This window comes from Pelodiscus sinensis, chromosome 21 (assembly GCF_052426305.1).
Source record: "Pelodiscus sinensis isolate ZL-2025 chromosome 21, ASM5242630v1, whole genome shotgun sequence".
NCBI lineage: Eukaryota > Metazoa > Chordata > Testudines > Trionychidae > Pelodiscus > Pelodiscus sinensis.
This window is the reverse complement of record NC_143072.1, coordinates 6691443-7171538: the sequence shown is the minus strand read 5'-3', so window position 1 is coordinate 7171538 and position 480096 is coordinate 6691443. Positions and strand designations below refer to the sequence as shown.

General features: G+C 46.0%; 1 protein-coding gene and 1 long non-coding RNA gene across 4 annotated transcripts; both read right to left on the bottom strand.

Moving 5' to 3' along the window:
- Nucleotides 1-14023: 14023 nt before the first annotated feature.
- Nucleotides 14024-15273, bottom strand: LOC142819293 (uncharacterized). The gene is made up of 2 exons (XR_016347663.1): nucleotides 14974-15273; nucleotides 14024-14393 (listed from the first exon to the last, which is right to left on the bottom strand). It is a non-coding gene; the product is annotated as an uncharacterized LOC142819293 (long non-coding RNA).
- A 68501-nt stretch (nucleotides 15274-83774) lies between these two features.
- GALNT17 (polypeptide N-acetylgalactosaminyltransferase 17) lies at nucleotides 83775-465724 on the bottom strand. 3 transcript variants are annotated; one of them, XM_075905117.2, is made up of 12 exons: nucleotides 465573-465724; nucleotides 464159-464892; nucleotides 375004-375187; nucleotides 342835-343001; nucleotides 328315-328489; nucleotides 323090-323287; nucleotides 221082-221199; nucleotides 111318-111503; nucleotides 108851-108988; nucleotides 106850-106945; nucleotides 88871-89038; nucleotides 83775-87511 (listed from the first exon to the last, which is right to left on the bottom strand). In XM_075905117.2, the coding sequence occupies exons 2-12, from the start codon at nucleotides 464394-464396 to the stop codon at nucleotides 87383-87385; spliced, it is 1797 nt and encodes a 598-aa protein (XP_075761232.2). In that variant the 5' UTR covers nucleotides 464397-464892; nucleotides 465573-465724; the 3' UTR covers nucleotides 83775-87382. The 3 variants fall into 3 exon arrangements, with proteins under 3 accessions (XP_075761232.2, XP_075761231.2, XP_075761235.2); XM_075905116.2 differs by lacking the exon at nucleotides 465573-465724 and adding an exon at nucleotides 465142-465555; XM_075905120.2 differs by lacking the exons at nucleotides 83775-87511; nucleotides 88871-89038; nucleotides 465573-465724 and adding exons at nucleotides 98206-100084; nucleotides 465142-465556.
- Between the last annotated feature and the right edge of the window lie 14372 nt (nucleotides 465725-480096).

Here is a 480096-nt window from a genome sequence, read left to right as displayed (position 1 = left end):
CCCTTTGTAAAGGGCAAAAACAACTGTCCTGCAGTCAGTGGAGTCAAGGTGAGGCACGCCAGTGAGTAAAGAGGCCCATGGCTCCGCTTGCTGCATTACAATATTTTCCTGAAGATTTAATGACACCTGGTCTGACACCTACCACTGTCAATGGAATGACTCAGTGGCGGTCCAGATCAGACCGTTACTATGTAGGAGGAACACACACACTAGACAGAGAAGTTACCTGAGACCTCAGTTCTGCTCCTGACTCTGCGGTGACCTAAACTCCAATGCTGCAAGCCGCTTCAGTCAGGAAAACCCCTGTTTAGTCTTGAGGTAGTTCCAGCAAAGTTCTAAGCAACCACTGAGCAACTTGTAGGAATGGGGCTTTGGAGTCTGAAGCCACATAACCATTTTACTCTGATCGGTTTTACAGATAATTCTTCTCCTCCTACCTCCCAACTCACATGTGCTTCCAATGTGCTTTGAGATCTTTGGGGATCATATTAAACACTTCCATAAAGACCTTCATCCAGATTTCTTTAGAAGTTTCCAAGCTAACAATGACCAGCTTTTGGCAAAAAGTCTGAAATGAGACTACAGCTGTATGGAGTGACACCTGACTGCATGATCTGTGAAGTCAAGATTGATGAGTTTTTGAAGTTGCTTACCCCAACGTCTTATGACAGATTTGAGTTTCACTTTTTGCTCACGTCTATCTTGCAGTAACAGCTGAGTCATAAAAGATTTTCTATAGCAGGTGTACTGCTTTTGTTCAAGAAAAGAAAAACCCTCTTACTGAAAAACTGTTGAGTTTTAATTGCTTGTTTACATCCATGGAAATGGCAACTTTTCTGAAGTTTTCCAACCAGTTATATAAAGAGAATTTGTCTTTCACTGACTTGTAGGCTCATCTATTGCAGACACAAGTACTTGGTCAAAAGTCTGGTGTTTCAGATGCTGTTCCTGAACCTTAGAAGGTTCATCAGTTTTACCATAAATAAAGTATAACAGATTTGAGCTGGAAAAAATGTCACTCATCCAACAGAAACAGAAGCACCAACTGGATACACTACACAAATAGCACATTTCAATATCAATAGGACTTGATTATGTATATTCTGTCAGTTGCCTCCTCTCTTCTTCCATCTGAGGCTACGTCTAGACTACAAGCCTCTTTCGAAAGAGAGCCTCTTTTGGAAGAGAGCGTCTTTTGGAAGAGAGCGTCTAGACTGCAACCACTTCTTTTGAAAAAGCGAGCCGCTTTTTTGAAAGAGAGCACCCAGGCAGTCTGGATGCTCTCTTTCGAAAAAGCCCTGTTTACATTCAAGCACGCCTTTTTTTGAAAGAGCCCTTTCGAAAAAAGGCGTTCTTCCTCGTAAAATGAGGTTTACCGTGGTTGAAAAAACCGCCGCGTTCTTTCAATTTAGTTTCGAAAGAATGGGGCTGCAGTCTAGACACAGGGACGTTTTTTCGAAAAAGGTCCACTTTTTTAGAAAAAACACGGTAGCCTTGACACACTCTGATTGACCTCTATAGCATTCATTTCCTCATGCTAATCCAGATGCAGTCTTTTTTTTAAAGGCTAGTTAATACTGGAATAATTTCTTTGTTATATTACGTGGAGTTTCAAGTCCTCCATTTTAAATTGGGTCTTTAGTTGTTTCTGACTCTCGATAAGATTTTTAATTAAAAATGCTTTTGATTTATCTTCCATATCTTTTTGTTTGTTTTTCCACCCACAGAAGTTATTAAAACATTGGTAATTTTCTAAGAAAGCAATTACAGGAGATGTTGAGCACAGCTTCTATAAATTACTCTTGCTAAACAGCTTTCATTAGCCTTCATGTTTTCATTTGCTCAGAATTTTCTGACGCATTCCCTCTTTGGACTGAAAAATTCCATATTTAGGTAAGTGTGATTTTTGTGTGTGCATGAATCTAAACAAATGCCGTTCAGTTATTTAGAGTTAGAACATATATGGGGGAGGGGGATGGGGGAGCAATACCATTAGACATTTGAAACAACTAAAACTAAAAGTTTGAAAGTTGAAATCTGAGATCAAAATGCCATTCCTAAAGGAGCTGCACCTGGGATTGTTTACTGTTTAAATTAGATAGTTAATATACCGATATATTTGCGACATGCCAAACACACCTTTACAACACAGCAAAGAATAATATTTAAGGTGGAGTCTGGCGCTCATTAAAAAATAAATTGTAAAATCCTAATTGACTTCAACAGAACCCAGATTTGATCTTAGAGTTTATCACAAGTGGTACCTAGGCTTCAGGAAAATTGGAGCCAAATTTACATTCTCCAGTGAGTCAATGTTCTATTGCCATAGTTGGGATAATTATCTATAGGACACAACATCCAGGCAGTCACAGCATTAGGAGCACTGTGAAATGTTGACATTGTAGAACAGTGGTTGACTGGGGGCCACTTTTGAAATGTTTGAAGTGGCCCCGCACCACCCCAAAAGGACAGGACCCCAGGAGGAAGGGGCGGGGCCAGGACCCTGATTGGCCTAGGGACGGGGGAGCAGTGAAGTCTTTGCCTCTTCCCCCCACAGAGAACTGCCAGCTGTTCAGAACAGCTGTCGGTTCCCTCTAGGCACCTGCGCCCCTGGCGGTGGGCGGAGACTTCACATGCCCCCACCCTCCAGTTAATCAGAGCCTGGGGGTAGGGGGAGCATACGAAGTCTGCCTCTGCCCTACAAGGAGCGCATAGCGGTTGACTCTAAGTGCCCCACGCTCCCCTATCCCTAGGCCCTGATTGGCCTGGGGGCGGGGGAGCAACAGGACCTCCGCCAGCCAGATCAACCCACTCAGCAGGCTGGATCTGTTCCAGAGAGGCCCCTTATGCCTACCCCAGTGTAGGGTATATATTGGTAGCCTACACAGCCTTCCCAGCTTCAGTGCGAGAGCCAAATGATAACAAACACCTTTTAACCCCAATTCCCATTTAGACTGCTATTTGTGCACCTCAAGGTGCTATGAAAATACATTCTCAAAATGCATCTCATGCATAAAGAGACCGTTATAGTCTAGCTTTACAAGCGGCTATAAGGACGACCGGTATAACAACTATCTTACCGTTTAGATCAGAGGTGAAACAAAAAATTCCCACCTACTTAACACACAACAAAAAATGTTATTTATTCAGTTAAACCTGCCAAATTCTGATAAAGTAATTCCAAGGAAAGGAAAATTCACTAGGTGCTGAAAATGTCATCTGTCCACACAGTAAGTACTGTGTAAAATGTTTACCTGGCCACATAGTAAGTATTGCGACATTAATAATTTCTTCATCTGTTGATTTTCGGACTTGAAAACGGCAGCTAGGGAAGATAAGTAGTTTTGCCCCAAGAAAACAACAATTTCATAGTCCAACGAAGACATTACAGTATCTCTCTAATAGCACCGGGTAAGAACAGTTGGCAAATTTAAGATGTCAACCACTAACAGATCACTTTATTTGCATTTTAAAAAACAGAAGCTGATTAACAAAATGGAAGAGTTAAAGGTTAACAAACAGATAGTTGGAAAAATCTTTAACGTTCCAAATATTTACAAGATGTATGTGAGGCCTTAAAAACAAACCAACACATATATTTCGTAATTACGTGGTTGGCAATTGCTACTGCCAAGCAGCCTGCAGACAGTAACCCCAGAGATCACTTAAAATCTCTGCCTCGGGGGTTTTTCAAGGATTACGTTTCTATGGACCATATTCGTTCCGATATTCCACTCCACAGGCAAAAATCCTACAGTTTACATAACCAGAAGCCTGTCAGATTTGGTGCACGCAGCAACTATACAATATGGCTACAGGAAAACCAGGTAAGTCACACTGCTAACGAGCCACCTCCTGATGCATGTATAAAAGCTTGTATCCCTTGTACGCACTATGTCAAGCGCCAGCCTGCAAAAGCATTTTTACAGTCAGGCTGCAAAACTCCCCCAAATAAGGATTTATAATAGAAAGGCTGAGAGACCCTTAACTATAGTGGTACAAACTGTACTACTATAATAAGGGTAATCATTGCACGTTGTGTAAAAAGGCTCTCAAGTGATTGCTGTTTGCAGAGGCTGATTAAATATAAATTAAATTCATCTGCATGCTCAGCAAGAGATGTGAATGGAATAGCAACGGCATCCGCGCCACACAGCACTGCTACACGTTTGGGGAGAGCATGTAAATGACCCAGCATATCAGGCGAGACGAAGGCCGCTGGAGGAATTCTGGAATGATGTCAGCAGCATGGGCAGCTGCAGAGCAGCTAAATAAAAAAAAAAAATTCGCACGCAACTGTGGTTTTAGACAGAGTAAGGACAAGTCATTTTTTTTATCAGCCCCATGCTGTTCGTGGTGGTCAGAATGTAACTTTCTGTCCTTCCATGGCTGCCCCACCATCTAATTTTGTTTGCTTGGTGTCGTATTTGTGTCTTTGTGATCCTCAGTTCTTGCATTACTGTTCAGATTCATAGCATCCCACAGCTCTCCACACCTTGAAGTACATCCCCGAACAGTCTATTCATGAGCTTCAGAGGGGGAGCCGAGCAAGTCTGTAACTGGAAAAGCTTAAAAAACAACGAATAGTCTTGCAGCACCTTAAGGACTAATAAAACATGTAGATGGTGTCATGAGATTTAGTGCCCACGAAAACTCATGACACCATCTACGTGTTTTGTTAGTCTTTAAGGTGCTGCTAGACTAATTGTTTTTTCAGTTTATTCTATTCATGATCAGGATGGAAGCAGCGCTCACGCATACTTGTTTTATTTGCATGAAAAACAATCATTTTCAAATCTGGAGCTCCCATTTAGCAAAAAACCCGGGGATGGCACTGACAACCTCGTTAACGGGTACTGTAGCAGGGAAACAGCATTCACATTCAACCAAACTATCAGTAATTAAGCTTTCCTGCCAAACAGGTTAATCATTACGGCAACAGCTCCAAAAATCTGAGCCATAATGTAAAAAGCCAGAGAAAGTCACTAATCCTAAACATTTTAAAGGCTATGAATTGATTTTGGAAACGGATTTTTACAAATTCAATAGACCATATAACCCCCCGTATTAACTGGGCAGGCGTAACAACAACACAAGCAGAGGGAACATGTTGATGCGCCATTTTTCCATTGGCGTTCCCTTATGCTCCCAAAAAACTATATCAACAAAAAACTGTAATATCACCTTAACAATAAAGGTAGATACATAAAAATGGAGAAATTCCTACCCTAGGTAGAGGGTTTTTTCTCCAAAAAGAAAGTGTGCCAGAGATTCACTGTAGTCCACTAAGGAGTTCTGTATTAGTTTGATGCGGAAGATACTAAACAGAGTTTAACCTCAGTTTAAGTTTACCACTTTGAAAAATAGACTAATAGTTACAAGCCTCATGAAGTTGTTGTGAGGATGTTAATTCAAGTGCTTTGGAGTCTGAAGAGGGAAGTCACTATAGATGTGTAATACTAGTCTGTCTGGACTTGATTATTTTAATGAGTCATGGATAGTAGGGCCAGCTTAAGTGTACCCATATCCAACAGTAAAAGGACTTGCAATTCTATGCCTTATTTTCATGGATTATTCCAATTGTTAATGCAAGTACGTTATTAAACTGTCAGTGGGACTCCATAGGATCAGACTCTCAGATTCCCATCTTGATTTATCCTATGTCTGTCAGCCTAGTTAATTTGTGGGTTGGGGAGAAAGAGAATGATTCTGTCGATCTCCAGTCCACTCAGACTTTATACATCGCACACACAAACGCTCATAAAGTTCTAAGCCCATCGTTCCTACCTTGATTTCCCATATTTTACAGTCATCTTAAAAATGAAATCACTATGTTCCATGTAGCCATCCTCTTCCCTAACTATCCATTTGTCTATCAAGTCAGGTGCTGCAACCGTCCTCCTAATCACTTGAGTCTGTCACCTGCCAGTCGCCTTTGACATCACCCTTTCTTTTGACATACTTGATCAGGCAATAGCTAAGTCATAGAATCATAGAATCCTAGAGCTAGAAGAGACCTCAGGAGTCATATAGTCCAGCCCCCTGCCTAAAGCAGGACCAACCCCAATTAATCATCCCAGCCAGGGCTTTGTCAAGGGTTTAAAAACCCTTAGAGATAGAGATTCCATCACCTCCCTAGGGAACCCATTCCAGTGCTTCTCCACCCACCTAGGGAAATAGTTTTTCCCAATATTCTACCTAGACCTTCCACACTGTGACTTGAGATCATTGCTCCTTGTTCTGCCATCCGTCACTACTGAGAACAGCCTTTCTCCATCCTCTTTGGAACCTCCCTTCAGGAAGTTGAAGGCTGCTATCAAATCCCCCCTCGCTCTTCTCTTCTGCAGACTAAATAAGCCCAAATCCCTTAACCTCCCTCTTCATTAATAAAGATGTTGAACAAAACTGGCCCTAGAATTGATCCTTGGGGCACTCCACTTGAAACCGACCGCCAACCTGACATCGAGCCGTTGATGTCACCCGTTGGGCCCAACAGTCTAGCCAGCTTTCTATCCATCGTACAGTCCATTTGTCCAATCCATACTCCCTTAATTTGTTGACAAGAATATTGTAGGAGACTGTATCAAAAGCTTTGCTAAAGTCAAGGTATATCACATCCACTGACTTTCCCATGTCCACAGAGCCAGTTACCTCATCATAGAAGCTAATGAGATTGGTCAGGCACGACTTGGCCTTCATGAATCCATGTTGACTATTCCTGATCACTTTCCCCTCTTCCAAGTGCATCAAAATGGATTCCTTGAGGATCCCCTTTCTGATTACACCCCTGCATCCTCAAGCAATATATGTATACGCCTCCCTAGTCATCTGTCCATGTCTTTCTGTGCACCAGTTCTACAATCTCCCTGAAATCCAGCCTCTCCCCTATTGTCCATACAGCCACCAAAATCTCCTTTCTGAGCCCTCACCATCATGTCACATCTTGCATCCTGCACCCTCCTCTAGTCTGCCTTTGCTCCTCTCAAGGGCTGTGTCTACACTGCACCCCTTTTCCGGAAAAGGGATGCAGATTAGACACTTTGGAATAGCAAAATCCGCGGGGGATTTAAATATCCCCTGCGGTATTTGCATTAACATGGCTGCCGCTTTTTTCCGGCTTGGGGATAAGCCGGAGAAAAGCGCCAGTCTAGATGTGATTCTCTGGAAAATAAACCCGTGTTCCTTTCAAGTAGTAATAAAAGATCCTCCGAAAAAGGGTTTAATTTCCGGAGAATCACGTCTAGACTGGTGCTTTTCTCTGGCTTATCCCCAAGCCGGAAAAAAGCGGCAGCCATGTTAATGCAAATACCGCGTGGAATATTTAAATCCCCCGCGGATTTTGCTATTCCAAAGTGTCTAATCTGCATCCCTTTTCCGGAAAAGGGGTGCAGTGTAGACACAACAGCCAAGGTGTTTAAGACCCATCATTAAGGGGTAAGACTCCACTGATATCCAAGTTATATTGCAGAAAGTGGTCACTGAAAATTAAAATGATGTGGTATTTATAACTCAACTCTAAATCTTAAGAGATATTTAATGCTCTTACAGACTCAGAATGCAGCAAGAAGAGGCTAGGTGAGTAACTATAAATGCAAGGGGCTAAGCAGAAGGCATCCCTCACATGGCACATCATTTGAATGCTAGAGAGATGGATTGGTAACTGAGGGTACGTCTACAAAGCAGTGCTAAACTCGAAATAAGCTACGCAACTTGAACTACGCTAATTGCGCAGCTTAAGTTGAAATAGTTTATTTCAAATTTGGGCACGTCTATACAGCGCTTATTTCAAAACAGAGCAGTCTTCCTCTGACTTCCTTCCCTTACTCCTTGTACAATGAGGATCACAGGAGTCAGAGTAAGAAGTCCTCCAGCTCACCATTATTTCAACATGATGTCGAAATAACTGCTTGTGTGTAGATGCGGATTACGTTATTTCAAACTAACATCCGTTATTCTGAAACAAGGCTGCTGTGTAGGTGTACCCAAAGTGACTGGTGTAAAGAAGAGATTTTTGGTCTATAGTCAATCTGTGACTTGTAACCCACTGAATTACAACACTCTTCAAAGATTACTTATTATCTTTCATATTAATCAAATGTAGAATTTAGTTTTATTCAACTTCATTGGCTTCAGTGGTTTTAAATGAGAAAAGGACTTTGCCCACTTCAATCTTCTAATCATAGTGTCGGGGTGTCCAGTTAAGATTCATAATCTTGAGCAGAGAAAATTCATAGGTTTTACAAGAAGCAATGAAACCAAAACCACGACAATTTTGGAGAGCGAATCTGGAGGAGTTTCAAGAATTAAGTAGTTCTGAAATTTCATCCATGTGAGGCCTTTTCCCAAGTAGGCTTAGTTTAGCACCGCCACAAAATACCAGACAGCTATCAAAAACTTCTAAAAGGACACACGGTATAGATGAGTTCTACTTTACTAGATGGTCAGTTGTGTCTTGCCTATTTATTAAGATGCATTGGCCAAATGTTTATTTCACTCTTTATATTTTTTCAATATTATTGATATTAATCACAGATTTTAAAAACCTTGATCTTTTTAATTTCTTTAGATTGCAGGAAGTTTCTTAAATAGATGTCAATAGAATAGTAAGATCAAATGCCAACTAGCTGTTATGGGAAATGCACACACATCCCCTTTTGGCGCAGTTTGGCTTTGTGATACTACCAGGGTTACTGTCTACCTGATTGTCCATAGCCTGAGAGCAGTACAGTCCAAAGGCTGCTATCTATACGGCTAAACTGGGACGAGGAGTAACGGTAGTTCGAATTAGAGATCTTAAATTGAACTACCTACTCCGTGCCGCGTGTAGCCGCGGGCACAGAGTTTGGACTAAGGGAGATTTAAAAATGGCGGTGCCTGGGAAGATGCAAATGAAGATATTTAAATCCCGGGCTTCATTTGCAACTTCGAATGCCTACATTAGACTCCCTAGTTCAAACTAGGGGGCTAGTGTAGACATACCCTAAGGTGCTACAGGACTCCTTGTCACTTTTGCAGATCCAGACTAACACGGCTACCCCCCTGATACTATCTTTGAGAGGGAGATACCACTCACACCATTTGCCTGGTCCGCTTTGTAGAGTCTCTCCTGAAGCCTGTATGTTGGTGTGGGCAGCTCCCTAGGATTCTGATTCCAGTTGGCAAAATGTCTCTGGTCTGGTCTTTGGGATCTTTGGTTTCCACAATCCAGTGCTGAAGCTGCTCCAGAGCGTCCTCCCTTCTTGGTGGTCAGCCTACAATGAGCTGGGCTGCTCCCTTTTACGCGGAGGCAACAGTTGGAGCATGCCCAGCATGGTCTGAGAGGTGGAAGTTCCGCCGCCCATAGCGTTGGGTTAACCCTCTCTTGCCTATTCTGAGGAACGTACACCCCATCACACTAGCCTATATGAATTGTTAACCCATGTTTATGCAAGCAACAGTGCATAGATACATTTCTTATACTATGTCTACAGTAGGGAGTTATGCTGAAATAATTCCCCTTATTTCAAAATAACAAGTGGCGCGTCCATACTACTAAGCCCGTTATTCCACGAAACAATTATTTCGAAATAGCATAAGTGTGGGTGCTCAGCTTCTGTTATTTTGAAATAACTGCTCCCCAGAGTCATTCAAATAATTACTCCCCAGTGCTTCCTGAGGCTCTGTCTAAGTCAAAGTAGTGCATCCATGTTAGGAACAAGTCTACACTGCAGAACAAAAGTCGAATTAAGATACACACAAGTCGAAATAGCTTAACTTGGCTTTTGGTGCTGTCTACACAAGCAGGAAGTCAAAGGAAGAACCCTCTTCCTTCAGCTTCCCTTACGCCTCATAAAATGAGGTTTACAGGAGCTGGAGAAAGACATCCGCCTGCTTGACATTACTTCAAAATCATGGCTTGCTCTGTAGATGTGCATTTTTTAATATTGAAATAAAGTCAGTTATTCCGAAATAATGCTGGTGTGTAGACGTACCCTAAGGGAGCCTGCCGTGGAATAATTTCAAGGATTCCCTGTAGTGTGGACAAGCTATTTCAAAATGGTTACTTTGGGAGATATTATTTAGAAATCCTTTCCTAGTGTACATGCCCTTAATGCAACCAGGACCGGCCTGAGCCATTTTGGTGCCCTGGGCCTGGGTGCGCGGTGCCACCCCTGGACACATGGCGCATGCGCTGCCCAGCCCAGCCAGGCCACTGCTGCTGGCACACGACCCGGGGCGGGCCACGCCTGGCCATGCAGGGCCCCGCGGCCGTGGGGGGAAGGGTGCTGCTGTCTGGCGCCACGGGGATGGGGGGAGCTGGCACTGCAGGAGCCAGGTGCGTGGCGCCTGATGGCAGCTGTAAGGGACGCTGCACGTCCCTTAGAGCTGCCATCAGGCGCCCCCATCGGTTGGCGCCCCGGGCAGCTGCCTGGCTCACCCATCCCTTAGTCCAGCCCTGAATGTAACAACAGCTCACGGTTCGATGTGCCCCGGAGCTATGTCCATTTTGCCCCAGAATATGGGCTGGTATGTTGATTTAGGGAGGCATGACGGTATATAGGTTCTCAAAGGCTGCTTGGACCAATAGTAGCACTTGGATTCCAAGTTCCTTAAAGTTCTAGGCATCCAGGTTTGCACTAACGCCTAATGATCTCTCCTGCTTTCAGGCCACATTTCAAAGGCTCAGGGCTGAGATTTAAACACACTGTTGATCCAAAGCTTTCTCCAGTGTCAGAAGGAGAGTTGATCTAAAGGATACATGAAACATTCAAGATTGGCTACTCTAACCATTGCAAAAGCCTGGTATTGTTTTTTCCTTTTCTCACCAGAATAAACATAGCACAGCCCCCATCTTTTCTGAAGAATGGGAAAAGCTTTTTTGGTTGGTTGGTTGATTTGCTTTATACTTGCACTGGGCATATGCAAGCTCTACCTTAATGAATGTAAGCTTTAATATTACATTAGAGCACCTCACATAATAAAAACTTTGATTAAAAAGCCATAAACCAAGCAACTAAACCTCACTTTAAAAAGAAGGAACAATTTAATTAATACTTATCTGATTAATATTACAATTCAGTCCGTATTTAAGAGTTTAAATGTATTGACTTAATTTCCACATGGAGCTGGGAATAGACATCTCTTGGGACCCAATAGTACTAATGTTTATCTTTCTTTGTTTCCTGTCAGCCTTCTTTTTTGCTGTATCTTAAAATGTTGGCACTATACTGAATGTGTTTCCCTGAGATCAATAATACATTTAATTTACCAATAATGACGTCAGTTAACTGAGTTTCTTTGGCAGTTATATTGAAAAGAATCTCTCACATCTACAACCAAGTTTATCTCTGCTCTCCTCCACAAAACTATTACACGTAAGGAAGTTATTAATACATTTCTTTGGTACAACGTCGTTTTCCTCCCCCACAAAATGCACAACTCAATTTTCATGAATTTATGTAAACATACATAAATTGGATGTGCCAAGACTGAATTTTTGTCCCTATTTACAGCTGTCATTGGCCAGAGATCAAGGGAAATAGATGGATGTTACCCATAATATAGAGGTACTTCCTTTTGGAAATATAGCTTGATTTGAAGCAAGAGTAAATTCCAGCTGTACAATGCAATATCAGTTCACTGCCCTCCTCTAAAATAAAACCAAAAAAAATAATAAAATGTAGCGGCAACTCCATGCATGCAGGGCCCTCTCCAAAGATGTCACCTGGAACCCTAGCAGAGCAGACAAACTGCATAGCGTATTACTGAAAAATTACAGGAAAATACAGTCCATAGCTAAACAGTTCCTATTGCTTTATCAGTCTAGCGTTGTGTTGGTTACAGGGTGCGTGTGTTTTCCTTGCAGTTGTAGCAGGGCATGCTGATGTTAACTACCTTTGGAAAGGGGCAGAGGCAAACCTTAATCTTAATTTTTTGGTGCTCCCCATACTCGTCATTCTGCGACGCTCAGAAAGTCTGAACAACTTTGCCCACTGCTTCAAATGAAAGAAGTGGGCACATTTGTGAAATTGCCAGGAGGTTTCTAAGCTGCTTTCAGTCCAGTGCATGCATCTGGTCGTAAGATACGTGGTGACTTCAGTGGGAAACAGGATTAGTGTTGCATTTCATGTTCTTGCCCACTAGTTTCGGTGGAAATATCTTGAAATAGCACAGACACCTCCCCCTTCCCGTGTTTCTCTTTTGATATACTCGCCTTCTACCAGGAGAAACAAAACAGCGAGACACTGCACAGGTGAAGATAAAAATGACGACGCTGGAACACCTGCCGAAAGAAAGTGCTACTTACCGCCTCACTTCTTTTAACGTTTGAATGGGCTTCTTAATTGGTTCTGCAAAAATGTCTCTGCTCCCTGCCAAGCGCATGTGTGTGTGTGTCTTTCTGCACACTTGTAAACTATGCAAAGCCTTTCTAAAGCAACCATATTTCTCACAGGAAATAATAATTCAATAGAGAGACTTGGCCATAAGGTGGTTTGGGGCAGTTGCCTCAGGCCCCGCACTTTGGGGGGCCCCACAGCAACCGTCTCAACTGTACTATGGAGGGGACCTATGGGCCCCAGCAGGGCTGGCCCTACCGTGAGGCGAACTGAGGTGGCCGCTTCAGGTGCCAGACGGTGGGGTGGCACTACTAGGACCCAGAGTGTAGAAAACTATGTCTGCTGCTGGTGCAGATGTATTCTCTCTACTCTAGATGCACAGAGATGGTGGGGTGCCGAGAGGAGTAGAACAGGAAGAAGGCAGAACTGAGACCTTTCAAAGTTTTGGCCCAAGTGAGCGGGCATGGTCGTTTGAGCTCCCCGCCTCAGGTGACAAAATGTTGTGGGCCTGGGGCCTAGGGTGGCTGGGGGATTACTTGGAGGGTGGGGCAGATGCAGGGGTTGGGCCCTGCTCCACTGCACCCTGCCGCCCATCTCCCAGCCTGCTGTGCTCCGCTTCCCCTCGCTGAGGTGAGTGTGGGGGGCCCGACCCTTGCTGCCACCCCTGGCTTGTGGCACTCGTGGGAGGGGACTTCAGGCAAGGGGTGCAATGGAGGCAGAAGGGGGCAGGCCAGGGACAAGGGGGAATGGGATAGGAGATGGAGCAGGGGCAGGATTTGGGGGAATAGGTGGATTTGGGGCAGGAGCAGAGGAGGGGCAGGGCTTGGGGAAAGGGCAGAGTGAGGGCGGGTGGAGCAGAGGTGGGGCCAGGGCAAGGCCTCCCAGGCCCTACACCTGGCTGCCTGGGGAAGGTTGGCTTGGGCCCGGCACTACTCTAGGGACAGCCCTGACTGCTAGGATCCTTAGCAGGTGCTCTCTGTCTTCTATTCATTCAGCTGTGTTCATGGTGCCTGCCTGTGCTGGGGAATAACACTGATTTGTGTAAGGACAAACCAACACGGTCGCGACCGGGTCCCGCCGGACAATTCCAACCATTTCACAAACGCTCCGCTGACTTTCCGTGTCAACCCTCTGGCCGCAGGCACAACAGCACAGCTAAGCTTCCCTTGGGCTGCTCTATTAGCACACGTGGGCTCTGTGTGCAAGGGGGCACGTCGAAAAGAGGGGGAAATGCAGTCTCCCTCGCTTAGTCACCATCTAGCCAGGCCTGCCACCAGGGGGGCTTATAAAGCCGCAACGTTTTCCTTGGCATGTTGAGTGGATGCTGTCAGCAGGAACTAGAGAGTCAGACATCCTTTAGTGGGGGAGCTCTTCAGTAGCTGTTGCTTTCGGCCATCTCATTCAGGACTGGGTTACACTAGGACCTTAGTCTAAAATAACCCCAAGGTCAAATTTGTAAGCAGTGCATCCACGCTACCAAGCCCGTTATTGCAGAAAAGGGGACACGGAATTCGGACTCTGTAGTCCTGCTTTTCATGAGGAATAACGCTATTCCTGAATGTGGAAGTCCAAAATAACGTTAGTGTGGAGGGCTCTGAGTCCAAGGTAGCAAGTCCACCTAATTGGAGCCTGCCTCGGACTACATTCGATGCTTCCCCGTAGTGTGGACATGGACATTTGAATTTGTTAAATCGGGTGTCCAGAAATCAAACTTAGTACATTTGAAATAAACCTCCTAGTATAGACATGGCCTCATGTCAAATGGTGAACTCGTCTGGCAAAGACAGAAAATGAATGCCAGACGTGAAATGGACCTTTCTTGAGTTTTTAGCTGCATTCCAAAACTTTGTTTGCTATTCTGTAAGTGCCACAACTTTTGTCTTTAGGAACAAGTGGGAGTTTGAATTATGCATGTGGTGTAAAACGATAACGTTTTATTTTTAGGCAACCCACTCAAAGAGCTGAACAGCAATCAGTATTGGCTGATTGGCAGACTTGCCTTGCTGTCATCCTCCAATGAGGTTTGCAGTGAGCAATTGCAGAGGCTGACAGAGTAATATTCTGAACTGAATGTACCTTAAAAAATAAAAGGAAAGAAAACAAAAATCGATTGAGTGTCATCTAGTGGTGGAAGGGAAGATTCAGGTTTGCAGAGTGTACAGAATCAGGATGAAATGTATTCCCGAAATCACGCAGGGATGTCAGCCAGGAGGAAGTTAAGGTTTTTTTCTCGCTGCCAATAAATATGCCACTATCACACTTGACAATAGGCTGTGGGCAAACTGTGGGCTGTGTCTGAACAGATCCTGCATGCCAGTGGGGAAATGTTCGGTCTGACAAACATTTTATTGCGGTAACACGAGCGGTGCACACAGAACCAAACCTGCTTTTTGGTGACAAAACCGAGAGTGTTCACGTTGCAATGCAACAAACGCTGAGAAACACAATGGAGAGGGGGCGCGTGCAAATGCCCATAGTGATCCTAGGTGACGTGGCCAACTCCTGGCAGCCCCGACGCATGAAGCCTGACACAGGGCAGGGCGTAACAAAGCCTGCGGTCACCTCCCCCCAGCCTCCCCGTACCCCGCTGCAGCAGAGCAACTTACCTGAGTCGCCCTCCTTGCTTCGTGCTCCACATCCAGCTGCTCAGACTCACCTTGCGCCTCGGGACGTGAGACTGGTTCCTGCAGTGAGCGCCTCCTGGTCCCCCTCGACCTCTTCATCCGGAGCGTCTTCCCCCAGGCTCACTCCTGCGTCTGCTCACTCTGCGCTATGGGAAGTAGCCGTATAAGAATCCTGGCATGGAGCCAGGTAAGTGCCCCCCATCCCCTTCATGCCCAGACCCTGCATCTCCATCCCCCGCCCACCAGGACCCTGTACCCCATCCCCACTCCTGCACCCCCCCAGCCCTCCGCCCCCTGCCAACTCCTGCATCCAACTTCCTGGCCAGACCCCCACTCCCAGCCCACTCCTGCACCCATCCCCCCTCCGCCAAACCCCCACTCCTGCACCCACCCCCCGCCCCCCCCTCCGCCAAACCCCCACTCCTGCACCCATCCTCCCCACCAGACCCCCAACTCCTACCTGCTCCTGTATCCAATCTCCCAGCCAGATTCCCCCCCCCGCCACTCCCAGCCCATTCCTGCATCCATCCCCCCCAGCCAGACCCCCACCCCTACCTGCTCCTGCACCCATCCCCCCCACTGAGCCCCCCCCACCTCTATGACTCCTGCACCCATCCTCCTGGCCAGACCCCCACTTCTGCCCACTCCTGCATCCAACCTCCTGGCCAGACCCCCATCCCACCCGCTCCTGCATCTACCTCCCAGCCAGACCTCCCCTCCCCCACCACTCCCAGCCCCCTCCTGCACCCAACTTCCCAACCAGACCCCCATCCCACTCGCTCCTGCATCTACCTCCCGGCCAGACCTCCACCTCTACCCACTCCTGCATCCAACCTCCTCCCTCCCACTCTCAGCCCACTCCTGCATCCATCCCCCCACCCCTACCTACTCCTGCACCCATCCTCCCGGCCAGACCCCCATCCTTATCTGCTCCTGAACCCGTCCTCCCGGCCAGACCCCCACCCACCGCTACCTACGCCTGCATTTACCTCCCGGCCAGACCCCAGAGCCCCACCCTTTCCTGACCCCATTTTGTCATCATGGCTGGTTGGCGGGTGGTTGGTGGAAAGGTCTGTGTTGAGCTGGGTGGGCTGCGGGCCAAAAGGTTTGAGAACCATTGCCCCAGATGCATGTACATCAGAACCTTTGCTTAAAAGCAACCAGGGAGGCCTAAGAAGACGCATTCTTAGCTTCCCACCCCCTTCTCCACTTTCTGTATTTTGCTCGTCTTCCTAGTTCCTGACGCCAGCGAGGACAGGAATCCAAAGCGTTCCAGCGCCGTGAGGAGTCGGATCTTTACTACGCCAGGAGCCAGATCGGCTGGACAGAAGCCACACCTCATTGTGTTAAGTTCTTAAGCACTCTGCTCCATCCAGCTCAGCTCAGGCTCCTGCGTAGCATGTCCAGAAGCCTAAAATACATGTTAGGGTTCGGAGAAAGAAACGTCACGTGTCCCCTTTGGCTTCTTTCCCTCACTTGACCACCTCATTTTTCTCCCATCCTTTCCGCCTCATTTATTTAGGGGAGGCTTTTCAAAACCCTCCTCAAAGAGCAAAGTGCCCGAATCCCCTCAGATGCAAATGGGCATTGGTGTCTCAATTCCTTAGGTCTTTTGAAAAGTCTACTCAGGAGTATTCATCCACTCTCTAGTCCAGCCTTTTAGAAAACGAAAGTCTTCCCCATTGTTCTCATTCGGATGGTAAGCTATTCGGGGTCGGAACCTTGTCTTCTGAACGTGTATAGCCCTCGCCGGCTTACCTGCTGTTGCCTGGGGCCTTCCGAGCAGGGGGCTAGCGGTGTGGGAGGTGCGGGGGTCAGGGGTGGGCCTTGAGGATGTGGGGGGCTCAGGGCAGGGGTGGGAGTGGCTGCTAGCTTCTCCCTCGGGGTGGCCCAGGGTAGTGGGGACTCCCTGGTGGCCAGCAGGGGCTCTCCCCCCCCCCCAGTCCCGCCAGGGCAGGTAGGGGTGGAGGGTGGGGGCTGTCACTAAGGCAGGGGCCCCACTTACCTGATCTGTTGGCAGGCAAGATGGTGGAGCCCCAACCCTGCTGTTCACTCCGTTGGTGGTGTGGCTGCCCCCATAGCCCACTCTCAGTATCGTGTCCCTCAGAACAACAGCGCCTCCCCTTGCAGGCTGTGGAAAACTGTCCCTTTCCCAGGGCACAACCTACCCCGACCTTGCTTTAAGTCAGAAGACGAGGAAGCTGCCCTAGCTCTCCTCATTTAGGAGGAGTTCTTGAACAAACAGACTCACAGACAGACACACAGACAGAGCGACACACTCTAATATATATGCATGCCCATGATGCTATTAGAAATGGCCTCACTCCCAAGTCTTAGGTGAATTTACATGACACATATTAAATCACTGGTCAGCTAGGTCTCCATGGATACTACTGCGCTGCTGGTCATTCAGAACTTCAAGGTAGCAGGGAGGGTAACACTGAATCTGGTCCCTGAGCCAAGAGAGGATCTCCACTCTGCTTAGCAATAGATGGTCTCTGACACTCATACACGATAGCCAGTACAGGGCTGTCGCACGTGTTTCAGTCCATACATATAATTGTAACCCAAGGCTTTGGTTAAGGACTGCTGCAGACGCTAGCACTAGCAGTAACTCAAACCAATACCATGGAATGTGCCTCAAAAAGTTATATTTTTCAAAGAGCTGACACGATTTGTGCCCTTCAGGAGTGGCACACATCTGTTCACACCCAATGCAGGCCCACTGCTGGATGGGAAGTACCGAAGGCAGTTACAAGACAGAAGCGACAAGAGGAAGGAGTGCATTTGAAAGTGGAATAATTCTGTGCAAATAAAATAATATTGAATTAAGACTTGTCAACAGTGAATTACATGGGACCAATTTAGAAGGATATTAATGTTTACATAGATAAATCCAGGTCCCCGAGCGCTTTTTAAATCAGTCTTCATGCTATAAAAGTACCATAAAAACCCTATGAAATACCAGCTTTTTTTTTAAATGGCTAGAAACCTTTTTACCCAGGAAGCTTCATTTGCTCTACTTAATGCTCAGCAAAGAGCTAATCCTGTTACCTTAGTGTAGCTGCAAGATTTTTTTCCTGAACCCACGTTAGAACAAGCTGAAATCCCCAAGCTTATGCCATGTAGAAAATTTATAACATGCAATTGCAATTGCGTACATTTATAACATTGCTTTAAATCACTCCACCGTGTCTGCCCTCACCAAATAGGGTTGAGATCTGCGCTGATGAACAAAGTGATTTAAATCATCAAATTTAATCATGGTTTCAATTAACAAGCAAGAAACCTTGATTTAAATCATTTATTACAATCTTGTTTTGCGCTCATTGTGTTTAGTTGTTTTCCTAAAGCAAGGATGAGGTTCCGCCAGCTGATAATCATTAAAATATGGTGATTTGCAACAAGCCTTTACACAAAGATTGGTACTTTTTGCCAGTCACAAGGCTATAATATACCGTATTTTAGCGAATATAACCCGCAGGTAATATTCGTTTTTACAAACCCTGCACCCCTCTGCGGGGGTATACTCGGTTGAGGGGTTGTAACCGTTTTCTTAAAGCCCACCCCGAGTCCGGGTGGTGCACCGTCCTAAGTGGGAGCTCCGCTCCCCGTCTGGGCCTCTGGCTTTGTGGCAGCACTTGCGCCGCCGGGGTGGATCGAGCCTCTGTGTATCCCCAGGGGGACCGGGAAGGGGGCTCGGGCCCTCCCTCACTCCGAGCCCCGACCCAGGGCCCTGAGAAAGGGGACGTGCGTCCCCTGTCAGTGGAGGGGGTCAAGTTTCCCCCAAACCCTCCACTCGCGGGGTTTCACGGCCCCGCCCTGGGTCCCTTCTTCCCGGTCAATGTTTTACGGATTCCCCCAGCGTGGGGACCAGCTTACCCTCCGTCCGCTTCGGAGGCTTCCTGGCCGCCCGGACTCCTCAGGGTCGGGGTCCTTCCACCGGTCCTGGGACTGCCCCCAGAGTCGGGCACTCTCCTCCTCCTCCCGGCGGAGGCCAGGGCCTTTTTGAATTCCCCGCTCCTTGGCGCCTTGGCCTGACGTCACCACTGCGTCCCGGCCCCCGCCCTGCTTGCTGTCTTGGCCGGCGCCTTTGCTGACGTCATCCCCTAGCGCCGGCTCGGGCCGTCCATTATCGGCCGTGCCGGTGCTCGGCGCTACCGCCCCGTGCTCCGCGGCGCAATTCCCGTTGCCCAGTCTCCTCTCCCGGTCTCTGCCCCTCTCCTCGGGGCCTATCTCAGTGCGGGGTCGGGCGGGGGGTCCGCCTACCCAGTCACAGGGGTATACAAAAATTTTTTTACTCACCTGGTGGTGAGTGCTCCCTCGCCCCTCCCCCCCCACTGCACAGCCGCCAGCCTCCAGCCTCCGGGTGGGGGAGCACCCATCTCCCGGTTCCTGCGCAGGAGCGCTGCCCCTACCCCTTCCTGTGGCTGCGCAGGAACCAGGAGATGAACGCTCCCCCATCCAGAGGCTAGTGACTGTGCAGCCACAGGAAGGGGCAGGAGAGCACTCTCATTCCCCCGGCTGGAGGTTGTGCAGCTGCGCGGGACCCAGGGGGGTGACTGCTCCCCCACCCAGAGGTTGTGCTGCTGCGTGGGAACCAGGCGGTGAGTGCTCCCCCGTCCGGAGGGTGGCTAATTCCCTCCTCTCCCGCACAGTTTGAAAAAAAGTCTTGTATACCCTGCAGGTTATACTCGTGCACGGGGTATAAAAACAATCTTGTAACTCAAACTGCAAAAACTGTGGGGTATATGTGGGTGCGTGTTATTCTCGGGTGTGGGTTTTATTCGCTAAAAGACATTATATTTTATTTTTACTTTTTATTGTGTTAGAAAAATGGTGAACAGTGCATTTCTTGATTTACTAGAGTTGTTTACTAGTTAAATAAACATTTTAAAATGTTGGTTGATGTATTTTTAATTGAATCCCAATATCTATCCCAATGCATCTTCTTGACACACATCTCGGCTACGTCTACACTGGCATGATTTTCCGGAAATGCTTATAACGGACAACTTTCCCCTGCACTTTCCAGCCAGAGTGAGGAATGCAGCAAACTGTGCACTTTCCCCTCTCTCCCTGGTGAAGGGGAACAGCCAACATTGTTTATGTATGAATCGGGTGGAGGGGAGAGCTTCAGCCCCACCCACTCAGACAAAAGGGCACCAGTAGAGGTGGAAATCTCAGGGGTAGGGCAGACTCATGGGGGGGGGGGCAGCCTCAGGCAGCCCCTTTAACTCACCTAGTGATATTGTCTCTTTCTTGTATGGTTTTATCAGAAGCAATCTTATTCCAGGAACATCCTATTTACCTGGCACGACCAAACCCTGACCTTGGTTTGAGTTATGATAAGAAGCAGCAGCATACTGAATTTGGTGATCCTAGCTCTTACTGTTTAGGAGTTCTTGAACAGACAGACAAACACATTGAGGCTACGTCTACGCTACGGGGTTTTCCCTGGACACCAGAAAAACTCTGCTGTGTCCAGGAAACGCGTCTGCTCTTCCGTTTTTTGTGTGTGGAAGACCAGAATCCCTCTTTCGGAAGCCCCGTCATCCTCATTCCACGAGGAAGAAGGGCTCTTCCGAAAGAGGAGGTTTTTCTGAAATTTGGCTCCATGTAGATGGGACAAATTTAAGAAAAGCCGCTTCTGAAAAAAATATCGGAAAAAGGTACCCTTTTCTGATAACTCATTGTAGTCTAGACATAGCCAGACAGACAGATGGACAGACAGAGAAACTGTCTCAAATATATAGTAGATAAAGATGGGACACTGAATAATGGGGAAATGTACGGATGGTAAATTGTACAAGACTCTCTAAGCTATGAACTTCTCGGAGCATGAATTTTTGAAATCTGTGAGCAATGGCCAATTATTTACTTCTAGCAATGCTTGAGAGTGTAAGAAAGGCACAAGAGCATCTACAGGGGGCTTCTCCTCACCCTCACAGCCCCTTGTTTTCCCAGAAGACTCAACTAAACCGTCAGAAACAGCTGAAAAGAATTTCTGAGTTGGCGCTTTTCTGAGCCCAGGGACTCAGTTCAGATAACCTGATGGAACAGATGATTTTGCAGAGATCGCCATCCTTGAACACATGTACAAGTCGTAATGATGGTTTGTAAATACCGTAAAATCGTGAGTACAATGCGCACTTTTTTTCTGGTTTTTTTTTTAGTGTCAAATTTGGGGTGCACATTATCTATAGGAGGTTTTTTTTTAAGTTTTAAGCTCACCCTCGGCAGGCATGAGCTGGGGGGGGCAGACACGAGCTGGGCGGGGTTGAGGCCCCCCCAGCAGGTGCGAGCTCAGTGTGCCAGCAGTGGGCGGGGGATACTCCCCCAACAGGCACAAGCTCGGCGCGCAAGCAACTGGGCGGAGGGCAGGTTTCCTTCCCGTTCCTTCCCTCCCATTCTCCTGTATAATGGGTGTGCATTATACATAGGAGTTCGGTTTTTTCATGATTTTAGAGTCTAAACTCAGGGTGCGCACTGTACAAAGGTGCACATTATACTCAAGATTTTACGGTAGATCAATTGCAAACTGAGGTCAGTTTCCATTACTCTGGGTGGTTGGGCACAGCAGCAGGACCCAGTGTTCCCCCAAATTGACTGTTTACAACGTGTATTGATAATGAGGCTGAGTTCCACTTAATTCTCTTTGTACTCAGGGCTAAAGCAATGCATCGCCAAATAGCTAAAGGAAAACACCAGTGGGCAAATGATGCAAGTGAGGATACAATTCAGAGTTCTGGGTGTGCCGGTTTCAGTCCATAGTTCTAGTTGTTCCTCACCCCTCTCACCAGCCATGCTGTATAAATAACTTCACATTTGGTACCAAAACGTCTCAAAGGCAGCTGTGAAGCAAATGGGCTCATGCATATAGCTGAAATAAATGAGCTTGCAGTACAAGCTCGGTAGGTCAACACACCACTCGATGCAGCCTGGCTGAGATTAGTCTGAATCATGGTGGGCAAACAACATCACGAGACCTCTCTCATGGGGTGTAAGAAAATGCAGCTTAGTTCTGCTCTGCAGTCAATTGTGCACTAGTTTTGAGCCGGAAACAGCTCCTGTACTGGTCCAGAACGCGACTGTGGTGATGCACATATTTTGGGAGAGGCGGTGTCACTTGCTGCTCCTTGTGTCCCGAAGGAGACTCAACTGCTGGAGCCGCTTACAGAAAAGTTCCCTGTAGTGCGGGGCCCGAGCCAAGGATTTCAGAGTCCTTAACTTCCTCAAAGAGCGACGGGCTTGCTCATCGGCACAGGATCTAACTCTGCAGGCCTTTCATCTCCTAGTTCCTTCTTCACTGGCTGGAAAAACATCCCCATGCTCCGGACGCTGCCTTCTGCTATGCACATGCCAACAAAAAGAGCACCTCCGCAGGGCGTCTCAGCCAGGACACTACATGATGGACCCCTGGGGCAATTCCCCAGTTGTGTGGGCCATCAGAGAAAGGGAGACAGAAACTATTGCTGGAATAAAATGTTGGCACGCTGCGGTGCGTCTACATGGCACTGTAACTCGGAATAAGATATGTGATTGGAGCTGTGCAAATTGCGTATCTTATTTGGATGCTATTTCAAAATCGCTTCTCTCGTCATTTGGCGCTGTCTACACAGCACCAAATTTCGAAATAAAGCGCTATTCCAAAATGTCCCTTACTCCTCGTAAAATGAGGATTACAGGGATGTCAGAATCGCGAGCCCAAAATGACGGGCTTGCTGTGAAGATGCAGGATAGCTATTTCGGGATACTCTGGTATCCTGAAGTAGTGTTGTAGTGTAGGCCTGCCCTTAGTGGTTGCAAGAGGAGGCCTTCAAGGGTGTATCTAGATTACATGGCTCCATCGACGGTACTCAACGATGAGTGTACTCGGCAAAGGGAAATGAAGCAGCGATTTAAATAATCGCTGCTTCATTTATATCAAGATGGTCAACACGCTGTGCCGATCAGCTGATTGTCGGCACAGCGCGGTAGTCTAGATGGGGATCAGCTGACCCCAGATCCCTTTGTCGTCAGATCCTTTATGCCTCATGCAACGAGGCTTACAGGATCTGACAACAAAGGGTATGTCTACACTACCCCGCTAGTTCGAACTAGCGGGGTAATGTATGCATACCGCACTTGCTAATGAAGCACGGGATTTGAATTTCCCGGGCTTCATTAGCATAAGCGGGGAGCCGCCATTTTTAAATCCCCGCTGCTTCGAACCCCGTGTAGCGCGGCTACACGGGGCTCGAACTAGGTAGTTCGGACTAGGGTCCTATTCCGAACTACCGTTACTCCTCGTGAAACGAGGTGTACCGGTAGTTCGGAATAGGCACCCTAGTCCGAACTACCTAGTTCAAGCCCCGTGTAGCCGCGCTACACGGGGTTCGAAGCAGCGGGGATTTAAAAATGGCGGCTCCCCGCTTATGCTAATGAAGCCCGGGAAATTCAAATCCCGGGCTTCATTAGCAAGTGCGGTATGCATACATTACCCTCCTAGTTCGAACTAGGAGGGTAGTGTAGACATACCCAAAGGGATCTGGGGTCGGCTGATCCCATCTAGACTACCGCGCTGTGCCGACAATCAGCTGATCGGTTCAGTGTGGCAATTATTTAAATCGCTGCTTTATTTCCCTTTGCCGAGTACACTCATCTACATGGCTCTGTCGACGGAGCCATGTAGTCTAGACACACCCCAAGTGAACCAGTCTACACAACCCCAGCACCGTATCTTATTTAGGAATGGCACTAGAATTACAGACTTTAAAAGGTGCTAACAGGAAAAACACTCTGCAGTTTTCATTTCCATTAACAGCTACTACACATTTTGTCATCATTAATTAAGAAATGTATTTCCAGCCCATTCGAAAAAACCACTCCATGAAGCATTAATGTCGCCTTCATTTGCTCTTTCCAATATATTAATGCAGGGATTATGGGTTGTGCCAGCGATTTTTGGAAGGGGTTGTTTGAAAGCGGGTTTTATAGATAATTACTCTGGATCTTTTATCCTGACTGTTTTGAGGTGGTGGTTAAAGTGATCATGCTAGTACCAGTGGAGGGGCGTATTGCTTGGTTTCCAAAGACACTGAACTGTTGCCGAGGCCAATGTTTTGGAATAGGGTAAATGAAGGAAGGAAGATTCAAGTGCTGCTAAAAAGTAGGTGACAGCTTCTCATCTCGACGTACGCTGCGATAAACACCCCCTGACTTCCACGGAAGAAGGGACTGGGTCCCCAGGGTGCTGGAACAAGGGTGCTGAAGGTGCAGCAGCACCCCCTAGCTTGAAGTGGTCATAATAACCAGCGCTTAATAGGGAATCAGAGTGGAGCCAGGCCTCAGGCAATATTTTTACTTTAATCCTTGATAGCGCAAGCTCTTAGTCTGAGGCAGTGAAACGCTTTGTCTTCCATTACGTATCATTTCAAAATCATTATTAGGCACAACTGCATTTTCCCATCAGAGGGAGTTTTGACTGACTCACGGCTTCAAGCCAAATCCCCAGACTGCCATGGAAGCTGCAAGTACTCATCCCTGGAAGAATCCAGGCCTGTGACCCTACCTCGACCGGGCCCATGGAGCAGCACAGATGGAATCAGTGGTGACTGAAATTGCTCAGCCTTCTACAGGATGGGGCCTTCCACAAAATTCATCTCTGCACCAAATCTACGCATGACGTAAGCCTCCAAAATGGCTCAGAAAGGTTCCCATGGTGCATAGGCATGCTGGAAGGCCCACTTGAAAGGGAGTGAATAAAGCACCCAGTGTGTCCCTATCAAAGAGGAGCAAGCAAGTGCTTTGCTGAGGGTAAGAGCAGGCCAAGTTCTTCTAATTAGAACCATCAGATGCTTAGCAACCTGGCCCATGTGTTCCAGGAATAGCACACTGTAGTGAACAGTGCCTGCCTTGCTTGTTAGTAGATAAACAGGAATCGAAGGGTGAAAAAGGCATCCCTTTACTTTCCGAGACTGTGTACTAAAGGAGGCATCATAAATAACACTAACATTACAGGTAACTGTGTAGACAAGTATTTTCCCAAATACCATGGGAACAAAATAGCTCTGAGGATTGCAGTCTTGTTATGAGTTCTATTTGAACCTTCATGTTAAAATGATGGGGCAAAGACATTGAAAAAGTTTGTAATGCACATCACTAAAAGGTACATATTGATATTCCGTTGGAATTCTTCAGCTGAGAATTTTAGGAAGCCTTTAGCATCAGATTTGATTTTAAAATTGAAGGTAATGGCTTAACTTTTTTATTTTATATTCTCTGAATGGTTCACCTTGAATTAAATAATCCCCTGTTTTTTCTATATAAGTCTGAATTCTTTGCAGGCAAGCTTAAACGTAAGCCTATTGATTAAGTTGATGAGGAGTTTAACTTCAAGAGCTGGGTAGAAATGCTGTCGTTAATAGATGATCGATCTCAGTTCCCACTTGAAATTATATTTGTAGTTTTGTTGGCTCTTTTACAGTGTTTGCTTGTATATCTTATAGGAAATGGCACATCTCAATAAAATAACTGTTGAGTCTTTGAAATGGCAGTCCCAATGAAGGGAATCATGTAACTAGTATATATTCCTTGAAGTAATAAGGGTGTAGTGAGGAAGGATCAGACAAGTTACCCACTCCCACTCTAAAATCCTTCCAACTCACAGTTTACCTACAAAAAGGGATTTTATGTTTGCGAACAACTTTAATGATGTGACAGGGTAACATTTCAGTGTAAGAACAGATGTTCTGAAACAAGAAGTCAAGGAAATCCATAGGAAGTCTGCAGACAGTGGTTTATATATTGTTACACAGAGTTGCTCCTGCAGAATTAGAGTAACCCAAAGCTCTTTGTACTTCAGAAGAGTTTCACTTTGCTTCGTCTTCACCCACTTAGCTTGCCTACCCCCACTGATGTATAAAACTAACTGCTCGATGAGGGGAAAAAAAGAGATAGAGTAGCCAAACCATGGCAGATTCCTTTGAGCAGAGGTCAAGATGATATTGGCCTGAACTTATTCTGTACTTAACCGCACAGTCAAGCACAGTTTCTGTTATGCCATGAGCCATTTGAGCGTGTGATGAGTGGCAGTCCTGGGAGCCGAAGCCTCCTGCTGCAGCTATTTTTTCCCCAATGATGTTTTTGCTGCTGTGGCAGAGCTAAGGTGCCCTCGCCTCACTGGAGCAGGTAAGAGGCCCATGTGCACATAAGAATATGGATAGGTTTGGCAGCAAAGTCACCATGGCAAGAAATTGCTAGTAAATGAGCACAGCCCAGGCACATGCAATGAGTAGAGCATGAGGCTACGTCTACACTGCAGCCTTTTGTGGGCAGAGACAATGGAAATGAAGCGCTCGTTAGCATTTCTCGTGCTGTCATTTGCATATTCTCCGCCGATGCTTTTTGCGGAAGAGGTTTTTGTGCAAAAACAAGCAGCGTAAACGGGGCCGTTTTGCGCAAGATCCCTTATACCTCAGAAAAGGAGGTATGCAACAGGGTCGGCCCACAACATTTTGGCATCTGAAACAGGGAGCTCAAATGCTGCCCCCATGCTCCCGTTGCCTGTTATGTCTCTTGTGCCCTCCTTCTATAAAAAGGGGAATAAGAACAACCCAGGAAACTACAGACCGGTCAGTTTAACGTCTGTCCCAGGGAAGATAATGGAGCAGGTAATTAAGGAAATCATATGCAAACACTTGGAAGGTAATAAAGTGATAGGGAATAGCCAGCATGGGTTTGTGAAGAACAAGTCATGCCAAACTAATCTGATAGCTTTCTTTGATAAGATAACGAGCCTTGTGGATAAGGGAGAAGCGGTGGATGTCATATACCTAGACTTTAGTAAGGCATTTGATACGGTCTCGCATGATATTCTTATTGATAAACTAGGCAAATATAACTTAGATAGGGCCATGATAAGTTAGGTGCATAATTGGCTGGATAACCGTAGTCAGAGAATTGTTGTTAACGGTGCTAAATCCTGCTGGAAAGGGATAACAAGTGGAGTTCCGCAAGGGTCTGTTTTGGGACCCGTACTGTTCAATATCTTCATCAATGATGTAGCTATTGGGATAGAGAGTACGCTTATTAAGTTTGCAGATGATACCAAACTGGGTGGGGTTGCAACTTCTTTGGAGGATAGGGACATAATTCAAAATGACCTTAGCAAGTTAGAGAAATGGTCAGAGGTAAACAGGATGAGGTTTAATAAAGAGAAATGCAAAGTGCTCCACTTAGGAAGGAACAATCAGTTCCATACATACAAGATGGAAAGCGACTGTCTAGGAAGGAGCATGGCGGAAAGGGATCTAGGGGTCATAGTGGACCACAAGTTGAATATGAGTCAACAGAATGTGATGCCTTTGTAAAAAAAGCAAATATGATTCTAGGTTGTATCAACAGGTGTGTTGTAAGCAAAACTCGTGAAGTCATTCTGCCGCTCTACTCTGCACTAGTTAGACCTCAGCTGGAGTACTGTGTCCAGTTCTGGGAGCCACATTTCAAGAAAGATGTGGAGAAATTGGAAAGGGTACAGAGAAGAGCGACAAGAATGATTAAAGGTTTAGAGAACATGACCTATGAAGCCAGGCTTCATGAACTGGGCTTGTTCAGTTTGGAAAAAAGAAGATTAAGGGGGGACATGATAGCGGTTTTCAAATATCTAAAAGGGTGTCACAAGGAGGAAGGAGAAAATTTGTTCCTCTTGGTTTCTGAGGACAGGACAAGGAGTAATGGGCTTAAAGTGCAGCAGGGGAGGTTTAGATTGGACATTAGGAAAAAATTCCTAACTGTCAGGGTGGTCAAATATTGGAATAAATTGCCAAGGGAGGTGGTGGAATCTCCCTCTCTGGAGATATTTAAGAACAGGTTAGATAGACATCTGTCAGGGATGGTGTAGACGGAGCTTGGTCCTGCCTTGAGGGTGGGGGGCTGGACTCGATGACCTCTCGAGGTCCCTTCCAGTCCTATGATTCTATGATTCTATGATTCTTCCTCCGGCACAGCGCTCCACCATCTCTGTGCATCTAGAGCAGAGAGAATACATATACACCAACAGCAGACACAGTTTTCTACACTCTGGGTCCTAGTGGCGCCCCTCTCCCCCCCACACACACAGTCTGGCACATGAGGCGGCCACCTCAGTTTGCCTCATGGTAAGGCCAGCCCTGGGATACAAGATCTTGCACAAAAGGTTGTTTTTTTTTGCAGAAAATGGCCCCATCGACAATGCTTGTTTTTGCGCAAAACCCTCTTCCGCAAACAGCATCAGCAGAGAATATGCAAATGACAGCGCGAGAAATGCTAACGAGCGCTTCATTTGCATTGCGTCTGCTGATAAATTCCTGCAGTGTAGACGTAGCCTGAGTGCCCACCCGTAAGCCATGGCACGTCGTGGTCACGGATGTGACCCTGGTGATGCCCATCCCCTTGCCATTCCTATTAGCCGTCCCTGTGGCTGCCAACCACAACTGTGTGCAGACGGCACTTGTGTAACGTGATGCCTCCCGCACATGCTCCGGGGTAAACACCATTTCCTCCCGGAAGGGTCCCCAGAAGAGGTTCCAAGCTTATTTCCCCCTCCACAGTCACAGTTTCATAACAATGTAAAATTCAAACATGATTGAGACTATAAGAACATAAGAACGGCCAGACTGGGTCAGACCAAAGATCCATCTAGCGCAGTGTCCTGTCTGCCCACAGTGGCCAATGCCAGATGTGCAGAGGGAGGGATCACAGCAGGTAATCCTCACGCAGTCCTTCCCCTGTCTCCCATTTACAGACAGAGGCCAGGGACCCCATACCTACCCATCCTGGCTAATAGCCGTTGCTGGCCCTAACCTCCATGAATCGGTCTAGTTTTTGGGGGGGATTAGAAAATGGAAATGTGCCTGCAGAAAAGATCTTGACTGGAACTCTGTGAAAGCTCTTCTCATAGGCACCGCCTTTGTAACTCCAGACATCCCGCTACTTCCTCCCCACCCTATCCCTCCGCCGGTGCTCCCTGTAAGCTGCGCGCCTGAGCGGTAGCTCAGAAGAAATTCAAAGGCAGCCCAGCTGCTTAGCTAGGTTTTGTGGTTCTGTTGGTGGTGCACAGTCGCACATGTCTCCCTCCTTCCCTGAGGCCCTGTCCCTGCTCCGCCCCTTCTCCGAGGCCTCACCCTGCTCACTCCATCCCTCTTCCTCCACGAATCTCATTCACTTGCACCAGGCTGGGGTAACGGGTTGGGTGCAGGCTCTGGTCATGGGCTAACGGGTTCGGAGTGTGGGAGGGAACACCCCAAAGGGAGGGGAATGGTGGACGAGGGGATGGGGCTTTTGCCTGTGGGAGCACATGGTAGTGGGTTCGAGTGCTGCCCACCCTGGGAGTGGTGGGACGACCAACACAGGCTGCCCCAGGGATGGCCCTGGCTCCCGCATTAGGAAGGCAGGATAAGGGGCCTGCTGAAAGTAGGGCAGTGGAGTGGGATCTCCAGTAAAATAGGGATAGGACATCAACCTCTGGAGCATGGGATGGTGGGTTCAATCCCTCCCACCCAGGCAACAGCCTGGCAGCCAATACAGGAAGGAGCTGGCTCCCGCATCTGGAAAGCAGGATAAGGGATCCACTTGAGGCGGGGTAGCTTCTGGAGTGGACTAGGGGATAGGGCCGCAGTGTCTGGATCGCAGGGAGGTGGACTAGAGTACCCTCCCATCCCTACTCCACCCATGCAGGCAGCCAATACCAGCTGCCCCAAGGATGGAGCTGGCTCCCTCATTTATGATGGCAGGATAAGGGACCTGCTGCAGGTGGGGTGGGTTCTAGAGCGGACTAGGGGGTACAGCATTCCACTGGCAAACACAGGGGCTATGTCTACACTGGCCCCTTCTTCGGAATAGCCATGCTAATTTTGAACTTGGGAATAGGGAAATCTGCGGGGATTTAAATATCCCCCACGGGATTTAAATAAACATGGCCGCTGCTTTTTTTCTGGCTTGGGGAAAAGCCGGAAAAAAGCGTCTAGACTGGCCCGATCCTCCGGAATAAAGCCCTTTTCCGGAGGATCTCTTATTCCTACTTCGGCCATGTTTATTTAAATCCCGCGGGGGATATTTAAATCCCCTGCGGATTTCCCTATTCCAAAGTTCAAAATTAGCATGCCCCTTCCGAAGAAGGGACCAGTGTAGACGGAACCATCGTGGTGTGTTCAAGTCCCACTCCCCTTCAAGCAGCCAACATGGGCAGCCCCAGGATGGAGCTGGCCTCCACATTCGGAAAGCAGACAAGGGACCTGCTGAAGGTGGGTAGGTGGCATGAACTAGGGGATGCAGCATTTGCCTGGGGAGCATAGGGGAGTGGGCTCAAGTCTCTGCCCAGCCTGGGAGTGACCAGACAGCCGGCACAGGGCAAGGGACCCTCTGAAGGCAGGGAGGGGAGGTGTGTTGTGTAGGGGATAGGGCATTCGGCTGGGGAGCACAGGGGGGTGGGTTTAAGTCCTGCCCCAGAGATGGAGCAGCAGGGTTAAGGCGGGTTACTCCTGCCCTGGCCCTGCACCACCCCTGAAAGCAGCTGGCATGGACAGCGATGGCTCCATGGGCTCCCCTTCATCTACAAGCTTGAAACCCCACAGCTTCTACTGCCACCGTTCTCTATCATTGATCAATGGGAGCTGCAGGAGCAGTGTCCACAGCCTGTGTCCTGCCCTGGCCCTGCACCCACCACTCTGTGGGGAGGAGGGACACCCTGACATCAGCACCCCCCCTTCTCCTTCCCACACCCTGCACAGCGAGCAGGAGGCAGCTCCAAGGCAGAGGGCAGTGGTGGGCGGGAGGGACAACTGACATGTCAGCACTTGACAGCTTCCCAGCCAAACCAGTCAGATCCCCTGTCCAGGATCTACTGGTAGATCCCGTTTGACTGGCTGGTGATCACTGGGCTAGAAGGGACACTGCACGCTTTATCTGGGCCGTACTTTCAGGTCCAGCATCTGGACAGCATGTGCTACCGGCTACCGGCTCCCGTCCTTTCTAGCCTGTGACCCCACTGTGGTCTGACGTCTATAGGTCTAGACCGCACGGGCGAGTTCCTCTCTCTCGGGTTTTATCTGCATAGCAAATGGAACCATCTCTGCTCGAGTGCTACGGCCTGCCTTATCAGCTGGCGCTAGAATTTATTCTCCAGTTTTCCAGCTGGCGCATTGAACTTGCTTACCCAGCTGGAAACAGCCACATGGCTAGCTGTCTGTTTGCACATCCTAAATGCAGTCCCCTCGACGGTGCACACCCAACAGTCATTTCTCAAGGCCAGCTTTACGCTGCAGTTCCAAACAGATTTTCCTTTCTGAGAGCTGTCTGCGCTTTGATCTAGCCTAGCAACGATGCTTTTATCTGCCGGAGCTTTAGTGCCCTTGTGGCCGGATGGAGTCTGTTCTGCAGGCAGCTCTGGCCAGGAGCAGGCTCACAGAGAAATGCGGCAGGAACAGTCCCTTCCATTCCAGGGACACCTGTTCCCAACCCCCCTCAGGGTGCACACATGCACACAGACGCACACACGAAAAGTGCAATGAATTTAAGAAAGAGAAATGTTTTTACAGAGGGTTGAGAGGAGAAAAACCGACAGGGTGAAATACAGGGGGAGCAGTAAAACAGGGCTGCATTTAACACATGACCCCCAGAGTGAGGAGATGTTTACACTGCAGCGTTTTTCCAGAAAAACGGCCATTTTCCCAGCAGAAACTGCACTGACATCCACACTGCAATTGCATTCTTTGGACGGAAAGTCGAAAGCACGGAGCGGTTTTTCCGACAGCGGTAAACCTCTTTCTACAAAGAAGAAGCCTTTTTCCAAAAGAGCTCTTTCGGGAAAAGGCGTGTGGGGATGCAGAAGAGGCTTTTTTTTTTTTTTTTTTTTTGAAAGAAGAGGCCTCCAGGAAATAACAGGTGCCCTGGTGGACACTTGGTCCAAACTAATCAGAACTCTATGGTCCCTGTCTCCTGCCAGCTCTTAAAGCTGCAGGCACCCTGGACAAGCCTTGTGGCAGGAAGCCAGCCCTGGGAGCAGCACCTGACCACAGCCTTGCCACTCATGGCCCAGCCACTAGCCCCCCGAGACCCCTCTGGCACTCACACCCCCTGGGGCTCCCAGGACCATGCCAGGGGTAGGAAGTGGCATGTACCCTCCTGGTCCAGAGTGGAGATCCTGTCCCTCCTTGAGCTGTGGGGGTGTGTGTGTGTGAGGAGACCCTGCAGGATCTCTGCTCCTGCAGCCAGAATGCTAATATCTAAGGGCGCAGGGCTGAGGTCCTGGTGGAGTGGGGACACCCGTCTGCCCCTGGACCTTAGATCAAGTCTGGAGCAAAGTTCAAGAGCTATGCCAGTGCCAGGGAGTGCAGATGGGGAAGCCCTTTCCCTACCCATAGTGGTGAACTCGGGGCTCGAGACGCCCGTCGTCCGTGCCCGGAGCGTGCTGTGGAGGAGGCCAGCAGGGGCAGGAGAGGAGGACACGGCCAGCACTGTGACACTGGAGCCTGGACGTGTCTCAGGCATCCTCTGACGCCGGGGAGGGATCCTCAGGTGAGCGCTCAGTTTTCCACACACGCATGGCGGGGGAGGCGGGTGCAGAGGGGGAGGGGTGTGATCGTCACTCGGCCTGCTTGGCCTGGACATCGTGCTGCAGTCAGTGCACGTGGAAGCAGTGTGCAGTGTGTGCCACGCGGACTCAGGAGGCCGGGCAGCATGGGCACCTCAGGGCCCCTGTGAGGCCGGGCCGGCTGTGCAGCCCACACATGGTCTTGCTCCCGGGACCCCCCCCCCCATCCTCTGGTCCGAGGACTGTTGCTTGCTGCTCACAGAGGCCATGGCCTCAGGGACAGTGTCTGCATGGATGACTGAGCGCCTCTCCTTCTGTGTGTTGGCAGCATGTAGGCATCCTGTGAGACATGCAGCAGACCCTGGTGCAGACCATCTGGGAGGTCGCAGAGTGGCGGGTCCACGTGACGTGTGGGCCCAGCTTTGCAGCAGGGCAACAACTTGTGTGCCATCATGCGCGAAATGATGACGCACCCAGCTGCTGTCCCTGCTCCTGGCTCCCACCCTCCTGCACCCCCTGCTATGCCCATTCCCCCTCCCCCTGCTATGATTATGCTGTGACTGACCGGGCCGTGTCTGGGCACAGCTGAGGGCGTCCGCTTAGGGCGAATTGCTCAAATCCGGGGCTCCTTACAGTCCCCCTGACTGGCGACCTCTCCAAACAGGCCACAAACCAGTCTCACAGAACGCTTCAGCAGCCTGCCTGAAGCCTCCCGAGCAAAACCCCTCCGACACCCCAGCAATATCCGTGCCCCAGATGGCCCCTGGCCTATGCACAGGTGGGGGGTCCTAGCACCCAATCCCACCTACCCCGAACAAGTTCTGTCCGGTTCCAAGAAACCAGCCACAGATCCCTGGTCAATTTACCCTCTGGACCTTACCCACAAATCACGCTGGGCCAATCCTTTAGAATCTATATCTAAAGGTTTATTATTACAAGAAAGAAAAGCCTGAGAGTGAGGTTATTAAAGTACAGTACGTTACATGCATCGAATCTCCCAGTTCTCGATGCAGGCTCTAGCAGAGGGGTTGCAGCTGCTGGTTTAAAAGTTCTTATTGCACATCCTACGATCAGGATGGGTTCACAGGTCTTCCGGGCTCTTCAATCCCTGCAGTGCTGCCTCTGGGATGAAGTGCTGAGCTGAGAACAAAATGGCATCGACCACGTGGCCTCTTTATACTCCTTCCTGGCCTCTTCTTGTATGCAGCAAGTCACCTGGTCAGAGGCCAATCTCTATGTTTCCTGCTGGCTGCCCTCAGGTGACAAATCCCATTCTTAGGCTATGGACACACCCAATTGAGAGTCATTGTTCCACAGGGCTTTGCTACTCAGCCTGTCCATAGCCATGCTTAACCACATTCACAGAAATATTCAGCTTCCACACAGATTACAGATTCCTACCTACACACACAGACATTATACACTCACATAAATAGTGTACATAAGATCAACAAACAATAATCTCCCATTCAATACCCCACATGGCTCCCCCCACACCAATTTCTGGGGCCAACACCCCCACCTAGGGGTGCAGCAGCGATCTGGCTGCTTCCCTCCAATTCAGCAACGTGACACCCCCAACGCAAAATTGATGCAGGAAGTGATGCCAGTAACATCACTGAGGGCATCACAGGCCTCCCCCAACAAAATGGTGGCGTGCCTCAGTTTCCCTTCTTACACAGGACCTTCTGGCTGGAACCCTTTTTGTCCTGTAAGAAGTTCCAAGACCAGTTACAAGTGTTAACCACGAAATAGCAACATCACAATGTCCCCTTACATACCGTCTGTCGTTTGGTACATCTCCAGACAGATTACATGGTATTTTCATTAGCTCATGCACCCTGTATACCGTTACAATTCTCTGCAACAATAACACATTGGTTACAAGAATTAACATCAGTAACAAGAACAATCCTATACCAGGTGTATACTGAAATTCTCCGTCAGGCCCCTTCTCTGGCCCCACACCATTGCAGTTTTGGCCCCTCAGGTTTAAACTGCAAATCTTCTTGGCCAAAGCAAGTCCTGCCCCTCCCCCTTGTCCTCTGGGCCCCAGGCCTGAAACCTCTGGCCAGACCAAGACAAAGGGCTGGCTGGGCGTGACTCCCTGGCTCACAACGGCCCTGGAATTCTCCCCCTTCCCCCACTCAGTGGGGTAACAGCAGTGAGCTGTAGACTCCCAAGTCTCTCCTCTGTCCACCTCCAACCTCTGTTTCCACATGGAACCAGATATCAACTTCCCTGATTGAGTATGAGTGTCCACTGTGTCCGGGGATGGGAGCTTAACTGCCATCTCCTGCATCCTAGGGAGAGTGACCACACAGCTGTTCTGCTCTGCATACTTAGCTACCCAGCCCTTCTCCTGAATCTGAGACACTAAGTTCCCACTCTCCTCACTCACCTGGGAACAATCCTGTCCCACACACACTGACTTCCCAGCAAGCTGGTCACCCACAGTCACTGGGTTAGCAGCCTGCTCCAGTTCTCTGGATGTTCCTGCCTCATCTGGAACTTTTGCCCGAACAGGAGTATTTCCTGAACAGCATAGTATTTCCGCAAGAAGCACTGATTTCAGACAGTAGGAAGTCAGTGTTCTTGTGGAAATTCAAGTGGCCAGTGTAGACAGCTGGCAAGTTTTTCCGCAAAAGCTGTTGCTTTTGTGGAAAAACTTGCCAGTCTAGACACAGCCAGCCTGAATTGAAGAAAGGAAGAGAAAAATGAGGTTGCTTCCTGGGGCAGCATGGTATTACCCACTCTCACCTTTTTTAAGGCTGCTGACAGACGCCGGTGATATGGCTTCTTTCAGAGCTCCTCAGTCTGCAAGCAGGACGGGAAATTACCTCACACAAAGTAATAGCTTTCGTGTTTTAGCTCTTTTCCATAGAAAATTCCTGTAAAAATCTGGCCCTTCATCTCTCTCATCCATATAGAAAACAGAGTCAAATAGCACTGTCCTGTCTCAGGGTATGTCTACGCTACAGACTTTGGTCAGAAAACTCTCGGAAAAACAGACGTTTTTCCGACAAAACTTGAGGACTGTCCACACTGCAATTGTGTTCTTCTGCAAGAAAACTAAAAGAACAAAAGGGTTTTTCCGTCATTGGTAAACCTTATCCTAAGAGAAAGAAGCTTTTTTGCGAAAGAGCTCTTTTGCAAAAAGGCGTGGGTAGACGGGGAAGAGAGAGTTCTTTCAGAAGAAGAGGAAAGAGGAAAAAGCACAGGTGCCCTGGTGGCCATTCCATCCATAGCAATCACAGCTTACATGTGAGAGAGCATCCATTCAGTGTGGCTGCTCTCTTTCAAAAAAGTAGATCATTTTTTGGTCCATAATTTTGCAGTATGGGCATTCTCTTTCAGAAGATTTTTTTTTCTGAAGTTCTCTTCCGAAAAAAGCTTCTTCCAAAAGAAGCCTGTAGTCTAGATGTAGTCTGAGAGGGGCATTGTGAGGAAAAATACAGTAGCGTCTGAATGCCTCTCAATTTGTAGTGTAATAGTGCCCATATAAGTACCGAAGATGGATGATTCATGAACCAGCAATATGAAGGCTGACCTCTTGAAGGTCTGGTAAAAGCATCCAAATGTTTTAAAGCATCTCCAAAGCTAACTAAAACTCATGAGTATTCAGAGTTGATCTGTAAGTAAACCAGAGATAGAGAGACTGATGGAGAACAAAAATGAAACTGCAGAATTCAAAAGATAAACTAATATATACAGTGCTCATTATGGGAAAAATGCAATGGTAAAGGGAATAAAATTGCACATCACTAAGTCTGCCAGGAAGATAAGAACTCAAAGGAATCCTCATTAACATTTAAAAGGGAAAGTTGGTTCAGTCTTACCCCTTGATGAGGTGAAACCAATCACAAGCAGAACAAAATCCATATTTTCATTCTTGTGATTAATTTTAAAATAACGCTCAGCACATTATTAAACATGAAATTTCGGATGGGTATGCTCCTCAGGTTGATATTATCATTCCAGACTTCCAAGGGACCTTTGCAAGCGAGCTGAAGAGGATTAGCACCACCGCTTCCTATACCACATTGGTGTATGGAACAAATAGCTTGGCATTGCGGCTTTTTTGTCAGCATGCCACTTGGCAACTGTTGAGTGGAGCTGTGGGGGGAGGGGAATGGCAGGTAGGAAAAATGATATCAAGGCTATGTTTAAAATTACTCACTCTAATTTGTGATAGTGAGAGGAGATACTTAGCCTCTGTGTCTACACTGCAGAGTTTTTGCTCAAAAACTCACAGATCGTCCATACCTCAAGCGCATTTTTGTGCAAGAAAATGTACAGTGAATTGACAGCACAGAGGGTTTTTTCGCTGTATAGATATTCCTCTTTCTATGAGGAATAACTCCTTTTTGCACAAGAGCTCTTGCACAAAAAGGTGTGTGGGGACAGGAAGCAGGGGGTTTTTTTTGCACAAAAACAGTCTATTGGAAGAAGCACAAGTGTTAATTCTGCGAATGGCAATCAGAGCTTTCTTGCAAGAGAGCGTCCATGCAGTCTGGATGCTCTCTTGCACAAAAGCGAATTGCTTTTCCGATGGGCTTTTGCAGTATGGACGTGCTTTTGCGTAAGACGTTTTTGCGTAAGATCCCTTCCACAAAAAGCTTCTTGCGCAAGAAGCCTGCAGCGTAGATGTAGCCTGAAAATTAAAAGAATTGGACTCTTAAGGTGATTAAAAGCTATTATGGAAACAGATTTTTTTAGATGGCTGATGAATGACATTTGTCTGTGAGCTAGAGATGAAAGGCATACAGGAGATTTGCAAAATGGTCAAGAACTGATCCATGAAAGGAATGGGAGAGTCAAACTAAAGAATCGGATGATTTATTCTGGCACTTAAATAGAGACGGAGCAACGGGCTTCAGTGCTGCATTGGCCAAAAGCCATGCTTTCCCATGCAGTGCACAATGTTAACTGCAGCTTAGTGTATGAAGAAAATGGAACCTAATGCATTCCAGCTACATGGAGTCGGCATAGCCAGTGGATGGATACTCTGCGATGCCTCCATGATGAGCACACAGGAAGAGGAGTTTTAACGTTTCCTGAAGGGGGAGGAACGCATGCCTAGGTACCTGCGTGTAGGGCAGTGGAGTGCATGTTGAGGTACCTCTTGGATGCCACTTAGGCAAGGCACATAGTACTATTCAACTAATGCCCCTATAGCCAACTGCAGCCGGGGAGGCGGGGGCGGCGATTTTTTAGAGATGTGAATTCATAATCTTCAGCAACACGCTCATGAAATGTTTTTACAATAGATTTTAAATGAAGGTCCTGTCGAATAGCACCGTAAATTCAGAAACTGACAGGCGTTAGCAAATGCCTTTTAAATAGCTTCATTACCACTTGAATGGCTTTTTCACAGGTTCTGCTTTGGGGTCTGGCAGACTTTTTCCCTTTGAAGTTAACTAGATCCTTTCCAAACTAAGCAGAGCCTCAGACCAGGACAGGAAGAGGCAGGTGGACGGACATTAAGACCCAGGGTGACCCAAATTTCCGGGTGCCTTATGCACCTGCGTATTCTGCATCTGGGTAAGGATTGCTCAGCACTTAAAACCACATAAGTAATACTGTATTTACACTGAGGCTGCGCTGTTGTAATGCTGCCTCCATGAGCCTCTTGTGTCAAGATGGTTTTGCAAGAGGAGCATTGCAGCATGCACACAACAGTCGACACACAACAACATGTGTTGAGCGGTGTGGCCCAAGACTACAGGCTCGTCTTTTAGCGAGGAACAGAAATACAATCACCCCCTACAATGTCCATACAGCTGTGTTCCAGAAAAATTGACAGACCCAGATCTGACATCGTTGCCCGGCTATAAACTACACAGACACAGTCAGTGATAGCCGAAGGATAAGGGAATGATTTCCAATCAGCTTTTAAGAGTGAGACTGAGTGATGAGGTGGTTCTCAATGACAGAGAAGAGTTTCACATCCACGAGGGATGTAATAGTGTAGTTATTAACCGATAAGCAAACGTGTATAGGTTAATGCTACAGACTACATGCATTTCCCTCAACCCCCCTTTCCCAATACATGTTTTAGCAGGCTGGCCAGCAGCCTGCCTCAGTCCTGGTTCGTGCTAGGTCTGGGGCTAACCCCTGCTGCGGCTCTGCATTTAAAATGTATTAGGAGCCAGGAGGCAGGCAGCCCAGCTCAGTTCCTGCTCGTGTGGGAGCTCAGGTCTGCCCCTCCCCCAGACAGGGGCTGCTGCCACCCCACCCTGTGCAGCTGTGCAGGGCGACAGGCAGCCGGTCCATAAGGGGAACTGGTTTTCAAACTGGCTCTCCTTGTGGACCAGCTCCCGCCTGGCACCCCACACTGCTGCCTCGATACAGCGGGCTCCTCAGGAGAGGGAATGGAGCACACTGGCCTCATCCCCGGGGACTATAGAATAGTCGAGTAGCTGAGAAAGATTCATGAGGTTAATCGACTATTCAATTAACTGATATTTAACACCCCTAATGCCCGCAAGGACTAGTTTGAGAGAAGAGGGTCATGGCATAACAAGTTCAGGTGCCAAGGAGCAGGAGAAAACTCCTTGCTCTAGGGCAGAGAAACCTAAATAATGTTACAATGTTCCCAGCAGCTATACCATGACCACAGCACTATCGCTGGCCTATTTCCAAAGCAGTACTTCACATACAAATAACACTTCCGTCATGGTGTTACTTAGACGGGCAAATGAGAGTTTTGTTACATTTTGAATGACAGCACAGAAGGGATTATGAATTCAGTTCTGGCTATGGACTCTTTTAAACAATCAAAGCCCTTAGGAGTTTTAAGATGTGAACAAAAGTCTCAGTCAATCAGTCAAATAACTTGAATGGTCTTCTGGATTAATAGACAAGAGCTTCGTTTCTAATCAGTCAATGTGTGTGTCATGGCTCCTTCCCGACTCGGGCACAATAAATGCAGAAGTAGGGGCCAGTAAATGTATAACCCCCCCCAATCTTAACAGCCTAGATTTTGGGAATAAAATGCCATTGCCACCACCCAAATATTAATAAAGCAACCAGGGAGAGACTACTTGGGAAATCTCACCCCTACAGTACAAACCAGGACATACAAATTAACCAATACCAATAAAAAGAAAAGAGAACGAACTTTTATTATCACCACAATATTCCTGTTGCAAGCAGAATGACTAGATGGAACAGTAACAAAAGAATATACTCATGGAGGAAGAATTTACCATGGGCCAGGAACTTAGTTATAAAGGAGAGCAAAACCCATTTTTAAATGCACAGACTAGATCCCATTTTCCAAACCATAATACAATAAAACGTAACGGAGTTATCTAAAATTTATCCTACTTACAGACTGTGAAGAGTATTTTCTTAGAGGAAGACATCCTGTCCCCTTCAATAGCTGGAGAGAAAGTCCCCCCAGGACCAAGGAGGGAAAAACAAACAAACATTCCTTTGTCCCAGTTTGAAATTCCTACCTACATTCCCATTGGCCACTCCACCTGGCTAGGTGTTGTTAACCCCTAAGTCTCCAGGCTGCTAGCAATCTCTCAGGATCATGACAATGTGTTTCGGAGCTGTATTATGGTGGACCCAAAATCATTCACTAAAAGCCATGGGAAGCAATGGCAACATCTAATACAAATCAGAGATTTATAGTGAGAACCAAGTAGTGCATAATATACTCTATTTTTTACCAAAGTCCTTAAACCCACAAACTAAAGTGTTTTCTACCCATTTTGACAATCTAATGAGTCAAATAACTTATATTCCTTTCTCATTTGCTCTTGATAAGCACAACACCGAGGTCTTGTCTACACTAATTCCCCCAAAGCCCATCGATCTACCCTACGCAACTTGAGCTATGCAACTAGCATCGCTGAAGTCAACATACCTACAATGGTGTCTTCCACTAAGGTCAGTTGCTTTTCTGTCAACTCCAGTTACTGTTCCTGTCCTGAAGGAGTACAGAAGTCGATGGGAAAGCAAACACGATAAATTGACCGCCGGTGGATTGATCACTGCAGTGTGGATGCACTGTCTAGTGGAGACAAGGCCTTAGTGTTTACTGAGATTGCAAGCTCCTTGGGGAAGGGACCATCTTTTGGTTCTGTGTTTATACCTCCCAATGGGCGCATGGGCCTTTCCAGGTAGGGTCAAGCAAATCATTTAGTTTTTGATTTGGTGGCTGAACTGAAAAAACAAAATCCATTGGCTTCACACGGACCTAGTAAGAAACCACTAAATCAAATGCTGAAGGCCCATGCATTGACCCCGTCACTCCTCAGTGTCATGTTGAGCAAGGGATGTTGACAGGAGAATTTCTCCTGTTGACTTCCGGCTACGGGATTGCCCCAGAAAGTTGATGTAAGGTACTTCGACTCCAGCTATGCAATTCTCAAAGCTGCAATTCTCATTGTGTATCTTACTTCGATTTTCTCTCCCAGTGTAGACCTGGTCTAAGTATTAGCTATCTTCCAGTCATCTGGCACAGAAGCAGAGTGAAGTGGTAGGTCACATAGTACAGTTAGACTAACAGATTTATTGGCGCATAAAATGCATCTGACGACGTGGGTCTTTGCCCACGAAAGCTTATGCGCCAATAAATCTGTTAGTCTATAAGGTGCCACAGGACTCCTTGTCGCTTTTGCAGGTTCAGACTAACACGGTTAACCCTCTGATACATGGTACAGTTAGTAGTTCTGCAATTTCATAGTTGAGTTCATTCAGATCACTTGGGTGAACACCACCTGATCCTGGCAAAAAATTGACTTTTTATTATTATTTATTTTCTCACCAAGAGTTTGACTGACAGTTGCCTTTGATTTCCATAGGTGTTAGACCAGGCTCTCCAAGTGGATTGTGGGGTTTATACAAGAGAGGAATGAAAAGTTATGATAAATCATGTAAAAAGTGATTAACATTTAGCTTTGATAATGAGAGCTCCTCCACCTGCTGTCAAGATCTAGACCAACCTTACCCATACACAGTAAGGATTTAAGAATTGGGTAATTGACTAATCGCCCCCACCTTTGAAGTGTAGCAACAGCCCTAAGTGAAAGCACTGTGTGGAACCTGGGGTCAGCTGGGGACTCTCTCACTGACTCCAGATTCCGTGCAGCATTGCCACTTTGAAACTCCGCGGTGGCATTTCAAAGTGGCAGCGCCGCACAAAGATCCCGGGCCCCATGCAGCGCTGCCATGAGGAGCCTGATGCTGGGCTCCCTGTAGCATTTCACAGAGGCAGAGCCGCACAGAACTCAGCGTCAGCTGGGGTGTCTCCAGCTGATCCTGGGCTCCATGCAGCGCTGCCACTTTGAAATGCCACGTTCAGACTGGAGACAGGCTGGCCCCGGACTGTATACGGCTTTTCAAAGAGGCAGCACCGCATGGAGTCTGGGTCTGTCCCCAGGCTTCAAGCCGTGCTGGCGCTTTGAAGTACCCCCTTTTTTCTCCCCCCCTTGCTGCCTCTATATGAGAGGCTGTGAGGGGGGTAAGGGGAGTGAGTTGTCAACTATCCTGCTGACTATCCAATAAGCATTTGTTTATCAGATAGTCGACTAGTCCTTCACATCACTAATATGCAGACTACGCATAAGGCACTCCAAAATTTGGGGCACCACTGGGTCTTAATGTTCTCTGGCTCTGTGAAAAAGCCTGTCAGACCTATTAGCAGAACACTGAACCTGTGAAAGAGCTATTCAAGTGGTAATGAAGCCATTAAGAAGCATTTGCCAACTGTCAGTTTCTGAATTTACTGTGGTAGTTCATAGGAGCCGAGTTTAAAATTTATTTAAAAATATTTCATTAGTGTTTGGCTGAAGATTATAAAATCACATCTCTAGAAAATCATCAATCCGCTGTCCTCGGGCCGTCGTTGGACATAGGGGCAGCAATGTAATAGTGCTGAGTAGGGCCCCATAAATCTTAAAGACGTCCCTGATCCAGATGATTAAAATCCTCTTCAAGAAGTCTGGTATGTGAAGCTGGAGATAAGCAAGAGTCTTCTTAACAGGTGTTCTCATTTGTCAAGTGCTGTGGGAGAAGAGGGTGCGTTGGGGAAGCGGAGGAGAAAGGAAGGATTCTCTGAGGAAGATGTAGCAGCCGTGGACAGGGACAGTACAGAGGCAAGATGGAGGCGGACGTGGAGTTAATTTACCGTAGCAGCCACAGGTGATGATGAATAGGATTGAAAATGGGATGAAAAGAGGACGCAAAGAGAGAGAGGAAGATGAAGAGATCAGTGCAGTGGAGTTGAAACGCACACACAGGTCTGCTTCAGGGGCCTTTTGCGGTAGTTAATGTATTTGTAATAGGTCGCAGGTTTAAAACTCATCCCTAATCAATCTAATGCAGTAGCTGATGTTCTCTGTCCATTGACAACTGCTCACACAAGCTGTCTCTCTTCTTCCTGGACACCAACATGGCTCACTTGGGGATCCTGTGAGAAGTATCCTCACAGCCCTCGCCTGCCCTTTTCTTTCTGCTGGGAGTTTAAAGGTGTCAGTTGGACTCTGGGGTTATTATTATTGTATTAGGCTTTCTTTTATCCAGTCGCCACCTCATTGCTTTGTGTCATTAAAGTGTATGAGCCAGCACCCCAAATCTTTGAAATGCACTGCCAATTAGCTGGCCCGATCTGTGCTTCCCACTCCCTACAATCACATGGATGAAATGAATGAAAACATGCTGCAGGGACACTGGGTGCCTGTCCATTGTTTCTAGTTAAAGACACATGCTGCCATCTACCCTGGGGCCAGTTTTCAATTTATCCCAAGAACACTTTCCATTTCAGTCTTATTGGTTGTCTAGGCCACATGCATGCATGTAAGCACCAACCAATATTCTCAATGGATCTCTGTTTGGGCTCACCATCAGAAATCGGCTGCCTATGCTTCTCAGAAAGTCTGGGAGCCTTACTACTCTGGCAGCTTGCTAGTATGTATGTTCCGATAATTCAGTGATACTGCTTCTGGGACTTGCTCTCCATCTGTGCATCTCAACATGCAATAGACAGCAATGTATTCACGTCTCAACAACCCTCAACTTGGGAAGAATTAGCTCCATTTTACAGATGGGTATAACTGGCAGAGTGAGAGAGAGAGAAAAAAGATCGTTTCTAGAGACAGAGAGAGATACACAGAGGCGACGTCTAGATTGCATCCCTTTTTCGGAAAAGAGATGCAAATTAGACGTATCGCAATTGCTAATGAAGCGGGGATTTAAATCTGTGAGGAAAGGTTAAAAAGACCAGGCCTGTTCGGTCTTAAGAAAAGAGATTGAGAGGCGACTGGATTGTTCAAATATGTCAAGGGCAGTGATTGTTTACCATGTCCACTGAAAGCAGGATTAGAAGTAATGGGCTTAATCCGCAACAAGGGAGATTTAAAGTTAGATATTAGGAAAAACTTTCAAACTGTTCAGGTAATTAAGCTCTCACAGATCAGGTTTTCTAAAATGTTTGCTCTCCTCTAGACTCTCTCCAATTTGTCCAGATCTTTCTTAATAGGACACAGCACTTCTGCAGAGGTCTTATCAGAGCCAAGCAGAATGGTACAATTACTAGTTTCTTGCAGACATCACTCCTGTTAATACCCCTCTGAATGTGAGCCTTGTTCACAATTCCATCGTATTGTTGACTCGTATTTGATTAGGAATCCGCTCTGACTAGCACCGAGCCTGGTATTCCTCACGTTATAATTGTGGGTTTGATTCTTCCTTTCCAATTGACCTTCTTTTTGCTTCTCTTCCTCAAAAAATGAGGTTTACAGGGTTCTTGCGAAAAAGGGGGGAGGGGAGGGTTGCTCAACCCTCCCCCCCCACCATCTAGACTGCTTTTTTTCCCAAAAAAACCTCTTCTAAAAAAGGGATCAGAAGAAGATATGCAAATCCATGCTGCATTTGCATATCTTCTTTCGGATGCCAAGGGTAGCCTAAACATGCCCTGAAGGTAAGGGAGGAACCAGTAGGGGAAGTAGATGTGGGAGGAACCTGGGCAGCAGTAATCATGAGATGGTGGAGTTCAGGATCCTGACCAAAGGAAGAAAGGAGAGCAGCAAAATACACACCCTGGACTTCAGAAAAGTAGACGTTGACTCTGTGGCCTTCAGGGAACAGATGGGCAGGATCCCCTGAGGCATTAACATGAAGGGGAAAGGAGTCCAGGAGAGCTGGCAGTATTTTAAAGAAGCCTTATTGAAGGCCCAGGAACAAACTATCCCGATGTGCAGTAAGAAAAGCAAATAAGGTAGGCGACCAGATTGGCTAACCAGGGAAATCCTTGGTGAGCTAACACACGAAAAGGAAGCTCACAAGAGGTGGAAACTTGGACAGATGATGAGGGAGGAGTATAAATCTATTGCTCGAGCATGCAGGGGAGTTATCAGGAAAGCGAAAGCACAGTTGAAATTGCAGCTAGCAAGGGCTGTGACAGGTAACAAGCAAGGTTTCCACAGGCATGTTAGCAATAAGAGGGTGATCAGAGAGGGTGTGGGGCCCTTACTGGATGAGGGAGGTAACCTAGTGACAGATGATGTGGGAAAAGCTGAAGTACTCAATGCTTTCTTTGCCTCTGTCTTCAAAGACAAGGTCAGTTCCCAGACTACTGCACTAGGTAACGCAGTATGGGAAGGAGGTGGGCAGCCCTCGGTGGAGAAAGAACAGGTTAAGAACTATTTAGAAAAATTGGACAGACACAAATCCATGGGGACAGGCTTAAGGCATACGAGGTACTGAGGGAGTTGACACATGTCATTGCAGAGCCTATGGAAATTATCTTTGAAAACTCGTGGAGATCGGGAGAGGTCGTGGGTGGTAGGAAAAAGGCAAATGTAGGGCCCATCTTTAAAAAAGGGAAGAAGGACAATCCAGGGAACTACAGACCAGTCAGCCTCACCTCGGTCCCCGGAAAAATCATGGAGGGGATTCTCAAGGAATCTATTTTGAAGCACTTGGAAGAGAGGAAAGTGATCAGGAATAGTCAACATGGATTCACCAAGGGAAAATCAACCCTGACTAACCTAATTGCCTTCTATGACAAGGTAACTAGCTCTGTGTATATGGGGAAGTTGGTGGATGTGATTGACCTTGACTTTAGCAAAGCTTTTGATACAGTCTCCCACAGTATTCTTGCTAACAAGTTAAGGAAGTATGGATTGGACAAATGGGCTGTAAGATGGATAGAAAGCTGGCTAGATTGTCGGGCCCAATGGGTAGTGATAAATGACTCAATGTCTTGTTGCCCAAGGATCGTTTCTAGAGCCGGTTTTTTTCAACATCTTTATTAATGACCTGAAGGAGGGGATGGATTGCACCCTTAGCGGACACCACTATGCTGGATGAGAGGTAGATACGCTCGAGGGCAGGGATAGGGTCCAGAGTGACCTAGACAAATTGGAGGATTGGATCAAAAGACATCTGATGAGATTCAACAAGGACAAGTGCAGAGTCCTGCACATGGAACAGAAGAATCCCAAGGCCTGTTACAGGCTGGGGGTTGACTGGCTAAGCAGCAGTTTGGCAGAAAAAGACCTGGGGATTACAGTGGATGAGAAGCTGAATATGGGTCAACAGTGTGCCTTTGAAGCCAAGATGGCTAATGGCATATTAGGGTACGTTAGGACGAGTATTTCCAGCAGATCAGGAGAAGTGATTATTCCCCTTTATTTGGAACTGGGGAGACCACATCTGGAGTACTGTGTCCAATTCTGGGCCCCCATTACAGAAAAGATGTGGACGTACTGGAGAGGTCCAGCAGAAGGCAACAAAATGATTAGGGAGCTGGGCTTATGAGGAGAGGCTGAAGGATTTGGGTTTATTTAGTCTGCAGAAGAGAAGAGTGAGGGGGGATTTGATAGCAGCCTTCAACTTCCTGAAGGGAGGTTCCAAAGAGGATGGAGAGAGGCTGTTCTCAGTAGTGACGGGTGGCAGGACGAGGAGCAATGGGCTCAAGTTGCAGTGGGGGAGGTCTAGGTTGGATTTTAGGAAAAACTGTTTCAGTAGGAGGGTGGTAAAACACTTAGCTAGGGAGGGGGTGGAATCTTCATCCCTAGAGGTTTTTAAGTCCCAGCTTAACAAAGCCCCGGCTGGGATGAGTTAGGTGGGATTGGTCCTGCTTTGGGCAGGGGGATTAGAGTCAGTGACCTCATGAGGTCTCTTCTTTCCCTATAATTCTAAACTATATCAACATACCAATATTCCAGTCCTGAGACTTATTCCAGCAAGTCTCTGCAGCACCAGTTAAACTGTAATCTGTTCACTCCCCATAATCCTCTGCACAGATACCCTTCTGTTGTGCCTACGACTCATTGTAATTTTCCATGTCACCCCCACCAGCCTAACAATCTGGTCTTTCATTTAGGTCTCCTTTTTAAAAATTCAGACCTGGAATGTGCCAACGCCATTTGGAGGAGAAATGAAGGTCACGCCTCTGTCAAGGGAGGTCTCTAATAAGGACGCTGCACATTCACACCTACCACACACCTTCCCTTGAGTCTGTTTCAACACTGACTGTGAGGTGAGCATAGATGATGCCAGGGGGCTGGTACACTATGCCACTACCTCTGAATCGTCAAAGCAACAATGACATGGAAAACGGCAGCCGTGCCCCTTACAAAAGTGACATCAATTCAGCCTGTATAGTCAGTGCATCTAATTCCCTCTGGTTCTCTGAAAACTCCCTAAGGTCTGTTTAGAAATGCTGGACATGCACAAGTCCACAAGGCTGTCTCTAATAGCATAAAAAAAAGTAGGCAAACAAAAATTACTTTTCTAAAGACTTATTTTTTATGTGTTTCTGTATCTGACTGGTGATTTTTTTTGAACTGTTGCGGTTGCCCATTTATTTTCACAACAGCCCTCAAATGGTGGAGCCCTGCATACTTGGCTTATTCTTCTGTTTAGAAACCTGGAGGGACCTCTTGTGGTGAAAATGTGGCATTTATCGTTAGCATCGGTTTATGGACACCAAAACCTTCTTCTAAGCCCTAACATTGCTGGAGATGGATGGATACACAGAACAGGTTGGTGGCGTCAAAAAATGTTGTTTGACAAAGAGATAAGACGCAGAAATGTCTGATTTGTAAAAGGTCTTTCGCCATTGTTGCACTCAGTGTTGCACTGGGCTGTAGGCTAAGTGCCTAAAGCCCTTTTGAAAAATGAGATTTAGGCTTCTAAATGCAGAGCACAGCAACACCGAAATGCCTTTAAAATCTGGGCCTGAGAGGGTAAGACACGGTCTTACTTTATAGGGCAAATTAGCAACGCTTGTTGTAGTCTGTAGCTCTCAGTTTGGTATAGACACAAGGCCATAATCACTCACTTGTCTCCATACCGAGGACAGACTGAATGTGTGGGGTTTGGCATGGGCCTTCCCTCTCTCTCTTACAGACTGAGGAACCGTTGCATAGTAGGCTATATCTAGACTGCCCCCTCTTGCTCAAGAGACTATGCAAATAAGGTGAAGCGATGAATATCGCTGCACCTCATTTGCATACTTAATGAGACGCCATTTTTGAACAAAGGGCTTTTGCACAAAATGGCGCCGTCTACACGGCTCCTTTTTACACAAAAAACCCCTCTTGCGCAAGAGCCGTTCTTCCTGAAAAAAAAGCAGCAGAAGGGCTCTAGTGCAAGAGGGAGTTTTTGCATAAAAATGGCAGCTCATTAAGTATGCAAATGAGGCATGGCTATATTCACCGTTTTGCCTCATTTGCATATTCTCTTGTGCAAGAGGGGACAGTCTAGACATAGCCTAGGGCTATGTCTACACTGGCGGGTTCTTGCGCAAAAACAGCTGTTTTTGCGCAAGAACCCGCAGAGCGTCCACATGGCCAGCCCGCTCTTGCTCAAGAAGATTTACAGTAAAGTGTGGGAAGACAAGGCTTCTTGTGCAAGAGCGATGCTCTTTTCTTACAAGTGTAAACCCTCTTGTGCAAGCGCTCTTGCGCAAGAGGGCAGTGTGGACACACGGCTGGAGTTTCTTGCGGCAAGGGTTTCTTGCACAAGAAAGCCCTATGGCTAAAATGGCCATCAGAGCTTTCTTGCGCAAGAAAGCATCCACACTTCCATGGCTGCTCTTGTACAAAAGCACATGGCCGTGTGGACGTGTTCTTGTCAAGAGTTCTTGCTCAGGAACTCTTAAGAACCTGCCAGTGTAGACATAGCCTAGGTGTATGCAGATAAAGGGCAGTGCCTGCAGTTGCTATGATACTATCCTACACATTGTAGACAGAGGCCTGCGCCGGTTGACTTATTTGCCTTTCTTGCCTACTTTGCTTGGATCATGAAAGAAGTTCTTAGAGGGATATTTAAAAAAAAAGCAGGTAGTAAAGATCGAACTCTGCTTGCACCACACGTACTCACATTTTCTATTTCAAGACTTAGTTGGGGTCTCACTACTACAATATATTAGCCAAGTGGAGCTTTATCAGAACTGGAGGGGAGAACAGTGTTTTAGATTAGAGTGGCCTTTCGTTGGCAAACCAGTGGGTGATATTTCACATCTAAAGAACAGGAATACAGATAAAGCAGCGTTTTTCCGTCACAAGCTGCAAAAGTGGAGCTGATCTGTAATAACCGATGACAGTATGTTGGCCTGGTAAGAGGCATGTTTACTTTAGTAGGGGGTTGTAGGAAAACACAAGTGGGAAGGGCCAAGAAGAGCTCAGGACAGCAGCCCTGACATACTTGCTGAAGGACGGCACAGGACCCTGCCAGAACTTTTAACTTTGAAGATACTTCCCACATCCCAGCCAACCTGCCACACTAGCTTCGCTCAGCAGGGCCGACACTCAGGAACCCGTGAAAACATGAAGGATTCCAGCCGTTGAAAAGGCCTCTCTCTCTCTCTCAAGAGGAGGACTAAGACGAAGGTACCACTGGGATAGCTGAGGCGGTTAAGCCTGCCTCGGCTTCCATCAGGGGATGGTAAGCTAGTAAATAAGACAGCAGTGGGTATAGGTGGTTTTGTTCTTACAACAAAGCCTTAGGACAGGATTCTAGAGCAATCGGTACCATGGGTGTAAGAAAGCTGGTTTGTCACAGACTCCTAAAGAGAAAGCCAGCAGGGTTTGCACTCAGCCAAACCTGCAAGGTAGGCGGCTGATAGCCTGGGGTCTGGGCCACTGCCCCCAGTTCCAGTGGGCGAGAGATCTGTGGCATTTGGCCCAGGAGAAGCGAAGGGATGAGCCCTGAGGCCAGAAGGCTGCTCTCAGAGACCAGGATGGGGACAGAGGTGCAACTAGCTATGTAACCGTGTCAGTCATTTTCATCTTGGTTACAAGTCATACATATTCACAGTTTACACACGGCGGCTGGAACCGAAATTTTTCACCACCCCCTTCCCTCCACACAAACTTTGAGGCAACATGGATCGGGATCAAAGCTTTACAGCTGGGCCCAATCCTGTAAGATGCTGGAAACCCCGAACCCCCACTCAGTTCACTGTCTAGCACAGTGGTTCCCAAACTTTTCGGCATCACGCCCCCTTTCTGATTTTTAAGAAACCCTCACGCCCCCCCCCCTCCAAAAAAATAGTAGGAAACCTTGGGGTGGGATTGACAGGGGTGTGTGTGGCTGGGTTGCCTTGTGCCCCCCCTGGAATTTCTTCATGCCCCCACAGGGGGGCATGCCTCCCAGTTTGGGAACCCATGGTCTAGTGCAAACAGGGGCCCAGTGCTGGGTTAAGTTCCAAGGCAATGGCTGGAACACGAGGAATAGAGCAAATAATTTTTAACTAGTTCTTGCTCTGGATATTCTAAAATACTGTTACTCCAGCTGCAATAGGATGGAAGTAGTCCTGCATATCACAAGCCAGAAACAGGCATCAGCCGATGCATGATGAAATAGAGGCCCCTACTTCTATATGTAAAATTTACCTATGCATACAGCTGACTTGTTCGGGTAGCTTCATGCTAACCTTTTAAATGTGTTCCTGTAATAACGTCTGTTCCCTGTGCAGCACATGAAATAAATGATAGAAATAACAGGACAAAAGTCTTGTGTTGGAGTCTGTGCACAAGAAATTTGTGTTTGAGCCTTCTACTGGTGTCTTTCTATTGCAGAAACGTCTTCAAAAAGAAAGCCACTGCAATATTCTTTAGAATCAGGGTGTTTTGTTCAGAGCAAAATCATTTAGCCTCCAAGTAATTTTTTAAAAATCCATGTGCGAGGTTTTTATTTACAGCTTAATTACAGAATTTTTATTTAAATTCTGATAATTATCTAACAGTACCTTTTTGAAGGGAAATCAAACACTTAATCACTCCTGGTTAAAATATTAAGCTTATCTACCTATGCTTTCTGTCTTTCAGTGCTTAACTAATTAGCTGGCCTTTGATTATTAACACAAGCTCTTTAAAGCATGTCATATAAGAGTTCCTTTGCAGTGAGTTGTTAACAAACATGCCTCTTGATGATGATTAAGATCTTTATAACAATGATAACAGACAAGGCTACGTTGGCAGCATGAAATTAAGGGTGATTCTATTTAGGACATTACAATTCTTCATTTTGCTAGCACTTGGGTACACACGGTGAGACAGCAGCATAATCCAAGATGGTGCCAGAATGAAGTTGCTTGGGTCTACATGCAATTTTTGTTCTGTTACATGAGTTTAGAAAGCTGGAGAATTACGTGGTGTAAGCACTATGGACGCAGTTCTGCTAGAATGACATGCTCATATTGGTATTGCTTATTCTGTTAAGGGAAGAACTTTATACTTGGGCTACGTCTAGACTGGCATGATTTTCCGCAAATGCTTTTAACAGAAGAGGTTTCCGTTAAAAGCATTTGCGGAAAAGAGCGTCTAGATTGGCACGGAAGCACTTTTTGTGGAAAAGCGTCCGTGCCAATCTAGATGCGCTTTTCTGCAAAAAAGCCCCGATCGCCATTTTCACGATCGGGGCTTTTTTGCGCACAGCAAATCTGAGCTGTCTACACTGGCCCTTTTGCGCAAAAGGACTTTTTCCCCCCGAACGGGAGCAGCATAGTATTTCCACAAGAAGCACTGATTTCTTACATGAGATCGTCAGTGTTCTTGCGGAAATTCAAGCGGCCAGTGTAGACAGCTGGCAAGTTCTACCGCAAAAACAGCTGCTTTTGCGGAAAAACTTACCAGTCTAGACACAGCCACCGTGCCTACAAACATCACCAGTTGCTTATTTTTTAAAACTCTTCTGCCTATGGTACTGACCAATAGTGCCTCCTACTTTCCTTTAGATCCCTATTTCTTGTCTCATCATACACTAGGGCTAGAGGCATGGACAGCCTGATTGTCCTATGTTTGTACAGTTCCCAGCAAAATGGACTTCTGGTTCATGACTGCATCTGCTCTGGGTGGTGATACCACACCTGCTTCCCACCTATAAATCTCCCTAGCGCAGACACCAGTCGGCCCTTGAACAAAGCCACGGTCCCCCCACTGATGCACATGCAGACACTGGCCATCCCACATGAACAGCTACAGGTCTCCTCCCCCCCCACAAAGACACCCCACATAGACAGCAACACCCCCTTGCCCTGCCCCCACGGACACCCACTCAATCACTTTTCTGTGCATTCCCTTTGAAGCACCGCACTGTCAGAAGAAGAGCAGTGGGCTAAGTGGACCACTGGTCTGACCCAGTGCGGTCACTCCAGAGTTGTTGACTCGAGTCCCACAACTAGAACTCGAGTCCGACTTACGTCGCCTCGGTGACTCAACTTGAGACTCGACTCGGGTTCATTGTTTGTGACTTGAGACTCGACTTGAGACTTGCTAATTTTGTTAAATCGACTTGGTGAAAACTTGTCCGAAAACGCCGATATTGATGGCTTGTACAAAAGGGACTTGACGTTTTTTAAATTAAGACTTGAGACTCGACTTGGGACTTGACTCGAAAGTGACTTTAGGGTCTCAAGACTCAACTTGAGACTTGAACTGTAGTGACTTGAGACTCAACTTGGACTTGACAATGATGACTTGAAGACAACACCGGGTCACTCTTATACTAATAAAAATTAATTAGAATATACTAAAATGTTACTACGGAAACTCCAAGCTAACAGACTGCACGAGACAACAACTTAGACATCTAATGTATTTTAAACATCTTGGCTTCCTGGCAAATGTATATTTATGTATGTTTCCCAGTCATCCCTCTCGCATTCTGGAGCCAAGTCACTGAAACATATTCAATCAAACAAATGCGCCTTTAACACGCTCTCTCTTTTCCTGTCCCCTGTGCCACACTCAGCTGTTGTCCTTGGTCAGTGGAGACCCAGAGTTCAGAGGCGCTTTTGGGTGAGCTGATTTCTCACCTTGCTCATCTCTACCAGCTGCTCAGCATCACTTAGGGAGGGGGCATGGGCATCACCTGGGGAGGGAGTAGAGGCATGGCATAGCAGGGGGGTCAGGTGGAGGGGGAATGGGCATAGCAGGGGGGTGGAAGCCAGGAGCAGAGACACCCCCCCGATAGTAGGACATGTGTGGCCTCTTCTGAGCCTGCCAGCAGGATCCCACCCATGCTCAGGAGCTGCCGGCTGCGTCTGCATGCCACACACAAGCACTGCACGCGGTTGCACGTGCATGGACTGCAGCACAATGTCCAGCCAGAGCAGCCTGAATGACACTCGTCCCCCACCCCGTGTGCCCAGCTCCCCCACCCTGTGTGTGTGACAGAGTGAGACCACTCACCTGAAGATCCCTCCCAGGTGTCTGAAGAGGCCTGGGGGACATCCTAGCTCACTGGCACTGGCTCCAGGGAGAGGGTCACAGTGTCCATCTCCTCCTTTTCCTCCGCCGCCGAGACCTCCGGCCAGGTAATGATGGGAGTCTCCAGGCCAGAGTTCACGAGGATGTTTCCTTGCTCCCCGGGATCTGTTGTAGCTCATCAAAATAGGGGCAGGAGAGCGCGAGCTGCACTCTGTGGCCCTGACATGTCCCTGGTGGAGAGGTCCAGAGTGAGGGTCTGTGCTCCACCAGGGACTCGGCCATCAATGTCTGCGTTACGGTACTTGGACTGGAGATCCTGCAAGGTGTCCTCCTCACCCCACAGCTCAAGGAGGGACACGCTCTCCGGTCTGGACCAGGAGAGTGCCTGACTCTTGGTCCCTCTGGGTGGGTCCTGGGACCCCTGGGGCTGCTCTTTAGGAGGGCGAGGGAAGTTTCAGGGGCCTTGCGGCTCCACCATGGGTGGCAAGGCCTGCGGCAGGGAGAGCTGCATGGTGAGTTTCTGCTCCAAGGCTGGTTTCCTGCCACAAAGCTTGTCCAGGGTGCCTGCAGCTTTAAGAGGGGCCAGGAGATAGGAACTATAGAGTTTTGATTACTTTGGATGGAGTGGCCACCAGGGCACCTGTGCTATTTCCTGGAGGCCTCTTCTTTCAAAAAGCCCACTCCTTCCCGTCCACACATGCTTTTTCCCCCAAAAGAGCTCTTTCAGAAAACAAAACACAAGACTATGTAGCACTTTAAAGACTAACAAGATGGTTTATTAGATGATGAGTTTGTGGGCCAGACCCACTTCCTCAGATCAAATAGTGGAAGAAAATTGGCATGACCATATATACCAAAGGATACAATTAAAAAAAATGAACAAATATGAAAAGGACAAATCACATTGCAGAACAGGAGAGGGATGCGAGGAAGGAAGGTAAGTGTCTGTGAATTGATGATATTAGAGGTAGGGAGAGTGGGATGTTTGTGAGTTAATGGTATTAGAGGTGATAATTGGGGAAACTATCTTGGTAATGGGTGAGATAGTTCAAATGTTTGTTGAGTCCTTTTTGGAAAGTGTCGAATTTTAACATGAATGACAGTTCAGAGGATTCCCTTTCAAGTGCAGATGTAAAAGGTCTTTGTAGCAGAATGCAGGTGGTTAAGTCATTGAGAGAGTGTCCTTTCTGGTTAAAATGGCAAGAAACTGTTTTCTCTTTGTGATCTTGTCTGATATCTGTTTTGTGGGCATTAATCCTTTGGCGAAGTGTCTGAGATGTTTGTCCAATGTACATAGCAGACGGACACTTTCGGCACATGATAGCATAGATTATATTTCTGGATGCGCAGGAATTATAATTATAATTATAACAAAATGGCAAATGAAATTTAATGTGGATAAGTGTAAAGTAATGCACATTTGGTGATATCTACTTGGAGTCCCTCACAGTCGGCTTCTGTCTTGACTATCCTAAACAGTTTGGTATCATCTGCAAACTTTACCACCTCACTGCTTACCCCTTTCTCCAGATCATTTATGAATAAGTTGAAGAGGATTGGTCCCAGGACTGACCCTTGGGGGACACCACTAGTTACCCCTCTCCAATCTGAAAATTTACCATTTATTCCTACCCTTTGTTTCTTGTCTTTTAACCAATTCTCAGTCCAAGAAAGGACCTTCCCTCTTATCCCATGGCCATGTAATTTACCCAAGAGCCTTTGGTGAGGGACCTTGTCAAAGGCTTTCTGAAAATCCAAGTACTGTATACTATATCTACTGGATCCCCCTTATCCGCATGTTTGTTAACCCCTTCAAAGAACTCTAATAGATTAGTAAGACAGGATTTCCTTTTACAGAAACCATGTTGACTTTTGTTCAACAAATTATGTTCTTCTACATGCTTCACAATTTTATTCTTTACTATTGCGACGAGGAGTCCTGTGGCACCTTATAGACTAACTGAAGTGTAGGAGCATAAGCTTTCGTGGGCAAAGACCCACTTCGTCAGATGCATGTCAGATGCATGCAACTTTTTTAGAAAAGTTAGATGCCTGCAAGTCACCAGGGCCTGATGAAATGCATCCTAGAATACTCAAGGAGCTGATAGAGGAGGTTTCTGAGCTCTAGCTATCATCTTTGGAAAATCATGGGAGACAGGAGAGATTCCAGAAAACTGGAAAAGGTCAAATATAATGTCCGTCACAAGCACTTTAAAAATTGCCACTGTTTATTTGTCTGCCCTTCCCTGATGCATTGGATTCCTTTGTAAGCGGTTGTTTGTCTGCTCTGGCCCATGGTTTGTGCTCTCCCCTCCTCTCTTTCTGACTACAGCTTAGAGAATCTCTATCAATGGATTCTCCTCTAAGAGAAGTCTCCCTCCGATTTATGTGCATCTCTGCACCAATCGGCTTTCCCCCATCTCTTAGTTTAAAAACTGCTCTATGGCTTTTTCAATGTTTAGTGCCAGCAGTCTGGTTCCAGCCTGGTTTAGGTGGAGCCCATCCTTCCTGTATAGGCTCCCCCTTTCCCAAAAGTGTCCCCAGTTCCTAATAAATCCAAACCCCTCTTCCCTACACCATCATCTCATCCACACATTGAGACTCTGAAGCTCTGCCTGCCTACCTAGCCCTGCGCGTGGAACTGGAAGCATTTCCGAGAATGAAATCCAGGACCTCTATGGTGGCAGTCTCTTTCTTAGCAGCCTAAATTTGGCCTCCAGGACATCTCTCCTATCCTTCCCTACATCATTGGTACCTACATGTACCACGACCACCGGCTCCTCCCCAGCACTACACATAAGTGTATCTAGATGCCTCGAGAGATCTACAACCTTTGCACCAGGCAGGCAAGTGACCATACGGTTCTCCCGGTCATCACAAACCCAACTATCTATGTTTCTAACAATCGAATCACCCACTACTAACACCTGCTTCTTCCTAACTGGCATTCCCTCCCCCTCAGAGGTATCCTTAGTGAGAGGATACCGCAACATCCTCTGGGAGGAGGGTCCCAACTACGGGATGATTTCCCTCTGCTCCCATTGAATGCTCTGTTCCCTTGAGACTTTCATCCTCCTTAAGAGCACTGGGGCTCTCAGACTGGAGGTGGGACAGTCCTACAGTGTCCCAGAAAGTCTCATCAGCATAGCTCTCTGCCTCCCTTAGCTCCTCCAGTTCAGCCACCCTGGCCTCCAAAGCCCGAACTCGGTCTCTGAGGGTCAGGAGCTCCTTGCAACGGGTGCACACATACGCCACCCGCCCACTGGGCAGGTAATCATACATGTTACACTCAACACAATAAACAGGATAGCCCCCACTCTGCTGCTGGGCTTCTGTCTCCATTTTTCTAATGAATAAGTTTAAGTGTAAACTGGGATTCTTTTTAAACCTCTGTAATATAGATTATTCTAAGAGTTATGTTTTAAAGAAGGTCAGAAGTCACTAGTGCCCTCTACCCTCCCCCACTAAACTCCCTCTCCAAACTCTCCTGTTAGCTGTATCTGTTCACAAGCTCCCTGGTCGCTGAGTCACAGGCTTATATAGCTCTGGTAGCCCCTCCCCCTGACTGAGGCTCAGCCAATTAACAGAGGCTTCTAGATTTTAAAACCTTTTAAAAGCTCCTTCAAACATACCAACCAACCAAACAGAAGCTCAGCACACAGCAAATAACTCCCCCCCACACACACTCCAGACAGCCACTTACCACAAGGGTCCTGTTTTTACTCCTCTTTTACCTGGAAAACTCCCTCTCCAAACTCTCCTGTTAGCTGTTCCTGTTCGCAAGCTCCCTGGTTGCTGAGTCACAGGCTTATATAGCTCTGGTAGCCCCTCCCCCTGACTGAGGCTCAGCCAATTAACAGAGGCTTCTATATTTCAAACCTTTTAAAAGCTCCTTCAAACAAACCAACCAACCAGAAGCTCAGCACACAGCAAATAACTCCCCCCCACACACAAACACACATGCCAGACAGCCACTTACCAAAAGTGTCCCGTTTTTACTTCTTTTTTACCTGGAGAACTCCCTCTCCAAACTCTCCTGTTAGCTGTTCCTGTTCGAACTCTATGTGCTTCAGTTCATTCACCTGGAAAACAAGTTACATATTTCCACATTGCTTTCACTTAACCTGTAATAGGGGAAACTTGTGCTCCTCTAGAACTCTGTAAGGGTATGTCTACACTACCCTCCTAATTCGAACTAGCGGGGTAATGTAGGCATACCGCACTTGCAAATAAAGCCTGGGATTTGAATTTCCTGGGCTTCATTTGGATAAGCCGGGCGCCGCCATTTTAAAATCCCGGCTGGTTCGAACCCCGTGCCGCGGCTACATGCGGCACGGGGTTCGAACCAGTCAGGATTTAAAAATGGCGGCGCCCTGCTTATGCAAATGAAGCCTGGGAAATTCAAATCCCGGGCTTCATTTGCAAGTGCGGTATGCCTACATTACCCCGCTAGTTCGAACTAGTGGGGTAGTGTAGACATACCCTAAGAAGTTAAGAGGCTAAGGACAAGTCCTCAGAGGATGAAGAGTGTGTCAGTGGCTCATCAGAAGAAAGGGATTATATTTAACTAAGCTAAGGAAAAAAACTAAAATCAGTATCTTGGTCAACCACAGCTTTGGAGCAAGAAGACTTTTCTAATCTGCTTTCAAAAATTGCATTGGATGCATGTGTGCTTAGTCAGCTAGGTCAAATTAGCCAGTACGTATTTAGATGTACTTTAGCTGGTTTCTAGACACAAACAGGTCACAGTGAGCTAGAATGTAAGGTGAACAGCTGTATTTAATTGCATCCAAATGTGTGCATGCCACAACAGTTCATTACAAATAATAGAGGAGAAAGGGACCATTGAGTGCCCAAGCTACAACTCTCACAGGGCCAGGAGAAATGCTGTTTCATGTTGAACTGAAGCTAAACAAGGCATTTTGGGTCAGTTCAAAGCAAGACGCAGGGGAGTGAGTAATCAGGAAGGCAAAAGTGCAGCTGGAATTGCAGCTGGGAAGGGATGGAAAGGGTAACAAGAAAGGTTTCTACAGCATGTTAGCAATAAGAGGGTGGTCAGAAAGGGAGGGAGGTAACCTAGTGACAGATGATGTGGGAAAAGCTGAAGTACTCAATGCTTTCTTTGCCTCTGTCGTCACGGACAAGGTCAGCTCCTATTCTACTGCACTAGGCAACACAGTATGGGGAGGAGGTGGAATGCCACATTTGGGGATGTTTGTTGGAATTGAAAAGAAAACAAAACAAAAGTCTCCACAGGGTGTAGATTTGAGAAAGCTGAAACAATTAATAGTGGTTGGCTGTCCTGCCCGTTTTATACCCCATGCTACTCAAACTTCCCTCCAGAGCCCTTTGAGAGACTAATTGTGGTGAAATTTCAAGTAAGCTTCATGTTTGCAGCCAGACAGAAAGCATTTGAGCGGGTAATTACCCAGCCAGTGCTTAAAACTGTCGTCTCTTACAGGATGATGGTAGCGAGGCTTTCAATTCATCCCTTTGTGATTAGACACAGTCATGTGTCACAAGGGCAGACAATTCCTGGAACTTGGAATTGCATCTGCTGGCAATGAGCAGAGAAACAAGTCAGCTACTTACGAGATACACATGGCAATTTTTTCTGCACCAGCGTTCCTCAACCATTTCAGGTTGGCAGCCTCTTCTTTGCAATCATTTTTTTCACGACTTTTGCATTTACTATAAATGAGTAAAAAATATACGACAGTGATAAGGCCATGTAATTCGCATGGGCGTGTGTGGAGAGACTGGAAGAACCATTGACCATGAAACAGAACAGTGCGATGGGAGCAGAGCCAGCCCGAGCCATTCTTGCACCCCGGGGCCTGGGCGCGGCACATGCACAGTCCTGCCTCCGCCCGGCCCGGCAGCACCGCGTGGCGCCCCTTACAATTGGGTGCCCTGGGCTACCGCCCAGTCAGCCTGTAGCTTGGGCCGGCTCTGGAGGGGAGTGGGAAAATGAAGTGAGGTTTTTTTTGGCATGAAATCATAATCAAGTTTTAGAGTGTGTCTACACAGCACCGTTTTGCTGAAATAACAGCCGTTATTCCAGAAAAACAACACTAGCGTCCACACTGCAATTGTTTCATTTCGGAAGAAAATCGAAATAACGGACGGCTTTTTCCGATGTTGGTAAACCTCATTCTAAGAAAATGGAATGACCAAGCTTCCGAAAAAGCTTTTTCAGAAGAGGGGGGCTGTGTGGAGGCGCCACTGCTGCTATGTCGAAATAGCTCCTCACCGGGGCCGTTCTAAGGTTATTTCTCTCTAGTGTCTCCTGGGGCTCTAAGTCAAAATAGCGCGTCTACCTTAGGGGAGCCTGCTTTGGACAGATTTTGAGGCTTCCCTGTAGTGTGGACGCTCTATTCTGAAATAAGCTTGTCTGGAAGCTCTCTTTCAGCCAAGCTTATTCCGAAAGAAGCTTGCAGTGTAGACATACCCTTAGGCTACATCTACATTGCGTTCTCTTGTGCAAGAACATATGCAAATGAGGTGCAGTGATGAATATTGCTGTGCCTCATTTGCATACTTAATGAGCTGCCGTTTTTGCGCAAGGGGCTTTTGTGCAAGAACCGTTCCGCCTGAAAATAAACGGCAGAACGGCTCTTGTGCAGGAGGGATTCTTTGTGCAAGAAGGAGCAGTATAGACTGCCCCTTCTTGCTCAAAAGCCCCTTGCACAAAAATAGCAGGTCATTAAGTATGCAAACGAGGCGCAGCAATATTCATATGTGCTTGAGCAAGAGAGTGCAATGTAGACGTAGCCTTAGAGCCCTTCCAATCCTCCCTATTGTCTCTTCTGAAACCCAGGATTGTATCCCACGGCTGAGAAACACCTGTTCTAGCCCTGGGACTTGAATCTAAGCGTGGGACAAGCTGTCCTATGGCAGACACGTCCTCGCTGCTGTCCTCTGCCCCTAAAAGAATCGGTGCCTTATGGGAGGGTGAATGGCGATGTTAGTTTTAATAAAACAGAAAAAACCATTGCACCGTGTGGTCCCCTATTAGGAAGCTGGAAGAGTACGCCATTTTGCCTCCTGGTTTTGTCCTAATACATTTAGCAAACACGATGTTCCCTACGAGCAATGCGCATTTCCCTCACATTTGGAGTGAAGCCAAGATTTACCTGGTGGTCGGTTGCCTTTTGCTCAGGAACAACTTCTCATCATAACCTGAAACTGCTCAGTTGGGAAAACAAAGCAGAAACCGCACTTCCTCACGTCTGGCACTTCGGGTTTGTTGTTTCACAGGATTCTTCTTGGGGGCAGAAGGGCAGGAAATCCCCAATCTTCTCTCTCCTACCTAACATAAAGCCCCACATTACCATGGCATCTGAGCACCTCATAATCTTTGACATACTGATCCCCTGTAGTACCTCAGGGAGGGACATAAAAGCACGGCCTTACATTTCACACACAGGCAAAGAGAAGCTCAAGTGACTTGCCCAAGGTCACAAGGGAAGCCTGTGGCAGAGCAGACACTAACCCTGGGTCTCCAAGTGCCAGGCTAGCGATTGAACCACTCTGTGTGTACGCAGCCAGTCTCTGGCCAGATTTTAAACACCCTGTTTAATGCCGATTAAACATCATTTCCAAAGCAGTTCAGTTTCTGCCCTGACTCTGGGTCTGCAAGGCTCCTTGGGAGGATGGATTCACAACTGTGGACTTCTAAGCCTGATCTTTGTGTTTATTTTTTTGATTTTGAGATCCAGCTGTGATTTGATTTTAGGCCACACGGTGGCACCATAAAATGGCTTTGAGTGAGCTTCTTACTGGCAAAGCCAGGCTGCGTCGACACGGCACATTGATTTCAGAATGAGCAATTTTGGAAGGACAATTTTCTGGAGCTCTGTGAGTGGCTCGCCCCTACCCCCAGGCAATGGGTCACTCACAAGAGACCCGCCATCCACTTCAAGAAGCGGGTCATCCATTGCCTCTGGAAGCGCGCCACGCCAGATAGCTACCGGTCTGTCGGGCACCAGTTCAGCGTGGGGAGATCAAGATCGACTGGAATGGGGTTCCCAAGGGAAAGGGGAAGTGGTGGTGGTGCAAGCCCTCTCCCCAAAAGGTTTTTTCTGTCCTGTCCTCGCTAAGCCCTGCTGGGGGATGGGGTAAGCAGGGGAGTTGCTCCTGGTGTGTGTGGGAGGCCCTGGCCACCCTCTGATTCTCTGTTTCTTTGTCTGTCTCCTTCTACAAGTGGTGCAGCAGGCCACCAACACCATCTTGCCGCGCAGGGTCATTCACTTCAGCTATGGGGACGCCATCATCGCCAGCTTTGCCGATACGGAATTCCCCAGCTGGGGAGCTATTGACGGCACCCACATCCCCATCTGCACCCCCGACCACTGGGCATTTCTCTTCATCAACCAGAAGGGGAACTTCTCGATGGTCCTGCAGGCCATTGTGGACCACAGGGGGCCAGTTTATGGACATTTTCGTGGGGTGGTCAGAGAAGGCGCAGAACGCCCGCTTCTTCTGCAACTCCAGCATGTTCCAGAAGCTGGATCAGGAAAGAGATCTTGGAGTCATCATGGATAGTTCTCGGAAGACGTCCACGCCATGTGCAGCGGCAGTCAAAAAAGCAAACTGGATGTTAGGAATCATTAAAAAAGGGATAGAGAATAAGACGGAGAATATCTTATTGCCCTTATATAAATCCATGGTACACCCACATCTGGAATACTGCATACAGATGTGGTCTCATCTCAAAAAAGTTATACTGGCATTAGAAAAGGTTCAGAGAAAGGCAACTAAAATGATTAGGGGTTTGGAACGGGTCCCATATGAGAAAAGATTAAAGAGACTGGGACTTTTCAGCTTGGAAAAGAGGAGATTAAGGGAGGATATGACAGAGGTTTATAAAATCATGAGTGATGTGGAGCAAGTGAATAAGGAAAAATTATTTACTTGTTCCCATAATATAAGAACTAGGGGCCACCAAATGAAATTAATAGGCAGCAGGTTTAAAACAAATAAAAGGCAGTTCTTCTTCATACAGCACATAGTCAATCTGTGGAACTCCTTGCCTGAGGAGGTTGTGAAGGGTAGGACTATAACAGGGTTTAAAAGAGAACTAGATAAATTCATGGAGGTTAAATCCATAAATGGCTATTGGCTAGGATGGGTAAGGAATGGTGTCCCCAGCCTCTGTTTGTCAGAGGGTGGAGCTGGATGGCAGGAGAGAGAGAGATCGCTTATGTTCTTAAGCTGCACGCAGGAAATTCCCCCCTCCCCATCCAACTGCACCATCAGGGTCTGGGATGTGGACATGCCCATGTGCATGGTAGGGGATGCAGCCTATCCTCCCTACACCGGCCATCTTAGCAGGGCCTGCATGGCTGTAGAAGGCACTTTTGGGCACCTGAAGGTGTGTTTCAGATGCCTCCTCACACAGCTGGTTATCAGGGAACATCCCACACACTGTGGCTGCGTGTTGAGTTCTCCACCATATTTTTGAGAGAAGAGGGAGACATTCCTCCCTGGCATGACTCCTGTCTTCTATGAAGGTAATATTCTTCTCAGTCAGCTTCATGGGTATTCTAGGATGCATTTTATCACACTCTAGTGGCTTCAAGACATTTAACTTGTCTAAGTAATTTTTAACTTTTCTTTCCCTAGTTTAGCTTCTGCACCTACCGTATTTTCACTGGCATTCACTACCTAGGCATCCAATCACCACCAATGAAAACCGAAACACAGAAGCCATCAGTCATCTCTTCTATTTCCATATTATCTGTTATGGTTTCTCCCTCTTCATTGAAAAACAGGCCTACACTGTCCTGGGTCTTGCTCTTGCTTCTAATGTATTTGTAGAATGTTTTCTCGTTACCCTTTATGCCTCTAGCTAGACTGCGCTCGTTTTGTGTCTTCACCTTTCTAATTTTGCCTCTGCATACTTGTTTAGCTTCACTCTTGGTACATTGACAGTTTCCACTTTTTGTAGCACTTTCTTTTTATATTTACGATCTCCGGGTTAAGCTAGGTGCTACTCTCTTGCCCTACTTCCTACCTTTCCTACAGATTGCTCTTGTGCCCTCAATAATGTCTCTTTGAAAAACTGCTACCTGTCTCCAGTTGTTTTTCCTTTCTGCCTTGCTTCCCATGGGCTCTCACCTACCAGCTCCCTGAGTTTGCAAAGGTTTGCCTTCTCGAAATCTATTATCTTTACTTTGCTGTTTTCCCGCCTACGACTCCTTAGAATCATGAACTCTATTATTTCATGAGCACTTTCACCCAAGCTACCTTCCCACTTTCAAATGCTCAGCCAGTTCCTTCCTATTCGTCAAAATCAAATCTAAAAGTGCTTCTTTCCTTGTAGCACTCGTCACTTTTTGGAATTTAAAAAAAAAAAGCCTTCACTATATGCCAAAAACTTGTTGGATAATCTGGGCCCTGCTGCATTATTTCCCCAACATAGCTACGTCTACACTATGAGTTTTCTCAGCCAAAAATATGCTAATGAGGGAATCATTTGCATGAGTCACAAATGTCAAAGAAGACAGGAGCCATGCCAGAAGACTGGGGCTATATCTAGACTGCAGGTGAGCCGCCTTTGGCTCACAATCTTGAAGAGCAGTTCAGCTCTCTCAAGGCTTCTACTGCAAGATCGGTATAACTCCTTTTTTGGTGCCTAAGGAGCTTGTGGAAAAAGGGTTTTTTTGGCGCAAAAAGGAAAGGTCCACACCGCATGTTTTTGCACAAAAACCCCAGTGCAAAAACGGATCAGCAGAAAATATGCAAATGAGATCGTGACATGCAAATTAGTCCCTCATTAGTATATTTTTTGCAGAGAAAACTTGCAGTGTAGATGTAGCCCATATGTCTGGGTAAAGTCCCCCATCACTGCCAGGTCTTGTGCTTTGGAGGCTTTTGTTAGCTGTTTTCTACCTCTGGCCACATTTCCAGAGCTGGAATCCTTAAGCAACACTCATCTCCCGGTCACTCTGCCCTGATCTCCAGATAGCAGAGCACTCTGGCTTGACTGAGCTGAGCAGCTCTTCAAGGTTGGGAGCCAAAGGCGGCTCTGCTGCCCTGGGTTGTTGTCCAGCTGGCAATCCTCTCGCTGAGCTGACTCTGCAAACACCCTTTCTCCCCATTGCTGGGATTCAAATGAAAAACAAACAAACAAGCCCCCCCAGCAGTGTCTGGCGTGGAGAGGGGGAGGGAGTAACAAAGTACATAGCCCCCGTATAGGTCACCGAGAGAACTGCAGCACCCGCACTCTGGACCTCTTCTATAGAGCCCTGCCTGGATATAAACGTTGCATCTGCATCCACATCTGCATGTGCAAAAAGGATCAGCAGATACCCACAGCCACATCCATAGCAGCAGATATTGCAGATACAAAGCAGAAACCTGCAAATCTGCAGGGTTCAAGAAGCAAAATTTGTGTCCGCATCTGCATCTGTAGTCGCAAAAATGAGTCGCGAATATCCGCATGCACGTCAGTGGGTGCAGTCGCCCGTGGGCTATCCGTGGATTTTCAGGGCTCTACTCTGTTGGAAAAGGTCAAGGAATAGGTCCTGCCTTCTGTTCAACACTTACTTCTCTGTTAGGGTGTGTCTATACAGTAAAGCTGCGTCTAGACTGGCATGATTTTGCGCAAATCTTTTGTGCAACGGCACATGCCAGTATAAACGCTCTCTTGCGCAAATACTTTTAACAGAAACTTTTAAAAGTTTTTCTGTTAAAAGTATTTGCGCAAGAGAGCATTTATACTGCCATGTGCCTTTGCACAAAAGATTTGCTTTTGCGTAAAAGCATCCGTGCCAGTGTAGACGCTCTCTTGCGCAAGAAAGCTCTGATGGCCATTTTAGCCATCGGGCTTTCTTGAGCAAGAAATTAACTTGGCTGTCTACACTGGCCCTCTTGCGCAAGAGGGCTTATCGCTGAGCAGGAGCATCAGAGTATTTGCGCAAGAACTACTGATTTTGTACAGTACAAAGTCAGTGTTCTTGCACAAATACTCGTGGCCAGTGTAGACAGGCGGCTAGATTTTACGCAAAAGTGGCCGCTTTTGTGCAAAATCTTGCCAGTCTAGTCGCACCCCAAAGTTATTTCAGAATAACAGCCATTATTCTGAAATAACTATGCTAGCATCTACACAGCCATTCCATTATTTCGAAATAATTTCAAAATAACGGGCAGCTTATTCCAAAATCTGTAAGCCTCATTCTACAAGGAATAGTGCCTATTCCAAAATAGCTATTCTGCAATAAGGAGTGTGTAGACGCTACACTGCTGCTATTTCGAAATAGCCCCTCACCAGGGCCATTCTAAGTTATTCCATCCCTGTGCTTCTTGGGGCTCTAAATCAAGATAGCATGTCTACATTAGGGATGCCTGCCTCAGACTCATTTTGAGGCTTCCCTGCAGTGTAGATGTGTGATTTCGAATTAAGCTATTTCGGAATAACTATTCCGGAATAGTTTGTTTTGAAATGGATGTGCAGTGTTGACGTAACCTAGGTGAAATAGGTTCTAATGTCCAGAACTGCGGGGGTGACCTTTTTAATGAACACACGGTTCTAATGTTTGCTGCCTTGTCCCTGGCCCATCGTAGACACGATCAGATTGGCAGAGACCCTGGAGGTTTTTCGCCTTCCTCTGTTGCATGGGGCACAGATCACAGCTGGAGGATTCTCTGCATCTTGTGGTCTTCAAAGTATTTGAAGGCTTTAATATCTGAGATATAGGTGAGGGGATTATTCTAAGAGGGGGTGGGTGAGATTCTGTGGCCTGCATCGTGCAGGGGGTCAGACTAGATGATCATAATGGTCCCTTCTGACCTTAAAGTCTATGAGTCTATGAGATTCTGTACTGGGGATCCTTTGGGGACAACACTCGAAGCTGTCATAAAACCAGAATAGATTGTAATTTTAGTCTGAAGTGATTTACTCCAGACTTGAAATTCACACCCTGACTTGAAAGTAATGCCGAGTATACAATTCCCAGAGCAATAAAGCTGCCTTTTTGTGGTTATTTGCCCAGGTCCAAAGCAGCTCAGAATGACAGGGAATTTATTAGTGCTTTTTATTAGCACTTATTTGATTATTAATACTTGTTCCTTGTTATTGTTTGGACTGCAGTAGCATGGGGAGGCCACCCTCCGCATCAGGGAGCACTTTGTAGAGTGTGATGCCTCAAAAGACCCATCATCATCCCCACAGAGTTTATCATCAGAGGCCCAATCTGGCAATCGAATGCAGGCAAGGAGACTGCCACAGGCTCCCAGAGCCCCCAGGGACTGCCCACGAGGGGCGGCTTGCAGAACTGGACCCAGCGTTGCCAGAGCGAGCGTGAGAATTCGGAGGAGCAGAGTGGGAGGGAGGGAGAAGGGGGGTAAAGACGAGCAGGTGCTTGTGCTGCACCACAAGGAGAATGAGTCTGGGCTAGTCACTGGACCTCACTCTTCCTGCTTTCTCCAATGTGGGTGGAAGATCCTCCCCGGCAGCTTCTCTCACCTGGAATAACCTCCCTCTGTGCCCTCACTTAGAATCCTAGAATCCCAGGGCTGGAAGAGACCTCAGGAGTCATCGAGTCCAGCCCCCTGCCCAAGGCAGGACCAAACCCAACTCAATCATCCCAACCAAGGCTTGGTCAAGCTGGGACTTAAAAACCTCTAGGGATGGAGATTCCACCCCCTCCCTAGGGAACCCATTCCAGTGCTTCACCACACTCCTAGGCCGTGTCCAGACTCAGGGGTTTTTTCGGGAAAAGTAGCCTTTTCCCGAAGAAACTTCCCCTGTGTCCAGACTCAAGCCGCGTTCTTTCGAAATTATTTCGAAAGAACGCGGCTTTTCTTTCGATGGCGGTAAACCTCGTTTCACGAGGAAGAACGCCTTCCTTCGAAAGTTCCTCTTTCGAAAGAAGGCGTTCTTCAATGTAAAGAGGCCGTCTTCGAAAGAGAGCATCCAGACTCGCTGGGTGCTCTCTTTCGAAAAAGCGGATTTCTCTTTCGAAAGATCCGCCTGCAGTCTAAACGCGATCTTTCGAAAGAGGCTCTTTCGAAAGAAGCCTGCAGTCTAGACATAGCCCTAGTGAAATAGTTTTTCCTAATATCCAACCTAGACCTCCCCCACTGTAACTCGAGACCATTGCTCCTTGTTCTGCCATCTGTCACCACTGAAAACAGCCTCTCTCCATCCTCTTTGGAACCCCCCTTCGGGAAGTTGAAGGCTGCTACCAAATCCCCCCTCACTCTTCTCTTCTGCAGACTAAATAAGCCCAAATCCCTCAGCCTCTCCTCATAAGTCATGTGCTCCAGCGCCCTGGGAAACACTTCATCTCTCCATCCCTGCAGTATGATTAGGCTCTAATTTAAACAGAGTTCAGGAATTCAGGCTGTTCTCAAACTAGTTTCATGGCATAGTTCTATGGGACCAGCTCACGTGGGTAAGTTTCCCTCTGCCATCTAACAAAACAATAATTATGGCTCTCTAGCTGCCTTTCAAGAGGCACACCCACCCTACTATTAAATCATTAGGAGCTCTTAGATCCAGAGTTCAATTCCCACTCCTGTCACCTCCTCCACAGCTGTTGTTGCAGTGCCACTTGCTGACAGCCACACCGCAAGTCAGTAACCGAGCCAGGAATAGAATGCAGACGTCCTGACAACCACGCACCCCTGTGGGCTAAGCACAAGACAGCACTGCCTGCAAGAGCTGGACAAATATAATCGAAAAGGCCTGACTCTCAGCAATTCGCCTACACTCAGAACTAGCATTAAATCCCAGGAGATCTGGCTCCTAGCACCCATGCTCTAACCATTAGCACACATTGCCAGAACCAGGGTTGGAATCCAGGCATCCCCATTCCCATCTCCCCTCTCTGGTTACCCCCGGAAGAAGTAACAACCACAGCTAATGCGAGAGATACGACACCGCCCACAGGCTGAGCACACAGCTCCTCGATGGAGCATTGTTCGGGAAAGCCAGCCACATGGCCAGCACCTAGCGCGGTGGCTGCTTTTATAAATACTCTTGCCATGGGGCTGTTTACAGGCTGGAGCAACACGAGCTGTTGGTCCTAGTCTAGTCCTCACTCCATGGAAATCCATGTCACACGTCACCACCCTCACCAGGGGTGCTCAGCAGAGAACCTGGCGATCGAATGACGAGGCCGAGCTATTCTCTTAGGACACGTCCACACTGTGGGCAAAAATCGAGTTCCGCTTCACAATCTCCACGATGTTAATCGTGTGGTTGACGTGGAAGTAGCGTAACTTGGCGTCGGCGCTGTCTGTTCATCAGGAAGTCCAAGGGAGAACACTCTTCCTTTGACGTCCCTTGCTCTTTGTGAAAGGAAGGTTACTACGAGTCAGAGCAAGGTGCCTGTTGTTTCGAAATGACTGGGGAGACACGCACTCGGTTATTTCGAAATAACTTTCCTAGCATCTACACAAGCCAACTACTATTTTGAAATTAATTCGAAATAGTGGAGGGCTTATTTCGAAATTGGTAAACCTCATTCCACGAGGAATAGCCCCAATTTCGAAATTGCTATTTCGAAATAAGTGCTGTGTAGATGCTTATTTCAAAATAGGGGGCCTCCAGCCATTCCCGGGGTGCCCTGCTGACCACTCTGGCCACAAGGTAACTTCTGATGTGATGCCCTGCCGGAACCAGTTCCAGCTGGCCTTAAATGAGATTCAGAGTCCAATCAGTGTGGACGCGCTATTTCGAAATAGCAAAAAGCTATTTTGAAATGCATTTTGTGTGTCGACGCGTCATTTCGAAATAAGATATTTCAAAATAACTATTTCAAAATTAGGTATTTCGAAATAATGGGGTAGTGTAGACATACCCCCATTGGCTTCAATGAGCTTTGGCTCAAGCACAAAGACCCTTCTGCTTTGTACCTCGGCCTTCATGGAGAGCTGCTTATTCAGCACTTCTTAGGGGAAGAGTTGAGCTTTGGAGCAGCTGTGACCTTCCCGTCCCTGCTCGGCTAAGACCGTGGGAGAAGAGATGCGTGTAGATACCTGCACGAATGCAATTAAGCCCAGTCCCTTTCTCTTGGGGAAGAGAGGGCAGGAAGCGATGCCGGGCACGCACTGCCTTATCTTCTCTGCAGCGAGCCCAGAGAGCCGTGAAAGCTAAGGACGGTGAGTCTCCCCCCAAGGCAGTTCTTATGGGAGGGAGAGGAGCAGACCGTCCCTGTTTTGTTGGGTATTAGTTTGGGGCAGGGCAGGCCCTTTGGCTCACAGACTTAGCCGCTCAGCTCGAGAAAGAAATCACGTTCCTCAAACTAACGTGTGCCAGGCACTCTGATCTCAGCCTGGTCTCAGGCACCCCTGTGTTGCGCTTGCTGATTCCTGGGGCATTGGCCTGGGCCAGAGAAACACTGGCTCTGCCTTTGACCTATTGTATGGCCCCAGGCAAGTGGGTTTCTCCTTTGACTCCTATACCTAGATCAGTGGTTCCCAAACTTTTCGGCATCACGCCCCCTTTTTGAGTTTTGAAAAGCCCTCACGCGGATTCCTTGCCACTTTTGCAGATTCAGAGCATGGTGCCCTGTGCCGGTCCTGCACCTGCTGCCCCCCCCCAACTACTGTCCCTCCTCCCACTCCTGCTCCCCTCCCACCTCTTCCTCAACTTCCACCTCAATGTCCACCTCAACCTCCACACCCTCTTCCCCATCCCCCCAGGGATGCCGAGGCCCCCTCCTCCGCTGTGCTGGGAGGCGGTTGGCCTGGCGAGACCCCTACCCCTGAGCCCTGAGCTTCTCCTCCCCCTTCTTCCCCTTGCTTCCCTCCTCCCAGTTTTCCCCCTCTCCTCTCCCACCCTCTCTCCTGCCCTCTGTTGCCTCCTTTCCCCCATCTCCCCACGGTTTCATTCCCCTTCCCCAGTTGTGTTCAATAAAGAGAGTCGTTATTTTCAAAAATACGTGGCTTTTATTTGACATCAGGAAGGGGGGGCTAGGGAAGGGTAAGTGGAAGGACGAGAGGGAGGAATGGGGCACAAGCCTCCAGTGGGGAGGACCAGTGTGGCTCTGAGGGCTCCTCAGGGTGGACGCTCTCCTGCAGGGCCTCCTGGATCCTGACAGCCCCTCGATGGTCCTCCCGGATGGCAGCCTGCAGAAAGTGCAGCCAGGCTGCCGGCAACGTGTCCATGAGACTCAGCAGAGTCCCCAGGGGCAGGTGTGGTTCCATGCTGCAGAGTGCCGTGGTGTCCCGAGTGAGGGCAAGCAGAGCACGCCGAGACACAAATGCTTTGCTGTCCCTCAGCGAGGTAGACCAGCAAGCAGAGAAACCTGGGAACTGTCTGTCCAGGATGGGGGGTTGGGTCCCGTTAAGCACAGACCTCGGCTAGCCTGAGGCAGCAGCCCCACGCACTAAGTCCGCCCCTTATGCCCTTTTGGCACTGGTTTTGGCCAGCCTTACCTTCAATTCAGGGTCCACTCAATGTGGACATGCTATTTCGAATTAGAAAAATGCTATTTCGAATTCGTTTGTGTGTGTAGATGCATTATTTCGAATTAACTTAATTCGAAATAGCGCTGTAGTGTAGACATACCCACTGTGAGGTAAATCACTCCCAAAATAGAATTACACTTTGTATTGTACATCTCTCCCAGGCCTCGTGAGAATCCAACATTTTAATAAAATGTGAGTATAACGGGAGATGATGTAGTTTGGCAGCTAAACTACTCTGCCACTGACTTTATCCTGTCTAGGAGGATACCAGAAATATTCTCACTCCTAATCAGAATTGACTTCTCAGGCAGCGAGGTTATTGACTAGAATGTCTCTCTTATTGCAGTTGCATGGCATATCTGACGAGGAATGGATAAACTTACCACTTTTATTAATTTTACAAACAAATTTACAGTGTGGAAGAAATTGTTCATTAAAATACAGAGGGAAGCTGGTTTGATCTTAAGGCCTACGGATAGGCTGTGAATAATGAATGTATTTTACCTGTCACATATCTAGGAAGAAATCAGATACCAACCTTGACTTTATACTTAATTAAATATTAAGTAACATTTTAGCAGACACTTTCCACCCCTCTGCTTGCAATTCCAGTAGTTAAATAATTCACATGAGGTTAAAGACAAAACCTCTTCTCTTCTGATTAGGAAAGGTGGCAAGTGTAATTTACATCAGTTCACTTGCAGCCTGTTCACTGGGGAAGGAAAACTGATGCTAAGTCTCGTCAGCAGACGGGGTATCAGGGCCCAGCACACCAAGGCCACTTTCCTGATTGGTCAATAATTAGCCTCAGAAAGCAGCTGACGGAGAACAGGTGCGTTTCTCAAGGATTGTTTTTTAAGTCCGGAAAAGTCGTGTTTTCCTCCAGCTGCTATTACCAGTGGTCAGTAGCCTTGGGGCAGTCAAGAGACAGCAGCCGATTACTATCCGCTCTCCGGGGGCTGCTAGAGAGATCCACCCAAAGTCTGAAGAACCTCTCTCTGGCCTGTTGAAACACAGTTTACCCACAGATGGAATCTTGCTATCAATGGCCACAAAGCCACTCGGCATGAGCTGCTGAACGGAGAGGTCAGCAGTGGGAAATGTACCATGAGGCTATAGTAACGCTCAACGCCCGGCAGCATCAATGATCTTGGTTATGTGTGTTGCTATGGTGCCAAGGAGTCATGGGCAACCACCCCATTGTGCTAGGTCGTGTTTCATATGCTGCTTCTGTGAGGGACCTTCCTAGGGTGGTGGAGGTGAGCTGGAGACCAGGCCTAGGCCATATCAAACACAGGGGAGACAACTATGGACAGGGGAGCCAACAGCCTCGGCAGGCCCCTGGGCAAGGGGGCGGGGTTGGCTCCACACTCCTGGGAGGGGCAGGATCTCCTATGGAGGAGCTGGGACCTCAGGCAGAAAGGGCAGCCCTCAGCACTGCCTGGAGCACTCCGGCAGTGGTGGGAAGGGCCCAGAGCTCTTGGGCCTTTTGAATCACCAGGACCTAGGGCACTTGCCCCTTTGCTCACTTCCCCGCCCCCGCCCTCCCCCCACTAGCCCTCCTGGCTGGGGAGCAAAGCATGTCTGGCCCCTTCTTTGCTACAGCTCTTCCGACCCTGCCCAAACGGATGCTATTCCAGTTCCCCATCATCCCAGAGCTCTGGGGGCCTAAATGGACCATGTCCCTCCAAGTCAACTTCACCTTAACCCCTTCTCAGAATTAGGGCCAAAGCCTTGACTTTCTCAGCTGAGTCTCCAGCGGCCCTGTCACAAGCGGGATGTCCCCAGGACCTTCCTACAGTGGGTCCCGGATCAGTCCCTCCGTTCTTGCTGAGGAGGCCAGAATAGGGCCCCTCAGTGGTCCCAAGCAAGCAAAGGGGAGCGCTCTCTGCCACCAGCTCCGTCTTGCGCACGAGGGAACGACGCTGTGACCCTGGTGTGGGGGAAACGTGCTCGACGTGTCCTGTCACGGGGCCCGTCTACATGTGAATTCGCTCCACCCAGCTTTTAGCGGCAACCGTGACTAGACACAAGGTCTCCTCCCTGCCCCTTCCCAGAAGCGATCCTCACAACCAACCAAACATTTCATTCAGCTTCGCATTGCCCGTCTCTTGGAAACTGGTGTCAGTACCACACGCTTAGTTCTAGCTCTTATGACTTTCCTTCTCTCCCATGTGCATCTCCGCCCTGTCCCCAAATGCAGCTTCTAGTACAGGGCATCTCAAACTGTGGATGAGGCCCAAACTGTGGGTCGTGACCGATGTTCCCTCAGATTTTTGCTGCCCTTGTGTGGAATAAATATTGTGATGTGCACGGAGACATATGCGGATGTGCACCACTGCTGTCGGCCCAGGGCTAAGGTTATAGGCATCCCAACCAGGGCAGAAGTTCCTGAGCTTCAGCTTTGGTGCCCTCCCCTGCCTAAAGCGGTGATGCTCAGGCAGGGGGTTCCCCCTCCTATGGTCATAATTTTTCTTTAATTTGTCAGAAGAGGGTCACAGTGCAATGACGTTGGAGAACCCCGTCCTAGGAAGTGATGGGAACCTGGTTTGGCTGCGGCTCTGCTGGCACCAGCCACAATGCGGAGTTCTCGGTACTTGTGGCAATCAGACCCTGGATATGTCCCCTCTGGATGATCCAGAGTCATGGGCGGTGGGTGAAGGGAGGCCTCTCCCAAACTAACCTTGCCCCTTCTGCTCAGGCCCCATTCTCCCTGCACCATGGGAAGGTGGGGTGGTGCGTGGTGCAGACTAAACAAGCCCAAATCCCTGTGTCTCCTTGTAGGTCATATGCTCCAGGCCCCTAATCATTTTGGTCATCCTCTGCTGGACCCTCTCCAATGTGTCCACATCCTTTCTGTAGTGGGAGGCCCAGAACTGGACACAATACTCCAGATGTGGCCTCACCAGTGCCAAAAAAAGGGGAATAATCACTTCTCTGGATCTGCCGGCAGTGCTCCTCCGAATGCATCCCACTATTCCATTAGCCTTCTTGGCTACAAGGGCACACTGTTGACTCATATCCAGCTTCTCATCCACTGGAATCCCCAGGTTCTTTTCTGCCGATCTGCTACTTAACCCGTCGGTCCCCAGCCTGTAACTATGCTTGGGATTCTTCCATCCCAAGTGCAGGACTCTGCACTTGTCCTTGTTGAACCTCATCAGATTTGTTTTGGCCCAATCCTCTAATCTGTCTAGGTCACTCTGGACCCTAGCCCTGCCCTCCAGTGTATCTACCTCTCCCCCTAGTTTAGTGTCATCTGCAAACTTGCTGAGGACGCAATCCATCCCCTCATCCAGGTCATTAATGAAGATGTTGAACAAAACCGGCCCTAGAACCGATCCTGTAAAGTGGGTACCCACTGCACTGGTGATGTAGGACTAAATGCAATAAGAATAAATTCACTGGTCGCTCCCTGCTCTGCAATAGATCTTGATTTCAGATGGTGCTGGGTCATCCGAGCTGGGCCGATATCAGTTCTCTCCGAGCTTCTGCTGCATTCAACAGTATTCCAGACAAAGCGCCCCTTGGGAAGGAGTGCTGAAATAACAAGCTAACCCCCATCGCATCCCTCATCAGAGCAATTCAACATCGATGAAAGGCAGGTTTTGTGTAACTCCGAGAGCACCCGTAGCTGTGTGGATGCTCATTTATCAACATTAGAAAGTCAACGCATGTGTAATACAGACACTAATGATTAAAATTTAAGTGAGAAAAATATTTAGGCATTAGATCTAGGTTGGATGCAACCTCAGAAGGAAAACTTGGGAGGAAAAGCAGAGACATAGTTACTCAGAGGAAGCAGAGGAGAAATCGAAACAGCAAAACGATGATGTCTAAAGAACAAAGCAACTAGAATCGAGAACCTAACTACAAAGCGAACAAAGCACCAGAAAAAACAAAAGAGAGGAGATGAGACGGAGAGGAACAAAATAACCAGAAGGAGAGAAGTGAAAATAAGCAGCCGAAAGAAATGACAAGAGCAAAAGCGGCTCAGCAAAGAAAGATGCACAATAAAGGGACTGAGGAGGATGTCGATGGAACAAATACCTGCCGAGAACAAAGAGATGAGTCTGAGGCAGACAGAGTCACTAAAAATAAAATGAGACAGCTACAGCCAAAGGGGCGGGGGACAGGAAAAGCACCAAAGTTGAAGCCATGAGGAGAGAAGGGGAAAACGAGACAAGGGGAAATCCCTCCCCACAGCAACACCCAACCAACAGAAGAAAGTACAATCCCTGTGAAGATACACAAACTGCTCGGCTGACAGGATCCGGTGATGCCAGTAGGGCTGTGCTGATTTCTGTCAGTTCAGGTTCAGCCCCGAGTCACGTCCTCTCCTCTCCTCCCACCAACAGAATGCATTGTTTCGGCTCTGGCCCATAAATAGGTCAACAAAAGGTCTATGCAAGGTGCTCTCTTGGGAGTGGCTATGTCTACACTGGTGTGATCTTGTGCCAGAAATATGCAAATGAGGCTAAGCACGGAATATCGCCGAGCCGCATTTGCATATCTAATGAGCCGCCATTTTTGTGGGAGAGGCGCTTGCGCAAGAAGGAGCATCTACACTGCCCCTTTTTGCGCAAGAAAAACCCTCTTGCGCAATGCCGCTACGCTGATTCTTTTCAGGAAGAACGGCTTTGCGCAAGAGGGTTTTTCTTGCGGAAGAAGGGGCCGTGTAGATGCTCCTTCTTGAGCAAGAGCCTCTTCTGCAAAAATGGAGGCTCATTAGATATGCAAATGAGGCGATATTCCACGCTCAGCCTCATTTGCATATTTCTGGCACAAGATCGCGCCCGTATAGACAGAGCCGTAAAGCCCAGTATCAGCAGTTAACGTTTCCCTCTGTCATCTTCACAGCGGAGCCTTCATTTCTCACCTGAATGCAGACGCGTTTTTGGCCCGGAAGAAGAGGAGTTTCCTCTTGCTAGTTGACGTATCTTTTGCCTGGCGCATCCCATTGGAGGAAGAGCGCCGGTGGGGCCACAAAGTAACGAATGGAGCGAGAAAGAGACTCCACTGCCAGCCACAATGAAGAAAAACAAGTGGCTCTTGGCTACTAAATAACGTCCCTCTCGGCCCGGCCCCCCGTTCCCTTTGGTGAGTCAGGCACTGCAGGCGCGGGTCAGTCATGTTGAACCAGCCAAGGTTCAATAGAGCGTCGTTGCTTTTCCGGAAATTCGAGGGCCAGTGTAGACATCTCGCAGCTTATTCCGGAAAAGCGGCTGATTTTGAACAGTAGAGCGTCGTTGCTTTTCCGGAAATTCGAGGGCCAGTGTAGACAGCACGCAGCTTATTCCGGAATAGTGGCTGATTTTGTACAGTAGAGTGTCGTTGCTTTTCCGGAAATCCGAGGGCCAGTGTAGACAGCTCGCAGCTTATTCCGGAAAAGCGGCTGATTTTCCAGAATAAGTGGCCCAGTGTAGACACAGCCATTGGGTCACAGGAAGGGCCTCCCGGGGCTGTCTGAACACTTTACGGGGCCCTATACAAATGATTCCCCACCCATGTGGCTTCTGCTGGGGTTGGGGGCTTCCCTTCCTGCCTTAGCTTGCCCTGTGCGGCTGTGCCTTGCGGCTGGGGTTTCCCTTCCTCCCTCTGCTTGGCTTCTGCAAGGGCCTGTGGATTGGGGATCCCCCCCCCCCGCCACGGATTCGACCTGTGCTTGGGGGCTTGCTTGGGGCCAGAGCTGAGCTGCAGAGGCTGAGGGCGGGAGAGATCCCAGACTAGTGGCCGGCTGTTGGCTGAGTGGAGCACATCGGGAGGGAAGGGGCAGGTAGAAGGCGAGAGCATTTGAAGGAAGGGCGCAGAAAAGAACCAGACAGCGGAGTGGATAGGGCCATACTTAGGCATACAAGTACACACAGCTGCAGAGGGAACCTGAAAATGTGGTACCTTGAATTTTCAGGTGCCCTACACCTGCATATGGCTGAGGACAGCCCCGGTTCCTCTACCACCTGCAGTTTCTCTGGGACACATCCCCATGAACTGCGGGGGGGGGGGGAGGGTGATGAAAGAACATCTCTTCTAGCTCTATACCATTCCAATGAGCCCCCTTCGCTGGCGTCTCGGCATTAGAACCATTTTGTTCCAGAGGAACAGTGAAAAATACCCCCGAAATGCAGACAAAGCTTGGAAGGCTTATGAAATGCTCTGTTTAGCGACTGCCCCCGTAGAGATTGTCGCTCCAAATACAGAGCTGCCTGAGGTTTATTGCAGGGTTCCATTTCGAAATCTCTCTACAGTAAATCCACCTGGCTGCATTTTAGTATTGCAAACCATGCTGGTATTCCCATTGACGGGAGAGCATAAAAAGGAATGAATTCCCGCAGAGTTTCTTGGCTATCTCTGAGGCACTTAAAAATAACAATATTACTTAGTTACAATTGCTAGGAAAGTAATTCCGAGGGCTATTATCCATCATGTCTCAGAACATAAGATGATCACCAAGTGGGGTTAAAAAAGAAATCTCCAGGGAGTCGCGCCCATGCATTACATTTATTATCATTATTTTGCCTTTCTCTGAACATCAGATATAAACCTCTGCCAAAGACATTGAAACGGAGTAGAAAGACAGCTGAGCTCCCCTGGGGTAACAATTCTTTCCCAACCAAACATTTAGCATAAAAGTTAGTGCCCATAATTCGTCGATACACAGTATATGGCAGACAATGAACTATCAAAGATCTCGCTCGGGCAGATGGGACAGATCTATAATTGGCATAAGGGAGCACAGCTCTGTTGGATTTGCAGGGACCGAGTCTCACTTATATTAGGGTCACTTCACAGCATCCTCGCATTGCAAAGGGGCTGTACTTGTGTGGCATGCAGCCAGAGGGTAAATGTGAATCAAGCCCATTCTTGCTTAGAATCAGTCTCTAGATGCAACACTCCTGTCCTTTGGCAAAACTCCCAGGGTACGTCTAGACTACAAACTTCTGTCGACAAAGAGCGTCTAGACTACATTGAGTTCTGTCGACAAAGCAAGCTGCTTTGTCGACATGGTAGTGTGGACGCAAAGGACAGTTTACATGCAATAACACCCTCTGTCGACAGAAACTCTGTCGACAGAAGGCGTTATGCCTCATAAAATGAGGTTTACCAGCGTCGACAAAACTGCTGAGTTCTGTCGACGTTATGTCGACAGAACTCAGCGGTAGTGTGGACGCAGGTATAGTTTTGTCGACAAAAGTCCACTTTTGTCGACAAAACCTTGTAGTCTAGACACACCCTCAGTGGGGTTAACAGACCTTTGCCTATTTTAGGACTTAACAGTTTCAGAGGGGTAGCCGAGTTAGTTTGTACGGCTGTGTCTAGACTGCAGGGTTTTTTCAAAAAAAGTAGCCTTTTTTCGAAAAAACTTCACCCGCATCTAGACTACAGCCGCGTTCTTTCGAAATTAAATCGAAAGAACGCGGCTTTTCTTTCGATGGTGGTACTCCTCATTTCACGGGGAAGAACGCTTTTTTTCAAAAGTGCTCTTTCGAAAAAAGGCGTTCTTGAATGCAAACAGGGTTTTTTAAAAAGAGAGCATCCAGACTGCCTGGGTGCTCTCTTTCGAAAAAGCAGCTCACTTTTTCGAAAGAAAAGGTTGCACTCTAGACGATCTCTTTCGAAAGAGGCTTGTAGTCTAGACGTGTTGTCAGGGGGTACGCCCCCGTCAAGGGGCTCAGCCCCCTCCTACCGGGCCTGTACAGCACCCCCAAAGTCCCAACGCAAAAGTCCCGGCCCTTCTATCAGGGCATATACGGTACTACAGTCTCAATGCAAAAGTCCCGGCCCTTCTATCAGGGCATATACGGTATGAGTCTCAATGCAAAAGTTCCGGCCCTTCTATCAGGGCATATACGGTACTACAGTCTCAATGCAAAAGTCCAGGCCCTTCTATCAGGGCATATACGGTATGAGTCTCAATGCAAAAGTCCCGGCCCTTCTATCAGGGCATATACGGTAGAAGAGGCATAGCTGCTCTGAGAAGCCTCTCCTGGCCCGGGGTTTGTTTGTCCAGGGGAGGGAAAAATGGGTGGTAGGGGGACCCGGGCCCTCCCTCTCCACCGGGTCCCAGCCCAGGGCCCTTTAGGCAGGGTCTATGGCTCCTGCCGGCTCGGCGGGGGATCCGGCGGATACGCGCCGAGCCAAACCTTGTTTCCCTTGCCCTGGGCTGCTTCCTACCGCGCCCTGGTTCCCCCCGGGCCCCTTCGCCTCTTAGGCAGTACCTGGCGGGGTTGTGGGCGCGCTCCTGCCGCCCAGGGTCGGCAGCTGCGTCCTCCGTGTCAGGGTCCGGCGCGGCCGGCGACTCTGGTCCCAGCGGCTGCAAGAACACTGGCCCGGCCTGGGCTGGGCTGGGCTGGGCTGGGCTCCTCCCACACCCTGCAGCCTCCCTGACTGCAGGGCTCCTTCTGCCTTTATACCCAGCCACTGTTGGGAGCATGCCCAGCAGGGTCGGAGGGGCGGGGCCTTCTCTGCCAGCTGGGCCTGGGCTATCCCTTGCTCATCAGTGCGGGGCCTGTCCGCCCCGTCACACGTACCCTAACTGAAAAAACTTCAAAAACAACAAATAATCCGGCAGCACCTTAAAGACTAACCAAACATGTAGATGGGATCATGAGATTTTGTGGGAACACCACACTTCTTCAGATGACTGGAGTATTAAAAGTCCAGCTCCAAGAATAAATAAGGGAAGGAGAGGGGAAAATAAAATTCAAAAAAATAATAGTGAATTAGATTGTTCAAGTTATGAGACGTGGATAAGAACAATTGGCACCTCTTTAAGTACCCATTGTTTGGTTGGTTAAGTCATTAGGATGCGGAAGGTAGTGTGCCAGCCAGTCAATGTCTGTATGTATTCCTCTCTGATAGGAATCAAACTTGTTAATGAAGGTAAGTTCCAAACCTTCCCTGTGTATTTGGCTTGTGGAAATGACAGTTGGTCCCAATCTGCACAGAAGTTTAACCTCCTTTTGGAGAGAAACTTTTATCAGTGCACCCCCTCTGGAGAAAAGAATATGGTCACCAACGTGAAGAGCACAGAGTCTAACAATATTCAGCAATGCCATGCCATAATTCGGACAGACAATACCAGGAGCTGCATCCAGGTGAAGCTATCGTAGGAATTTTTGAAGGAATCTATCCAGGAAACTGCATTCGACACCTGTGTGCTTTTTAAAAAAAGAGATCTTTAACGAACACAAAAAGAGCAACTTTGTTTCTGTTGGGTTAAGATGTTAAGTCATTCTGTTTCTGAAACAAGTTATTTTGCTTCCATTGCAGACCCCAGTCCCCAAAACATTTAGGGTGTGTCTAGACTACCTAGTTTTGTCAACAAAAGTGGACTTTTGTCGACAAAACTATACCAGCGTCTATACTACCGCTGAGTTCTGTTGACATAACGTCGACAGAACTCAGCAGTTTTGTCGATGCTGATATACCTCATTTTACGAGGCATAACACCTTCTGTCGACAGAACTCTGTCGACAGAAGGTGTTATTGCCTGTAACATTGCGTCCAGACTACGGAGTTCTGTTGACAAAGCAGCTTGCTTTGTCGACAGAACTCAATGTGTCTGGATGCTCTTTGTCGACGGAAGTTTTGTCGACAGTATCTGTCGACAAAACTTCGTCGACAAAACGTGGTAGTCTAGACGTACCCTTACACACATTGCTATCTGTCTGCACATACTTAAGTCCATTGACTTTATAGTGCTGTGTAACTCTTGTCTGTGAAGGTATGGAGGGCCGATTTTGGCAACCATCTCATACAAATAAATGCCTCCAAATCTCTCACCCCAACTTCCAGTTTTCTACCAAAGCTGTAAATGCTGCAAAGCTGGGGCGTGTCTTGAAGCCAGGCGTTTCTTCAGTTGTCAGGTAGGCAGAGCTACAAGGGAGGAAAATTCAGATCCCTGAACCTGACAACAATGGAATGGAATGGTTTATGTAAGTTTATAAGGGTATGTCTACACTAGCCACCCTAGTTTGGATTAGGGTGGCTAATGTAGTCATTCGAACTTGCAAATGAAGCTCGAGATTTAAATATCCCAGGCTTCGTTTGCATGTTACCGGGCGCCACCATTTTTAAATGCCCGGTATTTCGGACTCCCTGCCCGTGGCTACACTCGGCATGGTCTAGGTAGTTCGAACTAACGCCCCTAATTCAGACTACCGTTACTCCTCATTGCAGGGAGTCCGAAATACCGGGCATTTAAAAATGGCGGCTCCTGGGAACATGCAAACGAAGCCCAGGATATTTAAATCCCGAGCTTCATTTGCATATTCAAATGACTACTTTAGCCACCCTAGTTCGAACTAGGGTGGCTAGTGTAGACATACCCTAAGACACTTTGGTTCAAATTAAGAAAGTCTGGCCCACAATGGATTATTTCAATGGATTATTCCGAAATTGCATCTAAGGCTTCTCATGGTCACGCAGACATTCTGTAAGTGGCATTCGAAAGCATGCCAAGAAGTCTCATCTGTGGTTTCTTAGATGCTTCAGTCCTTTCAGGATAGGGATTTCACAATGTTTAATTTCACACTGCATGATGGAGTGCTTAATGCCATACACATCAGCAGTGACTTTGTGGTGAAGGAGAGACACTTTTCTATTGGGAGTTCATGAGTTAAACTGGAAAATGAAGTTTCTGAAAGCTTGGCTATCTGCCCAGGGCAGTGGCAAAAAATACTGCTAAAGAGTATTGACTGTCGGGATACAAGCTCATTTTTGACCTTGAAGTTCCACAGAGTAGGTTGGATTTGTGAAGTTCCCTCTGACCTTCACTGATTTGTTATAAATTCGAGAACTTACATAATTACATTGCAATGACAAGGCAGGTGTTCTTCCATTAGCCTTGTAATATCCCTTAAAAAGAACTTTTAGCATGACCCCCCAAGTCCATCTCCTGTGCGTAATGACTCACAAACTGACTCGGTGATTTCGCACCTTTCAGTATATATTTTCATTAGCTTTGTGACTGACAGAATGAAATGGCGAACTAATCTGCATAGACAATCTCCCTTTCGTGTTGATTTTTCTAAAACCTAAGTTCCATTTTTCTAAAATCCTCTTTGTGTAAAATAGGGAGGAAGGGACATTGAGTTCCTCCATCTTTTCATGGCACCCAATCCTTTTTGTGGCATCATCCAATCCTTGGACTGGAGAGGTAAAACACCAAGACCTTGCTTGAGGAAGCAATTAACAAATTAGTAGGGAGATGCAAGGCTACGTCTACACGGCACACTTATTTTGAAATAAGCTGCTCCACAATAATTATTCCGAAATAGCTTATTTTGAAATTGCACATCTACACTGCAGGGAGACCTCAACATGAATCTGAGGCAGGCTTCCCAATGTAGACGTGCTACCTCGATTGAGAGCCCCAGGAGGCACTGGGGAGGAATAGCTTAGAAAGGCCCTGGTGAGGGACTATTTTGAAATAGCAGCGGTGCAGCATCTACACACTCCATATTTGGAAATAGCTATTTTGGAACAGGCTTACTCCTTGTAGAATGAGGGTTACAGATTTCGGAATAAGCCGTCTATTATTTTGAAATTATTTTGAAATAACGGAATGGCTGTGTAGATGCTCAGATTGTTATCTCAGAATAACATTAGTTATCTCGAACTAACAATGCAGTGTAGGCGCACCCCAAGATGCAGTAGTTAGATCCAGATTTGTAAGACTATGCTGAAGTTTCGAAAGAGGATAGGCAAATTCTTCGGATCACACTTTCAAAAGCAGAGCTTTTGAAAGTGAAAGTAGTTGGGACTCAGTTTTTTCGGCAGCCCCTCCCCCTTTTCGAAAAGCCATGTAAACTTCATTTTTTGAGGAAGAGCAGCTTTTCAAAAAATGGGGGGGTTGCCGAAAAAAATCGCGTCCCGACTACTTTCACTTTTGAAAGCAGAATTTGCATATCCTCTTTCGAAACTTCAGCATAGTTTAGACATAGCCTCAGGTTTTGCTTTTGACTTCTCTCTGGAGTTTACGGTCCTAAATGTAAGAACTTTAACAAAATGAATACAAGAGAGTTAGTGGTAAAACGGAGCCAGAATTTCACCCAGGAGCTTGTCCACTGAAGTTTTCTTGATTTTTTTAAAGCTTTTCATGTATGCTGATTGGAAACCAATTTAGGGGAATTTCTTTTTCTTCCCAAACTTCCATCCATTTGAGTCCCGAATCAGAAGGTTCAGAAATGCCTTGTTCCCTTCCAAAATCCTCTTCATTTTTTTGCATTTACTTATGATTTATAAAATGATCTTATCAAATAGTTTCAAAACTTTAAAAAACTTACTAACAATCTCATAAAATGCAACCCGAGCACAAAAAAAATCCAGACAAATTCTGGTGCAATGAGATGGTTCTTATTGCCTGACGCTGACCATATTACTTCTATTCCAAGTTGGAAGCAAAACTGATAAAAACAGGCTCGTCTCAAGCTATTTTTAGTGCACATAGAAAGGAGAACAGAACGCTCATATAGAACGCTGTTCAATGTGAGATCAGTGGTCCAATTGCTCAGCCTCACTGCAAACACTGATTCAACTACTGACGTAACTTTGTTTTAGTAGAGTATCCTACATGCCTAAGGGTATGTCTAGACTGCATCCCTCTGTCAGCGGACGGATGCAGATTAGGCAGGTCGACATTGCAAACGAAGCAGGGATTTAAATATCCTGTGCTTAATTTGCATAAAATGGCTGCCATTTTTGCCGACTCAGCATTTTGTTGGCAAAAAGCGGCAGTCTGTCAAGAAAGAAAGCCTTTTCGACAGATCCCTTATGCCTCCGGCAAGGAGGTTTACAGGATCTGTCAAAATGTTTTCTTTCTCGACAGATCCCCCTCTAGACTGCCGCTTTTTGCCGACAAAGTGCTGAGTCGGCAAAAACGGTGGCCATTTTATGCAAATTAAGCGCATGATATTTAAATCCCCGCTTCATTTGCAATGTCGACCTGCCTGATCTGCATCCCTCTGCTGACAGAGAGCTGCAATCTAGACATACCCTAAGTGTTACGGGACTGGCCTCTCGGTTTGGAATAGGCATAAAGATTTCAGATAACTGTTGAGCTTTTTGAGTGGTTATGCTGAAAACTTTTGAGTTCTCCCAACATTAAGCAATACATTATTTCCACTGATGGCCTTTAGGAAATGATTTACTCAGTCAGAGGTAATTTTATTGCATTTATCATTAACTTTGTAGCATGCCCCTCCCCCGCAAGCATTTTCCGTGAAAAGTTTCTTGGCAAATTATTTTCAGTACAAGATGGCAATGAACAAAGGGGGAAACTCTCAGACATTTGAAAACATACACATGCTGGTTTTGTAAGTGCTAAAATTTATTACACAAGAGATGATGCGACAGCTAATAAGAGAGCAAAGCTCTACATTGACTCCTTACTGTGCAATTCAGGACAACTAAAGATTTCACTTCATTAAGGAGCGCGGGGGTAAAAAATCAGAGAAATGCCAATGAAGGAGGGAGTCTTGTCAAGCATGATTGAACAATGGTGTTCTTTGCTGTAGAAGGAACAATGAAATACATCTGCTTCTTTCAATAAATTACTAAAACATCAGCTATAAACCTATTGCATGGCATTGACAATGAAACTCATTAAACATCAAGGTAGCTTTATCCTTTCCCGAATGGAAGACAGGCACGCGTGCTCTGCAGCAAACAACTCTGTGTACATCCAGTCTTTGGGAATGATATTTACATGTTCATCTCATATATTAATATATTTTAGCTCACCCTGACCAGAGGGCAACCAGAAAAATTATTATTCTGTGAGAAAAGAAAGGAGGCTCCCTCTGCCCCATGACTGACACAGCTCGATGTGAAATGAATTCTTTTAACGTCCATGTAAAACACAGGTAGCTTGGTATGTCACTAGTCCCCTTTCTCAGTTGCCCTGCCACCAAGATCCAAACTCAATATTGGATGGAGGGATACCTATCATGGCTAAAAATTGGGTAGTAAACACTCATCTGGTTCAAAACCCAGGCAGGGTATGTCTACACAGCAGCGTTATTTCTGAATAGCGAACGTTATTCTGAAAGAACATTTTTTATAATGGAGACTGCCTATCTCGTAGAACTGGAAGGGACCTTGAAAGGTCATCAAGTCCAGCCCCCTGCCTTCACAGCAGGACCAAGTACTATCCCCAACAAATATTTGCCCCAAATTCCTAAACAGCCTCCGCAAAGATTGAATTCACAACCTTGGGTTTAGCAGGCCAATGCTCAAACCACAGAGCTATCCCTCCCACCCTAGTACAGAGCTACAAGACAAGCGTTTATTTTGAAATAATGTTGAGCTGGAGGACTTCTTACTCGGACTCCTGTAACCCTCATTTCATAAGGAGAAAGGGAAGTCGAAGGAAGAGGGTTCTTCCTTTGACTTCCTGCAGTGTAGACAGCGCCAAAAGCCAAGGCAAGCTATTTCGACTTCAGCGCCGCAATTGGCATACCTTAAGTGGCGTAGCTTAATTCGACTTTTGTCCTGCTGTGTAGACGTACCCATGGTGATAGTGCCAAGGCAGGAACTTGTGGCAAATCAGTATGGACCCAAATGACATTCATGTCTCTGTGTCTAACTCACTGGTGTAGTCAAAGCTCATGAAGAATCACAGAAACCAGGATTGTGATACGCAGGCCCTAATGACAGAGATACACCAAACATAGTGGCTCAAGCATCCACCACGAGGAGGTAAGACTAAAAGCGCTGCAAAGCAGAGGAGTTTTTATTATTATTTTGTGTTCATTCGTTGGGAGGGTATTTTAAAATCAGTCCCACTACTTCTCTCAGAAGCTTGCCTTGCTGGGATCTGCTCTCCTGTTACTTGTTCTTGGCGTGGCAGGCAAACTAGCATAATTATCCTCCCTTTTAAAAGTACAGAACAGCAACAGGATAACGAAGTGTTGCAGGAGAGTCCATTCCTATGCAGCCACTGCTTGGCATACGATTGGTGGGTCAAGACACTTCCATTGGCCTCCTCACTAAACGCACGCTGGGTTAGTTCTGCCATGGGGCAGCATTTTGAAATCAGTGTGAAGGGGCAGCAGTCACTTTGGGGAAGAGGGGAACTGGAAGGTGTTATTAGAGGAGAACCCATCCGGGCAGAGGTGGTGGGTTTTGGATGCTGTTTGGCAAATGCGTGAGAAGAGAAAATCTCTCACACAAATGCGGGAGAAGAGAGAGTTGTATTTAGTGCAACTCTTAGGAGGTGGAAGATACAGAAGAGAACTACTCTCAACAGACTTGTGCACGGAAGCGAAGTTTTGCTGTTGCCAGAGGTGGCATGGATGTAAGTGGAGGGGTAAGGCAACAACGATCAATTTTTTTTAATTTCAACTAATTTAGTTTGACAAAGGAATTGGCATGAGAAAAGAATACAAGAACAGCCACACTGTCTCGAACTTCTGGTCCACCTAGCCCCCTATCCTGTCTTCTGACAGTGGCTGGTGCCAGATGCTTCAGATGGAATGACTAGAACAAGGAATTACCATGTGATCCATGACCAGAGTCTGGCAGTTAGAGGCTTAGGGAAACTTGGAGCATGGGGTTATATCCCTGAGCCTCTAAGCTAATAAGCATTGCTGGACCTATCCTCCAGGAACTTATTTAATTCTTATCTGAACCCACTTATACTTTTAGCCTCCACAACATCCTCTGGCAATGAGTTCCATAGGTTAACTGTGCATTGTTTGACAAATACTTATGTTTGCATTAAACCTACTGCCGATTAATTTCATTGGGTGATCCCTGGTTCTTGTGTTATATGAAGGAATAAATAACACTTCCTTACTCACTTTCTTCACATCATTTATGATTTCATAGACCCCTAGCATGTCTTCCCTTAGTCATCTCTTTTCTATGTTGAGCAGTCCTGGTCTTTTTAATCTCTCCTCAAATGCAAGCTGTTCCATACCCCTGATATTTTGTTGCGTTCTTGGCACCTTTTCCAATTCTCATATATCTTTTTGGGGATAGGACAACCACAACTGGACACAATGTTCAGGAAGTAGGTGTATCATGGATTTCTATATTAGCATTATGATATTTACTGTCTAATGGTGCAGGACTGTTTTGACTGTCACAGACACTTTCAGAGAACTATCTACAATGACTTCACACATCTCTTTCTTGAATTAGAACAGCTAATTGAAACCCCATCATTTTGTATGCATAGTTTGTATCCTGCCCTGGGGAGAGGGAAACCAATGGGCTATTTGGGGATGCCTTTGAGACCTGACACTATAGAGCACATCTGTTCCAGGCCGAAGAAGAAGATGGGTCATAGAGGGGACATTTTAAAATACCTGGTGACTTTAACTCAGCTCATTTTAGGCTTGCACACTGGGCAATCTTTTTCTGTTTTAGACAGACAAGTGCTCTTGCTTGCCAGGTTGGGTTGTCCACGGTCTCTTGGCTCTGGTCCTAGTATAAAGCTTAGAGCTTCAAGTCATTAATGAAAGCAGCATTTCCCTGTCAATAAAGCATCCGTAAGACTGCACAGGCTTCATTCCAGCAAAAATAAGGGATACCTTGAAAAAAGAACAGTTCTGACCCAATTTCACCCAGTTGGAATCAGGTGCGAGAGACTAATGTACCATAAAAAAAGCCAACTAATAGCCACTTTCCCCAACGTCCTCTCCTGATACCATGAATAAAGCTCCGGTTTTATATTTCTTTCTCTCCCAAGCGGTGAAAAGGATCCCAGTCTGAGTGGCCCAAGTCACTTGTGTCAAGCGTCCCTTGAGTGACGATCTTCAGACTGCTCTGGCCTTTGCACTTTTACTTGATGAAGTTTTTAATTGTCCATCTTTGTCCGGTGCAGCTGCGAAGAATGAGATCAATGCCAGACATGCCTTTGCTCTCCACTTCCAAGCAGCGCCCGGTCCCCTTATTCAGGATCGCACCGTTCTAAAATCAAAGACACAGGTAAGGACCTTCTGTGTAGCCCACAGCTGGCTGCCTGCAATTGCTGGGACAGGGCCTGTGTCCTATCTGGGCTGGGTTAGTGCTTAGTGCTTGGTGGGCACTAAGAGTACGTCTAGACTACAGGCTTTTGTCAACAGAGGCTTTGTCGACAGACACTGTCAGACACTGTCGACAAAGCTTCTGTCGACAAAGAGCATCTAGACTACAGCCAGTTCTGTCGACAAAGCAAGCCGCTTTGTCGACATGAGAGTGTAGATGCAAAGGACAGTTTAGATGCAATAACGCCTTCTGTTGACAGAACTCTGTCGACAGAAGGCATTATTCCTCGTAGAATGAGGTTTACCGCCGTCGACAAAACTGCCGAGTTCTGTCGACGTTTTGTCGACAGAACTCATTGGTAGTGTAGACGCAGGTATAGTTTTGTCGACAAAAGGCCACTTTTGTCGACAAAACCCTGTAGTCTAGACACACCCTCATGCAAACTATGAAACAATCTCCACTAAAATCATACATGACACCCTTCAGGCCGAAATGCATGTATCCCTGTATCCCAGCCACTTCAGCTAACAGGAAATCTGTCACCTGCAAGGAGCAGGGCTTTTTATCCTCTGTGTGAGGGAGACATGATCACACAGATTGAGCCAATATATTAGACAGTCCCATCTTAGACACCGGCAGTTTTCAGGAGCTAGGGTCTGTGAGACCCATCTGGGTGGCCATTTTGTAACAAATCTATGGCTGCATAGGTTCATAGGCACAGCAGTGGTCCACAGCTATTGAATTCAGGGCCCTGTGCTCCAAGGGTAAACGACTCAGGGGACAGGAGAAACACCTTGAATCTCACATTTGTTAAATCATTCACGGGATGAGCCAGACCTATCTGAGTAAAAGTAGCAAAGGGGAACAAGAACATCTCCTCACACAGGACATTGGCTCGTAGCCCCTGTCTCTGAAGAAACTACCTTCTTCCATGCTGTACAGCACTGGTCTCCCACCTTTTTACACCCAAGATCACTTTTTAAATCTCCGAACAGGCGAAGATCTACTGCCCCGCCCCTTTCTTGAAGACCCGCCCCTTTCTTGAAGCCCTGCCCTCTATTTTCTCCTCCTGTCATCATTTGCTATCCCCAACCCTTACTTACACACTCTGATAAACAGTTTATTTTTAAATTATGCAATGTATAAAATTAAAATCAGGTGTTTATAGTTATGAAATAAATGGTCTGGTTTTTATTCGATCGCGATTGACCTGTTGGTGACCACGGCTGTAAAGAGAATATGTGACACAAGGCACAATGAAAGGGAGGAAAGGAAGCAGGCGAAAACCTCACCACCACAAACCTGTATGAAATTCCAGCGTTTATGGAGGCTGCTCTTGACCTTGTCACAATCCAGGAGCTGAGGGAGCCGGCTTTTCATGTTATCCACCAGGCAGCGGGTATCCGGTAAGAGAGTTGTGGTCCCCAGGGCGCCTAAGTGAAGGAATCCCTCCCTGGTGTAGCGGGCAAGCTGAGAGAGGTGAGGGGAAAAAGACAGTTAGTACCTCAGGAGCGGAATTCAGAGGGGACTGAGCTAGTGAGATGGGGAGACGCACTGTAAAGATGGCACGAGAAGTGGGAATGAATGTGAAAACCTGTTCTCAGGAAATTTCTAGCTCAGATTTGCAGACACACACAGGAGGGTGCAGGGAGGGGAGCCTGAGAGAGAATTTGACACATTATGGATCTGAGTGTTAATTACTAACAACCCCATGGGGAGGGAGCTTTTGGCCTTTCTTTGGTGTTGATACTAGGCTGGTCACTTAACGACCTTCCAGTTTCCAAGCTAGATTTTAGATTGCAGCCACCTGGCTATTTTGGCCAGGCTGGACCATTCTGATGCTTCTGGTATCTCATAGACTCATAGACTTCAAGGTCAGAAGGGACCATTATGATCATCTAGTCTGACCCCCTGCACAGTGCAGGCCACAGAATCTCACCCACCCCTCTTAGAATAATCCTCTCACCTATATCTCAGATATTGAAGCCTTCAAATACTTTGAAGGTCCCAACATGCAGAGCTGTGATCTGTGATCCAGCTGTGATCTGTGCCCAATGCTACAGAGGAAGGCGAAAAACCTCCAGGGCCTCTGCCAATCTACCCTGGAGCAAAATTCCTTCCCGACCCCAAATATGGCGATCAGCTAAACCCTGAGCATGTGGGCAAGACTCACCAGCCAGACACCCAGAAAGTTCTCTAGTAACTCCTATCATCCCTCCATGAGCAATCTGCAGCATGGGTCCTTCTTTTGACAATTACATGCTGTTACTGGCATGTCTAGAGCAGCCCTCCAGCAATTCTAGTCCTCGGTGGAAAATAGCAACCAATAGATAAGGGCAACCATGAGAGGGATTTGATTTGCAGGCATGCCCCTCAAGAACGGACCCGATTTTAAATCCCCCGTATTTCCCCCCATCTGTGTATAGAGCTATAGATAGGGCCCTACCAAATTCACAGCCAAGCAAAATGTGTCACAAACTGTGAAATGTGGTGTCCTCCCATGACATCTGGCCTTTTGTGTGCCTTTAGCCTATATATAACAAGGTTATTTTAGGAGGGGCAAGTTATTGGAGAGCAGTGGCTGTAATGCTGGCCGGGTACCCAGCTCGGACGGCAGCACCTGCCAGCAGCAGTGCAGCAGTGAACGTGACAGTACCATCCCCATGTCACCCTTTCTTCTGTCCTGCTGCTTTTGGAGCTGGGTGGCCAGGGAGTGGTGGCTGCTGACGGAGGGCCTGTAACAGGGCAGCTGCCCTGTACTGGCCCCTTAAGAGCCAAACCCCAGCCTGGAGCAGGCCCGGGGAGTTCAGCCCAGCTGGGCGGTGTTGGCCAATTAAGGCCCAGCTGGAGGTTATAAAAGGGAAGGGCTGCTTCAGCCAAGGCAGTGTGAGCCTGGCTGCCGAGGGAGCAGGATGCTCTCTGGAGCTAGGGCAGGGCTAGAGAGTCAGGCTGGGCCAGGGCGCTCGGACAGCCAACCGGCCAGCCTGCTAGGCCTGCGGACAGGCCTGCTGGAGAGACACCAAACCCCCGGAAGGGGGGGCTCAGAGCGAGTGACTTGGGCACTGCCGGAGGGCAGTGTGGCGAAGAGAGCAACGCGACCAGAGGATTCCAGAGGGGAAACGCCACGTAAGCGGAGGCCGGTGCGGGCGGAATGGACTGATTCCGGGGGACAGACGACGGACCCCCGCTACGGTGGTACGTGACCCCCTCACAGGCCCAGCTCTGCACGCAGCCGCACAGAAATAAGAGTGGCAACACCACACCAGGCTGTCCTTACTCTGGCACAGCTGCTGGCAGTAGCTCTGCCTTCAGAGCCCCACTGTCCATCTGTCCAGCTGAAAAGGCAGTGCCACCGCCAACAGCTGTGTAGAAGTAAGGGTAGCAACATCACCCCCCCCCTTACAATAACGTTGTGACCCCTCCCCAGCTCCTTTCTGGGTCAGGACCCCATCAATTACAAATCGGTGAGATTTCAGATTTAAATATCTCAAATAGTGAAATTTACCATATTAAAACTCATGAGAGCATGAAATTGACCAAAATGGACTCTGAATTTAATAGGGCCCTAGCTGTAGATAATATTAAAGTCTCCTGGTGTGATCATTTCCAAACACTGGAGTGTCCATCAATACCCAGCTAACGCAAAACTATGTATCTTGCCTCTCTCATGTTCCCTGGAAATTCTGTTTGTTCTGGAGGAAATGATGACTGATACCGTCAGAGGAAGGAATCAGAGTTGTCTTGTCCTCAGCTGTGGAAAAAATCTTGATACTGGGCAGAAATTAGTGGTAGAAAAAAAATTGTTCCCTACCCTCACCTGAATGTCCCTTTTTGTCGATTGGCCAATGATGTGCACGGTTCTCTAAGACAAACGGCCAAGATATCTGCAATGTTTTAAAAGGATATTTCCCTACATGTATTTAAATCCAGGGAGTGAAAAAGATGAATGACAGCCGTCTGCCTTTTATCATTCAGGGGAAAGATATACACAGCTGCTTATTTAAATTATGAATCCATCTATTATCCAGCAGACAAATGAGAAGTAGTCAGCACATTAATTAACTGAATATATCGTGACCCAGATGCTTAAAGAGAGGCAGTAAATCACACTGGGAGTTATGGTTCTCTTTGTTGGAATAATTAAACATAAAAAATCAAGTTAAAAACAAGGTGAAGGGGTCTGACTTGCAGATACAATACAAGCAGATGCAGATGAGTAACGTGTTTATTTCTAATTCAGTCTTTACTTCACAGTGTTGGCGTTAGTCATACAAGCGCGTTGCTCTGGGCTGGCGTGCATGACTGGGTCTCCCTCGAGTGGCTTCTGTCTACAACAACATGCTATTTACTGACAGCTCGTTGACTCCTGCAGATTGTTTGGCAGAGGTTTGGTGCATCTCAGACTGAAGTTCCCAGCTTTGCTCTCCGGTTGGGACAAAGGGGGCTGGATTCTGGCTAGACGTGGCTGGGGTGTCTGAGGACGGGGGTGGGCTATGCAAGGCCAAGCTACCCCTCTGGATGGTTCTTTGAGGACATTACACCGGTGTTGTCAAGCTGAGCAAGAGCTACGCTACTGTAACTCCCAAAGAGGCCCAGCCATTCTTCCCAGCATGCTCTCCTTGCTCTGAAGAAAGTCTCTGATGCAGCAGAACATGTGGCTCGTTAGCTGGAGCATCTTGATCAAACTGCCCAGACCGAGCCCAGGGGGCAGGAGAGAGGCTGCAGATTGGGCTGTGCACCAGCGGCTGGTGCTGTCCCCCGCCGCCGCCTGCCCAGCTCCATTGCAGCAGTGAGCCGTTGGGAGCTGGTGAGTTGCTGGTGGTGGTGGGGGGGGGGCGCCTGGGGGCTCAACCGGGCAAGCTCCTCCGGTGGCTGGGGCTTGGGCCACGTGGGCTGCTCCTCCAGTAGTGGAGCCAGGGTAGTGGGGCAGGGACAGCCCAGCAACCCCGCGGAGGCCGGGGGCAACCTGGACGTGCTGGCTCAGCAGCAGGGTTGTGCTGTGGCAGCCTGACGGGGGCTGTGTGCTGGCCCAGCAGTGGGGCAGAGCCGTGGCAGCCTGGCCACGGCAGCCCCACAGGGGAAGCCCGTTTGGCGCTGTGGCAGCGGAGCCGGGGCTGCGGCAACCCAGCTGGTGCCGGGCGGGTCAGCAGCCCGGTTGAGGCCGCCTGCCAGCTGGCAGTGGGGCTGGTGCCCCTGCAGTGCGGCTGCTGCCCTGGCAGTGGGGCCAGGTCTGTGTGCTGCCATGCCGACTGCCATGCTGGCTGGATCAGCAGTTACGGCAGCAGAGCCAGGGCAGCTGTGTCGCCCAGCCAGCCGTGGAGAAGAAAGAGCCAGAGGAGGGGACAGGCGGCAGGTTGAGGGGGCCAGTGGCAGGGGATCATAGTTCCCTCTAAGCTGTGGAACCGCACAGCTGTTTTCTGAGCTCTGCTCAGAAGCTCAAAGCTCCTGCCAGGCAGGGAGCTCAGCTGATCGGCAGGGGGCAGGGCATTGTCTTGCTGAGCAAGAAGCTAAATGAAGTGGCTCTGTGCTTGAAATGAAGCAGCTCCCAGAGCAGGTAATAAAAAGCAAGATAAGGAGAGAATAAGTGGCTAGTCGGGGGAGGAGGAGGGCAGGAGTGTGTAATTGGGAGGGAGAATCAGAGGGGAGGGGAGTTTGGAGAATCCCTTCACAGGAGAGAGAAGCAGAAACTCAGCACTCCCAAGCCTCCTGGGAAGGGGGAAGAAAGGGACTAACTGCATGGAGTATGGGGGGGGAAGAGAGTGGGTGGGTGCTGGCATTGGTGTGAGGTTGAGGCAGGGGGGAGCTGGTTTGTGCTGCGAGGTGGGGTGGGGTGGATAATTTGTGTGCGCTTTATCTGGGAGTTAGGACAGGAAACGCCGCTGGCGCCTGCTACTTCGAGGGTTTTATCCCAGCCCCCCCTGTCCTCACCCCAGGCTGCAGGGAGCAGACTGCACAGGGGTAGGTGGGGGAAAGACTATAATTGACTTTAAAAAGTATCAATGGCACGGAGATCTGCAAACAGAATAAGTGAAATCTCGGCACGCCACTTCTGAAAGGGAGCTGACCCCTGCTCTAGAGGTTAATGTACCACAATAAAAGCCAGGTCTTCGGTGCAGAGCTGGACTAAAGGGTGGGCGAGCCAGGCAGGTGCCCGGGGCACCAACCGATGGGGGCGCCTGATGGCAGCTGTAAGGGGTGTGCGGCGTCCCTTATAACTGCCAACAGGTGCCGCGCGCCCGGCTTCCGCAGCGCTGGCCCCCCCCATCCCAGCAGTGCCCTTCCCCCCACGGCCGTGGGGCCCTGCACGGCCAGGCATGGCCTGCCTCGGGCTGCGCGCCAGCAGTGGTGGCCGGGCCGGGCAGTGCATGCACCGTGCGCCCCGGGGGCAGGCCTGTGCACCCTAGGGGGGCGGGCCCACACATGCGCCTGGGGGCAGCACCGCACACCCGGGCCTGGGGCGCCAAAATGGCTTGTGCCGGCCCTGCTTCTGGGGTCAGCGCCTAGCTCCGCCACTGATCACTGAATGCACCCTGGGCAAGACATTGAACGTCTCCTTGTCTCAGCTTATTCATTTGCGAAACAGGTCGAATGTTCCCCTGCATCACAGGCTGCGTCTAGGCTGCGCCCCGCTGCCGAGGGAAGGATGCAAATCAAGCACTTCAGAAGTGCAAATGAGCCCGGGATTTAAATATCCCGGGCTTCATTTGCATATTCACGTTCCGCTGCTGTGCCAATCAGGCTGAGTGTCGAAAGTGAAAGTAAAGCCTAGCTGCGGCTCTGCCGACAGCAGAGAGCTTTTTCGGCAGCTCCTGTACTCCTCACTTTACTTTCGCTGCACTTTACTTTCACTTTCGATACTGAGCCTCATCGGCACAGCGGCGGAACATGAGTATGCAAATGAAGCCCGGGATATGCAAATGAAACCCGGGATATTTAAATCCCAGGCTCATTTGCACTTCCGAAGTGCTTGATTTGCATCCCTCTCTCGGCAGAGGGACGCAGTCTAGACGTAGCCACGGGTGCTTTGCTACCAAAATACTGCGCAGAGTGATGAGACTGTCTGGCAGGAGGGCCACCTTATGAATTACTCGAAGAAAAAATTGAATATTGCAGAATGGTGAAATTCGGAATGAGCGCCTTTTATTGTTGCTGACATTTTTATAAGTCAAATCCTCAGCTATGAAATACTTCTTGATTGACAGCCTGTGACAGGCAACCAAACGGAATTAGTATTTGAACAGTAGCTCACAAATATTTCAAGTTCTAAAAAAATCAAACTCCGTCCTTTAAAACGGTGACTTGAAGAAATCCATCTACAAGCACAAGCATGCAGTACGAGTAATTTTCTTGATGCCTCTTTTAAAACCTTAGTGACCATGTATATAATTATTGTATTAGGCTCTTTCCTTTCATTATGTTTGGCAGCTTGTCTTTAGCCTGATGGCCTAGAGCCCACAAGGCAATACAATTTCTATGCTTAGATGTTATCTTCTAGTGTGGTGGGAAAAGTAACTAGAGCAAAAATCAAATCAAGTCTGGAGGGAAAAGGGCAATGGGAAAATGAAATAATACGAAGAACAAACATAGATATTATGAGGAATCTATCACGGTGGATATATTAAATGTGCAACCTAGTTGGTATAATAGCCAGATAAATAAAACCCAGGATGCATTTCTGGATTGACTTCAGTGTATTGCATACTATTTGATCTAGCTTCCTGTCAACGAAAACAGAGCTTGCAATTGCTTTGCTTTTCTCTCCAGTCTTTTTCATCCACTCAAAGCTGAGGACAGTTACTCCTGGCAAACATCACTGCAGGAAAAGGCTGTTTTGGAGCGTTACGGCTGTGCTCATGCATCCATGAGTTAAGCTTATTTAGGGGTGTGATTTTCAAATAAGCTAACACATCCCTGTGTGAGTCAGGGGTACGTGTCCCTTTGTGTTCGGAATGAAGGACGAATGGAAGTTCTAAAAGCCACCGTTGCTGAAGCTGTGATTTTGGAGCCTTCTGCTCAAGTAATACACTCTGCCTTCAGGTGTCTTTTTCTAAGGCAAGAAAAGATATTTTGGCCTTACAAAGGGTTCAGAAAAGGGCAACTAAAATGATCAGGGGTTTGGAACGGGTCCCGTATGAAGAGAGGTTAAAGCGACTGGGACTTTTTAGTTTAGAAAAGAGGAGCCTAAAGGGGGATATGATAGAGGTCTATAAAATCATGAGTGGTGTGGAGAGGGTGAATAAAGAAAAGTTCTTCATTAGTTCCCATAATAGAAGAACTAGAGGTCACCAAATGAAGTTAATGGGTAGCAGGTTTAAAACAAATAAAAGAAAGTTCTTCTTCACACAGCGTGTAGTCAACCTGTGGAACTCCTTGCCAGAGGAGGCTGTGAAGGCTAGGACTATAACAGAGTTTAAAGAGAAGCTAGATAGTTTCATGGAGGTTAGGTCCATAAAAGGCTATTAGCCAGGGGTTTGAAATGGTGTCCCTGGCCTCTGTTTGGCAGGAGAACAAATTGCTTGATCATTGTCTTCTCTTCACCCGCTCTGAGGCACCTGGTGCTGGCCACTATCAGCAGACAGGTTACTGGGCTAGATGGACCTTTGGTCTGACCCAGTACGGCCGTTCTTCTGTTCTTCTGTTCAGAGGGAAGGGGTTATATTTGTTCCTATGCCCAATGGCGTCCTGGGGGAGGATGACAATTTTTTTAGACGTGATTTTTTACTCTTCCGAAGAGGAGGATGGGCGGGCATTGGGAGCCAGAAGATGCCCCATGCAGCTGTGTCTTCTGCATCTGGGTAACGACGGTCCTGCTCAAATCGATTTGAAAAAGTAACTTTATGACAAGTTGGCAGCAGGATTCTTCACCCTGCCAAGGGTTGGATGCCCTCCCTCTTCCGCCAATCCCCAGTGGACTGACTCTGCCCTTGCCCGAGTCCGGAGTTCTTTCCAGCCGAAATGGAAAGTGAAGGGCCTGTGGTCATCAGGAGCTGGTGCTGCTTGGCTGGCCTGACCCATATCAGCTGGCAGAGGGGGGGCTGCACTTGGGTGACCTGCAAGGCCTCAGCACTTGCCACACAGCCAGGGTAGTGAGACCACTGGGAACCAGCCTCCAATTTGCATGCAGAGCCTGGGCCTGACTCTCAGAGGGAGCCTGGCCCCATCCCTCATCTCCCCTGCCTCTCCCACTTACCCCCACGATGTGCACGAGGGGAGCCCGGCCCCATCCCCCATCTCCCCTGCCTCTCCCACTTACCCCCACGATATGCACGAGGGGCGCCCGGCCCCATCCCCCATCTCCCCTGCCTCTCCCACTTACCCCCACGATATGCACGAGGGGAGCCCGGCCCCATCCCCCATCTCCCCTGCCTCTTCCACTAACCCCCATGATATGCACGAGGGGCGCCCGGCCCCATCCCCCATCTCCCCTGCCTCTTCCACTTACCCCCATGATATGCACGAGGGGCGCCCGGCCCCATCCCCCATCTCACCTGCCTGTCCCACTTACCCCCACGATGTGCACGAGGGGAGCCCGGCCCCATCCCCCATCTCCCCTGCCTCTCCCACTTACCCCCACGATATGCACGAGGGGCGCCCGGCCCCATCCCCCATCTCCCCTGCCTCTCCCACTTACCCCCACGATATGCACGAGGGGCGCCCGGCCCCATCCCCCATCTCACCTGCCTCTCCCACTTACCCCCACGATATGCACGAGGGGCGCCCGGCCCCATCCCCCATCTCCCCTGCCTCTCCCACTTACCCCCACGATGTGCACGAGGGGAGCCCGGCCCCATCCCCCACCTACCCTGCCTCTCCCACTTACCCCCACGATATGCACGAGGGGCGCCCGGCCCCATCCCCCATCTCACCTGCCTCTCCCACTTACCCCCACGATATGCACGAGGGGCGCCCGGCCCCATCCCCCATCTCCCCTGCCTCTCCCACTTACCCCCACAATGTGCACGAGGGGCGCCCGGCCCCATCCCCCATCTCCCCTGCCTCTCCCACTTACCCCCACGATGTGCACGAGGGGCGCCCGGCCCCATCCCCCATCTCCCCTGCCTCTCCCACTTACCCCCACGATGTGCACGAGGGGAGCCCGGCCCCATCCCCCATCTCCCCTGCCTCTCCCACTTACCCCCACGATGTGCACGAGGGGAGCCCGGCCCCATCCCCCATCTCTCCTGTCTCTCCCACTTACCCCCACGATGTGCATGAGGGGCGCCCGGCCCCATCTCACCTGCCTCTCCCACTTACCCCCACGATATGCACGAGGGGAGCCCGGCCCCATCCCCCATCTCACCTGCCTCTCCCACTTACCCCCACGATGTGCACGAGGGGCGCCCGGCCCCATCCCCCATCTCCCCTGCCTCTCCCACTTACCCCCACGATGTGCACGAGGGGCGCCCGGCCCCATCCCCCATCTCTCCTGCCTCTCCCACTTACCCCCACGATGTGCACGAGGGGCGCCCGGCCCCATCCCCCACCTACCCTGCCTCTCCCACTTACCCCCACGATGTGCACGAGGGGCGCCCGGCCCCATCCCCCATCTCCCCTGCCTCTCCCACTTACCCCCATGATATGCACGAGGGACGCCCGGCCCCATCCCCCATCTCACCTGCCTCTCCCACTTACCCCCACGATATGCACGAGGGGAGCCCAGCCCACATTTCAACAAGGGAGGTTGCAAAAAAATAATAATCACGGGGTGTGTTGGACGTCAGTTTCCACAGACCAAAACTTCAGGCTGAGATTTTACCTCTAAGGGAGGTTCACTGCACTGCTGATTGCTACAGAACGACTGGTCCCAGGCTGGCAGGGACGGCCTATGCTGCCGAGACACGGGCATCTCTAGGGATTGGGGAGCCACAAAGAGAGGGAGCAAAGACACAGGGATGATCACAGCAGACCTCTTTGGTATGTCTACACTGCATTGCAGCCCTGACTCTGAGAGACCCGGGCTTGGGGACTCAATGTTTCTAAGCCAGTGTTTGACCATGCACACAGCACGGAGCGCAGGCCTGACAGCCATGCTCATGCCTCCTGCCAATCCTCTGCCTTGAGACCATGGCTTGGCCTGTGTCCGCACTGCCAAATGGGGCTTCGCCCTGAGTCTCAGTGGGACTTAGGGGCTCTGATCAATCCCTGCAACAGGGTCCTAGCGAGGCCCGAGTCAGATGGATGAATGTGGACAGAAGGGGGGATGGAACTCAGCCCGGAGCCTGGGGTTGGCGTGTGCACACATGTACAATGGGAGGATTTTTAGAACGATGGGCAGGAGGAGTAAGAGGGGGAAGGGAAAGAATCCACGAGGAACCCTAAAAGGAAACGACCCCCCCACTCCCGTGACAAACCACTTCAGGAAACTAATAGGGAATTACCCTGCCTCAGAATACAGCTGACCTTAGTAAGGGCGAGTATATCCACAAGTAGCCCCATGGGACTAGGCCTCCAAGCAATGCTGACCGAAATAGGGTTTCAGAACACTACGGCCAAATGAATACATGCTAAGGGTCAGGCCACATAACCTCCACGTATGACTTTTCGACAAAGCTGTCCAATCCAGCAGACCATGGTGGAGTTATGCTTCTGTTCAAAGGAGGTAGCAGCTGCCTATCTTCTTATGAGGGAAAAAGAGTACAGCATTTATTTAGCTCCCTTGCAGCTCCAACAAATGTATCCTGCCTTCCTAATACAGGAGCCAATTCCAACCCTGGAGCAACCTGCATTGGCTACCCAGCTGCTCTTACAGCAAGTGGATTTGAACCCAGTACTCTGTATGACCCAGACACTCCTAGCAAATGCCCTGTTCCCTAAGCCACTCCAGAGCTGTCTCCCCCATTAGGAAAGCAGGCTAAGAGATGCCCTGATGGTACAGAGGGAGAGAGCCTAGGAGGTAGGTAAACCCCCCATTCTGTAAGTGCACCGGTGCCTCATTCAGTTTGGTCTCATTTGTAAACCTGACATTAACAATACACACTCTTTGATCACTAGCTCTGGCTGGTTACTCTTCTGTGATGGAGTAAATTGTAATTAGACTTCTTAGGACCTCGGAAATAAGTCTTGATGACCTTCCTTGACACCCCTGAAAACAATGTGGGGTTGTACAGCTTCTTCTCTGCAGAGTACAGTGTTTTCTTTTTTAACCACAATTCAATCTAAATGCTACTTAGCCCCCACATGACACCATTCTTTTGGATTATCTCACTATTAGTGGCTTTGTCCCAGCATCCTGATGCTTAATAAATTTGTTTGAGGAAAACACGTTTTATTCTATGATTAAATGGAATGCTCTGTTGGAGGGACAGTCTTGTGTTTTATAGTGCCTTCTATTATGCTAATATCACCGCAGTCTTGTCACTGCACTGACACATTACTGTAATACATCATCAAAACACTTTGCCGTAATGATAGATCACTTAAAAGATGAAGCTATCAGAAAAAGTGAGTCCAAGAGCAGATTCAATTTAATTACGGATAAAGGCATTCTTCATCATTCACTCGTGGTGATGAATTAACCTAGAAATGAATGAAAGAAAACCATTTATGGAAAAGGGAGGAAGGAAAGCAAAGACAACACAAACAGAAGAGACAACCTGACCAACCAAACTCTGAAGCCGGATTGTATTTTACCAGAATACCAAAACTAGAGATTCATCCACTCAGACTAGTGGCATGGCTTGTAAATATTTGCTTTCTGTGCCCAAATGCTATTAACATCCATTAACTGGGGAATTATTGTTTCTTTCACAGTTTGGATGCATGGGTTGTACCCTGGCTCTATCTTCGACTTATTTAGAGCCTGAAAAATTCATGTTGCCTCTGTTTACACCTCTGTAAATTGGGGATAGCAACAGTGCTAGGTGATATCACACAGCCCCATCTTGCGTCTGCCTTGTTTATTTTATTTAGACTGAAAGTTCTTTTGGGTAGGGTCCACTTTCCTCTCTTTGAAGAATACAACAGGGTTCTGCTCTTGTGTGACCCTTAGGCACTACCTTCTGCTATATAGTTGAGAGAGTGTGCGTGTCTGTCTGTGAGTCCGTTTGTTCAAGACCTCTGTGTAAATAGTAAGAGCTGGACCCACCAAATTTGGTATGCCGCTTCTTCTTGTGACTAAAAGCAAAGCAATGGTTTGGTTGTGCCAGGACAATGGGATGAACCTGGAATTTGATTGTTTCTCATGTAGTGGAAAGGGAGGGGTCTGGTAGGAGGGGCATTTATGGTTTAGAATGACCACAGGGAGGCAGCAAAGGGCCAGAGATGGGGACTGGGACAGCTATAACCCCCTCGGACCAGCAGGGGGCAAGGATGGAGAAAGGAACAGCTATCTGCTATGTATTTCAGAGAGCTTGTTTGTGTACCTGTTGTCTGTGTGTGTGTCTGTTCTCCAGCTGGAGGATATGCACCCCTCCCCAAGATGTGCCAACTGCAACTGCAGAAGCCATGGACAAGCACTTCTCACCTGCCCCTGCTGCGGCTGTGAGAGAGGCCTGGGTTTGTCCTCTCTCCCAGGGCAGCCTGCACACTGAAGCCCTTATCCCCAGTCCCATCCCAGAAGAAAGAAAAAAAACCCTGATTTTGAGTTAAGGGACTGGGACTACGTCTAGCCTACAAGCTTCTTTTGAAAGAGAGTGTCTAGACTACAAACAGATTTTTCAAAAAAATAAGCCGCTTTTTCGAAAGACAGTCTAGATGCTCTCTTTCGAAAAAGCACAGTTTGCATTCAATAGCACCTTTTTTTCGAAGGATGCATGTATATTTCCACTACATGCATCTGACGAAGTGGGTCTTTGCCCACGAAAGCTTATGCTCCAACACTTCGGTTAGTCTATAAGGTGCCACAGGACTCCTCGCCGCTTTTGCAGATTCAGACTAACATGGCTACACCTCGGATATTTTTTTCGAAAGAGTACTTTCGAAAAAAGGCGTTATTCCTCGTACAATGAGGTTTAGCATGATTGAAAACACTGCCGCGTTCTTTCGATTTACTTTCGAAAGAACATAGCTGCAGTCTAGATGCAGGGGAAGTTTTTTCAAAAAAAGGCCTTTTTTTTTTTTCGAAAAAACCCTGTAGTCTAGACACACCCTGAGCAATGCCGGGTAAATCTTCTAGGAATAAATATGTTAAATTACCAAACTATTGGGGATGATGTAGGAATTAATGTTTAAGAGCAAAGTGCCTTTCATTCAAAGATCTCAATGGTTCAAAGGGGAACATTTTTCAAGGCAAGGGAGAGTTGCATGCTGCACTGCCCTTATGGAGAGTTTGGTGCGTAACAGTCCTGGGTGTTTCCACAGATCCTAGTGCTATAGCCTGGTGAGAAGCTGGTCTGATAAACACAGTTTTTAAATAGTAAATAGATTTCTGTGAAAGTGCATGATTGTAAAACGAGCGAAAAGGCAAATTTTTAGTCTGATATAAATTTAAACAGCTGCTACATGCCCCCCAAAATGTTAGGAACTGTTGATATTTATTGCTAAATACATACTACCAGGCAGTTCAACAATCTTCATATTCAGGTCTAACTTAGTTTCTAATACTAAATTCGATACCAGCCACAAACCAAACAGTGGTGAAAATCCAATTCCCTCCTTTGCATGATGTGCCCTCACTCTTAAGAGCCCAGTTTCAAAGCTTCTGTGTTCACACCCACTTTTGCATCATGGCCTTTTGAAAATGCATTTAAAATGATTAGTTTGAAACAAAAACACTGCCACAAAGCTGGTTTTCAGAGGGAGAGAAAAGGGACAATGTGGATCAGAAAGAACAAGAAGAAAAATCTGCTTTGAGCTGGTTTCTTTCCGCCTGCTTTGAAACATTTTCATTCAGATCACCACAGAGGAAAAGAAATCATCATTAAGCTTAATCAAAAAGCACTGGAAGGAAGAAATAACCTGCTTTTAGTCATTCATCTCAAAGTCTGGGGTTAGCAGGCAGTATCACAGTTTAGTTTCTCAAAGAGTCAGAGATTTAAAGGTATAACTTTCCATCTACAAATATGCAATTTATGCATAATTCATGATTAAATAGCACATTCAAAACAGTGGCTAGAAGCTAGATTATATTTAGCCATGAGAGTATATTTAGTTATATTGGCTGATCTAATTTATCTTTCTCTTTAGAAGAATTTTCCATTTTCACCTGACAGCTTAACGGTGAATGTGAATTGATCTCATGCTAGATACAGGCAGCCAACAAGGTGTGGAACGAGGTGTACAAATAGTTCGGAATAGGAAGCCTAATCCGAACTATCTAGTTCATGCCGCGTGTAGCTGCGGGCACGGAGTCCGCACTAGCGGACATTTAAAAATGGCGGTGCCCAGCAACATGCAAATGAAGCCCGGGAAATTCAAATCCCCGGCTTCATTTGCAAGTTCGTATGACTACATTAACCACCCTAGTTCGAACTAGGGTAGTAGTGTAGACATACCCTCTGACACTAGGACCTGGCTTTCAACTTGAGCGCTACCATAATCAGCTCCCCATTCATCAAAGGGGAATAACAAACTTTATGACGGACAGAAGGAAAAACCTGTACAAGATCTCGATTATTATTCTTTGCAAGCCTTCCCAGAAGAAAGAGAAGAGAGAGTCCATTTTCAAACAGGAGTTGGACACACATTTTGAGTAGCCTGTCCTGCCCCCACTAAAGCTACACAGTGGTGCCTCAGCATGGCTGGGATCTGTTAAATGGCTTACAACGACCTTTTGCAAGGCTTTTGCTGCAAATCTTTTCAATGAATGTCAGACAAATTTAGCAACCTTACTGTATTGCAGGAGACCTTTTATCCCTGCATTCCTTCTTGATACATGGGAGAAACTGATTTCCTTAGGCAAGTGTTTTATTATGCAAATATCGGGTGAGCACTAACAGTGATGGACTTTATGATGTTATATTTCACAGTTTTGGCCATAATGAATGCAATTGCAGCCCAGAGCTCTCTGGTATAACACTGATTGAAGAAACAGCAGAATAAACCTTCGAGCCTCCCTTGCTCACAGCTTCTAATGAGAACCTCATTGTCCAGAGAACACAAAGATGTTGACTTATTAGAAACCTGGGACCCAGAATAAAGACGTCTCACTGAGTCCTTCTGGGACACTTATGTACTTCTCTTTTGAGAAGAAGGCTTGATAGGGGGCTTACTCTGGATCTGCGTCTAGATCTGGATCAGCTGTCTACACTGGCCGCTTGAAATTCCGCAAGAACACTGACGATCTCATGTAAGATTGTCAGTGTTCTTGCGGAAATGCTATGCTGCTCCCGTTTGGGCAAAAGCCCTCTTGCACAAATGCTTTTGCACAAGAGGGCCAGTGTAGACAACATGGTATTGTTTTGTGCAAAAAAGCCCCGATGGTGAAAATGGCGATCGGGGCTTTCTTGCGCAAAACCGGGTCTAGATCGGCACGGACGCTTTTCCACAAAAAGTGCTTTTGCGGAAAAGCATCTGTGCCAATCTAGACGCTCTTTTCTGCAAATGCTTTTAACGGAAAAACTTTTCCATTAAAAGCATTTGCAGAAAATCATGCCAGTCTAGACGTAGCCAGTGAATAAAGTAAACTTGTCAAATGGTGGCAGATGACAAAGGTATCTTGGATCTCCCCCTCAGTACTGTTGCATCTGAATGTTGTTCCATGGTGCGTTTATCAATGTGTCATACAAGGCTCGTTTTGTGTCATCCTCTATCCAGGGGGAAAGCTGTGTGGAAGCGTAGTGCTTTGCTTGGGTAGAATTGCTTTGAGATGGTGGATTTCATTAGAAGACAATGTCATGTATAGGATAACATTCACGAGGAAGGTAGGGGGAGCAAAACCCAAACCCAACATGGTAAAGCAAGGTAAAGAATGACAGTCAGTCCTTTCCCACTTCCTTCCCCCTGCAAAAAAAAAAAAAAAATGCCATCATGCAAAGGTAGATGATTTGCCTTCTGATAAATAAAATGCTATTTGGATGTTAAATGTACCTCGAGTGGATCTTGGCAAACTTAGGATACGTCTACACTGCAGGCTTTTTGCACAAGAACTGTTTTGCGTCTTGCGCAAGAGCGCGTCCACACGGCCATGTGCTTTTGCGCCAGAGCGTCCATGGCAGTGTGGACGTTCCCTTGCATAAGAAAGCTCTGATGGCCATTTTAGCCATAGGGCTTCCTTGCACAAGAAACCTCTGCTGCACGTCCACCCTGCCTTCTTGCACAAGAAGCCCGCTCTTCTGATGCTTTACTGTAAATTTACTTGCGTAAGAACACGCGTGCAGTGTAGACGCTCTGCAAGTTTTTGCACAAGAACAGCTGTAGCCTTAATGTTCAGGTAAAGTGTTTCTGGCAGAAGGCAAATGATGAAATGCCGTTAGTTCAGATGTTGAGCCAGAGGAGGCAGGGTGAGTTATGCTTGACCTGGTTATAAGATTTATGTACGGTCCTGAACGGTGAGGTAGAAAGGGAAGCAACAGAAGAAAAGGGAACTATAACAAACAAGGTGCCATCTGGTTTGTCTTCCCAGTTCCAGAGGCAGCCCAGATCTGCTGGTGCACACCGACAGTGGGACGCGCCATCTGTACCCTTTCTACTGAAGCTATTGTAATGCCGACAGGCGGAATGCAACCTGGGATCTCTGGGAGCCTCTACAGCTTGAGTTATAAAGCTCAATTACCCCGCTAAGGCTGCAGAGGAAACCCATTCTTTCTCTCTGTAGGTGGTCTAAGTGGCATTACATGGGGCAATGAACCACACCTTGTAGGTTTGTGGGTTACACTCTCACTTGGTGATGTTCATATAGCGATGGGTAAATCTCAAACGCGTCCAAGACTGAAGTTGGATACACATCCGAAAGCTTGGAATTTAGCTACATTATCTGGAAAAGTTCTTGAGTATAGAGTTTGGGTTGCAGATCCTATGAAAATAAGCTCCCGATATTTCCTGGGTTTGGTTGGGCTGCAATGCCGTGGTTTCTGGGTGTCTTCTGCTTTTGGTCAGATAGGAAAAAACCAAAGCCAAAATCCAAAACAAATAACAAATAACCCCTTGTCTTGTCGTATTATGGCTCTTCTCATAGACTCCTAGACTTTAAGGTCAGAAGGGACCATTATGATCATCTAGTCTGACCCCCTGCACAGTGCAGGCCACAGAATCTCACCCACCTCCTCCTAGAATAATCCTCTCACCTATATCTCAGATATTGAAGCCTTCAAATACTTTGAAGACCCCAAAATGCAGAGAACCCTCCAGCTGTGATCTGTACCCCATGCTACAGAGGAAGGCGAAAAACCTCCAGGGCCTCTGCCAATCTACCCTGGAGGAAAATTCCTTCCCGACCCCAAATATGGCGATCAGCTAAACCCTGAGCATGTGGGCAAGGATCAGGAACCTGCTTAAGTCTCTCTCGTCAGCTCAATGGAAGAAGGACATTTTGAGGAGGGATTTGAAAGACATAGGCGAAAAGGACAGCTATCAAGGTAGACATACAGGTCAGAATGGGAGAAGGATGCAAAGTGGCAAAGGAGGGTTGGCAAGTTATTCTCTTGGAAGCATAGCACAGGATCCAGCCTGCTAGCTTTAAGAACAACTGCATTAGCACAACCTAGTCTATGGCTCAACTTAGGATTGCCAACTCCAGGGCTGTCCAGCCTGCACAACTCAAGTGCAGTGAATTTGTTACATTGCTTTTAGAATTATTGAAGGATGAACTATCATGGGCTAAGGCTGGCCCATCATAACATCACACAAATGCACCGCGACAACAGCAGAAGTTATGGAGCTGTTATCTTTAGCCTGGAATGTGATTCGAATTATGATAATGATCTAAAGAGCCTTTTGTTCAACCCTTTTTTTTTTGAATAATTAAGAATCCTCCTGCAAGTATGAGGCTAAGGTCATTAAGGCTCCAGTTAAGAACATTCCTGTTATGCCACCAAACACCCACCACCATTTGCTTTGTTTTCCCATGTGTCTCTCCTTATCCTGCTGGCTTATGAACAGAAACAGAAAATGCCTCACAATGTGCTGTTTGTGCACATTCTATTTTGCCGATTGGCTATTTGCTTTCAGCATTATTCATCCACGTCTTTTCTGAATTAAGATTTTATTCATAGCTCTCTCAAGATTATGGTAATTTAATTTGGAAAATTGCTCTGAGAGAGAATGGGAAAAATATACCTCCGCCCTTCATTCTTAAATGGGAAGCCTTGTCATTTGAAAGTCTAAATGACCAGATCATATTCTACCGATTTATTCAGCCGATTGTCTGCTACTTGCGCATACAGTATAACAAAAATAAAATCTAACCTGAGGTCCCCATCCGTGGCATGGATACAGTATTGCTGTGTGGTTCTCCTGCGGGCCCTGGTCAAGGCATACATCTTTTGCTTTATTGTTACGAAGCTGTGGAAACAAAACAAGGCATATTTCCATGTACACCACTTGTGGGGGGATGAATGTAACCCATGATCACGGCATGATCCCTGCCCTTTAGTGTTACGGAAAGGAGAAGATGCTTTACCACATCTTTATGCATGATCCTTTGCAATAGGTTTGTGGGCTGCATACCTGATATTATTAAAACTTAGGTTTTAAATGATGACCTGCATCCATACAGTAGTCACCATTCAAATGATTAGTTACGGACAACTGGAAAGATTTCAGCTTTCCCTGTATTTAGGATATACAATGTACAAGTTTTCCACCGAATGATTTGGGGTCGATGCAACACTTCTTATTCCTTATTCCGAAGTGCTCTAGAAGCCCTGAAATGCAATGGAAAAGAGGGCACCCGAACCCTTTTCAGACTCCCCAACCAGGAGCAGGATGGAGATACACACCTAGGCCACGTCTACACTGCAGGCTTTTTGCGTAAGAACTGTTTTGCGCAAGAGTTCTTGTGCAAAATTCCTGCGCAAGAGTGAGTCCACACTGCCATGTGCTTTTGTGCAAGAGATGTGCTTTTGCGCAAGAGGATCCATGGCAATGTGGACGCTCTCTTGTGCAAGAAAGCTCTGATGGCCTTTTTAACCACAGGGGCTTCTTGCGCAAGAATTTCATGTTGCCTGTCCACACGGCCCTCTTGTGGAAGAGCTCTTGTGCAGGAGGGCTTATTCCTCGTGGGGAGAGGAATAACTCTTCTGGAAGAAGCCCTGCTTTCCGACGCTAGAATGTACATTTACTTGCGCAAGAACGCGCGTGCAGTGTAGACAGCCGGCAAGCTTTTACACAAGAATGCCTGTTCTTGCCCAAGACGTGTGCAATGTAGACACAGCCCTAGAGATGAGGCAAAACTCCCAACTCCTGGCTCAGGGACCCAGAGGATGCAGTCAGCCCTTCTGCATACATGGCCAGAGCTTTATGCTCTTGAACCCATGTTGCAGCTGGCAGCAAGCACTGGCAACACCCCTTTTGGAAGAGCACTGCATGGACCCCTATGCCTTCTGTGGGCAGGACACAGCAGGGCGTTTCTTCCTCTTAAGTCACCCAGACCATAATACTGACCCACGCTGTGGATGTCGGAGAGACACCATAGCAGTGTTGCCATCAATCAGGCACTTTTATGGAACTTGGGAGAAGGACGGTAACCAGGAATTGGGAAACGACGTATACACACCCTTCGGGCCCGGGGAACGGAGGGGAGTGGAACAGATCTGTAGGCTGCACCCTCAGTGCCCATCAATACTGAATTCAGTCTCTTTACATGGCACAATGATATGGCTTTAGGGCAAAGATATTCCACCCAGCAGGGCACATATGTACAAAGTACCACATATCGTCCAAGCCCTTGCAAATTGGTAAACGTTAAGAAATTGCTACAATGGGACAGTGGCACCTTATAGACTAACTGAAGTGTAGGAGCATAAGCTTTCGTGGGCAAAGACCCACTTCGTCAGATGCATGTGGACAAAGTGGGTCTTTGCCCACGAAAGCTTATGCTCCTACACTTCAGTTAGTCTATAAGGTGCCACAGGACTCCTCGTCGCTTTTGCAGATTCAGACTAACACGGCTACCCCTCTGATACAATGGGACAGAACATCACAAAAACATATTCTGCTGCTTGTCCAATGAAGTCAACAGTATGTGATGGTAACTATTTAAATATTAGAGTATATATGGGACCCCAAAATTGCAAATGAACTTAAAGACAGAAATATTAAAGAGAACAGGGAACATATTTGAAAATGCAACTAATCAAGTTCATCTTAAAATGTGTTTGTGATTCTATATACCATTATGCTCATGTGTCGTTCCTTTATACAGTATACTTCTCAATCTGAGTTAAGTACATGCTTTGTCTTAATTACCTCGCCATAGGCAATAGTATTATTGTATCTTCTCATTTCTGGATAAACGTGGTCCAGGTACCACTGGAAATTCTTACACTTTAAGCTTTTTCTTAATGCTTTTCTCTCCGAGACATCTCCAATGTCAATGCCTGGATTCTTAAAAAAAAAAAAAAAAAGACAAACTTACTTAAGGTACTGAAGGTATCTCGCAATTTTATTTTACAAAGGATGTGACCAGGTTTCCTTGACTTTTGCTATTGTTTCCAGAGAGCTTGATGATTTCCAAAAGCTCAGTGACTCTACAAACAGGTGGATGATCATGCTGTGCTATATTCAGAACCCATGCATGCATGTCCAACTCTAGAAAAAAACATTGTCCAAAAAGGTCAGTAGAAAGGCACATACCGTAGCCACCATATGCAAGAAGAAATACACATTTTTAAATGTTTCATAATAATTATTTTAATTGCCAACACCTCAACACTCAAGAAATTCAGGCAAATGGGGCATAATTTTAGAGAAGACAAGTAAGATTTAGAAAGCTGGAAGAACTGGCTTTTGAGGCCAGAAGAACTCAGCTCCCATTTAGGCACCAAAGTAAGTGGCCATCTTTCCAAAAAAGGTCAGTAGCCAAGGTGCTAATCTGTGCAGGACATAGGTTGTAAGAGTGGTACTCAATTGTGGGTATTGTACTCCTAAAAATCTGCCCCTCCCAAAAGAACTAAATATGTAAAATGTTGCAGAGAGATGGTGGAGGAATGAGCATGTGTAGAAAGGTATCAAAGAAAAACCCAGGACATCACGGGGGAATATAACCAACAGTAATAGAATAAAATAAAGGAGATGATTAAGTTTAAGCTGAACCTGGGGAAAGCCTCCTAATGATTTCAACTATTATTCCTGAAAGTCTCCCAAAGGAAAGAGAGGAAGCCCCATTGCTTGACTGATTTGAAAGCGGACAAAAGTATGTATATATCCCAATATTAACAAACCTCCAGTGGACAAGAAAAATTGCTTAACAGATTGTTTCCATTTTGAACTTTTCTTATCTAATTTCAGGAAGTAGTGTAATAGTTCAGTGTGGGAAATTAGAGGCAGGCTGCAACCATCCTTATTCTCTTAAAAAGTGGGTTTTTTTCTTTTATCCTCTTGTCTTTTCAAAGTTCATTAGATGCAGTTAGGAAAGCAATTTTGCATGACAACACTCCTAATGATCTTTTAATGAATTCTTCACTCTGCTTTTCAGAAGAAAACATTTTACAATGTGCTACTGGGAGCCACTAGGTAAAAATAAATATGGTTCAACTTAGGCATGATATCAAATCTGGATGAAGTAAGATGGGATGACATGCTAATCAGGCCCACAAATCCTGAAATAGTCAATGGTGCTTGGCGCTTCATACCACGAGCAAATGTGTTTTCAACTATTTTTAATATACACGTCAATAAATGTTTGCACTGAGGATATTTTGTAATGGTTCTGAACAAATGTACTTTAAAATTAAATCCTTGCCAAGCAGCTAATAATGTCCAGGGAAAATCCCTGAACCATTTGAAAGATTCAGTCACTCTTTTAAGACCATCTCTAATGAGATTCTCTCTGGTGTTAAGAGCCGCGGTGTTTCAAAGTAGCAGCGCCACATGGAGCCTGGGACTGTGCAGCACTGCCACTCTGAAGTACTCTCCTCTTCCCCACCTCTTACTGCCTCTATCTGATAAAGGCAGCAAGGGGGTGGGGAATGTGACTAGTCGACTATCCTGTCGACTATCCAAGAGCATTTGCTTATCAGATAGTCAACTAGTCGTTAACATCCCTAACACAAATACATATCTGTTAGAATTGGAGCCCATTTAATGAATAAATGTTCCATTGTCTTGTATGTTTGTGCATCTAAGATATCTAAACATAGCGTTACGAAAATATTTGTGTCTCAGTTATAAGGTCTTCAGGAAAGAGACCCCATGTAGCCTGGATTTGTAAAGCACTGTGTTCAAGGCGAGGAACAGGAACTGTTTTTCAACAATTTTAGTCGAATATGTTCTCAACAGAATGAGCTTTGGCTACAAGTTGGAGAATTTACAATGATGTTGTTATTATGGAAACAATGGTTTCCTGTTACTATAGGTCTGTGCACCCTGACCTGCAATGTACATTCATCACGTGAAGTAGTGAGTTAAAAAGACATTTACTGACTCTGCAGAAAGAGTTGATCATTTTCGGTGCACTACTCCTACAGAAAGACTAAAGTTGCTGGGTAATGTCAGTGACAGCAATACACAGTAAATGTGTTTAATTTTCAGAAATAACAAGTCAGACCCTCAGCTGTTGTTAATTGGCATAGCTTCACTGACTTTCATGTCCTCCAGTAACATCCTTCATCAAAGTCAATGGAGCGATGGTGTAAACAAGCATGAGCATTCCTCTGAATCAGGATACTATATACTGTTTAATTTCAATAAAAGAAGACAACAAGGATGGCTGTACCTCCAGTGGCAAATTCCACGCAATGTAAACGTGAGACTTGTAACTGTCCATCCACACTTCGGCCACTCGCAAAGCATTCCGCTTGGTGTAGAAACCAATGTTATTGTTGTAGGGCTTCTTCTTGCGTTCGATGTGAGCGACTCTGGAGCACGGCAGGACTTCCATGCTGCCACCACACAGCCATACCTGAAACATACCAGAATAAGACATGTGACATGGCTGATTTTCAGATGAGAATCCAGCACATTAATCTCTGCTGCTCTCAGAGTACAGCCTCTAAAAATGGAGGAAGAGGAAAAAGGGATGTTTCTCTCCCCTCCACCATCATACACTACCACTGTGTGTTGACCATAGTGTGGATGGCACCATAGTGTGATAAACTGAAAAGGCTCTGTAATATCATAGGGTACGTCTAGACTGAAAGCCTCTTTCGAAAGACAGTGTCTAGACTACAGCAAGCTGCTTTTTCAAAAGAGAGCACCCAAGGCGGTCTGGATGCTCTCTTTCGAAAAAGCACAGTTCGCATTCAATAACGCCTTTTTTTGAAAGAGCACTTTTGAAAAAAGGCATTATTCCTCATAAAATGAAGTTTTCCACGGTTGAAAAAACTGCCGTGTTCTTTCGATTTACTTTCGAAAGAACGCAGCAGTAGTCTAGACGCAGGGGAAGTTTTTTCGAAAAAAGGCCACTTTTTTTTTAAAAAAAAACCCTGTAGTGTAGACACACCCATAGGGCCCCATCCTGCAAATACTGTCACCACAGTGCTCACTACTGTAAATTGTCTCAGTGAGACTCCACATGGTAGTAAGACCTACGTGGGGAGGAATCTAGGCCCTATTTAAATCAATGGCAAAACTCACATTGGTCTTCAATTGGGCCAAGAATTTGCCCTACATTTGGTAAATGTCTGCAGGATCGGGCCCTTAGGTTACATGGCTGTTACTTTTGGCCAATAGAGTAAGTAAAGTAAAAACATTTTGTTAGTGAACACACCACTTCCTTTATTCAAGTCTGTCTAGACTACAGAGTTTTGTCGACAAAAGTGGACTTTTGTCGACAAAACTATACCTGCGTCTACACTACCGCTGAGTTCTGTTGACATAACGTCGACAGAACTCAGCAGTTTTGTCGATGCTGGTAAACCTCATTTTACGAGGCATAACGCCTTTTGTCGACAGAGTTCTGTCGACAGAAGGTGTTATTGCATGTAGGATTGTGTCTAGACTACAGGGTTTTGTCGACAAAGCAGCTTGCTTTGTCGACAGAACTGAATGTAGTCTAGACGCTCTATGTCGACAGAAGTTTTGTCGACAAAACCCTGTAGTCTAGACGTACCCATAGTGATGTCTGTGATGTCTCAACTTTATTGCGGCCAACCATGGCAACAGGAGTCTGAAAAGGGGCCCAATCCAAGTTCATTGTCTTCATGTGGAGACTTTCCATTGGTTTGGATTGGGCCTTGAATCTGCTGAAAAAGAAGCAAAGCCCCAAGCCTTTTCTACGTCTGTCAGTGCCTAGGGAATTCTGGGTAACCAATAGAACACTGGCAGTGTTTGAATCTACAGGAAAGGTGACTCATTGAAACAGATTGTAAGGACACATTTGCTCATGCTTCCCGCCCACTCACCCTCCTCCCACCCCAAATGGTTTAAACTCCTTTGTCCTATTAAAATGTCAACTGTGATTAATTTCAAGCCTTCTTTCTCTCATACAGAAACAGACTGAGGTATACAGCCCACATTATATTCTTCTCAGAAACCTTTATGTAAAGTGTCTGTACTCTACAATCCTTGGTATTTTTCATTGTTTTATCCATTTTAAATTGATAAAGGATCATATCCAGGGCTCTCAGCACTAGACAGTTGTGACAGACACACGTGCCAGCTATGCCTAATGATCATGGTTGACTGTATAACGTTTTGCATAATTATTATAACCTAGAGTTGGAGATTGTTTCCAGGCCTACCACTTTTTAATCCCATTGGTATTCCCTGAGTTACATTGGTCTCTTTTAGTACGGTAACCCAGCGCTACCTAGAGGCAGATTTGCCATGTACGCCTGCTATGTCAGATTCTGATCTCAGTTATGCTGAACTAAATGAACATGTTACATTGGTTTAACAGATGCACAAATCTTAGGAACACATAAAAAAAAAGCATGTATGTGTATCTGTTCAGAACACCATGATCAGAGAGTTGGCCTATAAGAGCTCACTACTTGTACCTTTGAGGTTTCCCCTTGCATTTTCCTATGTTAATAACGCCAAAATTGAAAATAAATAGTTAGCTACCTAAGGCAATTAGCAAGTTTTTAAGCATCCCCACCGTTTATTCAAATGGATAAGTGCAAACGTCTGTTTTCATGCACAAGCGTGGAACTGCAATGAGCAAGTACATCTCTTCCAGGAATACCTGGATCAAGTGCTGTACCTGGCTTGCTCTCAACACCACATACACACTGTATTCCAGTGGTTCTTAGGAGCCCAAATCACACACTGGTGTCCCACTGTGCTAGGTGTTGCATAAAATAAAAAATCCAAACCTATTCCAATCCAGAGGTTTCCCCTATTTGACCTCTAACACCACCTCCACTAGAGAATTCAGAATTGTGTCTCTTTTCATGCAGCTGAGGATCACTGATAGCATATTTTGTTTCAGAATCACCACATTTCAGTGATTACAAAATGGAATATTATGGGATTTGAATTCCAAGACAAATTTTGAGATTTTGGCTTTTCATCCCAGTTCAGGACAAAGAATAATTCTGGCTATATGAAAATTATCACAGAACTAAAATTATTTTCTCCAATACTACTAGTTCTGCTGCCTGGTCCTTATATATATATATATATCTCAAATGTACGAATTTTCAGTTAATACTTTGAGGGTTGACAAGATTTTATCCTAGGATCAAGACCAGTATTTATTCTATAACCGGGAACACTGCTAAGCACAATTGCAACACTTACACTATAGGAACTCATATAAATTTACAAATATAGTTTATTAATACATTTAACAGCGTTACAAACATCCCAAATGCAACAAGATGTAGATTTATATCTATATTTCCATATAATTAATTACTTTCCTTCTAGAACAGCCTGAAGTGCTATTCATTATTTTTCTTACCACCATGACCTTTCTCATAATTACCAGTGGCTATCATTTTGACACCTCTCAAAGGATCAGAACTCCTTCTACTGTCTTTAGACTGGGATGCCGCTTTTATATTATGTTACACTGATGTTTTTATGTTTGATGTATATTCAGAAGGAGATGTTTTCTTTTATCCTTATTTGCCTTTCCTCACCATACTAATGGCAAAGTATCTTTTTCTATATGCCAATATATTAATGTTTTTAACTTAGTTTCTTACCATGGCCTCTTTCGTGGTAAGATATCACATTTGTTATTTCTGCCCTAACCAGCTATTCAGTGTTGTCTTAACCAGTTATTTGGGGGGTTTCCAATATCTGGTGTATCTGTTAAGTATATTTGAAAGCCCCTATGCTATAAAGGTTGCTTTATCTTATCACTATCTATTTAGGTGAAAGATTTTGAATATATACACTAAGTGAAAGGTTCCAAATATATGAAAACCAACTACGTTATCTGGGTAAATGATCCCGAACATAGATATGCTAACTTTGCCTTAACTCAATACACAGGATGTGGCCTGTAGGTCCCTTGCATTACAACCAAACTATAAATCTATTATAATAAAGCAAGTAATCAAAACCATATGAATTTTTTTAAAACCCTATAAATATATCTATATCTACAGGCAAGCAAGCAGGTTAGTGGCTTGGGACATGACTATTACGGTCTTGTGTTTTTCTCACAATCACAAATTTTTCCTATGGGCTAAAGAGTTTGTGTTTGAAGAATAAATGCATAAAGAAAATCTCTGGATAATGGTATATGGCCGTAAACTAAGGGACAAAATCTCAGGTATCATTTGAAAGGCACTGATTTATATACATCTAGAAGATTTACTCAGAGTTGTTCGGGTCCTTAACTCAATTAATTTTTAAAGACTAACAAAACATATAGGCTGTGTCTACACTGGCGTGTTCTTGCGTGAAAATGGCCGTTCTTACGCAAAAACATGCTGCCTGTCTACACTGGCTGTGCGCTCTTGCGCAAGTAAACTGATGTTGTACTGTAGAAAATCAGGGCTTCTTGCGTGAGAACTCTGACTCTCCTTCTCAGGAAGAAGCCCTCTTGTGCAAGAGCTCTTCCAGAAGAGGCCAGTGTAGACAGGCAACATGAATTTCTTGCGCAAGAAGCCCCTGTGGTGAAAATGGCCATCAGAGCTTTCTTGCGGAAGAGAGCGTCTACACTGCCATGGATGCTCTTGCGCAAAAGCACGTGCCAGTGTCGACACTCTCTTGTGGAAGAGTTTTTGCACAAGAACTCTTCCACAAAAGAGTCCTTGCACAAGAAGCTGCCAGTGTAGATGTAGCTGGTATCATGAGCGTGCCCACAAAAGCTCATTATAACATCTACCTGTTTTGTTAGTCTTATAAGGTGCTGCTAGGCTATTTGTTGTTTAAGTTTTTCCTGTTACCGGCTCACTCGGCTACTCCTCTGAAGCTTTCAATTAATTTTTGTTTTTCTTCATTTAAATCATTGCTCTGGGTTGGGGGCGGGGATGAGGGACTCAGGATGCAGACTGCCCTGGGAAGAAAAAACGACTCCAACCCTATTTTACTGCAGCAGGTTGGGGCCAGGTGAAAAATGCCTCTCCAAGGTTGCTGCAGCCCCAGCAGACACAGCCAAGGGAGGGGGGCATGTCCCATGTTCATCCAGGTTCATGGTCCAGGTTCATTTGCCCTCTGTGCCCCCCAGCCAGAATGAGAAATGCAGCAAACTTCACATTCCCCTCGCTCTCTGACAAAGGGGAAGAGTTAATAATGTTCCCGTATGAATCATGGGGGGGGGGCGGGAATAGGTGGGAGAGGAGCTGCAGTCCCCCCCCCCCTCCCAGAATGATACTTGGGAGTGTGGGAGACTCAGGGCTGGACCAGCCCCGGGGCGGGGGGGGGAAGTCTCCAGACAGCCCCTTTCACCTCTCTCTTTTCTATATGTCTTTATGCGTTCCTATACTCATTGGGGGAGGGGAGCTTTGACTTCCCAGAGCACAACCAACCCTTGACCTCGCTTTAAGCTATGATACGAGGAAGCTGCATACCAAATTTGGTGGTCCGAGCTCTTACAGTTTAGGAGGTGTTCTTGAACAGACAGACCAACAGACAGACAGAGTTGCACACTCACAAACCAACACTTTCAAATCTATAGTCGGTGGCAAGTCTGTTGCAGTAACTCAGAACTGGTTACATTTTAAAATTTTGGAATAGGAATGACCATGCTTGGCCCCCAAATAGATCAAGCTGTCATAAATACATAAATAAATAAATATCTTGATTGGATATTTGTTACAGTTCCTACCTGGTAAGAACTGTAGCAGAGAGAAAGAATTCCAATATGATTTAAAACCATATTTGTTTCACTACTTTGTATTTTATAGAACCTTTCATTCTAGAACATTCATGGGCATTAAATCTGACCAAACTCCTGTGAAGTAAGCACATATTATTAGTCTTCCCATCTGTACTGTGAGCAGAAAGCACAGAGAGGCTGTCGTTTGTAGTTGTGCACACAAAGCTAGATTGGCTTTCCCTTACTGCCATTGGTGGGCACGTAAATGGCTGCACCGAAAAGTCCCAGAGTGACTTGGCAAGGAACAGTACCCAAGAGTCTTGGCTTCCCTTCCTGTTACCTAAGCTTTACACCTAGCCATACTTTTTTCAATAAATTCAAAGTGATTATATGCATAGCCACACCCTGTTTGGCTGGTTAGACCTATACCGGACTCTCAGTAACATACTTTAAAAGTCTCAGAGGCGTAAGCAAAATACAGGACTATGTAGCACTTTAAAGACTAACAAGATGGTTTATTAGATGGTAACATATTTTGAACACCGAGGCCTTGTCTTCACTAACCCCTGGTACTGATCTAATCTACATGACTTCAGCTATGCAAATAGCATAGCTGAAATCGATGTATTTCCTGTGGCATCTCTTGTGTGGTAAGGTCAGTGAGGGTTGCTCTCCTGTCGACTCTAGCTATTCTTCTCATCCTGGTGGAGTACCGGCATCGGCAGGAGGGCACTCAGAGATCGATTTATTGTGTCTAAGCAGGTGGGATAAATCGATGGATGGTGGATTGATCACTGCAGCGTTGAAACCCAACATAGCAGAGACAAGCCCAGAGTTTCCATACAGGTGTTAGAAGAAGGATATCCAGATATTATTCTCTTTGCTCCAATAGGAAATGAATATAGAACTAATCTTCCAGTTAAGCCATCTTCCCAGTCATCTGCAGAGCCTCTTGTGGTCTTAACGTGACTTAGGCTGTGTCTAGACTACACCTCTCTGTCAACAGAGAAATGTAGATTAGGCACCTCGAAATTGCTCATGAAGCGGAGATTTAAATATCCTGCGCTTCATTAGCATAAACATGGATGCCACTTTTTTTCAAAACGGAGCTTTTTCGAAAAAAAATGGCAGTCTAGACGCGGATCTTTTGAAAAATAAACCCTTTTTCGAAAGATCCTGTAAACCTCATTTTTTGAGGAATATAGGATCTTTCGGAAAAGGATTTATTTTTCGAAAGATCCCCGTCTAGACTGCCATTTTTCTCTTTTTTTCCTTCGAAAAAGCTCCATTTCGAAAAAAAGCATTGGCCATGTTTATGCTAATGAAGCACGGGATATCTAAATCCCTGCTTCATTAGCAATTTCGCATGCCTAATCTACATTTCTTTGTCGACAGAGAGGTGTTGCCTAGACGTAGCCTTATGTGCTTGAAATGCCACAAGCCTTTAACATATTATTACTTAAAGCTACCTATATGTTGCAGTGTCTTAACTGGCCGTAAGTCTTTAGACAGCTTTGCATGTGTAATTGAGAAGTTCATTGGGAAGGCTATGTTTCATTTACTCCCCTGTTGAGTGGCTCCCTGAATTAAGCTTACAAATAGACTGGTTCTCTGGAGACCAGAGAAATCCAGGAAATGGATTTCCCAGTTAAGTGTACAGAAATCTTGATCATAACAAAGAAAACTGTGCTGCCATAAGTCACTGTTGGCTACAGTAGCTCACATTAACAGGTTAATGTGTCCCATACAGTGATTTGACTGTATGGAGGCTTTTACCATCACTCAGTGGGGAACCAAAAAACAAACAAACAAACAAAAAGGCACAAAGGCACAACACTTAGATCGATGAGGAAAAAATCCACTTTTAAATTAAGACACGTTTGGCTTATTTATCTAAGCAACGTCCCGTATCCCTTTTACGTAGTTACAAAAGGATCAAATTATTTTTTAAAAATTAAGCACGCATATGTTATAATGCATGTTTCAATAGTTTACTAGGGTATATTTCCTGGTGGGGAAAAGAATCATGGAAATCTTTATTATTTTGCAGCACAAGTTTCAAATATGTAATATAGCTATTAGCCAGCCATTCATCCATCCAGAAAGAATTAAACCTGGATGCATCTCCCTCCAGTAGTTGATAGCGATGACTGTGTAACTTCTCCATCGGTCTTAACCCAGTAGTAATCAAACATACAAAGCCAGCTCATGGGGATACTAGAATACATAAATAATTTGTTCAAAATCAACTCTATGTAGCAAATCTCAGAGAAACAAATCTTTCACAGACCTTTGAAGTACACAACAAAAGTGTGGTAGGTGATGCATTTCCAATTATCTTCCAAACCAAAGTGTAGTGCCTTAGGAATTAATGAGGAGAGAATGTATAATGATTTGTCTCGTGTTGTGAATTTTACTAGTCATGTTGAAATGGGAGCAGTAATCTCTTTTCTAGACATTTTTGTTGTATATGGAAAGGAAAACAAATGGTAGGGACACGATGAACCAAGTGTGACATACTTTCACTATGGTACGGGGGGTATTCAGCTTTCCCTTCCAATCACCCTTTCCAAGCAGGAAAACATCACTGGTGTGGCAGTAGATCCGTGAGCTTGTTGGCTTCTCAGTTGCCTTGAGGATACAGACAGGCCAAGGTGGGGAACTAAACTAGGATGGAGAACTGATTCTGGACACGGCAATAGGGAGTTAGGGTCTGCACGGGCATGGATGCCACCTTCCTACCAAGTAACCAGTCTCACTCCATAGGCCGGTGGTCCCCGCCAGAGCTGTCCTGTCCATAGGATGAACTGGGGTAGCCGTGCTCTTGGGGCCCCCACGGTGGCTGCCCCAATTGTCCAATGGACAGGAGAGACCCGAGGGATTACGGGGACCTGGTGGGCAGCAGGAGCTGGAGAGACCCAGCAGCCTGGTCTGCTCCATCCCACCGTACTCTTTTGGCCCACTGTGTGAGAGGCAGCGGGAGGCAGAGTACAAGCAGAGCCAGGCAGAAACAGTGCTGCTTTCACTTGCAGTTCCTTTGTTTCCCTGGCTGGGATGATTGAGTTGGGGTTGGTCCTGGGGGCTGGACTCAATGACCTCCTGCGGTCTCTTCCAACCCTAAGGCTACGTCTACACTGGCCCCTTTTCCGGAAGGGGCATGTAAATTTCACCAGTCGTAGTAGGGAAATGCGCGGGGGATTTAAATATCCCCCGCGGCATTTAAATAAAAATGTCCGCCGCTTTTTTCCGGCTTTTAAAAAAGCCGGAAAAGAGCGTCTAGACTGGCCCCGATCCTCCGGAAAAAGCGCCCTTTTCCGGAGGCTCTTATTCCTACTTTGAAGTAGGCCTTTAATTTAAAAGGGCCTTTGAAGTAGGAATAAGAGCCTCCGGAAAAGGGCGCTTTTTCCGGAGGATCGGGGCCAGTCTAGACGCTCTTTTCCGGCTTTTTTAAAAGCCGGAAAAAAGCGGCGGACATTTTTATTTAAATGCCGCGGGGGATATTTAAATCCCCCGCGCATTTCCCTACTACGACTGGTGAAATTTACATGCCCCTTCCGGAAAAGGGGCCAGTGTAGACGTAGCCTAAGAGTCTGTGATTGACCCATGGCGTTCCAGTGCCCGCTGCCATAGAAAAGTGAGACACAGCAGCTCGGGAGGGCGGCACGGGGTGAACGGAGGGAAGGCAAACCCTGCTGACACCACCATGCCAGGCCCCCGAAATCCGTCAGGCCACGTTACCTGGGGGAGTGGGCAAGGGGGCGGGGCAGGGGCGGAGCAGAGCCAGGGTTGGGGGTGGGGTAGAACAGGAGGAGTAGGAACAGCGGCAGAGAGGGGAGGTTCTCCTGGGCCCCTTGCCTCCCTCTGGCCCCAACGCTGCCCTAATGCCAGGGATCAGGAGCCTGCTTCAATGCCCCAGAGTTTCAAGAGGCGTTGGGTCAAGGCCCAGGAAAAGAGCCTGCATTATCCCGGGCGGGGCGGCTGTGCCAATGCCCACAGCTTGAGCCAGGATGCGACAGCAGAGAAAGCCGCTTGGGGGAAAGCATGTGTGCCTGCACGACGGGTCCTGCGGGCGGGAGGGTTGGGCTGTGTGTGCTACGCCAGACCCCAGCGTTCCTCAGAGGAACTCAGCCCGGCGATCGGGCAGTGTACGTCTGGGAAGGCCTTTGCATTTGTGCATTAGGAGAGGGAAGCCATTTGCATGTACTCCTCCCGAGTCACAGCGGGGAACGACTGTGCTCGGGCATAGCCCGCAAAATATGGCATGAGAGCAAGAACTGTGCCCTCCCGGCTGAGATGGGATCAGGGGACCGGGCTGCCAGCAGGCGAGGAGCAAAGGGGGCAGCTGCTTTGAGGCCTGGCAATTTAAAAGGGCCGCAGGCTCCTGGCTGCCTCTACCGCTACTGCTTCTTTGGCTGCAGCAGCGGTCAGAGACCTGGGCCCTTTAAATCACCACTGGAGCCCCTGGCGGCATGAGCCCTGCAGCTCCAGCAGCACTGTCTGGAGAAGGCTAGCCTTCAGCCCCGCCCCTTCCACCTGAGGCCCCGCCCCTTCCCGGGTACTCGGGCCTGGCTCCCCAGAGGCCTCAGTGAGGAGTCTTGCGAAGCTGTCAGGAGATGAAGCACTCAACAGCCTACTAGAAGAAAGAAAGCTATTTGCTGTTCGATTGCCACCTAAGATTACTGAACTCGCTTAAATAGAATCAAAATAGTTGGTACTATGGGAAATGCAATGCACAAATGGTGTGTGCGTGTGTATGTGTGTGTGAGAGAGAGAGAGAGAGAAATGCATACACCCACCTAGGAAATGCCAGGTTAACAGATCAGCTTATCATTACTGCCACCAAAATATTAAGCAGTTGCGAACAATTACCTTTCCTGTTCCCTTTGCCCTCAAAGAAATGCTGTAACCATCAATTTACTTTGCTCCTGTTTGACAGCAGCTGCAATCATCTGAAAGGAATGCTTTTTAAACTAAATGACCCTTCACAATCAGTCTAGCATCAAAGTAACTTGTCAAGCAAAAAGCCTAACCCAGGTCTAGTGCTAGGGGCTGATCCTGCCTTGGTGATGTAGGTAGAACTCCCCGTGAAACACCAACGTTCAGTGAGAACACTCCCCTGTGCAAGCAGTGGGGTGCAGGGATTGCACCTTCTCAGGACTCACAAGATGCAGCAAAGAGAACTCCCTAAATTGGAGGGGGTGGGAGAGTCCTGGTACTTAACTTCTGCACTGTCTTCACAGCTGGGGGCGGGGGGCACTGGACTACAGTGGCTGTTGGCTGGGTGCCCAGCTCTGACCGTAGCGCTCACCAGTAGCAGTGCAAAAGTAAAGGCAGGAGTATTGCAACCCTGCCCTACAACAACCCCTCCAGTCGGTTGCTTTTGTGTATCCACTCCAAGCTACCTAGCGGCCTTCCCCACTACTCTGCTCTGTGGCGGGTGAAAAGGGGAGCGGGTTTGCTTTGCTCAAGCAATGACTTTCTGGCAAAGGGAAAGCATAATTCCACAGCCCTGTCAAAGAACGTTAGGAAGTGGACTAATTAAAAAGAAGAGTCTAGCTTATAAATAACCCGCCGAACAATTCACAGGGAAACAATACAGGTTGAAGCTCTCTAAATTGGGATTCTCTTGTCCAGCAACCTCTGTGGTTCAGCGGGACGATGGATGTACCTGGACCAGAAAGTCCCGGTGAAGGCCTGGAGAAGGAGCCCCATGGGGGAGTCTGGCTGCACTGGTGTCAGGGGAGCCAGAGTATGTGCAGGCTCTGGCAGGGCAGCAGTCTGCCACGGCGGAGCCAGGAGACTGGCAGGACAGCAGGGTCAGAGTGTAGCTGGGCTGGGGGTGTGGGTGGCAGGAGAGCCAGAAATGACCTCTTCTGGTCTGGTAAAATCCCTCCTTTGGGACCGGTCAGGTCCCAAGGGTGTTGGACCAGAGAGGTCCAACCTGAGCTAGTTCTATCACAATAATCACTGAAAGGGAAACAGCGGTGATTTGCATCGTTTGACCCTTAAAGGAAAGAACAATATTGTAATTAAAAATCAAATATGTGCCAAAGAGACACCCCAGATAAATAATAATTCCTATAACACTAGTCATTTTTTCCTGCAGAGAAGATAGGTGCATTGTTATCTGTACCGCCAAACCACCATTGGATCACACTTTGCCGTCACCACTGTTCCCTGTAAGTTGAGCACTTGGGCAGCTGCCCAGGAGAGATTCTGGTTCTGCCAAGTGGATGAGCCCACAGCTGGCAGCCTGAGTTTCTTTTGGTGGTGCACATCTGCACTTGCCTCAGTGCACATACCAACATTTATTCCACACATAGATGGACCAAATTAGAGGGAACCCTAACTGCAACTCTTGAATAATGCTGCAGTTCCTTTGACTAAGCAATATTAGAGTGATAAAAAGGAGAGAAACGCAATACTGAATACTGAGTAAAAAATTGTAGGCAGAGCTGGTAATAGCACATTTAGTTAAGGTTGCCTGACATGTTCCGGTATAAGACTCTGTTTTCAGTTTCTTACTATTGAGACAAACCATAACATTCAGGCTGAAACATGTACTAGAGGGAGTAAACCCTGCCTACAGTTCACATAAACAGATGTTATATGCAACATCTAACCAGTCTGGTTTTGGTGAGGTTTTTTAAGATAAATTCTGGCCAAAAATGGGGAGGCAGAACAGAACCATCCTTTATTCATCAGCCTCCAGCCTTTTTTAGCTCCCTACACTGAAAGACGGGCAATAGAAGTGATGTCAGTAGGCCATAACTTTATTCACTTAAAAAATACCTAACAACTAGTACAGTGGGGGTCGTTATCCTTTTCTTAATCATTTACTAATCAGCTCCAACCAAGTCCTGTCTATTTCACTCAGTGCAGGAGGCGACGGGGGCTAGAGAACAAGCAAAATGGACTCCCCTCGGTTCCAGAGAGAGCATCCCCAAACCTTCATTCTCAGCTCCCTGGGAGGGGGCTAAGTAAAAGGAAGGGGATCAGCTCTTCACTGTACAATATGTAGGACCCTGGATCTGCTTACTCAGCTCCCTTCCAGACTGAGTGGCTACGTGAGACCTGCCAAAAGTTTGACGTATTGTGCTGTGTATTGTGCTGGTACGACTCCCTCTCAGCATGTTGGCTATGGCCTCACTGTTGCCTTGTGCTCCTTCATCTATCTGTAGGACGACAGTCATCTTATCATAGGATCATAAAATCCTAGAGCTGGAAGAGACCTCAGGAAGTCATCAAGTCCAGACCCGTGCCCAAGGCAGGACCAATCCCAACTGTTCTTAGATTGTAACTTCTCTTGGGTCTGTTTGTACAGCACCTGACACAACTGGGTCCTGGCTCACAATTAAGACTCCGGTATGCTCCAATGACACAAATTATACAAAGTAATCTGAGGCTAGTTAAGTTGTCGGGCTATCTCAATGTAAAATCCTAGAGGCAAGGCAGTACAGTGTATACAGTCAAGGTAAACTCCAGGTAGCGGACTGACTTGCACTAGCAGTATCCAGATAAGGATTAAAGGTGCCTTGTTTGCATCGGGCTTTAACACGGAGAATAGATACTTGAACTTTAAAAGCACACACCTTTTTTGCAGTGAAAATACAGCCAAAGTATGCAAGACACAGATTAAAAGCGTAGGATAAAGAAATTGTTACAAATATGTATAATAGAAATCTGTTTCTTTTCATAAGAGGAATCCTTTATATAGAAACCACATCTCAAAATTGCAATGGGGAGCATATGGGAAGCTAATTATGCCTTCAGCTTTCAAATAGTCCTTAATTTTTCATATTGAGGCCTTTGCTCTGAATTACTTCTGTTGTTTTTGTTGCTCGGGATAATAGTATTTTTCCCCTTCATGGAGAGGCTGCTAAATAAAAGATATGGCAGAGCTGTTGAATGAGATCTTCTGCTAATTAAGGTGCATTTTTTGTTATCTCCTTAGAAATGCAGCTACAGTAATCTTTATGTGGTGGGGTAAGGAGGTTGTCTAGCTTGCTGAAACAATATTTGCCCCTTTAAGGGATCCCTTGCAATGGGTCACAAGAAGGAGGAAACATTTCATGTTGAGTTTGCTTAGAAACAGCATTTCATTTTTAGAATTTGGCCAATATTTAAAATAACCCCTGAATCAATATGAAAAAGATCAAAGAATGTTTCCTACTTTCAAGTCAAGTGAAATGATGGATTCTAAATGAACATTGGAGTTGTTCAATTTCAGTGACAATTTTTGGAAACACCAGTTTTGATTTGAATCAAATGATTTTGGGAAAAAGCCACCCACTTTTGGTTTGGCTCTTGAATAAAAAAAAAATCATTTTTTCTTGCTCAGCCTGGTTGTTAAAGTGGAGAAGTGATGTGGGGGTGGGGAAGAAATGCTTCCTGGACTTAGCAGTGGAAGTCTCAGAAATGGACTTCTTTTTAGAGATGTAGATTTGCTTCTCTTTATGGTAATTAAGCTATGGAAAGCCTCTCTCACTGGGGCTATGTCTATACTACAAGGTTTTTGCTCAAAAACCGGGGGAGTGTCCACACCTCAAGCACGTTTTTGCACAAGAAAATCGACAGAACAGAGGGCTTTTGCCGGTAGAGTTATTCCTCTCCCCACACGCTACAGCTCTTGCACAAAAAGGCAGGTGTGGATGCTCCAGAGGGGTTTTTGCACAAGAAACCCCTATCGGCAAAAGCACAGGTGCTCTGATGACCATTCTGTGAAAGGCCATCAGAGCTTTCTTGCTCAAGAGTGTCAATGCAGTGTGGACGCTCTCTTTGAGGTCTGGATGCGATTTTGCACAAGAAGTTTTTGCACAAGAACTCTTCCGCAAAAGTCTTCTTGTGCAAAAACCGTGCAGTGTAGACAAAGCCAGTGTAGACAAAGTCAGTCAAGCATACGGATAGGACATGAAATGTAAACCATTTCTTTTCACCTGATTTTCTTGTTTTTTAAACAAATCGGCTGTGTCTACACTGGCATGAATTTCCGGAAATGCTTAAAACGCAATACTATTCCGTTTTCAGTTTTTCCGGAAAAGGAGCATCTACATTGGCAGGCTGCTTTTCCGGAAAAGCCCTTTTTCCGGAAAAGCATCGGTGGCCAATGTAGACGCGCTTTTCCGGAAAAGAGCCCTGATCGCCATTTTCGCGATTGGGGCTTTTTTCCGGAAAAGACCACTGGGCTGTCTACACTGGCCCTTTTCCGGAACAGTGTTCCGGAATAAGGACTTATGCCCGAGCGGGAGCAGCGTAGCTTTTCCGGAATAGCGGCTGATTTTGTACAATAGAGCGTCGTTGCTTTTCCGGAAATTCAAGGGTCAGTGTAGACAGCTCGCAGCTTATTCCGGAAAAGCGGCTGATTTTCTGGAATAAGTGGCCCAGTGTAGACACAGCCATCCTGTTTGCGTAAGAAGAGAGCTAGCAGACTGGTATTCCACACAGGCTCCCTTCAAAGATGAGAGTCATTCAACCTTCCAGGACAAGTAGGCTATGTCAACACACGCGGCTTCTTGCGCGAGAAATATGCAAATGAGGCTAAGCGTGGACTATCGCTGAGCCTCATTTGCATACCTAATAAGCTGCTATTTTTGCAGAAGAGGCTCTTGCACCAGAAGGAGCTGTCTACACTGCCCCTTTTTGCGCAAAACACCCGGTCTTGTGCAATGCTGTTATTCCTGAAAATAATCGGCGTAGCAGCATTGCGCAAGAGGGTTTTTCTTGCACAAGAAGGGGCAGTGTAGACAGCTCCTTCTGGCGCAAGAGCCTCTGCTGCAAAAATGGTGGCTCATTAGGTATGCAAATGAGGCGAAGCGATATTCCACGCTTAGCCTCATTTGCATTTCTCACCCAAGAAGCCGCGAGTGTAGCCGTAGCCGTAGAGAAGACAAAGGGTGGGGTCTAAGACCTGAGCCCTATGCCTATACTCAGTCAAAAGTTGTCGCTCGCCAAGTGAGATGTGATGCAAAGGCTATGCCAGGCATGTGCTCAGGGGAAGCATACGGCTCAAAACAGAGACATGACTCGTAACAGGGATTTATTATTATTTGTTTGGTGTTCTGAAAGGTGCCAGATTGAAAACCTAGATGACTAAGGGCTTTTCTATATAAAAAAGGACAATGGTAGTGTCAGATTCAGCCAGCTCATGCCCGATCAATATGCTTCAAATCCTCACATGAAGGACCATTTACAAGGCTGGCAGGGGGTGGGAGAAGGAGAAGGAAAATAGGAAGCAATATACTAAAAACAAATCTTGTGATGCTTTGCTGCTTCTCCCCCTTAAACTGAATGATCTATGGGGCAGGACAATGTTTTATTTTGGTCTCTTTTGGTGACATGTAAACAACAGCTTGGCCTTACTGATGAGACTACCAAATTAAAGCCATCTGTGGTGGCCATATGATCTACCCACCTGTCCAGTAGGGACTGGATTGAGACCAGCATCTCACTGTACAAAGCCCAGAATATTTGATATAAAGCACATTTGATTTCTGCCAGTGTGCAAGGAATATAACCGGCTTAACATTTGACATGGTGGGGAATATTCGAGGAAAACATTGCATGTCTATGCATCCTACAGTTGGAAGAGCTGAAGCAATTAGAGTTCTGTACCACCACCTGTCCAACCAGAATGATGCATACACTTGGTAATTGGGTTTGTACAAATTACCAATTTATGCTGCATTTCCCCAACAACCCCCAACCAGTTTTCAATAAGGCACCATTGCCAGCTACAAGAGGCGTTCATTTGAAAGCATCAGCAAGAGAGAACATTTAAAGAACTAGACGACTTACCCGGCATTGCCCAGGACCTACAGGACTGGTGGTGTGGGGGGTGCAGAACTCAGGGCAGGGTCTTGGGGATATGGGGGACAGCATAGCAGGAGGCTGGGAGTGTATGTGTGTGTGTGAGAGAGAGAGTGTGGGATTGCAGAGGGTTTTAGAGTGGGGGTCCCATCTAACAGGGCATTGTCTCCCCCACAGGTGGCAAGGCCTTTCTCCTCCCCATCCCTCCCGCCCCCTGGCCAGCAGGGGACTTCTCTCCCCCAATCCCTCCAGCCACCCAGATCTCTCAGTTGTCAGGGGCCTTCTGTTTCCCCCCCCCCCCCAGCCCTCCTCTGGCTACCAGTGGCCCTCCTTCTCCTCCCAGCCCGCCCCTTCCACCAGGCGCCTTCTTTCTCCCCCCTCTTCCCCAGCTCCCTGGCTGCCAGGGGCCTTTTCTCTTCCTCCCTTCTTCTGGTTGTGCAGCCAAGGACTGGGGGAGGAAAGGGTTTGGGGCAGGAGGGCTACTTACCCAGTTTGGTGGCAGGCAGGATGCCCCTCTGGCGACAGAGGCAAGTAGATTAGGCTACCCGGCATAACATCGTGGGATGAGGTTTACTGGGGCGGTCGACAAATGCCTTTGATGTCGACCGCGGATCGATTATTTAAATTGTCGCTTCATTTGGGTATGTCTAGTAAACTAATTTACATGGCTCTGGCACCAGAGCCATGTAGTCTAGACATACCCTTAGTGGAGTGGTTGCCCTAAGTGGTTACTCTGCAGGGTCCAGGGTAGTCCCTGGCTGGGATGATTTAGTTGGGGTTGGTCCTGCTTTTAGCAGGGGGTTGGATGTGATGACCTCCTGAGGTCTCTTCCAGCCCGAGGATGCTATATCTTTCCCCTGCCGACTTGCTGCCCCCTGTGGCCACTCCCAGTATCACGTCCCTCCTCTCTCCTTCCCTGTTATAGAAACCAGTCCCATTTCCAGCCGTTCCCATTTTCTGGGCACAACCAAACCCTGACCCTGCTTTAAGTTAGGATAAGAGGAAGCTGAATATCAAACGTCGTGGTTCTAGCTCTTACCGTTTAGGGGTAGTTCTTGAACAATAGACTCACAGACAGACAGACAGATGACCTTTGGTGGAAGATTATAGGTAAGAAACTCTTAATTGCAAATACCCCACACTAGCTGCTATGTTGAATTTCTTTACTCTAAGCCCTGAAAAGGAATGTACCACTGCTTAACTTCTTTGGGGCTGATACTTAATTGCTACACTGTTAAGCTGCTGACATCTAGGACAACTGCATGATCAGACCATAATTTTATAATCTTTACTCTGTAAATAGTCTGTTCCTCTTTGTACATTCAACTCTTTTAAAGCAGGCATCTTGGAACGTATTTAATCTGAAAATAAACTCTAAATTCACCTTGAAACCCAAGTCCCAAATCCTGTCTCAAACCTAAACTGCATCCAAAAAACCGTATCTCCTACATCCATCTCTATCTTGTCCACACCGTGACTTAGCATGCAGAATGCAAGGTGAATGTGCAATAGGCTAGCCTGGTGAACCCTAAGGCTACATCTACACTGTGAGCCCGTGGTATGACTCCCCAACTTGAGTACACACTCTCATGGTAACTCTGCGAGACCTCCGAACTGCACTAGGGAACTTTTAGTCTTTGGTAGCGGGGTCAAGATGGCCACTTAGTGCACTGGTGGGAAACCAGCAGCCCATTGGGATTCTGTGTGTGGCCCACGTGTCATTTTCTTTACTATGGCCTGATTCTACTGGTTTCCATCCACATAAGTGTTTTCCTACCGATATAACTACAGTGGCATGCAATTAAAGCAAGGACACGTGCGACGTGAGGTGCATGCTGATTGCACACAACACTGACTGAGGGTATGTCGACATGACAGCGTTTTATCAGAAAAACAGCTGATTTTCCGACAAAACCTGAGTTACATCCACACTGTAATTGCATTCTTCTGAAAGTAAATCAAAAGAACAGAGGGTTTTTTCTGGTGTTGGTAATCCTCTTTCTACAAGAAAGATGCTTTTTTCCAAAAGAGCTCTTTCAGAAAAAGGCGTGTGTGGATGGGGAAGAGGGCGTTCTTTTGATAGAAGAGGAAAGAGGAAACAGCACAGGTGCTCTGGTGGCCACTCCATCCATAGAAATCACAGCTTACATGTGCGAGAGCGTCCACTCAGCGTGGAGGCTATCTTTCAAAAAAGCAGATTGTTTTTCCGATGAGCTTTTGTGTGTCGATGCTTTCTTTCGGAAGAAGTTTTTTTGGAAGATCTCTTCCAAAAGAAGCCTGCAGTCTAGACATAGCCTGGCCTCTACATCCAATCAAAGCACTGCTCTGGTTCAGTCGGCTCACCCTGCAAATTCTAGGTGCACAGTTTGCAGGAGACCATCTTGGTTATGACAATCTTGTGGCCCACTGAGATGGAGGAGGGCCACTCATGTAGCTCACTCACTAGCCTCAGTTGCCTATCGCTGACTTAGCACTAGCGTGCTGTACATTTATGCCCCAGCTTGCTGTGCTCTTACTAACGGGTCAGACAAGCCCACTAATACATGGCTAAGTTCTATAGCCCTTGAATATGCAAAACATTTGTGCTCATAAATTATTCACAGTTTTGTAGGACAAATATGAAAAGTACTTACATTCCCCTAACACATTGAGGTGATATGATCAGTATTGCCAGCATAATGAGGACCTTATTATGTTTTAATAGTACATGATAGGTTTATAAAAAGACAAGTGCTTAAAAAACACTATGACCCACGATTGCTACTCCGTTGGTGTTACTAGCATAGAAAAGCATCTCCAGAAATGGACCGTAATCTACTCAGATGTTTATGGCACCTCTCACACCAAAATATCCTTAATGGGAAAACAGGATTGTTGTATCCAGTCAAATAGTGATACAAGTAAAAATGGTGGAAGATGAGAAACAGAATTTTAATCTATTTTTAATGCAAAGAGTCTTTACAGCAAATTAGCCATAATCTGTTATTTAGGCTAGCAGGACTCAACATTGTTTGTGTGCATGTCATATTAAGTTTTAATCATATGAGGCAGTTCAGAAACAGAATTATTGATGCAAAGACAGGCATCAAGTGTGATACGGCAGCTCCCATGCTGACAGAGTGCCCACTTCCTTCAGTCTATTATTATTCCTCTCAACCCCAGTGCATCATTCAAGTGGCTTTTGTAAGCTTTAATTATAGCTAGCCTATCCGCTGGGCTGAACAGAGGATGCATTGAACGGAAGCGACTGAATGATTCCATAGGCCATCCATTTTCACGTAAGTGACTCAAATCTATTCTAACTGAAAACCAAAACAGAAAAATTGCTTAGGTAACTTATCATGAGGGGTGTTAGGACTGAGAGTTTAACTTTGTCTGTGGAAATAAAAAAAGTCAGTTCCAGACAGACAACACTTATTAACATTGTGTGTTCTTTGTTCTCCTTTTGAGTTATTGGCTAAGCAACACTTTTTTTCTTTAGTAACAGCAATATTCAACACTTTCTGTCACATCTAGTTCCAAGTTAAGGCTTGTTTAGAGGCTGAGCGTGAAATCCTCAATGAATTGGTCAACAGCAAAACTCTAGTGGGAGGCCAGGATATCATCCTGTCTCTATAATGCCAATAACCACAGACAATGTTGTTTTAAGTATCAGCATGGTCTAAGCTATGACTTTGGTGGGGATGAGAGGGAGGAAAGAGAGAGAAACTGAGGCTTCTCCATTACTATGGGGAGGTCAGTGCAAACAGGAGTCTTGTGTTGTAGTCTCAAGAAACAAAAGATACAAATTCTCCTTGATCTTGACCCAGAAACCTGTATTTACCAAGAACATATGGGTATTGATAACTTACAGTAATTACAGCTGGTTGGAAAATGCCAATAATTTCTCGCAGGAAATGTCTTTCATTTCCCACAACTGTGTGTGTTCCCCCTCAAACCCCAATACTTTTGGGGTTTTCAATAAAATATTGTCCAAGACTGACTCTGACTTGCACAAGATTTGAAGATGCACTTAAAATCATGCGCACATCCTTCCTGAACAGAGATACTTCCCTAGATTAGGGCCACGAGCTCTGTTTGTACCTTTTTTGCTGGAAAGTTTGACCTTCTAAAGGTCCGATATTTTGGATACTATCATCCTCCGCTTGTGTCCTCTGACTTCTTTTGCATCTCCTACTAAATGACAGCCTGAGATTGAGGAGGTGGGGCAGACTGCTTCTTGTACAAAATAGCTTTCATGACTGCACAGAAAAATCATGCTGCTTTGTTAGGCCCCGCAATAACCTATATTGCAAATTGTTCCTTTGATCTCAAGGATCAAATTGCTCTAGTAGAGATCAAAATGATTTTTAAGTGTTATCTTTCTCACTGGCTGGCTTCATTAGCTTTTTACAGCTGGCACCCCACTCCTCAGTAACATGTTTGAAAGCTGTTTGCTTGCTATCTCACTCCAGAAACCTCAGCCAAAAGGGGCCCACTGAACAGAATTCTGTTTACCTTGGGGTATGGTCACAGCATGGACATTACTTTGTTGAGCATCCTCACTAATGATTTTTGTGTGTAGCAAATGCTGGGCACTGTTGTGCTCATTCTGCTAGATCTTTTCTGTGGAATTTAATGGCATTGAGATCCAAAGGAACTGTTCTCTCAGGCCGTGTCCAGACTCAGGGGTTTTTTCGGGAAAAGTAGCCTTTTCCCGAAAAAACTTCCCCTGCGTCCAGACTCAAGCCGCGTTCTTTCGAAATTATTTCGAAAGAACGCGGCTTTTCTTTCGATGGCGGTAAACCTCGTTTCACGAGGAAGAACGCCTTCCTTCGAAAGTTCCTCTTTCGAAGGAAGGCGTTCTTCAATGTAAAGAGGTCGTCTTCGAAAGAGAGCATCCAGACTCGCTGGGTGCTCTCTTTCGAAAAAGCAGATTTCTCTTTCGAAAGAAGCCTGCAGTCTAGACATAGCCTCAGAGATGTCCCCAGATGACTTTTCTTATTATTAGTCTGCCCAGCTATAAACTAGAGTGCACAGTCTTCTGTGTTAGGATGCCACTTATATCAGTCTGTCCCAGAAGATTGCTAGCTTGGTCTCCATGGAGGTTAAGCCAGATAAGAAACTAATTTATAGAAAGAAATATTTAGAATAGCTATTTTAATTCTATCCTAGCCTGGATAGAACAAACCTTCAATGGGAGTTACACCAGTAGAGAATTTGGCTCTGCTACTTTGCAGGGAGATTGGTGAAACAAGCCCATGTTTCAAAGCATTGGACAAACCTTAACAAACAAATCAGATCAACACCAAAGCCATCTCGGTATTTGTCTGGGCTGTTCAAGTCTTTGGGGTGAACCTTAGATGTCTGAGAAGAGTCTTTTTGTAAAACATGTCGGCTGCGTCTAGACTGGCATGATTTTGCGGAAATACTTTTAACGGAAAAGTTTTTCCATTAAAAGTATTTCCGCAAAAGTGCGTCTAGATTGGCAAATGCCTTTGCAAAAAAGATTTGCTTTTGCGCAAAAGCATCCGTGGCCAGTCTAGACGCGATTTTGCGCAAGAAAGCCCCGATTGTCATTTTAGCCATCGGGGCTTTTTTGCGCAAAACAGTTCTTCCCTGTCTACACTGGCCCTCTTGCACAAGTATTCTTGCACAAGGGAGCTTTTTCCCGAGCGGGAGCATGAAAGTATTTGCGCAAGAAGCACTGATTTTGTACATTACACAGTCAGTGCTCTTGCGCAAATTCAAGCGGCCAGTGCAGACAGCTGGCAAGTTTTTGCGCAAAAAGCGCAAAATCTTGCCAGTCTAGACACACCCGTCCAGTGCTTCCAGACTCAAGTGTTTTATCTGTTTCAGTAGGCCTGTTCCAATGATGAGACTGAACTCGTTTGTAAGGCGTTTTGGGGCTAACTTTATTTTCTTGTGTGAAATATGCAGAGAAGCCAAAATTATATGCGAAAGCTTCCATAGTTGTGAAGGAAAATGCAGGACTATGTAGCACTTTAAAGACTAACAAGATGGTTTATTAGATGATGAGCTTTCGTGGGCCAGACCCTCTTCCTCAGATCAAATAGTGGAAGAAAATAGTCACAACCATATATACCAAATGTTTATACATGTATAACCATATATACCAAATGGTTGTGACTACTTTCTTCCACTATTTGATCTGAGGAAGTGGGTCTGGCCCACGAAAGCTCATCATCTAATAAACCATCCTGTTAGTCTTTAAATTGCTACATAGTCCTGCATTTTGCTTCAGCTACACCAGACTAAGACGGCTACATTTCTAGAGTTGTGAAAGTGAGAGTGCATTATTTACTCCCTTAAGAACATTCTGCTTATCACAAACATGCACTTTCCACTCCCTAGGGTCCCACTAGGCATTTCATAGATTTTTAAAAATCTCTTCCAAGTCCCCAAATGCACTGTAACCACAAACATTTACATTCCTATTTCTTTCTTTCTTTGTTTACATTGCATTTATTCCACTCTTTAGTGAATATACGTCTCATAAAAGACTGGCAACTCTGAAAACCAAGTTCCCAGTTCATTGCATGGGTGCAACGAACCTGGGTAATGGCCCTTTTTTATTGGTATTCGATTATTTTAAGAGGGAGCCTGGTATATGTCCAGTCATTTGTCAGCTTCCCCTATTAAGCCTGCCAATTAATACCCATTGCAGTGGAGGTTTTGACTCTGTGCTTTTAGCACAATATTGATATCTAGGGGTATGTCTAGATTGCATCCGTCTGTCGGCAGAGGGATGCAGATTAGGCAGGTCAACATTGCAAATGAGGCAGGGATTTAAATATCCATGCCTAATTTGCATAAAAATGGCCACCGCGTTTTGCCGACTCAGCACTTTGTCTGCAAAAAGCGGCAGTCTAGAGGGGGATCTGTGGAGAAAGAAAACCTTTTTCGACAGATCCTGTAACCCTCCTTGCAGGAGGCATAAGGGATCTGTCGAAAAAGGCTTTCTTTCTCCACAGATCCCCCTCTGTGATGAGTTGGCAAAACGTGACGGCCATTTTTATGCAAATGGGGCACGGGATATTTAAATCCCTGCCTCATTTGCAATGTCGACCTGTCTAATCTGCATTCCTCTGCCGACAGACGGATGCAGTTTAGACATACCCCATGAAGACTATTGAGTAGCAACTGGAAGTGTCCAGGAAAGGAGTATTTCCCCCCTAAGTTTGAAGGGGAAAAAAATTTAATATTCATCACTGTTTCTTTAAAAGAAAACCTTGGGCTTTTCAAATGCAACCTCTCTCCAGCCCCCACAAAAAAACTTCAATGTTTAAGTGACTAAAAGCTAAAAATCATAAACCAGTTTGAAAATGACTATTATGTTTCAATGGAAATTTCCATGGGAAACGTTAGTTTTCCATTAATTAGTTCATGTTCAGTTATTCAATGGAAACCTGAAAAAAATAATAGAAAAGTCACTTCCAAAGGAAAACATCTCATTTAGATAAATAGAGCCACTTGCCAACTCTGACATAAAAATTTCACCCAACTCTAACAGATTCAGTCCACAGCTTTTTGTTTAGTGTGTACAGAATATTTTCCAAGCTGTATTTTATTGTGAATGAAATATCAGATATTTCTAGAGTAACCAGAGCATGTGTGGTTTTCCCAGCTCCCTTCCAACTTCTGTCTGTGCCCAAACAGAAGCTCTATCCAGGATTGGACTCCAGTTCAAGCTTTATTCCTGCCTCTTCGAAGCACCAATTGCCAGCTCAAAATTCATGAGCTATCTGTAGTTCATTAAAAACCACAAGAAAATTTTCCTGAGCCAAAATTGCAAAGTGAAGGACCCTCATTTCAACCTTGCATCTCTTAATATTACATTTTCTCTTCCTGTGACTAAATCAAAATTCTGCTTAAGTGCTAACATGGCTTAACTCCTTTTAAATGCATTTGAACGTGTGTCGAAAATGGAGGCTGCTGGTTAACATGCAGTTTATAAGAGTAGCTTCAGAGCAGCAATGTCAGTGTTCCTTTTCCCACTAGGAGACTCTGCTGCACAAAGAATACAAGTGACACACATGCGGAGCATCGTTTCGGTGCTTTTGGATATTTGTCACTCACTTGGCTTGAGAAGTACTGGAACAAGCTTGAAAACTGGTTGGCAAATGTGTGGATGACAGAAAATTTGTGGATGACAGGGAGCAGAGGCATCGCTTGGGGGGTAGGGGGAAGGGGAATGGGCATAGCGGGGGGCAGGAGCAGGGACAGCAGTCGGGTGTGCCATCATTTCGCGCATGACGGCACACATGTTATCGCCTTGCCGCACAAGCTGGTCCCACATGCAGGTCTGCCACTCTGCGTCCCCCTGGACCTTCTGGGCCAGGGTCTGCTGCATGTCACGCAGGACGCTCACATGCTGCCGTGTCAGGTCTTCCTGGACCCTGGAGGGCTTTCAGGTCCCCCGGGTCGGGCGGCTGGCTCAGGTGACGTAGATCACCCCTCAGTCACGGCTGGTCCAGCTGTGGAGAATAACAAGAGGCAGAGGCGGTCAGTCATCCATGCGGACACTGTCCCTGAGACGGTGCCCTCCTCTGTGAGCAGCGAACAACAGGCCTCGGGCCAGAGGAGGAGCAAGGCCATGAGTGGGCCGCACGCAGGCCCTGCCTCACAGGGGTCTTGAGGTGCCCATACTGCCCTCTTCCCCCCTCCTCCCACAGACAAGCAGGCAGGGGAAGTGTCCAGCCAGTGGGATCCCATGGGCAGCAGAGGAGCCTTGAGCAGCCTGGCCCTCCCTGTGGCCCGCACACACGCCAGCGCCCTGCAGCGCTGTCCACGGGAGCGGGTGGCCAAACGTGTGTGTGGCCTCCCCTGAGCCTGGGAGCAGGAACCTGGGGGTGCTCAGAGGCTGCTGCTGAGTCCGCGTGGCGCGCACTAACGCTGCGCTTGGTTCCACGTGCACCGACTGCAGCACGATGTCCAGTCTGAGCAGGCCGAGCGACACTCGCACTCCTCCCCCTCTGCGCCCGCCTCCCCCGCCCTGTGTGTGTGGAAAACTGAGAGCGCTCACCTGAGGATCCCTCCCCGGCGTCAGATGATGCCTGCAACACGTCCAGGTTCATGGGTACGGGCTCCAGGGTCAGTGTCACTGTGTTCACCGCGTCATCCTCCTCCTGCACCTGCTGTCCCTCCTCCGCCTCCATGACCTCCAGCTGGGCAGCGACGGGCATCTCGAGGCCAGACTCGACAACCACAGGTGGGGAAAGAGCTTCCCCGCCCCCAGGATCTGGTGCAGCTGGTTGAAGTAGGAGCAGGATTGGGGTCCTGCTCTGGAGTGCGAGCTGTGCTCTCTGGCCATTGCGTAGCCCTGGCGGAGCTCCTTCACCGTACTCTGGACCTGTTCTAAGGTGGGTGTCCCCGCTCCGCCAGGGCTTTGAACATCTGGCCATAAATGTCTGTGTTGTGGCAGTTGGAGCAGAGATCCAGTAGGGCAGGGGTCACCAACCAGTCGATCGGGATCTACCGGTAGATCTTGGAGCCTCTGACGGGGGATCCTGACTGGTTTGGCCAGGAAGCTCTCAAGTGCTCCCCCCACGGTCATTCTGCTCCTGTCCTCTTGCCTTGGGGCTGCCCTCCCAGGAGCTTCTTGCTTGCAGGGTGTAGGAGAGAGAAGGGGGGGGCACTGTTGTCAGGGTGGCCCTCCTCCCCCCACTCCTGTGCCCTGTCTCCACACAGAGAGAAGAGGATGGAGGGAGCGTGGCAATGCAAATCTGTCACTCTCACACACTGTGTGTCTCTGTCATCCTCACAAACACGCACTGGCCTTCCTTTTACTGCTTGCAAAGTGGGTTATTTTTAGTGTTTGACTGGTCTGGGCATTTCATAACTTGCATTTCTCTCTTCTGCCTACATTTAATTCTTTGAGTACTAAAGTGCCTAACCTGTCACGTCTGGGGTAATTATCCCTGGGGTTAGTTGTGTTCCTGAGGCCACAGGCATGTCCCTGAAGCCCCCTGAGAAGGTCAGAGAGCAAGGGTTCTCGACATGCTGTCCTTGTCTGCAGTCACTGCTCCTGCAGCTCCTATTGATCAATAATAGAGAACTGTGGCCAGTGCCTCTGCAGGAGAGGCAGCATGTGAAGCCATTGCTGCCCATGCCAGCTGCTTGGCGGGGCGGGGGGTTGAGAAAGAGGAGGGGCTGCTTTGGCTCTGCTGCTCTATCTGTGGGGCAGCTGTCCAGCTGCTCTCAGGGTGGGCAGGACTTGCACCCCCCATTCTGTGCTCCCTAGACAGCTGCCCTATCCCTTAGTCTACCCCACCTTCAAAGGAGCCCTAATCCTGTGTCTGGTCACTCCCAGGGTGGGCGGAGGGGGTAGCTTGATGGTAGGGAGGTGGAGTGGGATCTCCAGTGAACTTGGGGATGGGCATTAGCCTCTAGAGCACACGGTGGTGGGCTCAATCCCACCTCCCCCCCTCCACCCACTCAGGCAATGGCTGGGCTGCCAACACAGGCTGCCGGAGGGATGCATCTGGCGCCTGTATTAGGAAGGCAGGATAAGGGACCCGCTGAAGGTAAAGTGTGTGTGTGTGGGGGGGGGGGGGGTTCTGGAGTGGCTTAGGAGCTAGGGCAGATGGTTTCTTTCCATGCCTTCAATAAGGCTTCTTTAAAATACTGCCAGCTGTCCTGGTCTCCTCTCCCCTTCATGTTAGCATCCCAGGGGATTCTGCCTATCAGGTGTCTGAGGGAGTCAAAATCTGATTTTCTGAAGTCCAAGGTGTGTATTTTGCTACTCTCTTTTCTTCCTTTGGTCAGGATCCTGAAATCTACCATCTCATGATCACTGCTTCCCAGGTTGTTACCCACCTCTACTTCCCCTATTAGTTCCTCCCTGTTTGTGAGCAGAAGGTCAAGCTGCGCACGGCCCCTGGTCGGATCCTTCAGCACTTGTACCAAGAAGTTATCCCCAACATTCTCCAAAAACTTCCTGGATTGTCTGTGTCCTGCTGTATTGGTCTCTCAACAGATATCAGGATGATTAAAGTCCCCCACGAGAACCAGGGCCTGCGATCTGGAAGCTTTTCTCAGTTGTCCAAAGAAAGCCTCATCTACCTCATCCACCTGATTCGGTGGCCTGTAGTAGACACCAACCACAACATCACTGCTGTTGTTTGCCCCTCTAAACTTAACCCATAGACTCTCAACAGGTTTTTCTCCCTCTATATACTGGAGTTCAGAGCAATCATAGTGCTCTCTTACATATAGTGCAATTCCTCCTCCTTTTCTCCCCTGCCTGTTCTTCCTGAACAGTCTATACCCTTCCATGACAACGCTCCAGTCATGCGAGTCATCCCACCAAGTCTCTATTATCCCAATTAAATCATATTTCTTGGACTGGGCCAGCGCCTCCAGTTCTCCCTGTTTGTTGCCTAGGCTTCTCGTATTAGTGTACAAACATCTCAGATAAACAGCTGATTGTCCTATCTTCTCCATTCGAATCAGGGGGTCCTCGTTTCTTGCTCGTTCCTCTTTGCATTTCTTCCCGGTATCCAACTTTCCCACTCCCCTCATGCACACACACACAATTTGCGAGTATTCACGCTGCACATTGTACCAAGGAGAACAGGTTTTTGTACATGTTCGGAAAGCATAGAAGTATCCTTGTTCTTATTTGCTGTATTCTGTCTGTTATGGTTTGGGCGCTATTAAATGTCTTTAGAGCTATTTAGAATTACTCATCCCCATGCTACCATGAAATGAGAAGGTGAACTCACATTGCTAGCACGTTGGTTGTCACCGAGTGTGTTAATCTCTGTGTAATTACTTTGAGATGGGTACCCTGAATGCAGAAAGATGACTTTTCATACGCCTCAGATACTCTTTAATGTGCACAAGCAACCCTGCTTGCAGGACTAAGAACTCTTTGGAGCCAGAACTATTTTCAGTTGCCACGGCAAGGATACTTGGTCTGTGGCTAGTGAGCAGGGGCCAACAGACTTGCCAGGCCTCTGGGCAAGGTTGCAGGGAGGCTGGCTACGTAGGCAGGGCCAGGGGAGTCAGCCCTCAGCACCCCCCAGAGTGGGGGTGGCAATTCAAAGAGTCTGGGGCCCCTTTGAATAACCGGGCCCTGGGGTTGTTGCCCTCTTCCCCCCCACACTCCTATTGGCTAGGCCTGCTATGGGGCAGTTGCCCCTCCCCCCAACCCTATTGGCTAGGCCTGCTACAGGGCAGTTGTCCCTCCCCCCCAACCCTATTGGCTAGGCCTGCTACAGGGCAGTTGTCCCTCCCCCTAACCCTATTGGCTAGGCCTGCTACAGGGCAGTTGCCCCTCCCCCCTAACCCTATTGGCTAGGCCTGCCACGGGGCAGTTGTCCCTCCCCCCAACCCTATTGGCTAGACCTGCCATGGGGCAGTTGCCCCTCCCCCCCAACCCTATTGGCTAGGCCTGCTAATGAGCAGCAACTTTTCTAATGTGTCTCCTTTTTGTAGCACCTAATATTAAAATTCTGTGTAATTTAATTCTTACCTAGTCAGGATACTTTTACTTTATTATCCAATGAAGTGATTCACTTATTTGCTGCGAGACTATATACATACACTAAGGATTTCCAATCATGCTGTCCTAGACTGTAATACAGTAGAACCTCAGAGTTACAAACACATTGGGAACTATGAGAACATAGTTCTTTCAGAAGGTTTACAACTGAATATCGACTCGATACAGCTTTCAACTTTACTATACAGAAAAAATGCTGCTTTCTTTTTTTAACAAAAGAAATGTATGTTTACCACAGTATTGTACTTGATTTGCTTTGTTTTGTCTCTATGACTGCCCAATCATGTACTTCTGCTTCCAAAGGAGGGATATGGTTGACAGGTCAGTTTGTAACTCTCCTGCCAGAAACCCAGATTCTACTGTACTACTATAATAAATGAAACAAGTAGCTGTTACTACTGTTGCTCTTCTGGGTAATGTTGATCACTAATTTGGCTCCTGAATCACTGAGGAGTATCATGGTTCCAGGAGTTTGGTCTTTGTACTGGCAAGGCACGTGTGCCCACACAGAATAATATTAAAATTATCTGAATGTACATAGCTCCCAAATTATAAATTCATAAAAACAAAGGGCTAGAAAGGACCTCAGAGGTCATCTAGTCTATTCACTTGCTAAGGCAGTATACATAACTATAAAATTATAAAATATAAAATTATTTATAATTGTAGCTGCTCAAAGGCTGAGGCTATGTCTAGACTGCAACCAGTACTTTCGAAAAAGCAAGCCACTTTTTCAAAAGAGAGAATCCGGGCAGTCTGGATGCTCTCTTTGTAAAAACCACAGTTTGCATTACATAGCGCCTTTTTTCGAAAGAGCACTTTTGAAAAAAGGCGTTCTTCCTCGTAAAACGAGGTTTTTCACATACGAAAAAACTGCCATGTTCTTTCGATTTACTTTCGAAGGAACACAGCAGCAGTCTAGACGCAGGGGAAGTTTTTTCGAAAAAAGGCCACTTTTAAGACCTTTTAAGAGTCTCACTGAGATATAAACAATTACAGGTGGTTAAAAACAAAGGGGAAAAAAACAGAAAAATATCATGGACATTTTCACTCTTACCAAAATTCAAAATGTTGATTCAAGCGATCATTACTACAACAAAATTTGAAGCATGCTGACCAGGCCTGCAAAGAAAACAGGAAATAATTCAAAGAAAAAGGGACTGTTTTCATTGACAGATGGTTCTATGATTCTATGGTTAACAAAGATCTATATTTTAGATCTCAGCAAAATAATGACCCTTGTCTGATACACACTAACCATCTGAAGCCCACTTTCAACATTCCATTTTTTATTTTGTTCTTTGTTCTCATTTTAGTGAAGAAATGTGTAGGATAATAATCCCACACTATGGTGCACACCAGTTCTGATTCACTTAGGCAAAATACACTCGGGCTTTGTGAAGGGAGAAAATAAAATTGGTTACTGTTCTTCGTGGCCTCTCAAAATAATGCATTTTTGGGCACTTATACTTTCACATGGCCCTCCCACATATATTACGCTATATGCCGTGAGTACAGAAACAAACAAAAATGCTGCACAAACATGTTCATAATTAGAATCAGCCACCACTGTAGCTGTCCAAAAGATTACAGGTTTTCTGGCCTCATGTATGCAGTCATTTATATACTGCACATAGAATGCAGTAAAAGATAAGATAGAGTCCAGAGTAAAAATTGTCTGAAAACTTTTAAAATCCATGCTAGTGCCAGTTTGTAGAAACTGGAGGCTGGCAGGAAAAGTGGGAACTGAGCTACTTAGTGAATAAACGCTTTCAAATTTAGCCTGTAATATAAGAGCTGAATCGTGAACCCCCTGATTACACTGGTGAGCAGTTACTCACATGAGTTATACCACTGAAATCATAGAATCATAGAGCTGGAAGAGACCTCAGGAGGTCATTGAGTCCAGCCCCCTGCCCAAAGCAGGTCCAATCCCAATTAAATCAACCCAGCCAGGGCTTTGTCAAGCCGAGACTTAAACACCTCTAGGGATGGAGATGGTGCAGTTTGATATCTTTGAGCAGAGAATGACAAATGTAGGGCTAGATTGCAAACCTTTGGATTCCCATGGGTAATCTGGGAATGAGGCTGTTCATATGTGTAACCATCCACCAAAGGAAATAAGGGTCTAAGTGGAATGAGTTTGGCAGGCTCAGCTAAGTCCCTGGAGATTTCATTTTAACTCAAATCTATTGTTTACAGACCCCTAGCCAAAAAGCATGAAAGACATTCCTGGAAGGTCCTTCCACTGCCATCTGCAAACAATTACCTGGCAGCATAACAATAATTAATTGCAAATGGTGGTAAGAAAGGGCAAAATAGGTTAGATGAAGCCATTGAACAGGACTTCCTATTAGAGGCCTAAGTGAAGGGAGGAGATTCCTGGTCTGACAATTACCTATGTGCGCCTATTGATGGGCAAATTCACCTCAGAACTTCCCACAGCGCGCCGCAGGAGTCTGAACGTGGTTTGTGATACGCACCCGAATCTTTCCCCTTCTAGCATGAGCCATGGGATCTGTGCAAACTAGCAGCTGGCATGCGACACCCAACAGGATAAGAATCACCATCCCCTTCCAGAAATATAATTTATGCTATCATGTGCCGAAAGTGTCCGTCTGCTTTGTACATTGGACAAACGTCTCAGACACTTCGCCAAAGGATCAATGCCCACAAAACAGACATTAGACAGGATCACAAAGAAAAACCAGTTTCTTGCCATTTCAACCAGAAAGGACGCTGTCTCAACGACTTAATTACCTGCATCCTACTCCAGAAGCCTTTCGAATCTGCACTTGAAAGGGAATCCTCTGAACTGGCATTCATGCTAAGATTCGACACTCTACGTGTCAGGCTCAACAAAGACACCAACTACCTTACCCATTACAAAGATAGCTTCCCCAATTATCACCTCTAATACCATTAGCTCACAGACATTTACCTTCCTCCCCCCCCCCCACCTTCCCCTTCTGTTCTGAAATGTGATTTGTCCTTTTCATATGTGTTCACTTTTTTTTAACTGTATCTTTTGGTATATATGGTTGTGACTATTTTCTTCCACTATTTGATCTGAGGAAGTGGGTCTGGCCCACGAAAGCTCATCACCTAATAAACCATCTTGTTAGTCTTTAAAGTGCTACATAGTCCTGTCTTTTGTTTCAGCTACACCAGACTAACATGGCTACATTTCTATCACCATCCCCTTCCAGACCTCCTGGAGGACACGTGGAGCCGAGCTGCATTGCAGAGGAGATTCGCTGTGTCTTTAACATTACTCAGTACTCAGAGCACCGGAGGGACGTGTTTGCCCAGATCTTGCCACCATTTGAGTGTTTCAACCCAGGCATTGGAGTCAATAGAGAGACCCAGCAGGCGGGTGAGGTAATATTGTTATTGGACCAGCTTCTGTTGGTGAAAGGCCACAGAACTTTTCTTTGGGGCTAATTAAACCGGTGATGCAAGTGGGCTGGGATGCCGTAAGCCAGTACAGCGTCTTAGAAAGACTCCCTGCCAGCCAGCCCCAGCCCCTCCACTGGTTGCTGCGTCTCTAGGAACTTGGGGAGGGCTGGGAGTGGCATAGCAGCCGGAGGAGCTGCCCCGTGCTCTGCTCCTTTCTCCTGCCCTTCCATCAGGGAAAGGCGCGCGTTGGGTGTGGCAGGGCTAGGAATGCTGCTCCTTTCCCTGCTAAGAGGGGCAGTGGGCAAAGGAGCAGAATGACAGCAGCTCCTCCAATTGCCATACCGCCTTCTGTCCCCACCGCCGGTAATGTGGGGTGCGGAAGGGCGGGGAAGAGCGTGGGGTTCCCAGGCTGGGGGCAGGGCTGAATCACATGGCCTCCTTAGCAGGTGTGCCCTCCCCCTTCTGCACCAGTAAGAACATTTGTTTATGTGCACCCGTGAATTAAGCTAGCGTTTCCCTCCAGCAACCGGGTTTCAAGACCCCCAGTGCAGAAGGAACCCCCCCTAGAAATAAGGGAAAGGTTTGTTTGTGACTGTGCCATAGCACCCGTAAGACTGGAGAATTTAAATTAAATGACAAAATTAAGACCCAGAAGAAACCGGCTGCCTGGTTTGTCTTTTAGTACAGGTTGCACCAAATTATTCTGAAAGCACAAAGGGATATTTTAAAGGCACTGCATAAGAAACAGGTTTGCCCATCAGGCATAGGATGCATGGTGCAGGTTTCGTTTCTGGGCCTGACTTTCCACTCCCCACACTACGGTATGTAAGGGGTCAACTGCATTCAAGTTAATTAAGTTCCAGGTGTAAGTGATGTAAGGAGACAAATCAGGTCGTATATTCCATGATGCCAGAGTAGGCTCTCCAAAAAATAGTGGTTAAAAGAAGTATAAGGATTTGGGTGACCTCAAAGACTTACCCCCTTACTCATTTGTTTCAGGACATTTCCCTCGGCCCGTCCTGCTTGAAGTCTCCCCCACACCTCCCTTAGTACTCCAGGTGAGCACCTGTGCGTGGAAATTGTTAGGCTTTTTACTGAACTGAAGATAAAAGGTATCAGTGAACAAACATGTGGTGGATTTCCCGATCCAAGTCACTGTGTATGACAGCGGTCCCCAACCATTTAAGGTTGCTGGGCGCCAGGGGGCGTGGCCGTTCGTCCACCAGGCGCCAGAGGGTGGGGCAGGGCGGGGGGCAGGGCCCCCCCCCATAGCCGCGCGCCCGGGGTCGGGGCCCCCTCCAAGGGCCACGTGTCCGGGGCCGGCGCCCCCCCCCAAGGGCCACGCACCCAGGGCCGGCGCACACCCCCCAAGCGCCACGCACCCGGAGCCGGCGCTCCCCCCATGCGCCGCGTGCCCAGAGTGGGGGCGGCCAATCCGCGGCGCTCCTGGGGCCGGCGCTTACCGTGCGCCACGTGCCTGGGGCGAGGCCAGCCCCGAGCACTTGGCGGGCACACACAGATGGCCCCGCGGGCACCGTATTGGGGACCACTGGTGTATGACATGGCCCAGGTGGCACTAGCTTGGTGGCTCATTTCTTTGCTCAATTTGCAAGGAGGGTGATTAGCCTGAGGGAAGAGTGTGCGAGGCTGGGATCTAGTGCGAGCTTTCGTACTCACTTTCACAATGGCAAGTGTGAATCACAAGACTGGAAAAAGTGAGAGGGGAGGCAAGGCAAGTTATCCGTGCTCCATCCCTGAAAACAAAGCTCCTTTTCCTTGGGAATAGTGATTACCAGGGAGCGAAGCAGATAAAACCAGGGCACGCTGTCTGCAATCCCTGCTTAATCTTCAGATAACTAGTTTCTTTAAAATCCCCAGTCTGGCTGCTCTGCATCCCCTGAACAGTGGTCACCGTAAATGAGTCTGTCTGAAGAAGAAGGATAAGGAGGTAAGGAAAAGAGGAAGATAAAGAGATGAGGAAAACACCTGGCATGCTAAAAAGGTGGGGGCCTGCAGAGCTATTGCTTCCAGCCAAAGCAGTAGCAGATGAAAGGAGAAAGATGAACTTTTGTTGTTCAATTTGATGAAGGCACTGTGCTGTTTGGGAGAACAATGCTTCTTGCTGAAAGTCCCATAGAACAGCATTGGCCACAGTGCCTAAAGGGAGTAGTTAAGGGAGGATTTCAAAGATGGATTCTCAGCGCTACACTAATTTATTCTAAGGCTATGACATTTAAATACATTAGTCTAATGAAGCTTTCTATTGCCTCAATTTGACCTTTCAAGAGAAGGAGCTTTGTCTTCAGAAAAAGAAACAAACAAGACATTTATTTAGTGCTCCTGAAAGTTGCAGTTGGACAGTAATTTTCTATAGCACAGGCTTAAAGAACAGATGCAAACTTCTGCAAAGCCAATGCAAACTTCCCCATACTTGGTAACCAGATGTCCTGATTTTATAGGGATGATCCTGATATTCAGGGACTTGTCTTGTAAAGGTGCCTATTACCCCCTCTGAACCTGTCCCAATCTTTCATATTAGCTTTTTGGTCACCCTACTCATAACTCACACTGACAACATGCACCAAACTCTAATAGAACAACCATCTCAAGCCTCCATGGTTATTCAGTTCCTGGCCCTTGTTGAGGCTACAAGGGACAAAACTGGGATGGAAGTGCTTTCTGTGACACGGCCATTGGTCACTAGGAATTTGAACGAGGCCAAAAATTCATTCCACATAGTCCAGCAATTATTCCCATAGCCCATACGTCTGCAGAGATAGAGGCAAGGTCCCTGTTTCCCAAAACATGCACCTTAATTTCCAAAGTTTGTCCAAATTAGGAGAACACAAAGAAATGAGTCAAGGAGGAAGAAACAGGAGGACAGAGCAAAAAGGAGGGAAGAGGAACCTCTGAAGTAGCAGCCAAGTAGACAGACAGAATCCAAAGAGTCCTTAGGTATGTCTAGACTGCATCCCTCTGTCGGCAGAGGGATGCAGATTAGGCAGGTTGACATTGTAAATGAGGCAGGGATTTAAATATCCCATGCCAAATTTGCATAAAAATGGCTCCTGCAAGGAGGTTTACAGGATCTGTCGAAAAAGGCTTTCTTTCTCAACAGATCCCCCTGTAGACTGCCACTTTTTGCCGATAAAGTGCTGAGTCGGCAAAACACAACGGCTATTTTTATGCAAATCAGGCACAGGATATTTAAATCCCTGCCTCATTTGCAATGTCAACCCGCCTAATCTGCATCCCTCTGCCGACAGAGGGATGCAGTCTAGACATAGATAAAGGCCATTTTGAAAGACTTCAGTATATGAGCAGTGGACATATGAAAAATAGACACTGGCTTTTGGTCATACATGTCCAGAATTGGCTAAAAATGCCAATGATTTTTTTCAGGAAATGGTCAAAATGTCTCAAATAGTTATTGTTGAAAAGCTACCCCCTAACATAGTTCTGATTCCAGAAATCTTGAAACTTCTACCCAGCACAAAATTTCGGAAATATTTTGGTCACAAGCAACCAACCAGTATATTTCTGTCAAAAATAAACATTCCCATGAATATGTATCAGTTGCATAGTTAGAACAGGAAAGGAGGGCGGGCCCAGCTTTCAGGTAGGCGGGCAATGACGGGGAGCTGGGGAGAGTGATGGAGTCCTCTGGCGGGGGCAGGAAGGATTGGGTATTCAGGAGGGGTCTGGTGCCCTGGAAGAGGGGCAGGAAGGGAAGGGGGCAGGAGGGATCTGGTGGCCGGGGAAGAGGGGCAGGAACGGGAGGGGGAAGAAGGGGTCTTGTGGCCAGGGAAGTGGGGCAGTGAGGGGAGGGGGATCTGCCTCTCCCTACTTCTCTCTCTTACTGCGCAGTAGCCAGCCCTGCCACACCACTCTCTTGCCGTCACTGTACTACTGCCCCAGTTTCTGGCCCCAGCACCAGCTATGCCCAGACCTTTCTTCATGAGCCACCCCCCTCCCCGAGGCTAGCAGTGGGCTAGAGATAGGGAAGAAGCATGCGGTGCCCATAGAAGAACAATGCAGCCAGGTGGTGGATTTGGGGGCTCAGGCCCCGTAGTTACACCCCGCTGTGATTCTACTCCCCTCCAACTCGAGTTACCGTTATCCAGGTATAATAGCTCTATGCCGAGACTAGACGACCTCTCGAGGTCCTTTCCAGACTTGCATTTCCAAGATTCTAACAGGGACCTATGAGTGACAAGTTCCATAGCCCACACTATGTCCCTGAACCTCTAAGAACACTTCATTCATGAAGAAGAACCACTAGATGAGTACCTAGACATTAGTGCCTGGGATTACCGATTCTATCGCACTTAGATGCCCTCAGTGATGGGCATACTAGATATACCTAGATTAAATACTGGAGAGAGATGTTTGTTTTGTTTTTCTTCAGCCTAAAACTATACTCCTAGAGGCTATTTTATTTTTTAATCCAAAACTGAAACATATTTCTGAGTGCCCTGGATTTCATTTGACCATCAGAACCATTCCCCTCCCCCCTCATCATGACTCTTGTAAAGTCATTGTTTAAAAAACTGGGCACGTTTTTCAAGTTTGAGTACTCAAAATATTTTGCATGTTCACTGCTAGTGTACTCTTATGTTTGCCAATTATTCCAGATGTCTTCACTAGTAAGTGAAATCTCACATTCTTACTTGTTAACTAACTCCTTTATTCGTCCTGTAGAAACACTTGATTCTAATTGTCTATTACAGTCGGGTAAACAAAATGCATTTCCAATAGAACGCCCACATAATGCATGTGAGAGACGACATATCCGATGAATCAGCCAGAATAGCTGCTTTCACTGAAGCTACTAGATGGATTCCGACTATCTTGATAGTTGCTAAATACTGCACCACATACTAGGGGAGCAGGGAAATCTTACCGGGAATAAGTATGGCCACAAAATTCTTACATTTGGCTTTGGGTGATCTTAAGAAGCACCTCTTACGGCACAAGTATCTACAGAATAGCTGGATTCAAGTGTTGCTTATCTCTGTGTCTTGGCAGTTTTCACAGGGCCCTGAAACAGTTTGAGGTGGAGGAGAAGTTAGAAAGAGGCCGTATTTCCTCGTTAATCTCCCCTAAAGGATTTCATGCAACACCCTTCCCTGCCACTCCTCTCTGACTTAGATACACTGTTAGAAGCTTCCCAACTCAAACAGAAATTGTATGTGCATTCAAGGACAGATCCTCAGCTCATGTAAATTGGCCCTAATTTACACCAGAGTTGTTGACTAGAGTCCCACGACTTGAACTCGAGTCCGACTTAAGTCGCCTAGGTGACTCGACTTGAGACGCGACTTGGGTTCATTTTTGGGACTTGAGACTTGACTTGAGACTTGCTAATTTTGTTAAATTGATTTGGTGAAAAACTTGTCCGAAAATGCCGATATTGATGGCTTATACAAAAGTGACTTGACATTTTTAAAATTAAGACTTGAGACTTGACTTGGGACTTGACTCAAAAGTGACTTTAGGGACTTGAGACTCGACTCGGGCTTGACAATGACGACTTGAAGACAACACTAATTTACACCACTTGAATATATGACTGCGTGTCTCTTGGATGAGATTTAAAAGTGACTTGTGATCATTCATGATCCTGCAACAGTTTTAATAAGAAAATGGATGCTAGCCGTCAGTGGCCTGGCCAAACACAAGCTCGTGTGAAGACAGTCAACCTGCCTAAATTCAATTCAGTTCTGAACTTCCTCTCTGAAACTGCTGTGCAGCATTGCTGTACGCTTCTCAACAGTCACTGCATTCAAACCAGAAGAGGCTGTGTTTTTACTGCGGGTGAAACGATCCCTGCTTATAGCTTGTAATGCAACACTGGTATCCTTCAGGATGAAAGGCGTAGTATCAATCTAAGCGATTGTTATCCACACATCACTTTGAAAATAAATTCCTTCAGTTATCAAAGGCACAAGTAATCATTTAGAAGCGTTTGTTATCTGACACTCAATTATAGCTGGAGCATCCACATTGCCAACACATACATTTATCAGGCCTATTGCTACTGCCCAAAGTACAAAGCGAATCATAATAGTTGGTCAGGTAACACAAAGAGTTGCTTTGTACTAGTTCAACAAATGCCCTGTTGCCCCAATTCCCTCGTGTCTCCTTTATAAAGTGAGTTGCTTAATTAGTCCTTGATGAGTGCTTGCAAACATTAATAAGTTAAGTGACAGTGATGAGCGAGCCTGTAATTAAGCATTCTGTTGCTGTCTGGTTCTGCAAATAGACTTAAAAAAACACCAACCCTCGCATGAAAGACAATCCAAAAGCGAGCTGATTCCCAGGGGAGGAACTATTCCTTGCTGAACGTACCTCCTCAGGATTAGCTTAACCAGGACAATGTCCCTTCGTACAGCTGCTCTCCACCACTCTCTCTAAAGCAGCCTCTGCTTCAGGACTCAGCCTTCCAGACTGGGCTAGTGGTTAGTGGTTTCCCCTTCCAGCGGGATTTTTGAAAGTGTCTTTCACAAGTAGTGTCTGACAACCCTCACACCCTCCTGCAGTCTTCCTATTCATTATCCTTAGCACTTCTACTCTGCAGTGATTGTGAGGAGAACAGTCCCATGTTCTACTCTGGGTTCCAGTGCATAGCCCTGTCATTAACAATGCTACCGCGATCTATCTTCCGGAGTTCCATTTAGTGAGTCTAGTTCAGACTTGCTCAATCGAGCTGAGAGGGTGCCCCCTGTGAGTGGTCGATACTCCTGCTCCTGCAAGGAGTAAGGGAAGCCAATGGGAGCATTAGCTCCTGTTGCCCTCCCACTGTGGGGACAGCGGGGAAATTTGCAACAAGTTATGTTGACTCCAACTATATAATGAACATAGCTGGAGTTGGGTATCATAATTCAACCTTCCCTTTCAGTGGAAACCTGGCCATAGGGTCTGCATCTCTACCGATCTTATGGCTTCGACCAGGTCCGCTGACGAGGGGTGGGGTGGGGAACAGGCAGTAGTTGCCCCAGAGTCTGGCGATTCAAAGGGGTCCAGGTCTCTCAGCTGCCACCCCTGCTGCTACAGCAGCCAGAGCCCAAATCCCTTTAAACTGCCACTGGAGCGCTGCATGCACCATGCGGCTCTAAGGGGGGGGCACACTCTAGGCAGTGCAGAAGGCTTAATTCAGCTGCTGCAGGGCCTGGGAGAGGAGTACATTCCCCAAACTGGAAGGAGCTGAAAGGTATTTATTTGATTTTTACACAGTCCCCCTCCTCCTTTGTAGAGGATTCTCTTCCCAGAAAAGAATGGGGCCAGAAGAATGCGTCCGGAACAGATTAAAGAGTAGAAGCCGCCAGAAGTAATAGGCATTCCGAACAACACAAGTCTTACTTACAAAAAAGAGTTTCTCTGCCTACATTAGCTGTTTTTCTATCAAGCAAGGTATGTTGCTTTATGACTCTGATCTGAATTAGGTCCTACTCATGTTGTGAATCTAATTATTTTCTAGTAGGCACGACAATAGATCTCCATTCTTTCCCACTGACAATTAGGAGCTTCACTGAGGGAGGCAGTATAAACCTGATCATTCTCCCTGATGTCTGGTGATCCTTGTAGGATTAGGGTAAAACCACACTGACCTGCAAAGGTGAGAAAGCAGATTGTGACTCAGTGAATTTTAAGGCTTGGGGAGCCAGAATAGAATTTTTAGGAAAGCTCAAAGAAGCCCCAGCTGTGCTCAAAGGTTCAAAAGAACTCAGATCCTATTAGAAGCAGTCAAGTAAGTGCCAGATTTTCATAAAAGCACCTTATATTGGGAGCTTGGAAAATGTGGAGGGGATCCTCAAGGAATCCATTTTGAGGAACTTAGAAGAGAGGAAAGTGATCAGGAAAGTCAACATGGATTCACCAAGGGCAAGTGATGCTTGACCAACATGATTCCTTCTGTGGCGAGGTAACTGGCTCTGTGGACATGGGGAAGTAGGTGGATATGAGCTACCTTGACTTTAGCAAAGCTTTTGATACAATCTCCCACAATATTCTTGCCAACACGTTAAGGAAATACGGATTGGATAAATGGATTGCAAGGTGGATAGAAAGCTGGCTAGATTGTTGGGCCCAACAGGTAGTGATCAACGGCTCGATAGCTGGTTGGTGGTCACTTTCAAGTAGAGTGCCCCAAGGATCGGTTCTAGTGCCGGTTTTGTTCAACATCTTTATTAATGACCCGGATGAGGGGAAGGATTTAACCCTCAGCATGTTTGCAGATGACACTAAGCTAGGAGGAGAGGTAGATACACTGGAGGGCAGGGATAGGGTCCAGAGTGACCTAGATATATTGGAGGATTGGGCCAAAGGAAATCTGATGAGGTTCAACAAGGAGAAGTGTAGAGTCCTGCACTTGGGACGGAAGAATCGAAGCATTGTTACACGCTGGGGACCAACTGACTATGTAGCAGTTCTGCAGAAAAGGACCTGAGGATTCCAGTGGATGAGAAGCTGGATATGAGTCACCAGTGTGCCCTTGTAGCCAAGAAGGCTAATGGCATGTCAGGGTACATTAGGAGGAGCATTGCCAGCAGATCCAGAGAAGTTATTGTTCCCCTGTAATGGACTGGGCTGGGTCTGAGCTCAGCTGAGAGGGTCTTTTCAGGGTGAATTGCTCAATATCAGGGCTACTTACACTCCTGGACTGGAGACCTTTCCCAGAAAGGCCAGAAACCGGTCATGCAGAGTGCTCCAGCTGCCAATCTGGCTGTGGGAAGCCTCACAAGCAAAACCCCTCAGACTCTCTAGCCTTCCCTATGCCACAATCAGACCCAGGCCTTAAACACAGGTGAGAAGTTACAAAACCCCCACTCGCCAACTCTGAACAGATCCTCCCAGTCCCAAAGAACCAGCCACAGTTCCAGGACAATTTACATTTTAGATCTTACCCACAAGAGCACGCTGGGCCAATCCTTTAGAATCTAAAATCTAAAGGGTTATAAATAAAAGAAAGAAAAGGTTGAGGGCGCTTTAGGGTGCATTAGGAGGAGCATTTCTAGCAGTTCTAGAGAAGTGATTATTCCCCTTTATTCGGCGCTGGTGAGGCCACATCTGGAGTATTGTGTCCAGTTCTGGGCCCCCCACTACAGAAAGGATGTGGAAGCATTGGAGAGGGTCCAGAGGAGGGCAACCAAACATCAGTTGGGGACTACACAAGTAAGAAGCAAAAAAACTCCTCCAAAACCCCTCCAACCCTCACTGACGTGGCCCCCAACTGGGACACCTTACTCCTCCGGTGCCCCAGACGCATGAGGTAGGGGGAAGGAAACAGAGGACTGAGATTCAGGGATTCCCACAGGCAAGATTTACTTTTCCGGAGTTAGTGGATTTTGTGGACACCCTTAGGCTCTGGGGTGGGGACAAAAATGAGGGGCACAGTGTATGAGACAGGGCTGCCAGCAGTAGGATAGGGATGGGGTGCAGGATCTGGGAGGGAAGTGGGGGTGCAGAAGGGGGAGAGGTTGCGAGGTCTGGGTGGGAGGTGGGGTGTAGAAGCAGGATGGGAGTAGGGTGTCTGGCTAGGTGGAGGGAGCAGGAGCAAAGGATGGTGCAATGTGTGGCCAAGAAAGAGGGTGCAGGAGCAACGGTGGATGTAGGAGCAGGGTGGGGGGTCTGGCCAGGAGGGAGGGTGCAGGAAGAAGGTAGTGCAAGCTGGGGGAGTGGGGTCTTGGCGGAGGGAGGTGAGTGCGGGAATTAGGGTGTGGGGGGCTGGGCATGAAGGGGGGAACTTACTTGGCTTTGTGCCCCCTTGCAGCAACAGCTGTGGCCACGCTGTTCCAGGCCGCCCCGGAGTGAGGCCCCACTGCCCACATGGCCCAAGGCCAGCCCCAGAGGCCCCATTGCTACTGTGGTCTGGGGCCGGAGGCTAGAGGCACCGCTGCTGCTGCTGTGCAGTCTTTGGCCATCCATCTGGGGCCGGCCCAGGCATGCTGAGGAGCCTCAGCCCCAGTGCTGCCTCCTCCTTCCACTGCCTAATCTGCTGCAGGGAGGAGGGAGTGCTCTCCAGCAGCTGCGTGGCTGCTGGGGTGGGGCTGAGCTTCCTCCCGTGTGCCACTGAAAACCAGCTCACGCGCCATAAGGGGCACACATGCTGTAGGTTGCCAACCCCTGGTCTGTGTCCTGCTGTATTGGTCTCCCAACAGATGTCAGGGTGATTAAAGGCCCCCATGAGAACCAGGGCCTGCGATCTGGAAGCTTCTGTTAGTTGTATGAGGAAAACCTCATCTACCTCATCCACCTGATCTCGTGGCCTATAGCAGACACCAACCACGACATCACCCTTGTTGCTCCCGCCTCTAAGCTTAACCCGAAGACTCTCAACAGGTTTTTCTCTCTATATATACTGCAGCTCTAAGCAATCATACTGCTCTGTTACATACAGTGCAACTCCTTTTCTCCCCCGCCCGCCCTTCCTGGACAGTTTATACCCTTCCATGTCGGCTCTCCAGGCATATGAGTCATCCCACCAAGTCTCCGTCGTGCCAATCAAATCATAGTTCTGTGAATCTACAGCTAGACTGCAAGAGCACTTTCCAAAGAGGCTTTTTCAAAAGATACTTTGGAAAAAGCCTCTTTTGAAAAATGGTGTCCAGTATCAGAGGGGCAGCCGTGTTAGTCTGAATCTGAAAAAGCGGCGAGGAGTCCTGTGGCACCTTAGAGGCTAACTGAAGTGTAGGAGCATAAGCTTTCGTGGGCAAAGACCCACTTCGTTAGATGACATGCATCTGATGAAGTGGGTCTTTGCCCACGAAAGCTTATGCTTCTACACTTCAGTTAGTCTCTAAGGCTGTGTCTAGACTACATGGCTCCATCGACGGAGCCATGTAGATGAGGGTTGTAGGCAAAGGGAAATGAAGCGGCGATTTAAATAATCGCCGCTTCATTTAAATTTACATGGCTGCCGTGCTGAGCCGACAAACAGCTAATCAGCTGTTTGTCAGCTCAGCGCGCTAGTCTGGACGCTCCCCTGCCGACATCAAAGCCCTTTGTCGGCAGCCCCGTTATTCCTTGTGGGATGAGGTTGAAAAAACTGCCACGTTCTTTCAATTTTCTTTCAAAAGAACGTGGCAGCAGTCTAGACGCAGGGGACATTTTTTTGAAAAAGGCCACTTTTTTCAAAACAACCCTGTAGCCTAGACACACTGACAGTACCAGGACTTCCAACTCTTCCTACTTGTTTTCCAGACTTCGTGGATTTGTGTACAAATGCCTTCAATAACTCGCTCCTTGCCTACATGACTTTCCTGCACCATCTTCTGGAATAAAGGGGGTGACAGGCCATTGGAGCCAGTCAAGTCTTCCCAGCAGAGGGACAACTGACTACAAGGGGAGACGAAGATGGGAGGGATGGATTGGGGAGGGGTCCTTTTCCTACTCTCTTCCCCCTCAGAGAAACAGCCACTTCTCACGCTACCTTGTGCTCACGCTACCTTCGTCCTGGAGTGCAATTGTGCGGCGATGGTTTTATTTCAGGAAATTTGTGGTGAAATTCATGATGGCCCCGCAATGGGACATAGATATGTACGTGGCCAGGAAGTTAGATGGTGGTGAATATCATGGGAGGTGGGGGAGGGGGTCGGAATTCCTTTCAAATGTGTTCAGTGGATTAGCAAAAACCAACATTTACACTCAGGAGCTATTAAAGCCCTGACAGGGGAACAGGCAGAGAAAGTGATTTGTCATGCTGGTTCTGTATTTACAGCTTAGATAAGCTTCCCTGCCTTTCAGCATGCCCACACCCACACCCACACACACACACAGCCTGGGGACAAATCCTCAGCTGGTTTAAATTAGCATAGCTCCACAGATCTGGCCAGGTTCACAGCGCCACATCCCCTATGCTTTCCCCCTATATTTTAATTGCCAAGTCCTCGCTAATCCGGCCCTCCCCTTCCCACTCTCTGAAAGCAGATGTGGCTTTTGTGGTAATCATTACAGATTCTTTGCACGCACCAGAAACCAGGATTAGGAGAGCAACAGAGCCAGACACAGACAGATGTTGAAAGCTCAGGTTCTGTATCACTCAGAGGCCGATCCTGCAAGATGCTGAGCATCTCACGCTGAGCACGGCCCCCTCCGTTCGCCATGGGGCACTGCAGTGGCTCAGTCCTTGGCATGTCGTGTAATCAGGCCCAATATTCTTCACAGACTAAAAGGTTCTTGGGGCATAAGAATTCAATTAGAGCCCTGGAATACTCCAGCTCACAGAACTGCCTGCAGACAGGAACATTCATTTTTGCCCACAATTAGCTGAGTGGACGGGAGGGGAGAGGAAATCGAGGCTCCTGAAAGAAAACCTCATTCACTTTTGACCAAAATTCATATTCGGCTTCCAGGCAAAGGCTGCTGCCAGTCGATCGGCCGTTCTGTCAGCATTGTCCAAACCAGCCTGAACAAGTGTTTAAAGTATGCGGCAGTGAAGCTGGTGAAAACTTGAAAACGACAAGAGAGGGCGTTTGGAGGGGGGTAACGCAAGTGAATGCAGAGATGGGAGGTTTATGGAGCTGCACAGACAGAGCAACATCATCTGAATAACCTTGACGCCATGCCATCGTCTTTGCGGTGTGCTCTGCCTTGAATTTGTTTCCCTGCATTTTCATCCCTCTTCAATTATTTTCACTCCATTTATTTAAAAAAGCCTTTTTAATGAGTAATCCAGGCATTAGTGAAGACTTTTGGAACGCGTTAATGATGATCAACCTGCTAATGAGTGTGAAGCCCTTGTAGTTTTCCAGAAAGTAAAATCAAATGTTAGGAGTTTAAAAAAAAACACTTAAAGCTTCAAGCTCAATATTAAGAGAAAGGTGAAGGAGGATGGCAGGGTTCATTTCTGCTTCTTTGTGTTTCACTTCTGAGACTTCCATAGAGCTGAGACTGCTAATCAAAATGGCCTTTCAGATATGTGGTGACTTTTTATCTGAAGCAGTTGACGTTTGTTCATTAAAGATTTAACTGCGGCCATGAAGCTTATTTTATTCAGAGCTTCAAACAAATCCCAAAGCTAGATGATGATTTTTTTTTCCTTTCCCAGCAATCCACCAGCTCCAAGCCGTTCTCAGGTGTGTGATGGAAACCACATATACTGGAGACATCGGCACCTCTGCTACAACACAGTAGAGCTACGTCTACACTGGCATGATTTTCCGAAAATGCTTTTAATGGAAAAGTTTTCCGTTAAAAGCATTTTCGGAAAAGCACGTCTAGATTGGCAGGATGCTTTTCCGCAAAAGCACTTTTTGCGGAAAAGTGTCCGTGGCCAATCTAGACGCGGTTTTCCGCAAAAAAGCCCCGATCGCCATTTTCGCAATCGGGGCTTTTTTGCGGAAAACAGTACTGTGCTTTGATTTGCGCAAGAGGGCTTTTGCCCAAACGGGAGCAGCACAGTATTTCCGCAAGAACACTGATGATCTTACATGAGATCGTCAGTGTTCTTGCGGAAATTCAAATGGCCAGTGTGGACAGCTGGCAAGTTTTTCCGCAAAATCGTCTGATTTTGCGGAAAAACTTGCCAGTCTAGACACAGCCTAGGAGTTTAAACAGGGACAGGCCTATCCTGTGTACTCTGTGCAATCTGCTTAACAGATTGGAGGCGTCTTTGTGATGGCTATTAGAGGAAAAAATGATGCTCTGGGAAAAAGAAGCCACAATGGAAAGACATCTTTCCTCTGTGCAAAGAGCAAGCCAGGACCACAGAAGAGTTCTGGGAAAGTGATCCTAACATACTTGGATTTATTTTTAAGTACTCAAACAGTCGTCCTCACAACTTGCTAGGGGAAGTGGAGGCCTGTGCAGATACACATTTATATCTGCCCCTGTGGCTATCCGCAGATATCAATCAGTATCTGTGGAACTGCAGGACTCTCCTGTGAACTGCAGCAGCCAAAGGAGTGGAACTTGGGGCTGCCAGTCCCAGGAGTGCACGCTCCATACCGGCACAGCTACACCACCCTAAGCCCCGCCTCCTGGGGGTGGGCATCAGGCTCACAACTGTGGACAGGAGACACAGACAGCTGCATGGAAGGGCTGGGGGCAGGGCCTCGAGGAGCCAGCCTCGAGGAGCTGCCATGAATATAAATGTATATCCTCATAGGGCTCTACAGGTAAATGCAATGCCTTCTAGTTACAGATGGGAAACTGAGGCACAGGGACACTAAATGACTTGTCCACAGTTATAAAGAGAGTCTTTGGTGGAGCAGATAATGAACCTGGGTCCCCTAAATCTAAGACTAATGTCCTAGCCAGGGGATCAGTGTTCTGTTAGCATATCTCATTCATTGCTTTCAAAGCGATGAACAAAGGAAACATTGCCTTCATTTTACAGATGACGAGCCTGAGACACAGAGAGATATGATGACTTATCACACAGTCAGCCAGCCACTTGACTTCTATTCCAGTGTTCTAGCCACTCATTTAAGCTCTCTGGATGAGAAGACAATTAACACACAAGCCAGGGCTCACTTTCTCAAAGACACATGGTATTGAGCTGAGTAATTGGAGTTTCCCGTATTTTTAATCTCAGATGGCTTATCCCTCTCTAAAGTAAATTCCTTGATTATTAAACCAGCCAACCACCCATCCTTCTGTACCAAGAAAACCAATGGGTATGCAGCCGACCCAGAGTTGTAGCCAGGTGTTGGTAATGATGACTCTTTGTAAAAGATCAGTTCTCTTTTGAGTTATAGAACTCGGGATCATAGAATCATAGAATACTAGAACTGTAAGGAACCTTAACAAGTCAAGTCCAGTCCCCTGCCCTCACGGCAGGACCAAGCGCCATCTAGCTCAGCCCGAAAAAGCCTCTTTCAAAAAAGAGCATCTAGACTACAACCAGTACAGTACTTTCGAAAAAGGAAGCTGCTTTTTTGAAAGAGAGCACCCAATCAGTCTGGATGCTCTCTTTCGAAAAAGCAGAGTTTGCATTATATAGTGCCTTTTTTTGAAATAGCACTTTCGAAAAAAGGCATTCTTCCTCGTAAAACGAGATTTTCCACGGTCGAAAAAACTGCCGTGTTCTTTCGATTTACTTTCGAAAGAACACGGCAGCAGTCTAGATGCAGGGGAAGTTTTTTAGAAAAAAGGCCACTTTTTTTAAAAAAAACCTGTAATCTAGATACACCCTTTATGTCTCTAGCTAATTTGAGCTTGTAAGTGCTAGTAAGTGTAGATAAGATCTAGGTTAAGCAGTCTGTTACTCAGACAGGTAGCCATTAAGGGTACGTCTACACTGTGGGGTTTTTCCAATGTAGGTATCCTGGTAAAACTCTGCTGCGTCCAGGGAAGCGTTTGCTCTTCCGTTTTTTGTTTTTTGTTTTTTTTTTGCGGAAGAGCAGATGTGCTTTTTCAGAAGCCCTGTCTTCCTCAAGGGACCTTCTGAAAGAGGGGAATTTTCTGAAATTTGGCCCAGTGTAGACAGGTCAAATTTCGGAAATACCTCTTCTGAAAGGAAATCAGAAAAAGCTGTAGTGGACACCTCGCCTAAGTTGCTCAGAAACTCCCTCTGAACCCATTTCCTGCCCGCTGTCCACCGAAGACACATCCCCTCAGGTTCATACAAGCTCTTTTCAGTGGGCTTATCCCCAAAACCTTGAAATGAAACTCACTCTCAGCTGCTGAATTTTTCCCTGACTTCGCTTTTGCACCCCTGAATTTCATGAACTTTCCTGCCTAGAAGAGCAAAAGGTACATTGCTATTAGTTTCCTCCGGTGGTTTTTGTCTGGTTTTTGTACTGCCGGAAATAGGCTGATTGCAGTCAAATTTGTAACTTAGTGCCAGAAGAGGTAGCAATCAGATTCTCTGATTCAGAGAGCTCTTATGAAGCTTCTTCAGAAGTTAAAACCACGTTGCAGCCCTCTAATTCAGGGGCAGGCAAAATGCGGCCCATGGGCTGCATGCAGTCCGCTGCTATCAGCCTGAGGCACAGCGGGAGACTCAGGCTTCCTGCCTGCTGCATCCCACACACCACAATGCCTCAAGGCATACAGTACGCAGAGCACGTGGCCCCCCAGCCAAACGCTCCGCATGGCATGCCGGGGGCGGAAGGCAGGGAGCCGCCCAGAAGCTCCTGCTAGGTTGCTGGCTGGGAGCTGCCTAGGACACAATCTCCCAGCCAGAGTCCACAGCTGGCACCTGAGCACCTCCAGCCCTCTGCACCCTCTCCTTCGCCTGTGCCCCATGTCACAACCCTCTGCTCCTCCTCATACCATCCCTCATCCCAGGCTCTGCACCCCAATCTCCTTCCCCAGGTCACAACCCCCTCCCAAACCCTCCACCCCCTCCTACACCCCTCCTCCAGGTTAGCATCCTCTTCTGCACCCATACCCATATCTCGTCCTGGACTTGCACCTCCACCTGTACTGCAATCCCCTACTCTGAGCTTCCTTCTGCACCCACCCTCCATGCCAAACCCCACACTTCCTCCATTAATATCATGGAGGAGTGTAGCCCTTGACCCTCTACAAACCCCTCCCCCATCAAAAATTATTGCCAACCCTTGCTCTAAAACCATTTTAAAGGATGTGCCTTGCCTGGATTGTGAAATCTGCTTGGCAAAGTTTGACATGACATTCCCGGAAGGGAATTGGAGGCTTAACTCTCAGAAACGTGGACTCTTTGCAGTGAGAGTTGAAGATACTTGGAATAAGTCACCATCTGAGAACTGTTCATCTGTGGGGAAACAATCTTCAATTTCTGAGTGCAGAAGAGCTTGTTCCAATGTTTCCATGTTTCGTTGAACTAGCTGCAAAAGTGACTAGAATAGAACAATGGAACTATTTTTTAATGTGGAAACTTTTTCATGAGTTTCACATAGTACTTTGGGAGGTGGAAATAACATGCCAGTAAAAAAACTCTTTCCTGTGCCAAAAGAAAATGCGGTGTAGACTTTCTATAAAACTTTTCATCTCTGTTGTATAGAGTCGGAACCTCGGTCCCAATAAGAAATTCCCCCACTATTGGACGTACAGAAGAATTTCCAGCAGCTGTAAGCTATGTACATCTAGGGTAGTCTAGACTACAGGCTTTTGTCGACATAAGTTTTGTCAACAGATACAGTCGACAAAGCTTCTGTTGAAAAAGAGCATCTAGACTATAGCCAGTTCTGTTGACAAAACAAGCCGCTTTGTCAACATGACAGTGTAGACGCAAAGGACAGTGTAGATGCAATGCCTTCTGTCAACAGAACTCTGTCGACAAAAGGCGTTATTCCGTGTAGAATGAGGTTTACAACCGTCGACAAAACTGCTAAGTTCTGTTGATGTTATGTTGACAGAACTCAGTGGCAGTGTAGACGCAGGTATAGTTTTGTTGACAAAAGTGGACTTTTGTCGACAAAACCCTGTAGTCTACACACACACTCCTAGATTGCAAGTTTCTTTCAAAAGAGAACATCCACACCTCAAAATTGGATCAAAAAAGCAATCTGCTTTTTTGAAAGTGTGTCCAGACTACATGGACGCGCTCTCGAAAGAAAGCTCTGATTGCTATTCACAGAATGGCCACCAGGGCACCTGTGCTTTTTTCGATCGCCTCTTCTTTCGAAAAATGTCACTGTTCTGTGTCCACACACGCCTTTTTTTCAAAAGAGCTCTTTTGAAAAAGGCGTTCTTCCTCTTAATTAGAGGTTTACCAATGTTGAAAATACCCCTGTGTTATTTTGATTTAATTTCAAAAGACCGCGATTGCAGTGTGGACGCAGGTGATATTTTTTTGAAAAAAGGGCCATTTTTTTGAAAAAAAAATATAGTCTAGACATACGTGATACACACCTGAGAAGATCTGATTCCACTCTTGCTGGCGTATTTGGCTTGTTTGTTGAGGTAGCAGCTAGGAATCAGTCATTGTGCTCGGCACTGTACTTATACAGAACATAAGAATGGTCCCTACTCCAAAGAGCTATCAAAACAGAAAGCCAGAATAATGGGTGTATGCAGAGGTGGAGCATAAGGAAACGCCAAAACAAAAAGGGTCAGCACGACAGGCAGCACTATCCTAATGCAAATGCCGGTTGTCAAGTTTTTGGTAGCTATCGCAGGAAAGGGCAGCTTGAAGGAGGGATTTGCAGGAGGACAATGGCACGTCTATGGGTGTTTTATGGGGAGCACCTCCCAAGTGTGAGGACTTCTGTGGGGGTATTAGGGTTGCCAGGTGTCCGGTTTTGAACCGGACAGTCTTGTATTTGAGCTTTCTGTCCTGGAAAAAAATTGAAATTTTCTAATTAAGTAAGCTGCATTATTATCATGAGTATTAGTATGTAGTTATGTACTGCCCGGCTGGTAGACATGCTCACACTGCAGCCAGGCAGTACGCAACTATGCAGTGGGGGAGGGAGGGCGGGGCGGGATGGAGTCCCTGGGGCCAGACTCATCCATGCGCCCTGCCAGGATTGTGCATGGGACGGGCAGTGCCCAGGTATCTGCGTGCACCTGAACCAGCCCTACTTTCCACTGGCCGGTTCCCCCCCTGCTTTTCCCCCCTGACCAGCTCCGCTCCCCACAACCTCCTCCTGGCCAGCCCTGCTCCCTGCCAGCTGGTTCCCCCCTGCTCTCCCCTCCAGCCCTGCTCCCCCCTCGGCTGGTTCTCCCCCCACCCCACCCCCCCGATCTGAGATCAAGTGTGGTCTGGTATTTTTGTTGAAACCATCTGGCAACCCTAAGGGAGATGCACAAATGCACTTGTTTCAAAACCAAAGCCATTTCAGTAAATACACTCTATGACCTCCATAGTCCTGGTGTCCTAATTCAGACGCACTCATGGTATGGACCCTGGCAGGCAGCGGTGGAAGCGGCTCTGTACACTGCCCCCCCCCCCAAGCTGAGGGAACAGCCATGCAGTGGCATGCTCTGTCGGAGGCTTTTCCCTCCACCCCCAGGGGGGCAGGTGCCTGAGAGCAGTTGGGCACACAGAGCTCCAGATAAGCCCCTTACCCCATCCCCCTCACTCCTTCCCTGGCTCAGCAAAATCTTTAATCTGACAAACAATTCCCACAAAATGGAAACGTGAAAGGTGGCAACTGTCCCATCTTTTCTTCTGTTCACAGGCAGGGATGTCAATGAGGAGTCAACTAAACAATTAACTGATAAGCCTAGGCTTAGTGGGTAATCGGTCCATGACTCACATTTCCCCCCACCTTGCCTCAGACCCCCTGAAGACAGGCACTGCTTCCTGGCAGCTCCCTGCTCCTCTCCCTTCCTCCCCCTGCCCCTCTTCACAGCAGCCTCTGTCTGTGGGGAGTTCTGCTGCCTCTGATTCAGAGGCAGCAGCACAAAGTGGCAGCAGGTTCCCCAGGAATGGGGCCAGAGCACACTGGCTGCCAGCCCTGCCCCAGGGACTAGAGAATAGTCAAGTAACCGATAAGAATTCATGCAGTTACTCAACTATTCTATTCCCCAAGATCTAACATCCCTATTCACAGGTGCACCCGCAATGTCTTTTCAAGGAATCAATCTGAACAAAAATCCATTACCCAAAATTTAATGGAAAAGACAAAACTTTGGCGCTGAAAACATTTCATTAGAAAATATTTTTTCAGAGGACTTTGCACACACATACACAAAAGGTCCAACCTGGCATAGCTCTACTTCATATAAAAATTATTAGACTATAATTAAAGTAAAGAACAGGAACTGGGGAATAACATTCAATTTTACATTCAGCCCTCAGCATAATTATTGTAACGTGAATGTGGAAATAAATGTAGACTATGCAGTTGAATAACATGCACGTTAAGGTGAGAATGAAATATTTTCTAACTTTATCTTAGAAAACAGCTTACTGATTAGAGCAGGTCAACCAGTGTGTAATATTAATCACTGGCAATGTTCCCTTGCAACCCCGCTGGTCGTGCTTTTGGGGCATTTGAACAGCTGCCATCACTATCAGGGAAAACAACAGACACATACTGCTGTTCCAGGTGTTTTGCCTAGCAAAAGCAAAAAGTGTAATTAACTGCAAGCTTGTGCACATTTTCTTAATGTTTTCTCATAATACTTTTCATGGAGACATATATATATATATTTAAAATAACTAGAGTAAAAGGCTAAAAAGTTTGCAATTTAATAACTCCTTGAAATCTTTATGAAGTTCAGGGAGAGACAAGACAGAACCAGTGGGCAAAATCAAATCAGTATGTTAGCTGTCTGTATACTAATGCAAGAAGTATGGGGGAATAAGCAAGACGAACTTGAAATGCCAGTAAATAAACACAACTATGACAGAGTTGGAATCACAGAGACTATTTTGGCATAGGAAAGTATAGCTTGACCAAGAAGGATAGACAGGAATAAAAATAGAAAATGCATTGCCTTATGTATTAAAAAAGTATACTCTTGGACTGAGGTGGAGATGGAATCATAGAATCCTAGAGCTGGAAGAGACCTCAGGAGTCCAGCCCCCTGCCCAAAGCAGGACCAACCCCAACTAAATCATCCCAGCCAGGATTCTGCCAAGCTGAGACTTAAAAACCTCTAGGGATGGAGATTCCATCACCTCCCCAGGTAACCCATCCCAGTGCTTCACCACCCTCCTAGTGAAATACTTTTTCCTAATATCCAACCTAGACCTCTCCCACTGTAACTTAAGACCATTGATCCTTGTTCTGCCATCCGTCACTATTGAAAACTCCCTCTCTCCATCCTCTTTCGAACCTCCCCTTCAGGAAACTGAAGGCTGCTATCAGAACCCTCTTTGCTCTTCTCTTCTGCAGACTAAACAAACCCAAATCCCTACGTCTCTCCTCATAGGTCATGCTCTCCAGCCCCCTAATCATTTGGTCACCCACCTCTGGACCCTCTCCAATGGGTCCATATCCTTTCTACAGTGGGGGGCCCAGAACTGGACACAATACTCCAGGTGTGGCCTCACTAGAGCCCAATAAAGGGGAATAAACACTTCTCTAGATCTGCTGGCAACACTTCTTCTAATGCAACCTAATATGCTATTAGACTTCTTGGCTACAAGGGCACACTGTTGACTCAAATCCAACTTCTCAACCACTGTAATCCCCAGGTCCTTTTCTGCAGAACTGCTACTTAGCCAGTCGGTCCCCAGCCTGTAATAATGCTTGGGATTTTTCCATCTCAAATGCAGGACTCTGCATTTGTCCTTGTTGAATCTCATCAGATTTCTTTTGGCCTAATACTCTAATCTGTCTAGGTCATTCTGGATCCTATCCCTGACCTCAAGTGTCTCTACCTCTCCTGCAAGCTTAGTGCCATCTGCAAACTTGCTGAGGATGCAATCCATCCCCTCATCCAGGTCATTAATAAAAATGTTGAACAAAACTCGTCCTAGAACAGATCCTTGGGGTATTCCACTTGAAACCAACTGCCAACCTGACATTAAGTCATTGATCACTACCCGTTGGGCCCAACAGACTAGCCAGCTTTCTATCCATCTTACAGTCCATTTATCCAATCCATACTCCCTTAACTTTCATGGACAAAGGAGACAGACTTCTGAGAGGCCCTGAGTAAGAAAAAAATGATTAAAAAAACTAGGGACGTGTCCTGGTAGAGGTCTGATGCAGACCACCTAACCAGGAACAAGAGATAGGCCACGTCTAGACTGCAGGCTACTTTTGGAAGAAGCTTTTCCGGAAGAGATCTTCCAAGAAACATCTTCCGAAAGAGAGCGTCCATACTGGCCAAGTGCATAGAAAAAATGATCTGCTTTTTCGAAAGAAAGCATCCGCATATAAGGCCACCCCGAAACAGTTCAGCCAGGGCTTTAGGTTACCAGTTGCTTCCGAGTGCTGGTGCTGGAGCCCTGCAGAGAGACACGGGTAAAGGGACCCCCTGGACAGCCGTTTCTCTGCTTCTGCTGCCTGCTTGCTACCTTTTCGAGAGACGATAAGGCTCTCGCAGTGCCTGCTGTGGTTGCCCAGCTGTTTTTGAATGCCACAGCCTTTCTCTTGGTGCCATGGAGCTGAAGCTGCCCCTGGGCATGTGATGGCCCCACACAGCCAGGCTGCAGTTTCTGCAGCATTTTGTACAAGCTGCTTTCCTGGTCCTGCATGGAGCATATTCTCGGGACCCTCTCCCTGTGTGCGGGAGTAACACCAGTGCGACCGCAACCCACAGTGGAGAGGCGCTTCTGGAGCCTGGACACCAGTTCGGACTGTTGGAACTGGCTGGTCCTGGACTGGTGGGACGACCAGCAGTGGCTCCAAAACTTCTGCATGTGGAAGGCCACCTTCTTAGAGCTATGTGCCTGGTTTGCCCCTGCCCTCCGACGACTTGAAACCCACCTGTGGCCTCTCATCCCACTGGAGAAGCAGGTCGCAATCACCGTGGGGATGCTCACCACCCCAAACAGCTATTGGTCAGCGGACAATCAGTTTGGGGTGGGGAAGTCCACCGTCAGGGCCCTCCCCATGGAGGTAAGGCACTCTTGGGCAGCAGACCCTGGGTGGGGGGAGGGGGAAGTCCTGGAAAAGGGAGGCTTTGGGGTGGGGAGGAAGCCCCGTCACCAGGTGGTTGTGCCATCCCACCCTCACACAACCCTGTTGCTGGGGGGGGGGCAGCCTCACAGGGGGTGGATCCTGGAGTGTTTGGGGGGGAAGGGAGAAGGAGGACGGGCACCTCCCAAGAGCTCAGGCACTCCCTCTCTCATTCTCTGTATTGTATGTGTTTGCTTGTCTCCTTCTGTAGGTTGTGAGGACCATAAATTCCACTCTGCTGTGGAGGGTCATCTGTCTGTGAGATCTGGACCCCATCGTGGACGGATTTGCTGCCCTGCGGTTCCCGAACTGTGCTGGAGTGATTGATGGGACCCACATAGAATCCTAGGGATGGAAGAGACCTCAGGAGTCATCAAGTCCAGCCCCCTACCCAAAGCAGGACCAATCCCAACTAAATCCATCCAGCCAGGGCTTTGTCAAGCCAAGACTTAAAAACCTCTAGGGATGGAGATTCCACCACCTCCCTAGGGAACCCATCCCAGTGCTTCACCACCCTCCTAGGGAAATAGTTTTTCCTAATATCCAACCTGGACCTCCCCCACTGTAACTTGAGACCATTACTCCTTGTTCTGCCATCTGTCACTAGTGAGAACATCCTCTCTCCATCCTCTTTGGAACCTCACATAGCGATCCACACACCACGATGTAGAGTGGCCCAGTATCTTAATAGGAAGGGCTACTTCTCCATGGTGCTACAGGCCCTGGTTGACCAATGTGGACAGTTCACAGACATTTTTTTTGGGTGGTCGGGCAGGGCACATGATGCCAGCCTGTACGGGAAACTGGAGGTGGGCACATTCTTCCCTCGCTCTGGATTTGCCATTGGGGATGTGTACATACCACTGTGCCATTGGCGATGCAGCCTACCCCCTGATGCCATGGTTAATGAAGCCATACATCGGCCACCTGGACCCTAGCAGGGACCAATTTGATGCCCATCTGAACCAGGACATCTTGCCCACCTGCTTCGCCTCCTCCTCCTCCTGCTGTCCCTGGTCCTGCTCCTCTGCTGTGACTCCCGGCAGGGCAATGACAGGGCTGGAGTCCACTACGATGTGGGGGGAGACGTTCCCTCACCCCCGAGAAGTTGGTGCAGTTCCTGGTAGCAGAGGCAGGTGTGGGGTCCTGCCCCTGAGTGCGAGCTGCACTCTCTGGCCCTTGACGTATCCCTGACGGAGCTCTTTTACCTTACTCTGGACCTGTTCTAAGGTCCAGGGTGGATGTTCTTGCTCCGCCAGGGATTCGGCCATGCACTCAAAGATATCAGTGTTGCGGCACTTGGAGCGGAGATCCTGCAATGTCTCCTCCTCGCCCCACAGCTCGAGAAGGGACAGGATCTCTGCTCCAGACCACCCCTTTTCCTGGGACCGCTGGGGCTGCTCCCTGCGAGGGTAAAAGAGGTCTTGGAGGGCTTGTGGCTCCACCATCAGTGAGCAGGCCTGTGGCAGGGAGAGCCACACGGTGAGGTGCTGCTTCCAGGCCATCTTCTTGCCACAAGGCTTGTTCAGGGTGCCTGCATCTTTAAGAGGGGCTAAGAGACAGGAACTATAGACCTGTGTTATTTCCTGGAGGCTTCTTCTTTCGAAAGAAACCCCTCCTCCCCATCCACACACGCCTTTTTCCAAAATAGCTCTTTCGGAAAAGGCATTCTTCTTCATAGAAAGAAAGTTACAGCTGTTGGAAAAAACCCTCTGTTCTTTCAATTTACTTTCAGAAAAATGCGATTACAGTGTGAACGTAACTCAAGTTTTGGTGGAAAAATGTCCATTTTTCTGACAAAACTCTAGTTTGGACGTACCCATAGATGAAGCTTTATTTAGACAACTAACAAAATCATCCAAAGCACAGGACTTGGTGGAGATGAGAGACTTCAGCTCTCCAGACATCTGTTGAGAAAACAGCACAGCAGGGCACAGACTATCCAACATGGTGCTGGAATGTATTGGAGACAATTATTTTATTTCAGAACATGGAGAAAACTACTGGGGGAGGGTGTTCTAGATTTGATTTTAACAAATAGAGAGGAAATTGTTGAGAATTTCAAAGTGAAAGGCACCTTGCATGAAAGTAATCATGAAATGGCAGAGTTCATGATACTAATGAATAGTAGGAGGAAGAACATCAAAATAAAGAGAATGGAATTCAAGAAGGCAGACTTTAGCAAACTCAGGGAGTTGGTAGTTAAAGTCTACGGGAAGCAAAAACAACTGAAGAGAGTTTACAATTTTTCAAAGAGATATTACTAAGGTGCAAACTATTCTGCGATGTAGGAAAGGTAGGAATTATGGCAAGAGACTTAACCAGGAGGTCCTGAATGATCTAAAAGTCAAAAAGGAGTCCGACAAAAAGTGGAAACTAGGTCAAGTTACCAAGGATGAATATAAACAAATAACAATTATAGGGGCAAAATTAGGAAAAAAACCAAAGCATAAAACAAGCTCAAATTAGCTAGAGACATAGAGGGGAAGAAAAAAACATTCTACAAATATATGAGAAGCAAGAGGAAGACCAAGGACAGAGTAGGCCCATTGCTCAAGAAAGAGGGAAAAACAATAACAGAAAACTTGAAAATGTCAGAGACGCTTAAAGGTGGTTGGTGATGATTATTCTAGGTGAATGCCTGAAGTAGGTTCAGAAGTTAAACTAGGAAAAGAACAGGTTAAAATTACTTAGAAAACTCAGATGTCTTCAAGTCACCAGGACCTGATGAAATGCATCCTAGACTACGAGTGAAGAGTTGATTGAAGAGACATCTGAGGGTATGTCTACACTACAATGTTAATTCGAACTAACGGACGTTAGTTCGAATTAACTTTGATAGGCGCTACACTAGCGCTCCGCTAGTTCGAACTTAATTCGAACTAGCGGAGCGCTTAGTTCGAACTAGGTAAACCTCATTCTACGAGGACTAAGCCTAGTTCGAACTTACTAGTTCGAATTAAGGGCTGTGTAGCCTCTTAATTCGAACTAGTGGGAGGCTAGCCCTCCCCAGCTTTCCCTGGTGCCAACACCAAGGAAACTCTATTGCCCCCCTCCCGGCCCCAGACCCCTTAAAGGGGCACGGGCTGACTACGGTGCCCGTGCCAAGTGCAAGCCTGCCAGCACCCAGCCAGCAGACCCTGCACCTGGCACGGCTCAAGGCAGCCACCCAATGCCCCCCAGCCCTCCCCCTCTTCCCGGGATCAGGCTGGCGGCTCCCAGGAGCTTGCCGAGGACCGCAAGAGGCGAGCACCCGCCTGGGCTAGTGCGGACATCGTGGACCTCGTCCACGACCTCCGCACTAGACACAGGAAAGTGGCCGTCTAGGGCAGGATAGCTGCCAGCCTGGCCACCCAGGAACAGGTGTGCATGAAAATCAAGGTGGTCCACTGAGACCCCCGACCCTGAGCTTACAATGGCCGTACTGGGTCAGACCAAAGGTCCATCTAGCCCAGTAGCCTGTCTGCCGACAGCGGCCAACCCTAGGGACCCTGGAGGGGATGGACCGAAGACAGTGACCAAGCCATTTGTCTCGTGCCATCCCTCTCCAGCCTTCCACAAACCTTAGGCAGGGACACCACTCCTTCCCCCTGGCTAATACCACTCCATGGACCCAACCTCCATCACTTGATCTCACTTCTCTTTAAACTCTGTTCTAGTTCTATCCTTCACAGCCTCCTGCAGCAAGGAGTTCCACAGGTTGACTCTTTGCTTTGTGAAGAACAACTTTCTGTTACTAGTTTGAAGCCTGCTACTCATTCCTTTCCTTTGGTGTTCTCTAGTCCTTCTTTATGGGAACTAATGAAGAACATTTCTTGATGCACCCTCTCCACCCCACTCATGCTTTTATAGACCTCTATCCTATCCTCCCTCAGTCTCCTCTTTTCTAAACTGAAAAGTCCCAGTCTCTTTAGCCTCTCTTCATATGGGACCTGTTCCAAACCTCTGATCATTTTAGTTGCTCTCCCCTCTCCCACCCTCTCTCTTCCCCTCTCCCACCTCCTTTTCTCAGTCTCCCCGAGTTTTGTTCAATAAAGAGAGAACCTGTGTTTTTTCCTCTTTCCTCTTTTTTCGAAAGAACTTACTCTTCCCCATCCATACACACCTTTTTCTGAAAAACCCCTCTGTTCTTTCGATTTATTTTTGGAAGAACACGATAGCAGTGTGGACGAAACTCAGGTTTTGTCGGAAAAATGGTTGTTTTTCTGACAAAACTCTGTAGTGTAGACATACCCTAAGAGGGGACGTAAAAATAGCTTTCAAGTAGTTAAAAGGGTATTGCAAGGAAGAGAGAGAAAAATTATGCTCCTTTACCTCTGATGATAGGACAAAAAGCAGTGGACTTAAATTGCAGCAAGGGAGGTTTAGGTTGGACATTAGGAAAAACTTCCTGTCAGGGTTATTAAAACTATAATAAATTGCCTAGGGAGGTTATAGAATTTCCATCATTGGAGATCTTTAAGAATGGTTTAGACAAACATTTCAGGGATGGTCTAGATGGTGCTTGGTCCTGCCATGAGTGTAGGGGATTGGACTTGATGATTTCTCAAGGTTCCTACCAGAGCTATTATTCTATGATTCTATGAAAGGCTCTCCACTGAAGAAGGGAGAGATAGACAGTAATTATTTTGGGAACAGCATTCAGGTTTAGAAGAATGTGTCTCTCTCATTCCCTGATTCTTCACTATTGCCACAGAGTAAAATACCTTTCAGCTGCAGCTGCTCAGAGAATACTCTGATTGCAAGCCCCCTGAAGTCAATGAAAATTCTGAGTGAGTTCAATAGCCCATAAATTATATTTTCCTTGTTTTGTTCCAAGTGTCTGAAAATAGAACTTTAGGGCCAGATTATGATCTCATTTATTCTGGCCTATGGAGTAGGCTATCCCCATTTTCATAGATCACTAGGATCTACATCACAGACCAATTTAATTGAGACCAGAATCCGGTTCTTAGAACAAACCTGATTATTCCCGACTTCAACTTTTCCAAATGGCATTTCTCCAGAGTGCTTGTATTCACATTATTTTCTACTGTTTGATATTTTCTTTCCTGGTTTTCATATTAGAGATAGGGTTTGAGATGTCAGGAAAAAAGGCAGGGTTTTTTTTCATTTTTTCTAATAAGCTTGCGCTGTGATATGGAAAATAGTTCTACTGCAAAGCAATCTCCAAAGGAAGACCCTACTTTGAGGGATTTTTTTTTGGCTTCCTAATAATTTCAGAATGCTAATTCTTGCTATTAATGATCACTCACTGCATCTGGTCTGTTACACAGTGATTGCCACTTGAAAGGATTTCCTATATATCGGAATGCACTTATTCTGGCAGGGAATTTGATCTCTGGTAATGCAGTTGCCCTAAATTGGATAAAACAGTGTTCATTCTGGGTTGTTTAAGCTTACTATATTGTAAACACATAGCATTAAAAATGTCCACTTATGATCTGAAATCGGGGCAGCCGAACAAGATAATCCAGAAGAAATGTGACTTTGGGGAGAAACGGTGACTAAAAGCTTTCTTTGTTCCGATGAGATGCCGCAATCAGATTTCTTCATTCAGCATTGGTTAAGTCAGATGGTTTGTTCTGCAGATCAGGTAGAGATAAGAATAGATGCTGAAATTAGGGGTGCTGGCATAGCTCTTAAATTAGTAATAAAACCCAGATGTAAGGGTTTTATCTTTAGCACCCCTACTATAAAAATTATTTCAGCATCACTGCAGAAAAGAAAATAGGGAGAGAAATGTGCTAACTAATGTAACCTTCCTTCTACAGGCTATCCATTTTTTGGTGAAAATAGCTTCCCAACATGCCCCAGCAAGGGGCTCAGGGCTGCAGTGCAGAGAGGTCTCTCCCCAAGCCCTGCAGGTATAGGACTGGGGGGAGGATGCTTCCCGCCAGCCCCAGCCCAGAGCTGCAACAGCTGGCAGAGTGAGGGAGGCCTGACTAGGGGAGCACCCATGGGCGGCAGAGGGGAGGCCCCTCTTCACAATCCCCAGCAGGGGGCAGCCCAGGTATGTCAAACCCAGACTCCTTGCCCCAACTTGAGCCCTCTTCTCAGCCCCGAGCAACCTCCTGTACCCCAAGTCCTCATCCCAGCCCCACCCCAAGGCCCAGAGCCCTTTCCCAAACCCAGAGCTTCCCTCCTGCACCCAAACCCCTCAGCTATAGCCCCACTCCAGAGCATCCCCAGCCTTGCACCCTCAGCCCTCTGTCCCAGCCCTGAGCCCCTCAACACTAGCCCCACCCTAGAGCCTGCACTGCCAGCCAGCACCCTCACACTTCTGCACCCCAACCCTCTGTCACATCCCTGAGCCCCTTCCCACACTCAGGCTACGTCTACACTGCGGGGGGGTTTCGGCAGAAGATATGCAAATGGGTGTTCATTTGCATATCATACACTCTCATTTGCATATCCTCTTCCGATCCTTTGTGCGGAAGAGATTTTTGCACTAAAAAGCCCTGTGTAGACGGAGCCATTTGTCGGGGAAACCCCTTTTGTGCAAGAGCCCATAAAACCGTCACAGGAATTTGTCATGTGCACCAATAGGAAGGTGACGTGGCACATCAGCTGCACACTGGTGCACATACAAAAATCCGTTCTGCTCAAGGTTGGAAAAAACTAGAGGGCAGAACATGGCCTACGAGCCCCAGTGACGGATCAGGATTCCTTTATACTAGGCACTGTGTGTTCTCAGAATGATAAGATGAAATTTGCTCCTGGGTTTGGGAACCCAAATATTTAAATCTTTACTGTGTGCGTCCACAGAAAGCAATAGTAATTGAACGGAACCCGAGTTTTTCTAAACAAAAGCTGCATAAGGCTTCCAGATCTGGCTCATTACAAATTCTCAGAGTTGTTCCTTAATGAGAGCCACATCACATACCAAGCTGGGGAAAAGTTGTTTCCATAGTTTTCTGTGCACTGTACAACGTATCTAACAGGAGCCTTGGGAAAAGTGTTCTTCCTCCTGCTTCTTACATGCACAAAACTCAAAAACACACAGCTGGATAGATTTTACTGACTCTATCAACAACAAAATTCCCTCTTGGTCTTGACTGAGACCAGGAAATGAGGCCATTTTAGTGCAAAAAGAAGTCGTGGTGTAAAAAAGCAGATTTGTAACAAAAGTTACATTTTAACAGTAAGGACAGAGGTCACTTACGCCGCCTGCAAAACCATAAAACTGTGCTCATAGTAAAATAAGTTAGCTCCTTTGTTAATGGAGAAATATTTTAGTGCTAGCGTGCGTTACTAATTGCAAGTGTAGTAAATCTACAGCCCACAGCAACTTCAGGGCAAAATATCAAAGATTTTTGTCTCAAGGTGTGTCTACACTACCAAGCTTTGTTAAGGGAACTCATGTCGGCAGGCAGAAGTCCCCAAAGGGTAGAGCTGCAGGCCTGGGAGGTTCTTTGGCCATGGCGGGCGCTACCAGTGCTCTGGGCTTTGGGCCTTCAACATGCAGCAGGAGGGGCGTCCAGGCCTTCACGTTTTACTGGGCTCCAGCCCAACGTCCCCGTAAAGGCCATGCAACGTCTGACACTGACGAGAGTCCTCCCCAGGACATGTCCAAAGTTCGCAGCCTATCACAGGAGGCTGTGAAGGGCATCAGCTCACCACGTGGCAGCAATTCACACCTAGGCACGGTGCAGTCTCTCTCTCCCTCTTGCGTCAACGCCTCCCAGGCTGGTGCGCTGGCCTTCAAGCTCAGGGGTGGCCAAACTGCCGCTCTGGAGCCACCTGTATCTCTTCTGCAGCTAATTTGCTCAGGCACTGACTCCGGGGCTGCAGCTACAGGTGCCAGCTTCCCAGGGCTCAACTCCTGGCTCCATCCTCGCTCCTTCCCTCCCCCACAGGGCCTCCTGAGGGCCATGAAACAGCTGATTGCAGTGGGCAGGAGGCGTGGGGAAGGCGCTGATCCGTGGGGCTGCTGGTGGGCAGCAGATACTGGAGACGGGAGAGGAGGCACCGGATGGGGACTGCTGACAAATCATTGTCGCTCTTGGCAATGCACATTGGTAAACGGTGGCTCTTCCTCAGGCTCCCGTTGGCCACCCCTGCTCTAGCCCGGTCGGTTCCATGGCTCTTCCCTTCAGAGGCAGTGCACCAACATGGGGAATCAACATCAAAACAGGTGCGGGTGTCCGGTAGTCTTGGCAAGGGAGGGCTTTGCCTTCCCGACCCACCAGGCATGGCCCCGCCCACACTCCGCACCCAGAACGCCTGCTGTCGGCATTCTGGGGGCCGAGTGCTGCTGTCCCCAGCACCTGCCTTCCCCGTGCTCCAGGTTGGGGAGGCTGGAGCCGCGCAGCCTTCTCCCTCCCTGTTACTGGGGAGGCTAGAGCCACGTGGCTTCCTCCCTCCCCAGTGCTCCGGGGCTGAGGCTGCATCACATGCCCTGTCTCACCCCTGGTGCTCTGGGGCCGTCCCACGCACCCTCCTCTCTGAGGCTCTGGGGCTGGGGCCGTGCCACGCGCCCTCCTCTCTGGGGCTCTGGGGCTGGGGCCGTGCCACGCGCCCTCCTCTCTGAGGCTCTGGGGCTGGGGCCGTGCCACGCGCCCTCCTCTCTGGGGCTCTGGGGCTGGGGCCGTGACACGCGCCCTCCTCTCTGAGGCTCTGGGGCTGGGGCCGTGCCACGCGCCCTCCTCTCTGAGGCTGGGGCCGTGCCACGCGCCCTCCTCTCTGAGGCTCTGGGGCTGGGGCCGTGCCACGCGCCCTCCTCTCTGGGGCTCTGGGGCTGGGGCCGTGCCACGCGCCCTCCTCTCTGAGGCTCTGGGGCTGGGGCCGTGCCACGCGCCCTCCTCTCTGAGGCTCTGGGGCTCAGGTGTGCCACGCGCCCTCCTCTCTGGGGCTCTGGGGCTAGGGCCGTGCCACACGTCCTCTCTCTGGGGCTCAGGTGTGCCACGTGCCCTCCTCCCTCCCCTGGGTGCTCCCAGGCTGGGGATGCTGGGGTGAGCTCACACCCTCCCACTTCCCTCCCCTCCCCATTATTAAGGGGCGCGCGCGGTGCTCTGCCCCACCTCCCCATAGAGGAGGTGGGGTGGGGGTGGTGCCTCAGCAGCAGGGCAGACAGATTGTGTCCACATCTTTAGCTCCCCTGGCGACGGCGGGAGCAATGCACTGTGGGTATGTATCCCACGGTGCCTGGGGTCACCCTCTGTTGCGAGGTGTTGCGGGACCACAGAACAGCGCGGGGCATCTTGGGAGCATGCAAAATGTCCCATCAGACACCACTTTGTTCAGGGGCTTCCAGTCTCCCTTTGCGCCTCTTTTCCAACTGGCGTTGTCTGCTGTGCAGTCCAGCATATGCGGCGAGAAAGCATGGACCCCCCTTTCTCTCGCATGATCCCTTAACTGTCAGTAGGCAGCTGCCGTCCTGTCCATGGGATGAGATGGAGCAACTGCCCAGGCCCTGCACTTTGGGTGGGGGCCCACACCTCAGAGGCATGCGGGGGAGGGGGTGTAGGCAGGGGCTGGTGCCTGCAGCAGGGGTTCCCCTGCTTTTATTTCTTTTTTTATTTTGCCTGCAGCGTCCCCTCCACTCCCAGGCTCAAGCTGCTCAGTCTTAGTCCTTCTTCTTTCAGTTGTTTCTTCGTCTGGCTGCTGGCATTGCGCCTGCACCTTACTAGTACCCCTGCACATCCAAACGTCTGTGTTGGAGGGACAGACCGTTCCCTTGTCTAGCAGTGGGACCCCTCCTAGCACAGGTGAGCTCCAGCAGCAAGTCTCCATGAGGGCCCCTCTCCCCACACTGGGTGTGGGGGAGGAGGGGTCCTTGCCACGGGGTTCCAGGCCAGAAGGTCCTCCTAACCTTAACACCCCCAGCCTCAAGGTCCTCCTAGCCTTTACCAGCTCTCCAGCAGCAGGCTCCAGCCTTGGGGTTCCCTTCCCCACAGTACGAGGACCTAGGGACCCACAGCTCCACCGCCACCCACAGGCCTGGCAAATGACAGAACAACAGCGGGTTTCCACCATTTTAGGAGCTTTAAAACTCAACCTTTCTGAGCAAAAATGAGGAGTAAAGTTAGGGATTTGGGTTCGAACTAATGCAATCCGGCATGCACTTTCACTTTCGAAACAGCTGGCATTCGCAGTAACATGCCGGCAAGATCATGCTAATGAAGCGCGGGATATTTAAATCCCTGCTTCATTGACTATTTCGAATGCCTGCATCTGCATCCCTAGTTCGAGCTAGGGTGCAGGTGTAGACATACCCAGAGGGATGTAGCATCAAACCGGCATTGCTAGGGTCTGAGAGAAGAGTTTGCTGCCAGGAAGTCCAGGAAGATAGATTTCAGAATGTAAGCAGTGCGACACTGAGTATGACCAGGGAGGTTTTTTATTTATATGAACTTAATTATAATTATAAAAAAGAGCTACAATATAACATTATAATTGTACAGCTGGGCACTATCAATATTTAACCTACAGCCAGCAGCTGTCCTTGAAGTTCACTGTAACCAGATTTCACCCGTCTATAAAAAGGCAGCAGATAAGAACAACCCAGGAAACTACAGACTAGTCAGTTTAATGTCTTTGCCGGGGAAGATAATGGAGCAAGTAATGAAGGATTTCATCTGCAAACATTATCTGGAAGATAATAAGGTGATAGGTAACAGCCAGCATGGATTTGTAAAGAACAAATCATGTCAAACCAATCTGATAGCTTTCTTTGATGGGATAACAAGTCTTATGGAGAGGGGAGAAGAGGTAGACGTGGTATACTTAGACCAGAGGAAGGGAATAATTTTAGAAGGGGGCCACTTCACAAATTTTTGACATGAGTCACCATGGAAGGGGCAGGACACCGGGGGGAAGGGGTGGGACAAGGACACTTCTGTGATCCCCTGCCAACAGATCCTGATTGGCTTGGGGGTGGGAGAGCATGTGAAGTCTTTTCCCCGCTCCCCAGAGAGAACCACCAGCTGTTCTGAACAGCTGGCAGTTCCCTCTAGCCACCCGTGCCCCTGGCAGTGGGAGGAGACTTCATGCTTAGCAGGCCGGATCCGGCCCGTAGAGTCTCTCTTGCCCTCCCCAAACTAGACTTTAGTAAGGCATTTGATATGGTCTCGCATGACCTTCTTATCAATAAACTAGGGAAATACAACTTAGATGGGGCTACTGTAAGGTGGGTGCATAACTGGCTGGACAACTGTTCTCAGAGAGAAGTTAGTAATGGTTCACAATCATGCTGGAAGGGCATAACAAGTGGGTTCTGCAGGGGTCTGTTGTGGGACTGGTTCTGTTCAATATCTTCATCAACGGTTTAGATATTGGCATAGAGAGGATGCTTCTTAAGTTTGCAGATGATACCAAGCTGGGAGGTATTGCAACTGCTTTGAAGGATAGGGTCATAATTCAAAAAAGGTCTGGACAAATTGGAGAAATGGTCTGAGGTAAATAGGATGAAGTTTAATAAGGACAAATGCAAAGTGCTTCACTTAGGAAGAAACACCCATTTCCACACATACAGAATGGGAAGCGACTGTCTAGGAAGAAGTACTGCAGAAAGGATTCTAGGGGTTATCATGGACCACAAGCTAAATATGAGTCAATAGTATGATGCTGTTGCAAAAAAAGCAAACATGATTCTGGGATGCATCAACAGGAGTGTTGTGAGCAAGACAAGAGAAGTCATTCTTCCACTCCACTCTGCGCTGGTTAGGCCTCAATTGGAGTATTGTGCCTAGTTCTGGGCACCACATTTGAAGAAAGATGTGGAGAAATTGGAGAAGGTCCAGAGAAGAGCAACAAGAACGATTAAAGGTCTAGAAAACACGAGCTATGAGAGAAGACTGAAAGAATTAGGCTTATTTAGTTTAGAAAAGAGAAGACTAAGAAGGGACATGATAGCTGTTTTCAAGTACTTAAAAGGGAGTTACAAGGAGGAGGAAGTAAAATTGTTCTCCTTGGCCTCTCCTTGGCAAGGGAGGTTTAGGTTGGACATTAGGAAAATCTTCCTGCCTGTCAGGATGGTTAAAAACTGGAATAAATTGCCTAGGGAGGTTGTGGAATCTCCATCAAAGAGGATACTTAAGAGCAGGTTGGATAGACATCTATCAGGGATGAGGTGGTGCTTGGTCCTGCCGTGAGATCAGGGACTGGAGTTGATGATCTCTCGAGGTCCCTTCCAGTTCTAGTGCTCTATGATTCTGTGTTAAGTGGAGGCCCATACATGTGTCGCCTTGGGCCCGCATTCCCACGGGGATGGCTCTGGCCTTGCGTAGGGCAGGGGAGATCATCTGGAAGTTACTGACAGAGGAGGAAGACTCAGAGGAACTTGACAGGATGTGTACAGTGGCAACCTGTCATTGCATTTGGCATTCACAGAGCAGCTGTACAGGTAGATGGATGCTTCTGGCTAGGGAAACCAGCACAGCTTGGTGGGATTGTATCATTGTGCGGGCGTGGGATGAAGACCACTGGCTACAGAACTTTAGGATGCATAAATCAACCTTCCCGGAGCTGTGTGCGGAGCTGGCGCCCAGACACCCGAATGAGAGCCGCCCTCTCGCCTGAGAAGCATGTGGCCATTGTGTGGAAGCTGGTGACTTGATTGCTGCCATTCAATTGCAAATCTGTCTGGAGTGGGGAAGTCTGTTGCGGGAGCTGTACTGCAGCAAGTGTGCGGGGCAATAAATCACATCCTGCTACGTAGGGCCGGTACTCTGGGAAATGTGCAGGACATAGTGGCTGGCTCTGTGGGCATGGGGTTGCCCAGACGTGGTGGGGACCATAAATGGAAGACATATCCTTATTTTAGCCTCAGCCCACATTCCACCGAGTAAACGACAGGGAGGGGTCATTGCGGGCGTTCACAGACAGCAGCGCGGCACAGTCTGGAGCGGTGTGTCACACCTGTGCAGAAAGCTGCAGGCAGGGACTGTCTTTCCAGACCACAAGATTGCAAGCCCTTAGTGCTGCCTGGAACGTGCCGTGTGGCTTTTGAATCACTGGGCTCCAAGGCAAATGCCTCCTTCCCTCCTCCCCATCAGCGGAACGTGCCTGGAACGTGCCGTGTGGCTTTTGAATCACTGGGCTCCAAGGCAAATGCCTCCTTCCCTCCTCCCCATAGCATTCACCCCTCCCACTCGTGTTTGACGTTTCTGCCTCACCAGCCTGTCCTCAAGTGGCAGGGCCACAGCGTCTGATGTCACTTCAGGGGCTAATCTTGCCGCCTGCCACGATACCTGTTTTGTCCTGTTCCTTATCCAACCTCTCATGCCAGGAGAGAGCCCAGAGCCTCCTCCGGAGTGACATGCACTTATTCAGATTCCTGCTTCTGCCTGACCACACTCGCCCCAGCTGTCCCCCTTCACTCTTCCTCTGCCCGTGCGAGGCTTCTATACCTTGTCATACACAGAAGCAGGGAAACATTTCAGGAACCAGAGCCCTGATCCCAGATCAAGATGTGAACAAGGCAAGACCCCTGAATCTGGGTGGAGCCCTACAAACCTCAAGTGGAGCTACATGCCAGGGTTCACCTGAATGACTCTCACTGCAAGTCTAGGGCCAACACAAGTTCCGAGGTACAAAGAATACAGGTACATGATATAAACAGGATGTATAGCTAAGGCCTGGCCTGACATGAATAATTAACACAAGGAAGGAAACCTCATTTCTTGGAAAACAGAATTAGGGAGGCAAATGGATCACCCATTTGAAAACAGAACATTTGTGCTGGATAAAATAAATAGGGTCATTAAGCTAAGATGACAGAATGTCTGAGCCAACTAAGATAAGAGGGAGATCACCCAGGGAATTATTTCCTATGGATTAAATAACCAGGCACAAAATAAATTCAGAATGTAGAGATGAGGTACAGAAGAAATTAAAACATGGAAATTGCATGGGCTGAGCTTGGGGTACAGGCACTGGTTCCTGCTAAATAACCAAGCCAAACCTGAAACCTATGATATAATGGTTAGTAAATGTAATGAGATGTGAACATGTATAGAAAACAATACAGTTTCTGTATAGCTTTGGAGTTGTGATGTGCCCTCCATCTACCTCCACTCCTGGGTTTTAGTTATTCAATCTGTACTTCCTTAACTTGCTGGCAAGAATACTGTGGGAGACCGTATCAAAAGCTTTGCTAAAGTCAAGGTCTATCAGGTCCACAGAACCAGTTAGCTCATCATAGAAGGAATCATGTTGGTCAGGCATCACTTGCTCTTGGTGAATCCATGTTGACTATTCCTGATCACTTTCCCCTCTTCCAAGTGCTTCAAAATGGATTCCTTGAGGAGCCCCTCCATGATTTTTCTGGGAACTTAGGTGAGTCTGCCCGGTCTGTAGTTCCCTGGATTGTCCTTCTTCCCATTCTTAAATATGGGCAATACATTTGCCTTTTTCCAGTTACCTGGATCTCCTTGAGATAATGGTCACTGGCTGTGTAATCACATCAGCCAACTTCCTCAGCACCCTTGGATGCACTAGATCCAGCCTCATGGATTTGTGTCTAACTTTTCTAAATAGTTCGTAACTTGTTCTTTCTCCACTGAGGGCTGCCCACTTCCCTTCCCATACTATGTTGCCTAGTGCAGTAGTCTGAGAGCTGACCTTGTCTGTGAAGACAGAGGCAAAGAAAGCATTGAGTGCTTCAGCTTTTCCCACATCACCTGTCACTAGGTTACCTTCCTCATCCAGAAAGGGTCTCACACCCTCTCTGATCACCCTCTTATTGCTAACAAGGCTGTAGAAACCTTTCTTGTTACCCTTCACATCTCTTGCTAGCTTCAGTTGCAATTGCACTTTGGCCTTCCTGGTTACAACCCTGCATTCTCGAGCAATATATTTATACTTCTCCCTGGCCATCTGTCCAAGTGTCCACTTCTTGCAAACTTCCTACCATATTTGCTTTTCTTAGGGTATGTTTAGACTACATGGCTCCGTCGACGGAGCCATGTAGATGAGTTTACTAGACATAGGAAAATAAAGCGGCGATTTAAATAATCACCATTTCATTTACATCAAAATGGCCACCGTGCTGTGCCGATCAGCTGTTTGGCAGCACAGCGGGGCAATCTGGACGCGCCACGGTTGACAAGGGAAGTCTTTGCAAACTGCAAAGCTCTTATAGAAGGCAGCCATATTGGGAGGTGCCTTCTTGTTTCCCAATTAGCCTCACCTGAACACAGCCCCATAGCCAGGGTAGAAAATAGAGGCCTAATTAGGAGTCAGCCTGCAACAGGGGTTAATTAAGCACCTGTTGCCAATTAAGGCCTATGGGTCTCTATTAAAGGATTCCTCCCATGCAGCAGGGGGGAGAATTTTGGCAGGAGCAGGAGCAGGAGCAGGAGCAGGAAAAATCCCCAAGGACTGGCCTGTGATGAGAATGACTCAGTAAGCGAGGACCCTTGCCTCTAGGTAAGTCCCAGGGCAATGAAGGGGGCTCTGTGAGTCTCTGAGGTGCACAAGTAACCGCCAAGAAGCAAGAACCCCCAGGGAGCTAACAAGGGACTTTGCCACAGTAGTTATTTCCCAGAATATGTTGGTATTTAACTCAAACTGCACATTCAAGGTAATTTTTTTGAATCTAATGGGTGTGTGACAAAGTGAAATTTTGGATCTCAACATGACATCCCAGGAAAAGTTTGCTTTTTGACCGCTTTACCTGCAATCTCTCTATAATACACAGAATCAAAGAACATTAGAACTGGAAGGGACCTTCACAGGTTATCAAGTCCAGTCCCTGCCCTCATGGCAGGACCAAGCACCATCTAGACCACCCCAATAGATGTCTATCTAACCTGATCTTAAATATCTCTGTAGAGATTCCACAACCTCTATAGGTAATTTATTCCAGTGTTTAACCACCCTGACAGTTAGGAACTTTTTCCTAATGTCCAACCTTAACCTCCCTTGCTGCAGTTTAAGCCCATTGCTTCTTGTCCTATCATCAGAGAAAAAATTTTCTCCTTCCTCCTTGTGACACCCTTTTAGATACCTGAAACTGCTCTCATGTCCTCTCTGTCTTCTCCTTTCCAAACTAAACAAGCGCAATTAGTTCAGTCATCTCTCATAGGTCATGTTCTCTAGACCTTTAATCATTCTTGTTGCTCTTCTCTGGACCATCTCCAATTTCTCCACATCTTCCTTGAAATTTGGTGCCCAGAACTGGACACAGTACTCCAACTGAGGCCTGATCAGCGCAGAGTAGAGCGGAAGAATGACTTCTCGTGTCTTGCTCACAACACTCCTGTTGATGTTAATCTCTCTGGGTATGTCTATACTAGCCCCCTAGTTCGAACTAGGGAGGCCAATGTAGGCATTGGAAGTTGCAAATCAAGCCCAGGATTTAAATATCCCACGCTTGATTTGCATCTTCCCGGCCGGTTGCCATTTTTGAAATTTACAAGTCCGGACTAACTGCCCGCGACTACACGCGGCAGGGACCCAGTAGTTCGAATTAAAGCCCCTGGTTCAAACTACCTGTTGCTCCTCCTGCAAGGAGGTATAACAGGTAGTTCAAACTAGGGGCTTTAATTCGAACTACTGTGTCCCTGCCGCGTGTAGACGCGGGCAGTTAGTCCGGACTTGTAAATTTCAAAAAATGGCGACCGGCCGGCAAGATGCAAATCAAGCACGGGATATTTAAATCCTGGGCTTGATTTGCAACTTCCAATGCCTACATTGGCCTCCCTAGTTCGAACTAGGGCACTAGTGTAGACACCCTCTGTGTGTATACATCTTGTGGTTTTAGATCAGCGCACAATTTTATGGCACAGTTAATACCCTCCAAAAAGGTTAAAATGAAAATGCTGACACACTATCCCTGGCCACAGAATGGGAGTCTCAAATAAAGCTTGAGGACTCTCTTGTGAGGAAAGATGGGATGATGAGCAGCCCCAGGAGAAAAGTCCAACAAAAAGGCCACTATTTGCTGATACCCATTTATTATTGGTTCAGACAAACAGGTGGCATAGTAGCTGAGCAAAAGACACATGTCATGTGCAGCCAAGCACATTAATCAAATTAGCAAATTACTGATGGGCAGAGGTATAGGAAAGATGTGGGTGGAGAGTTAGCAAAAACCACAATTCTAACTGCAGATGTGAGAACGATATCTGTCTTCATGATGAAATGAGTTTAGCTTTGACAGATGTGGGTCCAGATTGCTTAACCCTGCAAAGAAATTTTCAGATTTGTTTTGTTAGAAGAAATCCTTACTGGTGTGCACCTTCCGATATATTTCAAGACCTGACTAGCGGTAGAACTCAAAGGCCCCTTGAAAATCACTTGCTAAAAATATCTGTGCACTGTCTGTGCTTTATAGTGCTCCTAAATTACACAGTTATTCTGCGCATACAGCAAACTTCTGGAATCTGGGACCATGTAAAGACCGGAACTGGGATGCTACAGTGATACCTGCAATAAGAAAACCGAAAAAAAGCCAAACTCAGTGGAGCCATAAATGGAAGGCTCACTGAGTTGGAGACAGGTGCACTGCAAGTTGTACAGATTTGGCATTCAAGCGTAAAATGAATGCGCCTTAAAACCGAGCGAGCAGAAAGGGATTGCAGCAAAGAAGGAAACTAAGGGTACGTCTAGACTACAGGCTTCTGTCGACAGAAGTTTTGTCGACAGATACTGTCGACAAAACTTCTGTCGACAAAGAGCGTCTAGACTACAGCCAGTTCTGTCGACAAAGCAAGCTGCTTTGTCGACATGGTAGTGTAGACGCAAAGGACAGTTTACATGCAATAACACCTTCTGTCGACAGAAACTCTGTCGACAGAAGGCGTTATGCCTTGTAAAATGAGGTTTACCAGCGTCGACAAAACTGCTGAGTTCTGTCGATGTTATGTCGACAGAACTCAGCAGTAGTGTGGACGCAGGTATAGTTTTGTCGACAAAAGTCCACTTTTGTCGACAAAACCCTGTAGTCTAGACACACCCTAGGGCTGTGTCTACACTACATGCCTCTGTTGGCAGAGGCATGTAGATTTGGGTTGTAGGCAAAGGTAAATGAAGCCGCGATTTAAATGATCGCGGCTTCATTTACATTTACATGGCTGCCGCGCTGAGCCGACAAACAGCTGATCAGCTGTTTGTCGGCTCGCCGCTAGTCTGGACGTTCCCCCTGTCGACATCAAAGCCCTTTGTCAGCAGCCCCGTTATTCCTCGTGGAATGAGGTTTACTGGGGCTGCCGACAAAGGGCTTTGATGTCGACAGGGGGAACGTCCAGACTAGCGGCGAGCCGACAAACAGCTGATCAGCTGTTTGTCGGCTCAGCGCGGCAGCCATGTAAATGTAAATGAAGCCGCGATCATTTAAATCACGGCTTCATTTACCTTTGCTGAATAAACAAATCTACATGGCTCTGCCGACAGAGGCATGTAGTGTAGACGTACCCTAAGAGAAGAGTGCAAGACAAAGCAAGCCTTTCTTCTGCTCAGGGTCCAAACTTGGTAACATTGTTCCATTGCCTCTGAGAGCACAAGGATTTCACATCTTACTTGATACTTCTTTATTATCTTTATCTCATACCCAGATGTTTGGAATCCATGGAATAACAGTCTGCAAAAATGAGCCATATTTATTTATCTCCAGTCCTCTCTTTTTTAAAAAATAAGGGGCCCTTTGTCCTCCTCCCCCACAAAAGAAAGTGGGTGCAAAGCTAATGCAGGGCATAACCATACAGAAAAACAGAGTGGGAGAAACCCTATTTTATACATGTCATCCTGCATTATGCAGTGGGTGTACTAGGTGCCCTCTAATGTCAACGTGTGAGGGTAACTTCAGTTCTGACATCTGAAAACTGTTTGTAAAGAAGCAGCCAACACAAACCTTCCCTGGTTCCTTTTGAAACACTCATCATTTACAAAACAGGCTTTTCATGCTTCCGTGGTGTAAGCGATCAGCTATTCATTTCGGTCTGTTCTATTTACACGATGCCCGTGTGCCAAGAGCTAAATGCTTTCAAAGAGAACAATGATACTGGTTTGGAGGGGACTCCTCTTTATTTCTTTACAGTGATGTTATGCAATAATGAAGATAGGGAGTCCCAAATCTTTCCAGGATCTTTCCAGTAGCAGGATATTCTTTCTGCAGGATTTGGGTTGTTTTTCTTTTTAAAAAAAGAGAGTAAGAATTGCTATAGTACCCACCGCTCTCATAGAACTGTTTGTTAAAACTATTTCTAGCATGGAATGACATCTAGAAATGCAGGAATGACCCATTTATACAGCTAAGGGCCTGATTCAAGCCCCACAAACATTAAAGGTAACCTTTCACTTTATTTCAATGGGCTTTGCATAGAGCTCAAAATACACGTTCCTTAAAGGTTCCTCTATTTCTAGAAATCAGCATAGCTCCTTGCACTTCAATGGAGCTAAACCGATTGCCATCAGCTGAGGATCAGCTCCTATAAATAAATATACACATCAGTGTCTACCTAGATAACAATGTGAGTGTGTGAGTACCAGTATTACAAGCAATATCTAAGCATTTATCATGAGCATAATTAATCATTAGAACATTTTACCAACAGCTGCGGTGCAGCGATGATTGGCAATTTTTAAAAGAAGCCTGAATGTTTTTCTAAATGTATGTTCTAGTGCAAACAAAGTCCTATGGCCTGTAATATGAAGGAGACCAGATGACATGTCAACTCTGCTAGCCTTACCCTATCAATATGTACTCTATGTATGTACATAACTCACTATCCTTTTCAATGTAGCTAATAAACAGGTCATTTAATAGGCTTTTCACTTATGCCATTTTGTTTATCATTTTTCTTAAGCCTGTGTAGTAGAAAGCAGGTCAGTTGCAGAGGAGAAAGAAGGAGATCGTTTCATGAGGAAAAAAAAGAGCAAGTGTGGTTTATAGCTTATTACTATTTCTGTTTCCCCTGCAGATGTTTCAACATCTAAAGAACTTTATTTTTTAAATATATATTTTCCCCACCACTCAGTACTTATTGGTTTTAGATAAATACCAGTTGTGGTAATGTAACTGAAAATGACATGTTGTGGGTACTGTATTATGCATTCAGCTTTATAAGACTTGGCTAATAACCACATCACAGAACTCTTCTCAGTAAAACCATGAGAGAGTTTTCTGGCTTTATATTGAATTTGTTAAAACAAAATCTTAACTGGTAAAGGTCTTCAGAATTTTCCATTAGCAAAAACAAACAAACAAAAAAGCTGTTTTCACTTTTAAAATGTCCAAGAAAAGCTTCTATGCAAGCCCAATAAATGTATGAACTACTATGCAAACAGGAAACATATACAATTCGGATTAAATCAAACTAGCTTACATTTGCACTTCACATGTTTGTGTGTGAATGTGAATTTCATAACATTTCATAACCTGAGTTTGGCCAGGAGGCTCTGGGCAGGAAAATGCGGGAGCAACTCCATATGAGATCATTCTCATCCATACCATCTGACCCCGAAATGGAAATGTATTTATTACTTTAAGTGAGGGGCTGATTTAATAAAAATATAGAACCATAGGCCCCTGTCACCTTGTATAGACTTCTGTGATTCAGAAACTAGTGCTGTATTATATTTCATTGCGCCATAAAGGTGAAAAAGTTCAATTCTCTCATAGAGTCAGAGAATACTAGAACTGAAAAGGGCCTCAAGAGGTCATCACATCTAGTCCCTGGAACTCATGGCAGGACCAAGCACTTTTTCATAATCCCTGACCTGCTCTTAAATAGCAGAAAAGGACCTGGGGGTTACAGTGGATGAGAAGCTGGATATGAGTCAACAGTGTGCCTTTGTAGCCAAGAAGGCTAATGGCATATTGGGTTGCATTAACAGGAGCATTGCCAGCGGATCCAGAGATGTCATTATTCCCCTTTATTTGGCTTTGGTGAGGCCACATCTGGAATATGTGTCCAGTTCTGGGCCCCGCACTACAAAAAGGATGTGGACGCATTGGAGAGGGTCCAGCGGAGGGCAACCAAAATGATTAGGGGACTGGAGCATATGACCTATGAGGAGAGGCTGAGGGAGTTGGGTCTGTTTAGTCTGCAGAAGCGAAGAGTGAGGGGGGATTTGATAGCAGCCTTCAACTTCCTGAAGGGAGGTTGCAAAGAGGATGGAGAGAGGCTGTTCTCAGTAGTGACAGATGGCAGAACAAGGAGCAATGGTCTCAAGTTGTGGTGGGAGACGTCCAGGTTGGATGTTAGGAAAAACTATTTCACTAAGAGTGGTGAAGCACTGAAATGGGTTACCTAGGGAAGTAGTGGAGTCTCCATCCCTAGAGGTGTTTAATCTCGGCTTGACAAAGCCCTGGCCGGGTTGACTTAGTTGGGATTGGTCCTGCCTAGAGCAGGGGGCTGGACTTGATGACCTTCTGAGGTCTCTTCCAGCTCTACGGTTCTATGATTCTATAAGCCCCAATGATGGAGGTTCCACAAATTGTTTTCTCAGCCTGACAGTTGAGAAGTTTTTCCTAATGTCCATCCTAAACGTCCCTTGCTGCAATTTAAGCCCCTTGCTGCTTGTCCTATTATAAGAGGTTAAGAAGAATAATTGTACTCCCTCCTACTTGTAACATCCTTTTAGGTACTTGAAAGCTGTACATATGCGTTTCTGTGTGAAAAGGTGGAGACAAACAAGATACACCAAAGACCAAACTTTAAATTGCAATTCCTAATCAGGCAATTTCTTATGTGAGGTTTACAACTATTCATATTTCCTTCCAGCATAAAAATTTCTTATAATTCTGCAAAAGGATTCTGGGGTAGAGGGAAGGAGATTCTATTAAAGTGTCACTCTCATGGAATAGAAAATAAATTTGCTTTCAGTGGGGCCCTGAGGAATTTACCAGTGGTTGTGATTTTTGGAGGATTCAGAGGTAGGGATATCATATTTGAACTTTCAAAAAAGAGGACACTCCCTCTCGGGGTGTCCATCTGTATCTACCAACGCACGTTGTATTCATGTGTTATGTAATATATAACACATTAATATATAACACATGAATGCAGTGTGAGTTAGTAGATAACGATACAGATACACTCCCTCTCAGAAGCTGTGATGGCATGTCGGGGTTCCCCCTGATAATGCACCACGGTAGCAGCATGAATAGACTCCGCCATCCAGTAGAATAGAGAGGGTTTATTGCTTCTCCGGGATACAGCACAGCACAGATGTGATGTGCCTACAGGAGTCAGGGCCAGGCAGCCTCAGACCCCTTGGGTTAAGGGATCCATTGCCCCCCTCAACCCTCAGCACACAGCTTAGTCTGTTCCCTTTATGTTTCCCAGACAGAAACTGCCTTGCTCCCAGACCCTGCCCCCCGGCCAGGTGTCTCTGCCTCCCTTCCTTCGTCTCTCCCCTTGGGAAGAGCTTTGCTAACTGCTTAGGTTGGGACTAGGTGTCTGGGCCAATACACACGTGGGTGAGTCAGAGGGAATCGCACATCACAGCGCAGGGGAACCCTGGGATACAGAGCAGGCAGCCCCCCCACTACGTCACAGAGGCAGCCTCTTTTTCAAAAGTTCAAATATGGTAACCCTATTCAGTGGCTTTAGACATGCAATCCCTGCTGCTGCTTCCTCTTATGCAAAGCCACCCTTTGAACCCTCTCTGAGGTGGCTTACCCCTCATCACTTGCAAGGACAAGGAAAGAATTCAGGTACTCATGCTCTGCACACGTGTGGGGTAACTCATCGTCTCCTGGCTAGACTGAGGGAACTCTGTTAGGGTGTGTCTAGATTACTGAGTTTTGTCGACAAAAGCGGACTTTTGTCGACAAAACTAAACCTGCGTCTACACTACCGCTGAGTTCTGTCGACATAACGTCTACAGAACTCAGCAGTTTTGTCGACGCTGGTAAACCTCATTTTACGAGGCATAACACCTTCTGTCGACAGAGTTCTGTCGACAGAAGGCGTTATTGCCTGTAGGGTTGCGTGTAGACTACAGGGTTTTGTCGACAAAGCAGCTTGCTTTGTCGACAGAACTGAATGTGTCTAGACGCTCTATGTCGACAGAAGTTTTGTCGACAGTATCTGTCGACAAAACTTCCGTCGACAAAAGCCTGTAGTCTAGACGTACCCTTAATACGGCGAGAGACAGGTCTCTGATAAAGAAAGGCGTAGGGCTTAACAGGCAGGATACACCAGGAATTATATCACATGCATCTGACGAAGTGGGTCTTTGCCCACGAAAGCTTATGCTTCAATACATCTGTTATTCTATAAGGGTGTGTCTAAACTACATGGCTCCATCGATAGAGCCATGTAAATTAGGCTGATTGGCAAAGGGAAATGAAGCCGTGATTATTTAAATGAATAATCGCGGCTTCATTTAAATTTAAATGGCTGCCGCGCTGAGACGACAAACAGCTGATCAGCTGTTTGTCGGCTCAGCACGTTAGTCTGGACACTCCCGTGCCGACCTGAAAGCCCTTTATCAACCTCCTGAGTGATTGGGCAACAAAATGGCAAATGAAATTTAATGTGGATAAGTGTAAAGTAATGCACATTGGGAAAAATAACCCCAGTTATACATACAGTATGATGGGGGCTAATTTGGCTACGACAAATCAGGAAAGAGATCTTGGAGTTATCGTGGACAGTTCTCTGAAAACTTCCACACAGTGTGCAGCGGCGGTCAAAAAGGCCAATAGGATGCTAGAAATTATTAAGAAAGGGATAGAAAATAAGACCCAGAATATCTTACTGCCCCTGTATAAAAGTATGGTACGCCCACATCTTGAATACTGTGTACAGATATGGTCTCCTCACCTCAAAGATATTTTGGCCTTGGAAAGGGTTCAGAAAAGGGCAACTAAAATGATTAGGGGTTTGGAACTGGTCCCATATGAGGAGAGGTTAAAGCGACTGGGACTTTTCAGCTTAGAAAAGAGGAGACTGAGGGGGGATATGATAGAGGTCTATAAAATCATAAGTGGTGTGGAGAGGGCTGATAAAGAAAAGTTATTTATTAGTTCCCTAAATAGAAGAACTAGAGGACACCAAATGAAATTAATGGGGAGCAGGTTTAAAACTAAAAAGAAAGTTCTTCTTCACACAGCGTGGAGTCAACCTGTGGAACTCCTTGCCAGAGGAGGCTGTGAAGGCTAGGACTATAACAGAGTTTAAAGCGAAGCTAGATAATTTCATGGAGGTTAGGTCCATAAAAGGCTATTAGCCAGGGGATAAAATGGTGTCCTTGGCCTCTGTCTGTCAGAGGCTGGAGAGGGATGGCAGGAGGCAAATCGCTTGATCGTTGTCTTTGATCCACCCTCTCTGGGGCATCTGGTGTTGGCCACTGTCGGTAGACAGGATACTGGGCTAGATGGACCTTTGGTCTGACCCAGTATGGCCGTTCTTATGTTCTCCCCATTATGCCTTGTAGGATGAGGTTTACCGGGGAGTTCGATAAAGGGCTTTCATGTCGGCAGGGGAGTGTCCAAACAAGCGCGCTGAGCCAAAAAACAGCTGATCAGCTGTTTGTTGGCTCAGCGCTGCATCCATTTAAATTTAAATGAAGCCGCGATTATTTAAATCGTGGCTTCATTTCCCTTTGCCAAACAAACAAATCTACATGGCTCCGTCGACGGAGCCATGTAGTCCAGATGTACCCTAAGGTGCCACAGGACTCCTTGTCGCTTTTGCAGATCCAGACTAACACGGCTACCCCTCTGATACAGGAATTATAGTGAAACTTGTGGAGACGGGGGGAGAGGGGGGTGTGTGTGGAGTGGGGGGCAGAAGGGCTATTAATTTAAAGACTTGTTTGAACCTTTATTTGAATTTTTCAGGCATTACCAGAAGAGCCTTAGACTTTTAGGTAACTAGGCCAGAGAGAGGACTAAGCCATAGAATACTCTGAAGAAAAGTCAGGAGAAGACACAGTCAGAAAAAGACCACGGACGTTCCTACAGGGATCTTAGCGGGGGCCACTCGAGTTCAGGACTCCATGCAATGGTGTGATCTAAGCTGAGCGGGTTTCCACCAGATGAGGATGCATGCTCACACTCGCTCAGCTCCCTCATCTTCCCATTCACCAGTAATCTGTCCTCATCTGGAAATTCTTTCCTTCTTTGCAAGCAATGAGGGGTAATCTGCATTCAAGAGGGTTTACAGGGCGCTTTGCATAAGAGGAACTTCCCACCCACACTAAAGAATACAGATAAATCAATCACAAAAGTTTAAAACCAAAAAACACGGAATGGGAACTCACCCTCCTTTCCACTCAAATAATATACACACAGAAAGCAAACCATTCCATCCTGTCTCAGGTGCTTGGTCTAGGCCAGTGTTTCTCAACCAGTGGTACGAGTTCCCTTAGGGGTACTCGAGAGACGGCTGGGTGTATGTCAACACAACTGAAATTTGGAAAAAACTGAATTTTTGTTTTAAGTTTGATAGGCTTTATTTTTTTGTACTTTTTACACCCAAAAATTTCTTCACCCGCCAAGTTACGATTAAGTTGTTTAAACAAATGTGTTGCAATGGTAGAAAAAAGTTTTGTGTCTGAAAACGGTAGGTACTGGGGGTACTTATTTTTTTTTAAGAGGGGTACTTTATAAAAAAAGGTTGAGAAACTCTGGTCTAGGCCTCCAGAAATTGAATCTGAGTATTAAATGCTAGTTATTGCTCATCCTAGCACTGGGGTGCAGAGAGTTAATACCATATGCAACTTTAGCAATTGCTAAATATGCTTACATGCTTGGAAAAAATAACATGTTGGCTACGTCTACACTGGCATGATTTTCTGGAAATGCTTTTAACGGAAAAGTTTTCTGTTAAAAGCATTTTCGGAAAAGCGCGTCTAGATTGGCAGGATGCTTTTCCGGAAAAGCACTTTTTTCTGGAAAAGCATCTGTGGCCAATCTAGACGCGCTTTTCCTCAAAAAAGCCCCGATCGCCATTTTCGCAATCGGGGCTTTTTTGCGGAAAACAGAACTATGCTGTCTACACTGGCCCTTTCGGGCAAAAGTCTTTCGGAAAAAGACTTTTGCCCGAACGGGAGCAGCATAGTTTTTCCAGAAAAGCACTGATGATTTAACATTAGATCGTCAGTGCTTTTCCGGAAATTCAAGCAGCCAGTGTAGACAGCTGGCAAGTTTTTCTGGAAAATCAGATGATTTTCCGGAAAAACTTGCCAGTGTAGACACAGCCGTCTTGTTTAACAGCAAGTCTTTAACTTAAAAGGTAGATTTATTTTTAGCGCTCACAAACACTGCTTTTATATTGTATAACTGCTAATCCCTGATGAAGAGCCATTTGCTGCTCTTATGTAATCGAAGCAGACAACATAACTCTTGTAAGAATATGACGAGATGAGACAAGACACGGCAATCTGCCTTAAATCTGGCGAAAGTATCAGATGATGTAAATGAACAGTTTGGAAAGGCTTTGTGAAGTCGTTCAGTATCTAGGTTTTCACTGACAGCAAAATTGTCATTGCGTTGTCCCATCTCAGACAGGTGCGTTCAATATTGCTTTACGGACTTTTCACAAGTCTGGAAAGCTCACAGACCACTAGAAGGTGTGCCCAGCATTGGTCAGGTCCTTCAGGGCAGGGGGCTGGCAGTGTGTGTGGGGGGAGGGGGGGTGCTGGAATCAGGGCAGAGGGGTGGGAGGTGTAGGGGTGTTCAGGACAGGAGGCGGGGGTGCAGGAGTTAGGGAAGAGGGTGGGGTGCTAAGGCCAGGTGGCTCAGGGCAGGGGAGTGGAGGTTGGGAGGGGGTCATCATGGCTGCCCATGGCAACAAGGATGGTGCTGCAGCTGCTGGCCCCCTGACTCCTCCTGGGGGGCTGGAGCTGGGGTACCCGGACCTGGCCACTGGCTCCTCCAGGGGTGAGCCAAGTGGCTGGGTCAGTGCCAGCTCCTCTGGCAGTGGGGGGAGAGGCAGCTGGGGAGCTAAGACTGCAGAGGCCAGCCCTGGCCACTGGCAGGGTTCCTCCCGGGGGGGGCCGAGGCTTGGGGGCATGTCCCACAGACCTTCTCGAGGGAGGGGGTCTGGGGCTGTGCATCCCGACCTCATCTCCTGGCAGTGCTCCTCGGGTGGGGAGGGGTGCACAGCCTGGCCCCGGCCCCTGGCAGTGTTCCTTTCGGGCTAGCAGCCCCCACAATCGGGCGCTATGGCTGAGGGCAGTAAAGGGAGGGGTTTGGGCCAGGGAGTCCACTTACCTGGGCCGGGGACTGGAAACATGGAAAGCCCCAGCTGCCACTCTCTTCCTGGTTTGACAGCCCACCTATGTTCACTCTGCAGTATAGCTATCCCTCATGCGAACTGCCCCCAGTGGTCATTCTCCAGTATAAGTGTCCCTCCTATTAGCCCCATCCCTTTCCATGTTATGGAAAACAATCACATTCCAGACACATCCCATTTTCCTGGCATGACCAAACCTGGCCTTACTTTAAGTGAGGATAAAGGGAAGCTGCACACCAAATTCGGTGGTCCTAGTTCTTACCATTTATGAGGAGTTCTTGAACAGACTCACAGACAGACAGATGCACAAACTCTCTAAAATAGATATGAATAGATTAAGAAATGATGGATTAGGCATGATTTTTTTTCACTGCCCTAGTTTGGAACTTCTGTTCCTTGTTCCGGAAGTGCAGAGGTATATGGAAATGAAATTCTAGACCAGATTGCGGTTTGCCTAATATTCCCTGGCAGGGGAGCTCTCCGCATCCCAAGCTGACAATTCAAATTCAATACAATGAGACTTTATCGGCATGGATTACTATACAAGTGTTACCAAATCTGACTGGGGCAGCTATGACCCCTTCAGGGTATGGTTGCACACTGTGTTTAGGGTTTGTCTTAAGACGATGCAAGGGAGAAAGCAGCCTTCCCAGAGCATGGAGGAGGGAGTAAACCCACGGGTGCATGGAGAGGAAGTGAACTCAGGAAGAAAAACAGCAAAGCTGCCGCCCTCTCCACATGCCAGTGTATATTAGAGAAATATTCCAGCTCTCAGAGCCACAGGGAAACCTGGAAACAGTATGTGAGTCTGCTTTCTGGGTTGTTCTGGGGCAGCACAACAAAACCACAGTTCAGCCTTTAATGAGTGCTACATGAGCATTTTTCTAAAGATGGTTCAAGTTCAAGATTTTTTATTTTTATTCTAATTTATTAAATTCATTTCTGCTTAATATGATCATCTGTAATCGTCATTAAAATACTACTGAGAACCTGCAGGGGGTTGCACAGTGTCAGCACAAGTCGCGCAGTATGCCTGACTGTAGGCTGATGCTGGCAGGAATAAAACAACACTTCGATACTTGCCAAATTCAAGGTTTGCCAGGAAGTCCCCTCAGTAATATGCTAAAGTACCTTTAACTGAGTTACTGGTAACTAGAATAGTGTAAACAGTAAGGGTATGTCTAGACTACACCTCTCTGTCGACAGAGAGATGTAGATTAGGCACGTTGAAATTGCTAATGAAGCAGGGATTTAAATATCCTGCACTTCATTAGCATAAACATGGCTGCCACTTGTTTCCGAAATGGAGCTTTTTCGAAAAAACACCCCCCCGGCAGTCTAGACGCAGATCCGTCGAAAATAAACCCTTTTTGACAGATCCTGTAAACCTCATGTTTTGAGGAATACGGGATCTGTCGAAAAACGGTTTATTTCCAACAGATCCGCATCTAGACTGCCATTTTTTTTGAAAAAAAAAAAGTGGTGGCCATGTTTATGCTAATGGAGCACGGGATATTTAAATCCCCGCTTCATTAGCAATTTCGACGTGTCTAATTCACACAACAGAGAGGTGTAGTCTAGTCGTACCCTAAGTGATTCACCTCCCCAAGGGGCGGTAGCTAGATTGATGGAATAATTCTGTCCTCAAGCTAAAGCTATATTTGTCACCTGAAGAAGTGATTGTGCCTACAAAAGCTCATGAGACTATGTATTTTTGGTTAGTCTCTAAGGAGCTACAGGGCCATTGTTTTTAAAGTTTTTTTTTTTTTTCTGTCTACACAGGATCTTAGGTGGGCTTAACTACGCCTCTCAGGGGTGTGGATTTTTCACACCCCAAATGATGTAGTTAAGCTTAATTTTCTAGGGTAGACAGACTTAAGGTTCACTAGGCTTTCTGCAAACTGGCATTAAGTTTCAATTGAAAGATGCTAGTTGGGTGTATGTGGGTTTGACACCAAAACAGGCAAAACAGTGTGGTCCTGGATGAGAACTATAAGGTTTTAGGACACACAGGCTGCAAATCCACCCGAATCAAAACTGTCCAGTGACTGCCTCAAATTCAGGTCGGGAACCCAACCTCCCTAAGATGACAGGTGTTCTGAGCTGCCTGTTTGATCAGCTAGTCTAGAGACTAGAGCTCAGATCCAAGGAATTGGGAACAGTCTCGTCTCTTCTGCTGATCTTTCTGGAGACAAAATGGTGATGCCAATAAGGTGCACAGCTAAGAGTCAGAAGATCTGTCTCTGCCATTGTGCAGAGCAACCTTGGAAAAAACACTTTGCCTTTTTGTGCCTCAGTCTTCCATCGGCAAGCCTGGAGATAATGATAGCTACTTGGCTTTGTCAAGGCTGTGATATCTGCAGCTGAAACCAGCAATGAGCAGTTTTATCATCCTCTTCACATCTTTGCTCATGATGGCAAGGTCAGAGTTTGCAATGCATTTGAAGCTTTACTAGCTCCTAACAGTCTTGTCTCCCCACTTACACTCATTTTCCAATAGGGAGAAATAAGACATATTGTAAGTTGCATTCCTTGGAAGAAATACAAGAAATGCTGATACGTCTTTACGCAACCGGTACATCATAAGAACATGAGAACGGCTGTACAGGGGCAGATCAAAGATCCATCTAGCCCAGTATCCTGTCCAGTATCCAGTAATCCTGGGGGTATCTGGGGGTTACAGTGGATGAGAAGCTGGATATGAGTCAACAGTGTGCCCTTGTAGCCAAGAAGGCTAATGGCATATTACAAAATACAGGACTATGTAGTACTTTAAAGACTAACAAGATGGTTTATTAGATGATGAGCTTTCGTGGGCCAGACCCACTTCCTCAGATCAAATAGTGGAAGAAAATAGTCACAGCCATATATACCAAAGGATACAATTAAAAAAAATGAACACATATGAAAAGGACAAATCATATTTCAGAACAGAAGGGGAATCCGGAGGGGGGGGGGGGCGGGAGGAAGGTGAATGCCTGTGAGTTAATGATAATAGAGGTGGGGAAGGGTAGATGTCTGTGAGTTAATAGTATTAGAGGTGATAATTGGGGAAGCTATCTTTGTAATGGGTAAGATACTTTCAAGTAGGAATAAGAAATCCTCCGGAAAAGCCTTTATTTTCCGGAGAATAACATCTAGACTGGCACTTTTCTCCGGCTTTTCCCCAAACCGGAAAAAAGTGGCTGCCATGTAAATGCAAATCCCGCGGGGGATATTTAATTCCCCGCGGAATTTGCAATTGCGATGTGCTACATTAGCATCCCTTTTCCGGAAGGGATGCCAGTGTAGACACAGCCATAGTCTATAAACACCTAAAGACTGGATAGCTAAGGGAAGCAGATAAGGACCATTAGTTAGAATTTTGAGAGGAAGAGTAATAACACCAGAATCAGTTTTTCTTGTTACATATCAGCTCAGTTTCCCTTTGATATTTATATACCCACTGCCTCTTCGTGTCCCTCCTTCCCATTTTTTCCTACCCACCCCCCATTTAATTTTGGTTCTGAACATCCAACACTCTGGTCATCTGAAGCAGTGGGCTGTGCCCATGAAAGCTCATGATGCCATCTACACGTTTTGTTAGTCTTTAAAATGCTACCAAACTGTTTTTAAAGTGTATCCTATATTTTATGCATCTCATGTGTGTGTGGCCCTCAACAGATTTTTCTGTGAGTCAGTGGCCAGTGGCTGAAAAAAAGTTCCCTGTCTCTTGAAAGCTCTAGTCCATTTACTACATTTTACAGCATACTGATTTATTTCATGTGCTTTAAAGTTACTGGATCAGGGCCTCTATAGCCAAAGTGAGAGACAACGGCCCCAGGGCCCAGTGCTCCCATCGCTGCTACCATAGCAACAGTGGTGGTCAGAGCCCCGGGCCTTTTAAATCACCCCGGAGTCCACACAGCATGCTTCAGGAGGCACTGGGGGCTGCCCAGGAGAGATTAGCCCCAGCCTGGCCTATGTGGGCAAAATACTGGGTCAAATCCTGAGGTTCTTATTCTTTTCTGTTCTCGTTTGGTTCTTCTATTGCACCCACCACCATAGTGTCTGAGTTTATAAATGAAAGCAATGAAGGGCGATGTTTCTGTTGGTCAAGTCATTACAGCACTTAAAAGTGGAACACGACCATGAGTCTACTACCAAAAGTGATGGGCCGGGGCGAGGTGCAGAGGGTGGATCATACATTTGGAAAACAGCAACAAAGGTAATGCTGAAAGCAAGAAAGGGAGCACAGTGTACGTCACAGTACAGAACGGAGGGCAGTTGTGGCTAACCCTCTAAAACCATGGACCGTTCCACATGAAAAATGTACCTTGTATCTTTACATGGTGATTAAATAAGGCTGAGGAATCTCTTGCCCATGAAGTGGCTGGATTGTAACAACTCTTGGTGGCTTGGAACTGCTGGGAAAGCAGAGATGAGAGAGAAGTAGCAAGCAGACAAACGAGAACTCAGTGCACTGAGTTATTGGGGTTAACCACCTTTCATGTATCATGGCAACAAGTGCACTGCATGCATTAAAAGGCTCGCCTTGACTCGTCAATGCACCAATGGGAAGGCAGCTAGTGTGGCACTCTGATATCTTCATATTATAGTGAACATTGCTCGTGGCTGTGATTCAAAATGAGTCCCCAGGAGCAATACCCTTGCAGTCTCCACAAAGCAGACACACAAAGGAGGAAGATAAATGCACAGGGATGCAGGAGATAAACCTTCAGAAATTGCTCTGTGGCTATAAACGCCACACAGACTAAGTCTCCAGCATTGAGACACATTGAGAATAATGCATGCGTCCCTGGTCATTTACTGCCCCAAGGAGAGGTGAGATTCTCAAAGGTGACTTCAGGAGATAAGCAGCCAACTCCCGGTGAATTCCGATGGAAGCCTAGTTGCCCTTTGTGCCTTTGAAAAGGTTACCTGAGACTGCTGGGACTGTGAGAGCGGTGGCTGAAGATATGACTATTAAAGAAAGGCTCATTATTGGTGGTGCCCAAAGTTTCACAAAAGAAATCTTGAAGATTAATTGAACCAACACCCAAGGGTTGGAGAGAGTGAGCCTCATTCTCCTTCAACCTGTACCATTGTGACTGTGACCCACATTATCCCATTGGATTTATGTTCCTAAAGACCTAAATCTCTTTTGGAATGAGATTTAGGCACCTAAATCACTTAGGCATTGCAACAGCAAACACCTGTAAAAATCCCGGCCTAAGTGTTTTACACTCACTTGGCTCTCACAAGAAAATGAAAGCTCATGGTGCAGGCAACAGAGAACCATGCCCAGTAGCTAAATGAAAAACAAAGGGTCAGAGAGGAGAAAGTTGGCAAATGAACTCTTCAGACCCAATTTCTTTCCAGAAAGGAAGCTTGGAACAACCTGCCGCAGTCAGCAGAAGAAGGCCGCTGTAAGGTAAGTGGTGCGTCTGGAAGGCGCTGCCATTGTAGTGTATATTTTTCAGCCGTCTACAAGGTTGAGGGCAACGTATTAAAAAGGGGTCAGTGATAACAGACGGCCAATCTGAGCCCCGACCCCCAAAAGGGAGGAAGCCATTCAGAACAAGTGGGGAGCAGGAGGCAAATTGTGATCTGAGTCACTGTGCGTTCCCAGACCTCGTCCTGGGGCACCACAGCCATAGGCACCGACTCTATGGGCACTCGAGGGTTGCAGCACCCATGAGGAAAAATTGGTGAGTGCTGAGCGCCCACTGGCAGTCACGCTCCCCCCTCTGTCCCCTACCTCCAGTGCTGATCTGCTCCTTCCTCCCTCCCAGAGCTCTGAACATCACAAAACAGCTGTTGAGGATGAGATGTGCTTAGGGGAGGGGTGGAAAGAGGCAGGGCAGGGGCGAAGATTTGGGGAAGGAATGGTGTGGGGGCGGGGGTAGAGTAGGTGTGGGAAGAGGTGGGGGCAGGGCCGGGGTCGGTGCTAGAGCAGAAGTCAGTGCCTATGATCATAGCCTTGTGCTACACCTGCTTTTGAAGCTAGCCTACTGTTCTAGCCATATAATGAGAACATTTGGCCGTAAGCGGCACCAAGCCTTTCAAAACAATACTGTGCAATTATTTTCAGAAAGCTGATTGGAGGGCAATGCTATCTTGTTGTTCAACATATTCGTTCCTTGCATGGTTTCTTTGTTCGGAAAAAAAACCAGGAAGCAGGAATGGCCCAGACATTATTTTAGACCTTTAGAGGCAACATGTCTATGGACAAGGAAGCTGGAGTCTACTCTGTCTAGAAACAACATTTACCAAACTATCAGCTGTGTCTTTACGGTTCTCGTGATGATCTCAGAGGCAGAAGGAACAGCTTGAGTTTTTGCCAGGCTCCAGGTTTATAGTTGCAGTGCTGACACTTGAAAATAGGGTTCTGACTTAGAAAAATGAACGGATTTACTCAGGAAGTCCTGGAGAGAGGACAGATATGAAACCCCACATTGGATTTATAGTTACTAGTTGTAATTATTTAGTATATGTACTTTTCAGAGTGTAACTTCATATGTCTTTTATCTTTCCCAACATGTGCTGTTTTTTAATAAGAATTTTTTTAATGTTCAGTTCGGTTTGGTCTTGTTTTTAATGTTTTGTTTACCACGTTGTAGGGCAATTAATATCCTAGACACTCCAGGAACCTCAGATGAATTGCTAGCCCACTGTAATAGTAAATGTGGGAGGAAAGTTGGATTATTGCTTCAGGCATCTAGAGATATTTTAAAGGGCAGTTGTACTCTGAAAAGGATTCTGTAAAAACGACATGGTGCTGTTCCATTTTTTTGATGGCTCAGTAATTGATAGTAAAAGAAGGTTTATTTCCCTGTCAGCCCAACAATCTCAGTCAATGCTCTAAGAGCTGGGTTTATTCGGGCTCATGCACCATGACCACAGTAATAAATGTTCAGCGAGGGAAATGTAACAATTCTGTAGAAGACGACAGCGAAGGGATCCAACTCAGTCTCCCAAAGCCACATAGTAAAAACGTATCTGAATCATAGACACAAGAAGATCTAACTTACAATTCACTGAAGGACCAGACCTGTGAAATAAGATGTTCCTTTCCCAGTTGTTTTTGGGCCATTACTGCATTTTCAAAGGCAAGTTAAATAATTTACATACACACACATTGACATTAATGGGAATTATTTACCCGTGTTGAGTGCTTATGAAAATCTCACCCCGAAGAGATAGACCATAGATACTAGACCAGATTCTCCCAAATAAGCCCATAATGAGAAGTGTAAATCATCCCTCGCCAGAGCTATCAAATTCCCTGTACCCTGGAATGTGAGACAGTGCTGCCGCTGTCACCATGCCTGGTGGTTTTCTGTTTGAGGGGTCGGCATTAGGGATGTCAACACGTAGACAACTACGCGATTAACCAGTAAGACTGGGTTTATCGGTTAATTCTGTCGACTAATGCAATACAGAGTTACTGGCCTCTGTATTGGAGGCAGCGAGGGCAGGGAAGGCAGGAGCTGATAGCCCCCATCACCCTCTGTGCTAATAGAGAGGCAGCAGCACAGAGGGTGATGGAGGCAGGCGGGAGCTGATATGCGTGGGAAGCCGACTCTCTGCGTGTGCCAGGGCAGACCCGCCTGCCTCCCCCTTGCTGCCTCCCACAGAGGCAGGGGGGCAGGCAGGAGCCGGTGCTGAGGGGAACTGGCTTAAAAGCTGGTTCCCCCCAGCACCAGGTCCGTGGAACTGCCTGCCCATCTCCCGCCCGCCCTGTGCTGCTTCCTTTATCTGGCATCCCACAGAGCAGCCTCTGTCCGCTGTGAGACTGGGCCTGCCACAGCAGCACCCCCTGTCTGGGGGTGGGGGGGGGTGTTTCGAGCTCCCAGCAGACAAGGGAGTGCTGCCATGGAGCTGGATCTGTCTGCAGGGAGCTCAGAGCCCTGTGGACGGGGGCCGCTGCCACCCCGGGCTGCTGTCTCTAGTAGAGGCAGCAGTGTGGGGTGGCAGACGGATCTGAGCAGGAAGCCGGTTTTTAAACCAGTTCCCTTCGCCGACTGGCTCCCCCCTGCCACCTTGGGGCATCAGGGTCTCCCCGGGAGTGGGGCCAGGAGTGCACCGGCTGCTGCCCCTCCCCCAGGGATTAGTTGTGTAACAGCTACAAATTGAGGCAGTTATGACTATTCGGTTACACGCTAACTAACATCCCTGGTAGGCATGGGGAGGCTCCGGTTTTGGCCAGCACTTTACAGGAGATGTGCCAGAGGAAGCCGCTGGGAGTACACACTAAGTTGACTGTCTTGCCCAGGACTGGAGATAGACTTCACCCAGTCATGGGCAATGTGTGTGAGTGTGGGACTCAGTTCCAGGACTCCCTGGAAGGGCCAGGGCCTCGGGAGAAAGAGGCAGGGTTGGGGCAGCCAGTCCCTCCCCCAGCCAGTCCTCGGTGTCACCTGGACCATGCCACACCTCCCCCAGGCAGCCCTCAGTGTCCCGGGCCCATTTAAGTGACTAGGCCCCAGGCAACTGCCCCCTTTGCTCCCCCCATCCCCGTTGGCAGCTCTGGTCCTGTCCCCACTGCCTTCTTAGCAGGCGCTCCTCCCCCTTTGGGCTCTGTAGAACACATACCAACAGGCCCCTTAGCAAAGGGGAAAACGGTGGGTCAGGTCCACAGCTGGACCATCCCCAACCACAGCCAGGCAATTACGTTGGAGACCGACAGGGTTGTTCATCTGGTTCTGGGCATCGAGTCAGTCCCTTGGCAATTCTTTAATTAGTCTTCCCCGGAAGACCAGACGTGCCTTGTTTGTGCCAAACGCTCAAGTGGAAACTGAAAGATGCCAAATCTTGAGAGCAGGGCCGCTGGACACAGACGTGAATTTGATCCACTGTATATTGTCTGGTGGATGGTAACAGCTAATATGGAAATGATCAATTATTTCCTTACACAAAAGGATATTGTCGGTCAAAACACTAGAACCAAAGTGGGTGAGAACGTTCCCTTCGCCCTTCCTTATTTGAATGGAGATAATGGGCAGGGACAATCAATCATTTTCTATCAGGAGAGAACAAGAGAGCACGCAGCATAAGCTACATGACTGCCTGCTTGCAATTTCCCTTCCTTAAAAGAGACAGCTATATATTGCCCACACCACTGCAACTCTAATAGAAGAAAATGGTGTAAATGTCTGGCGCTCAGTGCGTCGGAAAATTAGACTGACATTTCCTATAAAACATTCTCAGGCCCCTATGGAAAACGTGCCACTGACAACAATATGGAACCAACCTTCTAAATTCACAATAGTACCCATTTCTGTGGTTAAAATAAATGTTTTTCCTGATTGGCTATTTGTCAGCAATGGGCATATTTCTTTCAGCCACACCACAATAATTCTGACTGGAGAATGAAATCAACCTCTTAGTACAATGGGGATACCGTTAGACAAATACCATTTGGCCAACACACGTGCACATGGGGATTGGCGGCTACGTTATTTCTACAGCTATGCTTCTAAGACATTTTCCAAGGTCAGTCTTATTCTGTTTCTTCCTTTGCTCTGAGTTAAGAGTATTTTTAGCTGGAACTGTCCTTAGTTTAAACAATGTTTAAAATTCCCCACTTTCGGTAGTCCTGGCAGCTTTTGCAAGCTGCACCTAGATTCTGCAGTATTGTGTGAGCCACCCAGAGTCTTTAATGAATCCTGCACAGTATTCAGGGACCTTCTGGTTCCTTCAAAGCAAAGAGGATATGGACCCATCTCCATATGATGGACCCATCTCCAGACCATTTACCTCCTTTTGTGACTTGGGGTATGTCTACACTAGCTTGTTAGTTCGAGCTAGGTAGGCAAACGAGGGCAACCGGAGTTGCAAATGAAGCCCGGGATTTAAATATCCCGGGCTTCATTTGCATGTTCCCGGGCACCATCATTTTTAAATCCCCCTTAGTCTGAACTAACTGCCCGTGGCTAGACGCAGCAGTTAAACATTAATTCGAACTAGTTTAACATTAATTCGAACTAACTCCACGAGGAGTAACAGTTAATTCAAACTAAGGAGTTAGTTCAAATTAATGTTTAACTGCCACGTCTTGCCGTGGACAGTTAGTTTGGACTAAGGGGGATTTAAAAATGGCGGTGCCCGGGAACATGCAAATGAAGCTCGGGATATTTAAATCCTGGGCTTCATTTGCAACTCTGGTTGCCCTCATTTGCCTACCTAGCTCAAACTAACGAGCTAGTGTAGACATACCCTTGCTGTTTTAGAGCTTTTACATCGGGACGATATCCCAGAGTGCGTAGGTGACCAATCCGGCCAGCAGCTCTGCCAGTTAAATAGACATCCACCCCTCCCTTTGTAAAGTCCTGGGAATGTTCAATCTTCCTCTCCTCTTTTCTTGGTAAGTGCTCACTTATCTGGCCAGATGACATGCCTACTCCACAAAGAAGATGATCTCCTGCTTGTGGCAATGCTGAGCTCCTGGTGCTGATCAGTGTCTGGGGAGCCAAGGCTGGGCAGGGACCTAGCATGTCCTGCCGTGTCTCACACACAAACACACACACACACACACACACACACACACACACACACACACACACACACACACACACACACACTTCCCACAAGACCTATCATCAAATTGAAGAGAGCTGCACTGCGGGATAGCTGCCCTGAGGGTGTTGTTCTCATCTGTGATGGAAGAGCTGGAACTGTCAACACTCTCTGATGTCTGTGGCAGTAACTGAGAACACAAATCGGCACTTTTCTTTTACCGCTTTCCTATCAACAATGAAACTGACAGTGCAAAAACTCTGCAAGTATCCTCTCCTAAGACCTCATCAGGCCACTGTGGTACCCTGCTTGCCACTCCTCACATCATGATCAACTGCATCTGGCCTACACCCACTTTATAAAGTTTATAGCTGTTCAGTATTAATATCTAGATAGGTCAACCGATTAGGCAGATAAGACAGATAAACATCAAGTTCATTAGGCCATGAAGATGTCATAATGTACAGAATGAATATCTTGTAATTCAAGCCTCAGCAACTCCCCAAACTAGTTGTAAGGCACAGCGCCTCTTGAGGCCTGACTAAATATATGGAATTGGGGGTCTATCTCCCAAGAGAGTTGGGAGATGTGATGTACCAAAAATGAATCAAGCAAACTAAGAAATAAAATCAAAGACATAATCCAAGAGTGAAGCCCATTTAAGTTTTGAACCTCCATCTCTCTCAGCAATTTTGACTGATTTGCCCACCGCTTTTCAAAAAAGTTTGAAGATCTTGCACGTGGAATTTCAATTAGATCAGTTTCACTTTGGCAAAGTTAGGGTAGGTAAAAAATCACACGTTGTGCTAATCATTGTCTCTTCATAGACACTCACTAATAAACCCATATGAATGAGTAAGGGGAGATTTGATAGCAGCCTTCAACTTCCTGAAGGGAGGTTCCAAAGAGGCTGGAGAGAGGCTGGAGAGAGGCTGTTCTCAGTAGTGACAGATGGCAGAACAAGGAACAATGGTCTCCAGCTGCAGTGGGAGAGGTCCAGGTTGGGTATTAGGAAAAAGTATTTCCCTAGGAGGGTGGTGAAGCACTGGGATGGGTTCCCTAGGGAAGTAGTGGAGTTTCCATCCCTAGAGGTGTTTAAGTCCCGGCTTGACAAAGCCCTGGCTGGGTTGATTTAATTGGGATTGGTCCTGCCTTGGGCAGGGGGCTGGATTTGATGGCCTTCTAAGGTCTCTTCCAGCTCTATGATTCTAGGATATATTTTTCAGCTTCATATATTTAAGAGTGAGAAAAATAAGAAGCTAACATAACAGATCTCCCATTATCCCACTTGGCACACCCAGGAACTGGCAGCATGTGGACACAAAACTGCAGATGCCTAGTCAAAATTCCTGGCAGGCACAGGAATTATGCTGCCATGTGCTGATGGGCAAGGTGCTAAAAAAAGAATTTCAGGTACAGTCCTGCCATCAGATACTCCTCTCAGTGGACTGATTTACTATTTTAATCCAATGAATTTCAGGGATTGTTCTGCCTTCTTGTCTCCCTGATTGCACTCAGGGTTTAGAGAGTTAAAGATCCAACATGAAGCCCGAGCCAAGCACATTTTGAATGACAGCAGACAATGCATATTGCCCAGCCGAAAGGGGATGTATTACAGTAGGTGTCTGTGTATTTGTTGAGTACTGCAGTATTATAAAAATAACATATGACTAAACCTAGGCTATTTTTCAACACCCTTGTGGGGTTCTCTTTTGGGTTATTCAGAACAAGATGGGTAGCCCATCCAACCCAGTCTGTCATGTCCAGCAACAGTGAACATGTGAACATAATCCTTGAAAGGGAGGGATAGACAGCTTGGCTAAGATAAAGAGGGAAAATGGAGGAGGACAACACACGGGGGATAGGACCTCATGGGACGTTGGTCTTCAAATCCCTCTTTGGCGGTAGTGTCACAGCCAAGGCAGTCCTTGTTTGAGGTCAAAGTTTCCCGGTTGTCCAGTCCTTTACTTCAGGCTAGGCCCACCACCTCCACTACTTCAGGTCTGGCATGCGTCCGTGCACATCCTCAGTGATTGAGCCCAAGTGTTTAATACAAACACTGCCATCTCCGGGTCCACCAACCAAGGTGAGGTAGTCCAGGCTGCACGCCCACTCAAGCCAGGGTGCACCCCAGGCATTCACTGCAGGCCCTATCCGGAGTAGATGGGGTTGGCGTAGATGGCCACTTCTGAGGATCCCCGGTGCCCTCAACGCAAAGGAAGGCGATATGCTGCGAACCAGGGGCTCGGCTTCGCTCTCATTTTTTTTTTCTTTTCACCAACATAGGCATGTTGGATTTCTGCCACAGGGAACAATTGCGAGTCACCCTGTGGGCCGGGGAATGGACTCCCTGGACAATAGTCATTAGACAGCCATGGTACAAGTCACAGTCTTGACCCCACAGGGAAGTAAAGGGCAGGGAGTGGAATCTTAGGGGAGCATGCCAGGCCTTCAAGAGAGTCATAGAGACAAGTACCAATGATTTCCCTAGGATGGCGGTGAAGCTCTGGGATGCATTCCCTAGGGAGGTGGTGGAATCTCCATCCCTGAAGTTTTTATGGCCTGGCTTGGCAGAGGCGTGGCTGGGTTGATTTAGTTGGGATTGGTCCTGCTTTTAGCAGGGGGCTGGACTCAGTGACCTCCTGAGGTCTCTTCTAGCCCTAGGATTCTACGATTCAGTGTTTGTTTATCTAACCTTTTTATAAGGCTCCATTTCTATAGTACCTGAGCACCACACAATAGGGATGTTATGTAGCGATTAATTTGCATGTCGAGTAGTCGATGGAATTTCCAACGACTTCTCGACTAGTCGATTAACACTGCCACATTCAACCTTTGAAATGTACAAGAGCTCCACGTAGGTGCTTTCGTTTTGAAATGCAGAAGAGCCCCTTCCCTCCGCCCCCCCCCCCCCCCGGGGATTTTTGTACATTTCAAAAGCTGGCACTCCGCACAGAGCCCAGAATCCCCAGCTGACCCCAGGCTCCCTGTGGCGCTGCTGCGTTTAAGTACCCCCTCTCCTCCCACCCCTCTTGCTTCCTCTATCTGATTAAGGCAGCAAGGGAGGCCGGGGGGGGGGGGGGAAGAGTGACTAGTTGACTAGTACTTTACATCCCTACCACACAATATTAAAATATTTATCTTCATTACGCCTTCTGAGATTTGTCCATTTTAGAGGTGGGCACAGAAAGACTAAGTGACTTGCCCAGGGTTATATAGTAAGCCCATGGCAGAGCAGGGAATTGCAGCTGGAGTTCCCATGGTCCGGATTAGAAATTTGCCTATAGGACCACTCTTCTTGTACTCACTCAGACACAGAACATCCTAGAGCAGATTCTCTGCCCTGCCTTTGTGCCACCCACGTAGCACAAAAGGACTAGCAATTAGCTGCAACTTGGTATCATAAGACATTTGGATTAAAAAGATCGAGAACAGTATAAAATGAACCTGGCACATCTTAAAAGGATTACAGCCTTGCAGATGGGTTCCCATGTGGGGTTGTAGATGAGAAATCGATATCACGCGCCTGTCTTTCAGGGAGGGTCCTGATTCGGAGTCCTTGGGATCATTTGATAAACTGGGCAGAAGCAAACAACATGCATTCGAATATGGCTAAATGTGAATGTATACACCGAGGAACAAACACTGTCGGCAGAGTCGTCCCGTCCATAGGCCCAGAACGCTGCTCTGCTCCTGAGTCGTGTCGCTCAGGGGAGGGGGGCGTGGGGAATGGGAGCAACTGGCCCGGCATTCAGTGGTGGCCGGAAATGGAGTGACGTGGCTGGAAGCTGGGGGAGCGGAGGAGGCTGGGGTTGGGTTGCTCCACTTCCCCCCATCCTGCTGGTGAGTGCAGGAGTGGGCCCAACCCCTGCTGCTGGCGCCAGGTGTGACGGGGGCGGTCACAGACGACCCCTCGGGGGAGCCTCCTGGGGTGTTGACACGGCCACTGCCACTTGCTTTCCTGCTCTCTGGGGCTCCTCTCCACCCGGTCCTGCTGGGCCAGCTCCGCTGGTCTCCCCCGGCCAAGGCCCCGAGCTGAGGTCCCTGCCCCACCGAGAAGCAGCACAGACACAGAACCACTCCAGGTCCAAGGAGAGTGCAGTTTAGCTCCCAGCCTCCTGAGGTAGCACTCCCCAGATGGGATCAAACCCCAAAGAATTAGGTAAGCCCCTGTAAGCAATGGAAGGGGGAATGTGCACACTGGTTGCCCCCCCCCCCCCCCCGGTAACAATTGCTTACACTGGGTTTGATAGAAAATAAAAATGGTTTTAATAAGTGGAAACAGTAGGATTTAAATAGTAATAAGTGAAAGTAGGCGGAGCAAAGTAGGTTACAAATCAAAAGAAATAAAACCGTTTGGCTAATTCTCCACTGAAACCTCAGTGCAAACTTAAACTCACCCGAAAACCTCTTTTCCAGCTGCCCCTCTAAACCAGGGCTGCCCCCCACCCTGGAGTCTCAGGCTCCTTCCTTCAGGTGCAGCCCAGCCAAAAGACCAAGGCCTCTCCCCTCCCATCCCTTTTGTTAAGGAGTTGAGGCCACTCCCTACCAATCACTGCTCAGACTTAAGGACAAAAGATTGTTTAACAGTGGCTCATCTAGAAGTTGCAGGTAACACCCTTCGGCCGTGTCTACACTGCACCCCTTTTCCGGAAAAGGGATGCAGATTAGACAAGTCAGAATTGCAAATGCAGCGGGGATTTACATTTTCCCCGCTGCATTTGCATGAACATGGCTGCCGCTTTTTTCCGACTCAGGGCTTTGCCGGAAAAAAGCGCCAGTCTAGACGGGGATCTTTCGGAAAATAAAGCCTTTTCCGAAAGGTCCCTTAAAAAAAGAGGAATAAGGGATCTTTTGGAAAAGGCTTTATTTTCCGAAAGATCCCCGTCTAGACTGGCGCTTTTTTCCAGCAAAGCCCCGAGCTGGAAAAAAGCGGCAGCCATGTTCATGCAAATGCAGCGGGGAAAATGTAAATCCCCGCTGCATTTGCAATTCCGACTTGTCTAATCTGCATCCCTTTTCCGGAAAAGGGATGCAGTGTAGACACAGCTTTCATGTCTCCCATTCATACATTTGAAACTCACCAAGTATTCCCCACGCCATGTGTCTAATTTTCCACACACAGATGATACATACAACAGAGTAAGATAAACAGAACCAGCAGATCATTACATGAAGATCGATGAGTTACATGAAATAATTTGCTCAAACCACCTTTGAGTTATGTATATTCATGTCCATGAGTCCATTTCCAAAAGTATGGGGAGGAGGGGTCCGTCACACCAGGTATCCCGCTAGTCTCCTGGGCTGAATCACTCAGGGGAGGGGGCTTTGGGAAAGGGGTGGAGTGGGAGTGGGGTGCAGGACGAGCAGTGGTGAGAAGAGGCAGGGAAGATGAGAGAGTTGCCCTTCTCCACACCTACTAGGGACTTATTGGATGGGGGATTCTCTTCTTGGAAGCAAAGACTCTGAAAAATATTTGGGCTACGTATACACTGCAGACTTTTTGCGCAAGAATACCTGTTTTTGCGCAAAAACTTGTAGAGCGTCTACACTGCACAAGTAAATTTACAGTAAAGCGTTGGCACAGAGGGCTTCTTGCGCAAGAGTTATTCCTCTCTCCACGAGGAATAACCCCTCTTGTGCAAGAGCTCTTGTGCAAGAAGGCAGTTTGGATGGGCAACAGGCGCAAGAAACCCCTATGGCTAAAATGGCCATCTCTTGCGCAAAAGCACATGGCAGTGTGGACACGCTCTTGCGCAAAACAGTTCTTGTGAAAGAAGCCTGCAGTGTAGACATAGCCGTGGGAGTCATAGTGGCTAATCAACTGAACATGAGCTACCGATGTGATAGCATGGCCAAAAGAGCTAGTGCAATCCTGTGATGCGTGAACAGAGGACTCTTAAATGACTAGCCAATTAGCCCGTCATAAAATGGGATTTTCAGGTGTCTCTTCCACATCCTATTCCCATTTTATCTCTGTCTTCTCTCCTAAGCCTCCGGTCTCTCGCTCCGTCTCTCTCTCTCTCCCATCCTTCTACTGCCTCCCCCCCATCTCTCAGCTCTCCTCTGTCTCCTACCTCTCTCTCCATCTCTCTTTTTCTTCTCCCCCTCCTGCCTCTCATTCTCTCTTCTCCTCCTCCTCCTCCTCCTGCCTCTCACTCTCTCTTTCTCTTCTCCTCCTCCTCCTTCTTGGGGAGCACAGAGCCCAAGCGGCTGTTTGCACTGCTTACTCCCACGTGGTAGCCCAACTAAACGGCTGCCTATGAACTCCAGCTGCCCCCCTGCACTGTTTCCCTTCACCCCAGCACTGATCCTGCAGCCTCCCAGTTGTCCTCCACCTCCCCCTTCTCCTCATTCCCCTGCCCTCCCCCTGACCAGGGTCTGTTCATGGCCAGGGGGCAGGGCCTGGAGCTGCTGTCACGCCACATATCACCACCCTGCCCCCCTTCACCTCCCGCGGTGGCGCTCTGCTGAGTTCTACGCCACTCAGCTGGGCTGCCGCGGGGGAGCATGCGGAACAAGCGGCCATTTGGGCTCCCCTGCGGCGGCCTGGCTGAGTGGCACAGAACTCAGCCGAGCGCCATGGCGGGAGGCAACAGCGCCCCCCAGAGGCAACACGTCACGGTACAGCGTTACAGGGTCACAGACATTGGGCTACTATATGTATGATAAGTATAAAGAGCTTAGTTTACTTCTGTGTTTGGCACTGATACAACTGTTTCTAGAACGCTGTGCCTCGTTCCGGAGCCCACAATACAAGGCGTTTAGAGAAGAATCATGAGAATGAACAAAGGACTAGAAGACAAGCCTTACAGTCATAGACTCAAAGAACTCAATCTATTTCCTTTAACAAAGAGAAGATTAAGGGCTGACTTGATTACAGTTGATAAGTATCTAAGTGGGGAACAAATACTTAATATTGGGCTCCACAACATTGATGAGCAAGAGCTAACACAAACCACTGACTGGAAGCCGGAGCTATACAAATTCATACTGGAAATAAAATGTACATTTGCTGATAGTGAGCTTAATTAACCATTGGCCAAGGCTTGTGGAGGATTCTCCATCACTAACAATTTTAAAATCAAGACTGCATGTTCTTCTGAAATATCTGCCCTAAGATATAGGGACATTTTATGGCCAGGTGAGACTAGATTCACAGTTGTCCCTTTTGGCCTTAGACTTCATACTTGAGAGGTTCAAACAGTTAACCAGCAAGCACACCCATAAGCATGAGGCTTCCCAGTATGCTTACCAGTTAACGGGCCCATTCCAGTGAACTCCCGTGGTGGCCGGCCATAACAGACCAGACGGCCCCAGCTGTGGAGGAACCGGTGGGACTGGCAGCAGGACCTCATCACTGTGCCAGTACCCCAAAGCCAGGTCCAGGTGGTGGGCCCTAAAGTAACTAGTTAAGTGCTAATGTTTAACTGGTTAACTATTTTAACAACCCGACTATGAACTGTCCAGGTAGCATGGAGGAACTCAGTGGAAAATGAAAGATTCAGCTGCTTTCAAAAGCCCAGACAGAATTCTTTATCTTATTCTTAGTAAAGAGTGACAGATGATACTAATTTCATGTAAAACATACACCCAGAGAAAATACATTTCTAAATAATTTTCTAAATATAGAAGACCATAAGCTCCTGTGTTAAAAAAGCAACTTAACACATACATATACTTAAGCTTAAGAGGAAGCTTACTAATATACATTCAACGAGACTAGTTGTGGGTAAAATTCACCCTGTGCACAGCGCTCAGATCTATCTTATATTCCCTTGAAATGCCCCGGAGAGCTTATGTGGCAGTTAATGGGTGCAGAGTCCTTGTACCCTTGCACAGGGTAAATTTCACTCGCCCCCCCCCCCACTATAAAGTTACTAATGTGTATGAATGGTTGAAGAATTAGACCCTAATTGATTATAAATAAAATAACATCCCCTCCAAAATGTTTGATTCCTCCGATTTGCATACCTTACCTGGAACCAGCCATTCAGAATTCACTATCCTCATTGAGACCAGTCCTCCATTAACCCATATGAATGTGCTTTTTATCTGTGCTTTTATTGGTGTTCCGGTGTGTGTGTGTCCCTCCTCTTGAGATGTTTTAGCAGGTTTTATGTTCCCCCCCAGTTTGGGATCTTGTATTTTACTTTATACACATTTATTTATAAGCCGCCTCGAATATTTTAGATAGAGAGGCTGGGTAAAAATATTTTAAATAAATAACTAATTAAATGCATGCAGGTTTACCTGATTTGCATGCACAACTGCTTATTTGCATGCACACATCTCGAGATTGACATGAGACATTTAAGCGGCTAGTTTGGAAAATGTTGCTTTTGAAATGAGAAAATGCTTTTTTTCCCTTTGGAAAAAAAAGGCATCGAAATAAATGACCTAACCCAAACTACAATCAATTAAACATTCACGTAAAACAAAGACTGTGTCATTCACTGAGCCTCAAAGAAATCCTTGAATAGTACTTTCCTTAATTAATTCTATGACTGATTCCTACTACACAAATAAGGTGTAGGGTGGATCAACTAATAAGCATTCTGAGTTAATTGTCTTCATCAAGTGATGATTCGTACAAATGATACTATCAAAGGAGTAATAATATCCTTATTGATTAAATTAATCTCTAAAAGACAGCTCCAATGAGTTTAATTAGCAATGCATGACATTGCTGAAAACAACCTTGTAACCCATCCCCAGGGCTTGAAATGATGGCAACACACACAAAATAAACCTTTGTTCAAAACAAACACCATATATAGTTTCCTGGGGCGTCTCAGTAACTCTCTGTGATCAACCGTGAAAATCCATGCAACCCTCGCAGACAAAGGAACAGCATGATGCATATTAAAAGCAAATGGCTTCCTTGTAGTTCAAACATTCAATAAAAGCTGTATCCACATACAAGTTTTATTTTTTATTTTTTAAACTAAAATGGGAGTGGAAGTTGTCTGAATTGATTTTGGGGTTTTTTTTGCAAACGCAAAAGAGGCATTGTTACAGGTCCAGGAACCTGAATGGAACTGAGCTACTATGCACACTCAGGGCATGTCTATACTACCAGAAGACTGATGCACTGAAAGTCAATCTTCTAGCGTTCGATTTAGCTGGTCTAGTATAGGCCCGTAAATCAAACGCTGAGGGTAGCCCCCATCAGTGGCCAGTATTCCTTCTTCTGTGAGGAGTAAGAGAAGCCAACCGGAGCGTTTGCTCCCATTGGCCTCCCACTGTGTGGACACCTCCATGGCTCAGATTAAGGTAAATGACTCCAGCTATGCATTTTGCATAGCTGGAATTGCATACCTTAAACCAAGCTTCCCATTATAGACCAGGTCCTAGTGTATAGCACTTCCTTGTGAGGGCTGGTACTAGGGATGTGAAAGTGTAGTCGATTAATTGATTAACTGATAAGCAAAAGCTTATAGGTTAATGTTAGAAACTACAGCAATACCTGTGCTATCCGGAACTTAAGCATCTGGAAAACTGTAGAAACCGGCAAATTTTTGACACCGGGAAAAGCAAAAAAAAAAAAAAAAAAAGGAAAATTGGCCCTTTAAGTGCAGGGCTACTCCTCAGACAAACGTGCAGAATGTACCTGGGAGAGGGGCAAACAGCAGCTGGAAGCAAGCAGCAAGCATCTTGGCTCCTCCTGCTGCTCCTGGCACCCCTGGTAGGCCATTCCCCCGTGACTCCCCGCCAGCAGGCCACCCACGCCATCTCCACCTCCCACCCCCTGGCTCACAAGGCCACATCCTGCCCCCTCCCCCCATGGCTCATGGCCCTCGCAGCAGACCACATCCTGGCCCCTGCATGGCACCCGTGCCCCGCCCCCATAGGCCCTGCACGGCTCCCCCCGCCCCTCCAGAATTTTTAGGTTACCAGCATGCCCTAATTCCCAAGTGTGCCGGATAACACAGGTTTTACTGAAAATGTATTTCCGCCCCCTCCCCCCCCCAGTAAATTTTTTAGCAGGCTGGCCAGCAGCTCGGCTCAGTCCTGGCTTGCAATGGGTCTGGGACCTACACCTGCTGCGGCTCTGCATTTAAAGCATATTAGGAGCCAGGTGGGCAGACAGCCCAGTTCAGTTCTGGCTCGCGCCGGGTCCGGGAGCTCAGAACACCCCCTAGACAGGGGCTGCTACCACCGTGTGCTGCTGCCTTGTTATCAGAGGCAGCAGCACGAGGTGACAGGCAACCGGTCCACAAGGGGATCTTGTTTTTATACTGGCTCCCCTTGCAAACCAGCTCCAGTCTGGCCCACCGTGCTGCTGCCTCTGATACAGAGGCAGCAGCGTGGAGTGGTGGCATCTTCTCGGGAGTACGTACAGAGCACGGTGGCTGCCAGCCCTGCTCCCAGGGACTACAGACTAGTCAACTAACCGATAAGAATTCATGAGATTACTCGACTATCCAATTAACCGATATTTAACATCTCTGGCTCGTACCTATTATCCAGCTATCTATTTCCCTAGCTTGAACACACCCTCTCCCAGGTTCCCACCTAAGGTGATGATCCTTCTGGTTTCTTGGTTCAGTCTCTCAGAAGGCACGTTTTGCCGAGAGCATCCAATACAGAGTTTGCACAGAATTCTAACATCCTTGCTCTTTCGCCTAACCGCTAAGGCGTAAGAAAGTCCAGATAATGAGAAAAGAATACTCAGCTCACCATTCTCTTGGGAGACCTTGAGTGCAAGTCGGCAGGGTTCCCTGTCTCAACAAGTTTCTACCTGCTGGGCTGCTTCTTCCTCATATTGAACTGGAGAAAAATGGCCCCCTGAGGAAAGCAGTTCCCTCCCTTTTATAATGTTTAATCCCTGTTGTCGAGTGGCATCCGGCTCAGGCTCAGCCTTCTCAGGTGACTTAATTGCCAAGGCAAACTCCCCTCTGAGAGACCCATTCTCCTGGGCTACGTCTAGACTACACGCCTCTTTTGAAAAAGAGCTTCTAGACTACAACCAGTACTTTCAAAAAAGCAAGCCGCTTTTTCGAAAGAGAGCACCCAGGCAGTCTGGATGCTCTCTTTCGAAAAAGCACCGTTTGCATTACATAGCGCCTTTTTTCGAAAGAGCACTTTCGAAAAAAGGCATTCTTTCTCGTAAAACGAGGTTTTCCGCAGTCGAAAAAACTGCCATGTTCTTTCGATTTACTTCTGAAAGAACACAGCAGCAGTCTAGATGCAGGGGAAGTTTTTTCGAAAAAAACCCTGTAGTCTAGACACACCTCTGGATAGGAGTCAGCCTATTTTTAGAGCCCCTCTATTTCCATGGGAGTGAACGTTAAGTCAACAGCCGTCTTTTCTCTTACATTTGTCACCAGCCTTTGGAATTTCTATTCAACATGGAGGCAAAGAGACAACAGAGAAGGGAACTGCACATGCCAAATAGAGTTTGCAGCTTGAATAAAGCTGCAGCACATTCATAATCAGACACAGAATTCATAAGTTATGCAGACAGATTCCCCAGACCCTCACGGGCACGGAGAAACGTCTATGTATGTTGAGGAGACGGGTTATTTGAGGGAATTGTATAATGCATTATAGATTCTCACAGGCCTATGTCACTGGACTAAATCTGTTTCCATTAAGAAATGAATGGAAAATTCATACTAATTTGCCAAATTGCTGGCCACCTCCAGAAAGAAGCTACTAAAGCAAATGTCCTTCTTATTATTGGAGGTAAGAATGATACTACAGCCAATCACAAAGTTTCTGTTAAAACTGTTTTATATTGGAAAATTGGATTTGCGATGAAACTTTTCATGAAAACTTTCCTGCATCACGGCTGCAATTCCATGCACAACATACAACTCTGACACTGGTAAAAGGCCAAATCTAGCAGTGAAGTCAAGGGGAATCCTAAGATGGCATTCAAGAGCTTGGTATTAGTAAAGTGAAAATGTCCAGAGTTCAAAAGCTGAAGTATTAAGGCTTCAAAATTCTCCTGCCGCTGCAGTGACCAATTCTGCTGATGTGGAATAACTGTGGTGGGTAGAATTTTGATAAAATCGTCTGCTATGGAAATTATTTGTTGCTAACTCTAGGGAATTCTTCAAACTTACAGACCTGGTGTGTGGCAAGTGAGGTAAGACGTTGCAGTTGGATATCTCAACTGCCAGGAATAGCTTCACATTAGGTGATAGATAGATAGATAGATAGATAGATAGATAGATAGATAGATAGATAGATAGATAGATAGATAGATAGATAGATCATAAGAATGGCCGTACTGGGTCAGACCAAAGGTCCATCCAGTCCAATGCCCTGTCTGCCGACAGTGGCCGATACCAGGTGTCCCAGAGGGAGTGAATCAAACAGGTAATGATCAAGTGATCTCTCTCCTGCCATCCATCTCCTCCTGCTGACAAACAGAGGCTAGGGACACCATTCCTCACCCATACTGGCTAATAGTCCTAACCTTCACAACCTCCTCAGGCAAGGAGTTCCACAGATTGACTATATGCTGTGTGAAGAAGAACTTCCTTTTATTTGTTTTAAACCTGCTGCCTAGTTCTTATATTATGAGAACAAGTAAATAACTTTTCCTTATTCACACCACTCATGATTTTATAGACCTCTATCCTATCCCCCCTTAGTCTCCTCTTTTCCATGCTGAAAAGTCCCAGTCTCTTTAATCTCTCCTCATATAGGACCCGTTCCAAACCCCTAATCATTTTAGTTGCCCTTCTCTGAACCTTTTCTAATGCCAGTATATCTTTTTTGAGGCAGATAGGTGCTGTTGAAAATATCTCAGTTGAAATATTACCCTGAACTCCTTTGCCTAGGGGACACCGCTATTTTCTCTGCCAAGAACAGGCTGACAGCAATTTTCTTTTCTTTTCTTTTCTTTTCTTTTCTTTTCTTTTCTTTTCTTTTCTTTTCTTTTCTTTTCTTTTCTTTTCTTTTCTTAATGCTGCCTCAGGATATGAAGTAGTTGGCTTTAGGGACAGAGAGAGAGAATAAGCACAAGATGTGGACTCCTTCTGGAGTGACTGTAGAGAGATAAAAGGAACTACAGTAATACAAAGAACAATCTGCACTTCATGTCAGGGCCAGGTTTACCCTGCAAGCGGAACAAGAAATTGCCTAGGGCAGCAAGAAATTAGAGGCAGCAAAAATGTTCAGTGGGTTTATTATTATTTGAGTCACTACAGGGTTGGAGGAAGTTTTCCACTGTGTAGAGGACAGCACAAATCCTAGAGCCCTAACGATGGAAAACTGTTGTGTCAGAGCGCAATGCTTAAGTAATCTGTCATGGCTCTCATTTCCATTAATTAGTTAAAACAGTGCAGTAGATATTTATTTATTGCATTTTATAGTCTTACATGCTGTACCTATGTCTGGACATATCTATCAATTAGACTCTTGTAAAATATATGTTCTTTTTAAATATAGGATTACATAAAGCCTTTTTTACCTTGATCTTTTCTTTATACGGTATCTCCTTCACTTTATTGTCTCATAGTATGTTTAACTCATGTTTTTGCTTGATGTATGAGATAATGGGATTTATTTGTCCTTTGTCTCTACTTTAAAACAAATGTATGCATGCATCCAGAGACATGTGATGGGCTTTTTAGTAATATAAATATTAGAATATATTAACATGCAACATGATTTTTCAGAAAGAAGGTGGAATTTTCATCATGACCAAAGAGAAAACCATTATCTATTTTCTGACTTGTCAACTGAGCCAGTTTTGAGCTGAGAGTCACGGAGACAGAGCAACTAAAGAACCACACAATTACTTTTTGACAACTGCCACACTTTAAAGTTATTCAGCAACCGATCAAACAGTTCCTATTAAGGTTCACTTTAAGAATGCTTTCTGAGGGTTAATAGATGATATAAGGTATGGCAAACCGGGATTACAAACCATGTATTAGTTGGTCAGATGTTTTAACAATCTATAATTAATGAACCATTTAGTACAATGTCTATTAATTATTTATTAACCCTGCATAAAGCATTTATAAATGGAACCTTTGACATACCATGCGCACCAAACTAACTGCGACAAGGGCCACTGCTCTATTGAATTTAGTAGCAAAACAGCTGGCGACTTCATGTGCGCAAGACTGGGCCTCGTGGGTAACTAAGCTTTACACAAAGACCAACGTTTTCAAACGTGACTAGAGATTTTATTTACCTGCGATTTTAAGGTGCCGCACTTCAGATTGTCAGCGAGCGCATGCTCAGTGTTGTTTGAAAATCAGGCCTGTTTAGAAAGTGTCATAAGCTTGAATCCCAAATGGGTTAGGCCTCCAAAATCACTCGTCACTTTTGAAAATGTTGGCCATAGTGTGCATATATAACGTACACGCGCATCTACATATTGGAATAATAAAGCTTAGGTTGAGGTGTGGAAATCTTCAACATTTTTCAGGTAGAGATATCATAGCTATCTTTTAACAGACCCACAATAAAACTTCATCTCTGATCACTGCTTGTGCGTGAAAATCTTATTTTTCTAGGTATCGCACATTAAATCCTCTAAGACCAAACAGATGGGTTGAATTATTAACTAGAAAAAGAATAGTTCTAGTAAATTCTATACCAGCCCTGTTAATTGCCAAATGATTGCAACACAAAAAATGAAACAAACAAATGAGGGTGGTCAAAAGAGAGTTTGATGCCTCTACACAAATACATGCTCTTGGTGCAATAACTACCTGGTTGGAGTGTCCAGCTGTCTACACTGGCCGCTTGAATTTGTGCAAGAGCATTGACGTTCTAATGTAAGAATTCAGTGCTTCTTGCGCAAATACTTTGACGCTCCTGCTCAGAGATAAGCCCTCTTGCGCAAGAATACTTGCACAAGAGGGCCAGTGTAGACAGGCACCTTAATTTTTTGCACAAGAAAGCCCGATGGCTAAAATGGCCATCGGAGCTTTCTTGCGCAAAAGCGCGTCTATACCAGGCACAGATGCTTTTGCGCAAAAGCACTTTTTGCACAAAAGCATCCATGCCAATCTAGACGCTCTTTTGCGGAAATACTTTTAACGTAAAAACTTTTCCGATAAAAGTATTTCCGCAAAATCATGCCAGTCTAGACGCAGCCTAACTGATTAAAAGATAGGAAACAAAGGGTAGCAATAAATGGCCAATTTTTAGAATGAAGAAATGTGAATAGTCTGTGCTGGGACCAGTAGTAGTAATCAACATATTCATTAATGATCTATAAAGTGGGGTAAAATGTGTAGATTTTACACAATTACTTAGACTGCATAGAGCCGTGGTCCGCCAAGTGCTCAGGGCTGGCCTGGCCCCGGGTGCGTGGCGCTTGCGGGGGGGGGGGGGGGGGGAGAGAGCGCTAGCGCCGGCCCCGGGCGCGCGGTGCTTGGGGGAGGGGGGAAGAGAGCGCTAGCGCCGACCCCGGCCTCGGGCGCACGGAGCTTGGGGGGGGGGGGGAGAGAGCGCTAGCGCCGGCCCCGGGCGCGTGGCGCTTGGGGGAGGGGGGGAGAGAGCGCCAGCGCCGGCCCCGGGCGCACGGCGCTTGGGGGGGGGGGGAGAGAGCGCCGGCCCCGGGCGCGCGGTGCTTGAGGGGAGAGCGCCGGCCCCCGGAATGTGGCTATGGGGGGGCCCCCCCCAGGCGCCCGGCAGGCGAACGGCCACACCCCCTGGCGCCCAGCAACCCCAAATGGTTGGGGACCACTGGCATAGAGCTACAAAAGGATCTCACAAAACTGGGTGACTCAGCAACAAAATGGCAGATGAAATTCAGTGTTGCTAAATGCAAATTAATGCACATCAGAAAACGTAGTCCCAACGAACATATAAAATGATGGTGTCTAAATTAACTGTTACCATTCAAGAAAAATCTTGGAGTCATTGTGCATTGTTATCTGAAACTATCCACTCAATGTGCAGCGATAGTCAAAACAGCAAACAGAATGCTGGGAATTATTAAGAAAAATGTTAGATAAGACAGAAAATATCATAATGCCTCTATATAAATCCAGGCTATGCCCACATCTTGAATACTGCATGCAGATGTGGTCACCTCATCTCAAAAAAGAGATACTGGAATTGGAAAAGGTTCAGAAAAAAAGAGCAATAAAAAGGATTAGAGGCATGGAACGGCTTCCATATGAGGAGAGATTAATAAGACTGCAACTTTTCAGCTTGGAAAAGAGATGACTAAAGGGGTATCTGATCAAGGTCTATAAAATCATGACTGGTGTGGAGAAAATAAATATGGAACTGTTATTTACGCCTTCTCATAACACAAGAACTAGGGGGTCACCAAATGAAATTAACAGGCAGCAGGTTTAAAACAAACAAATGAAGTATTTTTTCAAACAACACACAGTTCACTTGTGGGGTTCCTTTCCAGAGAATGTTGGGAAGGCCAAGACTATAACAAGGTTAAAAAAAAAGAACTAGATACGTTAATTGAGAACAGGGGAGGGATCGCTTGATGATTCCTTGTCTCGTTCATTCCTTCTGGGGCATTCAGATCATGCTTGTAGTATTCACAGCAAGTAACGCCATGCAGGGCTGTCTCTAGGATGGGGCCAAGGGCCTAGGGCAAGCCACCCCTAGTGCCCCAGGCATTGAGCCAAGGGCAACCCCCTTGCCACAGATCCTGCCTCTGCCCTGCCTCTGCTCCATCCCTTCCCCCAAACCCCACCCACCTGTACCCCGCTCCTGCCCCTTGCACTCTCCCCCGAGCAATACGAGCCAGGGGATTACAAGGCCTAGGGCAGGGCAGCAGTGGGGGTCCCCCCATCCCCGTTCTCTCTGTGGCGGTAGGAGCTGGAGCGATCCCGCAGTCTGCTTCTCTCTGCAGTGCCCTGCCGCCCTCTCCCGGCCCACTGCATCCTGCTTCTTGGCGGAGTGTCTTAGAGCCAGGGCCCTCTGCCACCCACTTCCATGGAAGCCAAGCACAGCCGGTCAGGAGAGGGTGGAGAAGAGCAGGCTGCCCGGCCGCTCCAGATCCCACTGCAGGGATGCACGAGGGGGGAGGGCGACCCGACCTCTGCTACCACCTCGCACCAGGCACCACAATCCTTTGAGTCCCTCCGTCTATAGGCTGGTTGAAGCGGCCACCACAGAGCCGCTCAAAACACAGGCCCTGGGGACACCACTCCAAACTGTCCCATGGATGGGACGGCTCTGGCCCCATCACTTTCCATAAGGGACACAAGCAGGCTAGTTATTGACAGTGTATGTGACACGTAGCATATCTATAGCTCGTTATCATGAACTCGAGCTACAGACCTGATCCAAAGCGAAGTCAGTGAAAATGCTCTCTGGCATTAGCAGGCTTTGCATAGGCCCCATGTGGAAATGTTGGGGAACAGGAGAAAAATATATACTCCTAATAAGTAACTAAATGTTGTATTGATTCTGTATTTAAGGAGCCACTGACAGCATCATGTGCTCGATTCTAATGCAGAGTCGAATTGATTTTTAGTCTTTAAAAAAGATCCAAGCGCAGGAGTCTTTTAAAAATACATTTTCAAGAAACACTGCCCATAACTGTTGCAATCTCACAAACCTTGATCCCCAGCTCTATGTTCTCTCCTCCATACACATCCATTCCGGGATCCAGAAGACCAATTTCTCCAAAGAATTTCCTGTTCACAACAAACGAGCAGCCAATCATAGCAGGTGTCCTGTTGGAAGAGGAAAAATCAATAGGAAGAGCATTGTCAGCCATGTAGTTATTAGTTATACAATAGGATCAATGGACTCAAGGGAAGTTACCTAATACCTAGAAGAGTGTTTCTCAAAATGGTCTGAGAAAGCTGCTACCTGGGCCGCTCTGGTTTGTTTATTTACGGGCTCCGCAGACTCAGAGCCTCCCAGCGGCTGTGGTTCTCTGTTTGCCACCGGCAGCCATGGGCAGCCCTCCACTTCACAACCCCCTGCCCTGACTTCTGCACACCTCATAGCAGCTGCCTTGAATCCCCACTTCTGCCCTGATTCTGTACCCTCCATAACCCTGACTCATCTTCTGCACTTCCCACCCCCTGCCTTGAGACCCCCACATCGCTCAGCCCCCTGCCCTTAGCCTCCCCCTGCAATCAGGCAGTACCTTCATACATTTCACCCCTGAGTAAGACGGCGCAAAACTCAACTGCCAGTATACATTACATGGAGGAATGGGAGTTCTGTGGTGAAGGCGCTGAACTTAAGAGATCTGGATTCAATTCTCTGATGGGTTACAGACTTCCTGTGTGACCTTGGGAAAGTTACTTAATCCCTCTGTGCCTCAGTTCCCCATGAGTAAAGTAGAAATACCACAACTATCTTTTACTCCCCCTTTTTTCTCTTGTGTCTTTAGAACATAAGCTCTTCAGAACACCAGTGGTTTTTTGCTATGTACTTGCACTATGTCCCATCAAATGAGGCCCTGGCTATGGGTGGAATCTGCAAGGCAATGTAAATAACAACAATAATATAATTCCAGAGACGGGAATATGCCTCACTAATGAACAACACTAATCATGCGGATGAACCACGTTAATTGAACAAATATTCACACAATATTTTATTGTACATTAATTCCTCACTTAACACGTGCCCCCTTAACACATTTTCGCGATAGCGTGATTTTTTTTAGGGAACGTTTTTAGAATTATACGACCGTCCCTGGAATAATACGATTTCCTCAGCTGGCCCATTGCCGGCAGCTATGCGGGGCTTCCCTTGCCTCCCTGCAAGGTGGCGGAGGGTTTGCCGCTCACCACGTCATTCCCCACTGACTCCCGCTCGCCCGACGTCTTGTCCCCTCTCCTCTGCCCCCGCTTGCAGGCTGGCCTGTTGCTGGCGGCTGCGCAGGGCTTTTCCCGCCTCCCTGCAAAGTGGCGGAGGGTTCGCTGCTCACCGCGCCATTCCCCGGCGACCCTGCCTCACCGGATGCAGTGCGGGTCCCGGCAGACCCGTCACAGAGATATACTCCCAACCCAATCCCCCTCCCCTCTCCTTCCTTCCCCAGAGCCAAACACCTCCCCTCCCTGCTGTAACCCAGTCCCCTTTCTCCCCCAACCTTATGTCCCGGTCCCAACAGACACCACCGCTTGAAACGCAACCCCCACCTTGTCCATTATTTTCAATGGGAAAATTGACCCCGCATAACACGTTTTCACTTAACATGATCATTTTCTGAAATATATCTATTGTGTTAAATGAGGAATTATTGTATTGTTTTCCCAACTCTTCCAATAGCCAGAAACAGTTACTCTTGAGTGAGCGGGAGTGAAAGATTTGACCCCAGTATCCTGCAAAAGTTCTTGCTCTTTGATTGATGAATCAGAATTATTGCTCTCATCCTCCGGAAGGCCAGCCAAGCCGAAGATATCCATTACAAGAAAAGATTCATAGAAATGCATGTCAGGTGCTGACTTTTAACATATGCACAAAAAGATACAGAAGAAATACACTGGATATTTTCCTAATACTTATAAAACAGTAATGCAGCGATGGGCATCTAAACTAGTGAGTAGCACGTCATCTCAGTGGGCCGCAAGATTGTCAGAACCGTAGATGGTCTCCTGGGATAGGTTCGTTTTTCGAACTGCACTAGAATTTGTGTGCGAGTGGGAGGTGCCGATTGAATTGTTTCAGTGCTTTGATTGATTGCAGAGGGAGCGCCTGGCTCTCACAGTCACTGTTGTGTGCAATCAGCCCGCACCTCACTTCATGTGCCCTTGCTTTAAGTGAATGTCACTTTAGTAATACCGCAAGGAAAAATCCTACATGGAGGAAACTATAGGAATGTGGCAACTCTGCGTGTGAGCAACAGTAAACAAAATGTCTAGCAGGCCACACACAGAACCACACTGGGATGCAGGCAGCTCGCAGGTTTGCTGTTTCATAAATTGCATTTGCTTGAACTGTAAGTAACCATCAGTTAGTCGGGGAAAAGGCCAGCGAGAAGAGAGCACTCAGCCCCTGTCTGAGGTGACCACCACAAGGTTAGGGGTCAAGCCCCGGGAATCCAGGGCCCAGCCTTGTTGGAGTTACAGGGGAGTGTGTGTGTGGCGGGGGGGAGCCCTCAAGGTCAGGGAGGTCTCTGGGTAAAAGAAGAGGGAGCGGCAACTCAGGCCCTTTCGCGTGCCCATTTCACCGGGGTTGTAGGGTAGGAGCCAGGAAAGCTCCCCACAATAGCGGGACCGTTCCCCTGCTTACGTTGAGCAGACTCTTTTTCAGATAGCTATTGTAGCCTGACTTTCAATAAGCAGCACAATATTTCATGGGTTGCTGCAACTCGAACACTTAAGAATTCAATTTCATTGCTTTCGTTGTAGCCAGATTACTGCCATTAGCAGAAACAATTCATTTTGAAATGATAATCACATTAGAGATGCCAAGATCTAATAGTTCCCTTATCACGGATTAAACAAAAGGAACAGTCACGCTTTTTCCATCCCGGAATGTCCCTTTTCTCAGCTCTCTTCTGATCTGGGAACCTGGCCTGCACACTTTAGGAAGGTCCACACAGCAGCTAGACTCCCACGGCTGGTCCACTCACCCGGGCGCACGCTGTGGCTCTCTCATTGCTGAGTAGACGTTGAGGATCAGGCTGGAACCTGAGCTCTGGGAGCCTCCCCCTTGCAGGATCCTAGAGGCCGGGTCTTGACCTGAGCCCAGAAGTCTGCACGGTCATGAAATAACCCTGCATCCGGAGCCCGAGTCAACTGGCGTCGGCCCTCTGGAGGCATCTAGCGGCTGTGCAGACTTACCCTTGGGGATCTAGTTGTGGGGACAGTGGTGCTGGATAAAATGGTGTCCTTGGCCTCTGTTTGTCAGAGGCTGGAGAGGGATGGCAGGAGACAAATCGCTTGATCATTGTCTTCGGTCCATCCTCTCTGGGGCACCTGGTGCTGGCCACTGTCGGTAGACAGGATACTGGGCTAGATGGACCTTTGGTCTGACCCAGTACGGCCGTTCTTATGTTCTTATGTCTGCAGAAAATTTAAAATAGAAATTAAAATAAATGTACGGAGCCTCTCGCAGCCAGCACGTCCTGCAACACACGTTGCTTCCTATGGCTTGGGAAGCAGTGTGGGTTGAGGGACATGCAGGCTGCAGGCACAGATAGATTGTTTGAGAGGGGCGGTAAAATTTTAATAGACTGAAAAGGGGTCCGTATGCTCAAAAGGGTTGGGAACCACTGCCCTAAGGCACCAAGTCCGCATTTGAAAATCAAAATATTTTATTTTTGGCCTTTTCTTTCCGGATTTCAGTACCTTTAACCGATAAAAAAAAAATCAACATTTTTCCGAGAAGAAAACTCCCAGTTTTCTAACCAGTTCGAATACTAAAATCTCATCACTAGTGACTTGAATGAAATCAGCTGATGGACAAAGACCAGACCAGTTCTTAGTGAACAATAGCACAACCAGAGGCAAGGTATGGTTGGGGCATGAAGAGATAAGCCCCCACAACCTGATTTGCTGCTTGGCTTGTGCTGAGCATAGGGTAGCCAGGTATCCGGTTTTCACCCGGATTATTCAGTATTTGACTCCCCCGTCAGGTAAAAAAAAACCAGGAAATACCGGACACGTGAAATGTCCAGTACAGGCAGTCCCCGGGTTACGTACAAGATAGGGACTGTAGGTTTGTTCTTAAGTTGAATTTGTATGTAAGTTGGAACTGGTACATATTGTAGGGGAAACTCTAGCCAAACATTTCTCCAGAGCTCAGTTTTATTCTCCCACACCTCACTTCCCTCAGTCCTTTATTCTCAAGCTGAGGTGTCTGCTGAGAAAAGTCGCTCTGTGTCTCCCTGGTCTGCTGGGGGGAAGCAGCTAGTGCGGGGTTGCCTCACCCCGTTTGTAAGTAGGGATCCGATGTAAGTCGGATCCATGTAACCTGGGGACTGCCTGTATTTCCTGTTTCCCTCAGACGGAAGCCCAGCAGGGACAGTTTTCCCCTGCTGCGTCTAGCGGGGGTGGGGGAATGAGAAGCGCGGGACCATTTAAGGGCACAACAACCTTTTTTTTTTTCGATCAACTAAGTTTGCCATGTTCAGGATTTTTGTTGAAAGCATCTGGCAAGCCTAGCTATCCTCACTACACACTTCCCTATAGGCCATCTCTGGGCCCACTCCACAAAACTACAAAAGCAGACAAACCACAAACTGTTATCCTTTTCTACAGGCAAATATTTTAAGGGTGAAGGCCCCGACCCTGCTAATATTCACTGACGTGCTTCACTTTATGTACTTGAGTAGTTCCACAGAAATCAATGGGAGTACTTGTAATGCATAAAATTAAGCATGTATACACATCTTTGTGGGAACAAAGCCTCAGGCCCTAATCCACTGCATCTTGAAGTTAGTGCACAGTCTTTCCCTATGATTTATTGGATCAAGCCATAAAGGTCCAACAGAAGCATCCAATAAAGTCAACGGGAGTATTTTCCTTGATCTTTCTGAGCAGTAGATCAGATCTTACATGTACATGAAAGCTGGATTCAATCTCTCATCTCTGCTAAATACCATTCTTTCCATAGCCAAGTGAGATTCAAACAGTGATGAAGCTGTCAGCCCTGCTTTGTGTGCTCATTTTCTGGATATACAACAGAAAACTTGTCCTTTCGGAGACTCGGCATGTGACTAATCTGATGGAGATTTTATAATTTCATTTCCAAATTTTGCCCAACTGAATTGTGCTGCACATTCACTTCCGACTAAATGATACAGTTAACATGCAAAATGAGCAAATGGAGTATTCCTGAGCTCTCTTAAGCAATACAAATTAAATGCTACATTCTTCCTGGTAACAATGGTTCCTTATCAAATAAATGAGGACTCATGTGGCATGCTGGAATTTAAATACAAACTACATTTGATTGAACAGCAAATCCTTCACAAAGGTGGACATTTAGAACAACAGAAGACCCATCCACAATGAAATAATAGCCCTAGGAGACTGGATGATAAAACCCTTCATTTTTCCTATCCCTTAATTAAAAACATTAGCATAGTTTGGTTTGAAAACACACAGATCAACTCGCGCTCAATGCATTTTTTATTTGTCCTGATCGCTATTTTTTCTTTAATGTGATGCGAAAAGTAGAATTTGGCAGAAAGAATGTTAACCAAAATGATTCATATGTAATAGAATTATTGGCATTGTGTCCTGAATTTCATGGCTTGTTAGTTTCTTGCTATTATTTCACTTGGCTCTTATACACAAATAAGTGACAAAAGGTCAGAAAAAGCTGGCTGAACTATCCTCATCGTGAATCTCTAAATAAAGATAAATAAGACACAGAGGCAAATATTTATCCAAGTCTGTTAAGTGACTTTAATATTCTTGCTTTCTCATGCACACTTATATTCTAGACTTCTAAACCATTTTTCTCAATTGAAGAAGGGACACAGTCTAATTCAGTCTCCTATACAATTAGTAATACATTTAAATTACAAGTGACAATATGTATATAGGAAATAAAGGTTTTTGGGTGGGTTTGAAATTTTTTTTTTTCCATTTTCATGTCTACACAAGAAAGGGCTTGCAGTGTAAGAAACCAGGATGGGCACTGTCAGTGTCCTGGTGGTCACATCTAGCGGGTGGAGCACAGTGTTGTCACAGCTGGAATCAGGAGTCCAGAGTAAAAGCAAAACTCGAGCAGGAGCAAGATCAGAACCAGGAATGGGGCAAGACCAGAGCAGGACTAGGAACAAGAGTGAGGCAGGAGAAGATTAAGGTGTAGAGGGTGTGTTATCACTGTGAGGCACGGGAGAGATCCAATCCATGAAGCAAACTGAGCTACTGTTGCTTCCACTAGGTTTATATACCTTCCCTGGGAGTCACCAGACCAGCTCCTGGGTTGTGGATTGGCTGCAGCCTAGTGCAGAGACCCCTCCTCAACACCGGTGGCTCAATCAGGCTCTAGTTCAGCGATGACTCATCATCTTACAAGCAGACTGATGCAGACATATTGAATATAGTTGGTGTGTCTAGTTTCCACTAAAATGCTGCTTCAGTGCTAAACACTCTGAGTGCGTCTAGACTGGCAAGATTTTGCGCAAAAGCAGTTGCTTTTGCGCAAAAACTTGCCAGCTGTCTACACTGGCTGCTTGAATTTGCGCAAGAGCACTGACTTTGTAATGTATAAAATCAGTGCTTCTTGCGCAAATACTTTCACACTCCCGCTCGGGAAAAAGCCCTCGAGCAAGAATACTTGCGCAAGAGGGCCGGTGTAGACAGGGAAGAACTGTTTTGCGCAAAAAAGCCCTGATGGCTAAAATGGCGATCAGGGCTTTCTTGCGCAAAATCGCGTCTAGACTGCCCACGGATGCTTTTGCGCAAAAGCACTTTTTGCGCAAAAGCATCCGTGCCAATCTAGGTGCGCTTTTGCGGAAATACTTTTAACAGAAAAACTTTTCCTTTAAAAGTATTTCCGCAAAATCATGCCAGTCTAGACGCAGCCTCTGTGTTTAGCAATCTAGTCCCGAAGCCCCCATATGCCCCATGGATGCCACATTTGGGATAAACGTGGAGGGTTTGTCTAGAAACACATCCTCTTACCCTGCTTCTGCTTCATCCCTGGTTCTTGCCCATCCCCCCACTCCAAAGTCAAACAAACATTTTGATTTTCAGGTTCTAAAACCATAGGAAATCTGCACCCGTTACTTTTTCATATTGTAGCTGGAAGGTACTGCAAGGCTTATATGGACCAAGGAAAGACAGGGAAAATCCTTAACAAGCCTGTTCTCCCAAAATTTCTGGCCCAAATTTGCAAACTCAGGAGGAGATTCAGCGAGTTTGGGTAAATATAATGTTCATTCTCAATTACACTGATGAACTGGGATTTCAGTTGGATTTACACTGCCTGCTTTGCTATTGCATCTGGCTTTACACTGAAGGGAGAACAGAATTAAGCTCATGTTATCTACTAAGCTTCAGATAAGTTCTCTAATTTTGTTATATTAAAACACGGCTCCGATGTGGTGGATTATCAGTTATGTTCTTCTCTTTAGAAGATCTCTATGTTGAAGTTAAGAGAAATAGATTTTATAGACAGCTAGTCTTCGGGCAAATTTCCATTTGCTTTCTGTCATATTGTTGACTGATTTTTAAAAAAAGAGGCTGTATTTATGGGCACGTGCTATATATAGCCAGAGATATTTTATGTTAACCACATCATTGGCGAATCTCCTGTACATCATTGAGGCTATGTCTATATTACAGAGTTTTGTCAGAAAAACAGCCTGCGTTCTGAAAAAACTTCACATACGTCCACACTGCAATCGCGTACTTCTGAAAAAAAAAAAAACCCAGAGGAGTTTTTCCGACATTGGTAAACCTCTGTCTATGAGGAAGAAGCCTTTTTCCAAAAGAGCAATTTCAGAAAAAGGCATGTGTGGATGGGGAAGAGGGAGTTCTTCCAAAACAAGAGGAAAGAGGAAAAAGCACAGGTGCCCTGATGGCCACTCTGTCCATAGCAATCACAGCTTAAATGCGAGAGAGCCAGGGCTGGCCCGCAACATTTCGGCACCTGAGGCGGGGAGCTCAAATGACGCCCCTTTGCCCGGGCCAAAGCTTTGAAAAGTCTCAATTCTGCCTTCTTCCTGTTCTACTCCTCTCATGGTACTGCTCTGCTACCTACCCCAATAAAGGAGAACTAACAACTTAAAATGCCTTGGTCCAAATTTTAAGTAACACTCAACTTTCAGAGCAGAGAGAATACATATGCACTGGCAGGAGACACAATTTTCTACACTCAGGGTCCTAGTGGCACCCTCCCACAGTCTGGCACCTGAGGCCCGCCCTGGAGGGAGCATCCATTCAGTGTGGATGCTAGCTTTCAAAATAGCAAATTGCTTTTTCGGTATGCTTTGGCAGCATGGACGCTCTCTTTCGTAAGAAATGTTTTCAGACGATCTCTTCCAGAAAAGCTTCTTCCAAAAGAAGCCTGCAGTCTAGACGTAGCCTGAAACTCTGATTACAGACTCAGATCTTTCTGAACTACGGGACACAGAAATCAGCACATTTAGAAAACGCAAACCTCCCTTTCAGTTTGCAGAATGGACAAAGAGTTTGTTCAGTCCGTGGTTCACAGTAATCTACATTTAAAAGCCTTCCAGATCTGCTTTGCACGTTATGCCTGTGCTATTTGGCTCATTTTCTTTTAGCCATGGACAAAATTAAGGGCCTAATTTGTAAACAAAAATGACTTGTCACTGTTGTGCATGTGTGTTTCTACATAGGCTGATGTACCTACTGTAGAGTAAATAAAGAACTGGGTGCATAACATAGGGTGTGTCTAGACTACATGCCTCCTTCGACGGAGGCATGTAGATTAGCCAGATCGGAAGAGGGAAATGAAGCCGCGATTAAAATAATCGCGGCTTCATTTAAATTTAAATGGCTGCCCCGATCTGCCGATCAGCTGTTTGTCGGCAGATCGGGGGAGTCTGGACGCGATGCCCCGACAAAGAAGCCTTTCTTCATCGACACAGGTAAGCCTCGTGAAACCAGGCTTACCTGTGTCGATGAAGAAAGGCTTCTTTGTCGGGGCATCGCGTCCAGACTCCCCCGATCTGCCGACAAACAGCTGATCGGCAGATCGGGGCAGCCATTTAAATTTAAATGAAGCCGCGATTATTTTAATCGCGGCTTCATTTCCCTCTTCCGATCTGGCTAATCTACATGCCTCCGTCGAAGGAGGCATGTAGTCTAGACACACCCATAGGGGTTTATTGTAGGGAATGTGTGCTCTGATTACAGTATAGAAGAAATCATATCCTAGCATGTGGTATTGAATAACACCTTTTCAGTTCATAAAGAAGTTAATATCTTGGCCACAGATGCTTATTCAGTAACTGATAGTAGCCATCTAGCAGCCTATTTCTGCTTGCCCAAAGCAAGGCTATAGAAAAAGAGATCAGTCATAATAACAGTTTTCTTGTGCATCTGTCACCTCTGAGTATAACAGACTTTCTTCTGATCAAACCTCCTTAGATTAAAAATAAAAAGAACAGATATTGGTAGAAATAAGTCTCCCATACCATGAATGAAACCAGAATGATGGAGACATCTCTAAGGCTATGTCTAGACTGCAGAGTTTTTCCACTCGCATCCAGGGAATGCATCTGCTTTTTCGGAACAGTTTCCGAAAAAGCAGGAACATTCTTTTGGCATTCCTGTATTTATCTCGGTGAGAGGAATAAGAGATGTTCCGCAAGAGGAGTTTTTTTATGAAATTTGGCCCCGTGTAGACAGACCAAATTTTGGAAAAGCTTCTTCAAAAAAAATGTGGAAAAAGATACGCTAATTGCAGTTCGCAATACGCATATCTTTTTCTGATAAAACTCGGTAGTCTAGACATATCCTAAGGGTTTGGACAATTGTCAGCTACACCTCCAAATCTAATGATGGGGAAGTCATCTGGAAACATCACACCATCAGTCTGTCTCATGAGATTTCAGTATTTTTGGCACTGTGCGAGGCTAGAAATACCAGCGAGAATCTCACTGAAAGTGATCAGATGTTCTGCGGGGTACGATATTGCTCCATCTGAATGAGGAAGTGCCTCTGAAAGACCAGTGCTGGAGCTAGAGAAAGAGGTTCAGTCTAGCCTGATACTTGCCAGGCTACAGACTTTAACACAAGGGTCAAGTAAGTTATGGGAAAGTGGCCCAGGGAATAAGACGCAGTAGAGAGGAGAGAAGGAGGGCAGAACAAGGCTGCGGCCAGAAGGTCCCTGAGTTAGGATCCAAACTAGTGGGGAAATCTCCCCTTCCCTCTTACACAGCATCTAGTCATCACTGGCACATGGCCTATACAGCACATAGCTTGCCCCAGAGGTGAGGGGCCAGACAGCGGCTGCAGTTGGACACAGTGGCAGGTTCAAGACAGAGGACTGCGGATACCCCCGGAAGGGGGCGAGACACCAGAGTAGTGGACACTGCTGAATGGCAGTTTCCTGAAGAGGATGCGGTGATCCTGCATGGAAAGCAGAGCATGGAGAAAGTGCAGAGCAACGACAGGCAAGCCACTGGTCAGAAGGTGGCGCTCTGCTGAAGACTGAGCTAATTCCCAGTGTGACCAGCAGGAGGCGCCATGCCGGCATGTTGAACCCCACTACACAAGCTTACAAAGCAGAAGTAAAATAGTGCTGACTATTATTCTGAATTCCTTTGGTTTTGCCAATTAAAGCAAAAACCTTAACAGGCTATATGTGCATCACACTGCTTAGCAAAGGGATCCAATGTTTTATTCCCAGGCCTGTAGCTGATTCATTGGGTAACATTAAGCAAGGCATTTTACCCCTCTGTCTCCATAGTTTGAGTTCCAGGCTTTATTAACATGCAGAGAAGAGAGGAGCAATGCTGCAACAAATTCATATAAATAGGTTGTTACGAGTTTGAGGATACCACAACCCAAAGGATGTGGCAGCCCTGCTGTGAAAAGTCACATTAGATAAGACTCATTTGAAGTTACCCTTTAAAATGGGACTGTTTGGCAAAGGTCTTGAGACAATTTTACATCAATTATCTGATTCTTAAAAGGCCAGCTCTCTTAAGATAACCTTAAAAGATGCTATTCAACTTCAGCTAATTTTAAGCCATGTACCAGAGCTGTATCAATGCAAGTGACTCCTTCCGGGTATGTCTATACTACAGCGTTATTTCAAAATATCTTATTTCAAAATAGTTAATTCGAAATCAGTTATTTCAAAATAACGCATCTACACACAAATGCATTTCGAAATAGCATTTCAAAGGCCATTTCAACTGAGTGGACGCTGAATCGCATTTAAGGCCGGCTGGAACCAGGTCCAAGCAGGGCATCAGGTCAGGAGTTACTTTATGTGGCTGCTGCCTGAGGCTATCTGAGGCCTGTGCTTAAAGGGACCCCCCTGGACAGCCGGTTCTCAGCTTTCCCTGCTTGCTTGCCTACCTTGACGAGGGACAGAAAAGCATTTTGTCTCTGTGTGCTCTGGTTGCCCTTATTCGGGATACCACAGCACTCTGCAACATGGAGCCAGAGCTGCCCCTGGGCACTCTGGTGCTTCTCTTGGATGCGCTGCTGCGTGCCTAGCTGAACTTTCTGCAGGCTGCCATCTGGGAGGTCCATCGGAGGGCTGTCAGTATCCAGGAGGCCCTGTGGGAGAGCTTCCACCCTGAGGAGCACTAAGAGCCTCCCTGGTCTGCCACACTAGGGCTGTGTCCAGACTCAGGGGTTTTTTCGGGAAAAGTAGCCTTTTTCCAAAAAAACTTCCCCTGCGTCCAGACTCAAGCCGCGTTCTTTCAAAATTAAATTGAAAGAACGCGGCTTTTCTTTCGATGGCGGTAAACCTCATTTCACGAGGAAGAACGCCTTCTTTCGAAAGTTCCTCTTTCGAAAGAAGGCGTTCTTCAATGTAAATAGGGCTTCTTCGAAAGAGAGCATCCAGACTCACTGGATGCTTTCTTTTGAAAAAGCAAGCCGCTTTTTCGAAAGTTCAACGTGCAGTCTAGACGCTCTCTTTCAAAAGAGGCTCTTTCGAAAGTATCTTTCGAAAGAGCCTCTTTCGAAAGAGGCTTGCAGTCTAGACATAGCCTAGGGGTTTGTGCCTCATTTCTCCCTCACGTCCTTCCACTTACTCCTCCTTGACCCCCCTTAGAGATGTCAAATAAAATACATGTATTTTCATGAACACAAACTCTCTTTATTTAACAAAACTGGGGAGGGGGAGAATGAAACTCTGGTGAGGCTGGGGAAAGGAGGCAGAAGAGGGGAAAAGAGAGGGTGAGAGAGGGGAGGGGAAAACCTGGGAGGAGGGAGCTGGAAGGGGGAAGCAAGGGGAAGAAGGTGGAGGGGATGCTCAGGGCTCAGGATTGGGAGTCTCGTCGGACCAATTTGATTTTCATGCAAACCTGCTCCTGGGTTCGCATGTGGCCAGGCTGGTAGCTAACCTATCATGGACGGCCGCATTCCTCCATCTAGTGCAGAGAGATCATGGACGTTGGGGTCATCCCCCCCAAATCTGAACAAGGTCCATGATCTCCACCCTGGACTTAGAAGGCATCCGCCTTCTCCGGGCCCTGGCAGGCTCCTGGGATCTGGCAAACTGCTCCTGGGGAGCGGTGAAGAGATGGCTGCCAGTGGCTTGTTGGCTCATGCTTTGGGGCTACTGGGTAAGGGGCAGTGACTACTAGCCCTGGGCTGGCAGGCTTGGAGCTGGCACAGGCACTGTGGCCAGAGTCAACCGCTTTAAGGGCTCTGGAGAGTCGGGGAGGGAGTGGAGTGTTCTTAGTTGAGGCTGGAGTGGCCACCAGGGCACCCTGGGAAGATTGGAGGCCCCCTATTTCTATATAAGTGTCTACACAGAGCTTATTTCGAAATAGCTATTTCGAATTTGGCATTATTCCTCGTGGAATGAGGTTTACCAAATTCAAAATAAGCTATTTTGAATTTGGCATTATTCCTCGTGGAATGAGGTTTAGCAAATTCAAAATAAGCGCTCTGCTATTTCGAATTAATTTCGAAACAGCGGTTTGGCTGTGTAGACGCGAGTAAAGTTATTTTGAAATAACAGCTATGTCATGTCGAAATAAGCTTGCTGTGTGGACATACCCTCTCACACTGGGGAGATAAACGAAAAGGGAGAACCTCATCCTTTTAAAGTTTAACACAGAATCTTTGGCTTGAGATTATGGGATTGCATGTGGTGGCCTCTGACCAGAGAGGGGAAGGCTGGGCTTGCTTTGACAGAACTGACAACGTACTGCAACCACTGAAAGTCACAGTAATAGGGCTGTGCAGGAGAATTTCTCACCGTGCCAGAAAGATTTCTTCTCCTTGTATTCTCCCATTTCTGAAAGGCAGAGTTGTGGGAAATAATATGGCACTTACATACACTGATTTATTCGTAATAGCGCTACAGGAGAGAAAGCTACACAGAGGTCTTGGAATGTCAGATGGAGATATATACAGTGTATCGTTTTAATATATAAGCCAAATAATACAGAAAACTAGAAGGAGAAACTGGGATCCCATCTGGGATCTTACTGAATATCAGAAATCGGGAAAAAAAGAAAGCTTAAAAAGGAGACATGCCTTCTTACAAATAAATCACAACTTGCCAAGCGCAGGCGGAATGTTATGAATGACAAAGGCTAACAGGTGAGGCATTTTCTAGCAAACGTCAACTAGTATTAGACTTAAAGGACCGAACATTCAAAAACAGCCTCTGAAATGGCTTCGGCATATATTACATGCATGTGTAACCATGACAATCGCATTGTTAGTGACTAGTCACGCAGGCCTTGACTGAGGTAGGCAAAAGGTGTTTTTCACTTAATGCGAGCTAACACATGGTAACTAATGCAACATAAAATGCTAGTGTAACTGTAACATGCGTTAGCTAAATTTTTTACTTTTCTATAGTCAGCATGTCAACCTATTAAAACATGGGAAGAATGCACCCTTTTCCCAAGTGACTCTGCATCGCTAGAAGATAACAGACAGCTACCGCCCTCGGCTAATGTCGTTACTTGTGCTCAGGTGGTAGAAGTGTATGCCTTGAGTCAAAATAGCATGAGTTCAAGCCCTGTTGACTATCTCATGGGGGAATCTATGGCTCATACAAACCTTCCATTCACAAGAGTATGTTGGTGTGACAGGCTCAGTGGAGAGATCCCCTTGAGAATGTTTCTTGATGTGCTGAAATTACCACGGAACCTACCAACCTGCCCTCTGTGGTGCCCCACCGACATGTCCTGCTGGGACAGAACTTCTGGCCTCCCCCAATGACAGCACAGAATTGGGGTCACAGCCCGCAGCAGGGCAGCACCGAGATCTGCTCAGCAATGGGGAGGCTCAGTCAGAATGACTTAGCACAGCCCCAATGGAACCACAATTTTATAAAGAGCAAACTCATAAATTGTACAAACCCTTTATCAGCTGTTGTCTTCCCCTTCCCTGAACAATTATTTACACTGGGTTTAATAATAACCAAAAGTGATTTTATTAGTATCAAAGTAGGATTTAAGGGGGTGTGAGTGAAAACAGATAGTAAGTTACTAAAAGAAAACACTCAAGCTTAATACTATACTAAACGTATTATTTGCCATTTCTTTCCCTACCAGTAGCTCTAATCGTCTTTTTCTCGCAAGCTGGGAAGCCTTCCAACTTGGGCTTGATCCTTCCCCTGTACAGTCTTAGATGTTTCCAGTCATCATTTTGGGTGGTAAGCAGGGGGCATCCTAGTGTCTGACAACAGCCTCTATTATTTGATTTCCTACCAAAATATGTAGAATCATAGAATCCTAGGGTTGAAAAAGACCTCAGGAAGTCATCAAATCCAACCCCCTGCCCAAGGCAGGACCAAACCCAACTAAATCATCCCAGCCACGGCTTTGTCAAGCCAGACTTAAACACCTCTAGAGATGGAGATTCCACCCCCTCCCTAGGGAACCTATTCCAGTACTTCACCACACTCCTAGGGAAACAGTATTTCCTAATATCCTGTCTAGACTTCCCCCACTGTAACTTGAGACCATTGCTCTTTGTTCTGCCATCTGCCATCACTGAGAACAGCCTTTCTTCACCCTCTTTGGAACCTCCCTTCAGGTAGTTGAAGGCTGCTATCAAATCCCCTCACTCTTCTCTTCTGTAGTCTAAACAAGCCCAAATCCCTCAGCCTCTCCTTGTAAGTTATGTGTTTCAGTCCCTCAATCATTGTGTTGCCCTCCACTAGACTTTCTCCAATGTGCTCACAACTTTTCTGTAGCGGCGGGCCCAGAATTGGATGCAATTCTCCAGATGCAGCCTCGCCATACCAAATAAAGGGGAATAATCACTTCTCTAGATCTGCTGGCAATGCTTTTCCTAGTGCACCCTAATGTGCTGTTAGCCTTCTTGGCTACAAGGGCACCCTGTTGACTCATAACACATGTACATATTGCCCAAGAGAAGTATCTTGTGTGTTCAGTTTAAACTTTTCACACTGCCCATGGAAAAGTACATCATTCAAAATAGGTTCCAGCATCATGTGACCTGGCCACATGTCTTGAGAGGATCAACCATACCCCAAGATTACAGGAAAAGCAAGTCTATTCACAGATCATTGTCCTGAGTACTGGGGCATTAAGTTCCTTGAGTACTACTAATGGCCTTCATTAGCAGATCTACATTAGTAAACAAATTTAGACTTCATATTTCTGATTTCAAACTCAGAAATAATACATGCATACAAATAGAATATGCATATTCAGTGAATTACAAGCTTTCCAATGCCATATTTTGCTTAAAACATATTCAAGTTAGGCATATTCCTATTCATAAGTGTATTTCCATATATGGTGTGCAATCACAATTGACATATGCAAATCAGAGATATTTATATGATTCGTGAGAAACAGAACTCCTGGGCACAAAGTTAGGGAGGTAACTGAGGCCTATTTGAAAATTTGTCTAAAAAGCCAATTTCATAATGGTGACAGTGACTAAGGACTTAAGTACAAAGAGAACTGAGCTAAATCAACTTGATGCCACTTTAGTTCTGAATTACTGTGTCCACATAGAGGTTTAATACAATTTAACTAATCCACTTTAAATTCATATCTATAGGACTTGTGTGCACATGAAACACTGCAGCAGCAACTCAGTGTAACATGGAACTTCTGTGACAGGAGGCGACCTCCTGGTGACATAGGTAATTCATCTCCCTGAGAGGCAGTAGCTAGGTTGATGGAAGCATTCATAACTATGTTACTCAGGAGCGTGGACTTCTCACACCCTCAAGTGACATAACTGGGTCAAACCTAACTTTTCAGCATAGACCAGGCTTCAGTTAATGCGGATTAACTTGCCTGAGTATCCCTCATGTAGACAAATCCTAAAACTCATCATTATTTCACATAGAACAATTAGTGGCTTCAACAGAGCTCCAAGATAGCTGTATTTGGATATGTCCTTAGTTAACAAACCCATCATATTTCACAAAAGGGCACCACTTCCAGATACCTCCCAGGAAAACTTCTTTCCAAATTTCTCTCGCCCCTTTTGAGAATTAGTTCGAGGTGTACTCTAAAATTCCAGAGGTGTCCCAAATGCTTTGATGCTTATTTGATGTTCTACAAAATCGAGCAGTCCTTCCTGTGAGCATTTTGGTATCTCCTGCTTCCCCTTGCATCAGAAATCGAGTGAGAACCACCTCTGGTATGGTGTCCACCTGTTTCTGGACGGGGCACAAGAAACCGAGATTGGGTTACAAGAAAGAGAATATGTATCTAATGGTTTTAATTCTCAAAAATGTTTGGGGTGGAGATATTTGTGGGGGCACCTATTACTCGGGTAAGGATCAACTAGTCCTCATCAAGTTGTTTTTCCAATGGAAGCACTTTGTTGCAGAACAAGCAAACCCCCACGTACAACAAATTAGCAGCTGGCACTGGAACAATTCTGCTACCACCTCCAAACCAAGCCTCCGTTGGCACAGCACCATCGAAGTCAGCAGGTAGCTCCAGAGACTTCAGTTGAGTCAGGCTGATTTATGTCAGTACTTTTATCATCATTTTGCCATGAACATATCCATTTATTTGGTAGTGGTAACTGGTAATGAACTTACTGTAACTTCCACTTCATTGTACGTATATTATCACCAGTCTGCTGATTACATGATAATTGCTTTCGGATGTAATGTGTGTAATTAACATACTCTTCAGGAACGTGTTATTTACTTTGTTCTTTTCAATGTTAATTTAGGTCTGGTTAAAGATGCCAAAATGAAAGACTTGGAAATGGACAGCTTGTATTTATCCACTCAGGTAATGACAGAGCACATTCCTCAATTTCCCCAACACTCTGCTTCAGACATTACCCGGAAGGGCAACCGTGCAATAAGTGGAGGAAAGGGTGGCCCAGTGGTTAGAGATGCAAATTTGATCTCAGGAGATCTAGATTCAATTCTCTGCTCTGCCCTGGACTGCCTGTGTGACCTGAAGTAAGTCACTAAGGATACGTCTAGACTACAGGCTTTTGTCGACAGAAGTTTTGTCGATAGATACTGTCAACAAAGCTTCTGTCGACAAAGAGCATCTAGACTACATCCAGTTGTGTCGACAGAGCAAGCCGCTTTGTCAACATGACAGTGTAGACACAAAGGACAGTGTCGATGCAATAATGACTTATGTCGACAGATCTCTGTCGACAAAATGCATTATTCCTCGTAGAATGAGGTTTACAGCCATCGACAAAACTGCTGCGTTCTGTCGACGCTGTGTTGACAGAACTTGGCGGTAGTGTAGACACAGGTATAGTTTTGCATTGAACTCTGAGAGGTGTTCACACCCTACAGCAGCAATGGGCAACCTTGAACAGTGAGTGAGCTGCAGGAGTGGCCTAGGGATGTAATAGTGGAGTCAATTAACCAATAAGCAAAAGAGTATAGATTAATGCTATAGACTACATGCATTTCCTGCCCTCCCCCTGCCAATAAATTATGCATTTAAATTGTATTTGGAGCCAGGTGGGCAGGCAGCTTGGCTCAGTTCCAATTCATGCTGGCTCCGGGAGCTCAGCTCCCCCCACACAGGGGCTGCAGCCACACTGCTCTGCTGCCTCTGAAACAGGGGTCTGATACAGGCAGATTTTTAAACTGGCTCCCCTTGCGGACCAGCTCCTGCCTGACACCCCACACTGCTGCCTCTGCTACAGCAGCAGCAGTACACAGGGCAGGGGGTTCCTCCAGAGTGGGGCTAGCCTCAGCAGTGATGGATGGCAGAACAAGGAGCAATGGGCTCAAGTTGCAGTGGGGGAGGTCTAGGTTGGATACTAGGAAAAACTATTTCATTGGGAGTATGATGAAATCCAGCCCTAGGATTGTAGGATTCTATGACTTTAGAATAGTAGACTGATAAGAATTCATGATGTTAATCGACTATTCAATTAACCAATATTTAACATTCCTAAAGTGGCCTCCCATTATCTCAGAGGGCCTTAAGATTGTCATAACCAAGACAGTCTCTAGGGGATAGGTTAGTCATGCTCACTGCGCTAGCACACCTAACATTTGTGGGGTGAACTGACTGAACTGTAGCAAGGCTTTGTTTGGCTGCAGAGGGAGCACACAGCCCTCACAGTCAATGTTGTGTGCAATCAGCCCACACCCCACTTCACGTGCCCTCGCTTTATGTGGGTGTCACTTTAGCAATGCTGGTAGAAAAGAAACTACACACATGGAAACCAGTGGACTCTGAGCATGTTGGCAATGGTGAACAAAATGTCTCAGGGGCCACACATTAGGAATATACGTGTGTCGATGACTACTTGACTACCTGATCAACTTATCAGGTAGTCGAGTGGAGTGCTTGACTATTTGCTTCCCCCACCCTTTGCTGCCTCTGTATGAGAGGCAGCAAGTGGGGGGAAACAGGAGCAAGTGTTGGGAGGAGCTAGTTTAAAAACCGGTTCTCCCCAGCACCATCGCCACGGTGCTGCCTTCCCCCCATACATCTATCAGAGGCAGCAGGGGGTGAATGGGGAGGCTGCTCTGGCAGTAGCCGGGGCTGTCTGTAAACAGGGGCTACTGGACCTGGTGCGAGCTAGGCCTGAGCAGTCCTGGCTCATGCCAGTCCGGGACTGCTGTGCCTCTGCATTTTAAATGTAATAAGAGTCCAGTGACTCTTGCTATATTTAAAATGCAGCAGCGCAGTGGTCCAACGCCGGTGTGAGCCGCTCGAGCTGGCTGCGGAAGCCACACCTGCTGCATCTGTATTGATTAATCATGTAGTCGACTATACGATTAGCCAGATAACTGCTCTTTAACATCCTTACCACACATAGAACCTGATGGGCTGCATGCAGCTCCTGGACTGCAGGTTGCGCACCACTGCTCCATAGGAATGGACAGTGGTCAAAGTAGATTAAAATGTCTGACAGGTATACAATCATAGAATCGCAGAGCTGGAAGAGACCTCAGGAGGTCATCAAGTCCAGCCCTCTGCCCAAGGAAGGACCAATCCCAACTAAATCATCCTAGCCAGGGCTTTGTCAAGCCAAGACTTAAGCACCTCTAGGGATAGAGATTCCACCTCCTCCCTAGAGAACCCATCCCAGTGCTTCACCACCCTCCTAGTGAAATACTTTTCCCTAATATTCAACCTAGACCTCCCCCACTGTAACTTGAGACCATTGATCCTTGTTCTGTCGTCCGTCATTACTGTGAACAGCCCTTCTCCATCCTCTTTGGACCTTCCCCTTCAGGAAGTTGAAGGCTGCTATCAAATCCCCCCTCATTCTTCTCTTCTGCAGATTAAACAAACCCAATTCCCTCAGTCTCTCCTCATAGGTCATGTGCTCCAGCCCCCTAATCATTTTGGTCGCCCTCCATGGGACCCTGTCCAATGCGTCCTCCTCCTTTCTATAGCAGGGGGTCCAGAACTGGACACAATATTCCACATAGTGGCCTCACTAGAGCAGAATAAAAGGGAATAATCACTTCTCTGGATCTGCTGACAATGCTCCACCTAATGCACCCTAATATGTCATTAGTCTTCTTGGCTACAAGGGCACACTGTTGACTCATATCCAGCTTCTCATCTACTGGAATCCCCAGGCCCTTTTCTGCAGAACTGCTACTTAGCCATTCGGTCCCCAGCCTGTAATAATGCTTGGGATTCTTCCATCCCAAGTGCAGGACTCAGCATTTTTCCTTGTTGAACCCCATCAGATTTCTTTTGGCCCAATCCTCTAATCTGTCCAGGTCACTCTGGACCCCAACCCTGTCCTCCAGTGTATCTACCTCTCCCCGTAGCTTAGTGTCACCTGTAAACTTGCTGAGGGTGCAATCCATCCCCTCATCCAGGTCAACAATAAAGATGTTAAAGAAAACTGGTAAAAGAATTGATCCTTGGGGTACTCCGCTAGAAACCAACCGCCAACCTCACATCAAGACGTTGATCATTACCCCTTGGGCCCAACAGTCTAGCCAGCTTTCTATCCATCTTACAGTCCATTTATCCAATCCATACTTGCTGGCAAGAATATTGTGGGAGACCGTATCAAAAGCTTTGCTAAAGTCAAGGTATCTCACATCCACTGACTTTCCCATATCCACAGAGCCAGTTACCTCATCATACAAGCTAATCAGATTGGTCAAGGATGACTTGCCCTTCGTGAATCCATGTTGACTATTCCTGATCACTTTCCTCTCTTCCAAGTGCCTCAAAATGGATTCCTTGAGGATCCCCTCCATGATTTTTCCAGGAACTGAGGTAAGGCTGGCCAGTCTGTAGTTCCCTGGATTGTCCTTCTTTAAGAAATTAAGGATGGGCACTACATTTGCCTTTTTCCAGTCATCCAGGATCTCTCTCGATCTCCATGAGTTTTCAAAGAAAATGGCCAAAGGCTTTGCAGTTACATTTGCCAACACCCTCAGGGTATGTCTACACTACCACCCTAGTTCAAACTAGGGTGGTTAATGTAGGCAACCAGAGTTGCAAATAAAGCCCGGGATTTGAATTTCCCGGGCTTCATTTGCATGTTGCCGGGCGCTGCCATTTTTAAATGCCGGCTAGTTCCACGAGGTGTACTGGTAGTTTGGAATAGGAAGCCTAATCCGAACTACCTAGTCCATGCCGCGTGTAGCCGCGGGCACGGAGTCCGAACTAGCCGGCATTTAAAAATGGCGGCACCTGGCAACATGCAAATGAAGCCTGGGAAATTCAAATCCCGGGCTTCATTTGCAACTCCGGTTGCCTACATTAACCACCCTAGTTTGAGGTAGGGTGGTAGTGTAGACATACCCTCTGTACCCTCGAAAGCATTAAATCTGGGCCCATGGATTTGTGTATGTTTAGCTTTTCTAAAAAGTTTCTAACTTGTTCTTTCCCTACCAAGGGCTGTCCACCTCCATCCCCTACTGCATTGCCTAGTGCATTTGTCTGGGAGCAGAACTTGTCCATGAAGACAGAGACAAAGAAAGTGTAGAAGCTGTAGAAACCATTTTCATGTTTAGCTAGAAGCCATCTTGTATAACAGAAACCATTTCAGCTTTTCTCTCAAGCACGTAGATCAAAATGAACTTTCTGTCACCCCGTGAGAAGAGGCCTATAGGATGGGCTATTGGTATATGTTAATTGGGCTGGTTGGGACAGGAGATATACTCCCTCGTACCTGTCCGCCATCTTGTTGATAAGGCTTTGTTTTTCCAAGTTTAATTGAGGATTTCTGTAATTGGATACCCTGACGTTAGACTGTTTGGTTAACGGTATAAAGATACTAGGATTGATTGTATTAGCGTGCCTTACTGGGCCTGGCTTTGCTGGGACCACGTTTGGCTCATGCTGTGCTTTATTAATTAATAAAGCTGTTTGTTAGCTGCCTAAACAGAGAGGAGCTTTTTTTTGCTTCAACAAAAGCATTGAGTACTTCAGCTTTTCCCACATCATCTGTCACTAGGCTACCTCCTTCATCCAGTAAGGGCCCCACACTCTCTCTGATCATCCTCTTATTGCTAACATGCCTGTAGAAACTTTTCTTATTGCCCTTCACATCCCTTGCTAGCTGCAATTCCAATTGTGCTTTCGCCTTCCTGATAGCTCTCCTGTATTCTCGAGCAATATATTTATACTCCTCCCTAGTCAACAATCCAAGTGTCCACTTCTTCTAGGCTTCCTTTTTGTGTTTAAGGTCACCATGGATGCCCCTGGTAAGCCAATCTGGTCGCCTACCATATTTGCTTTTCTTGCTGCGCATCGGGATGGTTTCTTCCTGTGTCTTTAATAAGGCTGCTTTAAAATACTGCCAGCTCTCCTGGACTCCTTTCCCCTTCATGTAACCATCCAGGGGGTCCTGCCCATCAGTTCTCTGAGGGAGTCAAAGTCTGCTTTTCCGAAGTCCAGGGTGTGTATTTTGCTGCTCTCCTTTCTTCCTTTGGTCAGGATCCTGAAATTGACCATCTGATGATCACTGCTTCCCAGGTTGTTACCCACCTCTACTTTCCCTATTAGTTCCTCCCTGTTTGTGAGCAGCAGGTCAAACTGCGCATGGCCCCTGGTCGGTTCCTTCAGCACTTGTACCAAGAAGTTATTCCCAACATTCTCCAAAAACTTCCTGGATTGTCTATGTACTGCTGTATTGGTCTCCCAACAGATGTCAGGGTGATTAAAGTCACCCATGAGAACTAGGGCCTGTGATCTGGAAGCTTCTCTCAGTTGTCCAAAGAAAGCTATATCTACCTCATCCACCTGATCTAAAGGTCTATAGAAGACACCAACCACAGTAGCACCACTGTTGTTTCCACCTCTACATTTAACCCATAGACTCTTTTCTCCCTCTAAGTACTGGAGCTCCGAGCAATCATACTGCTCTCTTACATACAGTGCAACTCCTCCTCCTTTTCTCCCCCGCCTGCCCTTTCTGGACTGTTTATACCCTTCCATATCAGTGCTCCAGTCATGGGAGTCATGCCACCAAGTCTCCATTATTCCAATCAAATCACAGTTCTTTAACTGGGCCAGGGCTTCTAATTCTTCCTGTTTGTTTCCCATGCTTCTTGCATTGGTGTACAAACACCTTAGATAATCAGTTAATTGCCCTGCCTTCTCCATCCGAATCAGGGGTCCTCTTTTGTTGCTCGTTCCTCCTTGTGATCCTTCCTGGTGTCTGACTTCCTCACTTATCTGAGGGCTTTGGTCACCATCCCCCAACAAACCTAGTTTAAAGCCCTCCTCACTAGGTTTGCAAGCCTGCCCACGAAGATGCTCTTTCTTCTCTTGATTAGGTGGATCCCATCTCTTCCTAACCATCTTTGTGCCTGGAATAGGGCCCCATGGTCGAAGAAACCAAAGCCCTCTCTCCGACACCACCTGCTCAACCACGCATTTACTTCCTCAATTTGACGATCCCTTCCTGGACCTTTTCCTTCAACTGGAAGGATGAACGAGAACACCACTTGCACTTCCTTGATGCTACATAATCTGCAGTGACTCACTCAAGGTCATTCTTGGCCACATCGTTAGTTGCTACATGGAGAAGCAGGAAGGGGTAGCAATCCAAAGGTTTAATCACTTTCGGAAGACTCTCAAAATAGGTACTGTCCTATTGCAACCCAGGTTCCTTACAGATCTTTAAACAGCTAGCTTTTGATGCAGCTCAGCCAGCTCTTGATGGGCAAACCTGCTTATTTTCACCTCTGGGAATGGGGTGATATCAGTTGCTTAGACAGACAGGGTGAATTAAGTTTCCTTGCCTTTCAAACCTTCCATGGAGAACTGTGCAATGATAAATCGATCATATTCACCCAAGACTCTATGGCCTTGTCTTCACTTACCAGGAAATCAACTCTGTGGAGATTGATCTCCTAGGGTTCGATTTAGCAAGTCTAGTAAGGACTCACTAAATTGACCACTGAGTGTGCTCCTGTTGACTCTGGAAACTCCTGTCGACCTTCCATGGTGGGGATGCTGCGGTAACTCAAACGAAGGTACGTCGACTCCAGCTACGCAATTCATCTAGCTAGAGTTGCATATCTCCTTTGACATTGTCCCCTAGGCTATGTCTAGACTACATTCCTCTCTCGAAAGAGGAATGCAAATTAAGCAGATCGAAAATTCAACTGAAGCGCGGTTTTACAAATCTCTCACTTGGTTCGCATAATCGCATCTGAGCGCAGTCTAGACTGGGTTCTTTCGAGGAAAAAAAAACCCGTTTTCAAAAGAACATGTACACCTCATTTTTTCAATCTGCTTCATTCGCATTCCTCTTTCGAGAGAGGAATGCAGTTTGTATGAGCCCCTAGTGTAAACCTGGCCTAAATAGGCAACGACCAGGATTGAATCAGAATCCATGTGTCGGGGACCATGGCTTGATATCCCATTAGTAATCACCTGCATTACCCAAATCTCTCCACACCATTTTATTAAGGAAATCATGTTTTACAACTATCTTAACCCTGACAGTAAACAAAACTTCTATTATATTGGCCCTATGCCTTTGAAAGTGCAGTACTAATCTGAAAATTGGTATTAAAAATGGCAATAGTGCCTTGGGTATGTGCAGGAGATTATCCGCTCTGTGATTCTAGGTCAACTCCACTTTGTTTATGAGTAAAGAAATATGTTTTTATTGTGGGCTCTGCCAACCCAACCAGGAACCTGAAAGTCTACAGTTCTCTGCTCATCCATCATCTCCTATAGAAAAGGCTTTGCAGGCCAAAACAATGCCTTCAGTGACACCTGTGCAAATTAACCTGCTTTTCAGTCTAGGGGGTACCATCTACCTTGCACAGTGATTTTGGATACCTCCAGTATCCTGAAATAGCTACCCCCGCGTCTTAACAAGCCCCCCGTTATTTTGAAATTTCAGCATCCCTGTAACCCTCATTCGATAAGGATTAAGGGATGTCTCAAAATAGTGCGTTATTTTGAAATTTGGCACCATATAGACACACCAGATTTCAAAATAAGCTATTTTGAAATAGAATTTAAATAAGGTACGCAATTTGCATAGCACAAATTGCGTATCTTATTTTGAGCTTAGGGTGCTGTGTAGACGCACCCTAGTTTTAAAAGCAATTATCTTTATTGTTGGCTCTGTAGGGATAACTGGAATAAAAAGCAATCTAGGCTTGATTATGTGACTAAATTAGCGGCTAGTCTTCTGAATACACAAGTAATAGAAGTGGTATGTAAGAAGGCAAGCAGTACTGCTTTCCTTTAAAATGGTTTGGGCTAGATTCCTAGTTTCTATACGCTGAATTTAGTGGAGCTACACAGATATACAGCTGATGAGCTGACCCTTTATTATTAATGTGTCTCATACAAGCCAGCACTGCTCTCAGCTATGTACAGGTAATGGATATAGAAGCCTACACCACGGAGAGAGAATTTCCTAGACAGATGTGAAGACTTAATTTAGCCCAATATGTTTATGTTCCCTTCAGTCTGTTACTATGGATAGGAAAATGCGTAATGGATATTGACTTAGCGAGCAGTCCCACAGTGGGGGGAAATGAGAGCACATCGAAAAAGCCCTGTAAGCACCTGAGTGATGTATTTATTCTGACAAATACTTTAGGAGAGTCTGTTCACAGGGAGGGGTAATGCTCAGTTGCATTTTGCCCTTTTCAATGATGTTCCTATTTTGAAAATGTATGGTCCAGTTATCTATAATTAGGGTATGTCTACACAGCAGGGCTAAAGTCGACTCAAGCTATGTAACTTCAGCTACATGAATTGCATAGCTTAAGTCAAAATAGCTTAATTTGGCTTTTGGTGCTGACTACACAAAAGGAAGTTGAAGGAAGAACACTCTTCCTTTGACTTCCCTGACTTCTCGAGAAATTAGGGTTATCATGAGTTGGAGTAAGAAGTCCTGCAACTCGACATTATTTTGATATAAAGGCTTGTAGTGTAGACACACACTATGTTATTTTGGAATATTGTCAGCTATTCCAAAATAACGCTGCTGTGTAGACGTGCCCTTGGACACAAAGCATGCACATTTTAGCAGCATAATTAACTTTTCCTGGGAAGCTATAAAAAAAGACAGGAGGGGCAAAGGATGGAATACACAGAGAATCTAAAGAGAGAAACAGTGAATAAAGCAGATAGGAAGGGAAACTGGAACCTGTAGAGCTGGATAGAGGGTACAAAGAAGAACAAACACAGACCCTCTTTGTGGTCACTGACAGGTGAGGGGAGGAGCTGAAAGGGGATCATATTTGGATTCATTTCCATCATGAAGAAAACAGATCTATCTGCACAAAATTTACCAATGCTTGAATCTGTGTGCTCTTCCTAGCAGCAGGAGATCTTGCTCAAAAGAGCAATAACACTGGTCCAGATCTACAGCTGATGTGCGTCAACATGAACCACACCAGTGTTGTTATGATTTACTCAAGATGAAGATCTGTTGCTCTGGCTTCAGCAGGGCTACTTGCGTCACCCTGTCAAATCAGGATGTAACTGGATAAGTTATCCAAGGTGCTTCTATTAGAATCCTAGAATCCTAGGGCTGGAAGAGACCTCACAAGGTCATCAAGTCCAGCACCCTGCCCAAGGAAGGACCAATCCAACTACATCAACCCAGCCAGGGCTTTGTCCAGCTGACACTTAAAAACTTATAGGGATGGAGATTCCACCACCTCCCTAGGTAACCCATCCCAGTGCTTCACCACCCTCCTAGTGAAATATTTTTTCCTAATATTCAACCTAGACCTATATTCAATCTCCTCCTGTAACTTGAGCTCATTGCTCCTTGTTCTGCCATCCGTCACTACTGAGAACAGCTTCTCTCCATCCTCTTTGGAACCCCCCTTCAGGAAGTTGAAGGCTGCTCTCAAATCTCCCCTCACTCTTCTGCAGACTAAACAAACCCAACTCCCTCAGTCTCTCCTCATAGGTCATGTGCTCCAGCCCCCTAATCATTTTGGTCACCCTCCAATGGACCCTGTCCAATGCGTCCACCTTCCTTCCGTAGGAATGTGCATCTGTCTCTCTGTTCATTCATCTGTGAGTCCATTTGTTCAAAAGCTTCTCCTAAATAGTAGCTAGGACCATCATATTTGGTAGGCAGTTTCCTCTTACCAATAACTTAAGATAAGTAAGATAAGGGTTTGGTTGCGCCAGGACAATGGGACGTGCCTGGAGTTCGATAGTTTATCATGAAATGGAAAGGGAGGGGGCCTGGTAGGAGGAGTGAGGTGGACACAGGGACAGCTATTTACTGTATATTTCACAGAGTTTGTTGGTGTGTTCGTTTCTCTGTGTGTCTGTCCTCCAGCTGGGGGACATGCAGCCTGCCCCCGGCTGTGCCTGCTGGCACTGCAGTGGCCAAGGACAGGAGCTTCTCACCTGAGAAACATCACTCAATTAGAGATTCAAACTGGATCCTCCAGGGACTACCTGAGGAAGGATTTGTGGATAAATAGCTTTGTTTTAAAGTGATTTATGGCCTTCTTCGGGTATGTCTACACTACCCCCCTAGTTCGAACTAGGGGGGTAATGTAGTCATACAGAGATGCAAATGAAGCCCGGGATTTGAATTTCCCGGGCTTCATTTGCATAAAACCGACCGGCGCCATTTTTAAATGCCGGCTAGGTCGGACCCCGTGCCGCGTGTAGCCACGCGGCACGGGATCCGACCTAACCGGCATTTAAAAATGGCATCGGACGGCTTTATGCAAATGAAGCCTGGGAAATTCAAATCCCGGGCTTCATTTGCATCTCCATATGACTACATTACCCCCCCAAGTTCGAACTAGGGGGGTAGTGTAGACATACCCTTCCTGATCCAGCAAATGGCCAAGACCTCTGGTCCATGGAAATCCTCAATCTTTAGAAAACAATTGGAAGGACTTGACCTACTGAGGCCAATAAACTGGATGCTGATTCTGAACTGAGGCTATTAAGAACCCTAGAAAAAACTCTTTTTGGGGGGAGGGAGGGATTGAAGGCCTGCCCCTGCCAGAGCCCATGTTGGAATTGGAGTAAAGTCCAGTCCATGTAGGTTCTTTTCTTGGTTTTTGTATGTTTTTCTCTGCAGTTCGAGAATAAAATAGGCAAGCCCCAAAAAGCTGTGTGGTATCTCTAATGGTGGGCAATTGTGCTCATAACCATCTCTGAAGAGAAAGAGAGAAGGTATGCTTGGGCAGCCTGTGAAGGTAGGGAACTCCTGGACAGACCGGTCAGAAGAATGTGAGATGCAGGTCTCCACCCAAGAGAGGCAGCTCCTGGGGAGCTGGAAGATGGATGGTTGTTGTCTTTGCTAGATCACTGAGGGGAAAGACAGGTGCAGTTGTGTTGAAATGTGACACTGTCTTTCTTTCTAGGGAGCACACACAAAGCGAAGGGCGGTGAGGCCTTTTGTCGTTCCCGATGCGATTCATTTTTAGGAAAGGCTCACATCAGAGTGACAGCTTGGTCCCCAATTTGAACACTGTGGTTCCCTAGTCTTGGCGTGCGGATCAGAGAACTGCCGAAGGGAGCGGTGGGAGGAATGATTCATATTTTCTTACAGCAAAAGAAGGATTTAAGTTTTACAAAGGAGACTCGAAGTGCTTTACCATTTCTGTTGTGCTCACTGATCCTTTGTCTCACCCCGCAGCACATTCACGGCCACAGGATGGAATCTTTTACTTGTGCTTTGCCTAAAAATTAAGCAGTACCAGATTCCTTGGCACAGAGAATCCACAGCTTGCCCTGGCAGCATGCCAGCACTCTGCAGGCTTTAAACAACTCAAGACCGTTCGTGAATCCAGAGTCTGGAAAAAGCTGAAGGGGTGCGACATGTGTGTTTGAACTCCTACAAAAGGAGAAGTTGTTCTGACTAGAAAGGGAAGCCTTTATCCGGGGATCGTCTGTGGAGTCCTGCTCCTAAGATGAATTAGAAGCAGTCTAATCATGATGAGTTTGTCTTCGATTCCTCTTCATATTGTTAACATGCTTCAAAACTTCTAGTCCTGACTGGCTCCTGATGTGGTCATGAGGGAGGGGGAGAGACTTTGATTTAAATTCCATTTTGGAATTATTTTTTTGAAACAAGTTCCTGCTTACATAAAGTTTACAGCTGGAGAAAAGAGAAAAAGAAGCCATGCTAGAAATCACTGCCAGATATTGCATGGAATAAAATTTCTGTCTGCTATTTACATAGGCTGCATCTAGACTGGCAAGTTTTTCTGCAAAAGCAGGTGCTTTTGCAGAAAAACTTGCCAGCTGTCTACACTGGCCGCTTGAATTTGCACAAGAACACTGACGATCTAAATGTAAGATTGTATGTATTTGCGCAAGAGGGCCAGTGTAGACAGCTAAAAACTGTTTTGCGCAAAAAAGCCCCAATGGCGAAAATGGCGATCGGGGTTTTTTGCGCAAAAGCATCTGTGCCAATCTAGACGCTCTTTTCTGCAAATGCTATTAATGGAAAAACTTTTCCGTTAAAAGTATTTGAGGAAAATCATGCCAGTCTAGACGCAGCCATATCATGCCAGTCTAGACGCAGTCTTTCATGCCAAAAGAGTCAAAAAACACTTTTTTTGGTTTTGTTCAGTTTTTACTCAGGCCAAATGTTTGTTGAGTATAACATGAGTTTTATCTGAGTAAGGACTGGGAAGGAACTTGGGAGGATTTGACACAGTGGTCGCAAGGTCTGTGCTAACTTCACTCACAGCTGAAGAGCAGCATCTGTTGGAGTGGAAAGCAGCTGCTGTTTAATAGCACGCAACATCACAGATCACAAGGCAGAGAGCGAATAGTAAAAACATGCCCCACTGAAATGGAAGGGGCAAGTTAAGCAGGAATCATACAAAACTCCTTGTACACCACTCAGCACAATAGAATTCTAGTCTCCCAGTAAGGCTCATAGGGTGTGTCTAGACTACATGGCTTCATCGACGGAACCCTGTAAAATAGTTTACTCAGCATAGTCAAAGAAGCGGGGATTTAAATAATCCCCGCTTCATGAAAATAAAAATGGCTGCTGCGCTGGGCCGACGATCAGCTGATCCAGCAGTCTAGACGTGGATCGGTCGACAAAGGAAGCCTTTGAAACGAGGTTTACAGGAGCGGTCGACAAAGGCTTCCTTTGTCGACCGTGCTGCGTCTAGACTGCCGCGCTGTGTCGGATCAGCTGATCATTGGCACAGCGCGGCAGCCATTTTTATTTTAATGAAGCGGGGATTATTTAAATCCCCTCTTCTTTGACTATGCCGAGTAAACTACTTTACATGACTCCGTCGACGGAGCCATGTAGTCTAGACGTACCCATAGGTACTATGATAATACAAATAATATATAAACCAGGTACTTTACATGGATACATCAATATAACTAAATACTTCAATGTACGAATTCATTCTGAAGAAACTTCTTTCTTCATTTCTTAATATTACCGTATTTTCTGGAAATAAAGAGCAAGAATTCAACCATTTAAAACTAGAGTAGCCAAACCCAAGATTGTAGAATATGACTAAAGAATTCACTCTAGTACTTAAAGTAGCCAGATCCCTAGAGGAAAATGTTTTTCTGGTAACAGTTTGAAAAACATACTAATTTGTCTGCTATATGTGTTTAGAAGGTTGTCTTGAAAAGGAAAGCAGGATATTATCAAATTACATATCATACAGAGTGTGACTCTTAAAAGCCAATCATTTAATGTGCTTAACACAATTATCATGTATGGAATTTGTGGTACTCTGTACTTAACATCGTGAATCACTGTAAACACTGTGAATGAGGTCTGGCTGCTTAGTCAATAGCCAGTTTTAAAGCCATTCATTGTATTCAAACAAAAAAGCTCTTTACTTTCCTTAATGCCTAAATGTGAGCAAATAAAGAATAGCAAATAATTTGACACATTTAGGTGTTGATCTTGCAATGAAATTCCTACTTTAAAATGAACTGAATTAAAAATAAAATCTAAAGTACAATGATTATATATGTTGAATCTATTTTTAACCATATACATATACATATATATATATATTTTACAGCTGCTCTTCATTCATGTACTGATTCACCAAAGCACAGGCTTACCATTAAGCACAGGAATAACTCCACAGCTGAGGATGTTGGGGAGATTCCCAAACCTGACCTGTCCTTTGTAGGTGACAAATCTGAGGACTTGTCACAGAATGAAGTGTCATTAGAGGAGGTTTTGGAATTAATGGATAAATTTAACAGTAACAAGTCACTGGGACCAGATGGTATTCATCCAAGAGTTCTGAGAGAACTCAAATGTGAAATTGCGGAACTATTAACTATAGTTTGTAACTTATCCTTGTAGCTTCCATACCCCATGACTGGAAGATAGCTAATGTAACACCAATATTTAAAAAGGGCTCTAGAGGCGATCCCGGCAATTACAGACGGGTAAGTCTAATGTCAGTACCGGGCAAATTAGTTGAAACAATAGTAAATAATAAAATTGTCAGACATATAGAAGAACATAATTTGTTGGGCAAAAGTCAACATGTCTTCTGTAAAGGGAAATCATGTCTTACTAATCTATTAGGGTATGTCTATACTACAGCACTAATTCGAACTAACTTAATTCGAGTTAGTTAATTTCAACTAAGCTAATTCGAACTAGTGCATCTAGACCTAACAACTAATTCAAATTAGTATTTTGCTAATTCAAAATAGCATGTTCACACTGAGTGAACCCTGAACCGAAGTTAAGGCTGGCCGGAAGCAGTGCCGGCAGGGCATCAGGTTAGGACTTAGAGTGTGGAGCTGCTGCCTCAGGCTAGCTGAGGGCTCTGCTAAAAGGGACCCGACCCCCACCCCGGACAGACAGTTCTCAGGGTTCCCCGCTTGCTTGTCTACCTTGATGAGGGACAGCAAAGCAGTCCTGGCTTGCAGTGCCCTGAGTGCCCGCACTCGGCACATCACGGCACTCGGCCATCAGCCCAGCTGCACTTGCCACAGGCTGCCATCCGGGGGGGGTCAATCGGGGGACTGTCAGGATCCAGGAGGCCCTGCAGGAGAGCTTCCACCCAGAGGAGCCCACACAGCCATCCCAGTCTTCCCCATCATGAGCTCTTGCCCCATTCCTCCCTCACTTCCTTCCACTTACCCCTCCCTAGCCCCCCTTCCTGATGTAAAAAATAAAGGACACGTGTGTTCAAAAATAGAAACTCTATTTAACAAAACTTGGGGGGGGGGTGGATTAACCTCTGGGGAGACTGGGAAAAGGAAGTGGGAGAGGGGAAGAGAGAGGGTGGGAGAGGGGAGGGCAAAACCTGGGAGGAGGGAGGTGGAAGGGGAAGCCAGGGGAAGGGGGAGGAGGGGAAGTATAAAACTATGGTACGCCATATCTTCAGTACTGTATACAGATGTGGTCTCCTCACCTCAAAAAAGATATTTTGGCCTTGGAAAGGGTTCAGAAAAGGGCAACTACAATGATTAGGGGTTTGGAACAGGTCCCATATGAAGAGAGGCTAAAAAGACTGGGACTTTTCAGCTTAGAAAAGAGAAGACTGAGGGGGGATATGATAGAGGTCTATACAATCATGAGTGGTGTGGAGAGGGTGAATCAAGAAAAGTTCTTCATTAGTTCCCGTAATAGGAGAACGAGAGGACACCAAATGAAATGAATGGGTAGCAGGTTTAAAACTAATAAGCGAAAGTTCTTCTTCACACAGCACATAGTCAACCTGTGGAACTCCTTGACACAGGAGGCTGTGAAGGCTAGAACTATAACAGAGTTTAAAGAGAAGTTAGATAAATTCATGGAGGTTGGGTCCATGGAGTGCTATTAGCCAGCGGGTACGAACGGTGTCCCTGGCCTCTGTTTCTGGAACGCTGGAGATGGATGGCACGAGACAAATCGCTTAGTCATCGTCTTCGGTCCACCCCTTCTGGGGTACCTGGTACTGGCCGCTGTCAGCAGACAGGCTACTGGGCTAGATGGACCTTTGGTCTGACCCAGTACGGCCGTTCTTATGTTCTAAGCTCAGGGCTCAGGGTCGGGGGTCTCACTGGACGAACTTGATTTTCATGCAAACCTGCTCCTGGGTTCGCATGTGGCCTTTGGTGGCCAGGCTGGCAGCTATCCTGCCTTAGGCAGCCTCATTCCTGTTCCTAGTGCGGAGGTCATGGACGTTGGAGGCCTCCCTCCAAACCTCGATAAGGTCCACGATCTCCGCACTAGACTAGGCGGGCACCCGCCTCTTGCGGCCCCGGGCAGGCTCCTGTGATCCGCCAGCCTGGTCCTGGGAAGAGGCGGAGGGTTGGGAGGCAGCAGGTGGCTGGCTCATGCCGTGCCAGGTGCAGGGTCTGCTGGCTGGGTGCTGGCAGGCTTGCAACTGGCACGAGCACTGTAGCCAGACCGTGCCCCTTTAAGGGCTCCGGGGCCAGGAGGGGGGCAGAAAAGTTTCCCTGGTTTGGCCCAGAGTGGCCACCAGGGCAACCTGGGAAGGGCTAGCCTCCAACTAGTTCAAATTAAATGGCTACACAGCCCTTAATTCGAACTACTTAATTTGAACTAGGCGTTAGTCCTCGTAGAATGAGGTTTACCTAGTTTGAATTAAGCGCTCCGCTAGTTTGATTTAAATTCGAACTAGTGGTTTGCATATATAGCCGCTATTAAAGTTAATTTGAACTAACAGCTGTTAGTTCGAATTAACTTTGCAGTGTAGACATACCCTTAGCGTTCTCTGAAGGGGTCAACAAACATGTGGACAAGGGGGATCCAGTAGATATAGTGTACTTAGATTTCCAGAAAGCCTTTGACAAGATTCCTCACCAAAGGGTCTTTCATAAATTAAGTTGTCATGGGATAAGAGGGAAGATCCTTTCACGGACTGAGAACTGGTTAAAAGACAGGAAAGAAAGGGTAGATGTAAATTGTCAGAATGTAGAAGGGTAAGTAGTGGTGTTCCCCTAGGGTCAGTCCTAAGACCAATCCTATTCAACATATTCATAAATGATCTGGAGAAAGGAGTAAACAGTGAGGTGGCAAAGTTTGCAGACGATACTAAACTGCTCAAAGTAGTTAAGAGCAAAGCAGATTGTGAAGAACTTCAAAAAGATCTCACCAAACTGAGTGACTGGGCAACAAAATGGCAAATACAATTTAATGTGGATAAATGTAAAGTAATGCACATTGGAAAAAATAATCCCAGCTATACATATAATGAGATGGGGGCTAATTTAGCCACAACTAATCAGGAAAGAGATCTTGGAGTCATTGTGGATAGTTCTCTGAAGATGTCCATGCAGTGTGCAGTGGCAGTCAAAAAAGCAAACAGGATGTTAGGAATCATTAAAAAAGGGATAGAGAATAAGACAGAGAATATCTTATTGCCCTTATATAAATCCGTGGTACGCCCACATCTGGAATACTGCGTACAGATGTGGTCTTATCTCAAAAAAGATATACTGTTATTAGAAAAGGTTCAGAGAAGGGCAACTAAAATGAGTAGGGGTTTGGAATGGGTTCCATATGAGGAGAGATTAAAGGGACTGGGACTTTTCAGCTTGGAAAAGAAGAGACTAAGGGGGGATATGATCGAGGTCTATAAAATCATGAGTGGTGTGGAGAAAGCGAATAAGGAAAAGTTATTTACTTGTTCCCATAATATAAGAACTAGGGGCCACCAAATGAAACTAATGGGCAGCAGGTTTAAAACAAATAAAAGGAAGTTCTTCTTCACACAGTGCGTAGTCAATCTGTGGAACTCCTTGCCTGAGGATGTTGTGAAGGCTAGGACTATAACAGGGTTAAAAGAGAACTAGATAAATTCATGAAGGTTAAGTCCATTAGTGGCTATTAGCCAGTGTGGGTAAGGAATGGTGTCCCTAGCCTCTGTTTGTCAGAGGGTGGAGATGGATGGCAGGAGAGAGATCGCTTGATTCACTCCCTCTGAGACATCTGGCATTGCCCACTGTCGGCAGACAGGGTACTGGGCTAGATGGACCTGACCCACTATGGCCATTCTTATGTTCTAACTGTATTGACATAAGTGGGAGTACTCACATGCTTCATGTTAAGCCCACCTGTAAATGCTTTACTGAATTAAAAAGCCTCGGTTTGTATGATTAAGTGTCACTGGCCTTCTTCTGGTAATTTTCATGCCCTAACACAGTTCTGCAGAGTTGGCTTCAAAGTCTGCTTGGGAATATTCAAATTCCAGAGAAGCGTTCATTGCAATTAATCAGTAATCATGGAAACCTTTCCATTCAAATGAAGGTTTCTATAGCTCTTTTTAAAATGCCAAAACAAAAAAGGCCCTGTTCTCCAAACACTTATCCATGTAACTTTACTCATCTACTAAAGCCAACAGAATCAAACCAATCCCGAGTCTCTCTGGTCAATACAGTAATGATAATGAACATCGCAAACATCATATAAGAAGAGAAGGCTTAAAACAAAACAAAACAAAAAAACCGTGAAATATCAGGCAGATGTGAAGATGCATCTATCAGGAAGAGATCTAGCTCATGTAGAAAGTGTAAAGTAACAATATGATTTTGCAGCAGAATGATCTTTATGTCCCTTATTACAATTATTTTTCGTATTACAACATTAATCTAAGCACATGAGCGTGCACCTAATTATTCTTACACTCCCGTAGGACTGACAGGGTGCTTTCCTCTTTCTGGTTACAGGTTTCCTCATTTATTATATAGCAAAGAAATATTTCACAAAACAATGAAATAGATCATTCTCCCTCTACCATAGCTTTTTTCACTTAAAAATCAAATTTAAACCATAAAAATCATAGAGTTCATGATTCTAAGGAATGATAGAAGGTAAAATAGTAAAATAGAGATTTCAGGAAGGCAGATTGTGGTAAACTCAGAGAGCGGGTGGGTAAGGTCCCATGGGAAGCAAGACTAAGAGGAAAAACAACTGAAGAGATTTGGTAGTTTTTCAAAGGAACATTATTAATGGCCCAAAAGCAAGCTATTCCGCTGCGTAGGAAAGACAGAAAGTATGGCAAAAAAACACCTTGGCTTAACCAGGAAATCTTGCATGATCTCAACTTCTAAAAGGAGTCATATAAAAAGTAGAAACTAGGACAATTTACAATGGATGAATATAAGCACAATACAGGTATGCAGGGGCAAGATTAGAAAGGCAAATGCACAAAATGAGCTCAAACTAGCTGGAGACATAAAGGGTAACAAGAAGACTTTCTATAAATATATTAGAAACTAAAGGAAAACTGAGGACAGGGTAGGCCCACTGCTCGGTGAGGAGGGAGAAACAGTAACAGGAAACTTGGAATTGGCAGAGGTGCTTGATGACTTCTTTGTTTTGGTCTTCACAAAGAAGTCTGATGATGAAGGAATATCTAACAGAGAATGCTAGCGGGAAGAGAGTAGGTTTAGAAGATAAAATAAAAAAAACAGGTTAAAAATTACTTAGGGTATGTCTACACTAGCCCCCTAGTTCGAGGTGTAACGGTTAACTCAAACTAAGGACTTAGTTTGAGTTAATGTTTGACTGCCGCGTGTAGCTGCGGGAAGTTAGTTCGGACTAAGGGGATTTAAAAATGGTGCCCGGACGGGAAGATGCAAATAAAGCCCGGGATATTTAAATCCTGGGCTTCATTTGCAACTTCGATGCCTGCATTAGACTCCCTAGTCTGAACTAGGAGGCTAATGCAGACATACCCTTAGAAAAGTTAAATGTCTGCAAGTCACCAGGGCCTGATGAAATGCACCCTAGAATACTCAAGGAGCTGATAGAGGAGGTCTTATGGATAAGGGAGAAGCGGTGGACGTGGTATACCTAGACTGTAGTAAGGCATTTGATACTGTCTCGCAAGATATTCTTATCAATAAACTAGGCAAATACAACTTAGATGGGGCTACTATAAGGTGGATGCATAACTGTCTGGATAATTGTTCTCAGAGAGTAGTTACTAACGGTTCACAATCATGCTGGAAGGATAACAAGTGGGGTTACGCAGGGGTCTGTTTTGGGACTGGTTCTATTCAATATCTTCATCAACAATTTAGATATTGGAATAGAGAGTATTTTTATTAAGTTTGCAGATGATACCAAGCAGAGAGGGGTTACAACTGCTTTGGAAGATAGGGTCATAAATCAAAATGATCTGGACAAACTGGAGAAATGGTCTGAGATAAATTGGATGAAATTTACTAAGGACAAATGCAAAGTGCTCCACGTAGGAAGGAAAAATCAGTTTCTCACATACAGAATGGGAAGCGACTGTTTAGGAAGGAGTACTACAGAAAGGAATCTAGGGGTCACAGTGGACTACAAACTAAATATGAGTCAACAATGTGACGCTGTTGCAAAAAAAGTAAACATGATTCTGGGATGCATTAAAAGGAGTGTTTTGAGCAAGACATGAGAAGTCATTCTTCCGCTCTACTCTGCACTCATTAGGCCTTAGTTGGAGTATTGTGTCCAGTTCTGGGCACCACATGTCAAGAAAGAAGAAGAGAAATTGGAGAAGGTCCAGAGAAGAGCAACAAGAATGATTAAAGGTCTAGAGAACATGACCTATGAGGGAAGACTGAAAAAATTGGGTTGTTTAGTTTAGAAAAGAGAAGACCAAGAGGGGACATGATAGCGGTTTTCAAGTATCTAAGGGTATGTCTACACTAGCCCCCTAGTCCTTAGTTCGGATTAACTATTAGTTCGGATTAACTGTTACACCTCATTGCAGGAGGAGTAACAGTTAACCGGAACTAAGGACTTAGTTCGGATTAACTTATGACTGCCCCGTGTAGCCGCAGGCAGTCAGTTCAAACTAAGGGGATTTAAAAATGGTGCCCGCCCGGGAACATGAAAATGAAGCCCGGGATATTTAAATCCCGGCTTTCATTTGAAAGTTCCAATGCCTACATTAGCCACCCTAGTTCGAACTAGGGGGCTAGTGTAGACATACCCTAAAAGAGTGTTACAAGGAGGAGGGAGAAAAGATTTTCTCCTGGGCCTTTGAGGATAAGAAGCAATGAGCTTAGACTGCAGCAGAGGAGGTTTAGGTTGGACATTAGGAACAACTTCCTAACTGTCAGGGTGGTGAAACACTGGAATAAATTGCCCAGGGAGGTTGTGGAATCTCTATCTCTGGAGATATTTAAGAGCAGATTAGATAGCCATCTATCAGGGATGGTCTAGATGGTGCTTGGTCCTGCCATGAGGGCAGGGGACTGGACTCAATGACCTCTGGAGGTCCCCACAGTTCTGAAAACAGAAGCCTTGATGACATAATGCAACTATCATTACCTTTGCCTTATTTATTTCTTCTGTGTGAAATAACACCTGTGTCTATAGTACACTGTAACCACTTCAGAATTATGCAGCTGCAGTAGCTTATGCTAATGGACGTCTGTTATTTAGGCTATTTGATCTGGAGCCGCTTAATGACACTCGTGAAAACTGTGAATAGTAATAGGGCACAGATAAGATTATAAGTGTTCCTGGAAACTTAGGCCAGCCGGTAAAGTTAACAAGGCATCTGCTCTGCTCTCATAAGTGCTCAGTGCTCTTTGAAACTAGAGGAGTTCCAATCTTTGGTCTTTCGGGTGGCTTCTTTCTGCTGCATTCATGTTACCCCATTAGAAAAACTTTCTTTGGTATAGCTCAAGGACAGAGGCAGAGACAGACTCAGGGACACTCTGAAAGAGGATTGTAAGTAAAATGGGGAGATGGATAGCTGACAAAGGTCTGAAGAGCAGCAATAATCTAATAAAAAACCAAGTTGGAATTTGTCACTTTGCATGGTTATTTACATTTCAACTTTTCCTTTTCCTTAGAACAGTGACTCATTGCAATATTCCAAATAAACAGCATGTTTTTAGGGTCTCCAATGCTTTCAAAGAAAAGAACATCTTTCTGTGCATTATTAATTAGATGATAATTAATCAGTGGTTAATTAGCAGCACACTGTCCCGCATCCAGGACCTGAGCCCTCATCTCAGGACAAACTGCAAGCATGCAAGCTTCCAGGATGATCACACACAAAATATAACTCAGAGTTGCAATCTAAACTTTGTAACTTTTTTCTTTTGTATTAGAATCCCCAGTGATGCTACTGAACCAAACTGAGGAGCTGCTAGAGCCCAAACTCTCTAGCATTCAGCTGGCATTCAGAGGATCTCAAATGTTTTTCCCACTGATTTAGTTTGAAAGGAAATAGCAAGAAGACTTTTGGCTCCCCTGGGACAAGTGGACATACAGTGGAAATATTTTAAGGCAAATGGAAACTCAAGCCAAAGTAAAAGGCCCTTAGCTTTAACCAACTGTTCCTTTTGTGTTATTGTACACTGTGCCTATTCCTATTTTAATCACATTTCCTGTACTTTATATGTTATAAGAGGGCTGGTTTTTACACCTATCGCATATGTAAAATCAGCTTTTTTCTTAAAAAGCTTTGAATTAAGGCAAGTTACACTAAAACAATAACAGACTTCATTCATAGAATCATAGAATCATAGGACTGGAAGGGACCTCGAGAGATCATCGAGTCCAGCCCCCCACCCTCAAGGCAGGACCAAGCTCCATCTACACCATCCCTGACAGATGTCTATCTAACCTGTTCTTAAATATCTCCAGAGAGGGAGATTCCACCACCTCCCTTGGCAATTTATTCCAATATTTGACCACCCTGACAGTTAGGAATTTTTTCCTAATGTCCAATCTAAACCTCCCCTGCTGCACTTTAAGCCCATTACTCCTTGTCCTGTCCTCAGAAACCAAGAGGAACAAATTTTCTCCTTCCTCCTTGTGACACCCTTTTAGATATTTGAAAACCGCTATCATGTCCCCCCTTAATCTTCTTTTTTCCAAACTAAACAAGCCCAGTTCATGAAGCCTGGCTTCATAGGTCATGTTCTCTAAACCTTTAATCATTCTTGTCGCTCTTCTCTGTACCCTTTCCAATTTCTCCACATCTTTCTTGAAATGTGGCGCCCAGAACTAGACACAGTACTCCAGCTGAGGCCTAACTAGTGCAGAGTAGAGCGGCAGAATGACTTCACGAGTTTTACTTACAACACACCTGTTGATACAACCTAGAATCATATTTGCTTTTTTTGCAACAGCATCACACTGTTGACTCATATTCAACTTGTGGTCCACTATGACCCCTAGATCCCTTTCCGCCATGCTCCTTCCTAGACAGTCACTTCCCATCTTGTATGTATGGAACTGATTGTTCCTTCCTAAGTGGAGCACTTTGCATTTCTCTTTATTAAACCTCATCCTGTTTACCTCTGACCATTTCTCTAACTTGCTAAGGTCATTTTGAATTATGGCCCTATCCTCCAAAGAAGTTGCAACCCCACCCAGTTTGGTATCATCTGCAAACTTAATAAGCGTACTCTCTATCCCAATATCTACATCATTGATGAAGATATTGAACAGTACGGGTCCCAAAACAGACCCTTGCGGAACTCCACTTGTTATCCCTTTCCAGCAGGATTTAGCACCGTTAACAACAACTCTCTGACTACGGTTATCCAGCCAATTATGCACCCACCTTATCGTGGCCCTATCTAAGTTATATTTGCCTAGTTTATCAATAAGAATATCATGCGAGAGCGTATCAAATGCCTTACTAAAGTCTAGGTATATGACATCCACCACTTCTCCCTTATCCACAAGGCTCGTTATCCTATCAAAGAAATTAGCATTGTACACTGCTAATTACTTATTCAGGACCCATTTAAGAGTCAAAGAACTTGGCTAAAGATTCTAGATTGTTGGCTAGGATCCCTCCTGCTTCAAGCGTGCTAAAAAGAGTGGTAACATTTCTATACATTTATATTTTGTAAGATTGCCTATTTATACACTCACAGTGGATTTGGCAGTAATTCACTAATCGAGTAATCAGACTCTTTCTCCTCATTGCCTCCTCAGAACCAGTAGACAAAACCAAATTTGAATCCTGCTACTTCAAAATAAATAAAAGTGCATGAAGAAAAATTGCTTCTTATAAGGTCCAAGAGTATTACACCCAAGAGTGTGTGAATTTAACAGTAGTTTTTGTATACAAGCTCTTAAATCCTTCTGCTTGTTTGCATTACTTTTACTAATGATTTATAAGTTTAGGCAGATATTCTGTACAAGCAATGGTAGTTCACAGAGGGAGCAGAATGTTTCAACTACTTTCCCAGTGGTTAATTACAATTGTTGGCTAGGTTTAAAAACCAGTCATTGATACAAAACATACAAATGTTTCTGGAGAGCAGAGATGTGTCCAGAAACAAACCAAAATAAAAATCTCATACTTGAACATCCCTGAACTCTAAAAATAGTCTCTCTAGTTATCAGCTTTTCCAAAAACGTTGTGGATACCCTTTCTCTTTATAATAGGCTGAATCAAATCCCAGAACTTACAGGCTTCCACACTTGAAGGTCATGTCAATTTGTATCTTGATCCTATCTTATTTGAAAATAATCAGGCTTAGTTCTCTGCCAGTCAATGCAGAGACTCGATCCAGCAGTGCTAATTGACAGATATGAAAATGGGGCAACAACACTGTGCATTTGGATGTTGAAGTCAGCACTTAGGAATGTGAATAATGCCCATTGTAGGTGCCTAAGGTACATCTAGACTACGCGCTTCTTTCGAAAGAGGTCACCCAGACAGGCACAGTTTTTTCGAAAAAGCGCTCCGCTTTTTTGAAAGAGAGCAGCCGCGCAATCTGGATGCTCTTTTTTGAAAAAGCCCTCTTGGCGGTCAAGAACATCTTTTTTCAAAAGAGCTCTTTTGAAAAAAGGCGTTCTTCCTCGTAAAATGAGGTTTACCGCTGTCGAAAAACCCGTCACATTCTTTTGATTTAATTTCAAAAGAACACAGAGGCAGTCTAGATGCTGGTGATGTTTTTTTTAAAAAAGGACACTTTTTTCAAAAAAGACCCTGCAGTCTAGACATAGCCTAAGTGACATTTAGAAGCTATGTCTAGACTATGTAGAATTTTTGAAAGAGGATATGCAAATTCCACGGGGATTTGCATATCTTCTTCTGATCTCACTTTCAAAAGAGGAAAGTAGTCTGAATGTGGTGGGGGGGTTTTCAGAAAAAAAAACCCTGTTTCAAAAAAACTGCTCTTCCTTAAAAAAGGAGATTATGCACTTTTTTCGAAAAAGGGGTTTTTTTCCTGAAAAAAACGTGTCCAGACTACTTTCACTTTCAAAAGGTGCTCTTTTGAAAGTGAGATCAGAAGAAGATATGCAAATTCCCATGGAATTCTCTTTCGAAAGAAAACGTAGTTTAGACATGCCCTTAGAGACCTATGGCCACCCTCAACTCCATGGGAGTTTTGCCATTGGTTTAAATGGGCCAGGATTTTACTTATTAAATACACGATTTTAACATCTTATATAGGTATCCCTGAATATCTGAAGTAGATATGGCTCCATCCCACTGGGGGCATAAAGCAGAAACTTGTCTTGCCAAATCCCGGTATCAGCTACATAAATGCAGAGAACCTCCATTATAGGCAAATGAGTTACTCTTCATTTACACTGGCATAAGACAGATCAGAATTGACTCAACAGCTATATAAGGACCACATTAAAAATATCAACTGCACCATGATTCCCTATACTTTCATAACCAATCAGTATACACCACCTGAACTGCACTGCCATTGGAACATAGACCATTTCCTTTGACTTAGGCAGTGTGTTGATTTCAGTGGGATGTTGGCTCCTAACTCACTCAGGTGTGTTTACATTGACTCTTTAAAGGTATCCTGGACCACACAGAAGAATGTGATTTTCTGCTACTTTTAAAGAGAGGCTTGTGATTTGCAGTTCCTAGCAGGTTTATATTTGGATTAGATTAAGTCGTTGGTGCCCAGAGAGTTTATACTCCAGACCTCCGCCAGATCATTCCTATTTAAAAACATAGGGAGAGTGAAATTAGAGAAACTTGGAGTTAAAATCAATAGCAGTAGCAAAGTCTCTAGCATTCATGGATATATCTGTATTCTCTCTCTCGCTCTCTCTCTCTCTCACACACACACACACACACACACTTCTCTATTTTTATATAACAATATTGGCTTCACTTCTACTTATGTAAGTTGCATTTTTATACAGTGTCAGGCTTGGTGAATGTTACCCGAATGAATCCTGACTAGTGATGTGAATAGTTAACCGGTTAACTGGCTAACTGGTATGAATCATGCTTGCTGGGTGATGCTGACCAGTTATGGTTAACTGGCAGGGGCTGGAGCAGCCCTGCCCACAGCAGGCGTGGCATGGCATGCCACAGGCAGAAGCACTCCAACCCAGCTGGAGCAGTCCCCATCCACGGTGGGCTCAGGCTGACCAGAGCGGACCCTGGCCGCCCCCGTATCAGTGGTTAACCAGTTAAACATAACGTTGAACCAGTTAGCTGATGACATTGATTTTTTTATCCCTAATTCTCTCGGTGGTGGAAGGAAGCAGATGCTAATATTTGTTGGGAGTTTTGTGGCAAATATCTGATGACCCATCCAAATTTATCATCAGGATATGAAACCAGGACCTTCAGTACCAAAGCATAGACCTCTACTACTAACACTAAAGGACTAAGTCCATTAGCTGCCGGTAGACTCATCACCTGTATGGACCAGGCACCAACATAAGTTTGGGGTGGAAATATGACACACTCTTTACAAGCATGTTATAAACACACACAACACCTTACAACGCTAAGTGGCAATAGGATGTCATAAGCCTGTACACAAGACTTTGGCTGTGTCTACACTGGGCCACTTATTCCGGAAAAGCAGTCGCTTTTCCGGAATAACTTGCCAGCTGTCTACACTGGCCGCTTGCTTTTCCAGAAAAGCAATGACGATCTACTGTAAAATTGTCAATGTTTTTCTGGAAAAACTATGCTGCTCCCATTCGGGCAAAAGTCCTTTTCCGGAAAAACTATTCTGGAAAAGGGCCAGTGTAGACAGCACAGTAGTCTTTTCCGCAAAAAAGCCCCGATCGCGAAAATGACGATCGGGGCTTTTTTCCGGAAAAGTGCGTCTACATTGGCCACGGATGCTTTTCCGGAAAAAGTGCTTTTCCGGAAAAGCATCCTGCCAATGTAGACGCGCTTTTTCCGGAAATACTTATAACGGAAAACTGTTCCATTTTAAGCATTTCCGGAAAAGGGTGCCAGTGTAGACGTAGCCTCTGTGTATGGATAGCTATGATATATCCTTGCCTGGGATAGCCTCCTGTTTGTCACAATGATCATGAGAGCTTAAACAGATCTAGGAGAGATTCTGGCTTTAATGCTGATTTTATCTCAGTTCTACACAACGCTGAGAGGGACCCGGTGAGTTGAAGCTTCCTACACTACATCTCACTGAAACGCTGTGGGAAAAGGGTACCTAGCTGCCTTTTGTGTCTTTGAAACCCTCTTCCTCCAGTCTGGCTTTCCCTGCCTACACTAGAGCTTTGCACTGCTGGATGTGATCAAGGTAAGCAGAGCAGACCGGCATCCCAATGTTTAAACAGCATTGGGAACTTTTCAATGTAAATAAAGACGACAAGGTTCTGAAATACGATCAGGCTGGCTGGGTAACAGGAGATGTGCACCTTGCAAAAACACACTCCATAGTGAACCTTTTAAAAGAAGATTAATTTGATACTGAAAGAAATCTGTTCCTTCTGTCACGTCAGGGGGAAAAAAGGAAGACTGATAACGGTGATTGATCATTTCCTTTCATCACTTCAAGGAAGAGGAAGGATCTTTTGCGGCAGGTTTAAAGGCTTTTAAATCAATGTTATTAGGTTACTTGATTGCATCTTCTGTGCACTCTGCTGAGCTGTTTGCCATATTCTATTAGGTGGACTTGAAAGTAGGAATTTTTTAAGTACAGTGTTTGGAGCTCAGTGTCATTGTATTTGGTTCCACAGAGATTTAGAACCCATTGGGCAAATGAAGATTTATGATATGAATGTTCATTGTATGAGCCTAGTTTATAGGCACTATTAAGACAATGAAAGATGATTTTATGCATTATCAAGACAAGAGTCCCAATGTTTTCATCATGAGCCCCGGTCTTCAGGAGCTCTACAACTTGGCTATAAAAATGCCCAAGGGCAGAAGCTTGAGACAAAGTTGTAGTCTTCATTTTAAATTTGTTTAGAATTTTAAAACAGGAGACAGACAGACAGATAGATAGACAGATAGATAGAGCTTTGTGGACATCAGATGCTTTTTAAAAAGCAACATTTTAAACATATATGAGGTGCTATTATACCGAAGAATAATGACAAGAAGGAACAAAGGTTCTGATTTATAATACAGGTTGAACCTCTCTAGTCTGGCATCCTTGGGACCTGACTGGTGCCGAACCAGAGAATTTGCCCAATCATGGGAGATCAAGAAATTCAGAATTGTATCAAAATCTTGCCTTTCCCCCCCCGTTTTAACCAAATCTAAAACTGTCCTGAAAACAGAATGAGTTTGTGGGGAAATGCTCAGAGAAAAGCAATCCTTTGGTAGAGATTGAACAAGTCAATCTCTGGAACTCCTTGCCAGAGGATGTGGTGAAGGCTAAGACTTTAACAGGGTTCAAAAAAAGAGCTAGATAGATTCACGGATGTTGGTTCCATCAATGGCTATTAGCCAGGATGGGTAGGAATGGTGTCCCTAGCCTCTGTTTCTCTGCATGTGGGTGACAGGGGAGGGATCACATGAGGATTACTTGTGATCCCTCCCTCTGGAGCATTTGGTATTGTCCACTTTCGGCAGACAGGACACTGGGCTAGATGGACCATTGGTCTGACCCAGTATGGCCGTTCTGATGTTCTTACATTTCAACTAAAAATGTAGCTGAAAACATTAAAATTTGGTAAAATTTCAACCTGCTTTACTTAGCACCAATGAAGTGAGTTTAGGATGCACGGGCAGTCTTAACTCTGATTTTTTATTACTTTTCTTAAATTAATCCAGAATCATCATACTATTTTAATCACAATAATGCTACATGACATTTAAGTTGATGCTAACAGCACTGCATATGGGGTGAGATGGAGGAAGAACACTAGTTATTCAAGAGTCTTCTTACAAATTAAGGGCTTAATCCAGGCCTCAGAGGACATCTAGGACCAGTTTTGCAAGAGTTTACTACCCACCACTGTTGGCCAGCTTTTCAAACGAGGTCAGTGCCACACAGCCATCTAAACCCAGGCCATATTTTCAATGCCCAAATAATGCCTATGACCAGTTCCTCTGATCTTCTGAAAAACTGGTCCAAAATTCCCATTGACTGTGCTGGATGTTTTCTGGGCTGATCTAAGAATGAATCGGGCTTATGTCTTATTATAAGCAGAAAGATATTTACTATACATATGAGTATTTTTTTAAAAATCACTAAATAAAGTTGTTTACCCCAGACATTTGACCTAGAAATCACATCTGTGTTCTTAGCAAATTTATACAGTATATTACGTTTGGGTGACCAAAGATTTCATGCTTGCCACTTTCCTCTTAGAGCAGATGCTTGACAAAACTCCAGGGTTATAAATAGGGTAATTATTTGCTAAGGCCATATGTTAGAAGCACATAAAATGTGCTTGGTTAGCTTAAAAACCTTGAAATAAAGATATGATAATAACAGGACTGAACAGATCTCAGATTTAATTTATCGATGGAGCTTTTTACTTTGGGGCCTGATGCATGAAAACCAAAAGCAACAAAACACAACATTCTGTTCCATCTTCTCCAGTAATCTTAGCCAGCTAAGTGGGTCAGTCTGCAAGGAAAGCACCGGAGATGTCAGGGATGAAAGAGACCTGGAGCTTCCTTGATCTTTTGCTGTGAAAATGATTTTACTGACCATTTGGGGAAGGGGTGGCAAAGTGATTTTGAATTAAAAGCCACACACGCGAGACCACAGAGAGTGCTGATTGCGGGGGTGGTGGGGCAGGCACCCGTGTGTCCTAGGGTGCTCACCTGGGGACGACAGGGTAATGAGTTCATGTCCCAGGCTGGGTCAGGTCAGGATGGCAAATCAGAGAGTGCTGATTGCCAGGTGTTCAGGGGCAACTGAGGAAGGGGAGTCAGGATGTTGTTAACAAAGTCTGCAACCAAAATCAGCAAAAACATGGGAATAAGGTTTGAGGTAGGCACTTGTTTGATTTCTCAGGTGCCCTAAGGCCTGAGGGAAAAGAAGCCAGGCTTGACATCCAGGGCGTAGGCCTGAGTGGGCTGTGTGGCCCACCATTTCACACATAGGCTCATCCCCCTCCAGCCATCTGGGCCTCTAGCTGGGGAGTGGGATCATGGTGGGGAAAAACATGGTTGAACAAAAAACAGGGAGCCAAAGTCATTGAGCAAAAAAAAAAAAAGAGTCACTGCACCTTTAAATTCTTGCGCTTCAGTATTTTCTGTTTTTTTTTTTTTTTTTTTTTTTTAAACAGGCCAGAAGACGCAATTACCAGACTGACAGGGTGAAAACCAGACACCTGGAAACCCTAAGTGAGCCAGCTAGGGAAAGGAGCGGGGGTGCCAGGGTTTACCCTGCTCCACCCAGGCTATGTCTAGACTGCAAGCCTCTTTCGAAAGAGAGCGTCTAGACTGCACGCGGTACTTTCGAAAAAGCAAGCTGCTTTTTCGAAAGAAAGCACCCAGTGAGTCTGGATGCTCTCTTTCTAAAAAGCCTGTTTGCTTTCAAGAACGCCTTTTTTCAAAAGAGCACTTTCGAAAAAAGGCATTCTTCCTCGTGGAATGAGGTTTTCCGCCGTCGAAAGAAAAGCCGCGTTCTTTCGATTTAATTTCGAAAGAACGCGGCTGCAGTCTAGACGCAGGAGAAGTTTTTTCGAAAAAAGGCTACTTTTTTCGAAAAACCCCTGAGTCTGGACACAGCCCCAGTGAGCTAGCCAGAGCATAGGGCTGGGGCTTATGACCCCCCCCCTGCTGTCCCGTTCTCCCTGGCCCCCAGTCTTCCCACCCACCTGATGCTGGGGCCCACCCAAGTGGGCCCTTCTGGTTGCGCCGCTGATCCACATAGGAAGCAGAGGGTGAATTATTCAAGATCCATCTCCACATTGCACTGGGAAAGGAAAGCATCAGTAATAAAGAACAGAAAAGAACAGTCCCGATGAGCCTGAGCCTGCGAGTTACCGATTTCTTCATCTGAGCCGCTGAGCCTCTGCAAATCCATTTCAGTTAGTGTGAGAGGAGCCTGCTCAGGGCCTTTCCCCCACTAGTGAGTTCCTGATGCATGCTGGGAGAGTTAAGCTTCCCTCGCTTGCTCTCAAGGTTCGTTTTCAAGTTCACTGCCTCATTTCTTTTCCTCTCTCTCTCTGCACACACTGGACCTGAGTAAGCAGCATTCTACACCAAAGAGGTGTAGCATAGACTCCAGTGAGGCCTATATGGATCATGAAAAGAAAATAGTGAGGCTGGATTTTAAAGTATATATTTTTTTAATTCCACTTCTTGGGAACTCTGTCCAGCGAAAAGAAAAAGAAAGGCCAGTAAGCCCAGAAAAAAATTACAGTGTTTACAGTGAAAATATGTTAACTCTGAGCTACACGTTCATTTATTATTGAGGGATAGGGTTGCCAGGTGTCCGGTTTTCATCCAGACAGTTCGGTATTTTGGCCTTCCGTCCGGTAAAAAAACCCAAAGGAGCCGTCTGTTTTCCTCGGATGGATGGCCGGCATCGTCTGAGGGCAGGGGGAGTGAGGAGCGCTGTAATTTAAAGGTGCAGCGAGCTCTTTTTTTTTTTGTTTAACAAATTTGGTCTCCCCCCTCTTTTTTTCACAACAGAATTTTTTCCCGGTGGGTTTTTTTGGGGGGGGGGGGGGAAGGCGGGTCTTCAGCATTTTTTGTTAAACCATCTGGCAACCCTATTGAGGGAAAATGTTTAACTGAGCCTAAGTCCCATTTTCAAAAGCGAGTTAGTCTCACTTATTCTGGGCAAGGTCTGTCACTTTTCTGTGCCTCGGTTTCCCCAGCTATGGAAATGGGAATAAAAAATGAATCTCCCTTGTAAAGCTCTTTGAATGTATGCATAGAAAAACCCTGCATAAGAACTAGCTATTATCATCTTTAAGCCACCTTCTAGTCTATTCTAGTTCTTACACTGCTCTCACCGTTGCCTTCCAGGCAGGTGTTAAGTGATGGTAATAGCATTTGTCATGTGAAGTTCTTTCTCTTATTTTTCCTCCATGGCTCTGTGAGGGGCCTCAGGCCTTAGAATGGACCACTACGGACGGCCATGCTGGGTCAGACCAAAGGTCCATCTAACCCACTGTCCTGTCTGCACACAGTGTCCACTACCAGATGTACAGAGAGAGGGGATGCAACAGTTAATCCTCAGGGATCCCTCCCGTCTCCCACTTCCAGAGAAACAGAGGCTAGGGACACCGTCCAGGCATCAGGCTTCCCCACAATCCTGCTCTGTTAGGGACTGGGGCTGAATTGGCATCTGGAAGAAATCAAAGCAGCCCTATGGCTGGTCTGACGTAAAAGATGAAAAGTCCTTAGTGGTCCATGCTGCTAGACAATGATCGGTGGAGTGCACCATGCTCTGACCCTGCCTCCCCTTATCACAGCAAGGCCTGAGCCCCCTTCTACATCAGCTTTACGCCTTCCCAGATCTCCCCCTGCTGGGAGTATCCTCAGCTGCCCTTTGCGGGCTTCTTGAAGGATATTGTGTGCTGTTTCAGTGTGATCAAGTGACCTTCCGCCAGATTCCGGTCTCAGACATAGCAGTGCAAATGCCGACTGTATTGATTTCAGAATTTCTTATGCCAGCGATATAGCACTGTGATCAGAGGGAGACCTATGCGCCCACAAATGGGAAAAAACCGTTTCAGAGCTTTCCTGGAGAATGATATTTTATAGGGAGGTAGCATTACTGCATACGCTTTTCCTCCATTCTTAGCAAATGAGATCACTGCTTATCATTTGAATGAAATAAATGAGAATTCTGCTTTTCCAGATTTAAATCTCTCTCCTTCCAGGTACAATGGCTTTTGTGCCACCGGGGTAAAAAGGGAGACATAGCAGTCTTTTCTGGTGTGTTACAGAGGTGTGTTGTGTTGCCTGTCCACTATCACAAAAGGAAAATGTTCCACCTGTTTCATTTGTGACTCCTGTTCTACTGGCGGCATGGAATACCTGACAATCGCTCTGCCTCATTGCGTCCAGGCCCGAGAGACCTAGTTCAGAAGTGACAAAGATGCCTTGTCTCCTGTCACAAAATGAGCCTCATGTATTATACATGGAAAACAGGCCGTGCTTCTCTGAATTCATTACACTACTTCAGTCAACACAGTTCCATGAAGAATAGGTCATGTCATGCTATGATATGAAGCATTTAATTGAACAGTAATGTCAGAGTGGATGTCAGCAAATGGAGCTGTGATTATTTATCAGGTACCCTGTATTATTCTAGCAATACTGTAGGATAGCATTACTCTACACTGGCTGGTTTCCTCTAGAGCATGTTGACATTAAAGTCGGAGGGCACAGGGAATAGACTTTTTCCGGGAAGAGGTACCCAAACGTGGCAGACTTCTTCTGAAGCTGTACACCAGTGACGGACCGCCTACGTTAATGAGGGGGCTTCATGAGTTACCCTCCTTCATCTTGGTGGGCCACAAGATTGTTATAACCAAGGGGACTATGCTTGTGTACTTAGAAATTGCAGGGTCTGCCGATTGAACCATAGCAGCATTTTGATTGGACGCAGAGGGAGCGCGAGGCTTTCACGGTCAATGTATGCAATCAGCACACACCTCCCTTCACGTGCCCTTGCTTTACGCGCATGTTCCTTTAATATTACCAGTAGAAAAAAAACTATACAGGCAGAAACCAGTGGAATCAGGAAATGGTAAACAAAATGTCTTGTGAGCCACACGTAGAACCCTGATGGATCACACATGCAAGCCCCGCGTTGCCCGCCACTGCTGTATACAATGCACTGCAATTTTTTCCATACGTCAGTGCTTGATGCTTTTATAAGGCAGAAGACAAAGAGCTTCCAGACGAAATATGACCAACACAGTATGGAGAATGCACTGCGGGAGCTAGAGCAGAAGGGTATGGATGAAGGTTTTATGATTAAGGTTCTGGACATGAGTAAATGTCCCAGGTCAAGTAGGTTGGGCCATGTCCTTTTCTTCTCAAACTCTCAAGTCCAGCAATGTAAACGTCCCCTTCACAGGCCCAACCTTTCTCCGCACCACTCCCAGTCGCTGCCCTTGGTCAGGGCAGACCAGAGTTCAGAGGTGATCTGCAGAGTTCACCTCCCATCCTGAATGCAGAGGTGGGAAGTAGGAGGCATCTCACCCACTCCGCTGGTCACTCGCCATTTACCTACTCGGTGCTCTCTGGCGCCGCCCTGCTGGCCATTGGTTGCCCCTTGCAGCCACCGCTCTGCTGACCACTCTTCGCGCCTCTCCATCGCCACCCTGCTGCCTGCTCATCACATCTTCTGCTGGTTTGTGGTGGATTTGGCTGTGGGCCAAACCTAGTGATTTCAGCCACTGGAGTAAATTTACTTTTTGTAGAGCCTTTAACTCTAACATTGAAACAGCGAGGAGAAAAAGTTTGAACCAATCTTACAGCTCACCCCTGGAGGGCATGCAGCCTGCTGACTCACCTCCCTGCTTAATCTATAGGGCTCTGGGAGACAAACCTCTGTCCATCTCAGGCTGCGTCTAGACTGGCACGATTTTGCGCAAATACTTTTAATGGAAAAGTTTTTCCGATAAAAGTATTTGCACAAGAGAGCGTCTATTCTGGCATGTGCTTTTGCGCAAAAGATTTGCTTTTGTGCAAAAGCATCCGTGCCAGTGTAGATGCTCTCTTGTGCAAGAAAGCTCCGATGGCCATTTTAGCCATCGAGCTTTCTTGTGCAAGAAATTAATGTTGCTGTCTACACTGGCCCTCTTGCGCAAGAATACTTGAGCAAGAGGGCTTATCCCCAAGTAGAAGTGTCAGAGTATTTGCGCAAGAACCACTGATTTTGTACATTACAAAGTCAGTGTTCATGCGCAAATACTCGCGGGTTAGTGTAGACAGGCGGCAAGATTTTGCGCAAAAGCAAAATCATGCCAGTCTAGATGCAGCCTCAGTGTATTTACACTGACAGGGCCTCTCCTTTTAACTGAGTTGAACATAGTCTGACTTTTCTGCATTCCCACAATAACTGCAAGCATTGGTGACCATATCTCACATTTCCTGCATTTAGTGTTAACAGGGTTTCTGACCCCACACCAGCCAAACTGGTTACAGTGGGCAAAACACCTTCTAACAGTTGAATATCTAGCAGACATAAGCAAACTAAGTGAACTGTATTTACAGAACCACACCTAGGATTTCCTTCCCATTCCAGCTGGCTGTAATGGAAGCATTGATTCAGACCTTGCTTAAATTTATATACCATCTGTTATGCTTTTATATCAGCTATAAATGCAGCTAATGTTTTCAGTCATTACTGTTTGTAGTTTTTAGGAGCATTTCATGTCGTTATAAGTTAATGTTGGCTCATATGACTCACATTGCCTTTGTAAAATTCTTCTTTAGGAGATAAATGATATACCAGATTCCATCTCTTTTTATAGTCCACATGGCCCCTTGACAGACTTCTCAGCAATTAGCATCCACTAGTGGAAGCTAGTTACAACCTAATGAAGCAAATCCACAGCTGGAATTGAAAACAATGGATCTATGACAGTTCTGACCAGCTTGAGATCTATAGCCCACACAATTTTCCTCAGAAACAATCTCTCATAGTGATCATCACCCAATTGCTTTGTGTGACATTTCAGAGGCAGTATACACAACTGACTATACTTATCTCATGCTACATCTGCCCTCCAAACCTGGGCAACAGACCATCATGAATTGTAGGGTGCCAACCATCTAGTTCCTGTTGTACTCACATGCAAGGACTCTTTACAGATGGCATAACTGGTAGGATATGGGGAAACATGTATGTGTCAAAGCCGCTTGTTCACCAGAAGTCTCAGTCCTCCCATTAACTGACCAAGGTGCCACTCCAGCAGTTGCTGGTAGAGGAACATGGGCTGCCTTCTAGTCTCTGTTCTTACACGGAGACTTTCTAAAGAGCAGCCACGGTGTGGTTCCCTTCTGCACCTTGCTGCCTTTCCCTGAGCCTCTTCCTCACCTCTTGGCTCGTCCCACTCTTCTGGATTTGCAAGCTTCTCCGTTTTCTCCTCACAGAGACTACATGTGGGCTATACCCAACACCTCTCTCCCACCAGGGTGGACTGCAGACTGCTTCATTCCAGCCCCCTCACCGTGCATCCCATTTGCTGTCTTCATATAAGCACCATCTGCCTCCACACAGGTGAACTCCCCCTAATTCGGGCTTTCCTTCCAGGCTTAATTCTCCCAGATTGCTACCTAATTGGCTGATTGGGCCCACTTGGCCTAAGTCAGCTCTTGCAGGGGCAGCACAGTATGTCATGAAAAAACAACCACCACCACCACCACCAGGCCCTGGTGACCATTTGAGCACCTTTGAAAACCCCCCCCCCCCCACCCCACACACACAATTTGGCATCACTGAAATCCTCCTTTCAGGAGATGCCCAGCACTGGGAGAGCAGGAAGGTTGAGCTACATCAACAAAGGTGCAGGGTCCAGCACGATGCTCAGTCTACTCTCTCTCTTCCCTCACTTGGATGAGCACGGATTTCCCTAAGAACATTCCACAAAACACAGGAAGCCTTAGGAGTGGGGGAAAGAACCAAAGAAGGGCCTTTACCATCAGGCTACGTCTACACTGGCATGATTTTCCAAAAATGCTTTTAACGGAAAAGTTTTCCATTAAAAGCATTTTCGGAAAAATGCATCTAGATTGGCAAGATGCTTTTCCGCAAAAGCACTTTTTGCTGAAAAGCGTCCGTGGCCAATCTAGACACGGTTTTCCGCAAAAAAGCCCCGATTGCCATTTTCGCGATCGGGGCTTTTTTGCGGAAAACAGTACTGTGCTGTCTACACTGGCCATTTTGCGCAAAAGTCTTTCGGAAAAAGACTTTTGCCCGAACGGGAGCAGCATAGTATTTCTGGAAAAGCACTGACAATCTTACATGAGATCGTCAGTGCTTTTCCGGAAATTCAAGCGGCCAGTGTAGACAGCTGGCAAGTTTTTCCGGAAAAGCGGCTGATTTTCCAGAAAAACTTGCCAGTCTAGACACAGCCTCACAGTTCAACCCTACTGCCACACACTATCATCCAGGGAGCAATTCCAAAACAAAGGTCTGATCTGGAATAGCCTATGCCACAAATCTTGAGCAATTTCATTGAAGAAGAAGAAGGAAAAAAAAGGCTGTTTTTCCATTTGCTTCTGCATAGCATGAAAAGAAACGCTGTTCTATTTTAAAAGAATGCCTCTAGTTATTTATCCAAGTGCAGACTCGTGCAGACTGTGCTAGTTAGTTAAAGTTCAATGGAAAAGTAAATCCATAGAGCAAGAGTATGGGAAAGATGGATTAATTGATTTGTGAAGACAAGGAGGTTTGTTTTGAGCCCTATTTATTATTCTAGTGCACTTGAACCAAGAGGAAATTCCACTTAATTTTCTCTTACAGTTTCCATTTGCAGCGAGAGAAAATAGATCAGTGAGAAAGCAGAAGTGGTATATAATCTTCAGAGATTTTGCTTCAGAGAGTAAATTAGGCTCCTGCATTCTACCATTAGGACTATCCATCCGCAGCTTCACGCTCAGTTGGGCTTAGACTGTATGAGCACGTCTACAAAGCAGCGTTATTTTGAAATAAAGTGAGCATCTACATAGCAAGACCGTTATTTTGAAATAATACGAAATGCCAGGTGCCTTATTCTGGATTCTGTAACCCTTATTTTATGAGGAATAACACCTATTCCAAAATAGCTCTCTCGAAATAGGGTATGTGTAGACAGGGCAGCTAGAGTTATTTTTAAATAAGAGGCCTCCAGGAACTCCCATGGCCACACGCATCAGAACTCTACAGTCCCCCTTCTCCTGCAGCCCTTAAAGCTGCACCTGCAGAGGAAAGGGCCCGGTGACGAAAGAGGTGCATGCCTTCCTGGTCTGGTGTGGAGATCATGGACCTCACTGAGGTCTGAGGAGACGAGGCAAACCTCCAGGATCTCCGCACAAGACACGGGAATGCAAATGTCTCCAGCCAGATGGCTGATAGCCTGGGCAAAAAGGGCCGCGCGCACATCCAGGGGCAAGTGCGCATGAAAGTTAAAGAACTTAGGCAGATCTATGGCAAGGCCAGGGGGTGTAGCTCCCTCTCTGGGGCAGCACCACAGGCCTGCCCTTACTACACCCAGCTTCTCCACTTCCTGTCCCTTCCCCCGCTCATTGTGGACTCAGGGCTGGAGATGCCCATTGTCGCCCAAAGCCAGTGCGGAGGAGGAGCCGGATGAGGACAGCACCAACTCACTGCCCGCCAAGCAAGAGGTCATGCTCACCCCCCACCCAAGATGTCTTCTGGTCATCAGCCGAAGCCCCTCAGGTGAGTGCCATTACTTTCCCTAGACACACACAGGTGGAGGCAGTGGGCGGCAAGGGACTGCTGCATGCTCCTCACTTGGCTTTCTCAGCCTGCGGGTCGCACAGCAGCCTGTGCACGTGGGTGCACCTGGAGCGCACAGCCCCAGGAGGCTGCAACAAAGGACCCTTGTTCTCTTGCTCACGGGGTGTCTGGAGAGGCCTGCCATACTCTGGATACCAGGGTGGGACACCCTCCAACCACAAGCCACCACTAGAAGGCGGCTGTGGCCACGGAGATACACACACACACACACACACACACACACACACACAGCAGTGTCGCGCACAGCACACATGCATGCCCACTCCCTTGGGACAGCAACTGCTCATGGGGACAGCACGGCGAGGGGGAGGAGTGTCTGCCGCACACACACACCTCCCCCCAAAACCTTCCCCCCTCTTCTCCAGTGGGCAGGGATACAAGTCCTCTCTCTGAGGACTTAGCGTGTGTGCAGCCCGCAGGGAAGCCCAGCTGCCTGATGGCTACTCTCCCACCCACAGGCTCTTGGTGTGGCTGGTACATTCCGATGCCTGCTTGTCCCGGGATGTGGCAGTAGTGAGACTCCCCCCGGGACTTGTGTGTCCCTGCAGGAAAGGGCCCGCTGGCTAGGCCACTGATGGCCTCTCTCCAAGCCCACCACCTTCGTCTGAACTGAGACCTTTTGGTCTCGGCTCAGAGATGGGGGCTGTCAAAGAGGGGTGACTGCCCTCCTCTTTGTTCTCCACAACAGGACCAGCTGCCCATGGGGCACGAGCCCCATCCTCTGGGCCATCCTCCCAACCCTGCATGCCCTGCAGACTCAGGCGAGCCCACGAGGCCCTCGAGCAAGAGCACATCGTCTGCCTGCATGCCCTGCAGCGCTCCCAGGACCGGCAGGACCGGAGAGTGCAGGAGGACCAGCTACTCTGCTGCGACACCTGGCAGGAGATGCTGCCAAAGGACCAGACCACGTGAGCGGCTTTCACCACCGCCCTCGACTGCCTGGTGACCGCTCCTGCTGCTGCTTCTGCTCCTGATCCTGCCCCCCACCCTTCTTCTCCCCTTAGCACAAGAGGCAGTGGGACCACCAGAGGCAGGCACCACTCCCAGCCCCAGCCCTGAGCTTCTCTTCCCCTCTCCACCTCCCCGGCTCTTTCCCCAGTCCCTCCCCAGTGACATTTTCCCCAAATAAAAAAACATTTTATTGTTCAAAAACAAAAAGCATGGTTTATTGTCTCTGCAGGGAAGAGGAAGGGCAGATGGGGGGGAAGGGGAAGGGAGGGGAGAGTTGGGGGAGGAAAGGTGCACTGGGCCACTGCAGAGGCCGCTTGTGGGGAGGCCCAGGGGAGAGTCTCACAGCTGTCCCTGGCTGAAGCTCTCCCTCAGGGCCTCCCAGATGCACACAGCCCCTGATGGGCCTGCCAGATGGCAGCTACGTGCAGCTTCTCAAAGGCCCTGCCGAGCCTCCAATATCTCCCCCTCATGTGTTGTGGAGAACACAGCACACAGCCACCACTTGGGGGACGTTCTGCTCGCTGACGTCCAGCCGGGTGAGGAGGCAATGGAACCTCTCACCAAAGGTGCCCTCCACAACAATGTGGGCCCTGCTTAGCCTGGTGTTAAACCGTTCCTTGGCGGGGTCAAGGGGTCTGGGTGTAGGGCTTTCTCAGCCATGGGAGCAGAGGGTAGGCTGCATCTCCCATGATGCACATGGGCATGTCCACGTTCCCGACCCATGAACTGACCATGGTGGTTGACAAGGGCCTGCGGAACACTGAAAAGTACTCTTTGTGGTTGATGTATTCGGATGCCTGGTGATCGGGGCCCGGATGGGGATATGGGTGCCATCAACAGCACCCCCTGCAGTTGGGGAAGATCATGGCGGCAAAGCCAGCGATGATGGGGTCCACGTTGCCCAGGTTGATGACCCTGCGCACCAGGACAGTGTTGACACTGTAGAAGGAAACACGCAGGCTATGTCTACACTGCACTCTAAACTCAAATTAAGATATGCAATTTGTGCTAAGGTACTTATTTCGAGTTTATTTCAAAATAAAGTGCTATTTTGAGACATCCCTTAACCCTGGGGGAATGAGGGTTACTGGGATGTCGAAATAGCATGCCCATTATTTCAAAAAACATTTTGAAACAACGGGTGGCTTGTGAAGACACAGGGAAGCTATTTCGGGATACCTCTGGTATCCCAAAATAATTTTGACATGTAGACGTACCCACAGAGAATCACAGGGGATCTCAGGAGATCCCCGACCCCAACCTCACCTCCTCCACACACACCAGGAGGAACCCCGACTTGCCCCATCCCCCGGCAGGACTTTGTGAAGTTTGGACTCAAAAACCTCCCTGGGATGGGCTTCTACCACCACCACTCCTTTCCCTAGGGAACCCCATTCCAACAGCTCACTGCCCTCCTGGGAGAGCACTATACTTGCATTAGCACGGCCCCGACAGTCCTCTTCCCACACTGAACTGGATCCAGATGGATCAAGTAGCTGTCCCGTGAGGTGAGCTTCCGGAAGGTGATGGTGACCCGCTTCTGGAGGGGGAGGGCAGGTTGCATGTGGGTGACCTGACACCTCAGGGCAGGGACACGCCACTCACACAGCTCCAGGAAGGTGTCCTTCACATGCAGACATTCTGGAGCAGCTGCTGGTCTTCCCACTGCTCCAGGACAACGTGGTCCCACCAGTTGGAACTCATGTCCAGTCACCAGAAGCGGTGGTGCACGGCGCACAGGGGAGGACGGGTGGCGGCAGTGCCCAGAGAGAGGTCAGGAGGTGCCCCACAATATGCTGGGGGTCCTGTTCCTATAGGACCATGAAGGCAGCCCACAGAAACTTCAGGAGGAGGTGCAGCATGAGACATTAAGAGCCATTGACTGTCTGGAGGCAGGTCCAGCTACACGGCTAGAGAGCTGAGGTGTCCGCAAGGGCAACCCCTGCAGGCTGAGAAAACGCTTTGCTGTCCCTCGAGGAGGTAGGCAAAGGAGAAGAGCCTGAGACAGGGCCTTACGGGGAAGGGGGGTCCCTTTAAGACGGGAAGTAACTCCTGTCCAGATGCCCTACCCAAAGTGCTTCCAGGTGGCCTTAAATGCAATTCAGCATCCGATGAGTGTGGACGCTCTATTTCAAAGTGCTTGGGGCTATTTCGATGGGCATTTGCTGTGTAGACGCGCTGTTTCGAAATAAGTTATTTCAAAGTTTTTCTTCCAAAATAGCTTGTTCTGAAATAAGTGTGCAGGTAGACATGCCCAAAGGCACGGCGTTTGTTGTCTGGTGTTAACAATGAGCACATCATACCGACTGTGTACCAAATGCTACCCCTGGGCAGGCAGAGTCAACTTCAGCAGAGGGTCCTGGCAGCGTGGGCCTGGCAGACAGACAGACACACACATAAAGCTGAAGGCGGCATTAGGGTCAGTACCGTTATCGGTGGGGGAGGCACTGTGTCTAGTAAAACAAAACACAGCACTATGTAGCACTTTAAAGACTAACAAGATGGTTTATTAGGTGACGAGCTTTCTATCACTATCTAGTAAGGTGTTTCATGAAGAGGTATTGCTGTGTGATAACTCTCCAGACACGCAGCTAAGAGGTGACTCAGCAGCAAGGGATCAAATTCTGCTGTGACTCACGCCGCTTGGAACCCCACTGACATTGATGGAGTTGTGCGGAGTGTGGCAAATCACGGTACAAACAATAGATGCTTCATCTCTCACACATTTATGTCTCATGTTGGAGGAACTCTGGGCTAACTCATGCCTCCGTGACACCATTGCCACCCCACTGAATAGCACAGTGCATGTGCTTTTTGACTAAGGGTAGAACTACTCCCACTGAATTTGCACAGATCAAAAGAGAGGCAGAATGGGGGTTTTTTTTATTACAAAACCCGATCTGCAATCACGGGGTTTTGCTACAAAAGACAGGACCTTTTGGCTGAAAAGTGAGACTTCAAAAAAGTAAAAAACCCAGACACTAGACAAATGACAGTTTGATTAGAAGCTGTATTTACAGTTCTGGGTGCATTTTTCTAATAAAATGCACTGATTTATTCCTTAGTCCAGACCGTATGTTTACTTCACAGCTATAGTTCTTTCTTCCTCATTTACTATGGAAGATGTGAGAAAGATTTTTTTCTCAGTGCAGATACACATTTAAAATTATCTGAATATATAGTCAGCTGATGGAAAGAGAGGGCACTGATTCTTTTAGGAAAGTTTTTACCTGCTGCAGCTTTCATTCACGTATCTCAAACCATTCTCCAGATACAAATTAACCCTTTGAGAGGCAGGCATTCTTAAGTCTGGGGAAACAGAGGTACTGACAAGTACAGCGACTAGCCCAAATTCACAGAGTTCTGATGCCGAAACCTGCACTCTAAACATTTAGGCTCTGTCTACACTGGGCCACTTATTCCGGAAAAGCGGCTGCTTTTCCGGAATGAGCTGCGAGTTGTCTACACTGGCCCCTTGAATTTCCGGAAAAGCACTGATGATCTACTGTAAAATTGTCAGTGTTTTTCCGGAAAAACTATGCAGCTCCCGCTCGGGCAAAAGTCCTTTTTCCGGAAAACTATTCCGGAAAAGGGCCAGTGTAGACAGCCCAGTAGTGTTTTCCAGAAAAAAGCCCTGATCGCGAAAATGACGATCGGGGCTTTTTTCCGGAAAAGCGCGTCTACATTGGCCACGGACGCTTTTCCGGAAAAAGGGCTTTTCCGGAAAAGCATCCTGCCAATGTAGATGCTCTTTTTCTGGAAATACTTATAATGGAAAAGTGTTCTGTTTTAAGCATTTCCGGAAAAGGTTGCCAGTGTAGACGTAGCCTCAGGTTATGTCTACACTACAGAGTATTTGCAGAAAAATGGCTGTTTTCCCACAAAAACTTGCGTAGTGTCCCCATCTCAAGTGTGTTTTTGTGCAAGTAAATCAAAAGATCAGAGGGGTTTTTGTGCAATTGGTAATCCTCATTCTACGAGGAAGAACGCCTTTTTGTGCAAGAGCTCTTGTGCAAAAAGGCATGTGTGGCTGGGGAAGAGGGTTTTTTTGTGCAAGAAGAGGGAAGAGGAAAAAGCACAGGGGTCCTGGTGGCCATTCTGTCCATAGCAATCACTGTTTATGCGCGAGAGAGCATCTAAGCAGTCTGGACACTCTCTTCTGCAAGTTTTTGCAGAAAATCTCTTCTGAAAAAAGCTTCTTGCACATGAAACCTGCAGTGTAGACGTAGCCTCAAACTTGGAAATCCTGCTCTTCCAACCAATGTGATGCATACAGCCTCAGCACACTAGAAGATGAGTGCAATACAATCGAAGGAACTTGACTGTTTTTTAATTTGTTTGTTGTCATTAGGAAAACCTGGCCTCTACCATAATAACATATTTCAAAGCAGCAAAAACCTGTGCTTTTTCTCAAGTGGCCTCACTTATTTTCTGGTGGCAAGGAAACGATTCCCCATTGAATCTGAAAAAATCTGACAGTCTCCTCCAATTGCAAACATGAGTGCAGCATTAGACCACACAACAAGAGAGCTATTTAATGGTCAATTAAAAGCGTTCATCCTACAAAAGGTTCAGCCTACTTGTCATACTGCAAGCAACTTTGAAAAATAAAGGTACTCGTTTCACCATTGTAATCAACTTTAATTCTGTGAAGGGTCCTGTTTTATTACAGACTGAAAGGGAATGATAGAGACAGATAGAGACTGAAAGGTAATGATAGGCACAGGTGGAAGTATACCCCGGCAAGCCAGGAACCTCACAAGACCCACAGACAGGTAGAGGGGATGTAGAGTTGGATATATTCATAAATAATTCACTCAAGGATGACATAAGTCTCTTCTGAGACCAATAGCTTGTGTTGTCATCACTCGCCGTGTGAAATGTATGGATGAAAAGTAGCTAAGGAGTCCTGGGTTTATACTGAAAATTGCATTCTTAAGTCAGGTGGCCAGAAAGCGATATGCCGTAGGTTCCTCTCAAGCCACAGAAAACAGATGCTTATTTCTGTGTCTGGCTGTGTGTGCTGGTTATTGTGTCTCACAATGCATGTCTCTTTGCATTCTGAGCGTGATGCTGATAAAACCATTGCAAAATCGACATGAGAGGGAAGTCCCAGAGGTGGAGTCAGCAAAGGATGTCCTGTTTGCGAACAAGGACAAAGCACTGGTCTGATATATCTGGAGGTGCAGACACCCCGCATCTTTCATCCTGGAGGCAAGCTGACAGCCTGATTTGTCTTGAACAGATACTAGCCATGCCTGGTTGTAAAAGGCTGGGATTTTGGGGGAGCTTTGCTGTAAAAGACAGGCAAGCAGCCAGTGACGTCAGATTGGCTCCAGAATGCACATTATTTTTTGATTTGATATGTAGCCATTTGTTCACAATACTTCTATTTGCTATCCCATGAATGCTTTGTTATATAAAGTCATACTTGTTTTCACTACACACACACTGGAATGCTGTGTGTGATGAGGACCTGGGACGTATCCAGTAAGCTGGGTACCCTACTTTCCTGGAAGCAGTAAACCTGTGAACACTACATGTACTGGACAGAGGCTGGACGCTCAAGAGAGACAGTCAGAGAGACAGGCTGGATGTTGGAAAGTGCACTCTGCTAACCTGTAGGCTTTGTCTACACTGTGGCTTTTGCTGCAAGAGCCTATCCAAATGAAGCGCAAAATAGCATATCGCCACTCTTCATTTGCATAATTTATTTAAGCCGTTTTTGCACAAAAACAAGCAGTGTGGATGGGGGGGGGGTTGCGCAAAACCCCCATTTTGTGCGAGATCCAAAAACTCTTGCGCAAAAGGCTTCTTGCGCAAGAAGCCTGCAATGTAGACACAGCCTCAGGGAAGCATCACAATCACTCCCAGTGGAACCCCTGGTGGAATTTAAAGCCGTCTCTACCTAGTGGAAAACTTGGTGGCAGGGAGGGCAACACAGCAGCGCTTGTCCTCCCTCAGCACGGAACTCCTGCTGAGGTCCATAGAGACCTTGAACAGATTTTTAATAAATCTCTAAACTCAGGGGTTGTACCATTTGACTGGAGAATTGCTAATATAGTTCCTATTTTTAAGAAAGGGAAAAAAAGCGACCCGGGTAACTATAGGCCTGTTCGTTTGACATTTGTAGTATGCAAGATCTTGGAAAAAAATGTTGAAGGAGAAAGTAGTTAGAGACATTGAGGCTAATGGCAATTGGGACAAATTACAACATGTTTTTACAAAAGGTAGACCGTGTCAAACCAACCTGATCTCCTTTTTGGAGAAAGTAACAGATTTTTTAGATAAAGGAAATGCAGTGGATCTAATCTACCTCGATTTTAGTAAGGCATTTGATACAGTACCATATGGGAAATTATTGGTTAAATTGGAAAAGACAGGGATTAATATGAAAGTTGAGAGGTGGTTAAGCAATTGGTTAAAGGGGAGACTACAGCGGGTCATATTGAAAGGTGAACTGTCAGGTTGGAGGAAGGTTACTAGTGAAGTTCCTCAGGGATCAGTTTTGGGGCCAATTTTATTAATCTTTTTATCGCTGACCTTGGCACCAAAAGTGGAAGTGTCCTGATAAAATTTGCGGATGACACAAAGTTGGGAGCTATTGCCAATTCAGAAAAGGATCGGGATATCATACAGGAAGATCTGGATGACCTTGTAAATTGGAGTGATAGCAATAGGATGAAATTTAATAGTGAGAAGTGTAAGGTTATGCATTTAGGGATTAATAACAAGAATTTTAGTTATAAGCTGGGGACACATCAGTTGGAAGTAATGGAGGAGGAGAAGGACCTCAGAGTCCTGGTTGATTATAGGATGACTATGAGCTGCCAATGTGACATGGCCGTGAAAAAGGCTAATACAGTCTTGGGATATATTAGGCGAGGTATTTCCAGTAGGGATAAAGAGGTGTTAGTGCCATTATACAAGGCATTGGTGAGACCTCATTTGGAATACTGTGTGCAGTTCTGGTCTCCCATGTTTAAGAAGGATGAATTCAAACTGGAACAGGTACAAAGAAGGACCACTAGGATGATCCAAGGAATGGAAAACCTGTCTTATGAAAGGAGACTCAAGGAGCTTGGCTTGTTTACCTTAACCAAAAGAAGGCTGAGGGGGAGACATGATTGCACTCTTTAAATATATTAGAGGGATAACTACCAGGGAGGGAGAGGAATTATTTAAGCTTAATACCAATGTGGACACAAGAACAAATGGATATAAGCTGGCTAGTAGGAAGTTTAGACGAGATTAGAGGAAGGTTTCTAACCATTAGAGGAGTGAGGTTCTGGAACAGCCTTCCAAGGGAAGTAGTGGGGGCAAAAGATCTATCTGGCTTCAAGATTAAACTAGATGGGTTTATGAAGAGGATGGTTTGATGAGATAACATGATCTTGGTAACTAATTGACCATTCATTATAGGTCAATGGAGGGATGATAGGAGTTACTGGGACTTTTCAGTTTAGAAAAGAGGAGACTGAGGGGGGATATGATAGAGGTCTATAAAATCATGAGTGGTGTGGAGAGGGCTGATAAAGAAAAGTTATTTATTAGTTCCCTAAATAGAAGAACTAGAGGACACCAAATGAAATTAATGGGTAGCAGGTTTAAAACTAATAAAAGAAAGTTCTTCTTCACACAGCGTGTAGTCAACCTGTGGAACACCTTGCCAGAGGAGGCTGTGAAGGCTAGGACTATAATAGAGTTTAAAGAGAAGCTAGATAATTTCATGGAGGTTAGGTCCGTAAAAGGCTATTAGCCAGGGGATAAAATGGTGTCCTTGGCCTCTGTCTGTCAGAGGCTGGAGAGGGATGACAGGAGACAAATCGCTTGATCATTGTCTTCGGTCCACCCTCTCTGGGACACCTGGTGCTGGCCACTGTCGGTAGACAGGCTACTGGGCTAGATGGACCTTTGGTCTGACCCAGTACGGCTGTTCTTATGTTCTTATAAAGAACTTTCTGGGTGTCTGGCTGGTGAGTCTTGCCCACGTGCTCAGGGTTTAGCTGATCGCCATATTTGGGGTCGGGAAGGAATTTTCCTCCAGGGTAGATTGGCAGAGGCCCTGGAGGTTTTTTGCCTTCCTCTGTAGCATGGGGGTACAGATCACAGCTGGAGGATTCTCTGCATCTTGGGGTCTTCAAAGTATTTGAAGGCTTCAATATCTGAGATATAGGTGAGAGGATTATTCTAGGAGGGGGTGGGTGAGATTCTGTGGCCCGCACTGTGCAGGGGTCAGACTAGATGATCATAATGGTCCCTTCTGACCTTAAAGTCTATGAGTCTATGAGACCAGTGGGCAGAGGCTCCATCTGATCTCTTCCTGCACCCGCCCAAGAGAAATGGACCCCAAATGTCAGTCATTCCAAGGAGAGCACAGAATGTATTCTGTTACTTAGATACACAAATTGTGTCTGAAATGCTGTGACGGTCTCCCTTGGGGAGTATTTTCGCCTTGATTATCCTAACAAGGAATTTAAGACTCACAACATTTGCCTATTAAAACATCCCTGTGCCGTTGCCGACATTTCTTGCTGCAAACATCTGGAGACATTTTTCTTTCAATTCTCAGTCCTCCTAATTCCATCTGGAAAATGAGCCATGACACACGAGCCATTTGCAATGCACTGCAACTATGACATCAGTCAAATTTCCATGGTAACACTCTCTCTTGCGCGCTCTCCCTCCCTAGTTCTAGATATGCATTCCCCGTAGAGTTAGGTTGCAGATACAGATCATTATATTTAATCTGAACAAATGTGTCACTGAGTTGACTTCTAGTTCATGAAACTGCATAAGAAATTAAATTACACTCACTGTTTCCTTCTCCTGAGTCTCAGAGTCATTACTTGCCGTGTTGTGCCATTATCTGCTGGCATTTTGCATCAGTACATAATGATCCAATATCAGATAATGTAAAGATGCAAAAACCATTCAAAACACCAGACAGCAATTTTCTGCTCAGTCTCCCAATTTAACCTGAATTGATAGTACATTGCGAGTTTGGATGGGGTTGGACTATTCTCATTATATTAGCATCTTGGGCAGCTGCAGTCAATTGCATATGGCCCTTTTGATATTGGCTTTAATCGTGCAATTAAGAGGCAAAGAAGAAGAGAACTTAGTTCTAAGATTTATCCTTGTGAATAGTTAGAGGCTCCCATTCAATCTCTATTGACACTTATTGTGATTTCTAAAGGCCTGCTTTGATGTATAACACGTTTTCGTGTTTCATTTTACATCCCTCCATTCCCAGTAACATGTGGTTTACCTGTCAACAGGTATGGCAGGGTCCCACATGCATGTCTCCTCGTAATTTGCAAGTTAAAAGATTTTTGTTCCTAACTGCCAGCCTGGCAAATTCCCTCTGGACTCTAAGGGTACGTCTAGACTACATGGCTCCGTTGACAGAGCCATGTAGATTTGTTTGTTCGGCAAAGGGAAATGAAGCCGCGATTTAAATAATCACGGTTTCATTTAAATTTAAATGACTGCCCCGCTCTGCCGATCAGCTGTTTGTCGGCAGATCGGGGCAGTCTGGATGCTCCCCTGTCGACATGAAAGCCCTTTATCGATCTCCCCGGTAAACCTCATCCTACGAGGCATAATGGGGAAGTCGATAAAGGGCTTTCAGGTGAGTGCAGGAGCGTCCAGACTAGCGCGCTGAGCCGACAAACAGCTGATCAGCTGTTTGTCGGCTCAGGCGGCAAGCATTTAAATTTAAACGAAGCCGCAATTATTTAAATCGCGGCTTCATTTCCCTCTGCCAATCAGCCTAATCTACATGGCTCCATCGACGGAGCCATGTAGTTTAGACACACACTAAGGGAACGTCTACACAGCAGGGCTGAAGTTGAACAAGATACACAACTTCAGCTACGTTAACTGCGTAGCTCAAGTCGAAATAGGTTAATTTGGCTTTTGGTGCCGTCAACACAGCAGGAAGTCAAAGGAAGAACACTCTCCCTTCAACATCTCTTACTCTACATGAAATGAGTCAGAGTAAGAAGTCCTCCAGCTTTACATTACTTTGAGCATTTCAACATTATTTTGACATTTAAACTGCAGAGCCACAGCGGGAGTAATGCCGGGACAGAGCAGTCCCGGCTCAGGCCGAGTCCCAGACCGCGGTGGCTCTGCAGTTTAAATGTAATTTAAAATTCAATTTTAAAATTCAGAGCTGCAGAAGAAGTAGGTCTAGGACCTGGCACGAGCCAGGACTGAGTGGTCCCTGCTCTTGCCAGGTCCCAGATGGCTGCGTTTTTGCCTCCCCTTCCATCGTGGAGATGGTGCTGGGGGGAACCAGTTTTTAAGCCAGTTCCTCCTAGCACTGGGTCTTGCCTCCCCCCCATTTGCCGATACAGAGGCAGCAGGGCGTGGAGGGCAAAGCGAGTAGCAGGGAGGAAGGGGAATTACTCCCCCAAGCCATGGATTCAGACTTAGGAGACAATTTACCGAGGCTACACATAAATCCCATGAAATGAAGTAACCTCCATGGACAATTAGATGCTCTCAATTCCCAACCTTTCTCCTCACCCAAAAAAAAGCACAGGGCTACACACTTAACACTGTCACCAAGAATCCCGTGAGAAGGAACTGGATTTAAATTCTCTAAACCATTTACGTGACTGATCCGCATCTGATAAACAACCGTTCTGTTGGAAGCATTGAATCACTTGTGTGCCGCATGAGAAAAGCCTTCGGAAAGAGCCTGATTTATGTGAAACAGCCGGATGAAGGATGACAGTAGATGGGAAACCGGCATATGGGAAGATAAACATTAGTGAAACAGAATGACTGAACATTTCATCCACCTCCGTCCAAATACAGCGTGTGGGCACATCTGCCTGTGTGCACACATGTGCACGCATGTGCAATGAGCTCTTTTACTGGACGCCTGCAGATGGTTTTTCACTTTTATTTTGGTTCATTTGGGTCAAAATTGAGTCTCATCAGAGTAACTGGAGTGAAAGAGGGATTTGTATGTCTAAGTTTTCGATCTGTTACCTATTGCTTTGACATTCTAATTGATATATTTTACACCTGGCTCCATTTCAAAGCTTTGTAAAGGGCAGGTGCACATGATTAAGGTTGGGAGGATGCCACAGTGACAAATAAAATCCATCTGGAAAAAGAAAGATTAAAAGTAAAAAAACACAAGTTTTTCTGCATTCATCATCATATAAACCAAGTTTTGTTATATATGCTCAAGCCAGATAATCCCGGCTTTAAGTTTAGCATTTCAGGATGATTTGAGTCATTGGATAGTATGATCAAATGCTGAGGATTCAGGGCACATGGTCCCTTACCTTAGATGTTTGCCTGTAGCACAGTATAATGCCCAATTTTCTCGCAAAGGGCTTAGTCAAGTGAACCTGCCTCAGTTTGAAGTCCTGCCAGGAAGACAGACAGGGGCAAGATAACGCCTGTAGTCCCTTGGTGTGTATTTACATTTTAATGAGCCATCCTTCTGTGACATCACTGATTAGTCTCTTGGATGACACACTACAAGATGCATAGAAGTAATGGAATCACCACAAGCTCATCAAGTATTTCTAGACTTAACTCAATTTTCATTTGAGTTTTTTTGCAGTTTCCCTTTAATAAATCATTTTTCTGTTAAATAAACTATCCCGGTGTGGTGTTCCTTCATGCATATGAAATTGAAAATGTGTTATGTAAATAACTCCACACACTGCGGTGCCAGTGAGTTAAGGCACCATATAAATACTTCTCCAGGGTGCTGGAAGCATTTATCTATGCCTGGTTTAAGTGTGGGGAAGAGGCAGTTGGAAGTGGTCAGCATTTCTAATCAAAACATTTTTAAAGTGAAAAGTTACCCCAAGCGAGACTTCTGGTGGGGTTGTTGAAAAATGTTTTGGTTTGGTTTTTGGCAACCCAAATCTTTCAGAGGAAAATGCTGAAATAAGAATTCACCAATTTGGTTTTGTTTTATTTGTAAAAACGTGGGAGTAAAAAAAGTGTACTGGCCCACTCAGTTTTAGCTGGCTTCTATTTTATCCAACTAACTTCAATTACCATGATCCTTTCAATCAAAGGAAAATATAACTTCCATTAATGCTTCTATAGGGCCAGCCCACAACATTTTGTCACCTGAGGCGGGAAGCTCAAATGACGCCCCCATGCCCTCTCGCTTGGGCCAAAACTTTGAAAGGTCTCAATTCTGCCTTCTTCCTGTTCTACTCCTCTCATGGCGCTCCACCATCTCTGTGCATCTAGAGCAGAGAGAATACATCTGCACCAGCAGCAGACACAATTTTCTACACTCTGGGTCCTACTGGCGCTCCCTCCCCCCACAGTCCGGCACCTAAGGTGGCCGCTTCAGTTCGCTTCATGGTAAGGCCAGCACTGTGCTTCTATGATCATTATAATGTACTATTTGTAACACATAGAGACCTGACTGAGATCACAGTCTCATTATAAAGCACATAGGAGATAGTTCAAGTCCTGATGAGCATATGGTCCTGAAGCAGCAAAATATTTTGGCACATTATCACATTAAGCATGTGATAATTCCACTTATGGCTACCCTTATACTCAAAGCTAGATAGGTACTCACATGCTTTGCTGGAGGGAAGCTAAATAAGATGAGAATGGAAGACCGGGCGAAAAAAATTGTCATGCATCTAATTTTCAAGACAGAAGTGCTGAGGGATGAAGGATTAGATTTGAAAAAATATAAAATTATTTTTTGAAATGGTATCACTTGTAAGCAAACGCTTTTTAAAAACGATTACTCCATATCTGGCCTTTCGGTCCTCACCCTCAAAGGAACCTGCACAACACTTTAACCATAGAACCATATAATACTAGAACTGGAAGGGACTCGAGAGGTCATCAAGTCCAGTCCCCTGCCCTCACGGCAGGACCAAGCACCATGTAGATCATCCCTGACAGATGTTTATCTAACCTGCTCTTAAATATCCTCTTTGATGGAGATTCCCCAACCTCCCTAGGCAATTTATTCCAGTGTTTAACCACCTTCACAGTTAGGAAGTTCTCCCCAATGCCCAACCTAAACCTCCCTTGCTGCAATTTAAGTCCATTGCTTCTTGTCTTATCAGAGAACAATTGTTCTGCTTCTTCCTTGTAACACCCTTTTAGGTACTTGAAAGCTGCTATCATGTCCCCTCTCAGTCTTCTCTTTTTGGGTATGTCTACACTACCACCCTAGTTCGAACTAGGGTGGTAATGTAGGCAACCGGAGTTGCAAATGAAGCCCGGGATTTGAATTTCCCGGGCTTCATTTGCATGTTGCCGGGCGCCGCCATTTTTAAATGTCCACTAGTTCGAACTAGGGTGGTAGTGTAGACATACCCTTTCAAACTAAACAAACCCAGTTCTTTCAGCCCTCTCTCATAGGTCATGTTTTCTAGACCTTTAATCATTATTGTTGCTCTTCTCTGGACCTTTTCTAATTTCTGCACATCTTGAAATGTGGCTTCCACAACTAGACACAATATTCCAATTGAGGCCTAATCAGCACAGAGTCGAGCAGAAGAATGGTTTCTTGTGTCTTGCTGACAAAACTCCTCTTAATGCATCCCAGAATCATGTTTGCTTTTATTGCAACAGTATCATATTATTGACTCATATTTAGCTTGTGGTCCACTTTGACCCGTAGATCCCTTTCTCCTACACACCAAAACTCCTGGACTTAACACAGACACTGGATTTATAGCTCATTACAATCATCTGTAATCCACTAACCCCACCTTTGTCCGATAACTGTAGAGATATTAACAGCCCACGTCACTTTGAGAGGTATCTTGTTAACACCTCTTCTATTTCATCTGTGACATTCTGAGTATCTTTCAGAGGCCTAAAGAGCTCTCTGCACATTTGAAAACTTGTCACTTTCACCCACGGAAATTGGTCCAATATGACATAGCACTTCACCCACCGTACCTCTCTAGACTTGCAAAAAATATTTTGGCATCAGGTATCCAGAGAGATTTTCAAAAGCCCCTAAACAGATCCACAGGAGTTAGCAGAGGTACATCTATGCTACATAGAAGATTGATGCTGCCGCAGTTGATCTTTCGGGGTTCAATTTAGTGGGTGTGGTATAGACCCACTAGATCCAACTCAAAGGGCACCCCCATCCTACTCCTACTCCTCACGAGCAGTAAGGTAAGCTGACAGGATTGCTTGTTCCCATCAACCTCCGGATGCAAATTTAAGGTACGTAGCTGAAGTTGTGTATTTTACTTCAACTTTCCCATGTAGTGTAGACCAGGCCTAGGAGTCTAACATACTTAGGTGCTTCTGGAGTTCCCATTAGGCAATGTGTAGCTTCTTCAGGCACCTAAATACCTTTGTCAATCTAATCCGAGATGACTATTAAGTGATGAGTTATGTGCTGATATTGGTAAGTAGTCTTTCCCGTTATCATAGAATTATAGAAATTAGGACTGGAAGGGAACTCGAGAGGTCACCGAGTCCAGTCCTCTGCCCTCATGGCAGGACCAAGCACCATCCAGACCATCCCTGATAGTCTATCCAACCTGCTCTTAAATATCTCCAGAGATGGAGGTTCCACCACCTTCCTAGGCAACTTATTCCAGTGTTTAACCACCCTGACAGGCAGGAAGTTTTTCCTAATGTCCAACCTAAACCTCCCTTGCTTCAGTTTGTTGCTGTGACTCAAACTTCTCAACACCAATGAATCAACACTTTGAGAAAATGTGTCAGAAAATGAAATTCAGAACCAGTCAAAGTAAAGTATAACAGACCGAAAATGCTAATCTAAAGAAAAAAGAGCCAAATTTGCTACTAATGTCTTCTCCAAGCAAGCATAATTCTTTTACATTCAAATAAACTATGGCATGTAGGAGTACAGTAGCAGTATATTAGTGCAATGACGCATGTGACACAAAAGAAGAACATTAGGATCAAGAAACTAAAGCAACTCGCCAACTCAATTAGATATAAATACTATGAAATCGTTATTAAGTGCAGATACTGTATTTAAATTCAAAATAAAGTCAAGGGGAGATTGGATGGTTGATACGAACTTGTGATCTGATCTTCTCAACTGATTTTGAACTTTGTATAGAACATAATCTTATTTTGTTTTTATCTTATTTTTAAAATGTATAACAATGCGGCTGTGGTTTATTTCTATGCTACTTCACTGACATTACAAAAGCTTCTGTATAAAAAGAAAAATGTACCCCTTCATTGAGGCGAGGCATGTTGCAGTTTCCTTGTCAAAGCTAATCGTTAATCAGGAAGGGAAAATAATGTTCGCAGGGGAAAGCAGTCATATTACATCATCTTGCCATGAGGCTATTTCTCGCTAAAATGGAAAATGTGCTTCTATCGTAGATTCCTCTAAAAAGTTAGTCTACAAAAGCTCCTTGATGTATGCCAACATCTCCCGAGGAAGGGGGGCAAATTCGTATTTTCCTGCATGCAGTTCTAAGAATTATCTTTGATCACTCTTTTGGTACTCTGTGTGTTTTGAACATATAGGTGCTCTCCTGAATTGGTGTTTCTTGGGGCGGTGGTCCAGTAACTTAACTAGACCCTCCCAATATTGGCTGGAAAAATCAGCTTCTGGCTTCCAGGGAGCCAGCTATCTGCTTCCCCAAACTCTATTTATGTTTCAGTAACAAATAGAATCTCTCTCTTCCCCCTGTCTGGTTAGCTCTCCACTATAGCTTTTTCTGATCGTTTTTCCAGAAGAGGCTTTTCCGCCATTTGGCCCAGTCTAGATTGGGCCAAATGGTGGAAAAGCCTCCTCTTTTGGCAGAGCCCTTATCCCTCGTAGAACAAGGAATACAGGGCTTCCGAAAAGGGCGTGTTTGCTCTTCCACAAAAAAAGTAGAAGAGCAAATGTGTTCCTTGAATGCGGCTGAGCTTTTCCAGGATACCTCCAGTATCCCAGAAACCCCCCACAGTACAGACATACCCTCCCTTCCATTTTAGATCCTCCTTCACTCAGGGTCTGATTCCCTAACACTAATGGGTACCTTGTGCTGTGTGCATCTCTCACTCTTTCCACAACCATGACCTCCTAGGACAGCTGCGCTCCACTACAACAGTTCAACTGTTGAGCAATAGACAGAAGGACCCTCAAAACCGTGGCAGACAAAACTTCAAGGGGAGGAGTTGGCCCGAGTTGGACTATGGTATTCATTGACACATGAAATAAGGACAAACACTAAATGTGTCACATTCAGAGCTGAATGGAAAATCCAGTTGTTTTTTTCTAGGCTTCTCCAAAAGACTGTCCTCGCTGTCATATGTACACAAATATATTAAACACAAACATGCTCAGGCACACATACACATGCACACACACGTGTCAAAAAAGTCAACCAATCAAAAAGAATGGTATCAGTTTAGGGTGACTATATTTCAGTATGTTGAATATGGGACTGTCGGGTGTCCCCCCCTTGACGGGGGTTGCCACCCGCCTCCGAGGCATCATCCAACCAACCGGGGCCTCGGCCCCAAAGCGTGATGCCCCCTTTTGGGGGAAATATGGCCTCCCGGCCTAGTCCACAGTTTACAGGCCTAGAGGCCTAGTCCACAGTTCAGTGTCTGTTACCCCAGTCCCCACTTGCCAGGGTCTCGGGCAGCAGGGGTAGCGGGGCCCGGGCCCTCCCTCTCCACTGGGCCCCGACCCAGGGCCCTAGTAGTGGCAGGTGGCTCCCACCACTGGCTCGGCAGGGGCTCCTCCCTGCAACGCCCCGAGCCCTCAGGGGCTTCTACCGCTCCCTGCCCTGGGTCGCTTCCTACCCCCTGCTCTCGACCTGCCGCGGTCCCACCTGTTGGCGTCGGTCAACTGGCTGTAGTGGTACTTCCCCCGGCCGCCTCAGAGTTGGCAGAGTCCGGTCCGGTGCTCGGGTCACGGGGGGTCGGTCGGCGGCTCCGGCGTTGGGGCCGAGCCCAGCTGAGGCCCGGCAGCAGCACGCTCAGCTCCCTTGGCAACTCCCTCTCTGGCCAGTGGGTGCTAGCTCCAGCTCGGGTCGCAGTCTGCCCCTTCTGAGCAGGCCAGCAGCCTTTTGTACCTGTGCTCCCTTTGGAGCATGCCCAGTAGGGCTGTGTGGGTGGGGCCTTCTCCACCCCCAGCCCCAGGTGGTTTCCCTGGGCTTGAGTGCGGGGCGGGGCCGCCCCGTCACAGGGACACTATAAAATTACTTGTATTTAAGTGAGTTCAACTTCATTCAGTCAGAACTATGCAGTACAAACGTTCAAATTAACATCAAGTTGGCTGAGCCCCCATTAAAAAGGAATTCGGAATTCTGCACAGCTGGAGTATTTTCTTTACCTTCCTATCTTTAAGGTTTGCATGGGGAAGAGGTGACACACACACATTCCTGTACATCCTTCTTACCCAGGGATGGGGATGGGGCATCTGGTCACCCTCTGTCAGTTTGAACTCAAGTTGATAGATTAGAATTTATTCCTCTCCTTCACCAAGAAAGGGAAAAATGCAGTAACTATGCACAGAAAAATGAGAGAAAAAACAGCAAAACTGCTGTGTCACCCCCGGCTCCATTTTAGAGGGAATCAACACACATTTTTCAAACTCACTGATCAATGCTCTATGGAGCCAATTTATTTGGTACCTTCCATTTTGAGTTTTCTACCGCAGGCAAATGGATGCTGTGTGTAGGCATGTGTGCTTGTGTGCAATTAATTAATGGTACCATGTGAATTAGTATCTCACAGTAAGCGTGCTCTGTCAAGTTCCTCCATTCCCATCTTCAGACGCAAGCAGTCCAATGAACCCCAAGCCAACAAAATTCTCCACAAACTGGTATCATAAGAGTAATGGTCCATATCCCCAAGCCCTTTACTCACTTCTGTATTTTGGGTTGTTCCAAAACAGTCGTGATCTATGGAAGAGTTCAGACCCAAATCCTGTCGTTAGGTCTCTAATGCTAAAGAGGGAATGGTCACTACAGTAGAGTCAGAGGCTTTCACATTTTCTAATTCACACAGCACCATGTAAAAGGCATAACTGGCACGCTGGGCCACCCGTAACATGGATTCCTGACACGCTGTCTTAGCTCACTTTTCACACTTCATGGGAGATGTGCATCTGCATCATTAAGGGACCCATTTTAACCTTAGAAAGAAAAGAGAAGAAGACAGCCTCATTTCTTTCCTCTTTTTAAAAAAAGGGAGAAGTGGAAATCCCACGTGGAAAAGTCTGTTTGTGAAGAATCTGAACAGAGCACCTGGAAACCTGTGAGACATTATTTCTCTCCAAGGCTGGCCCTGGCAGGCATATCTATTTTAAATAGCAAACGTGATACAAGGCAGTGATACAGTGCCCATTTGTGAAACTGATTGATGACTTTTCTAACTGAAGGGGAAAATAAGGGCATGGTGGTGGCAGAGATGGGGGCGGGGAGAGATTATTATTATTATGGGAAGAAAGAATTCCTTTTGAACACTGATGGCTGGTGATTTAATTCTAATTCTCTAGCAGAATGTGAAAGTGAACACAAAATGTTCGGAGCTTGCTGCACCAAGCCAAGAGGTTGACAGTCACGTGCTTAATTATTTTATTGCCATTTCTTTCTGAATTACTTGCCCGGGAGGGAAGACACAGATAAAGCGGAAGGATTACATTGAGGTTACAGTTGCTGAGTCCCAAGCTGTTGGCTGGTAAATGCCATCGCAAAAGGACTGCGCTGGGTAAAGTCAGAAGTCATGCCATGTACTTTTCTGACAGCCAGCAGACTGCCCTGCCTGCAGAAAAGATGGAAGGGTAGGGAGATACCATAGTACCAGACACTCAGGGTGTGTCTAAACTACATGGCTCCGTCAATGGAGCTATGTAGATTAGGCTGACCAGCAGAGGGAAATGAAGCCGCGATTTAAATAATAAATCATTTAAATTTAAATGGCTGCCACGCTGAGCTGACAAACAGCTGATCAGCTGTTTGTCAGCTCAGCGCGCTAGTCTGAACACTCCTGCGCCGACATGAAAACCCTTTATCGACCTCCCCGTTATGCCTCGTAGGATGAGGTTTACCGGGGAGGTCGATAAAGGGCTTTCATGTCGACAGGGGAGCGTCGAGACTGCCCCGATCTGCCGACAAATAGCTGATCGGCAGAGTGGGGCAGCCATTTAAATTTAAATGAAGCCGCGATTATTTAAATCACGGCTTCATTTCCCTTTGCCGAACAAATAAATCTACGTGGCTCTGTCGACGGAGCCATGTAGTCTAGACGTACTCTCAGTGAAACACAGGGGGTTACAGAACTGCAGGAAATGCAGATGGAAAAGCCATCTGAGTCCGATCCGCCAGCAGGACAGGACATCCTCTTCCTAGTGTGACACCGCACTGAACACATACTTTGTCAGCTCTGGCCAATTCCATTGGCTTCAATGGGACTAGTCACCACGCTTAAATTGAAACGTGTGTAAAACGATTGAGCGCTATCCTTAGAGAACCCTCCTCCTTCTAGACCAGGTTTTGCCCTTGAACAAGTTTCCTTCCTCAGTTATTTCTGCCTGAGCCTTCTCAAGGAATCCAGGGAAGTTGTTCCCTGCTGAATCAGTTCTTTTCTTGTAAGCCTTCTCAACAAACCAACCAAAAACCTGCAAATGTTTCCCTTCTCAATGTCTGTGCAAGCCAAATAGTCCCTTCCCCACAGGGCCAGATTAAGACAGGAGTGGGCAAATTCCGGTGTACAGACCAGATCTGGTCCACACAATCAGTCCCTGGTGAGCTTCCACCTCTATATCTACCTGCACCCCGCAGCTAGAGGGCGATCACAGGTCTCGTTGGCTGCGGATTGCCGTTCATGGCCAGTGGAAGCAGCAGGAAGCAGTGTCCCATTTCACACCACTTCCCATCACTCCCATTGGCTGGGAATGGTGATCGACATCAACGAGCGCTCTCGATACCCATGAAGGCGCAGGTAACTATAGCGGCTGTGGCCCGCCAGGGGCGAACCCTAGCGAGCTGCCCTTTTTTTGTAGCCCACCCCTGGATTAAGACATGCTGAAGCCCCAAACTATGTCAAGTTTAAGAGGCCCCATAGCGCTACCAAAAAATGGGTATTATTCAAACAGAAAGGACAATGACAACAGAAATATTAAAGTTTTATATTTGCATATATACTGGTGCACAGGTGAGGAGGCAACTAAAAATGAGTCGTTTTCCTTGTGTTTGGAGGCCCCTCGTAACAGAAGGGGCTTACTTAGCTTGTGCATAAATCTGGCACTGCTTCCTCGTCTGTCCCTCACAGCAGTTACTTCAAGTACTCACATTGCCTAGCCCTTACCTCAGAGCCTCAGCAATAAAAGACTCCACACAGTTTCCCCTTCTGTCTGTTTGGTTTCTGGAACAATTCACCTCTGCTGAAGCTGCAGCAGCCTTCTGTTCAGAGCATGGTGCCCGGCTTCCTCGCTTTCTGGTCCTCTAGTCCCTGCTGCCCTCTTTTATACAGGCCAGCTAATTCAGGTGCAGCCCTTTCTCAAGTGCAATGGGTAGGTCTATGCAGCCAGCCAGTCAGCTGCAGGCCTCTGCCTCCAAGCAATAGGATCCCTGGTGAATATTTTGCTCAGTCTGGCTTGACTGCTGGGGGCTATGTTACAGAACAAAGTACCGAGGAGGGCCTCATCAGACCAAAAGCTAGAGACATACACGATGTCTCATAGGCTTATGGTAAGGGAGTGAACCTCAAAGCTCCTGCATGTTGTGGCCTCCCATATGTTAATTGCTTGAACGTGGCGTGGCAGGGTTTAACTAGTCAAGCAAATGATGTATGCATTCAGGAATTAAGCAGAACAGAGGGTGTGCTATTGAGAGACAAATAAGAACAAATGTAATCCCACCATCCGGTAGGAAGAATCTGTACATCTCTCAAGAGTGGATTGACTACAGGGCACTTGGGGACTAAAAATAGGTGTCGAGCCCAAAACACAGCGTCTGAAATCACATATGGCGAGCAGCCGGGAGGCAGGACGTGTTGTCATGTACTCAGGGCTGTGCTCTGCATCATGCTTGAGGGGGAAAATAGAGAACGACCACAACTCAACTCCCTAATAAAATATTTAAGATAAAGTAGGGGGCTGTGCCCCTCTGGGGGTAGGTGTCTGGCCCGGGAGGAGGGGGCAGGAGCGGGCTGGGAGTGTGGGGTCTCAGCAGAAGAGGTGACAGGGATTGCAGGGGAGGGGGAGGGTCAGGTCCAGATAGCGGAGTGGACCCGGTGTGGCCCAGAGGAAGGTGGGGGGTGGGCTCGAATGACGGAGGGGATCCAGCCTCAGCAGCTCTTCCCTGGCACCACAGCCCCTCGTGGCGTGAAGTGGGAGCTGGAGGTGGAGTACCCTATGCCCAGAGGGGACGGCACCGGGGCTGGCCACAGCAAGCAGCTGAGGACGGAGGCAGAGGCGGACAGCGGCAGTAGCATGTGGATGCTGATGACATCATTCTATCACCCCACAGAAAAATGTGATATGTAGAGAAAGAGGCGACGTCTACGCTGCCAATTTTTGCGGCAGAAAATATGCTAATGAGGGACTCATTAGCATGAGTCACGATATCATTAGCATAGTTTCTGCCAATACTTTTTGCGCAAAAAGAAGCTGTGTGCATGTTTCCTTTTTTGAGCAAAAACCTCGTTTTGCACAAGACCCTTATGCCTGTCCCGGAGAGGCTCTTGAGGATCTTGAGCAAAACGGGTGATTTGCTCAAAAAGGAAACGTCCACACGGCTTCTTTTTGCGCAAAAAGGAATGGCAGAAAATATGCTCATGATGTCACGACTCATGCTAATGAGTCCCTCATTAGCATATTTTCTGCTGCAAAACCTGGCAGTGTAGACAAAACCAGAGAGAAAGAGAAAAGGAAGGTGTTGGGCTGTGTCTAGACTGGCAAGTTTTTCCGCAAAATCATCTGCTTTTGAGGAAAAACGTGACAGCTGTCTACACTGGCCGCTTGAATTTCCGCAAAAGCACTGATGATCTCATGTAAGATTGTCAGTGCTTTTGCGAAAATACTGTGCTGCTCCCGTTCAGGAAAAGTCGTTTTCCGAAAAACTTTTGCGCAAAAGGGCTAGTGTAGACAGCACAGTAGTGTTTTCCACGAAAATGGCGATAGGGGCTTTTTTGCGGAAAAGCGCGTCTAGATTGGACACGGACGCTTTTCCGCAAAAAATGCTTTTGTGGAAAAGCGTCCTGCCAATCTAGACGCTCTTTTCCGAAAACGCTTTTAACGGAAAACTTTTCCGTTAAAAGCATTTCCGGAAAATCATGCCAGTGTAGATGTAGTCGTGCTGTAAAGCCAGTATCATGGCATTGGTGTATTAATTGGGCAGCGCAAGATTGCTTGGTTGGATACCTGCACTTCCCATTCAGAGCCAAAGCAGTTCAACCCTCTGGCCCTTTGGAGGAGAGGCTTTGGTGGTATTCCCTGGAAAGAGATTTGTTCTGGAGAATCAACAATTTAGCTGACATTTGTTGGAGCATGTTTTCATTACCTATGAATGGATACCAGCAGCCACAATACCCCACAGTCCTGAACCCTTTTTGGAAGGACCTGTTAAGTGCTCTGCTTCCTCAGGCTTTCTGAAGGGTAACAGCTAATTGCACAGAAGTGAGCCAGATGCCGGTCTCTCCTTTTGGGGGAAAAAGATGGCCCAGGGATAATAAAAAGAGCTGGCTCCCTTCCAGAGCCTTTCTGAAAGACACCTCCTGCGGGTGACGCGCAAAGTGCTTTCCTCACAATATGCTGTGAAAAGTCCGTGCTGGGTTGATGCCTGAGCTGTATCAGAAATGCAGGCACTCGGGACGTGGTGGTCCAGCGTTCTGAAAACTGGCTCTTTCGAAGCTCTGTCCTTTCTCAGCCACGAGACTAGAGCATGGCCCACAGGGCGTAGCAACGTGCCTTGCAGGAGACCCTGCTTGCCCTCAGTAACAGCATCCGTGATAGCTGCTAAGGTTTAAGAGCTTTACGTTCATGTGCAAAGGAAACCCTTTGGTTTGATCTGATTTAGTGCATTGCGCCCAAGAGGAGAGAGACGTCTGAATCTTCCAACAGCAACTTACTCTGACAAAGCCTGCAGCTTGAACATCCTCCATCAGTGGAGTCATCTTCTATCAGCTACCACCACTGCTCGGCCTAAGGATGCTACCCTATACAGTGTGATCTTCCGCCTTTACTAGCCAACGGGCAAACTTTTAGCTTATTAACTGACTTTCCATATCACTTAGATGCTCCAGCTCCAAGAGACTTGTTTTCTCAACTGCTGATCCAAACCCATCAGGCAGGCAGAGATTCTGATTTGCAGCTGCAATGAGCCACGAGGGGAAATGCAGACGGGGAACGCATCAGGGACCATCTGGCATTAAATAAATAGATTCGGAAGGGCAACTGCTTAAATCTTGGTTTAGATCAGTAGCTTCACTGTCACTTTCAGCGGCACACGCTTCACACACCTGCCCCTTGAACGAGTAAAAACTGTTAAACGAAGAGAGCGCTCTAGAATCCTCGTGGCTAGGGGAACGCTAGGGCATGAGGCCAGTTGGAGAAAGAAAATATTTTCACTGGAAAAAAGGATTTCTTTGACGAGCTGAGAACTACTAAACACAAAGCCCAGAGAGGTGACATGCACAACAGCGACAGCTTCTGAGAATCCTACGTCAGGTTTTGGTTCTAAAGACCTCACAGCAGGCAAAATATATAAACTTGCAAGTGCTGTGTTGGTGCCCTTGATGAAAAGATTTGGTGGTGTGAGTACTGAGGGCAGGTATCGAAAGGTCTCCAGCACTGAAATATCCTTTCGTCTTTAGCAGCAATCTCTCCAGAAATATAAAGAGAGAGGGGGATGCTAAATTGTCCGAACTAAGATTCAGGTGTTTTTGTGCTCACAAGTAACTTGCTGGGTGAGCAACAGCAACCTTTGCATGATCAAAAGCAATGACAAAATAGTCCTTCCATAGCGTATCGCATTTAAGGATTTCAAAGCACATTGGACATTTGAATTCTGTCTTTAAGGCTATGTCTACACTGCGCCCGTTTGGCGCAAGAACTATGTAAATGAGGTGAAGCGTGGAATATTGCCATGCCTCATTTGCATAATTAATGAGGTTCCGTTTTTGTGCACGAGGCTTTAGCGCGAAAAAACCCTTTTCCGCAAGAGCCGTTCTTCCAAAGTTTTTTCAGGAAGAACGGCTCTTGCTCCAGAGGGGGGTTTTGTGCAAAAACGGAGCCTCGTTAATTATGCAAATGAGGTGCAGCAATATTCCACGCTTCACCTCGCTTGCATATTTCTTGCGCCAAACAGGCGCAGTGTAAACATAGCCTAAATGTTGCAGGAAAGTCGGTAACTATCACTTCACCTTGTTTTACCAGTGAGGCAGACGCAGTTTTAAGCGATTTCTCAGCCCCTGGTCTGGCACTCTTGGGACCCGACCCATCCCAAACGAGGGAGTTTGCCGGATTAGAGCAGGTCCATTTTGCCTCCCCACCAGTCACTGGCCCCCCCAGCCTGACTCTGCTCGTGGCCACTGGCCTCCTGGCTGGCTTCCTTCCCGCCCCCAACCTAGCAGGGCGTGCAGCACAATAGGGCTGCCGGCCCTGCCTGCTGCTGTCCTCCTGGCCAACTCCCTGCCACCAGCCTCCTGGCCAACTCCCTGCCACCAGCCCTGCTGACCTCTCCAGGCTCCCAGGCCCACTGGAACCCACTGCCGTGCCGGAGCCTGCTACTGGGCTGTACTCCTGGCCCCGATGGAGCCCACTGCCCCGCCGGCCCACCAAGCTCCCAGCTCCCACTGCTCTGTTGGGTTCACAAACCCTCTGCTGGGTCCTATATGAGGAGAGATTAAAGAGACTGGGACTTTTCAGCTTGGAAAGAGGAGACTCAGGGGGGATAGGACAGAGGTCTATAAAATCATGAGTGGTGCGGAGAAAGTGAATAAGGAAAAGCTATTTACTTGTCTCCATAATATAAGAACTAGGGGCCACCAAATGAAACTAACGGGCAGCAGGTTTAAAAAAATAAAAGGAAGTTCTTCTTCACACAGCGCGTAGTCAATCTGTGGAACTCCTTGCCTGAGGAGGTTGTGAAGGGTAGGACTAGAACAGGGTTTAAAGGAGAACTAGACACATTCATGGAGGTTAAGTCCATCAATGGCTGTTAGCCAGGATGGGTAAGGAATGGTGTCCCCAGCCTTTGCTTGTCAGAGGGTGGAGATGGATGGCAGGAGAGAGCTCGTTTGATCATTACCTGTTCGATTCCCTCCCTCTGGGGCACCTGGCATTGGCCACTGTGGGCAGACAGGGCACTGGGCTGGATGGACCTTTGGTCTGACCCAGTCTGGCTGTTCTTATGTTCTAACCACTGGCCCCTCCAGGCTCATAGCCCTGCTGGAGCCTGCTGCTGTGCTGGCCCCATCGTGTTCCTGGCTAGCAGATCCTGCTGCCCTACCGGCCTCTGGAGCCCTCTTGTGCCCCAGCTCCCCTGCTGCTGCTCCAGCCAGACTCCCTTGGCAGATCTCCCAGCCGCCAGCCCCACTGCAGCCAGCCCAGCTGGGCTCCCAGCTCCCTCAGGACTCCTGGCCCTCCACTGGGACTCTGTGGTCCAGGCACATCCATTGTCCACCAGGGCCACGGATGTTCCTGGACCAGAGAGTCCCAGTTCAAAGAGATTCAACCTGTAGATTTACCCAGTGGTGTCTGGGTCTTTTGACTACATTCATTTTTGCTTTTTGGAACATAAAATGACACTGTGCAGGCTTCATTTACGCCATTGCTCTGGCGTGGGGCTGGGCATGAGGCATTCAGTAGCAGGCTGCCCCAGGGAGAGAGGACAAAGAGGACAGCCCCAGCCCTCCCTCACCACAGCAGCTTGGGGGCAGGTGAGAAGCACCTCTCCATGGCTTCTGCAGCTCCAGCAGGCACAGCTTGGGGGAGGGATACGGGTCCTTTGCTAAGGCAGATCCAGGTTTGTCGGCCCCCTGCACTCCCCGGCCAGAGTGAGGCATGCAGCAAACCGTGCACTTTCCCCTTGTTTCCTCATGAAGGGGAAGAGCCAGCAATGTTCCCGGATGAAACCAACCCCTTGCCGCAAACTGAGTTTGGTGGTCCTAGCTCTTACCATCCCGGAGGAGTTCTTGAACAAACAGGCAAACTCAAAAATAGAGTAGATTGGCAGCACTGGGCTTAGCACACCGGTCTTCTGATCCCTAGCCTCTGTGCTCTGTGGATAATTCCATTTGCTTTCTGGTGATGCAATGTGTAAATTCTGCAGGCACGACTTAGGCACTTGTTTCAGAATGTAGCCCCATGTAGACAGGCAAATAGAGAGATCAGAAGTTTGGAGTGTTGGGCAAAACTGGGCTGATGTGGTTTGTAAAGCCTCCAATGTTCCCAGATGAGGCCAGGCAGCAGAGCAAACACTTATTTCTCCCACAGATGTGATAATAAGCATCTTTTAATTTAAACGAGGCCTGTTTACACACCACTGAGTGAAAAAGACAGTGAATGAAAGTGGACATAAAAGGGACTCATAGCCCTCAGCCTCCACTCTCAAACGTTCCCTTTTAAGTCCCTTTGATGAAGGGCTGCTGTATATTGTCACTAAGTGCAATCAATTCGATTATCACGTCTTTGTTTTGAACACCCACCTCCGAAGTTATTAAATACTTAGCTTCTTAATCAGAATGGCTTATTCTTAGCCAATAAATCATTTAAATGCCATCTGCTAAAATGAAAAGGAATTTCAGAGTCAGTTTCTCCTCCCCTCCCCCAGCATATTTTCTCTAAAGACATTCTAAACTAAAAGACATTTGTATAATGTATAATAATCCATCCAGTACAGCTTTGCTTCTAGAAGGTGTGCGCACAGACCACAGAGAAGGCTCAGTTTGGTTTTGACTTAACAGATCCACTCTAAGAAAAAGTTAGAAGCAATTCTTCTAGCACGACACACATTCATTCCACTTCTCCTGCCCTGGTTTGGTTTGGTTTGGTTTCTAATTATTATCGAGAATATTTGTTATTTATCTTTAGTGATTTTCATCCCATAAATCATTTGATTATGGGTCAAATCCTGCTTGACTTTCTTCTGCAAGTAACTTTGACTTCACTATGGCTATTTGTATGGCAGAGGGCTGCTCTGTGCTTACAAGGTTTACTGGTATAACTAGGATGCTAATAGTATAGTTATTTCTCTTCCCAGATGGGAATAAACTATAAGGCTAAGTCTATAGTGCACATTGCAAGAAGATATGCAAATGAGGTGTGGTGATGAATATCACCGCTTCTGCACAAGAGGGGGTTTTTGCGCAAGAAGGAGCAGTGTAGACAGTTCCTTCTTGAGCAAAAGCCCCTTCCGCAAAAATAGCGCCTCATTTGCATATCTTCTTGCGCAACAATGCCCAGTGTAGACGTAGCCTAGCGGTATAAGCACTTTTATACAAATATAACTGTGTCCATGCTAGGAGGGTCGCACTACTTGAACTATCCTGGGTACAACTTCTATGTGCAGACAAGCCTTGAAGGTTCTCTGTATTGGGCCCAATTTGAAAGCCTACAAGAAAGGTTTCGCTGGCATCCATGGGAGCATTGCTTCAATAAGAGCTTCCAGACATGGCCGGAAATAGACCCCTAATTCAGCAAAGCAGTTATACACAAGTTTCTATTCCTCTAAAGTCAATGGAGTTTGTGCGTGTGCCTGAAACTGACTATCTGATTAAATGCTTTGCTGAATAGCGATGAATTGAAGCACATGCTTCCCTGGTTTGCAGAACTGTGACGTGAAAGAGTAATCACTTCCCTCAGGGCAGGTCTACACAGCTGAGCTAACGTCGAAACCAGCTACGCAACCTGGGCTACGTCAATTGCGTAGCGTAAATCGAAATAGCTTCTTTTGGCTTTTGGCACCAATCTCCACCTAGGAATGTTGTGTCAAAAGAGGAATGGAGGAGATGCCTTTCTTAAGGAGACAAGAAGACCCCATTCTCCTCAGTTTCTGCAACTTTTTAAATCTTGGTGAGTGTATTTCAGAATGTCTGTCATCACCACATCGGTATTGCCATACAGACAAAATACGGAAGTGAAGTAAATGGGAGTCTTCCCATTGGCTCCAGCAGGTGCCGGATTATATCCTTGTCATCAAGCAGACCCACTCACAGCTGTCAATCCTCATCAAGACAGCCTTAGAAAAGAGAAGAATCTTTGAAACAATGTAGAGCACCGATCCACCTAGAAAGGGTTTATAATTTTTCGTGGGTCTATTTCTAACATCTCCCTCCCACACACACACTAGTTAAAAAGCAGAATAGTGATAGAGATGCAGCCGTGTTAGTCTGGTGTAGCTGAAACAAAAGACAGAACTATGTAGCACTTTAAAGACTAACAAGATGGTTTAGATGATACCACAGTACAAATCACCAATGGCAAATTAGACACCACTCTCTACAGAAAACCCACTGACTCCTACAGTTACCTACATGCCTCCAGCTCCCATCCAGAACACACCATACGATCCATCGTCTATAGCCAAGCCCTTAGATACAATCGCATCTGCTCTAATCCCACTGACAGAGACCAGAAACTTCAGGATCCCTACCAAGCATTTATAAACCTCAATTACCCACCCGGAGAAATAAAAAAACAAATTGAAAGAGCCAAAAGAATACCCAGAAACCATCTACTTCAAGACAGACCCAGGAAAACCAACAATAGAACACCACTTGTCATCACCTATAGCACCCAACTTAAACTCGTACCAAGCATTATCAATAAACTACAACCTATACTGGAACAGGATACTACACTCCAAGAGGATCTGGGAGATAGACCCATAGTCTCCTAGGGTGTGTCTAAACTACATGGCTCCATCGATGGAGCCATGTAGATTAGGCTGATTGGCAAAGGGAAATGAAGCCGCGATTTAAATAATTGCGGCTTCATTTAAATTTAAATGGCTGCCGAGCTGAGCCGACAAACAGCTGATCAGCTGTTTGTCGGCTCAGCGCGCTACTCTGGACACTCCCGCACCGACATGAAAGCCCTTATCGACCTCCCCCTTATGCCTCGTAGGATGAGGTTTACCAGGGAGGTCGATAAAGGGCTTTCATGTCGGCAGGGGAGTGTCCAGACTGGCACGCTGAGCCGACAAACAGCTGATCAGCTGTTTGTCGGCTCAGCACGGCAGCCATTTAAATTTAAATGAAGCCGCGATTATTTAAATCGCGGCTTCATTTCCCTTTGCCGAACAAACAAATCTACATGGCTCCGTCGACGGAGCCATGTAGTTTAGACGTACCCCTATAGACAACCACCTAACCTCAGGATGATTCTTACCAACAACCACAGGACATATCACACTAATACCAACTTTCCCTTGCAACAAACCCAGTGCCAGCTTTGTCCACATATTTACTCTGCTGACACCATTATTGGACCTAACCATGCCAGTTACAAGATCAAGAACACATATTCCTGTTCATCCAGAAATATAATTTATGCCATCATGTGCCTAAAGTGTCCGTCTGCTATGTACATTGGACAAATGTCTCAGACACTTCGCCAAAGAATCAATGCACACAAAACAGACATAAGACTGTCTCACAGAGAGAAAACTGTTGCCTGCCATTTCAGCCAGACTGATCATTCACTTAATGACCTTAAAACATGCATATTGCTTCAAAGAGACTTTAACTGCAGACTTCAACGAGAAGCTTCAGAATTGACATTCGTGCTTAAATTTGACACTTTATGTATGGGTTTAAACAAAGACTCTAATTTCTCACCCATTACAAAGATAGCTTCCCCAATTATCACCCCTAATGTCATTATCTCACATAAACTTCCCCTATTATCACCCCTTTGTCACTACCTCACAGAAACTTACCTTCCCCCCTCACCCCCACTCTGTTCTAAAATTTGATTTGTCAATTTCACATGCGTTCACTTTTTTTGATTGTATCACTTTGGTATATATGGTTGTGCCGATTTTCTTCCACACATTGATCTGAGGAAGTGGGTTTGGCCCAGGAAAGCTCATCACCTAATAAACCATCTTGTTAGTCTTTAAAGTGCTACATAGTTCTGTCTTTAGTTTTAGTTAAAAAGCGATGGGCTTAAACTGCAGCAAGGGAGGTTTAGGTTGGACATTAGGAAAAAGTTCCTAACTGTCAGGGTGGTCAAACACTGGAATAAATTGCCCAGGGAGGTTGTGGAATCCCCATCTCTGGAGATATTTAAGAGTAGGTTAGATAAATGTCTATCAGGGATGATCTAGACAGTATTTGTTCCTGACATGACGGCTGGGGACTGGACTCAATGACCTCTCGAGGTCCCTTCCAGTCCTAGTATTCTATGATTCTATGAAAAGAAGCATCTAGACCTAACCGAACCGCTCAATAATTGCTCTTCAAGTAATGAGACAAATCTGTTAATCTTATTAAACCAGACAACTTTGCAGATTATCAGACGCTCCTTTTCCTAACACATAGCACGAAATTCCACAACATTAAAAATAACCGGGCATCAAATTCTTTCTAAACTGCTGACAATCAAAGCTGTGATAGCCTTCAATTATTCAAACCTCACACAGAGTTCCCTATGCCTCAGGAAATCTCTACAAAGTTTGGGAGTTTAAAGTGTCCCTCTGCAGAGTAAAGTCACCTTGTATGTACAGCAGGAGGTATTCCACCTTCTCAATAGCAGCCTTGCTCAGTTCTCTTGTTCAAATACGTCCTTAGTTATTTTCTCTCATAAAAAGATTTAAAACTACAATCAAGAAAATCAACAAGTTTTTTTTTTCACATAGCTTGGATTGTCACTGCAAAGCTTATCACCAAGAGATAAATCCAGCATAAAGGAAATGAAAGCTTCCTGTAAAATAATATGCTTTGAAGGTGGTGGGAAATTTAATAATTGTGGTTTAACCTTGGGGTGGGTAAAAAAGTTCACATAAAATAAAATCCTAACCCACATCTGCCACGTCTGGTAAAATGAACCCAATCCAAAAATTACATCAGTTCATTCCCCATCTCCCAAAATTATTTTTTATTTTTATACACCTCTCATCTGCTTCATTCCAGGCAGGGCTGGAAGGAATAGTTCTGACTTACATTCAGAAAGAATGACTTTGCGATATGACTGGCTCATTTGGAAGCCAGAATCATTGGAAATTGAATTAAATAGGGCTGCCTTATGATTTATTCATTACAACGTTTAAATGTGTAGGTGCTTATTGCCAAAGGCCTCTCCAGCAACAATAAATTACAGTGAAATCATACAGAAGCCTGAAAGTGAATTTCTCAGACTGGCCTAAGGCCCTGATCTTACATGCTCTGAAGTCAATGGGAATTTTGCCTTTGATTTCAATTAGTGAGGGATCAAACACTCAAACAATGACCACACAATATGTATGGTATGGCTATTGCCTTATGCCCTACTACGCAATATAAGTATTCCATCTTCTGTAAATAAAAACAGTTCTTATAGCATGATATCATTGCACTGAGAATTAGGATCTGCCTCCGTTTACAAGAAGAAGATGGCAATAGAACATATTCTGTGAAGGGCCCTTTGGTCTGGAATAGGCTTCCTCTGTTCATCTGAAATGATCCAGATTTACTGATTTTCAGAGCAAGGTGCAAGGGCAGGCTGCTGCAGGGGTGGGTTTTGAGAGGAGAGGATGTTGGGTGTTGATATGAGGTTTGATTTGATAGAGCCATAGAACACTAGAACTGGAAGAAGCCTCAAGAGATTATTAAGTCTGGTTCCCTGCCCTCACGGCAGGACCAAGCACCGTTTAGATCATCCTATCTATCTAACCTGCTCTTAAATCTCTCCAGTGATGGAGTTTCCCCAACCTCTCTAGGCAATTTATTCCAGTGTTTAACCGCCCCAACAGTTAGGAAGTTTTCTTGATGCCCAACCTAAACCTCCCGAGCTGCAATTTAAGCCCATAGCTTCTTGTCCTATCCTCAAAGGCATCACTCTTCTTTTTAACACCCTTTTAGATACTTGAAAACTGCTCTCATGCCCCCTCTCAGTCTTCTCCTTTCCAAACTAAACGAGCCCAATTCTTTCAGTCTTCATAGGTCATGTTCTCTAGACCTTTAATCAATCTTGTTGCTCTTCCCTGGACCTTCTCCAATTTCTCCACATCTTTCTTGAAGTGTGATGCCCAGAACTGGACACAAATACTGCAACTGAGGCCTAATCAGTGCCGAGTAGAGCAGAATGACTTCTCATGTCTTGCTCACTGCAACAGCGTCACACTGTTCACTCATATGTAGCTTGTAGTCCACAATGTCCCCTAGATCCCTTTCTGCCGTACTCCTTCCTAGACAGTCGCTTCCCATTCTGTATGTGTGAAACGGATTGTTCCTTTCTAAGTGGAACACTTTGCATTTGTCCTTAGTAAACTTCATCCAATTTACCTCAGACCATTTCTCCAGTTTGTCCAGATCATTTTGAATTATGACCCTATCTTCCAAAGCACTTGCAACCCCTTCCAGCTTGGTATCATCTGCAAACTTAAGAAGCGTACCAGCTATGCCATCATCTAAATCAGTGACAAAGATATGAAACAGAACCAGTCCCAAAACAGACCCCCTGCAAAATCCCACTTGTTATGCCCTTCCAGCATGATTGTGAACCATTAATAATTACTCTCTGAGAATGGTTATCCAGCCAGTTATGCACCACCTTATAGTAGCCCCATCTAAGTTGTATTTCCCTAGTTTATTGATAAGAAGATCATGCGAGATTATGTCTAATGCTTTACTGAAGCCTAGGTGTAACACAGCTTTGGATAGGTACTCCTCTTCTGCTTTCAGGACTAATCTATATAAATAGCTCAGATGATAGCTATATAATCGTTATGTCATTGTGTTCATATATCTTTCATACTACACACAAAAAAACCTACAAAAGTATAATTCTGGAATACTGTGTGTTCAAAACATTCAGTGTTGGTCTGTCACTGTCTTACACTGAAATCCAGGGGAGTTTTACCATTGACATTCCTTGCTGAATGGTTTTGAAAATTCCAGTCACTGTGTTTACAAAGAAATAAAAAAATGTACACTTTGCACAATCTCATTAAAAGCAGTAAGCCTTCCAAAACAAAAAGTAAAGTAATCCCAGCATTTCATCAAATGCCAGTTTCCAGAAATGTTCTGGAACTTATCAGAATACACAACACCGAGGAAACAATAAATAACCACAATAATTCTACCTAATCTTAAGAGGTACTGCCATTGTCATCTATGATTAATTGTCTGCATAAACTCAGAGATACGAGATGCCTTCTGATAAAAATGCCACACTATTAGTTGAATGATGGTTAAAACATTCATAATAGCTAAGCAAGCTTGCCTAAATCAATCTATTGCACTTTTGATGTGCTGTCGTAGTAGATTAACCTGCAAACGCTTTGGAAGCAGCATAGAAGCGAGCTCCCCGGAGCCTGAAAACTCATTTGCCATCAGAATGCAGGACCACAGAGGTTATTCTGGGACATCTATTTGATAGTACGTCCAATCTAAAATATGTGCTTGTCCTATGCAAAATAAGTACTTCAAAAAGCAGTGCAGCCTGCAAGGATTCTCAAGGACTAGCCTGGTAGCGGACAGACTCCAGCTGTAAGCGGGATTTGAAGAAATGCTTCCCTTACAGCTAGTGGGAAGTGGGGAGTGATCCTGGGTATGGTTAGGTAGTACTTTTTTTTGTACAAAAAACGGTGCCGGTACTCTACGGCAAACTTGTTGAGCAAAAAAAGAAAAAAACCCACCGTGCATCAGCTTACGTCAGAAGCCGAGCTGCACCAGGAAAACAGGTGCCGGTACATGCGGGGAAAATCCCATTCCTTTTCTGTCGGCTGGGAAAATAGGTGATGGAACGCCATTCCAGGCAGTAGCATCACAAAAAAAGCACAGTGTCTAGGTAAATATAGTTTGCTCCTGCTTTGCTTTGAGCTGTTAGCTATGCAGCAGATGGAGAGGTCATTTGTTCATTGCAATCAACATAATTTGCGACCTAGCACCAGCAATGTCTGCATGAAATGCAGGATGGCTGAAAGATGGTCGCCGCTGTTTGTAATTGTGTGGGGATGCAGGACCGTGGGACTGTGTTAACGCTGTTCCGAAGAGAAGGGCTCACAGTGAGCAGAGAGAACCTTGCTAAGCAGGGGGTGGGCTTTCAGGGCTCTCGGAGAGAAGAGGGGCGAGGGAAGATTATTCTCCTCAGGAGACTGTATGTCCGTCCCTGCCTGGACTAGTCTGCCCTGTTCCCCCCACTCCTCAAAGAACAGAGCTGAACAGGCATCGTTAGGTGCCTCTTTTCTGATGTGAAAGGCCTTGGGGGCTGTGTTTGGTAAGAGCTGCAGTCACTGGTTGCTGCAGTCGCTGGAGATTGATGGGCAGAAGTCACAGCCAAGAAGGGGATGGCAGCAGATGGTGCCTGACAGTCAGCAGGAGGGTGGCAGAGAGATGTGACGAGCAGGCAGCAGGGCAGCAGCTGTGCATGCAGCCAGCAGGGGGGCAGGAATCAGGGTGCGGGGAGAGCTTAAACCAAGGGGCTTAGGGCAGGGCTCTGGGAGGTGGGAGGGGGGGGCTTTACCAGGGTGGCCCTGCTCCAGCTGTGGCTGGAATGGGGTTGTGCTGCCCTAGCAACTCCTCTGGGGCCGTGGCTCCACCCAGGGGATTGATGCTGCACTACCAACCCCTCCCTCCCCCCCCCCCCCAAGTCATAGAATCCCAGAGACCTCAGGAGTCATCAAGTCCAGCCCCCCGCCCAGGACCAACCCCAACTCAATCACCCCAGCCAGGGCTCGGTCAAGCCAGGACTTAAAAACCTCTCGGGATGCGGATTCCACCTTCTCCTTAGGGAACCCATCCCAGTGCTTCCCCACCCCCTAGTGAAATAGTTCTTGGAGGGGTGACTCCTCCAGGGGGCTGGGGTGGGGCTGGGCTGCCCTCTGGCAGCTCCCTGTGGGGGGTGGGAACAGGCCACAGTTGCCAGCCCTATGGTATCTCCTTGCATGGGGAGGCAGGGCTGGGCCATGATTCCCAGCTCCCTGGGCTTTAGTTGCAGGGGGGCCAGGGGCGAGGCTCTGGTTCGCAGCCCTTATGGCGTCTCATTGTAGGGGGGGCAAGGCCGGGTCATGGTTCCCACTAGTGTCTACTGTGTGGGTGGTGCCAGGCCAGTTTCTAACCCCCTCTGGGGTCTCCTGAGGGGGGCATGGCTGTGCTGCCCTGCCCCAAGGATGATCCAGGGAGCCATTGCAATGGGGCTGGTGGCTGTGGGGCTGCCCCCATCCAGCTCTGTAGTTGAGGGTCAGGGGAGGGATTTGAGGCAGGGGGAGGCACTTACCCAATCTGAGGGCAGGCAAGAGGGTGATCCCTGGTCCCAGCTGGCCACTGTCTTGCTGGTGCAGCCGTCCCGTGGTCACTCTGCTGTACAACTGTCTCTCCGATCAGTCCCTCCCCTCCCCATGTGATGGAAAACAATTGGATTCCAGGCACACACTGTTTTCCTGGCCCAACCAAACCCTAAGCTTGCTTTAAGTTAGAATAAGAGGAAGCTGCACACCAAATTTGGTGGTCCATTTAGGAGGAGTTCTTGCATAAATGCACTCACAGACAGGCAGACAGACAGAGATGCACATTTCTAAAAGATACAGATTATTACCCGCTCCGCCAATGGCCATGTCTCCCCTTGGGCAAGCGACGTAATTTCCCCTCGTCAAAATTTTCGAGATTCACTAACAGTTCAACTGGAGACACCATCATGGGGCTTGATGTTCAGAACGTACGGGACACCCATGCTCTGAAAACTGTGCACTCGCAAGAGGTCTCATATAGGGCAGCAATGAACCGAGTTACCCAAATTCACTGGTCTCTTGACAATCTTGGCATTTTTGCAGTCTGTATAACAAGGATAATGGCAGGTACCATGTGAATATGAACCCCTTAATGTGTGCAAAGCACTCCGATATTGTGATGATGGATCATTAGGTGAGTTCATTCAGAATGGACCTTGGCCATTTTTTTAAATTTTCATTAAAGAAATCCCTCCCGCATACCTTGTTTTTGGCAATCAATGACTTCCATCACTGATTTCAAATGTTAGCGTTTTTTGCAATGGCCTTTTAAAAAATAATTGCAGCATTCAAACAAACCCACTGTCTCTCAATACAAATAAATGAAATACTAAGTAAAACAACAAGAAAATAATATAACATTATCCCGTTTAATCAGCTGGGTGCTTAAATACGACCCTTTGCTTGTCATCTCTGAGGCTATATCTAGACTGCAAGCTTCTTTTGGAAGAAGCTTTTCCAGAAGAGATCTTCCAGAAAAGCTTATTTTGAAAGAGAGCATCCACACAGCAAAAGCACAAGGAAAAAGCGATGTGCTTTTTTGAAAGATAGCATCCACATTGATTGGATGATATCTCACATTTAAGTTGTGATTAGTTTGGACAGAGTGGCCACCAGGGCACCTGTGTTATTTCCTGGAGGCCTCTTCTTTCGAAAGAACTCCCTCTTCTGCATCCATACACGCCTTTTTCCGAAAAAGCTTTCTCGGAAAAAGGCTTCTTCCTCGTAGAAAGAGTTTTACCGCTGTCGGAAAAACCCCTCCATTCTTTTGACTTTCTGTTGAAAGAATTCAATGGCAGTGTGTATGTAAGTACTGTTTTTCCAGAAAAATGGCCGTTTTTCCAGAAAAATACTGCAATGTAGACATACCCTGCGTGTGCTTTCATAGCTGAAGGACATTAAGGGTACGTATAAATCTCACTTTATTTTCAAAAGAGGAATAACAGAAGAGGAATAATAATGCATGGGAATTTGGACATCTTCTTCCGATCTCACTTTTGAAAGCAGGTCCTTCGAAAGTGAAAGTAGTCTGGACACAGTGTTTTTGGAAAAAAGCCCCCTTTTTCAAAAAAACGCGTAAACCTAATTTTTTACGGAAGAGCTGCTTTTCAAAAAAAAAAGGGGGGGAGGGTTCTGAAAAAAAAAAAAGCATCCAGACTACTTTCACTTTTGAAGACCTGCTTTTGAAAGTGAGATCACAAGAAGATATGCAAATTCCCAGAGAATTTGCATACCCTCTTTCGAAAATAAAGTGTATCCTTGGTGGTTGTTCAGCTAAGTAAATGAAGGTATTAAGCAGCAGCGTGTCTGCGTGGCAGAATGAATTGATCTGTCCAGTCGTGTGGAAAGGTGCATCTGGAAATCCCATTATAACCATTTGGGAATGCTCTGCTCACAACATTGTCAACTGCCCCACAGCCCGTACAACAGCGCCCCAAGAGATTCCCTTCTACTGCACAGGGATGGGCAATGTTCTACGACCACTGCCAGAGAAACACAACAGCTCCAAGTCCCAAGTCAGGTCACTGTCCCTAATCGAGGGACTTAACTTCAAGCATCTGCTGAACTGCTTTCTGGATTAAGGAAGGATTTAAGCCAGTGTTTAATTGCTTTTCTGAACGGAGGCTGAGACGTCCTGCTAATGCATCGGTACTAATAAAGCATAAGGCTGGCGTGCATAGCATATGATCAGCGTATCTGACCATAAATCTTCCAGATATGGCTCTATGGCAGGGCACATGACTTCAGCGAACTGACAGAAGGAGAGAGGAGAATCATACCTTTCGAAACAACGTCCCAGTTGTGGGAGGCTCGAAGGCCAACCACTGCCCTGTAAAAGGCTTAGAACTCAGACTCTACCAGCTGTGAAATTAATAATTCTTTGAGCATCGTGAGAAGGTAAATTTCAGCTTGGCAATGTGCTGTGTTTAGACACGGTAATCAATCAGTGATTTCCCAGCATTTCCAAGTGACCTTTCGGTGCAACCTGAACAGTACATGAGGTACTGGGGCTCTTTTCTTCCTTTCAAGTCTTATGTTTCTTTGAACTCCCAGTAAATGCTGATCAATAACCATTAATGACAAAACACTGGATACACAGACACAATGTTTTGCGTGAGTGCGCACACACACACACACACAACACTCCATCAAGAAATGCAATTCTAGTCCAATGGTGATGATTTAAAGCACCTATATGAAGGATTGTTTCAAGTGTCACTTGCTGACTTCTCATTGTCAGAGTTCTCATTTAGACGTGAGCCATTACATTGTAATCATTTCGGTACAGTTGGTCAATAGTAGCTCAGAGAGCTTAGCAAGGAAGATCTAGTGACAAATTGTTTGCATGCGTAAAAAAGTGCTAGAAGGCAGGATATCTTTCTATAGCCAATTCTTCACATCATAGAAGGAAACATGAAAGGGGAGACGTTTTATGGAATCCCAAAATTACACCTGTGTCATTTTTCAGGGTCTCATGCTATTCAAGAGGAAGATGGGTGCTTGGTCCCAGAGTCCGTCACTCCTCGTTAGTTCATCTCAAATAATTACTCTTTTAGCAAATGGACAATAAAGGTATGTCTACAATACATGCCTCTGCTGGCAGAGGAATGTAAATTAGACTACCCGACATAGTCAATGAAGCAGGGATTTAAATATCCCCGGCTTCATTAAAATAAAAATGGCCACCGTGCTGTGCCAGCTCTGCTGATCCTTGGCACAACGCGGCAGTCAAGACGCGGATCGGTCGATGAGGAATTTCATAGACTATGTCAGGTAGAGGCACGTAGATATCAACTCCCTTGCAGGAGGCATAAGGGATCTGTCAAAAAAGGCTTTCTTTCTCGACAGATCCCCCTCTACACCGCTGCTTTGTGCTGACAAAGTGCTGAGTTGGCAAAAATGGAGGCCATTTTTATGCAAATTAAGCACAGGATATTTAAATCCCCGCTTCATTTGCAATGTCACCCTGCCTAATCTGCATCCCTCTGCCGACAGAGGGATGCAGTCTAGACATACCCTAGGAAGCCACATTCTAATCCCATTGCATTGCCAGTGGTGGTGGTAGGGACCCCGACAGGTTTTAAATCACACGGGGGTGGTAGGTGGAGCTGGGGGATGCATGGGGAGGAACATGCAGAGACCCCCACCTCTCCCAAGCCCTGCCAGAGGGCGGTGCTCACTGGCCCACTAGAAGAATTTGAGGACTGGCATTGGCCCAAAGGTTAATTGAGTTTGAGACCCCTGACGTAGGTGATGTAAAATCCCAACTAGCTCTCTGGGCAGCTGAGCTACAAAAGACAATTAAAGAGGAGCCTGCTTCCTTAAAGCTTAGACTAGACAAACGTTTAAAGAGCCTATTCAGGGCTTGTCCTAGGATGAAAGGGTGCTCCAGGCAAAGCGCCTATTTGGTGGCACCTTCCGCCCTTCGTTTGGTAAACTTTTGAATATCTTATTTTTTTATTGCAGTTGGAGGGTGCCAGGGCTTTGATCCACAATTTGCCTGCACGATGTATCCCCGTCATATAAGACTGACTGGTGATGCCTTGCCCCTTACTTACCCGTAAGGGCAGAGCTGACAACATTCTAAGAAGTTTGAGGAAAATAGTTTGGAAAGTTCCAAAAGATTCTTCAAAGGTCCAGAACATTCTAGAAGGTTAGTGAAAAATGAATCCACATACGGAATACCTGAATCATTTTACTTCAGCCATTCTCTTTTCCCCATCATCACTAAACAAAAACAGTACCCCAAGCCCGGCGCCCTCCAAACTCCCCGGTCAACTGTTTCTAATTCTGGCCCTGAGCATACTTCTTTGTGCTGAAGTTATCGGTATGAGACAGGAGCCTGGAGTCATCTTGAGCTTGGGCCATACTACAGATGAGTTGTACGCCATCAAGCTTTCTTTGACTGGATAATTTTATCTTGTGTTGTCCTCGGGAGAAATTTGCCTCTGAACATATTATCCCAGCTGTCTGTTTCCAACCTCAGCTGCAGAATATTCTGTCCAGAATAAAGGTTGTGCAGAACCAGATATGAGGTTCTTCAAGGACTTTTACTAAAAACCGAGCATGTGGAAAATGTAAAACTGGAGAAGAAAATACCTGCCCCCTTCCCTCATCTCCCATCCTTTATCGTAAGGTTAACTGTCTGCAAGAGACAAGATGTGCTGAACCTTCTTTTGCATATTATAATTCGTAATTTTCCCACTACAACTCACCTGTAGTATGGCCCAAGATCAAGATGGCTCCAGGCTCCTGTCTCATACCAATAACTTCATAAGTGCCAAGGGTGAAAGCAAAATTATTTCCTTCCTTTCTGGTACAAGGGGCAGAGGACACCAAGTAAGGGGGACCATGTGACTTCCCCACACAACTTCACCTCACCCCCAGCCCAGGCCCCCCATGCTCTCTCCCCTCCCCCATCCCATCTTACCGGGGAAGAGAGAGGGGTCTGGGGAGGGTACAGCAGCTGGCGGAGCTCCCGACTGTTCGGCTTTCCCCCACTCTGCCCTTGCCACTGTGGAAAGGCACAGCAGCTCCATCTCTGCCCCTTGCCCTTCCACCCACTCTCCTCCAGCTCTACACCAGCAGCCCTGATGGAGGACAGGGCCAGGAGGGGGGGCAGTGTTGGGGCTCCTTTCCCCGCTGGGAGGAGCAGGCTCCGCTGCCACCCCTGGTTCTGTTCTCCTGGGGGCTGGACAGAGGGAGCCAGAGGAGAGGCAGCTCCGTGGGAGGCTGGGGGTGGTACGTGCTGTGTCTTTCCAAAACGCTGTCCTGGCTACAAATAGCTGGCATGGCACCCCAGACATTGCTGGCCATTTCCTTGCTGGTACCAACTAACTGACGATTACAGAGTAAAATGGAGCGATTCCTTCCAAGTCAACATTGCCATAAAATGTTCAGAGCCCGGTATTACAGAGCAAATACTGCTCCTCTGCCTGCTCCTAGAAGCTGTTTATGTCTCTTTGTCAGCAATCACCCATTATCCTGGGAAGAGGCAGTATATTACACACTCATCTTCTTCATAATGCTTCTCCTATTCCAAAGTCATCATGCTGTTATAGCAAGTTGTTCAATTATTTAACACCACTCTGAGGCACCCGGCTCTGATTTGGCATCCTGCTTCCAGAGATAGCCAGTGGAAAGAAAGCACTGTGCCCTGCAAGCCACGGTCTCCCTAAGCCTTTGACTCTTGCTTTCTAGTGATTCACCTCTTCTCAGCCTGAGGGGCCAGTCTCCATGGGACTGGACTCCCTAATGAAATGAAGACAAATGACTGTACTGACACCTTTTGCTGCGGCTAGGCTTTTGCTGCATGTTTTTGCTGCGTGCACCTTTTGCTGCATGTTTTTGCTGCAGAACATATGCTAATGAGGGACTCATTAGCATGAGTCGCGATGTCATTAGCATATTTCCGGCCGATTCTTTTTGCGCAAGGGGCTTTTGCGCAAAAAGAAGCAGTGTAGCTCCTTCCGTTTTGCACAAAAAAACCCTTTTGCGCAAGAACCTTATGGCTTTCCAGGAGGATCTTGCGTAAAAGGGTTTTTTTTTCGCAAACTAGAAGTGGCTACACTGCTTCTTTTTGCGCAAAAACCCCTCGCGCAAAAAGGATCGGCAGGAAATATGCTAATGACATCGTGACTCATGCTAATGAGTCCCTCGTTTGCAAGTTTTTGTGGCAGAAAATATGCTGTGTAGACAGTGTGGGTCCACAGTGTATCATCACAGACCTCTGCTTTTCTGTTTTGTCCTCCTTAGTGTCTTTCACAATTGCAAAAGTGCAGTCAGAAACATGGGAATGGCCCCAGCACTGACGTGAACCCAAAAGCTGCCAGAAGGAGGCAGATTTGAGCTCATCTGCCCTCCACATCAGGGCTTCTCCCGATCGCTGATCATTTGCGATTGTCTTAAACCCTCAAGAATGGGGTTTAATATCATTTCCTCATTTTTTTTTAATCATGTGTAAAGTTTATGGTCAGATGTGACCATGATGACAATCTAGTCTGACCTAGGTTAAAGACCCTGACCCAAGCATTTCTGCACCAACCCCCTAACTCCTGTGGAGAGTGTTGATCTGCTCTGAGACAGATCAGATGGCATATAAACCTCCGACCACTTGTATACAAAGCACCACACCTTCCAATGCTCCACAAAGCCATGGCATCCATAGAATTAATGATCAGCTCTAGATAGTCTCAAAATCCATATAAATGTCCAAACCGTTTTTCAACCTCGTTGCATTCTTGGCCTCAACGAATTCCATAGCTGGGGAACCCCCACTCAGAGATCCCGCTCCTTAACAGCAGAAGCAACTACTGGATGATCTTCTGTATTCGCCATTCGCTTTCTTGGGGGAAAAAAAACCCTGATAACCTCTTTATCTGAAGAGAAGTATCTGGCCTCCTTCCAGAGATGCGCCCAGAACTACATGGGAGAGCTACCACATACCCATAAACAGCAGCAAGGGTAGGAAAATGCAGAACTGGATAAAAAGAGACCTGCTCTGGTCTTACATTCATTTAGAAGTGTGAGCTACCTGGCGGGGACACTGGATTAGCTGCCCTAGCATGAGAGACAGGGCCAGCGACTGACTCCTGACTCATGCAGAAAGCAGCGGCTAGAGAGATGATGCGTGAGGTAAGAAGTAGTCAGAGCAGGCGGACTCAGGGGTGGCCCATGCGTATAGGCCGACTCGGCCGTCACCTAGAGTGCCGCGTTAAACGGGGCACCCAATGATGACATCATACCATTGAGGGCTGTGGAGGCGGGGGTGCCGATCGCACATTCCGCCTAGGGCGCCAGCTGCCGGCAGCCTGCCTTGGGCCGCCCCTGGCTGGACTCCTTATCTTTCCTCCAAAATCCACTCCACTCCTCCCTTTCTCGGTCTCAGGCCCGCAGTCTGGGGGTTATCTCTGACTCCGCCTTCTCCCTCGCACACACATTCAGGCTGTGTTTGATTTGCACCTGAAATCGGGCCTTGTTTTTCTGCCTATACCTCACCCACAGCCCTTGCAACTGCTGCAACTTCTCCGTTTTGCCCCTTCCCCCCCCCATACCGCACACTCCGGTGCAATCTGCTACTTGCCTATGGTTTCCTGGCCTGATCACCTCATCCCTACTGTTCATAGCCAGCCTTTGACACCTCAGCCCTGCACAGCCCTCTGCCTCCTCGGTCAGCCTCTCCTCCCTCTGAGTGTGTGGCCCCTCTCGTCCACGCTGCACACATTGCCAGCCTTCTTCGGAACACTTTCCTGCTGAGGTCTTTGTGCTTCCAGGCAGCTCTCTGTTCATGGAAGTCTGCTCCAAACCTACCAATCCCCTTTGATACCAATAAGAAATCTATCAACAAATGACAGCTAGGTGTAGGCGAGGGGAAATGATAGAAATGTCTATTCGTGCATTAACAGAGATCAGATATATTATTGCCAACGTCCCCTCTATTTTTTCCATCCAGGTGAGGAATAAATTTTGTTATGTGCATCAAAGCATGTGCAGATGTGCACCACCAGTAGAAACACATGGGCTACGTCTACACTGGCCCCTTTTTCGAAAGGGGCATACTAATTTTAAACTTCGGAATAGGGAAATCCGCGGGGGATTTAAATATCCCCCGCGGGATTTAAATAAAGATGTCCGCCGCTTTTTTCCGGCTTGGGGAAAAGCCAGAAAAAAGCGTCTAGACTGGCCCGATCCTCCAGAATAAAGCCCTATTCCAGAGGATCTCTTATTCCTACTTTGAAGTAGGGCTTTATTCCAGAGGATTGGGCCAGTCTAGATGCTTTTTTTCCGGATTTTCCCCAAGCCGGAAAAAAGCGGCGGACATCTTTATTTAAATCCCGCGGGGGATATTTAAATCCCCCGCAGATTTCCCTATTCCGAAGTTTAAAATTAGCATGCCCCTTTCGAAAAAGGGGCCAGTGTAGACGTAGCCATGCTGCTAGCTGGGGTTGCTCTGCTAATCAGCTGAGCCGCATTTGAATCTCTCCTGGTTGACCACCCAAGTGCTCAGCTTACAGGGAACACCAATTTCCCTTTCACTCCCTTTTCCTACATCCCGTATCTTTCTATAATGTAAATTCTTAGGAGGAAGGAATGCACCAGTTTCTGTATACTATGAAGAGCCACATCAACCAATACTGAGGCCGTGCAGCATCAAGATAGGAACAGTAATGTACCAGTAATAATAATGCTATTCATAAGTGAACCACAGCAAAAACAGACCGACATTCCCACCAGTTGTGTTCTCTTCTGGTCTTTTAAGGTTCTTCAGAGAAGACCTTCAAAGGTATATTAGGAAATTTGGAGCACAGGTCCCACTGTAAAGTCCATGGGAGCTAAGCATCCCACTTGCATTTGTCATCTTCTGCATTGCTACGACTTCCATATGCATCATTTTGCTCACTGAAATGTTACTGTGGAACAGGAAACGCTAGGGGTGACCGTGTGGTCAGCATGTCCTTAGAACCCAGATTCCTACAGCTGAAGGACAGAAGGCAACATTGCATCATCTAATCTGACCTCCTGTGTATCACAAGCCATTACATTTCACCCAGTTCTCCCTGTATTGCACCTGTGTTTGGCTAAAACATCACTTCCAGAAAAGTATCTAAGTCTAGATTTGAAGATGCCAAGAGATGGACAATCTGCCATTTCCCCTGGTCCTTTGTTTCAATGGTTATTCCCACATTCGGTTAAATAAACCTGCTTTATTTCCCGTTTAGATTTGTCTGGCTTCAGATTCCAGCCATTAGGTCTGTCTCCGTTAGCCCAGGCTATGTCTAGACTGCAGGTTTCTTTCAGAAGAAGCTTTTCCGGAAGAGATCTTCCAAAAAAAATTCTTCCGAAAGAGAGTGTCCACACTACAAAAGCGCATCGAAAAATCAATCTGCTTTTTTGAAAGATAGTGTCCACACTGAATGGATGCTATCTCGCATTTCAGCTGTGATTACTATGGACAGAATGGCCACCAGGGCACCTGTGCTTTTTCCTCTTCCCTCTTCTTTCAAAAGAACTCCCTCGTCCCCGTCCACATGCACTTTTTTCCAAAAGAGCTCTTTTGGAAAAAGGCTTCTTCCTCATAGAATGTGGATTACCAATGTCAGAAAAACCCCTCTGTTCTTTCACTTTTCTTTCGGAAGAACGCGAGGGCAGTGTGGACGTAATTGAAGTTTCTTCGGAAAAATGGCCGTTTTTCTGAAAAAAACTTTGCAGTGTAGACATACCCCCAGTTTTGCCTGAGACAGATTTTTCCAGGATATACCTTTTTAATGAGATGATATCCCCATCCTTCTGCTGTCAGCCGGGCTTTAAATCCATAAGTAAAGAAAATGGATTAAAGGCTTAGCTATTGTGTCCCTGGAGTTGCGATAAAATGTAGGTGTTTTCTCAAAAGGAGGCAAAATATGCAGAACGGTAACCCTTTCCTTGCAGCCAAGTCCATAGCAACATATTATAAAAGAGCAATATACGGCAGCAGATAAGTACACTCCAGTGGTTGCTTAGATGTTGTCCAACAAACTAGATTCTAGGAGAAAAATCATCTGATTTCCCATGAATTAAAAGAGTTGACAATAAATATAATCACCTGAATTGCTTTCCTGTAAAGACACATTTTAAAATCAGCCATAAAAACCTGTGCTTATGTCATGCAGTAGGACCCGATCCCTTGTTGGTACCCTGAGTGTGACTGCAATGTGAAATAATGTTCCTCCACCTGGAAAAGTGAAATCCCTAGTTTCAGCACTGTTGCCTTCTCCCTCATTCCACAAATCGTACCATTTCACTGGCTCTCTGATTGCCAGACATGTCCCCAGCTCCACCACGTACCTGATTGGCAGGGAAGGGTCACCAGCATCCCACCAGTCTTTGGGTGGGCTAATGTACATGCACCATAACTCCCAGCTGTATCCATGGGCAGAGTTCTCGTAGCGCTGCACCTCAAAGTTGTCCTGCTTGATATTGTCGATTGATGGAAGAATAACCCTTTTCCGGTTTCCCTGGATTCGCGAAAGAACAGGCTCAGCCCTAAAAGGCAAAAGGAAGGAAACAGAAAAGGGGCATGGAGTGCTGTTGCAACACACATGGACATGGACAGCACTTTAACAACCCCCATGCCGGATGGCAACACTTAGGTTGTGTGTCTGCTTCAGTTGACAATGTGACTGTAGCACAGGATGGCGTACCCAGCATGGCTAACAACTAAGCAATAAAGGCACGGCCATATGTTTTCAGTGTGGGCTGCCAAAGTCTGCCAGGGACTCTGCATCTGTACTCACAATCAGTGTTGCTGCTATTCTTTTCCATACATGTGCAGAATAATTTTTCTATGTGCACGGAGGCATGTGGAATGTGCACCACCAGTAGAAGCAAAAACCTAGCTGTACGGCCCTGACAATCAGGTAAGCAGAATTTGAATCTCTCCTGAATGGTTGCACAAGCAGACACCTTACAGGGAATGCTGCTCACAATGCCAGCCCACACCAAAGCCAAGGCAATCACACCTCCAACTTAGCCATCGTGAAAACCTTATTTCTGCTAGCTCAGACAGCATCCCTGTCAGAAAGGACAAAGAAAAAGGACCCATTTCTGTTCCCACTTAAGATGACATCATTCCTCTGACTTGTTGAAACTACAGGGCTACGTCTACACTGGCATGATTTTCCGGAAATGCTTTTAACGGAAAAGTTTTCCGTTAAAAGCATTTTCGAAAAAGCGTGTCTAGATTGGCAGGACACTTTTCCGCAAAAGCACCTTTTTTGCGATTTTTCGCCATTTTCGCGATCGGGGCTTTTTTGCGGAAAACAAATCTCTGCTGTCTACACTGGCCCTTTTGCGCAAAATTTTTCGGAAAAAGACTTTTGCCCGAACGGGAGCAGCACAGTATTTCTGCAAAAGCACTGACAATCTTACATGAGATCGTCAGGGCTTTTGCGGAAATTCAAGCAGCCAGTGTAGACAGCTGGCAAGTTTTTCCGGAAAAGCGGCTGATTTTCTGGAAAAACTGGCCAGTCTAGACACAGCCCAGAGGTGAAGGAGACAGCAGACTCCAGCCAGCAGAGGTTAAGTGACTTGCACTAGGCCATACAGCTAGTCGGTGCCAAAGCCTACATTTAAATTGGAGAGTCCCTGACTCACAACGCTGGGCTCAGTCCATTAAACCACCCTCTGATAAACCCTTTTGGAGAGTGGGACGTGAACACGGATACCAGAGGCAAAGGAAAGTTCTTCCGTTTTCTGAGACTAAATGGATCCTTCTTAAGGTCTGCAATGCAGCTTTGTCAGCCACCTGGGAGGCATTAGAAGTTTCTGAGCTTCCACTTCATGCTATTTTCTGCCAGGGAGAAGCATGAACACATCAATTTCGAGAAACTATTATCAATTAGGCTACAGGGGACAGTGGCTGTACATGAATTCAAATAACAACATACCCAGGAGTGCTAGGGTTTAGGCTCTTTCTTATGCAGTTGAATATTCCGGTGCAAAATTCACGGACTCGGTGGAGGATACCACATGACACACAAAAAGGCAATTTCACAAACCGAAAAGAATGCAAGGTATGGCGGCTTTATGAGCCCCTCCGGAGCCGGAGATGTTCCTTGCATGCAGAAACACCACAGTATACAGTGCGCCCTTCTTGCCAAGAAGGCTAACGGCATATCGGGCTGCATTAGTAGGAGCATTGCTAGCAAAATGAGGGAAGTAATTATTTTCCACTTTTCACCACTGGTGGAGCCATATGTGGACTGTTGCATCCAGTTCCTCCCTCCTCCCTCCCCCCACTACAGAAAGGATCTGGATAAATTTGAGAGAGTCCAGCAGTGGGCTACAAAAATGATTCAGGGGCTGGAGCACATGACTGATGAGGAAAGGCTGAGGGAGTTGGGCTTATTTAGTCTGCAGAAGAGAAGAGTGAGGGGGGATTTGACAGCAGCCTTTAACCACCTGAAGGGGGTATTTCAAGCGGATGGAGAAAGGCTGTTCTCAGTGGTAGCAGATGACAGAACGAAGAACAATGGAGTTGTGGTATTATTAAGTTATTAAGAAAAACGATATTCCTAGAGGGTAGTGAAGCACTGGAATAGGTTACATAGGAATGTGATAGAATCTCCATCCCAGGAGTTTTTTAAGTCCCGGCTTGACAAAGCCCTGGCTGGGATGATTTAGTTGCAGTTGGTCCAACTTTGAGCGGGGAACTGGACTGGGTGACCTGCTGAGGTCTCTGCCAGCCCTAGTTTTCTATGACTCTGTGGGTACGTCTAAACTACATGGCTCCGTCGATGGAGCCATGTAGATTTGTTGTTTTGGCAAAGGCAAATGAAGCCGCGATTTAAATGATCGCGGCTTCATTTACATTTACATGGCTGCCACGTTGAGCGGACAAACAGCTGATCAGCTGTTTGTCCGCTCAGCGTGCTAGTCTGGACGCTCTCCTGCCGACATCAAAGCCCTTTGTCGGCAGCCCCGGTAAACCTCATCCCACGAGGAATAACGGGGCTGCCGACAAAGGGCTTTGATGTCGGCAGGGGAGCGTTCAGACTAGCGCGCTGAGCGGACAAACAGCTGATCAGCTGTTTGTCGGCTCAGCGCGGCAGCCATGTAAATTTAAATGAAGCCGCGATCATTTAAATCGCGGCTTCATTTGCTTTTGCCTATGTGTCTAATCTACATGCCTCTGACGACAGAGGCATGTAGTCTAGACACAGCCTGTGATGCATTTTGTAGTGGCTTGACTTAGGTACAAAGTGGTATTAAACATGGATTCATCTGTGTTTTAAAGAAGGTATCGAACCAGGCAATCTACGGATTAGATTAGATGATAAGAGCCAGTTTGTCAATACTGTCATCCGACATTCTGAAAGCATGCCAATAAGGACTAGATTTCCCAATGTGAATGTTTAAATTTCCCTTGAAAACCTTGACGTGCTTCCACAGGTGGATATTTGCATAGGGAAACCTTCTGGTTGCAGTTTGCCTCATCTTTCCCCACCCTCCCTTCTGAAAACATGTCTCTAAATACAAGTAAATATAGGCAAGGAGGCTATGCGTAGAGCCCTGCAAATCTATGGCTCTCTGCTTTATGTCCATGGCATCCTCATCCATGCAGATATCCAAGGCTCATTTTTGCAGATGCAGATGTGGATACACATTTTTTATTTAGAACACTGCACGTTTGCCTCCAGCTATTATTTCCCACTCTTCACTACTGTGGAGCCATATCTGGGGCATTGCATCCAGTTTGCCCACCCACTACGGAAAGGATCTGGATAACCCTTTTTTATCCTTGAAACATGCACACGGAAAACCAGACAGGGACCCAAGCCACAATATTCTGAACTACAAGCCTGTGTCTCAGCCAGCTGGGAGTGTTCAGAGTTGGGGGGATGGGTTCCCAACAGACAGGGCTCCTTCTGCCTAAGTGCTAAGCCATCTTAATTCCTTCACTGAGTGCTGAAGGTGCTCAGAGTCTGCCAAGATCAAGCTCATAATGCAGTCAAAGGAGCAATCTGCTGCTCTTGTCCCTTACTGCTAGAAAAAGCTGCTTCAACAGTGCGTACAGTCAATTACAGCTTCCCATACACATGCATAAAATTGAGTTTTGAAAAGCTAGCAGCCTAACCATTGCAGCCTTTAGGAGTGAATACAGGTACTGGTATTAGAAACAGCCTCTGCCCATGTCCTTAGCCACACAAAAAATGTGATAACTCGACATGAGAATGTGTTTTCTATTTGCAGGTGATAACATTTTCCTGGTAGATGAGTTTTTCTTTTCCTCTTTTCATGTCACACAATGAAATGTGCATTAGCCTCTCCTGTCTCCAGTATTCTAAGCACAGACCATATTTTTAAATACACATTTTGTTGAAAACTATCATTTGTGGAACCTTCTTATTGTGCAGACTGAGAAACGTAATAGAATTTCCTCTGATACTTTGAGCTCTAGATGCATCAATCCCTCTGAAAGAGTCCCTTTGAAATACTTTCTGCTGTCCTTGCACTTTTGAACTTATTTTCAATTTAAGAAGAATCAAACCAATACAAAACATAAACCTTCCCCAGAGAGATAAAGGTAGAAAGGACTGTAACATTGGAACCATTCTCTTTTTCAATTCCCTGCCGCCTCGTCTTTTTAGCTTACAGAATTCACTCAGGTCAAGGAAGGGGCACTGAGCTGAACAAAATAAAATATGAGTGGAGGCTAGGAGGGGTACAGAAAACAGGGGCTGTAGCAGGCCTCACACAATCCACAGTACCTTGGATTTAAGGAAGGACCTACTTTATTAATTTAATGGACACACTTGCAAGAATGTCCATGCTCAATTATGCATGTTCAACATGCCTGATTTGTTCCCTTACTAGCACATTTGCCTGGCGTTGCTCGAGTCCTTAATGAGGGACTCAGGGCAGGGAGCTGGGGGTGTAGGTGTTACAGAAGTCTGAGGTGCAGGATGGGGAGGGGTTCTAGCAAGGACACGATGGGTGTATGTGGAGGCAGGGTGGGAAGGGTGGATAGGGGGCAAATCGCCCCCACCCGAGACCAAAGCTGCTTGCTCTTCCCCTCCCTGTCCCTGTCAGGGAGCAAGAGCAAAGTGCACGGACTGTCTGCCCCCTGTACTCTCTAGCCAGGGTGTGCACTTTTCCCTCACACCCTGATGAAGGGAACTGCCAGCAATGTTCCTGTACAAATGTGGGAGGGGGCCACCCCCCCTTTCTATAGGGCACCTGGAGGGTGGGAGGCTCAGGGCTGAGGCAGACCTGGATGGGAGGGAGAGGGGCATTCCCAGCCATCCACTTTCACCTGTCTGGTGATTCTGTCTCTTTTCTGTGTGGTTTCCTGAGAAGCAATCCCGTTCCAGGCACATCCCGTTCTCCTGGCACAACCAAACCTTGATCTTGCTTTAAGTTATGATACGAGGAAACTGTCTACCATCCTAGCTCTCACTGTTTAGGAGGCGTTCTCGAACAGACAGACAGACGGACAAAAAAATATACAGTCGATAATCTAACCAGATCATGAAATCATTACGCCTGATTTTTTTTATTATTATACCTACCAGCCTGCAGTGAATTCTACATGAGCATCAAAGAATCCAGTGATGTGTCCAGTGGCAGCCTTCCAACCTTCAATCCGAGCACGGATCAGGCCTTCTCTTTTCTGGTTGCGCACCACCTTCACAAGCCCTGGGTATCGTTTGTTGACATACTCTTCCAGGGGGCCCTTCAATTCTTCTAGAGGAAAAAACCCAGAGAGCCCATTCAAAAGGAGCAATCATTTCCAGAGAATGTAGTGCATTCATCAGCTCTTGTCACTGGTGAACGCTAGCAGAGCTCACGGGTACAGGACATCTCAGAGAAGCAGCTAGTAGGAAACGCAATAAGCCAGAAAAGTTTTAGGCCTGGTCAATGTTAATTTGGGAAAAAGAAATTTCAGGGAGCTGTTAGAAGACTTAAGGGAGTGACTAAAAGGACAAGTCTTCGACCGGGATGTTGCCATTGTGTTACTGCCAGGGCAAAATGTTCAAAAGTGACTAAGGCACTTAAATACCATTTTCCAAAGTGTCTTAGGCTATGTCTACACTGCAGGCTTCTTTCGGAAGAAGCTTTTCCAGAAGAGAACGTCCACACTGCAAAATCACATCGAAAAATCAATCTGCTTTTTCAAAAAATAGCATCCACACTGAATGGACGCTCTCTCCCATTTCAGCTGTGATTACTATGGATGGAGTGGCACCAGGGCACCTGTGCTTTTTCCTCTTTCCTCTTCTTTCAAAAGAACGCCCTCTTCCCCGTCCACACACGCCTTTTTGCGAAAGAGCTCTTTCGGAAAAAGGCTTCTTCCTCGTAGAAAAAGGGTTACCAACGCCGGAAAACCTCCTCTGTCCTTTCGATTTACTTTCGGAAGAACGTGATTGCCGTGTGGACGTAACTCAGGTTTTGTCAGAAAAATGGCCATTTTTCTGACAAAACTGTGCAGTGTGGACATAGCCTTAGAGTCTGAAGTGCCTCTCTGCCTTAGAAAGGGGGACTTAAGCACCCACTGAAATGACACCCCCACTTCTATATCTTTGTTCTTAATTTCCTAATCAATGTTTTAGACAGGCTCTTCACACCCTTTCCTGGTTGGATGTTTGTTAGTAACATTTGCCTCAGTAACAGCTGCCCCAGCCAGCTCCTTTGAGGCACTGAGGCAGACCAATGAGCTGGAAGGTAGATGTATAGCCACAGCTAGCCTGCTGAACGTTCCAGGGGAGAGAGTACACACACAGAAGGTGTAAAGCCAGCATAACTGGGGCCTATGCCACTGCTGAATAGGAATTGCCTTTGGATGTTCAGGGATATCCTAAGGATTTATGGGGCCCTACACAGTACTATTAGGGTATGCCTAGACTACAGGCTTTTGTCGACAGAAGTTTTTTCGACAGATACTGTCGACAAAGCTTCTGTCGACAAAGAGCATCTAGACTACATTCAGTTCTGTCGACAAAGCAAGCTGCTTTGTCGACATGGCAGTGTAGATGCAAAGGACAGTTTAGATGCAATAACGCTTTCTGTCGACAGAACTCTGTTGACAGAAGGCGTTATTCCTCGTAAAATGAGGTTTACCAGCGTCGACAAAACTGCTGAGTTCTGTCGACGTTATATCGACAGAACTCAGCGGTAGTGTAGACACAGGTTTAGTTTTGTCAACAAAAGTCCACTTTTGTCGACAAAACCCTGTAGTCTAGACACACTCTTACATTGGTGCCCCTATGCCCAATGGCAGAGTGGAGGGGGTGACATTTTTTAGAGATGTGATTTTATAATCTTCAGCAACACGCTAATAAAACCGTTTTAAAGCAAATGTTAGTCTACAGATTTTAGTTTAACAGAGTAAATTTGGAAACTGACAGTATATATCTAGGGTTGGCAAGTGCTTCTTAAATGGCTTGATTACCACTTGAACGGCTCTTTCACAGTTTCAGTGTCTGCCAATAGCTCTGGCAGGCTTTTTCACTTGTAAGGGTACGTCTAGACTGCATTGCTCTTTTGGGATAGCAGAAGTATCCCGAAACAACAATGCCATGTCTTTAAAAGCACCCGCTATTCTGGCATCCCTGTAACCGTCGTGCCTTATTATGGACTAGTGCCTTAAATAGCCTATTTCAAAATAAACTCGAAATAAGTACAAAAGGGTATGTCTACACTAGCCCCCTAGTTCGAACTAGGGAGGCTAATGTAGGCATTCGAAGTTGCAAATGAAGCCTGGGATTTAAATATCCCGGACTTTATTTGCATCTTCCCATCCGAGCGCTATTTTTAAATCCCCTTAGTCTGAACTAACTGCCTGCGGCTACACACGGCAGTCAAACATTATCTCGAACTAAGTATTTAGTTCGAGTTAACTGTCACACCTCATTCCTCCTCATTCTATGAGGTGTAACAGTTAACTCGAACTAAGGACTTAGTTCGAGTTAACGTTTGACTGCTGTGTGTAGCCGCGGGCAGTTAGTTCGGACTAAGGGGATTTAAAAATGGTGCCCGGACGGGAAGATGCAAATAAAGCCCGGGATATTTAAATCCCGGGCTTCATTTGCAACTTCAAATGCCTACATTAGCTTCCCTAGTTCGAACTGGGGGCTAGTGTAAACATACCCTAACTTATTTCAAGTTTAGAATGCAGTGTAGACATAGCCTAAGACTCAGTGGTGCCCCAAATTTTTGGGTGCCCTACACAGCTGCGAATATTGCATATGGGAAGGATGGCTCTGGGTGTGTCTGAAGCATTTTCTCTGGGATCGCAGCCAAGTCACACAACCTAGGATAGTGCCTAGGCTACTCTAATTTATGCTGCAATTTGAAATGGTTTGGTACAGATCAAACCAACAGGATGGAAGAGTCAAACTCTGGCTCTGTAGTCTCCCTTCCAAACTCTCCTGTGTCAAGTGATTCCCAACAGCAGAGAAAATTAATCTTTATTGGCTTTACCCTGTCTCCTAAATGCATTTTACCTTTTTGCCCATCGGGTCTTCCCTCTCTTTGGACTATCTCTGCTTCCCAGGCTTTTTATCACTCTGTCCTCTTAGCAAAAAATGAGAGGGTTAGAGCAAACATGAAGAGCCAGCCCTCTGCAGAGTAGCAGGAGACCAGGTAGATTTCCCTGCAGTATACAGGGCGCTGTTTCATTGAAAAAGTAAAAGGTCACCAACACTGTTAAAAGAATCAAAGAAATACCATGGCTGATGTTAGTGATTTTGCCTCCTGCAAGCTTGAGTGGGTTGTTGTGAACACTGCAAAATGCGATCAGTCGACCAGTTTAATCAGCCAATGTAGTTTAAAATTGCTGCAAGCTGCACCCTTCAGTTTCCCCCCTTCCTGTGGCTCAGCCTTGCCATCTCAATCTGAGCTGGCTGCATGCAGTTACGAAACATTCCCCTTGGACTAGCTGAATCCTTCCACTTTTATAGCTAGCAATGGAGAGATTTCTGATTTGTTCAGCAGAGCCTAAATATCGTGCACTATGGGATAAGGGATCTTTCGGAAAAGGCTTTATTTTCCACAAGATCCGCGTCTAGACTGGCGCTTTTTTCCGGCAAAGCTCCGTGCCGAAAAAAAGCGGCAGCCATTTTTATGCTAAAGAAGCGGGGAGATTTAAATCCCCGCTTCATTAGCAATTGTGATACGTCTAATTTGCATCCCTTTTACGAAAAAGGGATGCAATCTAGACGTAACCTATAAGTATTTCTACTTATTGGGAACTGCTGGTCATTTAATTAAGTTTTCTGTACTGTGTATGCTGTACTATTGAACACATAATGGCTCTAAGGGTATGTCTACACTACAGAGTTCTTTCAGAAACACGGCCCTTTTTCCGAAAAAACTTCAATTACGTCCACACTGCAATTGCGTTCTTCTGAAAAAAAAAAATCGAAAGAACAGGGGATTTTCCAGCGTTCATAATCCTCATTCTACGAGGAAGAAGCCTTTTTCTGAAAGAGCTCTTTTGGAAAAAGGTGTGTGTGGACGGGGAAGAGGGAGTTCTTTTGAAAGAAGGGGAAAGAGGAAAAAGCACATGCCCTGGTGGCCACTCCATCCATAGTAATCACAGCTTAAATGTGAGATAGCGTCCATTCAGCGTGGATGCTCTCTTTCGAAAAAGCAGATTGGTTTTTCAATGCTCTTTTGCAGTGTGGATGTTCTCTTTCGGAAGAAGTTTTTTCAGAAGAACTCTTCTGAAAAAGCTTCTTCCGAAAGAAGCCTGCAGTCTAGACATAGCCTAAGTTTCTAGAGTCACAACTGGTACCAAACTTAGTACTTTCTGATGCATATGGCATATAAAAGACATGCAATGTAAAAACAATCTCTAGTGTAGGCATACGGAAGCATATAAAAAGAAGAAATACATTTTGAATGTCAAAGTGTCAGTTTAATTATAGAAAACCAACCCAAAGTCTGTGGCTACGTCTACACTGGCCCCTTTTCCGGAAGGGGCATGTAAATTTCACCAGTCGTCGTAGGGAAATCCGCGGGGGATTTAAATATCCCCCGCGGCATTTAAATAAAAATGTCCGCCGCTTTTTTCCGGCTTTTAAAAAAGCCGGAAAAGAGCGTCTAGACTGGCCCCGATCCTCCGGAAAAAGCGCCCTTTTCCGGAGGCTCTTATTCCTACTTCAAAGTAGGGCGCTTTTTCCGGAGGATCGGGGCCAGTCTAGACGCTCTTTTCTGGCTTTTTTAAAAGCCGGAAAAAAGCGGCGGACATTTTTATTTAAATGCCGCGGGGGATATTTAAATCCCCCGCGGATTTCCCTACGACGACTGGTGAAATTTACATGCCCCTTCCGGAAAAGGGGCCAGTGTAGACGTAGCCTGGGTGTTTATCCACACCTGATTGGGACCAAAGCTCTTAAGGTTTTACAGCTGGACTGGAAGACCCATAAGACTAGCCACTCCTGGGAAATTTCTAGTACTTCCTGCTTCCAACTAAATTAGAACACATGGCAGTTTTGCATCTGGCCTAGATATAACCTGCATGCAAAAAAGGGAAAATTGTACTGAGAGTTTTTTATTCTCAAAATAAGGTTTGGTTTTGAGTTATAACGTGCAAAACACTGAAGCTAGGATCCTAAAACCCTTTTTGCAAAGAATATTCCATTGAATTCTACTGGATTCTCTGTTTTAAAAAAATGCAGTACCAGTGCCTTTTTGCAGAATAAGAGGAATTTTAAGGATGCAGGACTCTATCAGAGACTTGGCCCTCTCCCATGAAACCTTGCATATGGTGGTATATCTGATTTGTCCACAAAATAAACTAACGCAGAATCATTAAAATAAAATGCACAACACAGAGTATAATCTTTCACATTGTTGGTACTTCTGCTCCCTTGTGCCAATCATATGCTCTAGTATGCTGGGAACTGTACAAAAATAATTTACAATTATGACTGCAATCAAAGCCTGCCAACCAAGGGAGGCCATGTGATGTCACGAGTAGCGGACTGCCTAGGATGCAGGATATGCAGGTTCTGTGCTTAGTTCTGCTCGGTGTCCTTGAGCAAATCGCTTCTGCCTCTGTTTCCTAATATTTCAAATATTTACATCCTTTATAAAGCACTTTGAGATCTACTGATGGGAAGTGCAATATTAGCATGAAGTTCTATTATGTATCAAGACAGACTGTAGCCATCACCTTGGTATAACAAATTGCTGGAGACTGACTCTCATGTCTGCTCGGCTCAAGGGCTCCAAGATATCACCCTTATGGCCAATGCCCCTGTGTGTCTAGATATCTAGGAATTTCCATGGGTGGCTTATTGACCCATTTCCCCTCCCCTCTCCTCCGTTTGTAGAAAGCTCACTGCTCACGCAATACACCAGGCCAGCGTAGCTGCTGAGAAATGAGTGGCAAAGTAGGTCAGTCCTTTAAGAAAACAGCAATGGAGAACAGAGGAGTGAACAGTAAACCCCATCGATCAGGCTTAGCCAGAGCAAGGGAAGGAAATGGGATCAGCAAGTCCCTCTCCTTCTGCACATTCTTCCTAGCACATCAAAATTGTGCTTTCATGAGCTTGACTTTCTGGCATTCTTCCTCCTCCCCTCAGCCAGAGGCTCTGTCTTTTATGCTGAAATGAGACAGAAGGGAATAAAACACTCGCAACCCGAAGCGTCTGCATCATTTACATTTATTATTGGGGCAACTAGCTTCATGCTGAGCCACTCATAGGAAACCAATATTTTACGCAGGTGTCGTGACTGCTGGGAGTGGCTTCACAGAGGAAGAGAGGGTAGGTCTACACTGCAGAGTTTTGTCGGAAAAACAGCTGTTTTTCTAACAAAACTTGAGTTTACGTCCACACTGCCATCACTTCCTTCCGCAAGAAAATGGAGAGAATAGAGGGGTTTTTCCGGCGTTGGTAATCCTCATTCTATGAGGAAGAAGCCTTTTGCCAAAGGAGCTCTTTCACAAAAAGGCGCGTGTGGACAGTGAAGAGGGAGTTCTTTCGGAAGAAGAGGAAAAAGAAAAAAGCACAGGTGCCCTGGTGGCCATTCCGTCCATTGCAATCACAGCTTACGTGCGAGAGAGCATCCATTCAGTCTGGACCCTTTCTTTCAAAAAAGCAGATTGCTTTTTCAATGCAGTTTTGTGTGTAGACGCTCTCTTACGGAAGAAGTTTTGTCGGAAGATCTCGTCTGAAAAAAGCTTCTTCCAAAAGAAGCCTGTAGTCTAGATGTAGCCAGGCAGAGGTTTTTTGATAGACAAAGCCCTACATGTAGAGCATCAGTTTCTAACATGATTTGGACAGAAAGTCAGCCATTCATGTTGTATTACCAAGGATCTATGTTCCCCATACATCTGGGCTATGTCTACACTTCAGGCTTCTTGCACATGAACTTTTTGCAGAGGAGATCGTCCGCAAAAAATTCTTGCACAAGAGCGCATCCATGTGCTTTTGCACAAGAGAGTGTCCACACTGCCATGGATGCTCTTGCGCGAGAAAGCTCTGATGGCCACTCACAGAATGGTCAACAGAGCACCTGTGCTTTTTCCAATAGGGGTTTCATGTGCAAGAAACCCCTGGTGTCCATCCACACACGCCTTTTTTCACAAGAGCTCTTGCGCAAAAAGGCTTATTTCACATAGAAAGAGGAGTAGCGCTTGCGCAAAAGGCTCTGTCTTCTGACAATCTACTGTACATTTTCTTGTGCAAAAATACACTTGCAGTGCGGATGCTCTGCGAGTGTTTATTCAAAAATGGTTATTTTTGTGCAAAAACTCTGCAGTGTAGATGCTTATGTAAACATCCTGGATTGGCAAGGGGCAATTACAGGCCTTTGCCCAGTGCTACCTTCTTCCTTTGTTTTAGCTACGGAAGATTCGTTTGGTAAGTAAATACTAACCAAATTGCAGCTAATGTAACCAACACCAGGGGGACTTGAATCTGGGACCTCTGGAACCTAGGAGAAGAGCTTCTACTGTTTGAGCTATAACACCAACCGGTTGCCAGCATAAGCTGCAGGGCTCCCTTGTTCTCATTTCTCACTGTACATCTAGGGTACGTCGACAAAACTTCTGTCGACAAAGAGCGTCCAGACACATTGAGTTCTGTCGACAAAGCAAGCTGCTTTGTCAACAGAACCCTGTAGTCTAGACGCAACCCTACAGGCAATAACACCTTCTGTCGACAGAACTCTGTCGACAGAAGGTGTTATGCCTTGTAAAATGAGGTATACCAGCGTCGACAAAACTGCTGAGTTCTGTCGACGTTATGTCGACAGAACTCAGCGGTAGTGTAGACGCTGGTATAGTTTTGTCAACAAAAGTCCACTTTTGTCGACAAAACTCAGTAGTCTAGACACACCCCTAGACTGCAGGCTTCTTTCGAAAGACGCTTTTGTGGAAGAGATCTTTCCGAAAAAACTTCTTCCAAAAGAAAGCGTCCACACTGCCAAAGCACATCGAAAAAGCAATCTGCTTTTTCAAAAAATAGCATCCACACAGAATGAACGCTATCTCATATTTCAGCTGTGATTACTATGGACGGAATGGCCACCAGGGCACCTGTGGTTTTTCTTCTTTCCTTTTCTTTCGAAAGAACTCCCTCGTCCCCATCCACACACACCTTTTTCTGAAAGAGCTCTTTCGGAAAAAGGCTTCTTCCTCGTAGAAAGAGGTTTACCAATGTCGGAACAACCCCTCTGTTCTTTGATTTTTTTTTTTTCAAAAGAACATGATTTGCAGTGTGGACGTAAGTGACTTTAAAAAAAAACGGCTTTTTTTCCCAAAAAAACTCTGAAGTGCAGACATAGCCTAGGCGTGTGGGTTACACTAACACTGATGATCCATATGGAGATGGGGCCTCGGGTCCTGGTGTGGCTCGTTAGAAAGAGAGGTCCTACTTGTAAAACTCAGGTACAAGAGTAAGGATGAAAACCAGGCCCCATTGCAGTCAACAGCAAAACTCTCATGGCCTTTGCTGGATCCGGTTTCAGTCAAGGGTCCAGATTTTCATTCCTCCTAACAGGTGGGTGGGGACTGGTAGGAACCTAAGATTTTGGGGCCTTCACATGCTTTCAGATACAAAGCCGTGCCTGGCTTGTACTCAAGTGCAACCTACCATGCACCCAGGATTGTGACGCCCGTACTGCCAACACCGCTCAGTTTCTGCAGAGGTTGATTTTGCAACACCGGAAGCACAGCATTCCCTCTCCGTGAACTCTGCTGGATGGTAAATCAGAAGTCGCACTCGCAGCTACTCTTAATCTAAATCAGGGTAAATTACTCCTAATATTATCTTGCATGTTTTGTATTCAGCAGTCAATTTAATGACTAACATTTCCAAAACAGGAAAATAACTTAATGTCTGCCAACATGGCATTGTCAGAACATGCAAATTTTAGGCTCTGAATCCAGAGGGCTATTGCATTAGGTCAGTAACAGCAAATTTATTCTCTGTCATATAAATTAAGGGAAGCTGCTTTATCCCAAAATATTGAATCTTTGTCGTGTAGCCCAGAGCCACATTATATAATAAGTTTGGAAGGTCGGGAAATAGCACAGCAGAAATTCAATGACTTCAACAAAGTGGGGGGAAGAGAAGCCTCCCTTATGAAGTTGGCATTCACGTAAATTGGTTATCCTGCCTTTGGCTTTGCTATTTTGAAGGCTTTGTGCTAATTGGCGTAAAGGAGAAAACATCTTACAGCTCAAAGAACTGTCTGCAGTACTGATCGGTTCTCTTGTGCACTTTGTAATACAGGTTATAGCTCTCTAGTCCAGCAACAGTCATGGTTCAGCATGATTTTAATTAACCGGATGTCCACTTACCATGGGCGTGGCCACGTTTCCTGAGGTCCCATAAAGTTTGTTTACAGCCACCAGTCCCGGCTCTCAGTGTTCTGTGTGGTTATTTAGCTCCAATGTACTACTAAATTTACTTCTAAGAGCCCAAACAAAAGACAAGACAATGCAGCACTTTAAAGACTAACAAGATGGTGATGACCTAATAAACCATCTTGTTAGACTTTAAAGTGCTGCATTGTCTTGTCTTTTGTTTGGGTTCTTTGTTTGAGCTTTCGTGGGCCAGACCCACTTCCTCAGATCAATATGTGGAAGAAAATTGGCACGGCCTTATATACCAAAGTAATCACTTTGCCAATCACTCTGGTATATATGGTCGTGCCAATTTTCTTGCACATATTGATCTGAGGAAGTGGATCTGGCCCACGAAAGCTCATCACCTAATAAACCATCTTGTTAGTCTTTAAAGTGCTGCATAGTCCTGTCTTTTGTTTCAGCTACACCAGACTAACATGGCTGCATCTCTATCACTATTCTAAGAGCCCTGTTAGCAGTGGAAGTGTTAGTAATACTACTAGACAATATCGACCTCCCATAGTTTGGCAAATTCTCTGGTTCATCGCCGGGTAGGTCCAAAGATGGCGGATGAGAGAGGGTCAACCCGTAACAACATTCTGATCTTGCATCTTACCACTGATGACCAGAGTTAGCTTCACAAAAACACTACACCTCACAGCATTTCAAGGAGACATTTCAGCATTATAACCATTTCACTGTTTTCGTTTGCTTTTGGTTGCTATATGGCCTTCAGATATGACCTGGAAACTGGTATCAGTTATGCTGTGAATGGGATTGCTAATAGAGGACGCTTGGACAGATATATAGTCATGTGAGAAGGTTACTTCTGGCTCACAGGTTAGCACCAAAAATTATGGCTGTGAGGATACTGGTTTGATTTTCAGCCAAAGGCATGTGCAAGAAACACAGAGGAACAGTACACACAATGGAAGAAAAGGATCATCTGACTGATTAGATTGAGTTAGGCTGATTTAGAGTTGCGGAGAAATGTTTTGTAACGAGACTTGGAAATTGGCAAAACTCTCTGAGTTCTCCTATTTGGTTGTGAATCTTTTATGTGAAGCTAAGGGAAGGGAAGCAGCTGCCAGGAAGTGAATTATAACATGGATAAAACTGAGCAAAATGTGGTGCCTTAGGCTTGGTAGGCTGCATTATGCATCAAGCCGTAGGTTCAATAGTCCCTAACTCACAGCAACACCCAGAGGGATGCAAACCAAACCAAACCAAACCAGAAGGTTTGCTGTGTCACTGTGTACACTGTGACTGTAAGGTCCGTAAAACTCTAAACCGGCCAGAAAGTAACCAGTATAATATTAGCTGTAATTAAACAAGTTGTTGTTAATTAGACATTTGAATTACCTTGGGGTTTGTGTTGGCTCAGGCAACTCTAATGCCTAACAAGACTTGGAACATGGCTCTTTACTCCATGTAAGCCTATTAAAACCTTCCTATTTTTCCAAACCCGTAAAACAAACTCCCAAGAGAACACATAAGGCAGCACTGTCGTTGCTGAAATGAGTTGTGGAGCAAGATAAGGATCTATCCAGTCTCAGCAAATATTGTTATGCTGAAGTAAATTACAACCTGCCACATGCATCACTGAATGTACCTCTGTATTTTAAGTAGCCTTTTATCTTCAAGTTTTCTTTTAGAGTATGAGGTTTTCTTTTCAAAGAGATATTATTCCCGATTATAAACACTTATACAGACAGACCACAGAAAGGCAGGCGATGGCTAAGAAACAGTCTCAAACAAGGTGTGTGACTGTGAGATAACATATTGTCTCAGGGGCATACTGCTGTATGCCGCCAGCGACCTCGGAAATGGGTTATCATTCAAAAACACAAGCGGCGCAGCGTCTTTGCAATTATAAAGCAGCCGCAACAAAACCCAACGGCAAATACAAAACAAGTCTTTACATACAAGTATAGTGTGAATGCCAATGAAAAAAAGTTTCAAAACTGAAACTCCCTCAGCATTTGCCTTTAGGGGAGGAGTTTGCAGGACATTTGAGTTTTTGACTGGTTTTCTAAATCAGGTATACACATTAAGAACTGGTACATTTGATATAGCTCTGTAAAACACTTGTACAATTTGTCGTTTGCCATGTTTATTGTATATCTTGCCATGTAGCGATACTAGGATGGAGAAAAATCGAATGTGCCTTAAAAAAATCAGTCAGAAGGCTGAGTTAAAGATGCATGAATGCTTGAACTATGTGTTTCTTATCTCGGCACGCTGGAATTTCTGTTAAATGTAATAGTACTCTCAATTTCCCAGGGTTGTTGCACTTGATTTTAGGATAATTAAAACATTCATGTAATGTCAACTGTTAAATTACTGAGATATACTCTCAAACTTAACTCCATCTTAATGTAGGGTTGCAGGGGTTGTCTGGTTTTGGGTGGGTTTTTTTTCCTTTGTATTTTATACAGACATACACATACACACCAAACTCCAAAATATGAAAACCAGGAAACAGAACCCTAACTTTTCAAAGGCCACTGGCAATTTTAGGTTCCTCACTTTGGGGGTTCTATGCCTGAAAGAGTGCTGACTTTTTAAAAGTTCAGAGCATCGGCTCTGTGAAAATCAGGCTCCTTGCAGGTATCTGAAGTTAGGCACCCGGATCTTGAGGTTAGTGTTAAAGCCATATATCTACAAGTCACCTTCTCATACAGTTCCTCAGAAATGCAGTTGCCTATTCCTTTAACAAACCAGCTCTACACAACTACAAAGTCATACCCAGATAACATTATCTCTGCCCTCTGTTTACTCTTAGGATTCCCGTAGAAGTGTTGACTATAACCTGTAGTTTGGAATGTGGAATTATTTCCCTCTCGGCACCTTACTCCTTTTCTAATATCCATTTGTTGTCATATTAGACGAGTAGCTCCTAAGATTTTATTCCTGCTCTGAGTAACTATCTTCTATCACTGAGGCTTCTTGCATCGTGATTTGTAGAGCTCAGCTACATATGTTGCTTTGTATAATTAATTATTATTATTTTGGCATCTTGTGGGAGGGCAGAGTGAAGGTTATACAGCTTACCTTTGCGACTCCGACTGAGCAATGCTGCAAAGCTCTGTGATGTAAATTGGAGTGCTTTGACAAAGCAGCAAAATTGTGAAACAAGCCAACTGTTTCTAAAGCTCTTAAGGGCACCAAAGGTAACCAAACTCAGTCTCTCTCTCTCTCTCTCTCTCTCTCTCTTTCTCTCTCATGCTCTGGTTCCTACCCAGCCTCTGACCTGCCTGAGTTAGCCCCATCTTCTTCTGGGCAGATGCTGATGAAGATGGCGCCTTTTAATCTCAGCAGCAGACAAAGAAGGAGAGTTATTTAATTTTGTATTCTCATTGCCAGCTGCAGTCTCTGCTATTCAAGGGAGCGATGTTTTTTAAAAAGGATTCGTTTCATTGTCCTATTCCTTTCAGAAGTGTCTCTCGAGCTTCCCAACAGCATTTGTTACAATATTAGCTTCTCTGCTGCATACTGAGTGGCTGGTAGAGATTGTTTAGCCACATACTTCTTTGCACATGCCAGGCACTATTGAAGATAAATAATGAATACACATGGGTGCACCTTTAACTCACTCTCTGTTCAGTCAATGCAGTGGAACTTGCGGGGGGTGCATGCAGGATTTCATTCCGATATTTTCAAATATCGTTTTCCCCTGTAAAGTAGAGGCTATGCCACAGCCTGCAAACACAAATCACCTTCACCTTTCTTTAGAGGTCACAAGAGGAGCGAAATGCCCTGCTTGTGTAAATCACCAATGAGTGTTACTGTCTTCTATCAGCTGAGGAGCTGAGCACATTTCCTCCCTGCCCACTGGCAATTATTATAACTCATCAGTTTTCTATGGTGCTTATTCTTGCAGGGCCTATTTGTGCAGATTTGAGATGCTTACTTTATTCCAGTTTTATCTTGTCACGCAGTAAGTGCAACCTCCCTGCCTTCTTTGGAACAGAAAATCAGCTGTCATCCCCCGAGTGCTTCACTTCCAGTTGTAATGTATCGCAGGATGTAGAGCCCACAATTTTTTTTACTATGTCAGCATATACAACAGAAATGGGAAGGGGGGGGGGATGATGATGATTTAACCCTCTGTGGGTCTTCATTAAGTTTTTACAAAATAAATATATTTTTTTAGACTGAACATGATTTGGTGGTTTGCTATTTTTGTAATTTGTGTAAATAGAATCAGGATGGAGGAATAATTTGGACTTTGAAAATACCACCACAGAACTCCCATTAAAAATCCAAAGAGACTCAGGATCTCAAAGGCAGGAAGAGAACGTGCATCACCAGAAATTGTAAACAGACTGGTTCAATATATAGGACACAGGAGACCTAAGTAGTAAATGGCTTGATAGCGGAAACGGAGGGAGGGGCACTTGTCAAACGAAGACAGTGATGAGAGCTATCGAGCCATTTACTACTAACCTAGCCTCTAGTCCCTGATCTGCTGCATAGCCATAGGCAAGTCGCTTACTCTCTCTGTTGGCTCTTCTACTGTTTGCCTGTGTATTTCTTACAACACCACCTAGCTCTTAAGCAGTACTTTTCACCCAGAAGTCTCCCACTGCTCTGCAAATGGAGATCAGTGCCATTGTCCCCAATTCACAGATGGGAAAACTGAGGTGCAGAGTGGTGACATGGCTTTCTTAAGCTCACTCTCTAGGCCAGGGGGAGAGCCAGTTGCAGAACTCCAGAGTTCCAGTTTGGTGATCAGTGCATGAGACCACGCTACCACATCGCAAGGCTCAGATCCATAAAGGTATTTCAGAGCCTAACCCCCATTGAAATCAACAGGTGTCAGGGCCCAAATACTTTTGAGCATCTGAACTTGATCTTTTGCAGCAGGGATTGTCTCTTACAATGTGTTTGATAATGACTACAGTAATAGTAACTATTCATTAATGCTCTTTGGTCTCCTTTCAAGCCACTGAGATAGTTTCTGTTTTTCTCCCGCAATACAGGCTGCTTTGCAAATTCATTCAGAAGTCTAATATGACATTTGATTTTGGTTCTGCGTCTACCATGACAGCTTGCAGAATGGCCTCTGAGTAATGAGAGGGTAGAATTGTATGCTGAACAGCACCTGATCTTCCAACGCATGCAGCTCTTCATCCCAAAGCCACTGTTCTCCTTTCATATTGAACCTCTGTGCCCTGCAGGAAGCAACTGTTTTTAGTTTCTTAAAGAGGTCTGCCCTTCTTACCTTCATCACTGTTGTCATCCACAAGTATGATCTCTTTCAGGAGGTGGGCTGGAGTGTGATTGACGGCACTGTGCACTGAGCGCAGAATCACCGATAACGCTTCATTCACGAAGATGAAAATAATGGAAATCTGGGGCAGATTCTTTGCATATTTCAGCTCTTTGCACCTGCAGCAAGAAAAGACACAAAAGGCACGTGGGTTAACAGGACACATTCTGGAGTGTGGCCGTGTTAGAAGCTGAGCACACATGTAAAGGGCAAGTTATCAGACTTTGCAAGAGTGTAAAGGAGCACATTCTTGCGGAGCTCATGTATTACCTACGCCTTGCTGAAAAGGGGCAGGGCGGAAGGAGACTTCGCACCTTCTGATTGGCCTGGAGGTGGGGCGAATGCTCAAAATCTTCTCCCGCCCTGCAAGGTGCTTCTAAGCACCGCACACTCCTTGCAGGATGGGGAAAGGGTGGGAGGAGACTCCACATGCTCCCCCACCCCAAGCCCTGACTGGCCTGCAGGGATGTGTGCAAAGTCTCCTCCTACCACCAGGGCACAGGCACCTTGAGGGAACCACCAGCTGTTCAGAATAACTGGTGGTTCTCTTTGGGGGGGGGGAGACAAAGACTTCAAATGCTCCTCCACCCCCTGACCAATCAGGATCTGTGGGCAAGGAAGCACAGAAGTGTCCTGGCCCCGCCCCTTCCACCTGAGGTCCCGCCCTTTCTGAGGTGGCCTCAGACCACTTTAAACATTTCTGAAGTGGTCCCCGGTCAAAAATTATCGCCCACCCCTGACCTATGCTCTACATGACAAGCCCCTAGGAACACAGAAATTGCCACATTAGATTGGACCCATGGTCCATGTGTCTAGTGTCCTAGCTCCAAATATAGCCAGCACCACTGGGGAAAATTTCCCACTAAGGAACCTCAGGGAATATGACTGTCTAAAGCCATGTCTACACTAGGGGTGCATTTACACAGCACCTGAAACTATAAATAAGCTGCGCAATTCGCGCTATGCAAACTGCGTCGCTTATTTCAAGTCTATTTCGAAATAGCTTATTTCATCATTTGGGTGCTGTCTACACAGTGCCAAATTCTGAGCCATCCCTTACTTCTCGTAGATTGAGGTTTACAGGGATGGTGAAATAGCGCATCTGCTATATTTTGAAATAGTGAACGTGTTCAAAAGACGTGGGGTAGCTATTTCGGGATACCGCTGGTATCCCGAAATAACTTTTCTGGGTAGACATACCCTAAGAGATTAGTCTGAATTTACTAAGTTCAACTTCTGGGCACCCGATTTTACAAATCTGAAGTTTGGTATCCTCACTAAGGGGAAGAATTGAATGGAGTCTGAGGCAGGGTCTATTAACGTGGACTCAAAGCCCCAGGAAGCCCTCGGTGGAGCTGTGGGAGGCCTCCCACAACCAATTAGTTCGAATGAGCGGCACTGGAGCACAAGAACGTTATTTCAGGCTCACAATAGCATTATTCCTCATTAAAAGCAGGACTACAGGCCTGGTTTACAATAGGGCCTTTAGTCCAAAATAACCCCCACAAGTTCGAATTTGTAAGTAGTGCATCCACACTACCAAGCCGGTTATTCTGGAATAAGGGGCCACAGAATTCGAACTCTCTACTCCCCTTGGACCAGCCCTGGCCCAGACCTTCCTGGCCACTGGGGGGAGAGCCAGGCCCTGCATGGCCTTGGCCAGGCTCCCCTCTCCTGATGGCTGGGGTGAGGACAGATAAGAGCCAGGGAGCCCAAAAGCCGGGGCTGGCCGGGAGTGGAGCGGGGAGTCAAAGAGCCAGGATGGCCTCAGACCGTCCCTTGTGGCTAGGGGTGGGGAGAAGAGCCGGGACCACCTCAGGCCCTCCCAGGCAGCATGGGGTGGGGAGAAGAAACAGGGCCGGGGTGGCCTAGGACCCTCCCCAGTGACCAGGAGGGTTGGGGGGCCAGGGCCACCCCAGGACCTCCCCAGTAGAGAGGTCAGGGGAGAAAAGTCAGGGCCAGGGTGGCCTTGAACCCTCAACGGCGATGGGGGGGGAGCGAGAAGAGCCTTACCCCCAGGCCCTCCCTGGCAGAGAGGGGGTAGGCAAGCATAGCGAGCAGAGGGCACAGCCCCCTAGTAATTTTATAAACATTATCATTGAAAGTAAAGCTACCATTCCGACCTAGTGTTACCATAAATGGATGCTCAGAAATTTGCCTTTTTCTTAAGCTGCTGCACTAGTGTGTTTCTTTCTGTTTGGTTTTTGGGATTTGCCAGAAGGAAAAGAATTTAGTGACCTACGGCCAAACAGCTTTAGCAAATGTTTGCAATGCTTCTTGCTGGCTTTCCTGTGCGTTTTCTCTTCCCCGGGAACATTCGACTCAAGTGTCAACTTGAACTGGCGTCTCTGCACTTCACATCTGCACGTGAGTTTTTATGCAGTTCCAGAAGTACCTCGCAGTGTTTCAGAACTGACTGTTCCAAATGAGCTTTGCTTTTATGGCTGGATTTTTATTTAGCTACTTTTCTCTGTGCTGGAGCTGGGAGGTTTTCACTCTGCAGCCAAGTTCTTTACTGACAATCTGCAGGTTTATGTTACATGAACAGACACACCTGAGTTTGGGAACGGGAGCATGAAGAACAGGATTAAAGTAGTTAGAAATGGAAGAGACCTTTCAGATAATTAAATCTGTTTCCCTGCAAGGCCAGCATATAGTGTCCCACTGAGATGTAGCAGGTATTAAATTAATGCTGCCTTTGATCCTAACCAATCTTAATACATTTATTACAGGATGTGAACAGGTGATCATCTACAAGACCATTATAGATTACAAAGGAGATACAAATATTTAGAATATCATGTATGCCCCTTTATGCTTTGGTCACCATTCCAAAGGACGTGCTTCCATTTGTGACTTAACTCCTTGGAAGACAATTTCTGTTATACCCACATTCTGCTATATGTTTCACGTTATAGTAGTCTCGGATATGTTATTCATTTAAAGAATACTTTCACCGAAGATTTGACCACACACAAATAAGGTACTAATGTAAGATTTCTAAAAGAAAGCTACTGCACTCAACCCAAGGTTTTCAGAATCTAAAGTGACTTCCAAAATCTGAGAAGGAAGGTATGTGGACCATGCTTTCAGAAGTCTTAGTAAAGCAACACTCCAATGAGAAAATTATAGAACCTGAACCACCAGATAAGAAAACCAACCATCTGCTTAGGGTATCTGATTCATATTATGAAAATCAACACACATCTTTCAGCACTACTTTGATTTGGTATCGAACTGAATTGTCATCACCATGTCTTCTGGAACGGTGACTGAAGTGTTAAGGGGCATATAAATCTTTAGCACATCTAGCATGTAAATATCATGTAATGACAGCAACAAGAGTGCCATGTGAATGCTTGTTCTCATTTTCAGGTGACATTGTAAACAAACTTGTTTGTCTGAGTGATTGGCTGAACAAAAAGTAGGACTGAGTGGACTAGCGGGGTAATGTAGGCATACCGCAATTGCAAATGAAGCCTGGGATTTGAATTTCCCGGGCTTCATTTGCATAAGGGGGGCGCCGCCATTTTTAAATCCCAGCTGGTTCGAACCCCGTGCCGCGCGGCTACACGCGGCACGAACTAGGGGTTCGAACCAGCCGCGATTTAAAAATGGCGGTGCCCGGCTTATGCAAATGAAGCCCAGGAAATTCAAATCCCGGGCTTCATTTGCAATTGCGGTATGCCTGCATTACCCTCCTATTTCAAAATAGGAGGGTAGTGTAGACATACCCTTAGTGGCTGCTCAGAGAAACGTCCAAGCCAAGTGATTTAAGATTTGCCTGCTATTAATTTGCAGTCACCCTGCACCGTTCCTGTCGTATTCCATCTGCCCCCTATAACACGTGCATAGAGATTGGGACAACAGACACCAGGCCTGTTAACACGCACAATACTCATAAGGCAAGCTAGTAGGACATCATGGCTGCAGCCATGATAAACAGCAGTCACAATAAAAAAAACCACATTCGTCTCTAAGCAGCTAACTCAGACTTAAGCATCGGCCTGCTTCCAGCATTCTGCCTGTGCTCACCGGCACAAGGAGCAGCTGGTTCAAGTGCAACACTTGGCTGTAGCCATGTGCGATTGTTCTTCAGCTCCTCCAGAGGACACCGCAATGGTTTGTAATTGACAGGCTGACAAGTCAACAAATATTCCTGTGTTCGTTCAAGAAAACACCTGGCACTTCTGTTCTCTCCTGGGGCTGAAGGAAAGAAAAGATTTTTTTAAAACCACAGTGCTTCAGCTCGGGCCTAATTAGAGGGGCCAATGGAGAACTTGTTAAAAGCAGCAGAAATAATGAGGGGTCCATTATATTGGAAGCGGCTTTATTTTTTGTATCCTTAGCGCTTGCAGCAAAAAGGGTCCGATCTGCACTCCGTGCAGACTGTGTGGTCTGGTAGTTACCAGCTGTGGTTTGGGCAGCCGACAGTGCCGCTCTGAGAAATATTCTCACGCATGCTGAAATATAAGTTATGGGGCAAAGACGCTACTGTCCTCTGTGAGCTCATCCCTTTGTCAGCACCAGAGTTCGGCCCTGACCCACGACTGTTACTGGTGGACAATGAGGAAGTTGGCATGTAAGTTGGCAGATCTTAACTTAGCGCATCTGTGGGTTTGCTCAAATGGATACCATAGGCTGCACCATCCGCAAACAGCCCCCTTATATAGTGGAAACACAGTTGCCTAACGTTCAGTGCAGAAGTAAAACCAAGCTGGGAAATGCCCTCAGAACGCTTCATATGCACAGACATGGGCTTGTGGAATCTGAACAACTCCCACGGTAGCCCTGGCAGTGTTGTCTTCAAGTCGTCATTGTCAAGTCCAAGTCGAGTCTCAAGTCCCTGCAGTTCAAGTCTCAAGTTGAGTCTCAAGTCCCTAAAGTCACTTTCGAGTCAAGTCCCATGTCGAGTCTCAAGTCTTAATTTAAAAAATCTCAAGTCACATTTGTACAAGCCATCAATATCGGCATTTTCGGACAAGTTTTTCACCAAGTCGATTTAACAAAATTAGCAAGTCTCAAATCGAGTCTCAAGTCACACACAATGAACCCGAGTCGAGTCTCAAGTCGAGTCACCTAGGTGACTGAAGTCGGACTCGAGTTCAAGTTGTGGGACTCGAGTCAACAACTCTGAGCCCTAGCAATGGTAGAGAAGGCTTTTATTTTACCTCAGATCCAAACTTGTAACCACCAGAATGCACGAGGAAGCAACCAGAGAGGAGGATTACAGCTGAATACGGGACAAGAGATATTTTCATAAATAGCTCTTTCCACATATTAGACAACTCCTTCACAGAAAGCACTATTAAAGTTGGAAAAAAAGGATGAGAGCGCGCACAAGAGAGAGAGAGAGAGAAAGAAATGACTGGTTTTATGCTGACTGGCTTTGTGCATATCAGGCCATATCAATCACATCAGCAAATTTCACAATACAATAAAATTTTGTTGCAACGTTAGTTTGCATCTGCTGGACAATTCTGTCCTGAGATCCATCGATCATTCACTTTTATCCTTGCCACATGGCTGTAAATCTAATCTTGTGGATGGCATGTGAGAGCAGAATATTTACTGTCTATCCCAGTAAAAGTAAAGGGGATCTCATATAATTTACTGCTTGGTCATCCTGCTGAGGTGAAAAATATTCCTGTTTCACAGCAAATGTTCTTACAGCACAGAGAGACCCCAGGCTAGCAAGTAGCATTTCCACTACATGCATCTGACGAAGTGGGTCTTTGCCCACGAAAGCTTATGCTCCTACACTTCAGTTAGTCTCTGAGGGTATGTCTACACTACCACCCTAGTTCGAACTAGGGTGGTTAATGTAGTCATACGAACTTGCAAATGAAGCCCTGGATTTGAATTTCCCGGGCCTCATTTGCATGTTGCTAGTGCGGACTCCGTGCCCGCGGCTACATGCGGCACGGACTAGATAGTGCAGACTAGGATTCCTTTTCCGAACTATCGTTACACCTCATGGAACAAAATGATTAGGAGGCTGGAGCACATGACCTATGAGGAGAGGCTGAGAGATTTGGGTTTGTTTAATCTGCAGAAGAGAAGAGTGAGGGGGGATTTGATAGCAGCCTTCAACTACCAGAAGGGGGGTTCCAAAGAGGATGGAGAGAGACTGTTCTCAGTAGTGAGCTGTTCTCAGCTGTTCTCAGATGGCGGAACAAGGAGAAATGGGTTCAAGTTACAGTGGGGGAGGTCTAGGTTGGATATTCGGAAAAAGTATTTCCCTAGGAGGGTGATAAAGCACTGGAATGGGTTCCCTAGGCGGGAGGTGGAATCTCCATCCCTAGGGGTTTTTAAGTCTCGGCTTGACAAAGCCCTGGCTGGGTTGATTTAGTTGGGTTGGTCCTGCTTTGAGCAGGGGGCTGGACTCGATGACCTCCTGAGGTCTCTTCCAGCTCTGTTATTCTTTGATTCTTTACACCTATGCAGGGGAACAGAATAAAGATGCTGATAACTGAACACAAAATTCGACCCTGGTGAACACTAGAGTGTTTATACATCGATGGCTTCTGCTAAGTGTCCAGGAGTTTAGATTCCCTTTTTGTAACTTTTCGCTATGGGCAGGGAATTGTCTGAGAATGGGATCTGTCAGCATTCCTAGCTCTAACAAGATGTGGATCACATCCAGTGTGCCCTGTAAACTGTACAGCTGTGAGGCTGCTCAGGAGAGAGTCAAATGCCACCCAGCTGATTAGCAGAGCACCCACAGCTAGGTTTTGTGTTTGTATTGGTGGTGCACATTGGCACATGGCTTGGTGCACATTCAAAAATGTATTCCACACATGGGTGGAAAAGATTAGGGGGAATGTTGACTACATCTGCTGCCTATCCCTGTTGCTGCAGTTAAGAGGAAGCATGGAAGTGCTTTCAAGTACAAAATAAGCTTTTGCAAACTGTGGAACCACAAGTGCATGTGTGCACAAAACCATGATGTTTCTAGCTTGGGTTGATGGAAGATTTTCTGGGAGTTCTTGCTCTCTCTAAACCAGTTTGCTCATCCTTACCCAAAATTATAGAAATCTGAGGAGTAACACCAGCGAGGCTCTCAAAAGATTTCACCATCTTCGCTCTGAGCTCTCACGGCCCTAAACTCTGCAGAGGAACCATCGGAAGGGCACTTGTGCCTGGCCCTTCTGCAAAGCTCATTTCCTACTCTGCATCCATAGCTCATCTTCTTAGCATCCCAGACGCTGACTGATCGGCATTAGAAAGTTCTGAACCAAAGGGCAAGTCTGAGAAATGCCAATGCAGGTGAGGAATGTTGCTGTTAATGCACTATATGTGAATCGAAAAAGCCCTCCTTCCAGCTTAAATTGGTATGATTGTAACAATAGGACGTGGGTCCCCGCTCCACTACATTTTTGCCATGTTACTAAACCATTTTTCAACATTACGTTTAAGAAAAAAAATCTTTCCTAGCTTATTTCACATGGGAACATGAGTGATAGGGGCAAAGTTCGGTTGAGTCACTGCTTCAAACTCTAGTAAGGACAGAGTCCCTACTTAATTTTGATTGCAAGCACTGGGTGATCCAAAAGAAACACTGTAGTAATACAACACAAAAGGGCAAGCACTGAAACTGAATGATGATGCAATTTAAAGCTGATGAAAGAGAATAGGGTTTAAAACAATGGTTCATTAACATGTGGGACTACTTGCCGCCAGATAACCAGTGAGGTCAGGAGCTGGGAAGGATTCAGAAACAGATTAGACATTTCTATGGTTAATGAGAACATCCGAGGTGACATTTAATTATAAGTGATAGAAGCCCTCATGCTGCAGGGCAGAAGCTAATTTTAAACTGGTGGAAGTTAATGAGTTACTTCGACCTTTATTCTAAATTTGGTCACTATGTTTTGTTTGCACCTTCTTCTGAACAATGTGGTACTGGGCTCTGTGGCAGAGATGATATCTGTGTCACAATTCCCGTGTTCCTAAAAAAAGATGATTACCAACATTTTTGCAACAGCCACAGCACCTGGCAAAACAGCACTTGCAAATCTCATGCTTATAAATACAGCAGAGAATGCAATGCAGACAGCGGCTAAGCAAGAGTGTTATGTAAGCCAGACAGAGCATCATAGGAGACAAGGCATGTGATATTTTGACTGGCATTTCTATTAAACTTAAAAGGTCATTCAAGCAGGGCATCGAGTTTTCATGCAAACCCAGAAAGGACAAACCGAGAAAAGGCATTAGAGTGCTTATCCACATGGACACCCAATCCGTAGAAAGCTGGGGTGCACATCCACCTTTGACTGAGGATGCAGCTACTTTGCTGCTGGAACCATTGTTCTGATGCTGCGGAAAGAGAAGTGCACAAGCTCTGCTTGAACTAACGCTCTAGAAAGAGCAACTTCACCCAGGACAGCTCAGAGAGCGGCTCTGCTTAGCCACCCAAGTACATACCCAGGGGTCCAGGTTGGTATGCCATGCTATGTCTAGACCGTTGGCTTCTTTCGAAAGAAGCTTTTCTGGAAGAGATCTTCTGCGAAAACATCTTCCAAAAGAGAGCATCCACACTGCCAATGTGCATCGAAAAAGTGATCTGTTTTTTCGAAAGATAGCGTCCACTCTGAATGGATGCTTTCTCGCATTTAAGCTGTGATTGCTATGGACACAGTGGTCACCAGGGCACCTGTGTTTTTTCCTTTTTCCTCTTCTTCCGAAAGAACTTCCTCTTCCCCGTCCACACACGCCTTTTTCTGAAAGAGCTCTTTTGGAAAAAGGCTTCTTCCTTGTGGAAACAGGTTTACCAATGTCAGAAAAAAACTCCGTTCTTTCAATTTTTTTCAAAAGAACGCGAATGCAGTGTGGACGTAAGTGAAGTTTTTTCGGAAAAACTCTGTCGTGTAGATATACCAGGCGGCTAGCCTGAGCTGCCACCTGTGCTGTCCCCAAGTCACTTCTATGTTTAGCAAGCTAGCTCGAGTAGAGCTAGGTGTGTTTGTCTACCTGAGCTGGGAAGCATGCAGCCAGCCATAGTATAGACATTATGGGTGCAGCTACACTTAAAATAGCAGCAACAGTGAGTCTCAGAGCCCAGGTCAGCAGACTTGGGCTTGGGCTACAGGACTGAAAATTTCAGTACAGGCAGTCCCCGGGTTACATGGATCCGACTTACATCGGATCCCTACTTACAAACGGGGTGAAGCAACCCTGCACTAGCTGCTTCCCCGCAGCAGACCAGGGAGACGCGAAGCTAGCGCCTCCCCCCCCCCCCCCCCCCCAGCAGACCAGGGAGACGCGGAGCGGCTTTTCTCAGCAGACACCTCAGCTTGAGAATAAAGGACTGAGGGAAGTGAGATGTGGGAGAATAAAACTGAACTCTGGAGAAATGTTTGGCTAGAGTTTCCCCTACAATATGTACCAGTTCCGACTTACATGCAAATTCAACTTAAGAACAAACCTACAGTCCCTATCTTGTACGTAACCCGGGGACTGCCTGTATTGACCTTCCCACTTGGGCGTGGACCTGGGCTCTGAGCCCTGGTGAGGAGACCTCCCTGTGGCCTGAGCCTGTAGGTCTCCAACATCATTTTTGAGCTCTTTAGAACACATCCTGCCAGCCCACGCCAGCATACCTGGGTTCTGAGACTCACTGCTGAAGAACGTTTTTCTCCAGTGTAGATGTAAACACAGTGGCTGTGTCTAGACTGGCCAGTTTTTCCAGAAAATCAGCCGCTTTTCCGGAAAAACTTGCCAGCTGTCTTCACTGGCTGCTTGAATTTCCGCAAAAGCACTGACGATCCCATGTAAGATTGTCAGTGTTTTTGCAGAAATACTGTGCTGCTCCCGTTCGGGCAAAAGTCCTTTTGTGCAAAACTTTTGCACAAAAGGGCCAGTGTAGACAGCTGAGATTTGTTTTCCGCAAAAAAGCCCCGATCGCGAAAATGGCGATCGGGGCTTTTTTGCGGAAAAGCGCGTCTAGATTGGCCCGGACGCTTTTCTGCAAAAAGTGCTTTTGCGGAAGAGCGTCCGTGCCAATCTAAATGCTCTTTTCCAAAAATGCTTTTAACGGAAAACTTTTCTGTTAAAAGCATTTCTGGAAAATCATGCCAGTCTAGACGTAGCCAGTGACAATTTGGATGCTGTTGCCTTATGATAACAGTTCTCTAGTATGCTCCATGCAGCATACAGGAAGAAGTATCTGTCATCTATCATCCTCTCTCCCTCCATAGTCTCACCCTCTCCATGGTTCCCCTCCCTGTTCACCCTCTTCCTGACAAACCCCTCAACCCAAATGTAGCAAATGACATTTGAAAAAAACCCCACTCTTCTAAAATTTCTTTCTAAAGAAAACAAAGCATGCTTTCCACTGCATGCCACATTGTGAAGACTGGACATGCAGAAGGTACCTAATTAAAAGCCCTAAATTTGGGAATAAAAAAAAATGTCAGTCACCATTTTTATGTACCTTGCAGTCTGTCAGAGGTTTATTCGCAACAACTTTGTAGAAAAGGCAAGTCAGCTGTCCTGTTGAATATAACATTAAATATTATAGGATACATGGACACAGCTCTTCTCTGGATTACATTTTCTTAATTGGTATTTCTAAGATGATTGCATATCTTAAATGTACTCTTAAGCCTTCATAATGTAACCATTCCAGATCACTACATATTTTAAGCCCTGAACAAAGACAATATTTTAAATTAATCAGCCAGAGAAGTTTAGTGTGTTCATAACAATGCTCTTTGCTTTTAGAAAAAGGGGAACACTAATTTATTTTGTGGGATTTCCATAGCAATAGACATGTTGATGAAATTTCACCATATATTTATGTTAAAAAATGTATTTTCAAAGATTTTAGTCATAACAAAGGATTTTGTATCTCATTAGGGTACTGATTTTTCTGGAGGGTTCTCTTAAAACTAGCTTATCAAATAGTCAGAAGTAAAGAAATAGAAACTCAGTTGCTCAAAGAAAAGGGGTGTTATCCCTTTAAGAACTTTCTTCAACGGGAGGAGAGGGGAGGAAAGATTACAGCAGAGATGGATAAAAAGGAAAGGAAGAATTTGGAAGCAAGTTTGTGGCGTGATTTTTATAACCTTCAGCAACATACTAATAAAATATTTAAAACAAATTTTAAACCAAGGTCCTGTAGCCTAAAAGGTTCTGAGTAAATATGGAATTCACAACCATTTTTAATCAGTTAAAATGCAAGAGTAGTGTGAAGTGTAAGAAAGAACTCTGCAGAATATTTGCTAATTTGTGGATGAACATTTCACAGAAATTATCCTAATTTTATATAGATTCATACTTGACCATGAATTATTAAGTGAAAGGAGGATATTCTGTACATGAAAAGATGTATTAATTATCCCTTATACTTTTGCCAAAGTCCCTAACTATCAAGCAATCTTTGTGTTTAGTTGGCCCCCATCACTAAAATATCTGAGCACCTCCTGGGCAGCCATGAACTTATCCTCCCAATATCCCCGTTAAGTAGGAAAGATTCACTTTCCTAGTTTTCAGCTGGGAAAATGAGGATCACAGACACGTGTCTTACCCATGACCAAACAGGGAGTCTGTGGCAGAGCTGGGAGTTAAAATGACATCTTATGAGGATACACTTGAAATTTATATGGACATAGATATGTGGCTCAAGGATGGTCACACCCCTGCACACCATAGCTATGCTAACTTAACCCCCAGTGTAGACACAGCCAGGTTGATGGAAGAAGGCTTCCATCAACCCATCAACCACCACCCAAGGCCACCTTCAATGAAAGAAAAAAAAGCTTCTGATGTTGGTGTGAGAAGTGCCTTCCCTTTGGCACTACAGTAGCATAGCTACAGCTCTTTAGCAGTGTTGCTGTAGCACCCGTGGCATAGACAAGTCCAGAGTCTCAGTCAAGAGTTTAACCACAGCTTTTGCACCCTTTAATTAAGTCATTAATTATTTAAGCTCCACAAGTCCCCCTCTGAGGTTAGCATGATTAGTCCTTTAAACTGCGGTGCACAAAAATTAAGTAGTTAACCCCAAGTTTGCTGGCATGGTGGAACAGAACACAGGAGTCCAGACTACCTGCTAAAATCACTACAAAACTGAATTCTCAGAATGGGGTACAGGTAGGACTTTTTTTTTTTTAAGTATGGAAATTTCTATCAGAAAATAGCTGAACACAGACATGCTTTTTTGAAAACAAGCACTGACCAGAGCCAGTGGCCTTGATGGTGAAGATCTGCGTCCAGCACATTACAGATATGTGGCTTGAGGCTGTAGAGAGCTACGCACCCTCAACTCCCATGTGACCTAATGGGAAGATGAGAGCATGCCACATCTTGAAGGCTGGGGCTGAGCCACTGGAATCTCGGAGCTGGTACTTCCAAATTCTGTTCCTGGCTTTGCTACTGACCTGTTGAACACACACCCTGGTCCAGTTTACTGGAGGACTTGTGTCCCATCAGTTTACTCACTAGGCTACGTCTACACTGCAGGCTTCTTGCGCAAGAAGCTTTTTGCAGAAACATTTGGCACAAGAGCACGTCCACACTGCAAAATCACATCCGAAAAGCGATGTGCTTTTGCGCAAGAGACCATCCAGGTTGCATGGACACTCTCTCGAAAGTAAGCCCTGGTTGCTATCACAGAATAGCCACCAGGGCACCTCTGCTTCTTTCGATAGGCTCTTTTTGCACAAAACCCCCATTTCCCATCCACACACACCTTCTTGTGCAAGAGCTCTTGCTCAAAAAGGAGTTATTCCTCGTAGAAAGAGGAATACTTACACCGCAAAAACCCCTCTGTGCTGTCGATTCACTATACATTTTCTTGCACAAAAGCACCCTTGAGGTGTGGATGCGCCGCGAGTTTTTGCGCAAAACCAGACATTTTTGTGCAAAAGTCCTGTGGTGTACACGTAGCCTAGGAAAGTGGGAAGCATATTGACAGCACCACAAAAGGGTTTTCTGAGACTTTTACATTAAAGCGCTTTGAGATCTAGGGAAATGTAAATTGAATAAATCTTAAGAGCTGCGTCTAGACTGGCATGATTTTGCGGAAATACTTTTAATGGAAAAGTTTTTCCGTTAAAAGTATTTCCGCAAAAGAGCGTCTAGATTGGCACGGATTCTTTTGTGCAAAAAGTGCTTTTGTGCAAAAGCATCCGTGGCCAGTTTAGACACAATTTTGCACAAGAAAGCCCCGATCGCCATTTTAGCCATTGGGGCTTTTTTGAGCAAAACAGTTCTTCCCTGTCTACACTGGCCCTCTTGCGCAAGGATTCTTGCACAAGGGGGCTTTTTCCCGAGCAGGAGTGTGAAACTATTTGTGCAAGAAGCACTGATTTTGTACATTACAAAGTCAGTGATCTTGTGCAAATTCAAGCGGCCAGTGTAGACAGCTGGTAAGTTTATGCGCAAAAGCACCTGCTTTTGCACAAAATATTGCCAGTCTACATGCACCCAAGCTTTGACACTCACTGCTGGGCACATTAGGGATTCATAGTGCAATTTAACTGTAATATTGCACCTGAGAATCCCAGTTAATTTACTCTAGATTAGCAGTGACACTGGTGGGAGTTTACTGAAAAGCTGCTCGTTGCCTCCTTGCTATGCAGATCGATAGATAAATGCTGGAATCTTTGCCTGCCAAATTTAAAGTGCAATGATTTGTATGCACCATTATTGGAAGAACTTCTCAGGCAGGCAATGTCCTAGCAGGCAGGCAATGTTGTGACATATCCCGTATGTGGTAAGGACAAATGTATAAAGTAGGTGACTATAAATTGTGCATGGACTGTAAGAGTGCGGGGAATGATGCCATTGCTGTGATAGGTATTATAAAAATGAGAAATGTAAAAGAAATAACTGAATTCGTAGATAATTCTTCTCTCTAATAATGGATCCATATTACTGACTGCTTGGAGGATAGTTTAAGGATGGATTAAATTAATTTTTTCCTTTTACTGGTGCCTGTAGAAAATTTCATATAAATTCACTTAAGTACTCTCATCAAACTGGTTAGCTTGCACCACCCTGGTATTTCTGAGCAGTGCTTGGCAAGCTTTCAATATGATGCCCGGTAGAATCTGAAATTGAAAAGGTCTTTGAAAAACCAGGGTCAGCAAACAGAAGCCCATCTTTACATGAGCTACACAAATAGTTCCATTGCTCACACCTCACCTCATGCATCACAAAACCCCACAGCTTAATGAAACGCTACCTACATATTTTGAAATTTGTACTCCTGCTTTCCATGGGAAATAACGCTTATTTCGGAATAGGGATAGTGTGGACTCTCCACTGTTTAAATAACTACTCCCCAGAGTCTTTCAAAGTAATTACTCCCCAGTGCTTCCTGGGGCTCTAACTCAAAGTCGTGTGTCCACATGAAGGGAACCTGCCTCAGACTAATTTTAAGGCTTCTCTGTGGTGTGGACATGCTAGTTCAGAATAGTTATTTCAGGAGTTATTATTTCAAAATCAGTTATTTTGAAATAATTTCCTAGTGTAGACATGCCCTAAGTACCTATCTTGAGAAGGCACTTATGAAGATTCCACACATATTTAAAACTATAAATTATGCACATTTATTGCCAGTATAACTGAGGGACCATAGCAGAAGCAAGTTGACTCAATGGCAAGAGGCGGGAGTTATCCAGGACAGGATCTTTAGGCGATGGCCAGTCAGATGTAAAAGTTTTGGATACCACTGACTTCAACGGGCATTGTATGCCCTCCACGTTAACATTCGGGGAAGTGTACACACGCATACAAAACATAAATTCATCAGCATTTCTGAAAGCACAGTTGTTTAGCTAAATTAGAAGAGATCTCTGAATGAGTCACATGGAGTAATAGTACTGAAATAGTACTTTGGATTCCTTCCTGTCATTGATGTTGATCCTAGGAGGAAATAAATATAGGCACTATAATTACAAGTTGTAAATTCCGAATTGCTTATTCTGGATTTACAGAATTACAGGGCGTCCCCACTAAAAGTCGCCCCGGGATACATCGTTCCACACTAAAATTGTTGACGTTTGTAGGAACTGATGCTTTATAAATCCTCCCATTCCTCCCTATAAGTTGTGCAAAACACTCTCCCCAATCTTCTTAAATGGAGGTCAGCCGCGGGAAAAAAATTAAGCAGCTTTAAATTGTTTCGCTATAAGTCCGAGTTTTCTGGAACGTATATTGGACTTCTAGCGAGGACAGCCTGTACCACTCAGAAAAAACACATATGATACACTTATAGAGACATTTTAAAAAGCAAACTATAAACAACGTACTGCTGCTTACACCTCCATTATTGTATTTCTTTTCATAGAGCTGCCCTGCCCGTAGCTCCCTCCAGCAGCAGGCCACAGCACGACTGGCGTGCCTGCCTCAGTTTCCCTACTCAGAGCCCCCAATAACTCCACTACGAGCTTCCTCGCCTCAATAACTCCCCTCTGTGGGAATGATTTATTATCAAAATATAGTGAAAGTCATTCAAAACAAAGTCCCAACATAAATTCCACGTGTTACCCCATTGCATGTAAGCCTTAAAATCCTAGGGCACCTAGTCCCTCAGCACCCTATGAACCACACTCCTGTGTCCTTTACCATACCTAGCTCTTCGTCAGTCCTCTGCTGCTCCTTGGCCTTCAGTCCTCTCGCCCCAGCTCTCCGGCTTGGGGACTCTAACCAGCAAAACTCCCTCTCCTGCCATCCGCCTTCTCTTGGGAAGCAACTACAGCTTCCTTCGGGAACCCTGGGTCTGCGGCAGCACTGCAAGTCTCCTGACTCTCTCCTCCCCCGTTCCCCACTCCCGGCAGCTCTCACGTGCCCTTCTTGACTGCCTCTAGAAACCCTGACTCACCAGGTCTCTTCTCGCACTAGGACCCAGTGACCCTCTTTTGTGCCCAGCTGGCATGAGGTAGGTCACAGGTGCACTGGCACTGCTCCTTCTTAAAGGACCGGTGTCTCTCTGCAACACATGTACTACAGCTCTATGGGGGACGGGGTGGTTGACAGATTTCCTGGGTCCCTGGGCAAGGTAGCGGTGGAGTCAGCTCCACACTCCCCGAGGGGGCAGGGCCTCGGGCAAAAGGGGTGGAGTGGGGGCAACCAGCCCTCAGCCCTGCCCAGAGTGCACCACACTGCCCGCCCCACTCATCCCCACCACCCAGCCTTCAGAGCTGCCAGCGTGCGCCACCTAGCTCAAGCAGCGATTTAAAGGGCCCGGGGCTCTCGTCGCTGCTGCGCCTGTGGTAGCAGCGATGGCAGCCAGGGCGTTTGAATCACCAGGCCTCAGGGAAACTGCTCCCTTTGCCTCCTCCCTTCTCCTGTCAGGGGGCCTGCAGAGGTAGATGGCGACGTAGGATTTTTCATAAATGGCCCACATCATAATCTAGATTTGACATAATAGTGACACAATTACAAAGTGTGCGTGTGCAATATATTGTACGGATTCGTATGTGTCGTTTGGATATAGAATGTGTCATTGGGTACATCTCCAAGGCATACCAAATACAAAATGCATCTTATACACATGCATGAGCAGGGCCAGTAAGAGTTTAATGAACTCAGGAAATTTTCAGCTCAAACATTATTCACTCACGTATAAAAAAGCAGGGCTCAGCATGTACAAATGTGTCCAAACCACAGAGCTGGGATACTGGATTCAAATGTCCCCTGAGTTCAAAGTTGTTTGGCTCTAGGGGCGGGCTGGGGAGGGGAGGAGGAGATATTGAGAAGCGGACTGAGGACTTCCCTGTTAGGAGACCCTTTTCAGTACAGGCATATAGTTTCTTTGCACTGAGATGCATGTTTTATTGATACAGCCACAAAGTTGGGAGATGCGTTCTTACATAGCAACATCCAGTGCTGGGTTGATTGGGCGAATGTGTTTGTCATGATCAGACGCAAAGCACAACAGCTAAAATATTACATGTTATAAATTAGGCCATAATCTTCTTCTAACCTGCCGACTGGGCATTTATTGCATGTGTGTGCATTAAACACACGTGACCATACCTGCTTTATATGCTCTTACCCAGTTACCACTGTTTTTCTCCTTGTAATACACTGTTGCACATGTATGAACCTTGGCCTCTTTACTATCTTCTAATCTTGCCAGAAAAGAAAAATCCTTACTAGTCTCCCTAAATTGGATAGATGTGTAATTTCATAAACTAAACCTATTGATTTGAAGAATGTTCAATTCACTTGCTCTGCACAAATATCACGTGTACCCAGGACATTAAATGATCCTCATTTTCATCTGCAAAATGATGAACAGGCTTAAAAGAAAGAAAATCTTCAGACTGCTATTCATGATGTACTTTCCTAATCACGCTGCATTCTCTGATGCGGAGGTTTATTTTAGTTTCTATTTTGCTGATTCAGTGGCACATGTCTTCTTGTAAAAGGAGTTATCAATAGAAAATCAATTACATAATTTATAAAGTGGAGGGGGAAGTAGAACCTCTCTCCACACAAACATACTCTTAAATGGCCTAAAATAGAATGGTGCACAGACAGCTTTATGCTTAAAGAATGCAGAACACAAGTATTCAGGCAAATTTTGCATCTCTGATCTTTATATGCAAAAAATTTTAAAATTAGATAAATAGATTAGAGGTTTAAGCAAGATATAGTTTGAAAGATTTCCCCATGAAATTTGCATTTAAAAGTATCTATTTCCAGCACACAGTCATATTTTTAAGTTGTAATGCAAGAAATTCTGAAATAAGTACTGAAAAAGGCATTATAATTTAACTACGTAAGTATGTAGGGACATTTTAAAATGTGCATTATTTACTAAAAAGGAGCCATTTACATTCCATCAAGAAATAATCTCCTGAGCAATATGTAAAATCAAAACATAGGGAATCAGATTGTTTCTGTAAAATGTTTCCATAATTAAGTTATTGTGCAGCAGGTAGATAACAGTAAGGGAAAGAACCACAGTCATGCAGTTGCCAACTACAATTATGCCACCCTCCTTCCCCCCCACACACACACTTTGTCAAATTGCATTAGTGACTAGAAAAAATACAGTCTCACTGGATTTTATGAATTGGAAAAGAAATGAACAATCACAGTTTTAAGAAGACCAAAACTAACGTATACATTGTTCATTTATAGTCACAATTATAGTTTAGTTGTAATTGTTTGTGATAATACAAGAACTTGATTTCAATGGCCCCAATTCAGCAAACATATCGCCATGTGATTAACTTTAAACACAAGTTGAATCCCATCCCTATTCCACAATGCACCGAAGCACTTAATTTAACTAATTCAGGCCCTCTATTTAGGGTGGCCAGAAGGTTTAACAAAAAATACCAAACACGCCCCCCCCCCCCACCCAAAAAAACACAGAGAAAAAATTCTGTGGAGGAAAAAAAAGGAGGGAGACCAGAGTGCCCCCTCCTGCCCCCCCTTCGCTACACCTCTGCTGCGCTCCTCACTGCCCTGTCCCCGCCAGACACGGCAGGGTAAAATTGTCCCCACCGGGCTTCCATCCTAGGGAAACAGGAAATACCAGACATTTTTCTGTTTTTTTTTACCAGACGGGGGACCCGAATAACGGACAGACCAGGTGAAAACTGGACACTTGGCAACCCTACCTCTGTTAGCAAATGTCCTATAGTACGTTTTGTAAAAAGAATTTTGGTTTGGTAATATAAGACATCATGGCAACTTTCTGCCATGAAATGTTTAAGAAGTAGGAGCCTTTTGCTATAAAAAGTAGAACTGATCAGAAAATTGACCATTAGTGATATCGACTAGCCACAGGATATTTTATATTTATAAATATATATGACAATTTTATATATATAACAATTAAGCATGTGAAAATTCTTGTCTTACTAAAAGTTCAAAGTTATCACTCATGCTGCATATCATGACCACAGATAATCTGATCACAGAAAAGGAAATAGAACCCAGAGACGCCTATTGCAAAAGTATCCGTCAATCAAATAAGCTAAAGGAGGCCCACCAGCACTTGTTAGCAGTGGAGGGCTTAAGATGGACTGTAAAGCAATTCTGATTTTCTCCTGTAGCTGGCAGCAATGCACACACACACATATTTGCAAACGAGTATCTTTGTACAAGTATAAAATTTTGGTTGAAAAATAATGGTAAAAGCTGGACAATGAACTCCCATCAGCAAGCAAAAAGGCTCATTTGACTTTTACCTTTTCCTCTACCCATCGCTATATTCAGATTTTTAAACTATGGTTTGTTTTTATCTCCAAGGTGCTATAATGCCCAAAATCAAAAACCTTTAATTATGTGATGATCTTTAAATTGTATTCATTTAAATGGGATTACATACAAATTCAAGTAATCTAGTCTCGGATCTCTATGCCAGTATAGTTCATGGTTCTGAACCAAATATTATACAAATACGGAAATTATGGAAAATCGAATAATTTTCTCCATGTGCTCACAAAATGTGGATACATTTAAGAACAAAGATAACATATTACTGGTTATTTAATATCAATATTTTATTAGAGCCAATATAGTAACCTATGAGAAAGTTGCATGCGTCTGTGCTTTGTGCATCATCAACATAAGAAGCCGCTAAATGCTAACTGTAGCATCTTTATTTAAGAGACAGAAAGAGCACATTCTGATTTTCAGATTTCAGATTGAGTTTGCATGTGAAAATGAGAGCATAATATGCTGGTGATGAGGCATGAAAAGGAAAGAGCACAGACTGATTTTCAGATCTCATGTTGAGTCTGTGAGGCTAATATTTGGTAAAGCATCTTTAAAGCAAACTTCCTCTGGCATTTACAGAGAAGAGATTAAGATGGAAAAATCTCCAGTGTTCAAATCAGCCTTTAGAATCATAGACCAGGTCTACACTAAAAGGGAAGGTAGAATCAAGATACACAACTCCAGCTACGTTAATTCCATAGTCGGAGTTGACATACCTTGTTTCAAGTTTCCTCGCCATCCCCACAGCAGGAGGCTCACAGGATCAAATGTTCCCATCAGCTTCTCTTACTCCTCACAGGAGCAGGAATACCGGATGCCGATGGGGGCACCCTCTGAGTTTGATTTAGAAAGTCTTAACTAAACTTGCTAAATCAAACTCCGGATGATCAATCACAGTAGCATCAATCTTCCATTTAGTGAAGACATGGCCTAAGTAAGGGCCACAGCCTCAGCTGGTGTAAATAGGCATAACACCACTATAATCAATGGACCCACATCAATTTACACAAGCAAAGGATCAGGACTGAAGTCTGCCATGAGTAGCCCTCCTTGCACACATCAACCAAGGTCTAAAAGAATACAATGGGGAGCACAGCTCTGCTATTTCCAGTAGCAATCTGAGCTTTATATTTGACTCCACTGTTTGTCCCTGAGAAATGCCCTGAAACGAGGTCAGCTGTGAAATACTTACAAAAAGGACATGCAAAAGCAAAAACTGCTTGATCTTAGGGCAACCTTCCCAAGGTTCCTTAACTTGACCCTTTTATGTTCATAGTATGCGCACAGGGTTGTTAGAGAGGAACGAGAGGTTACAACGTGACACTACTTTGTTTCTTAGAACGCAGAACTACAACAAACATCAACAAAAACAGAGAGAAACAAACAAGTCTGCTCTGGAACGCCGTGATGAACAGCTCACTCCAGCTCACCCTTGGCTGGCTGCTGAAAATCCAGATCTCACACTTTCCTACAGAACCTCTAGCCTGCAATCAAGACTAGGAAACCCATTACACTTAATGTAATAGCTTGTAATTTTAACACAGTTTTCAATAAATCAGTCTACATCAGCACGGTTGGTGTGGGCAGGGGATCTATAAACGTGGGTCTGATATTTGCTTTGCCCTGACTGAGTGAATGATGCTTGAAAATGCAGAGGTCCTCTTTTGCACAGCTTTTGATGAAAATTAAATGGGCCTTTACAGCCTATAAATGTTATGGTGGCTTCTCCCTGATTAGGCTCTCCTGCATTCCTCACAAGAAAAAAAAAATATTGCATTTGACAGTAGAAGAAAATCACTATGCTTTGCAACGCTTCTGCTTGCTGATATATGCATGCTAAGAGTTATCAGAACGTAATGTGAGAATGATATTGAGGTCAAAAGAGTTCTTTCTATTGTTTGCAACGAACAACAAAGATTGTGATGAAACGGCCTTGAAACTCCATTCCCTGGCAAATGTCATTTTCGCAATTGTGAATGAAGTGCTAAAAATGATAAAAAGTGTGCTGACTTTCCCCTCATCCTCATCTCATGAGCGCTAGCTAAACACAAAGAGCTTTGACACATGGGCAGGACTTGATTAAGCACTTGACACTATGACACAAATATGCATGAACAGACGCGTTCCATCCATTCATCAAATGAAGGAAATTGCGGAGAAGAATGTTCCTACCTGCTACCCGAGGTCTAAACCTGCTGCAGGTTTGGAACCACATTCACCAGAACTAAGTTGCCTACAGAAGCCTGTTTACTTACAAATGGAACAAAGAGCACTTTGTCAACAATCTCCTAGCGCCTGTATTCCAGGGGAGGGGAACCTTTTTTGGGTCGGGGGCCACTGACCCACTGAAAAATCAGTCGGGGGCCACACACAAAGACCCCTCACTGACATGGTGCCTGACTGAAAAGAAGAAAGACACCCCCTCACACATCAGAGCTGGGGGGCGTGCAGCCTCGTAGATTCTGTGTGCTCCAGCCCCATGGTGGGGACAACATGGGGGCTGGAACACCAGCACAGGCTCCCAAATGCAGGGACGGGGGCGTGAGCCTCGGAGCCACATCCAAGAAATCCGGGGGCTGAATCCAGCCCTTGGGCCTGAAGTTCCTCACCCCTGCTGTATACCTCTTCCTTTAGAAAAATATCTGGATACACAGGGTATGTCTACACTGTGGAGCTAATTCAGGATACCGGAAATATCCCGAAATAGCTATTCCGCATCTGTTGAAGCAGCAATAGATATTGAAATAACGGGTGGCTTATTCCGACATCCCGGTCACCCTCTTTCCACGAGGGTTCGGGGGAATTTCGGAATAGCAAGTTATTTCAAAATTTGGTGCTGTGTCGTCAGTGCCAAATTTCAAAATAAGGTATTTTGAAATAGCATCGAATTAAGCTACGCAATTTGCATAGCGCAAATTGTGTAGCTTATTTCGAGCTTAGGATACCGTGTAGACATGCCCATATTGATATTGATGGAAGAGAGAAAAATAAGGCTATACATAGGAGCTTAAAAGGTCATTCTCAAATTCATCTACAAGACCTAATTCCCAAGATAGTTACGAGAGAGAATTTTCACTAGTATCATGGAGGGTGTTCCTCTACTGAAATACTTACAAATCATATGGGGGTCTTAAGAGTCATCTCATGCTCCCATCCCAACCCAAAACATACCTCATGAAATTTATTCCTCAGGATACCCAAAAGGCGTTTTCTTTATTAAGTCATGCTCATGTCTGCCTAAAACCCCACTGCAAGGAAACAGTGTCTCTCTTTTCTTAACTTAGCTTAAACATCTCAACCTGTTCTTAGGACTACTAGGGTTCCATCATTGGCCTGTTTAAATGCAGGCCAGGTGACATAATTCACTATCGGTCTTAGATATTGTGAAAACAGGTTCCAGAGACTTAAAAGGCCTTGTCTCCCTCACACATGATTGGGGTCACTGTTTCTTGCTTCCTGAGGAAGAGAGATATTAAGACATGTTGTGGGATCACAGTTGTGAATGTCAGAGGTATTCCAAGCCCCTCTTACTAAGGGCCGTGAACCTGTCAAGATACAGTTAAATTAAATGCTTATCAACCATATGCATTAACAATTACATAGCAATTACACTGTTTGAAATTCCATTCTTTTCCAATTTTCTACGATATTTTTCATTGAAATTTTGATTTTTGATCAAAATGTTGTTGAAAATGTTGGAGGATTTCAAGCAGCTACAGAGCCAGTTGAAATATGTCAACAATAAAAATTTTTGTGATGAAATCTTGAAGAAACAAGAACAAAAATACTTTAAAAAATCACTTTTAAAATACCCAGGGCAATGTGTTTTTAAAATCAGCTCATAATAATATTTGGAAGCTACCTGCCCAGGCTTTCAACCTTACCTATCTCTGACAGGTCGAAACCTGACTTTATTTTCTATCAATAAGATGATGAATATTGGGTAACAGGGTGACTTGCTCTTTTAGGAATAAAATCTGAGTCCAGCCAACCCTGACTACTAAGAAGGCACTGCTCAACAGAGATTGGAGGCTGCTAACAGTGAGCAGGTTCCAGCCAATCCTAAGAGTCGGGACTGAGGCTTTGTTTACACCACCAAGTTGTGTCACCAAAACCTGCCTTTTGGCCACAAAACAGTGAGAGCTTTCACACTGCAATGTGACTTTTGTTGGGAAAAACACCCAGTTTTGGTGACAAAAAACGTCCACCCCATGGGAGACTTTTTTATTTTCCCCTCCCTTCATTGTTGACAAAGAGCCAGTGTAGACTCCGCTGTCTGTTTTGTTGACAGAACTGGTTTTTGCAGGTATCCCACAATACCTGCCTTGCTCAGTGTATTAACCTCTGCTCTGGGAACTGCTAGATGATTGAGCTGCTCCCTTTGGGTAACCAACAAAGAGCAAATTATTGGACTGCTTCTGTTACGCCCTGCACTAGGAACACCAGGGCCGGCCCATGGCACCTGAGGCGGGGAGCTCAAATGACACCCCCATCCCCCCTCGCTGCACCAGCAGCAGACACAATTTTCTACACTCTGGATCCTAGTGCCACCCCCACCCCCCCCCCCCAGTCTGGCATCTGAGGCGACCACTTCAGTTCGCCTCATGATAAGGCCAGCCCTGAGGAACACACTGGCAGGCAGACTGCTGCTGCAGGAGGAGGGGGACAGATGCTGCACTGCTTTAACATTCCTCGGCATGGGGAGCTCAGAATGCTGTGGGAGAAGTCAGAGGGAATCCCAGGAAGAGCAGAGATCAGCTCTGCCTTCCCACAACACTGCACTATGGTATACATACCCACAATGCATTGCTCACACTGTCGATGAGGATGCCCCCACTGTGGGACAGGATCTGTTGACAGAGGGAACCAATGTGAACACCATCTGCTGATTTTTGTTTTGTCAACTTTTGGGTGTCGACATAAGTTCTGTCTACAAAACCTGATAGTGTGGACACACTTAGGGTATGTCTAGACTACATCCCTCTGTGGCCAGAGGGATGTAAAGGAGACATACCGAAATTGCTAAAGAATACTGAAATTGCTAAATATCCCACACTTCATTAGAATAAAAATGGCCGCCGCTTTTTGCCACCGCAGCAATTTGCCGGAAAAAAAGCGGCAGTCTAGATGGGGATTGATCAACAAGAAAAGCCTTTTCCGACCAATCCTGTCAACCTCGTTACACAAGGCATAAGGGATCGGTTGGAAAAGGCTTTCTTTGTCAACCAATCCCCGTCTAGACTGCCACTTTTTGCCAGCTAATTGCCACGGCAGCAAAAAGCAGCAGCCATTTTTATTCTAATGAAGTGTGGGATATTTAAATCCCTGTTTCATTATCAATTTCAGTATGTCTAATTTACATCCCTCTGGCCACAGAGGGATGCAGTCTAGACATACCGTTTGTACTCAAGAGGAAAAATACATAAGAGGTTAAGTAGACAGACTTGAGGAGAGTGGGAAAGAAGAATTTCGTTTTCTGTTTTGCGTCAACAAATTGGACTCTGGGAGAAGGGAGCATGACTGGACAAAAGCTTGTGTGGAGTTTATATAAGGAGCCCCTTTAAGGGGAAATGGAGGCAAGGTACTGCTTGAGAGCGGCAACATATCAGCACACTCTAGCTAACCCCTCGACATCTGCATTCAAGCAGCTAGAGCAAAACCATCTACTGCAATATGCGTCACACAAGAATGCCAGTTGGAACAAAAAAGCTTCCCTGTATCTCTTAAACCTTCTTAAGCCTTCCACTCGGAGAAATGCCTGGAGCCCAAGAGCTAGAGCAAAGCCTGCAGGAATTTGAGGCTAGGGTGGTGGCAAAGAGCCCGTTATTCACAGACTAGCTGGGAAGGCAGCTCCAAAAATGAACAGTGCAGAGCCATGGCTATGACTAAACCTCTGAACCTGTTACTCAGAGTGATTATAATAATTAATGCCACTGGCATGTCATTGGGCATTTCTTAGAAAGGACTGTGGGGGATGATTTGCTTCTCCTGCTCATTTCTTTCCCCTACCCCCATTGGCCAGCAACTACAAGCTTGAGCAGACTCCAGTCTATCTGCACCACGGCTTACCCAGCGACTGGAAGCACCATGTGGGCAGCTGGAGAACGGAAGAGACTGTTCCATTAAATATTCAAAATCATTTTTAAAAAGCGATGCCATTTTTTCCCCTTTCACTTTAGCTTTTTCTGGCGGCGTTAACAACATGGTCATGCTAACGGCAAACAAATGGAGATTCTATACAGCAGGACGATTTCATCTTCCCCAACTTGTCACAGTTCTAGGCAGACCTAACACTTGGGGACATTGTTTTTTTCTTAAATCTCGTGTTACTTCCAGGCCAAAATATCACTGAACCAGATTTTATTAGGATTCAGAAAGTGATTAGACACTTACCTAGATAATGAAAACTCCATAGTTATTAAGCAGGGTGTCACCCTGCTTCCGGCCATATCAATTAGGGATTTAAAAAAATACGTGGTTAAGGGCTGAGGAAGAAATATACCCTCAGGGAAGATGGTTTCACAACTGCCCATTCTGTGGTTTCTAGAACGTTCCTCCAAAGTCACTGGTGCTGACCCCTACCTAAAGACAGGATGCTGGAGTAGATGGACCATTGGCAAGTCTGGCAAGTTCTACTTTCCCAATTCACTTAGGAGGGTGTTATACTCTATTAAAGCAGAGGATTCATGCGTAAAGCAGTGCCTTTAGTACCACTATGCATGGCAGTGGCTATCCACCAGCAGCTACGTTTTATCTGGATTTCAGTGTAGACACTGGTGCTTGACTTCGTCAGCAATGAAACGACACATGATCAGCTTTTGCCTTCAACACTAGTCACATACCAGAACGCAGGAGGACAGTGTGACCGTGGCCTGCACGTCAGGGTGTTGTGGATCATGTCGAGCCACTGGGTAGCACTTTGTGCATAGCTGGTCTACTGGTAAATACGCTTTTCTAGGCAGAAGATGAGGACGGACACCTTAGGTCAAAAAGTAAATGAGTTGACTGAGCTTGTGTGAAGCCCCAAGCTATGCACGATGCTATTGGACGTAACAATCCACACTACTGTCAGAATTTGAACCTCAGACCTTCAGATCTCAAATATTCACTCTTCACTACTCCATTAGCTGGTACGTCGTGACCCTCCATGTGGATGTAATTTACACTGCATCATTGCATGCTATGTTGACCAGACCAGCAACTTTTGCTCAACAGGTGCCTGGGGTCAGAAGAATAAATGTTGCAAAAGATCGGGACTGTGGGTTTACAAGCAGAATTATCCTGAGGACGTTTAAATGGCGTCAATGCCAGTTTTATACTGGGCATGATCCGATATTCTTGTTAACCTGCTTTCAGAAAGGGGCCTGGACTGAAACCCTGAATTCTGTACTCCGAAAATGGGAGACAGTTCAGTTCTGGAGCTGAGCTATTTTCATGAAGGAAAAAGCCATGCACTCATTTTTATCTTTTTATTAAAATAACAAAAGGAAGAACAAGAGACACTGAGTAGCAGGAATTGCTACCTATGAATAGTTTGAGTCTGTGGGCATTATAATTGCCAAGTAGTCTCCAGCAGAGCTGAGTATGTTTTCACAGTTATATTTAAAATTAATACATGCTTTATAATGCTTATCAGCCAGGGCTTTTTTAAACAGTTTTCCTTACTAATGCAGCAATTTTAAATCCATTTAGGCTAATTTCCTTCAACTTGAATCTATTTTAATCAGAGACCAGAATACTTGACTTAAATGGTTTGTATGAAACTCTTCATAAAATCTGCAATAAAAGAGCATTCGGCATCAGAAAATAGAGGAGCAAATCTTGAAATAGGAAAGGAGGGGAGAAATGATATTTTTCCAAATCCTCTAGCAAAGTTATAATCATTCCCCAACCAGACAAAGCGCCCACTTAAAATGCCAGAATACTCAATCTTGAAAATCCAAGTGCAAAAATATACCAGGGAATGCTTCACAGAGACAAACACAGAAGTATTGAACTCCAAAATGTCCCATATCAACTCTCTCCCAAAATATTAGCCAAGTCACACAATCGTGTATGTAACAACCCAAAAAACTCCGTGGGAAGGAAAGACAAAATAACATGCCAGACGTGACCGTTGTTTCTGCGGAAAAACGAACTGGAGCTGTGAGAACTAACCATGTAAGAGTGAATTCAACCCCCATCCAAGATCTCAAAGAACGTTAATTCCCAAACTCATCTCACAAATTGGCTGTGGCTGTGCTACCGCTAGGAATTCTGGTTTGTGTCAGGGGCTCCTATCCGGAAGGCCCACCCCAAGAGTTTTTCAATGTACAAGAGACTTCCGATAATCCGGAACCTATGGGACCTAGGTTGTGCCGGATTATCAGATATGCCGGACTATCAGGAGGTACTATAAACTGGTTATATATATACTGTATATATTATATACTGTATATAAAGTGTTTTTAACCCTTTTTATTGTACATGCTCTATACAGTATACTGTAATGTTTTAGTTTTTTTAAACCTTTTTTACCCTTTTTGCTCAGTTCAGCTGCTGCCGCTGTTACCTTGTCACTCACTAGGCTGTTGCCATTTTGATGCCGGACTACCAGGAGTGTTGGACTATTGGATGCCGGACTATTGGAGTTTTACTGTAGTAGGATTTGTAAATCAGGTAGCTGTATGTGCAAATCCTTTGATTTGTATCTGCAAATTTGCTAATGCAACATGCAAGTGCAAATTGTGCCTGTACAAGGGGAAGTTACAGCCTTAGTCCCTTAGAAACATCTGGGCAAATTTTCCATTTCCATTGTTCGGGTGGAGTTGGAAAGTTAAACAGCAGGCAGGCAAGTAAAGAACTTCAGTTTGCCAAGACATTAAGTCCTTAGCCCTTTCCCACATGTGATGTGTCCTTATCTCCTTTTTGCATCATTATCAGTGGTCTGCAGATTCCAACCAATATTTTTATCATTGCCCTACTGACATGGAAGGTGGACATATATCTTTTGTGTTTTAATCTTTCTAGATACATTTTATCGGTGCCTTCACTCACATCGCAGACAAAGTAATAGAGATGTAGCCGTGTTAGTCTGGTCTTGCTGAAACAAAAGACAGGACTATGAAGCACTTTAAAGACTAACAAGATGGTTTATTAGGTGATGAGCTTTCGTGGGCCAGACCCACTTCCTCAGATCAAATTGTGGAAGAAAATTGGCACAACCATATATACCAAAGGGATACACTTTTTTTAATTGTATCCCTTTGGTATATACAGTCATGCCAATTTTCTCCCACAATTTGATCTGAGGAAGTGGGTCTGGCCCACGAAAGCTCATCACCTAATAAACCATCCTGTTAGTCTTTAAAGTGCTGCATAGTCCTGTCTTTTGTTTCATCACAGACATACTGACGCTTTCCATTTCAGAGAACACTCTATATTAAACGTATCTAAAATTAACCTTAATAAAAATAAGCTCCGGTAATGGCCCTGCCCAGACGCCTAACAGACTGAGTTGGCATCTCATTTGTGTTCACATCTCTATGGGCTTAGCATCATTATCATCTTAAAACGTATCTGGGGGAAAAAAGCACATCACCATTCAGAGACATTTGGAGCCTCCGTTTTACAGCATCTATACGGACGTAGCATTCTTCCATGAGCTAACTGTGCTCTCACAGGGCTGCTAACAGACTTAGACGGGCCCTGGACAAGTGTGGCTCCAGGTCACTGGAAAGAGTGTGGCTTCCCCAGTCAGCCCTTCAGCCCCACACAGCGTGTGCTGCCCAGGTCACTGATGATTTCAAGGGCCCAGGGTGCCGGATGCTGCTATTGCCATAGTAGCAACAGCCAGGCGCCCCAGACCATTTCAAATCTCTGGGCCCTGGGGCAGTCAACCCTTCCCCCACCCCATCAGGTCTAAACACAGAATCAGAGAAATGTAGGACCAGAAGGAACCTGCAGAGAGGCAGGACTAAACATTATCTACACCATCTCTGACAGCTGATTGTCTAACCAGTTCTTACAAACCTCCAGTGATGGAGACTGCACAACCTCCTTAGGCAATTTGTTCCAGTGCTTAACCACCCTGACAGTTGGGAAGATTTTCTTAGTGCTTAACCTAAATCTATTTTGCTGCAATTTAAGTCCATTACTTCTTGTCCTGTCCTCAGTGGTTAAGTAGCACAATTTATCACCCTCTTCTTTATAACAACCTTTTACATACTTGAAGACATATGTCCCTCCTCAGTCTTCCGCAGATTAAACAAACCTGGATTTTTTTTTTCAGTCTTTCCTCACATGTCATGTTTTCTAGGCCTTGGATCATTTTTATTGCTCTCTTCAGGACTTTCTCCAACTTGTCAACATCTTTCCCAAAGTTTGGCGCCCAAAACTGGACAAAATACTGCAGCTGAGGCCTTATCTGTCCTGAGCAGAATGGCGGAATTATTTTTCATGCCTTGCTTACAACACTCCTCCTTAATACATCACATCTTAGCTACAGAGCCCAAACCTGGAAATAATACGTAGGTGGATCACGCAGCCTTGCAAAGGTCTCTCTTGTGACCCATACTGTGGGCATTTCCTCATACCTCCCTTCTGTTACAGCTGCGTAGTTGAGTGACTAGTCTCCAATTGGTGAAGGAAGCAACTGACAGATGTAAAATCAAATGGCGGTAACCAGCAGGGCCGACAGCCACCTCAGGCCTAATGACATGGAAGGTGGACATATATCCCATTACCAGTGCAAGGTATGGGAGGATCCAGCTTCGCGCCCCCTGGAAGGGGCAAGGCCTTTGCTGGAAGGGGCACAGCTGGGGGCAGCCAGGCCTCAGCATATCCCCTCCCCGCCCCCGCAGCCCTCAGAGCCACGAGGAGCAGCACGCTGGTGGCGACTCAAAGGGAGCTGGGGATCTGGCCACCATAGCAGAGGCAGCTGTCAGTAGCCCCGGGACCTTCTAAACTGCTGGGTCGCAGGACAACGGCCCTCTTTGCCCCCCGTCAGTGGGCCTGTCAGTATTGCAAGTGACGTGTCTGGTGACCCCCTCCATAGGGCTGGAAGGGACTGTCACCAGCACCCCCCTCAGATTATGAATAGTCTTTCTGTGTATGATTGTGACACCTACGAAAGAGCCCCTGTCATGGACTGGAATGCCCTTGTGCCTGGTGCTGTGCAAATACAGAACTAGGAGACTTTCATCGTAAACTTCGTGTGGGCTCCAGCACCACCTTGGCTTCTGCTCTTGGGCCTACACCGTTGTTACCTAGGATCCGGCCTGCCAGCCGTGGGGCAAAGGGGGAAATTGCCCTGGGGTCTGGTGATTCAAAGGGGCAGTGGCAGCCAGAGCCCTGGCCCCTTTAAATCACTGCCGAGACTCCAGGTGGCATGGCGGGCTGACTATTGACAGCCCCACCCCATCTGCCCCAGGCACCTCCCCTTTTGGCGCATGGAGCCAGCCCACCCGCCCACACACACTTTCCTGGGGCCCTCCTCTGCCTGGGCTGCACATCACGGGGATAGCTCAGTGGTTTGAGCACTGGCCTGCTAAACCCAGAGTTGTGAGTTCAGCCCTCAAGGGGGCTATTTAGGGATCTGGGGCAAATCTGTCAAGAATGGTACTCGGTCTGAAGGTGAGGGCAAGGGACTGGACTCGATGACCTCTCAAGGTCCTTTCCAGTTCCATGAGATAGGTATATCTCCATATATGAAAGGCAGACTGCTTGTCTATCCCTTCACACACAGAATGGGAAGGAGTACGGCAGAAAGAGGTCTAGGGCTCATAGTGGACCACAAGCTAAATATGAGTCAACAGTGTGACACTACTGCAAAAAGAGCAAATATGATTCTGGGATGCATTAACAGGCAAGTTGTGAGTAAGACACAAGAAGTAACTATACTGCTCTACTCTGCACAGATTAGGTCTTGGTTGGATTATTGAGTCCACTCCTGGGTGCCACATTTCAAGAAAGAGGTGGAGAAATTAGAGAAGAGCAAAAAAACTGATGACAGGTCTAGAAAACATGAGTTACATGGGAAGACTGAAAGAACTGGGCTTGTTTAGCTTTTAGAGAAGAACGAGAGGGGACATTATAGCAGTTTTCAAGTATCTAAAAGGGTGTTATAAGGTGGGAGAAAAATTGTTCTCCTTGGCCTCTGAGGATAAGACAAGAAGCAATGGGCTTAAATTGCATCAAGGGAGTTTAGGTTGGACATTAGCAAAAACTTCCTATTTGTCAGGGTGGTTAAACACTGGAATAAATTGCCTAGGGAGACCGTGGAATCTCCATCTCTGGAGCATCATTTAAGAGCAGGTTGGACAGACATCTCTCAGGGATGATCTAGATGGCACTTGGTCCTGCTGTGAGTGCAGAAGACTGGACTTGATAAACTCTCGAGGTCCCTTCCAGTTCTAGTCTATGATTCTATGAATCTCTGATTTGTTGCTGTGAGAGAAGTGCCTCTTTTGCCCAAGCCAGCATAACGCTCTGCATTGATTAAAGCACAGTGTAGATTGGAACTGAAGGGATGCTCGTGAGATCAATTCAGCTAGAAGGATGGGAAGGCACAACGCAGGGGCAATAGTTTATCCCTAGAACTCTAGTGGGTCTGCGGCACTGAGGAAATGAAGGCAGAGCCTCTTGGCTCAATTCTGAGGGACAACATGCGTGACAAGCTGTGTCTGCGACCATAGTGGGCAGGACTCTGCTGCCTGGAGCACATCTTGACCTTTTCTGTCATTACCACCCACCATTTTCTGCGCAATATATTATGTTTTGGCCTGTTTCATGGTCTTGATCTCAATCCAGTTGTTTGCAAGGGAATAAGATTGTCTTGGGACTGAGTTAAGTAGGAAAGGAAAAAAGCACGAGTTGAGATCCTGGAGAAAATGGACACTGCTGTTTATCGCTCACCCTGGTGCTTCCACGATGTTGATGCTAAAGGAGACTTACTTGGTTGGACGATAATCAGGTATGGAGCGATCCAGTGAAATTTTCTCGCTGAGGTAGGAATTGTAGCCGTACTTCTCATGTGGGCCCTTAGCTTTCTCTTCCTCTGCTGGGGAAAGGGTGGCCGGAAGCCCACCTTTGCCACGCCCACCATAGCCTTCAATGAGACCGAGTGACTTCGACAAACCTTGGGAAAGAAAAAAAAGATAATTGTTGTAGAGTGCTTATGTATCAAATCACCCCCACCACCCTTCCATGGGGCATTAGAGACATGCTCTTCCATTGTTGTTGCAGCCAAATAGTTCTACGGGTTTCTCCATTATTACATAAATGTCTGTGTGGCCCAGTAAATCAGATGAAGGCTATTTTAATTGAGGATTCAAGTTAGCTATTCAGAGAATCTGTCCTACTCATCTTCACGGTCCCATTTGTTTGGAGCGATTGTACATTTTCACAAAGAATATACTGTTAGGTGTGTCTGTCTGTTGGCGTATTTTCTGTTTTAGTGTCCATCACTAGTGCAGGTAAGTGCTTCAGTGCTAGGCAGGAAAGGAAGTTGAGAAATTGATCATATGCGGTGACATATCCCATCAGTTCACCAAAACGCAGTCCTGGAAAAAAGTTCCCCGTCAGGAGCCAACATGACAACCCCTCCTGGAGATCTCTCCACTCTGCAAACTATGGTTATTTATACCTACTTCCCTTTCTCAGTGGGATAATTACATATAAGGTTAGATGTCCCCAGAAGGAGAATGGACTGAATACGGTCTAAGAATAGAAACATGCTGGGTAACTGCCAAGTGAATATTTTTTTACTTAGTTTGAACAGTGAATAGCATACAAATGTTGCAGATTAAAACAATTTTCCCTCCTAGCTTTCTTAAGGTGTAACAACATTCTCTAAGACCTTTATCGAATGGATTTACTCATTCGTATTTGCGCAGCAGTAGGACGTAAGCAAGGTTCAAGAATGAATCAAGGGCAATAATAGCAATGATAAGGGAGGTGATGGGGAGCCAAGTTCAGACTTGCTTCACTACTGATATATAGCACCTGACATGTTAGCATTTTTCACAAGTGAAGATTCAGACCTTTCTCTTTGGCAGATGCTACAACGTTTGATGGATGGGTTTTTTAAACCTTGATATTTCCTTCTTCATTTTTATTTCAGAGAGCCCTGATTCACAAAGCAGGGTTCTTCATCACCCCTGCTAATACATAAGACAAGAGAAGATGTTCTTGTCGCAAAAGCACAGTAGTTAGAATTCAGAGGTCGGAGTTCTACTCCCAAATTTGTTTTGGTTGTCATGGGTGACCTTGAGCAGATGATCTGAGTCTCTTTATGCATCATGTTTCCCATTTGCAAGATGGGGATTTTAACACTTCTCTACCTTAAAGGATTATTGCCAGGCTAAATGAAAATCATTTGTGAGCATAAATCACTGTGAAATCCTGTGACAGGAGGTGTTATTATTATGACAGCTTCTGACAAGGGATCTCTATCTTGCCAACTCTCCAGATTTTATCATGAATCTCATGATATTTAAGGGTTGGGGCTGTGCAAGTCTGTGAAAATCTCAAAAAAGGAAAATTAAAAATCCTAAAGGTATTATTTTTTAAAATATCTCATGATTTTTAAACCACTTGGCTACGTCTAGCCTGGCATGATTTTCCGCAAATGCTTTTAACGGAAAAGTTTTTCCGTTAAAAGCATTTGTGGAAAAGAGCGTCTAGATTGGCACGGACGCTTTTGCGCAAAAGCACTTTTTGTGGAAAAGCGTCCGTGCCAATATACACCTGCTTTTACACAAGAAAGCCCCGATCGCCATTTTCGCCATCGGGGCTTTTTTGTGCAAAACACTTTTTAGCTGTCTACACTGGCCCTCTTGCACAAATACATTTGCGCAACAGGGCTTTTTCCTGAATAGGAGCAGCATAGTATTTGCACGAGAACACTGACAATCTTACATTAGATCGTCAGTGTTCTTGCGCAAATTCAAGCGGCCAGTGTAGACAGCTGGCAAGTTTTTCCGCAAAAGCTATTGGTTTTGCAGAAAAACTTGCCAGTCTAGACACAGCCCTTGAGATACTGGGGGGCCTAATACATAATGGCTGTGTCTAGAGTGGCAAGTTTTTCTGCAAAATCATCTGCTTTTGCAGAAAAACTTGCCAGCTGTCTACACTGGCCGCTTGAATTTCCGCAAAAGCACTAACGATCTCATGGAAGATTGTCAGTGCTTTTGCGGAAATACTGTGCTGCTCCTGTTCAGGCAAAAGTCTTTTTCCAAAAAACTTTTGCGCAAAAGGGTCAGTGTAGACAGCAGAGATTTGTTTTCCGCAAAAAAGCCCTTGATCGCGAAAATGGCGATCGGGGCTTTTTTGCGGAAAAGCGTGTCTAGATTGGCCACGGATGCTTTTCCACAAAAAGTGCTTTTGCGGAAAAGTGTCCGTGCCAATCTAGACGCGCTTTTCCGAAAATGCTTTTAACGGAAAACTTTTCCGTTAAAAGCATTTCCAGAAAATCATGCCAGTGTAGACGTAGCCAATCAGTGTTCCCTGTAAGCTGCACGCTTGAATCAGAAGAGATTCAAGTGCTGCCCAGCTGATTAGCAGAGCACCCACAGCTAGGTTTTGGCTTCTACTCATGATGCACATTTACACGTGTCTCGGTGCACACATAAATGTATTCTACATGTGGATGGGAAAAAATCTGCAGATTTTAACCATTGTAACAGATACGATTTCAGACCCAAAATTTTAATTCATTTTGTTCAACCTGTTCATGAAATCTCTCTACTGAGAACTTTCTATGGGTGTGTCTACATAGCACCCGAAACTCATAATAAGATACGCAATCTGCACTATGCAAATTGCGCATCTTATTTCAAATCTATTTTGAAATAGCTTATTTTGAAATTTGGCATATCTACACAGCACCAAATTTCAAAATAACATGCTCTTTTGAACTCTCCCTTATCCCTCATGCAATGAAGTTTACTGGAATGGTGAAATAGTGCGCCTGTTATTTCAAAAAATATTTCAAAATAACGGGCAACTTGTGTTGACGCAAGCTAGCTATTTCGGGATACCTCAGGCATCCCAAAATAGCTGTGTAGTGTAGGCGTACCCTCTGATGAGCAAAATTACCCTACACTCCATCAATGCTATTTCTTGGCTGGTAAGAATATAGCACACAATTATGAAATGTTCCCTGGATGTCTTGCATGCAGGTACATTTTATTATAGGTGCATTATGTTCCCACTGGTTAGCTTGTAAATCTCTGACCCCTTAGCTTTGCTGGGTTTTATTCATTGATTTACTTAATTTACAACTGTGTTCTTTCCTTGAAACATTTATAATTGTTTTTTTTAATAGGTTTCAGAGAATCACGTAATAGAATTATGAGCTCTCCATGCAAAGCTGCTGAGCTAATGGTTTTTTCTTCCTCTTTGGATACTCCTTAGATGACCCTGAATCTACATGTTGACAAGGATTTGAGCCATACCTGCATTAGGGATTATTTTTTTAAGCAAAAGCTGCCTAGAGTTGCTAGCTCCAGAATAGCTCACGAATATGGAATGGCTGTCAGAACTTTTCATATCCTGTCCCACCCAGCTCTAAGCAGGTCTAAATGATATGGTGTAAAAACTTTGACGGTCACAGGAAGTATCCATATTAGTGCTCCCACCAGCACCAACAGTGGTGAATCTGTGTTTGGTGCTAGCAATGCAGGGACAATTTCACTAACAAGCCCTAGTGTAGTCAAAATAAATGCCTCATGAACATGAAACCTTGTTAACTGGGGAGGCTCTAGAGAATAAATAGCAAGAACTGACGTCCAGCTCATCAGCTTTGAATAAAAAGTGTATAGCTCTTATTTCAGGAGATTATTCATGGCAGAAAGACACACCCGCGTTGATTGAACCAGTGTTGATTCATATCGACCAACTAAACAGTCACTGAAGTGAATTTCCAGATATGCACTTTTCCGCATTGCTCCTCCTTCGGCTCGTGGTTTTACGGCAAAAACTAAAACCTATGTCAAACCTTTTAATCAGTGCAATAAATTAAATGCACAACACAATCATTCTGCAAACATTAGGCAAGAGATCTGCAGGGAGCACATATTTAGAACTGTCCTATCTGGTGTATCAGAGGCACCAAAATTGGAGTAAAAAAAATGAAAATCCCCAGGTGTGATGTGACGAGGATCTATACATTTTACTCAGGGTAGTTCCCATAACTCCCTTCCCCAGGTTAGGCTGTCAGAAAGGTTCACTAATGCCGTTAGTGTGTCACTTTGTTTTAAGATGCTTGGCGCTAAGGCTCAGGAAATGTTTGGCAAGGATGTTAACAGCCCAACTCTAAGAGGAAAATGAAAGAGACAACATTTATTTCCAATGGATTGTCTCAGAAGAAATGGGATTGAAGAGAAATATTCAGATAAACACCCCGAGCCAGCAAATTACTTAATCCTTTTTGCTATATATTATTTAGGTTCAAAAAGATGCCTCTCCGAGTGTTTTAGGCATCATTGATATCACCTAAAAACACAGCTTAAGTGCAGCAGTACAATTCCAGCTAACAACTCCACTGAAGCCAAAACTCAATCCGCCTCAAATGCCTGGGGGGAAAAAGATGAGTCAAAGGGCAGATTTACACCACGGAGCAATGTCGACGTAAGCTATGCAAACAGCATAGCTGGAGTCGATGTACATTAAGTCGAGTTGACACGGGATCTCCACTGTAGGGGATTTGCGGGAGAAACTCTCCTGTTGATGTCCCTCATGCTTCTTGTTCCAGTGGAGTACCAGAGTCAATGAGAGTTGATCAGCAGTTGATTTAGCAGGTCTTTACTAGACCCACTAAATTGACCCCAGGGGAATCTATTGCCACAATGCCAATCTCCCAGGAAGTGTTGACCTGCCCTGACAAACATGCTTTTCACAGAACATTCCAACATGTTAATTGCACCTCATTGTTTGCTTGCACTCTCCCCTCCCATACCCATCCCTTCCCCTGTATTTAGCTACTTTTTCTTGCGTTGTACTTCGATCACACACTGTCAGGGGCAAGCTCTCTTTGTTCTGTGTTTTGCACAGCACCTATCATAACAGGGTTCTGGTTTGTGACAGGACATTCTAGGCCTTACTCAGCGCAAAGAAATAATACTAGGGTGCTGAAGATCAGATTAGGGCTGTTTGGAGCAAAAGGAAGAGTTATTTGCAATGACACAAGGTTTTGATCTGAGGAAGTGGGTCTGGCCCACGAAAGCTCATCATCTAATAAACCATCTTGTTAGTCTTTAAAGTGCTACATTGTCCTGCATTTTGCTTCAAGAAATAGAATGCTCTGACAGCACCCCCTCATATTCATAACAATGGGACTGAGGTGATAGCCCCGCTGCTAAGATCAGCTCAGACTGTTCGGCACCTACAACAAGCTTGTAACTTTAAGCAAGAGTGGTAATATGAATAGGAATTCAATGGGATGAGTTGCATGCTTCAAGTGAAATATGTGCTTAAGGCCTTTATCGGTAGTAATTATATTTTTAATTCTCATTTGCCTTTTGATGCTGCTAGGGACCTTATGTCTGGATCTCAGAGAGGGAGTGATCTTCCCTACCAGGTCCATGCTGCTGACAGAGAATGAATCATTAGGTGCTTTTGGTGGTTTAGTAGCAAGGAAGAGTGAATTGATTCTGATAAAAATAGAACTGGCACGAACCTTTCCCAACATGAAAACTAAATCTTTATTATTCTGGCCAGGCACAGAAACATAACTGCCAAACTGCAGAAAGGTGGTTTTTTGCTTTTCTTCCATCCTGTCTAGGAATGATAATCACCATTAATCACACACAACAAGCCTGATTTAAGGTGATTCTCTGCCCAATTTTATAAACTCAAGAGATTCAGATAGTTTGGATAAAGGTCAGGCATTGATCTGGACTGGATCTCTGAACATTTCTAAGCTACACTCATTCTTAAACTACTTTCTCTCAAATAACATCTCAGAAAATATACTTTACTCAACGTCCCCCTGGTCATTTCAATTTTGGGGAACGTCCACCTCTTACATTGCTGCAGTAAGAAAGAATCTATGCCTACAGCTCTAAAGATCTGAGCCATTCCTGCTGAAAAGCCAGAAATCATATTCTCCAAGGACTCACAAAATGTTAGTTTTCTTCATGGTGGTATAAAAATTTAATTTCTATAGCAAAATTATTCCTACACTACCACAGTTACAGTAGCTATATTATTCTACTCTTAAACTAGCAGTATATTTCAGAAGGAGACAGTAGCTTACTTGGACAGAGCAAAGCTTTGGAAAAACACAATACAATGTGATACACAGTCTTCATTTACAAAGCATCCAGTCAAATAGACAGCCCATGTACAATGCAACTGGGAAAAGCATTTTGCTGTACTTCAGCACAACTGAAGGCAAACATTAATCTGTCTTGTATAACTATTAAAGGGAGTAAACTGCCTTCACTGAAAAGGACTGAGTTTGAAACAGAAAGGGCCTAAGGGTGCAAATAATTATTTACTGGCAACAATTGTCTCCCTAACAATTGGATCCCTAACTGGATCCAAATTAAGAACTGAGATCCTCTAAAAGGTCAGAACTGATCAACTGTTGGGGTTCAGCCAATTACAGGGATCAGGGCCAGCTGCAAAGTTTGGACCAGTTCCAAACTTCTCCAAAGTTTGAGGCCATTTGCACCCAGAATTTTTGTTCAGACCCTTATTTCATTATTAGTAGAATAAAAGCTGGATTCAGCTGGTGATTTAATTAGGGCACTTTTCCTTTCAAGCTTCTACTGAAACAAATTGCCCCCCAGCAGATACTGCCTTTCTGAACGTCCCATCTTTGAAATGCACCTTGGAACCACCACACTGATCACTTCTGATCATTAAAGATGCATGCTACTTTTTTTACTCCAAGAGGATGGTTGTCTCATCCAAATTCTGATTAAATGTACATGGTACCAGCCTAAATTTCCCATGCGGTGTCAAATGGATCTAGTATTCCTTTGCTCCTCTTCATCTCTTGTATCCTATTGCTGGGTGTTTGAACAGCTGCTGTATTCCAGTCCAAAGTTCCTACCTACCAGTGGCAAAGAGATTCTTAAACATGGTCTATAGCTGTGGTGTCCAACCAGTTCTGAAGCAGTAGCCACTTCTACAGAGAATGAGTCACACTCAATTGGCCAAATAGACACACTCAACCAGACAAATAGCCACATGTGGCTAGTAGCTAGCGGGTTGGACACCACGGGTCTATAGTCTAATGCTCAATAGGACATAGGCCATAATAAGTCACACTAAAGCAGAAGGTACAGGATACACAATTTGAAAGAAAAGATCTACATTTTACAGTCCGTGGATGGATAGTCTGGGTCACTGCCAAGTAACAGCATGATAAGATGACAGTCTATGCAGACACCTGGATAATGTGTTTGGTTCTGTATGGTACAGAAAGTGCAATTGCAGGAAGGCCAAGAGAAAGAACTATTTATAATGACAGTCATAAATAAAACTTGTAGCACTGGACAAGGTAAGGGAGCACCTTAGCCTGGCATTGTTACATAAGTGCTATTCATTTTTTTAAAAAGCTGATCAAGTAGTGGTATGAAATGTTCAACAAAAAGAAAACTCAGCATCAAAGACCCAGCCAAGATCTGTATGGATGTGACTGGCATAAAATCCAAGAAGACATTCAAGTGCCTAAGACCAACCCCCAGAGATTCATTCTTATTAGGATACAGACACAATCCATTTTTTTCCTTTTACAGGCTTGATTTTACATCAGATGTCTAAGCCAGTCTAACAAACTTCCCTGCATGAGCTTGCATCAAAAGGGGGAAAGGGGAAACAGTTATTTCTATGTTGAAAAATCTACAGCATGCTGCTTCATGTTCAAAACGGAAAGCTGTAATAACATATAGAAATGTAGTATGGGTGCCAGTGTTGCACTGTCATTTCTCAAGGCACAAAATTGTCTCCGGGATCAGTAAATCGGACTTTTGGACCCAACTGCGTGTTGGTGCCCTACAGAAAAATGTCTACCTGATCCATATACAATGTCCAGATCTGCCTAGACATTTATGAACTTGGTAGGCTTCCCCTAGTACAAATACTGGGGCAGATCTTCAGAAGATGTAAATTGGCATAGCTCCATTTAGTTGAGGATCTGGCCAGCTACAGTTATTATGTTGTTCTAACTTTTTCCTGTATGTCATGCTCCTGAGCCCTGTTAATTCTTCATAAGCACTTGGAAGAAGGGACTCCATCTTGGGTTGTACATAGCGCTGGTTGAAAATTTTCCCATTAACTGTTTTTCCATCAGAAAATAACTATTTGTCCAAATTAAAAGATTCTAGGGGATTATGACAACTTTGAAGAAATTTTGTTTAGGGGGAGAAAATGGAAACAAATCATTTTGGTTCCATTTCAATCCGATTTATTTTGACCTTATCAGACTGGTATGATTTGATATTTCTTTGACTTTGTTGGGAATTTTATTTTTATTAATGCACTTTTTAAAATGTTTATTTTATATGTTATTAGTTGATTTTTTATATTTCATTTAGTTTTTACATTTTTATGGTTTCTTTCATCAAATCATTAAAAATAAAATGACATAAAATATAATAATAATTTGTGCGGCTGACTCATGCTGTTTTTTATAAATGACGTGTCTTGGGAAATGTTGAAATTCAATGTTTCGTTTCAAGATGGAATAATTATTATCCTGAAATGGCAGAAATTCTAGTGAATCCTGTTTCCCAGACAACTCTAGGCATTGATTTTTACAGCAGAAAGAACAGTGGGGGAATGTCTATGATTGGGGTCCCCAGACATTACCGTAATACAAATAATAAATAATAACTCTACTCACATTGTTGCTTTTGAGAGCACTTCCCTTTTTTTCTAGCCTACTCTTTCCGCTGATTAGCAGAGTGCCCACAACTGGCAGCTTGTGTTTCTTTTGGCGGTGCACATCCACACACGTCTTGGTGCACATAACAAAACTTATTCCGCACATGGATGGAAAAAATTAGAGGCAACACTGATCCGGAGCCAATGGTCTCAACATGTTTTTTTTAAAAAGCCAATTTCTGCCTGGATGCCTGTACTGATTTAAATGGGAGAAGCATCTGAATATCAAAAGGCGAAATGTCTGTCCTGCCGAGGCAGGAGAGCAAGAATCATTAGGACAGGATGAAGAATCATTTTGGGGAAGGGTAACTGAGAATGCAAAATCTTTTGGTGGGCTAGACAATGTTGGACGGAAAGTTAAAGGTGGGGAGGGATACAAAGACGTTGGCAATCCAGGTTTCATTTAGTTTGGATTCACTCTATACACCTGTCAGTGTATTTCATCACCTCTAGGACTCTTAGGTGGCTACACACATTGTTTTCCCCAAGTTTCTCACTGCAGTTTATTGTGTGGTGTAACTTGCTTGATTTGTAAGTGTCACAATTTGCTCCATGGCAAAAGGCAAGAAATACTCACAAAGCCCTTTGCTCTTTTCTTCCCCATAGGAATGGGCAGCTCTTAGAAATGGCTGGTTGGGTCTGTTTCAATACAAATCTGGTGGCTATTTGTTGAACCTCCAGGGCAAGAAGGGGGAAGCCAAACATAAGCAATTGCAACTGTCATTGCTATACCTAACTTGCTGTCTTGTTGTGCAGGTAAGTTTTCTGCACCGAGTTAGACCACCTGGCTCCCATTAACACTGATGGAAGCCATGAGGTTCAGCTGAGATGCTAAAGATTTCTCCTGCAAAGTCTGTAGCATGAGATATATGCTCTCATATATGATCTAAAATGTGATACAGATAAATATTTGTGTTATATTTTATTTAGTATAACAAACGGAATATTATTTTGCATTGCAGTCAATGTAGCTATCCTGATAACTTCTCAATACAAGATGGCTAATTTACATTTTTAAAAGAAAGAAAAGACTTTTGCCCCACAAAGCCTCAGTCTTCCACCCCTATCTAGCAAACATGGCCACCAGTAACCAAATGCACACGTTCCCACAGTGTTCCAGATAGGGTTACCAGGTAGACCCTGCCAAAAAAACAGACATACTTGATCATGGGCGGGGCAGGGCTGGCTAGGAGAGGGTTGGGGCGGGAAGCAGAGCTGGCAGGGGTGGTCCGGGGGCCATGGGGCTAGCCAGGAGGAAGGGGGGGATGGGAAGCAGAGCTGGGGGGGCCGCGGGGCTGGACGGGAGGAATGGGGGGGCTGGGAGGAAGGGGGGGTCAGGAAGCAGAGCTGGGGAAGGTCGGGGCCCGCAGGGTGGACGGGGGGGGGGGGCTCGAAGGAAGAGGGGCAGGAAGTGGAGCTGGCAGCGGGGGGAGGGGTGCAGCCACTGACCACAGCCAAAGTCCAAGGGGTCGCGCCCCCGGCAGGCACTCCCTCGAGTTGCTAGTCGAAGCTGAGCGGGGGCGGGGGAGGAGCTGGGAGCCACTCCCCCCGCCCGGCTTCTGCATGCAGCCAGCAGCTCCCAGCTGAGAGGCGGGGCCGCAATTGGCACTGGGAGCCTCTGGTCACATGCTGGGAGTCCCAGCCCCTGCCCCCCTCAGCTTTTGCACGTGACCACAGGCTCCTAGCGCCAATCGTGGTCCTGCCTCCCAGTCACTCCCCCCACCCCTGCCAGGCTTCCGTCTGGCGCCCAGCCGGAAATTCAGAAAATACTGAACATTGCACATGTCCGGTATTTTCTGAATTTTTCTACCGGACAGACGGTGCAAATACCGGACTGTCTGGTAGAAAACCAGACACCTGGCAACTGTAGTTCCAGATCTGATCACCCACTTCAGTGCTTGCTGGATTGGTATGCCATCTTGAGGAGTGGAGCTAACGGTAGCAGTTAGAGATAGAGAAGGCCATGCTGTTAAAACGCTGAAGGCCATGAGTTCGTTAAACTATGTGGTTTCCATGTTCAGGCATGTGCATATCTGTTCATTCATCTAAATAGATTTCCCTAATGAACCAATCACAGGCAAGATTCTGACTCAGGCTAGATTCTGAACCAATCACGGGCTAGATTCTGACTATGTACCTGGGCAAGGAACGAAGACCATCCTTACACACCCATATTGAGCTATGTGGAGTTTAGGTCTAGGACTTGCTTGCTTACTGCCAACCCAGAAGAGATGGGTGGAAACTACATTGCATTTTCACCTACTCCAAAGTCCCTTGATGATACCAGAATGGTGTAAAAAGACCTTAGTGTGACCTTCAAGGGGAACTGTGAGTTACTTGGGGTTCAGTCCTTAGCCCAATTCTGCCCTTGGAATCCATAAATATCCACTCAGAGCCATAAATCAGTCTCATAGACTCATAGACTTTAAGGTCAGAAGGGACCGTTATGATCATCTAGTCTGACCCCCTGCACAGTGCAGGCCACAGAATCTCACCCACCCCTTTTAGAATAATCCTCTCACCTATATCTCAGATATTGAAGCCTTCAAATACTTTGAAGGCCCAAAGATGCAGAGAATCCTCCAGCTGTGATCTGTGCCCCATGCTACAGAGGAAGGTGAAAAACCTCCAGGGCCTCTGCCAATCTACCCTGGAGGAAAATTCCTTCCCGACCCCAAATATGGCGATCAGCTAAACCCTGAGCATGTGGGCAAGACTCACCAGCCAGACACCCAGAAAGTTCTCTATTGTAACTCCTATCATCCCTCCATTGACCTATTTCCCACTGATAATGAATGGTCAATTAGTTACCAAGATCATGTTATCTCATCAAACCATCCCCTTATCATAGAATCATAGAACTGGAAGAGACCTCAGAAGGTCATCAAGTCCAACCCCTTGCTCTAGGCAGGACCAATCCCATCTAAATCAACCCGGCCAGGGCTTTGTCAAGCCGAGACTTAAACACCTCTAGGGATGGAACTCCACTACTTCCCTAGGTAACCCATTCCAGTGCTTCACTACCCTCCTAGGGAAATAGTTTTTCCTAATATCCAACCTGGACCTCTCCCACCACAACTTGAGACCATTGCTCCTTGTTCTGCCATCTGTCACTACTGAGAACAGCCTCTCTCCATCCTCTTTGGAACCTCCCTTCAGGAAGTTGAAGGCTGCTATCAAATCCCCCCTCACTCTTCGCTTCTGCAGACTAAACAGACCCAAGTCCCTCAGCCTCTCCTCATAAGTCATATGCTCCAGCCCCCTAATCATTTTGGTTGCCCTCCGCTGGACCCTCTCCAATGCGTCCGCATCCTTTTTGTAGTGGGGGGCCCAGAGCTGGACACAATACTCCAGATGTGGCCTCACCAAAGCTGAATAAAGGGGAATAATGACATCTCTGGATCTGCAGGCAATGCTCCTCTTAATGCAACCTAATATGCCGTTAACCTTCTTGGCTACAAGGGCACACTGTTGACTCATATCCAGCTTCTCATCCACTATAACCCCCACGTCCTTTTCTGTAAAACTACTACTTAAAAGGAATGATTCTGCATATTTTCTTCAGACGGGATCTATTATTTTCAGTTCAACCTTTATCAGAAGTTGTTTTTTAAAAAATCCATAGTTTTTCCATACTTTTTTGCGAACCATTCATTTTGTCTGCAAAGGAGACAATTATAGGAGAGAAAAATCACCGAAGGGTATGTCTACATTGCAAAATTAATTCGAAATAACAGCCATTATTTCAAATTAACTTTAATAGTGTCTATACATGCAAACCACTATTTTGAAATTAATTCGAAATAACAGAGCTCTTAATTCGAACTTGGTAAACCTCATTCTACAAGGAGTAACACCAAATTCGAAATAGCTATTTCGAATTAAGTGCTGTGTAGACACTTAATTCAAAATAGAGGGCCTCCAGCCCTTCCCAGGGAGCCCTGGTGGCCACTCTGGGCACAACCAGGAAAACTTACTCTCCTCTCCCGCAGCCCCGGAGCCATTAAAGGGGTAGACCCTGGCCACAGTGCCTGTGCCAGCTCCAAGCCTGCCAGCCCAGAACCAGGAGTGGCCACCGGGGCCCCTGACCCAGCGGCCCCAAAACATGAGCCAGGAAGCCACTGGCAGCCAGCCCTCCACCACTCCCCAGGAGTAGTCTGCCAGATCCCAGGAGCCTGACAGGGGCTGGAGAAGGCGGACGCCTTCCTGGTCCAGGGTGGAGATCATGGACGTTATTCAGGTGGGGGGGGATGCTCCCAACATCCATGATCTCCGCTCTAGATGGAAGAATGCAGCCGTCTAGGGCAGGAAAGCTGCCAGCCTGGCCACCAAAGGCCACATGCGCACCCAGGAGCAGGTTTGCATGAAAATCAAGTTGGTCCGGCGAGACCCCCAACCCTGGGTCCTGAGTTTCCCCTCCCCCTTCTTCCCCTGGCTTCCCCCTTGCAGCTCCCTCCTCCCAGGTTTCCCTCTCCTCTCTCCCACCCTCTCTCTTAGCCCCTCACACCTCCTTTTCCCAGAGTTTCTTCCCCCCCCCCTCAAATTTTGTTAAATAAAGACAGTTCGTGTTTATGAAAAAACGTGTCTTATATTTGACATCAGGAAGGGGGGCTAGGGAGGTGTAAGTGGAAGGACGTGAGGGAGGAATGGGGCATGAGCCCCTGGGAGGGAGGACCGGGGTGGCTCTGAGGGCTCTGAGGGGTGGATGCTCTCCCACAGGGCCTCCTGGATCCTGACAGCCCCCCGATGGACCCCCCAGATAGCAGCCTGCAGCAAGTGCAGCTGGGCTGATGGCAACGACCCAGGGGCAGCTCTGGCTCCATGTGGCCAAGTGCTGTGGTGTCCCGAGTGCGGGCGCTCAGGGCACTCCAAGACAGGACTGCTTTGCTGTCCCTCATCGAGGTAGACAAGCAAGCGGGGAACCCTGAGAACTGTCTGTCTGGGGTGGGGGTAGGGTCCCTTTAAGAATGTAGCTCAGTTAGCCTCAGGCAGCAGCCCCACACACTAAGTCCTAACCTGGTGCCCTGCCGGCACTGGTTCCGGCCAGCCTTAACTTCAGTTCAGGGTCCACTCAGTGTGGACGCGCTATTTCAAAATAGGTTTTGTGTGTAGCTGCATTAATTTGAATTAGCTTAATTCAAATTAACTATTTCAAATTAAGTTAACTCGAATTAATGCTGTAGTGTAGACATACCCTTACATATTAGAAAGAAAGTGCCACGTTTTAGTGTACGCATTATAAAAACAAAAATCCAGCTCACTTCATTCCCTTGGTTAGGTGAATGAGCACATATTGTGCATTCTCATTCACACCAAGGTAAGCCATAGTTCCGTAACAGAGCCTTTGATAACCACAGAAAGTGCACAGAAATCCATAAACGTCATTGGAGTTCTCACCATGCAGATCTAATTTAGGTACAAAGATCCTACGTAAGATACATAGAATTTTACAATGGGGATCAGCATACATTTTTACTTGAAGTTTCTGCAGAAGGCCAACATAGCCACATTCCATATCATCCTTCCCAGGTCTACAGTTCGACACTTCTCATTAAAATGCTGGTTACTTTGGACTCTGTCTCCCACAATGGTCAAGCCAAAAAAACCCAAAACATATCAATGCAAATATATAATTGTTATGCAAATAGCTCTGTAGAGCGAGAAACTTTGGGTCAATAGATGCAAACAACGATAGGCTACTAATTACCTGTTACTGAGCTATGAGCTTATTACTTTTTTACAGTCAAGAAAATCTATGTTACAGGCTTTTGCTCAGTATATTTAATCTTTTATATCATTCCTCCCCCCCCCCATACCCCACCCCAGCTGTTTTTATTCACCATTCTAAATTGGACATTTAATTTACTGGCCATTTACCAGTGGGAATTTGGTGCATTCGCATACTCACGTCACCCTAGAGATTCTTTTTGCTCTTTCAAATTTTTCTCATTTTTTTATGCTTTCAAATAGGTCAAAAGGGTGCCATGGCAAGACTTTTAATATCTGAGGGCACTTATAAAAGAAACGGGAGAGGAATATTTGGTACTGTAATTCCCCTTGGCTCCAAAAAACATACTTTTAATGAACAGTACCTCGGTATATGCATATCAGCACCTTTCATAAGACTGAATCATAACCGCTCAACTCTCTATGCTGTTTACAGTGAAGGCAGAGTGTCATTTAGATTAAGTACAAGAAGCCAATGCTTTGGAGTCCTAATACAGTCCCTTGAAGTAAACGGGACAATTCACACGTTTAAAGTTAAGCATGTGCACATGTGCTTGGTGAGACCAGTGTCTTGAAGCAAGAGGTTCATCATTTGCTCGCTACTGTCAATGCAAAATTATGAATGGTCGGACTGTGCAGCAGGAGAATATAGAATTTCTAGAAGCCTGAACCATCAGTGATCCCAGCGCTCCCTGTGCACCCCCAATGGCTGCCAGCACGCCCACAGCAACCTCTGAGGCCCCTGGCCAGGGATGAAAGAGGACTCCAGCCTGGACTGATGTGGAGATCCTGGTTCTCATTGAGGTCTGGGGGGAGGAGACCAACCTCCACGATCTCTGCACCAAGAGGCAGAATGCCAACGTGTATAACCAGATGGCTGCCAGCCTGCCAGAGAAAAGACACATGCAGACCCTCAACCAGGTCCACACGAAATCCAAAGAGTGCCAGTGGGCCTACGCTAAGGCCAGGGAGCAAAGTTCTTGGTCTGTGGCAGCACTGCACACCTGCTGCTTCTATAAGCAGCTGGATGCCATTTTGGGATGAGGGGCCAGTCATCTCTCCCCGCCCCCAATTCCAGCCAAGACACCCCCAGCATCAGCCTCCATGAGGGTGGGATTGTGAAGGAAGAGGAGAAGGAGGAGGAGGTGGCCAGCCGGACACCATGCCCTCCAGCCTGGAGCTGCTCACTCTGGAGCCAGTCCTCTTCTCCCAGGATGTCTCCCAGGGCTCGGACAATCCTGGGGAAGGCACTTCAGGTGAGTTCCGTCACTTTCCCTATATACACATGGGGGCAGGTGGCGGGCTACAAGGGGCTGTATACTCCTCGCTGGTGCACATGGACCACCAGTCCAGAGCACTCAGCTCCATAATGCTCTCACACAAGAACCCCTCGGTCCTTTTCACAAGGTTCCTGGAGAGGCCTGCCTTACTCCTGACTCCGGGGTGGGACACCTTCCCATGCCAAGCCACCGCTAAGGAGGCTGGGGTCATGGAAACAAACAGTGCTGCACACGGCACAGCCTCATGCTCACACTCAGGCAGCATCCGCTCCTTGGCAAGCGCGGTGATGCAGAGGAGTCTGATCTCCTGAATGGGAACCTTCCAGGGGGAAGAAGAGGAGGAAACCCCAGTAGCACTCCCTCTGCCAAGCTGCCTCTGTCATTCACACACACCTCCCGCCCTTCCAGTGGGCAGGGATAGAAGTTCTCTCTCTGTGGGATGCCACCAGTGCCGGACCCGGAATGTGCAGGACACTGAAGGAGTCCAAGCCACCCCGTCCCCTCCCGCAGGCTCCTGGTCTGGCCAGCACCTTTCCATGCCTGCTTGTCTTTGGGATGCGGGGGTAGTGATGTTCCCTGGGATGTTGGTGCTCCTGCGGGAAGGTGCCTACTATGTAAGCAACAGATGGCCTTGCTCAAAGCACATCACCATCATCTGAACCGAGACGTTCAGTGTTGGCTCAGAGATTAGAGCTAGACTTCAGATACAGAGTCTCCTGGAACGACTGCCCTTGTCACTTTTCTTCACAGCTGAACCAGCTGAGAGCATAGTGCACCCACCACCTCCAATGCCATCTTCCCGATTCTGCAGGATCCACCGCAATAAGCGTACCAGGGAAGACCTGCAGCCGGACGAGATGGCCTGCCTCCAGTCCCTCATCTGTGGGTTTGATGACGAGTGCTGGGTGCGGGCTGCCACCTGCAAGGAGAGCCAGGCTGACTGGGAGCAGTGGAAGGCCATGTGGGAGCAGCTGTCACACCAGTGTGAAGCCATGTGCTCCTCCATAACATCTGTGACGGAATGCCTGGCCACATGTATGGAGTGAGCCACCAGCCACCTCCCCATCCCCCCTCCTCCCGGCTTTTCCTCCTAGCCCGCCCAGGGGCCACATGGCAGTGGGACCTCCTGGGCAGCCAAAGCCTTCCAAGGTACTTGAGGCAGACACCAAGCCCAGCTCCATCCCTGAACCTCCTCTCTGCTCCTCCTCCATTCCAAGTTTTTCCCCAGTCCCTCTTGTTTTATATCCCCCATATAAACACACTTGTTTGTTTAAAAATGGCTTCTTTATTTGGTCTGCAGGGGAGAGAGGAAAGTGGAAAGAGAGGGTGGGGAAGGGAGGGGTGGGAGAGGGAAAGGTTCCCTTGTAGAACAAAACAGGATCCCTTGTAGATAGGCCCAGGGGAAAATCTCACAGGTAGCCTTGTCTGAAACTCTCCCTCAAGGCTTCCTGGATGAGCACAGCCCCCTGATGTGCTCGTCGAATGAACTGGTGTTTGACTGGTGGCCAGCATCTTGTATGCCTGGCCAGCTGCTTTACCCGCACCCCAGGCAGCAAAGTCTCCCTTTGCTCTCACATATGCTATGGAGCACACAGCAGGCTGTCACCACGTATGGGATGTTTCACTTGCCAAGGTCCAGGTGGGTGAGGAGACTACGGAACCTCCCTTTTAGGTGACTAAAGGCACACTCGACCACCATATGGTACCCCCTGAGCCTGGCATTTAATTTCTTCTTGGTGAGGTCCAGGCTATCCATTTAGGGCTTCATCAGCCATGGGAGTAAGGGATAATCTGCATTACCCAGGATGCATATGGGCATGTCCATGTCCCCAACCCTGATGGTGTGGTCACGGGAAAAAGTGCCGATGTGCATCCTCTGGAACAGGCTTAAGTTCCAGAATATGTGGGCATTGTGCGCCTTTCCTGACCAGCCACTGCAAATGTCCACGAACCATCCCTTGTGGTTCATGAGGGCCTGCAGCACCATCGAGAAGTACCCCTTCCTGCTCTTTCAGCCCTATGATTCTATAGCCTGTGGCACAGTGATCAAGGGCCAGGATGGGGATGTGGGTGCTGTTTATGGCCTCCCTGCAGCTGGGGAAGCCTATGGCAGCAAAGCCATCCATGATGGAGGTCAACATTCCCCAGGATGATCATCTTCCACAGCAATATGATGTGGATAGCCATAACTACCTGCATGAGCATGGCCCCAACCATGGACCTCCCCATGCTGAACTGGTTCCCCACAGAGTGATAGCTGTCCGGCATGGCGAACTTCCACAGGGCAAAGGCAAAGAGCTTCTGTAGGGGGATGGCAGGTCTCATGTGATGTCCCATCACCTGAGGGCAGGGGCAAGCCACTCGCAGAGCTCCAGGAAGGTGGCTTTCCATATGCACAAGTTCTGCAGCCACAGCTGGTCGTCCCATCACTGCAGGATGACACGGTCCCACCACTCAGAGCTGGCCTCCCTGCACCTGAAGTGGCGATCCATGATGTGCAGAGCATAGGATCATTTTCTATAACAGGAGCATCAGGGCCTGGGGGAAGAGGTCTCCCAATCTGGGCTGGTCATCATCATCATTCTCAAGCAGCTCGTGGACAGTGCGGATCAACTGTGCCATGAGGCGCAGCACGAGGCTCGTGAGCCTGGCACTGCTTTGCAGCAGCTCCATGTTGTGAGTGCTACGGTGTCCTCAAAGGTAACCGGAGTTCGCGGCGTGAGTTTGGTAGGCAGGGAGTAGCAGTGGAGAAGCGGCGTGTGAGACGAGACTGTGGAGAGGAGCCCTTTAAGCACATGTGACAGCTACCCGCAGCAAGCAGCTACAGGAAGTGTCCGCCCTCCTGGTGCCCTCCCCTGAGTGCTTCTGGGGGCTTTAAATGCGATGCAGATTCCAATCGGTGTGGACATGCTATTTCAAAATAAACCTGCACTATTTCAATGGTGCCTTGTAGTGTGGACATGCTAGTTTGAAATAGTTATTTTGGGAGTTATTATTTCAAAATAAGCTATTTTGAAATAATTTACAAGTGTAAACACACCCTCAGTGTTTTAAGACATTATTAAGATTCAAAGAACCCTATAAGTAAGGGTTATATATTACTTAGATTTTAAACTCTTTGAGACAGGTACCATCTTTTTCTTCAATATTTGTCCAGCAACTAGCATATTGGGTTTCTATTCCATATTTAGCACTTTAGTTGTACGCTGCTGAAGTACAAATAAACAACAAATTACACCCATTTTTCAGATGGTAAAACAGAGGTTGAATAACTTGTTCTAGGTAATTCAGCCAGAAAATGGCAATGTGTAGAAACAGAACTCAAGTGGCCTGTTGCCAAACCTTCTCATCAAAACAGTAAACCTCACATATAATTTATGAAACCTAAAAAAATGTTCTGGTTGCAGCGAAAAAAAAACTGGATAATTGGACTTCATGCAGTCTCTCTATATATTTTACAGTGCATCTGTCTGTTTGTGAAGCCATCTGTCTGTGCATCTTTGAGTCCATTTGTTCAAGAACTCCTAAACCATAAGAGCTAGGACCACCACATTTGGTATGCAGCTTCCCCTTACCCTAACTTAAACCATGATCAGGGTTTGGTTGTGCCTGGAAAATGGGAAGTGCCAGGAATTGGACTGTTTTCCATAACACAGAAAGGGAGGGGGCAGAGAAAGAAGAAACATGAAAGGGAGAGGCACAGAGAGAAGGGATGCAATACTGAGAATAGTCACTGCGGGCAGCTACAGCACAAAGAGAGTGGCCGGCAAGGCTTGGACTCCACCATCTTGCCTGCCACCAGACCAGTTAAGGAGCTCTCCTGCCCTAAACCCAGAGCCTGAACCTCCAACCCCATGGAAAACCTGCAGGCTATGAAGAGGGCTGCTGGAATAGGATTGCTTCTCAGAAAACCGAACAGAAAAAAGACAGAATCACCCAATCAAATACAGTCCTCAAAATTGACATAACTGAGCTAATTTGAAAGAGTGCCAGATGAGCCTGAAAAATAGGATAAACGTGGAAGAAGATTGCGTCTCACTAAACCTCACAGAAAAGCGATAAAACTGAGCAATATGGGATACACAAATACATTCTGTTTTGGCACAGCTAAATCAATGCTTACAGTTTGAAAACTCGAAGACGATGTTATTGGAAACCAAATTGTCCAGAGCCCCTTTTTGCTAAAACATAGCGAATAATAAGAGTGTATGGGGGATGAAGAAAAAAACCCACACTTGATGGAATTCCCATTTAAAGAAATTATAAAATTAACTTCATAAAAATAGCACTGTATTTTTGAAAAATACAACAGTTTAAATAAGTCATGTACATTTTCCTTTTATTTTCCAAAGAAAAAAATTAATTGAGTTAAGTACCTGACCAACACCGGGTGAATCTGCTAGCCTTATTTATATACATGAAAAATGTCCTATATATATATACACATATTTTTATCCTAGACATCCAACACTCCAGTCATCTGAAGAAGTGGGCTGTGATAAAGCTCATGATACCATCTACTTGTTTTGTTAGTCTATAAAGTGCTACCAGACTATTTGTTGTCTAAATATATAATGTTATACTTGGGTCACAATGCTTCCCCTTAAGATATTCTCTCTTCCAAACTACACTGCATTTTGCACCATGTCTTTTTCCTGTGGTAAATTTGTAAATTTGCCTTTTTCATTGTAAATTGCTGCATTTTAAGATGAGGTAATACACGGAAACATACAGTAGTTCTTCTTGACTATTGAAATCCCTAGTTATTTTGCTTAGCCAAATTTGTTTACATTATATATAACAGCCCCTTGATCTTAAGACATGTCTTCCACAACTCAACTGCTGTTTCATAGCAATCAGAACAGTTCAAATTCCCAAGTAGATGACAGAGGGAGTGACCTACATGAATCTAAACAAATATGTGGAGACTAAATCTTATCTTTAAGGAGAGATTGTATAAGGATTCAGCCCAGCTTGAATAATGCCTAAACTGACCAATACTTGTGTTGAAAGAGATGAGACTTCTATTTATTCCTTATTCATATTAGACTAAAGAAATATCATCACTTATTGTTTCTCTATTTGCTCATGATTTATTTATCAATTGGGACATATTTGTGCTGCAAATGTAGGTCAGGAGAAAAGACAAAGTGATACAAATTTGCTTATGAAGGATACACCACCTTCCTCCAATGCCTAACAAAAGAAATAACAAATGACTGGGAGTAAATCAAGGGAACAAGAGATGAGGAAGCCAGCGGCTGTACCAATACGTTTTCGACATGGTACTTACGGTTTTTATTCAGGGATGAGGAACTTAGGACCCAGGACTGGATGGGGCCCGTGGCTTGCCTAGATCCAGCCCCTGAGGTTCAAGGCTCCCCCCAAGCATTGGAGAGTCTATGCTGGCCCTCCACCCCCACCAACCACCCCCGCAGGGCTGGAACACACAAAATCTACTAACCTGGGCCCCACTAGGTTCTGCTGTGTGAGGAGAATGTGGGGAGTGTCTTTCTCTCTCAGTTGGGGACCACATCAGTGAGGATTTGTTTTGAGGGAGGTTTCTTTTGTTTTTTGGTCATTTTTTGGTTTCTCATTTGTGTGCAGACCCTGGCTGATTTTTCTGTGGCTCAGTGGCTCCCAACCCAAAAAAGGTTCCTTACCCCTGACAAAGCGAAAACAAACTCGTTTTAAGCATTGGGAAAATCCACTCGGAGGACCACTGTCAGAAGTAAAGCATCTGTTATAGTTTCTCCAGAAGGGATATTATGACTTTCATTTTTTCCCATGAGGGAGGAAATGGCTTCCTTAATTCTGACATGACAACATAGCAGAAAGCTTGTCTTTCCACTTCAACCATTGTGGGCTTTTATGGATGATTATTATCCAACGGTTTATCAGTACTTCACACTTGCCTATCCAAACTCAAGCAAATGCCTAGGTAACTAAAGTTACCTAGACTCAGAGGAGTGGATGTGTTAGTCTGTAACTTTAAAAACAATGAGTAGTCCTGTAGCACCTTAGGGTATGTCTACATTGCATTCCTCCTTCTAGAGAGGAATGCAAATGCAGACAAACAAAATTGCAAATGAAGCGTGGATTTGATTTCCCGTACTTCATTTGCATAATGGCATCTGGCCGCTTTTCCGAAATATTGTATTTCGAGAAAAAAAATGCAGTGCACACGGGGTTATTTCGAAAAGAAACCCTTCTTTCGAAATAACCCTTAAACCTCATTTTTTAGAGAGTAAGGGTTATTTCGAAAGAAGGGTTTCTTTTCAAATGAACCCCGTTTTTTTCTCGAAATATGGTATTTTGGAAAAGTGTCCGGCCACAATTATGCAAATGAAGCGCGGGAAATTCAAATCCACGCTTCATTTGCAATTTTGTTTGTCTGCACTTGCATTCCTCTCTCGCAGGAGGAATGCAATGTAGACATACCCTTACAGACTAAGAAAAATGCATATAGTATCATGAGCTTTCATGGGCAAAAACCCTCTTCTTCAAATTAGCTTATATATACACCTGTCAGTCTCTGAGGTGCAATAGGACTACTCGTCTTTTTTAAGGCTATTTAGGCAACATCTGCACTGGGAGTGTGATTCTCAAGTGGAGCAGACATGCTCACTCTCATCAGGCTAGCACGCCAAGAACAGTACTGTAACCCTGATAGCACAAGTAATTGTAACTACCACCAGGTGGATTTGAACCTGAGACTGCTGAAGTTTCGTATAGGAGCCTCTACCCTCTGAGCTAAAAGCCAGCTGGCTCTCAGCCTATGCTGTAGAGGTCTCTTGGTCCTGTTGCTGTGGTTTAGGTGCCACTGCATTGGTCAGTGAACCACACTAGGGCTACGTCTAGACTGGCATGATTTTCCGAAAATGCTTTTAACGGAAAAGTTTTCCGTTAAAAGCATTTTCGGACAAATCGCGTCTAGATTGGCAGGATGCTTTTCCACAAAAGCACTTCTTACGGAAAAGAGTCCGTGGCCAATCTAGATGTGGTTACACTGGTCCTTTTGCGCAAAAGTCTTTCGGAAAAAGACTTTTGCCCGAACGGGAGCAGCATAGTATTTCCGGAAAAGCACTGATGATTTTACATGAGATCGTCAGTGCTTTTCCGGAAATTCAAGCGGCCAGTGCAGACAGCTGGCAAGTTTTTCCGCAAAATCGAATGATTTTGCGGAAAAACTTGCCAGTCTAGACACAGCCTAGGTGTGTGGATTACACAATGATTAGTAGAAGCATGCACTAACCACCCTCGGTGCTCACTAACAGGGTCCAATGCACTTGGAAAAGTGAAGATGAGGGGGATATGATAGAGGTCTATAAAATCATGACAGGTATGGAGAAAGTGAATAAAGAAAAGTTATTGACTTGTTCCCATAACTTAAGAACTAGGCTCACCAAATGAAATTAATAGGCAGCGGGCTTAAAACAAATAAAAGGAAGGTTTTTTTTCATTCAGCACACAGTCAACCTGTGGAACTCCTTGTCAGAGGATGTTTAGGAGACCAGGACTTTAACAGGGTTAAAAATAGAGCTAGATAAATGCATGGAGGTTAGGTCCATCAATGGCTATTCGCCAGGATCAGTAGGAATGGTGTCCCTAGCCTCTGTTTGTCAGGGGCTGGAAATGGGTGACAGGGAAGAGATCACTTGATGATTACCTATTAGTTGGGAGTGGTCCTGCCTTGGGCAGGGGGCTGGACTTGATGACCTCCTGAGGTCTCTTCCAGCTCTAGGATTCTATTATTCTATTCTATCCACTCCCTCTGGGGCTTCTGGCATTGGCCCCTGTGGGAAGTTAGGATAATGAGCTAGATGGACCTTTGGTCTGACCCAGTATGGCCGTTCTTACATTCTTATGGATCTGCTTGGCTTTAAAACAGGAGTGAATCAGCGCACACAAGGAAACTTTTAGGGCAGGTTTGGGGAACCTCAGGCCTGGGGGCTGGATGTGGCCCCCGCCTTGCCTGAATACGGTCCTCGAGGATTAGGTCCTCCCCAGTAATGGGCAGCCTGGGCTTGTGTTCCAGCCCCCTGCTGCCTCACCGCAGGGCTGGAACACGCAACATCTACTAGACTGCCCCCCCCCTCCCCAGGCTCTTGTGTGTGAGGGGTAGGAGGGGAGCGTCTTTTTCCTTCACAGCCATGAAGGGGTGGGGGTTGGTTTGGGTTTTGTTTTTTTTCTTCTCACCTCTGTGCATCCCTCCCCTGATTTTTCTGTGGGTCAGTGGCCCCTCAGCAGCGTTCCCTCTAAGCTGCAGGGCCGCACAGCTTCACAGGTGATTAATCAGCCCCGCCCAGTCAGTCAGCTCATGTATGGAAGCCTGAGCCCCTGACGGGGCAGGGCTGATTAACCACCTGTGAAGCTGTGCTGAGGAGCAGCTTAGAGGGAACGCTGCCCGTGAGCAGGAAAAGGTTCCCCACCCCTATTGTAGGGCATTGTAACAAGTGCCTTGTGGACAGTTAGGGTGTGTCTAGACAGCAGCGCTATTTCGGGATATTTCCAGTATCGTGAAATAGCATTTTCTGTGTCTTGACAGCACACCCGTTACTGTAAAATCGCTTTCGAAATACAGTGGAGTCCGGATTAACCGACACCCGGTAATCCGACACTCCGCTTTATCCGACCCTGCAGCTCCCGGGGACTTTGTCCTTGGGAGCTGCAGGGTCGGATACAGCGCGGGCCGAGAGAATGGCCCCACTTGCTGCCCCGTCACTCTCTAGGCGAAGCTGCTGCTGCTGCCGCCGAGATGCTTCCAGACAGGAGCGACAGCAGCAGCAGCTTCTCCTAGAGAGCAACGGAACAGCTGATGCTGCTCTAGGGGACTTTGTCCCCGGCAGGAGCGGCATCAGCTGTTTCGTTGCTCTCTACAGTAGAGTCTGTATCATCCAACATATTGGGTAATCCGACCACGTGTCGGTCCCGTTTAGGTCAGATGATAGGGACTCTACTGTAATGGGCGTGCTATTCTGACATCCCCGTAAACCTCATTCCACGAGGATCAAGGGGCGTTTCGGAATAGTGCTCTATTTCAAAATTTGGCACCATGTAGACAATGCCAAATTTTGAAATAAGCTATTTGGAAATTAAGTTGAAATAAGCTCTGGAATTGGCGTAGCTCAAATTGCGTAACTTATTTTGAGCTATAGGTACAGTGTAGATGCACCCTTAGTGAATGGCACGCTAGCGCACTGCAGATTTACAGCCTGCTTCCTGTGCATTAACTGTTGGTGAAGGCAAGCCCTAAAGCAACTGATACGAATGACCACTGTAGGTCAATTTAGGGATGAATGTAGCCCTTATAGCACAACTAGACCAATCCGATTTCAGACATATGAACCCTGTCTTTTTTTGTACCTAACCCAATTTCCTCTCTTTTTACTCATTTTCTCGCTTTTTACACACCTTGAAAAGCTGCAAATCAGACCAAACAGTCCCCAGCTTCTTTTACTAGTAAGTAAACAACAGCATGAACAGTACTTTTCAGTGTGTGCAGATATAAAATATATATTATTACAAATAATACATGTGTTTTCTTTTTGAAAACTCTAAGCACATTCTGGTAGAGCTCTAGTTACAATGCTGGCAATCAAGAAGCATGTTAATATGATTTAGTGTTTAAAACTTTGCCAAAATACATATTTACTTCATTTTTTAAAGGTCAGATTTCTAAAAGGATGAATTTAAAAGGACATTCTCAAGTCCCCTAGGTTAAACAATTGGACATGGTTTTGAATTTGTACATTCTTGTAGGAAAAGTGGTCCAAAGCATTGAGTTATACTCTTAACATTGATCTTCTCAGAGCAGACTCATTTGAAAGCAAGGCAATTAACACATCTTATACAAAGAAACAAACAAAAAAAAAATACACAGTAAGGCCCTCATCTTGCATCAGGATCCATGCAGGCAAATTCCTTACAACTGAACAAGTCTGATTGAAATCAATAGCTGTCAAGCAGACACCAGGGCACACCTGCAAAGATGTGTCTGCCATTTTGGGGACTGAAGGGATTTCATAGAGTAGAACTTTAAAAAAAACAGATTCTGCATTTTCTGGATGGTTTAATTAGTACAATTAGTTAATAGTTAATTAATTAGAATGTAAGTTTCTTGTGGCTGGGATGTTTTATTATGCGACTGTACAGTGCTTAACAATGCAGGGATCTTGGTACATAACTGGGCTTCCCTAAGCAATTATTACAAACTGTTTTGTGGACAGTAGGATAATTCATGAAGATGCTGCTAATCAGTATACAAGTATCTCTTAGAGACACAGCCTCTCTTTTATTGTGAGTAAAATGTCTCTCAGCGGGGACCTCTATGTGCTACCTCAATACAAACACAAAGATAATGACGCCAATCCAGAATCCTGGAGTGACACACTAAACCGGGGCTCTCAAATGCTCAGCCCACAGGCCACCCCTAACTGGTGCAGTTCCCCCAATCTGGCCTGGGCACCCCAGTGGTCCAGAGGGGCAGGGAGGCTGTCCAATCCTGTTTCCCAAGCCCTGCCCCTCACCCCATCTCCCGAGAGAGCTGCCTGGAGGATTACCAGGGAGGGGCCTGGCATGGGGCGGCGGCAGCTGTCAGATACCTCACACTGTCATGCTTGGCAGGAGATGCGAGGAAGCAAAGGGCACTTGGCGGTCACACAAGCTGTGGGGAGTGTGGGGAGACTTGACTGCTGCTGCCACCTCACTCCAGGCCCCCCGCCCTGGTCATTTCTGAAGTCACGTCCCTTGGGGGATGAGGAGCCATGGTGGGAAGAGGGAGGGGCAATGGTAGGAAGGGGTGAGGCTTGGGGAGCAGGAATGGACAGTCTCCTCCACTCCTTCCCCTGGTCTGGAATGAGCAACTGCTCCGGCCGGGGATGGCCTGCGGGCTGGGAGTTTGAGATCCCCTGCTCTAAACTATAAAAAATTAATAATTGCATCAATATATTTCTGGTTTCAAGTATTTAAGGGCATTGTTACTGAGAATTAGTTTTATCTTTAAGCTTTCATAATTTACATCTCTAGCTGCAGCTCCGCTGACCTGTTTTTAAACACTTCCCTATATCTTTATGTTAAAAAATGAATGAGTCTCTTCTCCTGTGTTGGGGGAAAAAAAACAGCTGTTCCTCATTTGGAATGGAAAATATCTTCAAGTCTATGTCCTTTCTGTCCTACATTACTATTGCCCAATAACCAGGACTCCAGGAAATACCAGAATTACATGCTTAATAGATTGTGAGATGTGTAAGGCCACTTCTTGGTATTCTATGAAGAGACTGTTGATGAATCCTTGGCATAAGCTGTCCTCGTATTTAAAAAAGCTAGTAAATACAAACAAATATTTTGAATAGGGCCATGGAGTGTTTAAGCCAACTTTTCAAAGACTCCACTACATGAATAAAAAGCCCTGTAGAGCATTTTCAAGGCAACTTAAATCTTTCCCCTAAAAAACTTAGCAAAATGAAACATGATTTTAATGCAGAACTGTGCATGTGGCATGGAGGACACATGACAGCAATGCAAAACCCTCCGCATCTATACTGAAAAGTGGGTTGCATACAATTTCTGCACAGACTGGTAGGATAAATGCTTTACATATGCACCTATGAATTGGAGTTCAGCCCTCATTATGGCATTTGCTGTTCAGGAGGTGATGTGGATATCACCAATTACAGAAATCGACCCACTTGTTTGGATAAAGAACCTGCTATTGTGCATGCCGCTGGTTAAAACCGCCCCGTGTGAATTTGTATTAATTTACAGATTAATCAAATAAAGTATAATGCAGCTGGAAATCATGGCAAGTATAAAAAGTCTGGCCTTGCAGAAGCATAGAGTTTTTTAAATAAAGTATTACATGGTGTTTGTTGCCACGGTCAAGAGGTCAAGTCCAAAAATCCTTGTTGAGTTTTTATTTAATCCTGAGTAATGACTATGTAAAAAACTCAGGCAAGTCCTCTTTGGGATTTGGCACAACTTGTGTACGTCAGTGCTGTGATTAGTGTAATTATTGGTTTTCAATCTAAAATAGCTCTGTTATGTTTTTACATTAACACATCTTTAATACACATCACTGTCACATTTATGTTTGAAAAAAAATAGAATCAGTTACCGCACAGAAATCCAGGCTGTCTCGTTTACTTTCTGAAGAGCACTGTTTTCTGAATATAACATAAAGCAATACCATGCAGTAATCTGCTCAAAGGAGTGAAAAAACAAATACTCGCCCCTGTATCTTAAATTGCATACTGTGTACCAAAGTTGTAGGGAGACAGAATGATTCTTGAATTCAACTAGTTGGACTGACATCACTTTACTTATGATAAATCTGGGTTCTTTAATAACCACAAGCAGTCAAGACGATGGATTTAAGTTTCTTCCAAAAGATGGCATCTTCAGTAGCATACTGTTATCATCACTCATGGGCCTTGATCTTCCAAACGGTTATAGATGATCCAGCTATAGTTCAGAGGGCATAGTGCCACCTAATGAATTATGTATTAACACGACCCGCAGTACTTTGGGTTTCTTCATAGGTCTTTCATCCAAGCAATAACTACATTAAGCCATACTCAACTTGTGAAATATGTTAGTAGTCCATGATGTACGTTAATTTAATAAGAAAAACAGGGAAAGAAAAAAATTGAGTAAAATAAGAAAAAGAAGATAAATGAGCTTGTGAGAAGATCAACTTACTACACTGCAAATCACTATTAGCCGATGGGGTCAGAGCAGAGCTACCAATAAATGCTTAGTAGAGAAAATGGTTGAATAGTAACATTTCAGTGCCCAGGCAAATACTATGTAGAGCCTGATGGTGTGTGCCAGCTATATTCTGCCCAACAATCCATTATCTGCCTCCCCCCCAACCCGAATTAATATTCCACAGCTCGGAACAGCTTAATTCTTGCAATTAATATGTTTTTCAATCTTCCACACACAGTCACCTTCATCTAAGGTGTAAAACTGGCAATAGTCTAGTAATTGGTGTAAGGGCCAGCATTTCATGACCTTTTGCAAACCACACAAACAAAACAAAAAAGACCAAGTCTGGGAAATGTCAGCCTGTGAGGTGAATGTTTTAGAAATTTATGAACACTTGAAAACATCTGTTACAATAAAAATTCTCTTGCGACCTTTCTTTAGTATTCCACCAATGATATTGCAAGAACTACTCAATCGATAAATACAGTAAAAAACACTGCACAGTTGTGTCCAAACTGGCTACAATCACTCACCAAAAGTGAAATCTGAGATACATACCCTAAATTATTGTTGAACAAAGACCACATCATGATTTACACCAGGAAAATAGGATATATGTGATGCAACATACAAGTCTTAGTCGCCATTCAAGTATTAGAGGCTACTTATGGTACTCTGAAGGCTCTCAAAACTGTAGCGTTTAAGAATCTCACAGCCTTTAATATATTTATTGTCATACAATCCCTGTGAGGCAAAGGAAGTGCTATTAATCTCATTTTATAGATGGGCAACTGAGGCAGAGGACAGCTGAGTGACTTGACAAAGGTCACAAAGGAAGTCTGTGGCAAGGCAGCAGGCTGACTGCAGAGCTCACGAAGTCTATGCTCATGTCCTAACCGGTGGGTCATCCTTCCTTTCTTCAGCTGCTCGACCCTGTTCTAAAACCCACTGAGCCATACTGCCTATGGACAGAGGTATACAGTTTAATTTTAAAGTAATTGAGATGATTACTCTAATAGATAAGAAAAGAAAAATAAGTTACTGCTGCATTGCCAGAAGAAAGTTGCAACATTATAGAACAGATTAGACAGAATAGATGGATAAAAAAAGATACATTTTTCAGCAAAGGCTGTTTGCAAACTGCTATTTTACACTGGAGTTTTATACAGCTATAGAATCATTGGCCATTCAGTCTTTAGAAATAATGTAGGACAAAAATGTGTGCACCTCGGTAAGTAATTCAGAAAGACCGACCGATGAATACACAATGGCTCAGGTATTGCCTGACATTTATCTCTATGGGTAGGGTTAAACCTAACAGTCAAGGACTGGCATAATAAGACTCACTGAGTCTCTAGCTCCTTAACACTATAGAAGATCTATGCCAGCATGCATTCTTCCCGGGGTGTTCGCTAGGACTGGATAGTTAGAATGCTGTCACTTTTTCCACGAAATCATGTTTTAAGTTGAACGTAGAAATTTGCTCCAGGCTGGAACCTGGCATACAAGTTCCTGCCCAGGAGCTAATGTTTCAGAAAACTTAACTGAAATCCTTTGGCTTTGTTCATAGTGACAGAATAGAGCAACAGAGCACAAAACGTCTGAGGCTTAGTTTTATGTTAATACTAGGAGATTTACCTGGCATTGCTCAGGTCCTTAACTCAATTCATTTTTGTTTTTTGGAAAATAAAACAAAAATGTCCGTGCTGCCTTTAAATCATTGCTCTGGGGCGGGGGTGTGGCTGGGGATGAAGGGTTGAATAGACAAGCTGCCTCAGGGACAGAGGACAACCCCCATAGGCGGTTGGTGCAGCTGTGGCTGGAAGAGGCAGACTTCCAACCCCACCAACAGCCCTGCTCCCTCTGCTGAGGCCCCACCCCCATGGGGAGGGGAGGAGGTGGGGCAGCTCACTGAACATGCCCCCCCAGGGGAGGAGACAGGGCAGTGCGCCAAGCACTCCCCAGCCTCCGCAGAGCACTGGGGAGGGGCAGAGAGGCAAGGGGAGCATGTGTGCAGTGCAGCTCCTGGAGCATCAGGGTAGGAGAGGCGTTCATGTGGTTCCAGCATCCCTGGCCAGGAGCACCTACAGTAAGTGTTCTGGGGGCAGATGGTGGGCAGGGCCAGGTTGGCGGTTTGGGAAAGCAGAGCCTTCCCCTGCCTAAGCCACCGGACGCCCATGACACCCCCAGCACTCTCCCAACACAGAAGCTTGGGGCCAGCTGAGAAGCGCCTCTCCATGGCCGCTGCAGCTCCAGTGGACACAGGCAGGGGAAGGGTGCATGTCCCCCAGTTAGGCCAGGTCGGGGTTCATCTTCTCCCTGCACTCCCCAGCCAGAGTGAGAAATGCAGCAAACTGTGCACTTTCCTCTCACTCAGGCGAAGAACAACCAGCAATGTTCCCGTATAAATTGGGGTGGGGAACTTCAGGCCCCAGAAACTCTCCCCTTCAAATTGCCTGGGGGTGGGAGGCTCATTCCCAGCCATTCCCTTTCACCTGCCTGGTGATTCTCTTTTCTGTATGTTTTTCTGAGATGCAGTCCCATTCCAGGCACATCCTATTGTCCTGGCACTGACCTTGCTTTAAGTTATAATAACAGGAAGCTGTGTACCGAATGTGGTGGTCCTACCTCTCACCGTCTAATAAACCATCTTGTTAGTCTTTAAAGTGCTACATTGTCCTGCATTTTGCTTCAGCTACCCCAGACTAACACGGCTACATTTCTATCACGTTTAGGAGGAGTACTTGCACAAACTGATAGGAAGACAGAGAAACATTCCAAAATATATAGTAGATTTTAGTCATAATGTAGCAGACTTTTTAAAAATAGAACGTCTCAGAGGGGTAGCCATGTTAGTCTGTATCTGTAAAACTATATCGGTAAGGCCACCATTTGCAAATGGGGTTTCCTACAGTAAAACACCTCAAACGCAAACCATAGTAGGCAGGGGTGGTGGAAACAGGAGAGGGAGAGAGAGGGGCAAAGGTGCATTTAGCATTGCTGCAATGGAAATAATGTGGTGGCATCACATGGTCATAAACTTGGACATGCCGTAGGGAGAGGGAAGAGCAAGATCCACAGGCCTTTGTGAGGCCAGGGATTGGACTAGGGAGCAGGAAACAGGATGACTGTTTGCTCCCCCATCCTAGTCTTAGTAATGCCCTCTAGCCCTACTCTCCTGTTTCCTTCTCTCCCCCCTCCCCTCCCAAATACATACAGATTCATGGAGAGCTCTCCAAAGGTACAACCAGGAATTAAGCATTCGGGGTGCTATTTTCAAAACTCTTCCTAATCAGGAAGGAAACGGGCCATTTCTCCTGGCGCCACTCTGGGTCCAATATAATGCTGTGATGGGGCAGCATCGCCCCGCACCGAGAATCCCGCAGAGCAGGCGCTGCTCGGCACCCAGGGGGAGGCAGCCCGACACTGTGCGGCATGTTCGCATGCCGCGCCGGGGCTCAGGGAGCCGGCCGATGCGCCGGCTCGCCTCCGGAGCGCGGCAATAGAAGCAGGGCTAGCGCAGGGGAGCTCCCCCGCCCAGAGAGCCCCAGGCGGCAGACAACCCGCGGCGGAGCCAGCCGGCCCCGCCCCCGCCCAGGCCAATGACGTCAGGGAGGACGTAAGCGGCGGGACGTTTAAAATGCCGCCGCCATGGCTGGAGAGAGGGGGGATAGAGGATGAGTAGAGGACGGGTAGCCGGCGGGGAAGCCCTGGGGCAGCACTGCAAATCGGCACCCAAGGGGCTGGGGGAAGCCCCAACCGGCAGGCGCAACCAACCCCCTAGTCGAGGGTAAAGCAGCACCGACAGCCTGTTGGCCAAAGGCAAGATAAACCTCCCGGCGTGGGAGAGCCGGGTGTGGGGAAAGGAAGCAGCCCAGGGCAGAGCCCAGTTGGGCTGGTGGGCTGACGAGTTACGGCAGGACGCCCCGTCAGCCGGACCGGAGCTAGACGGTTCCACGTCCCTAGGGCCCTGGGCTGGGGCCCGTGAGTGAGGGTGGACCCGGGCCCCTCTTTCCCCCACCCCACGGTCGTGGGAAAAGTCGCAGCTGGGAGAACACCACGACGCCCCGTAAACAAGGGCACACGAGCGTCAGTAAGGCTACCCCCCCCCCTCCAGGGGGGAGGGGCGGAAGGTACCGTCGAGCGAGACTGGTACAAATGCTCTTTCTAATACAAATGAAGACAGGAGAGGTTTTTAAATGCCCTACAATAGCCTAGTGATTTTCTTTTAAGACCGTTCAGAATTGAAATAGCAGAGGGTGTTTAAAGTCAAGACGGAGAGATACCTGCAGTGCTGCTGGGTAAGTGAGCACTGCAAGTGCCAACAAAATGGGGCTTGAGAAGTAGTATTAGCCCTTTTCTTTCATGCCGCATTACATTCATTCACAAGTTGAGTAAAAAAGAAAGTTGCAAAAGAAACACTTTGATCCTCCACTTTTGCTATTGCAGCAGAACACAAGGTTGGATTTATTAGGTGAGTCAAGTTGGTACACGCAAAAGTTGAGACTCCATGAATTGCATGCTGTGAAACTCTATATCTCAGGATAGCACCCTGGCACTCCCATGATATACACCAATGGGATAGGATTGTGGTATGTTTTGTACAAAGTAAGCCTTGTGAGGTACCATTTGAGAAGTCATGATTTGTGGAATATTACTCTCCTGTCGCATTGTGCGTGTTACTGTTGTATCTGAAGTTAAAGTTTCCTATATGTGTATTATCTTGTTAGTCTGGGAGACACCCACAGCTGGCTTTTCATTAGCAACTTTGGAGCAAATACTTCCCCAAAACCTATTTACATTGGACTAGCTGGCCATGTGTTGATGGAATATTAAGACGAACCCAGTCCCGCAGGGGGCCCCACTGCTATGCATGTAGACGATGGGAACTGTTTAACTCAGTAGATACAGAACATGTGATCCCCGATTCCATGTTTCATCCAGTATCTTTCCATGCCCCTGGTTTCAGGAGGGGAATAAACAGGAATCCATGACATCAGTCCAGGGCTCCTCTCCTCTCCCATCTCAACATCTGGAAGATTGTTTGGAAGATAAAGAGTTTGAACTGGGGAGACTGATCTCAGGCTGAAAAGAGAATTCAGCCTGTGTATGAGGAACTGGAAACTGCCTGGAACATCCAATGGGGTGAAAAAAGCTGTTTGATTCAAGTCTGGGTTTATAAGTAATTCTTATAAAGTTTAGAATTTAGACCATGCTTTTCTTTTTATTTCTTATGTGACCAACTTGGACTTCTATCCCAAACACTTATAAAGAGTTAAAAGTTCTCTTTCTGTAGTTAATAAACCTGTTTTTAATGTTTTAACCCCACCCGTGAAGCTATGTACAATGCTTGGGGAATCTGCTCAGATTACAAAGGCTCCGGCATAATCACACTCCTTTGACAAAATGGCAGACTAATTAATGAGTTTGCATTGTTTAAAAGAACGTCTTCCTCTGAACTGTCATTCATGCTTAAATTCGACACTTTACGCCTAAGTTTAAACAAAGACATTAATTATCATACCCATTACAAAGATAGCTTCCCCAATTATCACCTCTAATACCATTAGCTCACAGACATTTACCTTCCCCCTCCCTCCATCCCCCTTCTGTTCTGAAATTTGATTTGTCCTTTTCATATGTGTTCATTTTTTTAATTGTATCCTTTGGTACATATGGTTGTGACCATCTTCTTCCACTATTTGATCTGAGGAAGTGGGTCTGGCCCACAAAAGCTCATCACCTAATAAACCATCTTGTTAGTCCTGTTTTTTGTTTCAGCTACACCAGACTAACACGGTTCCATTTCTCTCACTAGTCTTCAGCAGTGTGAGACAGCACATTTCTGGGATGCAAGGCCTTGAGGCTGGGGATATTTCCTAGTGTCGCTCCATGTCGTTCATGAGTGGCTTAGGGAGCATTTGTACAAGTTAGCTGGCTGGGTGTCTGCATGCAATTGGAGGGGATTGCTGCTTCGTACTAGCATGGCATTGTAAGAGAAAGCCCAGGGAGGAGAGTGGAGAGGATACTGTCATCCCCAGTTCCAAGTTGTACCCCAGAGACATGCTATACTTTCATGGAAAACCTCTGTTTTGTGGGGAAATGTATACAACTGCAGACCATGAGATACATGTTCTGTGCGTTATTAAGAGTACTCGTCATTTCTAGCACTGACACTGCCCTTACCGAAAAATCATATATCAAATGACATTTGTTGGACCGCCCTGCAGAATGATTACTGTTTGATTTTCAGAGAAGCTGTGTGAAAATCTCCAGCTGTAGGACTCTCCCATCCCATCACACACACACACACACACACACACATTTCAGGTAGGAGAGCAACGTGAATAACAGATACTAGCTAAAACTCATCATGCGGTGCTGCAGGCAACAGCAGTGTATAGATGAACCCATCTGTGCAGCTCTCTGGTTGGAGCCAATACTGTAGCTACTTTCCCACTTACATGATATCATCTCCGCCGTTAGTCACTGCATGAGAACGGCATTACATTGTATTGTCTGGTACAACAAAACTACGTGTGAAGACGAGGTTAAACGAGGGCCAGAGTGAAATTAATTGGAAACTAACTATTGAACTGCTACATCCAACAGCCCATGAACAGCCCATGAGCAGTGTACATAATTTAACGCTGCGTTTGAAAATATCTGCAGCAACACTCGCCTCGTCAGGTTAGAAAAAAATAAAAACTTCAACAATCCACAATCTTGTTAATGAGCTGAGCCAACATAAATAATCATTTGCTATGGTGTTTTAGGCAGAATAAATATTTAGGATAGGTGAACAATCTAAAAAGTCTTCCCCATGAGAAGGCATGGTATGAACAATGGGCATCTATAGAATACTATGATTCTGGGCAAAGAATAAGGACTAGAATAGAATAGAATAGAATAGAATAGAATAGAATAGAATAGAATAGAATAGAATAGAATAAAGGTTTCTACAGGCATGTTAGCAATCAGAGGGAGATCAGAGAGGTTGTGGAGCCCTTACTGGATGAGGGAGGTAACCTAGTGACAGATGAAGTGGGAAAAGCTAAAGTACTTAATGCTTTCTTTGCCTCTGTTTTCACGGACAAGGTCAGCTCCCAGACAATGCACTAGGCAACGCAGTAGGGGAAGGAGGTGGACAGCTTTTGGTGGAGAAAGAACAAGTTAGGAACTATTTAGAAAAGCTAAACATACACAAACACATGGGCCCAGATTTAATGCATCCGACGGTACTCAGGGAGCTGGCAAATGTCATTGCAGAGCCTTTGGCCATTATCTTTGAAAACTCATGGAGATCGGGAGAGATCCTGGATGACTGGAGAAGGGCAAATGTAGTGCCCATTTTTAAAAAAGGGAAGAAGGACAATCCAGGGAACTATAGACCAGTCAGCCTTACTTACCTCAGTCCCCGGAAAAATCATGGAGGGGATCCTCAAGAAATCCATTTTGAAGCACTTGGAAGAGGGGAAAGTGATCAGGAATAGTAAACATGGACTCACGAAGGGCAAGTCATGCCTGACCAATCTGATTAGCTTCTATGATGAGGTACCTGGCTCTGTGGATATGGGAAAAAGTCAGTGGATGTGATATACCTTGATTTTAACAAAGCTTTTGATATAGTCTCCCATAGTCTCCTCTCTACTCTGCACTAGTTAGGCCTCAGCTGGAGTACTGTGTCCAGTTCTGGGCGCCACATTTCAAGAAAGATGTGGAGAAATTGGAAAGGGTACAGAGAAGAGCGACAAGAATGATTAAAGGTTTAGAGAACATGACCTATGAAGCCAGGCTTCATGAACTGGGCTTGTTTAGTTTGGAAAAAAGAAGATTAAGGGGGGACATGATAGCGGTTTTCAAATATCTAAAAGGGTGTCACAAGGAGGAAGGAGAAAATTTGTTCCTCTTGGTTTCTGAGGACAGGACAAGAAGTAATGGGCTTAAAGTGCAGCAGGGGAGGTTTAGATTGGACATTAGGAAAAAATTCCTAACTGTCAGGGTGGTCAAATATTGGAATAAATTGCCAAGGGAGGTGGTGGAATCTCCCTCTCTGGAGATATTTAAGAACAGGTTAGATAGACATCTGTCAGGGATGGTGTAGACGGAGCTTGGTCCTGCTTTGAGGGCAGGGGGCTGGACTTGATGACCTCTTGAGGTCCCTTCCAGTGCTATTATTCTATGATTCTATGAATATTCTTGCTAGCAAATTAAGGGAATATGGATTGGATAAATGGACTGTAAGATGGATAGAAACCTGGCTAGACCGTCAGCTCCAATGAGTTGTGATCAACAGCTCGATGTCAGGTTGGCGGTCGGTTTCTAGTGCAGTGCTCCAAGGATCTGTTCTAGGATCGGCTTTGTTCAACATCTTTATTACTGACCTGGATGAGGGGACGGATTGCAGATGACACTACACTAGGGGGAGAGAGAGAGATACGCTGGAGGGCAGGGATAGGGTCCAGAGTGACCTGGACAGATTAGAGGCCAAAAGAAATCTGATGAGGTTCAACAAGGACAAGTATAGAGACCTCCACTAGGGACGGAAGAATCCCAAGCATTCTTATAGACTGGGGACCGAAGATCTGCAGAAAAGGACCAGGGGATTACAGTGGATGAGAAGCTAGATATGAGTTAAAAGTGTGCCCTTGTAGCCAAGAAGCCTAACGGCATATTAGGGTGCATTAGGAGGAGCATTGCCAGCAGATCCAGAAAAGTGATTCCCCTTTATTAAGCTCTGGTGAGGCCACATCTAGAATATTGTGTCCAGTTCTGGGGCCCCCACTATAGAATGGACATGGACGCATTGGAGAGGGTCCAGCGGAGGGCGACCAAAATGATTAGGGGGCTGGAGTGCATGACCAATGAGGAAAGGCTGAGGGATTTGGGTTTGTTTAGTCTGCAGAAGAGAAGAGTGAGGGGGGATGTCAGGCTCAACTTCCTCAGTCTCTCCTCATAGGTCATTTTGGTTGCCCTCCTCTGGACCCTCTCCAATGCATCCACATCCTTTTTGTAGTGGAGGGCCCAGGACTGGACACAATACTCCAGATGTGGCCTCACCAGATCGCTTTTTGAAAAACATACTCATCTGTAGGTTTTTTATTCAGCTGTAGCTCTTGTTAGTTCACTTTTAAAGACCATCTTCATCTTTCTCCTCTTCCTCCCTTCCCTTCCCCATAATGAGACAATGGACCTGCAATTGTTTACATGTCCAATTGAGGCAAGGCTCCTCCTATCTCACTTTAAGCCACCTTCTCATCATCAGGTCATACCACTCCACCAGCCAATAGCCTTTTCCCCCAAAAAAAATATTATGTGGGACAAATGCTTGCTTCCAAGTCCACCTATGTAAGTGTGAGCATTCAAGTGCTCATGATATCATCTACATGTTTTGTTAGTCTATAAAGTGCTACCAGACCATTTGTTGTTTTTTTTCTGTAACAGACTAACTCGGCTACCCCCTGAAGTCAGTGCAAACTGAAATTGATGAGGCTGGGAAACTACAGCTAGTGGGATGCTTGCAAGACTGGTAGTGGATGGGTTACTTTAACTCATTGGCTGTGTCTAGACTACATGCCTCTGTCGACAGAGGCATGTAGATTAGACAGATCAGCAAAGGCAAATGAAGCCGCGATTTAAATGATCGCGGCTTCATTTACATTTACATGGCTGCCGCGCTGAGCCGACAAACAGCTGATTAGCTGGTTGTCGGCTCACCGCTAGTCTGGACGCTCCCCCTGTCGACATCAAAGCCCTTTGTCGGCAGCCCCGTTATTCCTCGTGGAATGAGGTTTACCGGGGCTGCCGACAAAGGGCTTTCATGTCGACAGGGGGAACGTCCAGACTAGCGGCGAGCCGACAAACAGCTGATCAGCTGTTTGTCGGCTCAGCGCGGCAGCCATGTAAATGTAAATGAAGCCACGATCATTTAAATCGTGGCTTCATTTACCTTTGCTGAACAAACGAATCTACATGCCTCTGCCGACAGAGGCATGTAGTGTAGACGTACCCATTGTGTGCATTCTTCAAAAAAAAAAAAAAAAAAAAAAAGAGAGAGAGAGAAAGAAAGGGTACGTCTAAACTACATGCCTCTGTCGCCAGAGGCATGTAGATTAGGCTACCAGACATAGGAAAATGAAGCGGCGATTTAAATAATCACCGCTTCATTTAAATTTACATGGCTGCCGCGCTGAGCCGACAAACAGCTGATCAGCTGTTTGTCGGCTCAGCGCGCTAGTCTGGACATGCGGGTGTCAACATCAAAGGTATTTGTCGACCACCCAGGTATGCCTCCTGGTCCACCCTCTCTGGGGCATCTGGTGCTGGCCACTGTCGGCAGACAGGCTAGATGGACCTTTGGTCTGACCCAGTACGGCCGTTTCTTATGTGCTTTTTGCTCTTTCCTCTTCTTTCAAAATAACTCCCTCTTCCCTGTCCACCCACGCCTTTTTCCAAAAGAGCTCTTTCGGAAAAAGGCTTCTTCCTCATAGTATGAGGATTACCAATGGAAGAAAACCCGTCTGTTCTTTTGATTTTCTTTCAGAAGAACGTGATTGCAGCGTGGATGTAATCGAAGGTTTTTTTGGAAAAATGGCCGTTTTTCTGAAAAAAGCTCCCACAAGAATGGGGATTTATGCTGCTATAATAGCCAAAAAAAAAAACCAAACCCCTGCTCTTGAGGTATAAAAGATACCAAACTCTACCTACCTGTCTTCCATAGACTTGTCTGATCTGTCTCTCTTGGCTTGTATAGCAACTCTGGAACATTGGCAAGTTAAGACACTTGCTAGAGGCCGGATTCTGCCAATGCCTATGACTAGTCAAAGCCTTCTGCCATGGAAAGTGATTGGCGTTACTCAAGCTAAGCAACATCACACCAATAGCGTAGGCCACGCTGGTCCCTATATTGATAGGCTGTTGTGGCTGCAGTTCTCTTGTATAACTTCTTTATCCTCCTGTAGTCCTATTTGTACTGCTGATATCATTAGGAAAGTGAATGATCATTATCACTATAGCAATTTTTCCTTATGTCTTAACCTCTCCCATCCTTTGTCAGATCAGTCATGCCAAGAAACAAAGCCAACTTCGCCTGTGAAGTCATGAATAACCGCTTCGGGGAACATGACCTGTTTACAGTTTAAGCACTAGCCTTTTTGTTTGTTTGTTCATTTTGTTTTAAGAAGGAAAGGGGAGGAGACCCAAGGATGATATCGCTCTGTGCTCCAAGGTCTGACATCAAGCCACAGGCTTCTCCAGATATACCTAAAGGAGCAGAAAAATCTCAAAAACTTGGCTCCCCCCCACAAAAACACCCACATGAGCATTGCACATGTGACTTCAGCACCAACCTGTCATTGTTCGTAGTTTGGATCAACCACTTGAACCTGCGTTGGCAGAGGAGGAACTTTGGAGTTGGGGCACAAGCAAACGTAGGTTTTGTACAAGGAAGCTTCCTCCCACCACAATTTCCCTCTGTCTCTGAGGGTACATCTACACTGCATGGCTATTTCGGGATACCAGAGGTATCCCAAAATAGCTACCCGCATCTTAACAAGCCACCCGTTATTTCAAAATATTTTTCGAAATAATGCTATTTTGGCATTCCGGAAACCCTCATTTCTAGATTAAGGGATGTCTAGAAATAGCTTCTTTTTTTTCAAAATTTGGCGCTATGTAGATGTGTCAAACTTTGAAATAGCCTATTTCGAAATTGAACTGAATTAAGATATGCAATTTATGGAGTGCAAATTGCATATCTTATTCCAGGTTTAGGGTGCTGTGTAGATGCACCCCTGAGAATAATTCCTTCTCCCAGTGCTCTTTTTGCTCAGAAGAACAAGTCCAGGATGCACAAGTAAGTACATTTAAAATGGAATCCCCTCGACAAGAACACTCCACCAGAAAAGTAGATCACATTGTGCAACCAACCACCTAAATGTCCCAAGAGAATCTGCTTCAATACAGATCCCACCAAACAATTACAATCCGTACTCAGTAGGAACCATATCTGGACAGAAATCTTCCCTGACCCCCCTCAGCTGGTCTTCAACCAACCCTTCAGCCTCTCCAAACCCATCCTCAGAAGACTGGGACATATCAACTCAAAGCAGCACCTGACCTACCAGAACAACAGATGCAAAACCTGCAGCTGTGTCTTCAATGCTGCCATGAGCAATACCCCTCATAACAAACCTCTGAAGAGCTGTCAGACCCACGCCTGCCTATGGTAACTTGAGTTGTCCCTCATCCAGTACACTGAAGGCCTCAACAGCAACGAGGTGAATGAAATCAGACAAGCGCTCCACTCTCAAATGAACTGGTGTAGAAAAATGACAAAAGAAAGAAACACCCTATCGCACCTGGGCAAACACTTGTCACAAAACCATCCCTCTGTGTCAGCCCTGTCAGGCCTTGCCCTCAAAGGAAACCTACACAAATGCTTCCAGAAGATGAACCTTTACACTGACATTCCTAATTCTGCTAAGCACGCAAAACCATAGACTTAACAGAGATGTGGTATTAAAGTTCATCGCAGTGATTTGTAACACGCCCCGCTGCTTCCTAGCCCTTAATTGCCCACTTCCTTGAGAGTGGTCTCCTGTAGCATGTGTATTTAACAATCTGCTGAGATGCTCTGGTTGCCTTTTTGAGACTGAGGAAGAGCTCAGGGAAGCTCCAAAGTTTGCCCCTTCCACCCACAGAAACTGGTCCAATAAAAGACACTCACGCACCTGTCTTGTGTCTCTGAAGTATTTTAAGACCTTTTCAAATAGCGGTTTGGATAAATTGGGACAGACCTTTCTCACTCAAATGCTCAGTCAGATTATGTGAGGCCAGCAAGAGAGGAAAAATGCTGTGATTCAACAAGACTAAAAAAAAAATACTGAAGGAAAAGGAAGAAAGAATCATGTCTGATACTTCTGGGCTTTTTTGGCTACCTCTGAGCAAAACACTTTACAGCAGTGGCTATGTCTGTGTGCACTGGGCAGAGATTTCTCATTTCATACATCATTTATTCCTGTGGTGCTTCCACAAAGTCACTACATGCCCTTAACACACATACACACAAAAAGAAATCCATTCTTGTGGAGATAAGGGGAAAGGCTGGAGATACCAAGCAGAGATTTCTTTGTGCAGCCACACCATGAGCTGCAAGGACAATCACTGGCCCTTAATAGAAAAACACAGGTTAAAGATAGGGAAGACTAAGATCCTTGCAATAATTGGAGAATGGCTACCCAGGATACATGCACCTGCTCCTAAAAGCTTACATGAGTTCGTTGCTACGTCAGAAAGAAAAAGAAGGAAAAAAAAAAACACATGACTTGAAGGTCTGTCTCCCAACCTATCATAGAAGAATCAGTGCTCATGTGTTATCAAAAGTCCGTATGATTCAGTATCCCATCTCATCCATATATCCTGAGATACCATTGACATCAACCTCACTGTTCATCCCCTCTCAATTCTCACAGAATTAAACCATTCAAAGTAATAATTACATTTGCGTGGCCAGCGTTGGCAAGTTCGGGTTCAGCATGGGAGCTCTCTTTCCTGGCTTAAAGATTATCTAAATTGCTTGTTCACCCTGTTGCTCCACCCCCACCACCTGCATTAAACAGCTTGGCAGAAAGACCCCTCTTTGTAATACAGCGTGTAAACCTGATGAGGCTAGAAGACATGCTGTGCATCTGTGGCAGAGGTCCAGTGCCCAGGAAGAGGCAGCCGCACACCCGTACTCCCCTTTGAAAGGGGACAGAAAAGCGTCGGAGGAAAGAGGAGCGCGGAGCAGAAATGTAAAATTTTAAGAAGGGGCGAACCACTGCTCAGATGCTGAGATTTCACTGCTGGGCTTCCAGCCTGAATTCAGTTAAGGTCAGAAAGGTCTTTGACAGCCTGTCTGAAATGTGACTCTCACTCCTGTTTCTAGGAAGCAGACGTTCCCATTATAAAACCAGCGCCCCTTCGTTCCTTGGCTGCAATCTCTCCAGAAAAGCCTGGGACCAAACTGGTTGGAAAAGTTCCAGCAACACAAAATGATGCACCCAACAGCCTTCTAATTTTGTTCCCAATTACGATTCAAAGTGTTCCAGAGAAAGCAAACACTCTTTTGCGCAATATTTTGCTTTGTTGGAGACCTAACTTTCCATCAAAACAGGTTGGATGGAAAATTTTCATCCAAAGTAACTCTTCCCTCACACACACTCAGGAGCAACGTGAGGCAAACCTGCCTCACCAATGCCAATGCCGGACTTCAGCCAGGAAACTTCTCAATTCAGAACCATCTTTCTAAGATCGTGATGTCCAACTCGCTAGCCACTAGGCACATGTGGCTATTTGAACGTGGCTAGTTTGCTATAGTCTCAGTGGCTACTGCTTCAGAACTGGGTGGACATCACCGTTCTAAGAAGTATTTTCACTCAGCTACGTCTACACTGCAGGCTTCTTGCGCAAGAAGATGTTTGCGGAAGAGATCTTCCGCACAAACTTCCTGCGCAAGAGCAGGTCCATACCACAAAAGCGCATCAGAATAGCAATGCGCGTTTGTGCAAGAGAGCATTCAGACTGCATGGATGCTCTTTCGCAAGAAAGCCCTGATTGCCAGTAACAGTATGGCCACCAAGACACCTGTGCTTGTTTCACAAAAAACCCTGCTGCTTGTCTATGCACACCTTTCTGCGCAATAACTCTTGCGCAAAAAGGAGCTATTCCTCGTAGAAAGAGGAACATCTACACCACAAAACTCCCTCTGTTCTGTGGATTCACTGTACATTTTCTTGTGCAAAAACATGCTTGATGTGTGGATTCTCCGCGAGTTTTTGCGCAAAAAGCGTTGGTTTTGCGCAAAAACTCTGCAGTGTAGACGTAGCCTCAGTTTTTAAACATGGGGCTGGCGGGAAAAAAAATATAGAAGCAGGAAAAGGGGAAGGGTGTTAAAGGTTTTACACTTTGGGGACAGGCACGACAGGAGGGTGGTGAGGAAATTAAAAACAATAGAGGAGGAGAGTTAATCTTGGAAAAGCGCATTGCAATGTCATTTACGCACCTCTGTTTTCTGTCTCAACATACTGATTATCAGTAATTAGCGGAGACCGGAGAGGAAATACAGCAAGAGAACACAAACTAGATTAAACAAGCTGCACTTATACACGGTATACCGTATCATTCTGCCTACCTGGTATACCCTATCATTTGATATGTCTTGCCATTGGTATGGGATCTAGGGGTGCAAAAGGTGCTGCAGCACCCGCAGACTCCTGGCCACATGCCCAGCATCGTTGCTGCTGTCTCTGTGCACTGGCAGAATCTGCTGCCACCCCTGCTCCTGGGATCTTGGCTGCTGACCCACGTGCCAGGGCTTTGCTCCTCGCCTTAGCCGAGAGTGGGGGGAAGCTGGACAGAGATAAGGGGGTTGGATTTCCGCACTGCCACGTTACAAAAGTTCCCATGCCCCTGAGTCTTGCAAGCCAAAATCAGCAGCTGGGATCCAGCTTAAGCTGCTCCAGGAAACAAAACGACGGTCCAGCGAATCTCACCAGAAACGGGCTTGCATCAAAACGACAGATCTCATTTTTGAAGAAGTTTCAATCTGGATCTGTGTCTTGGGGCCATTTCTAACCCTCAACGGTAAGCATCAGAGAGAGACTCATGTGGTGTACTTGTTGCTGCAGTGGAGATTTTATTCATTAGGTAGGCAGCGGCTGATGGAAGGAGCCAAAAGGCAGCCCTCCGCTGCCCAGGGAAGCCAGTAAGAGCTTTGCTAGCCTACCAGCTGTCCTGCACACTAGGGACTCCTCCATTCTGTGCTTCATCCTCCTGGACCTGCATGATACTCAACAACCAGTGGGATTCTTTTTTATTATTATTTTTGGTGGGCAGATACTAAAGTAATTGTAAACCACGGAGGCTACGTCTACACTCATGGCTTCTTGCGTGAGTAATATGCAAATGAGACTAAGCGTGGAATATCGCCGAGCCTCATTTGCATACCTAATGAGCCACCATTTTTTTCAGAAGAGGCTCTTGCGCAAGAAGGAGCGTCTACACTGCCCCTTCTTGCGCAAGAAAAACCCTCTTGCGCAATGCCGTTCTTCCTGAAAAGTAATAGGTGTAACGGCATTGCGCAAGAGGTTTTTCTTGCGCAAGAAGGGGCAGTGTAGACGCTCCTTCTTGCGCAAGAGCCTCTTCTAAAAAAAATGGTGGCTCATTAGGTATGCAAATGACATTCCACGCTTAGCCTCATTTGCATATTACTCGCACAAGAAGCTGCGAGTGTAGACATAGCCTTAGAGTCCCACAGCTGGTACCTGCCAGCTGTGTACATGTCCTGCTTATTATAATTTGAAGCTGGATCTCCTTGATTGTCATAGGGAGATGTTTAACCTGAGTGCCAAAAATAAAAAGAGCTTTCTTTGGCTGGGCTGCGAGAAGCAGCAGTGCTGAGCTCCTCTTAGTTGGAAGTCCCTTTGCATGAACATTGCCCTTCCCTCGTGGTCCAGCCGAAAGCCTCTCACTGAGCCTCTTACATCGTCTTTTGCACCCACATTGGTCCAAGGGACCCGCCAGAGCACAGGGAATGGAGGAAGTGGCAGTGGCAGCCCAGGAGTGAGTGGCTGATCCTGGATGAATCACAGGAAAAGAGCCATGCAAACCACACACAGGCGTGGCCCAGGAACACCCGCAGCACAGCTCTGCCACCTGCTAAACGGGGCCATTTGAGACGGCTTCCAACTAGCTGCTGATTACACAGTCCTGGCGGCAGTGGATCCAGGGTGAGAATGAGTTTTGTTTAATTAAAAACACCCATCCTAGAAATAGACACAAATGATTCACGGCCTCATGGTGCAATCAAACTGTGGTAAACCAAGAGAAATTAAGCCATCAAGCAAAAGTGGTTGGAAAGACATAGCGATCTCTTGCCAAAAGGAAGCTGCGTCTCACAGGCTCGACATAAAACAAAAGCACCCACCTTCCCTACATCCAGCTAGCAATTTAACTGAATGAAACAATGGAACAGTTCTTAGCGGCGGCTTTAGGGATACTCCACATAGAAAGAGACTCACTCTGTAGATCATCCGCTTTTGCAGATTCAGACTAACATGGCTACCCCTCTGATACTTGACACTCTGTAGATCAGTGTTTCCCAATTTTATTTGGCCACGGAACCCTTTTAAACTCGAAAGAATTTCGCAGAACCCTTAATAACAGTCCTATAGATGGAGCTGAAAAAATAGACCACATATAAGCCAGGGTAATAATAAACACATGCTAAAACAAGGTCATGAGATCAACACAAATGAAAATTGTTTTCAATAAAATTCATAAATGCTTAAATTTTTTTTTTAAATCATAAAATGTTATTGTAATGGAATTTTCTCGTGGAACCCTTATTTTCACTTAATAGAACCCCGGGGTTGCATGGAACACCATTTGGGAAACACTGCCGTAGACCATAGGTGCAGCTTTTTCCTTTAATAGCTTAATATGTTCTTAACCTTTCCAAACTCATTCGGCACTTACCATTAGTTTTATAGTAGTGATGTTTTATTGCTCTCAAGGCATTCAAATCCTTCCTATGGAATTCAGGCATGAGCAATACATGTGCTGTCTAGGTGAGGCATTTAGACGCTACCCCCACAACCTCATCACACACACATTGGCCACACCAGTTGTCACACAGTCGTAGACTTTGAACACTCATTCTCACCCTGGATCCACTCCTGTGAGGTATGGAAGAGTTGTTCCCATTGTACAGCAGGTCCCCCATCTGTATAAAGTGATTTTTCCGGTTAGAAACCCTGTGGTAGAGCCAGGACGTGAACCTGTGTCTCCAAAAGCCTGTGGTAGCTCCCTACCCAGTGGACCATCCTTCTTCTTTCAACAGCTTATCCCACGTTGCCTCACTAACTGCAGACAATGTCTCAGCATTGACCAAGAAGGACCAAGCGCAATAAAAATACTTTACAGAGGAATTCAGTCTCCTCACTCATTGAGTCTTGGCCTAATAGGCCACGAATGCTAACAAGGGTGCAAAATGAATAGCTGTTGCTTTCTGACATGGACAGCTGACTACGAGGAGCCAGACAGCGCTTCAGCAACTCATTTCATGCAGGCCGCTGAAAGGTTTATCCATCTCTTGAGCCACCCAGTGCTCTGGATACTTAAAAAACAGTACGTCACTGCAGAGCTACGGAAATGGTGAGAGAAGTAAATAGGCACAATTCCTCTCTGTGCACCACTGAGTGGTTTCAAAGACTGCACCACTCTTCAGGATAGTCCACTTTTCCTTCCTCGGTGCACCCGGCTGCTTCTCAGGGGCAGTGGATGGGCATGGGCAATTGTAATTGGTAACAACCAAGAGGAGAGGCATGCACAGGAATGGTACCACGCTTCCACCACCAGTGTGGTGCACCTCCCTCAATCTAGCCCCTTCTGGGCAGTTTATATCAGGGTTTTTTCAACCCAGGGGGTGGGTCCCAAAAATGTATCAACAGAATATTTCAAAGGGTCACATGGTGGCTGTTGTGATTCCCGTTTCATGGGGCTTTTCTCCCTGCTCCAGACAGTGCAACCTCTGGGGCCTTGATGATGGGAGCCCATCTAGGCTAAATTTGAGAGAGTGGCCCTGCAACCCCACAGGCCAGGTCGCAGCTCCATTCTCACAAACTTAGCTCAGTCAGGGGGCAGGGCTACACTCACGCAGTGCTGCAGTCCTAGGGGTTGCCAGGCCCAGTTACCTCACAGCATTGGAGCAACCAGAGCTGCCTCTGTGGGGTAAGTGCTTGGCAGAACCTCTCCCCTCCAGGGGGCAGGTTCCTACTGACACCATCTCAGGGCCTCTACTATTTACAGAGTTTTGACAGACCATAAACATTTACAAATGCATCCTGAGCCCCAAAAGGTTACATACATAAGTACATAAGAATGGCCCTACTGGGCCAGACCAAAGGTCCATTGAGCCTAGAATCCTGTCTTCCAACACTGGCCAATGGCAGATGCCCCAGAGGAAGTGAACAGAACAGGGAATAATCCAGTTATCCATCTCCCATCATCCATTTCCAGCCTCTGACAACAGAGGCTTCGGGACACCATTCCTATCCATCCTTGCTAATAGTCATTGATGGACCTAACCTCCATGAATTTATCTAGTTCTTGTTTGAACCCTGTTCAAGTCCTGGTCTTCATAACATCCTCTGGCAAGAAGTTCCACAGGTTGACTGCATGAAGAACAACTTCCTGTTGTTTGGTTTAAACTTGCTACCTATTAATTTCATTTGGTGACACCCCGAGGGTATGTCTACATTACTCCCCTAGTTCGAACTAGCTAGTCTGTGCCACGTGTAGCCGCGCGGCACGGGGTCCGAACTAGCCGCATTTAAAAATGGTGCCGGCCGGCTTTATGCAAATGAAGCCTGGGAAATTCAAATCCCGGGCTTCATTTGCAACTCCGTATGACTACATTACCCCCCCCCCCCAGTTCGAACTAGGGGGGTAGTGTAGACATACCCCTAGTTCTTATGTTATGGGAACAAGTAAATAAATTTTCCTTATTCCCTTTTTCCACTCCAATCATGAATTTATAGACCTCTCTCATATACCCCCCCCCCCTTAGTCTCCTCTTTTCTAAGGTGAAAATTCCCAGTCTTTTTAATCTCTCTTCACATGGGACCCTTCCAAACTCCTAATCATTTTTGCTGCCTTTTTCTGAACCTTTTCCAATGCCAATATATCTTTTTTGAGATGAGGTGACCACATCTGTCTGCAGTATTCAAGATGTGGGTGTACCATGGATTTATATAGAGGCAATAAGATATTATCTGTCCCTTTTTTAATGATTCCTAACATTCACTTTGCTTTTTTGACTGCTGCTGCATATTGAGTGGGTATTTTCAGAGAACTATCCACAATGACTCCAAGATCGCTCTTGAGTAGTTGCAGCTAAATTAGTCCCTATCATTTTGTATGTATAGCTGGGATTATTTTTTCCAACGTGCATTATTTTACATTTATCAACATTAAATTTCATTTGCCATTTTGTTGCCTAATCACTTAGTTTGATGCGATCTTTTTGAAGCTCTTCACAGTCTTAACTATCTTGAGCAGTTTAGTTGACTACCTCACTGTTTACCCCTTTCTCCTTGCACAAAAAGGAGCCGTCTACACTGCACTTTTTTGCGCAAAAACCTCTTGCGCAAAAGGGATCCAAGGAGGAAAAGCAAATGAGAGCACAACATATGCAAATGAGTGCTACATTTGCATTTCCTCTTGCGGAAGAAGATCATAGTATAGACATAGCCTTCATATCCTGGCAATGACTTTATCATCTTTGAGTGCTTCTTTAGCATCTTGATAATCCAAGGGCCCTGTGACGGGGCAGCCCCGCTCGCGGCGGGGGTCCCTGTCCAAGCCGCGCTGTACAGCGGGAGGCCATGCGCTGCCCGCCGCTGCCTGCGGTGTTCGGCGACAGCGCGGAGTGCGCCGGCCTTAGGCGCACCGGATGACGTCATCCGAGCGCCCCGGAGACCCGAACCACGTTGCCCTGGCAACGGGAGGACGCCCCGGTACGAGGGGCAGGACCGCCGCAGGACGCCGGGGCCACGACCCCGGCACCAACTTTAAAATGGCCCCGCAGCACTGAGGAAAGGGGGGGGGGCGAGAGCGAAGGAGCCAAGCGGAGCGCCCCGCCGACTGGAGGAGCGACCCAGCGGCAGCAGCACTCAGCCCGGTGAGCGGTTGGAGCAGACAGCGGGGTATCGGGGAGCGCTGGAGCCAGAGGGGAAGGAAGCAGCCCAGGGCAGAGTCAGGATTGACTGGTGGGCTGACGAGTTAAGGGATCGCACCCCGTCAGCCGGGTTCGGGACTACTGGACCAGAGCCCTTAGGGCCCTGGGCTGGGGCCCGTGAGAATGGGCGGGCCCGGGCCCCCCTTCCCCTCCCGCCTTGCTAGGGAGTGCGAATAGGAGAAACTGTGAAACTCGGAACCCTAGGACAGTAGAGAGCCCTCGGGACAAACGCCGCAGAACGGTGTGGGGGCGTCACAGGCCCCACTAGTTGTTTAGCAGTCTTCCTGCTTCTGAGGTATTTAAAAAACATTTTGCTGTTACTTTGAGTTTTTGGCTAGCTGTTCTTCAAACTTCTTTTTGGCTTTTCTTATATTTTTACACTTAATTTGAGAGTTTATGCTCCTTTCTATTTTCCTCACTAGGATTTTACTTCCACTTTTTAAATGATGCCTTTTTATCCCTCACTGCTTGTTTTTATCCCTTGTGGTTATTAAGCCACGGTGGCACCAGGGGGGAAGCTGTTCTAGATTTGATCCTAACAAATAGGGAGGAACTAGTGGAGAATTTGAAAGCGGAAGGCAGCTTGCGTGAAAGTAATCATGAAATCATAGAGTTCACAACTCTAAGGAACGGTAGAAGGGAAAACAGCAAAATAGAGACAATGGATTTCAGGAAGGCGGATTTTGGTAAGCTCAGAGAGCTGATAGGTAAGGTCACATGGGAATCGAGACTGAGGGGAAAAACAACTGAGGAGAGTTGGCAGTTTTTCAAAGGGACATTGTTAAGGGCCCAAAAGTAAGCTATTCTGATGTGTTGGAAAGATGGCAAAAGACCGCCTTGGCTTAACCACGAGATCTTGCATGATCTAACAATAAAAAAGGAGTCATATAAAAATGGAAAGTAGGACAAATTACAAATGATGAATATAGGCAAACAGCACAAGAATGCAGGGGCAAGATTAGAAAGGCAAAGGCACAGAATGAGCTCAAACTAGCTACGGGAATAAAGAGAAACAAGAAGACTTTTTATAAATACATTAAAAGCAAGAGGAAGACCAAGGAGAGGGTAGGCCCACTGGTCAGTGAGGAGGGAGAAACAGTAACAGGAAACTTGGAAATGGCAGAGATGCTCAATGATTTTTTGTTTCGGTCTTCACCTAGAAGTCTGAAAGAACGCCTAACATAGTGAGAAGGGGGTAGTTTTAGAAGGTAAAATTTAAAAAGAGCAAGTTAAAAATCACCTAGAAAAGTTAGATGCCTGCAAGTCACCAGGGCCTGATGAAATGCATCCTAGAATACTCAAGGAGCTGATAGAGTAGGTATCTGAGCCTCTAGCTATCATCTTTGGAAAATCATGGGAGACAGGAGAGATTCCAGAGAATTGGAAAAGGGCAAATATAGTGCCCATCTATAAAAAGGGAAATAAGAACAACCCAGGAAACTACAGACCCGTTAGTTTAACTTCTGTGCCAGGGAAGATAATGGAGCAAGTAATTAAGGAAATCATCTGTAAACACTTGGAAAGTGGCAAGGTGATAGGGAACAGCCAGCATGGATTTGTATAGAACAAATCATGTCAAACCAATCTGATAGCTTTCTTTATTAGGATAATGAGTCTTGTGGATAAGGGAGAAGCGGTGGATGTGGTATACCTAGACTTTAGTAAGGCGTTTGATATGGTCTTGCATGATATTCTTATCAATAAATTAGGTAAATACAACTTAGATGGGGCTACTATAAGGTGGGTGCATAACTGGCTGGATAACCATACTCAGAGAGTAGTTATTAATGGTTCACAATCCTGCTGGAAAGGCATAACAAGTGGGGTTCCACAGGGGTCTGTTTTGGGACCGGCTATGTTCAATATCTTCATCAATGATTGAGATATTGGTATAGAAAATACGCTTATTAAGTTTGCAGATGATACCAAACTGGGAGGGATTGTGACTAATCTGCAGGATAGGGTCATAATTCAAAATGACCTGGACAAATTGGAGAAATGGTCTGAGGTAAATAGGATGAAGTTTAATAAAGACAAATGCAAAGTGCTCCACTTAGGAAGGAACAATCAGTTTCATATATACGGAATGGGAAGCGACTGTCTAGGAAGGAGTATGGCAGAAAGGGAACTGGACCACAATATGAGTATGAGTCAGCAGTGTGATGCCATTGCAAAGAAAGCAAACATGATTCTGGGATGCATTAACAGGTGTGTTGTGAGCAAGACATGAGAAGACATTCTTCCGCTCTACTCTGCGCTGGTTAGGCCTCAATTGGAGTATTGTGCTCAGTTCTGGGCACCACATTTCAAGAAAGATGTGGAAAAATTGGAGAGGGTCCAGAGAAGAGCAACGAGAATGATTAAAGGTCTAGAGAACATGACCTATGAGGGAAGGCTGAAGGAATTAGGTGTGTTTAATTTAGAAAAGAGAAGATTGAGGGGGGACAGGATAGCAGTTTTCAGGTATCTAAAAGGGTGTCATAAGGAGGAGGGAGAAAACTTGTTCATCTTGGCCTCTGGGGATAGAACAAAAAGCAATGGGCTTAAACTGCAGCAAAGGAGGTTTAGGCTGGACATTAGGAAAAAGTTCCTAACTGTCAGGGTAGTCAAACACTGGAATAAATTGCCCAAGGAGGTTGTGGAATCTCCATCTCCGGATATATTTAAGAGTAGGTTAGATAAATGTCTATCAGGGATGGTCTAGACAGTATTTGGTCCTGCCATGAGGGCAGGGGACTGGACTCGGTGACCTCTTGAAGTCCCTTCCAGTCCTAGTATTCTATAATATACATTTAAGTTGTGCCTTTCTTATGGTGTCTTTTAAAAGTTTCCATGCAGCTTGCAGGGATTTTACTTTTGTCACTTTTCCTTTTAATTTCTGTTTAACTAACCTCCTCATTTTTCTGTAGTTCCCCTTTCTGAAATTAAATGCCAGTGTTGGCTGCTGAGGTGTTTTTCCCACCACAGGGATGTTAAATTTTATAACATTATGGTCACTATTTCCAAGAGGTCCAGTTATATTTACCCCGTGGACCAGATCCTGCGCTCCACTTAGGACTAAATCAAGAATTGCCTCTCCTCTTGTGGGTTTGGATGTTTTTCCAACAAAACTCTATAGTTTAGACATACCCTGAGACTCCTCACCGCAGATTTTTCTTTGCAGCGTAGACTGTGGAATGCAGCAGATACAGGTCTCGATTAGCATTCAATACCTTCAGCCCTGCTCAAACTTTGCAGTTTAACAAGTTTCAAGCCCAGAAACAGGGAGTGGGAGGGGCTTGTTTTCTTGCTCATTAGCGCAAGTTTAATTTAGGCAATAGTCTTCAAATGCCCTCTGTGTACCTTACCTAGCAAGGTGGAATCTCTTGGTCATTTCACTTATGTCTTATTTCATGCATCATTTATTCAAACAATCACTCCCGAGAGTCACTGCATTTCTTTAACATGAGAGAAGAAATATGTTTTCTATGCCGCTGTGGTAGGGGTTGGAGATCATACTCATGGATTTCCGAGCACTATAATTTCACTACCTGCGCATCATCAACAATCTACAACCTACCCTGGAAAATGACCCCTCACTCTCACAGGCCTTGGGGGACAGGCCAATCCTCGCCTACAGACAACCCCCAAACTTCAATCAAATTATTTCCAGCAACCACGCAGTCCACTCCATCACACTCACCCAGGGAACCCACCCCTGTAATCAACTCCGGTGCCAACTCTGTCCACACATCTATGCAAGCGACATCATCACAGGACTTAACCTCATAAACTACCACATTAGAGGCTCATAAACCTGCACATCCACCAATGTGAACCATGTCATCAAGTGCCAGCAATGCCCATCTGCCGTGTGTATTGGCCAAACTAGATGATCTCTACGAGAAAGGATTAATGGACACAAATCAGCTATCCGAAAAGGCAACACACAGAAACTTGTTGGAGAACATTTTAACTTGCCCAGACACTCATCAATGGATCTCAAAGTCACCATATTATCTCGGGTCAATTTCACAAGCCAACTGCACAGGGAAGCCTATCACAGAGGTATGAATAAAGTCATTGGCTGGATGGCCCTCTACATTTCCCATTCTAACAACAGAAAAACAAACGATGGGTACTTAAGAACTGTTAGTACCTTCTCTATCAGCTTCTTGTAGCATGGACAATCTAATTGACTATTTCTTCCCCCTTTTTTCTTTTTTTCCTCCTTTTTCTCTCTCTCCCCCCTCCATCCCCTATTTATTTAGAAACTGGACCTTTAATAACTACATTCATCTGAAGAAGTGGGTTGTGCCCACAAAAGCTCATGATACCATCTACATGTTTTGTTAGTCTTTAAGGTGCTGCAAGATGATTTGTTGTTTAAGTTTTTGCAGAGATAAGGTAATTGCAGGCCCCAACACAGGCTAAAAGATAGTCCATCGATGCTGCACTCCACATGTTACAATACAAGTGCCAGCACAAAATGCACTAAACAAAAGTATACAGTCCAGCAAGTTCATCAGTTTTCTAGCTAGAGATCAGTAAAACATGGGTTTGCAGATAATTCCGTTGGGACCAGTAGCAAAAAGGCGTCAATCCTGCAAGTACAGAAAGACGTAGGCTACGTCTAGACTGGCATGATTTTCCGGAAATGCTTTTAATGGAAAAGTTTTCTGTTAAAAGCATTTTCGGAAAAGCGCGTCTAGATTGGTAGGACGCTTTTCCGCAAAGGCACTTTTTGCAGAAAAGCGTCCGTGGCCAATCCAGACGCGCTTTTCCGCAAAAAAGCCCCGATCGCCATTTTCGCGATCGGAGCTTTTTTGTGGAAAACAAATCTCTGCTGTCTACACTGGCCCTTTTGCGCAAAAGTTTTTCGGAAAAAGACTTTTGCCCAAACAGGAGCAGCATAGTATTTCCGCAAAAGTACTGACAATCTTACATGAGATCGTCAGGGCTTTTGCGGAAATTCAAGCAGCCAGTGTAGACAGCTGGCAAGTTTTTCCGCAAAAGCGGCTGCTTTTCCAGAAAAAGTGGCCAGTCTAGACACAGCCGTAGGGTACCATGTCTCCAAAAGCTCTACTGAAACTAACACAGCTCTGTGGGCACAATGGTGCATTATCAGTTCTGTGACCAGGGCTGAAATCGTCCATGCCGGTCAGCACTGGGACTCCATTGAGCAAGGTGGCAGCAGCATCTTCCTGGAATACTCCCTTCTAAACTCACCCATGGTCCCCAGACACTGCAATCTCAACTTGAGCATTCCTGGGGATTTTCTGCCTCTCATGTATACATGGTCCCTTTTACTTACAAAGCAAAGCCTCATTCTCACTTTCATCCACTTCCATTGACCAGGAAACAGGTAAGACAGAAAGTTAGTGGCAACAATGGGAATTACTTGTTACTTAAAACCCATGGAAGGAAATGGACAAGCACTCTGAAGAGACGATGTTCCAAAATGACAGCAGGACTAAGTCAACTCAAGTGGAAGGGTAGGAGAAGCTACGAGGAGGAAGGATAGGAGGAAGAAGCCCTAGTAACATGAGTAAGGATGAGGTGTAGGAAGTTCTGAATTCTAATCCTGGCTTTGACACGCACCATTTATAGCATTGTTTCTATAGGAAAATGTGTTCCATATTCCAAACAACCGATGTACAAACTAACTTTAGGAACACAACCTGTAAATAAGTTGGAAACTTCCGGTACTTCTCAGTTACCCAGAGCTGAGTTGGGGATGAATTAGTGAGCATTTATAAAGCACCGGGAGAATTAAGAGCCCCATGGATGTACAAAGATTCTTAATATTAAACATACCCATTTTCCCACACAAGCGAATGGGAAAATAGATCAAAAGCCATTGCCTTGTTATCGCTCAGACATTAGGGCTAATAAAAGTCCATTTTTTGTAAGTACTGAATTAAATTACATCCTCTAGAAATGAACCATTCCATTGTAGAAACATTCATTCCACTGGTGTGGAATTATAGTACAGTACAGAGCTTGTTCTGATTATCTGTTTGGGGTTGGATTGTTTATATTCCACGGCATATAAATGTACAGAATGTCAATATAAATATTACATATAACTGCTATAGAATTCAATGACTTATTGATTTCTAACATTATACAAGGAGTAATTGGATTGTAGGATATTGAAAAGAATGAGTCAGTCTCATCGTTTGTGTGTAAGTTATGTAGTTGGGAAGAGAACAAGATCCAACTTGCTGAACTTTACACATTGAGAATTACAGAACTTTCCAGATTCTATACACTCGGGGCTTCAAAAAAATCCATTTGCCTCCTCATCTGCACTTTCCTGTACAATGGCATCAATATCTGCAGAGTTTCAAAAGCTTTCATCTAAAAAATTATACCAACAACAAGGCTACATCTAGGCTGCATCCCTCTGTCGACAGAGGGATGCAAATCAAGCACGTCGAAACTGCTAGCTAAGCAGGGATTTAAATATCCCGTGCCTCATTAGCATAAACATGGCCATCGCTTTCTTTCAGAACGGAGTTTAAAAAAAAAACGGTAATCGAGATGCCGCTTGGTCGAAAATAAAGCCTTTTTTGACAGATCCGTGTCTAGACTGCCGTTTTTTTTCGAAAAAACTCTGTTTAAAAAAAAAAAAGCGGTGGCCATGTTTATGCTAAAGAGGCGCGGGATATTTAAATCCTGACTTCATTAGCAATTTTCTCATGCCTAATCTACATCTCTCTGTCGACAGAGAGGTGTAGTCTAGACACACCTCAAAGGTCAATCTCTGTAAAATCGGACAATGATTTTTGGTGCCTTTAGTGTGGAGTCCCAGCCTATGGCATTTTGGGTCTGATTTTTCCAAATATTAAAACTTTGCAGCTCCTACTCATACACTTTAAACAGATTCATAGCCTTCTGCATAACAAGGGCCAAAGAACGTAGCCCAATAATTTCTGCATCAAGTCCATGGCCAGGCCCACTGATGGGCCGGTGGGTGGGGGTGCAAAGAGGGCATTTGTCCTTAGGACTGGTGAGTCAAAGGAGCCCACTGCTCCAGCTGCTGCTTCTGCTGAGCACTGGCTCCCTTTGCATCACTACCGAAGCACTGAAGCGCCATGCGGGGAGCTCCACGTGGCTCTAAGGGCTGGAGAAGGGGAGAGTGCACTGCAATCCAGACAGCACTGAGGACTTGCTGCCTCTGGCCCCGCCCCTTCTGCCCAAAGCCCCGCCCCTTCAAGGGCATGGAGCTGGGCCCCCACACACCTTGCCTCAGGGCCCACAGCGGCTGTCAGTGGCTACAGTGAACCCAGTTCTTTTAGAAAAAATTACAGCTGTCCAGCAATAAAGTGTCCCCCACACTTCCTGGTAAGTTGTTCCAACAGCTAATGACTCTCACTGTTAAAAACCTGTGTCTCATTGACTTGACATCTGGAGCTCGTCAAATTCCAAAAACAAGGCCCCAGGAGAGGGAGTGGAATGAAATCAGGCACCTGAAAATGGAAGAACTGAAAATCACTGGACATTTTTGAACAATTGGGGTGGAATTGCATTTACAACTAGAGCTGCATAAACGTGCTTTGGAGTAAAAGAGACTTTGACCCTGAATCTGTAATAGACAAGGAGGCCCTTGTTCACGATGGGAAGCCACAGAGATGTCCAAGTTCACAAAACCTGCAGCAGTGTGGTTATCCCAGAAGTTAAAACCCTGACCTTGTACCCACTGAAGTCAGCTGGAACACAGCCACTGTCAGGAAAAGGTGTAATATCCCACTAACACAGATAGGCCAAAATGACTGGAAAATGTGGCTGAATTGAAAGGAGAGGAAGCTGCCATTACATTTTTTACCCTCCTCCTCCTGCTGTCCTTCCCATACCCTTTCGCTTCCTTCTCCTGCATGCCTAATATGCATTATCTTTGGCCACTCTGCCTGTTGTTTTGATTCGTTCATTGCAATATACGGCTGCAACAGCACCAGCTGTGTCAGCAATCCCAACACTATCGGCACTGCTGAATCAAACCCACAGCCTGAAACAAAGACTTGAGAAGCAACATGGAGGGAAAATGGAAGTTATTTTCTTCTAATAAATAAAAGTCCAGATTTCCAGCTTGAAAACCCAACACATCAAAAGTAAGAAAGATCAGAAGAGATCCTATAAATAATGTCTCCAGCATCGGAAGACTGGATTTCTTTGTGCAGAAATGTTTGGCGATACATTTAAGGGGCTCCTTCCATTTTCCTAGAAATGTGAGAGTCATCTTGCCAACATATGTCCTAGCTCCTGCCGCATGTTTGGGGCCCAATCCTAGAACTTACTGGTCACTCCTCATTTCCTCAGGCTTCACAATAAGAAGTGAGGGCATCACAGGGCTGATGGGGAGTTAGTTTTTCTTACCGATCGCCTTTCCCCGCCCGCTCCCAGCCCACACCCTTCCTCTTCTGGACACCTCTGCCCGGATCGGTTTTGTGTACTTGGGACGGAACTTCAGAGCTTTCCATGGAACCTAGCCACGTTGTTTGTTCACTGTTTTTATTGGAAGTACAAGGAGGGAGTGCGGTGGGATCGTATGTCACAGAAACCTTTTCAGGAGCTGCAGTCACAGAGTCTATATGCTGGTAGAAAGTGGTGCAACCAACAAGCCCTTGGAACTAGCTCAGTCTCTGGAGGAAGGGGCATGAAACAATGCAGCCAGTTCTACAGTTCATGTTGCAGAGAGGCATTCTCTTTGCCCCTCATGGCCCCAGCCTAGCTGTGGCTTTGGATAACTTCCTCTTTGCAATGGGTCACTTCAATTTCAAAGCCTACTAAAAAAGAAAAATCCCACCCATGCAACGCCTCCGATTTGCAATTCTTAATCAATGATCAAAGTGAAAAGCCTTGGCAAACCAATCAAACCAGCAAACCACCACTGTAATTGGAGAAACTTCAGCTCTTACGAAGGATGCCAGGAGGTCACTCTGAAGACAGAACACAAAGGACTGTTTCGATGTCATCTGCAGGAACCACCCTAAAAGTACTGCATGGAATTCAGTGCCTCTTTCCCACCTTGCTAGGATAAACAACTCAGCCATGACTGTCCCATAGTGATACAGATGCAGCCGTGTTAGTCTGCTCTGGCTGAAACAAAAGACAGGACTAGGCAGCACTTTAAAGACTAACAAGATGGTTTATTGGGTGATAAACCATCTTGTTAGCCTTTGAAGTGCTGCCTAGTCCTGTCTTTTGTTTCAGCAAGACTGTCTCAGTCACCTTAGACCACTGCTCCCCAACCAGGAGATCAAGAGCTACTGGTAGATCCTGGAGTCTCTGACAGGGGATCCTGACTGGCTTAGCCAGGAAGCTATCGAACGCTGACACTTCAGTTGCCCCTCCTCCCTCCCTCCGCCCCCCCCCCCACTGTCACGTTGCGCCTGCCCTCTGCCTTGGAGCTGCCCCCCGGGAGTCTGCTGCTTTTGTGTGGGAGGGAGTGGGGTGCTTGGAGTGAGAAGAGGGGGGTGCTGATGCCAGGGTGTCCCTCCTCCCCCCACTCCTGTCCCGTCTCCACACAGAGAAAAGGGGATGGCGAGAGCTCGGCAATGCAAATCTCTGTCACACGCACACACCGTGTGTGTGTCTGTCATTCTCACAAACAGGCACTGCCCGTCCCTCTCCTCTCCCCACACCACACATACCTGGGGGGTGTTGTTACTTCTTCTGCTGGCAAAGCGGGTTATATTTGGTTTTGACTGGTCTGTGCACGGCCTAATTATCATTTCTCTTTTACGTTTTCATTTAATTCTTTGAGCAGTGAGTTCTGAAATGCCGAACCTGTCCTGGCTGGAGTCATTATCCCTGTGGTAACTGCTGCTCCTGGAAGTGGCTGGCATGTCCCTGCAGCCCCTGAGAGAGGCAGAGCAGGGGGTCTCCACATGCTGTTTTTGCCTGCAGACACCGCTCCTGCAGCTCCCAGTGATCAGGAATGGGGAGCTATGGCCAGTAGACACTGTGGGCTGAGTGCCTGGAGATGAGGGGGAGCCCATGGCGCCATTGCTGTCCATGCCAGCTGCTCTCAGGAGTGGTGTAAGTAGTAAGCTGCCTTAACCCCGCTGCTCCACCACCTGGAAGCCGTCTCCGTCAAACAGTATCCAGCCAGAGCCTGCTTCCTGAACTTGTCCCAGCCCTGAACCTCCTCCTGCCCCAGACGTGAGCCCTCCTGCCCCCAAACTTCCTCCCAGAGCCTGCCCAATGAAACTCCTCCTGGACCCCAATTCCCCTCTCTGGGCTAAGCCCCAAGCCCCTCTCACATGCCAAACCCCTTGGCTCGAGACCAGAGCCTGCACCGCAACCCCCATCCCAGCCTGGTGAAAGCGAGTGAGGCTCGGAGAAGAAGGGGGATGGAATGGGCAGGGTGAGGCCTCGGAGAAGGGGTGGAGCAGGGGCAGAGCCTCCAAGAAAGGGCAGGAAGGAAGGGGCAAAGTGATTGTGTGGCTAAAAAGGTTGGAGACTCCTGCCTTAGACTGAGACGCTTGCCTGTCCAGTTCAGTGCCACAGCCGCATAGCAATACACTTCTGGCCACTGCAAGACCCAGCTCAGGATGGTTTCTGGCAGGAAAAGTGCTGCCCCTGACCAAGTTCGGAGTCAGAGAGATTGGTAAGGTTGTCTTGCACATGACCTCCCGTCCCTTCCAGTGTGGCATCGAGAGCTGCTGAGCCCAGCCCAACTGAGCAGAATTTAACTTATGCTACAGCGAGGAGTCCTTAGGGCACAAGCTACTCCACTGAGGGCAGCTTAGCAGCTCTCACTGGCCAACCAAATACTGGTCCCTTAAATAAGCATGACGGTCACTGACCCGGATGCATTTCCTCAGCTTGTGCAGCCACTTATACCAGTGCAAATCAGGCGACACCACGGACAGTCTGAGCTGGGCACATTTTACATCCACTTTGCCTGGGTATACATGATGGCAATTGCTTTCCATGCCCCACCCCAGTGTCCCATGAACAGCATCAGCGCTCAGTGCGCTCAATTTGTTTCACAGAGCTGTTGCCCACCCTACCCAGAGGAACACAATATTCCAGGCTCATTAGCAGGAGCAACATTCCTTTTCAGGTAAAGAGAGACAGAGAGTGTGTGTGCACGCAGGCGTATGGGTGCGTGTGTGTGCGTGCACATGCGTGTGTGCGTGTGCATGCACGCACACGTAGGTGTATGCGCGCGTGCATGTGTGCACACTCACGTGCATGTGTGTACATGCGCACACGTGTGGGTGCATATTTGTGTGCACATCCATGCACTTTGCTTATTTGATCATAGTTATAAAATCACATTGCCCTTGTTTACCAGATTCACACTAGTGCAAAAGCTAACATGTTCCATATACCTTAGGGCCCTTCTATTGCTGAACTCCTGCTTGGCTCCATTAAGCAGCCTTTAGGATCGGTTGCAGCACTTGGCAGGTCTCTCCCTTCACTCCTTGAGAATGTGTTCCCGAACAGTCTGGGCTCTCGAAAGCGACCCCCAGGAGCATGAGAGTCGAGGCACTCGGTGACTTCTCCGTTACGTGAAGTAATTAAATAGATTTCCTACAAGTGTTAAACTGTGATTAACATCCCCCAAAGTCAGATCTTTGACTTTTCCCTTCTTGCCTAGATCTAAGAAGCCCTTTGACATGTTTTCCCGGCAGCAACAAAAGGGTCCGTGGGGCCCTGCCTATAATTAGATGGGAGATGAAATTGTTGGGCAGAAAGCCGTCCGGACAGAATGCAGAATCACACCTCACGACTAGGCCCCCAATGCCAAACCATGTGATAATCAACGTCCTTTTTCTTCAATGAAGAGAGAGAAACAGAAAGCGTGTGGCCCTTGCAATGTGTTATGTAATACAGCCTTGGCAAACACCCTGGCTGCATGGAGAGGCTTTGAAATGTACATGACAAACAAACAGATTAACATTGTGTACCCTGCGTGTCGTGCAAAACTGTTTGATTAACAGAGCTCGGTGGATTTCAGAGGTGATGTGTGTGTGTGTGTGTGTGTGTGTGTGTGTGTGTGTGTGTGTGTGTGTGTGTGAGAGTGAGACAGTGTGTGTGTGTGTGTGGATTTCAGAGGTGGTGTGTGTGTGTGTGTGTGAGAGAGAGAGACAGAGTGTGTGTGTGTGGATTTCAGAGGTGGTGTGTGTGTGTGTGAGAGAGAGAGAGAGAAAGAGAGAGAGAGAGAGAGAGAGAGAGAGAAGGGTCACTTTGACCTCCTGCTCCTAATATTTCAGACAACGTGGCTAGCGGTAAGCTACCAAATGCCTTGGTACTGTGCTATGTGGTCCGGTCACAGCCAGCAACACAAACAAAAACCTCTTAACACAAAGGAAGCTCTTTAAGGACAAATTCTAGCAATACAAACAAGAAACCTTGTAATACAAAGGAAGCTCTTGAAGGACATGTTTGTGTTTTGGCTCGATGTCCTTCAGATTTCTGCAGCAGGAATGTCAGGACAGGGCTTAGCGATAGGAGCCTTGAAGCAGATCTTTAAAATAAATACATTACCAAATAGTTCATTTGAACTATTTTCCCCCTTCTAAGTAGGTCAGTCTGCTAGCTATGGAAATCAGCTTCTCTTCAAAGCAGGTTTGCTTCTCTCCTGCTTTATCTCCTTAATGCTAGAAATGTGCACAGCATAGTAACAGCAAAGACTAATTTCAGACTCATTTGATTTATTTCTTGCACGGTTATAAATATGAAGCAGCATTAACTTGTGGAGGAAAAAATTGTGAGACAAGTCAATGAAAACTTGGAGTGTTATTTCCAGCACAGTGATTTCTGAATTTGATGCTGGATTTAAGAAATGCAAGCATCCAACTTTTTGCATGCTGCAAAGGAACTTAAAGGATATATGCCCCTAATGAAATAACCATTTCAATTCATTTGCAAAAGTTTACAAGGCTGATTGTCAGAGGGGCTGAGTACTCACTGCTGCAGCTGAAGATGGAAAACTTTCAAGCTACCATAACTCCTAAGTCAGTAATGGACAACCTAGGCTAGTGAGATATCTTTCAAGTACCTAAAAGGGTGTTACAGGGAGGAGGGGAAAAAAATTTCTCCTCAATCTCTGAGGATCGATCAAGACGCAAAGGGCTTAATTGCAGCAAGGGAGGTTTAAGCTGGACATTTGGAAAAACTTTCTAACTGTCAGGGTGGTTAAGCTCTCCAATCAATTGCCTAGGGTAGTTGTGGAATCTCCATCGCTCATTTTAAGAGCAGGATAAACTTGTATCAAGAATGATCTAGATAGGACTTGGTCCTGCCGTGAGGGCAGGGACTGGACTTGATGACCTCTGGAGGTCCCTTCCAGTTCTAGTACTCTAGAGATATGTCTACACTGCCCCCGTTTTGCGCAAGAAATATGCAAATGAGGCAAAGCATGGAATACCATCGTGCCTCATTTGCATAATGAATGAGTGGCTGCTTTTTGCACAAGAGGCTTTTGTGCAAAAAGGAGCTGTCTATGTGGCACCTTTTTTGTGCAAAAACCCCCTCTTGCGCAAAAACAGAGCCTCATTAATTATGCAAATGAGGCACGGCACTATTCCACTCTTTGCCTCATTTGCATATTTTTTGCACAAAACGGGGGCAGTGTAGATACAGCCTAAGATTCTAAGATGGTGGTAACCAGGATGATCTCCTGGGACAGGATAATTTTGCTCACTGCGCTTGCGTACCTAGAATGTAATTGGGATAACAGAGACTTGGTGGGATGACGCACATGACTGGAGCGCTGTCATGGAAGGGTATAGACTGTTCAGGAAGAACAGGCAGGGAAGAAAAGGAGGAGTTGCACTATATGTAAGAGAGCACTATAATTGCTCTGAACTCCAGTATAGAGAGGGAGAAAAACCTGTTGAGCCTATGGGTTAAGTTTAAAGGAGCAAACAACAGCAGTGATGTTGTGGTTGGTGTCTACTACAGGCCACCGAATCAGGTGAATGAGGCTCTATTTGGACAACTGAGAGAAGCTTCGAGATCGCAGGCCCTGGTTCTCGTAGGGGACTTTAATCACCCTGACATCTGTTGGGAACTAATACGGCAGTACACAGGCAATCCAAGTTTTTGGAGAATGTTGGGAATAACTTCTTGGTACAAGTGCTGAAGGATCCGACCAGGGACCGTGCGCAGCTTGACCTTCTGTTCACAAACAGGGAGGAACTAATAGGGGAAGTGGAGGTGGGTGACAACCTGGGAAGCAGTGATCATGAGATGGTAGATTTCAGGATCCTGACCAAAGGAAGGAAAGAGAGGAGCACCTCGGACTTCAAAAAAGCAGATTTTTACTCCCTCGGAGATCTGATGGGAAGAATGCCATGGGATGCTAACATGAAGGGGAAAGGAGACTAGGACAGCTGGCAGTATTTTGAAGAAGCCTTATTGAAAGCACAGAAAGAAACCATTCCAATGTGTAGCAAGAGAGGCAAACATGGTAGGAGACCGGATTGGCTTACAGGGGAAATCATTGGTAAACTTAAGCACAAAAAGGAAGCTTACAAAAAGTGGAAACTTAGACAAAGGACCGGGGAGGGGTTTAAATGTATAGCTCGAGAATGCCGGGGGGTTATCAGGAAGGTGAAAGCGCAAATGGAATTTTGACTGCCTAAGGATGTGAAGGATAACAAGAAAGGTTTCTACAGGCATGTTAACAAGAAGAAGGTGATCAGAGAGGGTGTGCGGCCCCTGCTGGATGAAGGAGGTAACCTAGTGACAGTTGAAGTGGGGAAAGCTGAAGTACTCAATGCTTTCTTTGCCTCTGTATTCACAGACAAGGTGGGCTCCTGGACTAATGAGCTAGGTGACGCAAGATGGGATGAAGATGGACAGCCCTTGGTGGGTAAAAAACAGGTTAAGATCTATTTAGAAAAGCTAAACGTACACAAATCCATGGGTCCGGATTTAAAGCATCCAAGGGTACTGAGGGAGTTGGCAAATGTCATTGCGGAGCCTTTGGTCACTATCTTTGAAAAGTCGTGGAGGTCGGGAGAAATCCTGGATGATTGGAAAAAGGCAAATGTAGTGCCCATCTTCAAAAAAGGGAAGAAGGACAATCTGGGGAACTATAGGCCGGTCAGTCTTATCTCGGTTCTTGGAAAAATCATGGAAGGGGTCCCTAAGGAATTCATTTTGAGGCACTTGGAAGAGAGGAATGTGATTAGGAATAGTCAGCATGGATTCACAAAGGAAAAGGCGTGACTCACCAATCTGTTTAGCTTCTATGATAAGGTAACTGGCTCTGTGGACGTGGGAAAGTCAGTGGATGTGATATACTTTGACTTTAGCAAGGCTTTTGATACGGTCTCCCACAATATTCTTGCCAGCAAGTTAAGGGAATGTGGATTGGATGAATGGACGGTAAGATGAATAGAAAGATGGCTAGAAGGCCGGGCCCAGCAGGTAGTGATCAACGGCTCGATGTCAGGATGGCGGTCGGTTACTAGCAGAGTGCCCCAAGGATTGGTTCTAGGACCAGTTTTGTTCAATATATTTATTAATGACCTGGATGAGGGGATGGATTGCACCCTCAACAAGTTTGCAGATGATACTAAGCTAGGGGGAGAGGTAGATACACTCAAGGGCAGAATTAAGGTCCAGAGAGACTTAGACAAATTGGAAGATTGGGCCACAAGAAATCTGATGAGGTTCAACAAGGACAAGTGTAGAGTCCTGCACTTGGGACAGAAGAATCCCAAACATTGTTACAGGCTGGGGACCAACCAGCTAAGTAGTAGTTCTGCAGAAAAGGACCTGGGAGTTACAGTGGATGAGAAGCTGGATATGAGTCAACAGTGTGCCCTTGTAGCCAAGAGGGCTAATGGCATATTAGGTTGCATTAATATGAGGAGCATTGGCAGCAGATCCAGAGATGTCATTATTCCCCTTTATTCGGCTCTGGTGAGGCCACATCTGGAGTATTGTGTCCAGTTCAAGGCCCCCCACTAGAAAAAGATGTGGACGCATTGGAGAGGGTCCAGCAGAGGGCAACCAAAATGATTAGGCTGGAGCATATGACCTATGACCTATGAGGAGAAGCTGAGGGAGTTGGGTCTGTTTAGTCTGCAGAAGCGAAGAGTGAGGGGGGATTTGATAGCAGCCTTCAACTTCCTGAAGGGAGGTTCCAAAGAAGATGGAGAAAGGCTGTTCACAGTAGTGACAGATGGCAGAACAAAGAACAATGGTCTCAAGTTATGGTGGGAGAGGTCCAGGTTGGATATTAGGAAAAACTATTTCACTAGGAGAGTGGTGAAGCACTGGAATGGGTTACCTAGGGAAGTAGTGGAGTCTCCATCCCTAGAGGTGTTTAAGTCTCAGCTTGACAAAGCCCTGGCTGGGTTGATTTAGTTGGGAATGTTCCTGCCTAGAGCAGGGGACTGGACTTGATGACCTTCTGAGGTCTCTTCCAGCTCTATGGTTTTATGATTCTATGATAATTTTCAGGGTGTGCCGACTGAACCGTAGCAGCACTTTGACTGGATGCAGCGGGAGCACACAGCTCTCACAATCAATGCTGTGTGCAGTCAGCACTCACCTCACATCACGTGCCCTTGCTTTCCGTGGTGCACACGTCATGTTATCAATAAAGGTAGGAAAAAAACCAATGCGGACAGAAAGCAGTGGAATTTGGCAGCCATGCACTTGAGCAAAGATTAACAAAATGTTTTGTGAGCCATACGTAGAACCCTAATGGACAGCATGTGTCCTGTGGGTTAATGGTAGCCCTAAGTCTTGTAACCAATTGAACGAGCGGTTAATGACGCATTTACCACAGTCCTGGTCCTAATACCGCTGATACCATTGGGCGTTTTCCTCCTTCCTGTCAATGGCTTTGGGTCAGGCCCCACATGGATGGCATGAAAAGCAGCATGCAGCTCTTCGGGGTGAGTTAGAATTCTGTGGGTTTTCTCTAATTTCCCAAATGAACAGCAAAGTTGGAAGCTCAGCACCCAGACATGGGGTGGGTTTAAAAGCCAGACTTCCTGGCTTACCGGTTTGCACAATGGTATGTGACTGACAATGAGGAGACACAGGGAAAAAGTTTTCATTTTTGCTCTGCTTAGGACCATCTGATCTCATAGTTAGAACTACAGTTCTTGCTGATCTTTAACTCAAGCTACAGTAGCAGCTTATTTACAGTCCTCCCACAGCAGCAGTGAAGTGTTAGCAAAGAAGAGTCACATACAAGGCTCACTTCAGCCATCCCTTTACGTTCCACTCCTCCTCCAATCTTTTTTTTTTTTTTCTTTCTGAGTGGCCTACATACAAAACAATGAGTGAACAAAGAAGAACAATTTCACATAGCTTGAGACAGTGACTCACGCACGCAGTAAGGGGGCAAACGATGGGAAAGTAGAAGCAGATTCTGGGTGAGAGGAGAAAGAAAGGGAGTCAAGCCAGGCCCAGATTGGGACCCTGGCGATAAGGAGACTGATGGTAGCAGAAGCGGGAAAAGTAGAGAAGAGATAACGATCTTATTTATGTGGCTTTTTAAATCTGCAGCTATCTGCATCCACGTCCGGACGCAGGGTAGCCACGGATCCTTTGTGCAGATACACACGCCGATAGCAATTTTGTATCTGTGCAGGGCTCCGCTTATTCCTAGCCACGTCAGGCTTGAGAGGCCACAAATCCATCCTGGAAGACTGAGCTTCCAATGTGGCACTGGAGAGAGGGAAACGGGGCGAGGGGTAGAGAAGAGGCTATCTGCGTTATCGACATGCAATATGGACAACATGCGTATCCTCTTCTGGTCGCGTGGATCCACAGGCAAAAGTTACGGAAAGTGAAGAGTAGGGAGCAAAGGCAGTAAACATGGACACTAGGCAGGGGTGAGCAAAAGGGCCTCCGGGTGCTGGATCTGGCCCAACAAGCAAGTTGATCCAGCCCACGGAGGCCCTGCCACTCCTCCCGCCTTGCACGGGGCTCATCACCTGACTCTAAGCGCAGCACTCCCTTGCAGGGCAGGGGGCAGGGAGCGAGAGACTTCCCGTGCTCTCCCTCCCCAGACCCTGACTGACCTGGGGGCAGCAGTGAGGACAGTGTGAAGTCTCCTCCCACCGCCAGGTGCACGGGTACCTAGAGAGAGCCGCAAGCTGTTCAGAATAGCTGATGGTTCTCCCTGGGGGTGCGCTCCCCCATCCCCAGACCAATCAGGGTCTGTGGATGGGGAAGCACAGAAGTGTCCTGACCCCACCCCTTCCTCCCGAGGCTCCGCCCCTCCCACCTGAGGCCCCCAGTAAAAATTATTGCCCACCCCTGATATTAGGAGATGTTTGGAGAGAATCTTAGAAGTAAGATGTAACAGAGCTATCTTCGGGCATGTAGGGCAGTGCCTCTCCGATTTCCAGCCCTTCGGTACCGCCTGGCGCCCCAACAGTGTATTTAAAGGGCCCAGGACTCCGGCCACTGTTGCTGCCACAATAGTTGCCGGTCTCTGGGGTGGGTGCCCCCTTTGCCCCTCCCTCATCAGAAGGCACTCCCATGGCTGTGGATGGCACACAGTGCTTCTCAGCACATGGCTGCATTGAGCATCACATGGCAGTACAGGTTGAACCTCTTGAGTCCAGCACCCTCAGGGCCTGACCAGTGAACCAGAGAATTTGCTGGACTGCAGGAGGCGAATGTTGTCCAGCCACGTCAACACTTCCACTGGTGATTGGGCTCCCAGAAGATATTTAGGGGTCAATTAGAGCTAAGTCACAGCACAGAACTCTGAGAGCCAGAACTGGTGGCTGTAAACAAACTTTAAGGGACCATGGGAAGCTTGGAGACACCCATGATAAATGGGCAACCGGCTAACTCAAATCATGCCAGACCATCGATGTTGCCGGACCAGCGAGGAGAATGCCAGAGGCTCGACCTGTGCATACAGGTTCCAAAGAGGATGGAGAGAGGCTGTTCTCAGTGGTGACAGATGGCAGAACAAGGAACAATGGTCTCAAGTTATAGTGGGGGAGGTCTAGGTTGGATATTAGGAAAAACTATTTCCCTACGAGGGTGGTGAAGCACTGGAATGGGTTACCCAGGGAAGTAGTGGAGTCTCCATCCCTAGAGGTGTTTAAGTCTCGGCTTGACAAAGCCCTGGCCAGGTTGATTTAGTTGGGATTGGTCCTGCTTTGGGCAGGGGCTGGACTCGATGACCTCCTGAGGTCTCTTCCAGCCGTAGGATTCTATGGAAGAGCAGCAAAGAAACTCCAGTGCTCATAGACAAACAGTGAAGGCATCCACCTAATAACAGTGGAAACGAAATCCAAGATGATGAACAATAAATGCATTATTCATTATTATTATTAGGCCCATGCTCTTACTAGCAACTGTAAAGAGCAGCAATTTCAAACCTGAGTGTCTGAGGGGATTTCCAGAGACAAAACACATTCAGCGGTGCAAGATCTAGACACAGGGAATCCAGCAAAGTCCTCCTAGCTCTCAACTGTGCAACTTTGGCATCCTCCATCGCGTCACTGATCAGCAGCTTGAAAACCGCTGATCTGGGAGGTTTCCATTTCATGCTGTTTCAGCTCTGAAGGTTTCATGTTAAGTCTCAGTTCAGAGACCGGATAAAGGCAAATACAGGGGCAGGCAAAAAAAAAAAAAATACATACAGATTCAAAAGCAGAGACCAAACTCCTAATCCATCAGTGAGTCCAGCATCAAGCTCTCGCCATAGCTGGAGATAGAAACGAAGTCAGTGGGTAGGAAGGCAAGAAGCAAGTACTGAAAATATATAACTGGATTAAAAAAAAACCCAAGCAACATTAGCGCTACATCTTCACTAAGAGTTCTTCCGGCAGATAATATGCTAATGAGATATTCATTAGCATAAGTCATGGTTTCATTAGCATATTTTCTGCCCAAAGAACTTGCAGTGAAGCCTAGGAGTTATGGCTGGACTGCAGCACATCACCCCAGCCCTGAAAACAGTTCACTCTCTCAAGTCATAGTTAATTATCATTTCAAGGGAGGCGATGGAGAAGAGGCAGGGTAGATGGCATGTAGAAGATACATATTCACTACTTAGGTCTAAGTATACAGGTTAATAAATCAGCATGAACTCCATTGGGTGACCTCTTTGTTCACATGTAGGTGTTTACAGGCTCACACAAAGCCATACATGTTATTACCAAACACCCATCGAGTACTTGCAATTAACTGGATGGGCAAAGCACTGAACATTCTAGATGATTTACTTAATCCACTGATGGGTCACATTCTCAAAATGGCACACAGAGCTGCTCCTGAAAATTAGGTAACAGCACAAGCAAATGGGTGAAATGACAATTTAGGGGCCAAAGTTTCAGCATTTACTTTTACAGGTTTGGCCTAGGAAGTATAGTGTGTTTCCTGCCATTTGAATTCACTCCTTTCAGTGTAGTAGTAAAAGTAATATTAAAAGTCTTAAAGTTACTAGAATTATTACTGGGAGTTTTTTTGGTTTTTGCTTTTTAAAGATGAGCCAAAACTAAACCCCTGATTCAAAACACCCTCTAATTTTGGACCGGGCCAGATTCAAACCCCAGATCTGAATTTGGAAATTTGACTCAAACATCATAGGCTATGTCTACACTGCTGGCTTTTGCCAGCAGAGAGTATGCAAATGAAGCACTGATTAGCATTTTGTCGTGCTTCATTTGCATAATCTATTCCAAGCCGGTTTTGCACGAGAGGTTTTTGCGCAAAAACAAGCAGCGTGGACGTTTCCATTTTGCGTCCCTCAGGGCAAACGCCATAGTGTAGACAAATCCATAATGAGCCAATGCAAAACACAGTCTCTCTACACCTCAGAACTTTTTGGCTTCAGCTTTGTTGCTTGCACCCATGGCTGCAGCCCCTAAAGCCCCTATGTGCTGTGTTCTGGGCCAGCCCTGTGTGGCGGGGGAGGGAGGGCACGCCAAGCATGACCACTCCTGCAACCTCTACCCAGCTGCATTGCCACGACTAGCACCGCGCCAGGAAAGCGCTGTCCCAGTTCTGCCCTCAGCTGCAGGCTCTGCCCTCCACAGTTCCCATTGGCTGGGATTCCTGACCAATGGGAGCTGTGGAAGCGGTGCCTGCAGGCTGGTTGGAGCCACCGTTTCCTGCCACCTCCACTCCAGCTTCCTGTCCTGGGCCCCCTTCCACACTCCAAATTCCTTCACTACAGCCTGAAGACCCCCGAACACCCAACACCCCATCCCCCACCCCCCGTTGGAGCCCTCACTGCCTCCTGCCCCACACTCATCCTCCTGCCTCAATCTTCAGCCTCCTCTCATACACTGATCCCCTAATTTTTGGCTCCACCACCAAACTTAGGTGGCCCCACAAAATCTAGTCGGCCCAGGCTCCCAGGACAGTTAAATGAACCCTGCTTGCAACCATCTTTAATAGTTTTATGTTTCCATTTTTATTACTAAAATGTTTGACTGTGCGTCCGTCTTGGCTCATTATTAGCAAAAAGAGCCCCCGAGCGCACAGCATATCTTGGCACAGAACTGTCTCATCTCTGTGTGCTAGGCAGCAATTCTTCCCATCAGACATCCCTGGATAAGCCACAACGATTGCAAAGAGACACGTGCTCTTATCATAGTGACGTAAAGAAGAGGAAAAAGGAACAGGGTCTATTTCAGGGGTGAGGAACTTAAGGCCCAGTGGCCGGATGTGGCCCGCAGCTTGCCTAGATCTGGCCCCAGAGCCTCAGGGCTTCCCCTCCCCCCAGCATTGGGGAGCCTGTGCTCGTGCGCCAGCCCCCCTGCTGCCCTCCCATGGGGCTGGAGTACACAGTCTACTAGCCTGTGCCCCACTAAACTCTGGTGTGCAAGGGGAATGTAGAGAATGTCTTCCAGCTTAAAGGGGGTAGGATAGCTCAGTGGTTTGAGCATGGGTCTGCTAAACCTAGGACTGTGAGCTCAATCCTTGAGGGGGCCATTTAGGGACTTAGGCAAATCTGTCAGGGAGGGTACTTGGTCCCGCTGGGCTTCATGACCTCTCAAGGTCCCTTCCAGCTCTCTGAGAGTGTGTATGTGTCACCCCTTTTTTCCTCCCCCGGTTACTCAGGAGCAGGTCACACTCACAGGTGTGCCAGGGCACCTGATGGTCTTGACGTAAAAGGAAATCCTGAGTACCCCAGTGGTGATGTTGTTTGGTTGGGGAAAACCTATCCAGTCCCTGGCTTATAAAGACAGTACAATGGCAGTGCCTCCACCTGGCTGGCCTTGTACACACTTACTGGTGTGCCTTGAGAGCCTCCAGGAATAAACTCATTCCAGCAATAATCTGGATCTAATTCCAGAGCAACAACTACAAATCATACACATCTAATAGATTACATGAAAATAAACAATCTTTACTTAACAAAGACACAGGGTTGAACAGATTAGCAATTAACAAAGGGCACAACAATAATTGGAACTTATAGATCTGGCATTTGCACTGCCAATATTGATCCCACCCCAGAGTTTGCACACCCCTGGACACAGAGCCACAGACTCTTGCTTGCATGGGCACGCTTGACGAGCTGCAGCTATAGTGGAGATTCTCTGCAGGCAGCGTGTATGAGGGTCCAAGCTAGGCAGCAGCTCTTTCCCCAAAATGCCCAATTACTTACAGTCTCACGCTGTGCCTATCAGAAGCAGCCTGCTGGATCCCCAGTTCCAAAGGCAAACAGTCCCAGTCTGTAGCTGCATCCAACAGCCCCTGAACTGGATCAAACTCCTCCACAGCAGCCTGGCTCCCCTTCTGTTTCAAAATCCAGGGGCAGAATCCCAGACTGCTAGACCTCTCTTCTCACGCAGGTGGAGAGACTCAGAGCTCCTGCACAAGAGTCACTTCCTTCCTGTTTTTTCCCAAGGGCTCATGGGAATTGTAGTCTGTGAGGCTGGATTGCAGCACACAGTGTCTTCCCAGAAAATAAGCAGAGGCACCTTTAGTAAGGGGACTACTATATATATATAAAAAATCCTTCTCAGTTGGGGACCACCTCAGTGAAGGTTTGAGGTTTTTTATTTGCTTCTCATTTCTGTGCGGCCCCTGACTGATTTTTCTGTGAGTCAGTGGCCCCTGACCCAGAAAAGGTTCCCCATTCTTTTGGATGCTGTTCTTTGGGCACTTGAATTGGCATGGGCTGGTGGGATTGGATTCAACAGAAGGGGCATAAATCATCTTTTTATAGCCTCATCAGGAATGACAGCCACATTTAATGTTGTGGCAGTGTCTGGCACCCTGGAAGGCCTGACTTGTGAGCATAGTGGAGTCTAGCTGCAAAACTCAGACCTAGCTTGCAACTTGAAGTTATGTTCCTGCTGGAAACCATAATGGCTACAAGTGAGAATGACAGAGACAATAACTGAAAGTCAAGGATAAGAAAATAGAGAAAAAAACTAATTCTGATGACGAATCTACCACCGCCACATTTAATACATAAATATGAAAATTCTCACTTTGCTTTCCACTCACCACCTTAACTGTGACCACCAAGACAGTACTCAGTAATGCAGGACTTCTTTAATAAGGTTTTTTTTCAAGTTGTTTCAACACAAAAAGCACAACTGTTTTGTACAACATAACAAATATACCCTTCGTGGTCTAGTGTACACACATCTTTTAAACTGTGTGGAATATAAATAATTTAATCATCAAATTAAGGAGACACGACAAGAACTTTTTAACTGACGTTAATGTAAATCAGATCTTTCTAGTGCATTGCTCTGATGCAGTGTTTCTCAATCTTTTTTTATGAAGTACCCTCTTTAAAAAAATATAGAGATATATAAGTACGCCTAGTACCTACAGTTTTCAGATACACAAAAAAATTGTCTACCATTGTAACACATTTGTTTAAACAACTTAATCGTAGCTGGGCAGGCGATGAAATGTTTGGGTGTAAAAAATACAAAATATAATAAAGATGTGTAAAATGTAAAACAAAAATTCAGTTTTCTCCAAATTTCAGTCATGTTCATGTGCCCCCCCAGACTTCTCTCGAGTACCCCTAAGGATACTTGTACCACTGGTTGAGAAATACTGCTTTGATATCCAGTATATGGTTACAAATAAACACACAATCTTTGCATTTATTGTCCTTCCACAACTGACTATAAAAACTATTGAACTAGTATGGTATCTTAACCTGTCCCTAATGATAATTAAAAGAAAAATGGAGGTCGGAATGAAGATTATTGGGATGTTTAACATTAAATTTCACACTTATGTATTTGTTAGAGCAGTGGTCTCCAACCTTTTTATACCTAAGATCACTTTTTAAATGACAGACCAAGCCAAGAGCTACTGCCCCGCCCCTTCCTTGAAGCCCCGCCCTCTCTATTCTCCTTCTCTCTATCACTTACTATCCCCAATCCTTATACTGCTACTTTAAAAAAAAAACCCACCATTCCTCGCAGCTACTCACCTGTGCTGTTGCTCGGTGAGTAGCTGCTCCTCAAATGAGGAAATCTAAATGTAAATGTACTGCGCAGGTGCGCAGTTCAGAGAGGGCTCAAGAGCTACTCTTACAGCCTCCGAGATCTACCGGTAGATCGCGATCTACTGGTTGGTGACCACGGTGTTAGAGAATGTATGGACTCCATGGGTACTAGAATCATTTACCTTATGTTTACATTTCCATACATTATAATGCTGAGGCTATATTTTATAAAATATCTTTGGTATGCTGTATTCTTTTAGTTGTTACCTACTGTGACAAGCTTAATTTTAAGTTTTTTGTCTTGAAATGTCCCTATGCAACAAAAAATACATTAAAAGAACGTTTTTCAGGTTGCAAAGCCACATTAACGACATTCTTTTCACAGCGTCTTTGATGTGTCATTTCCTAGCAGGGAGGGGTTAGGCAAACTGAAAAACCTGAAATTCCATCACATAGCCTCATATTGCAATGCACATAGTTCATCAGCAGGGCTGAACATTTTGATCCACCACACAGACCTCGACCATTTCAGCTCATGGAGTAACTGAGAGCAGGCAGAAGGTTCCACCCTCTGGGTGTGTCTAGATTGCATCCCTCTGTTGACAGAGGGATGCAAATCAAACATGTCAAAACTGCTAATGAAGCCAGGATTTAAATATCCCATGCTTCATTAGCATAAACATGGCCACCGCTTTTTTTTTCGAAAAACGGCAGTCTAGATGTGGATCTGTCGAAAAATAACCCTTTTTCGAAAGATCCTGTATTCCTCAAAAAACGAGGTTTACAGGATCTTCTGTTTCGAAAAAGCGGCAGCCATGTTTATGCTAATGAAGAGCAGGCTATTTAAATTAGCAATTTTGACGTGGTTGATTTGCATCCCTCTGTCAACAGCCTCTGTGTGGACCAGAGGCGTCCTCTGTGCCTCCTCCCTGGCTCTTTGTCCACCCAGCCCCAGGCTTCCTCCTCCCCCAGCTCCTTTCTGATCTCAATGGTCCTTCCACTGCTCTGTGCCAAGGTCATACGAGAACTCGGTGGCAGAGCAGAGAATTGAATCTGCATCTTCTAAGTCAGCACATTAACCACTGGACCATCCTTCTTTGGCGTCGCCGGTGGACTGCAGAGCCTGCTCCGAGGCTCTGTGCAGGTGCAGCGGTTTGCCTGTACATTGTAGGTTTGGAAGCTGAGCTTCTAATCCTTCAGGGGTAGAGTTTATGGATGAAATCTTAAGCCCATTGAAGTCAGTGGCAAAACTCCTATTGACTTGAGTGGAGCCAGAATTTCATTCTTTGTCTATGTTTGCATGGTTCCTGGCACAATGGGTCTCACTGGAGTATCTGGCCAGTGCAAGGAATGAATCATCACCCCCCATTTCCCTAGCAATACGCACACGACAAAATAGACGTGAAGTTTAATAGAACAGGCTTTTTATATGGAACAGCTTATTTTAAGTCTCTCAGCTCCTGGCTTATTGTATGAAAGTAGGTGGCACAGTTGAAATATACAAAGGTCGAACAAAGTTATTTGAAAACTGATTATGGCAAATTAGCAAGCCCACAGCGTTGCTAAATGGCTTTCCACATCTTTTTTTTAACTGTTCTTATCTTGCGAGCACAACTGAGCAATTGTTTGGGACGCTCGTGTAGTAGTTTGGTGCAAACGTAAATGCTATCATGATTTAATTTAAAGTACCACACAAGCAGAGAACCAGAAAGAAATTCTAATTGTTCCATTTTTGAACCAACCTTTCTCTTCACCTTTCTGCACTGAAATCATCAACACACACACCTTGAGAGGTTAGGCTGAGTGAAACGCTACACAAGAATCTAAGATTAAAACCTGAGTAAAATGAATTCTGCCAACTGTAGTGCAAGAGACCTCATTTTTTGACGAATACCGGATCTGTCGAAAAAGGCTTTATTTTCAACAGATCCACGTCTAGACTGCCGGGTTTTTTTAAACTCAGTTTAAAAAAAAGCAGCGGCCATGTTTATGCTAATGAGGCACGGGATATTTAAATCCCGGCTTCATTAGCAATTTCTACGTGTTTGATTTGCATCCCTCTGTCGACAGAGGGATGCTGTCTAGACGTAGGAGACAGATCTACAGGCCACTGTGTCATTTATTTTGTACAGAGGAAATGCAGGCATGTTAAAGCCGTCATTGCAAAGTCTGGGGGAGGCAAAGGATCTGATTTAATTCACCCCACTCTGAGTTTTAAGGGTCTTTTTTCCCTTGCATCTCCCATTGACTGAAATGTAAAAGCTGCTGGACAGCCTCCGGAGTCGAGTGTGTCATTGTCTAAGTACCGCATGGGAGCTTCACCCCAGTTTGCACTTTGCTTTAATTTAACCTTCGACGTAGAGGCTCTTGTCACTTCATTACCACATTATTTTTAGATAATTGTCACTGTAATGTCAGAACATGGGTCGATGGCCATTAGATTTATTGTCAGAACGAGCAGCAGACGTGTCAATAAAACAGAAAGTGGATGACAGTTTGTTGAGAAAATTAGACAACAGGGAGCTGAGGTTATAAAATATGGTTGCCTGCACTGACAAAACTGTTTAGGAAAAATAACATAGCAAAAATAGAATACATTACTAACGCTGATTCCCCAGAGTTCACCTGTGGTGGAGTTTTATGGGAACACACTGGCAAGAGGTCTTCACAACTTCCTTAAAGACCTCTCGTATGGCCCAAATGTAACATACTGGCCTTTCATCTCAGCATGCTGGCTCCCAGAACACAACGGCAATCCGTTTGGTGCTCACATTCATGTCTTTGGTTATGTACAAGACAAAATGAGTTCACAATTTGCCTTGATTAACATTGCTCAAGAGATGAACATAAGAACGGCCGTAGTAGGTCAGACCCAGGGTCCATCAGGCCCCGTATCCTGTCTGCTGACAGTGGCTAATGCCAGATGCCCCGGAGGAAGTGAACAGAAACAAGGAATCATCACGTGATCCCTCTCCTGTCACCCATTTCCAGCTTCTGACAAACAGAGACCGGGGCAACATTCCTACCCATCCTGGCTAATAGCCATTGATAGATGTATAAGAAGATAAACATGGCAAGAATGGGTCCGATCAAAGGTCCTTCTAGCCCAGTATCCTGCCTTCTAGCAATGACCAATGCCAGAGGGAATGAACAGAACAGCTAAACACCTATGTCTACATAGCCCCCATTTTGCATTAAAAATATGCAAATGAGGGGAAGAGTGGAATATCGCCGGGCCTCATTTGCATACTTAATGAGGCTGTTAGCTAGGATGGATAGGAATGGTGACCCTAGCTTCTGTTTGTCAGAGGCTGGAAATTGGTGACAGGAGAGGGATCACTTGATGATTACTTGTTCTGTTCACTCCCTCTATGGCATCTTGCACTGGCCACGGTGGGAAGACAGGATACTGAGCTAGATGGACCTTTGGTCTGACCCAGTATGGCCGTTCCCATGTACAGTCAGTAGCTGTTACAACAGAGCTCTGGTCTTGATTAGGTCCAAGTAACACGATTAATAATTAACAATTTTTCCCCTTGGGTAACATTTTCAAACATCTTAATGAGTTTGGAGCCTAAATCCCATTTTCAGAAAGATCTCAGGCATGTAGAAATCTAAATCCCATTAGAAGTCAAAGAGACGTAGGTTCCCATGTAGCTAAACTTTTGCTGATGTACATTCAGATTAATATACAAGAGTAAAACACCAGAGTGCTGTATTTGCGGCCTAGTCACTGCGGCTACAGCTCATGATAAGTGTGTTGTCTCTGCATGATGAATGTGTTCCCGGTTTATTACTCATCCGTTGCCAATATCAAAGAATATTCGGATAATAATGCCAAACAATAATTGAAAACAAAAATTATCTATCAATTCCTCGTCAGCCTGGTTGTCATCCAAATGTCACATTAACTTCTAAACTGACAGACTACCAGAAGACTAGTCTTTTAACTCTATTATTCCTTTAAGAAGTATTTATTTTTATCATTCTGTGATGGATATGAGACTGCCTTTAGATGCTCCGGATAAGAACAATTTACTCTGAAGTCAACAGCTCTCATGTTGCCTCAGGGGATGAGTGAAGTCTATAAAATCCATTATCCTGCCATTTAAAAGTTAGGCTGAGATTTCCAAAGGTACCTACAGGATGTACAATTTCCATTAATTTAATGGGAATCGGGGAGCCAAATCTCTTTAGGCACCTGTTGAAAAAAAACCAGCTTCAGCATTTATTAAGGAGTTACAACCTTGTGATTTAGGTGGATGGTGGTTTTCAAACTGGCGTACGTGAGGAAAATCCTATAACGGCAGACAAACACTTCTCTTTAGTAAGACTAGGCAATCTAATGATAGCCATATTATTTCTGATGGGGGGAACATCTCTTTCTGATGGGGGGAACATTGTAGACTAAATTAGCAGCAAAGGGGTATTCAGCCTAAAAAGTTTTGGGGGAAAAAATCACTGCTATGTGAGATACCACAGAATTCATATTATGAGCAGAGCCCCAGGTGAGGGAAAAAATCAAGGTCTCATACCACAGTGTGACATCTGTTGATGAAATTTCACAATTTAGCACCAGAATCTACCACACCATTATATATACTTTCTCATAACAACGGTTTCCCTACCGATAGGCCTTGCGCAGCAAGATCATCTCATTATGAGGATGGAAACCCTTTTGACATAATTTGTGAGTACAGCTTTCCTGGGTTAGGCCCATGTGCCTTACAAATAGTACTTCCACATTCTTCCCTATTTGTTTTTATCTGTTTATCTTACATCAAAGTATCTTTTAGCCCTGTTTTAGAATCCTAGAATCGCAGGGTTGGAAGAGACCTCAGGAGACACTGAGTCCAGCCCCCCACCCAAAGCAGAATCAACCCCAACTAAATATAAGCCAGGGCTTTGTCAAACCAGGACTTAAAAACCTCTAGGGATGGAGATTCCACCCCCTCCCTAGGGAACCCATTCCAGTGCTTACCCACCCTCTTGGTGAAACAGTTTTTCCTAATATCCAACCTAGACTTGAAACTTGAGACCATTGTTCCGTGTTATGCCATCTGTCACAACTGAAAATAGCTCCTCTTCATCCTCTTTGGAACCTCCCTTCAGGCTGCTATCAAATCCCCCTCCACTCTTCTCTTCTCTAGACTAAATAAGCCCAAATCCCTCAGCCTTTTCTGGTAAGTCATGTGCTCTAGCCTCCTAATCATTTTCTTTGCCCACCTCTGGACTCTCACCAATGCGTCCACAACCTTTCTGTAGTGGGAGAGCCAGAATTGGATGCAATACTCCAGATGTGGCCTCACCAGTGCGAAATAAAGGGGAATAATCATTTCCTTAAATCTGCTGGCAATGCTCCTGCTAAGAGCACCCCAAAATGCCTGTGTCCTTCTTGGATACAAGGGCACACTGTTGACTCCTATCCAGCTTCTCATGCTCTGTAATCCCCAGGTCCCTTTCTGCTGAACTGCTACCCAGCCAGTCGGTTCCCAGCCTGTAACAATGCTTGGGATTCTTCTGCCCCAAGTGTAGGACTCTGCACTTGTCCTTGTTGAACCTTAGATTTCCTTTGGCCCAATCCTCCAATTTGTCTAGATCACTCTGGACCCTATCCCTGCCCTCCAGCATATCTACCTCTCCCATAGCTTAGCGCCATCTGCAAACTTGCTGAGGGTGCGATCCATCCCCTCCTCCAGGTCACTAATATAGATGTTGAACAAAACAGGCCTTAGAACCAACCCTTTCATTGTGTAATTACTTAGTCATTAGGAAATCTGTATGCAGTTATTCTCTGTGGGTGCCACACTGCTTCATTCCAGTAAAAGCTGATGGCTCTGATGGCAGTCGGCTTTTGTTTACATATAGAGTTTTCATAGTCAGTCATTAGCTAATGTTTGTAGAGTACTTTTAAGATAAGTGCTATAAGTGTCAAGCATTATTATGTGCTGTATTGTGATCATATTCACATTTCTTTAAAGTATTTTAAAATGAATGCCATTTTAAAAAGAAAATATGTATTTCAGTAAACTCATCCAGAAGGCCACATTTCAGAAAGTTCCTCAGTTTTGCACTCCCCACAAGTTTCATGTATCAATTGAGTAAAAAGATAATTATGCAGTTTGTGTACACGCATGCTGTTTGCTTGCCCCAGTTCAAACTGGACTGTGTCAAATTATTGGAGGTGAAAAGTTGCAGATGTAAATTTAACGGATGCTTTTTTTCAAAATATAAGCCTACATTATTCAACTGGAAAGGAGTTTAAAAAAGTTATTCAACTTTTTAACATTTATACAATACCTATTTTCTTTTTTTTGCAGTTCTTCCAGATGGGGGTAGCCAACTTCGCTGCCAGTGTACAGCATGAAAGTGGCTAGAAAGGAACGTGAAATTGACTTTCTTTCCGGTCAGTTTCATGTTGTGCACTGGCACAAGAGTCCAGTTTGAAGTTCTAATACTGCAGGACATTGGTGGGGGGGCCAACTGCACGGAACGGCTGCATGTGGCCCATCAGGGTTCTATATGTGGCCCACGAGACGTTGTTTACTATGGCCCACAATTCTGCTGGTTTCTGTCCGCATCATTTTTTTCTGTCCGCCTCGTTTTTACCAGTATTACTAAAGTGACACACACCTAAAGCAGGAACACGTGAAGTGAGGTATGCACTGATTGCATACATTGACTATGAGAGCCGTGCGCGCCCTCTGTGTTCAAAGCACTGCTATGGTTCAGTTGGTACATCCCGCTAATTCTAGGTACAAAAGTGCAATTAGTAAAACTACCCTATCCGAGGAGACCATCTTGGTTAGGACAGTCTTGCAGCCCAGCAAACATCCACGCTGCTGCAGGAGGATGTTTCACTCTGAACATTCAAAGATACATCTGTTAAAAGCAGCTTTAAAATAATTTATATTCCTATTAAATTTTGTAAAATATCCATTTTGTTTGTAATCAAAATGGTAAATATTGGGCCTAAAATGAGTTGGGGCAGGGGATCCCTTTAAAGCTTTGTTAGTATTCTTGTAAATATTTGGCTCAGTGCACAGAGTTTTTGAATTAACAAGTAATTTCTCTCTGCTGGCCACCTTCACTCCCATGGCTTTCACGCACCATACACATTTCCATGTCGAACCATTTGTGTAAATCAAACAGAAAGCACTAAACAGAATTCGTTTTTCAGGACTAAGACTCATTGAACTTGCAAATAACAAAGATGGTCTCTAACAACCCCAATTTCAGGGAATGTCCAAATCGGGATCTTAATTCTGGGCCCGGCTAGCTACATACTTACAGGGTCCCAATTGTTAGAATCTGAGGCACTCACAACCCTTAATGGGTTTTGTCCTTTTGAGATAGTGAAGGATTTTTACACATGGAAGACTATGGCACAGACTGGACTAAGTGGTTCATACAGGAACCCTGACTAAGAAATAGACCCTGGTTTCTTGAGCCCCAGTTCAGTGGCCTACCCATCAAACCAGTGAAGGCAACCGAGGCTAGTGAGTGGGCCGCATGAGTGGCCCTCGTTCATCTCAGTGGGTTGCAAGATTGTCATAACCCAGATGGACTCAATTTTGCTACCTACGTTTGCGGGTGTTGAATCTGCAGGGTGTAGATTCCGACGGTCCTGCAGCAGAGCTGTGATTGGATGCAGGGGGAGCACACGGCTCTCAGTCAAGGCTGCGTGCTGGCAGCACCCCCCTCACTTCCCATGCCCTTGCTTTACATGCATGATTCACTTTAGTAGTCCTAGTAGGAAAAAAAATACGACATGGAGAGAAACCAGCAGAGTCTGGCAGCCCTGTGCCTGGGCGACAGCAAACACCGTGGGCTGCACACGGCGCTCGGGCTGCAGGTTTCCCACTATTGTGCTAGACCACCAGCCCTCCTCTCAAATGACAGCGGCTGTGTAGTTAGCGAACTGTCTGTATAGTGATTTCATAGCTTCCGGCTCGCGTCACGTTCAGGGTAAATGAACTTGTCCTATCCCTTGGGGATCCCTTGACCGTCTGCACGAACGGGCTTCACCTTTCTTGGCCAGAGACCAGCTGCTGACCGGGCCTTTCAAGATGAACACTCCATGCCCAGTCTGCCTGAAAACGCCGGTGCCTGGGCTTTACGTTCAGTGTGAGCGGCACGTTACCAGCCGCGACAGGTTACCACCCGACTCCTTCTAAGCACACACATTGGGTTTTCTGGTAAAAGCCTTGCAGAGAAAAAGTGCAAACACAGAAGGGTTGAGTTCCTCTTGGACAGCAGGTTCTCTGTCTGCTGGACCAGAATGAAGACTCCGAGTTGCTCTCAACTCAGGCTATTCATCCTGATGTCTGTTTTTGGAGATTCCAGTTTAACCCAGTAAATGCAAGACACTTCCGCAGCAGAACCTCTCTGGGAGGAGTGAGGTGTTTACACGCAGGCTGATTTGATTGAAACACCGACTGCTCTGAAATTCTGGCAGGGCAGGGGAGCCCTGTTGAATGGAGCAGAGCGCAAACATACACAGGCGATGTTTACATTACGCTAGGTCTGGCGACGGCGCTGCAGCTGAGTCAGCATAGAGCCGTCATGCAGATACTCACTACAGCAGTGGAAGGGGTTTTCCCATCACCGAGATTAATCCACCCCCTTGGGAGGTGGTAGCAAGGTCAACAGAAGAATCTGGAGAATCCCAAGATTGCATGGAAAGTCAATGGCGTAGGAAAGACATGAACGCCTCCTACTGAGCCTTCATCTGTTAGAGCAGGGGTCACCAACCAGTCGATCGGGATCGACTGGTAGATCTTGGAGCCTCTGACAGAGCATCCTGACTAGTTTGGCCAAGAGGCTACCGAGTGCCCGCACTTCAGCTGCCCCTCCCATTACGGCTACGCACCCCCTGCCCTTTGCCTTGGAGCTGCCTTTCCCCCTAGGGAGCCTCCTGCTTTCTATGCAGGGCAGGGGAGAGAGAGGAGGGGTGCTGATGTCAGGTGCCCCCTCTCACTCTGTATCTTTTCACCACAGAACAGACGGGGGGAGCCCAACAGGACTTGGGAGGGAGTTTGCTGGCTGCTTTAGGGAGTGGGCCAGGGCCAGGGCCAGGGCCAGGACAGGGGTGAGCCTGCCTTAGCCCCACTGCACCACCACACAGGAGATTCCTGAGGTAAACAGTGTCCAGCCAGAGCCCACATCTCTAACTCCTACCCAGTCATGAACCCCCTCCTGTAATGTCAAGCCCCGAGCACTCCTGCATCCAAACGTCGTCCCAGAGTCTACACTTAGAACCTCCTCTACATCCCCACTGGCCTGCCCCAAGCTCAGCTCAGAGCCCTTCTCGCACGCCAAATCCCTTAATCTAAGACCAGAGCCTGCACCCCGACCCTCTGCCCCAGCCTGGTGAAAGTGAGTGAAGATGGGCAAGAGAGGGAGCATGGAGTGAGCAGGGGCGGGGCCTCAGAGAAGGGGCGGGAAGGAGGCGGGGCAAAGGTATTTATATTTGAGGTAGATCTTGGATGGTACTTAAATTCAAAAAGTGACCTTGTGCTTAAAAAGGTTGGAGACTCTTGTGTTAGACCATCTTCCTTAACCTAGGTCCGTGACGCACACACGTGCACACTCTCTCCTTCCCCTCCACGAAAGGGGGTTCATGTTGCAAAGTTCTTGATATTTCAGTATGAACGTCCACCTCTTTTGAAGCTATATGGATCAAAACCATTGCTAAATGTTATGCAAATGTAGAAGCAGGGAGAGAGATTAAGTGGGAGTGAAAAAGAAAATTGCAAAACATTCACTGGAATAAAAGCCACAGGTTCCTTTCAGCAGCATTCACAATCCTTTCATTAGCTTTTTTCTGTACGTCTGAGAATAAGGAAAATGTTTACTTATTAAAAAAAAGACGGCAGAACTTAAGTCTCTTAAATACTCTTACAAATATATATATTCCCCAAAATATCCAGGGAAGGCGGGAACACATAGCCACACGTATGGAAGTTCTTGGATAGTATGGAAATTATCTGACCAAGGGGCAAGACAGCGCATGTGACTTGTGTGACAGAAATAGAATAGAAATAGAAAATGAGAAAGAGCAATACTTATAGCAAATCATTCACAAGCAAGCCGAGGCTGAAATATGTCCACTGACTAAATCTGAGCAAATAAATGGGTGAAGATATAAATCCATTCATAGATAATCTAAGAACAACAAAAGGGGAATGAATTAAACAAATCTACCCTTGACTATGAATAATTACCCAGCCGTAATACAATACTGTACACACATGCTGCATTCATCTGGCTGGCAGTCTGGAAAAGGTCAGCGTTCCGAGGGCTAAATTACAGAGTGGGTTGTGCTGCGCCAAATATAAGAAGTAACCCCACTTCCATCCAGCCTCATCCATGTGTAACATCTGCAAAGCAAGGGCAAGCAGGTTCTAACTAGCTCACCAATTTTAAGCTGCCAGTGTCCCTTTTCAGAAACCTACACGGTCTCTCCTGTTTCTCCTAGTCTGCAGAGTCATTAAAAACACCAGTTCTGGTTCATGTCGGAGAATCCCAAGGTCACACAGGAAAGTCTATGGCTGAAGTAAGGACTGAATGCTTTCTACTTAGTCCGTATCCACTAGACTAAGCTTGCAGATCTGGGATGGCCCTTCCCAGAAATGTCCTTTGTGGGCAGGGGAGGTGTGGTGTTGGTTACAAAATGTCATTACTAATCAAATATTAATTCTGTAGCACAGTGCAGTTATCAGACTATCCGCACAAAAATTCCATTGATTCTGTTTTTAAGGCCAACATTCACAAAAGAGTTTCAAAGGAGAGATTGTGGATAGATAATTTGGCAGGCCTGCTTTATACTTGAAACAATCGGAAACACAGGAATTGCTACATCCAAATAATAACAAGCGTCTGTTTATACAACAGAGCTTTATAAATAGTGCACTTATTTAGGAATCACTTCATCTACCACTGAAATGCAGCCAACTCGGAGTGCAACACAGCAAATTAGAACAGCACACAACAGTTTAGACTTAACTTATGATTATTATCTGTATTTTCTTAGCATGTAGAAGCCCTAATCCTGGACCAGGTTTGCCCAAACACCAGCTGTTTTCTCCAACTAAGCAAAACTATAGGAGGAACACAGGATTCCCTCAAAGTAAGAGGATGCTACATTCTCTGGTAGTTGAAGTTTGGCATAAAACATAACATCAAGGCCTCAGGCAAATTATAAGTTAAAATGTGAATGGGTAGCATGAAAGAAGAATTTCAGTGGCTGATGGATTTTGTAGGGAGCTATACTAAATGCACCGATTAGGGCCTATGAGTCAGTCAGTTGTCACCACAATGCCATTTTTAAAGAATACAATTTTTAAAAAGCACAAGTAAAGTGTACATTTTCAGAAACTTGCACGGTCTCTAGGCACAGTACAACAGAACAATCTCAGAATTATGAACACTAGAGCTAGGAAATGACCAGTCAACCTCTTGTCTCATTTGGAACCGGAAGTACACAATGGCTGAGTCTAGACTGGCATGATTTTGTGGAAATACTTTTAATGGAAAAGTCTAGATCCGTGCCCAGTATAGACGCGCTTTTGCGCAAGAAAGCTCCGATGGCCATTTTAGCCATCGGGTTTTCTTGCACAAAAAATTAAGGTGCCTGTCTACACTGGCCCTCTTGCGCAAGTACTCTTGCGCAAGAGGGCTTATCTCTGAGCAGGAGCGTCAAAGTATTTGCGCAAGAAACACTGAATTCTTACATTAGAACGTCAGTGCTCTTGCGCAAATTCTAGCGGCCAGTGTAGAGAGCTGGCAAGTCTAGACGCACCCAATCAGATAGAAACCACCCCTCTGCAAAGTACCATGTTAAATCATAGAATCATAGAATCCTAGGACTGGAAGGGACCTCGAGAGGTCATCAAGTCCAGTCCCCTGCCCTCATGGCAGGATCAAATACTGTCTAGACCATCCCTGATAGACATTTATCTAACCTACTCTTAAAAATCTCCAGAGATGGGGATTCCACAACCTCCCTGGGCAATTTATTCCAGTGTTTGACTACCCTGACAGTTGGGAACTTTTTCCTAATGTCCAACCTAAGCCTCCCTTGCTGCAGTGTAAGCCCATTGCTTCTTGTTCTATCCTCAGAGGCCAAGATGAACAAGTTTTCTCCGTCCTCCTTATGATACTGTTTTAGATACCTGAAAACGGCTATCATGTCCCATGTCAATCTTCTTTTTTCTAAACTAAGCAAACCCAATTCTTTCAGTCTTCCTTCATAGGTCATGTTCTCTAGACCTAATGATCTAAATGTAAATGTAAACTCCTAAAACAATATAAATATTTTAAAGAATTGACAAGGTAAGTCAATTGTTTGTGCTTTTCCACTTACAGTAGGACAGTTAAACCAGTGTATTTCTTCTTCATAGTAGCGTTCAAAGCTGTATAAAGTCAATGTTCAATTGCAAGCTTTTAAAAGAGCCAGAACTTTTTGTTCAGAGTTACGAATAGCCTCCATCCCCGAGGTGTTCATAACTCCGAGGTTCTGCTGTAGAGTTTCAGGTTCGGTAACTCTTTCTCATGAATGGGATTAATTTTAACTCCAAATATAGACACAGGAAATTCTCCACATGGGAGTGGTTCCAACTTCCTCTGGGGCATTAGTGGCCAGGATCATTTGGGCACCTCTGACTACCTCCTGCAATGACAGAGGATGGGCTCCAGGGAGCATTGGTGTATCAGCCTGTTTTGTTTGTCTGTCACTGACCTGTGTCTAATTGCATACCTTGCAGAAGCACAGCGTTTACATGCAGTAATCAGTGGACAGGGTGCATAAGCAAAATTAACCGAAATAAACTGTACTTGAACCCTGAAATATACATTTGATCAACACTCCTCACACCTCAGCTAAACCTGAGCCACACTCATCAATATTGCTACAAAGAGCCCTTGCAATGGCCATATAGATAAGTAGCTACCTTCATACACTTGAATTATAGCCCACCTCAGGAAATCATTTGTGGTTTGGACAAGCATAGTGATTGATCCCATCACCTTTCACAGAGTTTAAGTGCATGGCAGCATTTTGCTGCACCAGGCTATCTTTACTCTACGTTCCAACCGCACACCTGCTGGGAGGGTACTAAGAGATGGCCATTCAGTCCGAGGAAGAAAACACCTCTTGTACTCAATGGAGCATTGGAGGCATCAATAGGCACCGAAAGGTCTAGTTTGCACCCTCCAGGGTTGTTGAGAAACTCCCCAGCTCTCAATGTCTACACGAGTCCATAGTAATCACAGCTTAAATGCGAGAGAGCGTCCATTCAGTGTGGATGCTATCTTTCGAAAAAGCAGATGGCTTTTTCGATGCGCTTTTGTGTGTGGATGCTCTCTTCTGGAAGACGTTTTTTCAGAAAATCTCTTCTGAAAAAAGGTTCTTCCGAAAGAAGCCTGCCATCTAGATATAGTCTTAGGAAAAGAGGGAAAATTTCTGATGAACTCCCTCTCTCTCATTCTGGGAATACCAGGAGACAAACGCCAGCTAAGGTCTTGCTTTGAGCTCCCTTGTCAAGTACTGCAGGTAGTGTTACATATTCCACCAGAGTAATCAGATTTCATTTTCCCAAATATTTGTATAGCACTATCATTTAGATACCCTATATCTTAGTGTTCCTTTTCAATTCCCTTCTGTTACACAATGGAACTGAGCATTGGTGCATCTAGCTGGGCATCTTCTTTCCCACAGTGGCTAATGTCTGCACTTGACTATGTACTACTGTGCAGGTGCAGGCACAGTGCTTAGGATAACTCCCACTAGGACTGCGAGGTGCCACCCCACTGCACATAATAAATAATAACGAAAGTGATGGGAGGAACTCGCCTGCTGTTTGTTATGCTCTGAAGATTGAGGATTGATATCCCACTGATTTAAAAAAAATAAATACAACTGCAGACTTATTTACAGATGTGCCCAATCCCTTCTGAAAACCATTCAGTTGTTTGTCCTGTTATCTTGCAGCAATGCTTTTCACAGGTTTGTTACACCAAACACTGTAGAATCTCGTTATCTTTTTACTTCGCTCCTCACATTGCCACACCACATTGTCTCAACTGCTTCTGTCAGATAACACTGGGTTTAGATGAGGTGTCAACCCCCTTCACAAGCAGGAAATTCTTCTCACGCATGTGGACGGAGTAGTAATGTACAATGATCCACTCTCGACTGTCTTAGTGCATCTCAATTTATACAACCCCAAAATCCAGAGATTGACCACGCTTGGGATTATTCCCAAACACAAAACACCAGCATATGTATGCTGCATTCCAGTACATGCCTAGCATCCGCTGTTACAGTACTGCCAACAGTAACAGCTCTGAGTCAGTACACAAAAGAAATACACAATGTGCATGGTACAGAATCATGCCTTAGTTTAGTATTTAAGAATCACAGGAGGGGAGGACATACCAACATTACAGAAAAATATCAACCTACATTAACTTTGCAATACTAAATCTGTAGCCTTTAAACCCACCGACTTTTGAGTCTCTTCATTGAGATCACATTGCCACTAGTGAATCTATGGGGAACACTTAAAAAAAATAGCTCTTCACTGTCTGTGTTTTAATTAGATATCTCACCTAGATTTCTTACATTTCTACTACATGTTTCTCTATTCCACATGGCATCTTTAAACTCCCTGTCTACATCTCCAAACTATTGAACCTGGTGAGATTTTAATGGAAATCCCTGCACTGTGCTATAAAGAGAAGCATTACTTGAGGTTTTAATTAGCAACTGTCAAGGCTGAGCCATAGGAAATGTTGAATTGTTTGCTTAACTTATTACAGAAAAGTGCATTTACTGTCTGGTGTCTGAACTTGGATGAAGCAAAATGCTTTAATCTTTTGCATCCCCACACTACCTCCTGGATAGATTTTTTTAAAAGGTTGCAAATAACAAATGTATGGTGGTAAAAAGCCAACAACATTTCCTCATTCAATATACAACATGCTTCTTCAACCTTATAGTTGGCTGCTGAACTGGTTTCTGATCTCCTGAGGAAAAAGTCATGATGGTATAATTTCCTGACGAGAACAACAAAGCAGAGAGCCAGCATTATGTTATTACACATTCTTCCCTTTCAGTGCAAAGTACATGCAATCTTTTAAGACACAAACATAGCTCAGAAATTAGTGACTAAACTGATTCATTCGCCCCGATGTATCTGCTAAAGACACAGCTTGCATGAGGACACCGAAAAGTGGCTTTCTACTTTTGCTAACTTCAAGGATCTTGAGTCTCTATTTTAAATATAGCTAGTGCCAAGGATGTCTGTGCCCACAAGGTATTAATAGAATGACAGCTATTCCTACCATTTAGCTGCCTGTAGACTATATCTTCTAGAAGGGAGAGCCTTTTCAGGACTGCATCCTGAATAGGACTGCTGCCATGGGCGGTCAAGTTGGCCACTTCTGCCCTGGGATGGATTTCATGGAAGGAATCCCCACTCTTGACAGTGATGGGTCTACACTTAGCCAGAAAGAGGACAAAGCCAGCCACCGCAATCAAGTTTAACACCAGCAGGACTTTGACTCTCCTCAAAGAAGCCATCAAACTCCGGAGCGTGGCCACTTCAGCTGCGGCTTGGCAAATGAGGCAGAGCGTGGCGCCTCCTGGCTAGATATGCCAAGGTGGCTGGCGTGGGAGGCGGCCGCAGGTGGGAGCGCATCCCACCTGCCCGGGAGCCGTCTCACGCCCCGGTCACAGCATCCGAGCTGGGCGCAGCGGGGAGGGACCGGTGGGTGCTGGCGGACGGGGCGAGCAGGTGCAGGAGCGATGGGGATCCCAGCGGGCGGCGTCTGGGGAGGAGCGAGGCTGGGCCGCAAGTCCTCTTGGAGGCTGCCGGAGCAACTTCACGCCCGGCTCAGGCGCCCGCGGCGGCGGGTTTCCCGGGGGGCCGCCCGCCCCATCCTCGCTCCACGCCGCGTCCCTGCGGGGCTGGGGGCAGGAGCCCGCGGCCGCGGGAGTTGGCCCCGCGCTTCCCGGGGCGCGCCCGGCCAGGAGTCGCTCGCCGCCTTGCGCCGCTTCTGCGCCACTTCGGGCTCCGCTGCGGATCCAGAGAGAGACCGTCAGGACCGGAGGAGGAGGGGGGGGGGGCCACGCATCCCCCCGCCCCGCTGCCGCCGCCGCCGCCCGCCCGCCCCGGAGCCACCCCCCGTCCCGCCGGGAGCCCGGCGCTGCGGCAAACGCGCCCCTCTCCAAATCCGCCGCGCCCCTCTCCAAATCCGCCGCGCCCCTCTCCAAATCCGCCGCGCGCCCCGAGAGGAAAACGGGGACCCCCCCTTCCCCCGCGGACCTCAGCACCGCTGCGCCCGGAGCATCCTCCTCCTCCGGCCGGCGGGCGGGGCGTGCGTGGGGCCCGGCGAGAGCGATCGGGGCATGGTGGCTGCGGCTACTCCGGTCCAGGGCAGCCTCGGGGGCCGGTGCGTGGAGCCGCGGCTCGCTCTCGCCTCCGGATTGCCATGGCTGTGGGCTGATGCGGAGACCATCCCTCCCGTGTGCCTGAATCCCCGCTGCATGCCTGCGCCCGGGCTGCATGGAAAATCTGGGCTGGAGGAAGGGGATGGGTGGCCGGGCTGAACTCTACCGGCCCGCGGGAGCCTGCGGGCGGCGGGGAGAGCGGGGGTGTCCGCCTGTCTGGCTGTGCCGGCGGCTGGAGAGCTAGCACAGACGCGGTTTCGGAATCAAGGCTGGCCCTGCCCTTGCCTTCCCCCGAGACAAACATACATCCCGGGAGACGAGCAGAGTCGGGGAAACTGAGGCACGGTTGAGGTTCCTCCACAGCAGCACTTCAAGAGGGGCGTTGCCCCTAGCCGAGGCACCAGAAGTGACCAGTTCTCCAGCCAGCCAGCTCCACTCCGTGCAATTCCCTTTGCTTTTTCCAGCTTTAGACCTTTGCATTTCCTTTTAATGCACACTTAGAAGGGGAGGAGTAACGGAGGGGGAGCTGTGTGAGTCTGAATCTGCATAAACAACGAGAAATCCCCGGGCATTTTATAGTCTAACAGATTTATTGGAGCATAAGCTTTCGTGGGCAAAGACCCACTTGTTTGCCCAGGAAAGCCTATGCTCCAATAAATCTGTTAGTCTATAAGGTGCCACAGGACTTCTCCTTAGTTAGAAGGGGGTGACTCTCCTTCCTTTTTTTTCTTAAAAATAATCTGCAGAGCACTGGCCAGCTGGAGATTAGATTTGGCTTTAAAGCTACAAACAGCAGCACCTGCCCCCAAAGTCCTTCAAATGCCAGGCAGATATGGGAACAAACACATTTTTAAAATACTGTCCTGCAACAAGCAAACTGAATTAATCCACGTTCAAAATCTACACGGGCCAGATCCTCCATTGGCATAGCTCCATTGAAATCAACTGATCGACACTTATCCAGAACAGCTGAAGGTTGGAGCCAGATAGAGGCTGGTGACCTTCTGAGGTCTCTTCCAGTTCTATGATTCTATGATTTTATACTGAACTCTGAGCTCATGCATTTTCTCTTTACAGAGAGGCAGACCTGAAGATGTGCGCCAGGGTCTATATTTTATAACCAGCCAGCGTTTGGTAAAGAGATGAGAAACTTTCTCAGTCTGATGCATCCCTTTCTCTTCCTTACCTTGTCCTAATTAGAAACAAGTGACCCAACGCAGTCCGATCCTCATAATAAAAAAATCATCTTAGATTAACATAACACAAAATGATATAATACCAGCAAAATGATATGTAGTGAGAGACTGGGGGAAACCACGTGAGTGCACACACAAATTTACCTTTAAAAAAAAGCTTTCTGTGTTGTTAATCTGATGACCCCTGTGACAGCGCGTTGGGGGTCCCCCGTCTCTTGCACCCCGAAATGGCACAAACAGACTGCACCAGCCGGTGGAATAGAGGAAGTTTATTGCCTCTCTAGGATACAGCACAGCACAGATGTAATCTGGTCACAGAGCTGGGCTAGGATGCCTCAGGCCCCCTTTAGATGGGGGAGACTGGGCCCCTAAACTCCAGCCCCTTTCCATAGGCTGTCTCCTCCATGCTCCCAGACAGCAACTAACCAACACTCTTCCAGCCCTGCCCCCCAGCCAGGGCAGCATTCCACCTTCCTTTGTTCCTCTCCATGGGGGGTGTCTGGCCATACAGGTTGAGAGATCCCTTTGCATAGTGACTCATCCTGTTTTGCTGGGTCGTGGTACCCACGGCAGCCAGTGGGGGTTACCCCAGAGCCAGCCGCATAGAAACCAGCCAGGTAACCCCACTGCGTCACAACCCCTGATCCACATCTGGAGAGAGTTGTTCAGTCTTCAGAGCTCCATGATTCTGCCTCAGAACAGGGGAGTGGATTAGACACCTCCGGAGGCCCCACCCTGCTCAACATTTCTATGACGTTATGTTCCCCTTCCTGGGGGAAAGCCAGGGAGGATATTGACTGGAATAGTGGATTTTGCAATATGGACACTTGCCCACTAGTCCCTAGCGCTGGAGACCCTGGCACTACACATGATCACATTTTCAGATGGAAGATGGGATGGGTTTGAAATAAATCCCTGGAGGACAGGGGAAGGGGTAAACTATTCCCACTGTAAAACTTATATAAGATGCCATATTATAACCCCACATCATGGACTCTTAAGAGGACAGTCCCCCTAGAGTTACAGCTGTCATGACTGATCCATCATAATGTGTCATTATGAAGCTTTATTTTCAGAGGAAGCACCGTATAAAATGCAGCAGAAATTCAAATCCAAGTTGAAGCACAGTGTCAAAGTAGAGATGGGCAGATTGGATTTACTTTGAAAATACCCCCCTCTCCCCAAATACACCCATACACGCGCGCGCACACACACACACCAGGAGACTTGGCATTTCAGATGATTTATAATGGTGCCTCTCTGGTTCAAATCCAATGTCAGGTTGATAAATGACCAAACTTTGCAACAGCCTGCCTGAAATGGTCCCTCGGCAAGTTTCCAGTGTTCACGTGTCCACAACACAAAATCCATTTCCACCATTCACACCCTTATGGAGAGTTTCACCAGACAAGCTAAGATGTGGGTACTGTGTTTGCCAAGAAAAGTAAACTACTCAACCTTTTTCAGACAACAATTAAGGGAGATTTGCAAGAATATGTGAGAAAGTCTACATTGCTTCTGCTCATTTTTTTCCTCATATGTGAAAAAGGCTGGATAATAACTACTCTGAGAATGGTTAACAGCTAACGGTTCACAATCATGCTGGAAGGGCATTACGAGTGGGGTTCCACATGGGTCAGTTCTGGGGCCAGTTCAGTTCAGTATCTTCATCACTGATTTAGATGATGGCATAGAGAGTAGGCCTATTAAGTTTGCAGATGATACCCAGCTGGGAGGGGTTGCGACAGCTTTGGGGTATAGGGTCATAATTCAAAATGATCAGAACACAATAGAGAAATGGCCTGAGATAAATAGGATGAAATTTAATAAGGACAAATGCAAAGTGCTCCACTTAGGAAGGAACACTGCGTGTCACATGTACAGAATGGGAAGCGACTATCTAAGAAGGAGTACTGCAGAAAGGGATCTAGGAGTCATAGTGTACCACAAGCTAAATATGAATCAGTGTACAAAAAAAGCAAACATGATTCTGGGATGCATTAATAGGAGTGCTATGAGCAAGACATGAGAAGTCATTCTTCCGCTCTACTCTGAATACTGTGTCCAGTTCTGGGCACCACGTTTCAAGGAAGATGTGGAAAAATCAGAGAAGATCCAGAGAAGAGCAACAAAAATTATTAAAGGCCTACAAAGCATGAGCTATGAAGGAAGACTGAAAGAACTGGGTTTGTTTAGTTTAGAAAAGAGAAGACTTGAGAGGGGACATTATACCTGTTTGCAAGTATATAAAAGGGTGTTATAAGGAGGAGGGAGAAAAAATATTCTCCTTTGCCTCTGACAATAGGACAAGAAGCAATGGGCTTAAACTGCAACAAGGGAGGTTTAGGTTGGACATTAGGAAAAACTTCCTAATTGTCAGGGTGGTTAAACACTGGGATAAATTGCCTTGGGAGGTTGTGGAATCTCCATCACTGGAGATATTTAAGAGCAGGTTAGACAGACATCTATCAGGGATGATCTCTAGACTGTGCTTGGTCCTGCTGTGAGGGCAGGGGACTGGACTTGATGACCTCTTGAGGTCCCTCCAGTTCTAGTATTTTATGATTCTTTGATTCTAAGAAACAGGAGACTTCCATTTCCAGAGCTGTCAATCCAAGCACCTCCCTCCAGCAGTTAAATGTACTTATTCAAATCATAATAATTTGAGCTGGTAGAATTGTTTACTAAAAAGAAAAGCGGCATAAGAGAGAAAATGTCCTATTTACCCACATATTTTTAACTGCTGCTTTTTGAAAGATGGGATTTAGTCTTAGAAACTTAGTACCCTATCGATTCTACTAGGTCTTCACCGCACAGAATTCTCACTCAAATAAACATAGTTGCATTATATATATGGAGCAAAATAGTTTGAATGATAAAACCTCCAAAATAAAAGCTTAGGTTTAAAAGAAAATGGACACACAGCTCACAATAGGGCCTTAATGCTGTTAATGTTTTCAAAAGTAAAATGTAAATTCTTAATTTCTATGAAAACAAAATTCCACTACAACATGAATATTCAATAGTTTGATTACTGCTAGAAGAGTTGTCTAGCTGAAAATTCTGCCACTGGAATACAAAAAACTATTAGGTTCTAGTGCAAAGAGTTTGTTGCAGAATAACTTGCTTTTCTAAGAATATTCTGCTCAGCTTCTTCATTTCTACTGCTAGATTGCTTCCTCACAGAAAAGTCTACCGACAGGAGCTAACAAGGGAAGCCTGTGTTCAGTTCATTGTGGGGAAAGGGGATTAGTGTTTGTCTTCTCTCCTTGCATAGTGAATCATAGTTACACTCCCAACCTCTCAGGTCCTGCAGTCGATCTAACGCAAGCCACCGCCCATGTTGTGTAGCCCGGCACTTCCAGGACATTTCCAGCACCCCCAGCTCCAGTAAGAGTTTGTGTAGCGTACATGGGTAATGCATGGTAATATAACAAGCTACACATGTAGAAAAAGATGCACAAAATTGTCTCGTAATTTATTATTATTATTGAATATAATGTGCTCTTTCAAGAATTTAGGAATGCACATGCAGTAGCATATAGAATTAACTAGACCGCCTTCATATGCTCTTCATACTTTATTTTTTAAGGGAATTTCCTGTTTCTTTTTTTAAAAAGAAGAAAAGTAAAGGAGAAGAAAAGTAAAGAGGAAGGAAAAGAGATCACCTCTCTCCAGGACTTCAAAACTCTGCTGACATACAATAAAGTGCCATCATCTGTGATTAACTGATGATAATGAAAAAAGGCCACTGAAGCATAGGTTATGGCTACACTGCGCAGCTTTGCTGCATCCAAGAAACACTTCAGCTTTTTTGGGGAACAGTTTCCCTGAAAAAGCAGACACGTTCTTTCCGCATGCCTGTATTCCTCATTGTATGAAAAATAAGGGATGTTCCGAAAGAGAAGGTTTTTTTAAAATTTGGCCTCGTGTAGATGGGCCAAATTTTGCAAAAGCCTTTTCTGGGGAAAAAAAATGGAAAAAGATATGCAAATTATGGTTCGCAATTTGCATATCTTTCTTCAATAGAACTCTGTAATCTAGACATAGCCATATAGAGGAAGGTGCCATATAAGATTATAAGAGATCAAAAAGGTTATGCTTTGTGGCATGAAATTCTAGAAGAAAAATACCATGTGCACACAAAGGATACTTTAAGTGTGGATAACAAGCCAATTCTCCATTAATAAGATACAATTTATAAAACACCTATGGAAATTCTCCAAATACAAGGTAGGAATTTTCTACAGGTGGGGAAAACCTGAAAACATCTACCATGATAATTCCACTAATTTAGAGTGTTGGTTCACATGGGGATGAGATAAATTCCAGTCATAGCTTTGTTTTTCTCTCTTTGCCCATTTCTATTTTTCTTCCTAGAATGTGCTACATAAAAAAATGTTCAGAGCAAAGAAGAAGTGGAACAAAGAAACATTTGCCATTCATGAGGACAGACGGCCAATCAGTGTCTCCAATACTCAGGAAAAACTCCATTTGTGCCTAACACACTAGGGTATCAAAGTCAATAGCACTTTACCTGCTGGCAAAATTAATCTCTTCCCTGTAGCTGACAAAAAAAATCCCCCAAACCATCATTCCTCAATTATTGATATAACTAACTTAGCTAAAAGCTCTGCTCCTTGAATGCCATGAGCACTGTTGCTTCAAGGCTACCTCTAGACTGGCATGATTTTCCGCAGATGCTTTTAACGGAAAAGTTTTCCGTTAAAAGCATTTTTGGAACAGAGCTTCTAGATTGGCACGGACGCTTTTCCATAAAAGCACTTTTTGCGGAAAAGCGTCTGTGGCCAATCTAGACGCGCTTTTCCGCAAAAAAGCCCCGATCGCCATTTTCGCGATTGGGGCTTTTTTGCGGAAAACAAATCTCAGCTGTCTACACTGGCCCTTTTGCGCAAAAGTTTTGCGCACTGATTTCCACAAAAAGCACTGATTTCTTACAGTAGGAAGTCAGTGCTTTTGCGGAAATTCAAGCGGCCAGTGTAGACAGCTGGCAAGTTTTTCCGGAAAAGTGGCTGATTTTCCGTAAAAACTGGCCAGTCTAGACACAGCCCAAGAGTTTTGGCAAAGTAACTTGGCTTTCTGAGTTTATGCAGCCTTGCTTGTCCTCTTGATGGCAGGGTCATCAATGGGAAGGAACTCCATGGAAGCTCGCCCCTGTTTAGGGTGCAAAGGTTGTCCTGGAGTCAGTTGCTGGAGATTCCATCAACATTAGGGTATGTCTACACTACAGCATTATTTCAAAATATCTTATTTCGAAATAGTTAATTTGAAATAAGTTATTTCAAAATAATGCATCTACACACAAAATGCATTTCGAAATAGCGTTTTGCTATTTCGAAATAGCACGTCCACAATGAGTGGATGCTGAATCGCATTTAAGGCTGGCCGGAACCAGGTCCGGCAGGGCATCAGGTCAGGAGTTACTTTGTGTGGCTGCTGCCTGAGGCTATCTGAGGCCTGTGCTTAAAGGTCCCACCACCACCACCTTTCTCAGCTTTCCCTGCTTGCTTGCCTACCTCGATGAGGACAGCAAAGCATTTTGTCTCTGTATGCTCTGGTTGCCCTCACTCAGGACACCACAGCACTCTGCAACATGGAGCCAGAGCTGCCCCTGGGCACTCTGGTGCTTCTTGTGGATGCGTTGCTGCGAGCCTGGCTGCACTATCTGCAGGCTGCCATCAGGGAGGTCCATCAGGGGACTGTCAGTATCCAGGAGGCCCTGCGGGAGAGCTTCCACCCTGAGGAGCACTAAGAGACTCCCTGGACTGCCCCACTGGGGGCTTGTGCCTCATTCCTCCCTCACATCCTTTTACTTACCCCTCTCTAACCCCCCTTCCTGATGTCAAATAAAATACACATATTTTCTTAGAATCATAGAACCATAGAGCTGGAAGAGACCTTAGAAGGCCATCAAATCCAGTCCCCTGCCCTACGCAGGACCAGTCCTAACACAAACCCATGAACACAAACTCTCTTTATTTAACAAAACTGGGGGGAGGGAAGTGAGAATGAAACTCTGGTGAGACTGGGGAAAGGAGGCAGGAGAGGGGAGAAGAAAGGGTGGGAGAGGGGAGGGGGAAACGTGGGAGGAGGGAGCTGGAAGGGGGAAGCAAGGGGAAGAAGGAAGAGGGGAAGCTCAGGGTTGGGGGGTTCGCCAGACCAACTTGATTTTCATGTGAACCTGCTCCTGGGTTCTCATGTGGCCTTTGGTGGCCAGGCTGGCAGCTATCCTGCCATAGATGACCGTGTTCCTCCATCTAGTGCAGAGATCATGGACATTGGGAGCATCTCCTCAAACCTGAATAAGGTCCATGATCTCCACCCTGGACCAGGAAGGCACCCGCCTTCTCCAGGCCCTGGCAGGCTCCTGGGAGCTGGCAGACTGCTCCTGGGGAGCGGTGGAGGGCTGGCTGCCAGTGGCTTGCTGGCTCATGTTTTGGAGCCACTGGGTCAGGGGCAGTGACTGCTGGCTCTGGGCGGGCAGGCTTGGAGCTGGCACAGGCACTGTGGCCAAAGTCAACCCCTTTAAGGGCTCCGGGGAGCAGGGGAGGGAGAGGAGTGTTTTTGGTTGAGGCTGGAGTGTCCACCAGGGCCCCCTGGAAAGGCTGGAGGCCCCCTATTTCGATATAAGTGTCTACACAGCACTTATTTCGAAATAGCTATTTCGAATTTGGCGTTATTCCTCATGGAATGAGGTTTACCAAATTCAAAATAAGCCCTCAGCTATTTCAAATTAATTTCGAATTAGCGGTTTGACTGTGTAGATGCTAGGAAAGTTATTTCGAAATAACTTTGCTGTGTAGACATACCCTTCGGGAGTTCCCAGAAAGGCACAGAGCCTAGTTCACGTACCCCCTCAGGAACAGAGTGATGAGAAGGAAAAGAGGCCAGAGCAGTCTGTTCTCCAGTTGGTGAAGGATCCACTGGGAATGGTCCCTGTTGTCATCTTGCACAGGTTAGAGCTGACTCCAGTCCGCTCTAACCAGATCCCGGGACATAAGTGTGAAAAAGGCGGTTATAACTGGCTCCCTGCATGTCAATTTGACACAACAGTTTAATTTCATTACTGTAAGTGAAAGTGTAACCGCCACTTAGCCCACGCTTACCACTACCAGGTGGATTTGAACCTGGGATCTCTGGAGCTTAGGGTACGTCTAGACTACCGCGTTTTGTCGACGGAAGTTTTGTCGACAGATACTGTCGACAAAACTTCCGTCGACAAAGAGCGTCCAGACACATTGAGTTCTGTTGACAAAGCAAGCTGCTTTGTCGACAGAACTCCATAGTCTGGACGCAACGTTACAGGCAATAACACCTTCTGTCGTCAGAGTTCTGTCGACAGAAGGTGTTATGCCTCGTAAAATGAGGTATACCAGCGTTGACAAAACTGCTGAGTTCTGTCGACGTTATGTCGACAGAACTCAGCGGTAGTGTAGACGCTGGTATAGTTTTGTCGACAAAAGTCCACTTTTGTCGACAAAACTAGGTAGTCTAGACACACCCTTAGTGTGGGAGCTTCTACCCTTTGAGCTAAAAGCTAGCTACTTCTCGGACTATGCTGTAGAGGTCTCTTGGGTTTGTCTGTTGTAGTCTAGGTGCCACTGCATGGGACAGTGAACCATACTAGATGTGTGGGTTACAAAAGGACAGTCGGGTCTTCTGCTATCAATCCACTTGACCTGGCATTCTAGCATTTCTGTTTCACTCCTCAGGATTCCTTGTTCCTGTTTAAATGTAGTTCTACTTCCCTACCATGTGTAATGACTGGCAAAAGGCTCTGTTCCCCGTCCATGCTGAAGATTCAAATTTCCCCTGCCACCTGGGGACTTTTGAAAATTTTATTGGACTTGGAATTCAGTCCTAAAAAATGTGACATTTCTACAAGATGTCAAATCTGCTCAACTTCCATCAAAACCACAAGGAGTTGAAGGCACAGGGTAGTTTGCAGAATAACACTGTTACACTCTGAGAAATTACGCCCCTGGCATGACTTGATGAAGTTATGCAGCAATGTGGTTTTGTGGAGGATCAAGATTTTCTTGTTGTACCTGCCAATTGTCCAGGTTCAAAACTTGTTTTAAAAAACAAAGTTCAATGAGGCAGATGCATCAGAACTGATGACCCTTTCCCATGACTAGTTTCAGCTCTACGGCATTTTCCTATGAACAAGTGCTCTAATTATATACTGATAATGTAACACAGCTGCTTCTTATTCTAGTTGGAACACTGATTTGGAGAGCAGCAAGAGAAAAAACATTAAATTTGAGGCCAATTTTCAGCAACGTTTCTAAATAGCTTCTTTATCCCTTATCTGAGTGAAAAATGAAAGCCTCTACAAACCTTTTGAAGAAACCTCAGAAGTGTTGGGCCCTAAAGATATTGTCAGAAGTAGGTGAAACCTCTGTTTTTTGTCTCAAAAAGCCTGTGCACCCTCTCTCACAAGCCAAAAGCACAATGCAAAACATTGTCCATTTTCTAGTCCATTTCACTAATGTGCCATAATTTGATGAGCTGTTCACAGTCACATGCTTTGGTTAAAATTTCATAAAATGTGAATAGAATGCTTGTAGCATGAAACCAAGTGAATCCCCAAAGCTTTAAAGATTTAGCTGCAAAGAATCTTTCTTTCTTGATGTACCTGCTACTGTAGTGAGAGAAAGAGAAGAAGCTGGAAGGCTTAAACTCAAGAGATTTTTACTCTTGGGTGATGAATACCTGCACACATGGACTTGAGAAAGGGAAGACTCCTTAGAGACCAACTTTAATAAGGCTTTCTTTACAATCCAATATTGCAAGGTGTTTCGTTCCCACACTGGATTGGACCTCAATGGGATAAAGGAAACCAAACTTTCAAATTTGTCATCATGTCAAGCTTTGACTTTGTGAAACAGTTCTATGAGACTGTTCAAAATATTTCACTTTGTAATTTTAGATCACTTATCCTTGTCATGGGGTGGTGTAATGGGGCTAGGCCCTTCGGTCATAGAGAAGTCCTTCAGGAGGCTAGAGAGCGACTCATGCAGTGTTTCTTAAACTTTTTAAGATTAAGGAACACCAAACAATAATTTTTTTATGAGGAACACCAACAATTTTTTGTTGAGCAAAAAAAAAAATGGTAGGAGAGGAAAAAGGTTTGGGGGGGGAGGGAGTTACTGAGCAAAAAAAAAAAAAAAAAAGGTTGCCTGCCCCTTTAAGGGCAGCCATTTTAAACTCTGTTGTTCTCCGCGGCACACCTCTGACTGGTTTAGAGGAACTGGCCAATCAGGAGCTGAGAGGACTATAAGAGAAGCTGCAGGAGCAGAGGCAGAGCAGCTGCAGCCCAGATATGGAAGGGAGAAGGTCAAGGAAGAACCAAGGATAGCTCAGTGGGGGGCTGTTCAGGACATTGTCTCTAGGAGAAGCCCTGGGGGCACCACTCTCCTACCGAGTGGGGAAAGAGACAGAGAGGAAACTGATTGAGACTGGACTAGACTGAGAGACACTGCAGAGCGCACCGGGATGGGCCTCTGTTAGAGATGTCCCCTGGAAGGGGGCTGTGAATGCACACGTGTGTGACTCAGCTGGAGGGCTCAGTAGCCACAAGGCTGAGGCAGTGCAGGAACCCGCACACGGATGAATTGTGGACTGAATTGTGGCTGAATAACTACACCCCGTCTCCAATGAGGCGGTCTGGCCTAGCGGCTACAGTCAGAAAACGACTCGCCCCAGGTCACACAGGAAATGTACAATAGAGGAGAGAACTGAATCTAGAGCTGGGTTAGCATCCTGCCTCCCTTCACAAGAAAGGCTGCTTTTTGCAGAACAATATTTCCAAGCCAACCGAAAGTAGAGCAATCCAGAAACCTCATGAAAACCAATTCTCCAGAGATTTCTGGTCTAAGAATCTGATCCTGGTGCCATTAATGGCAAAATTCCCTTTAACTTGGCTTGCAGCAGAGTCGCAGATCTGATCATGCAGTGTATAATCACATCTTTGAAGGGTCACCTGTCACTAAAGGCCTAATCCTGCTTCCACTGATGTCACTGGAAGTTCAGCCACTGTTTCAGCGAGACGAGGGTCAGAGCTCAATTGAAATGTCGTTGAAGTACACAGAACTGTTCCCTCGTCCTTCCAGCAACACAGAATTGTTAGCTCTTTTGCCAGTGCTGGAAATAGTTTTATAGGGAGTGCAGAAAGAAATCCTTCCTGGTCAGAAAAGCTTCCTGTTTAAAAGGGCTCAGAGCTGGTTTCTAGATATTGCAGCCAATATTCAAATTTTACCCTCCATTATGCAGATGGGCTTAGCAATGGGGCACTCCACAGGGCTCTGGGAGAGAAATCGTCTCTCACAGGTGCAGATTAGCAGAGCTATGTCACAGCCAGGATTGCAACCCCAAGATCCTGACGCTCCCGTGTACCATAAGAACGGCCACACCGGGTCAGACCAAAGGTCCACCTAGCCCAGTGTCCTGTCTGCCCACAGTGGCCAATGCCAGGTGCCCCAGAGGGAGTGAACAGAACAGAGAATCATCATTTGATCCCTCCCCTGTCACTCATTTCCAGTCTCTGACAAGCAGCGGCTAGGGACACCATTTCTACCCATCCTGGCTAATAAGCATTGATGGACTTAACCTCCATGAATTTATCTAGTTCTTTTTTTGAATCCTGGTCTTCACAACATCCTCTGGCGTGGAGTTCCACAGGTTGACTCTGCGCTGCATGAAGAATTACTTCCTGGCCTTCCCCAATGCCCTAGCATAGCATAGCTGGTGGGGATGTGCCTTGCGTCCGCACTGACATGGGCTCCTCCCTATGCAGGTCATGTACACCCAGTATGCAGCATGCTCCAATCCAGAATTCCACTGGGTCTACTGCAGCTGGGGCAATTTGCTGCAAGAAGAGAGGGGAGGAATTGCAAACCTTCCACTTTGGGTGGGAGCATTCAGTGACATGTAGTGGGGAAAAGACAAGGACTAGGCATTGATCTTCTGTGGACAGATATGAAAGGGAAACAGATACTTAATTCTGCCTTCTTATCTACTAAAGCTTGCCATATGTTATTGCCTCAGTTATGAAGGGAGTAATTTGCAGATTGGCAGCTGTTAAGTAGGGCTGCTAGATTTTTTTTTACCCACTAGTGTTGTAGGCAGGAGTTGTGAATAACTTGCTTCTGTATTTTTTAAAATGAGATATTTTATACAATAATTAAAGGATCTCTTGCTTAAGCTATGCTATAGTAATGCAAGGGCAGTTTTTACCCTACTGTGATTATCTGGAAGTAATACATCATTTTAACCTTACAAAGTTAAATCCTTCCCAATAAAATCCTTCCCAATTACTGAAAATTGCAAGAAATTGTCATCAAATATTAGTCTTCTGCAGCAATGGCATCATTCTAATTTCATCTCAATGAGATCCACAAAGAAACTTCCTGTTACAGGATTCAAAGATGCTTCCTATAAAAATGTCTAGAAGCTTGCATCTCAGCAAGAAATCCTTTAAAGCAGTTCTGATGATTTAGGAAATGCAAGTAGGTCAAGAAAAATAAATGCTTGTTTACATTCAATTAAAGAGTTGCATTTCCTCCTGTCATGTCGTGTGTATATGTTCATATACCAGCCATACATAGCACATAGGAATGGCCACAGTGGGTCAGACCCAAGGTCCATCTAGCCCAGTATCCTGTCAGCCGACAGTGGCCAATACCAAATGCCCCAGAGGGAGTGAGCACAAAAAATAATCATCACTTGATCCCTCCCTGTCACCAATTTCCAAACAGAGGCTAAGGACACTATTCCTACCCATCCTGGCTAATAGCTGTTGATAGACATAACCTTCGTGAATCGATCTAGCTCTTTTTTGAACCCTGTTAAAGTTCTAGTCTTCACTGCATCCTCTGGCAAGGAGTTCCACAGGTTGACTGCGCTGAGTGAAGAAAAACTTCCTTTTGTTTGTTTTAAATCTGCTGCCTATTCATTTCATTTGGTGACCCCTAGTTTGTATGTTGTGGGAATAAGTAAATAACTTTTCCTTATTCACTTTGTCCACACCAGTCATGATTTTATAGACCTCTGTCATATCCCCTTTAGTTTCCTCTTTTCTAAGCGGAAAAGTCGCAGTCTTTTTAATCTTTCTTCATATCAGACTTATTCCAAATCCCTACATATTTTTTCTGCCCTTTTCTGAACCTTTTCCAATGCCTATATATTTTTTGAGATGAGGCAACCACATCTGTACACCGTATTCAGGATGTGGGTGTACCATGGTTTTATAGAGAGGCAATAAGATGTTCTCTGTTTTATTTTCTATCCCTTTTTTTAATGATTCCTGACATTCTATTTGCTTTTTGACTGCCACTGCACACTGAGTGGATGTTTTCAGAGAACTATCCACAATGACTCCAAGATCTCTCTCTTTTGAGCAGATGTAGCTAAATTAGTTCCCACCATCTTGTATGTATAGTTGGAGTTATTTTTTCCAACGTGCATTACCTTACATTTATCAACATTACATTTCATTTGCCATTTTGTTGCCCAATCACTTAGTTTGATGCGATCTTTTTGAAGCTCTTCACAGTCTGCTTTGGTCTTAGAATCATAGAATCATAGAATACTAGGACTGGAAGGGACCTTGTGAGGTCATTGAGTTCAGTCCCCTGCCCTCATGGCAGGACCAAATACTGTCTAGACCATCCCTGATAGACATTTATCTAACCTACTCTTAAAAATCTCCAGAGATGGGGATTCCACAACTTCCCTGGGCAATTTATTCCAGTGTTTGACCACCCTTACAGTTAGGAACTTTTTCCTAATGTCCAACCTATCTTGAGCAGTTTGGTATCATTTACAAATTTTGCCCCCTCACTGTTTACCCCTTTCTCTTGATTATTTATCAAAAAAAGTTGAATAGGATGGGTCCCAGGACAGACCCTTGGGAGACCCCACTATTTACCTCTCTCCACGCTGAAAATTAACCATTTATTCCTACCCTTTGTTTCCTGTCTTTTAACCAGTTATCAATCCATGAGGGGACGTTCCCTCTTATCCCGTGACAACTTACTTAAGAGCCATTTATGAAGCTTGTCACTTGTCACTTGTCAAAGGCTTTCTGGAAATCCACTGTATCTACTGGATCCCCTTTGTTCTCATGTTTGTTGACCCCCTCAAAGAACTCTAGTAGAACAGTAAAACATGATTTCCCTTTACAGAAACAATGTTGACTTTCCCCTCAAGAAATTATATTCATCCACGTGTCTGACAATTTTATTCTTTACTATAGTTTCAACTAATTTGCCAGGTACTGACTCTAGACTTACTGGTCTGTGATTGCCAGGATCACCTCTAGAGCCCTTTTTAAATATTGGCGTCACGTTAGCTATTTTCCAGTTACTAGGTACAGAAGCTGATTTAAAGGATAGGATACAAACCACAGTTAATAGTTCTGCAGTTTCCCATTTGAATTCTTTCAGAACTCTGGGGTGAATGCCATCTGGTCCCAGTGACTTGTTACTGTTAAGTTTATCAATTTGTTCCAAAGCGTCCTCTAATGACACCTCAATCTGGGACAATTCCTTAGATTTGTCACCTAAAAAGAATGGCTCAGATTTGGGAATCTCCCCAATATCCTGAACCAT

What these genes read in the sequence shown, in the direction of transcription:
- GALNT17 (XM_075905117.2), bottom strand. Translation starts at nt 464,396, where the DNA reads ATGGCTTCTTTGAGGAGAGTCAAAGTCCTGCTGGTGTTAAACTTGATT. An exon ending in CCTGATTATCGTCCAACCAA is followed by an intron (nt 343,002 to 375,003) that starts GTAAGTCTCCTT and finishes TTCTTGCTGCAG; the next exon opens with GTGCAAAGAGCTGAAATATG. An exon ending in AACGCTGGAATTTCATACAG is followed by an intron (nt 87,512 to 88,870) that starts GTTTGTGGTGGT and finishes CTTTGATTTTAG; the next exon opens with AACGGTGCGATCCTGAATAA.